Raw genomic sequence first — 576,716 nt, forward strand, 5'->3', positions numbered from 1 at the left:
AATTTTTCATGAACGTTCCAATGTCAAGGTGTGCCGAAAGGTTTATAAATTCATTAGATATGTTAGCGTCAAGAATTGCCTAAAATTTATCTATCACATAAAACAAAACAAAACTTCAGTTTTGAATGTGATTGACAATTTAAAATTACTATAACATAATTCATAAAGGATAATCCATTAGGATTACATTAGCAAGTACAAAGAGTGCAAAAATGTGACGACAAACGTATCCCTAGGTTCTTGTATTAAAGACGAAAACGTGTACGAAACTACGACGTGTGTAAACTTTGTGTGGCTTCCTATATTGCCCACGAGACAGTACACCTATTCTTACGCTGGAGATCCATGTTTATGCTATACTTTATCTCCTTTTTGGGTATGCATACCAATTTGATTGAAAAACTATTTTGAGGTAAAACTAATTACTGGAAAATTGATGTTTGAGATAATGCACCAGAATTAAGGATAAAATGGGATTAAGGTACAATGATCAAGAATATAAATGGAAAAACGTGAGCATTCAACACGTATCGCACACAATCCAATGCCTAAGTAATTACAAAATTTACTGAATTGTCAGGTAAGATTTATTAAGAGAAAAAACATTTTCAACACTTGTAATCGTTTTCTATGGTAACTAATGTTAATATTACGTCCCTTGGAGTAAGAGATTTATATTCATATTCGAGGAATTACCTAAAATCGATAAAATATTTTTTAATAATAAGCAGGCTTTCAATTTTTAGGGGGCAGAAATGATTGATATTTTATAATGAGTCTCTAAAATGACTCACTCTCATCAAGAATATGAGGACACACGCACAAGCGACTAAATTTTAATTATTTCAACAAAAATCCACAGAACTAATATCAAAACTGTCCATGCTTTAATGCCAGAAATTTTATTTTGTTAAAATAATTTATTGATAACCACAGGAAGAAGCTTTGATGACGTAACGCTACTTCTCCTGAACAATTTATGATGTTGATTACGATAAAAGATAAATATTCGATAGCAGTAAAATATTTCGACACTTGGAGGAGGCACAGCTTTGTGGAGCATCTCCTGTGTTGCTTGGCTTTTTGCCAATGTCTTCGACTGTCGTGGTTATCACGGAGAAGTCCGATTTTCTGGCTCGGCTTTGCCCCCCCCCTCTTCGCCGGCCATTCTTTCAAAGTACGTTCGCCCATCTTTTGGTACTTAGTCCACTGCCGCCCTTTGGCGCCTCTCAGCCCTCACCCCGGCCTCACACGAATCCCCGATCACATTCCTTCCCGACCCGACCGCCCCCAACCCGCCTGCCTCCCCTTCGCCCCGCGTAAACCTTCCCATCGTCCGGGAGGGGGGGGGAGGCACGGGATAAACACCGCGTGGAGCAGGGCTGCCCACTACCCTCCCCCCCCACCACCGTCACCTCACCTTACCCCCACACCCGCCCACCCATTCCCCGATCTCAAGAACCTCCATTTGCATGTGTCAGCATCTTGTTGGCCGGTGGTTGCCTAGGCAACGCCGTCCCCCCACTCCAGCCACCTCCTCCCGCGACCAATCCCCATTCCATGCGCAGCCCTTTTCCCCTCCTTTTCCTCCCCCCCTCCCCTCGCGACATTCCTTCCCCTCCCCTCTCCTGCCCACCTCTTCGATCTCACCGGGTCCACGGGGCCACCATCTTGGAGCGAGGATGGCTTTAGACTCCCGTTCTCCCCACCTTCCGTGCATTCGCCCCTGCTCTTCGGGTGGCAATCACCCGTCACGAGATTTTCCTGCCGTCATGATGAATTCCGATTCCAAATATTCCATATACGTCTCAAATCGTTTTCAATATGCGGTCTTTCACGCACTTCAAATCATACCAGTGAGTTAAGTAGCGATTTTTTCAGAGGGAACCTTAGCTGAATCATAGGCATGCTACTGAAGATTTTAAATTTAATGGATGAAATTTTTATGTTTCAGTCAGACGTGGTGGTAGTTCGCCATCCCCCAGAATATGAAAAGGAGAATTATTGTCACTTTAGATTAACTTATACTAAACTTTTTATAAAATTGCCTTCTCTTCCTCTCGTATGCTATGCTACTCCTCTGAGTTGATTGTATTTAATAATGAAATTTAATGCTTTAAACCGACGTGAAATAGTTGAGTTTATTTTAAATGAAACTATCAATATCTTCCCTGAATAAGAGTCACCGTACCGTCAAAATCTTCCTCCGAAAGTCACATGCTTCACTCAAAACATTCTTCGCGGTCATGAACCGGAATTGAAGAATCATTTTAAACTAATACCACACTAATATATCACATCCTTATATTATTTACATACTATGAAGTTCTGTGCCAAAATTAGATTTTTGAATTGAGCTTTTATCTTTTAACCCTATTAAAACTTGGTGATAAAAATTACTAGTCGCTGAAATATACATATACTTTAATTACAATATATACGGACCCTATGATCACTGAAGTCAAAGAAATTAATCCTGAGAATGACGCCGATGCGTTGAAACTAGTCGTCCCTAATGAAAAATTTGATGAAAAGATACATAGTTTTGTTTCTTCTTGCATCAGTGATAACGGATTTCCACAGAGCGAAGCCTGAATACTTCGAGTAAAGGACCTTATGGTACCTGTGCACTTAGGAAAACCTGTGCACCTCATCACTTGCAGCGAAACCTCAATTCCATGCGTGATATATCCGCGTCAAATATCAATGAAAGTTAATTATTTGTATAAATCTTTAACCTTAAACACTTACTTTGCTGATCGACTCAATGGGTGGATGAATAACAATTTTCGTAATTGAATCATAACTTTGAGATTTCATCAAATGAATAATAAAAAGAAATGATTCTGAATATACTTTTGAAGATAAAGAAGTAGGTATCACCCTTCACTTGTGGCATGTGTCTACAAGGACATGATAACTATTACATTTTTGTCCATTTATTAAAATAATGATGCTTACGATAAGGCGTGTTGATTTTTTTTTAAAAAGTTATCTGCCGAGCATACATCTACAATGTATTTTATTTCTTTGATTTCCTCTTTTAAATATAATGAAAGGAGAAACTTTGTAATTCCACATAGATTTATTCGACGGACGACCTAGGTTTCGACGTGGCACGTCATCATCAGGTACATTTTGTAAAGAAGACAGAGAATATATAGTCACACAAATTGGGGGGGTGGGTTGGGGGGGGGGGGGGAAGGCGAGAAGAGAGACAACTCCCCGGTCTGAGGTGAGGGTTAGGGGGTGGAAGAGGGGAAAAAACCCAGGGGGGGGGGGTGTTGGCCCGGAGGTGGTTAAGGGGGTTGAGAGCAAGGGGCTAGAAGAAAGGAAAGGATTAGGAACTCTGTAAACTCAGGAAGGGGGAGGTGGTGAAGGGGACGCGTGGATCAGGAGGGAGAGGGGAAACCCAGAATATACGTAAAAACGCTGTATTAAGAGCCGGTAGGGGAGGAGGTAAGGTAGGTGGGGTGTCATTAGGTGTGGAAGGAAGGAAGGTCTAGAAGGGGGGAGTGGGAAGGGTACAAGATTTCGTTAACAATGGTAACCTTATTCTTAACACATTTCAAAATTTCAAATTGCTCTAGCGCGTCAAGCCTTTGTCCTTTCTTCTCAAAATGTAAGAACTCTGGCACAAAATCACTCCGATGATTCTCGTCCAGCAGATGTTTGGCAAAGAGAGACGCCGAGTCCTTATTTTTGACGCACGATTGGTGTTCCTTGATCCTCTCTTTAAACTTTCTCCCAGTCTGGCCGATGTATCCTGCTCCACATTGACAATTTAATTTATAAACACCACTTTTCTCACTTGTAGGGATTCTGTCTTTGGTATGAGAAATTAAATTCCTCATGCACTGTTTGTTATAAAACGCTAGTCTAATTTTGTCTTTGGGGATTTTTCTGCATACCCTCAGGGATAATGGGCCTAAATAGAGAAACCTTCTCCATTGAGCCCTTGATATATCGCTAGGTATAGACCCATAAATACTGTTTCTGGCTAACTTGGACATTTTCCTCTTATAAAGTTTGTCTATTAGTTTTTCCGGGTAGCCATTGTTTACTGCTATTGTCTTAATAATATTAAGTTCCTTTAAAACGCTGGAAACCGTCATTGGTATTGAAGTTAGTCTATTGATCATGGAATGAAATGCTGCAAGTTTTTGTGAAAAGCAATGTCTGGAGGTGGAGTGAATAACATGGTCCGTGTATGTGTCTTTCCTAAATATGGAAAATTGCAATTTCTCATGGGATCTTGAAATGCAGATATCTAGAAAATTCAGGCAACCGTTTACTTCCTTTTCTATGGAAAATTGAATATTGGATTTTAATGAATTTAAGTGGGAGAGGAAATTGTCTAATTGTCTATCTGTCCCGGACCGGATTCGTCTTCAACGGACAGTTCTACAAACAGTCCAATGGTTTAGCCATGGGCTCTCCCCTGTCCCCTGTCTTAGCAGATATTTACATGGACGCATTCGAAAAGGACTTATTTTCCTCTCCCCACCCCCTCACCAAGAACGTAGTTAGCTGGCACAGGTATGTGGACGATGTTTTATGTGTCTGGTCCGGGACAGATAGACAATTAGACAATTTCCTCTCCCACTTAAATTCATTAAAATCCAATATTCAATTTTCCATAGAAAAGGAAGTAAACGGTTGCCTGAATTTTCTAGATATCTGCATTTCAAGATCCCATGAGAAATTGCAATTTTCCATATTTAGGAAAGACACATACACGGACCATGTTATTCACTCCACCTCCAGACATTGCTTTTCACAAAAACTTGCAGCATTTCATTCCATGATCAATAGACTAACTTCAATACCAATGACGGTTTCCAGCGTTTTAAAGGAACTTAATATTATTAAGACAATAGCAGTAAACAATGGCTACCCGGAAAAACTAATAGACAAACTTTATAAGAGGAAAATGTCCAAGTTAGCCAGAAACAGTATTTATGGGTCTATACCTAGCGATATATCAAGGGCTCAATGGAGAAGGTTTCTCTATTTAGGCCCATTATCCCTGAGGGTATGCAGAAAAATCCCCAAAGACAAAATTAGACTAGCGTTTTATAACAAACAGTGCATGAGGAATTTAATTTCTCATACCAAAGACAGAATCCCTACAAGTGAGAAAAGTGGTGTTTATAAATTAAATTGTCAATGTGGAGCAGGATACATCGGCCAGACTGGGAGAAAGTTTAAAGAGAGGATCAAGGAACACCAATCGTGCGTCAAAAATAAGGACTCGGCGTCTCTCTTTGCCAAACATCTGCTGGACGAGAATCATCGGAGTGATTTTGTGCCAGAGTTCTTACATTTTGAGAAGAAAGGACAAAGGCTTGACGCGCTAGAGCAATTTGAAATTTTGAAATGTGTTAAGAATAAGGTTACCATTGTTAACGAAATCTTGTACCCTTCCCACTCCCCCCTTCTAGACCTTCCTTCCTTCCACACCTAATGACACCCCACCTACCTTACCTCCTCCCCTACCGGCTCTTAATACAGCGTTTTTACGTATATTCTGGGTTTCCCCTCTCCCTCCTGATCCACGCGTCCCCTTCACCACCTCCCCCTTCCTGAGTTTACAGAGTTCCTAATCCTTTCCTTTCTTCTAGCCCCTTGCTCTCAACCCCCTTAACCACCTCCGGGCCAACACCCCCCCCCCTGGGTTTTTTCCCCTCTTCCACCCCCTAACCCTCACCTCAGACCGGGGAGTTGTCTCTCTTCTCGCCTTCCCCCCCCCCCCCCCAACCCACCCCCCCAATTTGTGTGACTATATATTCTCTGTCTTCTTTACAAAATGTACCTGATGATGACGTGCCACGTCGAAACCTAGGTCGTCCGTCGAATAAATCTATGTGGAATTACAAAGTTTCTCCTTTCATTATGTTAAGTCGATTCCATGAAGTCACGCCTGAGACAACGAATCCTCTTTTAAACTTTAAAAGAAATAGAAAGGTGACCTGTAAGGTTTTTAGCATAAAAAATAAGGACACGATAGATGAAATTTCCCCCGGGACAGATAACCTCGGTCATGTAAATATCGTATTTGCACAAACAAAATAAGCATTCCTTTTAGCTGCCAATAATTTTTAAATTAACGCACATGGCTCCATCGAACCGGATGCAGTTACACCCATTCTTTGCATTTATGCACCCGAACCATTTCCTGACTGCATGGTCAATTTCACTTTATTTATTATGATTGCTTCCCATAGTCGGCGCGCCACGAGAACACATTATTCCCTCATGTTCTTTCGCTGTGAAATTAACGCCACCGATTTTTTTTAATAAACCATCTGCTTAAAACGGATCTTGCATACAAATGAGACGGAGCGAAGGCAATTGATCGCCAATCCAGAAAAACCACTCGGTAGCACGGGAGAACCCTTCGCCTCCTTCGCCATAATGTCTTGGTATGTGGGGAGATTCTGCCGCGTGGAATTTTAACACGACCAGGAAATTAATATGAGAAGAATGCGGGGCTTGGAACTGCCAGCTCGGAATAAAAAATCGTGGACCGAATGATTGCGCAATTCAAAAGACCCCCCTGATTACAGAGGATGAGAATCGATGACCGAAGGGGATGACTGGGGATGGTGGGTAGGTAATGGTGGAGAAGAGGGAGGGCGATAGATTAGCTGGATGGTCCCCAAGGGCCCCGCAGTGAATGGTCGTAGGCAGGCAGAACTATGGCCTTCGTTCGTGGAAATGCACGGTGACCGCCAGTGTCTATGCGGCGGCGCCCCTTGCCTTACGAGAGAGCAAGCGGACGACGCCTCCGGGCACTCCTGTCTTGCTTTCTTCCTCTTTCGTGCGACCTGCCTCGTCCCTCTCTTCACGCTTCCAGCCCTCGTTCCTTTCAACCGGGTCCATTGCCACAAGGACACTTTCCATTCCTCATGACCCCATGTCCACTGCCCCCCCCCCCCCGGGAATTAAAGGATTGCCTTTTGCCTTCAATGACTCCTCGCCCCAGATATTGGGTGACAGTGTGATGTAGCAGCGTCCCCCTGGGTACTAATTCGAGGATATCGAACTTACATATATTTCTCCGAATACTTGTTAGAGTAAGATCACCGTCATCACTGCCGATTAAGTCCAAACGATTTTTTTTGCCAAATTTCCAACTAAAGCTGAGTGAGCGTTGACAATATAAGTACCTCTATCAATAACCCATCGTTCAATAAGTCTCGGGCATCGTTCAATACGCCCCGGGACTGAGAAAACGTTTGTTTCGCAAGATTCAATTTTATTAATAAAAATAAATAAAACAGTTTCTGTCGTGACTTGGTGGAAAATCTTCATATTGAAATTGAAAATGAACAACTTGGCTTTTCCACGTAGAATGTTTTTTTTTATTTACGACCTAGGTTTCGTTACGACATATTATCGTCAGGTTTCGTCGTCATCGTCACCTGACGATGTTATGCCATAGCGAAACCTAGGTCGTAAAAAAAAAAATTTCAGCGCGGAAAAGCCAAGTTGTTCATTTTCAATTTCATTTTTATTCATCAACATAATCACCTTCAAGAGTTATACACTCATTTCAACACTTTTCCAACTTTTCGATACCATACTTGTAAAACAATTTGTCCTTTTCCTCAAAATAAGCTTCAGTTGATCAGCGATGACATCCTCATTCGAGCCAAATCTTTTTCCCCGTAGCATCTTTTTGAGATCACATCAAACAGCCAGCCAGTAGTCGCTGGGGGCCTGTAGATCTGGAGAGTATGGTGAGTGGGGAAGCAGATTGAAGCCCCATTCGTTCAATTTGGCCATTGTCCTCATTAACTTGTGGCTTGGTGAATAGTCTTGATGAAAGATGATATTTTTCTTCTTCATTTGCGGCCGTTTTTTCACGATATCGTCGTTCCAAAGCTCCAATAACTAAATGCAATAGTCGCCATTGATAGATTTTCCCTTTTCAAGGCAGTCGATGTCAATTATATGTACCTTGCGCATCCCAAAAATATATTCCGTTCAATAAGACCCGGCACCTATCGAATGATGGTTACCAGTCGAAAGATAGCTTCTGATCTAATGAGTGAAAGTAAATTAGCATTGTCTTCTTTATTGGACCCCAGCGATAACAGAACAAGGTTGTTTTAGCGCGCGAAAAATAACAGATCTTTCCGCATAAAACGGTTTCCACAGAAGGGGTATTTGCAATAATTAATGAAGGTTCGGTGGAGAAAATAATTCTTAAGAAAGAATGGAAAATTCTTTGAAAATATCTGGACGACTCTTTCACTTTTGACCAACAGTAACTGTAATATGAATAATATTTTTACAAAGTGCAGGTTATGCTGACGAAAAATCAAATCTACGACTTAGAAAGTTCTTTTCAAAGCGAGAGAAAAGGTAAATGACGTAAAGTAATCACCCTGAAGCACCAGAAATTAGAGTACAGGCCAAATGCCATTTGAGTTGACTGTGCAGAGGAAAGGGGCACGCCATTAGGACTGCCGGTGACCTCAGAAGACTTAAGACAAACAATTTCCTATTACTGCGACGCCTCAATCAGTATTATTAGCATTAACGCATTTTCACCGATTTAAAGACAAAATATAGTTGCGACCTGGGAAGCAAACTCTGAAATTCATTTTCAAACTGAAGATGCGTTTATTTGGCACGCCGAATATGCCCATGTCAACTGGCAGTGTATTGCTAATTCTCACCTCATTTTATTATTTTAAAAAGAAATACAACAACATGATGGGATAAAGTTGAGTACTTTCCTTGATGGAAATTAAAAAAAAAGATACCCAATCTTTTATGAGGGTCTCCAATTAATTCCTAAGTTAAATAACCTATGCTAAAACATTAATTAGGATACGAATTATTAAGGAAAAATCTTATAGTTTTTCTTAATTACTTTTAAGAATGAAATTATTAAGATAAAAAATTCTAAATCAAAAGCAACAAGAGCATCTTCCCTTCTCTTTATCAAAATTATAACGTTCTAATTACTTGAAAGAATTCCAGGGCCACCCGCGGCTATTTTAGTAGTATGCCGAAATATTTAATTAAACATTCTTCAAAATGAAGGATCCAAAAAATGAAATGACAAAGGATTTCGAAGGAAGAACCCGATGCGAGAGGAGCGAATGGTGTTTTGGCATTCCCCGCGTAAGGGTCTCTTGGCGGAGCGTTTAGAGGGCACAGACACGAACACACGCTGCCCTTGGAGCACGGCGAGCCGGGGGATGGATGCTTCCTCCCTGTCTCGTGGCCCATAATGGAACCGCCCGAGCGTCAAGTTTGAAGGCGTATCGATAACTATTTAATTGGGCGTTTAAGGGTTAGCAAGAAGTTTCACATTAGAGGTGTCAGAGGTGTGTTTAGGGCGGATTGATAAGGGTCCCCACTGGAGCTATCCTCCTCAACCCCCACGTCCCATTTCCCTGCCATCGGAAGGGGTTGAAATGTTGGCATGGGATAATGGGAGGGCGACGGAGGAAGGAAGTGGGGCCGCAGTTCGTGGAAACACGTCTGTCGGGAGCGAAGGAGGAGGGTCCGCTTAACCGTCCAGGGAGACGCTCGGGGCGGCCGAAGCCCCGTGCGATCCCTGGAAAAAGTGGGCCAACAGCTGACAGTCTCCATAACCACAGGCAATTTTCAATTTATACGACGTTTCCGCAGGTTTTCTCATATCTCATCTTCTGCTTTGATGGTGGTGGACTAGTTTCATCGATTAAAAAATACGGAAACCTTGAATCCACTTTGCAGCACACAAAATACTTCTTCGCCGTGGAATGCCTTTTAATCATAGCAAGTAGCTTATACTAAAATAGTATTCAGCCCCTTATTAATATTCATTTAATTTTGATTTACCGAATTATTATTCGGTAAATCAAAATTAACCAAATTAAGCCAATATTAACCAAATGGGTCTAATCAGCAAAATTGTTACAATGCTCCGGTACACGCGGAGAAAAATTCCACCCGTTCCCAATAGTTTCCCTAAAAGGAAAAGAAATGAAAACATGAAAGTTTCAAATGGCCGCAAGAATTTTGGTTAATTACATTTCACACTTCTCCAGGGTACACATTTTTGAAATGGATTGCATTAAAGGGTTACTCCTTGTGGACTGGGTTCCAGTCAGTGGTGATTGTTATTATGATTTTTCCTTGGGCTTCACGCAGACAGCAAAAATTAAGTGAAATTCCGTATTTAAGCGGTACGATTTATTTGATTTTAACTATCCTTGTTCTCTCAACATTCTAAAATATACTCAGTATTTCCTTGGTATTTCTTCTCTCCCTAAAATTCACCAGATACGGTTCCTATTATCTATCCGCAAAATTATCTCAACTGGCCCAGCAATTTCAAGTAGAAGCCCTTCCCAAGAGCACCAACAGATATCGCAAAAGTTTGTTTTTATCCGTCATACTGCACACCTCCCTTAGGTCATGAAGGGCTGAACTTCGAGTTGACCCGAGGGAAGCCACGGTTAAGGCAACTAGCTGGTCGCGAACGATGCTTCTTTTTAGGAAATGAACGCGCAAGCATTAACAGGTAATTTTTGCGATCTCCATACTTAATAACCTCCTTTGCCACATTCTTACTCCTATCAAAAAAGGTGACGCGAGCATCATAATTAAGGAGTCTCACCGAACGGTTTTTCCCTTTTGACCGTGGCAGAAGAAAACGGCCTCAGGAATGCGCCTGGCCTACGGATATATTGCAAGGGTTCCGAGACCGGATCGGCCATTGCTAAAACAAAAGCAAAATTCTCACAAAGTTGGAGTGAGTTGGTTTGGAAGGAATTTTAAGTAGATAAAGATAATGAATTCAAAATTTTAACCAGGAAACTGTAAGCAATTACATGTTAGAGCATTCACTGCTTCCATTGAAATTTATCATCCGTCAGGATGAATTTCCCGTTAGTCAACATTTTGTTTTCACAGAGGTAATTTTCTTGTTAGAACATAACCTCAGGCACGTGTAAAATCCGATATCGATTACGTAACAAAATGATACCACAGGTGAAAATCGATGCATTTTCCGGCTTTCAGAGCATTAAATCATTTTTGGTCCATCACAAATGTAAATGACCGTGAGCCTGACTGCCCATATACGATACAAGGCGTAAAATATATATTTACGACCACCAATAGAATTCACAGCTAACAGAAACCTTTTTATTAAACTAGGAAGTAAACTACATATTACTAAATATTGATATAACATCACCTCACAACGAAAGGAAAGACTGCGAACAACATTTGAATTTCACGTGCACGACACAGAATAAATGGTATAACTGGAAGAAGAAGTTGGATATCGTTCTAAATTATGCTATTTATTGATTCGATCTATGCATAATTATTATTCGGGTACCTATGGAAAATAGCCGGAGAAATCGAATCCCTCTTATGGTATGCTACATGTTAACTCTCACAATCTGCACTTTAAGAATCAATAATTTTGTGTCTTGTTGCAAAGACGAATCAGTTTTAACCCATTCAATGTATATTTTAGAAACTTCAATGTCCTCATTAATTCACTTCGCAGAAAAAAACAAGATTTGCAGCGAAAATTGTTCATAACAAATAAGAAATGAATAGCCAAATATTCGTTATCAATATGAAATCATATTGATTAGAAACTTTTGTTAATTCATTTCTATTCAATTCGAACATTCTTCACGTTTCATCAATTACTTCTTCGGTGGCTGCCATACCACGGCATCGAAAGTATTATTCGGTAGTTTAACGTTGGTTTTGGATAGAAACAAGCATAACAACCCTGCATTTCTTAACTCCAAAAAGGATAACCGGATTCCAAACTCTAATCAACCCTTCTTCAATTAAGCATAGTGTCTACCTTCCTTCATTCCATAATCCTTTTCCTCCCTCATTCTCGCTTGAATCATATTTTCCCTTCTGTCTATAACATTCCATCGCCAATCAAAAAGCTCTGCGGCCGCCTTTGATGCCTCCCTTGCTTAACTCCCAAAAATCCCAATTGAAAATGTAGGGCATTTAAATAAAATTGTTACCATGCTATTTGTGTTTTTCCTCTAATGCAACGCAATATGAGACAGCATTTTTGTAATATCTGAAAATATTATAAAGAATTTAATCAAGTGTTTTCTTATGTTGCAGTTAAAGCGTATCTTCCTGCCGACTTCCTTCCTCCCTTGCGAAAAGACTCGTTCTACAATTCACAATTACAATGAAGTCATGAAACACGAAGACTTCCATCATTGATAAACCCAGTTGGAAAAGACCGAAACATTTTGATCTCAACTTGGTGGAGGCTATGTTTCTTGCGGATAAGTTACTGAGAGTTACCATTGATACACCATTTGACGTTCCACTAATCTTTTAGTTGAATTTTGATGGCGGTAAAATATTATTTATTTATTTATTCAACAACGTTCATTGGGGCGAGACTTAATAGTCGCTTCTTCCATCTAACTCCTATGCATACATTCAATACAGACAATTACAAACACCCAAGCCCTAAGTGGAAGAAAATCCACCCAGGCGGGAATCGAACCCACGACCTCTGAATTAGCAGGCGAGGGCGTTACCCCGCCGCCACCGAGATTTCATGGTAGATGACTAAATGACGCGGTGAGTTTCTACATATCCATACATATTTTATTATAATGTCATGATATCCCTAAGCAGTTGAAGGTGAGCTCAGTTTGAATCACTTCCGAGCACGACTCATAAACTAATCCCTCATCAAATTAAAGGTGCATACTGCCCTGCGAATTGCCTCCGAATTACAACAAATTCCAGGTGGAATACGCCGAGTTACTTCACGATATTAGGGAGGTCGAATCATTCATCGCCCGATGCTTTCAGGCGAGCGAGCAAATCTCCTTTTTCCACTGCGACCGCGCGCGAGTGTGTTTGGGGATGAACGAGAGAAACATTATTTTCGCCTCCCTGCCTGCCTACTCTGCATTGTGGCATTCATTCCTCTTCCGCAGATACGGGGAGAGCGGGAGAATGAGAGAGGTACGGCATATAAGGATAATGAACGCGAGGGAGTTGAAGGGGCGGCCGCAGACTTCCCACCGGCGGCACCGGCAGTCTCGTCGCCCCAATTTATCTCCTCCACCGTCGGACACCAAAGCGACTGACGACTCCTGCAACATCATCCAAGCATCCTCCACCCCCTCCCCCTTTTCAAAACAACGAACACGACGCAACAACATTTTCCGCGCCAACTCCATTCTTCCTCGCCACAAACCCTATCATCCGAACGCGTCCACCCAGCCCTCCCCCTCCGTCCTGCTGCCGTCCTTTGCTCTATCTTTCCTGGAAAACTGACGGGCAAGATGCTGGACTCTCTCCCACCCTTCCCCCCCCCACGTCTACCTCCTCCTCCTCCACCCTACACTCACTCCGTGCCGGGAGTCCCTCGCCGCTGCGAGAGAGCGGGAAGAGATGGCGAGGGAGGAGTTGCGGAGGGCGGCGAGGAGCATCGGGAGGGATGGGAGTGGGGTTGGAAGGAAAAAATGGATGAGTAGGGAATGAGAATTGTGATGAGAAAGGAGTACTACGGAGACGGGATGTTGTACCCGAGGGACGAGTGGCGGACCAAAGAACCATTCCTCCCGGCGGTGTGGTTCGTAAACGGGTCATGCCCCATGGACTGCTCAAGACACGCTGAGTTTCTTACTATTAAGAGTTGATTCCTGCGTCAGATACTATCTCATTGCGACACAATTTAAGACATTACCACCAAAGGCGCTGTTCGAATCACACTTTTGCGACCCGAAGTAAAAACATTTTTCATGATATTGCATTATATGCATAACGAATACGTCACCATCAGTATTTCAATCTTAAGATTGGTTTACTGCAGTTCTCCATTCTTCCCTACTTAGTATTAATTCCCTCACCCTCTGATAGGCTCCCTGTTGTACGTCCTTCTTCATTTGATCCATACATGGTCCTTTCCTCCTCTGTATACTTCATCGTTTCTCTCTTTGTCTGTCCATTAAAGCATTTTCCTCCAGCACCATGTTTCAAAGGCTTCTATTCTCTGTTGGTCCACTTTTACATTATTTCATGTCTCCGATCCGTAGAGAGCCATACTCCACACGAACGACTTGACGAACTGCTTCCTTGTTTGCCATCTTATGTTCTTTGAGCATAGAAGTAGTTGCCTCTTCTCAATGAACGCCTTCTTTGCTTGGGCTACTCTTCGCTTGATGTCGGTCGAGCTTCCTCCGTCCCATGTTATACTGCTGACCAAGTAGATGAAGGGTCCCCCTTGCTAAAGAATACACATTGACGACATATAAATAAATAATTTAGCCTGCAATAGCAACACAATTTAGCAGATTTCTTAGTTAACTAACATTCATAAATAAGCCTCTTGGCCTTCAAGACTGCCTAAATTACTCATTCAATCATTTTCAAATTGTATCGGTACATGAATACGGTCTTCAATCCTGTCTGAACTCTTAGTTTGAAAAACTCTTGAGTGGTGCAAACAAATTTTTTTTCCCACAGAAATCAACTCTAAAGTGGATTTCCGATGGATGATGATAGGGGCTTAGCTTTAGCATGTTATGTGGCGGCGCATGTGTGAACAGTTCGTATTTCGGTCGTGGCTAAACTCCACTCTGAGTCCTAGCATTATTTGCGAGGCATATTAACCTTAATGTGGTATTCTCAAATTTTACTTAGAGACCAACTCTCCTTCGTCTTCTTTCGGATAATTGGAATAATTTCGAGGACACATATTCCAGTGCCATCAGTACAGTCTCGTACTGAGAATACCCTACGTACGGCTACGAAATTCTCCCATACACAGTCATCAACCCATACATATGGGCAAGGAAAGCGGCAGTTCCTTCCCCTGTGCCACCATCCAGTTTCCCACATTATGTAGTTATCATTTTTACAAGAAAAATAATATTTTACTTGGATTATGACGCATTTGGATAAGGATAAGACTTCATAACGCTTGTACGGATTAAAATTATTCGTTCAGATGAATTTTCAGCGCGAGAAAAAAACGCAAATTTACATTCGCAAGAAATTGTAGTCCATGCAATAAAATAAAGGATGGATTGCCTAATGGGTTATATTTAACGGTCAAAGCCTCACTTCTGCAGTCGGGTTTCTCTTCAGCTTCTAACCGGAAACTCCCTGGTTCAAATTAAATTGGACATTTCACATTATTTAATTATGTGGTATTATGTTCAGATACAAATTAATAATTCAAGAAAACATATTTTAAGTGCCTAATTGGGGGTTATAAGTTCTTTACAGATTATTAGTTTAATGCCGATCAGCTCTAAAGTAAAAATAATACGAAAATTGACAAGTTATGTTTCTTGTAAGAAGGTCTGAAACATTTTTAAATATTCTTTTGCCAGGAACGTACGAAAGTTAATAGCAACGTATAACCAGAAATAGAGTGAAAGTAATAAACTAATAATTAATATAAATTTCCATTTAATATGAAAAGTTTCCTATGAATAAATTCTCTGCTGCGCAGTATGGCATCTTTTGCTCGGTCGTGGAATTAAATATCTGAACACCACTCTTCGTGTCAACTGTCCAGCGTCCTATCTGTTTTCTTCTTTGTCACCCCACCAGAATTTTGCGATCTCCGGCCTATCAGGGGGGGATTTTCAAACGTTATAATCTATTAATAGAGTTTCAATTGAGAAAATATGCTATTGTTAGAATAATTTCACGTGATTATGGACGCACTTGTATTCATTATTGTTGCAGATTTAGGTGCAAACGTCTATTCGAAGTACGGTTAATTCAGAAGAGTCACGACTCATTCCGGTGGTCACCATATGCTATCAATTGCATGACTTATTTCCTTCAAGTCTAATCCAATCCACATGATCATAACTCATCACATTTTCCCGCGTCACCAATCTACATTATGAGTAAGACTTCGATGGTTGAATTTGATGCGTATCGATTACGGGGGAGCGAGTGCGTGGGTGAGAAGGGAGATTTCAGGGGTGCCCCGGGGATCGTTGCAATGGGATGAGGGAACGCATTGGAAGGGACAGAAAAAACGCAAGTTCCAGAATGCCTTCCAAGAATTCAAACCGAATGAAGGAGAGAGACCCTAGCGGCGCAGCTGTTCCCATATTAACTGCCGTTCAGTGGGCCATCTCAACCAGCTCTAGATGACATTTCAAAATACTAAAAGGTATGAGCACACTTTCATGACCTGCTTATCTGCGGACGAAAATCATAAAACTTTGTGAGGGAACAAGGCCCAATGCATGATTTTCCCATGAGGAAAACTTTTCTAATGAAAGCAGTCTAATTGAATGTTAAACTAATGGCATCAATGTGCCCAAATGAGTATATTGTACAAAACTCCTGAATCGTAGCAGTAGTTTTAATGAGAGGCGACCGACAGCTGAGGTCATTTGCGCCATTAGGCATGGATGGGAAAGGCGAAGGGTGGAGAGAAACCCGGCGTCGGCATTAGCCTACTCTTAACTAAAGGGGTCCGCTGCTTAACGTCCCATCCGACGGACGGCGTACTCACTCAAAGTGCTCTCCACGAAGCAACTCAAGCAGGGATCGGGTCCTGGATCGTTGATATGCACTATACTTACAATGCATGTATTGAGAAGTACTCTATTTTTCCATTTAAATGACTGATTAGGATGTAACAACAGATTTAATGATAACGAATGAAACGATGAAAGAGAAGGTTGGTGGCTGGCTTGAGCAAAGGTGTCAGTATGGTTGGAATCCTTCCTATCTCATCGTGTCCGGTAAGTTCGAACGGAAAATGATCAAATGTTTCCGCTCTTAAGTTGCCATCTACGGCATTTGGCGAAGAGATGAGTCGGAGCCAGAAGTAAAATAAACGGTTCTGATTGATTAAATCGGAGATTGTGATGAAAACCATAGCTCGTATCATACGAGTTCGCAAAGTACCCAATCTATATGTATTTTCATATAAAAAGGTAAGGTACCACAGGCTAATTCGTGTCAGATAAAAAAGTTCAAAACATTCCGACACTCGGCACACTTGAATTTTGTTGGATAAGTGCAATCACCAATAAGCATTGTCAAGAGATATTTGGTGAGCGTGAAACGAAGAGGGCCAAAGAAACGAAGTGAAGCGAAGAGGGTCTTGGTGAGTATGCTTGGTGAATAAACAGAAGTCCGAGAAATCATGGAGCTCCTGTATACTATGTATATTATTAGGGAGGCAAAAGTGAGAGCTAAAACCTTCTGGATACTCATATTTACTTCAACAAGAAGTGAAACGAGTAATATTCCCATAGCATATAGACTTTTTTCTTTAGTTTCCTCATGCAGGGTTGTCAACATTTTTCTTTCTAGATTTCACTAATGATCCGCTTATCCTATGTGTAGATGAGTCGGCACTTCCAATTTCGCATCGCGGCATTGTAACTTCCATACACAATCTTACATGTACATGGTGAGAATGCGGCGCGACAAACCCGAGGTGTTGCCAATTGAAATTCGTGTATAAAACAAGGTTTCTTGTTTGAATCCCAGTGTGGAAGTATTCGTCGGAGTGATTCAGCTAGATAATATTATATTTATGGAGCAGCGAGTTTTTTATCAAAACATTGAACCCCAAGACTTCAATTTAATTTGATATTTTTTTACCGCTGAAGTTTTCAATATCATTATTTGACTGTAACATACATTTTGAAGGACGAACTTTTGCTTGTGGGATAATCTCCTGAGAAATAATATACGTAGATTACAAAGTTAGAAGTCCAATACCCGTGTCCTGTATTCTTCCCGAAAAACATAAAACTTAAGATTGCAGAACTAAACAACTTATTTGGTATATTGAATTCTTATTAAACAATTAGTAAGACGCACTTCAACTGTTCTTCCAGGAGAACTTATTAACCGTTCATTTTCCAAATAAACAATGGTAAGATACGAACATTTTATAATAGTTTAATAAAACTAAACAAGGCTGAACAAATTTAACACGATTTATTTCAATGAAAAAAGGAGCATGAAACACAATAACTTCAAAATTTAACTGGCTGCTTCCCAACGATAGATGCATTCTAACACTGAAATGCTCTCATCAAGAAGGGAATGCAAATGGTTTAGTCAAGATTCAATTCTTAGACTTGAAGACACACGAATGAAAAAATCCAAAGAATAGGGAGATGATATATATATAAACTGTTGATTGAGTGTAGACGGAATTATTTATGCTTTCAATGAGAAAACCAATTTCTCATTCACTCGTTTCTGCATCGTCAAAAGTGACATCGGAAGCCGAGAGGCTGGGCCACAGAGCATTGACCCTCGGACAACCATCGCCATGGGTACTGCACACATTTCAAGCTAAATAGACACAAAACATGCCTTCATCTATTAATTTTAGTTTACCTTTCGTTAGCTTACGAACAAAAAAATCCGTACTTTAGTTAATTAAGATGTAATAATTTGTCTAAGAGGGGTTATTTCAACGGACTTTCATTTACCCTGAAGGTATTTCAATTCTACGTACCGAAATATAGTATACGCACGTGTATGTCGCAGGAGTGTTCCCGATATTTTCCAGGAAATATAAGGGGAAGTACCAACCTAACAACAGAGATGAATTCCGATGATTAAGTGCATTCACTGACTTAAGATTTGCGTTTTCAATTAAACGCGATTACCTGTGTAATTATGCACTCGATTTCAAATTTCTCTCCTTCAGTCATTCCATGCAGACCACTTAAGGGATGTCTATTTATCGTATTCTCAATCGACTCATTTGCCTCTCTTCTTGCTACTTTCACTTTTCACCGAATAAACCAAATCCATTTAAGAAGCACATGATTTGAGTAACGCGGCAAAAACCCTTTGTCGCACGATATCTAAACGCTGTGAACTAGATGAAAACAATAAATCAAAACGAATAATGTTTTACTTTTACAAACTTTCAATCGTCGAAATCATCGAAAAGTAAGAGAGGCCTCTTGATTTCGATGACTGAGGGAAGATGGGAGGAGAGTGCGCCGGGCGATGATGCTCCATCCGAGGCTCAGCGCTGCTGCGGCGGTGGCTGTTATGGATTTCGCACGCCCCACGCCTCCCTGTCCACCAATCAGGTGAGAGGAGAGTCCGGGAGAGCGGCGATGGGAAGGGGTGGGAAGAATCCGGTACAGAGGCGGACCCGAATCCTCTCGGCAGCACTCTCGGATGTCAATCAAAGAGGCCCGCTCCTCCCACCTCCTCCTCCCCCCCTCCACGCCCCACTCGCCCCTTCGCCCCGCTGCTACTCACCCCCCACACCTCCGCAACCGACGCCCGCAACTACTTTCCCCGCCCTCCTTTCGATCCACCTCTAACCACTTTCCTATTTTCCGCTTCTATCTGGTGCTGCCATCTTCTAAGTGATTTCCAGTCGGTACCTACTGGACCCAAACAATTAAATTGTGAGGGCGTTTACCCCACACTACTAAGTACGTCCCAAACCTCTTAAACAAAGCAGTGCAACGAGACGATGATATTAATTCATTTACAGAATTGTGGACTACAGTATTTTCCAGTTGTGCTACGGATGCTGAAAAATGTTTCTTCAGTGGTCCATTGAAGCATTCGGTTGAACTTGTTTTTGCAATTAAATGGCACAGTAGGAAAAACAGCACGCCAGGAAAGATCCAAAATTAAATGGTTGGAGTTGAATTCTTTGCATAAGATGTCCGAAAAGTTTCCTTCTTCCGTTTCTCCGAAGAGTGTGGTCTTCCCGCAGGAAATTCTGCTCCTAAATGGGATCGATGAAGCGGCATTCCTGCCACGGCGGATTCAATCTTCTGTCAGAGAGTACATCGGAGGTTTCTAAGAAAGCATGTGAACGCAAGGATGGCGTATACATGAACCGTCAAACGAATTTTCATTTTTAATTACTATTAGAGGGTAATCCGACGGAAGATCGGGCGACTATTCTAAAAAGCCGCGAGTGTAAATGTATTTTAAAATATTCAAAATTTGATTGAAAAGGAAATTAGAGGTTTTTCCACGACTAATGGCAAAAAATAACACTCGCCCTAGAGAATATGAAAATTGATTAATTATCAGAAACGAATCAATCCTATAGTTATCAAGGTAGTCACTCGCCTTCCGGTTGGAGAATAACCTATTTTGTGGATTTATTGAGTTTATCCGTGCGATAATTAGGCATATCATTTGCAATAATGGTAATTCCTATAAGATATAAAAATAATATTGATATTGGTATACAGACCAACTGGTTTAAAAACACAAAACTTCTATTTCAAAACTTTCATCCGAGAATTTAATAGCTCACAATTCTGCAAGCTACTTCTTCGACATCACTATAAAATAATAAATTTAAAGAAGAAAAAACAGTCTGATGAACCCAGTGTAATAAATACTGATTACATTGGCAAAAAAATGTTCATTTTTTGTTTGTGAACAGTATCTCCCTATGTGTGACTATTTTATTTGGCTCTAAAATGAAAAAAATCAATTTTATAATGCTCCTGATATGCTTTGGGGTAAAAACATTAATTCTTTTCGTTTGGAGACCCTCTCTGATTTTTTACCCAACGTTCGTTCCGGACGACCAATAAAAGATCTTTTCATCCTACGAGACCAAGGAGTCCCATTTCACACTACACCACAAAAATTCAAGGTAGATTCATCTAAAAATAGAGAAAGATTTTATTGCCATCTTTTTTTGGAAATGATATCAATTTTTTCTACTTTCTCCTTGAAACATATTTTTTTGCTATCTTAAAATTCCAATGTAAAGGGGCAACTGTCGTAATTGTAAACTGCTGTATTCTACTGTATAAGGGGATACTGGCACTTTCAAATAATAAATTGATCCAACCAGTCTTCTTAATTAAAAATACAAGAGTCAAATATAAACACCAGATAATATACAAATGTAATCTCTCATCATGCTCTGCTATGACTGTCGCCCTTAATATCGACTCCACGAAGATATTTGCTTCCACTTAAGTTTCCGACAACTAAGGTAATTCCTCTCCGAGAAATTGAAATGGCTCAGATTCCTTTGTCCATTCCTCTTACAAATCGTTGCATAAGGCATAAAAACATAGTTTATTTATATCAGCGGTGGCATTAAAATTTTGGTATGACCGACTAATGACTGCCACCTATCGTTCGTCCTGCCGAGAGTTCGCTCTGGACTCTTGAGGTCAATTCTTGTACTTTTTTTAATGGTGGCCCGGTCAACCCTTAAATGGAAATAACAAGGATTCTTTAACAGCCTCCTTTTACAGCAGGCCCGCGAGAAACGATTTCATCTTAATATCGACTATGACCTTCCACATTTACCTCACCTTTTTCCGCATGATCTTCAACTGCTCGCAATTTTCTTTAAGTCGAGTGGAATACCTCTGAGGGGTACCTATTTCGGGTATTCAACAAGACAGATTCATAGAAGTGGGATGGACCAACTATAAACGGAGGCATTGTCCATATTAAAACAGTTAGTAATTTTCCACAGACTTCATTTCACAGAACAGCGCGTGTCACCGACTTGCGGCATCATCAGGTACAAGTTGCACGCACAGCTGTTAAATACAGTATGTGCCCAACGGACCGAGGAAAGGGGGAAGTTGAAGGTGGGGGTAGGGGGCGGGTTTGCTGGGACTTCCAATTCGGTGGTCGCGGCTTCTTCGGTTAAAGGAAGAAGAGTTGGTGGCGCCTCGGTTATGACTAAGCATTGGGTCTGGTCCGGGTTTTTGGGGGAACTAGGAGCGGACGGGTACTTCGAACCGTTGTATTTGTTTACCCTCGGGGAGAGGGGTGGCTGTGTAGGGTCGGGGGATTTTACGAAAGTGAAAGTCGATGGTCGAGGAAAGAGAAAACAAAACGGAAGAACGGTGTTGTTTTGGTTATGAGGTTTCATAGGAACTGGTCACTGTGTAGATACGACTGAGTACGTTGAACCGTTGGGTTTGTTTACCCTCGAGGTCAATTTTTCGGAAAGGAAAGGTGAAGGATGTCTGCATAACTACTCATAGCAAAGTGTTGTTGTATGTATTTGGACCTGCCAAGGGCCTTTGAATCTCGATTAGCTCTAGGGCGTCCGTTTTCAATCCTTTAGGGAGGACATTTAGTATTTCTGGGGCAAAATTGCTCCTATATTTACAATATAAGAGGTGTTTTGCGAAGAGGGAATCGGGGATTTGCTTGATGTGACACCTTGCGTGTTCTAGGGCTTGTGTTTTGAAATTCCTCCCAGTTTGATCGACATAACAAGTGTTGCAATTATCGCGTTTAAATTTATAGATGCCTGATTAATTAAGTATATCCTGCTTGTCTTTGCCATTAGCAAAATGTTTGGAGAGAATATGGATTGTGTAAATGGCCGCTTTGAGTGTAGGGGAAAGGCGATTTGAAATGGGCACACCTGTAACTGATGATGCCTCAAGTCGGTGCAACGCGTTGTACTGTGGAATAAAGTCTGTGGAAAATTACAAACTATTTTAATACAGGAATCAAACAATTCCACAAAGTGAAGCCTGAAAGTGTGTAGTATAGACGCCATTACTTTGGCTTATATTCCATTCCCATGCCTACGAATTATCCTTCACGCGTCGCAGTATGAGCACCAATCTTCTTTTCGGTATGGAAGCACGCGAAGTTTTGTTGCTGCTTCTTCGCTTCAGTCAACCAAATTCCACTGTTTCTAGAGTGCGAGAAGGAATCAAAATTTCAGCTTTGCGCTTCGGTAGATCATATCCCAAACCAAGTCATTAGCACCCTCTTGATCGGGTGAGCATGGTGTGTTTTCTACTTTGATCTGTTGAAAATTATCTAGAGAGCTTAAGTTTTGATCCCTGGCTGTTTACGTTGAAGGTGAAAGCTGACATATTTGCACAGTCATAACACCGGAATTGGCCTCAGGCGCCAATGAAGACAGAAGATCTGGATATTCGATTCCGAGTGCATCTCTGTCTTTCTCTTCTGCTTTCGACTCCACCACATAGAGGTAGCAGTCGTGGCCATGGCTCCTCGGGACGCTGAATCTCATGCCCCCCCCCCATTCTGTACCACACTAAAACATACCGTAGGAAAAGAAACTTGGGCAAAATCCCTACTTAAAGGACCCCGTTCAAGCGCATATTTAAAAAGCAAATGTGTTTCCTGGATAACGGTGCTCAGCACGAGCTGCAGTAATGATTCGGAAACCCATTTCCAGCACGACCTCCTCCAATCTCTCCTTCTCCCACCTCGCCGACTATGCAAAATATCCACATCCTGCTCTTCCAATCCCACTGAAGCGAACCTTCTATGGCACAAAAGGCAACAATACGTTGCGATTAATGTTCTTGGTTTTGATTACGGGGAAGCGGAGCGTACTTATGAACCGTGACACAATTACTACAGTATATGAGCGTGAAGTACACATCGGTTTCTTAATGCAAATGAGCGGTACTATGTTACGGTGCTATAGTCTACCTATATGCTTGATATTTAAACGTTTAGAATATATATTAGAAGTTGCAGGGTAAAATGTATTTTACCCAACCATTCGCATTTAAATTTTTTTGTTTCACAGATAAGTAGAAAAAAATAGCACGACGATCCAAGTTTTTTTAATAAGTTGATGCAAATGTCTTTTTCGCTCTTCGGCGGCGATTATAGCGTGCATTTTCTGTCGCAGGGTGATTCCCTCGGACCCCCTGGGCCGGAGAAGGATTTTTATTGGTCATTTGGGGGCAAACTTTGGGTAAAATTTCGGGAAAAAAAACAAAAAAAATATATAAAATCGATACCTTTCCCTCGAAAGAAAATCAGGGCTATTACATCATTATTTTCTCTCATTTTAGAGAAAAAGGGAAGTCAAGCATTGGGGGAACCGATTCATCAACAAAATGTGAACCGAGTAACAAAAATTGTTCCCGCAGGTATTATTTGTCTACCGTGTACAGCTAGGAATACAATAAATTCGGATTTTCTTGTTTTCCGTCCTTCTTAATTTCTCCTATGCACTTGTTTCTCGGTCTTCCTCGCAGGGCCTTCCCTTCATATTTCCCCTCTATCACGGTTCTAATTCATTCATTTTGCCTCAAGGAGTATCCAATGCATTTAGTTCTTCTTTACCGTAGAGTTTTCCTTGTGGTCTTTTCATTCCCTGCTTTCCTTTATACTTCCTCCTTCCTCACTTTGTTCATTAAATCTTCAACATTCTCCCCAACACTATGTTTCAGAGATTTCCATACTTTGTTGATCCACTTTCCCAAGTTCCACGTCTCTGACCCGTAGAGTGCCATGCTCCATACGAACGTTTTGACGATCTGCGTCCTCCTTCGCAACATTAGGGTCTTTGAGCATAGTAGTTGCCTCTGATCGTCTCCCTACCCTGAGCTTTCCTTCGGTCGAGCTCCTTCCTTCCCTAGCTGCACCGCTTCACAGGTAGAACTTCACCACTCAGAAGTAGCGGGCGTAGCCGTGACTGTCTGCCTCCGCCAAATCCTCAGAATACCAAATCCCGTGGCTCACTCCCCTCATTCTGTACCACAATAAATCATACCGAAACAACAGAAATTTTGCAGAACTATTCCATTTCCTCTAGTTTTACTCCTCAAACTGTGATACCTGCCTTCATCACATCTCTTCCAAAAACAAGGATTCTAGTTTCTTATAGTTGATGCTTATATTATATTCCCTGGGCCCAGATTATTGCCTTGATTATTATTGATTAGTTTGTACTGGCCTCAAATGTTTTCCAAGGAAAGGCATTAATGACCCTAATTTGAGATTAACTCGATTAAGGTGGATGATGTTTCTAAGGAAGCTATCAAATGAATTTTTTCATCGTCAAGAGACACGGACACAAATGATAACCGTGAAATGAGACAGTTTGACGTTCGCCAAACACGATTTCCATTCATCTCAATGAAGTACCAGAAGATCGTACGAAAAGAAGAAATACTCGGAGTTTATTTGAGACCTGTTTTCGATCTTGAGGCGAAACGGAGTAAATAGTTATTTACAGTTAGTAATTGATGGATACAACTTGAGATACGACTTTTGTGAACAAATTGATAGAAGAGAAAATAAATAAATAGATCCCACGATAAAGCTATTGAGTATGTGTAGTATTTACTTTGACCAAGAAAAGAGAGATTCTGGTCAGAAGATCTACAAGGGACAAGAATATTGCTCGTAGAGTGGGATTGTGAAAGATAGAAGGCTGCAATCAACCAATCTACGGATTGAAGGACTGAAAAATGAATTACCATTATTGGAGCTCACATTGGTCACTGCTCAAAATGGAATGTATCTAACTGTCGTCAAATATTCTTTGTCCAGGGACAAAATTAAAACAGATTTTTTCTTTTTTGTTATTTAAACAATTCATAGTTGCAGATTATTGCAAGAATGCTTCATTTAGAGCCTCAAGTGCCAATAACATTGGTGAAAAGGGACTACATTGACCATCTCTGGCACACCCACCCTATTAAAAATAGACATTTTTTTGACCTTTTATTCAGCACCATCGGTGTGCATTTGAAGGATACTCATCTGAAATAAAAATTATACAAAAATATTCTATAAACTCATTTTCCCGGAACATAAACATGTTCAACCAATATTAATAACCTGTAATTAGAGCCGTTTGAAAACGTAGTTGTATGTTTCCTTAAGACTGATCAATTGGTTCCACTAAAAAGAAGAGGAAGAAATCACAAGGCTCAAAGAGTATTTTTGAAAAATACCCTTAACGAGTAAATTATTTTAATCAGATGAATCTACCTTCGCAGAGAATGTTGCCACCCGCTTGTTAATAATAGCTTTAATTGATCTCATTCAGCGAGTACATGAAATTTGAGTCTCTACGGTTCTAGATGATTGGGTTTCAGGAGAACGTCAATCAAAGCCAAATTTTGTTTTCCTTCTTTCTCTCCGTCATTTAAATGAATGAAGGTAGTGTCAAGTGTATATTTATGGGCGCGTATGTTCACGTTCTATGATGAAATAAAATACCACATTCACGGGCACTTCAACTCAAGATATCATGGGATGGAATTTGATGAAATCAAAATGAAGAAATGTAATTGAACATAGAATTTGAATCTCTGACGTATACGAATGCATAAAAAAACTCATAAACACAGTAATCAACCCGAACGTCGGTTTGGTAGGTGATGGTAGACTTCTTCCGTAGTACTAAGCTCGATGGCGTGTGAAATTCACACCTCAGGGTAGGGGGGCCAGTTCCTTTTCTGTGCCGGTTATGGTTTCCCAGGAAGATCTGGTAGCCGAAAAACCACACAGCTTAGGTGGAGCCCTGAGTTGCCCAAAGAGACTATCCCGGAAATTGAACTCAGGCCCTCCGGTCAGGAGTCCAACGCTCTACCCCCTGAACTACCAACACCCACTATACGAATGCATGCAATTAATAAGTAATAATAATAAATGACGCTATTTTCTTTTAACAAATGAGCACATAAAAACGAGGACAGAATATTCAAAAACCCTGTCAATGTCTATATTACGTAACACAGCCAAAATAGGGTTGCAGAATCCCATTCATATTGGCTGTGATACGGCTAGGGGTATAATTCGCATAACGAAACGAAAGATCTGGTATCCAGCTAATTTTTTGCAATCATCGCGCGAAAAACACAATGGAGATTATAATTGGATCCGAACTATTTTGCCAAGTGACTTTTGTAAGCTAAATCAATTCGCAATAGCTCTAATGTATGATTACTTAGGAAATGATCAGTTTGGGTTTAGGAAGGGCAGAGGTACGCGTGATGCCATTGCAGTAATGAGATTATTAATCGAGAGGAATATAGAATACAACCAAGAGGTATTTGCCTGTTTCGTAGATTTCGAAAAAGCGTTTGATAGAGTGAATTGGGGAAAACTAATGAGTATATTGCAAAGAATAGGAATAGATTGGAGGGATAGGAGGCTAATCCGCAACCTGTACATGTCTCAGACTGCTCAGGTGCGATTGGGGAACAGGGAGTCCGGTTGGGCAGTGTTAGGTGCAAGGCAGGGTTGCCCATTATCACCGTTGCTGTTCAACCTGTATGCAGAGGAAATGATTAAAGAGGCATAGGAAGAACTGGACGTAGGAATGAAAGTGGGCGGGGAATTCGTAAAATCAGGTTTGCTGATGACCAAGCTTTAGTTTGTCAGTCAGCCAAGGGGTGCAAGCATTGCTTAGTGAATTAGAAATTCAGTGCGACAGGTATGGGATTGGAATCAATATTAATAAAACAAAGGTTATGCGATTTTCTAGAAAGAAAAAGGCTAAGCTAAACATTAAAATAGGAGGGCAAAAACTAGAGCAGGTAGAACAGTTTACGTATCTCGGAAGTGCTTTGGACCACCATGGCTAAAGTAGTAGGGACGTAAGGAGTAAAATTGCGCTACGCAAAGAGGCTTTCACAACGAGGATGGAGTTGATGACGGGGACGTTGAGTAAGGATGTTAAGAAAAGACTCGGAAAAACTTTGATATGGAGCGTAGCTATGTGCGGCGCGGGAACGTGGTCATTGAAGCAGGAGGAAAGCCGTAGACTGGAGGCTTTTGGAATGTGGGTGTGGAGAAGAATGGAGAAGGTGAAATGGACAGAGAAGAAAACAAATGACGAAGTACTTGGTATGGTGGGCAAAGAGAGGGGTTTGTTGGGAGAAATCCTATGGAGGCAGGAAAAGCGGATGAAGGGTATTGGCTGGCAGTGGTATGTTGAAGACGGTAATAGAGGGGAGAATGTCAGGCAAACGAGGAAAGGGAAGGTACAGGATAGGGATATTGGACGGGATGAAGGGAGGAAGGAAGTACTCAGAGATGAAGAGGGACCTGATATAGAGTAGGATTCTAGAATTTGTGTTTTGCCGTGAGTCACAAAATATTTATTTGGTAGTTGTGTCCATCCAAAGCGCTACCGTAGTAATAATAATGTATTGTCAAAAGCGTGACCACCGATCCTCGGCGCAGTCATGAGCGAAGTGAAATATGGACTAGGGAGGAAGCATGAAGAGGACATAACGCCGGGATGAAACTCTTCACGGGTGGCAACACCGCTCCGCACCCCAAGGGCAGAGGCTGCTGTATCGCGGGAGCCGATGACCCAGCATCCTTCCAGCCAAATGAAGCCTCAGCTACGCCCCCACCATTTCCCCAGGACAAGTCCAACTCACGCCCTAACGAGGCGTGACGATTTAAATAATAGTTCGGGTGAGGGGAAAGGAATTCACTTCGCCAAAAGATCTCTCCCATTGCTCAAATCTCGGGAAATGGCACCTCTTGGAATTAACAAAAAAGTAAATGTTGAGACTTTAGAGCCCAAAGGTGGACAGAGCAAATTTATAAATATATCATTATTTACTTTATTTGGAAATTTTATGTGATAGTTGCGGATTCTTTGAGATTAAATTTCATTTCATAGTTTGACACACACGGAAATTCCTAAAATATCTTCCTCCAAATGTAATCTTCAAGAAAAAATACTTCCACATTTCCAAGTCAATCATAGAGATAAGTGACTTAATACCCTCAGTGCATTCATTAAATATTGGCACCAATTGGAAGCTATCTAAACCATAAAGTGAACCGGCAAATTACGCTTGGCTGTTTAAAATTAGGCAACGCCATATAGAGAATGAAGTTGGTGCCAAAAAGGTGAAAAAATGTCTGCACTATTTAGTTCGATGGGTATAAGTGAGTTCCTAGTGTAAATACGTGCTTGCTTGATGCAGTATAATTGAATTACAAGAGCAATTCTTCTTCAATAACATTGGTTTATGTATTCTCAATTACGCATGGAATCACCGTAAATTGAGTATGAAAATTATACGAACACATATTGGAAAAATGGAATCACCATGAACTAAGAGCAACACGAGGTATACTATTCAAAGGAACAGAGCTGGACAAGATGTAGCGAAGCGCTTCGGTGCTTGAGAATTACGCATTAATGATTTCGAGTGGGTTGTTAAATACTTTATCTAAGACAACAAAACAAATTGAGAAGACTGAAATGTTTAGGAGTATGATACCATGAAGTCTATCTCTAGACATTTAAACCGAACAGTTAAATTTATTTTACTGATCGCCCCAAACAAGAGCAACTCCACGGAATCACCGTAAATTTACTCATTCGCCATTCGCCAAATAATTTCAATGTGCTATTTTACTTTCCCCACGCAATCCAAGGTTGATCGCTTTAACTAATCGAAAATGGAAAACATGAACACGTCGTTCTTACGACGCTTTACAATCAAGCGAGGGAGGTTCTTTTCAGTGACTGAAGCCCGGAGCTTATGTAATGGAATGTAGAAAAAGTAATTCGGAAGTAGGAGAAAATTAATATTTCATAAATCATATTAAATAACTTTTTAAAATCATGAATACTTTGAAATATTAAAATAATAGTAAATTCACCGGAATGCTTGCTTTCGATTACAATGAACATATTTTCCGCACTAAGGGTGTAAAATTGCATGGCGATAACGGTAAATTGAATGAGGAGAAAAATGTACAAACACGCTAGTGTTTATAAGGTTCCAGTTGGTATTAACCATCATCAGCGCAAGGCTTTCCAGGTCATTTGCGTCCGGCGTTTCGTTCAATGAGATCTATGTATATAAGAATTGAAAAAAATAGTTCATGTTCTTATAAACAGAGTTTTGCAAAACAATATCTAGTAAGAATATTCCGAAGGATTGTTTTAGTTTTAATTTTTTATGATATTTGGTAGTCATCCGATTTAAGGTAGAATTTTATTGGATTGATAGAGATTGCGCACTCTTAGATTTCTTGGCCTCGCCTAGCAAAACGAAACCTGGCATCCCATTTCAAATATAAACTGTTCGTTAATTCCGCAAACGTTCTATCTCCCTTCATTCCGCTCAACATTGCTATCCTTTTCATTTTTCCTCCTCTCGCTTGTCTAACGTCTCCGCTCTCTCACAGCATTCAGAATATTTTCGCCAATAAAATGTTCTGCATCTTTCTTTCCGGCCTTCTTTGGTTTTCTCGTAACGACGTGACTTCCGCCTATTACTCCCCCCTCCCCAGATGCCTAATACTTTTCGCTTGTTTTCCTTTCCCATCCATTTTACCTTTCGCTCCTTTTCCACATTCACATCTCAAGCGCCTCCAATCGACACTTATCATCTTGCTTCAGCGGCCTCGTTTCATCTTGCTATACAAAGCCACATTTCACACTTAATTTCTCACTAGTTTTTTCTAAAACTCTTACTTAACGTCCCTCTCATTAATTTACTCCTTCTTTTGACAGCTTATGAGCTTGACGTGATTATTCTTCTTACGCCTCAATCGCTGTGATCATCTTGGCCCAATGCACTTCTAAGCTACGTCAACTCTTCTCGTCCTACTCTAGTATTTGCCCTCCCAATTTAACGTTTAACTTAACTTCCTCTTCTCAAAAACCGCATAAACTTTGTTTTGCTTCCATAGATCCTCATTCCACATCTATTAACATAATTTTCTAATGAACTCAGCAATACATGTTTCCTCTTGGCTGACAGGCAAAGGAAAAAGGTTATGACACCTATTTACTTGATACACGCCAAATAATTAATGAACCATTTATTCTTATCAATGAAGTGACTGGGACGCTCGTGTCTATTTTTACATTGATTTCATTTTACATATATGGTTAAAAAATAACAATTTACAAGTTTTTTCTTAATTCTTTGACTTCAGAATGATTAATTATTTTTTTAATTTTTAATTCATAACTCAAAACTACAACAAGTGGGTCATCGGGTATGAGAGTACAACACAGTTACGACACCTTACTAGGTGGAAACGTAATGAACACAGTGATATGTTACGGCATTCTAACAAATTTAATTGAAAAAAACTACTCTCTCTAATTGTTAATAAGTCATGTGAAATTGACGAAAAAATTTGGAATTAATTCGGCTACTTATTACTATCACAAATTTAGTTTATGATAGAGTAGGTTAAGCAATTAGTTGTACCCAGAAAGGTGCTGTCTTTCGAGTTAAGTAAATCGAAATCCATGCTAGCGAATCCCACTCGATTGCAAGCAAAATTAAAAAGTATTGAATTTCACCTCAACCTAACCCTTCGAGAAGGACGAACAATCAGAGAAAATTTCAATAATTTTTATCAAAATGATTTCCTATTCATAAAGCGCTTACAATTAAAAGTTGGCATAACACACCAATCTGATATTTAATCCTTACGACGAGGGAATAGTAATGTTCCACATTAAATTGGTTGTCAAGGCAAGAATGAAAAGTAAAGGGAAGTCTATCGTCTATTAAAGATAGGAATTTTAAAGAATTCTTTATGCTAGTCGTGATTCGTGGTGGCAACAATAAAAGTCTATAAGCATAAAAATGATTCCAGCTGATCGCAGTTGATCCAAATTAAATATAATAAATACAACTGAATGTAATGTACGAGTAAGTAAGTCAGTACAGCTTCATTTATTAAATTGGTTTCGTTAATGTGAATGCATGAGTCAGAAATTGTTGTATCGCGCGGTATACAAGTAAATGCTATAAATGTGAAGCCGATTGCTGCAAACTGTGATAGTATTGGCCCAACAAAATTGAGCCGGGAAAAAATTCCATTCGAAGCATACAAAGCAAAAGTTGATTAACATTTTAATATTGTTTCTTATTATGGAAATAAAATATTCAAATTTATAAAAGATTTTCAAAATCCCTGAGTAATTAGGCAGCCCACCAAAATCCGACTTGTAAGCTCCATTGATTCATTTTTCCCATCATATCAGGAGAGAGAAAAAAAACGAAGCGTACTCACATATGGACACTCAGTGGGCAGCGGCATCATCTCATCTCATCCTTCCTATTCTGATCACACCACATCACAGCCGATCCACCGTCCTCTCCTTCAGCCCGAGAGGCGACATAACCTACGGTTCACCAGCGGACACTTTTTGGACATTTTTTCACTCACATAAAACAGGTTGGACTTGAAGCCCTTTTTTAAAACCATCTCGTTGTTTCAAGAACCGATTCTCTCGATCTCGAGCCGGGAAATGCGAGCAACAAAACAAGAGACTTCTCATGGATTCCTCACTCACACAATACAACTCATTTCAAACACGACCTAAAGAGCCGTCGCGCACTGAATAACCGTCGTCGCAAACGAGTCCTAAACGACGACTCACTCACATTGAACACAACCGCAAAGCGCTTCTTCAAACGGCGAAGGGCCAGAAGGGGAGACTGGCATGGAACAAGGGAGGGAGAGTTAATTAGGACGGGGAGAGAACTCTGCGGGGATGTTTGGGAATACAGAGCAGCCGATGAGAAGTGAGATGAGAGAGAGAGAGAGAGGGCGAAGTGGGGAGATGAAAGGAGATGACACGAGACGGGGAAACAATCCGGGGCGATCGACGTTCGGGAAGATGGAAATTCAGAGAGACGTCGAGGACGTCGGCGCCGGGGCGAAAGGAGAGGGAGGGAAGGGCGGGAGAGGTGCGCCCTGGGAGAGGTTAAGCGGAGGAGGATAGAGTGTTTGGACAGTTGGTCACTCGTGGCTGCGGAGCGGAATGGAGTGAGTGCTATAACACCAGTGCGACAAGCGGGGCAGCGGCGGGGGCGGGGTGCAGAGAGAGAGGAGGGTGAGGGGGCGTCTTTTTTTAAGTTTAGAGAAAGGGCGACAGAGACGGAGTGAGAGGGAAGTAGCGAGGAAAGAGAGAGAGAAAGAAAGGGGGCGCTTGGGGGGGGGGGGAGTAAATTCCCTGAAATATGCCGACCAAGTCATTCCCTGAAATCGGTTACTAGGAAGCCGCCGCCGCCACCCGCCAAAAGGATTCTTTTTCCCGTTAAGTTGGGATTGGATCTGGGGGGATGAGGAGCTAGGTCCGTGGATGGAGTGGGGCGGATGGTGGACAAAAACGCGGCCCGCGGTAATTGAGATGTGGAGGCCCTCACCGAATGTTGCCTTCTGTTGGTAAACACCTCTTAGCTTTGGTCTCATTCCGATGATGGACGCGAGAACCCTCCGACATGGGAGTCGGGACGCCATGCAAGCGGCCGACGACGCGCCGGGGGCCGGGGGAAACCCTTTGCATCGGCTCCTCATCCCACGACGGATCCCGGCCTCTTGGCCGGAGGAGGGACTCCTCTTGCGGAAGAAACCAGCCATGAGATTCATACCCACCCATGTATCGTCAAATGAACGGCCAACTTGCATTCGAATTAGATTTAGGGCGATGGCCAAACTCAGTAATACGATCCTGATACGATCCTGATACGATCGTAGATACGAAGTTTATCCATTTTCACTCAACTATTTAAATGCCACCTAAATAAATTTCTAAAGCGGTTTTTAGATAGTTCATAAAAGAAATATATTAACGCTTGAAACTATTCATAAAGTTCTGCCACTAGTGTTAAATATTCCGAGGAATATTTCCTCCGCTAAAGCAGAGTTGGACGAAGCAAGGCGTGCATGCAAAATTTATAAGTGTAAAAATCATTTGCCTGGACCGGGATTATTAAACCAAGTCGTGTTGATTCAATTTTTTTATGAAATTACAATTTAAATTAAGTAAACTCGTGCAAACTGCTAGTATGTGAGAGTATAACTGACCTCATAATAAGCTAGCTCCTTGAAAAATCACTTTCAGGATTAGAGATTTTAATTTTTACTGATTGAACACATCGTAATTATTTCTACATAGATTGACAAAATAAGCCAATAATCGAGCACTCTATGAAGTGAAATTGTAATATACTCCAACCAATGGATTTGCATACTGTTAGGTGACCCGCAATAATATTCTAATAAATCGAGAACTTACGTGCAAGTATTTACGAAATAAAATAAAATTATTACAATAATATTTCTTTAAAAATGACGCGTATTTCCGTGATTTTCTCGGTGAGAAGTGCGCTCGTCTGTTGAGATCACGGGGTTAAAGTCGTGTCGCCGCGGGCAAGGATCTCGGGCAAAACGCTGATTATCTGGCTTACTGTATAGCCAAGCATTGGCGACAAACAAAGGCACAATCGTATTGCTGGGGACATGCAAATTCTTTATATCGTCTGTAAAATAAAAAATAAACATTAAAATGTAAATGAAACTGCATGAAGATATCAGTTCGTATGTAGTCATATATTATTTTCTTTATAGTTCTCCAATTGAAAAAAATTAAATGTACTTCAAATTCTTGAGGGAGGTCTCTAGTAATTGAGCACTCATACTCATGCTACAAAATCCTTATTATGCATAATATGTGAAAAACGCAGGCCCCTATTCGGCATACTAAATACCTAACGCGTATTTTGAATGCAGTCCACCGTCCATTAAACCAGTACACCATGAAAATATTCTTTTGCATACACGAAATAAATATAATTATTTCCAAGCTTTAATTTTTTTTAGTTATCAAATATTTTTTTTATTTTTTACATTTACCCTCAAATTCAAAACTATTCCGTAATTTTTAAAAGCACTCTAAGAAATAATTTCGAAATAAAACACTGCGGTTTGCCACCTAACTCGTTTTTTTATTAAATATTTTAATGTATATATTATGTAAATTATATGTATATTTTATGTAAATATTTTAATATATTAAATATTTTAAATGTTTTATTATTTAATATTTTTTATTTTTTACATTTACCCTCAAATTCAAAACTATTCCGTAATTTTTAAAAGCACTCTAAGAAATAATTTCGAAATAAAACACTGCGGTTTGCCACCTAACTCGTTTGCTGAACGAGTTAGGTGGCAAACGAAATTCAATTATTTTTCAAAGTGATTACTGAGACTCGCAAGCCGTTTCAATTGACAAACCGCTCTGCATCCAGCCATTCTTAAACAACTTCAACCGTTTCTTCCACGCTATTTTAAAGGGCTGTGAAGGTAACAGGTAACCTTTCTTCATGAACATTCAAATCAAGGTCATTAGTCATTCTAACTCAAGTTCTGTCTTATCGTCGTGTTCCGCAATGTAATTGCCAACCTGTTGCTTCAACATCATCGCAGGTAATCAACATGACGATTGGTTTGTAGCAGCTCTCCAAATTATCCAGTTACCTTCCAACCTTGCCATTCATCAATATTCCTTATCCCTTCATTCTCTCAATTCACCTTGAATCGATATTTCACGTCGCCTTCTTCTCGTAGTTCATCCTTAGCATTCCTCCGTAATTCTTCCCCTCAATGTTCTTCATTCATTTTCTCTCCAGTGGGCTATCATGCCCCAACAAAAGCCCAATTAGTTTCACTCCTTTTACTTAAAGTGATCTCCTCAGTAGTCTCCAATCCTAAGTAATTATTCATTTGTTTCTCAGCATATTCACCCGATTTTCATCATTTTTCTGATGCACAACATTTCCATTCCCCTAATCATCTTTGCTCTGCTGACCACGCCTCAAACCCGTTGAAGAGGTGGACCCACATAAACATAAATAACGTTCGCTTCCTCATGCCCATGCTGGTACTAGTACTACCATGTACATGTGCTTGTATTTGCCGTCAGCAGGTGTTTCTCCTGATAGAAAGATTTATTCTTCATTCCCATTCGGCTTACTATATCCCCCTTGCTTCTTCCATCGTTAGTTGCCGAGTTAGCATTACTCTCCCACTCGTTCCAGCGTCTTTCCCCGGTCTAACTTGGAGATTGCCTTCCCTACTTGGACAGCGGAAGATCGCCTAATTTTTAATCTTGTTCATCCTGACGTTTTACGTATCCATCCGTTTCTCCAAAGTGCCTAGTTTGTGAGGTCCTCTTTTTTCTATGAAAATATTACTATGGCGTCCTCAAGTTACAGCATAATTATCCTTCCTCTTTGAATTAGTACGCCACTTTTTATACTTTACTTGATCTTGTTGGCTGTTTCGAAATTTACATATTAGGTCACTGCCACCTGCTTCTTTTTTGCAACACACGTTCTACTTTTTGTAGAACGTGTGTTGATCTCTTTTCGTGGTCGTTCATTCCAGTGGTTTTAAGGGCACGCAGCGTCATATTCTAGTCGATGTTGTCAACATATTTTCCTTAATCAGCGAATACAATAAAAGTTGGTTGATTTTCCAGAATTCTCTTCTCACGATGAGTGCGAGCGATAGAATAGCTTAGCCCGTCTTGTTTTTCTACTAAACCTCTTAAATCCAATTATCCCTCACTTAATTACACTCAAATTAGGACCGTTTTTACCGTGGACAACTGAAACCAGATTTTGCTATCCATCATTTTATGTATTAATAAATGTTTCACCACTCGTATGTCGTCCATTTCATTATTAATAATAATAATAATATAATATGAAGCTAAAATGAAGAACAGAAGTTGAACTACTGGTTCGCCACTAAAAAAAAACACTATCATGGAAGAAATTGAAACCCCAGGCCCTCATGGTATGGGAAAGTACTTAACTATTTTCTGCATAGATACTACCTTGATCAAAAATTTCCCGGAATTTATTCAGAAAATTAAAAATACAAGTTTATTCATCTAAATCTATATTGTCCCCTTCAAAGTAATCCCCATCGACTGCAACACACTTATGCCAGCGCTTGATCCAATCCTCGAAACATTTTTTATATTCGGTTTTCGGTATGTCCATCAGTGCTTCCTGCGATTTTTCCATTACTTCCTCTCGGCTGCTAAAACGCGTTCCCCGTAATGGTTTTTTAACTCGATTGAACAGAAAGAAGTCACAGGGAGCCAAATCAGGTGAATTCGGTGGCTATTGGATGGTATTTGTTGCATTTTTCGTCAAAAAATTACGAACAATGATAGCACTGTGCGACGGTGCGTTATCATGGTGCAAAATCCACGAGTTTTCTGCCCACATTTCTGGTCTCTTTCGGCGAATTGCTTCACGCAAACGTCTCATAACGCCCAAATAATACTCTTTGTTTACTGTCTGGCCTTCTGGCAAAAATTCATGATGCACTACACCGTTGTAATCCATGAAAACCGTCAGCATTGCCTTCTTTTTTGACTGAAAACGACGTGGTTTTTTTGGTCTCGGCTCATTTGGTGAACGCCATTCACTTGCCTGATGTCTGGATTGCGTGTCGTACTCATAAACCCACGTCTCGTCTCCAGTAATGATCCTTTTGATGAATGTGGGATCGGATTCAGCCTCGCAAATCATGTCTTTTGCGACGTCAACGCGGTCTCTTTTTTGCATGAAATTGAGGTCTTTTGGCACCAACTTTGCTGCTACACGACGGAAACCCAAATCATTAACCACAATGTCTTGGGCGGATCCATAGGCAATGTTCAAGTCCTCCGCTATTTCTCTGATGGTTAATTTGCGGTTATTGACCAACATTTCTTTTACTTTATCAATTTTTTCACCGACTTTCGATGTCGATGGTCTGCCACTGCGTTCATCATCTTCGATTGACTCACGACCACTTCTGAACCGCTCGTGCCACTGGTAAACGACCGTTTTTTTTAGAGAATCGTTGCCGAAACACTTTTCCAACATTTCCAACGTCCGTGCGCCACTAAATCCGTTTTTTACGCAAAATTTAATACAAGTTCGTTGTTGCAAATTTAAATCCATTTCTGAAATTGTAAAAAATCGCCAACACACACAGAGATAGATGTACTCTTGGCTACGTAACTTTTGCAAATGTCAAGTTATGACACTAAGATTTAAAGGGAATATCAACAACAGATGTACCAATTTAACAAAAAAAACAGAACTCAAATCGGAACGATGGGAGCGCCTAACGGTGGTTATTCCGGGAACTTTTTGATCAAGGTAGTATGATACTAATTGCTCAGTCAAAAGCATTTTGATTTAATTACATGTAGAAATATTTAACATCTCTGTGAAAAGTCTTGATTTGATTATTTTGGCCCGCTAAGAATGTAAACCTGCAAGGAAAAATCTGATATTTTTGTAAATTATCATGTATATCTTCATTCCTAGGATACTATGGAAAAATAAACTCAAATTAATTTACAGCTGAAAAGTGAAAAAATTTCAGTAGAGATAAGTTTCATTTGGTATCATTTTGCAATTCCTGGCATACTTCACGTTTGTCATCTTCGTGTGTGGTTCTGGAAGATTTTTTTGGCCCACTAATTTTTACTGCTAGAGAATTCCGAAGGCTTTTCTCATTTTTCATTTCATTTCCCTAGAATGCTCCTTGTTTTTCCCCTCTCCGACGGTGTTTTTCAGTCTTCGAGTATAATAGCATTTTTTCATGCCTTTACATTTTTATTACTTCGACGATACAGTTTAGATCCTCGACTTCCTACATCTTAAGGTTTCATTGCTACCATCGCCCCAATGGTTCTTTCAGTGTTATGGGGGACGCTCTTTAGTATCATTTTCATCTCTCCTTCGCAGTGGATCACCCACTCCCGCTTTTCCACTAATGGGGCTCCGTAGTTCATCTCTTTGCACGAAAATACTCCTACGAAGCTATCCACTTAGAGATAAGATGTTGTACTAACGTAGTCTGTGCAATTAACACGCGAACTGGTGCAATCTAGCGGTCATGACGTGGACTATAGCCCCGCCCACTAGCGGCGCTGGTTTCCTGAGACCCAATGAGCTGTCTGAGCTTGGCGGGTCGTCGAGCTGTGCGTGCATGGTGCCAGTTACGTTAGTTTATGTTGTCCTTGTTTTTACTGCTCGTTGAAAATGGAAATTGACGAAATCACGGAGCAACGAATCGACATCACGTTTTTTGGTGAAATACGGCAAGAGTTATCAAGAAATTGCTAAAATATTGACAGCTAATTACGCTGATAATGCTCTGAAGACAACATCCGTTTTCAAGTGGATTTAGCGTTTTAAAGATGGGTGACAAGACACCAGGGATGATGCAAAGCGCAGACGACCGGCAACCACCTGTGTTGACGACAACATTGATCGTGTGCGGTCCCTTGTCCTTACAGATCGTCGGAATGATAGCTGATTAACTGAATTTATGAAAATGAACAGTGCACACTATTTTGACCGAACAAGATGGATGGATCCTTCACCATGACAATGAACCTGCACATTCAGCAATGATTTTTCGCCAGTTTCAGGGGAAATATTCTATCACCGTCCTTGATCATTCTCCTTATTCGCCAGATCTCGCCCCCTGTGACTTGTTCCTATTCCCAAAATGCAAAAATGTGATGAGGGGATATCACTGGGAAGATGTGGGCACACACAACAAAGCCAGAAACGACGAGCAAACTAAAAAGCCTAACTGCCAAGAGGACTCTCAAGGGTGTTTCACACAGTGGAAAAGAAGATGAAATAAGTGCATAGCAACGAATGGAGAGCACTTTGAAGGGGACAAAATCGATGTTGACTAAATTTAGCAAAATAAAGTTTGTATGGCCTCAGTTCGCGTATTTATTGGACAGACCTCGTATTCCTGCGCATCTCTCCTTCACATTATCTAAAGTCCCGTATGCTCGAACTGACAGGTCTCTCCAGTTACTGATTCTAAACTATTTATTTTAAAGGCTTCTATTATAAATTTAATTGCGTGTTGACCCACTAGCTTCTGTAGTGGAATGTTTGAAACTCAAAAACTGTGAGGGCCTAATGAACCGAAAAAATCTACACAGTTATAATTAAAAATTTATTGAGAAATATTTTCAACAAATGTATAGGGTATTTTTAACCGGTCAAACATTAGGGAAATGAGTCTCCCAGGATAAAATGTTCAAGGTGAATTTGCTTCAAAAATCGTCTAATTCCGTCCCCTGAAATAGAGCAGTTCTTTAATATTTCCCCTCCCGTATTTCTCAAGTTTCAAAATACTCTCTGCGCTCCATGAGATTTATTGTTTTTTACTGCAGGATCGCATCTGGAAAACTCGCTAGGAAGGGGTATTTTTATAAATGAGGAACATTAAAATTTATAACCTTTTTCCTGCAAGGAAATTTGACAGTTACATTTCCAACCCATTGCCCTAGTTTAGGGACAGAAACGCAGCCTGGCGTAGACGTCCACGATGGGCATCTGATGTTAAAATTTAGTTTCGGTTATGAAAGTTATTTTTATTATGAATATTAATACCAAATATGAAGGATCTCAGGTTTTCCCGGCGTATGGTATTCAAGAAGTTCTCTCGGGTTTCCTACCGGGTCAGGTTGCAGTACACCGACGTTTCGAAGGCTGACTCTGCCATCGTCTTCAGGGTGAAGTGACTTCACCCTGAAGACGATGGCAGATTCAGCCTTCGAAACGTCGGTGTACTGCAACCTGACCCGGTGGGAAACCCGAGAGAACTTCTTGAAAACCAAATATGTTTCGCATGGGGGCATCGCCTCCAACTATTTAACCCTTGGAACCGTCCGTGTCTGCGGTCGCCTATGATTTAATTAGCATTCCTATCTTTTATCTGAATTCATGCTATAGCGTTACTCTGGCGCCTGTTTTATCTAAAAGCGCATTACCAAAGTACCTACTTCTTGCATTCATCGAGTGATTTAGATTATTTTAAAAGTCAATAGCCGGAGCCTGCCTATTTTTAACATAGCCAGGAAATAACAGCACATTACGACTAACTCTATCTCCTAGAGTAGTCACTTGTATTAACATTAGACAACTGCAACATTGAAGTGACCCGACAATCGCACAAATGAATGCCAAGTATCAATAAAACAGACGCACGCACGCTTTCGCTCATTCACTCAATCACTCAGGGGTGCTCTATCCGAAAACAGTGACCTTTACGAGTCACAAGTACTCACTCTTTCAGGGTTTACCAGGATTCCCCCTTTGCCAGGGACCCGCCAAACATACAGAAGTGACAAACGAAACAGAATGGCCGTACGCAAACACGCAATCACTCGGGTCTATTAGACATTGGTCACATCGCACACACTCCCTCTGTCAGGGTGAGTGTGTGCGATGCGACTGACTGTGCCGGGGGCCATCAATCACACAAACAAAAATGAAGGAACTGGGAACTGCGACAGTGATGCTTTGTTAAAATCTTAGCAACTCTAATTCATCATAGTTTCTTTTTTAGGAATGGTGCTTGGAGATGAAAAAATAAATCTCATTGTACCGGTCAATCATCAACATTGCATCGAATTTCATCGATGTTTTTCATTTGTTTCCAGATCGCAATCATTAGTAAAAATACCCGGTATTCATCGATCAACGATTGGACCTCTCATTGCTAAGCTACAAGGAACACCAATTACATTTTCGATTGTATGGACATTTTTCTGGATAATTTGCTCTTTCATTAGGGCATACTTCTATAGAAAGACACATCTTTTTAAAAACAGTTTCTTAGATGCCATTAAAAATTTACACATTTTGGACTCAATGACATTGTATGCATTTATTTTGGATGTAATGTATTTATTTTCCATTATTTTCTTTATTTCTCAACGTAAAGCTCAAAATTAATTTTCCAAAAGGCAGATATCAAGTGTTTTCTCTTATCAGATACAAAAGTTTATACATTCTCTCCTGATGTTGTACATCTAGGCAGTAGGGAGGTATACTACAACTGGGTAGCAATAAATACATATTATCAATTGTTATCTATAATTGAAAGGTAAAGCAATTTCCCAACTCAACTATTCTGCCCAACAAGAAAAGCATTTAACGACTCTAATCACAGAAGTGCGTTTTACTAGTGGATATCAACGACAAAAGCGCGCATTTAGCAGTCATTGTGTCAGCAATCATGCGAAGAGAGAAGTCAACAAGGAGTACGCTCAGTTGGTTGGCATAATTATGGGTGCTCCTGGAGGGAAGCATTTGATAGTGACGGGGATTGACGGAATGCGAAGGCAGATGGCAGTGAGGTACGGGACTAAGGTTTTCGAACAAGAAGTGAACGCGAGGAGAGAGCGATAGAGTTCTGCAAGAGGGAGGAGTTAATCCTTACAAAAACATGGTTTAGAGATCACTAATAGACCACGCGTATGTATTCAGAGAAAAAATGCTCGGGGATTCAGCAAGATATCAATTAGATTACATTATGTCCAGGCAAAGATTTAGGAACTGCGTGATTAATGTGCACAATTTTCCGGAAGCGTAAGTGGACTTAGGCTATAATTTAAAAATTAAAAGGTGTGGCATCCGACTCAAAAAGATAAAATAGGGAGGGCAGTTTAGGGAATGAGATTTAGAAGAATTGGCAGAAAAGCCAAGAAAGGAACACCAAAAGGCTTTAGAGAAAATCATTAGTGAGGAAAGAGAGCAGGGTCCTAGAGTGGAAAAATAAATTATCATTAAAAGGATATTCTCAGCTACAACAAAAGAAACAATTATTATTATTATAAGGTAATCTACCGGTTAAGGTAGGCTTTTGGATGGACACGGCTACTAAATAAATATTTAGTGATTCCTAACACAATACAAAATCCAGCATCCTACTTTATATCAGGTCCCTCTTCATCTCTGAGTACTTTCTTCCTCCCTTCATCCCGTCCAACATCCCTATCCTGTTCCTTCCCTTTCCTCTTTTGCCCAACATTCTCCCCTCTATCACAGTCTTCAACATCCCACTGCCGGTCAACACGCTCTTTATCCAATTTTACTGCCTCCATAGGATTTCTCCCAACAAACCCCTCTCTTCGCCCACCATACCAAGAAACAATATGAACAGAAAATACGAAAAGGCACAGATTTACTTAAATGTTTAGGAAAACGAGGGAGGAAGAGTTTTTATGGACTAATTCATAGCTTTTACATGCATGAGGAAGGAATTTGGCCGGAAAATTTCGTCAGATGATTGTTAGCTCCGACACCAAAAAAGGTAAAGACTACATCATGTGAGGACTAGAGGACAAAATGTTTGATATCCAACACAGCTAAAGTTGTTCTCAGGATCATAAACAAAATGGTAAAGATTAGGGCAAATGATTACTTAGGGGATGATCAGTTTGGGTTCAGGAAGGGGAGAGGCACGCGTGATGCCATTGCGGTATTGAGATCACTAAAAGAGAAGAACATGGAATATTATCGGAATTCATGTTTTCTGTTTCGTAGACTTTGAAAATAATTGGATGAAATTAATTGCATAGAATGGGTGGATGCGTTGCAGAAAATGAGTAGATTGGAGGAATAGGAGACATCCTCAAGCTCACTGTAAAGTTAGTATGATAGGTATGGGATGATAATGAATGCAAACAAAACAAAAGTTATAAGGTTTTCCAGGAAGCCAAAGACTAAGTTAAACGTTATAAAAGGTGGGCATTAACTACAGCAGGTAGAACAGTTTACTTCACTTGATTGTGTTTTGGGCCAAAACGGGCAAAAAGAAGTGATTTTCGAAAGCAAAAAGAAGTGATTTAATCCGCTGGAAAACGGATGATTTCACCAGAGCATCATCACCGTAAACAGCTATCAATATTTCAGTAAATTCTTGATAAATTTTACCGCACTTCACCAAAAAACTTGACATTATTTCTTTGCTCCCTGATTTCGTCAATTTTCATTTTCGTCAAACAGTAAAAACAAGGACAAAAGAAACTAAAATAACTGGCACACACGCACAGCTCGATGATCCGCCAAGCACAGACGGCTCATTGGGTCTAGGGTGAAAGGCGCCACTGGTGGGCGTCATATAGTCCGCGTCATGGCCACCAGATTGCACCAGTTCACGTATTTTTCGTATAGACCTCGTATTGCTTTCACAGGTTAGCCATAGTGTCATGGTCAGGTTTTCTCAAAGTGAAAATAAAACGATTGCTGACGATGCAGACAAGGCGCCGGTTCTGGCAAAATCCAGAGTACCGATTTGGAAATCAAATGTAAACGTTGACATGCATGAAAGTTGTGATCTCATAGCTATTTTAATTGCAAAAAATTAAAATCGCTCTGTTTTTTAGAGTTTAATTTAACTGGCCGTGGCATTACGATATATATATATATATATACATTCAAACACGAAATCCCGCCAAACGGCGAATAAATACTCATATATACAGAAACATATATAAGGAAAAGGGATAGGAACACGTATAAAGGACGAACACAATAGAGGTGGGGAAGGCGGAATCGAACGGATCACAAGAGTAAAAATATCTCCTCAACCGGGACTCGAACACCGGATCTTTCCACTTGCCGGGCGGATGCTCTTAACCACTTGAGCTATCGAGGATATGTAATTTACCCTGAGATCCGTGGGTCTTATATGTCGCCAAGCGCCCCGATTCTTTAGCCAAGAGATGGCGTCAGGGGGCTGTTTCACCCACCAAAGGGGAAATAGACAATACACAAGAGGAAAGGACAGTGGTTAGAATTAATACAACATCATACAGGAAAAGAACAGTGCGTTTCGTGGCACGCATAGCCAGAAGAAAGAAATGAGCCACATTGGCCAAATACACATTCAAACACGAAATCCCGCCAAACGGCGAATAAATACTCATATATACAGAAACATATATAAGGAAAAGGGATAGGAACACGTATAAAGGACGAACACAATAGAGGTGGGGAAGGCGGACGTAGGGACGTAAGGAGAAGAATTGCGCTAGGCAAAGAGTCTTTCACAAGGAGGATGGAGTTGATGACAGGGACGTTGAGTAAGGATGTTAAGAAAAGACTCGTTAAAACTTTGATATGCAGTGTAGCTATGTACGGCGGGGAAACGTGGTCATTGAAGCAGGAGGATAGACGTAGACTGGAGGCTTTTGAAATGTGGGTTTGGAGAAGAATGGAGAAGGTGAAATGGACAGAGAAGAAAACAAATGAGTAAGTACTTTGTATGGTGGGCGAAGAGAGGGGTTTGTTGGGAGCAATCCTATGGAGGCACGAAAAGTGGATGAAGGGGGTGTTGACCGGCAGTGGGATGTTGAAGACTGTAATTGAGGGGAGAATGTTAGGCAAACGAGGAATGGGAAGGATCAGGATAGGGATGTTGGACGGGATGAAGGGAGGAAGAAAGTACTCAGAGCTGAAGAGGGACCTGATGTAGAGCAGAGTAGGGTGCTGTGTTTTGCTAGGGGTCACAAATTATTTTAATTAGTAATTATGTCCATCCAAAAACCTACCTTAACCGGTTCATTACCGTATAATAATATTACCATACGTATATATACATATGGTAATATATATTAAATTTAAATAAGCCGGGTAAATAAGTGTAGATGTACAGGTATGTTAAATGCTTTAATATAACTTCATATATTTTGAAGTGTAACGCTTAATATCATTTCCCAAGAAGATACGGTACGAAAACACACAACTGGAGCGAAGCTGAGGGTGCCCAGAGGCATCCACGGGAACCGAGCTCTTGCCCTACCGTCAACGTCCTTCCAACTATACTACTGCCACGTAATTATCCTATCCCTTCATCCCCTATCTCGATACAACCGACCTCGGTGGCGACCGCGCAGCGTCCGCGCCTGCCAGCCCAGGGGTCTTGGGTTCGATTCCTACTCCTATGAATTTTCCCATACCTTCGGAATGGGTGTTTTGTTTTGCCTTCAATGCAATACATAAGAATTAGGTGGGAAAAGGAACTATAAAGTCCCAATCGTGTCCAAAAAATAGACAAATAGAATAAATCATGTCCATATTTAAATAAGAAGAAATGGGTGACATTGAAAAGTTTTAATACGTAGAAAATGGGTTCTTCTTCGTCCAAATTTTGAGTACGGTGAAATTGGTCTCGGCATCAAGATTCCAATTTATTGTATTTTATTTGAATGGACCTTTACATTAGATGATCATAAAATAAATCCTATTGTATACAATTAGCGGTTAAATATTTAACATGACACTCCTGTTGAAAGAGGAAAGGCTTGAAATCAGATAAACCACTAAAAGTTGACACGAGGAAAATGTCTGTTGATCCGCTTTGAGCCGTTTAACTTCAACCATCACATCAATTCCGGTCTAAATCAGGAGTCAGCAGCTTGCGCTCAGTATTCAACACCGATTCAATCTGACGAACAGAGCAAGGTACCCCGATGTTAGCCAGTGCTTAACACTGCTCCAATCGCAAACGAGTCAAGTGGATTAATTACACGGTGATTAGGGCCTTCAGTAGTTCAGAACTTCAAATTTAGGCCCGAGCAAAAAAAAAAAGGCCACCGACCCCTTGCCTCAACAATCACTTAAACTCAAACCAAATACCATGCCCACTCGGTCGTTCGCGCATGTCAGGAACTCCACCGCAGGCTCAGGAAACCTTTTATTGGAGAATTTATGGCTGACTGTCACGAAATTCCCTCCTACTTCACCAAGTCTGAAACCCATTTAAATCTATTTCGGGCACGAATGGCGAATTAAAAAGGGGCATGGAGAGTAAAGTTAGCCCTTGCCTGCCGTATGAAATTGCTCCTAATTCATTTCCTCGGATCATCTTTGCTCCCTAAGATAATAATCATGCCTAAGTTTTGGCAATATAAAGTCAGCGGATTTTTTTTAACACTCCAGTTCAATATACCGTAGTTAGAGTACCTATCTAAAGCGACACAGCTATGAAGCGCAATTACGATTGTCCTTATCTGTTACATCTCCCTTTCGCATTCATATATGCGTGTACTACCTTATCAGGTTCATTAAGAATATGATGAGAGTGATTTACATAGTCCGGTTAGACATGAACGTATGCTTTTACACTTGTAAAACAATTAAAACCAAGTGCATGATTCCAATTAAGGAATTGAACGGAATTCCCTTCTCCTTGGGGTTGATTACTTATTTCTTTTCCTCTAGTTGGCAACGTTTAAGTACGCGAGTAGACGCCAGATCTGAAGACGTAGCTTAAAAGCCTGCGTGAATATGTTCAAGAAAGAACATGGTCACGACTTTCCTTTTATACTCTCCTGGTATTCATATTTTAAATTATAGTATTTTTTAACAGTTATGAATGCAATCATGTGTATGTGTGGATGAGATAACATTATTGATGTTCTTATTATATAAGCGCAAGAAACACGTCTAATGTTAAAAACATTGATCCTCGCGTAATTAAGGGGCTGGAGGAGTAGCGTCTGCTTATCGAGAGGTTAGAGCATTACAGAATTATGAGCGAGCGGAATAGGGCTCTTTTAGGCTCTGCCCTCGTAAACCAGGTGTGTCACTTTGAAATTGAAAAATTACTAACTTGGCCTTTCAATATAGAAAACTTATTTACGACCTAGGTTTCGATACAATGTAGCATCTTCAAGTAAAAATTATCCTCATCATTCATCTTCAGGTAAATGTTATACTGTAACGAAACCTAGGTCGTAAATAAAATATTTTCTGTGTGGAAAAGCCAAGTTACTAATTTTTCAATTTCAATATGAAGATTTGCCACCAAGTCACGCCATAAACTGTTTTATTCACTGTTTGTCTTTGTTTTTAATGGAATAATTACATATATTTCTGTGTAATTGGGTGCTATACGTAGCTTGATTCAAGTTAATGTCAAGATCAAAGTTCATCACATGATTATCGAGATTAATGAAGTCCCACCGTTTCCTCAGTACCAATTTATTGCTAGCTAATGATATTGCAAAATTCCATTTTGTTCACTTTCCTAATGATGGCCGGGAAAATAAAGAAACGCGTTTGTAAGTTTCCACAACAAAAACGTATTTAGTGGGCCTCAAAACGCGTATTTTCGCTACTATTCGAAATGTTATTTCTTGAAGATAAACATCTCCACTATTGCACACATGGAGAAAGTCTCATCAAATATTTCATACACAAAGTTATCAATTTCTTCGGGTTACCTAAATGCTCCTTCTGCGAATGCAGAAGTTGAATAAAAGCAAAATAGAAGTTCTAATAGAAGAGATAATCTTCAAATAAAATATTTATTGAAGTTTTAGCCTAAAGACTTTTAAGTGCTTAAATGAGTCAACAAAATACACAGTCATTATTAGGTATATTTCCATCGAAATAGTTTAGATATTGAAATTTGTGGATAACACACATTTAATACATTTGCTATTGCTGCAAAAATATCAGAGTAATTCCATTTATCTCGCCATGGGTTATTTTACTTTCCCCGGTGGTAATACTATGAGTTCTTTCGTAACAAGGCACCCTAAAAGGTATAATTATCATAAGCATTTCTGGGAGGAATAAATACGAATCCAAAAGGTGACCCTTTCCGAGTTACCTTTAAGAAGTCAGCAAAAGTGGAAATTCATTTAGTTCAAAGACACGTAAGTGGTTTGCATCACCTCGATCACTTCCAAGATTTAGAGTCCTGAGTGATATCACCAATAGCTTGTTTGTTTTTAAAAACATTATTCAACATCTAAAATATGTAGTACGTACGATAAATACGCGAACTGGGGCAATTTGGCGGCCTGACGCGGACTATAGCCTCGTCCACTAGTGGCGCTAGTTGCCGGAGACCCAATGAGCCGTCTGTGCTTGGCGGATCGTCGAGCTGTGCGTATGGTGCCAATTATGTTAGTTTATGTTGTCCTTGTTTTTACTGTTTGTCGAAAATGGAAATTGACGAAATTATGGAGCAATGAATCAACATCAAGTTTTGCGGTGAAGTGCGGTAAATGTTATCAAGGAATTACTGAAATGAGACAGCTGTTTATGGTGATAATGCTGTGAAGAAAAAATCCGTTTTCAAGTGGATTTAGCGTTTTAAAGATGGCCGAGAAGACGTCACGGATGATGCAAGGCCGGGACGACCTGCAACTACCTGTGTTGAAGGTCGCATCATCATTGATCGTGTGCGGTCTCTTGTCCTTACCGTAATTACTGAGCTCTACTTGACAGTTCTCAAGCATTTGAGAGATCGCGTGCGTCGTGTTCGATCAAATTTGACTCAAGGCGATGGATGGATCCTTCACCATGACAATCCACCTGCACATTCAGCATTGATTGTTCGACAGTATCTGGCAAAATATTCTATCACCAACCTTTATCGTCCTCCTAATTCGCCAGATATTGCCCCCCGCGACTGTTTCCCAATCCCAAAATGCAAATATGTTATGAGGGGACATCACTGGTAAGATGTGGGCACAATAAAGCAAGAAACGACGAGAAAACTAAAAAGCCTAACTGCCGAGGACTTCTAAGGGTGCTTTAAACGGTGGAAATGAAGATGGAATAAGTGCATAGCAACGAATGGAGAGTACTTTGAAGGGAACAAAATCGATGCAGAATAAATTTCACAAAAATACGTTTTTATGGCCTCAGTTCGCGTATTTATAGGACAGGCCTCGTGTTCAACCTGGTTTTTCCGAAACAAAGAATGCTTAATACAAAAACAGTTGTGGTCAATCTTGTGACTCTTCGAGTATTGTGTTTCATCCTTCATACGCATTGACAGCCGTTACAGCAGAACGAAAGAATCTTAGCTTTAGCTTAAAATGCCTGTTTGTTTGAGATGCACTTAGTTCGATCTTAACCAGAGGTGGCGGAAATCCTGACCGGACAGAGGGTTCAGACAGGCTGGTGCTCAAATAATGGTCCTCTGAACCATTTTGGAGTCGATGCGATGAATCAAGCTCCACGAAACATGTCAATTAAGTTGAGGATCAGTAAAAAACTTAAGCCCTACCCGCAGCCAAAACCATGGTCACTTTAACTTTTCTTCGCTTTTAAGGGGGAGGCAGGTCTACATTCTCTTATGACAATACTTTGCATTACTATTATTCAATCCCACATTCCAGAAAAAAGAGAATCCTGAGGGAGATTCCTGTGTGGGCTGTTATGTATCAATTAAGAGCATGATTCCACCGACCATATCATACTAATTACACATGATATCCATGCCACATATAAATCCTTCTCCATGCTTAGCTCCACTTTAAGATTCACGAAACCACCCCTGCCTACAATAAACCTAGTATTTCAGGTGCCAATCACATACTAATACATACACCCGCCACAAAAATGGCGAGGGGTGGCAAATAATATCTACTGAGCGATCGCCAATGGATATTATTTGGTGGCAAGTACACATTAAATTAAAGGTAATAGGATAAAATCAATGAGCCGCTGCTACACGGGATGTTAATGTCATTTTTCCAGTTTTATTATTTACCTTCCACCATTTTTACACCGCTAGCTGTTCAGTCAAATGGACCATCCTGCGATGAAATGAAATTGTCTGCCCCACTCTAATCTCTCTCCGATCAAATAATTTAGGTCGGGTCTCAAATTTCAATTTTAATGGTGGTAGCCAATTAACCAATTACTCCATTTCTTTTTCAGAATTTTAATGGGCAAATGCAATGTTTTACTTCATGCTATCAACATGAGAGCTCTGCCCCGGAAACTATCCAGCCATGCAATATTTTGAGAACGGTAGGCTACTTATTAAAGACAAATGACAATGTTATCACTGGGGCAAATAAAATTTCATTTTACTTTATACTTCAAATGAACTTCAAGGGCCTTCGATAATTTCCCAAATTGTGTGCAATTTGATTATCCCAAGTTATTATTGAGATTTTACAATGAGTCATACTAGCGATAACTAGACAAATCCAGAGTCATTTCTATAAAGAAGAAAAATATTATCTAGGCATAATTGAGTCATCACTGTACGAGTAAAATATATTCGTGCATGTTATATTTTCATAATTTTGTAATCACGATCAATAGAGTTCCAAATTCCTGAAAATTTGTTGAACTTATTGTTTACAGACGTGTAATATCCTGAATTGGATGCTGCCATTTTATCTACATCTACATCTACTTAATACTCCGCAAGCCGCCGCAAGGGCGTGTGGCGGGGGGTGTTAGGACACCACCCGTAATTTAGAAAAGAAAAAAAAACCACATACTAGAAATTCATACATCCACAAAAAAAACATGGCATACATTCATGCAAGAACACTTATACCCCACACACATGCAAACACTCAAACTACATCTTACATACACATGCACCTGAAAGTATACCTAACAGCTTTGCAGTGTTCAACTTTGCTCCGACTTGTAAATTCAATGTTTTTAATATTTCCACACTGACTTCGGTTTCTTACTATTATGATTTCTGATTGTTCAGTTGAAGAATGAGTAATTGTATCTGTACTGGAATCTATCTCAATTATTTTATCTTTGTGGTCTGATCTGCCTAAGTAGTGTGGGGCCATTAGAATCCCTTCAGTGTCATAGTTGAACTCGTATGTTCTGAACCTTTCGAAAAGTCTAAGCCTCGCTTGTTCTCTCCGCACTTCAAGTGGTTCCCAGCCTAAATCCCCTAAGAGACCTGTCACACTTGTGTTCTTATCATAACAATTTTTAACGAATCTAGCGGATTTTCTCTGGATTTTTTCTAATTCTTTTTGCCAAATTTTCTCCCAAGGATCCCAAATACTTGAGGCATATTCCAAATGAGGTCTAACTAGGCTCTAATTAACACCGCTCTTTAACTTTTTCTTTTCATTTTCTTTTCTTTTCTTTTAACTTTTAACTTTTCATTACATTTCCCCACCACCCGTTTTATGAAGCCAAGTTTCTTTGAAGCTGATCCGCATATTGTCCTGATATGTGCTCCCCATGAAAGGCGTGGTGTTAGAACAACCCCCAAATATTTAACTTGATGGGCCGTAGTCAGTACTGGACCCTCTATTTCGTAGTTTATATCCTATTCCTCGCTTCCTTTGTTCCAAAATTTCAAAACTGCGCATTTATCTATATTAAGTGTTAATCCCCATTTATTGCACCATTCTGAGATATTGTCTAAGTCTCTAGAGAGTAGCTCGCGATCTAGTTGGCACCTTATTTCCCTGCATACCACCGTGTTGCCAGCAAATAACCTCAGATTGCTACCAACGTGTGTGCTTAAGTCATGAATGTATATTAAGAACAGAAGAGGCCCTATTACACTTCCCTGGGGGACGCCCGAAGTTACATCTCTATCCGTTGAGCACAGCCCATCTATGACTACTATTTGTTTGCGGTGTGACAAGAAGTCTCTAATCCTATTAATTTTTTTCTCGTTGATCCCATAGTATTTACGTTTATGTGACAGTTATTGTGTGGGACTTTGTCGAAGGCTTTTTTGAAATCCAGGAATACTGCTTCGACTTGTGTGTTGTTTTCTCCCCATATAATTATATTGTGAATGAAGAGACCAAGTTGTGTTTCGCTCTTTCTAAATCCGTGCTGGTTGTGGATTAGTATTTTCCTACTATCAAGAAATCTCATAATGTTAGTGACAATAATGTGTTCCAATATTTTACAAAAGATCGATGTTAAAGAAATGGGTCGGTAATTGGTTGGTTTATCCCTATCGCCGCCTTTATAGATGGGAGTTATATGGGCTAGCTTCCAGTCGCGAGGCACTGAAGGAAGCTTGTTCTATCGATTTTGGAAAAACAATATGTAAAAACGGGGCAATGTCTTCAGCTAATTCCTTTAATATTCTAGCAGGTATTTCTTCCGGACCAGGTGCCTTGTGTGCTTTGATACTACGGAGCAGATGTACTATTCCCTGCTTGGTCAGTGTAAGATCGCTCATGTGTTCCCCGGGTGGGTGTGGAGGATCGTTTGGTGCGTTTGTGTTTTTATCGTCGACGCTCAGGAAAAAATGGTTTAAAATATTTGCCTTTTTCACGCTATCCTGAATGATTTCTCCTTTTTCCGTCTTCAAAGAATGAACAGTCAATTTCAAATCGATGAATTGGCATACGCAGACATTATGAATCACTTGAAATGCAGTATCCTTCCACTGTTATTTATCATATTGTTTTGAGGTACGGAAACAATTTGTTTCAGGCAAGTAATGCGCATAAGAGATGTGTTTGGAATATCCTCAGCTGTAACCTGGGCAAAATAACCAAGTGGTATATTTAAACATGTTCAATTTGTACTATGCTATCACGCGCCGCTAATACTCCGTACATCTTGGCACAAAAACGATAGCACTCATTACGTTGAAGGTGAGCTTTTCCAACATATTTTCCCGAACAAAGAGGCCGGTGCAACAGCTCGAGTAGTGAAGAAATCTCACTTAATAGGGATCGCATTCTCAAATAACTCTCACGTACAATAGATAGCTCTTTGTAATACTTTATTTGACTTAGAAGCCTAAAACTCTTTGAGAAAAATATATAGCTAAGATTTAATCATTTGATTTCAACTGAAAATGTTTTCATTTTTTCATTGTGTTAGCAGCATCTCAATAATGTTGATCGGTAGGAACCAAAGGAAAGCAAAATTGCATATTTACCGTTTCTAAATAACTTAAAAGTGACTCATAAATGACACTCACGTGAGTCACAAAACACAAGAGAAGCCCTTTAGTGCAGTTTGCGTGAGTCAGGAGGGAGAAAATACCTTGCCGAGGATTAAGTATCATGCAATGTGTCACACTGCAAATGCCACAGTGATACACCTTACAGTGACATTCAGGTTGTTTACTTACGGGACCTTATTAACTTCAAAATCCTCCTCTATTCTTGGAAATGCCCGGTTCTAACCTTTCGGTCCTGTGAACGGTGGAGGAAAAACATCGGAATGACGATAAATTGCCTACGGAAACGTTACACTTGATTTTGAGACAAGATTAATTCATTGAGATATAATCATTTACTTCATAAAATGATTTAAAAAAAACCTCAACATTCGAGGTCAAATATGATTGTTTTTACTTCAAATTACAAAGACAAACCCAAAGGTTCCAGATTTCCTCACATAAGCATAAATTCCCTCTGATTCCTATCCTATCACGCACTCAGCAGTCAAGTATGCCTAGGCGTTTCTCTCTCTCTCTCTTTACCTCTCCTGAGTGAAACACATACGGGGAATATGTGGATAAGCTAACAAAAAATTAAGATTTATTAAAAGAGTACAAATAAATGTGATGAAAAGGACAAAGAGAATTGTTATCTGTCGTTGGTTAGGCCTCATTTAGAATATACTGCAAGTGTATGGGATCCTCGCGAAGTTGGATTGATTACTGAATTAGATCGTGTGAAGCTTAGATGAGCTAGATTTGTAAAACGTTTTTATGGTAAACTTCGAAGCGTGTCCAAAATATTAGATCAGCTAGGCTGGGAATCACTCACTCAGCGAAGGTTAAATACCAAATTGAAGCTCTTGCACAAAAAGGGCGTCTCTTTAGCAGTGATGTTGAAAAAGGTATTATTACCCCCATCGCACTACGGTGGGAGAGATCATGTCAATAAAATCAGAGAGATTAAGAGTAGAAAAGATAGATTTAAGATGTCATTTTTTCCACGAGCGATAGGGGGTTCATTATAACGTCGGGCGACCGCGGTAGGGTCATATTCGGGTGAAAATTAGACCGGTGTGTATTCACCCCCTGCCACACACCCGAGCGGTGGTTTGCAGAGTAATGAAATAACTAGTAAGATAACTAAAGCTTCGAAAGGAGATAATTTTTGCATTTTGGTAAAGTGTTGAAGAGAGAATATTTTGCAGAGGATCCTACAGGGTAGGTTTACAACTAGACACACGCTCGAGGACTCGTCGGAGAGTATGTGGATGCAGCGAATACCGCTGCTCTTGTTTCGCTTTGTGGAGGGAAGCGATGAATATTTTACCCGCCGTTACCCAATGCATGCGAGAAAAGTCGTCATTCGAAAAGACTCGGCCAACATTAAAGGCACGAGAAAACTACACGCAACAATTGAGCAGTAAATGAACTATAATAAGTGACCAATTAAGCTGATTAAAGGGTACTCAGTTTTTAAGAAAAAGGTACAAGATAATTCAAAACACGAGAATAACTAATTTGAGGACCGTTTAAGTTAGGTGCACTGGATTAGGAGTGGAGGGCGAGGCACTCACGAAGTCGGTATGCATGGGTAGAGTTCTACATCTACATCTACATAATACCCCGCAAGCCGCCGCAAGGGCGTGTGGCGGGGGGTGTTAGGTCACCAACCGTAAAAAGGAAAAATACCACATGCAAAAAAACAACAAGGAAAATTACACCCACAGCAGCGCACACACTCATGCAAAAATCCCTTCATCCAATACTCATGCAAACACATAAACCGCACAACAACTAAAAACTGCACCCCATGATGCAGCACGAAAGACATCCTACAACACGGAAGCCAGGACACAACAAGCAAGAAATTGAAACATCACTACCACATGAAAATGCACCACGAAACACTCTACCCCCAAAGAGTCTCTAAATGGCAGGGAATGCGACCCAACGTTGCAGGTAGCAGGAATTTGCCCCCGCGGAGAGGGACGAGGGATTGAAAGGGAGACTTAAAAACAGATGAACAGAACATGAATGAGGTCATTCGGAAAGAATGGGTTATTATAGCAAAACACATAAGGTTAGTGGAAGAGCATGCATTTAAATACAACTAATTATTTTTTTAGACGCTGAGGGTGGCAAGTGGAATTTTTGCTATCTATAACCCTGCAGTTGCTATCCCGTATTGTCCGTGGGAAGAAGGACTCCTTGAGTCGGCTAGTTCTGGCATCTATTTCCCGAATTTTATATGCATGATCCAAGCGACTAATGTATGTAGGAGTACGAATAATTTGCGAGGCCTCGGTGCTGAAACATGCGGATCTAAATTTATTTAATAATTTCAATCTTGCATTGAATCGTCTCTCAGCCAATGATTCCCACCCCAAGTCCATGAGCATTTCGGTGACGCTTTGCGTTTTATCGTAGGAATTTTTTACAAAACGGGCTGCCCGGCGTTGAACCTTCTCAATTTCCCGAATGACACCTTTTTCACTCGGATCCCACACGCTGCATGCGTATTCTAAATGAGGCCTTACAAGAGCGTGGTAACAGCGTTCCTTGACCTTCGAGTCACTTTTGCCGACAATGCGTCTAATGAATCCCAATTTTTTATATGCTTGACCGCAGACTTTACGTATGTGAGTCCCCCAAGTTAAGTCTTTTGTGAATGTGACACCTAGGTATTTTACCGTATCAACTACTGCTAGGTCATCTCTAGTTAATTTGTAAGCAAATCCCGTTGATCTTTTAAAGAAATTTACCACTGAACATTTATTATAATTTAGAGTCAATCCCCAGTTAGAACACCATTTAGTAATGCAATCTAAATCCTGCTCTAGAATAAAACGATCCTCATCCCCAGATATCTCCCGATAGATCACCGTGTCATCCGCGAACATCCTAATTTTACTTTTCACTTCGCGGTTCAAATCGTTAACAAAAATCAAGAAAAGCAACGGCCCGATCACACTTCCCTGAGGTACCCCCGACGTGACTCGAACGCTGTCGGAACTAGCGCCATCAAGGACTACCCTCTGTTCCCGCTCTGAAAGAAAATCTTCAACCCAACTTATGGCGCCCTTGTTTATACCCGCGACCTTTAATTTATGAATGAGTTTACCATGTGGGACCTTATCAAATGCCTTTTGAAAATCTAAGAAGATGGCATCCACTTGCCTACCTCTCTCACCCGATAAAGGTAAATCATGTGTAAATAATCCTAATTGGGTCTCGCAGGAGCGGGTTTTCCTGAATCCGTGTTGATTGTCACTTAAAAAGTTAATATAGTCAAGGTGTCTCATTATTGAACTGACAATTATGTGCTCTAAGATTTTGCAACAGATAGAAGTGAGAGATATAGGTCTGTAATTACTGGGATCCTCCCTGTCACCACCTTTAAAAATAGGCGTTATTTGCGCGGTTTTCCAAATCTTAGGTACTTTGCACTCTGTGCGGGATTTTTTAAATATAAACTCAAGGTACGGGGCAATGTTTGGAGCTAAATGTTTTATCACCCTAGCTGGTATATTTTCGGGACCCGGGGATTTGTTGGGTTTAATCTCGTTAAGCAATTTTAGAATTCCTTGTTGGTCCACTGTTATTTTTTCCATGGGTGGAGTATGTATTGTTTCTTGGAGATATGCGGTGGCAACATCATTCGAGAAAACGCTTTGGAAGAATGAATTTAGGATGTTAGCTTTACCCTCGCTGTCTGTATGAATTATATTGCTATAATCCCTTAAGCAAGCCACGGTTTGTTTACTCCCATTTACTTCCCTAACATATGACCAGAAAGCTTTGGGGTCAGTGTCCAAGTGCTCGCAAAGTACTTTGCGTTTAAAGTCCAGTAAAGCGCTACGTAATTGTGTTTTGGTTTCAATTTTAGAGGATCTATATGTGTCCCATAATTGTTTATTCTCAGGGGATGATGTGTTCACGCCTGCCCTCTTTACCCTAGAGTGTAGCATTCTCTGCTTTCGAAGGGCTTTTCTAACGTCTTTATTGTACCACCTGGGGTCGCGATTTGCCTTAACGTATTTTATAGGTATGAAATCTACGATTCCTTTTTGCATGATATTGACAAATTCTGTCCAAGTTTCTTCCACGTTGACATGACTTAAGCGGGTTTTGAACTCGGGTAGTGAAGAGTTTAATTGATTGGCAAAAGATTCAAAGTCTGCTTTATGGTAATTATACATTTTTCTTTTTGGTTTAACAATCATTTTTATTTCTATGTCCAAGTGGACATTAATTGCTTTATGGTCACTCAAGTCATCAGTTGATACACTAATAATACGTTCAGGCGTGTTTGTAAGAAATAGATCCAATATGTTCTTTCCACGGGTGGGCATGCGTACTGCTTGATGGAGGGAGTTTCTTTGAACCAATTTTATCATGGAATTGCAAGATTCGCGATCGCGGGTCCCAGATTTAACGATATTGTTGTCCCAATCTATACCAGGGAGGTTAAAGTCACCACCAATTATGTTTATGCTGTTATTATATTTACGTGTAAAATTGTAAATTTGATCGTTGAGGGTGTGAAGTGTTTTCAAATCTGAGTCTGGAGGTCTGTAGAAAGAGCATAAATTTATGTTGGGTTGATTGGTCCGTATTAAGGTGCACCAAACACTTTCTATGTTATTATTTTCAAATGAAACTTGCCTGCTTTCAAAATGACTTTTAACTGCCACGAAAACCCCTCCTCCGGGTCTTGTATCTCTATCGTGTCGGTAAACTTTGAAATCTATTGGGAAAATTTCTTGGTCGTTTATGTCATTGCACAGCCAACTCTCTGTGCCTAATACTATATCAGCGGAATGAGTTTGGATTATGTGTTCTAGATCCGCTGATTTGTTCTTGAGGCTTCTGCAATTTATAACAAGTATAGTTAAATTATTTTGATGTTGAATAACGTCCTTATTTGTGCCTGACTGTAGTTTAGGACGCCTTTGTGGGGAAGTGCGTGTCACATGTCTTTCTAAATCAATGCCAGTGTTGTCGGTGACTTTTATATTTTTATTAATAATATTATACGCGCTATCCCCAGATGTTACTGACCCACTAAGTGACCTGCCCTCTATCCTAAAAAAGGCCTACAGTGGTCGAGTATCCTATCCGCTACCTTACTCGCCGCTTCCGCCGTGTAATGGACCCCAGATCGGTTAAGGGGAGTCCTGCAAGATCGGAGGGTTGGTCTCAGGTCGACGAAGGAGGCTCCTATGTCCGAGCAGAATCTCGATAGTCTCTGGTTTATGCCTTCCACTCGGCTCCAAACCAGGGACCCGCGATCCTCCCTCGGAACGATGCTGCAGACCGTTAGTCCCAGCCGAACCCCCTCGACGCCCTGGACGCGCTTCACCTCGGAGCTCAGTTCCCTAAGGGAACGGAGGACCTCCTCGGATCCACGGTCCGTGACGTCGTTGGTGCCCACATGGGCCACGACCTGCAGCCTAGAGCACTTCGTGCCTTTGACCGCCGCCTCGATTGCCTTCGTCACCTGAGGGACTCCTCCGCCTGGTATACACCAGGCGGTCACCCGTTGATCGGCGCCTACGCGGCGCGCCCTTTCCCTCAATGGAACCATTACACGACGGACATTCGAGCTACCTATTACTACAATTCCCTCCCTTCCCGTTCCCTGACGTCTTACCCTAGGCAGTGCCCTCGGAGTAGGGATAGGGGCTGCAGGTACGGTGGTGCTGTCATCCGACAGCACCTGGTACCTGTTGGAGACGGGGATGGTATCTGCCTCCGCAGAGTCCAATCCACGCCGCAGCGTTACCTTCCCCTTGCCCCGAGAGACGACCCTCCAATCGTCCGACCTACGGACGTGAGACACTCCCTCGTTGGGAGATGGGACACGGGGTAGGTCTCTAATCGCCCAGCCACGTGTTGCATTCGGACGAATCCGTGCACCCATATGGGCGTGGCGGGTTTTCGTATTCCCACCCCGAGCACCATCTCTCCTGAGGGGAGTCCTCCGGCCAGCGATCTCCGATCGAATCTCCCGCACCATTCTCTCCAGCATGACAATACTGGCCCTTAAAGCCGCGCATTCGCCAGTGCCTTCGAGCATGGCAACAGGGGACCTAGATGAAGCCATCTTAAATAACAACCGAGTTCCCAACAAAAGCTAACTTGTATACGCTACGCTAAAATTTCTAAGAGGGGTTAGTTAAATTTACCTCAATCAATAAGTTACGCTTTGGAAGATAGTAAAGAAAGGAAAGAAAAAAGATGGTAAAGAAAATAAAGCACTCACCGATAACCAATTAGATTCGACGGACAAAAACCACCGCAAGCCACTACGAGTACCCACTAGGAATACCACCAAACTATTAAAAACTAATAACAAGCAACACAAAAACTAAATAAACTTAACTATTTCACAAAATTAAAGCTAACACTAAACTACACTTCACTAGGGAAGAACAAACACAGAGGTACAGAAGTAACAGCAGGCACGCAGGTAATCTCAGGTAGGGTCGAACCGGTTCTAGGGAGCGAGCTCGAGCACGTCTGTTCTCGGCAGAAGCCAGGCAGAGAATGAGTTCACCCTGTACTAAGCCTGGCGCCGTGTGAAATTCACAAATTAGCAGGGTATTAAGGGGGGGCATTTCTTTTCCCTGTGCCGGTTCTGGTTTCCCAGGAAGATGTGCTGCCTGAACAAAATGACAAAGTTTGGGTGAAGGAGATGGTCTTCAGAGGCGCGACCCGGCTCGAGGTCTCAGATTAGTAGCCCAGCGCTCTCTCTACCATTGACTACCACATCCTTCTGGGTACATCAGTAATTTTTATGAAAATAATTTGAATAAAAATTCAAAAATTTCAAAAAATTAATTATTTTTACAATATTGACGGATGAAAAATGCATTGCCCTAAAAATCTTTCCGTACATTTTCCACGGACATGATATATCATATTCCGATATCTTAAATCTTGGGTAAATTATGTTTAAGGAAAGCAGATTTTGAATACAAAATATGCAGTCCATTAGTCATTTCCACATCCATGGGAGACTAACATATTTCATGGATACGTAGCATAATTTCCCTCAATTAAAAAGTAAGCGTTGAACAAGAAATCTTTCCTAAATTTTAATAGTATTCTTGAATTAGCAGAGATTGGTGATTTTGCGAGTATTATATGTTGAAGGCATTGTTACTTTTACGACCAAAGAATTAATATTCTTTCAGCCTACTACTGTATCTGTCGAAACGCGTGTTCAAACAGCATAATTGCAGAATGAAATAGATGTTGCCACGGTCATTATTGGACCTAGTTTTGGAAAATTTGTAAGAACGCTTTGAGGCTTTTGGCACGAACTGCAATTTTGATTCCGATCCGTAGTTCAGAAGACGTCTTTTTCCATAAACAGAAGAAATTCGAGGTTAGTGGTCTGGTGTAATTTGGCCAACAGTTTAGGTCGATGGTAATAGAACAGGCGTTCGTGTTTCGCTGCCAAGTCCATGGAGAGACTCTCAAGGCTTGCTTCTTAAAGGTATCGTAGCTATTACCTGTATTTTATCAGTCACATTCCATCGCAAAAAATTGGCATTTTCTAATTGGTAATAGGGTCGTCATCTTTCATAATAAAATATCTAATATAAATAAAAAAAACATATTTCGTAATTTTTTTAATGACCTCACAGAAAACTTTACTGCATGCTAATATTTACAGCACATAAATTCACTCGTAAGCAAAGTGATTTATTATGTGTAAAGTAGGACTGCCAAAATAATATACTATTAAGAATATTACCTGGTGTAAATGACTCATTTGACTCAATTGAGATAATATTCGATCGCCTGGATCGTAAATGTCAACTCTTTTCGCTCTTGATAATAAGTCCAACACGTATATCACTAAATTTCGATAATTTTCTTTCTCTTATAACTTCAAGTTCGGTATTTTCCTCATCAACTTAAAAGGTGTTTATAAAATGCACGAAGGTGCTCGTATTCACAGCGTATTGAAACACATTTCTATTATTTATCGGACACCACCAAATGCAGCTCCGAAATCTCTATAAAAAGGAAGCAGGATAACTACCCTTCCCGTTTGAGACTCTATTTAAATTAGCATGTCTGTACTATGGTAGTTATTGAGTGAAACTTTGAAGGAAACACCCAATTTCTTCCATCATACTGTGCGCCTGAAGATCCCAGAATCGGAGTGCCTCTCCGGTGCGAGGGAAGGCGTGGAAGAGGAGCGGCGGGTAGGGGGAGGGCAGGATGGCCGCGGCTCTTGCACCGTCGCGTGCGGGAACTCTCCCCACCCTCCCCCCCCCTCTATCCCCCGGAGGCACGAGGGCCGATGGGAGCTCGCGTGCGCGCCTCCGGGGCCTAAATGGTTTCCATGGCAACGAGAGCGTCGTGGGTGGAAGGCATGCAGAGTGGAGGGACGGATATTAATATGCAGCGCGGGGGGGGAGGAAGGGACGGACTGAGGAGGGCCGCGCGGCAGATTCACTCGCGATCGTTCAGCGGGGTCAAGGGCAACGCCAGGGCAAAAGAAAGAAGAAGTCCGGCGGAGCGATCGAGAATGGGAGCAGTCAGTCAGTCGGCTGCCCACTAACATCGACCCACGGAAACTCGTAAAAGGAGGCCGTAAATAAAAGACTGGTGTCATAAAACGCGACGAATACGGTACATTCTAATATCCCCCCCTCTCTCTCTCCACATCTACCTCGCCTGGCGAAATAATCTTTTCTTTCAGCGGTTACTCTCTGACGTAGCGTGTGGAGTCATAGAACTTGAGGCCGCGAACTTAAATCAGCGATTTACGATGGTAAAATATCCGCAAATTTAACTTTTTTATCTTTTCTTCGGTCTTTTTCCGTCTGTTGGTGTTAAAATCTGAAATAATTTGCCATGGCTGCCGATTTCGTAAACACCACAATTTAAAACACAGAGCTATACGTGCTTTGTGTTCATTTCAGCACAGTGTTCTTTTTAATATTTGAAAGTAATACTCGAAATATCAGTGAATTATGGGTGGCATGATCATTTGCCATTTATTGTCCTGGTTTTGTCATTTATTTTATTGGGACATGTAACTTTCCCAATCGATATATTTTTATTTCCCATCTGCTTACGGTTAATGTTCACTAAAAATGTGGACAAAAATGTCCACCCCCAACAACCACTTACGCCACGTGTTGTACACGAAGTTTCCCCTTAAAAGTTTTCTCATAAATATTTTCAGCATCTGTCGTATTTTATTTGAATTGGCACCTATTTGGGTTTTGCTCCAGTCTAAGATATTAAACGATACTTTCATTTAGTAAGAAATATCATTGCACATGGACCGCAGTTAGAGTCAAAAGGAAGAGATAAGTTTACGTGAAATGTAATCACTCTTGGCAATCGCACTTGGATACTCTGATAAAGAGCATGGATCATAAAAAAATTCATTTTTAATAGATCATAAAGCTGTAGAACCATTATGGTAGTCCTTTAAAAGAGCGTATATGATAGATGGGAAGGGATAGGATTTTGATTCCTTTCAAATATCCAATAGCAGAAGATTGAACCCTATCGTCATCCATTTTAATCAGTGTTTAATTTGGCTGGAGAAGTGTAGTGCTCATGGCGATGAACCTCCAAAATTTTGAGAAAATCTTTAAAAAATATGCCCAAAAAAGGATTTTGCGTATTTTGACCAAGATGCCAAAAATATTAATGATTAGAAGAAGGTTTAACACTTTGGGGTTTAACACTTTAACACTTTGGGGGTTTACCCTACAATAATTCCTTGAAAGAGAATCTGCTCCCGCGAATTCCCATGCCTTTCATATTGGGACATAATATCATTCCTGTACTTAAATAATGATTGAGTACATACTATGCCTATACATCGAGTTGATTACACGGGTGATGATTCTAAATTAAATTAAATGCATAAAAATTTACCTTGAACAACCCCTAGTGCCTATTTTTGAGGATTGATCAAATAAGAACAAACACATTTTTAGTGCTCGCAACATTTTCGGGAAAACCTTTATGAAGCCAACAATAGAATAATATTGTTAGCTTAGTGTGTATATATGGTACAAGCTTCATTGATTTAACTCTAGCATACGTCAGTATGGCAAGCTGAAAGATGATTAGTTCGCCTTTAACAAAGACTTGAGTCCTCGTAGTTCTTGAAGGAACCGAGATGGTCCGTAAGCTATTTGTCACCATCATGATCATTTAATTGTGGGTTAAATCTACATCTACATAATACCCCGCAAGCTGCCGCAAGGGCGTGTGGCGGGGGGTGTTAGGTCACCAACCGTAGAAAGGAACAATACCACATGTAAAACAACGACATGAAAAATTACACCCACAGCAGCGCACACACTCATGTAAAAATCCCTTCATCCAACACTCATGCAAACACATATACCGCAAAACAACAAACAACTGCACCCAACAATCCAACTGACCCCAACAAACAACTGCACTCAACTGGGTTGCATTAAAATGTCAGTTATTGGAGTTAGAGTCAGAGTTAGGTGATTCATAAAATAGGTTAGTAAATTATGGGAAAAGTAATGACGGATATTGGCATCGGCAGAAGCTAAAGATCACTTCATATGCCATCAGAGTAATGATGATAACGGATACACCAAATTTAACATGCATGAAATCCTGCTTCTTAGCACGAAAATAACTCATTCCGCCTTGGCACCACCATGCAATTTAAAATATTTTCGCAGTCTTCATTTTGGGTAACCTTTCTTCGGCAGAGAGACAACGATAATACAAGGATCGTAGCGGAAATGTACCACGAGATTATGGCAGTTTGAACTTTGGTTTAAAGATGTCTTCCAAATTAAAGCGAAATTTGGAAATTTCGCTTTAATAAAAAAACATACACATAAAAAACTACTATCATCCTGAAAACGAATCGTTGGAGTTGCTACTCCTGCTTAGACTTTTGCTGCATTTGGATTTGTATAATGTGCTCATGCTAACATACGCAAATCTATCAGCATGGCTCCGGAATCATCATCAATATTCGATAAACATAACAGTTTCAGGTTTAACTTTGTGGAATTCCTTCCCATTTGTTGGAAAATGTTTATGTACAGGGTCCGTACAATAAGTATCGTTACTGGTTTGCTGTAGCCTCAACGGAGCGGTGGATGGGGGTCTGCCCGGTTGGCTCGGTAGAGTGGTCCCCCACCACTCAGGCGCACTTTAGTTCAGTCGCCTACGGGCATGCGTTCAGACAGAAGGTGGACTTTTGTGACGTGTGATTGTTTGTGATATTGTCGCGCCAGCATGGAGCGCACCGTCGAGCAATGCTACGCTGTGGAGTTTTGCGTTAAACTCGGGAAATCCGCTCGGGAAACCGATGCTCGGTGGCCAAAGTGAAAAACGTTTTGGACCCTGACAGGCGTTTAACCATCGCCCTTATTAGTTTGTAGACCGGCCTTTCAGTCTAAACCGTCCACAACCATTGTAACAGAGGATCTTGCGATGAGGAAAGTGTGCGCGAAGCTGGTGCCGAAAGTGTTGAGCGAGGAACAAAAACTGTCGCGGGTGGAAATTTTGCAAGAAATTTTGGACTGCATCCAGGGAGATGAAGATTTTCTCGACAACGTTATTACCTCAAAGGATAGCTCAAAAGGAGCTCAAAGGATATCGGTTGGACTCCATCGTGGCGGTTCAAGCGGCGACGACAAAGGCTCTCAACAGTATTCGGGATACCGATTTCCGGCGGGCTTTTGACGGGTGGCAGACTCGCCGAACTAAGTGTATCGATTGAGAAGGAATGTTTTTTTGAAGATTATTAAGTAATTGTAATGATAACTGCAAAACATTTAGATATTTGTAACCAGTCCCGATACTTATTGCAGGGACCCTGTATGTCGCCTGATAATGATGCGCAGCATCGAATCCATGGTCGTGAAATTTTAAATCTTTATTTGGAAGTGCAAAGTTTCTCTTTTACTCTCATCAATAATCGAAATTTAGACAGTCATTTGAATCGGTTTCGGAGTGTGTGTTGTTAGAAATGGAAAAAATACGAGGAACATGTAGTTATAAAATTCTTCGTAGAAGAAGGTTTACTGACGACTGTAATTCATTCGATAAATGTTAATGTGGACTCATCTCCTCCTGGAATTTCCCACGAGAAGAAATGGGCGACCGATTTGAAACGGTGGCCGTGAAAGCCTCAAAGATGATCACGTGAAGGTCATACGAAAAGTGCAACCATACCGGAATAATTGGAAAAAGTGCACAATATGATTTTAGAAGAACAGTACTTGCGCAAGTGCTTGCGAAATTCTTAACACTTTAATAATGTCAAAAGAACGCGTCGGTTAAATTATGCACGAGGAATTGCACATTACAAAGTTTTGCGAAGGATGAGTGCCGCTCGAGCTGGCTGTGATCAAAAACCCAATCGGACGGCACTTGACAAACAGTGCTTGGCTCGCTTAATCACAAACAAGAGTAATTGTCCACGTCAATGTGTAGCAATGGAGGAAACATGGATCCACCATTGAGTCGAAACAACAATCCATGCAGTGGGTAGAGGTCGGTTCTTCAGCTCTGAAGAAGGCGAAGGCGGTGTCATCGGTGGGAAAGGCCATGGTGTCGGTTTTTTGGGATGAGAAAGGAATTCTGTCGATCGACTATACAGAGAAAGGTAAGAAAGTATTATTCTAGCCTTATACTGAAACTGAACGCAAACATTTGTTAAAGCTGATCCGGCTTACAGAAGAAAAAAACCGTTTCCCATCGTCAGTCTTGGCGATGGGAAAGTTGAGGGATTTTGCACTGTGAAGTGATGGAACCCCGGACTTGGCTCCCTCTTGAGTTCAACCTCTTCCGAAAACTTAAAAAGTTTCCTCGCTGCTCCACGCATTTCGTACAATAAAGAAGCGGCCATAGAAGAGTACATTGCAGCACTTCGGGAAGAACGCTACAGAGGCGGAATAATGGCTCTGCGAAACTGGTCGATGAAATTTATTTTGAGAAATAAAACTTTTCTGAAAACATGAATTGCCATTTTCATCATCAGACCGAGAACTTTTCAGATCAAACGTAAATCAACAGAAATTATCACAATGCAACAATTTCAGAGTGTAAAAATCATTCGCCTTGACTGGGATTCGAACCCAGATCCCTCAATATCCGGTCGAGTGCTTTAGCCACTTAAGCTACCGAGGCGTCCTCTTAAACTCTGAAATTTTGGGGCTTTAGAAATTATCACGTAAAAAACCAAATTTTAACTTAAATATAGCACATTCGGATCATAATTTAGTTGTCGCAAGTTTGCTTAGCTGTTTAGTTAAGTTAGAATTGCAATTCCAATGCATAAGGATTAGAATACGTTGAAGAGTGAAAATGTGGAAGTGAGGCTTAAAAATCGGAATAAAAAAGTTTGTAATACGGAGAAAATAAATAAATAATTAGTTAAAAAATAGCAATGTTCCACAAAATAAGATTTATTACGACCGGTTTCAATGTAACTGCATCATCATCAGGCGATGATGATGTCACCGCTAGGGTGCGTGGCAGGGGGTGATATTCATATTAGGTAAGTTGGATGGATAAAGGAAGAGGATAGGCTATTTAGTCAGCATGAAAAAAAGAAGTCAGATATGAATATGGAAATAATGCATCGCAAGCAAGAAACTCTCGCGTTAGATAGAGACCACATTCGTTGGTGGCCTTCTAAAACCTACTTTTGATAGATAAGATTCTTTGAATGAGATAACGCATGAAGATTTTCTTTTAATTACACGGAAATCGCCAGTAAGTTAATTTATCATATTTGCTCTGGATATGCGGGCTAATCCCTACTCTGTACCTCTAATGATACATTTGGGTAGAAGAAGAAACACACATCTCATTGAATAAGTGATTTAAATTGGAGTCGTCTTACTCGAATTTTCACCTTCGAATATTTTGTAAATTAGCTTCTTCATTAATAGAATACCCATATTAAAACAATTAAACATGTTTTCTTGGATTTTGTGAGAAGTTAGTCGTATTGCGACTCATAGTATTTTAACGTTGTACCAAGACAAAATTGACTTCTACCTAATTGAAACGAAATGCACGCAAAGTTAATTTATCTTCGAATAACAAAAATGGCATTTTATAAGAAAATTAATGCAATAAATATCTTTTCCTGCAATTTTGTCCTTTTCTACAAGCAAATGTGCTTTGATATAATAACAGGCTACATTTTTTGGCTCTCTCATTAAGGTATTGATCAACTCAGAATAATTTGTGGCATCAATAAATGAAGTTATCTGCTATGGCACCGAATAACTAGAACATAATTAGGCATTGCGGCGATGACTACAATGTGAAAAAGAAACTGCGTTCAAGTGAATAAGGATTGGGTAAGGTCATTGAAATATTTTTACCCCTCCGCTTGAATTGATTCACTCTAACACATCCGATAGATTAGTCACTTGGTTATTTATAACTATCCACGTATGGTAACCAGTACCAATCCTGAGCTGCACTCATCAGTTGGTAAATGCTCAGGTTCCATCGAGACGTTTCGAAAACTACCCGTCTTCTTTTTCCGCACCTTATCCCTTGGTCTAAATATTTCCTCTCCCACTACCCGAAAGTTTAAAAATCTGTGCTTCGACGCCTTAAATAGATGCTTAAGCTATGTGAGGATTCCATGACGCTGGTCATTACCAGTGCACAACACTTCGCGAGCATAAAGTAACCAACTAACACTGTCGTAACTAACTAAATCCGAAGCTGTTCTTCAATCGGATGACCTTATAATTACCACCTTCTTCTTGGAGTGTATATTCCCTATTAAGAGCTATGTACGAACTCGTACTTTCGGCATTTTCCGCTCTAGCGGTGAGATGTGATTCAGGCTCTGATTTAAGATATCATTATAATTCAGATTTACTTCCACGGGCAGTGTTCCTTAACAGCAAGACATGCCCTAACTCTTTACCAAGTTTCCCGAGTTCTTAGATATTTCTTTGCTTAGTCGGAAGTCAAAACATCCCAATAATATCTCGCTTTATCGGTCTTTTGATTGATCGCTACTCGGGTAACAACAAATCACGGAAACGCTGCTTCCGAACTTTCATTTCATCACCAGAGAGAGATCCTTCGGCGTTCGGGGTAACGCTACTTAGGAAAAAAACTAAATTTTTAACCTATCACCCATTCTATTTCAAAAACACATCGAAACCCTTTTAACCCCCAAAATCTGCACTGTAAAAGGCTCAACGAGTGCCTATTCAGGATTGTCTTGTCTCCTGGTAGTTACGGCGTCATTTTCCACTTGCACATCAATTATTTGTACACATCTAGTAATGATTCGTTATCTTAAATTATGTCTATTTTATTTTTAATAATTTATTTATTTATTCAGTATTAGTCCGAAAACAGCACATTTTGGCCTTTACATCGAACTATTAACAACGATAACAATGGTCACATTTTACAAACACCCAAGCCCTAGATGGAGGGAAACTCACCCAGGCGGGAATCGAACCCGCGACCCTTGGAATGGCAGACGAGGACGTTACCCCGCCGCCACCGGGGTCGTCTAAACCGCCACATTTCATTAACAATCATCCGGATCCCTCATTATAGGGCGGCAATCGTTCATTCACTCGTAAGAGAGCCTTGAAAACTGGAGATATTTATAAAAACTCGATTACACAGCCTCATGAAGCTTGCGTCAAAGGAGAGGGCGACATGCTGGCAACAGCGCCTCACGATGCCAAGATTTGCCAAGTGGGTCAGTGGGGAACTTAATGTATGGCAAAAGGGAGCCGAGAGCAAGAGTGAGACAAGGCATAGCGGATCCCATCTTCTCCGCATAGCCGTCTTCCGCAGGCGCCGCCCTTCGACGGCGACGACGTCAGACTGAAGAGAAACGAAGGGAAAGAAAAGAGAAGAACACGGAAATGCTTTTTCGGGTTATGCGGAAGTTATCACACCGCGTGAACTCGACCACTGCCAAGTAGATCAGCTATTACGTATTCTCTCCTTTAACACTTGGAGCACAAAATCGGACACTCGGAGCAAAACAGTTCCAAAAACCGAAGAAGGACCATATTGATAGTGTGACCGGACTTCTCACGCTGCGGAGATGGTTTTTCATCACAGTGATTCAGAGTTTTCAGCAATACTCTCATCTCAGTTTGGGCTACGTTCGGAGTGCATTTAATGTGCAGTGCTCCGATACTAAGAGGATTAGGATTACATTATGTGCTTTATACCATGGGTACCTCCGAATCTGACGGCAAGGACACTACTACACAAGACAAGAGGAAAACCACAACGTCCTCAACTCCAACTCAAAAATACTAATACACACAATCTAAGAATATTATATATTGCAGAGTCCTATTCCTAATTATTCAAGCAGTAATTACGCCTTGCGCTGAAGAAAGAGCATCGAAAATTGACGCTCACGGCAGCTTAGATCGCCCTTGGTGGAAAAATAACTGGCATATTTGTAAATACAGGTCTATCCTTAAGACTGTAGGTGTATCCTTAGGGACAGATTTATCCATAGACAACTTTAACGTGAATACTTATTCAAAAACAAGTCATCCAGTACAGTGTCTCTAATATTTCGCCACATGCGTCCATGATTAGGACATAAAACATGGTCACGAGCAAGGGTTTTCGATGATACCTGGATTTCCTGATTTCATGGCGCATAATTTGCTCCGCCCACTTCTGCAACCTCATTCGAAATGAAAAGAAGGGGACCGAAGAGAATTCGGCTAATAGCTTTTCATTTTTCCCTTCGCAGTAGACATAAATTCTGTAGCCGCAGAAAATAAACGTTAAATGCATAAAAGAGTAACTAAATAAATAAACAAGTAGAAATAAAGGCGTTCCTCCTCTTTCCTCAGTGCACGTTCACTGGATGGCGTCCTTTCCCTCCCCGTGTGTCGTAATCACAAACTATTATCACCACGATAAGTGACTATCATGTGCACATAAGAGAAATGACGCTTTGGGACTCCGAGCGTTGGAAGGAAAAAAACTCTGCAGCCGCGGGGGAAAGCATGGAGTTAAGATGAGAGGGAAGAGGCGAAGGGATCGAGGGAAGGAGCGTTAAGCGTAAAACAAAGAGATATGCTGCCGAGTTGAGGGGCAGGAGGAGGAAGGTGAGATGAGCGAGGGGAGATGAGGAAAGGGGTTTTGTCGGAAGCAAAACAACTTTTATCGTCGCGAGGATAGCTTTCAGTGACCTTGGAAGAGAGAGAGAGAGATGAACACAAACATGAGGCAAGAGACGATTCTTTTCAACCGCCCCTCTCCCTCCTCGACTACCCCTTCATCATCCCCCTCCCCCCACTGCCTGCCTGCCGGCACCCAAGCGCGAACTTTAATGATTCCCCAAGGATCTTCTCGCGGCGGGATTACGTCACTTGAAGTGATTCCGAGACTCGCAAATGCAATCTGAGAAAACCCATTCCATCGGACGAATAACGACCTATTGATAGCATTCGATTGGGACGCAATCGAACGTCGAAGCGGTCGGGATCCTACAATGAGCGAGCTGAAAGTCAGGTCTTCGAACGTTCGGAAGCAAAACGATTGGTAAAAGGAAACTGCCATGAACTTGGACATTTCACGGTCAATTTCTCAAAGCAATCGGGGATGAAGACAGGAACACACTTTAAAAATTTCAATTCATTATTTTTTTTCGTAATCGAACTAATGAATTTGAAACGCTCCATTTAAAGGGGCACGATGCTACTACATCGAAGCAATAAGTCATCTAAAGCGAAACGAATAATGATTTCTCGGATGTAATAAATGCACTCCAGTGACACTCAAGAATTTATGAAGGAGAAATATTCAGCTCCCTGCAAACCTCAGGATTTCCGCCTATGACCTTGAGAACATCGGTAGTTTAAAAAATAACAGTATACATCAATGGGCCGTAAATAATGAAAAGGAACGAAACGCATAAGGTTTATGGTCAATTGGTCATGGATATACAGAAATAATGAAACTTATCTGCACTTATTAACTTTGTTTAATACATGAATTCAGGGAACTAACGGAAAGAAACTCATTCTCAGCACATTCAACGGTAAATAAACACATTCTACCGACTCTCGAGAACCTAGAAATATTTAGGATGTTTCTAGCGAGGCAGGAGAGGTTTTAACTGGCAAGATTTCTACGAGCAAAGTTCTCTTTTCTTGGACTTGAATAATTTATGCGTTTCACCTTTGGAACGGGTCTCACTAGTGAATCATGGAATCAATCGATTTATAATGCGTAGATACCAGGATATCGGAAAAGTCAATCATGTGAAAAATATCTCCGTTTTATAACCGTTGACAACTAAATTAAATTCTAAAAATATTTACTAAATCTACATACTTTGCATGGATTTTATTATTACGCAAGTCATTTGCAGCGAGGTTAAATATTGGACGGGACAGTTTCCACGCAAATGGCTTTTGCACGTTATATTTTGGAGATAACAATTATATACATATACATGTATGTATATATATATATATATATATATATATATATATATATATATATATATGTATATGTATATATTTATTAAACTTCGGAAACCGTGGATGAGACGAAAACCATTCGTGTATAACTTGGCGCAGCATATTTCATCATAAGAAGAAATATATTCTCCCGTGATGTCCGAGGGTCATCTTCATGACCAAATATATTGCTGATCACCGTTTGAAATTTTCGGAGAATCCAGAATAAAAAAAAAGAAAATATCCACATTTCCGTAATGGGAACGCTCACCATGGCGGACACCAATGAATACTCGACTATTTTTGGATCCTTCGACGGAATGACTAACGCTAACGCTCTGAAGTTCCCTTCCCTCTTCTCGTGTCTTATAAATCCTAGCCGGCCTAATACTACTGCCCGCACTTCCAAACAATGATAAAAAAACTTGATTTTAAAATTTCGTAATCAGAAAAAGCATTTTTTTAAGTTCAAAGTTTCGCCCTGATAGCTCATAATAGAATAATTATTTGAAAGAAAAATCCTTTTCTGAAATTTGAATTTCCCAAATATCAACCAATTAAATTTCACTAATATTTGAAATATGAAATACCATTTCAAAAAATTATCTTTTACGAATGATAATTTACACGTAGCTATTTCGTCATTTCCGCACAACTGACATTCAGCATAGTCGACCATAATTTTAACACAAATAGGATAGCTGAGAGCATAAATTAAATGAAAAATGGAACAGCTGCGCTCACTGAGTCGAAGAAAATGGATGAGAGGAGCCTTTAGTCATGAGGTGCTCAAAATAAAATAGAAAAATTTCATACACTGGAAGAACTTTGACTCTCCACGATCCCCGCCCACATCCGTCATTTTTCGCGCACCGTACGGTATAAATCCATCTAATCTAAAATCTGTCCGGCTGCTCGAGCAACTCTTGGGTCTATTACGTCAATAAGTTATAATATTTATTAATCCTTTTGTCAACGAAATATGTAATCTTACGATTTTAATAAATGCCATTCCAGAACACGTCAAGAGCTGTATCGACATAAAATTACTAAACGTCTATGTTAATATAGTATATATAGCTCTATCTACGCAACTGCATTCATTTTTAAAAGATTTGAACTTACTAGTCGTCACGTAGTATTACAAACATGGGGTATTCATTTAAAAAATTCAAACTAGCGATGCACAAGTTACAATTTTCATGAACCTACCTTGGCAAAGCAGTAAATCGTGCATTAAGTACAAATCTAATTCCTTCCGTCTGCAGAAGTGAATGATGTTTGCAATGACAGCGTACATTTCGAGAGCATGTTTCCGTGCGAAAGTGACTCCCCAAACGCTTCAAGAGGCGCACGAAGTCACGTACCAGAATCCATGCATCCGTGACAGAGAGAAGAGATTTGTAAAAAACACCAAGATCTGAAGACGAAGAATTTGTAGGGTTTCTTCCTTCACTCGTGTATATATATTTCCTCCTAGTTTGACTACCGTCTACCGTATTCTTTCGTAGATTCTTCGTAAAGTAAAAATTGGAGATACTAATGATTTACCAGCATTCGCGAACCCTAAATTCTTCATGGAGAGGCTTAAGTGGTCCGCAAGTAGACTTACTCGAACTCAAACATTGAAAGACAAGCTTCTGTAACTTGAAAAAGTATTTGAAATTTGAAAACATTTCTAAAAACATTCCATTTCACTCGATATAATACGATATAAAATCTCATATATTTCATGTAATAACTCGATATAATAACTCTATTATAACCAATAACTGTTTGGAACTATTCCCCAAATTATTAAACATTTTCGCTCAGAAGCGTGAAATAGAAATGCAATCGTGAACTAGGGAAAAATTATTTTATCTAAGGAAATATATATTTATATAATTTTGTATAATTAATAAATAAAATCGATGTAATAATTATATATATATTTAATATATATATAGTATATATATATATGTGTGTGTGTGAATGTACATATGTGTATGTATGTGTGCGTGTGTGTGTGTATATATATATATAATATATTATATATATATATATATATATATATATATATATATATATATATATATATGTGTATATGTATATATGTATATTTACTATATTCTTAGTTTTGTCTATTTTATTAGGTGCATCGGTTCAAAATTCCTATAAAAGTAGATGGGTAATCGTTTACGCTTAACCTTGAAAAAATGTCGTATATATTATGACAAACCGCACTCAGTGGATATCATGTAATAGATTACAGTTGATGTAATACGTTAATCGTGAAATAGTTACGTTGTAATCACAGCTCACAACTTTTTCACCATTACTTTGCCATTAAAATGCAAATTGCACATTTCAGAGCACACAGCTATCTAAATACTTCGCATGCGTAGGACTACATCTAAAATCCTTTAGGCCCAAATGAATACATAATCCAAAAAATAGCCTCCGCAACGGCACGAATACAACTCCTCTTCGTTCGCTTGAGACCTTAATTATCTCGGTTTACGACGAATAAGTTAGTGCGAACTCTTAGTTAAATAACACGCTGGCGTCGCATTTGAATAACAATAAGGGAAACGGCCTCCTTCGCCTTTTAAAGGCTCGCCCACATGGTTCGCGTATGCAAATGACGTAAATCGTGAGCATTTCTGTGGTAACATCCTCAGAAAAAGAAAACTAAGTCTCCAGGTATTGGATACTACTACGGAAGAAGACACGGGAGGAAGAAGGCTACGCGCGGATGCGAGAGAGAGCGCGAGAGATGGAAGGAGAGGGCAAAAGTGGGCGAACTGGCTTGTGTATGGTACGCCCACCCCTCCCGGCCCCGGCCGGCTTCCCTTCCCACCCTTCCCCCAACTCCCTCCGCGCCGCAACTCCGACCACCGCCTCTCCCCCCCCCCACACCCCCATGCACCCCCCATCACCCGCCGCGCCTCGCCGCCCCTCTCCGTCGGCGGCGCTATAAACCGAACTTGCGGAACAGACGTCTGCGGGAAAGACTCGAAGCAAGAAGAGACGACGTGGTGCACACGAAGAAAGGAATTACGTGCAAAGTAGGAGGAGGAGGAGGAGGGAGGGAAGAAGAAGAAGTGTAGGAGTCTTCAAGGCATCGGGAGGGCGGCGGGGAGCGGGTTGCTCAAAGGAGAGAGGGGGCGCCGTGTCGTAGGCACCAGCAGAATTCGATAGAGAGAGAGTCGTGTGTGCGTGCGGGCGGGGCGTGCGTGCGAGCTTCCCGAGGCAGCGAGAGGAATTTCAAGGAAGAGAGAGAGGTTAGATAAAAAGAGGAACGCCGACCGCGCGCGCGATCACGAACAACGACGAAGCAGGACCCGCCGCTGCAGCGTGGTTATTTTTACGTTCGCAAAGGAATAGGCGGGAGGGAGTACACTGCATTAGAGGACCTGGGGGGGGTGTGAGATCCCCGAACGAGTGCGTGGACGGACGGAAAACGGGAGAGGAAGGTGCGCACTGCGTCTCCCTCCCTCCCTCCCTATCGCCGTTTGCCTATCTCGCACACCCCACCGCCGCCTCAACCAATCCATTCGGCTGCGTTCCTTCCTGGCGTGGAGTCCGTGCCGGCGGCGTTCAGCTGAAGCGAGAGTGGGTGTGGTGAACCAAAGAGGGGGTGACGTACGAGGCAGCCTACAGAGGTGAGTACCCAGTATCGAGCACTTGTTTCATCCAGATATCGTAATTATCTTTTAAGAGTAGCCCATCATCATCTCGTTTGTTGGTCATTACTTCTAAATGAATTTCGGCTTTGATGTCCGAGAAAGGATTAGGGAATGTCTTGGGTTATTTTCTCCCGTTCAATAAAGCAGGGGTAACGAGCAATGGACGGGAGGTTGTAAAGGGTTGGACGTACTTCATTGGGACGTAGATTTGTTTTTATCCATTTGTAAAAATTTTCCACTATTGCCCAATTATGTAATTCTGGGGATTAGATCACTTCCACGCAAACTTTTATCAACCATCCACTTTCTTAAATATTGAGGCAAACTTTTCCAAGGAGCACATTCAATGTTTACCTGCTTGATGGATGTTTCAAGGGCCAGAAATAGAAATAAGAGTCGTTTGTCAATAACTTGTGTGGTATGCGATGCGTGAAACGCGAATCCATTGAAACGCATTGCAACTAGACGCATGCGAAAAGGGCGCCAAGCCGGCTAATGGCGGGGAAAGTTCTCCGAAGGGATTTTCAAAAAATGGAGGGACCAGAAAATCTCTCAATTCCAGTCTTACGCGCTGGAGTAAGGGGGGCAATGCTGTTACTGGAAGGGGGGACCGTCTGAAAATAAGGACACCGAGGAAATGGAAAGCGCTTGAAAAAAACGTAGCTTGAATTAAGCCTTTTAAGTTCGCAGCCATGGATGGCCTTGCGCTTGGTTGTATATCTCACGTAAGCTTTCTCGAGCGGGGCAGTCCCCGCTCCTGTTGTTGTGGACGGGGAAAAAAAAGAGAGGAAAGGACGCCCCCTACGTCATCAACTTGCATTTTTCCTCAAAAACTGCCCCGTCATTAGGTCGATAGGTTGGGAAAATTTCAAACTCAGGGATACACTTGGTTCGTCAGCTACTCTGTCAATATTCCCGCAAGCATTCGTCCGTCAACAGAGTGATAACTTAAAAACGCCTGAATGACGCGGAGGAATTCTTCCTATTCCTACCATAGCTCACATTCAATTAAAACGAACGCTCAGAACAACGATTTTTGACCTCATCCTGGACAACCGCAGCAATGGAACAGTAAGTGTTGAAAGCGAACTTGGAATTGCGCGGCCGGCTTCCCGAGGGCTGCGCCGACATAACGGTGTTTTTGGGGGCGGCGGCCGCATCCATCTCGGGAAGAGTGGGTCTAGGTTACGTACGTCGGCGGTCGTCATCTGAACCCCCCTCACCCCCTCCCTCCCTCGAAGCGGAAGGATTCCCCAGAACAACGGTCAACAGCTTCTAAGAGCTCCCAGGTGTATTTGTCAGAATCACTTAATAGACCCGATGCGCGGGAGAGTAGGAGGGATTTAAGTGCAGGGGAGGGCAAAGGCAGTCGGGAGCGTGGTTCTGGGAAGTGAAGAATGTCTCCATTCTGAGAAACAAAGCGAAAGCAACATGGGATGCTTTCCGAGCCATTGTGATGGTCTCGAAGGCCGGATGAAAATAGAAGCCATTGCTCCTACACACTCAACACCCGCCCAGGAATATACTAACGGAATCTTGTGGCCGATTACGGTTAAGATAAAGCCTCAAGTCAACAGATAAGCACCAGGACGAGAAAGGGTCGGGCGCGCAATGCTCATCGTCTCACGATTACTTTTCTTTCAATCCACCGAACGACTGAAAGCCACGAAGGTTTTAACCACTGATTTTTCTGAAACAAAAATATCCGTCATGTCATTCTGAGGCATCTTGAAAGTTTATCCTGAGTAATACATCAGTATTCTACCTGTAAGTTTAGAGCACTTTCCCTGTCATATCTTTCCGCCATTTGAATTTATGACAGTATTCTTAATTGTATGTAGTTTCTATAAGATCAAGTGCCGCTTGGCATGAAACTGCAAAAAATTAAGGGCATGCAGCAGCAAAAAATTAAGGGCAACTTATTTAAGCTTCAATCTTTATTCCTTAAATTTTTAATTTTCTCAAACCTATTATATGGAACCATTTGGCTAAGTTTTAACACTTTTCTCCTTTATACGTCATTCCTATATTTTTTTGACCCGGATTCCTAAATCTACGAAAAAAATTAGTTTTCTCCGGATCGTGGGGAAAATTGCATGAGGCATGACTCCGGCACCAATTAGCATGACTTAGTTGTTAAGCAGTGTTTTTTTTAGCATGACGGTGGCATAATAAATGATTTTAGACATAAAAAATCCCGTGTTCTGCTTGGTATGTGACTCTTTCAGTTCCTCTAGTCTTTTTCTGGAACTCAAAGGAGAAAACAAAAGAGCTCTCTCTCTTACTCTCCTCATTAATTCTTCCTTAACGCCGAATCTGTTTTCGTTCACCGCTAAATTACAATCAATTCTTCAATAGTATTGATTATTCTCTATAGAAAACCTTTTCCGCCTCTTTTTATTGATTCACTTTGTGTATGATTTATAGAGGAAGCACTAATTTGGCGACAAAGGACGAATAATTTGGTCAATTTATGAGGAACGCAGTAAAGATTTATTTCCCCCAAAGTTTATTTCCATTATTTCTGCCCTCGTAATATATTCAAGAATTAGGAAGTATTCCGTGATTCTGTCAGTGATAGTTTTTTTTGTGAGTTAGTACCGACATTTTTGTTCTTCGTTCACGCTTCTAATGACGTTCCTTAATGAACAAATACAGTTTTCACGTAGGGCATCACTTTCCCGATTCAGGCATATTTTTCATCGAAATGAGAGCTTTATATTATGATTGAAAGAGCCGTAATAATTGAAACCATTAAATTAAAATCTATGTAAAGAAAAATCTGTTCGATTTTTCTAATGGGGTAAAATTTCAATTGTTATTTATTGACTGTGAATTAAAAGCGATATTTTATGGAAGTCATAGAATGTTATCTTGATTCTATAAATAATGAGGTTAGAGACAAGCAAAGAGACGGAGGCTATTCCCATTACTTCACGGTTGACTTAGCGGATGTATATATGTTGCGCCAGCTTAAAAGTCATTTTGCATAACTGCTTTAAAGTCGATGAATGGAATCATAGAATCGAGTGAACCTCTGTGTAATCATACACTACAATCGTCCAACTTTCATTGTCATGGTAAAAGTATACGTAATTTAGTAGCCTATACCATGATACCATTTATATTGAGTATCATTGTAATAAAAAAATAAAATCTGACTCTATCATCATATGATCTTTTAATGCAAAGCGCGGATGAAAAATTCAAGTTGCGTCTGTCCCATTTGAATTTTTAAATTATCACTTATGATTGAAAACACACTTGTTTAAAAACCTCCCTTAAAAAATAATATTCAACAATGGAAATAAAGTAAAACAACTATGACGCGAACAAGTTCTATTGGTAAAAACAGTTGTTCTCATTTCTGTTACTTCGTGCAGAATATGAACACTGGCAACCTGGTAAGTTAAATTTGAGTCCCTAGTGAAGTAATGAAAACAAATCATCAATCAATGCCAGACCTGGAATTATATTGTGCTAAATGTAAAAAAAATACCTGAATCACAAATCACTTCGGACGGAAAAAAAATGAAAAAAAAACAACTAAGGATGCTTCTGAATCGCTATTATGTTTCCAGGTTATGCGAGATGGAGCTTAGAACACTCGGGAAGATTTAAGGATAATTGTGGAGCCGAACTCGAGCTCACACAAAGGATGAAATTTGTATGTTTTCTTCTTCGCATTTTTTATTTAGCTTTATGATTAACGTCAAGGTTTCAGTCTCAAGGACTAACAGATTTTTTTCCTTGTAAGCGTATTCAAGTAGCATGGGAGAAACTTATAATATTCACTCACACTCATCATTTATACCGGAAGGCGCTGCCCATCAGTGTCAAGGTCAAGACGGCCGTAATGTCGTGATAAATGGCATCTTTCTCAGTGGCATCTTAGCCGATAAAAAACAAAAAAAGGCTCATTTCAACTGTGCCCTCCACGTAACCGTATCATCTTTGCTTCATATTTATTAAAAAAAGAAACGTGTTTCTTCATGAGTAGTATTTTATTATGAATAATCTTAGATATTTTGAGTTAGTTCCACTATAGAGGCAAAAGATTCAGTGATTACTGATCAGCATCACGGAAGAGAGAGAGAGAGAGAGAGAGAGATCATCCGGCTAAACATTTTTATGATTCATGCTTCATTCTCGTACTCGTTCGGAAGGTGAATACACCTCAAGCATGTTGAATTTTTGTAGGTTTCTGTCATACAAGGAATAGTAGAACTCGTAACCGATTCTAGAAAAAACTTTTTAACGAATTTTTTACGACTAGCCTCAGAGAATGAGGCTACAACGCTCGAGTTGCGACGTAGTCACGATTCCCTGGGATTGGTTTCTAATTTTATCAAATCAATTAACGAGGGCCGACGAACCCATTTGTAGGCGTCATTCAAGTTTCCCACCGCTTCCACGAGGCCTTAGGAGAAAAGGTGACGTGAATCCTAACTGCTGGGGAAGACAACTTTCATTAACTACCGTAGCTTCATTGGAAATATCTCATAACTATTAGAAGAAAACCAATCTTCATTATCATCTTACAGCCATGCTTGAATAAGCAATAATTATTTAATAATATTTATTAGGAATTGAGTACTTTCAAAATTATTCCTTCTTTTGAGTGAATTTTATGTATTTTTCATCTCAGCATCGAAATAACAGCAAAGCGCGAAACTGCGAAATTATTTGCCAAACGCGCTTTTCGAAAATCATTAATCTCTATGATTTGACCCTTTTCTCCGAGAAGTGGCGAAGAAATAATCCCATTGTCATTTCAATTATCGTATTCTATTTTAAAAATCTATTTTGAAAGACTAGAGGGAAATCCACAATTGTCAAGTTTGGCTAGTATCGAAACAAAGTAAAAATATTGTTAGGCTTTTTAAGACTTACGAAGAAAATCCATTTTTTCCCCAAGATAAGAGCTTCCATCTGAATGGCAATCAATTTCTCTCTATAGTAACGAATCCCGCGTAAAAGCATTTGACCCCCGCATAATCACCCCTTCTCTTTCCCTTTCCACCCGTGAGTATTGATCGGACTGCTTCCACGAGCGGGCCGATACTCGAAGCACGGTCACACGAGGGATAGAAGGCGCCAAACTGGTGAATGGCGCCACGGGGAGAGAATACCGGTGGCGCCAACCGAGCACCCCTCTCCCCCTCCCTTCCGTCTTCCCCCGGGGATGGTAAAGGAGAGGATCCCTCCCTTTTTAAGGCTGGGATCGATCAGGGTTTCCAAACCACGTACAACCATGGGATGAGGAGACAAGAAAAGAATACCGGCGCCTAGAGGCCAGGCCTCGCGCAGCACTCTATAGCGTCGAGCGGTCAAACCCAATGATAGAGGGTGTGGAGGCATGGCATAGTCTGCAGATTCGCATAGCAATTATCATTCAAAGCAGTAAGTTATGCCATCGCACACTGTGCAAACCATGCCGCTTTAGGCAGCGTTCTTGCGCAACCCTGAATACTCTTACAGTACTATTCATCATTTATTTTCACTCTAAATGCATAGTCATCATTATAGGTTAAATTAAAATTCCACCATTTCGCTGTGACGTTCCATACTCAGTATAGCATTTTTGGTTCTTACACTGCGGACAATTTTGGGCGCAAACTGTACAGCTGTATCTTCATCTAAGCATTATTCCCATACATATGTATAATTGCTTTTGGCATGTTATTCTACATTGAGTTTCTTTAAATAATATACTGGAACATTATCAGGTTACTCACATGTGGTTTTTGACACCAAGGCAATGTGACGTTTGTAATTATACTTTGCAATTTGGTAGCCAGAGGAATGTATTTTTACGCTTTCCCAGACGAAGCGAATGCAAATGTACGCTCGTCTCTTCTCTGAAGATCGCCAAGAATTGATTATTATCTGATTCTAAAGGAATTACGTGCTCCCTTTGTGTCACCGACCGTCTTGGCCTTTGGCCAAATATAACCGGGGGCAATTCGCCCAAGGCAGCTGGATTTTCTGTCACTATTTTCAAAATGCTGGAGCCGCGCTGTTATCCCCGATCACGGATATGTGTATATTCACGTCATTCCTCCAACTTCCACATGCTCAATGTATCGTAAAATGAATCCTCGGCATTTCAGAGTACTACGCGTAACAAACCAGCATTTCAGCTTTTTTTTAAATCTACGGCGTTTTTTTATAAAAGTTCATAATCAGCGCTACGGTCAATATTCTTATCTGATAATCCTCTCGCCAATCATTGTTTGTCTTTTGTCCAGCATCGTAACCAAAAAGGTCGCTAACCGAAGGATTCCATACTTGTATGCTTCTTTGGTGGTGGGTGATCTATTAAATAACACGAGTAACAGCTTCAGACTTTACTGAAATTATAATGATAATATTTCATTTACTCCAATTATTGAAATCCATAAAACGTGAGAAAAACCTGAGCGTTAAACTTAAAAAGAACTAGCCTCTCTTGTTCTCGAACATGTCAACCAACGATAAAACTCCTTGATTACTCAGTCCTCTCATTTTCAAGAATATTATCATATAAATCTCGTTGCAATTAGGCAATTATCCTGTTGGCAACGGTCAATTCAGGTCAACTGTCACTCCTACAACGCTCCGTCCATCGCCGCACTCCGTCCATAATCAGACACTCTTCAATTTCATATACTGTTCAAAATTACGAGCCGTTAACACATCATTCACTTTTGCAAAACAACTTCTCACGCCGTCCACATCACTTACAAACAATATTTTAGTGAGTACAATAGTATAATAATCACTGATCAATGAAGTTTATCACCTAGTGGCTGCTATACACTTATTCTTAAAACTCCTAAAATTGGATGGAAAGCGCTCAAACAAACCTGCAGGCAGCCGGTTCCATCCAACAATAGTTCTGTTTAAAAAAAAGAGTATTTTTTCTTATTTGTTTTTGCGCCACTCCATAATATTCAAATGTATTTTTAGGTTTATATCCAGGAAAGTCAACGAATGTTTAATATTTTCGAAAGATCTAAACATTTTATTAAAAAGCACCACGCCAAATATTTACTCTCCTGTTTAATTTATTCAAAGAACTCCAAAGAAAGGGTAGAAGGTCCCTGAAGGCATGTTATAATCAACTGGCATCTAAAAAAAAACAGTTTTTTGGATCTAAGGATGTTTATTCTTCGTAATAATATGCCATTACTTTTCAATCTCTTCTCTCGGGATCAGAGATCAACTCACTTATCACTCACCCATCCAAATCCTTGACTGACTTTAAATCACTTTCTCCATTTTTTTGTGTGGCGCTATTTCGTGCTGTTGTAAATTCCATCAAATTGGAATTCCGTTCCTCGGGTGTCCTTAATAGTTCTACCGTAATATGGCCATTTACAGACACGCAAGCGCTCCAACTTCATCCAAATTTATTCCAGAATAGCCCTCGGCCAAATCGAGCGGGGTCATTCATTGTCTCCTGCGAATCGAGCGTGACTGCTTTGTGTTTGACATGGCACCGCGGCAGTGGAAGTGACCACGATGAGAGAATTAGTCTCCCAGAGAAATAACACGGGTAGATTCGTCCTCATTTGTTGCTACCGGGAGAAATAACTATAAGGAGTTTTTAATCTGACCGTAATCCACAGTAGAATCAAGACGTTAACGCCAGCACAAGGTTAATAAGTTCAATGCAGAAGACATACATCGTTTTCAAAAATACCTGCGTCATTAATTTTTTTATAAAAAGGCGCCAAAGCGTATCTTTTCGTGGATTAATTATTTGAGCACAATTATATAAATAATTTGATTGCCTGATAATCCGTAAAAGCCCCACCAAATGATTACATTTTTCAAACTCACATCAGTGCTGAATAACATCAAAATAAAGCAGTAATTTCACAAAGAAAATAAATTTACTTGAATATTTTTGACATAGATTCCATTGACGATGCTGGATCTCCTGGATGCATCTGGAGTTACAAATTTTATTTTGATGCTCTTCATCAAGGAACAACTCCGCAAATTTACTCTACCCCATTTCATCTCTTTTTATGATTGCTTTCGTGCTACCTGCTGCAGTATGAATTAGTTTTCCATATTACTTCTTCCACCTCTGCCCAAAATTCTGTTCCAAAACGAAAATTACGCCTGCTCCAGGTGTTTCTTAGGGATTGTGTTTTTCTTCATGTTTATTGATTATTTTACTTCCATGTTTTCTTATAATCTATCTTTGTTGTACATAGACATAACATCGATCTACTAATATGTTCAATTATAACGTCCATCCCATTGCTGATTGGCCGACTTAAGTTTGGTCATCTTGAAATCCGACCGAATTAAATTTCCCAGTCTACATTCTAATCTAACTGCAGGCCTTCCCATGCGTCTAATACCATTACCCTGGAGCAAAAAATGGAGGAGATGAAATTTGATTTATTCCATTGCAATTGACATACGCTGACGCCGAATCTCCATTCGAGACCCTTTCATGTGCAAAGTGATTAGATAGAATGTTAGGGGACTCAAGTCAACTCCTGCGTTCAGTAGTACTTGGATTAACTTCGTATTGTCTTCGCCGTCGAAGGCCTTTCTAAATTCACATAAAAATCAACTACAGCTGCCAACTGTTAGAAAAATTTTAATATAATATCAATAATATCCTAATCACTAGCTTATTGGTGTGTCTCTCTTCCGTCCAATAGTAAACACTGATATTGGCCTCCATCTTTAGCAGTGGCTAGAATTTATTCTCCAGCCCATTGAGTGAAAACAATATCATTTAGTTTGTGACTCACCCTTTATATTTTCATCATTCATATAATTTTCATTATATATTTATTATATATATATATATATATATATATATATATATATATATATATATATATATATATATATATATATATATATATATATATATGTATCTTCGAAATGGAACGCTCTTCGGCGACGCACACATATATAAAAACACAGATGTAGATTTTTAAACCATAGAAACACAAAGAAAGAACACTCACATATGTTGCTTTGACGTTTCGACGGCACGGCCGTCGTCTTCAGAAGGGCCGTCTGTTTCTGAAGACGACGACCGTGCCGTCGAAACGTCAAAACAACATATGTGAGTGTCCTTTCTTTGTGTGTCTATGGTTTAAAAATCTAAATCTGTATATATATATATATATATATATATATATATATATATATATATATATATACATATATACATATATACTACCTTGATCAAAAAGTTCCCGGAATAACCACCGTGTGGCGCTCCCATCGTTCCGATTTGAGTTCTGTTTTCTTTGTGAAATTGGCACATCTGTTGTTGATATTCCCTTTAAATCTTAGTGTCATAACTTGACATTTGCAAAAGTTACGTAGCCAAGAGTACATCTATCTCTGTGTGTGTTGGCGATTTTTTACAATTTCAGAAATGGATTTAAATTTGCAACAACGAACTTGTATTAAATTTTGCGTAAAAAACGGATTTAGTGGCGCACGGACGTTGGAAATATTGGAAAAGTGTTTCGGCAACGATTCTCTAAAAAAAACGGTCGTTTACCAGTGGCACGAGCGGTTCAGAAGTGGTCGTGAGTCAATCGAAGATGATGAACGCAGTGGCAGACCATCGACATCGAAAGTCGGTGAAAAAATTGATAAAGTAAAAGAAATGTTGGTCAATAACCGCAAATTAACCATCAGAGAAATAGCGGAGGACTTGAACATTGCCTATGGATCCGCCCAAGACATTGTGGTTAATGATTTGGGTTTCCGTCGTGTAGCATGCCAAAAGACCTCAATTTCATGCAAAAAAGAGACCGTGTTGACGTCGCAAAAGACATGATTTGCGAGGCTGAATCCGATCCCACATTCATCAAAAGGATCATTACTGGAGACGAGACGTGGGTTTATGAGTACGACACGCAATCCAGACATCAGGCAAGTGAATGGCGTTCACCAAATGAGCCGAGACCAAAAAAACCACGTCGTTTTCAGTCAAAAAAGAAGGCAATGCTGACGGTTTTCATGGATTACAACGGTGTAGTGCATCATGAATTTTTGCCAGAAGGCCAGACAGTAAACAAAGAGTATTATTTGGGCGTTATGAGACGTTTGCGTGAAGCAATTCGCCGAAAGAGACCAGAAATGTGGGCAGAAAACTCGTGGATTTTGCACCATGATAACGCACCGTCGCACAGTGCTATCATTATTCGTAATTTTTTGACGAAAAATGCAACAAATACCATCCAACAGCCACCGAATTAACCTGATTTGGCTCCCTGTGACTTCTTTCTGTTCAATCGAGTTAAAAAACCATTACGGGGAACGCGTTTTAGCAGCCGAGAGGAAGTAATGGAAAAATCGCAGGAAGCACTGATGGACATACCGAAAACCGAATATAAAAAATGTTTCGAGGATTGGATCAAGCGCTGGCATAAGTGTGTTGCAGTCGATGGGGATTACTTTGAAGGGGACAATATAGATTTAGATGAATAAACTTGTATTTTTAATTTTCTGAATAAATTCCGGGAAATTTTTGATCAAGGTAGTATAGCCTTTTTAAGGTAAGAATGCTAGCAAAAACAAATGAAACATATGAAAACTTGATAAAAATTAAAATAATAAGTTTTGAACGCAGAGATTGGGCGGTCAGGCACAAACTAGAGCCAGATTGATGGCTCAAAATTCACAAAAGTAGTCCTTATAATGATATACATGGAAATAAATTGATATCAAATCATCAGATACGAGGTCTGACCCAAAATCCATGGTTACAGTATATTGGTCCAGCGGTTCAGTGTATCATGGATGCGTGTCTATTACCCTTCAGATCGTAACTTATGGGAGCAGGCAAAGCCTTAAATAAAGCATTATTTGAGGTTATTTCGGGAAGCTTGTACTAATTTCTCTCCATATTATCTTGTCTATTCATATTTATGGCATCTCTGTCTTTTATTGTATCATATAAGTAAATTTGTTCCAGAGGCTCCTAATATTACTCGTGTTTGGGTGGCTTTCGATGACATTCAGCCATGACTTTCTCCTTCCAATTCCACAGTCCACGGCGTCCTTTCATGAGCCACTCTTCCCTCGCCCCACCTCTCGTATTTCTACCTCAAATATTCCTCCAGTAACCCATACCCACTTTTTTTAGTGGAAATATATGGTTATCCCGTCACATCCGGGTTTTCTTTCACGTACGAGTGTCATTTCTTCCTTTTACGTTTCTCGTAAAAATATGGGGAGAAGTAGACTTCTTGGCACTGCCATGCACACTGTTTTAGACAAAGATTCACTCTCTTTTATGACGCCTGTTCGAAATTAAGGGCCGCTTTCTTATATTTATATACTGTCGGGTCAGAACAAATGTGTACGCATGCAGCGCCATCTATTGATTGTTTCCAAAGGCACTAAAACTATTGTTTTGATTCAGTTGCCAATCGCCTGTTGGTGAATGCAAATAACGATGCCCGCGAACAGCGTTGCTCCGGCCAGTTGCGAAGTGCAGATTCGATATTTATGTGCGAAAGGATCATCAGCTGTCATTCAAGTTCACGGAGAGTTGTGCCTAGTTTATGGAGGACCCATAGAACTGAGTGAAGAAAATTCCGAGAAACTGCGGAAGATGCCACGACAGTAACTTTTAACGGAGTCATCCGCTTAATGTGCATTACAATGCAAATATTTCCGGGTGTAAAAATCATTCCTCTAGTATTTTTCCTATCGGATCTCTTTCACCTAGGGAATTCGAACCCTGGCTCCCTCGATGTCCGGCCAAGTGTTTTAGCCAGTCGAACTACCGAGATGTTCTCTTACATTCCGAGATTTTGGGAGTTTTTTTAAGGAACAGGATGTTGTGACGAAATACCGTACATACGACAATGTCACAGGAATTCGCAGTCGTGCGGGAGGCGCCACAGTCCATGGGGTCAAAGCCAACTTTAAGTTCACTTTAAGAGTCAATAAAATGCTAGATAATGGTGTCAAGGCTTAAAAAATGATCGCAGTGATTCAGTACCGAGAGAGTACTGGAAGTCCCAGTATTCAGACCAGTATCCCGCCCATTCTTAAGCTTTGCCTTACGCTATTCACACCTCCCGTTAACAGCATTCAAGTAGTCTCATTCACTCCACAATCTCTCAAAATCTTCCACAGCGTTTCGCTAACAATCCTGTCCAATGCATGATAAAAATCAAAACCAATTCGCAATGATATTTCTTGCTCTCAATCATGGATTTCTCGAGAACTTTCTGAAGAGCAAATAAATCTCACGCCAGACATAAAACTAAAGTGTCCTCCACTGCTGTTGACTCATGTTAACTTTTGGCCTTCTTCAAACGATTGCTCTGTAACCTAAGCGTTCCACTTAGTCCCCTCCCATTTGCACAAACGCGCACTGATTGCACACCTCCAATCGTCTGGTATACCTGAAGTTTCCATGCATAAGTGGAACAATTCTCACGGACGAATATTAATTGAGTTCCATCCTTTACTCCAAATATTTTTCCAGCAAAAAATGCTGGTCTACGGCTGCTTGATCAGGTCTAACGATTGCATGGTATTCTTCGAGTGCAGTAGTTTTTTATGGGAGGCGACCGACAACTAATGCCATTTTCGCCATTAGGGATTGATGGAAAAGGAATCGTGTGTAATACCCGGCGTTGGCATTAGCCTACTCTTGTCGTAAGGCACCAAGGGGTCCGCAATTAACGCCCCATCCGATGGACGTCGTAAAAACTCAAAGTGCTGTCTACAAAGCACCTCAAGTAGGAATTAGGATGCCACTGAAAATTATTTGTTGTCTCCAGGATTTGAACCTGGACCCTCTCGGCGTGAAGTCGGTACGTTAGCCACCGTACCATCCCGATCCCCGTATTCTTCGAATGATGACAGTTTTTCACTGTGTATATGAAAGAACATTTTTCGGGTTGAACGAAGAATTAGTTTCCGGTATCCGATAGTTTTTACAGTCAGGTTCGTACCCCTTCTTAGGTATTGGGCAGATAATGTCGTCATTTCATTTGAGTAAATATTTTTTATCGGATGTGGCAGTTATAAGATTTTACACGCGTTTTTGGAGATGTTCCCCTTCTGCTGTTATCACATCTGTGACTATATTGCTTATAACTTATTATTTTATATTTGAAGGTGTCAGATGTCATTCGCTAAGCAGGTTAGCCAGGATTTCTCTCCTTACTCCACCTGAGAGGAGGTGTATGAAATATTCCATATACTGAATGACTCTCATTTCTCGGGATGCCACCGCGTTGGTTGTTTTTTTGGACAACAGTTTCGCCCGTGTTCCAACGAGCGCTACTGGAAAAGGATTTGGCGGGAAACCGCTGACCAATCACAGAGCAGGGAGGGATATGAGACACACACACAAACGCGGCCATTACAATGTCCCGGAACTTCGACCTGAAGATGCTCGTTGGAACACGGGCGAAACTGTTGTCCGAAAAAATCAATTACGCGGTAGCATCCCGAGAATTGAGATTCATTCATCTGAACGCCGCGGAAATCTGCGAGCCACTATTCCATATATTTTTGCTATAGTTTATAACCATAATAGAGCTGCCGTCTGACTTTCAGGATAATTTGTTTGTGATTAATAGGTTCACTGATAATTCTCATGAGGCGAAGCCTTCCGAATTTAAACTGATACAAAGATCACCAAATCTTCTTCCTCATTCCTATTGCTATGGAACATAACAAAAACTTCTGATGCTCCTTCCGTTCACCGCCCAGCTTCCTCCTTAGACATATTCAAGCCCCTGCTTTCCCATGTTTTTAGTTATATACCAAGAAAAATGATCAATGATCATTTCAGCACCATATTACTTTCCTAACACTATCGGTTCGATGAAGTATTAAACATCCCTCATTTCAAAATCACCAAATAATATTTTTTTTCCACTAAGAGCAAAAAAAACTGAAAGTATCCACAAGTCATGGTACTGCGCTGTTGGTGTTTCAGGACGTCTGAAAATCCACTTCAAGAGTTTCCCCTGATGTCAGGTTCCGATGGAAAGATAATCACATTATTTTGTTTGGATAATTCTGACTGGCGCGCGATGTTAACTATGGATAAGTACAAGTCGGAAATATCTCAGGATAGTGGCTAAAATAATGCAGTAACGAAAGTGTTCTTAGTCACGGAAACAACCGCACCTAAAAACTATTTCTATCTTTAAAAGAGTCGGCTGAATAGACTGGCCATTACATTGACCGTTCCTCTACATTAGTCCATATTGTGAAGCCACTCATCTAGAGTGGAGAGTAATTTGCTGGATGAACGAAAAAAACAGAAAAAAAACGATTCAAAAATATACATATAAAGGGGCTTCTTTGCCGATGTCTCATAAAATTTTCGACAGGCAAATGACCTCAATAAAAAGATCAGTTATAAAATATGGGTATATGTATAATCTATTTTGATATCAATCAAGCATAACACTTAACGGAGACTAAACCGATACTTTGATGAGAAAACTAAAAAAATACAAAATCTCAATTCAATTACTACCCATAAAATTATAAAACCATGCAAAGGCTTTAGTTAATATGAATATAATCGTTAGAGCCACATGGCGGCATTTCTTCAGAAAGAGAGTGCGCGCTTCAAACCACAATGATTGATACAAACTGATCAATAAAATGTTTTCATTCCGAACTTTTCACGAATTTCTATTATGTATTTTTTGTGAAATATATAGCCGCAAAATTTTAAATAACCAAATTGCATCGGATTACTGCTATTGAATTATTCTCAATTCTCCTAAAAGGGATAACTTTCGTCATAAATATTATAAGAAGCATTTTCTGTGACTTACGAATCGGTGGGGACGCGGCAGTCTATTTGGATGAGGGCTCGGTTGCTGGGCGGAATTCACAGGCTAGATCACAGGTAACGCCTCAGGCCACCCTCAACCATGTTGTGTGATTTTTCAGGGGCCAGACCTCCCCGGGAAACGATAGGCGGCTCGGGGAAAGGAAGCCCCCCTCCCCAATCCTTATTGGTGAATTTCTCACGCCCAACGCCGTGAGAAACGAAGGCAGCTCCACAATCACCTATCAAACGAAGCTTCTGGTTGATTACTATTGTTATATTTTTGTTGAGATATTCAAATTATATGAATTAATACTGAATAAGCAGCCTGAAAATGTATTTGGATTTGTGATTACTTTTAGCTCACTTTTTTGAGCTTTCGCTCAGTCCTTAATGGTACCTCCTTGTGTTATGGTGATACGGAGAGATGAGTCGGTAAATATTCAGGAGTGTCTGATACTAATTATAGAATCACATCGAAAACTGATTTCCAGTCCCTAACATGGAGGATGGTGAGAGCCTTTTAAGGGTAGGACGCCGATGCCCAGCGGTTAAATGCTCGTACAAAGGGGAAAAGATACTTATAGAGTGATAGAGATATAATTTATATATATATATATATATATATATATATATATACACTTAGCACTAGTGGACACAGACAAAAACACAGAAACACACAAAAAAGAGACTCACTATTTTTCGAATTTTCGGTGGTCGTTGCCACCTTTATCAAGGAAGAGAGGGACAGAACTGAAGGGAATACGAGAGCTGGAGCGATGGATGGAAGGGGAAGGTGGGGAGAGAATTCCGAAGGGACGGGTTTGGAGGGGCAGCGTTAGAAGGGTGGGGAAAATGTAGAAGGTAATGGGGGTGGAAGGGGGATGAAAATATAATTAGAGCAGGGTAATTAGTGCCTAATATTGATTCCTGGCCAGTTCCAGGACTCCAAGAGCCAGATGAAGGATTGCTCTAATGTTTTCAGTTTCAGAGGAGGATCAGAGGGTGGGAGGGATGCTATGATGGATACACTATAGCATTTATCAAAGGGAGTGTTGTGTTCGGAGGCGTGTTTGGGGATAGGGAGCATATCAGTTAAGGAAGAGTTTTTGCATGAGGCTCGGTGGTTGTTGATTCTGATATTGAGGGGTGTGGTGGTCTGCCCAATATAATAGGCAGGGCAAAGTTGGCACTTCAGAAGGTACACTACATTGCTAGATGTGCAAGTAGAGGAGGGAATTGGTGGGAGAGAGTTAAAAAGCGGGTGGGAGAGGGATGGGATTTTGGTTTTGAAAATAGGGCATGTTTTGCATCTGGGTTTATTGCATGGCGTTGGAGTGGTTTTAGGACGGGTTGGGGATTTAAGGAGTGGATTTGTTGATTTGAGGAGATCGGATAGGTTGGCGGGGCGTTTGAAAGTAACAGAGGGGCATTTGGGAAAAAGGTTGGCGGTGGCATTATGATTTTTTAGGATAGGGTAGAGGTCTTTCAGGATTGATCGTATAGATTCTAAGCCCGGGAAGTATGTTGTGCAAATTGAGAGAGGGTGGGGTTCCGCGGTGGAGGAAGGTTTGGGAGTGTACGCATGTTTTCGGATTCTTTTGTTCAGGAGGGATTCGGGATAACCTCTTTTGAGGAGGGAACAGTGTAGACTTGAAAGGAAATAATCAAGGGAATCAGGGTCACTACAAATTCTGTGTCCTCTTGTGGATAGGGAGTAAGGAATGGAGCGTTTTGTGTGATATGGGTGGCAATATATATATATATATATATATATATATATATATATATATATATATATATATATATATATATATCAGTATTAATTTGAACTGTTAAGAGTTTTGCAGCATGCCTACCATATAGGCAAATTTAACTTTTCAGGCTACTTTTGTTAAGGATCTTAGCCCTGTGAATTGGCTTGACCATGCTAAATTTGTCTCTTCAAAGCTTTCATTTGGAGGTGTTATTTGGACCTGGAATTGATGTGGACTGTAATATAAGTTTTGTAAGCATTTTTCAGGGAATTTTTCATATGTCAAAGTTTGTGGCTGTTTCTGTCAAAAATAAGGTTGCTGCCTTGTGGTAGTTCCTACCAAAGTGATCACTTAATGTGCTAGGCCAAAGTATTAATTTATTCCCATATGCCATACTGGAAATTAAGTGGGAAAATAAAGAAAATGAAAACTGAAATGGAATGGAAATGAATTTTGATACATTCGAGGTAAAATCCTCGAAATATATATATATATATATATATATATATATATATATATATATATATATATATATATATATATATACGCACCTGTAGGATATTTACAATACGATGACTGCATGGTCTTAATGTCACGCTCTCCCTAGCTTTTCCCTCAAACCTTAATATTTAATGCAACAATTTCAGAGTTTAAAAATCATTCGCCTTGACTGGGATTCGAACCCAGATCCCTCAATATCCGGTCGAGTGCTTTAGCCACTTAATCTACCGAGGCTGCATTGAAATGCACATTAGCGGATGACTCCGTTAAAATTTACTGTTGCGGCATCTCCCGCAGTTTCTTTGGAATTTGTCAAAGTATAAACACCATAAGTTTTTAAAAGTTGGCTTTAACCTCGTGGACTGTGGCGCCTCGCGCACGACTACGAATGCCTGTGACATTGTATGTACGGCATTTCGTCACAACATCTTGTTCCTTTAAAAACCCCAAAATTTCACAATTTACGAGGACGCCTCGGTAGCTTAAGTGGCTAAAGCACTCGACCGGATATTGAGGGATCTGGGTTCGAATCCCAGGCAAGGCGAATGATTTTTACACTCTGAAATTGTTGCATTGGAATGCACATTAGCGGATGACTCCATTAAAAGTTACTGTTGCGGCATCTCCCGCAGTTTCTTTGGAATTTGCCTTAATATTTACTTTCCTTATTTTATTGTACTCTTTCTTCACTGTCATTTACTTTGAGTATGTGTGTATGGGTAGGCGTGTACTTAATTTATATATATATACATATAGATGCTTATATATTTTTATGTGTAAATATATGTATAATGTATGTCTATGTGTATTTATGTGTATGCATGTAATTATAAATTTTATAGATATAACAGAGTACCGGTGCTGAATTTTTCGTGTTTCTCTCTAATACTCGTATCTCTTCTCCACTTAATTTTATTTGTTCCCAGCTTATCCTTTACATTAAAGATATTTCAGACATAAGCCTCTATGGCCTACCGTCACCGTCTCATCTTAAATTAAACAGCAGTCATATTAAGACAAAACTCATTTCCTAGACCTATTCTGTTTCATGCCTTGGTCGGTCGAAGTAAAGACTTTCAGTTGATAAACTTGTGCATCACAGAATTCGATTTGGACTTCACGTGAGTAAATAGATCAAAGAAACCTTGAAAACAGTCGGCCTTAAAGCAGTTTTGGATCTAGAAAAAAAGTTTTAGTGGGAGGGGGAGGTCAATTTTCATAATTTCAAAAATTTATTTTATAACCTGTTTTCTTCGCGTAAAACTTCAAAAAATCTGTTAAATATCAAACTATTCGCACATATACGAGGGTCATCCGGAAAGTAGTACCCGTTCGTGCCGCATGAAGTGCTGACGACGCGAGTAGCCGCTGGACGAGGTCAGATAGCTTCAGTGGCTTGTCTGCCTTCTCTGAGCCAAGTTGCGTGACGCTAGCATTGCCTGTGTTGTTTCTGTGATTGTTTACAATGTTTAAAAAAATTGAGAACGCCGCCAGTTGTGAAGTGAGGGCAGTGATTAAATTCCTCAATGCAAGAAACGTTCGCCCATGTGATATTCATCGCCAATTAAAGGAGGTGTATGGAGACAATGTAATGGACGAGTCGTCTGTTCGGCGGTGGTGTCGCAACTTCAACATGGGGAGGGGGAACACACACGACGATGAGCGTTCGGAGAGACCGTCTGTCATTACAGACCAACTGGTGAGCTCAGTTGACGAATTCGTGAGGAACGATCGGCGCGTCACAATTGATGACATCTGTGAGCATTTTCCCAATGTTTCTCGAACAATTGTTCATGAAATTGTTAAACACCATCTGCATTATGCAAAAATTTGTGCAAGATGGGTCCCTCGCGTATCTCAATGAGCTGGCGGCGAAGGACTATGCAGCAGGAATACAGAAACTTGTCACACGTTATGACAAATGCCTTAATTTGCTTGGAGATTATGTTGAGAAGTAGTTTAAAGTATCCTCTTTCAAATAAAATTTTTTATGTTTGTTAATATTTACTTTTGTGTCTTTATTTCACGAACGGGTACTACTTTCCGGATGACCCTCGTATTTAGAGGTCACAATATATAGTTGATGTTTGATCTCCACAGTAGATAACTGTATACTACTTTGGTGAAAAAAATGCATCAACTTTAGTTTCAGGCATATAATTAATATTGATTCTGAACTTTATTAAATTCAGAAATATTCCGCGATGGGAGTGTCATGCGTGCGCCCTCCCCTACATTTCACCCCCCCCCCCCCATGCATCCGCCGCATTTCCTCCAATTTATCGGAACTAGACGATCCTGCGAGAGCGTTATCCCTCCTGGCCGGCGCGCTCCGCAGTGGAATGTATACGAGTGACACTTCGCCCGGCTTTCGAATTCCTCCGTCCACTCGGACCCGCTCCTCCCTCACTCCCTCTCCCTCCGCGGGCGGTGACTATGACTCCTCCTCCAGATGCCCCCATCCTCCCATTTCCACCTCGATCCCACGTTCGATCCAAAAACGGCCGGACAGCTCAAACATGTGACGCGCCACTGTCTAGACTTATCGTCCAAGCTCGAGGGGAGAGGGGCGGAGAGTGAGTGAAAGGGTGTGGAGAGATAGGTGGACTGAGAGGGGAAGGAAGAGATTTAAAAATGAATTAGGATGAATTTCATTTAGGGCTCAATTTAGTGGATTCCATTCGCGGCTATTTTCGTTCCATTCATTCCGTGGTTCTAATGGCATCTCCAGTGAGGCGGATGGAAAGAATTATTGTAATTATACGCTCGCGAATTGATATAATTGCATATCATTCCCTAAAAGGAAATAAAGATTTGCTAGCTATTAATCTCGCCATATATAATTCAAAAATGTGGAATTTTCTATATCTATTTCAAATATTTAGGCACTAAAACAATTCTATGAAAAGGAACTTAAAATGTAAATGAGTGGAGGTTAATGCAAATGCAATGGGAAAAGTGAAATTGATGGCAATAATGAGCAGTTGAAATTACAGTAGTATTTGTTGTTAAATAAGACAGAACCGTTAGTGAACAATAATTTTTTAACAAATGATTTTTCTCTTTCTACGAGGAAACACCTGTCTTGGCTTAATTAACAGAAGTATTCTTATTTTCAATGGTTTTTGAAAGATACTCGTACATTTTTCAAAGATTTAAATTTCTGGCATGCATTGATTCAATTAAAAAAAACATAACCTGAATAAAATGTTCGCTAATTCTGACAAAATAGTTTCCCATTGGTAGAATATTAAGTAAATTAATAATGAGAATTTGTGAATCTCAGATTTCTCAATTTTATTTCCATCATCACCTTTGATCGAAAAATAGCCTAATACACTCTTTCAATTGAGACTATTGGTTCTTCAGGAGCTAAAGAATATTAAAATTTACACATAAATTATTTTCCGTGCCTATGCTGATAGGCAGGGTTCTTGTGTCTTTGAAAGCATGGCTCGTCTTCCTTAAGGAAAGATCGTGTTCTACTTGATGGGAAGCAACGCTTAAAATGCTGTTCTTTCAAACACTATCTAATCGCAAAAATAAACATCATGCGATGGGTTTGGCGAAGATAAGGAGAGTGTTTATCTGTTACTTACCAAAATAAACTGAAATTTTCTTGCGAAATTTCGTTAAAGATCAAAGGCAAAGCACAGGATCAGTGGAAATGTAAGCGCAGATTGGAATAAACTTCAACCATCTTGAAGTTCATGAGCTTGCTGTAAATAATTTTGCAGTTAAGTTCACATAGAAACCTCAAGGAACTGTAGCCGAACATTTTACGCACAGATATTTTACAAAAAGGAAGTATAGGTATGGAGGATGTTGAATGAGATCACTAAAATAAAAAAAAACATGGACTACCTGTAGGCTGCATTTGTTTCTTCGTTCTGTAAATTTCGAGGAAACATTTCATCGAGTAAATTGGATAGAATCAATGAATGCACGAAAGAAGATGAGAGTTGATTCGAGGGATAAGCGAACTTACCACTGCTATTACGCCTCAGATTTCTCGCACGAGATATGAACTCGTCTCATAGGTCGCTGGATGAATAACATAGGTACTTGCAAATTTGAATGTATTTTTTACAGAAAAACCTCAAGCATAACATGTCAATATTATTATTGCACTTGAAAAAAGTCCTCGTGTAACGTGTTGAATTGTAGTGAACAATAGATGATTGTTTCTTGGGGAGTATTATTTCTTCCAGTTTTTCTACACGGTGCAAATATTAAAATACATTCAATTCTCAAACACTTTACGCAGATGAGTGTGCCTATAGGAATTCAAAATCTTGAAAATGTCTGTTCTTTTGCCTCTACTATTATCTTGTGAAAGTCTCCCTCGAATATTATGTGACGACCAAGACAGGGCAATTGGAGGGCATTGCCCGGCATTTTACGTCCCTCCTCTCTTCAGCATTCTAATAAGACAACTGCAGTCAAGGTGTCACCAGCGGTGTACACAGAGAAATGTCCATTTTCCGCTGTGGAATAAATTTCTCTTCGTCAATTTCCGCTACCAATTATATTTTTAATAGATAATTTGCGTGTTGCTACCACTGCAATTTGTTTAATTTAATTACGCACAAAATACCGGCCAGTCCCGGTGATGGCGAGGTGACGTTCTCGCCTGCCAACCCTGAGGTCGCGAGTTCGATTCCCGCCTAGGTGGAGTTTTCCTCCATCTAGGACCTAGGTGTTTGTAATTATTTTCAAGATTGTGCTTAGGGGTTAGGTGGAAGAAGGAGCTATATAGTCTCAATCTCACCCCCAATAAAAATGTTAAACAAATTAATATAAGCATTCGTCAGAACAGCATTTTATATATCATGTAAATGTTCCCGTAAAAAAATACCTGGGAGATATATGTAATTCTATTTTAGAATAAGAAATTCACCCTATTCTCATAATGAATCGCTATGGGTGTATAAATTTGCCGAAACGATTTTCATCTGAGCATTAATGAAGAATGGATCTCGAGAATCCAGGCCGGCCGGCTGGAAGTTACCCAAAAATCGTTTCGTTCAAGCCTCAAAAGAAAACAGCAGAAGGGCGCTCGGACAAGAAAAGGGGCGGCTATTTGTAGGCTACTGATTGAGCTTTAAGCTGGTGTCTGGTCGGCGTTGCTCTCCATTCAGATGTTTTGCTTCGCTCATTCCAAGGTTTACGAATAGCCCTAGACAGCATCATAAACAGCGAACGCATATCGCCTTCCTCTCTCTCCTATATATATATATATATCCAAAACTGCGAAATGATGAGGACCATTTTCGCCAGATACACAGATACACTTCTTTCAAACCGCTGCCCTCTTCCCCCAGCAAAATCCTTCAGGCTCGCTTGAGAATGAACAGGCAAACGAAGAACGCTATACCCAACACAATCTCGAATCATTACATTCCCTGACTGCTAACAACTCTCATTCCCTAGCAATATTTTCCAAAAATATGTATTGGTATATTTAGCACACAAATATATACGAAAATCATTGCAGATTTTTTATGGGATACCAGGATTAAAACGCCTATTATAGCACTGCTTTCTTTTACTTCGGATGCAAAACATTCTGGAGCGATACTGGCATATTATCAATCACAATGACAGTTTTATTCTCTAACCTGTCTTGTTAAACGCAAAGTTAATTTATTGCCCAAAAATGAAGTTATTATTTTCATCAATTCAGCATTTATTCATTTATTTGTTTATATTTATGTATATATGCCCTCCAAGCCACCGTTAGGGTGTGTGGCGGGGGGTGAATGCACAACAGAATAATTTTACCCGAACATTACCCTACCGCGGTCGAACAAATTTATTATGATCCCCTATCGTTCGTGGAAAAAATGATATCTTAAATTGATCTGTTCTACACTTAATCTCTCGTAATTTACTAGCATGATATTTCCTATCGTAGTACGATGTGGGCAATAATATATTTTCAACATCACTGCTGAAGAGACCTTGCAATTTATGTAAATTTGAAAACATTACTTCCTTCTTAGAGTTAATCAGCCGTTCTGGTATGTACGCATGGTCTTTTCTTAGGCCGACTTCGATTCGATATTGTACGCCAGTTTAAATCTAAATGTTTCAAACCCGTTTCAGACAGTAACGTTTCGCCACGTTGTACTCATTATCACACATAAAGTAAGAAAAACTAACAGTCTTAAAACATAGCACATGGATAAATCTAAGTTCTATAGAAACGTTCAAACAACGCAGGCAAATAGGAACTGCCCGCAAGGATTAGCTCCACGTTCTGCATCTCCTAATTACGGCAGGCGAATACGAAATCCTTCGGGCTAGGATGAGGTTGAACAGACAGACATAAAACGGTCAACCCACCACGACCTCGAATCATGACATACCCAGACTATAGCATGACTTATATCCAGAAATTAAAATACCTTGATTAGCCATTATGATTCAATGATATCAAGTTAGTATTTTCCAATTCGAATTTCAAATATTTGAATAATGAACTGAGGCGGGAAACTATTATAATTATATATTTTTATCGACTTAATTGGGCGAGGATGAGACTAATGGTCACCTCTTCCACCTAACCCTACATTAAAGACATTATATTGCAGACAATCACATACAACCAAGCCCTAGATGGAGGGGAATCCACCTAGGCGAGAATCGAAACCGCGAACTTTGGGTTGGTGGGCGAGGACGTTACCCCACCGCCACCGAGGCCGGCAAATGGAGCGAAAGAAGCGCCGCGGAAGTGTGGGGATAAGAAAAGTTTACAAAGGAAGGGTGAAATTGGTGCACTACACATGAATGTAAAAGCAGTGTCAGGAATTAAAAAGGAAAAATCGCCGCAAATAATCAGAGATAAGTCAGGAAAAATATAAAATGAACCAGGGAAGATTCATGAAAGATGGAAAGAATATATATAAAGGAACTAAATGGTAAAGACATTAGGCCGGAAAGGTGAGACATTGAAAGAGAACAAGACGTAAATGGGGATAGTATAGATCTAGGATTACCTGATGGTGACATAGAAATGGCATTAAAGTAATTGAAATAAGACCGTGGTGGTAGAAAACATTCCTGTGGAATAAAGGTTTATAAAAGGTGGGAGGAAGAATTTCAACGGACTAATTTGTAGCATTTATTAGAAAGGAATTTGGCCGGAACATCTCATAAGAGCAGTATTAGTTTCTTATTCTCTACCTATCACACTGAATACTGCCACTGCCTGGAAAACTAAAGATTGGTCATCTGCAAACCTCACAGTTTATATTAATTACCTTTCGATTTTCATCCATTTCTCCAGTTCTTCCAATTCCTTTTCGATCATTTCTTCCCCGTATACATTTTGATGCAGGGGTAATGGTGGACACCCCTGCCTTGTACCTCCCAGCACTGGTCATCCGTCACTTGCACCGCAGCAGTCTGAGACATGAACAGGTTGCCGACAAGCCTCCAATCCCTCCAAGCTACTCATATTTTCTGAAATACATCCGTTAATTCTAATCAATTCCATCAAGCTCTCGAAATCTAAGAACCCTCCGATAAAATCCCCGCTATCCTTCAATGCCACCTCGCATAGCCCTAAATTATCTTTATTTTCCCTCTCTCTACCTCTTTGGTCTTAAATTTTCCAAATTCCTCCCATTCGACATCATCCTAACATTCCAAGTCCCCCATACTGTGTAAAATATCAAAGGGCACTATGATGATTAAATCCATTTGATACTTAGAAAATATATTCGCAATATATTATTAGTTACCGTATATAATGACATAAATATAATGCTTCATTATTACGCTGCATCAAAAAACGTAAATCATGAATTACAGAACCGAGATCTCCGATGAGCCAGCCTTAGCACGAATTACATGTTGTAAATTACGCTGCCACTCAGGTCTCATAGAAAGATAGGTTTAAAAAGTCCCCTCAAAACTATTAAAGCGTGTTTTGTACAATAAACATAAATACAGAGCAACCAAGTTCTCTATTTATAATGGCAGCACCTCCTGAATATTTTGATAGAACCGAACGTATTTTCAGTTGAGAATCATTTCAAGCTTGTTGTCATTCACAATTTTATTCATACATTTTCTATTACAGAGTTTTTTAAGTAATGACGTAAATATGCTAAAGGCTTTCGTTACTAATTGAGGTTCTCAAGAAAATTTGCAAGTTTTTTTGCCTGCAGAATTTTCCAAAAGCCATTGAAGTGTCTACCAATACCAAAAGTGGTTGCTTTTCTAATTTCATCAATTGATTTCCCTCTTCGGAACTATGGCTAAGTCGTGCGATATCTGCCAGCCGGGGAAGGGGTATAGCATGAGGATATTATCATGCACAACCGGACAGAAAACTTGAGCTTTCTAGAGTCCTCGTACGCCATTGCTAAGAGAACGTTTCAATGAAACTGTACCCAAGGGTTAAATAGAACTAATTACGACTAATAGTCATTTTTTTCCGACGCGAATTCATTAGTTTATTAAAATTTTGAATGCATGATCAGCTGCTAAGTAAGTTTATCTAGTGTTGTGGTTACATTGATTATTATTATAAATTGACGTTATGCAAAAACTGTAGATCATGCAGATGAGAAAGACGCTTAAAAAACTTTACAAACTTATAATAATCATGGTCTCCTAAGATTACAGCAGGTACATTGTGACTATACTCGTTCATCGACCAAATATCAGCATTTAAACACGGCCAATTTCCGAATGCAGGTTCGTTTATCTGAGGAACATTTTCAAGAGGCCTAGTCTGGAGAATTTTTGTGGTGCTTTGCGTATGAAGCCTCACTCGAAGCCATCCCAGTCACATGGAACTTCCGTGAAAGCCTATCGAAAATTGCCAGCGCCTCGTAAAATTTAACGCCCGTAGAGTTTGACTATCACTGAATATTTTTGAGAATCGCTCATAGGATTATAAATGTGTCACTCAGTATGGATTTGGGGGCTGCTTTGTGCCATATTAATTAGGACTTAGGAGTGCACTAGCATCCGTGACCCTGAGGACACAGCTGCATTGTCAGATGACCTAAATGCTATACAGCACTGGTGCGACACTTGGCAATTAGAATTAAACTTAAAAAAAGGTGCGCAGTGATGAATTTTTGGGAAAAGAGTAATTCCATCCCGAAGCCCTACTGCATTGGGAACGCAGAAATGGAATGGGTAGACTCGATTAAATACCTAGGCACAATTAATTACCCTCGCTCACGATCTCTCCTGGGTGAAACACATACGGGGAATATGCAGACAAGCTAAACAAAAATTAGGATCTATTGGAAGAGTACTTGGTCAATGTGATGAAAATGTGAAAGAGGAATGTTATCTGTCGTTGGTTAGGCCTCATTTAGAATATGCTGCAAGTATATGGGATCCTCACGAAGTTGGATTGATTGTCGAATTGCATCGCGTGCAGCGCAGAGGAGCTACATTTGTAAATTGTTTCTATTATAAACTTAGTAGCGTATCCAAATTAATTAGAGCAGCTAGGCTGGGACTCAGTCACGGAGCGAAGGTTTAATTAATTACAAATTGAAACTCTTGCATAAGTTGGGAGGGAGTCTCTTTAGCAGTGATGCTGAAAATGTATTATTATCCCTTCGTACCGCAGTAGGATAGATCATGTCAATAAAATTAGACAGATTAAGGGTAGAACAGAGAGATTTAGGATTTCATTTTTTCCACGAACCACAAGGGATCAAAATAACATTGTCCAATCGCGGTAGGGATAAACATATTCGGGTCAAAATTAGTCTGGTGTGTATTCATCACTCACACTACCACACACACACACTAGCGGTGTGCATTAAAAAATAGGAAACATGTCATGTCTCGGTCCATTGCAAACCTACCCGAACCTAATAGAATACTGCTATTTACAAGATTATCTACATTGTCGCCTGCAACCTTTCTTTTAACCATCTTTCCATTTTGAAAAAAAATTCATCAAATCTGCTGACCAATTGCACTTATCCTATCACCATTCCTAGTCATCATGGTTGGCCTTACTTGAAGTTTCAACAACTTTATTCCTCTTCCGATCCTGTAATCTCTCCCCTGCACCTGAGTGAAGGTAAGGACATGTCTACAGATATTTGCACTGTCGTGACTTTCGACCCTCCCGCACTAAAAATGCCCACTAAATGACTTTTTCCCATCACCCCCACCGCCCCCGTCGTTTCCTCAGTCATTTTCCTCCACCCCTTCTCATTTTCTAACTGTTTTTCGGGTGGTCACCGTCGCACCGCCAAATGGGCCCTCATCGAGCTTAACACGATGCATTTTTCAAGTGCAGCTATAACTATTCCAGCAGTTCCCTCCGATACAAAATGTCATTCCTAATTTTACATCTACGAGGGTCATCCGGAAAGTAGTACCCGTTCGTGAAATAAAGACACAAAAGTAAATATTAACAAACATAAAAAATTTTATTTGAAAGAGGATACTTTAAACTACTTCTCAACATAATCTCCAAGCAAATTAAGGCATTTGTCATAACGTGTGACAAGTTTCTGTATTCCTGCTGCATAGTCCTTCGCCGCCAGCTCATTGAGATACGCGAGGGACCCATCTTGCACAAATTTTTGCATAATGCAGATGGTGTTTAACAATTTCATGAACAATTGTTCGAGAAACATTGGGAAAATGCTCACAGATGTCATCAATTGTGACGCGCCGATCGTTCCTCACGAATTCGTCAACTGAGCTCACCAGTTGGTCTGTAATGACAGACGGTCTCCCCGAACGCTCATCGTCGTGTGTGTTCCCCCTCCCCATGTTGAAGTTGCGACACCACCGCCGAACAGACGACTCGTCCATTACATTGTCTCCATACACCTCCTTTAATTGGCGATGAATATCACATGGGCGAACGTTTCTTGCATTGAGGAATTTAATCACTGCCCTCACTTCACAACTGGCGGCGTTCTCAATTTTTTTAAACATTGTAAACAATCACAGAAACAACACAGGCAATGCTAGCGTCACGCAACTTGGCTCAGAGAAGGCAGACAAGCCACTGAAGCTATCTGACCTCGTCCAGCGGCTACTCGCGTCGTCAGCACTTCATGCGGCACGAACGGGTACTACTTTCCGGATGACCCTCGTATAATATGATGGGATCAATGATTCCTTATCCTCAACCTCCAGGTTTAGGACCATGCATTCGAGCTGTTCTTGTGTAAAGGTATCATTAGAACATGATAAATTCGGGAACGCGGTGCAATCTGCGTAACTTTGAGGTATAAGTTCGCGTAGAATAATTCACGCGCACGCTTGGTAACTAGACCACGGATACGCAGTGAATGATCATTTGTTTCCCAAGAAGATATTTGAATCGAAGTTGTTTATAAACGTTCCATTACTAATTGACCCCGCAAAAGTATATTTTACACTGCCAAAAAATATGCATTACTACGAATTACGCCATTGCTACGAGTTATCTGCATTAAGCTACAACCGTGTAACAATTTCATAGTGTAAAATTCATTCGCCTTGACTTGGGGCGAATAATTTTTACAATCTGAAATTGTTGCATTGAAATGCACATTAGCGGATGATTTCGTTAAAAGTTACTGTTGCGGCATCTCCCGCAGTTTCTTTGGAATCTACAACCGTGTATTCTTACCACTTTATTTGGTAAAACTTTCGAGTGGAGAATTTTTTAAAAACAAATTGACAATAAGTGATATAGGTGCTCCTCATATCTTTCATAGCACTGTATTTATTCGATTGGACGCTGCGGCCACGACGGGAGCAGCAGTCAGCGAATATACTCGTATTTCGTTCATCAACGTGACGCGAGAGATATTAACTCAGTGTGCGATATCGCAATGTCGAGCGCTATGAAATGTATTGCGTGGTAAAATATAGTTTAATTTGAACACGGACATAATTAATTGTTGCTATTTTACGCACAGTTTATTGTTAAAAACAATTCCCTCGAATAATTTTTCATTTTTAAATTTTCTGTTTGCTTTAGCATTATTATAGGTCAAAATTCCCCATTGGAATAAGTTCAAGTTCATGCAAATAAAATATTTCCATACTTCGATAAAACAGTTCAATTGGTTGATGCCTTTTTTTAATGTGCGTACACTTCCTTTCAAGTTGACTGATGACAAATATAATCGATACCCGATCGATGAATTTCTGTCACTATTATAGGTCCTATTTGACGTTCAATAAAGCCTACTTTCGCAACTAGAACGGTCTAGTGTAGGCTCATAAAACTTAACTTTTATGATCTAAAAATGCGCGCTTTACTGAATACATGAAAACATTTATTACGCTACGCTCACCATCAACTTCGCAAAGCATGATTCATGGAATAGAACAGATTCAATGTATGCCAAGCATATCGTATGCAAACGAATCTTTAGCAACAATCCAATCAAGGAGAGCGACTCCACTTAAATCTAGCCTTGGCAATGCGCGCAGAACCCCGGGCGACCTAATCGTTTCGGCGACGTAATGCAGACACCGGCCGTAAGCTGGCGCGCGTGTGTGAAGCCCGACCGATGCGCCTCATGATCTACGACTAGCGATCTCCAAGCATTTAAAAGACAAATCAGCACTTGAAAACACACGCGAAACCCAGTCATTGTCATTTCTTTCCTTTCACTAGACTACACTAACTGGATCAGCCTAATTACCTGGTACGAATTGTGTGCTTTCTCCTCATTCGTGCAGAGAAACCGAATCAACTCAAAAAATTCAATCGATCGCTCACCATGCTCGTTTCAATCGCCGTCTCGTGGTCTCCCTCCTCGCCCGCGGCTTCCTTCACATCTCCTTCCCAATCCCTAATAATCTCCATAATCTCCTGGAGCGGCCCCTTCAATTTCACGGTTTCCCACCACCCCTCCACGTTCATTAGCATTCACGTACATCCCACCACCCACTTCACTCCCTTGTTTGATTCCTATTCATTTGTGGGGCCACCACGCCAAAGCGGTGGGCGCGCGAGCACTTCGGTGCCGGATACGCCCAACGCCGCCGCAACACTGTGTGACTAATGGGTTTACTATTTTTTGCTTAATTATTCATTTAATAATTGATGGGTTTGTTTTCGTGGAAGCAATTAATCGACTGACGGCAGTTAAAACACCGCTCCGGTCAAATCAAATCGTGTGGGTTAATTTAGGTGGACGATAGAAAAATACTGTCATCCATTGCAGAGCGAACCCAAAATTCCGACTGCACAGCCAAGGATCGCTGAGAAGGAAATTAAATGAGTTGTTAACATTCATTTTTTTATAATTAATAGACTCTAAAAATGCGTACATAGATTGATGTGCCCATTATAATGAATCTTTATGGCCATTGATTTGTTTTTTGTTAAACAATTAAAGTGACGGAGGCATTGATTTCCAAAAAATACTGAAATGATGATCCTATTTCTGATAACTAGCATAGTTTATTTCCCCCATTATATAGCATATTTTTCGGGGCTGAGGTCCATTAAGCATACAGGCGCCGTTTGCTAAAAACTCAGGAACTGAGTTTACGTTTGAGTAGGATGTATGGAATCAATTAAAAACATTATAACTGGTAACTTATTCATTTCGACGAGATAATATCTTTGCTATGCATACGTAAAAACTAAATACGTAAAACTGCATTAAATTACAAAGAAAATAAATACAAAATGAAAGGGAATTGGAAATTATCCAACATTTATTCCAATCCTAAATTTTTGCCACTAATTGTATCAGAAGATACGAGATTATAATGGTGTAAAACAGTCGAAAGTTATAATTTTACCAGGTGGCCACCACTGTCATTTGGATGAAAGTTCTTCGTGTGTTACAAGACACGGATGTGGCGACGCACGAAGCAAAAGAGAGGAGCGTTCAGCTGATAGAATACCCGCGTGAAATAGGACTTGATTCCTGACTACGCCGTGTTAATCTCTCCCATGTGTGTCTTTCATAATATTATTTTTAACCATTTGAGGCCAAAAGTAATTCCCAAAAACATTCTCAGTAGTATTTCTGTTAACTAAACACCGGCTGTGATTTTTTCAAAGATTAAAAGAATAGTATATTATTAAAATTCTAAAATAACTACGAATTAACTACTTGCGTAATGCAACAATTTCAACGTGTAAAATTATTCGCCTTGCTCGGGATTCGAACCCGAATCCCTTGATGTCTGGCCAAGTGCTGTATAGCCTGTTAAGCTATCGAGGCGTCCTCTTACACTCTGAAATTTAAGGTGCTTTAAAAGAACAAGATGTTGCGACGAATGCCTGCGACATTGTATGCACGGTATTTCGTCACAACTTGTTTCTTTAAAGCCCCTAAAATTTCAGAATTTAAGAAGACGCTTCGATAGCTTAACTGGCTAAAGCACTCGGCCGAGCATAGAAGGATACCGGTTCGAATCCCAGTCAAGGCGAATGATTTTTACACTCTGAAGTTGTCGCATTGAAATGAATATTAACAACGGGTGACTTCGTTAAAAGTTACTGTTGCGGCATCTCCCCCAGTTTCTTGGTACTTGCGTAATGCAGATGTAGAGGCACCTCAGCTACGGATATTGCCCTCATCATTAGAAAGGGAGTCGATAGAGAAAGCCTATGGTTGTGTTAACGGACTGCAGCCGTGAAGGGATCGAGTAATTAAGAATGTTAATATAGTAACTACTCAGCGTTCTCTTACGCTATTTGCTTGAGGAGGGAGGTCTAACTCTACGTAAATGACTTTTTTGATCCCTTGAGAAAACCCGTGGGCTAAGGACTACAACCCAAGGGCAAGACCGGTCACTTGGCGAGGTGTTTCTTCTCGATCGATCGCCATTCGCAGAATAAAAATGAATTCTCAATTCAGTTGTCGCGCACAGCCTCTTTCCAGATGAGGAAGAGCGTGGCGGGCAGGGGGGGGGGAGGCAGGGAGTTCCGGTTTCCTCGGCAGGAGGCTGAATGAGCAAAAAGACACCGAGTTGACACCGTGTTGAAACAAAGGAAGAATAAACGGATGACAATGAAGAAAAATCGATTGGCTCGTAAAATTCTAACAATGAGATCCGAACGGTGAGGTTATTTCGGGCAGCTTGTGACCCAGGATGTCCCGAAGACAAATACATGTGAGAAGTGGCTTTTGGATTTTCTCTGGCGAGAAAGGAAACATCCTATTTGAAACGATGAAAAAAAATACACAAATACAAGGTCAATGTAATCCACCCGGTCTGTCTCACGCGACGGTAGCCGATGGGAGTTTGAAAGCTCTCCAGTTTTTTCTTAAATATTTTAGAAAATTTTTGTACCGGCTGAACAAGTTTTTAAAAGCTTGAAAATCTCGTGAAAAGATCAGTGTCGGTAAGTTTACGGTCCTCTTTTGTTTACTTATGTGATTTGACTAGCAATTAGTGACAGTACGCATCGTTGTAGTAAATATCGATGCAAAACTAGGAAGTTTATTTAATGTTCATTTCTGAACTCAGTGCCGAGGATATCCAAGCCAGAAAAGCTCGGATAGATCGAATCTACAAAATGTACTTGCAGTTGGTTCTCTTCAAATTTTAAGCCTTATCAAAATATGCTTCATCAACGAGAAAAATATTTAAATACAGAATGATGACACATCAATAGAGTTTAAGAAGCTGATGAATGCGAGAGATTGCCTTTGTGGTAAAGCTTGGGCAACCAGAATTCAGTCCAGGTTTTTTCCAAATTTTACACCTCTACATAAGCCATTCTTATTTCACGATGCGATGAATTCCGAATTTAATAAATAATTGCTCCAAGATAAAAATAATTTAACTCTTTAAGATTTAAAAAAATTATAAATTGCATCATTTAAACAACAACCACGTAAAACCCCATTGCAAACAAAACGCATTGAATGGAAAAATTCATATTTTTCAGTTTTCAAGAAAAATAATTTCGTTTAAAGTACCGTTTGTTTGTATGATATCATTTGACAACTGTTGTCATCACGTGTTTAAAATCTTGTATCCTAATCTGCCTTCATGATAGGTAGGATACCATACATAGGTAGAGACTTAACTATCAGAGTAAATGATTATGATGTATCGGCGAGGCGGATTGATTGGCTGGAAACTCAGCAATCGAATTGAAGGAAAGGGGGGGGGGACAATAATTGGCGTTATTTCACTAGGCAATTGATTTGAGATGCCGTCGCGGTGATGGATGGCTTAGGACGAATTAATATCTCTACTCTCATCATTCCTCCACTTAGAAAGCTAGCCATCTGGATTAACGACACAATGTTGAAAATAACACCGTGAAAGCACGGACTCGTGAATTAACAGGATAATGAGATGTATAATTAATCAATATGAGTCGTAAAAGCACATTAAATTAGTGACCTATCAATAATCAAAATGCGTAATCGGATCAACAAGAGATTCCAGGGCAAAAGAACAAAAAGTATTTGAAACGGCAGCACAACACAAGTAGACAAAAGACTCCTAATATTTTCGGTCTTTCACAGTTATTTGAGGCGACTTTCATTGATTGCTTGCACTGATTCACTCAGCTCCGCAATATTTTACCGGTCGTTATTTAAATAAAAAATGAAGTGGGAAATGTAGGCTATACTGTCGTGACATTCTTCCTAAATATAGCATGCTTAAAGGTTGACGTTGACAAGCTGAAATAAATGAAAATGAAAAATGAATTCGTACGAGACGAAACTCACATTCACGTTCATTCTTACACGCGGGGAAAATCCGTTTAAAAACGCCGCAAGTTTGCAGATGTAAGTCCGAATGGTGAAAAGTCGGCTATTTGACATGGCGGCACGCGCCACCTGAGAATAGTCCAACTTTAGAAAAACAATATGAGTCATTAGCCCTCCTTCGGCGGCAGCTTCCGGATAAAACATAAAGAAAACATTCAAACATTATGAAATCTTACAACCAAGGTGGAGGAGCAAAACAACATACCATGGGAATTTGCCTGACTCGCCACTGGAGAAAGGATAATCAATTTGCAATCTTATGTCCTTTGAACATAGTAGTAGTTGCCTCTTCTCAATGAAAACCTTCTTTGCTTGGGCTATCCTTTGCTTGATGTCAGTCGAGCTTGTTCCATCCCATGTTATACTGCTGCCCAAGTAGTTGAAGGATTCCACGTGCTCTAGTTACACTCCTCGTATTGTGATATCTGCATTCAGCTTCTCTCTTCCACACACGCGGATTTTCCTTTTCTTCTTTTCGATGCTTATATTATATTCCCGAAGAACATGGTCCATAGTATTCAGGTTTGCTTGCAGGTCCTCTCGCGTCTCTCCTACCACTGCGATGTCCTCTGCGAACCGCAGCACGTTAATTTCTTCGCCATTCACCTTGACTCCTTTGATGCCCAATTCTCGTGCTTCCTTTATTGCCTCTTCTTGATATACGAGGGTCATCCGGAAAGTAGTACCCGTTCGTGAAATAAAGACACAAAAGTAAATATTAACAAACATAAAAAATTTTATTTGAAAGAGGATACTTTAAACTACTTCTCAACATAATCTCCAAGCAAATTAAGGCATTTGTCATAACGTGTGACAAGTTTCTGTATTCCTGCTGCATAGTCCTTCGCCGCCAGCTCATTGAGATACGCGAGGGACCCATCTTGCACAAATTTTTGCATAATGCAGATGGTGTTTAACAATTTCATGAACAATTGTTCGAGAAACATTGGGAAAATGCTCACAGATGTCATCAATTGTGACGCGCCGATCGTTCCTCACGAATTCGTCAACTGAGCTCACCAGTTGGTCTGTAATGACAGACGGTCTCTCCGAACGCTCATCGTCGTGTGTGTTCCCCCTCCCCATGTTGAAGTTGCGACACCACCACCGAACAGACGACTCGTCCATTACATTGTCTCCATACACCTCCTTTAATTGGCGATGAATATCACATGGGCGAACGTTTCTTGCATTGAGGAATTTAATCACTGCCCTCACTTCACAACTGGCGGCGTTCTCAATTTTTTTAAACATTGTAAACAATCACAGAAACAACACAGGCAATGCTAGCGTCACGCAACTTGGCTCAGAGAAGGCAGACAAGCCACTGAAGCTATCTGACCTCGTCCAGCGGCTACTCGCGTCGTCAGCACTCCATGCGGCACGAACGGGTACTACTTTCCGGATGACCCTCGTATAAAAGAGCAGTAAAAAATGAGCTAAGGTGTCCAACGGGTCAAAATCATTTATAAATATGGCCTTGAATGAGGAGCATAAACGGCAATGACTCTCAAAGCCATCCCTACATTAAAACGTCTCAAAGGATATATATATATATATATATATATATATATATATATATATATATATATATATATATATATATATATAACACTTTTTGAAAGTCTCACGGACGTGAATAATAATGTATAACACTTAGCACTAGTGGACACAGACAAAAACACAGAAACACACAAAAAAGAGACTCACAATTTTTCGAATTTTCGGTGGTCGTTGCCACCTTTATCAAGGAAGAGAGGGACAGAACTGAAGGGAATACGAGAGCTGGAGCGATGGATGGAAGGGGAAGGTGGGGTTAGAATCTATACGATCAATCCTAAAAGACCTCTACCCTATCCTAAAAAATCATAATGCCACCGCCAACCTTTTTCCCAAATGCCCCTCTGTTACTTTCAAACGCCCCGCCAACCTATCCGATCTCCTCAAATCAACAAATCCACTCCTTAAATCCCCAACCCGTCCTAAAACCACTCCAACGCCATGCAATAAACCCAGATGCAAAACATGCCCTATTTTCAAAACCAAAATCCCATCCCTCTCCCACCCGCTTTTTAACTCTCTCCCACCAATTCCCTCCTCTACTTGCACATCTAGCAATGTAGTGTACCTTCTGAAGTGCCAACTTTGCCCTGCCTATTATATTGGGCAGACCACCACACCCCTCAATATCAGAATCAACAACCACCGAGCCTCATGCAAAAACTCTTCCTTAACTGATATGCTCCCTATCCCCAAACACGCCTCCGAACACAACACTCCCTTTGATAAATGCTATAGTGTATCCATCATAGCATCCCTCCCACCCTCTGATCCTCCTCTGAAACTGAAAACATTAGAGCAATCCTTCATCTGGCTCTTGGAGTCCTGGAACTGGCCAGGTTTCAATATTAGGCACTAATTACCCTGCTCTAATTATATTTTCATCCCCCTTCCACCCCCATTACCTTCTACATTTTCCCCACCCTTCTAACGCTGCCCCTCCAAACCCGTCCCTTCGGAATTCTCTCCCCACCTTCCCCTTCCATCCATCGCTCCAGCCCTCGTATTCCCTTCAGTTCTGTCCCTCTCTTCCTTGATAAAGGTGGCAACGACCACCGAAAATTCGAAAAATAGTGAGTCTCTTTTTTGTGTGTTTCTGTGTTTTTGTCTGTGTCCACTAGTGCTAAGTGTATATATATATATATATATATATATATATATATATATATATATATATATATATATATATATATATATATATATATACGGTAAAAACGTAATGGCATCCGGCGTCACTTGAGGTAAATGCGCCTACTAGAGTCCGAAGTTGGTTGGATAGTCGAGGATAATGCTCACCTGGCACTAAGCACAGAGAAACGTATTAAACTGATATGTGTAATTTACACATCATGGTATGGGGCAATTTCTTTCCTTTGTGCCAACTGTGGTTTCCCCTAGAAAAGTTGGTACCCAAGAAAATCATTCACCTTGGGTTAAGTTGAGAATGTCTAAAGATATCACCCAGAATCGAACCCGGACCCTTAATCAATAACCCGAAGCTCTTTCCTTACTGGAAAAATTGAATTGTATTTGATAAAGAGTTGTTTCCAGTATAAATCCCACTTTCGAAAATATGAAAATAAAAAGCATTCTATAGAGAATGAAAAACAAGGAGTAAACATGTACTTTGTCTGAAATTGCAAAATAATCATTATTCGCATAAATAAACTCTCTGATTATAAATAGGCTCGAACCCTGCAGTAGTCCTTATTGACAAAATTTGGGGAACAATAAACGTCAGTAGGAGGGATAACAGGCATGCTCAATGCAGAAACAACCATTAGTGATTACACACACTAGACCAGTGTGTCCTCAACTCCGAAACTATTGATACAAAACTTATGTGCATTATCCTTGTTTATATATTATTTTTGAAATACTTATCATTGCAGTATGGTTTATCCTCGTTAAACTCCATAGTCAACAAAAGGCAAACATACTTTTTTCGTGTTTTGAAGCAGACGTGTCCTTAAAAACTTATTCCTTCAAGTGTTCCACAAAATATTCATTACGTACAAATAAGAAGTAATTGCAAAACATATTGATTGAAAAATTAACGAGTTTAAAAATTTGAAGAGAAGACTTGTATGAAACAGTACATCAGCGAGTTCATCGTTCAAAAAACGATGCGCGCACGAGATATAGTAAGTACGCATTCGCATCTGAAACAAGTTCATTGCACAAAAAGAGTCCATTGCGTTCCATGGTCATGGTTGATGAGGCTTTCGATCAATGCACTAATTCTAATTGGCCCTGCTATATTTTGCCGGTCGTAATGGAAATAGAAAATGAAGTAGGAAATATAGGATACAATGAATAAATGCACTCTCATGACATTCTTCCTAAATACAGGAATCGACGATGTCCTATTCCATACTTAATGGTTGACGTTTTCCTAAACATTATTCTTTATTATTTTATTCCTATTATTCTATTTGTGGAGCGTTGGACTACTGACCGGAGGGCCCGGGTTCGATTCCCCGGCAATCCTTCCTGGGAACCTGCAGCTCCACACAAGATATATGATTTTTCGGGTACCAGATCTTCCTGGGAAACCGTGACCGGCATAGGGAAAAGAATTTGCCCCCTACTCTGCTAATTTCATAAATTTCAAATGTGAATTTCAAATTCACATCAAATCACTATCACCTAAGAAACCGAACTTAGGGATACTGTGTTTATGTTTTATTTATTATTCTATTCCTATTCTATCGCTATTCCTAGCTAATACATTATTTTATGTAGTGCATAATCATATATAAGATCCCAAAGTATATGGTGGCTATGAAAATCAATAAAGTTAATAAGATGATGGAAGTCGTGATATTCCTCATTTATTTAGGTCTTTCAAAAATTGAGCACTAATTGCATTTGATTTAAAATTGACCGAAAAATCATTGAAAGTGGTGTTTTTTCTAACAAATAGCTGCAATTTTCCACTGGTCAATGAAACTGCATGTATCACAGATCAGATTTCAATGTATTACGTACCTCATGCAGAATAAGTACAATTTCCATCTCATACTCACTTCTATGTGCCTACATCAACGAAATTTATTTGTTATAAAGCATATTTTTTAAAATTGTTTATTTCAATATTTCGGCAAAATGGTAAACATTCAATTAATTCTATATTAAAAAGATCATAAAAAGGGTAATAGTGAATATATATATATATATATATATATATATATATATATATATATATATATATATATATATATATATATATATATATATATATATCCATTAGATACTGATGATGAAACCATTTTAAAGCTAATGATACATATCACAACCAAATACCATCACATATCGCATCCCAATGAGTTTTGTATTGTAAGTAGTCTACTATTACGTATGCTTCATGAATGGGAAAGTATAAATGGGAAATTTCAGAGAGAGTCCTTGTTTTTCCGTTCGAAACAGACACCAAGCGTGGATATTTTATTTTTCACGCATTTTTATTTCTTATTCTATGAGTATTTGCAATTTTTACCCAGCATAGAGTTTAATCGGAGACGATCCTACGAGTAAATAAACGTAAATATTCTCAACATTCGATCATGGAAGGCAAAATAAAGCCACAGTTACTATGTGAGATCGGCGTAGTTAATTTAAATTCTATAATGGCATTCTTAAAGTCCTTGACTAAATCTACGAGACAGTTTAATTCCTGACTTGCAATGAAAAAAATGTCTATGATAGGTGCACTGGAATCCGTCTCGCAAAAAATGACTGAATCTTCAAATAGCCACCGTTTACATTTCAACATGGCGACCTGCCAAGTGTGCGGTCTGTACCAACCGAAGGGAACTACTCTATTATCACCTCCACTCTGCACTTGAAACGTGCGATATCCAGTTTATATTTAGCACAAGAATGCGCTCGTTGAACAGCATAGAAAATACACCATTTGCTTGTCCATCTGGTGTTTTCATTAGAACCCCCGCGTCCGTTTGCCCGTCCGCATTCCAGACGCTCGTAAAAATTAGAATAAATTAAACTACAAAGGCATTTTTTTGTTGAAATGATATCAAGTTCATTCTCTATACACAAAAAAATCAGAAGTTGTTCACTGAAGTGTCTTTTTTCGCGTGTTATCTTCAATGATATTTTATTAATAATTTATTCCGGTTAAATTAGCGCAATACGCTTCATGAATACATGTCAGTTGAAATCGTTAATTACTAGACGCAGGAATACCGGGTTCGTCCGGAAAATAAGTGTACTGACTCCTGGGCTGGGCGCGCCGCTCCAGGCGCGCCCAGCACCGCTCTTACGAGCTGCGATTGGAGGGGGGTATGTTGGCAAGCGACGCTGAAAAAGGCAGTCGGCTCTGAGCTGTGGTGTAGTGAGGAGCTCTGTTAACGCGAACTTCCACGCTCGACCCACGTCACGGAACGCGATGCCGAAGTTTTTGGAGCAGCGTTATTCCATCAAATTTGCGGTAAAGCTTGGGAAATCGTCTACCGAAACTGTCGGTATGATTAACCAGGATTACGGGGAGTCAGCCATGTTCAGAAACATGATCTTTCGGTGGCACAAGATGTTCGTGGAGGGCAGAGAAGAGGTCGACGACGAGTCTTCGAGAGGTTCCCGATGATGCCTTCGCGGGAGCGTTCCAGGAATGGGAACGCCGCTGGAACAAGTGTATCGACTCACAAGGGTCCTATTTTGAGGAATATTAGCTTAAGATATGTAAAAGTGTAATAAATTTTTTTTCCTGAGCTCAGTTCACTTATTTTCCGGACGAACCCTGTACATTAAGGAATAGTTAAACAGAATATTGCAGATGATAGCAATACCCTAAACTTGGTTTAGAGGTGTTTCAAGCGACATTCCTAGAATACTTGTTGTTCCAATAATTTATATGAGTTAATAAGGGTGTTTCAAAAAGGTGTTGATTTCGCTGCAGATTCGCAACCGCAAACGAGAGGGTGTCACACCACCACCTCCCCCCACAATCCAGATGTTTCATACCCACATATTCTCTTCAGGGACATTATTTAACAGATCCAAAATTCATTTTATCTGCATCTAACATCAATTATGGTTAAATAAAAAGGAATTTTTCCCGGTTAAGGACTGGGGGATCCTAATAATTATTTGGGCATGTTCTTTGTCATTCCATTCACATGTCATTTCGGTGAACATATTGATGTTGAGGTGCCTTCAATTCTTAGACAGCCGATATTATGCAATTAATCGCATGCCTCCTAATGACCTGGAAGATAACTACGAAAGATGCTGATGAATATTATTTTCGAAAAATGATGCAAATAAAAATAAATATAAAATGAAAGCCATTGCCAAAAATTCAACAGAGAAATCGAAAAAAACTAATGTAAGAAACAAAATACGAGTAATATCATGCCGTCACTTGTTCGTCCTTTTCAAGTCACAAGAAATTCCAAAAATTGCAAAGAAAACGTTGGGCAGGCACTTGTGGGCTGGTTTGAGACTTGATTTTACACGATCGGCTAGTTTTCCCCGAGTAAATACAGTATTCCTGTCATTTTTTAGGGCGGAATTACGAAAACCTAACGCTGAAGATAAAAATAATGCCATGCCTCGGTTTTCCATCTCAAGTAACGCAGCGCAATGAACTGATGTAATTTCGTAACAAAGTTCGTGTAATCAAAGACTCTAAGGTAAAATAAATGGAAAATAAATGGAGTCATACGTAGAGGAAAGGAATAGGAATGAAAAACGCACAAGAAAAAAAACAAATTAGGGATGACGCAGTTACAGAAGAAATAATGCAGCGAGCGTTATAAAATGAACCAAGAAGATTAATAACAGAGAGCGCTCACTAAAAAATTATTCAGATAAAACTATTGAAGAACAGAAACTAATTGCAAATTGAAGATTGACAGTGGCATGAATATATACATACACTCTTAAGAAACTGTGGGAGATGCCGCAGCAGTAACTTTTAACGGATTCATCCCCCATGATGCATTTCAATGCAACAATTACAGAGTGTAAAAATCATTCGCCTTGACCAGGATTCGAACACGAAAAGTTACTACATCTACACCAATACCCTGCGAGCCATCAAAAAGGTGTGTGGCAGGCGGTGCAGAAATTTCAGAGTTTAAGAGGACGCTTCGGCAGCTTAACTGGCCAAAGCACTCGGCCGGACATCGAGGGATCGGGGTTTGAATCCCGGTCAAGGCGAATAATTGTTACACTCTTGCAATTGTTGCATATACATACATTCCCTGTAGCCACTTCATCCAAATAAATTTCGAGATTCTTCAAGGAAATGAGAAAGTCGCTGTGATATTTAAAATTAAAAGCATGCTATAACATGCGCAAAACATGAACATTTTAAATTTTTCAATAGCTAGTTTACTACTTATCAAAATAAAGAAAATCGCGGTGGTTAAATCCATTATCTAATTGGAAAACAATTTTAGCCAATATTTTATTGAGTTCAGAACAAATAATGAATCAAAAGTCTTTCTCTGAATTAAGACAAAGCCATCCGGTATGGTAACACGTGATCGATTCAAATCGTGGCATTATTATGAATTACATAATAATGTAGACACAGGATCTCAACATTAAATGTAGTATTGAGTAAAGGGTTATTATTTTCTGAATGTGACGAATGATGTGTTGGTAGAAGAGAAAATATATTATGTCTACATTTTCCTTTAGAGCATGGGTTTTAGGTCAAAAAATGATACCGCATTCATTTTCTTCCTATTTACCCAACATGTTCATAAATATAAACACTGCATTTTGTTTAAAAAGGCGTCTTTAGTTTCTTTACATTTCTTACAATAACTCTCTCATTGCCCAATTACTTCTTGAATTCACGTATAATCTCCCGATTTGTGTGCATTTACGATGCGATGTAACGCACTTTTTGAAATGCCTACTACGTCTGCTAACTCGCGCACTTTCAGTCGACGACCATCCAGTATCACTTTGTGGATTTTCTTCACCGTTTCTGGAGTCGTCACCTCATTTGGTCGATCAATGCGATGCTCGTCTTGACGGCTCGTATTGCCTCGTTAAAACTCTGCTATCCAATATCTTACTGTAGTAAACGAAGAAGCAGACTCACCCAGAGGAGAATCCAGTTCAGCTTTTATATTCGTTGGGCTGAGGCCGTACAAAAAAAAGTATTGTATCACGTAACGATGGCCAATTTTCACCATTTTCACAAATTCACTGAAAACGTTCACTATTGATGGCTGCCAAGCAAATACTAAAGAACGTAGCTTCTTCAAACTTTAAACATATGCTCTCTATAAGATTGCATACTTTCTAATACAGTGATACCTTTCGAACAACTACCGCCATCTCTAGGTAAAACCGGGTACTATTGGGCCTTCCCATGTATTTTCAATCACGTTACATACTTTATTTTCCTCCCCATGTTTTTGGCATCACCGAAGAAATTCACCAATCGTGATTCCACACCTTCAGTTTCCAGCTGTGGGGATGGAAGTAAACATTATTCTCTGTTTTCCTTCTCAATTTTCTCAAAATTTCCAATCCATTCCATCCCATTCGCCGAAAAATAAACTTTCAATTACCTTCCCAAACGGCAACAAAGGGAACGTAATAAAAGTGTTCCTAGAAGCTTCTAAAAACGATGACTTCATTGATTGAATCTTTTCTCAACTGAAGTAAGTCTTCATTTCAAATCAGAGATTCTTTCCAAATATTTCCAACTGAATTCATTATTTAGGTCTCATAACAATAGTTAAAACTGCGCATTCTAACGCGTGGTGGGCGCATTGGAGTGAGGTGGCATCATTTCATCAACACGACTCCTTATGGGGAAAGCCCTCTAAATTCGGTGTTCGTAATTGGGATTCAAGTGACTAATCCTCGAAACCGACAGCCTCTCTTTAACAGAGGGGGAAAAAACCAGATCGCTCCATTTTCTTCACAATGAAGTTCACGAGAGACTTCGCATTTTGAAGAATGCAAAAAACGCAGTGCGCATTACGACGAGGCCGGGTTGTTTTCATCGCGCCAACGCGAGCGTAGCGGAACCACATTCGGAGGACGAATAAAAACATCCGCCCATTTTTTTCCCTTGTCCGAACGTGGGTCATAAAAGCAGCGCGGAATCCCACCATCGCTCTCCTCTTAGTCAGAGCCGGATTCTGGGAGTTCATAGCCCTTTTCCGGGAAACAAAGGGGAATCGGGCAACCAAAAAGAGGCCCTTTGGTTTTGTGTTCGCGCTCGCTCGCTCTTCCGTGCGCGTGTGAGCTCCCCCAGAGTCCGGTGGCTCCCTCTCTCCGGGTGGGTGACGTCAACTTCACTAACAAATGACGGGAACCTTGAGAGATGGATGGATGGAAGGCAGGGGATGTCAGGAGAGGCTAAGTACTTACAAAAGTAGGATCACCGGGTGCGCCCCGAGCGATGGCCGGGGGTGAGAGAGGCGTGGCACCTGAAGGGGAGCACTGGGGGTGCGGTGCGAACGGGTTTAAGGAGTGCTGGGCAGGTAAGGAACGCGGATACTCCCTCGCCCTTCCTCCGTCAGATTCCACCAATCGGAAGTGGCAGAATGCGATCACCCGATCGCCACACCTTCATTAGGATTCACGATCCCCCTAGTTCCATAACAGGTTCACACACTTCCTTCAACTTTCGCGCGATTTTGAAGACAATCCGGAAAATAAGTGTACTGACTCCTGGGCTGGGCGCGCCGCTCCAGGCGCGCCCAGCACCGCTCTGACGGGCTGCGATTGGAGGGGGGTATGTTGGCAAGCGACGCTGAAAAAGGCAGTCGGCTCTGAGCTGTGGTGTAGTGAGGAGCTCTGTTAACGCGAACCTCCACGCTCGACCCACGTCACGGAACGCGATGCCGAAGTTTTTGGAGCAGCGTTATTCCATCAAATTTGCGGTAAAGCTTGGGAAATCGTCTACCGAAACTGTCGGTATGATTAACCAGGCTTACGGGGAGTCAGCCATGTCCAGAAACATGATCTTTCGGTGGCACAAGATGTTCGTGGAGGGCAGAGAAGAGGTCGACGACGAGTCTTCGAGAGGTTCCCAATGATGCCTTCGCGGGAGCGGTCCAGGAATGGGAACGCCGCTGGAACAAGTGTATCGACTCACAAGGGTCCTACTTTGAGGAATATTAGCTTAAGATATGTAAAAGTGTAATAATTTTTTTTCCTGAGCTCAGTACTCTTATTTTCCGGACGAACCCTGTATTTTGACCTATAACGACGGAAAGATCACTCGGATGAATGTTTTCCTTATCCTTCTGTTGATGGCGCTCCATTATTTACTCTCTTTGAAAGGGTTGTTTATGCCCTTCATTCATTATCCTCTTGAAGTCATAGTTCCATTAGTAGTTAATAATATTGTAAAAGAAATTCTGATTTCTGTTTTCGTAGAAACTTCGAAAAATTATACTATTCATATTTGAAGGTTATACTCATATTAGGAGAGTTTCAGCGAATAAGCTGAAGGGGATGTTCATTGCGTGATTTTCGGGCTCAAGCATATTGGATAAAAACATCGTGCAAATCCAAATTACCTCCAAATAAATGTCTCTTAATCCGTGCATATTATTGTGCATGGAAATCCCGAAGCACCCTAGCGAGCACATACGTACGATAAATGCTGTAACACTTATCTGTCCTCTGCAACTTTGTTTTAACAACGTGACCCGTTCTCGGTACAATTATTTCGTCATCTTTCGGAGTCTTTGGCCCCAAAGGTAGCTTGTTTTGGGTTCATGTTAAACCAAAAGTTCTTCGTAGATAATATTTTGAAAGTCCTCGACCACCTTCCTCGTCCAGGCTTCTTCCATTGCCGATTTTTGCATGGCTTTCTTCAGAACTACTGTATTTTAAAAGCGTAATTTAACGGAGCTCTAGCATTGAAATAATATTCTTCGGCTTGTTCTTGCTCATTGAGAAAAATAACGAGAACAAACAGAAAAAAAACTATTTATTTTTTCCTTGCATAAAATAAAAGCTACGTCTAATGAAAAGCATTTTTTTAAATGTCACGGTTAGGTCACCAAAATCTTCCATCTTTACCTAGTGTCCTTAGAATTATCTCATATTTTCCTGGAACAATTTTGCCCAGCCAAGAATTTCTTAGATATGCGTGTATGATGTATGAGATATACGTCATCAAACAATATTTTCCTTCAGACCGTTTTACGTCCGCATTTCAAATCTAAAGAATTTTGGGCATAAAATGACGTTGAAGAGGCATCTATCCTTCGCGCAAGAGAAGGCACGAGGATTCGAAGCAATAATTCTTAAGAGTATCGGTTTCGAGATTCATTTCGACAACTCTCTTACGTCGCGTCATTCAACCAACGAGCAGAGGGCCGGTGGACTAGTAGCCGGTTGATATATAACACTATTTTGCGTAATAACTACAGGAGGTGACCTAATGTCTCCGGTTGGCGTCAACGGTTCTACACTTCGTGTCCATCACATCTGCTCCGAAGATGAGGCAACGGTATATAAAGAGTATTTATGACACCACAATCACCAAACCCTCGTCTTCGGTCAGCGAATCTGACGAAGTCAAACGTCAGTTCATGGCCCTTGGACTTCCATGCTTCCTAGTATGGACATTTCCAAGTATGGGTATATTGCTGTGAGCCAGCTATCTTTATTTCGAGCTTCAGAAGGTCATCAACGACAAAATGGGAGTTCACTTCTCCGAAGAGTGAAAGGTGTACCCGGGAGAGGGCCAGGCGAGGGGGTCACTTTCAAAACCAGGACAGTACGAATGTAGTACTCGATGAGGGGGTGGTGATCTGATCAAGCAGAACACACCAGATTAGTGACCGGCGCAGTGGCACTATGCAACACTATGCTGCAAAATGTGAGAGAATAATAAAAACTTGATTTGTGAAAAGAAACTGGAATACACGTTTCCTCACCATCTACCTTTATAAATGAATGAACAAAGTAACCAGCCAATTCAAGAATTTGAGAGCCCATTCCAGAATTCTCAGCAAAAAACCACACAATAATGATGCCGCAGCCACCTTATTCCTCAGATCTGGCCCCATCTGACATCTTCTCGTTCCCGAAACTGAAGAGGCCATGGAAAGGACGACGCTACGCTACGATTGATGAGAAAAAGACTCCATCGGAGGAGCTGAAAAAGATCACAAAAAAGGATTGTTGAAGTGCTTTGAGGATTGTAAAAAACGTAAAATCGGAATACGTGTGAGTTTATTTTATATATATATATATATATATATATATATATATATATATATATATATATATATATATATACAGAAATGAAACTTGGAAAGCTACAAACAATAGAAGAACACAAAAAAAGGACACTCACACGTTATTTCTTAATAATTTCGAAAAGATTTAGCTCCGTCTTCCTCGAAAGAAACAGAAGTACTAATAGTAGTTTCTTCCGAGGAATACGGAGCTAAACTCCTTCAAAATTATTAATAAATAACGTGAGAGTGTTCTTTTAATGTATTCTTATATTGCTCGCTGCGGTCCAAGTTTTTTATTCAACACTTCCGTTAAACTTCGACATAATTCTATAAATATATGTATATAATTATGTATTTATATATGTATATATAAAAACCATAAACACAGTAATCAACCCGAAGGTCGGTTTGGTAGGTAATGGAAGAGATCACCCAGTACTAAGCCCAACGGCGTGTGACATTCACACATCATGGTAGGGGGGCCAGTTCCCTTCCCTGTGCCGGCTATGGTTTCCCAGGAAGGTGATGGAAGAGATCACCCAGTACTAAGCCCAACGGCGTATGACATTCACACATCAGGGTAGGGGGGCCAGTTCCCTTCCCTGTGCCGGTTATGGTTTCCCAGGAAGATCTGGTACCTGAAAAATCACAAAGCTTGGGTGAAGCTGCAGGTGCCCAGAGTGCCTTGCCCGGGAATGGAGCCCGGGCCCCTCCGGCCAGTAGTCGAAATCTCTACCCCCTGGACTACCGCGACCCACATATGTATATATACATATATATACACATATATATATATATATATATATATATATATATATATATATATATATATATATATATATATATACACATATATATCCCTCCCCGGACTACAACTTTGACGTGGTGGAAGGGATTTTGCGTTCCGATAACCCTTAAAGCTGTGCTGGCGGGAGTAATAATTATTGCTTCTGGTAGGGTCACCCATGCCCAGATAGGTCGAAGGTTAGGAGCCAGACGAAAGGTAGTCCACGCAGCGTCCGTTCCTCAGTGAGGCGGCTGCAATGGCGTCTGACCACAGTGGGGCGGCCATTAAGTGTTGGTGTCACGTTAAAAGCACTACTGAGGAAGGCAACGGGAAACCACCTCAATTATCATTCCCAAAATTTACTTGAACAAAACAGAGATTTTGAGTCCTGGCAACTACGGGGCTCGGCCCAATCGGCCGTGTGTCGTGCCCGGCAGCGGGGGAGGCAAGGCTTCCGCGGTCGTCATCCCACGAAACCCCTGCAAGGGGAAACCGGCAGCAGCAGGACAGAAGACGCAAGAGAAAAAGACCACATTAGTTAGAATAGGAACGTGGAATGTTAGGAAAATGATGAGGACAGGGAAATTGGAGAATATTAAGCGAGAGATGGAAGGGGAAAAATAGATATTTTAGGTCTATGCGAGGTCAGATGGAACGATAGCGGGGATTACTTGAATGATAATTATAGAATAATATGCAGCGGCGGGGACGAGAGCCAACAAGGGGTTGGCATTGTATTAAATGAAGAGGTAGGAAGAAGCGTAGACAACATAGAGAAGGTAACGGATAGAATACTGCTAGTAGAGATAAAAGCAGAACCGACGAACGCGGTTATTATTCAGGCTTACATGCCACCGAGTAACCATAAGGAAGAAGAGGTCGAAAGGATATACGATCAGTTAGAGGACATTATCGCGTGTGTTCCTGCAGGGAAACATTTGATAGTGATGGGGGACTGGAATGCGACGGTAGGCGAAGGAAGAGATGGTGACGAGGTCGGGGCCTACGGTTTAGGCACGAGGGATGACCGCGGGGAGAAAGCAGTTGAGTTCTGCTGGGGACAGGGGTTAGTCATCACCAACACTTGGTTTAGGCACTACAAAAGACGCAGGTATACATGGAAAATGCCAGGTGACTCAGGAAGATATCAGCTAAATTATATCCTGGTTAGACACAGGTTTAGGAACAGTGTGATAAATTCACATAGCTTCCCGGGAGCGGATGCGGACTCTGACCACAATTTAGTTGTTATGAAATGTAGCGTCCGTTTAAAAAGATAAGGCAGGGGCGTCGAGTTAGAAAATGGAATGTAGAAGCATTAAATGGTCTGAAAAGAAAGGAATACAAACAGGCGGTAGAGGAAATCATGGAGGATGGTAAAGAGCTAATTACTATCGTAGAAAAATGGGAAAGCACCAAGAAAGGGTTGTCTGAAGACGCAAAAGACATTATTGCAACCGTTAACTCTAAAAGGACTGCCAATCCCTTCCTAAAACTACCAAAGGAAAACAGATCACGGATGAGATGATTACATAGATGGATTAGCGGCGAAACTGGAAGAATGTAAATACAGAATTAGGCAAAATGAAGTACAAAGAATTCAAAACTACAAAAAACAATAAATTGAAGCGGGCAAAAAAATAAAGCAAAAGAAGCATGGTGGAAGACTCAGTGCGAGGATATGGAAAGTCTGCAGAGGAAGGGTGAAATCGTTGCGCCGTACAGCAAAGTTAAATCTTTATCGGGAAGTAAGAAAGGGAGATCTATGCTGACAGTTAGAGATAAGGCGGGTAAGGTAATAGTTGACACAGGAAAGATCCAAGAGAGATGGAAGGAGTATATAGAAGAACTGTTTAGTAAAGAACTTAGACCAATAAAGTTAGACATTCCAAAAGGATATGACGTAGAGGAAGATAGCTTAGGTCCAAGCATACTAGACGATGAGATAGAAAGGGCATTAAGGGAAATGAAACTAAATAAGGCCATGGGGGTAGATAACATTCCCGCGGAACGTTTAAAATGCTTAGGAAAATTTGGAGGAAGAGGCTAAATGGGCTGATCCGTAGTATTTATGAGGAGGGAATCTGGCCGGAAGACTTTGTGAGATCAGTTTTAGTTCCTATTCCGAAAAAGGTAAAGGCTACATCTTGTGAGGACTAAATGACGATAAGATTGATATCCCGCGCAGCTAAAGTTGTTCTCAGTATCATAAGCAAAAGGATAGAGAGTAGGGTACATGATTACTTAGGGGATGATCAGTTTGGGTTTAGGAAGGGGAGAGGTACGCGTGATGCCATTGCAGTAATGAGATTATTAATCGAGAGGAATATAGAACACAACCAGGAGGAATTTGCCTGTTTCGTAGATTTCGAAAAAGCTATTGATAGAGTGAACTCGGAAAAACTAATGAGTATGTTGCAGAAAATAGGAATAGATTGGAGGGAAAGGAGGCTAATCCGCAACCTGTGCATGTCTCAGACTGCTCAAGTGTGGGTGGGAAACGGGGAGTACGGATGGGCAGTGTTAGGAAGGGGTGTAAGGCAGGGTTGCCCATTATCACCGTTGCTGTTCAACCTGTTTGCAGAGGAAATGATTAAAGAGGCATGGGAAGAACTGGAGGTAGGAATGAAAGTGGGCGGAGAACTCGTAAAATCAGTTGGGTTCGCTGATGACCAAGCTATAGTTTGTCAGTCAGCCAATGGGTTGCAAGCATTGCTTAGTGAATTGGAAATTCAGTGCGGCAGGTATGGAATGAGAATCAATATTAATAAAACAAAGGTTGTGCGATTTTCTAGAAAGAAAAAGGCTAAGCTAAACATTAAAATAGGAGGGCAAAAGCTGGATCAGGTAGAACGGTTTACGTATTCGGAAGTGTTTTGGACCAACGCGGTCAAAGTGTTAGGGACGTAAGGAGAAGAATTGCTCTAGGCAAAGAGGCTTTCACAAGGAGGAGGGAGTTGATTACGGGGACGTTGAGTAAGGATATTAAGAAAAGACTAGTAAAAACTTTGATATGGAGCGTAGCTATGCACGGCGCGGAAACGTGGTCACTGAAACAGGAGGATAGACGTAGACTCGAGGCTTTTGAAATGTGGGTGTGGAGAAGAAGGGAGAAGGTGAAATGGACAGAGAGGAAAAGAAACGAGGAAGTACTTAGTATAGTGGGCGAAGAGAGGGGTTTGTTGGGAGCAATCCTATGGAGGCAGGAAAAGTGGATGAAGGTGGTATTGACTGGTAGAGGGATGTTGAAGACTGTAATTGAGGGGAGAATTTTAGGCAAACGAGGAAAGGGAAGGAACAGGATAGGGATGTTGGACGGGATGAAGGGAGGAAGAAAGTACTCAGAGCTGAATAGGGACCTGTTGTAGAGTAAGATCTTGTGTTTTGCTAGGGGTCACAAATTATTTAATTGGTAATTATGTCCATCCAAAAACCTACCTTAACCGGTAGATTACGTAATAATAATAAATATATATATATATATACATATATATATATTTATATATATATATATATATATACATATATATTCCCAATGTCGCGCATACCTACTACTCGTATCAAACGGAAATAATAATGGTAACCAGCTCAGTCTTCTGTTTTGGCGCTTCTCCGTCTCCGACGCACTCCGTCGGTGTTTTGCAACATTTCTGCATTCATTTTTTGAAGTCCAAGGTAAAGTCAGCATCATTCGGCGTTCAAGAACGTCGAGTGTCCGCTCACCACAGATGCGAAAGTTCGATCAATTATTTCCATGGCTTCCTTGTTTTTCCCGAATGATTTTTTGGTTATGTCGTTGGTTCCAAATATTTCAACCGAAATCTAAGCCTTCATCGTCAGAGGATATCTTTACGATGTGCGGATATAAAAAGGTTTCATTTAAAGGGAAGAGTGAAATTTCTAGTCATCCAGTGTTACATGGTTTCGATTCGACGGGCACCGAGCATGAATTTCCCTCCGTGTAACTATATGATTGATACGCCAATCAGACATTAAAGCAGAGGTTGAGGTCAAGAAGTTACCTTTGAAAACGGCACCTATTTAAAAATTTTAAAAACCACGAGACAAGGGAGGGTGAGTACTATTTTTCAGACCGGTAAAACAAGCGCTCAACGTAAAACTTTCGCCTTGGCCTTCTGAAGCTTCAGCTCGTAGATTCGAGAGCACCTCGTGTAAATGGTGGAAGGACCACTCATTTTAACACACCCCCAGGCTTTTTAGGCTTCCCTTGTACGGAATAAGCGTCCGGAAACATGTACCCTGCCCAATTAGCGAGTATTCTTTGTGCCCTGCGGTGGGTCTCTTTGCGCTCGTCTCTTTCTGTAGTACTTCCGTACCCAGCACATCTGGATACAATGCAGTCTATCGCGGAGTCGTCTGGACACGTTTTCCAATGCCTTAATCTTATTTCTGCCAAGATTTTCGGTCACGTTGCCACTTTAATCCTGATGTGTTGCTCTTTCGGATGGTAAACAACGCCTTGGGTTCAGTGGGCAAAAGACAATACAATATCCCGCGATCAGAGCGTTTCTATAGAGCCTCATTTAAAAAGCCGGTCGTCGGGGAAAGCTGTTTATCCCACAGAGAAATCTTCCTGTGGCTGATTCTCTGTCTCAGCAATATCGCCAGTATATGTAGTTTATGTGCTTCCAAGATGATTCAATATTTGGCCCGTGACTTGTGCAAGCTGAAACATTTGTCTCCCTTGAATTTAATGATCAACAAGAAAAATAAATTTACAAATACATTTTCTTAATTTATTTTTTCGTAAATATTTACTTTTATCTTAATGCAGAATGATAATAACTCGCTCATTTCAATAATCTCTGCCCCAAAGCATCATCTAATGTGAAATCAATACTCGTATTATCGAAATATGCCCCTTATATGAAGTATTATTCACCGAATAATAAACTTGTTATTTATTAACACACATTTTGATTGTGTGAAAAAATACCAAGTTTATTTATTCCGTGATCATTAATTTTCACAAAATAGAGCTTCAAACCATGAACTTTCTACATTATAATTAATAGTAAAGATAAAGATTTAATTTAATTTCTCAGCTTAGCCTGTTTTCTTCGGGGTAATCTGACGCATTTCAAATCATCGGATTCCCTAAACCCACAAGTTTGTCTCAAGTGTAATCCGTTCCCAACAAACTTGTGGTAATAATTTTGTCCTGGTGACTGATTTATTTTCTTACATGCCAATTTGCCCATTTATCCTCCTACAACTACAAGTGGACGCAATCTAAGCTTAGGCATTTTAGATATCGTGTGAAGAGTGAATTGAATCAGCGAGCAAACTGAATATTTAGCCTAACTTTCTCCTTTTTAAAAGTTCCATTTCGAGATTTAAAAAAATAGAAAGTCACCCCATCAAAATATCATGCGCAATTCTATTTCCTCTCGATAAATTTGGCCAACTTGCAAAAAAACCATAAATCAAAATACCCTGCCCGCGTCTGCATGAGCGCACCTCACGAGGATGATTGGCGAAGATTAAATCTGTCAGACCTCAACGAGCGCGTGCGGGTCACAAGTAGGCAACGCTTCCAAACCCCCACCCATCTTCATCTCCGACCCTTCACCACCCCCCTCCCATGCCCTCCCTCCACTTTCCCTCTCCACCTCCCGCACCCTCCAACCCATCCATCACACTCCTCCCCCGGTGGCGGCTGTGCATGGCCACACTCTCCAAGAACTGACCCAGAATGCATTTGCACACGCCCCGCGCTTCCGGTCACGGAAAATCTCCCAAGTGCTGCTGCGTCCGACGGAGGAGGGGACTCGGTGCAGGTAATAATGACCCCAGATACATCCCCATGCCCATTTGGAACTATTTCTACTCCTCATTTACATGGCCGCGCCCAAAAGTGGAAGGACTGATTTTTTTACAATAATTTTATTGACGATATACTTACATCGACTTAATAATCTTCAAAGTATGCTCCTTGAGCTGCTACACACTTAGTATAACGTTGCTCCCATTCCCCGTACGCCCGCTGGAAATTTTCTTTGGGGATGCCGTTGATGACCCTCGTCGAAGCCTCTTGAACGGCCTTTATCGAGTCAAAACGTCGTCCCTTGAGCTGTCTTTTCATCAGGGGGAAGAAGAAGAAGTCCGGTGGTGCCAGATCGGGAGAATAGGGCGGGTGAGGCAACGTGGCAACGCCGTATTTGGCCAGGAGCTGTCTGACGATGAGCGCGCCATGGCACGATTTTCGGCACCATCTTGGCGCACACCTTGCGCATGGCTAAAGCCTGTGAAATAATGCGTTGGGCGTTGGATGCAGACAGACCCAACTGGTCTGCAATTTCTTCACTGGTTAAGCGTCGGTCTGTGTTCAGCAGTGTCCTAACTCTGTCCACATTCGTGTCGGTTCTTGCCGTCGACGGCCGTCCGGATCGATGGTCGTCTTCAACGAGCTCCCTACCCTCTTTAAACAACTTGTGCCTCTCAAATACTGTGGAACGGCTTAAGGCAGTGTCCCCATAAGCCTGCTTGATCATGTCGAGGGTCTCAGTTGCCGTCTCCCCGAGTTTCGCACAAAACTTTACGGAATAACGTTGCTCTAAATTCAGATTCATTTTGTTTTTCGACGCGGACAAAAAACTTGCTTCACTAAAAACGGTGTCCTCACTCAACGACAGTCCGCAGGCGGCTGAGGTTGGTGTCGGTCTGTTGCTAAGAGCCCCCTCCACCTTACCCTGCCAGGCAGACCCCCCTCCACCGCTCCCTTCGCGCCAGAAAAAATCAATCCTGCCACTTTTGGGTGCAACCCTGTATGGCCCTCTACTATTAGCTATCTTAGCTCCGTGCATTTTATCTGGCATATTGAGTTGAACTTGCTTATATCCTGAGCCAAATGATGACAAAAATTCAGCTGTAAATCGAAGTTTAAGGTTCTTAACTTTCCATTCAATTTCTCATCGCGAAAGCCTTTGATAGATACTGGAGTCAAAAGTAATATTTTTACTAAAGAGTCCCTAATAATTTTTCAATGATTCTCGATCATCATTTTCACTTTTTATTACATTGACAAAGTAGTGAATAAAACGTTTTTGAGGACCCAGATACCACCGTGAGTAGAAATAATGTGTAAACACTTGCAATAGTAGCAATTCAAAATCATAGTTGTAACTAAATGAAACAAGTGAAAAGAAAAAAACGCACATGATAATAGGAAATTAAATTTTATATAAATAATAATCATAAACGGCAAATGGAACAATTTATGACGAAATTCGCAGAGAAGGTAGATAGATAGATAGATAGAGGTCTTTATTTGGGCGAAATTGAGACCTAACAGTCCCTTCTTCCATTTAACCCATCGTCGCATACATATTATATTAGGCTTAAAATTTATAATTACATGCAGATATACACATATATACCATATATATATATATATATATATATATATATATATATATATATATATATATATATACACATCCATATATAAATTAAGGATACCCCTACAAATACTTATATACTCAAAGTAAGAGACAGTGAAGAAAGAGAACGATAAAATAGGGAAATTCTAAGCAAAGAATGAGGTGTGTGGGAAAAGCTAGGGAGATCGTACAAAAGGTGTTCCCTTTATTTAAAAGGTAATAAACGTTGAACTCTTTTTATTTGGCATTTCCATTAAGTTCTATTTATATCCACTGGCATTAGTATTTTTTAGCTTTCTGGCAAAATAATACGTAAACATGACAAGTGGTGGATGAGTGGGAACGATGGCTCCTGGCAAATAGGTGTATTAAATGAAATACAAATATCTCAGTTGTGAAGACATTTTTACAGTTTTACATTTTGGCGGAACTATGTAGAAGTCAGCCATAAAATGCTAAAACATTTATAGCAGAAAAATTTAAGCACCCTTCGTAGAATAAAATATTAAAAAAAATTAATTAACTGTATTAATTACTTATTAGAAACGCGAAGTAATAATGGTATATAACCCTCGAAATAACAACTAACTTTTGCGTTGTTCAGGAATTAGAACGCAGCTGCAAAGTCATCGAAGCTGATTGATACGCGAAAGCGAGAAGACATCGAAATGCCTTTTTTTCTTCCTTCGTGCAGTTTTCAAAATAAAAATGCTTGTTGGACGGGCAACGTATATGGGCTTCAATGGGGGCCACTTCTTTTCAATCCCGTTGGGAAATCAGGTTTACTATCAATGATGCCCAGTTATTTTGATGAGAGCTTACACACCCATTCTGTCTTTTAGTTAAATGCGGCTGCCGTTCCTTTTAGCTAACCTCTTCCACCCTCAGCGCGAACGTGTTATTATGAAACATTTACGTGGATTCAGCTTACGTCATGTCCACTTCCGGAGTCCGGAATAATATATAGTTTGGGAAGGTTTCCCTCAATAAGGTATAAGATAAAGAGAGCTGGGAATGAGGAATAAGGACAAATTTCTCAGTTTAATTCTGACCCAAAGTTGCCCAACTGAGTTCATGATTGTCGTGGTGACGCAGTACCAATGACTTAGGCTCCAGTCCAGACCCAGAATTTGGACTTAAAACCAAACCAAAGTACCAAAATATCCATCTAATTTATTGCGTGAATTTGGCATATAGTATAAGAAGGGAGAGTACATTTTATTAGAAATGTTTAGGAAACTCACATTTCATTAAAATTTCAATTGAAGTATGAATGACAAACAATTACAAATCCTTCGTTTTAAGCACTCACGAATTTGCTGACCCCGTGGCGGCGGAGTAACGTCCTCGTTGACCATCCCAAGGGTCGCGGGTTCGATTCCCGCCTGGGTCGGCTTTCCTCCACCTAGGGCTTGTATGTTTGTAATTGTGACCATTGTTAATAGTCCGATGGCCAAAATATGCTGTTTTCGGATCAATGTAAAATAAATAATAATTAGTTCCCAAGGCTTTTCTGCAAGTGAATGTTATCTAATGTGAGAGAGATTCATTTTCTTTTGACAATTGCACGCGTAGCACATTCATGCGCAAAAACCGATGACTCATATGTCCTAGCAGAGGCAGAAAGGAATAAAATAACGTGGCGCTGACATAACAAACTCATTTGTCAATGAATTCGCTCGATCATCGAGCGAATTTTGTGGTATTTGTTTTAATTCTTGCAATTTATTACAAATTCTGTCCATGCTTATTTCAAACTATTTGCAAAACATTTTGTTTGGTTTATAATATTTTTAATTCGATAATTAGAGAAAATTTACCCTCTATGCCCTTATACTTTCTAGAGCGAAGGAACTAAGACCACGATAAACACAAACATCCTAAACGTAAATCCTCCCGAACTTTTGGAATTTCGTTTCTAACTTACGATCCAAACATTTTCAAAAATGAATACGTTGAAAATATGAGCATATACGGCATTCTATGAGACTCCGTGAATATCAAAGATGCCATGCAATAAAGTAATTTATAGAAATATATGCCATGAATTCCACCCCGAAGGAAATAAGGAGCCGTAAATGTGGTTTTATTTCATTAAATATGTTCGTATGCCATTGAAGCTTAGCCATTAAAGTATGTTCGTATGTCAGCTTAGCCATTAAGTTTCCCTGCTTCGTAAAACTTTAGACATCACTTGATTCGTATGTAATCATTCGTTGCGATAGCAAAAATCGCACGTAATATTCCATCTCTCATATAAAGCGCCGTAGAATCTCTATACTCGCCCGGGCTGAGCGAATCTCAAATTCCAAGTTTTTTTGGATTCGGTACTCAGGTGAATGGTATAATTCGCAAAAAATGAGCCCTCGGTGAGTTTGATTACTTCGGAGGCGAGGGAGGCTACATTTACTTTAAGGAGATGATTCCAGTGACGGTGTACTTCACGATCTAATGATAATATTTCCCGTGTATGGCACTAATAATTCCAATTAGGAAATTAAATACCAAACATTTTCCTTTTTTCTAACTAATGTACTTTTTGTCTCTGGTCAAAAATAATAGATACTCTGTGTGCGAAACTATAGTAAGTTTCAAACTGATGTAATGCTCCAGTAGTATTCTCGGTGGGCTCGGGCCTTCGTTTACCTCACTCTAAAGCGTTCGAGTGTCCTGATGCCCAGCCCGTCGCAAGGAGATAATATCCGATTCTAAAAGTGTCATTTAACTGTCACATGCCAAGAGATCTACATTTTCTATCCAATTTGCAGGAATGCGGTTTTCACCTACACAGCGAAACCCGTTCTCAAAAGAAATTCCAACGACAGCCATAATACGAGCTCGTACCTTGCTGGAAGCGAGCTGCAAGTTTGGCGATACGAAGTACCGCCGGGGATACTGACTGCTCTTGCGCATACGTTTAATTGCAGCGGATCATCAGTCTTCTTACAGTATCGGAATCAAGTGATGCGAGATGAACTAGTGCTATGGTATTTAATGAATAAAATAGTGCCCATTGTTGCTGAATTAAGGGGAGAAATATCTCGTGCTATTTTGATTTTTACAAATGCTCATTAAACTGATCCCCTTGAACACTCAGACGCGAATTATTCGTTTTTGTCCTTAGGCCATCTCCTACAAAAGATCCAAAGGCCATAGTGTTCCCTCTTCCCGGCCTTGTGCCTTCGGACACTTCTCAAAGGGATGTGTCCTCTGTGGTTTGTTTCATAATTCATCTAAGGATGTGACGTTGTTAAGAACATGATGAAATGTTTGCAAGGGATAAATATCATTTACCCAAGCTGTTGCTTTAAAAGGATCATCATCGATATATTGCCTAAAACTCAGTTTGAGAGAATTGTTATTCTCCCCAGCGAAAATAGGCTTGGGAACCTATCCATTATTTTTAAATGTTTTCATAAGATTCGGTGTCCGTGCATGCCGTAAATATTTACCACCCCGTACCAAAATTCGGTTTTCAACAGCCGTTCATTCTGCTATTCTCCCATGCGTCCTCATCTTTCCATCAAATCATTAGGTTGTATCACCTTGCTCGCTTACTATTTACTGCATTTAGTAATCGCTCGCCAAATAAATTTTCGCAACGCACACCTCCTCCATGGCCGTATAGCCTATTAGTTTAGTTCCGTCTCTCGCACATGGTAGCATCAGCCAAAAGCGTGTCGGTGCTGGCCATTTGGCCGAGCGTCGCCACCGCAGGACGCCGCCAGGAAGTCCCAACATCCCCATCGCCCATCACTCCGTCTCCTCTCGCTATCGTCATTTTCTTCTCTATATACTCCTTATATTTGCAGCTAACCTCAAAACTAACTCGGATAAACCTGCTAACTAAACCGAGCATTTTCAAACACTTTTGTTATCTCAAATCAAGCATTCAATTACGATGCTTCGCATTAACGTTCCTTGAAATCATGAGAAATATCAAGATCATATCACCATATCACGCGCAGCGTCTTGTAAGGTAAAATAAAGTTGTGTCTACAACCCCAAACAGGGGTTGTAGAGACAAATGTATTGTATACCCCCCCCCCCGTATTATTATATGTATGCTCGCAATGGAATAAACAAAGAGAAGTCTGAATAGATATCATTCTAGCTCAATCAAAAATTATTTACGTTCTCCTCGTTGCAGTTATTTCATAAAACACGCTATTTGATCTAAAAAACTTTACCGTACCGACCGTCCATATTGGCTTGGACGCGTAATGTCAAATCAATTTTTCAAGTTGATTTTCCTCAATAGTCAGATTGAATGGGACATAACGTATGGAAACAATAATCACTACAATTAAATATCGTGAGCATTAACCCGAATTAATTAAGCATTGGAAAATGAGCATTAAGAATTTCCGCGAAGAAAAGTCTTCAACCCTCAAGAGCGAGCGTTAGGACAGTTAGATAGCAGAACGAGCAGATTCGCTTAATCAATTCATTCCCCTCGGCATCGGTTTCGGGTTTCGCGGCAATGGAGAGCATATAACGGCTCCGCAAAAACCACCACCAAGGATGGAAACTTCTTCGGGACCCTCCACCACCCTCATGGATGTGACACTGCAACAATAAATCCTTCAAGGTGGTGCCTGTGGCTGGAAACCTAATTGCATCATGACGTCCGTCTAGATCTTTGGGGGCCAGAGAGGAGATTTAACCTTTCTTGAGCATCTACAACTATTTCCGTTCTAAATAGAAGAGAAGGGAACGAAGCACCACCGGCGTGCACGCGGCGGGCGGGCGAGAGAGCGGAGAGGGCGGGGGGCGGGGCGGGGAAGGGAGGAGGAGAGAGGACCGAGGCTGAACAAAGGGGGGGGGGTTGAGGGAGAGGGAGAGGGTGCTTGAGGTGAGCGGCTTAAAGAGGGCGCAGGGAGGTTGACGGGCAGGGTTTCAGGGGGGTGGGGCTTCAAAACCGCGGGAGGGAGTTGGCATTTCCTGAATGGAGGAGTTCCAGGTGCCGGCCGCGAGATAGCAGCATAGTTAGCGGTGCCATTTACTGCATTCGTCCAAGTGTTCGCGCAGGCCAAGCCACGGCTTCCCTGCGATGGAAACGCTACCTAACGGATCTTTCGGAAGTGAATAAACATTGCAATGGTAAATTTTTTAGCACTGAAATGACACCATGTATATCTAAATGACAGAAATTGACATGGGGGGGCGGGGAATTGAGAAGCAGTCTCATTTAAAAAAACTAAAGATTCGTATTAATTCGGTGCGGAAATAAAGTCGGGTATTTAGAAACGATAATTGACTCATGCTTTAGATATTTCAGTTCATAATTTTGCATAATAGACGGGATTGAGAATATTGAGGGTAATTTACTGAACAGAAAATTAGCAGATGAGTCAATCTATTTGTTGAACTCAGAATATTTCCCACGAGTTAAATTGCCGCTATCTCTTTTATATAATAATGTATGGCATTGCCAAAAATACGAAAGCAGCAGAGTTTACGGATTTCTGGTTTTACCAAACGAGTGAAACGCATGACTGTTCTGAAATGAACGTTTATTTATAGCTGTTGAACTCACCGGAATCGAGTAGCATTTAATTTTAAACCTCATCTCAGGGCTGCAGAAGACCCTACTATATCGATTCCTCATCGGCAAATATTTGGCGATAATTGGCAAAATATTTTCTCCAAAGGTGATTATTTTTTTATTTTTAGGTTTGCTTTAGATCTTTTACTTAATAATTATAATTTAAAGTATAGAGCCGCATTCATTGCTCAGGAATCTATGGTGGGGAGCTCGGTGAGTGTTGTAAATGGATACAAATGAGTAGAAAATGGTGTACGCCACTGCACATTTTTCATGAGATGATCTCGCCTAAAAGAAATCCAGAGTGTCTCACCCACATTGCGTGGTCTTGATTAGTGTAGACCAACGTATGCTCAAAAGAGTATTATTTTTCTTATCGATATCTCTGTTTACCAATCGCAACTAAAATTTAAAATTAAATTAGTCATAACAATCCAAACATATTAATATTTCCTAAGAAACACGTATTCCCATATTTCCTCGCGTCTGGCACCCGAGACCTAAATCTAAATGTAATCCTGCAAGTTCTGCAATCCGCATAAGGGGTGTGTAGCAAGGGGGGGGGCGCGGAACAATAGCCATGGAAAATGTATCTAGAATAAACATTTCCTCCGCAGATTCTCAAGCGATCGCACCTCACACAATTTGAGAAAACAAAATCAATAATCGTATTATTTCACGTACGTCTCAAAATTCTTAGCGCGCATAACGGGTTAAAAAGCCGCCGCAGATTATTCACATTTAGCACTATTTCCCGGTAACATACCTAAATACTGGTCAAATCTGCAGCAGTAAGTTTTTTAAAATTCATGAAAAATACTACGGTATTACCGTAAATATTCTTATAATCTTCTAATTGTTAATTCTAGCATTGTTTGTTTTAAATATATTTCATTTTAATTTTCAATCTTGGCTCTGTAGGAAAACTTATTTTAGCTAACACAAGGTTTATTCCAGCATGAAGGCTCATTATTTTATATTGGCTATAAATTATTTTTTAAACTGCTGTTAAATGTTATAGATGTTATACAGACTTATCTGTATAAATTTCAATACATGCTCATATTTGTACGTGTATAAAAATACCAACATCAATACTAATAATATTTTTAGGATAGGGACATCAGTTCTTATAATTGTAGCATATCTATAATTTTTGCAAATGGTGGGGATTAGATTTGGTTGAGGGCAGTGCTTGACAATGGTGACATACGCATCGGGGGCTTCTAAAACGCACAGCACACTGATTCCTCTAGCTCTCCGAGCATCTTATCCAACATAGCATCCAAAGCAGAGCTTCAAGTTAATTTCTACCCAGGATTTTATCCGCCTTCTACTATTCCCCGTTTCATTTCATTCCACTTTACTCTTTCTTCCCAATTCTTAGCTATTCCTTTTGACTTATCTTCAAATTTTCTCCTTATTTCTTCCTCCTCCAGTTTTTCCAGTGACCATACATTCTTGACTATTCTTCGAATTGCCCAACGCCTTAGGTTCCACTTTGATAAAACTAATTTATGTCCATCGTCAACATCCGGACCTGGGTAACTGTGGCCGGTTTTATTTGACCCCTCAGCCGTGGTTTAATGATAATGAAATCAATCTAAAGCATTTTGATTTTTCCTGGTTCCTCCCAAGTGCCCCTTCTTCTCAACTGTACTTCAAGCAATCCAATTGCGATGACCATCTTGTGTTGATCGCAGAATTCAAGCATCCGTTCTCCTCTATCGTTGATGTTGCTTAGACTGCTCTGTGGTTTTCATGTCATTGTGAGATCCCACAACAGCAATAAAATCTCCCATTATAATTATATTATATTTGTCTTTTATCGTCCTAACAAACTCATCTATTTTTGTAATCTCATCATCTTCTGAAGTTGATGTTGGTAAGCATGGTTACGTAATCACCAAGTCAATAAACATGCTTTTAATTTTAATCATCACTTGTCTAACATTTACCATATCATCATCATCATTATTTCAATCCTAAGATTGGTTTACCACAGCCCTCCATTCTTCCCTATTTAGTGTTCATTCCCTTACCCTCTGATAGGTTCCCTGTTTTACGTACGTCCTTCTTAATTTGCCCCATGTACTTGTCTCTTGGCCTTCCTCGCGGGGTCTTCCCTTCAATTTTTCCTTCTATTGTGTTTCTAACTAATCCATTGTGCCCCAATGTATGTTCAATCCATCTAGTTCTTCTTTGCCGTAGAGCTCTCCATATGGTCCTTTCCTCTTCTGCTTTTCTATATACTTTATCGTTCCTCACTTTGTCTGTCCATTCAATCTTCAGCATTCTCCTCCAGCACCATGTTTCAAAGGCTTCTATTCTTCGTTGGTCCACTGTTCCAATATTCCATGTCTCCGATCTATAGAATACTCCATGCTCCACACGAACGTTTTGACGAAATGCTTCCATGTTTGCAATCTTATGTTCTTTAACCATGGTAATTTACCATATATGAGCTAGAAATTAGTTTTGCTCACTTGAAATTTAGAGCTTCATCTTTTTCTGAAACTTCTTTGTAATTAAATTTACAATTCATGGATGGTAACGAGTTAAATTTATATGAGTGTATGCTTATAAGTGCAAACGAATGCAAAGAAACTTACGCGAGCACCAAGGATCTCCCTCTCTCTCTCTCACACACACATACGGGGAGTTTTTAACCGCAGACGACTCGAATCAATTTTTAATTGAATAAATACGCGCGAGGAAAATTGCCTTCAAGAAAACAAAGAGTGTAGCATCGCCACTGTTAAAAGGGATTACGTTAATGTTAATTAAAAATTAAAAACACACAATTAAAAATATTTTACACATTTCCCTGCCCACGAGTCATTTTTCCACAGGGCATTGAGTGTGCAAGAATACATGAATATTTACTGGATTACATATGAATTTACACCATTTCCTTACTCGATGGAAAAAAAGCTCCTTTCAGTCAGATGATAGAGAAATAAGAGAATTTGATCAGAGAATATAACAGGAGGAGTCTCATATAACTGTCAGAGCATTTAAGCCCGGGGATTTTCGCATATGGATTTAATTCCCCTTGCTCGACTCTCATCCGTTTATAAGCAATTCGTGCGCTGGAAACGCCCCAAGAAATCTCGGGGCGCACCCTGCAGAATGGAGGAGGCTGGAGGGGGTGGGGGAGGTCTTGAATCTGAATGGGGCGGGCATGAGAAGAATGGCATACGAATGTCGAGAGGTGGGGGAGGGGAGGCGCGCGCCCGGATGCGAGGGGAGGGATAGCCGGGAGATGGGAGTCTCCTCAATGGGTCGCTCGCTCGCCTGCGACACGAGGGGGGACGGGGGGGTTGCCTGCGTAAACGGAAGTAAAAATATTAGGAAATGTGACAGACCTATAGCCGCGTTCACAGAGGAGGAATCTATCATCACAAATGCAATACATCTAGATGCAGTCTTAATGCATACAGAACAGAAACACAAAGAGATTCATTCGGATGGAAAATGATGCACTCGTTCTCTCTTACGACAAGGAAATGAGATTTTCAAAGATTATGTTGTACATGTATCAAGTAAGCACTAGCGAACAAAAAAAAAAGAAAAGAAACTCACACGTTTTCGAATTTTTGGTGGTCAAGCCACCTTTCCCATGGAAGGATCCTTCTCTAGGTGAAAAACTTGTGATTTCCTTTCTTTTTACTGTGTTTTTGTTTTTGTTCGCCAGTGCTAACTTGATATACATAAGTATTCGCATCCGCGAGACTTTCACATTAGTTCCATAAATACACACACACACACACAAGGTCTGTAAAAAAATAATCGCGACTTTTGTGTTTTTTCAAATATTATTTATTTATTCATGAATATCTATTTTGATCCCTTCAAAGTAAATCCCCATTAGATATTATACACTTATGCCAACGTTATTTCCAATCCTCGACACACTTCCAAAAACCATTTCTTGTGATCTTGTCCAGCTCCTCCTTCGATGCAGTCTTTATCTCGTCAATCGTAGCGTAGTGCCGTCCTTCCATGGGTCTCTTCAGTTTCGGGAACAAGAAAAGGTCACTGGGGGCCATATCTGGGGAATACGGTGGCTGCAGCATCATTGGTGTGTTTACTTTGGCCAAACATTGGCGCATAAGTAACGATGTTGAGCAGGGGCGTTGTCATGGTGCAAAAGCCAATTTTTATTCTTCCACAAATCCGGGCGTTTATGGCGGATTGCTTCGCGCAAATTGCGCATAACTGCCAGGTAATATTCCTTATATACCGTTCTACCCTGTAGCAAGACCTCATGATGCACCACGCCCCTGCAATCGAAGAAAACTGTAAGGAAAACTTTCACATTCGACCGAACTTGGCGCGCTTTTTTCGGTCTTCGCTCGTGCTGAAGCTTCCATTGGGATGATTGAGTATTGAGTTTCCACGTCATAACCATAAACCCATGATTCGTCACCAGTTATGACCCTCCGGAGTGAATTTAGGTTGTCGCGGGAAGAGTCCAACATCTCATCAGTAAAGTTGATCCGTTGCTGTTTTTGGTCGAAATTGAGCAATTTTGGTTAGAATTGCGCGGCGTCCCGTGTCATGCCCAAAACATTGTTTACCAATCGAATGGCATGAGCCAATCGATATGTTTAGGTCCAAAGCAACTTCTCCGACGGTGATTCGACGAGTGGCCAATACTATTTTCTTCATTTCATCAATGATTTCGTCTGTTGTTGACGTGCTCGGGCGTCCGGCACGCTCTTCGTCGTTCACATCTTCTCGGCCCTTTGAGAACATTTTGTACCACCGAAAGACGTTGTTTCGGTCCAAGGTAGCTTCTTCATATACCACAGTCAACATTCGGAATGCGTCCGCGCACGTTTTCACACAAAATTTGATACAGATTCTTTGATCCATTTTTTGGAACAGGCAAAAATCGAAGACAAGCCAAAACACGTCCACACAAAACAGCTGTCAACAGTTAACTTAACATTCAAAACGGCCGAACGGCATAAGTACCAATGTAACGCCACAAAAAAATCGAAAATCAAATATACGTAACCCGCGAAAATTAAAAAATTGTGATATTATTTTAATAGACCTCGTATGCACACAGGGTGGCGAAGAATGGCCTGCCCAGATGAATTAGCGAAGTGGGAGTAATGGCCTTACTTGGAGAAAACTACGCCATTTTCACTCGTCACCATTGAGTGGTCTGGCAGCCGTCGAGGCTTTGTCGTGGAAACGTGTTCATTGTTCTTTAAGAACAATGATAGTTTGGTGGCGACGCAGAGGGCGCTGTGGTCTAGCAATGAGGCGCATTTTCACCTCTCTGGCTAAGTAAATAAGGAAACTTTCGTTACTGGGCGACTGACAACCCTCGCGAACTTCACCTAACACCTCTTCTTGGCCCCAAAGTGACAATTTGGTGCGCTGTGTCCTTCATAGGCATTATTGCGCCTGACTGTTTTGAATCTTGAAGTTCAACTGTCCTGTGAAGTCTGTACGCTATTGTGGGGTGCTGGATAACCTTTGAATCCCCAAAATGGCAGAGTATGGTAAGGCATATGACACAGAAGCCTTTAGGTTTCAAGAGGATGGTGCCACGGCTGGTACCGCCCTTCGTTCACGCCAAATACTGCAAGAACAATTTCCCGGCCGCCTGATCTCCTCTACTAGGGGATGTTCCATGGCCCCCTCGCTCCGTGCATGTGATTTTTTTCTTCGGAGATATCTCAAAGCAAAGAGGTCTTTAAAGTTCGACAAAGGACCTTGGAATCTTTTAAGAAGGTGATGACAAATGTCAGGGCTGGAATGACGCAAGATATTCTGAGAAGAGTTTTCGAAAACCTTTTTGAACCACTCAACATGTGCATCGCTCACCAAGGTCGTCACCTGGATGTAATAATTTTTAAAACCTAATGCAAAAAATGGCATAAAAAGCAGTTTTCAAAAATAAAAATCCTTTTCAATTATCGCAGTCGGTTTTTTACAATTTATCCGTCAAATCAGAGAGTCCATTCTGCGCCATCCTGTATGTATATATGTACCATAAACACAGTAATCAACCCTAAGTTCGGTTTGGTAGGTGATGGTAGAGTTCACCCAGTACTACGCCGGTTGGCGGGTGGAATTCACACATCAGGGTAGGGGGTAAGTTCCTTTCCCTGTGCCGGTTATGGTTTCCCAGGAAGATCTGGTACTCGAAGAATTACATGAATTGTGTGAAACTGCAGGTGCCCAGAGAAGCTTACTCGGGAATCGGACCCGTTCCCTCCGGTTAGTAATGTGACCTACGCGACATGGGTCGCGGTAGAGCGTGGGCTACTGGCGCTGTGGGTAGGGGTTCGGAGATGGCTAGGGAGAAACACTGGTCGTAGGAAAGGTTGAAGGAATTTGCATGTGAAGAGATGAAGCAGAACAACAGGAGTAGCGGCGATTGTTCATTCGAATGGATAAGGGGGCAACGCGCCTATGTAAAATGAAGTGCATTGTTTGTATGACAAAAGAAAGATAATGTTCGTGTTATCTATTTTATTTTGTGTTCTATTGTGCCGTCCATTTGTAATACTCGTGTATATATATATATATATATATATATATATATATATATATATATATATACTCATATATACAGAAACAGATATAAAGTAAAGGGATAGGAACACATATAAAGGACGAACACAATAAAGGTGGGGAAGGCGGAATCGAACGGATCACAAGAGTAAAAATATTTCCTTGACCGGGACTGTGAGTGTTTTTTTTTGTGTGTCACTGTGTATTGTACTATATATATATATATATATATATATATATATATATATATATATATATATATATATATATATATACTTCCAAGAATGTTGTTTATCTTCTAACCTGTAAACTCTGCCCGTCCTTTTACATAGGCCCATGTTCCACACCACTGAACATTAGGATTAACAACCATCGCGCCTCGTGCAATCCCTCCTCCCCGTCTGCGGGTCTCCCCATCTCTAAACATGCTTCCCATCATAAAACCCCTTTCAATCAGTGCTACAATGTTTCCGTCCTAGAGTCCCTTCCCACATTCGATAACCCTATAGAATTAAAAACTCTTGAAATGGCATTTATTTACCTCTGTATGGCCTATCAGCATCCGGGCCTCAATGTCGTTCACTGATGGGAGTGGCCTAAAATTGTTACTTTGTGGAAGCGATGCATATCGGAGGGTTGAACCCTTTGTTTTTCCGCATGAGTTTTGGTGTGCGTGGCCTTCGTTTCGACTTGCAGGGTCTTGATCAAGACTTTGTAAGTTGAAACCTGGGTCTCGGATGTCGCAATAGTTGCGGTGACATGCGGTGTAGGAAATTACCGATGTCATTATTAAAATATCTTTAACTAATAACTAGATGCAGGCATTTCGCTCATAATTTGGAAAATGGTTAATGATCATTAAAGTCAACGTAAATTGCACAATATTAACTGGCCGCCTAATGTCACTAATTGTGAAATAGATTATGTTAATTTATAATAAGATCTTTTAATAATATTTTAATTCTTCTAATGCATCAAGTGGCCACTATAATGGGCTAATGTGTGGAAAATAGTTGTGGACAGTGTAAGTTAATGATATAATTTTAAATCCGCATAAGAAGTAAGAATATTGCTTCTGGTAAGCTACGAAAATCAAGAAGTAAATAAGGTATTGCAGAGTGTTGTGATAGCACTAATTAAAAATTCACGGATCATTTTATGAATAATATAACAGTTTAAAAATATTTTTTCCCACAAACATAAAAATTCTGGGACGTTCTTTTAAATAGGGAAAAAAGAAGCAACTTATTTATAATGTTAGCCACAGTTAAGAAACAGATTAAAATCTTCGGCTGCGTATGCGGCACTTCAAATCTGAAAAGGCGATCGATATCAGTGAAATTATAATGAAATTTGAATGAACCTCGTACCTAAAATTAGCATTTATTGTAATAAAGAAACACCTGTCACATCATTACGCTTTATTTTAATTGATCAATGTCCAACTAAGCTGGGGCAACATCTTCGAAAAACCTAAGATGAATTGCCTATGCATGTATTTGTCCGTGATCCTGTTAACTGGCCGTTTAAATAAATATATGTACATGATTTGAAACATCAGGTCATAAAATATTCTGAATCTTAGTAACCGAGTAACGGACTTTAATCCTTTCAAAGGCTTCGTTTTCCAGTAGTACTCAATATTGTAAGGAACCTCCTCCTCCACCTGTTACGACCAATGAGGGCAAACCTTTCTGACGCAAGGCTGTTATATAAAAGTTTCTTACACGACAGAGAATGAATGCCTACGTTAGCAAACAAAATAGATTAGTTCCTTTCGGAGTTATATTAGATTCTTCATGTTGATAAGCTTTCATATGCGTGATTTAAATAAATTGGTACGGCCATTTTTAATGATGAAAAATCAATTTGGCCATACATTTCACGTGCTTTATTTGCCCTTATTCATTTCGCTATTTATTTACCTTTGAAATAACACATTTGATAGAAAATTAATGAGATCGATGACACATTTCAAAAACACCCCCTTGGCTGATTTTCCTCAAAATCATTTGATTCTTCCCGTTGGATTGGTGGTTTTCCAAACAGTTTGCCAAAGTGTTGACCCTCTCGCCACCTGTTGTCACAAAAATCGCAAATGCCACCTAGTAAGCAGATGCGCAACCAGATACATATCTAAGGGCTTGCGCGCACGCGGAATGCTCCCGAGACACGTTTCGAAATTGTTTTCAGGAATTCGCAGGGAGAGTCCATCACGACTGACCGAAATGTTTCTGGAAAAAAAAAAGAATGGGGATAATCGCACGAGAAATCGACACTTACCCCTCTCCCGGGACGAGGCGGCGCACCCTATGACTTCCCTTTTTTCACATGCAAAACTGGTCCCCACCTGTATAGCACACCCTTCCCGATCCCTTGACCACCCACCACCGGCTTTCACGGTGGTTGATGGCGGCGCGTGGGCGTCTTCAACAAGTTCCCGGCCGTCTGGCGAAACTAGATGAGTCCAATGTGGCCACAGGATAGGTGGAGGCTGCTTAGAGAAAACTAAACGGCATAGAATCAGCTAATTTGGAGAGAAAGTTTGAGAGTAAACGAGGCAATAAAATACCCCATCCCCACCTCCATACTTAATCGCGTGAGATCATGCATTGAAGTGGTATATACATTTAGTTTCTAACCCAGTCTCATTTGTCGATTAACAGGCAGTTCCGTTAAACAGTGTTCATTCTAAACATAGTGTACTCTGTTTTCGAAAATATACTTTTAATTAAATAATACGAGTAAATAACACGTACTCGTATTATTTTATTCAATAATTAATCAATTTAACAATGAATTAAATTATAAGTGATATTTACACGGTATGATCAAAATTTTCCTTATGACTGAAGTGCAGAAAAAGTGGGAAACCGAAAGCAATCCATGCCAGATATCCACTGCCTCAACAATCAAAGAAAACATGTAGGCAGTGCCGAAACATTCCTTTTCCTCAACATCTTATTGACTATTCTTGTTTCATTTTTCTTGCTACATTTCCTGGTACAAAACTACCATTTAAAACCAAAAATGCCCATCTACCCCAAGGGCCAAACGTCGAACTAATGTTAGGAGACACTATATATACGTTTGGAATGTTTCCTTCTTTAATCATGAAAAAAAAAATATATATATATATAATATATATGTATATGCGTCGCGGTAGTCCAGGGAGTAGAGCGTTGGACTACTGACCGGAGGGGCCCAGGTTTGATTCCCAGGAAATGCACTCTGGGCACCTGCAGCTCCACCCTAGCTAACTGATTTTTCGGGTACCAGATCCTCCTGGGAAACCATAACCGGCACAGGGAAAGGAACTGGCCCCCCTATCCTGATGTGTGAATTTCACACGCCGTCGGGCTTAGTACTGGGTGCACTCTACCATCACCTACTAAATCTTCCTTCGGGTTGATTACTGTGTTTATGGTTATATATATATATATATATATATATATATATATATATATATATATATATATATATATATATGCTTTCATAGACGTAACACGGAAGTGCCGAATGGGAGAAGTAATATCCCATTCGGCACTTAGTACAATACACAGTAACACAAAATATAGAAACACAAAAAAAAAGAGAACACTCACACGTATTTTCTTGATATTTCGACGGAAACAATCCGTCTTCCTCTGAAGATATAGAAGTAATGAGAATAGAGTATATATATATATTTATATATATATATGAGGAATATATATATTCCTCATATATATATATATATATATATATATATATATATATATATATATATGAGGAATATATATATAGGTATATATATAGGTATATATATATAGGTATTTTTTTAAGGTAATCTACCGGTTAAGGTAGGTTTTTCGATGGACACTACTACCAAACAAATATTTTGTGACTACTAACAAAACACAACCCTAAATTCTACTCTACACCAGGTCCCTCTTCATCTCTGAGTACTTTTTTCCGCCCTTCATCCCGTCCAACATCCCTATCCTGTTCCTTCCCTTTCCTCTTTTCCCCAACATTCTACCCTCTATCACAGTCTTCAACATCCCACTGCCGGTCAACACCCCCTTCATCCACTTTTCCTGCCTCCATAGGATTGCTCCCAACAAACCCCTCTCTTCGCCCACCATACCAAGTACTTCCTCATTTGTTTTCTTCTCTGTCCATTTCACCTTCTCCATTCTTCTCCACACCCACATTTCAAAAGCCTCCAGTCTACGTCTATCCTCCTGCTTCAATGACCACGTTTCCGCGCCGTACATAGCTACGCTCCATATCAAAGTTTTTACGAGTCTTTTCTTAACATCCTTACTCAAAGTCCCCGTCATCAACTCCCTCCTCCTCGTGAAAGCCTCTTTGCCTAGCGCAATTCTTCTCCTTACGTCCCTACTACTTTGACCGTGTTGGTCCAAAACACTACCGAGATACGTAAACTGTTCTACCTGCTCTAGTTTTTGCCCTCCTATTTTAATGTTAAGCTTGGCCTTTTTCTTTCTAGAAAATTGCATAACCTTTGTTTTATTAATGTTGATTCTCATCCCATACCTGTCGCACTGAATTTCCAATTCACTCAGCAATGCTTGCAGCCCCTTGGCTGACTGACAAACTAAAGCTTGGTCATCAGCAAACCTAACTGATTTTACGAATTCCCCGCCCACTATATATATATATATATATATATATATATATATATATATATATATATATATATATATATATATATATATATATATATGAGGAATATTCTATTTCGAATAGTGACGAGGAAACACCCAAAATAATCCCTATTTCTACAGCAATTACCTTAACCAATAGGTCACCGTTAAACATAATATTGCAGTATTTACATAAATGGAAAATATACCAAAATTGGCAGAAAAAGACGTTACAAGACTTCCATTTATCCTTCAAATGTTTACAAAGAATATTATAGCATGTAAAGAGGTATGCGCTAAATAGCCATATTTTATTTTACAAATATCTCTTTCCCTTGTATTTCCATGAAACGAAAGTCTCATTTATTTCCCATCTATATTTTAGGAATGAATGTATACAGGTATGTAGATAGCGAGGCATTATGTTAAACGACATATTTCAATTTTCGCATTTACTCTTAAGCCTACAAATAATTTCTTAAAGCAGTTATTCTTCTCCTTTGTTTTTGCGAATCCCTCCGTTACTTGGGAAATGAGCATCAGAAAAAAATGTAAAAATGTAAATTTGACACGCATTTTAATGCAAATAAATATTGCAAGCAGTGATGTAAGATTATTTGGAACACTTTTCACTCTATTTACTTGTGAATTGTAATAATAAGGACTGAATAGTTCGTTCTATTCAGCATATTCAATCGACGGAGCTCCTTGGAGCGCTTGTTGAAAACGTGCGCCTAAAAGCCGCCCTGTGGCCGCAAGGAATGACCCAGCAACAGGTATTCAAATCCCTCGACTCACATCACCAGGATTAAATGCTTGCGTAAGGCGGCCGGTAAACAACACCTCGTGATGTATGACACCCGAACTGAAAGGCTAAAAATGTTTGGAAGTAATCACGGGAAATTCTTTTAAGAGAAAACATCTCCCACATTGTATATGACTATTTCTCCAGAATAAACTGCGTAAACATTTCTCCGCATGAATAAAAACTTAAATGGCTGTTAGATGCTTATTTCAGAAATTTAAAAACGATAAATTACTTTTGCGAGAAGTGTTAAACTTGTTTTCCATCCAAAAAATACGTCCTTCCTCCATCCTCAATTATTCTCGAAGCTGACGCCCAGGTCACGAGAAATGAGATCACCTCGGCAGAAATTGGGTGATATAGTCCTATAGGCATCCATACGACTATCGACATGAATAGGCACACACCAGTCAAAGTGGGTTATGAGCTAATTTACCAGATGTAGAATTTTCATAGTGCAGAGGAATCATGTCAATTAAAGGCACAGTTTTCCGGCCACTTCACCTCAAGTAGTTATCGGAGTTAAATCGAATCATCTTCCGCGCCCTTTGAGGCAAGAGCAGTTATTACGCCCAACACAGCAAAAAAGCGCTCACTTGGATACCCTTGAAGCATGACACTCACTCAAGTGATAGCTATCATTAAGCCATCACGACAACATTCACAAGTTCGAAATTATTTAAAAATTTTATTTAGTTAAGTAAGTAAATACTCCAGTCATTTCGATTTCTTAATCTTTCAATTCTCTTCCACTTATGGACTGAATTGGGAAAATTCTCCAGAAAAAATATCATCAATAAAATTAGTACCAAAATGTATGTGCAAATTAAGCATTTTAAATTAATAAAGATCCTCATTCCTTTAATGTTTCAACTTTTCAACTAGATACGAGGACAGGCTGAAAATTAATGCACACACGCTTGTAGGACGCGAACAAAAACAAATAGCAATTGCGGACCAAAAGTACATCAAAGTACAATTCTTAGGTTTCAAAATAATACATTTATTGTTCAACGCAGTCACCGTTAAGGCCAAAATATTTCTCTCAACGTGTAACAAGTTTTTTCATCCACAGCTTCGTCACAATAAGCAGCCTTTAAACGACAAATGAATCACAGTTGGAGTCACTTTTTCAGCAACAGTTAAAAATTCGATAAAAGCCACGCTGTTTAACTCGCGTTGACATTGCACTAGAACACGTCTCCATACTTCCGACCTGAAACCTGCGCATGCATGTTGAGGGGGAATGTTACTTCCACATGCCACCAGGAGTGCTTCTGGAGTTCATTTCATTTGTGGTCTACAAGTGTATGTGTGCATTAGTTTTCAGCCTACCCTCGTAGATGTAACAGCTGTAGCGATTTAAACCTATGCCGGCCCCGGTGGCGGCGGGGTAACGTCCTCGTCTGCCATTCCAAGGGTCGCGGGTTCGATTCCCGCCTGGGTGAGTTTCGCTCCATCTAGGGCTTGGGTGTTTGTAAATGTGACCATTGTTATCGTTGTTAATAGTTCGATGTAAAGGCCAAAATGTGCTGTTTTCGAACTTATACCGAATAAATAAATAAATAAATATCCATAATGGCATTATGAAGAATAGCCGGTCTCTACGGAAGCATTCCAAATGTTTTAAATCAATTGAATTTATGAATTGTATCATCCTAATTATTTCACGACTGTCTAATAGTGTTGAACGTGTCGCTGGTGCAAATGACAACCATAGTGAAAGAAATAAAAAGAGACGTTTCAGGCGAGATATGGTGGAAGTGGTGTTACTACAACATCACCTGATGATGATGTAGTAACATTGAAACCGGTCGCATTAAATTTTATTTTTGTGGAAAATTGCTATTTTTAATTAAACATAGTGAAAGAGTAAATGATACCCGAGCATCAACATCAAATAGGCTTCTCTTGTTCGCTGGCTTTTAGACCTTTCATATCGTTATTCATTTTTCGGGAGTTGATTCTCTGTTGATTTTAAAATATTCAAAAAGTTAATAATCGGATGAATAAACATCATTGCGAAAAAATCGGTATTAGAACAAATCCATCGAATAAATCTAATGACCCCCTTTTATTTTTTTACGCCGCTGTAACTTAAAACAAGAGAAAATCCCAGCCTTCATTTTCAATTCGTAAAAATCTCCGTTCACACCTCGGAGCGTGTTTACGGAATTGTTTAGAGCCATGCGACACCCGCCAACCCTCATGAAAATTCAAAAGAGAATTCTTCCACGTGCCCAATCATTAGTTATCCCAAAAATAAAAGAGAAACACCTTTTCTCGAAGTTCCAGAGAGTCACGACTTCGTCGTGATTCTTTCAGTAGCCAGGATCTCAAAAAAATTTCAAGTCGAGATAACATTCCTCCGACGACTTATGACGTCATTTATCGGAAGTTCGCGAGACAGTGGATTAAGCGTGGCGGGGTGAAGGAGGAGGATCGGAGGGGGATCGGCGGAGAATGGAGGGGGAATGGGGGGGAGGGAAGAGGGGAGAGCATAGGGGCAGGGAGCGGGGGTCGCGCAGGTGTCGGGGTAGTTAGGAGTGAATGCTAAAACCTTCGCATTGGCGAGGAGACCGTGGGAATCGCATTCGGGGGATGTGGTGCGAGACCAGTAAAGCGGCCTTTTCGGAAGGAAACCGTTTCGGGCGAATCACGACTCCGGGGCGGGAAGAGGGCGCGAGTGACCCGGCAGTGGGCAATCCGGGTGGCCGCCGTCAGTTCGTGCCTCACCTCTAGAGCAAGCAGCCACCAACACGCGCACGCAGCCTCCCACCGCCGACGGACGCCCCTCCGCCCGTCCTCCGCCGCGTCCGCATAGCGGTTCCCTCTCCACCGAGTCGTGCTATAGGAGAGATGGCTTCGCTCGACAGTAATCACTATTTTTGGATTCACCTCAGAAACATCACTGTGATGCACTGATTTTTCGTTCGGGCTCCAACATGATATATATATATATATATATATATATATATATATATATATATATATATATATATATATATATATATATATATATATATATCTTCGAAATGGAACGCTCTTCGGCGACGCACAAATATATAAAAACACGGATGTAGATTTGTAGAATATAGAGACACAAAGAAAGGACACACAATATAGTATGTTATTTGACGTTTCGACAGCCCGGCTGTCGTCTTCAGAATCTGCCGAGCTGTATACCCTGTTTCTGTATACGAGCTGTTCACCCAGTACTAAGCCCTGCACGGCGTGTGAAATTCACATATCAGGGTAGGGGGGCCAGTTCCTTTCCCTGTGCCGGTTATGGTTTCCCAGGAAGATCTGGTACCCGAAAAATCACATAGCTTGGGTGGAGCTGCAGGTGCCCAGAGTGCCTTACCCGGGAATCGAACCCGGGACCCTCCGGTCAGCAGTCCAATGCTCTACCCACTGGACTGCCACGACCCATATATATATATATATATATATATATATATATATATATATATATATATATATATATATATATATATATATTTATATATGTATTTATATATACATACATACATATATATACATATATATATATATATATAAATATATATATATATATATATATATCATGTTGAAATGATAAGATGTGATAAGTTTCTTTCATTCCTGAGAAAGTAATCGATTCTGCCAATGTTGACACCATTTCAAAATTAACAGACCAATGTTTCGACAAATAGCATCGAGAACGATACAAGTCGTTAAAATCATTAGGAGTGACTTTTAAAATGGAGTTTAAGCGGACATTCACTATTTCTATTATCGTGGGTATTGGAATTTGTCGTGTTATGGCACTAGACGTATTATCTTACATATGCTACTAACAGTTGGCACTTTAGTACACCCTTGTCCGAACCGAACACAACCCACGATCAATTCAAAACTGTCACAATGCAAAACAGTGGTCATATTTTTGACAGCTGGAATCATAATTACCACGGTTGGCAATGACCGTAATGCAATGAAGTAATAGTTTCGTATAAATATATTGCAAGTTGGCTGCGCGGTAGTCCTACGGGTAGACCGTTCAGATTGAAACCCGAGATATGAGGGAATTTTCAAAGATGGCTGATGTAGCGTGGCACCGCTGTACCCCAGTGCCGTAGGAATGAGAACGAGATGAGTTATGTCCTTTCCTATCAAATCAACCTTTGGGTTTAATTTCACCATGTTGCTAAATTTATTTTTAATGCTGGATGGTTCTCCGTGATTTATCGTAATTATTATTGCATAATAGTTGATTCTCGTGATATAGATTATACGAAACGCACGTCATTTTATGAATCCGTAAAATGGGACTCAATTCCCAAAACTATTTCTTACCTACCCACGCGTTCTTCCACGACATGAACGTGAAAAGAATGCTTCCAGTCCTCTTTTGGTGCTCCTTTGCTTTGAGTTCCCCTCTCCAGGATTAAGTCCGATCTCTCCTTCCTCCCGCCGCATTCCATCCACCCTACTCTCCGCTATTTCCCTACCCTCTTCCGTTCGTCTCCGCCCCTGCCGCACGCAGAGTTCCCGGGCGTCTTGGGACGATGTCCCCCGCAACTGCAGCGACGGCATGGGCACTCCCCACCCCGAGGCGCGACCGAATCTCTCGGGAGGAGGCGTCGCGTGCCCCCCCCCCCCCCCGAGTGACCCCGAGGCCACTCTCCTACCCAATCCCCCTCAATACTCGAAATGCCACCCCCTGCCCCACTCTTCCTGCCCCTCCCACATATTTGTCCCAAACCGCGGATTCCCGGATGTTGTATCAGGTGTCATTGCAGTGCCGAGCGTTGCTCCCTGAGTCGCTCCTTGATTCTCGGCTTTCAATGCTGAGAAGCACGGGGGGTGGGAAGGAAAGGGGGAGGGGGGAGTATGCACTCCGTGCGTCAAGCAGCTATTCCAATTTACAACCGCCAGCAACGTCGATACTAGCGAAATGCCTCGGGAGGAAAAATGGTAAGGTGTTGGAAATTCCGACGGAACACCTTAAATGTAATAAACTGAAAGCACGGGAATGTTAGACAGAGCGATACAATGGGAAATATATTAAATTATTCCTGATTCGCCATGCCAATCCCCAGATTTGCATGATCCATTATTAATAGATCGGCTCCGTAATTCGCTAAATTCGACAGCTTTATATTTAATGTGAGGAGATTTCTTTTTTCAATAAGGACTTCTATTGTTATATCGATCAATTTAAGGTAGATGTTTACATGGAATCATTCTCGTATATCCAACACACAAATAAAGAGAATTTTAACGAATTTTAACGAAATTATGATTTGTTGTCTCCGGCGTGACTTGAAGGAATTTGCATAGCATATTGAAATGAAATGAAATTATTGACTTTGTAATTCCACGCAGTTTCACCTGATGATGACGTTCAACGTCGAAGCCTGGGTCGTTTTTTTTTAAATTAAGTCCGAGGAATTACAAAGCCAATAATTTCAGTACATTTTGAGAAAATGTTCCCCAAGTTATATTAATGGTAGCTTTGAGATAATTTTCGCCTCAGGCTAGGTGGTGTCAAGCCGTATTCGATTTTCAAACAATTTTCCCTTAATATAAAAATTAGTAATGAGATTTGGCTTCCTATTTGTCTCCAAGCTATCTTTTTTTCTAAAATTTTCCATGCCTGAAGCTATGAAAAGAATAAAAAAAGTCAGTGGATTTAGTTCGAATAAAAGACATAATTCCCTCTGTTCGTATGCTCTTGATCCGACCAGTATAATGCAGTGCCTGAATTTCATAGTAGTTTACTGTACTATACGATTAAATATAATTATTTGATTTATTCAAGTATGACGGTATAGTAAAGAGTAAACGTTATGAGAAGAATTAAAAATTTGGCGCACTCTGATCGCTCTCGAAGATCATTAGTAGCGAATTTAACTAAGGTAAGAAAGAAATAATTTTATTTTCTCAAAATGGTCTCTTTTTGCGCATTAAAAAAAAAGAGATTACAGATGGTCATTCACCGACAAATTGGCATGGACTCTCTCTTCCTTGAATTCGGCGAAATTTACATGCAGCATTAAGAGCCCCATGCCTCCCAAGGTCACGGAAATACTACAAAGAACCCTTTTTTTAAAGGCGCATTCGCAATTCCTGTTAACTCTTCCTATCTGCTTGTCGAATACTTTTCCAACTCTGGGTGTACCATAAATATGTTTATAACAACTCGCTTTTTTATCAACTTCAAAATTCACCTCTCAAGGATCAAAATAGCCTTTGGCCCCTGATAAGACCAACCATTGAGAATTCACATGATCACAAGTATCTATTGCATTTCGCTGGGCATCATTTGGTGGGTCTAAGGCACTTCACTGAAGATTACTACCGTCCTCGGTAAAAGATTTATTTCAATTTTGACCGCTCTATCGTAATTACATTGTCAATCTGGAAACATGGAAAAATAGGACGTTTTTAGAACTCGCCTTTGAAGAGTCACTCAAATGGTTTTTCTAGGGACAAAAGTGACAGCTTAGAAGAATGCAGCTTCAATACGAATAGCACGTCCCTTGGCTGTACTATACATTAGAAATACGATGCCCACTGACAATGAGTCACGAGCAACGAATTACTCGGTATCTCATGAAGATGATCTGAAGGTCGTAAGAAAGTTGTGTTTCTGCAGAAATAAATTTTATGTTAGAGAAACACGAATAGAATTGACAGTTAAAACTTTCTCCATGCTATATGCAGTCAGCAGATTCAGGCGAAATGCAGTGTAAGTTCGTCATTATGAGGAAAACAAATTGCAAATTTTTCTCCCCCCTCCCCTTTCCTCAAACAGCTATAAATATGATGTATCACAATCCGAATCTTGTCTTGTACCTGAAGATGGTTCGATGAACTGAAACGCGTTGTACGTTACAAATATATCAGTGGAAACCTGATATATGTCCTTCTTAGAATCACTTAGACCTCATCCTTCAACCTGCCTCTATCCCTTTAGCCCCTTCCCGCTTAGCCCTTCTTTAGTCTTCCCTCCTGCCCACCAACAGGACACCAGCTACCTGCCACCGTCCTCTCAAATAATGACCACAAAGGCTTGTCTCCCCCCTCTTTTTACCTCTCCATTTCTACAGTTTCCCTGTTTCTTTGGGTTTTCCATATTTCCCCTCTTTGTCCCCGCCTACCTTACTCCTCGCTCTTTTCTTCCACCCCCTCCCTTCCTCAAACATAAAATAAATATGATGTATCACATGCTGAACCTTGTCCCGTGCCCGAAAATGGTCGATGAACTGAAACGCGTTGTACGTTACGAATAAATCAGTGGAAAAGTGCAAATTTGTTTTTCTCAAAATTTCTCCATTCTTTTTACAACTTCCCTGTGAAGAGCCATAGTTATTTAAATTATGGCGTTTAAGAGTTTGGGAAAAGTTTTAACATCATTCCGACCATATGGTCGGAACATTACAAAGTCTTTCAGAAGTGATAACTCTCTAAGGTTCATGATTCATGTTACATATTTTTTAAGCTGTGATTGTGAAATATAAAAACAATTGTACCTTTTTTAATTTAAAAAAAACAAAGTTTACGAAGTGTGTGGAAAGATTCATTACGAAAATCATCGTGATTTCCGGTAGACGGATGAAACAGGACAACAGGAAATGTTTTACTTGTAACATAGAAATATAATATAGAAATCTGAAGGCACCGCCCGCCACATCACGCGGTCAAGGTACACATGATTGTTTCCTCCGGAAAAGCATGTCGCTCCTCTTTTCTTTCCCAATGCTGAATCCGAATCCATTTCTCTTCAGTTTGTCCTCAATATTTGCCATTGATTTTCATCTAAAAAGTCATGACAGTATCGTGGGATGATTATTATGGGGTGGTTTCCGTTGTTCTCTTCAATAGTGTTATTTCCGTGGCTCTGGCACTCAAATTGTCGCCCCACTGGGATGGGATGCCTTGGCACGTGAGCCAGTGGACTCCCTATCAGCAATTTGTATCTATCTTTTCAAATCCTGCCACCCCCTCGAATTAAATTGTTCCCATTATCCTGACACCTTCCTCTCAACAACCAATCACCGATTACATATGCCCCTCTATTTAACCCCTCCACCCCCAGTATTCCTTCGTCTCCTTAACTTCCCGTCAATGAATTACAGGTGATGACTTAACACCCCCCGCCACACTCCCTTACGGGGTATTATATAGATGTAGATGAATGGCTGACTGATAAAGGAGGCTGAGACCGCCGAACTATAGATGTGAGTGGTTTTTGTTTTATTTAATCTTTTTATTTCTTTTCGGAATTTCTGGAAATTGGATTTAGTCGTAGCGACCACATGGTTTAGGCACCGCAGTGGGCTAGGGTGTGCGTCGAGGGTAGCCGGGGATTTGGCGGCACACCAGTCGAACTGTGTGGTGTCCGGGCGAAGATTTGGGAACGGCGTGATTGATTCGGGCAGTTTCCCGGGAGCGGATGCGGATTCGGGTCATAATTTGGCACTGGGAGGGTGTGGCATCGCATTCGGGAAGATGGGGTGGGAGCGCGGTTGATAAGTTGGAAAGTGGAAGCATTGGCCGGGACGAGGAAGAGGGGCCGTGGCGAGGACTGTGAGTGGGGGGAGGGGTGGAGTGGAGGAATGATGGGAGCACTAGGGACTCGATGGCTCAGCGAGGGGCAGTGGGAGTAGCGGATGGGAAGGGGGCAGGGAAGCCATGGACTGCAGACGGGATAGCTTGGGGATGGAGGCGAGATGGAAGCGGAGTAATGAGAGCGCAGAGTTGGTTTGAAGAAGGCACAGAGGGTTGAAGAAGGGAAATCGGTGGAGGGCACGAGGGATGTGAGGGTTAGTTTGCATGGCGAGGGTGGAAATGGTGCTGGAGGGTGGGAGCGATGTCGGGATTTGGGAGGGGAGAGCCCGTGTAGGCCGTGAGAAGGATTTTTGCTTGAACCGGGAAAGATGGGAGGAATGCATAGAGCATCTGTGCGATGGAGACATTGAGCAGGCAAGCTTGGGCATGAAGGAAGAATGTTGGTCCGGGGATTCTTGATGGCAACATTGAAGGGGTTGAAACCAGGGTAGCGGATCAGCTTGGAGGCTTGATAGAGAGTGGGAGGAAGGATTTTTGCGGGTTGATTCATAGCATTCGTGAGGGAGGAGTTTGGTCGAAAGAAATCATCAGATCCGTTTTGGTTCCACCATTCCGACAGTATCATTTCAGTCACCAACTTGGATACTTCAGGGCTTTCAGCAAAATACCACTCATGAAGTCACTCATCTTAATATTCGAAAAGAGAATTCCTTAAACATTACCTTTATGCCCTTAAGTCCAAGCTCATTGATAAGCTTTCCCTGGGACATTTTCCTACCTGGGCGCTTTTGTTTTCCTTCGGACCCGTCACTTCTCTGTCTAATGCCCTCGTCAACATCTTTAACTTTTTATGACTTCACTTCCCTCCTTTGCCTCGGTCGACCAAAGACGTAGTCATGACACCTGGCCTTTGCTCCATTTCCTTCTCCTTCGTAAATCAAAAATTATTTTCCATCCAATCTAAAATAATCTCGTCGTAATTGATCAATAGCCAAGGAGAATACCTGTACTCTAATACCTGTACTCTAATACCTGTACTATAATACATGTACTGTAATACCTCTACTCTAATACCTCTACTCTATCAAAATATAAAGATTTTTGTGTAACTAATGCGTGTAAATTACTTTGCTCTTCACAAATGATCTCAACTGTCGTCACCTCCCCTGATAATACCCCTATCACAAAAAATATATCATTTTAGCACAATAAAGAAGTAGCCGTTCCCATGCTGAACTGCTGTCACATCCAGCTTCCATCGCGCGACTCTTTTTTTGCACGGTAAAGACGGTCGCCTCGCCCGAGTTTATCCCACCTCCGTCCCTTTAAATGTTTCTGCGGTCACGCACGCACTCACCCGGCGAAGAATGGTCGCGTCGCTCCTTCGCGCATCCCTTGGGGCCGATGAGACCGCGACCCGAGCCTCGAGGCGACATTTTCACTCATGCTTTGGTTTGCAAAGAACGGAGACATAATTATTTTGGCTTTCTCACGTTTGTGAAAGATGGCACGATTGCTTGATGCCTCCGCGATAACTGAGAAAGCACACCAGCGAAATTAGCTACTCTGCAATGCATTGTACTTCTCATCTCTTGCCAAGGGGATCTTTTGACGCTTCCTAAGGTATTAGCATTCAATTAAACCATTTATGGCGCCAGTGCTTCGTCTCTCTCCCCACCGCTGCTAAGACGTCAGCCAACACTGCATTTAATTTTTGCTCATCATTCCCAGTCATTGCATCAAGGAATGCACGTATATAATCTCAGACGATTCATAATTGAAACATCTGCTTAGATTTTACTGTGCGTAACATTTTTTTGTGAGCCAATGCGTATTTTTTCGAACCTGTATGAGCAGGAATTATGTCCTGCCCATCATTCCCAGAGATGCAACTACTTCAGCTCTGACAGCAATTCTCTTAAAGATTAGTTCAAGTGGTGAGATTGATTTGCATCTGAGAAGGTATCAAATAATCATAAAGTATTTTGGCAGTGTATTAATATAGTAAATTTAATTATTTCATGGATTTCAATTCATAGACTACTTAGAAAAATTAACTTACAGATTCTTCGATGAAGATATCTACGGATTCAGTGGTTGTCTTTCTCCGATTTCAATGATTATTGAAATAAACTTTTTATTGAAGGTTTATTATTCCCTACTCATATTTTATTTTCAAAACAAATTTTATTTCCAAAAAATCATTTTTGGTGCTCATATTGCCAAAAATAGTAATTCTTTCAGGTTAGTTACCAATTTTTCGAACACCATACTCAATGTACAACTAAGTGAATAGAAAATATTTACAGTACGGATGGCATTGAACGTATACATCTAAACCGAATTGTGTGGAGATGAAACCATATATCTTGATATCTAGAATAGAGAAACAACCGAATAATTAGGTGAACTTCGATCTTTTAACTTAATGCGCACAAGCTGCGCTGAAACAATACGTTTTCTTACGGAGTCAATTATTTTTTTGGACGCATTTAAAAAATAAGAATGTTTTGAAAGGACAGGATTTTCTCAACTAATAGTAACGCAGAAATTTACAAGACCATAAAAATGTGTGTATAAAAACCCATAAGCACAGTAATCAACCCGTAGGTCGGTTTGGTAGGTGACGGTAGAGTTCACCCAGTACTAAGCCCGACGGCGTGTGAAATTCGCACATCAGGGTACGGGGGCCAGTTCCTTTCCCTGTGCCGGTTATGGTTTCCCAGGAAGATCTCGTACCCGAAAAATCACATAGCTAGAGTGGAGCTGCAGGTGACCGGAGAGGCTTGCCCTGGAATCGAACCCGAAGTCCAACACTCTACCCCTGGACTACCGCTACCCATATAAATAATATATATTGTATTATATATAATACAATATTAATTAATATTATGTAATATTACATACAACTATGATATAATTTATATTAAATAATATGTATACATAATATATACATATATATTCATATTTATTTATTTATTATATAATGTATACACCTGTATATATATCACATCTTTTGTAATTCGCACAATATTTCATATGAAAATAGTTAACTGGGCATTTCCTCGAAAAGTTCGATAGCTTCAGAAATAGCATCTGTTTCACTTCTGTTTTAAAAGTCCCTTTCGATTCACGGGTACGGGGAAGACGAGGTCATGAGGAAAGGATAAGCTGGAGTTTAAAACGAGCGAAAGGCTAAAATAAATAGATGAATGAGATATTGAATGGATAGTTGGATGCTGAAGGTTCTGATAGAAAGGAGACTGATAGGTAAGAGTTCAGGAAGGGAAACGTATTTTAGAAGGCAAAAGTGAAATAGCAAACATGAAGAGCTGAAGCAGAATGCATTGCATGGCAAAAGGTGTTTAATTTGCCGAATATTATTCATAATTCTCCGGAAATGGTAATACCTTTCAATTAAAACCCAAAGTCTAACTCAGCGTTTGAAAACTAATAATTGCCAAGTTTAATTTGCAGCGAAATTTGATGACTGCATGATGGCATTGAATAATCCAAGTTCATAATACGGCATGAAAATATTAAAAAAAACATTCCATATCCATGGTATAAAGAACAGAACATGCGGAGCCATTATTAATTAAAAGCAGCACAGTCAATTAAAGATGGGAGTCGTGGAATGAGTGGAAATTCCAGCAAGAAATCGTGTATCTTGAGGAGCATCAATGGGGCCTCGGATTCCGTGGAACGATGGCAGATTTCGCGGATGCCATTGGGTTCTCAATGACGTGCTTCGCGCTTCGCCTTAGAGCACGTGGCGGGAGATAAAGAGAGCGAGAGAGAAGAGAGGATGGGAGGAGGCATCACGCTGCGAACAAGGTTGCAGAGGGGTGAGCTCGTTCCTTTTCCGAAAACTTTGGTAGGCAAGCGACGGAAAACCCAGTGGTGCTCTTTGAGGTGGGAGCGGAGGAATGAGCGGATGGATCCGCGAAAGAATTGAACGCTGCTTGGGCGGTACGATTGAGGGGAGGTGGGTTGGGCGTGGGGAACTCGGGGGATGACTATACGATCAGATGTTTTTCGGATATGTCGGAGGGTGGGGAAATTAATTCCATTTGATGTCGAGGAGGAGGAAGGAAAGACACCTTTTTCCTCGTGTCGAGAATTTTCACATGACAAGGAGTGCAAATCTCAAAAGAGTATAGTTCCGAGAAATGAAGTCCCTTCAATTATTAAGGCTAATCGCCTCACCGAACGGCGGTCAACGATCGTAATCAAACTACAACGCGTGCGTGAAAATGATTCATGATGAAAAAATCACTTTATTTGATCCGGGTCGTAAAGCATGGGTCCCCATGCAACATGATGAGAAAATTTAGGTGAAATGCATAACGTTTCGATCTGCAATACACAATCGTCTTCTCGACGTCAGCCAATAAATTCACTTAATAGTACTGCGTAGATAGATTGAGAGTGAGAGAGCATGGTAAAATATAATCACATAAACTAATTCGGCATGGCCTTGAATTAAGACGACTTGGAAGGGTAACTGGTTTAGCACTCTCGACTAGAAATTTGGAGATCCGGTTTTACGAATGCCGATCACGTCCAATAACTTCTACATGGGTAATGACACAATTAAGTTATATAGCTTACGTATACCCAAGGGCGTGGTTGGAAGAAAAATCTTATTATTGTATTTCTCTCGAAGTCAATATAGTATTTCAATTGAAAGTAACAGCGTATTGTATTCGTTCGCAACACATTTCCGAGACATCACTGCTCTCAATTTTTTTACTTGCACAATAATGCTACCACATTCAATTGACAGTAATTTCAATACTACTTCAGGGGTATCACTTTTTTGTGTTTCAATTTGTATCAATGCAACAATTTCAGAGTGTAAAAATAATTCACCTTGATCGGGATTCGAACCCGGATGCCTCGATGTCGGGCCGAGTGCTTTAGGCAGTTAAGCTATCGAGGCATCCTGTTAAACTCAGAAAATTGTTTAACAGGACGCCTCGACAGCTTAACTTGCTAAAGCACTCGGCCTGACATCGAGGGATCCGGGTTCGAATCCCGATCAAGGCAAATCATTTTTACACTTTGAAATTATTGCATTGAAAAGCATATTGGCAGATGAATCTGTTAAAAGTTACCGTTGTGGCATCTCCCGCAGTTTATTGGAACTTTTCAATCAATAGTTCCAGTTCTGCATTCTAAATTCGAAGCATTGGTGCATACCAATAGGCATCGTCGTCAAAGGCGCGTTACGAGATATTTTAAGGGCAAAGAAACATCGAACTACAGGCGCCAACTGTAAGCGCCAGCCCTCTCTGCCATAAGTATCCTTTTGAATCTATAAATTTAAAGACGACAAAACGATCCTTCCCCTTCCTCTTTATCCATCTAATCTACCTTCAGGGGCTTGTTTTCGTAAATAATTCCTCCTGTGTATGTATCCAAGCCAACTATTTTTCCTATTTGTGACACTTTCCAACAAAGCGAACAGCTTCATCTCCACGATGAACCTGGACAATCGCAAATAATGCAATTATCCGAGCTAAAATATCAGGCGGCTATTGGAAAGGGAACTCGCTCCAAAATTGTCTGCGCCCTGAACAAAATTGAGTTTTAAATTTGCCTTTAAAGATAATTTCATGTTGAACAAAAAACTGTTTTTTTTATTTTTTTCTGTCAAAGAATTAAGAACATTTGATAACTGAGTTCCGATGATACCCATTTCCCAGGAGGAGAAGTTATAGTCAGGTAAAACACTGCACAAAGTTGGAATAATCATGAAATCAGTGTACTTGCCTTTGGGGTATTTTATGAGGAATTTAAGGCGGACAACATTGGTGACCTCATAAAGAATATATATTTTTTTAAACAGGTTTTTATAAATACAACATATTTATAAAAGTTTGAAATATTTTATAACATTACATAAGTTTATACATTGCACAAAGTTTCCATCGTAGCTTGGGGTAATTAAGAAAACTATAACTAAATTTATTTGGACTAATTAAAAGTCTATAGCTCCTACTTTCTAGAAATTAATAAAAAATAATAATACGATCGTTGGAAATCGCAATAGCCCCACTCACTTTCATTACTCATTTGGGTCATGGTTTTCTACAGTGGCTAAGAGTTCATCTGCCCCAGCCCAAGTGCTTTATCAAGCCTGAGCAGTCTTATATCGATACTTCCCCCTCAAGAAGCCATTATTTGGACGTTATCCCAATGTGGCAGTTAGGGGACCCAAATTTCAACCCTAAGAAATTAATTGGAAATTATTTTTTCTTTCTCTGAAATATACTGTTACATATCTAATACTATCTACCTACAAAACCTTTACTATAAAAAATGAAGTTTTTTCACATGAAGTTTTTTTTAAGCATTCCATGAAAAATTCATTATTTTGACCCTTAACTGATTTTTACTTGCAATGAACATTTTTTTGTGAAGGTAATGTCCCTTTTTCCATGCGTCTCGAAAGTACAACTTCTGCCATACACCATCACGCTTTCCAAATTTTAACTTCTATAGCAAAGGAAAAGATTCTCTGAGAAATTCAAATCCAAGCGTCGTGTGGAATTAAATTGTCAAATGATTATTTTTGTAACAGTTTAAGTCAAAACGTTGTGCATTTAAACGGCCGTGATACTTGATAATTGAGTAATAATCACTTTCCAGCGAAAAATTAAATTAAATATCAAGAGAAGAAGAAATCCAGTTGGCAACTTTTTCATATCTTTTGCTCCAAACGCCTCTTATTCAAGATGATGTGATCAAATGCTTCATGTGCGAAGGGCGTTGCGTTCCCGTTGGCAAAATGACTGTACACTACCGGAATGCGGATTTTAACTCAGCCAATGCTTTATTAAAGCCGCGCAGTCGACGCAGGTCTTACAATTTTTCCGAGGACGAGAAAATTTCGCGGTATACGATCTTAATATCTTTGAGGTAAGAAAACACGACCTTCCTAATGCCATTCCCGCCGATACTCCTTGAGAGTGTAAATACATACATTCGTGCACACTTACCGGGCGAAAGAAAAGGTAAGACATTTTTCTTGAGATAGCCGAATACGAATGATAAGGATAGGCAGAAGTACTAAATTCGTTCTTGGAAGCACTTCAAACAATAGATATGCGAGCAGCCGGCATTAACTTTGGAAGACATTCTCAGAATACCGCTGCAGAAGAGGTAAGGGATGAAAATGAAGGTGTAATGAAAGGCTTAATAGGTGGGAAATCAACGCCCCCGAGACCCAAAATGCTTCCTTATGCGGTCGGATGATTTAGATTCCTTATGGATTCTTAATGGATGCGTGCACGGGGGACGAAAGGGGCCGCTCCCATGCTAAAATTTTCGGCTACTAATGGGGCGAATGGCCCAGGGAGGAGGAACCGGCACGGCGACAATGCGAGATGACGGCGAGATACTCACCAAATTCCAGGAAATATAGTGACATGAACTGCGCATAGCTGAGAGAGGGAGAGAGAGATGGAATATGAACTGGATAAAATATAGATGAAAAGTATCACGTTAAATTGTGAGGCTCGAAAGGATTGTCACGCAAGATATTTCGTTCCTAATTCTTCTTTTATCTTTTGGAATCTGTGATCGATCACTCTACGATACGCACAACCTCCAACACCATGGGACCTATCGGAGGTTTATAAGATTTTTACCGCAAAAAATATTCTAAAAACTTGCTTTTTTCTATCATCATATTCGTAATTAAATATTCTCTTTCGGAGCAACTGAAGCGCCCATCCACCGCAAAATATACCTTGTACATCTTCCGAAATGGATGGTAAATATCGAAATGAAATCATCAAGTTACTTGCAACGCTCGAATTTTTTGATTTCACGATTCTTTCTGCCATTTTAGCTACTAAAATTTGTAATTTGCATGAAGAATAGGTCTTAAAAATAGCTTATTTGAGGTTCATGAGCGTACCAATTGCCGAAATTTCTCCAGAATCTCAATTAGCGAAGTCATAAATTTTAAAGTGTATCGGTAATTAATGATGTCAATCCTGACATCGTCTATAGTACGAAGATGACTTTGGATAGTCCAGTTCGATCGAAATGTTCACGTCTTCAATCGCTGCATATTAATAATATTTTTGGTTCACTGTAACATAGCAGGTTGATACCTCGTATAGCATATTTAATACGGAAAATTTGATAAAAAAATTCGGACACTCCATCGTATTCGAGGGATGGCCGTTGTGACAAAATAATCTTTGACAATATATTTTTATACCAAGTCAAATCATCTAGGTGAAGTAAATATATTTTGATTGACATGTGTGTATAGTCTCCAATTTGTATAAACTGCCGCTCTTCCGTGATTGGAATACAAATGTTTATTACATGCTGAACTATGGTATGATGCTCGGACTTGCAAACCAGTAGGTCACAAGAAAACTGTAAATATCCCATTGAAATAATGATAATGAGGATAAAATTAGCTGTTTACCTATCTGGAAATATATTTAGAGAAATTGATCTTATAAATTACGCAAAGCTACTCGGAAAAATGTTATTTCACCATTTAAAACAAAGAACAAGTTGAATGAAGTTAACACTCTCCATGATATAGATAGTGTTCACTTCTTTTGTAGCCACGGAGAATGCCAGAATTAAAGGAAGAGCATAAATCACGTTAGCAAACCGGTTCCATAATATCGAAAATGATATTAAGATTAACTACTTCAATACAAGATGCGTTTATTGGAAGCTTACGCCAATAAGGGCATTCAAGTCTCGTACATCAAAATCCAAAATACTAAATAATTCAAGATCATGTCCACCACGAAAAAAATTAATTAGTGAATAACTGATCGTAGCACTTTTCCACTTGATAAAATTTTTATTTTACGACCGGGTTTCGTTGTATTACATCATCATCATCAGTTATTCATTCTGTTCGACTTCCACCACATCACGCCTGAAGCTACTTAAAATCAATTAGATTAATGGAAGTGATTAATTACCTAATTGTCATCGGAAAGAGTATTGAACTGAAGATCTTTCTTTATCAACCATTGCATTTTTTATCGCAAGTAAGAAATGCCCTATTTTTGTCATTAATTTACGAGTGACTACTTACAGACCACTCACTGGATAAACCTATGTGGCATTCCAATTATATTTTTTTTAATGATATAAAGAGAATATTTTAACAATAAATCTTTAAAACTGGAGCGTTCACTTCAGTTCAGTATTAATCGCATTGAGGTATGCTGGCGATGGTTCGCAGGTAGTGGTGAAAATTGAACGCGTGAGGCGCGGAACCTTGAGAGATAACCTGAATAGAAAACAGCACATAGACCAGTGCAAGATTCCAGATTCGGTTCTAGTTTTAGTTGTCCTACCTCAAAAACCAACTAAAATCAGCATTCATAGTGATAAATAAATTACGATGATTTAAACTAATATGCACGTATTAAATTCCGTGATCGAAGGGAAGAGGAATGAATCAACAACGTTTACCAAATGGCCAGAGTACCGTATACAGGGTTCGTCCGGAAAATAAGTGTACTGAGCTCAGGAAAAAAAATGTATTACACTTTTACATATCTTAAGCTAATATTCCTCAAAATAGGACCCTTGTGAGTCGATACACTTGTTCCAGCGGCGTTCCCATTCCTGGAACGCTCCCGCGAAGGCATCATCGGGAACCTCTCGAAGACTCGTCGTCGACCCCTTCTCTGCCCTCCACGAACATCTTGTGCCACCGAAAGATCATGTTTCTGGACATGGCTGACTCCCCGTAAGCCTGGTTAATCATACCGACAGTTTCGGTAGACGATTTCCCAAGCTTTACCGCAAATTTGATGGAATAACGCTGCTCCAAAAACTTCGGCATCGCGTTCCGTGACGTGGGTCGAGCGTGGAAGTTCGCGTTAACAGAGCTCCTCACTACACCACAGCTCAGAGCCGACTGCCTTTTTCAGCGTCGCTTGCCAACATACCCCCCTCCAATCGCAGCCCGTCAGAGCGGTGCTGGGCGCGCCTGGAGCGGCGCGCCCAGCCCAGGAGTCAGTACACTTATTTTCCGGACGAACGAAAAATGTAAGTATAGCTAATGACAAGAGGGCGGCTTAAAAAGGCCGCGAACTTTCGATTATTTGTGAAGGAGGCATTAAATGCAGACAATTGAAAATGGCAACATAGCAGGGAAGAAAAATAAGAAAAACTATGAAATATCATGGATGAATTACAGGAAAATTGGACTGACCAGTTATCATAACGAATTTATGTTGAATGCAATTAGAAAAAAGAAGTAAGCATATCCGATAGGAAGTTACGGTATGAATGCCAGTAAAAAACATTAGTTCAAGAAATTAATGAAGAGGAATTACGGGCAAATATGAGGTTTGAAATTCCTCTGATAGAATTTTTAAAACATGTCGATGTGATAACGGGGAGAGGAAAAAATCATTCGAGAGAAATCCAGAAAATAGACTGCCCTGTGTTAATTAATGCTTCAGAAAGAATGCAAAATCTTGCCATTTCACGAGTGAAAGGCGATCTCAAGTGTGTAATTGGGTTCGAGGAGCATAATTCGCAACAATGGGTATTATCGGCGTGATTCAATGTTTGGGACATGAGACGGAAGCGGAAAACTAAATGACATTTCTCGGATAGGGGTGACATTATAAGCGAAGATTCTATGAAAAGTCTCGATATCCTTGCCGTTCAAGTGGTGCAAGGAAAATGAGAGAAAGAAATAGACGGATCATACGATGAGTGAGTGGGTTTTTTGAGTGCGTGACATTTAAACACGCGAGAAGGTGAAGTGATGACCATATTTGCTGAGAACGGGACCTTTACCCCGGGCGGGGGCAGAGGTCTGACTATAATGTCATAATTTCCAAGCATTTAAAGCATCTGCAAGATTTACAAGTTGGCCCATTCTGCAATAACACGCCAAATTATTCCCACTTGGCTTATCAGTGAAGCGTTTCGTAATACTTATATGTAACGGGGTTATATGTCACAGGCATTTATAAATCCATGTTAGTTTAGTACTCATTGAAGTATTTTATGTCAGGTCAATTCATCCTCTAACGACTTCTTTTTCTGAACCGATATAAACATGAGTTTAAAATCGAAAATATAAGTTTTCATCCCTTAACAAAAACCGAGGATTTTAGTAGAATTGGAAAAATATTATAGGAATGTTACGGTCATACACACTGATATATTCTTGATAGGAGAGAAAGGCTTCAATGAATGGCTCTAAATTGTACCTTGCGATTTGAAATTGATTGATAATATGTCTATTAATCTTCAAGCTTTAAATTTCAACGTGTGCTTTGTCCTGGAAGAGAAATTACTTTGTTCTTCAACACACGTTTTTAATGTGCACGACCTAAGCTTCGACTTACAAAGTCATCATGTGCTTTATAATTTTTGTTCATCGCATAAGTACGGAAAGCAGTACAAAATAAATAGCAATCCTGGAATCAAGTCAAAATAGTTTTAGTTGTCCTGGCAAAATTAGGTTGTTGTTGTCAAAAAAATATTCTTTAGGAAATTAAATTGCCTCGCAGGCAGTACAATCGAAAATATGCTGAACAAGTTGAGTATAAAGTACTTGCGAGACTTGAATATTATGTTAGGAAGTATTAGCGATTTCTCATTGGACAAAAAATATTAGTTGCCACACACACACGAACCTGAACGAACTTCATTCGATTCTATGAAATGCAATTCCTCGCTAACATTTAAATCAAGTGATGTCCTTTCCAGGTAAATTGCTGAAGTCGCACGGTGCAAAATGCAATAAAAAGTTACCTGTCGGAATTTCAACAGTAAATATAATGAAATGAGAATATTCATTCTTCTACAAAATATAATAATCGATCCGACTACATTGTATACATTTTAAATCCGCATGATGTCCATCAGGCTCATTGCTAAATGCTCCCTCGCCTATTCATCAAAAGCATAGAGAGTTTCATTCATCCAGTAATTAAATTTACTTTTTTAACTTTGCAGCACTTGTGCGTTCATATGCATAGTTTTTAAATTTCGGAGACCGGTAAAAATATTTCTTTTACCAACGCTTTCATTGTAATTCAATTATGGTTTTCACGAAGAAAAGGCATAACCTCCACAAAGGCAAACCTTGAAACATTCTTTCGGAACGAAATTAACATTCCCGTTCTCTGTCCGCCAGGGAGTCATTACTGCTTGTTGAATTAAATTCCGTGCAATTTACTCATGAGGAGAGAAATCAAGTTCGTCGAAAACACATAAGGTTCACTTAAAACTATTTCAATCCGGAAGACACCAGCAAAAACTTTAACGTAGCTCGACGAGCCCATTTAGGGCGACAACTCTCATTTTGATTATAATTCCATAATACGCTTTAATTACACAAAAATTTTCCAATTAATACCCTTAGAAAATGGAGACTCGCGACAGGTCTTTCCGTCCGCAGACAATTCGACACTGAGGTCCATTCCGAGGTTTTTTTTTTGAACATTCGAGGCTCGAGGCGTACGGTTTAGGCAAGGGCAGCGAAGGACGAGGGCAAACGAGGGAACGATTTCGGACACGTGGAGGGGAGATCGGTGTTGTGCCGTGCGCACGTCCCCCGTGGTGCCGGGTGCAGAGGGTGGCGTGGGAAGATGCGGAAAACGTGAGTACTATGAGGAACGTGAGTCTTCCGTGCTTTACCAGGATATGAAGTCACACTATCCCTCCCTCCCCTCCCTCCCTCCCCTCTCTCCCGCGCCTCCCCCTTCCACCAAATCGCATTCCTTATTTTACTCCGTTTGAGGACGAAACGTTTGAGCCGACCCTTCCTCAGGTTAACAACCATTTTCACGCCATTCTTGCCTCTCCACTTTCGAGCAGGTTATGGTGATCCTCATTCTCGAGCTCTCCTCATCAAGTGATCATCATCACCTCTCTTATATATGCGGAAAGAATTACTGAATGCTCAGCAAATGTTGACGGGTGAGACGACTTGTAAAGGCGAAAAAAGAGTGTCAGGTCGAATAACTGATGCATCATGTGCCGTCCGTCACTGATGTCACGCTCTTTTCGGTCGTTTTCAATCTTTCTCCACCCATGGTCACACCTTGTCACTCTCGAGCGGACAGCCCCTAAAAATGATGTCACGCTTCTCTCCCTTAAGCCTCCCCGTCTTCAATATTTTGGAGGACATTCTTACCATAGTTTCGTGGCTTAATATCGAAATTGCGTCATGGGGTTCGCAAAATATTTGCATGCCGTCCGTTCTCAGAAATGTTAATAGAAAATATTCCAGAGGAAAGATATTTGCGGAGCGGAGGAGAGGAAATAAATCTTGCCAACCTGTTTGAGAAATTCGGTGCTGATTACTGCAGGGTCCAGTGGAGTTAAATTTTCAAATTTCGAGCCCGGTTAATAGTCATAGAATGTGAACGATGATTGAATCAAAATGACAGCCTCCTAGGAATTCAATGTCTGGAGGATAACTCATTTTATAAGGATTGTAAACCTTGAAAATTCCATGTTTTAAGTCCTAAATTAGGTAAGAACTATTATAAATTCGGTGTCGTAATACATATTCACTAAAACTATTAAATTGGTCACATTCTGAGAAAAATATCAAATTCATTATCAAAAGAAACGGCGAATACCTTTATGATATCATCGTTAAAAAAAATGATTGAAAAAATTGCAAAATTGCATTTCTTCTCAATATTTTTAGCAGTCAAATTAAGACATTTCTGTGATACTACTTTTGCTAGTAAACCACTTTTAATAGTCGTACATTAAATATATTTTATGGAAAAATAAAGTCCCTGCAAATATACATTTTATAAAATGAAGAAGAAGCTTCAGATGTATTTTTTAATGTAACCTACCGATTGAGGTAGGTTTTTGGATGGACAAAACTACCAAATAAATATTTTATTACTCCTAACAAAACACAAAATCCCGCATCCTACTCTACATTAGGTCCCTCTTCATCTCTGAGTACTTTCTTCCTCCCTTCATCCCGTCCAACATCCCTATCCTGTTCCTGCCCTTTCCTCGTTTACCTGACATTCTCCCCTCTATTAAAGTCTTCAATATCCCACTACGGATCAATTCGCCCTTAAACCAGTTTTCCTGCCTCCATAGGATTTCTCCCAACAAACCCCTCTCTTCGCCCACCATAACAAGCACCTCATATTTTTTCCTTTTGGTCCATTTCACCTTCTCCATACTCACATTTCAAAAGCCTCCAACCTACTTCTATCATCCTGCTTTAGTGGCCACGTTTCCGCGCCGTACATAACTACGCTCTATATCAAAGTTTTAACGAGTCTTTTCTTAATATCCTTACTCGACGCCCCTCTCATCAACTCCCTCCTCCTTGTGAAAGCCTCTTTGCCTAGCGCAATTCTTCTCCTTACGTCCCTACTACTTTGACCGTGTTGGTCCAAAACACTTCCGAGATTCGTAAACTGTTCTACCTGCTCTAGTTTTTGCCCTCCTATTTTAATGTTAAGCTTAGCCTTTTTATTTCTAGAAAATCGTATAACCTTTGTTTTATTAATATTCAGTCTCATCCCATATCTGTCGCACTGAATTTCCAATTCACTCAGCAATGCTTGCAACCTGCTTGCTGACTGACAAACTAGCGCTTGGTCATCAGCGAACCTAACTGATTATACGAGTTCCCCGCCCACTTCCATTCCTAACTCCAGTTCTTCCCATGCCTCTTTAATTATTTCCCCTACACACAGGTTGAACAGCAACGGTGATAATGGGCAACCCTGCCTTACACCTCTTCCTAACACTGCCCACCCGGACTCCCCGTTCCCCACTCGTACCTGAGCAGTCTGAGATATGTACAGATTGCGGAATAGCCTCCTGTCCCTCCAATCTATTCCTATTTTCTTCAATATACGCATTCGTTTTTCCCAATTCACTCCATCAAACGCTTTTTGGAAATCTACGAAACAGGCAAATACGTCCTGGTTATGTTCTATATTCCTCTCGATTAATAATCTCATTACTGCAATGGCATCACGCGTACCTCTCCCCTTGCTAAACCCAAACTGATCATCCCCTAAATAATCATTACGCTCTATCGCCCTTAGCCTTACTCTCTATCCTTTTGTTGATGATCCTGAGAAGAACTTTAGCTACGTGGGATAGAATGGTTTCAGGCGTCACTTTGTGGAAGCATTTCATTTCAGAAAATAAATACTTGGTTATTCCACATATATTCCTGCGTTGGATATCAAACGTATGCTTCAGATATGAATCCTATAATTTTTTCGGCGCATTCCACTGTCTTAAAATTTGCACGTTCAAATAAAAATAAAAATGTATCATCTATTTGCAGATACCATTTCTGTTCTATGTTTTTTTTCTCGTAGTAGCACAAACTTCATCTCTATTTCTCCAATTTAATGAATGCAATTTGTTATTGTTCAAGCACCCCTTCACTGGGGCATTTCAAACAATTCTTTCGTCGATGAAATGAAATAACACTTAAGTCAAATGAATAGTATTAAAATGTTCGGTGGGAATTAATTTAGTATGTTTAGGAATTATAAACCTTAAATGACTGCAATATTATTTCAAAGTAAACAAAGGCACAGCAATCAACCCAAAGGTCAATTTGGTAGGTGAGGGTGGAGCTCCCTTCGGAAGAGTTATCGGACAATTGGCCCACCCTGTTCCGCGCTTTTTCCGTCAATATCGGATCAAGTGCGGGATGTGTCCAGTCCATCGCCAAAGATTTGAGCGCCACAATAATTCCGCTCAGTAGCAGAACTCTCTACCCGCTGAACTACCGCGTCGTTTTTCACTAAGGCGTCCAAATATTTAGTCTTCCTTGCTTAATTGCGCGCTTTTTTCTGAATTTTTACTTTTTACGCTAGATGTACTTCTGCGAGTTCAAAGGGAAATTTGATGGAGACTATCAAAGTTTTCAAAAAGTTTTGTTGATACTCTCGTATCTGCACTATAATGATCCCAGGGAGAAATTACGCTGCCAATAACATCAACGAAGAACAACTCCCGGGGATATATAAATAGTCTTGACCACACAGAACACCAAATGGAGCTCCCGTCATCGCAAATGTCAATTTAAACGCTTAGCCGGTGATTCAATTCTAAGGGAGGAGAGGAAAGTCCATCGGAATATTTTTTTGCGGACACCGATCAAGGAGATGCGTCAAGATGATGAGATTCCAACGGCTTTGATGGGAAAAAAGTGAGAAAATGGGCGGGGGGGGAGAGAGAGAGAGAGAGAGGAATGGGGAATCATGGGAGGCGGGGGTCGAATGTGAGATGCTAGGAAAGGAAAGGGACAAGAAGCGGAAGGGGACGTGCTTTCCCGGTGAAACAAAGGCTCAGCAGAGTGAAGAAAGAGGTTTGGAAGGAACTGGAGATTGAAGAAATAGAAGTGGCAGGAGGATGGGAGAATGTGCCGAAAAATGAATGGAAATGTTGTTGTCGCACATGCTTGTTTCAACAAAGCTCTCGGTCAAAGAAAGTTGTTTTCTTTTCAATGGTATCGGGCTCAACCTCGTGAACATTCATCTTGAGGATTAAGAAAAAATTTGCAGAATACACCGAAATTTCATTTATTCGGTAACTACCGGTTTCATCACAGAGGTGACATCTTCAGGTACAGTTGTAGAGAATAATACCTGAAGTAGTCACCTGTGTGATGAAACTGGTAGTTATCGTATTAAATAAAATTTTGGCGAATTCTGCAATTTTTTTCTTATTCCTTAAAGTTATTTTCCTTCATAACTGCGTTGAATAAGAATAATTAAGACAGATTGAAATTTATAAATGGAAATTAATGCTGGTTAAAATATGTAGTACTTCTTCAATTAGAAATAATACTCATTCGAATCGGATTAGTTTAGTTAACTAGGGACCAAATAGCGCTTACAAAATTGTAATAAATTAAGTAAACAGTGAAACCCCTCGACTATTTTATGTAAAAGTCATGCTACGATTGAGAGTGTAATGGGAGATGAATCTGGTGAGGAGTAGAATATAAGCAGGCGCGAGGGACTAAAATGAGATGAGGATGGAAAGGGAAGGAAAGGGGAGATGAGTTGGGCATAAAAAGGGACGGGGCCGGAGGGGGTCGGTGGAGTTGTGGGACCGCGGGGGGGAGAGTGATTGATAGGGGCCGATGTTTTGAGGAAAAGAGTCGACAGGCGGAAATAATTGGATATCACAAAAGAAGACCCGGGAGGTTCCCGGGGGGGGGGGGGGAACTGCTTAATTTTTTTTACGAAGTGGACGGAAGTACGAGGAAGTAAGGTGCAGGACGAGAGTTGAGTAAGGGAGGTAGGAATTGGTTCCCTAAGTTTTTTTTTCCCTTTCGAATGCTTTGGATGCAGGTAGAGGTGGAGGAGGAGGATTGAAGTGCAGAGGAATGAGAGAGAGAGAAAGAACCGGCCACCGGAATGATGCGGACGGCTCTTTCGCCTGCTAAACACGTCCTCCCATAAAGGTTGACCACCAGGGTGGGAAATTCCTTGAGGGCGCTGCCTTCCCAACGTTTGCATTGCTCAAGCATCCTGTTGCCTTTGCAATAACAACCGTTGCATAAAATAGCAATCATAGAGTTACGAAAGGTTTTAGCACCAAACGCTTGCTTTTCTTTTTCAACGACATTGGAATCACATTCCCATCGCTTTGGCGAGTGAAATATTATAATGCCAAGCAAAAAATATGGGATATGAAAAAAATAGTAAATTTGTGATTCCACAGAAATTTTACTTCGATAAAGCCCAGCTTTCGACGTACAACGTCTTGTCGAAACCGGGGTCGCATCGAAATAAAATTTCTGTGGAATCACAAATTTACTCTTTTTTCATTTCCAATATGATTATTTCTATATATTCACGCTGGAAACCGTCAATTAAAGCGTATTATAGCAAATTATGCCGTGTTCAAATGCCATGAAAAATAGTTCGTGCTGTGCATAGTATATATAATGATGAATATCATAAAATGACTTGGGTTACGCCCACATTACAAAGATGTTTAATTTTTCTTCCACGTAATTGGTATATCCACTAGTCCTATAACAGTTTCCTCTGAGTACTTGGTTTAATTGATACATTCCTAGCTATTTTCTAACGCGCTGCTAGATGACAGAGAGAAAGCCGAGAGGAGGGGATATTTTTTAAGATAATTAATAAACTGGAACTGATGCGTAATGAATGAAGCATTTTGATGTCTTCCACTCGGAAAACATTTATTTTCTTTTCAAAATAAATGTTTTCGAGGTCGAATCGGTCACTCGTCTTTCTTTCATTGTGTTTATGTGCGATATTGAACACATGTTTTGTAATAAATTTGTAGATGATTATAGCTTACCTTCGTAAGACATTAAATAATTTCAACTACAAACCAGATTTATGCATACATTTCATGAAATGTTTCGGGTTGATATATTTTCACGCAGGCAGAACGACATTTGTTCACTTCTTCGTCAATTGCGAAACAAAAAAAACACTTAGCCGAAAAAAAGTGCATTTTAATTTAGTTGAGAGCCATCCTTTGGTTCGTGAGATGAATGTCAAAAATGCTTTTATTTAAGAAGTAAGCTCGAACCTCCTGAATCCCCACGAGAACCATTAAAATTCAGAGATGTGTCCTCACTTTGGGTCCGCCCCCCCTCCGAAAGATCACTTGCACGAAGAAACGGAGATAATCTGTGCGAAATAGCGTTAGGTCAAGGGTATTGACTGCTCAGATTGTGTATGCAACCCTTTCAATCCGTTCTACATGTAATATTAGAACGGCCAATGGACAATTACGCATGGCATTACGATATAGTGGTACTCAGGGTAGTACTTCTGCAGTACTCCCATGCACTTGCGCAGAAGAGTTAGCCTAGTTCCTGAAAGGCATTGGACGGGTCCGAAGCGGCCCCGAATCCGTCGCATATGCCTTCTCCCCACCCTTTGGCCACTCTGCCAAACGTACGCACGCAACACACCCACCCTTCCCAGGATTCTCCGTTTTTTTGGCGCGCGTGTGTCGCTTGTATACGAGCCTTCACACGATCCCTCCCATCCACCCATCCCCCGCTCCGGCCAATCGTCATTCTCCATCCAAATCTCTCCCTCTTTATATCACTCTTGAGGAAGAGTTCCGGGATTGCAAAAAAAATCCATAAATTTGTTTCTTTATCTTTTTTTTCCAGCCATGATCGAATCGATTAAAAAACGGATCACGTTGGAGAAGGCGATCGTAAAACACACTTGGTTCGGAGCGTCAGAGACACCGATTCGAGGAGAACTCACTAAAGAGGCTAAAAGACACAGATCCCTTGTGCGAGAATTTCGGAACAATTCTACGCATTTATTATGGATTAATTTAATTAATTAAAAAAGGATTAGAATGGCTTAAAAAGAATGCAGCCTGTTGTGCGGAAGGTCGGATGTAAATTACGACAAAAACAACCAAATTTTCTAATAGGTCGGAGTAAAGATAGCATTTAAAACTAATTACCTTCTCAATGTCTAAACATAAAAGATAACAAGCATTTACAACAAACAGATATTTACAACAAACAAGTAAAAATCACCGTATAAAGGTTTTTGGTGATTTATGTTATTTCTTGAAACAAAACTCTGTTTCCAGATACAAATTGGTCATCAACTTCACTTTGTGCATGCATTTAAAAATTTTAGACAACAATGACTGATGAAAAGCGTTTTATTTTGATAAATTCAACTGTAGAATTTTAAGCTTTCAAACAGAAACTTCGGCGGAGGTATGTTTAAGGAAATCTGTTTATTGCGTCGGAAACTTTGAAATTATTACTATTTTTGGTAGTGATTGTACCACATTAAAGGACGTTTTTCAGCGGACAGAGATAGAATCTATAATATTTCCAAGAGTAAATAATTCGCGTGATTTCCCATGGCCTTCTTCAATAGTGTGTCTAAGATGGAACCATCACTCAAATGGCCGCCTCACTGAGGAACAGACTACGTGAGCTTTCGTCTCGCTCCTACCCTCCGACCTATTTACACGAATGGGTGACCCTACAAGGAGCAATTATCAGTGCTCCCCCTCACCCCCCACCCCAAGCACTGCTCTTCAGGATCCACAAACCCTACGATCGCGTTTGGATTGCTGTCAATGGGGGGGGGTAGCATTTTAATAAACCACAGTTCCGAAGGTCGGTTTGATAGGTCAGGGTAGAGCTTCCCTAGTACTAATATTGCGTAAAATGCACATGTCAGGGAAGGGGGGGGCAGTTCCTTTCCCTGAACCACCTATGGTTTCCGAGGAAGATCACAGTTTGGGTGAAGCTGAGGGTGCACAGAGGAATGCCCTGGGAATCGAATGTGGTCCCTCCAGTTAGTAGTCCAACGCTCTATCCACTGGGCTAACAAAGTCCTTTTCAATGTAATGCCAACATAGTAAAATAGTATTCCTGCGAAGAATACGGAAATAGTTGATATGCCTATTTTTATCCATTCGAATTATTATTCGAATAATAAAACGACAAAGATTGCAGAGGAAGGGTGAAATCGGTGCGCTGTACAGCAAAGTTAAATCTTTATCGAGAAGTAAGAAAGGAAGATCTATGCTGACAGTTAGAGATAAGGCGGGTAAGATAATATTGTACACAGGAAAGATCCAAGAGAGATGGAAGGAGTATATAGAAGAACTGTATGATATAGAACTTCGACCAACAAAGTTAGACATTGAAAAAGAAAATGACGTAGAGGAAGACAGCTTAGGTCCAGGCAACTTGACGAGGATAGAGAAATGGCATTAAGGGAGATGAAGCTAAATAAGGCCGCGGGGGTGGATAACATTCCCGCGGAACTATTGAAATGTTTAGGCAAATGTGGGAGGAAGAGGCTATATGGGCTGATTCATAGTATTTATGAGGAAGGAATCTGGCCGGAAGACTTTGTGAGATCAGTTTTAGTTCCCATTCCGAAAAAGGTAAAGGCTACATCATGTGGGGACTACAGGGCAATTAGTTTGATATCACACGCAGCTAAAGTTGTTCTTAGGATCATAAACAAAAGGATAGAGAGTAGGACAAATGGTTACTTAGGAGATGATCAGTTTGGGTTTAGCAAGGGGAGAGGTACGCGTGATGCCATTGCAGCAATGAGATTATTAATCGAGAGGAATATAGAACACAACCAGGAGGTATTTGTCTGTTTCGTAGATTTCGAAAAAGCGTTTGATAGAGTGAATTGGGAAAAACTAATGAGTATATTGCAGAAAATAGGAATATATTGGAGGGAAAGGAGGCTAATCCACAACCTGTACATGTCTCAAACTGCTCAGGTACGAGTGGGGAACGGGGAGTCCGGTTGGGCAGTGTTAGGAAGAGGTTTAAGGCAGGGTTGCCCATTATCACCGTTGCTGTCAACCTATATGCAGAGGAAATGATTAAAGAGGCATGGGAAGAACTGGAGGTAGGAATGAAAGTGGGCGGGGAATTCGTAAAATCAGGTTTGCTGATGACCAAGCTTTAGTTTGTCAGTCAGCCAAGGGGTTTTAAGCATTGCTGACTGAATTGGAAATTCAGTGCGACAGGTATGGGATGAGAATCAATATTAATAAAACAAAGGTTATGCGATTTTCTAGAAAGAAAAAGACTAAGCTAAACATTAAAATAGGAGGGAAAAGCTGGATCAGGTAGAGCAGTTTACGTATTCGGAAGTGTTTTGGACCAACGAGGTCAAAGTGTTAGGGACGTAAGGAGAAGAATTGCGCCAGGCAAAGTTGGTTGGTTGGACCAACGAGGTCAAAGTGTTAGGGACGTAAGGAGAAGAATTGCGCCAGGCAAAGAGGCTTTCACAAGGAGGAGGGAGTTGATGAGAGGGACGTTGAGTAAGGATGTTAACAAAAGACTCGTAAAAACTTTGATATGGAGCGGGGCTATGTGCGGCGCGGAAACGTGGTCATTGAAGCAGGAGGATAGACGTAGACTGGAGGCTTTTGAAATGTGGGTGTGGAGAAGAATGGAGAAGGTGAAATGGACAGAGAAGAAAACAAATGAGGATGTACCTGGTATGGTGGGCGGTGGTAGGGGTTTGTTGGTAGAAATCCTATGGTGGCAGGAAAAGTGGATGAAGGGCATATTGATCGGCAGTGGGATGTTGAAGACTGTAATAGAGGGGAGAATGTCAGGTAAACGAGGAAAGCGAAGGAACAGGATAGGGATGTTGGACAGGATGAAGGGAGGAAAGAAGTACTCAGAGATGATGAGGAATCCGATATACGAGATGATTAGGATGCTCGTAGATTAGGATGCTGGATTTTGTGTTTTGTTAGGAGTCACAAAATGTTTTATTTAATAGCTGTGTCCATCCAAAAACCTACCTTAACCGGTAGATTACCCAATAATAATAATAAAACGACAAGCAGTCTCGTCGATAAGCTCACGAAGTTGCCTCCTTGCGCATTTTGACGTTAAATGTTCGAAAGCTCACGTGGTCACTTTGGCTGCGGCAAATGAAATATGAAGTCTGGAGCGGAATTCAGATTGAATTAATTCCTCATATCTAATGCTCGATCTCCTACTCTGATTTTGCACTGAGGTCTTGTGTAAAATGCTGTCTCTGAAATTAAGTATAGTGGCGGGCGGTGTATTCACTAAGTGGTCTCTCTCGTGCCAAGGGGTTATCTACAAGTTACGCTACTTTGTCGGAGATCGGGGGTTGGACTAGAACCGCGTAAAATGCGGCATTCTCTCGGCGGTGATTTTAGATGGACCTCTCCAACGCTTTTCCCGCATGGGTGGGATTGAGGTTTCGAACACGGTGACGTCATTTTTTAGGCAAAGACGTCCGCGGCCATAGGTCACTCTAGGCTTGCCCCCGGCCCTCTCATTGTTACGTCAGCACACACTAAACACATGCATGCAAATTTGGAACAACATGGCCGTGAAAAGTGTAGAAACACTTGGTCTGTCCAATAAATATGCGAGCTGAAGCCACAAAAACTTTATTTTGCAAAATTTAGTCCCCATCGATTTTGTCCCCTTCAAAGTACTCTCCATTCGTTGCTATGCACTTATTCCATCTTCTTTTCCACCGTTTAAAGCACCCTTAGAAGTCCTCAGCAATTAGGCATTTTAGTTTTCTAATCGTTTCTTGCTTTATTGTGTCTTCCCAGTGATGTCCCCTCATCATATTTTTGCATTTTGGAGATAGGAAAAAGTCGCAGGGGGCGAGTCTATATCTGGCGAATATTCAATGCTGAATATGCACAATTTTTGCACACATTTTTTCAAAAACCCAAATGTTCGGTTAAAATAGTGTGCACTGTTGATTTTCCTAAATTCAGTTCATCAGCTATTATTCGAAAGAGTTTTTCGACGTTCGGTAAGGACAAGGAACCGCACACGATCAATGTTGTCGTCAACACAGGTGGTTGCGGGTCGTCTCCGCTTTGCATCATCCGTGGCGTCTCGTCGGCCATCTTTAAAACGCTTAATCCACTTGAAAACGGATGTTTTCTTCAGAGCATTATCACCGTAAACAGCTGTCAACATTTCAGTAATTCCTAGATAACTCTTGCCGTATTTCACCAAAAAACGTGATGTTGAGTCTTTGCTTCGTGATTTTGTCAATTTCCATTTTCGATAAACAGTAGAAACGAGGACAACATAAACTAACATAACTGGCACCATGCACGCACAGCTCGACGATCCCCCAAACTCAGGCGGCTGATTGGGTGTGGTGCAACTAGCGCCACTAGTAGGCTAAGCTATAGTCCGCGTCATGACCGCCAGATTGCACCAGTTCGCGCATACCACGCATATAATATTGACTATTTTTACGTGAGGGTTTACTCGAATTTTCGCCTTCCATTTCGGTTTGGTGACGACACTGAGAATCATGGGCTAAACTAGTGCCTGGGTGAATTTAACAACAGAGAATAATGAATTTCAGGGAAAGGAAACGATATAATCAGGGAATAAGATGGAATATGTAAGTAAGGCATCGAAAATAATCCCATTTTGCTATCTATCTACTATCGACAGCCATTAAGCAAATGAATTAAGGAAAAAGCACCACACTCTTTGCCCTTTCACGACTACGAGCAAAATGTGCATTGCACATCGAGTAACCGAGGGCAGTCTCTGGAGGAAATCGGAGGGATGATAGCATTCGCTCTTCATAGGACAGGAAGAGGAAAATCTTGTGACACACTCACTCATCCTTGTCTTCCTCTGCGTTTATTTCGACTTCGGCCTTTTCCTTCTTTGAGCGGAACCACTCCGATCAGCTGGTATTTATCACGGCCATTAAAGTGGATGTTTTTTTATTAGAAAACAAACTCTTCAATCGTTCGCCGCTTAAGGATGAATTGCCGCGCATCGCGTACACGTTTCAGAAAACGTAATTAAGGGTGGAAATCATCGCGCAGCGTTCTTTTGGGCTCTGCAACTTCTCGACGGACATCATTAATTCAAGATTATTAGTTTTGACGCCGATTGAAGAAACTTTTATCGAAATATTATTATTTTCCCTTTAGTTCTAATGAAAGTTTAGGTTTTATTGTTACAATGTTATCATGTACATCCAATAAAGAAATCATCTTACCTACTACCTAACCTACAACGACTTGTTTATATCATGTCTACGGTGGTTCGCTCACAAAGTGACCTAAAGTGGGCATTCAAAAATCGTGATGACATCACTGAAAGAATGGGTCATTTGAATGCCCCAAATACTCGAACAGTACCTGCCAAAGTCCAGGCTGGCTAGTCAAAGATTTTCTTCCCTCTTGCCACTAGACTGTATTTCAGCAACATCCATAAAGCAGTCTGCTCTACTACACTATGCCCAAGAGCCTGTGCGATTTTCTTAAGATTCGCATACATATTAAGTCTGGGCTTTATTTCAAGTGTCTGGAGAACGCGGATTCCCAAGTGCATATCTTGAGCATGGAGTAAGTGGGTTGAATCACCGCGGAAAAAGACACCCTAGCCCACACACGTGCAAGAAAGCGCTCCCGTGCCTTCTAACCCACTCGCCGCTCAAAGATCGACGCCGTCCATTTCCCCTCCCCCCCCCATCCCTCCCTCCCTCCCCCCATTCTGCCTTTCGCTGCCCTCTCTCGCATTCCTCCGACATGACAATCCCTTCTCTCTCTATTAGCGAGACGCTCAGGAAACATCTTTTGATTCAACACGCACCGGGTGGATTTTCGCCTCGTATAAGAGATAAGCGGCATTTCAGATGATTGCATCTAGGGTCCCGCAAGATAAATGGATCACCTCACCACGGTGCGAGGGCTTCAGGGAAAGGCCGGTGTTTTTGAATGAAGGAAACGGATTTGGGATTGGCTTAGGCAAACAAACGTGGACGGAAACTTAAGAGACCCTCAATGGGATTAAATACCAAATTCCTCCTCGCAAAAAAACATATTTAGTTAATGGGACGGTGGGTGAGAGACAAATACGAGATTAGGCTGAAAATAAATGCATACATGCTTGTAGAACACAAACAAAATGACCTTCAGAAGCACTCCTGGTGGCTTGTGGAAGTAACATTCCCCCTCAACACGCATGAGGAATGTTACTTCCACATACCACCAGGAGTGCTCCTGAAGGTCATTTTGTTTGTGGTCTGCAAGCATGTGCGCATTACTTTCCAGTCTACCCTGGTTTTTCTCATCAAAATGACTGTAAGGCAAACTTTCGAGTAGGAATAATGGTTCTTTTATCCTTAATCTTTTGTTTCAGTAATTTCTTTAAATGATGATAACAGCTCTTGAATTTTCTCATTACAGGTCGTGCCAGATTACAGTCCTATCGCCAAGAGCTTGAGCAGCCAAAGGTAAGAGTCTAAAATTCTTCCTATATTTCAACAGACGCAAAGGTTTTGCAAACACCCCAGTTGTTTTTTTATACTTATCCGTCTTTCCACACGGACACATTCAAATTCTAGCAATAATATCGACAATGTAAGTAATACTTCCAATTCGTCCGGTTCCATTTACATACCTATAGTTTTTAACAATAGGTTTAAGAACCATTTCGAATGACCGGAAGTCGTATGTGCGAACGATTTTTTTAATCGAAAGGTCAGGTAAACCGTCGTCAATTTTGATTTCTTTGCTTAGCTAACTAGTTTCCGTTAACCTTCATTCAGTTAATGAATAAAAATAGTTTATACTTCTTCTAACCTTCATATTAGGCTAAGCGAAAAATAAAATACTATTTAAATTTTAAATGTGCTTTTTATAAATGCACATAAGCATTATGTATCAAATAAATTTCTTCAATGACCAAGTCGGAAGTGTCTAATTTTACTAAAGTTGTGATCCAAAATATTTGCATAGCATCTGTCTTACCTCAACTGTCATTCTAGATGTGCTCGTGAAAAATACCTAATGAGATAATCTAAATTTTCATGATTAAAGACATTAGTATAAATTCCTTGTTTGCTTCAAGTGCCGTAATTAAAGGGAAACTCGCACGTTACACACTTAAATGATAGCAATTGATCTTTGATATTCTCACTTATTGTTCCCTTCTGTTCCTTTCTATTAATTAATGAAGTTTTCGATGTAGAATGAAGTTTCGTTGCATATACGCACTAGTACTTCATGTTTCAAACATAGAATTTTTAAGAATCACTGAATTTAATAATCGGTATGTTACAATGCTCTAATGTCGGAATCTACACCTGATTCCTTTCCAAATTAATAAATAGTTTTTTTGGGATATTTGATACCCGCTAGCGTAATGGTAATTATCTAAAGAGTATTTTTGAAATAAAGTGTTGGTATATAGCTGTTAGTTTAAATCACTTGAGATGATTTCAAGAGATACTTTTCACTGCGTACTTAGTTTAGACGCAGGTCAACCAAACTTTAATGGGCACCACTTTGCCAATTGTATGCTGTCAATCTTACAATTAGTTCCTCTGGGTTGTTGAGCCTCGTCCCAACTCTATCTTGGTAAATAAATGAGTGTAAACTACGTTATAAGGTATTACCAAAGGTCATGAGCCAATAAAAACAAAGGTCCGGTGACTCAACGACTCCCATCACCAATGAAAATGACATTCAGGGAACCCGAAATTCAATTTTGGATCGCAGCGCTCTTGAAATTAGGGACTCCGTAATAGATTCGGGGAATCGTCGATTTGTTTAGCCAACTTTTTGGCCCCCTCTCCACTACGGTCTAGTGACTAATCCCCACGGCTGTAAAATCTCCCCTCGGTTCAAGGGATGCTTAAGTGGATACCAAGGACGCAGAGCGTAAAGGGGAATATTCGCACAGCATGTGACCTAAAAAAGATTCTGGACCTAACTCTACCAAGTTAATTAGGATCGCAAAAAAAAACGAGCCAGCTCCCTAAAAAGTGTTTGGGAATGCCACTGTCATGTCCCAAGCGCGGAAAAATCTAGGATCTGAAGTATACAGTGTATTGATGTCTCAAGATGTGATAACCATCAAATCTGGCTTCGATAGAGTCGTTTGCATGACTGACTTCTTTTTCAATTATCTGGACGTCTGTTTGCATTGCGCCATTGTTAAAAAGAAACAATGAATGTCTTTGAAAAGGATAAATTGAGCTTATTAAGGCCTTTTCTAAGACTGACTATATTAAGTGATATTTTCTTTAGACGTAAGAGGGTTAAACCTTTACCACATTATTGCAACTTTTTAAAGGTATTTACGGCTTAAGGAAATATCATTTAATATAGTCAGCCAATGAATGTCTTGAATAGGTGCATTAAGGTTGATTTAATTTAGTATACAACTTATTTTGTCGCGTGCATGCCTAATGTGGCCATTCGTAAACTGTTGACGCAGAATGTTACAAACGTTACGTAGTATCACAAGCGAGGAAAATTGATTAACTCTTAACTTTGCGCATGATGAAATCTAAATTTTATGGCAATTTCCCGTCAAATGTGAAAATATATACATAGATAATACGCTAAACAAATGTTATTGTGCATTGAATAGTTTCATTAGCAAATAATGTTTAATCGGGGAAAACGTTATGGGATCTCGCACGAAATCATAAAAATTTGAAACATCCTCAATTAGTTAATTGGCAAATTAGCTACCTTAATACAATAGTATGTTATTCCCTAAACGATAGAACCACCTTGAAGGTGGTTTTAAGTGTTAAAGCTTTCGTGATCTTTTACTTGACGAATCGCCAAGCAAAAAATCCCTTCTTATCGGACATTCAATCGCATGCCCTGTCCAGCAGTATCCTTGACGGAGAGACGGCGAATTATCGCCACTTTGCATAAGACGTATGGCATGAATCTGATTCCATGCGTTGCCATAACTGATATTTCTGTGGAAGCCTTAGCTCCTCTAAAGGTCTGAAATGCCGAATTAGATTTCATTATTGCCGGCCCTCGCAATCATGATATCCCTAGCGCATCCGATACCCCTTCTCTCAAATGATGGCCGATGTACGATATGGCAAATTAAGATTATTTCCTTGAAGTCATCCGCTATGTTATTTTCTTCCAAGCAGAAACCTTTTCGCACACCAATATCATTAATCAGGCAAGAAGATCCCAGTCACCCCATCTTAAAAAGACCTCGATGAAGCTACCTTTCACCAAAAACTCTTATCTCAGAGAAATAAAGTTCAAAGCCATGCCCTTGGGAATATCCTTTACAGATTCACGGAAATTATCGCTCTGTGCCTCTAAAATAGTCTTCGTTGTCCACTCCCCATGCTTAGACACTACTCCTCACTTTGATCAACCTCTTCTTGTCCCAATAATCTTTAACTCCTTGAGTGCCTTTTTCAGTAGCGTATTTATGTATACACGACATGAGGCGAAGAATTGCACTAGGTAAAGAAGATCTCACAAGGAAGAGGGAGTCGATGACAGGGACTTTGATTAAGGCTGATAATAAAAGGCTAGTCAAAACTTTGAAATGGAGCGTAGTTTTGAATGGTGCGGAAACATGGTTACCTAAAACAGGGTGATAGAAGTACAGATAGACAGAAGGTGACAGAAGTACAGGCCTGTAGATTGGAGGCTTTTGAAATGTAGATGTGGTGGCGAAGTGAACTGAAAGGAATACAAATGAGGAAGTGCTTGGCATGGTGGGCGAAGAGAGGGGTTTGTTGGGAGAAATCCTATGGAGGCAGGAAAGATGGATGAAGGGCGTATTGGTCGGCAGTGGGATGTTGAAGACTGTAATAGAGGGGAGAATGTCAGGCAAACGAGGAAAGGGCAGGAGTAGGATACGTAGGCATGATGGACGGGATGAAAGGACGAGAGAAGTATTCTGAATTGAAGAAGGATTAGCTTTAATGTTGGATGTTAGGTTATGTTTTGTTAGGAGAGGCAAGGAAGTTGTCACTGCATCGTTTGGCAGCTTGCGCCCATCAAAAGCCTGCCTTAACCGGTTGATTACCGATAGTATTAATGCCTTCCCTTTCGCCCACATAGATTCACAACAGCCCAGAATGATTCACAACTTAAAATTCCTCCATTCTATGGAAAAAACGGAAACTTCCTACCAAACGATATCCATCCCTACTTTTCCTTTCATGTCCCTGTCCGCTCAACCCGCAAGAGTGATTTCCTGCACCTATCTAAATTTCGTCTTTCAATCTCCCAGCGATTTGGGTTCCATAGACTCCAGTATCATGCAAATTACTCTTCTCCATACACCCCTCCACTCCATCCCCTTCACTCCTTCACAGGGCGTATCAGAAATATCGCGGCCCCCTAATGCATATTGTATGTCTCAGTGTTTGGCATTCCAGCCTTTTCAATTTTTTATTTTAATTTTTTTCCTATTTTAATTCCACACTGCTTATTATTTTTTAAATATTTGATAAATAAGCAAATGTCTTGCGATCAAGTTTGACATCACTCTCCATGCTCATCAATCTATTTTCATCCGCTTAATGTGACCAAAATTGATGCTTAATCAGTTCATAAGATACATGGAAAAAGATATTCCAACTTTATGTTATCTAAAAGTAATTATTTAAATTCCATCAAATCAAGTACTTCAACAAATGTAAGCGTAAACTATCCGAAAGGCGTGAGGCATGGCAAACAAAATACTTATGACGGAAGGGAAAACTAGGGCAGGGATTGGAAAAGAAAAGAGGAAAAGCTGATATAATATTATGTGTAGGGAAATTTGTTTCTTAACTGAAATCGTCAATATTCATTTCCATTATTATTTGATAAAGAAATGACATCAAAATGTTTGCCGTGGAGGGAGAAACCATCGTTTCCGATAAAGCCACTAGTATGGTGATGGAGATTCGAATCCTTCATAAATCGAAACCTCCATAAACACCATAAAAAAGCGCTTAACGTGCTAAATTTAATTTGCGGCTTAATAGCTACGGAACACCTTTAGTTATTGGCGGCATGGCTTTCCACTATTATTCTATAGTCGACACACTATATTTTTTCGTAATTTATCAATGCAAAACTAATATTATGGTAACGAGATTTGACAAATATGTAGCCTAAGGGCTAAAAATTATATTCGTAATTTTTAACTTCCGCATGACCTTATTTCTCCAGAGTGAATGTAAAAATATGAGAGCTAAAAATATTACGCTGTTTGCGTAATAACATAAATGATTTTCGGTTGCATGACTTCACTACATCGATGCTTGGCCATTACTTAAGGAGGGTATCGGAATTAGTGGCTACATTCAAAATATTATATGTTTGTGCTTAAGCAACATGCATGTACACGAAATAATGGACACCAAAGTTAAACGCCTCAATAAAACGCCTCTCCCTCTATATAGTCTCGTGATTTTTTTCATTCAGAGTAGCTAGTGCCCACGCAATCGGTATATTTTCTTCAATCGTAGTCATCAATTCTCTTCCACTTTCGCATACCATCGGCGTGGGTTCAAGTGGCATTCCAGTAGCGATAGGCCAGTCCTAAGAAATTGGAAGTCCTCTTACTCGCCTACTCAATTCAAATATTGGCGCCCTAACCCCATCGGAAAAAGAAACTCAAGAGCCACTATCAGAATATATGACGAGAGCACTGAAAGTAGTGTAATTCTATCTTTCTATCGCATTTTTTACCTCTTCAAGAGAAAAACTAACACTTGTGCGCAAAAAGAGGTAAGGACGGGAGTATGGCGACAATCAGAGACCCATGGTGATTGGAGGACACGAGGAATAACACGCACCGCAGCATACAAGAGTCAGGAGCAGGACGCAAAGATGAAATGTCGATGACAATTGTGCCACAGAAATTAAGGGTAAGCCTGGAGAAAAAGATTGGGTATTGATGCCAGGAGGAATACTATCGTTTCCGTCGATTGAAAATCACCGAACAACTGCTATGCGCGAGACACTCAATTGTCATTGCGCTTCATGCATTTCATCCAGTGCTCTTGAAGGTGAATTTCTATTTTGTTCACAAAATTTGACGCATATGCTTGAACTTGTATGTCTCTCTACTTCTAATGTTATCAGACATCTTTTTCGATTGATCATCTTAAAAATTCGCTCTTCCATTTTTTTCCCAATGCCAAACCACACAGAATACTATTACAAAACAAGAGCACACACATCAAAGCTATAAAATCAAAAAATGAACATTTTAACAATTATTTTAGATACTACCGGCCACCCATACCATCATTAAAACTCTTTTTATTTTTTTCTCTAATATTCATCTCTCAAACCTGACATTTACGAGTATCTTATTAAAAAGAGTAGCACTCATAAAGGAATTCGTCTTGTGTATTAAGTCCACAGATTACAATTAACACAAGGCTATATACTTTACATTAAAACACTGAATGATTCGTATAATATTTTCAATTTAGACAAAATGGATGGTAATTTTTTTCTCATTTCGTTAGCATAATATAAATTTTATTCATTTATCTTAAATCTTTAGAAAAACCATGATATATTCATCGAGGTTAGAGTAGGAAGCTAATTATATCCTTAGGTTTTACAACGTGAGGTTCGCCGAAGAAAATTGCCCTCCTCTTGTTTTCCACATAGAGATGGAAAACGTATTCAAAGTTGAATCCTTTTATTATGCGTAAAAAAATAATGCGTTGGATGGAGCCAAGTGGATGGGCATTGCGGAGAAAATGGAATGGGGAGGTGAGAGGAAGACAGGGGACTACGATGGGTGTGTGTATGGGAGAATCAGACGGGAGGGGATGGGTGAGGAGACATCTTGAGGTTAAAAAGAACAGCGAGTGAGTCAGTAGGCGCGACAGTGGGACCGTGGGTAGGCGCCGGCGCCAAGTTCTTCGTCACGTATAACCGACGCGCCGAAACGTCTTGAAAGACGAAGGGCACAATTTTTTCTCATGACATGATCAGATCCGAAGAGATGGGGGTGGCCAACCGCCGAGAAATCGCAATGTTTTGCCTTCCGGTTACAGCAATCGCCCAAACCCCAGCCAAAGAAGGAGAATATCACCCCACGCGTCCCCATATCAAAAAGTGTGCCGCCGCCTTCTGTACGTATGTTTTTCCCCCTGCTGCCACTACTGCGTATTGCGTACGAGCTGCGACACTTCCAGGAATCGCTGGCGGGTTGCGCTTCGTGCACATGAACTCCATGCTTTCGTTTTCAAGATAATCCTAAACATTTAGGTGGGAAGGCCACCACTAACAATTGAAATGTCTTTAATCTAATGGAAAACAATTAACCGTTTATTGTTCTCAAAACAAAATAATGTAACTGTTAGGGCACTTCTGTTTTGTTGTCATATAAATGAGAGACAACAAAAGTTAAGTCAAATGCTCGTTACGTTACATCTTGAATCACAATGCAGAATAGCTATTTTTACACCTCTAATATTGAGTGTTTTCTTCTTTGACTCATTGATGACTACTTATAATGCAAGCGTTACGTCGCTGAGATCTTCTCGTAAACATGAATGCGGGCATAATCGGCAGAATATTAGGACTCGAGGTAACATCTTAAAGTAATTAAGCAATCATAAAGATTTAATAGAGAAATGGATCATGCGGCAATGTTTTCCCGAGTACAGAATCGCCGCTTGAAGCGGGTTTCACTCGACCCAAAAGCCATAGGACACGCGTTTCCGTGGGACAAATGACATGCTTGTGACAATGTCAACCATTTTTAATATAAAGTGATCAAAATTGAACTAAAGTAAAATTGCTTGGATGATAAAAGTACTACATTACCTTAACATGTAGCAAGTGAATATCCGCGTGAGTAGGTAGTGAAAAATTTTTTTTTCAACGCATACTGCACGACTAATCAAATTTAAATAATTGCTAAAAATTAAAATACCAGGAAAAGCATTCATTAGAAATGCATAAATACCAATGACCGTGGTATCCGAATGGGCAGCGAGTTCAGCCAATGACCGGAGGGTCTGGGTTCAAAGTCGGAACACTTAGATTCTCCTCGGGATACCCTCAGCTTGACTCAAGCGGCGTGACTTTTCTGGTACCATATCTGCCTCTGTAACTACGGATGGAAAGACGAAACTGACTGGCGTTCTGTGGTGACTGGATTTCATCCTCCATATGATCTGCAATGGGTCAGGCCCTTCCCTGACTTATCAAAGCAATTTTCTGATGGATAAATGTAGTTTATTTGATATTAATACTTTGAGTTAAGTCTTATTCAAAATTCGTTCTGAATGCACTAAAAGATGAATTTAGGTCCAGCCGTTCAAATTATGGCAGTTATCTTCTATGATGGTATCTCATATCCCGACAATAATGAAGACAGACAACTTGGAACAATTTGGCTCGACGCCGCTGAGAATTAAGATGTGATTGCTCTTATCTTAATTAAATAATCAAATTTCAATTAAGAGACGTGTTGACCGCGCATCTCATGAAGGTTCGGGATTGATAGTAAAAATATAGCCCTAGTTCGCTGTGTTAAATAGTAAAGCGTTTTAGCACATGTCATGTCATGGATAACATGGTATGCAATGAAAAATATTGTTTGCAAAATCCAGAATTTGCAGAAATTATCGGTGTCCTCTAATTGTGGCCATGTCTCACGATCAAATAGAAAGGTCCGGTTCACGTGCTGAGCCATTTTTCCGGTCCAGCTACGAAATAGTGGATTACACTTCACAGTCGCGAGACCAGAATCTGAAATAAATGTGAGATGGACGTGATCGTGCATCAAATGCTTCATAGAGAAAGTGAACATTGAAGTAATCACTGGTCTCTAAATTTAAACGGGTAAATATGAACATTATGTTCATCAAATGCGCTATGAATAGGTAATAGCAATGTGAAAGTTATGATGATCTCATACAGAATATTAGTGTATTAAATTAAAGGGACATTAGTAATATAATTTGTTATTAATACTCCTGAAGTCATTTCGGAAAGAGATAAGTCACACTTAAAATTATAAGCAATGCATACCGGTCTCACTCACAGATAATTTGGGTTTAAGGAATTTCTTTCAAGCTAATATGAGCGAAATACACGTAAAATACTAAAAAGAGACGTTTCAGGCGTGATATGGTGGAATGTCATAATTAATTTAAAATTGTTAATTGGCAATATTTCCCACAAAATAAAATTTAAAATTTTATTTTATTTTAATTTATTTTTAAGTTGAATTTTATTTTGTGGAAAATATTGCCAATTTTTAACTAACGTAAAATACTAGTTTGCTTTCTGTGAGTCAATATATTAAATTCTCGCGTTCAAATTCATTTTCCAATACCTTAAGCATTAAGTAAGTCGCTGAATTATTTTGTTAAAAAAAGGGAGCGAGGCTAAATGGTTTTAAGTTTTGTAGACTACATTTCTGCGATGTTGTCAAAACCAAAAGTAAAAATATTTCTTTGAGATTTGAATAATCTTTTATATCTATCCGCTAAGACAATTATGTGATCTTGAAATATTAGAAGCACAAATAAAAGAAAGATTACAGGCGCAAGGACCTGCGAGATTGAGTTTATTACGCACATGAATTGAGTGACGCGAATGGAAGTAGGCCATAAACGTGGAAGAGATGGTAGATTACCGGGAAGGAGGCAGTGGGTGGAAGTGAGTTAATTAAAGGCTCTCTTCAGCGCTGGTCTCTTCTTGCTTCATGCATCTACTTGGTCATTAATATATGTATGTATATATGCTACAGCAAGAAAACTTTTTTGAGGAATTCATGAATTGCTGAATGATATATACATATAAATTTTGATTCCATTAACTACAAATATTTTATGAATCATGTTTGCAGCAGAAGATCAGTGTCACAAAGTTGCGTGTTCTATGATATTCGCGGACGCCACATTTAGTTCTTTTAATATTATTCCGCTTTCAAGTAGAATAAATTAATTAAAACTTTTATTATCAATTAAAACATTTAGAGAATTTTATAAAATTTTCAATTAAAATATATTTTGCTGAAGTCAAGCACAGAAAATTATTAATGTATTTTATTTTTAAAATATTGTCGTTTATTCTTTTTAGATGCAAATAAAATACTTCAAGTGTCTATTTTCATTTATTTTATGTATTTCAATGGTTAAATACCAATTATAAGTCTTTAATTGGCAGTTTTGAATGTGAATAGATTCAAAGGACCAAGGATTCAATGATTACAAAAAAAGGGAAATGTATTTTTTTAATGTCGATCGTGTTCAGAGAGCATTCACAATAATAGTAATGTGTATTTAAATGTAATTAATTTAAAATCATTATAAATAACCTATTTGTATCTCTATTAAATGACAGAACTAATTCATATGAAATAATTCTGTTTGTTGGCCAAAGTTATGGGAGGCAGCCGGCTCTAGAGGACTCGAAAACTGCAATTAAAAATCTACTAGTCAGATAATTAATCTCACATGTCATAGGGCTGAACATCGTGAGGTTCTGTTTGCGGGGGAGAAGGGGGGGGGAACTCTCTCTCTCTCTCCTCCGCTCCCAACGCCCCAACCGAATCTGCCTTCATAGCATGATAGAACACGTGACCACTGACGATACCAGTCGCCCATAGCAATGAGAAGTATGAAAATGAAAGTGCAGCTTGATACACATGTACGTTTATATGTAATCCGCTGTGTAACGTGTTAGAAAATACGAATAACGTTCATAAATATAATCTAAAGGTTTATTTACGTTTCTCTTGGGTTGATCTATATATTAAACATTCGATTTGAATAAGATTCGCTAATTGTGCCCCCAATTGGAACGAAATGAATAAATGTAAATGCAGTAATTTACCTTTTTAAATTTGTTTTAAATTACGCCACAATAAGGTTAGAGAAAAAAATCATATATTAATTTAGAACACATCAAATCGGAAGCGATTTTCATTTAAATCGTTGGTTCAAAGTCAGTACTAAAGGGGACTGGAGGCAAGAAAAAAATTTAATTCTTGCATATATATTCAATTTTCTTCTTGTAACGCATTCATATCAATAAAATCATTCTCGAACGCGTCCAAGTCATTCAATTAGGTTGCCTATTCTATCTCGCGAGAATTAATATGCAATGATGGACTGGGATATATATATATATATATATATATATATATATATATATATATATATATATATATATATATATAAATTTATATATATATATATATATATATATAAATAAAAAAGTGAAGTGTTGAATAAAAATCTTGGACAGCAGCAAACAATATAAGAACACATAAAAAGTTTTAGCCTTCTCTAAAATACGATAAAAGCCATAGTATATGAGCCACAAGGTTATAATATTTCTCATAAATCGCCCGTTCATCAACTTCACTCTCCGGCGATGATTACGATTGGTGGATTTGGCAATTTGAATGCCGGCAGAGGAACAACGTAAAGGGCTTAAAGAACTGGTAAATTCTCAATCGAGTTTTCCAGCTGAAATTAAAAGCGTTTGCGTTTAGCCACCACCACATACTCTCACCGGTGCCTCCCTTCGACTGGAAACAATGGCCCAACTCCCATTACGGCCAAGTGAGACGTTGTTGCATCAATCCACCATTCTCTTAGCATCTTCGCTGCCTCAGCACGTCTGACCAAACGAAAAGCGACGCTTTTTCGTTCGCCGTTCAACCGCTGTCGGACGAGTTGATTGGAGGGCTGGAGACGAGATGGAAGGTGCCTAATGAGCTTAACTTCCTGGCAAGTGAGTAACCCCGGGGAAATGGAGGTCTTCCTTCGAACATCCCTTCCTCCATCACCAGTGAGTCAGCTCCCTCTCCCGTGCCCAAATATTGTTCTCCAAACTGGGAGCGTCCCGTGACAGGCCTTATCTGAATAATTCTTCACCTGCGGGCAGCCCTTTTGATCCACTCACAAAATCCTTCGGGGGAAGAGAAATCTTTGATGATTTCTACTATAATGAATGCCAAACCAATGATTTATATTTCCGCCTATAAATACTCCACCGTGCAACGCCTTGAGTCTTTATCGTGGTTAGTGTATCTTTCCGTCGATAAAATGATTCCAGTTCGTCATGCATTTATATTTAAGCATAAAATCAAACGATGATCAAATGTGTACTAATAAATAAATAAAAATATTTCAAGAGTCAATTAACAAAAACACTAATTTGAGATACCGAGATTTATGATACCGATTTATTGTCCAGCTAGACATTTGCTTTCTCTAAATTTATTGATATCATCCATCTCATACTTATGAGAGGCTGGCACTCGAAGACTTCATTAAAATCAGCATGAGCAGCGGGTTGCCAAGATAGTTGCACCCACGCCAATAAATTGACCCCAAGTCTCTACTTTCTTGTTCAATATATTCCCTCCTCTAGGCAACGTACTTAAGGGCGTGGAGCAACCCTGAAGAAACATAACCATTGCTTATATTTATTACGCTGGTGTGGCCGGAAACATTATTCTAACGCGTTACACACTGGATTACATGCATACGTACATACTTGTATCAATTTTCACTTTTTCAAACCTGATTCCCATAATTTTGTCGGCCCCGCTGGCGGCGGGGTAACGTCCTCTTCTGCCAAGCCAGAGGTCGCGGGTTCGACACCCGCCTAGGTGGTTTATCCTCCACCTAGGGGGTTCGGTGTATTTAATTGTCAAATTTTTACATCAATGTTCAAAGTCTGATGCAAAGGTCCACATGCTGTTTTCGGACTAATGCAAAATAAGTAAATAGATAAACTAACATTCCCCTGTTCGCATATTGGTCACTTATTATGCTACTTGTATGAATGCCACCCAAAGCGAGTAAGTATGAAGGCCAAAGTCTCCAAAAATTAAATATACGGAGGTTCGCCTTCTGATGAGATTCCTATTTTCCTGAAATGCACTTCACTGACGCACTTATTCAAAATAAGAGGATGCGAAAGGGAACTCGCACGCATCTCTCTCCACGAAATCGGGAAGGTACACTCCTTTATATCAGCTTATTTTTCTGGGAGGACTTTGAATTTTAACCAATTGGGAAACGTGGGAATAGACAAAACAATAGCAGTTGTATTTTGACGTTTGGTTTTCAGCCGCATTAGGCCATTTCATTTCTCTATCGCAACCATAAACACTTTTTCACGACGATGCTGATCCGTGCCCAATGCGTGAGTCTAGTCCGTTATTTTCTTTTTGATGCCACAACAGAAAATCCCAAATATATTTTTCTGAGATTAGACCTTCGCCACTATACCAGTCGTTCACATCGCATAAATCAGGACCGATTCGTATGACATCAGCAAAGGATAGTATCCCAGCAAACGTAACCTCATGGAATTTACCAATACCCTCGTATATATTCAAGGTCCAACATTTTCCCTTTGACCTGAGTTCTTCCCCCGTCGATTCAACCATTCAGTTCCTCTCAGAAGTCTCTTGGAAGGTATTCCTCGTTCCATCATTTCATTGACTTCCATCTGAAGATATTTATTCATTCCCGGTGTGCTTCATGCTTTTCTAAATTATTTGTCCTTTTGAAATTGAGATAGGCAGAAGTAGAATGAGAGTTTTTATTGGAAGCGACCGACAGTTGAGGTCATTTACGCCATTAGGGATGGATGGCAAAGGGTGAAGGATGAAGGATGGAAACCCGGCCTCGGCAATAGCCCACTCGTAACGCCAAGGGGTCCGCAGTTAAACGTCCCATCCGACCAACGGCATACTCACTCAAATTGCCCTCCACAAGGTACCTCAAGTAGGGATCCGAATTCAAACCCGGGGCCCCTCTGTGTGGGAAGCCAGTACGTCAGGCACCGCACCATCCCTATCCCCAGCAGAAGTAGTCGTGGATTGTAAGCGTACGACTATTTAGGCCCCAGAACACACGGGCTCGACTCAAATTGACCACTCTAATCTGGTCTTCGCCGGTAATGTGAAGAACGGATTTCTCCCAGTTTCTCCTGTTTTTATGTGGGAACGCATCATCGTCCTTCCAATCGCCTATCAACAATCAGCCCTTAGCGCTCGGCATGTCGCATGCCTGAGAAAGCAAAACAGTAGCGCTCCTCCCAAAATAAATACCAAGGACGCAGGCCCATCGGCATATTGGCCTCGCCACCGCTTAAAGCTTCTTCTAAATTAAAGATTTCCGCAAATGTAAAAATCAAGTGCTTTCCACTCCCACATCGCCATCCGCTTCCCCGCCCGCCCATGTCGCCAGGGGACTCGGCCAGCACCGGAAGGGGTGCCGCCTCCAGAGGTGCATTCTGGGTCACTCTCTCTCTCTCCCCCTCCCTCGTTCCCGCGCGGAGAGGGCATTCATGTGGGCCCCGGGATCTCTGCCGCCGGAATCTCAACCTTCTGCAAGACCCGATCGCAGCCGCCCCACCCCGCCTCCGCACCCAGCCCACTTCCCGCCTTCCGTGCCACCCTCTACCACCCCCCCCCATCCACCCCCCATCCACCCCCTCATCTACCCCCTCCTCCCCCCATCCACCCCCTCCACGTCTCGCACGGAGCGCCAAGGAGCAAGCAAGAGGCGCGGGAGTATCGGTAGGCCACGAGCGGACTGACCTGCGGGAACGGTCACGCATTTTGGCTCACGGGATGAACCCCAATGAACGACAACCGTTAATAACTACTGCCGTGGAATGTACACTGCACTGGCTCCAAGGGCATGCCTGAAAGTCGCAAAACAGCGGCTGAAAACATTAAATGGCGTCTTAATGCATTATCACCGAGAGAGAGATGATTCTACTATTCTGAGGCTGTTTAAGCATTATGTGGGTGTCCAATGCGATTCGATCACAAAACCAATGCAAACGATCAACAGAAACAGATGAACCTGAGATCGGTCGCCATTTTTGGAGCGGCGGAATATATTATAATTATTATGAAAAGGCCTTGAGAGTTTATTCAAGTAGTGTCAGTGAACTAATGCTGTTTAATATGGATGATAGCATACTCGACAGGAGAAAGCATGTAAAAGGTTTCCCAAAATTCAAACATTTTGTCAATGCGTCGCAGAGGAAATATGTGAAAAGAGCTGATTGTATTTGGCCGGAAATAACTGCGAGACCGTTTATTTCCTGATCTGCGTAATTCTCTTTATTAATATTGACCTACAAAATCTGTCATTTTAACCGAAGAAACTAGCCAAGAGTTTACCAAAACAGTCGGTCCAAAAAGAGTAGGGTGTAATCACAACCACGAAGTAAAAAGAAATTAATAAAAATTGACGTTCAAAGAAAATTTCTTGTACATAATCACACAATCAAAAAACCATCATTAAGGTTCTCCTCCTTAAACTCCACCAATAAATCATCAATCTCATGTTTCAATGCATCCATATCATAATTACATTGGCCAACATCTCAAATAATGTTCTAAAAAAATCTCAATATATGTATATACCGGTATGATCTCAATATCCGGTTTTCAGATAATATTTAATGCGTTTGGCACAATCTAACATTGGAAAATCACCGTGTTCAACTCCTCACGGTTCATTGATTTAAACCTAAACTTTTTCAATAAATATTATTCCAAGCTCTTGCCATACAATTTCAAAAGCATTTCATCAGTGCAACCATGATATATTACATCAACATGTATTTTAACAGCTAATTCATCTTATATGCTCACATGAAATCGCAAGTGTTTCATATATGATAACATAAATTTTAGATTCTCTATTAGTATTAATTGAAGTATAGAAAGAAATACAACAAAACTTGTTATTTTCGGATTCAGTTTCCATAATATTAGTTCTTCGCGATGCATCGCTGATCCATTGCGACGCAGCATTTCATGATAACCTCTCAGATGCATTCAGAAGTCCTTTAACTTCTATTTGTACGCGCGGCTCATGCCAGGATGATTACTTGAAATGCAGCAATTACTGTTTCTAAGTTGACTTAAAGAAACATACTTACGCGTTCATATTCTGAGCTTGAAATATATCCGGGCTAGACCGAGTGGTTTTCTTATTACACCGATGGACTCGGACGGGAGTTCAAACACGAGACTGACCTCTTCTCGACTCCGGGAATGATAAATTACTCAGATCACGGTGTGCGTGCGCGCGCGTCTGAAGGTCGTTGGCACAGTTCAAAACCTGGGTCCAAAACACCCAGGTGGGATGATGTATGCTACTAATATTAGCTATAGCCGAATGCAAAACTTTGTAAGGCTATGTGAAATAAAATTTCAAACAGCCAAGAATGGATTTGGCATATTTTTCAGCGAAACTGGAACTAGCTTCCGACAAAAATACGAATGTGCGAAGACAAATATCATCCTTTTTGGATGGCATTTAGTTAAATTTCCAGGGCGGAATATTTTATCGTGTACATATGAAGTTGCAAATTCCGTCTGAATGGTTGTGTGGGTGATATGATATGATTCCAGGTCTGAATCAAAGCTTAACATTTCACAGAATTTTCAGATCGAACTGAAACCATACATAAAATACGAAATCCCCAAATTCTAGACAGGGTTTCGACTTCAAAAATAAATTCTCACTCGATTGGAAATCATTGGAAAAAATAAAATTTTCTAGGCATCCATTTTTTTCCATCCTTTAAAATACAAATGAATTTGTTTCGATTAGTGGATCTAGTAAATACAACGCCTACACTTACGTGTATGACCTTTCTTATATGTTGCCATCATTTACCCTCTTCAAAACTCAACAGTTAGTACGTTAAAAGGATTTCTTTCGTGAACAATATATTCTTGGATACAGAGCACTTCTAATTCATAATTATATATTTCTCCATTTGAAATGGTTGATGATTGTGAATTTAATTGTGTGTGGGTCGCGGTAGCCCAGGGGGATAAGTTATGTGATTTTTCGGGTACCAGATCTTCCTGGGCACATAAAACATAACCGGCACAGGGAAAGGAACTGGCCCCCCTCCCTGATGTGTGAATTTCACACGCCGTCGGGCTTAGTACTGGGTGAACTCTACCATCATCTACATCAGAAACCGACCTTCGGGTCGATGAACCCTCTCTCGATATGTATAAAGGCTCTCGACGGCTGTGTTTATTGTTTTTATGTATATGTATTTATTCATGAAAATGCATTCAAAAATACAAGGAAAAGTTAAGGCCGTATCTATGTGAATGAATATATATATATATATATATATATATATATATATATATATTATATATATATATATATATATATATATATATATATATATATATATATATATATATATACACCTAGATACGGATATCCTTTTTCCTCATATTTTTGGTTGCTGGATGACTCCATACAGGTATATGCATACTCCTGTAAATGATATTTTTACTACGTTTTGGAATGTATACGCAGCTATTAAATCTACTTAATTTCACTTTTATCATGAATCCTTCAAATTATTTTTTAAATAATTTATGAAAATGCTGCAATACTAAACATTTAGCGTGTCGGACATTCCGAGCGTCGAGAATCCAAAATCCCTCTTCCCGAATCTCTGATCACTCCCGTGACGCATTCGTGTTCTTCAACTCGGCTTAACACAACTGTCCCCGCTTCAAATAAGTTACCCGACTAACAAAACCAATCGTCGGTGCCCCTGTGGGAGCACTTAGACTAATGGTGCGAGGCATCTGCCTCCCACCTACAGCAAACTGTGTCCGCTCGGGCTTCCTGCAGGTACTCGCCCAAGTTCGTTTGAACTGATAAACAACGATGTCCTAACAATACACGATGTGAATCCAAAATGAGGAAAAAGTCGGTCAAAATGAATCGTCACATCACTAGATCGGTGAAAGTGGGTTTATTTTCCATGTAAGGAACGAGAAAATATCTTCGGCGAACGAAAAAACTCACTCGTAGCAGAAAACGGTGACAAAAAGGCGCGCCTTGGACGCTTTCCGGTTTATTCAGAGCGAAGATCTTTTGTCGAATACTTCATGGATGGGATGGCGTCATTATATCTACGAGTAACCTTAAGGGAACTTATTGAAATGTAATGAAATAATTGACTTTGTAATTCCACACACAAAGTGTGTGGAATTACAAAGTCAATTATTTCATTACATTTCAATATGTTATGCAAATTCCACAAAGTTACGCCTGAGACAACAAATTTTCTTAAGGGAACTTCTTGGGTGTGTGGCAAGGGTAATTTCTTACCCAGGCGTCCGCATGGAATAATAATTGCAACAGAATTAGGAACTAGAGAAGAACTTATAAAACCATAATTAAAACTGAATATGTCTTTTTATGAAGGCGAAATATTGTGTTTATATTTTTTTATTAGTACCCTTTTAAGTGACCCGACCTCTAGTTAGGGTGTGGCTGACGTCAGGATTCTGGGGTTTGTCTTTCCTGAGAGACAAAGCCCAACCTAGGCAAAAGATAAAGTTTTCCTAGTCCTAAGTTGCACCCAAGTCTAGCATTCACAGCTATTGTGAATCTCTTCACGATTCCTCATAATCCTAGTTTCGAGGAATCTCCACCTTAAACAAGAGGGTTTTCATTGGATGATGCTGCTTACTTTTTCTCAGTTAGAGAATGCCGAAGTTATTGTCAAACGACCCAGCACGGCACGTTTAACCGCTTAATGACGGTTGGTACGTTGCTTATTGAGTTCGATTTCATTACTCTGATGATGTCTACACAGGCATATGGATCACGTTTACAGGAAAGAAACAGTAAAGGATCAGTAGCGTAGAAAACTTGCTGAACGCAGGGATATCAGTGTCGTAATCATCCCACGGCGAGATGAAATAAGATCAGCATAAAGAGAGGCAAATGAAACCTTCGTGAATTCCACGATATTTGTACTCAATGCGTTCGATTTCGTCGAAAAGCCGACATCCTCAGGCGCAGAACACAGGTAGTTCAGCGAATATACTCGCCCTGATGTGAGAGCATATTCTCTGCAGACTCCGGGGGCGGCGGGGTAATGTTCTCGCCTACCCACTCGGAGGTGATGGGTTCGATTCCCACCGAAGTGGGTTTTTCTTCTCCAAGGATTTCGGATATTGTCTTCAAAGTTATGTTTAAGGGTTGGGTGGAAGAAGACATTATTTAATCTCAATCTCGCCCCAAAAAAGACGTCAAATATATAATTTAATGGAGGAAAGAATAAAATAATAATAAAATTTATCAGGAGCAGCAGGAGACATTATTGCAACTTTCATGCCTGATATCTCCTATAACTCATTGCATCGATGATCGAATTGCAATGTTCGGGGTCAAGCTTATAAATATTTCATTCTCTTTCGATATTAACGCCCGTTCTCCGCATTCAGGTTCTTTAAAAAAAGTTCTGGTTTTTTTTAAGTGCAGAAATTCGTCGCGCTATGCCCGCAACTCCTCGCAGACGTCATTACGATTGTCGGGCGCAAGAGTTGGCTAATCCGAGGTACGCTGCATTTCTCCTTTAACGTTCGTCACATTGTCTTTCAATCATTTGGCATTGTCGTGCCAAAGCTCTGCTGTAACTGCAGTGATTGGATCCACCGCTATCATTGCACCGCATCGGGCGTGTCAGCCCTCAAATCCAAAATGGATCATGCCTAACGTTCAAAGCGAGGTTAGCCGAACCCGAGAAATTTCCAGGGTACAAATACTTGGAAGTACAATAAAAAATATCATACGATAATTAAAAGCATGTATTTACGAAGATCAATCTCGTATATGACGTAATGTAACGACTCAATTATGCATAAACTCAAATAGGCTTCACTAATCAGACAGCCGTCAGAAGAATCTAAGTTTTTGCTATGTCTAAGAATATAGCCTCAACTTCTTTTTACAATACATTCTCTTGGATGGAAAGAATTTCAGTGCTAGAAACTGTTGAATAAAATTTGAATGAACTTCATTTACAGTAGGTGTAATTTGAGTGGTTAAGGCGAATAGAAACGAGAAAATTAGAATTAATTACTGACTGGAAACTGAGTGAATTTGAAAGCCTCTAGATGTGTACACTCCTCGTATGTGGAGAAGCGCAGCATGAAACTTTGCTCAAGAATTATCTAAAAGGCATTTATGCAATATCTATTGTAATTATCTATCTACATATAATTATATATATACATATAATTATATATATACATATATATACATATATATATACATATATATATACATATATATATATATATATATATATATATATATATATGAATTTAAAAATATACGTATAGGATACTGATGAGTCATACTGCTTAAGGGTATCTAAGGATGTTAAATTTAAAGTTCCTGTTAAAATAGAGGCAATTAGTGAGTAAACAACGTGCGTATTCTTATCAAGAATGGAGTTGGGCCACTTTCAAAATTAACAGCCAGATTCAATATAAAATTCGAAGGTGCCCAAGTCCATTCAACATAATTTAAGATGTTTCAAATTGAAAAAATAACACTGAATTTGTTTTACATATCTTGAAAACAGTTCGGAAACATAATTTATGCGATTCAAAACATTTTTTAATCGCAGAAAACAATTTTTTAATTATTAAATTACAATCTACCGGTTAAGGTAGGTTTATGGATGGACACAACTACCAAACAAACATTTTATTACTCCTAACAAAACACAAAATCCATCATCTTACTCTTATATCAGGTCCCTCTTCATCTATGAGTACTTTCTTCCTCCCTTCATCCCGTCCAACATCCCTATCCTGTTCCTTCCCTTTCCTCTTTTGCCTAACATTCTCCCCTCTATCACAGTCTTCAACATCCCACTGCCGGTCAACACCCCCTTCATCCACTTTTCCTGCCTCCGTAGGATTTCTCCCAACAAACTTCTCTCTTCGCCCACCATACCAAGTACTTCCTCGTTTGTTTTCTTCTCTGTCCATTTCACCTTCTCCATTCTTCTCCACACCCACATTTCAAAAGCCTCCAGTCTACGTCTATCCTCCTGCTTCAATGACCACGTTTCCGCGCCGCACATAGCCCCGCTCCATATCAAAGTTTTTACGAGTCTTTTGTTAACATCCTTACTCAACGTCCCTGTCATCAACTCCCTCCTCCTTGTGAAAGCCTCTTTGCCTAGCGCAATTCTTCTCCTTACGTCCCTACTACTTTGACCGTGTTGGTCCAAAACACTACCGAGATACGTAAACTGTTCTACCTGCTCTAGTTTTTTCTAGCTGATTATGGTAGTCTTAAATGGAAATCATGTTCTTCGGTGAGTTTATTCTTTTCTTCATCATTATTCGATGCTTTAATTTTAATGTTTAATGAGTCGCACTTTTGGCATGTATCTTTGCGCGGTTGGTGGAAATGTAAATCAAAATCTTTTTTTTTTTTAATTTTCCTATAAGTCCACTCATTAACGGCTTTTATTCCATTTTCCTCGCAGTGAATCTCGTATAAATTAAACATTTTCCTGAAAGCTAGATCTGGATGTAGTTATCTTCCATTAGGATTATGAGATATGGTATAATGGGATTCAAAATTAGGGAAACTTTTAATATGGTTTTGAACGTGCTTTTTCGCTTCTCCAGATAATTGTCTTCATGATCCAACCATCCTCCCACGTATATCATTGCCCACATTTGCAGAGTTTAGTACTCGTTTTAAGAGTCCTTCGCTTTCTTTAAAAGTAACAAAAGTAAAGGAACTGCCCCCCTACCATGATGTGTGAATTTCACACGCCGTCGGGCTATATGGGTATATATATATATATATATAAAATTATATAACATATATAAAATTATATAACATATATAAAATATATATACACATATATATACATATATATATATACATATATATATACATATATATATACATATACTACCTTGATCAAAAATTTCCCGGAATTTATTCAGAAAATTAAAAATACAAGTTTATTCATCTAAATCTATATTGTCCCCTTCAAAGTAATCCCCATCGACTGCAACACACTTATGCCAGCGCTTGATCCAATCCTCGAAACATTTTTTATATTCGGTTTTCGGTATGTCCATCAGTGCTTCCTGCGATTTTTCCATTACTTCCTCTCGGCTGCTAAAACGCGTTCCCCGTAATGGTTTTTTAACTCGATTGAACAGAAAGAAGTCACAGGGAGCCAAATCAGGTGAATTCGGTGGCTGTTGGATGGTATTTGTTGCATTTTTCGTCAAAAAATTATGAATAATGATAGCACTGTGCGACGGTGCGTTATCATGGTGCAAAATCCACGAGTTTTCTGCCCACATTTCTGGTCTCTTTCGGAGAATTGCTTCACGCAAACGTCTCATAGCGCCCAAATAATACTCTTTGTTTACTGTCTGGCCTTCTGGCAAAAATTCATGATGCACTACACCGTTGTAATCCATGAAAACCGTCAGCATTGCCTTCTTTTGTGACTGAAAACGACGTGGTTTTTTTGGTCTCGGCTCATTTGGTGAACGCCATTCACTTGCCTGATGTCTGGATTGCGTGTCGTACTCATAAACCCACGTCTCGTCTCCAGTAATGATCCTTTTGATGAATGTGGGATCGGATTCAGCCTCGCAAATCATGTCTTTTGCGACGTCAACACGGTCTCTTTTTTGCATGAAATTGAGGTCTTTTGGCACCAACTTTGCTGCTACACGACGGAAACCCAAATCATTAAACACAATGTCTTGGGCGGATCCATAGGCAATGTTCAAGTCCTCCGCTATTTCTCTGATGGTTAATTTGCGGTTATTGACCAACATTTCTTTTACTTTATCAATTTTTTCACCGACTCTCGATGTCGATGGTCTGCCACTGCGTTCATCATCTTCGATTGACTCACGACCACTTCTGAACCGCTCGTGCCACTGGTAAACGACCGTTTTTTTTAGAGAATCGTTGCCGAAACACTTTTCCAACATTTCCAACGTCCGTGCGCCACTAAATCCGTTTTTTACGCAAAATTTAATACAAGTTCGTTGTTGCAAATTTAAATCCATTTCTGAAATTGTAAAAAATCGCCAACACACACAGAGATAGATGTACTCTTGGCTACGTAACTTTTGCAAATGTCAAGTTATGCCCTAAGATTTAAAGGGAATATCAACAACAGATGTACCAATTTAACAAAAAAAAACAGAACTCAAATCGGAACGATGGGAGCGCCACACGGTGGTTATTCCGGGAACTTTTTGATCAAGGTAGTATATATATATGTATATATATAGATAGATACATACAATTCCCGACTAGGGGGTTTTTCCTCCACCTAGGGTCTGGGTGTATTTAATTGCCAAATTGTTATATTAATGTTCAATTTCGGATGTAAAGGTCGAATTGCTATTTTACGGAATAATGCAAAATAAATAGATAAATATTTAGTCTAATATTTTGGGATATGTTGTCGACAAATTTTATAAAAATCCACTTTACCATGGGGATCGAGATGGTGCGGGGGCTAACGTACTGGCTTCCCACCCTGAGGGCACGGGTTCAAATCCCGGCGGTGTTGAATATTTTTCAGAGGTATCTCGATCCCTACTTGAGGTGCTTTGTGGAGGGCACTTTGAGTGAGTACGCCGTCCGTCGGATGGGACGTTAAACTGCGGACCCCTTGGCGCCTTTCGTAAAGAGTAGGCTAATGCCGACGCCGGGTTTCTCTCCACCCTTCATCCTTTCCTGTCCATCCCCTATGGCGCAAATGACCTTAGCTGTCGGTCGCCTCCCCTAAAAACTACTACTACTCCACTTTACCATGCACAAGAATTGCATGTAGAGTATAATAAGGACAACAAAATTAAATCTCAGGACAACAAATAAGTGTTTTTCAGTGTTCAAATAAATATCTTCTAGTACGACCATTGAATCAGAAATATTATCCTAGCAAAGCTGAGAATAGATTCCGACTAGAACTGTAACATTAATGTCTGAACCCTGTCTTCTATGAAAATTACGAAGGAGAAATTGCCTACATTGATTCAGTTATAGAACACTGTTATTTGCATCTAATCATTGGCTTGAGTGATCATTGAGTACACTAAAAATAAGAACATGAGCTAAAAGCTCAATAAGGCATCAACAAATTTTGAAACACATTGTGTTTTTATTGGTACGTATTTTACTCGTTTTTTTCCGTCGACGTAATGTTATGAATTTTAAGTTAAATTTTTGGGGAAGAAAGAATGATACATTTGGAGCAATAAGAGCATAATCTGATTCCCAATTCATCCAATATTAATATTATAAAATTATTTCGGAAAGCATTGTCACTACTTTAGTCGATGGTTTACTAACATTGGAATTTTATTAAACCTGGACTTACATTGCCTGCTACTTATTCTGCAGCAAAACCATGGAAAAAATTCCATTACCGGTGTATTGAACCCAATTCATAAATTGTCAACCGCGTCGCAAATATCAAAAATGCCTTCAGTATCAATTAACTAGGAGTTGTATGGAGACATTTGAATACCTCCTTTGCTTAAACAGTTTTGTACTTTTCAGTCTACGCTTATTTTCTCGGAAATATTCTTGGGAAGGGCCACTTGGAACGGACTACCAAAGTACCCAACTCTCTAATATCTTGATGAATCAAATGCATGTCGTACGGTTTAGCATGAGTCGATGTAATGTTTAAGATCACCTCGTGTAGGGTGATCACTATCATCGTCTATCCGAACAATCTTTAGTTTTAATATATATTGGATAGGGCATAAAATGCGACCTGCTTAGCTTACTGCATTTCCTTATACAATAAGTTCATCTAATTTCTCCAAACACCTGATGTTCAACGTGTGACGCAATATCATGTTTCGTCAGCTGATTTCCGCAACTTCTTTCATTGCTAATGAAAGGCGTCCCCCGGTGAAAGTGCTAAAGAGCCCAGGAATGTTCGGCGGCCAAATTGCTGTTTACTCTTCGTGATACCCGAATAAATTATAGAAGCAATTCATCATTGAGATTCGGAATGCGGTCGAAAATTGAGAGCGGCCACCGCTTTGATAGAACGCAGTAGAGAAACAGGGCGAGGAAGCGTATCTCTTGAAAGAAATGGCACCTTATCATTATGCAAACCGCGAAAGTATTGCCCTCGGGGCATGAGTCATAAGGAAAGTGTGTGGACAGAGGAGTATTGAACAGAAACGAGATGGTTGTGATGAAATGCGCAGGTACCGGTCAAATGCCTGCCAACGATATCTCTCAACGAGAATCGATTCATACTATATCGATTTCTCTCCCCAATCGCTGGCTCCGTATTAAACTCGGAACCTTTGGTGTGCACACAAGTATTATTATATATATATATATATATATATATATATATATATATATATATATATATATATAGGGCAAATTGAAGTAATGCATGAGCGCGAAACGGGAAATCGTACATGAAATTAATTTCGAAACGAAATGAAAAAAAATCCCGTTTTTCCAGAAATTTTCTGCAGGAATCGGAGACACATGATTTCATTAAGAGCGGAGGGCGTGTAACATTTCTTGGAATGTCGGCCACCTATGCACTTGCAACACTCAAAGAGGACATTCCTCGACTCGGGTCCTATGCGAAGGAAACTTTCTTCCATAATCAAAGTTAGGATCCAATTCAGAAGACGGCTCCCATGAAAGTGAAAAACTTCTTTTTTTTATTTCCTTTGAGCGTGGAGTAGACCATTTATACACAATTAGGTCATGCGCTAATTTTTAAGAATGCTCGTCTTCTCTACGTTTCAAGAGACTGTACCATATTCATCTCTGGACGGCACTCATGGCAACTGGGACCTACAAATGAAATTTTGATGAGTTGCAGGCAGGAGAGAGGAAGCGCGTTTTTAATGGGCATATAAATGGTGATATCCACCAAAGACACTTAGGTCCAAGTCCTACGATCAAGAAGCTTGAACGGGCCGCGACGTCATTCAATTATTGTGCTTCAAAAACTTTTCGGTTAATATATTCAAATCTAAACAATGTTTTGTGTTTATCCAACACTTCAACGTCTCTTGTGTTATCTACGACTCGTGTACCGTAGTACGGACTCATCTAAACATATTGTCAAATTATTTCACACCAACATTTAAACATATTGTTAATTATTTGACTCGCAAAAAATTAGATGAGAAAAATGTAAGAATTGCGAGGAAGTTTTTATCCGGGAAATGTTCTTCAAAATGAAAAACTTCGTCAAATTTAAATACTTTACTGCTAATGGACTATAATTTACTTTCCACAATATCGGTAAAAAAACTTTTCAAGGATTTAACAACTAATAGCAGGCAAGGGATATCATGGGTTTTCAAACTAAGCGGAATATAGCTTACAAACCTGGAAACTGCCCGACGCTTTCCATGGAGTGAATTGTGACCCTGGCCTACTTTTTTATATTCATGAATTCTAGACTCGGCGAGGTGAGTAAATCAAGTCATTATTAAGATTCTTGGCAACAATCAAAAACACAAAATCAATTGGTCATCGTGTAACGATTTACGGTGTGAACAGCTTACGTACATGGGCTTTAGAACAGATAGCTAAGCGTAGCAATGCCGTTACCGTGAGGGGAGACTTTACCTTTTCATACAATCCATGCCCACTTGTGTGTGCGAGTTTACGTTTATGTTTCGTTTTGTGCAAGTTTATGTTCATGCATAAATAGAGTCGATTTGTGTATATGCATACATGTAATCACCCAGTACTAAGTGTGACTATACGGCGTGTGAAAATTCACACATCAGGGTAGGGGGGCCAGTTATGTGCCGTGCCCTGTACCGGTTATGGTTTCCCAGGAAGAACTGGTACCCAAAAAATCACATAGCTTGGGGCTTCAGAGCTGTAGGTGCCCAGAGACCTGCCCGGGAATCGAACCCGGGACCCTCCTGCCGGTAGTCCAACGCTCTACCCCCTGGACTACCACGACCAACACAACATGTATCTGTAATTATATATATACGAGGGTCATCCGGAAAGTAGTACCCGTTCGTGCCGCATGAAGTGCTGACGACGCGAGTAGCCGCTGGACGAGGTCAGATAGCTTCAGTGGCTTGTCTGCCTTCTCTGAGCCAAGTTGCGTGACGCTAGCATTGCCTGTGTTGTTTCTGTGATTGTTTACAATGTTTAAAAAAATTGAGAACGCCGCCAGTTGTGAAGTGAGGGCAGTGATTAAATTCCTCAATGCAAGAGACGTTCGCCCATGTGATATTCATCGCCAATTAAAGGAGGTGTATGGAGACAATGTAATGGACGAGTCGTCTGTTCGGCGGTGGTGTCGCAACTTCAACATGGGGAGGGGGAACACACACGACGATGAGCGTTCGGAGAGACCGTCTGTCATTACAGACCAACTGGTGAGCTCAGTTGACGAATTCGTGAGGAACGATCGGCGCGTCACAATTGATGACATCTGTGAGCATTTTCCCAATGTTTCTCGAACAATTGTTCATGAAATTGTTAAACACCATCTGCATTATGCAAAAATTTGTGCAAGATGGGTCCCTCGCGTATCTCAATGAGCTGGCGGCGAAGGACTATGCAGCAGGAATACAGAAACTTGTCACACGTTATGACAAATGCCTTAATTTGCTTGGAGATTATGTTGAGAAGTAGTTTAAAGTATCCTCTTTCAAATAAAATTTTTTATGTTTGTTAATATTTACTTTTGTGTCTTTATTTCACGAACGGGTACTACTTTCCGGATGACCCTCGTATTATATATATATATATGTATATACATACATATAATCTTCAAAACAGAACACACTTCGGCGCCGACAAATATATAAAAACTTTGATGAAATGTTTTAATTAAAGTTTATGTCTCAGGATCATAAGCAAAAGGATAGAGAGTGGGGCAAGTGATTACTTAGGGGATGATCAGTTTGGGTATAGGAAGGGTAGAGGTACGCGTGATGCCATTGCAGTAATGAGATCATTAATCGGGAGGACTATAGATTACAACCAGGAGGTATTTGCCTGTTTCGTAGATTTCGAAAAAGCGTTTTATAGAGTGAATTGGGGAAAACTAATGAGTATATTGCATGAAATAGGAACTGATTGGAGGAATAGCGGGCTAATCCGCAACCTGTACATGTCTCAGACTGCTCCGGCGCGACTGGGGAACGGGGAGCCTGGATGGGCAGTGTTAGGAAGAGTTGTAAGTCAGGGTTGCCCATTATCACCGTTGCTGTTCAACCTGTGTGTAGAGGAAATGATTAAAGAGGCATGGGAAGAACTGGAGGTTGGAATGAAAGTGGGCGGGGAATGCGTAAAATCAGTTAGGTTCGCTGATGACCAAGCTTTAGTTTGTTAGTTAGCCAAGGGGTTGCAAGCATTGCTGAGTGAATTGGAAATTCAGTGCGACAGTTATGGGATGAGAATCAATACTAATAAAATAAAGGTTATGCAATTTTCTAGAAAAAAAAGGCTAAGCTAAACATTAAAATAGGAGGGCAAAAGCTGGATCAGGTAGAACAGTTTACGTATTCGGAAGTGTTTTGAACGTGACCATTGAAGCAGGAGGATAGACGTAGACTGGAGGCGTTTGAAATGTGGGTATGGAGAAGAATGGAGAAGGTGAAATGGACAGAGAAGAAAAAAAATGAGGAAGTACTTGGTATGGTGGGCAAAGAGAGGGGTTTGTTGGGAGAAATCCTATGGAGGCAGGAAAAGTGGATGAAGGGGGTGTTGACCGGCAGTGGGATGTTGAAGACTGTAACTGGAGAATGTTAGGCAAACGAGGGAAGGGAAGGAACAGGATAGGGATGTTGGACGGGATGAAGGGAGGAATAAAGTACTCTGAGATGAAGAGGGACCTGATATAGATTAGGATGCTGGATTTTGTTTTTTGATAGGAGTCACAAAATGTTTTATTTAGTAGTTGTGTCCATCCAAAAACCTACCTGAACCGGTATATTACCTAATAAGTAAAACATATATGTATATATACACACACACATCTATTTATATATATATATATATACATTTATATATGTGTGTATATATATATATATATATACACATACATATATATATACTCACACGTCTCTAGTATATAAACCATAAACACAGTTATCAATCTGAAGTAGTTGTGATAGGTGATGGTAGAGTTCACTCAATACTAAGCCCAACGGCGCCAGCCTGTGAAATTCACACATCAGAGAGAGGGGGCCAGATACTTTCCCTGAATGTATACACCCAAACACAGCCGAAAAATCGCATGTGAGTGCGTTAATATTTACTGCTACGAGTCTTACCCTCGAGTCATTCTATGTACATAACTGATCTAAAAGAGTATGCTTACTTCTCTTCTTCAATCGTAAATGATGGATCGTTACTTTCCGCCAACCGTTGTTTATAGCGCGTGAAACAACGCAGAATTTTTAGAACTGGGTGCGAAAAATAGAGCGGCTCGCAGAATTAATGCTTTTAAGAACGTCGTGGCACGCTCGCCATAAAACCGCAATCACATTGAGCAACTCGAGATACTGCATGCACGATTTCTCCTAACGTCACGGAGCTGCTACGTCATGAGAAGCTGGAAACGTCACGGTGTGGGGCGGCGACGATTCCATCGGAGGGACCTCGCGCCCTCCCTTCCCTTTCACTCACTCCCTCTCTCCGCCGCGGAATCTCCCGGCCCTCGCTTTCTGCGGAAAGTTTCTTCCTCGTAGTAAGCTCCGTTTCCGATTGAAAAGGAGAACGGGATTTTCTTTTCCTGCCAAACCCTGCTCCAAATCACTCCCTCGAATATAAATCTTCATTCACTTTTCCTCTCGGAGAAATTCCATCTGCGCTCGTGGCTGACTTCAATGGAATTGCTACTATAACTCACTCAGAGACAAGAAACCAAAAGCGGGAAACAATGAGGGCTGCCGAGAAACACAGTTGCGTGCCTCGTAGCTGCTAAATATGCTGCCCAAAGTATAAGTATAGTCGAACGTTCATCATCATCAGTATTTCAATCCTAAGATTGGTTTACCACAGCCCTCCATTCTTCCCTATTTAGTGTTAATTCCCTCACCCTCAGATAGGTTCCCTGTTTTACGTACGTCCTTCTTAATTTGCCCTGTGTACTTGTAAGAGACAAGTCTTCCTCGCGGGATGTTTCCTCCAATTATTCCTTCTATTATATTCCTATTCAATCCATTGTGCCCCAATGTATGTCCAATCCATCTAGTTCTTCTTTGCTGTAGAGCTCTCCATACGGTCTTTTCCTCTTCTGCTCTTCTATATTCTTACTCCATCGTTCCTCACTTTGTCCGTCCATTTAATCCTCAGCATTCTCCTCCAGCGCTATGTTTCAAATGCTCCTATTCTTCGTTGGTCCACTTTTCCATTATTCCATGTCTCCGATCTATAGAATAATCCATGCTCCACGCGAAAGTTTTGACCAACTGCTTCCTTGTTTGCAATCTTATGTCCTTTGAACATAGTAGTAGTTGCCTCTTCTCAATGAAAACCTTCTTTGCTTGGGCTATCCTTTGCTTGATGTCAGTCGAGCTTGTTCCATCCCATGTTATACTGCTGCCCAAGTAGTTGAAGGATTCCACGTGCTCTAGTTACACTCCTCGTATTGTGATATCTGCATTCAGCTTCTCTCTTCCACACACGCGGATTTTCCTTTTCTTCTTTTCGATGCTTATATTATATTCCCGAAGAACATGGTCCATAGTATTCAGGTTTGCTTGCAGGTCCTCTCGCGTCTCTCCTACCACTGCGATGTCCTCTGCGAACCGCAGCACGTTAATTTCTTCGCCATTCACCTTGACTCCTTTGATGCCCAATTCTCGTGCTTCCTTTATTGCCTCTTCTTGATATACGTCGAATAGTGCTGGCGAGAGGTTGCATCCTTGTCTTACTCTTTTGTTTATTTTGGCTTCCATTTTACTTCCGTTTTTCATTTGCATGGTAGTTACCTGATTCAAAATGAAATTCCAGTAAGGATTATTTTAAGTAGTATTTTTTCGAAGGCAATGCAATAAATCAATTTTCATCGTTGTTTTACTTTTCCATATCCAAACGAGAAGTCTTACGCTAACTGTGAAAAATATGCTAAATTTAAAAATAAACCTGAATATTTTCATTGCTTTGCAATTCAAATAATCCACTTCAAATATTAACTCAGCCTTCGATTGGGATATAAAGTGGAAATAAACACGGAAACGGGTCTGACCCATTCAAGGAAACTGCGGGAAATGCCGCGACGGTTACTTTTTTAACGTAATCAACCGCGAACAGGTATTATTACAATTTAAGAATTTCATAATGTAATTTTTTAAATCAATATTTCTAAAACTTTTCCTGCATAGAATCGCTGAAAATGGTTGAATTAATTTCTAATCTTTTATGAAAGCTGTTTCGAGGATACATGATCAAGTATTTAATTTCTTTCTACTCCCAATTTCGGCAAATTCTTTGAAGAAATTCAAAGTTTCCGGGGTATTCAAGGTTGAGGGAGCACAAGATTTACTAGAAGCCTTTAAATATGAATAAGGCCGCGAAATTCCCCGGTGGAACTGGTTGCAAAGTGCTCGGAACGCTGAATTACATATTGCCTTGAACTCGTCGAAGGCCACTCCCGAGTCTTTGTTGCAGAGAGGCTCGCGCACGTTTCACATTTCCCCTGATCTAAATTACAATCCTCCTCCTTAATAATCCCCCTCCGCCCAGAGAGCTGGCTCTCCTCCCCATCATAAAATCAAACATCACTTTCCTCATTCGTCCCATCATCCCCAATTACGCTATGAATTCTTAAATAAATTCTCTTCTCCCACTCCGACTCTTAACTGATACTCTAGTCACCGCATCGAATATCATATTTCTGTACACCTCGAAATGGAATGCTATTATTTCTGAATAATTAATTGCTAAATTGTTCTAACCTTATTTTCATTGATCCATTAGTTTTAGGTTGAATATAATAAATTTTGTCAAAGGTTATATGATGCATAAGTATTTGGTCTTTGAGTCCACGAGATGATCACGTTGCAATTCATACGCTTATGGTAAATTTCTCCCGCTGCTGATAAACCAGGGATTTGGAGAGCTTGGAAAGGAAAAATATTTTCCCCTACCAAAGTATATATACGAGACACTTCTGGGTATCTAACGGTACCTTTTTCTTTCTACCTTATTCAATATCACTACTCAGCCATACAAGTATCACATACCACGTACATTTAACTTCCATCATAACTGATCCCGACCTTCCCGTCTGCCATAGGATTATTTTTTATAAATTAATTTCTTATTAAACTTAATCATTTACAATACATTATAGTAATACTGATACATATTTTGTGTCATAATGCTAGTTGTATTAGTTTTTACCGTATTTACTTGTATTCATCCTGATTAACTTCAATAACTAAAATATTCGAATTAAAAACTACAAAATTCCGCTGACACTTGCGTAATTTTGAATCGAAACGAAACATTTGCAATTCTTCTAAACGATTTATTTAAGATATTATTCCTCCTCGGCGATATTACTCACCTGCTCCGTTGAATGTGTAGAATCCATTTAAATAAGGTGAAAAACGTTTATGCTCCTCTCTGCTATACGAGTAATAGTAGTCATGGTTTTTTTGCGTAAAAAGAGTAATTAAAATTACAACTATTAGCATGCTGTTTGTTTTCTTCTATTTTTGTCAATAAAATAAGTCCAAAAACCTCGCACTGAATAAGAGAGGCGTAATAATTTGCCTGTGGGCCAAAACAAAAAGATACATGAGCGCATACACTTCATGTTGTGATTTACATTTATGCGTTCAATTTTCGTCCTATATTCTTGTTATTAATTTAATCTGTGGAATAATAGCAAATGTTTATTTCAATTTATCGGGACGTGAGCGCCTTAATTTGGTCCACTTCGAACGCTCTTGCGCAATTCCTCTTCCGCCGTTCCGTCCCTCACTTCCAAAAACCACTGCCATCGAGCGGTTCAACCGCCGCCCAGTTCGCGGGAAATTTTCGCGACCAACCCACTCTCGTCCACCGCCTCGTTTACTCCTGACAGCGGCCTCACTTGTGAGCGGGACCGCCAACGCCGTATTCCTCCCATCACTTAAACTCTCCGACTCCTCCAAAACACGCGCACACAAACTAACTAACACAAGCTCACACACCACCTCTCCGGTTACCGCTGAAAAAACGCGTAGTTAGTCACCCGCCGACGCCGCACTCCTGCGCGGCGTTGACGGCACACACCCGCCTCTCAACAACGCCAATGACATCACCATCTTTGCATCCCCCCTTCCCCTTTGCAGCCCCGGCTCCTACTCGTGTTAATCTTTCGGCCCCTCGTCTCTCCTCACTCCCCTCGCCATCTCTACGGCCTCCCAACAAACCTCCCACGCGCCCGCCTCCCACGAGAACAGATGGCTTCGGAACCCGTAATCAAAGTCGCTGAGAGAACTTTTTCAAAGTCTTCTGCGAAAATACATACCTTCCTCCCCACTTAAGACAAAGTGATTAGCGGAAGACCACTCGAATTGTATTTGGTATAACTCCAAAAATACGTAGAAAGAAATATCGACTAATTTAACAGCACCAATTTGAATGTCTAATTCGAAAGGTGGTCACTAAAAAAGAACTGTACGATTTTTACTGTGGCAGCGTGGTTATATCCGACAGCGTAGGACCGAGCATAGAGCAAGGGAACCAAAAGGGTTATTTTAGATAGTTTATTGCCCTGAAAGCCATCGCTAGGGGGTGTGGCAGGGAATGAATACACACCAGACTAATTTTGACTCTTTGACAAATTCCAAGAAACTGCGGGAGATGTCGCAGCAGTAACTTTAAACGGAGTCATCCGCTTATATGCATTTCAATGCAACGATTTTCCCAGTCAAGGCGAATGATTTGTACATTCTGAAATTGTTGCATTGTAATTTTGACCCGAATGTTTTTACCTATACCGTGGTCGGACAATGTTATCCCTCATGGATCCATTATCGTTCGTTGAAAATATTACATCTCAAATCTATCTGTTCTACACTTTATCTCTCTTATTTTATCGACATGATCTCCTCTACCGTAGTACGATAGGGATAATAATACATTTTCAACATCACTGTTAAAGAGACCTTCCTTTATGCTCCTTCCAAATTATGCTACTAAGTTTACCATAACAACGCTTAACAAGTCTGCTCCTCAATGCTGCAAGCAATCTATTTCGGCAATCAATCCAACGTCGTGAGGATCCCATATACTTGCAGCATATTCTAAATGAAGCCCTAATGAGGGTTAGCTAGTTGATCAAGGTGATCGATCCTGTGCTCGTGGGTTCCAGGCTCGCGTCAGGCCTGGCGGATCATCCGACCGGAGAGTCCGATTCAGAGAAAATCGGACTAGCCGGGTTCCTAGGGGGCGCGAGAAGAATAACATAAACATAAGACTAAAAACTTTGACCTCGACTCAAAAAAGGCATCAAAACATAGTAATAACAATTCAGATTGGAATCCAAGCCTGGTACTTAAAACAATGAAACAAACTCGTATTTAATCTTACACTGTAAGGAGTGTAAGAGACTTATTAAAATAATACTTAACCAGAGAGATAAAATTAAAAGGGTCTGGAGACAACACTTACATCATTGTTAAAATTCTAAATGAAGCTTACCTTGAATTCTCATCAGTCTTACTCAAGTTTTAAACCATGATTACCATGCTTTTTCGATAAAAGATTATAATTTAATAATTATCAAGTTGAACGTTTTGAATGAAAAGAGAAAGTACCTATCGAAATACTATCAATTCAAGATGCAATGTCAACATTTAGCAAATGGTAAGGAATAAATGTGGACGTCATGCATTCCAATACCAAATTGCTCTTTGTCCATTGTACCCCAATTTGCAGGCGATTCATCTCGAATAATTTCGAATTTTACAGCATCGAAAAAATTATGTAATCAAATCTTAAAAGTAAAAGCCAAAATTTCTTGCTTGTAGTCACGGAAAGATGTGATACCGAAGCTCAAATTGGGAGAGATAAATGAAGGACTTAATGTCCTACTTTTTCCACCGTGATCATACACCAATCACGCTGTCAAATCAATCAAAGACACTCATGGTACTATATGAATTTGTTGGGCTTAAACTCCTTCAACATGAATTGAATACATTTTAAACATTAAGTCGGTATTAAAATATTCAAGGATCCGAGTACAAAGAGATGAAAACGCCGAAAGTTACACATACCTTCCGAGAATTTATTTGCCACAAGCGCTTGAATGTATTGATTATCAGGGAGAATACTTCGAAAAACAATAAAACAATTTTCAACGATAAATTACTCTATTTTAATTTTTAGGCTGAAAATATAAGTAGCAGCCCTCCTACAGACAGTAGTTTATATTTTCATGGTTGATGTTCTGACCTGAAAATGTTTAAGTATTGGTAATTAAAAATATTTGTTCTACTTAAGGGGTGTTGGCGTTTAGAAACTGACCATCAGCTGTATTTTAGAGCAAGGGAAAAAAAACAAGAAGTAGCGTTTCATGAGAAAACGATTACGCGTTCATAGAGCGTATCACGTGTCGCTCACTTAACTAAACCACCAAGTAACGTGAACCCCGGAATTTAAAGACTTCCTTGTTTGCACTTTTTATGTTTCTAGCACCTGGCTCCCTCGTTCCAAGAAAAATCAAACGCTAGAATACAGTTGACCGCCTATCAACAAGACTCCTTTAATTTTTCCAATCAAACCGTAAAACCAAATTTCACAACAGGAGCTCTTGTCAGGTTCCAGAGAGTTGTGAACACGTGCCAAACCGGAAATAAGTCTGTTTCAATTTCATACACATGCATTCGTCAATATAATTCTCGACTCTGCTTATGGGATTACTTCGAGAAAATATGAAACACAAATCACGAAGATGTTCCGTCATTGATGAAAAGTATCGATGGAAAACGCTGACAAAATTCCATTACTTAATCGCCATTGAGAACAACTCTTAATCAGCTAAAAAAATCTTTAAATAGAGACTTTCTTAGTATTAGGGTAAGATGGAGCCAGTTTTACTGTAAAAAATACTTGGAATCCATTAATGACGGCGTAGCCTTGTTTAATACAGTCATAAATGCCCATCAAAAATTGAACAACTATATCTTGGAAAGGGGTGTCAAATTTGTCCTAATATCAGTTTACTGGGCTAGATTGGACGAAACAACATTATCCATTGCAGCAGATATTAATGAGATCCCCTATTTTCGCATAAAATGCACCACTATATCGCGAGAGAGACATAATGGAACCAGAAAATATAGACGAATAGAATAGGGCTTCGGTGATGTAATTCAAAGTGAACCCATTGTATCCCTATTATGGGTCAAGGTGGTCCAGACTTGCAAACTACGTTAGGGGGAAAGTGGAAATTCATTCATCTCGCGGAACATCAAAAAGCCACGACTCCAACCCTTACATTTCGGTCAAAAACACCGACGCCGGATATCCTTCATTCCTCAGCTGCCAATGTGTAACCAGTCATAAGAATCATTCAATGCGGGGCGTGTCAGTAAAATAACGGAAAAGTTAAAATGGAAAGGCCCACACCCTAGCGAATATCTAATCCCTCAATCTATAATCGAAACTCATATATCTATAACTGAAGGGGATTCCGAACATTATCAGACTGCTCAGGTGCGAGTAGGGAACGGGGAGTCCGGTTGGGCAGTGTTAGGGAGAGGGGTAAGGCAGGGTTGCCCATTATCACCGTTGCTGTTCAACCTGTATGCAGAGGAAATGATTAAAGAGGCATGGGAAGAACTGGATGTAGGAATGAAAGTGGGCGGGGAATGCGTAAAATCAGTTAGGTTTGCTGATGACCAAACTTTAGTTTGTCAGTCAGCCAAGGGGTTGCAAGCATTGCTGAGTGAATTGGAAATTCAGTGCGACAGGTATGGGATGAGAATCAATATTAATAAAACAAAGGTAATGCGATTTTCTAGAAAGAAAAAGGCTAAGCTAAACATTAAAATACGAGGGCAAAAACTAGAGCAGGTAGAACAGTTAACGTATCTCGGTAGTGTTTTGGACCAACACAGTCAAAGTAGTAGGGACGTAAGGAGAAGAATTGCGCTAGGCAAAAAGACTTTCACAAGGAGGAGGGAGTTGATGAGATGGACGTTGGGTAAGGATGTTAAGAAAAGACTCGTAAAAACGTTATGGAGCGTAGCTATGTACGGCGCGGAAACGTGGTCGTTGAAGCAGGAGGATAGACGTAGACTGGAGGCTTTTGAAATGTGGGTGTGGAGAAGAATGGAGAAGGTGAAACGGACAGAGAAGAAAACAAATGAGGAAGTACTTGGTATGGTGGGCGAAGAGAGGGGTTTGTTGGGAGGAATCCTTCGGAGGCAGGAGAAATGGTTGATGGGCGTATTGATCGGTAGTGGGATGACGAAGACTGTAATAGAGGAGAGAATGTTAGGCAAACGAGGAAAGGGCCGGAACACGATAGGGATGCTCGACGGGATGAAGGGAGGAAGGAATCAATAATGAATCGAATTGTTGAAACTCTAGGTAGCTATGCGCGGTTCAAAATTGTTATTCTAGTCCAAAAGCTTTTGGCTACCGGTAGTAGTAATTTAATCAATGTGATTTCCTCGACGCCTGAGGTCATTTGAATTTTTCTGGGCCCATATTAAAAACGAAAAGTAAATGAAAGGAGCAAAGTATGCTAATTTCATCGTGATGTATCTTCTACTTAAATATTTTACCCGTTAAGTTCATCAAAAAAGGCACTACACTAGCCGCAATAGGTTGGCTTCCTTTGAGTGAAAAATTATTCTGGATACGGCTTCAGAGTCATCACCTAGGATAATGTTGGAGTGTCCCCTAATACTTAGACATTCGCGTACTGCCTCGTATTTCCTACGCATTGCCATAAGGTGGCGAAAAGGGAATCGTAAACGTCGCACTACAATTCGACTTTCTCTTCCGTGAAGAGACACGCGTGAGCGAGGGCACATTGCTCTCTTTTCACGCACGTGATGACGACCTCCTCTCGTGATGGAAAATGTCCAAGGCGAGATATCGGACTTCACGGCCCAAAGCTTATTGTCATTGTTCGGTGCATTTCATGTTGTGCTCCACTTATCAACCGATGTATTCTCGAACTTCATTCTTAGATCATGTGCCGGTGCGGATTGCGACTGAAATGCCACTCATTCAGGGTGTCTGTCTTTCGTCGTTATGTTGGCCCTTTCATTTCCTGATAACCCAACGTGCCCTGGAACCCACAGGAATAATATATTAACATTCTGACCCTCTCGGTCTAAAAGACTATTAGTTATACTACCCCATCGTACTACGATAGGAGAGATCATGCTAATAAAATGAGAGAGATTAAGTGTAGAACAGATAAATTTTGATATCATTTTTTCCACGAATGATAGGGGATCATAATAATATTGTTCGACCGCGGTAGGGTCATGTTCGAACAAAATTATTCTGGTGTTTATTCACCCCCTGCCGCACACCCTGGCTGTGACTTGCAGGGTACATCTAAATGAATAAATTAAAAAAATATTTGACTGCGCTTCCTGGACTACATGGTGGATGGGGGAATACCTGAAAATGGTTTTAATTCACCAAAAGAAACGGTCCATATGAGAAAGGATCTTTTATTACAGAGGATTTTGCAGAGGGTTAGAAAATGCTACCAATCGGATGTAGCTTCCCTCGAATGAAGCCATGATAAGAGGACATGATAGCGCATGCAGTTCCATCTGCCAATTATGAACTGTGGTGTTGATTACATTGAGACGCCGGCACAGCAACTCGTCAAATCTTTGCTGCGGAGGATGGATGCATCCTCCACTGCAGTGATGGATGATCTTAGGCACCAAGATAATTGAAGCAGCGGTCTGGATGGGAACATTTCCACGGTGAACAGCTGGCGAACCCTTCTGGTATAATTTTCGGCGACGTAAAATCCAACTATAGCATAAAATCATCAAAACAAATCCCAAATGGCTTCGTATGCCTTAGGCATCTCTGTCACAATTCGAAAAATCGAGGCTCAAAAACATTACAAAAACTAGGATGAGAAGTCAGCTTAAATAAAAGCTTTTCTGCGTAGAAGGTCCAATTCGGATTCCAAAGGTAGCTCTCCGAAATCCGAGTATAAACTTAGAACTGGGCTGGTCCTATACTCCCCTGTCGCCAGTCGCATGCCCATAAATTGTCCCGACTTCAGTGGACTGCGAAACTGCCACATTCAAGTTTAGAATAAACTAACGATCTGTGAAATATCAGCATTATGGTACGGCCGATGCCAAATGGGACGCGGCTGATAAATTTAAAGTTGCAAGCCATTCATGCCTAAAATCTCATCCACGTGGCCTCCAATTGAGTCGTTGGTCGAACATTAACCCCAGGAATGCAACACAATCAACGAACGACAGCGAATTACTGGCTAAAGTTTTAAAAAAAAAGGGCTGTGGATACATTACACATAATCTTGTAAAATGCGTAGCTTTCGATTTTTCAATGGACAACTGGAAATCCGTTTTATTTGATCGATTCGCCGATCTTTGAATAGTCATTTGAGCTTCCCTCGTCGCTGGGCCTCATCTAGGGGGATAACCTATAAAAATAATAGCAAGGTCACCTAGGAGAAGATATTCCATCACTGGAGCCCGTATACAATCCACTATGTCATCTATGGAAATTACGAAAAGGGTGACACTTAGCATGGATCCTCTCCTTTCTCTTGGATGAATCGCTCTGAAAGGCTATTACCTGTTCTTACACCCAAACACCGGTTGGGGAAAAAATCTTTATAAAAACTAGCAGATTCCCTCAAAATTCCATGCCTTTAGTGTACTAAAATTTTGCACGGCCAAACGCGCAAGAACTCTAATGCTTTCTCTGCATCAAAGAATACCGCCATGACATGTTGACGCAGCAAAAGGCTTCCTTCATGAAGTTATCTACTCGAATAAGATTGTCAACTGTGGGCCCACTGTGCCGAAACCCACGCTGAATGTCAAGAGAGAAGGTTCCACTACTCAGGACCCCAAACGAGTCGGCGGTTCACAATCCTGCATTTGGTTGTGACTGCAATTACTTTTAAAATTTATCCTCTAAATTAAATTTATTCTTTACATAATGTGTCACTATGTAAAAAAATCATAGAACGATTTTTGTGCCCAGACATTGACTGAATCGACTAGTCGTGATAATATTCCTATTTCTCCGTACGCTTCTCAAATGTAACAATAGTAGTATCAGAGAGGAAAAACGCCACCGAAATGAGCGAAAACGCGCTGAACGCTTTGTGGGTCAACACTCCATTCCTGTTTATATAATGGCACAACTCTTGCTTTGATTTAATATGCCTACGTTTCAGAACTTTTTTGCTTAATCGTAGTACGTATGATGTGAAACAAACAGGTAGCCACGCATTGCAAAACCCCTAATTTAATTTAAAATAAATTTATTGAGTAACACGTTACATAAAACTTTAGCAAATTTGTCCTATATACCCACAGCAATGTTTTATTGAGTAAGAGACCGGGGTGACAAGCGGTAACGCGGCAAAGCAAAATGTTGGCCTTTCAGAAACCTTAATTTGCAAATAATATGTTCCTCCTTCCCTGATGTATGTTTTACAGTCAGTTGAGTAAGCATAAAATTCATACGCGACTCATAAATACAGTGCTGAAGTTAATTAGATACCATTTTCTGCTTTGCTTATAACGCCACTTAGTTCAATGTAGATTCGTATTCAATTTCTAATTTACACGATTGAGAAAAAGTACATTCATAAAAATAATGCCTCATAATTTGACGATTCTTTTCTAAAGCTAAGTAAAATGTGAAAGGCAGCATAGAAACGAATGCAATTGAGTGGCCTTAAATCTGATCATAAAGTACTCAATTCAAGGGCGTTCACTCAGTTTGTTGCGATATGTGCACTGTAGTAATTTCATATTTTTTTATTCCTCAGGTCAAACCCTTAGTTCATCCCTTGAATTTTATTGTGGATTGGAAAAAATCAAAAACATTCTACAGGTAAAACACTAGCAGGCATATCGTTGGCAGCGAACTGAATGGCGGAAGTAAATATCACTCACTGATTGCCTAATAGCACGAATTTAAAAAATCGTATTTGCATTTTATTAACATCTGAGCTTACCGGAGGGCGAGAACGAGACCTTATTCCGGCTTATTATTATTATTTTTCCAGCCCTTTCCTAAAAGGGTAAATACTTTTAAGAAAAGATGTGAACAATTTATATTCCAAAGAAACTGCGGGAGATGCCGCAACAGTAACTTTTAACGGAGTCATCCGCTAATGTGCATTTCAATGCAACAATTTATATGATAATTTGATTGATGTGTTGTGTATAATTGTATGAAACAGATTAATTTTGATTTTTTTTCTTGTTGATATGGGAAACTGATGTAAATGAGTTGGGGTTTTTCTTTTTTTTTGTGTGTTAGAGATTGGTGTTTGGAAGTTTTCTATTTAGTGCATTGTTTTTTCCGACTGATTTTACTCATTATCTTTTGCGATATTATTTTGAATTGAGATTTTATGTTATTTTTCCAAAGCAGGTTTGTTTTTAAAACCTGGGACTTGTGTGCCACCTGACAATGTCTATCTGCACATGTTCGTTTTAATAATAATAATATTATGCTTTGATTTCGAACCCAGAACTAAATTATGAGAAAAGCAAAAATTTGCACTTTTCCGCAGATTTAAAATCTATTGAAAAGTGCGAATTTTGTTTTTCTTGTAATGACGAACTTCCACTACATCTCGCCTAAATCTGTGGAATATATACAGAACTAAATACTTCATATTCATAAGAATCATCTTGACCATTATATTTTAAGTGGAATATCGAGTTCGAGACGATCACGGCGAGTCTGTTCCACCAATGTAGTGTGTATGAACACGGACTGAATATTACGCGTGCTGATATCCATAAAACTTACTAAAGGTGATAACGCTTAGGTTGATGCTGAGATATATGGCGGTCAGATTTCCCTTGGGGGCACGCTCTTCTATAACCCACAAAAGCCAGAGAGGAGGGAAGCAATGTGTTAGAAGATGTAATGCATGCGTGAGCTAAATGAGCGGTCGATGCACGGGGCATGCTTCCCTTTAAACCGGGCACACGCGCCCGCGCGCGGGTTTATTTGGCTCATTCGTTCGTGGGAGAGTGGTATTTCTCCCTTGGACCTCGGCAAGAACCCAAGACCAATGAATCGAAAGCCAGAAAGAACGTACCCTTCCTCCCTTTATCCCTTCAAATCCACGCTGTGCGGATTCATCGCAGCACTGAAATCGCCACCCCTAACTTAGAATCCTTGGTTCGGTACTCATAACAGCATTCCTATATCTATTAGGAAATTACTAAAAGCCCGTGTTTATAAGATCACCAATACTTCCTTCTTCTTCTTCTTGGAAATCTTGAAGGTTTGAGTGAATGAAATTTCTTTTTCTTTAATGCACAACCGTTCGCCAAATGCTCCGCGAATGATCGCCCTCGACTCGGGCGCTTGAAAAGGGATACGGGTTGGTGATGTGACAAAGAGGAGGAGGACTGGCTTCACATTCGGAGTTTCCGGGATCGAGTTCCATTTCGGTGATTTATCCGTCGAATAGGTTGTTCCTCCTTGATTTTCTTTTGGCTGGACTAGATCAGATGTCAGGTTTCTCGCCATTCACCCTTCCTCCGTTCTTTAAGAAATGCTAATTTTATCAAATACCCAACTAATACTAATAGTATTGATGTCCTCGATCTAGGAGTCAGATTTGTAAAATGTTGTTATGACATTGAATTTAGAAGCATATCAAAATGAGCGAGACGAGTTGGGTGGGGTATTACTCACGGAGCGGAGGTTAAATTACAGAATCACTTGCGTAAATGGAAAGGGTGTCTCTTTAGCAATGATAGTGGAAATGTATTATTAGCCCCATCGTACTGCGATAGGAGAGATCATATGAATAAAATTAGAGAGATTAAGTGTAGAATGGAATGACTTGATGCGTTTTTTTATATCCACAAACGATAAGGGATCAGAACAACAATAATCAGGTGTCCATTCGCGCCTGAGTCGAAAAGTATTTCGGGTCAAGAGCAGTCAGGTGTTGTCAGCTCCTGCCACACACTTTAGGCTTCCATGCTACTAACAAAATGATAAAATCACCTCCACAAATAGCGAAGACACTAACATATTTGAAAGACTAATAACATAAATGAATAAGCTGTTAAATTAAGCGACTATCATAATTTGTGCTTGAGCTACTGAGGCCATTCCTTGAGGCCATTGAAACAGATACATTTCCTTGGCTTATCATCAACGGCTGTGGAAGTGGCGTCTTGAGAACGTTTGCCCCTCCCCTTTGAAAGTCGTCTGCGCGTAATGCTACTCCACGTAATGCTCTTCAAAGTCCCACGGTTTTATTTTATTTCAGCTGTGTTATGAATTTTGCTTTGTTACGTATACGTTGCACACACGGGTTGCGAAATAAATGGTGCGTGATGATAGTCATGCATCAGTCGAGACGGCTTTGAATGAGTAAAAGAGTAGTCGAAGAGAAATAAAAAAAAGAACAAATTAATTAAAACTTAGCTTATGCATGCTCGGGTACGGGGAGGGAGGGAGTGGTCGAACCGCTGACACTCTCTGGTGTCCGGTTGCCTACGTTCACAGGCTCACGTACAGACTCGTCTCGACTCTGCCTCTCAAATTAGCATGTCTGTGTGCGCTGTAGAGAGAGAGAGAGAAAGGCCTCACGGGAAGAAATGAGGAAGAGACGAGGAAACAAAGTAAGAACGAACGAGAGGGCGGGATTGGGCGGGAAAAGAGTCGTCCTACTTAAAAGAATCAATCCGAGATTTCACCTCCGATTAAGAAGCAGAGAGAAGTAGAATCCGGACAGATTTTATGCTGAGTCACCATGAACACGTTTTTTTTTTAAACGCTCCGTTGAGAGATGATCCAATGTTAGCGGTGACAAAGTCATCTTTTCCATGGAGACTTCAAACCGATCCCAAGGATACTGCCTGAACGCTGTCGAAAATGCATGAGGGGCGGAATGTTAATCCGATGCCCAGAGGAAACAAATACGGTATTGCTGCTTGCACGAAATATCGAGTAGTATCGGTTTAGTTGGCTTTAGGCGTTCCTTCAAATAGTGGTTAGGCTAATTTAATAATAAGATAAGGTTATACCACCTTTCCACAAAATACGCCAGACCTTATTGTACGACGCGCGTTTCAACTTACGGAGCCATTATTAGTGACAAGAGAGATCTATGCAACAATACAGTGCAAAATAAAACCTATTTGCCTCTACGGGAAGATAGAGTTTTATTTAGTGGAAAAGTGCTATATCCTTACGAGTATTATGGATCCCTTACACTACACCAATCCTGGAACTGTTTATCTTTTATGCCATGTAATTGCCTCAGTACTAGAAAATTTAGCTCTTACTTCAAGAAGTGAAGGATGAAATAGGATCGAATAAATATAAAGTTTAAGGAAAATACGTGAAGAATTTATACCTTTTCGCCTTCGTTGCATCTATGAATTTTAGGAGTAAAGTGACATTATTATCGAATGATAGTAGTAATCTACGAAATTCGAGCTTACCTCTTTCCCCAGGTTCACTAACAACACCCACTCATGCACGTAATAAGGCAAAATATTTTTCCTCCTTCGGTATTATATAATTCCGCAATAATAATAGTATGAATAACCAGCCAAAGCATTGAAGGAAAAACTTACAGGCAACCAATCGGAAAACCAATTCTGGATCAGGAAGTTCAGAGGAGTTAGGGAGGATGTCACATTCTTTCTAAGAATACTATTGTATGTAGTAATCATGAGTTTTGCGAAGTCCCTTAAAAAACGTCAAGAGGAAAAATATATTTGAACTACTAGGCCTTTTTTTATGGATTCCGACGATAAATGAATAATTTCCTCATTTCAATAATTCAATAAATACTTAAATTCGATTATTAATTAAGTCTACCAGGACAAATGGTCGCATCGGAAAAGGTAACGGAGGAAAAGGATAAACAAAAATAAATAAAGGATTAAATCAAGGAATGCACTTCCTCACCGGGTATTTTGAGGGTATTCTTGACGCAATAAGAATGGTTCGAGAGAAGGCTATCAAAGCACTAAAGGTGATTGCGGAAAAATCACAAATACTCGTTCCCAGTTTATATCTCCAGTGATAGCATAAAACTGATAAGATCGGCAGGCCTCATTTAACGTAGTTTATCCAAATTGTGTAGAAATAGACGAACGGGAGAAAAATCAAAGCCCCGCTTAGTATAAAAGAAGGGTCTAAGGCAGACAGAGGTTGAAGAGTGAAATTAGAACAAGCGATATATCCATCTCACCTCAGAAGTGATTGCACGAAGCTCTACAAGCTAGGAAAGCAAGCCCGGAATATTTAAAGCTACAGGTATGATGTTAATACCTGGAAACGTTGAATACGATGCTCGAATTAGATACGACTGTGGACAGGAAGCAGTATTTAAAACCATTCTCGTGAATCGTGCACTCTGGAACAGAGGTATGGGACACTGGAAAAACGGACCAGAGGAAAATGAAAGCCATCGAAACCTTAACCCTGGTGCTGTACACAGTCATAGAAAATTGCCATCAGAGTGTGAAGCGATGAGTTCTACAGGAAAATTGAAGAGGAAGGAGAAAGTGGAGCACTTTGTAGGAAAAAAATATCCGCGGTTGGTATATCTGGCAATATTATTGTTTCGTCACTGAGCATACCCAATCAGCATCAAGTGAGAACAACTCCATGGAAAACCCCGATAAAATTAGAAATTAAAATTAAAAATGAAAAATAACGTGTAGAAAAATTAAAAATAACACTATATGCGTCTAAACATAAGAGAAAGAGCATTGGACATAAAATAGGGGACTGCAGTCAGCCAATCCTGGGTTGCAAAATGATTATGGTAATCACTCATAGAATTCTGACAAGGTGATTCACTAATAGCAATAGTTGTAATAACTGAGATCAAAGCAAATACTGTTCTATGGAAATAATTAGAGATAAAGTTGCGCAGTTGATAATATAATAGCATTGAAAGGCTTTATACATGTACGTACGAGATTGTTTTATATAATTATTATTTGGTACCTCGTATTTTATATTGGCGAGCTGTTTTAACAGTTTTGGCTATGGCATTAATTAGTCAAAGTACCTGATGTCATTAAGTATCAAAGAAAAGCATCTGTTACGAATACTTCTCAGATTCCTCTCTCCATTTCCGTGAAGCAGTTATGAGTCTGTTACTGACATTTGATCTTCAAAAATTTTCCTTTCAAAATTCATAACGGTAAAAGAGGCAAGGAAGGCATTCGGAGCGGAGGACCGAAGGGGAGGGAAGGAAGGGCGGCTAACCAACTCCGGAACATGGCGCATGCACTCGGAACGAGGCGCCACCCAGGAAGGGCACCCGTTGCTTCGAAGCCTCGTCGCATCACCCCCTTAAGTCACACGGGGAAAGGGAGGGACATCCCAGACGACCTTCGCTAAATTCCCTGGCGATGACGATCCCTCGAATCGCCGCGATGTTCTTCGGAAACGCGAGTGAGAATGAATCCGGACCCGATGGAAAAGGCCAGCGGAGGGAAACTCGGCATTCGAAAACCGTTCTGCTCTTGCGTCAGGACAAGGATTGACGCGGGAACGCCCACGTGACCGTGGTCGGGTCCATCCGGCTATTGAGGTCACGAAAGCAGCCAGGAACGAGCGTGGTGGCATCGGCGGAGAGAACGAATGGGGGGAGAGAGTGGGTTATTGGGTGGGTGGGTGGCCGCGCCATCTAGCCGCACGTCTCCCCGCGTGGAGCTTGCATCACAAAGAAAGCTTTGGGTGATTCCCCTCCGCTTAACCCTTTCCCACCTCCCGAATTCCTGATAAAAGTGACGCGTTTCCAAAGCCATAATGCTCCTAGCGTCCTGGCATGCGTGCGCGGACCGTCCCCGTTAAAAAAGTGTCAACGTCATACTATCTTGCAAAATGTTTACATTCCCATGAGACAGTATTTCGTGAATGAGCCCTCGTCTCGTTCCTTAAGATTACTGCTGGAGTTTCAAGATCAAGCAGACAGCTTGAAACGCGGTTATGTACGTATTTCATGCGCACACTTCCTTCAAATACATCACTATTTTTGGCATTCCTGAAAAAGGATAACGCCCTCGCAAAACTTGGGATCACTTTACAAAGTATTTGATTTGGTGTACCTAATTGAGGAGAGTCCATTTAAGGGGGCGGTAACTGTAATTATCCTTATTAGGGTAGTAGTTTCAACTTGTAATTTTGTACCCCGATATAAGGAGTACCCTCTATATATACGAGAGTCATCCGGAAAGTAGTACCCGTTCGTGCCGCATGAAGTGCTGACGACGCGAGTAGCCGCTGGACGAGGTCAGATAGCTTCAGTGGCTTGTCTGCCTTCTCTGAGCCAAGTTGCGTGACGCTAGCATTGCCTGTGTTGTTTCTGTGATTGTTTACAATGTTTAAAAAAATTGAGAACGCCGCCAGTTGTGAAGTGAGGGCAGTGATTAAATTCCTCAATGCAAGAAACGTTCGCCCATGTGATATTCATCGCCAATTAAAGGAGGTGTATGGAGACAATGTAATGGACGAGTCGTCTGTTCGGCGGTGGTGTCGCAACTTCAACATGGGGAGGGGGAACACACACGACGATGAGCGTTCGGGGAGACCGTCTGTCATTACAGACCAACTGGTGAGCTCAGTTGACGAATTCGTGAGGAACGATCGGCGCGTCACAATTGATGACATCTGTGAGCATTTTCCCAATGTTTCTCGAACAATTGTTCATGAAATTGTTAAACACCATCTGCATTATGCAAAAATTTGTGCAAGATGGGTCCCTCGCGTATCTCAATGAGCTGGCGGCGAAGGACTATGCAGCAGGAATACAGAAACTTGTCACACGTTATGACAAATGCCTTAATTTGCTTGGAGATTATGTTGAGAAGTAGTTTAAAGTATCCTCTTTCAAATAAAATTTTTTATGTTTGTTAATATTTACTTTTGTGTCTTTATTTCACGAACGGGTACTACTTTCCGGATGACCCTCGTATAATATCTATAAGGAGTGTCTTCCATCACTCGGAAAAATGTTGACAATTATGTCCATCAGAACCAAAGTATGGATGCCTCGAGTCTCCCTCTAATCGGCGACTCCTTCCTGGCTTGGAAATCGAGCGAATAATTCGTCCATACAGCCATAATAAGTATTCGCCCAAAACGAATGGCTTAGTCCCTTTAATAGGTAATCGGGCCTCACCCCCCATAATTTAGTTCCCATAAAGTGCCATGCGTTTCAAGTAATCGATAGCCTAACATCAGAGCATTTGTTTTCCACGGTACGATTTTTGCCGATTTCCCGCACCCCTTTTGCGAATTCCGGACCGCGTTGGGTCCCGGCGGGTGACGATGGGGTGTAATGGCTCATCAAATGAAACAGCTGATCGCACCTTTTTTCGACTTAAATTCAATCCCAACTCGAAGAAGTTGCGATCTACACGAATAAAGGATTTTGCTAGTCTTTCAATACTTGTGTGCATAGCCTACTGTGAACCAGGATAATTTTAGCAATCCATAATAAATACTTTTTTAATTGAATGGAACTAATCTAGTGAATATCTTCCAAGTTAAGCTGTGGTTGAAAATTTCTACGCAATTCTTATCAACACATTTTACTACACTTAAAATCATTGAAAATATCAAGATCGCGGCTCCCTCTAGTACCGCATTGCGGTTCAAAGACCTGGGGAATGAGAACATGCAATCGACTAAAACACAGAAATGATTCAACAGATTAGATAAATATAAGCAATATATAGGCAGCAGTATAACCTGGCATGGAAGAAGCTCGACCGAAATCAAGTGAAGAATAGCCCAAGCAAAGAAGGCGTTCATTGAGAAGAGGCAACTACTACTATGTTCAAGGGACATAAGATTGCGAACAAGGAAGCAGTTCGTCAAAACGTTCGTGTGGAGCATGGAGTATTCTATAGATTGAAGACATTGAATATTGGAACAGTGGACCAACAGAGAATAGAAGCATTTGAAACATGGTGCTGGAGGAGAATGCTGAAGATTAAATGGATAGACAAAGTGAGGAACGATGGATTAAGAATATAGAAGAGCAGAAGAGGATAGGACCATATGGAGAACTCACGACCAAGAAGAAATAGATGAGAATGAACACACACTGAGGTACAATGGACTGATTAGGAATGTAATGGAAGGAAAAATTGAAGGAAGGATCCCGCGAGGAAGGCCAATAGACAAGTACATGGGGCAAATTAAGAAGAACGTACGTAAAACAGGGAACCTATCAGAGGGTGAGGGAATTAACACCGAATATGGAAGAATGGAGGGCTGCAGTAAACCAATCTTAGGATTGAAATAATGATGATGATGATGATATATGCATAATACCTATAAATGCAATTAATTAGAGAGCTGCCCTGCCTATCCCATAGCATCATTGGATTATCGGCAGCACTAGCCCTTGGTGTGTGCATCATTCTTTTTGTAACGGGATAACAGTCTCTCCGGTGTGATCCGAACTCCGGAAGAGATAAGAGCGTGATTCGCGCCTCGCATTAGTAACTCACTCCGTGCTCTCTTGCCATTCGTGCTCGGTCCCGAAGCGGGATTTCCCTCCGCGCTCCCACTTTCCTACTCCACCCCACCCCAGGGAGTGGGCGGGCCCCTAAAATTACTCCAATGCCCTCGATGTCGCCACTGAAGGATCCTCCCATCCCAAAGGGTGGGATTGAGAATTGAGGATTGTCACAAAAGGAAACTCTTCTCATGTGAAGTACAGAGCAAGGTAAGAGATAAATCAAGCAATAGAATTATATAAGAACGTAACTGAATCGGGTGGGCCGAAGTGATGTCATTCAATATTTCACAGCTGTTTTTTTTCATTTTAAGAATATATATTCTTTCAATGTGTTCTGCTTATGTGAAGGTAATTTTTGGACCGTCCCTATTTACCATGCCCTCGTACGTTTTCCCATGTGGGAACTTGATCAAGGAAATTAATACTTTTTGATAAATGCATATGTAACAGGAAGATGGAAAGAAAGCGAACTTAGTAGGTTTAGGAACAAAGATGAGTTCAAATTCCCGAATCATTATCAATTAATATTGATAATATCGCAAAAGTGATGCCTATTACCCCTTTAAATAATAAAATAGCCATCATTAAATGATGTTTGTCCATGGACTGCGCACGAGAATGCGTAATGTCCTTGAACATGAGGCTCGGTGGGATCACCTAAATTGCAATCGGCTGCTCTTCGGTCAGGGTTAATCCTCAACGCCAATCATCCCGCTTCGGTGGACAACTCCTCACCTATGACAACGCTGTCGAACTCCTAATGAGCTAGCATGTATTTCCTGCTCGTCAAGGAAGTATCTTATAGCTCATCTTTCGTGAGATTCCTGTGAATCTTCCCTCGCGTGACCGCTCGCCTCTGGGAGAGGAAGCCTTGACCATGGACCAGCCGCTGACGCCCCCACAAACCTTCGTTACTCACCTTGCGCCTCAAGACACTAAGGCTCTCTCCCTAAGAGGAATATTCTCCCATATTTCCTCTCCATATTTGCCGGTAGCGGATCTTTGCCCATCGTCACAAGTCTGTTTCGAAACGTTTCATCCGAAACTTTTCGACGTTCGGCACCGCACCTTTGCGAACGGCGAGTGCCCTCCACACACCCATTGAGGAATGCGCGCCTTCCGCGACTGCGAGTTCCCTCGAAAGAATCCCCGTGACTAGGTGCCCTTTCAAAAATGCCGCTAATAAGAAAAGGTGACTGAGCCATCAGGTCGCAAACCTTAAGATCCGGCGGGTGACTCTCGTGGCTGAGGCAAATGATGCAACCTTATATTAATCAATGCTTTCATAGCTATAATATGATGGATTTGAATATGATATTAAATTTGTCACAGGGCATAGGAGACGTAGAAAAAAAAATTCTTATCGTTCAGCAGAGTACCAATGCCTCTGAATTCAACTTTTCCCGCAGCAAAATAAGTGGGGTAAAAAGTTCAGGTGATGGTCCTTTTAATGTTGGTTATTTCCATATTATTATACGATACCCACTACATTTTTTTAATATAACATAATTTGCGGCGTAATAAACTGTGACACCGTCTAGAACCAAGATTTCGCGGTCAGCATAAGACCGCAAAGGATGTAGAACTACTTTTATGCGGATTCCTTCCATACCATGGGAAATTCCATCAGACTTTCTCTCGGTTTAGGTCGTGATACAAAATCATACCCACGTGATCTTACGGAATTTGTCGCGTGTCCGGAAAAATCAAGGAATTCAACTTTAAAAAAAAAACCTTTTCTTGACTTGAGCGTGGATATTACTCACCCAGAAATAATAATGTCGCCTGATATCATCTAATATTTTCCTTCATAAATTATAATGAAAAGATGACTCAAGGGAATTCTGAGAAATTTCTTATATTAATGAGGCCAAATATTCTAATAGGTAATACTTAATTTATTTTTTGGCTGTGCATGATTTTGCAAGCACAAAGGGCTACCCTATGAATAATGTCTCCGGCAACTCGCCGCACGACCCTGGAGCAATATCCGGGTGACTCTTGGGCCCCTCAGTTTCATTCCAGCTGCATCATGATTTTTCGGGTAATAGTCTGCACAAGAATAGGAAATACTCTACCTTAAATTTCACGTGAGTAAACCACACGCTTTAATCCTAACTTAGAACGAGGTGAGCTGTCAAACCACACACTTGGTTGCTAATTCTTCTTTTGTTTTTCTGCTGCGTTTTTCATTTTCTGATGACTGAAAATATTATTACTTCATGGGTACAATATGGCACTATGAAGACGAGTTCTGTCAATAGTTTTGTCTCTATCTTGCACTTAATTTAAGCTAATATTGTTTGCTGAACGACCTTTGTAGAGCCCACGCACGGAAATATAAGTGCAGCATTTTAAATGAATGTAACACGTCATACACCCCGTACAAAAGTCATCAATCATTAATTGCAGTTATGTAATTAATTCTTTCATGTTTTATCTGCGTAACCGGAACTTAGTTTCGGCGAACAATGGACTTACATGAATGTTTACGGTCAAGATTGCCACCTTTCCGAGTGGGAAGTGTAAAAAAAACTCATTGGTCACGTGCCTCATTTTCCTCACCTGACAAGGAAATAAACATTGCGGCTCATCAAAGGATGAATGAACCAGATGATAGCCTCCGGTGAGAGGAGTCTGCTGTCGGTCGGTTGGCGCCTAGTTCCTACTCGGCCGGCTCTCACCCCGACTCTCAGTTCACCCTCTCTCCGTCAGAATGCGCTCGCAGGGAGACAATCGTTCGAAGACAAGAGGACGGAAGTGACGAAACCGAAAGCGTTCCGGGCTGCCTCCCCGAGAGGTGTGTTATACCGTCACTAACTCCGTCATATTCCACGAACGAGGCCTCCTCCTCCGCGGCGGAGAGCGAGCCAACGCCGCGGCGGACCGTGCCGAGGGATGGGGAAGAAAGGCGACGGGCTTTCCCAGATCGCCTCCCCCGCCCACTTAACCCTCTCTGCAAGACAATTCCGCCTCGGAGGGAAGACTGTCTATCAGAGATCGTGAGCCTTCATTTCCATGCCTTCGAAGGGGAAATCACCGCGAATTGCAGCGAGAAGCAAAGGTGAACGTAAAGGCGTCCTCGGCATGTAATTCTCGGGATGCACTCGCGAGTGAATGTTTATATGGAAGCCTAATTTATCATTCCTGTTGAGAAAATTCGAAACTTACCTTCGGTATTTTATAGGAATAACCCATGAAGCTCCTATGTTCCGTTAAATGGTGGACATTCAAAAATGATTTTAGGATACGATTGTTTAAAAATATTTTGTCTTATTATTTTTGGGACTACTAATTAATTTTACGATGAGAGAAATGAGCATAAAAGAGCATTCAGGCAGGATCTCATATTTCGTGCTAATATTTAAAAAAAATTCCAACTCATGGCAAGCACTGTCAAAGTGAAAGTAAGTTGCTGTACTTTTTTACTTTTTTTTTACTTGTTATCTCGGAAATATGCTATGTCATTTCATTCTCATTATGTCTTCTAAATTTTAAAAAATAATGGAATTATAATATTTTTTTGAATATTCAAGCTTCGTATAGGGAAATCATTCTTAAAACCATACATTTTAGATGCGTATATTTCAATCGAAACAAAATACATTAATTCTAAAATTTAATTTGCGTTTAGGCTTTTCAGAATAATAGTTTGTCCTATCATAAACATAATTTCAACAATCCCAAAAGGTGTAGGCAAGTATCTTTCCTGTGAGGTGTTTCCCTCAAACGAAATGTGCCAATATTTTAAATTTTTACCGGGGAAACGAAAAACTTTTCAACCAACAATAAGTTGGATTTTTTTATACCGTTTCTAAAGAGAAAACTGTCAACTCACTCATAACCGTGAGAGAGAAACAGCCCTTGCGCGAAAATAAATATGACTCCTCATTTGCGAAAATCACAAATATTACTCAACAATCTCATAGCGTCATGATTCCTCCCTAGGGAGAAAGATAAGTGAAAAATGGAAGAGCAATTATCGAATGGAGGGATGTGATTCTAGCCGGAGGTGGGTGGAGTTGAATGATGAACTCCATCCATTTTGAGCTCAGAGGGTTTTTCAGTGTTTCGACAGAGATCAAATGACTTGGCGAAAACGAAGCGGGCAGCGCGAACGTGTTTCGCGGGGAGGAGCAGAAGAGGAGGAGGGATGGATGGATCGGAAAGAGGGAGGATGAGATCGGGAGGAACCGAGGGCTGAGCGAAATTGAAGGCCCCGCCCGCCAATGCCCCCTGACCTTATGTGAAGACGATCGGAATCGCACATCTCAATCCCGAAATGTTAAATAATCCTAATAATGTAAGCTTTAATTGTTTGAATTTGAATATCTAATTGAAGTGCGTGTTCTTTACTGAACTTTTTCTCACTCATACGTGAAATAATAAGTGATTATTCGGTTTCAGAGAAGGACGGAGTAAATTATACGTGTTTAGTACGTGAAGTCTCCTCAAGGCGTCTTGAGATTTCTATCTAATTTATTCAGTCCGTTGAAGTTATAAACAATTCTAAAACTACTGCGACTAATCAATAAAATATTTAACTACTTATACTGAATTTTCCAGCTGGTGTATGGATCGTGAACATGGGTAGACACGAATACAATTTGGCATAGACCAATGTGTACCTACCATTGCATTACTGCATTAGCATAAATCTCACATAAATTTTTTCCGAAACTTATTCTGCTTTGTGTGATAGAAAGCATTGATTTGAACATAAAAACGGACGTCTATATTCGAAAGCGTAATGACTTAGTACCTGTGATTATGATAAAATAAATTTGCAAATTTATAGACCCTTTGCTGACGAGTTAATATCGCAATTTGGCATCTAATCACCTCTATGAAAATCACCTAGAAAAATATAATCCTAAATATGAAAAGCACACATGATGAAACCTCGTCAGCCACGACGCAAAAATGAGATTGGTGGTCGATTGATTGAGGGACCGCTCGCCGAAGATTCTTTACAATATATGTAATTCACTGAGATTTGTCAATTTTTAAACTATTTCAAACATTTTACTGAAAAATAATCTTTACATTAACATTCACTTAGCCATAACTTGATGGAAATTACACACAATTCGTTGATTTCCTTATTAGTATACATTTCAATAGCCAATAATATTTGGACAAGCCAAAGGCACTATCAAAAGTAGCAATAAACCCTAAATACGAGAAGAAGCTATCCAATTATTTGGTGATTTAAAATAGATGTTTTATATTCCAATATAAATTTCGATTACATTTATTTTGGCATCATGTTTTCCACCTTCATGTGGATCCAGGCAGTTATAGTTCGTCCAGTTAAATATCACTTAACTACATCTATATATATATATATCTTTTTTTTTAAGTAATCTACCGGTTAAGGTAGGTTTTTGGACTGACACAACTACCAAACAAATATTTTATTACTCCTAACAAAACACAAAATCAATCATCCTACTCTACATCAGGTCCCTCTTCATCTCTGAGTACTTCCTTCCTCCCTTCATCCCGTCCAACATCCCTATCCTGTTCCTTCCCTTTCCTCTTTTGCCCAACATTCTACCCTCTATCACAGTCTTCAACATCCCACTGCCGGTCAACACCCCCTTCATCCACTTTTCCTGCCTCCATAGGATTGCTCCCAACAAACCCCTCTCTTCGCCCACCATACCAAGTACTTCCTCATTTGTTTTCTTCTCTGTCCATTTCACCTTCTCCATTCTTCTCCACACCCACATTTCAAAAGCCTCCAATCTACGTCTATCCTCCTGCTTCAATGACCACGTTTCCGCTCCGTACATAGCTACGCTCCATATCAAAGTTTTTACGAGTCTTTTCTTAACAAGCTTACTCAGAGTCCCTGTCATCAACTCCCTCCTCCTTGTGAAAGCCTCTTTGCCTAGCGCAATTCTTCTCCTTACGTCCCTACTACTTTGACCGTGTTGGTCCAAAACACTACCGAGATACGTAAACTGTTCTACCTGCTCTAGCTTTTGCCCTCCTATTTTAATGTTAAGCTTGGCCTTTTTCTTTCTAGAAAATCGCATAACCTTTGTTTTATTAATATTGATTCTCATCCCATACCTGTCGCACTGAATTTCCAATTCACTAAGCAATGCTTGCAGCCCCTTGGCTGACTGACAAACTAAAGCTTGGTCATCAGCAAACCTAACTGATTTTACGAATTCCCCGCCCACTTTCATTCCTACCTCGAGTTCTTCCCATGCCTCTTTGATCATTTCTTCTGCGTACAGGTTGAACAGCAACGGTGATAATGGGCAACCCTGCCTTACACCCCTTCCTAACACTGCCCATCCTGACTCCCCGTTTCCCACCCTCACCTGAGCAGTCTGAGACATGTACAGGTTGCGGATTAGCCTCCTTTCCCTCCAATCTATTCCTATTTTCTGCAATATACTCATTAGTTTTTCCCAATTTACTCTATCACACGCTTTTTCGAAATCTACGAAACAGGCAAATACCTCCTGGTTGTGTTCTATATTCCTCTCGATTAATAATCTCATTACTGCAATGGCATCACGCGTACCTCTCCCCTTCCTAAACCCAAACTGATCTTCCCCTAAGTAATCATTTGCCCTACTCTCTATCCTTTTGTTTATGATCCTGAGAACAACCTTAGCTGCGTGGGATATCAAACTAATTGTCCTATAGTCCTCACATGACGTGGCCTTTACCTTTTTCGGAATAGGAACTAAAACTGATCTCACAAAGTCTTCCGGCCAGATTCCCTCCTCATAAATACTACGGATCAGCCCATATAGCCTCTTCCTCCCACATTTTCCCAAGCATTTCAAAAGTTCCACGGGAATGTTATCTACCCCCACGGCCTTATTTAGTTTCATCTCCCTTAATGCCCTTTCTATCTCATTGTCTAGTATGCCTGGACCTAAGCTATCTTCCTCTACGTCATGTTCCTTTTCAATGTCTAACTTTGTTGGTCTAAGCTCTTTACTATACAGGTCTTCTACATATTCCTTCCATCTCTCTTGGATCTTTCCTGCGTCAACTATTACCTTACCGGCCTTATCTCTAACTGCTATCGTTGATCTCCCTTTCTTACTTCCCGATAAAGATTTAACTATGCTGTAAAGCGCACCGATTTCCCCCTTCCTCTGTAGACTTTCCATATTCTCGCACTGCGTCTTCCACCATGCTTCTTTGGCTTTATTTGTTGCCCGCCTCAATTTATTGTTCAATTCTTTGTACTTCATTTTGCCTAATTCTGTATTTATATTCTTCCATTTTCGCCGCTCATCCATTTTTGTAATCATCTCATCCGTGATCCATGGTTTACGAGTCCTTTTAGCGTTAACGGTTCCAATAGTGTCTTTTGCCGCTTTAGACAACCCTTTTTTGATACATTCCCATTTTTCTTCAATAGTACTTAGCTCTTTACCGTCCTCCATGATTTTCTCTACCGCCTGTTTGTATTCCTTTCTTTTCAACCCATTTAATGCTTCTACATTCCATTTTCTAACTCGCCGCCCCTGCCTTATCTTTTTAAAACGTACGCTACATTTCATAACAACTAAATTGTGGTCTGAGTCCGCATCCGCTCCCGGGAAGCTGTGGGAATTTATCACACTGTTCCTAAACCTGTGTCTAACCAGGATATAATCTAGCTGATATCTTCCCGAGTCACCTGGCATTTTCCATGTATACCTGCGTCTTTTGTGGTGTCTGAACCAAGTGTTGGTGATAACTAACCCCTGTCTCCTGCAGAACTCAACTGCTTTCTCCCCGCGGTCATTCCTCGGGCCTAAACCGTAGTCCCCCACCTCATCACCATCTCTTCCTTCGCCTACTGTCGCATTCCAATCCCCCATCACTATCAAATGTTTCCCTGCAGGAACACATGCAATCATGTCCTCTAACTGATCGTATATCCTATCGACCTCTTCTTCCTTATGGTTGCTCGGTGGCATGTATACCTGGATAATAACTAAGTTCGTCGGTTCTGCTTTTATCTCCACTAGTAGTATTCTATCCGTTACCTGCTCTATGTTGACGACGCTTCTTCCTACCTCTTCATTTAATACTATGGCGACCCCTCGTTGGCTCTCGTCCCCACCGCTGTATATTATTCTATACTTATCACTCCAGTAATCCCCGCTATCTTTCCATCTCACCTCGCATAGACCTAAAATATCTATATTTCCCCTTTCCATCTCTCGCTTAACATTCTCCAATTTCCCCGTCCTCATCATTGTCCTAACATTCCACGTTCCTATTCTAACTAATTTGGTCTTCTTCTCCTGCGTCTTCTGTCCTGCTGCTGCTGGTTTTCCCTTGCAAGGGTTTCGTGGGATGACGACCGCGGAAGCCTTGCCTCCCCCGCTGCCGGGCACGACACACGGCCGATTGGGCCGAGCCCCGTGGTTGCCAGGACTCAAAATATCTCTATTGTCCATCACATTGTTCTTGGGAATGATAATTGAGGTGGTTTCCCGTTGCCTTCCTCAATAGTGTTTTTAACGTGACACCATCACTTACTGGCCGCCCCACTGGGGTCAGACGCCATTGCAGCCGCCTCACTGAGGAACAGACGCTGCGTGGACTACCTTTCGTCTGGCTCCTAACCTTCGACCTATCTGGCATGGGTGACCTATATATATATATATCTATATATATATATAATATATATATATATATATATATATTTATATATATATATATTTATATATATATATATATATATAATATATATATATATATATATATATATATATATATATATATATATATATATATAATATATATATATATCTACATATATATATATATTTACTATATATATATCTATATATATATATATCTACTATATATATCTACATATATATCTATATATATATATATATATATATATATATATATATATATCTACATATATATATCTACATATATATATATATATATATATCTACAAAGTACCCTACTCTTCGCAAGAAAGACGACAGGGAAAAGATGAACATTTTCATCAAGGTGGGAAGAAGAGGCGAATTCAACATTTCAATCATTGTGGAATTCAAAGCGTAAAAAGAGTGTACAAAATACGAAGTATAAAAATCATTCGCCTTGATCGGGAATTTCAAACTTAAAAATGGTTCCATTTAAATGCATACCAGCGGATGACTTTGCCAAGATAGGCAGACAAAGAGGGTCGAAGGAAAAACAGGGATATGTGCACCCACATCTAATTCTAAAATCTAACTTTGCCATTTACTTAGGGGGAATGCATGGATTTGGTCCCATTTTATCGCGTTTCGAGAAATTAATCACTTCGCGTAAGTCTATCTACTCTTGTTTGCCCTTCACAGTCAGCCCTACGTAATCCTTTAATTAGGCTTCCTTTTTTATAAAAATTAGTAATTAAACCTATCACTACATCCTCAGTCTTAGTATAATAATATCTTTCGTGGATGTTCTAGAGATCTCCTGCCTCCCGCTTCGAATTTCCATCATTGTTTGGATATCCATTCTTCACCCATTCCTTCGTTCTACGTGCTCGCCCCATGTATCCCTGCATTCACGTGTCGTTTCTTTCATGCCATGCACGTCCATTTGTCCTCTAAATCCGGTTTTCTTTTTCTACCCATTCGTGTATAGCTAGCAGCTCTTCTTATAATGTTCATCTCAGATATTTGTAACCAATGTTCAATTGCATTTGTAATTATCCAAATTGTCCAGTTCTCGCTGCCGCATATTTCAAAAGGACTTTCCATCGTTTGTTTATATTTTATTGATGTGCCATCTTAAGAGTTTCCTTTAGCGCCTTTCTAGAGTACATCGTTGGCCATCAGCTCTGGATCGGCTTCAAAGAGTATCATTAGCACATATTTTGGTCCTTAAGGATTTTTCGTGTGGTAAGTAATCTATTCTTCTCATTTATTGCGTTATTAATGTACGCATTAAAAAGTTATGACATTTCTTCACGTTTTGCGATTCTCTTTAGTAGATTTCTGTCAACTATGTCGATTGCTTTTATAAACACTACAAAAAAAATGTGTATATATTGAATTCCAAGTGTTTCATGAGGATTTGTTGGACAACAAACGTATTTGCATTCATTGTACTTTTAATAGTATGCATAATGAACTCTGCTATATCGCTAAATGCACCTAATATTACTCTGGACTATAATTTATAAGCTCAGTTTTGATACGTCTAAGGTTTTTGCAGTTTTATTCCACCGTTCATTTTTGAAAATTTGTCTGAAATTGACCATTTTCCAGTCGTCGGGTCTAATTTCCTGTTTTTCAGCACACCTTTTCTTTAATTTGAAGCACATGGTTTTAATTCTGTCGTCTAAAAATGTATTAGTTCGCTATGATTGTTGTCACGTCCGGGAGATTTACTATTTTTGAATCTTATTAGTGCCTGTGGCAGCTAATTCTGTGATTTAATTAGGTATTTGGAGTATTGGTGGCGTATGAATTAACAGTTACGACTGAATGTGTTTGCCCATTTCAACTCATATAAAAGCTCGGTAACATTTCATGCCCCATGGGAATGTATGTACATGGAATATAATTAATACCTGGGTTTCGATTACGGAAATTTTTTATTGATAGTTACCGTGTGAAACGTCGTCCATTGCTGTCGTATTTTTTTCATGTAGAAGGTGGCGTATCGCTTCGCGAGTCAGAGTTTCCAAGATTATACAGCAACCGATGCTTTTCACAAGAAAAGTATACGTTGGAGAGTACCGTAATTGATACCCTGATTTGCCTACAATCCTCAAAGTTAGGGTTCTGCGAGAATGCGTGAGAACGAGTGAAGACGAAGGGTGACTCACCTGACCCTTCCGCCTACCCCTCGATATATATTGACACCAAGGCACGGCAGTCGTGCTCGGATGGGATCATCGCTGGGTAGGATCACGACCATCGAACCTCCGATGCGCCCTGGAAACATACCCCTCCCTCCCTTGCCTGGGATAACCACCGAACTCACCTTTAGACTTGGAATATTCCGGCGATGAATTACGCGGAATGTTACCTAGTTGCAGACAAGAATCGCTAATAATAAATGTCCCGGCGGCATTAAGCATATCAAAACCAAATATTAAATAATTAACCGTGAGACAACAAAATTAAAATTAAATGAAAACTAATCCGGAAATGATATTTATTTCCTTTCAAATAAATTTATAATAATCCTTCATTACTACTATTAATGAGAATAAAGTCGGGAAATCTGTTGGAAATATCGCGTACGACATTTCAACCTTGCATGACATTCACATGGCTGATGACCTAACAGCCCCTGCCACGAGCCTCGTTGTAGTTTATGGGGTAAAATGTATATGTAGATAGAGCAGCAAACTACCTTCCCAGATTAGTTCTAAAAATCAAGAGTTCAAATAATTTATCGTCGTAAATCCAAATCACAAAGAAAATTCATCTATGAGCGCGGAGGCAACGACGCCTACGACCCAAACGTTCATAATACTCGATTAAAATGTTATTAGTTAAACAATTTACGGATTTAAAAGTTGCTGAAGTCATTCTCAGTCTCGCAGATCAGATCAGGAGCATACGGCACATGACTAGGAACGCGAAATCGATGAGTAGCCAAGCAACCCAACCGTGGCAGATTATTAATGTAGCAAATAAACACTGGAATATCGAAACCATTTTTACGCATCGTCAATTGAAGCATACTTTAACCGGACGTGAGAGCCAAATACTAGGAGACCGACAATATTAACCATCACACCATACACAGCTGAGTACAGAATCACAATGAAAATAGCAACTTTAACAGTGTGGTTGTGGGCATAAGTGAATTGGTGCAAGCGTAAATGCATTCTATATGAATAAATGGCGGAATCCTATTTCACTATGAAATTAATTCGTTTGCATTATACATTTGGTATGCTGTCACAGCAATTTTATGTTTCATATAATTATTATCAATTATTCTTCTAATTTCCAGCGGATGTACTCATAAAACAAGAAGCACCCATAGTTCATAGCGTATTTAAAATGCTCACGCTGTATCAGAAATATAAAAATCGATGTTTTTTTGCAATAAGCAGCTGCCCCTAATGCAACTATATTTTTCGTCTTTAAAATCGTGTTAGTAATTCTCCTTACTGGGAAAGAAACAAGTGAAAACGTTTCACCAACAAATTTTCCCAAGGGATAGATTGCGGCCTTACGCACACGCTTTCGTGGGCTGCTTCTCCAGAACGCTGTGCAAGGAGGGCAGTGTGACAATATTGGCTTTACCTGTCATTTCCTCAGGCGTGTCATAGACTCTTGGAACACCAACAATCATTCTGGGTACAATTCACCCGCCCACATCTGTCACGAGAAGGGCTAAAGGAATTTGTGTCTTCCCGGTTTTTGCAAAGATTCCATTCGCTGAGATTACCGCGAAAAAGACTTCGCTCGCGATTGAATCACTGATTAAGCAAGGGCAAGAGTAATAACTGACGGGATGGAAGGAGGTGGGAGTTAGTTATTTCATCGCGTCCGCTAAAACTCGGTTGTGGAAACGCCGTGAGTGGAACACGCAGAGGCGATCCGCAACAGCGAGCGTGGCGTAACATACGCACGTCATGACGTCAGCCAAGGCCGTTCGAGAAGCCTACCTGCTCGTGCTTTTTTTCAGTAGACATACAGGCCTAGTCATTCTTTCTTCAAAATATTAACCGAACAGAACGTATCTTGGGTATTTAATTTCATTCCGGTCTGGTCGAGTCGTGTCCATATTTGGGATATTTCGACAGTTTTCATGAATTACCACACACGCTTGCTTAGTATTAGAGTTATTATTTCCGTTATACACGGACCTATTTGCGTTCTGTTACACTTAAAGATATTGGTTTGTCTTTTAAAATCTGATATTTCTTATTAATTCCGGATTATGAGGATTCGGTTTTAATGAAATGTTCATATCGGAAAAGAAAATAATTTGTTCTTCCACATATACTTTTTATTAAACACGACCGAGGTTTCGAGTTACAAAGTCATCATCAGTTTCTGATGATACCTGATGATGACTTTGTAAGTCGAAACCTAGGTCGTGTTTATTAAAAAATATATTTGGATAACTAAGTATTTCTTTTCCGATATGAATCGCTTCCACTAAGTGACGCCTCAGACCATTCTATGAAATGCTCGCAAATTTAGTGGCCACGCCCAGCACATTATTTATATTTTCAAACCTTTTTTTTGAGAGAAAACCATGTCTGGATTATTTAATAACATTATCTCTAGTGTTATTGTCATCGTCGAAATCACAATTTTCTTTTTACTTGGCTTTTAACGCCCCTTTTCTTTTGTATCCGAAACGTTTGAATTTTGAGCAAGAGCCAGGTGATGGTTCCGGTTCTTGACTCTCCATAAGTGACTCTAAGTGAGGGAAATAAAGTTGTGCTCTAGTAATAAAATACGACCTTGATCGCTTTTGAACTCATAAAACTGTAAATAAATAATTATAGAATGGTGCTTTACTTTAAGGAAACTGAAATTCCCCGGCTGCAAGCTTTTTCTTTGAATCAAAACTTCGCTCGATAGCTGTAATCGACTTTATTGAATGCAGATCGCATATTTTTTTCATTTGAGACTTAAAGAGAACCAGCTGCAGTTATGGATATCCGGCTACAGTTCCTGCTGTATCGAGCATTTTTTTCGAGCGAAAAGCAACTTTTCAACCCGTGTAAGCGACCTTCACGTAGGGATTCTCAATAAAAAAAGAGTCCTTCTGAGGCTGAATTACATCGAGTTTCCGACGCCTTCTTGATGACCACCCGTGAAGTTCGCCATTTAAGGCTGTTATTGGTTTTCAGTTAATGCGCGAAGGTGATATTATGCATTCGAAATGTGTGAACACGCTTTGATTCCACCGGTTGAAACTGATTAAGTGCATCTTTAATAAAAGGACATCCGGAATGTCGACTAATATTTAACCATGAGGGATGCTGGATGAATGAGACCGAGATAAAGGAGGACCAAGTTGATACGAGGTCTGTCCAATAAATACGCGAACTAAGGCCATACAAAGTTTATTTTGCCAACTTTAGTCTACATAGATTTTGTCCCCTTCAAAGTACTCTCCGTCCGTTACTATGCTCTTATTCCATCTTCCTTTCAATTTTTTGAAGCACCCTCGGAAGTCCTCGGCAGTTAGGCTTTTTAGTGATCTCGTCGTTCCTTGCTTTATTGCGTCCACATCTTACCAGTGATGTCCCCTTATCACATTTTTGAATGTTGGGAATAGGAAAAAGTCTCAGGGGGCGAGATCTGGCGAATGAGGAGGATGATCAAGGATGGCGATTGCATTTTCTGTCAGAAACTGGCGAGCAATCAATGCTGAATGTGCAGGTGCATTGTCATGGTGAAGGATCCATCCATCGTCTTGAGTCATATTTGGTCGCACACGACGCACGCGATCTCTCAAACGCTTGAGAACTGTAAGGTAGAGCTCAGCATTTACTGTTGGTCCTTCAGGAAGAAATTCATGATGAACAACACCTTCGACATCAAAGAAAACCAAGAGTATATCTTTGATTTTCGATCGGCTTTTTCTGGTTTTTTTGGTTTGATTTAATCCACTTGAAAACGGATATTTTCTTCAGAGCATTATCACCCTAACAGCTGTCAACGTTTCTGTAATTTCTTGATAATTTTTACCGCACCCCTCCAAAAAACTTGATGTTGATTCGTGCTCCGTGATTTCGTAAATTTCTATTTTAGACAAACAGTAAAAACAACGACAACAGAAACTAACGTAACTGGCACCATACTCACAGCTCGACGATCCGCCGAGCACAGACGACTTATTGGTCTCAGGCAACTAGTGCCGCTATAATGGCCGGGGCTAAGTTTGCTCATGGCCACAGATGGCGACAGACCACGTAGTCCTGGGCATACTGCTCCTGTTACTACCTAGTGAGCCATATATTTAGGGAAACGCATATTCATGACAGGGAGGTCACATCGTTCTAATGCACCTCGTATTAATTCCCCGAAATGTGTTTTTACCAGAAACTCTTATTCTTAGTTTGATTGACATAGTTCAGGGGCATCATTCGAATAAGTACACAGGACGATCAGGTACGCATTAAAATACTGATTTCTTAATTACCATCGCACCTATGCATACGAAACTAAATTATACCTCATAGTAGAGCATTGGACTGCTGACGGGAGGGTCCCGGGTTCGATTCCCGGGCAAGGCACTCTGGGCACCTGCAGCTCCACACAAGCTAAAGGGATTTTTCGGGTACCAGGTCTTCCTGGGAAACCATAACCAGCACAGGGAAAGGAACTGGACCCCCTACCCTGATGTGTGAATTTTCACACGCCGTATAGGGCTTAGTACTGGGTGATCTCTACCATCACCTACTAAACCGACCTTCGGGTTGATTACTGTGTTTATGGTTTTTTTTATCATTTGCTTAATTGGTCGTACTAGTGACGTGGTAGTTCATTGATTGTAGTTCTAGTATTGGTGGATCATTGAGCAACCGACCGTAAGAGCCGAAATGGATTCAAGAAGGGTTGGCCAGCTACAGTGATGCCTCAGAGCACCATCATCATCACCTTAGCTGCGTGGTTTTCCAGGAGTAAGATCCTCCTGCGAAACCGCAGACGGGCACATGGAAAGGAAATACTGCCTCCCCGCCCTCCTGAAGTCTGAATTTCAGAAGCCGTAGCTTAAGCATGGGGCCCTAACCTATCCAAACCAACCTTTGGGTTGATCGCAACTTGTGGTCTGGTCGATCGCAATATTCTCGAGTGAAAGGACCCGAGAGCGGCTTCCAATTCGCACAACTGTCGAATCTCACGTACATGGCGTTTATAATTTAAAATACGGGAATAGGCCTCAATTCTGTTTCCTCAAGCGAACGTGACAGGAAAACTAAGTGCCTGAATTACATTTTTTTTGGTTACCTTATACATTAGGATAGCCGGACTCAAGCGGGAACTATGACAGTCTAACAGATCTTTCCTCGCTTGTAACCGGAAGAGGAATGACCAGAGAGAAAAAAATTATTTTGCGCGAATTCCTCAAACATAATTCACTTAAGGAACATGATCCGATAGACCGTTTATCAATTTAATTGGATGCTCTCCGGGGGAGATAATTTTGCTCGATGATGTTTATTATTCACAAAGGAGGAGTTGATCATTTAGAATTCAATAATTTAATAATTCGATACTGGTATAATATTTTCGGTACTTATACGGATTAGGATAATGTGATTTATTTAATATATTGAGATTTAGTGCAATGACAAGTGAAAGCTTGAAAAGAGAAAACACCATTAATTTGCTCTTTAGACACCAAGACCTTAAATTTGTGTTATACTATATTTAAAAAAATATCTATCCTTTTTGGCTAACCGGAAAAAATAAGTTTCCTTGAATTCATCGCTAATTGGGTTCGGGAACAACAAACACAGGGGCGGTGCTTTCGATCATTGATGCTGATGTAAAATACAGCATGCTGTATTAAAACATTAGCAGATTGAAACGTATCATGGCGGGTTGGTCATCCATCCATCAAACCACTATCAAACCAATGACGAGACAAACGATGTGGTGATAAAATCAAAAAAGAAATTCCCGGATACACTGCCTCTGATAATTACGATATATTTTCCCTAGCTTCATCGCAAATAGAATATCCGCCGAAATGGCCTTGCTTTCCTATCGATTAAATAGCCTCCGTCTACCACCCTCTCTCTCTCTCTCTTTCACTTTGGTCCATGGACGGCCAGAAATGCTCTAAGCATTCGCACTTAAATTTTACATCACCAACCGAAGGTGACCCGCTTTAATTCTCAAACTTATCGCTGGATGCCTTCAATGGCATGCGTCATCCGTGCATAAAAAGCTCCGAGTGTTTTCCTTGATTCTTCTTAAATCGGCCAAACAGTGGATTCCAGCGCTCGGTGGTGAGAGTTATTCGACGGGAAAAAATTATCTCGAAATAAAACAAGAACGGATAATCGTGTAAAATAAAGTGATTCCTTCAAAGTGACAAAAGTGTTTCGAGGACACCGCATACCTGTAAGTCGACGGGAATGCAGACTCTTGATTTTTTCGTTAAAACTATTCATGTCGCTGTCGTACTTGAAAGAGGGAGACGAAACAACGAAATAGTTTTGAGTGTGATTAAAATAAGTAAATTTGAGAGATAGAACGATTCGAATTGAGAATGGACAATGGTTGTGCGATGCAGTGTTCATGAATATTCAGAATTAGCTATCGTGAGAAATTAAGAAGTACGACATCGAAGAGTACGTTTATATATTATGCTCTGATTCAGCAACTACTGGCATTTTCTTTGCTAAGAAGACTGAACTACCGCATACCGATTTACTTGCATTTCTGAATGGAGTTTCGATGGAGATTTAAGTGTAATTGCGTATCCGAGGATTTTTATTGAATGCGCCAGACCCTTTCAGAAAACGACAGAATCAACAGTGATCACGTAATTATTCCGAAGCAGGTTTGAATTTGCCATACTATGGCAGTAATTCCTCCATTATCAAAGCATTAGAACATGGGGCGAAGGAATTACTCCGAGTTAAATAATTAGTGACGCAAATATCAGGGTAAAAAAATTAAAAGAATTCATCAAATGCACATTTCACCATCATTTAAATTTAAATAAAAAAATAAGATGCGATCATTTTATATTTGAAAGAAGCAATTTAAATTATCCAATGGATAATTTAAATTGCTTCTTTTTGGTATAATTTAAACCCTAGTTGGCAAATTTAAATAATTATTTCGTTAGATACTAATTCTACGAAACTCGAAACTACAAAATAAATATAGTTCTTGCTTATTAGAATTTCATTTTTTTAGTAGATCACTTGATTTATTTCCATGACAAAATGTCAGACATTATGATAGCTGTTCATCGATTTTTAATAGTCAGCCCGAAGATTGGATTTGATTTTGACAAGTGAAGGTTGACTTCACCCCGAGTTAGGCTAGGGAACCTCAGGGAAACGTGCGCCCAGACATACTCTATAGTTATATATATATATATATATATATATATATATATATATATATATATATATATATATATATATAAAGTGAGTGAGTGTTCTTCTTTTTTTGTGTTTCTATATTGTGTGTTACTGTGTGTTGTACTATTCGGCACTTCCGTGTTACGCCTACGAAAGCATATATATATATATATATATATATATATATATAGGCTATATATATAGAGTAACAAATAAATATATGTATTACATTTCGTAAAACAGCGTTAAAATAAAATTAATTGAATGATATTGCGCGGCATTTGTCCGCGATTCACCCAAAATACGAGTCAAAAAATCTTTTTATATAATTACGAGGGCGATTCGAAAAGTTAGGTCTCCAATTTTTTTCATGAAAAATCAAATTTATTCTCAACTTTGTGTACATCGTAGGAAAGAGTGAGCATTTAGCTATTTTTCTACATAGTCGCCTTGACGATCAATCACTTTTTGCATCCTTGTAAGCAGCTTTTTAATATCGGCGTCGTACCTTTACCTAATGTTTTTCCCTCATAGTGATAGTTTTCGAGCATGTGGGCCGTTTTCTCAGGAAATAAATTATACACGTAGGTGAAAGAATGATGATAGTCATTCAACAACAAAAGAATAATGTAATTTTCAGTTAAAATAGGGCAAGTTTAAAAATTAATGATTTCGTTTAATTATGTCAGTTAACTCAGTCATTAATAACAGCCATTACACGTTCAGATGGCTGTAAGCATAAGCTACGGCTTAAATGCGGAAATGGTACTTAGTCGGATACGGCTGCAAGAAGTGTATTAGCCTAAGGCGCGTAAAATATTATGAAGGTTGGAGAAGATTCCTTTCCCTGTCCCACAATCGGTTTCTTAAGTTGTTCTAATAATGTTAAAAGTTTTACGACTTGGATTTTTAACAATCGCTCTCCGGAACCGTTCGCCGGAATTTAAACTGACATCCCTTCGGTGTGCAGTAGATTGCTCGACCCCACTCGGCTAATCTTCTTTCATACATCTTGGTGATGCCAAGCTGAACTAAGTTGGGGAAGAGTTAGGCTTCATTAATCTTGGGTATACAATTACACCAGATCATAAAATTTTTCCATCGATTTTCTTAGATTTGCGAAAAAAACTAGTCGAATGTAAGACTTGACCAGTGAAATGGTATCACAATATATCGGCATTTAAGTACGATCGCTAAAAGTTTTGACCTTCATGCGGTTCTACGATTCCAGTCTAACGCACTATAGAGAGTCTGGAAGCACGCGCCAAAGTTATCTGCATGTTAATTCCCCAAATTAAGTTCTAATTTCACACGTCAAAATTGTTAATCCGAATTAATTCTTGGCGATAAAAACAAATAAAAATTATTTTGAGCAAGAATTAAGAACTGAGGAATGGGGGGGGGCTGGAAATGACGAAGTAAGCAAACAATTAGTGCTAGCGTTTAAATGTACACTTTATTTTCGGGCTTATCTCATACCGCACCGCTCCTCTGCCGAACTGCGTCAACGGAGACTGGGTTCGTATCGGTTAAGAAACATCTCGTGTCCCGAGAAAAGCATATTCGACCTACGAGTTTATTGCCCGTCCCTGCCCACACCCCGGGTAAAACGCCCGTCTCCTTTTCACTCTCCCGCTCCTTCACACCCTGCCGACCTCTCCCTCAGGGCAGCCCGAAACAACCCACTACTACGAGAACCGACCGCCCCCCCCCCTCCCCGGCCCCCCCCTGGCACCGCTCCAGCAAAGCGAGGCCTCCTCACTCACTCATCGGCGGAGCGGGAAAACCCCGACCTTGGTCGCCGCCGCGGCTACGGGTAGGGGGGTCGGCGCGCGCGATTTCTCTCCCGCGGAAGGGGAGCGCCCCCTCCTCACCCTCCCATCCCCTTCTTGCCGCGCGCCCGCGTCTGCATGTGTGTGTGTGTGTGTGTGTCCTACTCCCCCCGCCCTCCCCTCCGCCACCCCCCTTCCCCTCTGTCTCCCTCCACCCCACGAAGGAGAGATTGATCGGTGGAATGAAAACAACAGAGCTCCGCTCGCGATTTTGGCAGTGTGGGAATAGTCACGGTTTTTGAACTTGACTGAATTTCGTCGACTTTATCCTTCGTTCGGTGTATTGCAATCAACGTGGAATGGCATAGTGACGTGCAAACCTAAACTTTTGATCATTCTAACCCTTTCGGTGAAACGTGAAAGTGCATAAAGTAAGAGCTCGTATGTATTCCAGCGCCTCCGGTAAACCGATTTTCAACGATAGTTCACCCGCGGATAATTGTCACGTCTCAGATACATTTCCTTAACGGTTAAATGGCAATATTGGCGAAATTTACTTCAATGAAAACTCCATGGACAAAATTAACGATATATTTTTATTCATGTGAAAAAGTTATTTGGTATTGTAAAATTAATTATGGCATGCGTAAGATGTAATGGTTTTAATTTTAAAAATAAAATTAAGTTATAAAATCAAGCGCTACCAATTACTGCACTAACGTTCTTTTGAAATTATTTTTTCCGTCGATTCAATTGTTTATTAACTACAGCAATTATCGAAATAGGTTTGATCTTTAAATTATTACATTTATTCTGAAATTTATTAATATATTAAATACACTTCAAGACAAATGCACGGCTGACTAATCCCGGCAGCTCAATTATATAATCAACTCACTAATAGATAATGCGCCTTCGCAAATGAATCAGGTTCCAGGTTATCATCTAAATCTTAATAATACCCCGCTATCCACCGTGGGGGCGTGTGGCAGGGGTGTTAGGCCACCACCACCAGGCTACCATAGAAGATTTAAATATAATAATAAAGCCGAATACCCCTGATTGTGGCAGTCCCTTCTTCCATCTAACCCATGAAAAATTAGGTTACGTCTTTCTGAATCACGATGAATGCTAATTAAGCTAAATGATAGCGTGCACCTATTTGTTTTATTAGATAACTACATAAGACTTTACAACATAATGGTCCAAAATTTTCATCGAAACTTATGCAATGGCGATTGCTTCATGTGGTTTTCAAGGGTGGAAAAAAAAGGCACTAGCTAAAGACATTGATAGGTGAATTGATATTCCACGAAGGGGGAATTGGATGAAAAAACATTCGGGTGAATCCTTCCAGCAAATGCATCAGGTCCTCGAAATTCCCATGTTTAGGGGAGCGAATTAGGTGATTCATGTGTCACGGTGGGTGCCCGTGGACGAAAGGGATTCGCTGGAGAAAGGGTTGAGTCAGACGATCCGTCGGTCGTGTTTTCGTGGAGAGAATAAGGGCGCCCGAGGAGGAAGAGACGAAATAGGATGACACACGCCATTGTAACATGTCCCTTGATCCCGACCTTGGAGTAAAACACTATGAAGGAGTCGGCGAGACATGTGCTCAGGATGAAAAGAGTAATCATTGTGGAATCATTAATGCGCCATCAGTACAACATGTAGTCTTCTTCTTCGCGGGCATTAAAAGCGGTTACCGATTAAAAAAAGAGAACAATAGACCTCGAAAACAAAAACAATTTTTCCGTTTGTGAATTACTTCCTTGCATGTACGTGAATTGTGTCCACTTGCTAGTGATGTGATTCCAGTGGGTTTTGAAATGAGTATAAAATTGCAATTTTTTATTCTGACTAGAAGTAATTGTCATTATCAATGATGTGGAAAGATGGCGAACACTATTTCGAGACGGGCATTATTAGTTTCCAAAAATATTATGAAGAACTTCGAAAGGAATTGATGGAATGGTGCGGGATTTCTGAGTATTTTAAAAGGTTATATTATTATTAGGTATTCTACCGGTTAAGGTAGGTTTTTGGATGGACACAACTACCCAATAAATATTTTATATCTACTAATAAAACACAAAATCCAGAATCCTACTCTATATCAGGTCCCTCTTCAGCTCTGAGTACTGTCTTCCTCCCTTCATCCCGTCCAACATCCCTATCCAGTTCCTTCCCTTTCCTCATTTGCCTAACATTCTCCCCTCAATTACAGTCCTCAACAACCCACTGCAGGTAAATACCCCCTTCATCCACTTCTCCTGGCTCCATAGGATTTCTCCCAATAAACCCCTGTCCTCGCCCAGCATACCAAGTACTTCCTCATTTGTTTTCTTCTCTGTCCATTTCACCTTCTCCATTATTCTCCACACCAACATTCCAAAAGCCTCCAGTCTACGTCCATCCTCCTGCTTCAATGACCACGTTTCCGGGCCGTACATAGCTACGCTCTATATCAATGTTTTTACAAGTCTTTTCTTAATATCCTTACTCAACGTCCCTCTCATCAACTCCCTCCTCCTTGTAAAAGCCTCTTTGCCTAGCGCAATTCTTCTCCTTACGTCCCTACTACTTTGACAGTGTTGGTCCAAAACACTTCCGAGATACGTAAACTGTTCTGGATTCATGATAAAGTTATTCGGTCCGACGTCTCAGAGAAGTTGATTCATACTCTCAATTAGTTAGATGAAATCCATTGACCCATTTTTCTATATCTTTAAGAGAAAGATACCCTTGATAAACCATTTTGAACGATTTCCAAACGCAATGAACTCGGAAGCATTAGTTTCTTCAGTATCTCTCATGTCTTCTGAGTTTGACTGCATCGCTTCTTACTCTTGAATGACGGCGATACAATTTAAAACTCCACTTTCTTCCGCACGTTCGAATATTTGGGAATATTAACGCGCCGTCAGAACCTCGATGCCGAATCTTTAAGACCCCACCGCTATTTTAGGAAATTAGAAAGTTGTTTTGATGAAAATATTTCCCGCGTGACTTGTTGTTGATGGAATCGAAGACGATTACCAAGTCACCCCGGAGAGTTCAAAGGATAGCCGACACAAAAACCCTGGTTTAAGCCCTTTTCTGAAAAGGGATCCTTAACACAGGATTTTAGTTAATAGAACTGAAGCTCATTAGCAGGCATCATTACGGCAATCCCTCTACCTAGGCCCCGAATGATAGGGTTTCGCTTGACCTTGGTTTCGAGTTCTCCTTTCACCTGAATGTGAGTGTAGGCAAAGAATAGGTCAACCTCTCGATATCGACTGGGGTAAATTTCGATAATGAATTTGAAATGGCGAACCTGGCATGTTTTTGAATCTGTCGCATAGACCTGATGAGTGCACAGGAGTTCCCTCCGTAAAGGAACTCCTGTGCACTGAAGGAAATGGAGTCCACTAAATATGAGAATAACATCTCTGAATATTGCTCACATCTGAAATAATATTAGGCATTAGCGCCTTAGGTGTTTTTTGCGAATAGAAATGTTTGAGAATCTATATTTTATGCTGGTATACATGGTTTTTAAATGGCATTATGGGACTTATTCCGCAATTAAATAATGGCAACTTTCAATGCAACAATTTCAGATTGTAAAAATCATTCGCCTTGACTGGGATTCGAACCCAGATCCCTCAATATCCGGTCGAGTGCTTTAGCCACTTAAGCTACCGAGGCGTCCTCTTAAACTCTGAAATTTTGGGGCTTTTAAAGGAACTAGATGTTGTGACGAAATGTCGTACATACAATGTCACAGGCATTCGTATTCGTGCGCGAGGCGCCACAGTCCACGAGGTTAAAGCCAACTTTAAACACTTATGGTGTTTTTCCTTTGACAAATTCCAAAGAAACTGCGGGATATACCGCAACAGTAACTTTTTTAACGGAGTCATCCGCTAATGTGCATTTCAATGCAACAATTTCAGGAGGAAGCCTCGGTAGCTTAAGTGGCTAAAGCACTCGACCGAATATTGAGGGATCTGGGTTCGAATCCGGGTCAAGGCGAATGATTTTTACACTCTGAAATGGTTGCATTAAAATGCACATTAGCGGATGACTCCGTTAAAAAAGTTACTGTTGCGGTATCTCCCGCAGTTTCTTTGGAATGGCAACTTTATCTAAATGAACTCAACGAAGAGTTTTCACGTTCCATAAAAAATTACAAATTTTTTATGCCGGCATTAAAAAGTTACTACTGTAATGAGATGATGCAAAGGCAAGTCCTACGGTATTCTACGTATCATATAATATTCCTCGGCTTCAGACTTTTTTTTAAAAGCGTAATATTCATTTTTGGTAATCAAATATATGTACTTCGCAATGTGTCGATAGATTAAATTAAATTGAAATTCAAAATAGGTAACCTAGAGAGGTGTGAAATATTTTAACTAGGAAAGACTTGTTGAAGATGTACGAATGATTAAAAAGCCTTCATCGAGAACGTAATGCTTAAATCTGGGGATATGAGCGAAGCAGTCAGCACCCTTTAAATATTATGTCTTCTGCAGGATCATAGCTGCCATTACACAACGGTACCCATTACGCCACGTCCGCACAATTGTCCCATCCGAACGACGGCACCGAATCTCAATTCCCCGCCCTCCGATCCCTTGTCCGTCCCGTCCCTTCCCGCCGCCGTCTCGCCCAAAACGGCTCCCGCACCCACGACCGCCCGCACGTGTCACAAAATGCCATTCCTCTCCCAGCGCATGCCCTCCTGCTCCTCCAACTCCCAATACCATGCCTCCTCTCCCGCGATTCGCTCCGATCCGCGCTCGGGGTACGACCACGAGAGTAACGGAGATGAGAACTGTTCCACGATTGAGTTTTGTGTTTTTCTTTTAATTTGTCGGTTATTAAGGCGTCAGGCTCACACGTCTGAGCATGTTCAAACCTACTAGTGCATCACAGTAGGGACCTAATTATTGAAATATATCCCACGAAGCATTCTTAAACGCCAGCGTATTTTTCAGTATTTTCTCTAAGTATGAGAAGACAGGTCTGCCTTTTCCAACTGCGTTTTCACCGTAAAAAGATGTTATACCATATATATATATATATATATATATATATATATATATATATATATATATATATATAATTATATATATATATATATATAGGATTCCATATTCAACGAGCTCTGAAATAGCCAGAACTTCAGGCGAATTCAGAATTGTTGAATATAAATGGAAACTGAACAGGTATTCGGAAATTGTTGCATTGAAATGCATATGAGCGGATCACTCCGTTTAAAGTTACTGCTGCGGCATCTCCCGCAGTTTCTTGGGATTCGTCAAAGGTATTCAGAACTTCTAATAAATAATCCTAATAAGTGAATACAAAATGGCAATCACATTGGGTAGTTTCTTTCCCGACGAAGTAGCTACTCTTTTATTTACTTTAATGCCCATAATAACTTATTATGTTACGGATGAATTTAATTAACTGATAGGTAATCACTACAAGTAGTCAGAGATCATATCAAAACTGGCGTCACTCGATCGATTGATGACAAATACATTTACAATAGATACATAACTGCGAAATGTATTATCTACAACTTATCATGTCACATGGACTTATTTTGCATGAACGAAAATTTCCCTACTCTGCTAATAACCGAAAACATAAATGCATTAGGGCCAAAACCGGTGAGTGCAAATGCAACGGATTCGCACCACGGCATGCCGCAATTGCTCGCTCCGGAACTTTTCTAGCAAGAGCCTGAAATAATAGCCACTGCCTTTATTTCGTGGAAACAAATGCGAACGTGGTGTGAATCGAAGGAACGGCCGTGTAAGGGATGACACTCAAATAGTAAGTCGCCGTTATGGCACGAATAAGCAGTATACGGAGACCACAGCCGCCGGCCTCACGTTTTTTCGAACAGTATTTTTGGGGGTATTCCCGAACGCCGGCGGGAAATATAAATACTTGCGGTATTCTTGGCTGACCCCGCGGACATTCGGTAAAACCCAATATCACATCAGTCGCGTGCTCAAAAAAAAGTCTTCTCTCTGCCCTGAAGGGAGAAGAGTGCCTCCTGACTCGCAAATTATGGACGCCGTTATGTGTTACAGACAAACTTTCGAGCGACATCTTGCTGGACGAATCTAGGCGAGTTGAGAAAAATCTGATCAAAGAAGAATGTTGGGCTATTTCGCATTGTTTTGACCATATATCTGGGGGTAGTACTTTAGCTTTGAATAGCAAGAGCCATGCTTAAGGAACTAACGCTGTGTGAAGCCCTTGGTCTTTGGAGAGTTTGAGCATCCCGTAAATGTACTGTTGCTAGTAAACATTCATCGACGCCGTCTTCAATTCATAGGAATATGAAATCATGCCTCCGAATGCAGACTGCATTCTTCAATTATTTCTATGAAGCTTCAATGAATTTTTAAAAACAAAATTCAATGGAGAATTAAGTTTTTCGATAAAAATTAAAAATGAGATGGACTCAGTAAGCGATAAACCGAACCTCGATCTATCCACGATGAAAAGGATAATTTTTCTTACTTAATTAAAGTTTTAATTTAGTTACATTCATGTATATATGTCTAGGCATACAGATAAAAATGTCGTCATCATCATCATTTGATGTTCTACACTATGAAAGAGATATTGTGCATTAAACTTTAACGTCACATAATCTATTTATTGTTCACTTAAATTTGTTTATTTGAGATCATTGTTTTGGAGGGTTTTTTTTATTTCCGTACAACTTTTAAGAGCTCGAATTGTCATTGTTATTTTTATAGGAATGTTGGGCGCACTAAACCTCAGGGAACAGGTGTGTGGAAGCCAGATCTCCAATTGCCCGCTCTCACTCCCACTCACCCCCCCCCCCAAACGAAACATAATATTTTACCAACTTTTCAAATGATCAAAGTAATTAAAATTCGATTCATGTCCTCCATTTTTTACATAGAATTTGGAATGAAGATGAAGGAGATATTACGTATTACATTTGTTCCCCCTTTGCGCAAGCCCCCGTTCCAGGCTGAAAAGAAAATAAATCCCGCACCGTTAGGTTTTGTTCCGTGGTCGAAACTATAAATGCGCAGAGTTTGAACTTTCTAGGTCAATGGGGGCCTTTGGGAGGGAGCGGAAAAACCACACAGACGATTTAACAACGAAGGGGTCATAACTCTAGTGAAACATCACTTTTGTTCATATGACTGTTCCACACTATGAAGTGTTTCTCTCTGTACTTTCATTTCATACTTAAATTATATTATTTCAATACCTTTTTTTAATGTTCACGTCCTATAAATATATTTTGATGGGTTTAGGCTCAATTTAATACGATGTCCTGACATTATAAATATAACGAAAGCGTAATTATATTGCCAAAGTTTATGTTTAATAACCCAACTGAATTCCGGACAGAAACCTGTACTGTTGACATTGCATTCATAGGTTGATAATTCATTAATTACGAAAATGTCAATGTTATTGGGCTCAACCTTGTCAACACTCATCTTGAGAAAAATTATAAATTTTGTAAAATTCACCAAAAATTTACATTAATACTGTAATACCGGTTCCGTCACATTAGTGATATCTTCAGGTACCTTCAGGTAGGTACCTGAAGATGTCATAAGTATGCTACGTGATGAAACCGGTAGTACAGTATTAAAAAAACTTGTATGTGAATTTTACAAAGCTTGTCTTTTGCCTCATTACAAACATTATTATTTTAAGTAAAGTACGTAGATCTCTAACATTAATGCCGCCCAAATTAAGAATGCTTAATAGAAGTGGTCACAAAAATCTTGCACAAATAGTGGTGTTACCAAACTTAAATGGATGATGAAGCACACGTAATACAAACACCGCGATTTTGAAATAATTATTACATGCAGATTATTGGAAACGGGATTAGTGTATTAAAATATTATATTATATTTGAAATAGGAATATAGCAATATAATAAGAAAAGGTTGATTCATGAAAGGAACTCTTCGAATAATTTCTATAAATCACCCAGAGGAAGTGGTTGGACATTAACTGCCTTCACCAGATTTGGGTCGATAGGCTTACCCCTAGATAAAACGGTTTTCTACATCTACACCTACTTAATGCCCCGTAAGGGCGTGTGGCGTGGGGTACAGAACACTTGAAATTATTTCTTAAATATTCTACGCGAAGGAATGAAAACGTACATCCCGTCCAAACTCAAATACGACAGTAAGGAACCTAGATGGTACAACGGGGAAGTCAGATTGGCATTAAGAAGACAAAGAAAGCTACAGTCAAATTTCAAAAAGAGTTCAAAAAGTGACGATATATTTAATAAGAATACATCCAAACAGCAACTTAAAGGGTGTCGTAGTAAGACGAAAAGTATTATGCGCACAGCACTACACTCTTTTAAATCTAAAATGCTAAGCGAATATCTTGAGGAAAATCCAAAGTCATTCTGGTCCTAGTTAGGGAAATACAGGGTATACGTTCAACTGTTCATTCTTTGAAGACGGAAAATGGAGAAATCATTACAGATAGCGTGAAAAAGGCAAATATTTTAAACCATTTTTTCCAGAGCGGTAGATTTGTGATTTGCGCTACCGACTGCGATGCCTCGGCAGTATAATGGACCCCGGAGCGATTAAGGGGTACCCGACACGATGAGAGGACAGGCCTCAGATCAACGAAGTCCGCTCCAATTTCCCGGAAAAATCCTAGTTTTCAGCGATTATAGATTAGTGAATGTATGAATAAAAAGCTGTGGGAAAAAAGGCCGTTCTTACTGTAGGTATAGATTTATCCCTGGTCAACGCAAACAAACTTAGGAATCGTATGCAGGTATAGCGACTTAGTAAGTGGTTGCCGCCCAACAAAAGGACGGTGGCGATAGTATATCCGTGTATCAGACGCGTATATGAATGAAACTGAAGGCCATGGCGGTCGATACAAAAACAGTCATTTCACTTATGGACAGGGTAGCTAAGAGGGCTGTTATAATTAAATCGCGACACTTAAAACCCTTAATGATGATGACGCCTGACCTTCTGTTGAACGACATCAGCATCTTTGTCATGAATTAAGAGTCCCGCATATGAAATGTTGCAGCACACCACTCGCATCTTTTCTTTTGTTCTTTCCTCATAGGCCTTGGAAATCAAGTAATCATCAATAAAATAAGTCCTGTTTGAGATAAAAATATCGTGGCGAAAATTGAAAATGCATAAAAAATTTTGTAGTTAACTTGTTCACTAGTTAATCAGTCCATTGCATGGTTTATGTAATTTTCCACTATAGGCGTTTTGATGAGAGATTTCGGCGGCTAACCGGAGAGCACAGTATCGAAACCAAGTGACTCTGATTACCCCCGGATTCACCGAAGCTATTTGATTATTCTGTCAAGAGATTCTTCTGAGATAGAAAGATGGATAGATAGATATTCGTCTTTATTTTGGGGCTAGATTGAGACTATGGAGTCTCTTTTACCACCAGCCTCCTAACCTAAAGATAAAGTGGAAGGAAGAGAAAGAAATGGAGAGGAAAGCGTGAGGAAGAAGACAGGCATGTTGGATAAATAAAGGGAGAAAAGGGTACTGATTAAGGGTTCAATGCAGTGTCAGGTATTAAGTTGTATTTTCTTAGGAGATGCAACGGAATGTATCGCTGCTCAGTCTGTGTCCATTCAAAACTTACCTTAAACGGTACACAAACTATTAATACCTTTAAAGCACCATAAAAAACACTATTACTAAAAATAATGCATCTTCAAATTATAAATCTCTCGAGTCTTCTGCCCTTGCCCTGACTTCTATCTTATCCTAAAGATGATGCCCGAGTCAAGCGTTGAAACATCATCCAAAATGGGGAATCACCCGTTGGAACACTTGAGAGAAATTTCTACTTACAATATGCCAAGGAAAGCACCAGGTTTTATTCCACCTTAATATTATCCTCAGTATATTATTCCAAAGAAACTGCGGGAGATGCCGCAAGAGTAACTTTTAACGGAGGCATCCGCTAATGTGCATTTCAATGCAACAATTTCAGAGTGTAAAAAGAGTGTCAAGGCGAATGATTTTTACACTCTGAAATTATTGCAGCAGTATATTACTTTCAGCTACTTATTCATGCAGCAATGCTCTTTCTTTGGCTCTTCAGCAGGCGGTTGAGGGAAATGGCTCTCTGCTCTGGTGTGGAAAAGTCAGGAACATATTGATCGGCTATGGCTAACTAAACTTTAGCTCGGTTAATGTACTCTTTAAGACTATATTAATGCACCCTCTAAGGCTGAAAACAAGCCTGCAATGGTGAATTAGTTTAGATCGAGCTTAAACTCAGCTTTCATAGTCGTTTCAATATATATCCCGAGCCAATCAATGATTGAATGCGTGGGGACAATCGTCTTGAAGAAAAAGGAATCAATATCTATGAAAAAGTCGCAGGAAAATGTTTCGTTGATTTGAACGGCAGTTATATTTCATATTTATTCGTTTCGACGCGAAATTTATGAGCTTAAGTAATCGGAAATGTTCCTGCAACAGTTCGCGTGACAAAGCTCACCACCCACTCACTCTCTTCAGAAGCAGAGACATTCTAATGCCGCGAGCGATTGGGTTTGACTGCGCACTCCTGCGTATTTGGAGTGCGATTTAGCTACGGGCTAAAAACTTTCCACGCAAATCTACACAAGCCGTCAACAGTGACTCAGAGTTTTACCTCAGCAGTTTTTTATAACCATGGCAGGAAACATGTGGTTTTCTCTAAAATCTGATATTATACGAGAAGAACAATTATTTATAATGTAAAAAATACAAAAGTACTTTTACACCAAAAAAGTTTAAATTATTTCAGAAAATGCAATTTTTAATATATCTTAGAAAGCCAAATCCTGTTAAAAATATACACCCATTCCAACAAATGTGCATGCAAAGAAAATGATTATTAATGTTTAGGATTCTTAGGGTTCTAAAAAGTATGTGAATAATAATTTCCCTGCTGAGAAAAAGTTTGCACAAATATTTATCTCAAAGTACCTCGTACCTTAAACAAAACTAATGTGACGGTTCAGTGATGCAGATACTCTTTTTTTCAAATCACATTTTGTGAATTACTACTTATTAGCTGAAAACACGATTCATCTTGAGTGAACGAAAGACAAGAAAACGAAAAATAAATGGTAGTTAAAAATATTCGATGAACCTCCATACCAGTTTCATATTATACTCTTGCGAAAATGAAACTTAATTTACGCATATTACGTGGAAACTAAAACTGACTGAGAATGTTGCCCTCCTCACGTCAATTATTTCAAATCTTCAATTGCATAGTCTCTCATTTTGCCAAGCGGTCTTTGCGCTGGGCATTGAAAAATTATTTTTGTCAATATTGTGTCGCTCTCACACACCGGATGCCCCATCCAACAAATTTGACGGCAATTTGATCTAACGATGCGCTATGGTTTATATCTTTATTATTTCATTCAACCCTGCAATTATCCATATTCTCCATTTGCCTCTTGAGTTGGTTTAATAATTTTCTGTGTCTTTCTAATAGAAATGCCAGCCTCATTTATTATGCGGTGCAAAAGTCCTTGTCTCACATCTGTATGTATCTACTAACCTTAAAATGCATCATTAATTTTCAACTAGGATTGCTTGTACTTGAACTTAAATACCTACTTCTAGAAAGTAAATATACCTACTTCTGTTATCATCCGATATTTTGTCAATAATTTTATGTGAGAATGGATTATTTTTGCTAGGTATTTGAAAGTATTTATATTTTCTAATTCTGGTTTGTTAGTTTACAATAATTCGTAATGATTATCATAAGGTCTAAATAAAATCATACATTCAGTTGTTTCGTGATTTATATTTAATTCCATCTAACTTTGCAACTCCATACAGTTTTCTTTATTTGATATATCATTTCTTCCTAAGATGATTATGCCATCAGCGTAAGCTCCAAATAGAACGTTCTACATATAGCTCAGTATTATTAGGCATCCTACCTTTTAGAGTAAGTTTAGTATGGAGCTATAATTTATATTTTCCGCAAATTGCGTATGTATGGCGGCTGCTTTTATCGCATATATGAACTTCAACCTTTCATTTATCTTTTATTGCATAGTTCACCTCCCTATCAACTTCAGCTTTAAAAGCCCCTCCTACCTCTTTACCCAATAAGAGTTCACTATCTTTCCAACACGTTGTCAACCGTATCGAGTGAATTACGCGACACCTTATGAAATTTTATTCCGAAGGTTACGATTTTTTGTACGTTCGTCTTACATACCTGTATATTACTCGTAGATAGATAGTCGTCTTCCTTTGAACGCAAGATTAAGACTGAAGGAGTCTCTTCTACCACCTAACCCCTAGGCTCTCTTGCATACATTCATGTAAGTTCTGTTACATACTAGAGGATGACTACAAGCCCCTTCCAAAGTCATGGGTGATCCTTTGGCCATAATAATGTTAGGTACCAATCGCGCTGTTGTCCCACAATTAGTAGAATTGACGGTTTACATAACAGATAACGAAATCTTTAATTGTGATTTTGGAGAATATGAATCCATTAAAATGAATATTCGGATAGAAATCGATGAAAATGAGAAATTTTTCAGAAATTGTATCTACGAGTTTGTTTCCCCGATTGCAGAATTCCCGTGAGCTTGAGGTGAGCCGCTATGAAATTAGCTCTTCCATATTCAGCCAAGACTCCATAGGTCCCATGAGGCAACTATTGAGAGTAAAGATCCCACGAGTGCTAATATCGTTTGAATTTTGTGCGATTCGGGAATTATTTCATTCAAGAGAAGATACAAGGTTTTCTTCAAAGACTATCCTTCCAGAAATGCGATAAATGATTCCAGTCCATCATGCAAATTTATGGTTTAACAGAACTTACATTTAACAAACTGCCATAAACTGGAAAGCCGCATTCATATATACTTGCTCAAGACGTGTTTAACTCGATGGTGCTCTACCTATATTAACGAATAGATGCGACTGCTAAGTAACCGCAAATGATTTAGATAATAAACAACTTCCATATTCTGCAATAACTATAGAGCTCCTATGTTTTATTATCTGACCAACACAATTAATAAACGAAAACGGAGAAAATATACGTGAGAAATTAATGATGTAAATAAGTTTAAACAACGCGCTGAAATGTCGAGTCTAAACTAATGATGACCGTATTCTGCTGATTTCTATCTGTATTAGCTTAAAGACGGCTTCCCCATGCAACCATTAGCAACGTACCAATACATTGAATAAAACCATTAATGAAAGAGCAGCAAAATAAGGTGGAATACTTTGTCTGAATAAGATTTTACAGGTATTTTGATGCAAAGGTAAAACATTTGTATTTTAATCGATGCCAGTTTTTGGGAACTACTCTCAAAAGTATATTTAATGGGCGTCAACCAAGATAAAAATAGGATGAAATCACCTGAATTCCATCCATTAATATCTATATTGATCGTCCCCCTGCCTTTTGTGGGCGGGAATGTTAAGAAGATAAATTCTACTGCTACCCGGGAGCTGCCTTTGTCACCGGCAAAGTTCCGGCACGTTAAAGGGCTAAAATAAAGAAGGGAAAGGAGATGCAAAGAATCGCTGCGGGAACCCACGCGATGCGAAACACATGCCAGGATTACGATCTCGGTGCCAACGCAAGGAGATGGGGACGCCCACGAAGCGATCTGAATCTCACCGGCTGCCTAAAACATTACTCCTTCCTCCTAGATTGACGCTCAGCATTCTGGGCGAATGGGAAATCGAATTCCGGTAACTATTGCATCCCGTGTTCGTGATCAGCGCGTGAGAGGAAATTTTCCGACGGGAAAATCGAACCGAAGCTCGATGAAAATCATTGGCTAAGCTTCAATGACTCATTGTTTCACTTTGATCGTACATCGTTTCCTTTGCGCTCGTCTACTTTGTGTGTGGCCGAGAATTTTCAAAACAAAGGGAAGAAACTTTATAATCATTTCATAAAGTTAATAATCATTCCAGTAAGTGAATTATCATGATGGTTTTATAATTTTCAAAACACTAATGAAATAATTTTTCAGAGATAGCTAATACCCAGCATCAATATAAACAGCTTGTCTGCACACCTATCAGCTACTACGCAGTTTTTTTTTACCGCAGCAGATCAAACGCCTGGTTGAAAATACAGGGTGCGTTCCAAAAGTAATGCAATTATTTTTCAGTAGTCATTTATTGAGCAGATTTGCACAAACACTTAAAATTCTTCAAAGTACTCTTTCCTTGGGCCTCTACACATTTTTCCAGCGACTCTGCCATGACCGGCACGCACCCTGGAAGGCGTCTTCGGGGACTTCTCGCAAGGTCTTCGTCACGGCTGTTTGGATTTCTTCTATGGACGAAAAACGGGTTCCTTTCAGGGCTGCCTTAATCCGAGGGAACAAAAAGAAGTCTGATGGGCTGACGTCAGGAATATATGGGGGTGGGCCAGTGTTGGCACATGAAGTTTGGCCAGGAACGCGCGGTCTCGTAGCGCGTTGTGGCAAGGCGAGTTGTCGTGATGGAGTTGCCAGATAGCACTGAGTCGATTTTCGCGTTAAAGCTAAGCGCCTCCCCTCCCCACCTACTCCGAGTGGTTCGATTCCCCTCCGACTGATAGAAGCGGCGCGGGAAATTCAATTGCATCACTTTTGGAACGCACCCTGTAATATAACCGTGGAGCATTTCCCTTTTTATTTTTAAATAACCCCGGGTGTAAGATAGACTTAATGGCAGGGAAAGTTTTATGTTTCAAATTGAAGTGGCAAGTGAGCACTCGTAGATACTCCGCACGAGTGCTCATAAATTTGATGAGATTTAATCACAGAAGGGCTTATCCTGATTGGACAGTTGCAATCTCGGAGGAAATGAAAACTCAGTGGCTTCAATAACTCGGTGTTTAATCATATCCATTAATCACAGCCTTTCTTATAGAACATAAAAATGTCCATAAAGCTTAAAAATATAGCGGCATCGAATTATTAGTTTATGTTAATTTTAATGAAGAGCGTGCAGTTTTATAAGTTTTCATAGTTATGAATAATGACAAATTAAACCTCTATTTACCACCGTAACAGCAAATCAAAAGCGATGATTTGCTGAAACAGCATGTGTCAAAAATATGTAAGCACTAAACCATTGATATATGGTACTTAAGGTTAATGCTCTTGATTTAAAAAAGAGGATGATAGCCAAAATGCCCGGATAAAAAGAAATTATGCAACAATTCAGCTCAATCTGCAGAGACGGTTTTTTAAATCACGAAATTCCTTTGAATTGGTCTCATGAAGAATTATTTTTGTCCATTTACATACGAGGGTCATCCGGAAAGTAGTACCCGTTCGTGCCGCATGAAGTGCTGACGACGCGAGTAGCCGCTGGACGAGGTCAGATAGCTTCAGTGGCTTGTCTGCCTTCTCTGAGCCAAGTTGCGTGACGCTAGCATTGCCTGTGTTGTTTCTGTGATTGTTTACAATGTTTAAAAAAAATTGAGAACGCCGCCAGTTGTGAAGTGAGGGCAGTGATTAAATTCCTCAATGCAAGAAACGTTCGCCCATGTGATATTCATCGCCAATTAAAGGAGGTGTATGGAGACAATGTAATGGACGAGTCGTCTGTTCGGCGGTGGTGTCGCAACTTCAACATGGGGAGGGGGAACACACACGACGATGAGCGTTCGGGGAGACCGTCTGTCATTACAGACCAACTGGTGAGCTCAGTTGACGAATTCGTGAGGAACGATCGGCGCGTCACAATTGATGACATCTGTGAGCATTTTCCCAATGTTTCTCGAACAATTGTTCATGAAATTGTTAAACACCATCTGCATTATGCAAAAATTTGTGCAAGATGGGTCCCTCGCGTATCTCAATGAGCTGGCGGCGAAGGACTATGCAGCAGGAATACAGAAACTTGTCACACGTTATGACAAATGCCTTAATTTGCTTGGAGATTATGTTGAGAAGTAGTTTAAAGTATCCTCTTTCAAATAAAATTTTTTATGTTTGTTAATATTTACTTTTGTGTCTTTATTTCACGAACGGGTACTACTTTCCGGATGACCCTCGTATTTCATGAGCGTATTTATTTTTGAGCTATTACCGCTAACTAAAAACCTTTGATATTAAAAAACCTTTCGTTTTATGAAAATCGTTTTCGGTTGTCATACTGACTCTAAAAAAATTGATAATGAAACTCAATTTTTTACCGTAATTTTATCGTAACTTATCTATCCGCTGATTGATCTTATTATTTTACTTCTAATTCTCATCCATTCAAAATGTCGCATTTTAAGAATAAAGTGATCCATTTATCAACTAAATAAATTAAGGATGCAATTGCCGGTGCCATTACTTCACCCATGCGCAATATAAATAACTTTAATCATTCAAAAAGCTATAAACCAATGGGTACACACGTATTTCATTCTCATTCTTGCTCTAGGATTTTACAAATTATGCTTCTACGAATGAATCTAAATTATGCATATTCATTGGTATTAAAAAACCTTTGTCAATCTCCAAGTGTTCTTTAATTAAAGAATAAACATAAGTTTCGCTCCGTTTTAGTTTTCAGATGTAATAAAAAGATGACAGATAATTGTAATTAAAGCAATATTGAACTTTCTACGAAACATTAAGAAAGTAATAATCATTGTGCTTGAAATTGGTCGCATGTTAACAGTTTACATGAATTTACATGTCACATTTACAAGAATGAGCATGAACAACATGACGATTCGAGTATCTAAGGATCGATAGCTTACACCAACTCAAATCTAAGCTTTTGGAAAATAAGCAATTCTCAAGTGGAATCTTTAGAGATGTCGTGGTCAGAGAAAACAACTAGAAGTATTACGAAATATCAAAACTCTCTGGGAGAGAACGTTTTTCTTTTTTTTTTGCCACTTTCCCGCCACTATCAAGCCCTATACTTTCAGTTTATGTCGTGGCTGGGCTGGCAAATTGCGCGCTCAAAAAAGCTGCTCCTGACACCCACGTCGACAACCATCCAGAATCGGCCGGAACGGAGGCACCACGCGCATTAACTTCGATCTTTTAGATGCAATTAAGCGGGAATGTCGACGCGGCGATGTGATAAATATGGTCTGCGTATTGCATGGAAGCACCCCACATACGCGTGGATCTATTTCAATTGGAGTACATATTTGTTTGGGCGCCTACGCTAGGGATTGAACGAGGGACTAGGACACCAAATTTCGTGGGCGTGTCAAGTCAACGGAGGGAGTAGAATTGGATGTGTGTAGCGGGAATGTGTGTGCTTTGCGGGTGCGGGAGTGGGTGGCGGTGGGCGAGCTGCGAATCCTCACTCTCTTTTTCTTCTCGTCTCCGCTCGACTGGGGGTGTTGGGGGGGGGGGGGAGAAGAGGGGTGTCGCCGGTCCCCACCCCACCCCACACACCCCCAGTCGATTTCCGCAATTCCACGAATCTGATGAGTGTTGGCGTTAGGGGGAGGGGAATTGGCGGGGTGGAAAGGGATGAGCAAAGGGGTGGGTGTGAGCGGGGGTGGGAGGGGGGGGGGCCCTGAGCGTGGTGACTCCGGTGCACACTGGCTAATTTCAACCTATTTGAATAAAATTGGCAGTCGTATCATTTTGAAAAAATTAAAGCAGCGTGATTCCATTGTGTGCGCGTATCCCGATGATTCCCATTGTCCGAAACGTGGGAAGGAACAATTGCGATCCAACCCCTCTGCGTAGGGGGTCCTTGGGGGATGGGGCAATACATGTGAGATGTGATGCTTCGCCCTAATAACAACACGCCACGTCACGATTCAACCAGTCAGCGGCACTTGGAACAATTAAACAAAGCAAAACGTACCCTAAGCTGCCGTGGTTGAATAAAATATAATCGGATAGGCCATTTCCCAGGAAGACCTGGTACTCGAAAAATCACATAGCTTGGGTAGAACTGCAGGTGCCCAGAGAGGCTTCCCCGGGAATCGAATCCGGGTCCTGCGGTCAGTATTCCAACGCTCTACCCCTGGACTACCGCGACCCGCCCACCTGAATTTACACTGCCATAAAGCAAGCTCCATCTTGAGCGTGTGGTAGTTCTGAATGGGTGATGACAACTAAATTAGAAGCATATAAAGTATTTCATAACTTCTTTATCAGGTATTGAATTTTATGGATGCATTCTTAACATTTCTGTCGATCATGGTGAATTAGAATTTGACTTTAACCATTCCGTAATGATGATGCGTTTATTTCTATAATGAACATGATATAAACTCAAAAGTACTTATACCGAACATATTATAACATAATTGCTAAAAATATTAGCTAACTAAGCTAGCGAGATAATTTAAAAGCATTCCTATTCTCTTCTCAGTAGGAAGATTTAAATTCCTTAGTAGGTATCCCTCATTCGATGTTCACTTCCTGTTTAAACTATGAAAACGAGGAAACAGCACTTTGTCTAACCTATTCCACGCAGAATGGGTTTCAATTACAGCTCATAACGGAATTACTCAGTTTAAATAGTATTTCAGTTGATTCTAGAATGAGAATAGTTAATCGACACATTTTAGGATAGACGCAACTGCTACTAAAGAGTTGAAATCCATACTTTTACATTTATTACGCATATTAAATATCAAAACGTATGATGGAGAGTTTCTTAAAGAGGTCTCTTCTTTTGACAGTGTTGATGATTATGTAAAAGTTAAGTTGGCGATGAAGTGGACAGCGATAAATCAACAACACATAAGCCAATCACTCAAAAAAAACCTTAATTTGGTAGAGAAATATCAATGGATATACCGCGGAAGCATGATAACTATTCCATAAAATCTTTCCTTCCCTCCGCTTCTCAACATTTTGTTATTGAAATAACCTTGGTACGTCAATCTCTTTCTGATAAACCAACAGTTACATGCTTCTGTCCGTATAAAAAACACTCTAGAAATGTAATGTGAGACAATGTTTGAAAGCTGAAAAGAATAGGGCATACTTTAGAGATTTTTATCATCAATGAACTTCTTAAACACCGGAGAGCAAGAGCGAAGTGAACGTTGAAATCAGAGATAAATATGGGAGAGGGAATGAAAAGGTTCGTCACGGTGCTGTCTCTCATATTTAATGCATGCAGATACAGAATAAGCTATTCATGAGATAACAGATCAAACAGTGGTTGGAATAAAAGCTTCAAGTTTGAAAATTGAGTGAGTCTTGAAAAAGCATGAAGCACATCCTAAAAGGTTTGGCAGTAAAATACATAAAACTACCGTTCTAAATACTTTACTTGAAGGATATTATTCGCATTACACGGCATGGGATGTGACGGGAAGTGAGGTAAAAGTCAGAATCTCTGAACTATGGCATGAGAGGACATGTTTGAACGGTTCGGGAAACGACGGATTGAACATACGAGTACATACTTGGTGGAAGGAATAGCAGGATTTAAAATAAGGAGATGACGTCTCGAGGAAAAGCACAACTCACATTTATTTAGGGATGCTGGATGAAGTACCTAACTGAGGAATGGAAAGTAAAAGTCAAGACTGGGAATGATAGCTAGCCATTAGTTGCAACTAATCGAACTCCTGAGGGCTGTAGGAAAATATAAAATCTGTAATAAGTCCACAACAGCGCCTTGAACCCTCTCACATCATGTTATTTTCCTTACTCTTTTTCTATTCTTCCACGGTCACTAGTTTTGTATCCAGTCTGTATGCATAAATCTATTACCAAGCACTTATGCTCCTCTTTATCGCGGATACAGGGAGACGATTCTGAATAGAGAAATAGTTGACACTCCTAAATTCCCAAATCTTCCTCCTACGATAACTTTCACACTCTTTTATTTCTGCGCCACTTGCTTCCTCGGCATACGTACCGCCGCCTAAATTTTTCCACATTTTCCTCTCTCCTTTATACTTGAAATCCACCACTTGTGCAGAAAAAAACATTAGTAAACACAATATGTGTTCCCCCACAAACTTGAAACTACTCTACAAAGGCGGCGAAGGGGAGGACCACAGTAATTATAGATTGGACAATTTGGACCGTTATGAACCATTTTGCGGGCCCCGGTGACGGCGGGGTAACGTTCTCGTCTGCAAGCCCAGAGGTCGTGGGTTCGATTTCCGCCCACGTGGTTTTTCCTCCACCCAGGGTTTGGATGTGTGTAATTGTCAAATTTGTACATCAATGCTCAAAGTCCGATGTAAAGGTTGAAAAGCTGTTTTCGGACTAATACAAAATAAATAAATAGATCCATTTCTTAAACATCGACATCCCGCAAAATCTAGTTACATATCATTGTAAAAAAGATAGTGACCTCACTCAGCAGTAACAACATACTCTGACATAACCAGCTCCAGTTTAGAAAATGCAGCTCATGCGTAACGCAATTGAGTCTTTTGAAAAATGTATCCTGAAATAGGATGTAGGGAATACATAAACAGATGCTTTATTTCCAGATCCCAGGAAAGATTTCCACAGGGTTCCTCACGAGAAATTGAGACAAAAACTATGCCATTAATGTGAAAGTGACCAAGTTTCTGGTTAGAAACTTCTTATGTAACAGTAAACAAAAACCAGCAGTTGATGGATTGAGTTAATTAGAAGTAGAACAAATTTAGACGTGCCGCATGGAAATGCTATGGGGCCCTAGCTCTTCTTGATGCACATTAATGACTTAATTTTCCGCCTAAACAGAGCGAGGAAACCGGCAAGTTGCGAGCTGCTGTCTAGCTATTTAGAGCAGATATCGGATTGCTATTAGGAATTGGGGATAGAATTGAATATTAGAAAATGCAGTTTTGTAATAAAAGTAAAAGGATGAACACAAATGATAAAATAGACGGGATCCAAGTAAGCATCTTAGAAGGGGTCAAATACTTGGTTGTGGCAATGTCAATAAACCTTATGGGGAAAGTATGAAAAGAATATGCGGACAAGCCATAAAAAAGCTACTTGATATTGATCGAGTCGCAGGAAAATGTAATGAAAAGGTAAACGGTTATTTCACTTAAGTTAGAATTGAATTTTGAATATGCGGCTAGTATTTCGGATTCATGAGAAGAAACCTTGATGAATAAATTGGAAAGAGCCCAGAAAAAATCTTCTATAGTTGTTAATATTGAAGACAAGAAGAAAATCAATAAAGAAGGAAATCAAAATAGAAATAAATCAAGGTAAAATAAAATTGGAGGTTACTGTACCTCTAATTTTTCATGAAACCCCTAAAGATAGTAAACACCTCGATTAATGGTGTGAATGAGAGAATAAAAGACTGGCTATTATACCGAATGGATACGGGCTTGGAACAAAACGTGATGCAATGCTTAACTGCAGCTTATAATTGCATACACTTTAAGCTCTCATTTTTGTTTACGTGGTACCTGCTGTCAAGACAGAACTGACTGGCTTAGCAGGACCAGGATGGGAATTCCATACATACATGTTTAATGTACACTACTATTGTATGTTATGAAGATCATATCAGTATGGTATATGATAAAGATTGTCGCGAATTGAATGTTGTATTGATTGTCTGCAATTCTTTGTACATTTACAATTAAACATAAATAGCAATAAATTAAAAGTTATACGCAAAAAAGTGAGTAGGCGTGACGGATATATTGAAGAAACTAATTAGGACTCCCATGATCAGTGAAGAGGGAGGCAAGACTTTTAGAAAAGTTCAGGACATCTCAGTTTTATTGCCGGAACAAAGAGTGTTATGGCACAGAATCATATCGATAGATTCGACCACAGAGATAAAATAGAAAAGAGAGACAAAATCACCGATAGATGTAAGTATTCATTCTTCCCTGGCACGATATGTAATCATAAAAAAAATCGGGCCCATAGCACCCGAATATATTTCCTTTAAGGCAAATATGTAATCATTGGATGATGCGTGTGTATGCGATCCTAATTCGTTTGCGCAAACATGTATTTGTGAATGCAAACAAGTTAGTGTTTGTGTTTATTCTAATGCATACTAATTTATATTCAAATGCATACATGACCTTATAATGGTGCATCTAGGGTTGGTGACCTACCATACACCACCATGAGGCCTTGCTGCTTGAGCCTTCGGGCGGTGGAAGATGCCCATTAAAGGCACTGCCAGAAACATACTATATTTGTTTATTTATTTATTCAGCATTAGACCGAAAACAGCACATTTTGGCCTTTACATCGGAATATTAACAATGGTCACATTTACAAACATCCGAGTCCAAGGTGGAGGAAAACACAGCCGGGCGGGAATCGAACCCGCGACCCTTGGAATGGCGGAAGAGGACGTTACCCCGCCACCACCGGGGTCGGCAATATACTCTTCAAATTCTGACAATATACTCCCCAAATTAATTACTATTTAGGGAATGGATTCAGCTTTCTGAACCGTTGAAGATAGCACTTAACCTTACAGTAATGAACCATTATTTCAACGCTTCAAGGAGTGCAGCTGAATAATAGATTATCGGAGTCACCATGAATGAATAATCTGTTCGAGGAAAAGTATAAAGGAAAAAAATAAAGGAATAAAGGAAATAAATAAGGAAAAATTATACCGTCACCACTAATTGAAATAGGCGGTCCTAATAGTGAATACCAAAGCTTTAGAAAAAAATATTGCCTCAAAGAAGAAATGATATTTTCACTGTAAAATTGATGAAAATACCAATTATTTAGTTTCGCCCACTTCAGGAAACGCAAACGATTACTAAATTCCATAAAACTAAATGCTTGCACATTGTTACCTGCATGGGAAATACAAAGACAAAATGTATCACACGCAATGTTTGCCTCCCTCATGCTCGTACATGAATGAATTCCATCTCGCCTACAATTAGAATCATGACCGAATGAAATAGTGACATTTGAAATAGCTTAATGCAATACGTAATGAGTAACGGAGCCTACTTTCCAAAGAGGTGCGACGCATTTACGTGCATTACCGAAACGAACTCTTCAAATGAAACCAATGACGCATGACGCATTTCGCACAGAGCATTATCGCATCGGAACTCCCGAGAAGGGAATTCCGAGGATACCTATCCTCCGCCCCAACTGATTGACTGCGCCTAATTTATAGAATAGGAAGAAGGTTTTTCCCAACGACGCCGCGTATTCACTGTCTCTGCGAATTCGGTGGTCCATCGCACAGGGACCGGAACGAAGAAATAATGATTGACGGGGGCTGGGGGTGGTGTGGGAGACGCATTATAAGTGTGTAGTATTTGTTTGGCGGGGGAGGAAACAAAGAGTTTGTCACGCGCCCACGCCCTACGGTGACTTCGCCGGGTCGTCGCATTTTGCAAGAGGCGCCTCTGCTCCCACCCACCCACGATATCTCCACCCCCCCGCCCCCACCCTTCGCTGTTCTGTGCGACGAAAGAAGAGGAGAATTCCCGGTTTCGGCTGAATGGTTTCGGGATGACTCCCGCGTGGGAGAAGCTGCAGGATCTCCGGAGGAAGTGTGGAGAATATGTTCCCATGCCCTTCCCCCACGCCCTCATCATTACTACTTCGCCCTTCGGTGAAGGCTTTTAAAAACCCTTCGACCGCTTCCAAGAGGGTAGGTTGAGGACGAGCGAGCGTGGGCCGCCCTCAAATGGAGGCGTGGATGGATGCTGCGGAGAGAAAGGGCAATCACGGACAAAGGAAGAGAAGGAAAGGAAGAGCATTTCTGGGAGGCCGGGGTGGGGGAAGAAGAGTAATTGCCACGGAGATCACCCGCATTTCGTGGGAGTCTCCGGTACTCTCCCTCCCCCGCCTCCTCCCTCCATCCCCTTCGAAGCCAAAATCGTCCCGCGCACTCCCTTGGAAGACATCGACCCCTTCCCCGTTCCTGGCATCATCATCATCATCGCGACAGACATCCACCCACCCACCCCCCCTTCTCTCCCCATTCCTTCTTCCCCTTTCGCACCCTCACGGCGTGTGTGCACACACCAGTCAGTATCGCTCCGCAGAAAATCCCGCCTGGGCCACCCTCCTCTCGGCTTCCGCCTCGGAGTCCCCACCCCTCCCTCTTCTCCCCCCTCCTCCTTCGCACATCATCACACGCGGCCCGGCCGCCCTTTCTTTTCGTAACGTAACCTCCTTGCGCCATGACGTCAACGCAACCACGAGAGCGGAGTCCGGGGGATGGGTGAGAGGGAAGCGATGAAAGGAGAGGGAGGATGAATGGAAACTTGGAAACAGGGAAGGAGGGGAAGGGGGCGGGGGGGGGAGAGGAAAACGGGATAAATGCAGATTCCGCGAATCGAGACGGGGAAGGAGCCCGCGAGATGCAGAGCTCGGTCATGAGAGGAGAGGATAACGGGGAGAGAAAGGAGCGAAAAGAGAGACATCACCTTCCGTTTTTCCATTGCCTACAACTTCCAAGAGATATTGATGAGGAAAAATGAACGAGGATAAATGGAACAATTTTTGCAGTGTTTGAGTGAGTTTAAACCCTGAATTATTATTTATTACAAGGCAGTGCAAGAGGAGAGGTGGGAAGGGTCGAAGATGAGGAAAGCATTTTAAACTCTGATCCACGATATTTGATTGAGATTGGGTCAGGTGGAGGTGAGATGCCACCCATCCGTGAGGTTGTTGCATGGAGATGAACCGGTCCTCGCAACAAAGTGGAGGAGGGAGTGAGGAGAGAGAGAGAGAGAGAGGATGGGTTGCAGGTGGATTGGAAGGAGGGGGGAGCGTGGCGGGGGGAAGGTGGAATTGTAACTCATGAATGGGTAAGCCCTCCCCCTTGGCCAACGGTGCGTCCAATGAGGACCGCGGCCGGCGGGGAGGAGCCCGGAGTCTTGGGATTGGTCGGAGTCCACTTGGTTGGCGAGAGGGATACACTGGATAAGAAGACGTGAGGTGGACTCGGTGTGAGGGGGTGGTAGAGTGGGGGAAACTATTTTTTTTAAAGGAGAAAAAATACGTACGTGCCCCAGGGAAAGGGCAGAGACTGCGACTTCGTTCTCCTCCCAGATCACGGATCCCAGGCCTCTATTCCTCTCCACTACGGTCATATTCGCCTCGGGGGAAATTAGAATGAGGAGAGGTGGAGTAAGAGGGAGGAGGCGGGGGTGGGGGCCCGGAGGAGACTGGAAAGGAATTCGTCATCCTTTTTCCAACTCACCTCGCCCCCCTCCCACTGGCTGGCGGCGAGGGAGTGGGGAGGGGGCGAGCGGGAGGGGTGTGAGAGGAGGGGAATAAGTCGGCGAGGGGGGGGGAGGGAGAGAGAGAGAGAGTGAGGGAGGGAGGGAGGGAGAAGAGCGGGGGATCAGGAGTATCAAGGCGGCGGAGGAAGACAGACAGACGGAGGTGGTCGCCTCCACGGCTTTGCGCCGTTTGCTTGCCCGTTTGCCGCCGAAGCAAGAAGCCAAGTGCCGCGGCCTGGCCGGCAGTCCGTTCCGAGAGGCACGGGCCGGAGGAGGACTCTTTCGCACGCGGGGGCCGCCGCCGACGACGAGTTGTTTCTTCTCCGAGACACTCGGTCGCTCTCTTTCGGCGAATCGCAATACGAGACGGTTAGTGTGAATGTGCGTTCTTCTTTTTTTTCATACCTCCAGCCCGCACGCAGGCGCAAGAGAGGGGTTTAGGAGTTGGGCGGGTCGGGGACCGAGGGAGGGAGGGAGGAGGAGGTGGGGGGAGGATGTCCAGGTTGTTGGCGGGGAAGGGGAAGAGGGGGTGGTGGGTGGGAAGGGGGACTCCTCCCCCCTCCCGGAAACCCCCAAACCCCTGCACCCTCCGCCCGTCCCACACCTACGATAAGAGACCGCCGACGACCTGAGGCCCGAATTTCATGCTCACATCCTAGAGTGCATGTGGGTGCATGTGGCCATCAATATGTATATATACATTCGGAGGTGTTGTACGGAGACTAGTACCGGTGCAACAACACGTGAGCGGTCACCAAGGCACCCGCTGCTTGGGTCTTCGTGAGATCACAGCTCCCCGGTCTCCCTTCGCACGGCTCTAAGCTCAGAACGGTGCCTGAATCATTTTCGGCCGCTTCTTAAAGAAAGATCTTCTGGATTATCTCTACATCTTCGTGCACCGGGAGAGGAGTGGAGGCAGTGCTGATTTACCTCCGGGATCCTAGTGTACTCCACTGTGGTGTTCTCGCGCCTACATCTGGGATACGAGTGACCCTGGAGGACTGAATTTGAAGAGAGAGGAATCGTCGAGAAAATTAAGACGTAAGATTGGAGAGAAAAAAAAACAACTCGCCTGAGAGGTCAATCAAGAGCCCGAATTATTAAATACAGGTGGTGAGACGGACCGTGTGGAAATTGTGCTCCCTTAGCGTCAATTTCCTCTCTCGATTTTTTTTTTCCTTTATCCTCGACGTTATTACAAACACGCGATGCTCTTTCGTCGCCCCACGTGAGGTCAGCAAACAGAAGATAAAAAACTTAGACTCCCGCATGAAAAGTGTTTCTTTCTCCAAGTGAACAGGAGAATAATTGGCGACAAAGAAAAGGATAATATGTAGGAGAAATAATTCACCACGCCTGACTCATTTCTGCCTTCCGATATTGTTTTGCTGTCTAAAATATTTAAACTTCCCGCTCCCCAAAAGAAGAGAGGGCACCAATACGGCAGGAGATTTGGAGTGGCCAACGATTCATCCGCAGGAGTTGAGCGAGAGCTCTGCGAGAGAGTGCCACAGGTCACGGGGTTAATTCGGAATCAAGAACACGATCAAATCAAACGACTCGGAGTTAAAAAAAAACAACTGTTACATATAAGGCCCAACCATCCAGTTAGAGAAGCACTACGCTAGAGAATTCGTCAGCTGACCGGCAACACTAATATACCGCGGCAATTAAAAGGCGGAAGCATATCGCTCACATCCGCCCTACGCAAAAACCTGGTCAGTCACACACGGGCCCCTCCACCCGCACCCCTCTTCGAAACCCCTCTCCCCACTCTCTGCTCCACCCCCTCCTTCGTATAAAGACAAAGAGGCTGATCTTCCTCGAGACACACCGCCGGCGTCTCCCGGAGAGAGATGAGAGTGGAGGTGTTTGGGCAGTGAAGCGTGTGGGCCGCGTGGTGTTCGACTGCATCGTGCATGAGAAGGGGGGACGGGGCGGTCGGGGAAGAGGAGGAGGAGGAGTAGAGAGGATTCAAGCGGGAGATTGTAGACTCCGCCCCCCGCAGAGGACGAAGGGGCGGGACACACACTTTACTTCGCCGGAGAGAAAGACGGGGCAGTCAGTGACGGCCCAGGAGCCACCAGTCTCCCCCCCTCTCTTCACCAACCCCACGGCGGAGAGAGAGAGAGAGAGAAGGGAAGAGGGAGGGAGAAAGGAAAAAGGAGTGCTTATCTGGCCGGCCGACAAGGAGGAGCTGCTGCTCTCGTCATACGCTTGAGGAGCCGAGGAAGTAGGATCATTCATTCGCAGAGCAGGTCCGTTCGGAGGACGGCGCCAGTGTTGTTGTGTTGGTGTGCGCGTGTGGTTGCAGTGATCGTGTTCCCGTGGGCACGCGGAGTGCTTCTTCTTTCCCCCTCGGACTTTACGGGGGAAAGCCGGAGGGCCGATATTGGGGGGACGCGATCCCCCTTATTTATGTGATTTCTCCAAATTACCCCTTCTACGGTTGATTTCATCTCGTCCATGGACAAAGTCGCGGAAATCGTTGGACTCGAAGAGCACGGAGGTCGTGTCACGTGTGAAAGACCAATCGTCGTACATTTGGAGGGATCGACACTTAACCGAGGAGACTTCAGGAAGTGAGTGAACTCTAAGAATTATCAAAAGCAGAACTTTTTAAAGAGCCATATTTTCGCTCAAAATTCTTGTCGACCGAAAGGTGATTAGAAATTTCGAATGTATTAGCAGATCCTGGGGATCTAGTCTTTTCCTCTTACCCAGTCAATCAGCGAACTATCACTTACACGAGTCTTCCATAAATTATTCGATAACTTATGTATTCATTGGTTTTTATATGAATCCATATTTTCGTAAAGTTCTTTTCGGTGCTGTGCTCTTGACGAAGACGTGTTTCGTGGAAAATATTCGTACGGAGGTGAAACGAAGCGCGGGTCGCAAAATGGAGATAGCGATGAATGGACCGAAGACGGCTGGACGCCGCGTGGGTGTTGAGTGTAGGAAGAGTAGTCGTAGGAGGAGGATGAGGTGGGATGCGGGGGTGTCTTTGACGTCGCCGTCGCTGGGGGGAGGCTGCGCGGGGGCGTCGCCGAAGGGGGCGGAGGAGTGGCGGACAGAGGTCAGGGTGGCGGAGAGATTTCCCTCGGGGCATCAGGACTCTGAGCCGCAGGTCGCCGTCGAGTGTCACCGCGTGCCCACGGGCAACTGGAGCGCGGCAGACGTCGACGGGGGGGCCCGCGGGGAAGGAAATTGCCGATCGGCGAAAAGTGCAATGCACGGACTGGGCTGCATGTGCCACTTACGGCTGCGCAGTGTTGAGTGTAGGACTAGCGATGATGAACACGCGGTGCGGAGACGAGAGGCTGCGAACGCGGCTGCCTCGCGCCTCTCGGCGTCTAATTTCGACGACATGAGGGCGGCGGCCGTCTCACCGGGAAACGGCAGCGGTGGGCAGTGCAAGTCATCGGCCGGCAGTTGGCCAAGGAGGAGGGCTAAGCAGTCGCCTCTGCACAGTAAGTCGGAACTCTCGCGAGCGAATCTCTTTGGTGACCTTCATTCTTTTTCTCCGAAAACTGTCAGTGATTGAAATGATTCTTTCGGGTATTATTTTATGAATGTTGTTAATTATTTTTATCAACTTTCCTTGATTTACTTATTCAAAGTGAGGTTGCTCATATTCTTGCTCGATGATGATTCGAAATCCCTAGTGATAAGCGATTTGAGCGGTAATAGTTGGTAAAAAAACATTCCAGAACAAATCATCCAGAAGGGTTATTTAACGAAAAAAACAGGGGAAGTTTCCCTCATAGTATACTTTTACACCAAGACTTCAGTTGTTGAAACCGATTCTCCATTATATGCAAAACCAAGACAAACTTGGTTGGACAAGACAAAGGCCTGGTCCTATTCCTACAAGTAGTTTTATATTGACTTCCATATTTCTGATCACAGGAACTGCTCAGTGGTTCATCCTATCAGTCAAAGGGAGAGTTGTTCGTTTTTTTCAAATCAATGCTATCAATGGATTTTTTTTCTCTGTGAAAGGAGTAAATTTAAAAGTTAGTTCCGACTATACAATCGTGCTTGTAATGAGGATTTGAGTGAAATCACGATTTACATTATATGCTTTCAAATCATTCTTTATATTTTCCTCATTTTCCCCTGTTACTTCCTACCTTGACTGCTATCACTTCTCTCAGGATAGTTGCATAAAATTGCTATACTGTATGATGCGTGAAATTGCTATACTATATTCCAAAATAATCGGCGCCTGATGTATTGCGAAACAGGAAAATTAGTTTATTAACTATATGACGATGGGAATAAAGTACTGTTTATTGATGTATGATGGTGACTTCAATGCCCGTAAGCAGAAGTGGTCTTGTGAGAAAGAAAATACGAGACTTGAGTGTTTGGTAATCTCCCTTCCTGTTCTTTGAATCCATTTTCAACGGAGCGGCTAGGAAAACGTACAATTTTCCAACAAAATATTAATAATATAAATTAATTTTGTTCAACATATAAGATAGAATTTTGATGGAACCTAAACACAATGGTAAACCATGAATTGCAATTGCCTTCCATCAGTAAGTGTAGAGAGTTTGTTTAATATAATTTTCTAAACATGTATTTATTTTTTAAAACATTGTTGTTTACGCCAATATGGTGACAAACAGGTAATGTTTTTTTCCCTTAGACATATTGTGCGCCAGTAATAATTTCTATTTTTGAGTCTTGTGACCATTAAAATATCTAATAATTTACCATAGAATTCTTTATTCCAAGGTATCCGAGGTGCATATAGATACCATATCTACCTATTAAATCTATAAATGACCCTGTAAGCCGCTATGAGGGTATATACGACATTAGGGTATAAAACACATGAGAGCGGATGGGCAGCTCTCAATAAGAGGAGCGTACGATATAAGGCCAGTTCTGTCGTCTTAGGAGATAGGAATGGTGAATATTTTACTGTCTATATCCGCACCAACTCAATGCAACTCACTCCGGTTCAAGGGTGTGTGGCGGGGGGTGTAAATGCACCATTAATTAATGCATAAGTATGCAATTATATATGAATATGAAAATAATCTTGTTAATATATAAATAAGAACGCGTTCTTCGCTATCAATGACAAAATAATGGGTGCGCTGGAGTAAAACTTTATAATTTAATTTTTGAACTATTGATCCGACGGCTTTGTCTCAAAATACCGTAATTTCTCTTTTTTTAATATTCACCAGAATAAGACCCTACTGTAGATAGAATGACATCCCGGCTGACAACCTACTCACCAAATCTTATATTCAATGAAAAGTATCTGGGTAGGAATTGCATTGTGCCAGGCCCTTCCGTTATCTCTGCATTCATTACAATCTCATTTCTATTGTTTAAGTGATTTTTTTTCATTTCCCTAATTCATTCGTGAAGTTTGAAGTTTTCAAGCCCTAAAATTCAATGACACTGGCTTCGTTTCACCTGTTTTATGAAAAAAAGTTTCCTCGAGTAATTTCCCTTGGACCTGCAGAATAATACGAATTCATCTGCATCTACATCTACTTAATACCCCGCAAGCCGCCGCAAGGGCGTGTGGCGGGGGGTGCTAGGACACCACCCATAATTTAGAAAAGAAAAAGAAAAAAAAACCGCATGCAATAACGACAAAATCATATATAAAAAAAAAACATGGCATACATTCATGCATGAACACTTACACCCCACACACATGCAAACACTCAAATTACCAACTAACATACACATGCACCTGAAAGTATACCTAACATCTCTATAGTGTTTAATTTTGTTCCGACTTGTAAATTCAACGTTTTTAATATTTCTAAAGTGACTTCGGTTTCTTGCTATTATGACTTCTGATTGTTCGCGGGAAGAATGAGTATTTGTACCTATCTGTCTTGGAATCTATCTCCCTTAGTTTATCTTTGTGGTCTGATCTACCTAAGTAGTGTGGGGCCATTATAATTCCTTCAGTGTCATATTTCAACTCGTTTGTTCTGAACCTTTCTAAAAGTCTAAGCCTCGCTTGTTCTCTCCGCACTTCAAGTGGTTCCCAGCCTAAATCCCCTAAGAGACCTTTCACACTTGTGTTCTTATCATAACAATTTTTAACGAATCTAGCGGATTTTCTCTGGACTTTATCTAATTCTTTTTGCCAAATTTTCTCCCACGGATCCCAAATACTTGCGGCATATTCCAAATGAGGTCTAACTAGAGCAAAATAACACCTCTCTTTAACTTTTTCATTACATTTCCCCACCACCCGTTTTATGAAGCCAAGTTTCTTTAAAGCTGATCCGCATATTGTCCTGATATGTGCTCCCCATGAAAGGCGTGGTGTTAGAACAACCCCCAAATATTTAACTTGATTTGCCGTAATTTGCAGTGACTCATGTCCCAGTCTATCCGTGATATTCCCACACTGCCAATTGAGGTGCCACCTTGGCCAGTGCCTCTTCCATCGTACTCCTAAATAAGTACTTTCAATCGGAAAAAGGCAACAAACATGAGTCATCAATTCGGCATGGAAATCTATATGAAGAAAGTAGCATCGCGCCAAATAAGAATGCTCGATACGGCTGACAGCAAGGACTGAAAGGAAGAATTTGATCTTTTCCCACGGAAAAAGAATTTATGCATCCAGAGACCCATAAAGAGAGGCTAGATGGACTTGGGATGGGAAAGCGATTGAATTTCGCCCACATTTGGTCATCTATAGGGAGCTCTGGCTCTTAGCCCAATAACACATCCTTCGCTTGACCATGCGATCTCCCAACCGTGTCCACGCATTCGTCCAATCGATGAAACGTAAAGATTGTCTACCGTGACGTGTCAGCGACCGTTTTTCTTCCTTGGTACGCCGCCAGAGTCAAAAGAGTTTATAAACGGAGAGAATGACGAGAAATGTTCGTGAAGCTGCAGAAGAGTTCGCGCTCTCGGGAAGGATAGGAATCCCCAGTAAATCAGACGCGGCATGGGTACACGTCCCGGTAGAGGATTTGACAGAATTAAACGACCAACACAGTCCACGTGGGTTGCCCTGTCCAAGTGTCTAACGGCATTTCACGTAAAACACATAAACCTTAGTTCGACTACTCATTAATGAAAAATGACTGCATTGAAAATGGGTTCGTTACCTAACCACGAGGACCTTTCAAAGTTAACATGAGAGGACTGATATCAAAACCATCTACATCTACTTAATACCCCGCAAGTCGTCGCAAGGGCGTGTGGCGGGGGGTGTCAGGACACCACCCGTAATTTAGAAAAGAAAACAAAACCGCATGCAATAACCACAAAATCATACATCCACAAAAAAACATGGCATGCATTCATGCATGAACTACTGTCATAGTTTTTCATCGATTGATCATTATCCTCTTTTCTAAATTACGGGTGGTGTCCTAACACCCCCCGCCACACGCTCTTGCGGCGGCTTGCGGGGTGTTAAGTAGATGTAGATGTATCCTTCTAAAATGAAGGATCGAACTTGCTGTGATAATGTACATTTTAAGCTTAATTTCCCAGTATCATAAACGCCACAAAACATAAATACGTAAAACCTACAGAATCGAGTCTGAGCGGTCATGCCCATTTCTAATCTGTTTTTCCAAACTATTCAATGCTATATTCCCTATTCTAATTACCAAGTGTTCGTCGAGATTTTAATAATTATAACCGATTGCCAAATCTTAGGAAATATCCGCAGCACTGAATGGTTAAAAAAAATTAATCTCATCTCCAGCAGGAGATTCAATTTCTTCGTAGGATTGTCAACATTGAAGTTATCGAATCATCGTAGTTTTTCAATTAAACCTAAAAATGTCAACGACAGAGAAATAATTGGCTAAACGTCATATCTAAGTTCATTTACAACTTCAAGTAGTTGGTTCCATATACATAGATCATATCCAAGTTTATTTGCAGCAACAAAAGTAATCTGCCTAGCTGTATCTTCCGACATAAATGAATTCTTGAATCTTTGACTAATTTGCTAACATAAAATATAGAATACGCGAATGAAAATTATAATCGATAGAGTTTCATTATGACTAAATATGCATTATTCTTTCCGAACAAGATTCTAAAATGATTACATGGAGGAATTATTAAATATTTGTCAACGGAAATGGTATCGTGCTTGGAAAATAACAATTATAAGCTGTTACTAGAACCTGAATTAAATGGCAATAAATGGCGTTTCCATATTATTATTCTCGCTCATGTTATATTTTTTTCTCTTCCTGTTTGCTCATTTTATTTCGAGTATAAATTCCCCCACTGATCTCGGAAAGATTTTCTACCAGGAAAAAGGAGGGATATAGGAAGTGCCCCCCCCCCCAATTCCCGCTACCTACCTCACTCAAAATGCAACGCACTTTTGGGATTTTCCCAACAACAAATTTCTGCGGAATCGCGCGCACAGAGAAAAACTGGTGGAAGTCGTTTGCCCCTCCAAAATCCCCTTCTCCCGATCCTACCCACACCACTCATCTATCAGTGTCTTTTCATCAGTCCGTCGCCGACGCCAGCATACACACGCGAGGTAAGACCATTTCCATTTTCATTGTCCGGTTGCTTTTCCCCACCTCCACCTCCGACGGAGGGACTGCTCCACCCTCGTGACCCAGGGCCCTAGCGCCCGCGGGGGGCAGTCCTTCGGCCCCTTCCTCCTCGAATTCCTGCCCGTAGGATGAAGCAGGCCTATTCGCACACCGGTTGAGCCCCGAGTGACCATCCCCTCCGCGCGACCTATCTAGAAGCGTTGAAAAGGGCAGGAGCGACGGAGGGGGGCCGGAATGGAAGCGAGCGAAGGGGAGGAACGTCGAGGGGTGCAGGCGAGGGAGGGCCCTTGTTGAGGGCAGCAAAGGAGCCGGCGTCGTTATCTCGTGTGCCTATCCTCCCTCCTCTCCCACAACGCACCCAATCCTTCCTTTGAAGAGCTTAATTCCTTCCAGGCAAAACCATTTCCTCCAACCCATTCTCAAACCCTTTACCCACTTCCTACGCACTGTTTCCTTTGGCGAGAAAAGCCGCTGATTACCTTTCTCAATCCATAAGTTCCTCACCTTCTCTCGCTGCTTCTTCAGCGTCCCCCCCACCTGTTCCCTAAGGGACGTTTGGCGTCTAAATATTATCCGTACCTTCCATTTTGTTTCCGTTTGTCTGCCAGCTAGTTCCTTCCTTGGTAGTGCTTGCACTCCCTCGGCCATTCAATCCTTTCATTCTATCGTCATGTGAATTTATACCTGTACCTATGTACATGACCATATTTTCTTTATTTTCCTTATTAAATCAAGTGTAATGCAATTTATCACTTTCGAAGTGGGCCAGACAATTTGCGTAATTTATTGCATGCATTTTTAATGCATAAAATTTCTCAAGAAAAAGCTTAATAATTCCCTTAGAGAAAGGACGCAGCCTAAGAATGGACAAAATAAAATCCGTAACATATTAAGACATGCCGAACATTTTTTTTAAACCGTTGTCCAATAATCACGTATTTTCAAGAGATATGCTGTGGTTATTTTAATGCCAGACTATTTTATAGTATTTTAAAATATTAAGCCCGTAAAACTTATTTGCCCCCTTTTTTCGAATAGAGATGGAAGTTAACTTATCCCCTAAAGGAGTGTATTTTTAACTATTTTTTTAAAGCGAGAAGCCCATTTTCAAATTGAAAGTAATGATTTGGCCTTGAGCAACTCACCCCAAGACCGTTGTGGGTCGACGCTCCCCATCATCCGGGTCCCCCGGCATTTGGAAGCGTAAATCGACTGATGAGCGAAAATCACATCCCGTAATTAATGAAGAATTCATTAGTTCTAGCGTTAACGCCGTTTCGACGGCGAAAAATTTATTCAACGATTATAGCAATACTTTTTTACAACGACGCAATATCCTGCAAGCCTCTGGGATAGCGGGGCGCGTTAGGTCACCTGCCATGGATGCACATATATCAGTTCATACTCGTATTTGATAAATATTTACTCATAGAAAGGAACACACATACATAAACACCAATATTCATCAATTAATACTTGAAACAACCGTTGAAGAACGAGTACTGGATTCTGTCCGTGACCCTGTTTCCCTGTCTGACATTTTGTCCTTGTGGTTTGGACCACAAGGACAAAATTCCCTTATGACGTAGGATTCCCCATAACTCTGTGTCGTAAGCAAATTCGGGTGACCTGTACCTATCTAACTTCTTGAAGAGTGGGTCCACCACAACCTAATGCTTCTAACACATTCTTCAACATTATCCCGTTTTCGTATTATTGTTTAAAATAATCTCGTGTATCTTCTCTGATCCTTTCCCTATTCCTTAATAAACGTTTTCTCCCAGGTATCCGAAATACTAGCCGCGTATTCAAAATGAAGCCTGACCAAAATGGAACAGCACATCCCAATTACCTTATCATTATATTTTGCAGTGCGCACGGTCCGTTTCAAGAAACCTTGCCCCTTTAAGAGGGCCTGGCCCGTATATCCTTCGGGTATGTTTACCTCATGAAAGCCCTGGTTTTATTGTAAAATCCATATATAATTATTACCGCAATTCTTGAAACCACTCACATATATTGGTCCAAATCACTAGAAAGTAGCTCGCAATATTCCTCCTTATTTATGTCTAAAAAGCTGCGCCTTCTGTAATTAATCTAAATTTGCTGCTAAGGTACATACTATTATTAATATACTTATATAAGAAAGGAAGGGGCCATATAATACTTGTAGCACTCATAAAGTTAAGTGTACTTCTAATGAAGACAAACTAATTGTTTGCAGTTGGATGAGAAGTCTCTAATCCGGTTGGTATTATCTTCGTTTGTGTATCGATTTCTCCCTACGAACCTTTTTCGAAGGCTTTCTTGAAACGTAAAAAATAGTATCCACTCATTTCTTCGTTTCCCCCGATTTCAGGATATCATGAAGAAAAAACAACCTATTGTGTTTCACATCTGGTTACGACGGAGCATTTTGTTACTTCCACAAGAGGCTTTAATATATTGCTAACTAGTACATTTCTACTAGAGTAGTTCTAAGATTTGGCTCGATATCGACGTATCAGAAAGGGATCCGTAATTACTGTTGTCCGCCTATTCGTCACCGTTGTAGGGTGACTTATGTAAGTTTCCTTCGCGAAATTCTGACATTCTGCCATCGACTTTTGAAAAACTCTTAAGTCATCTGAGACGTTTTTAATAAGAGCCTTCAAAATTATAGAGGCAAGGTCGTCAGGACGTGTGCCGGATTTGTTTGTTTTTACATATCAGAGCTAATTTATTTTCTTTTACAAATTTTTCGGCGCCACTTGTTTTATTATCTTTACGTCCGTGCAGTAGCGGAAGCGATTGTCTTAGGCAACGGTGGCATTCCATTCATGCTTTCCTTTAGATGTGGTAGGCATGAATGAGCCTTTGTGGAGCGAAAGTGCGTGCTACTCTTTATGGCGAAGAAACGGTTGACATTCGATCGCGTACGCTCGCCGACTATGCTCGCCTCTTATATCGAACAATTACGAGTTATTTGGTTGATTGACCTCTTAATCCCCCATTCTCCCCCACTTTTCCTCCGCTCCTTCACAGCCGCTGTCACCTCAGCATCGCATGTTTCGTAACGAAGGCGCGAACGGTGTCTCACCCCGCGACTCGTGACGTCGCGGGCGGCGGTGCGGTACACCACCCCCCCCCACACACACACACACACACCCGCACTTCCCCACTCACCTGTTCCCGCGCTACCGTCCCACCTTCTGCTGCCCCCCCCCCGGTACATAATGGGATTCGGCCGTCGGCGGCGGAGTTTCGGTGATTCATGCGATCGTGACTTGTTTCGTGGCGATCCGAGGAGTGAGTAATGCGGCATTATGAGAGACGAAGTTAAAAAGAGAAAGCGAAGCGGTTTGCCAAAACGAGCGGGAGGGCATCGAAAACTGCAAACGAGAGCGGAAGGGGTGAGGGGGAGGGTCACATAGCAAAAGTCCCCATGTCCTCGCAAAAAAGAAACAACCTTTTAAACCGCTTACCGTTCACCAGAGCAACAAATGGCTGCATCTTAAATCCAATTTCCCTCTCTGCATTGGTCTTGAGAACCGTAGAAGAGCAGCGGCGATGGATGAGATTAACTGGAAATATTAATCTGATCGTAATATAACGAAAACGAGAGTGCATTTGTTCACCATCTGCCATTCCACTTGGATTAAAATAATTTACATACAAGTAGCACTTGAGCTTATTCTGCATTCAGAAAAATAAAATAAAACACTTTGAAGTGGTGATGAATTTATTTCTTTGGCACTGTTTCTCTCCGTTCCTCCACAAATTCCAACCCAAATAGCCATTTAGATGATGGTTAAGATTCCGATCTTATCGCAGGAGTTCCGAGAGTTTCCCTCCCGACGTCTGCGAGCCCTTTCATGTCATACAACGTACGGGATTATGTTTAGGAAGTATTACAGAAAAAGAATGTATTTTGCGTCAGTTTTTCGGACATAGGCGATGTAACTTTCTGTGAAGATGATTGCGTCAATATTATGACGTCTTCAATGTATGCATCAATCTTGCGCTTTTATGGAGTGCTTTATTTTACCTCAGAAATTTGACTTATTAAATCATAATAGCTGTCTAATTTTCCTTATCACCATATTGTAAACCCTAAACGGAGCTAAAAATCAACCTCCCTCCACTCACTGCGGTTCCCCTGAAAGTTTTGGTAACCAAAAATATATTTTTTATCGAGTTTATTTGGCGATGTCCAGAGACAAAGCCCAGAGCCTGGCACTCTCCACATTATTGTTGAACAATTCACTCCATCACAACACACATGCATAAAACGAAATGATTTTAACGATACAATTTTCTGAATAATAAGAAGAATATTTGAAACGTCCACTTCTTGCTAATTAAATCGTATTTTTCAAATCTTTCACATATCAATCTCGTTAATTTGCTCGATAAAATGTTTGGGGCCAAGTTTCAATGATAGCAACTAATTTTGGATAATATTTGCAGGTTCTAATTCGTAGAAATTTAGTTTAAATGAATAAATTAAGTTTTCAGTCTCCCACTATACTTTTATTGCAATGCAAAACGCGTTTCGACGATAGACAGTCCTTCTGAGGGACACGAAGATGTATTAACGCCGAAACGTGCACTGCATTGTTATGGAAATATATTGGAAAAGTACAAGCATATGTGAGTTATTGATAGCAGTAATTGAATTGAATCGAGCGACTTTGTGGAGTATATGAAGACGGATAAAATATGACAAGAGTCGGGAATCATAATTTAAAGTGGCTTCTGTTTGGAGTAGTTGACTTTTTCTCCGTCTGGTATCGTAAAATATAAGCCGCGTGAGTCGTCGTTTGGGTGGATGTTTGTGTGCTTGTCGGAGATGGAAAACACTGAGCGATGCTTCTCGCCACATTTTCGCCCAATTCGCTTGATTGAACTCACGCGCTCGACTCTCTCCCTCCCCCCCCCCTCGGCCCCTGGCTCTCCCGAGAGCGCCCCCAACTCTCCTTCGCCCTAAAGCGGTTAACATACTGTCACTGGGAAATTGAGGGCGATGCTAAGCATTCAGTCGAGAGTGCAATTGGATGGAGAATTCCAGTGAGTCTCCCATCCATCCCATGGTAAACTTTTTGTCTTTGCAGTTCGGCTGGTTCCCTTCAACAATAATCCAAGTTTTTTGCTTAGCCATGTCTAAGCCGCGACTTCCCCGTTTGGAGTTCTAGAACTCCAAGTGTGCTCTAGCTTTTTTTTCGCAATAATAATAATAGTAATGACATTAAGGATTGTTAACGCATTCCGATTTATATTTTTATTATATTTACGTAGCTCGTAATTAGAGAAATAACAAATCATGAGTATCTAATCAGTTAAAAAGTAAGTAGCCAATTAAAATTTGATGTTGCTAAATAAATGTCACCGTACGTATATTTGTTAAAATATGTATGCTTAAAATTTTTTTCCAAAAATTAAGTTGAATAATGGGAAATTTTTTCGTGAAGCGCATCATTTAAAGTCTTTGGTTCCATATTTTTAGTTTAGTGTTTATCCATGTTTGTTTGATTAATGATGGAATTCCATTCTCCCTTTATTTCACGCGTAAACAAAATGCGAATTTCATTCAAAAACATGTTCAGTCTAAACAGGAAGTTTCTGAAAAATACGGATTAAAGCTGATGCGGCTGCAGTGAAATGCATATTCGGGTCTAGAAATTGAAGCGAACTGCCTCCAAGTAGATTGATAAGTTACAGGTGACAATGGTGACTGAAATACACAGGTATTATACAAGAATAACCTATTTCACCACCATTATTTGCGGCCTAAATTTTGGCTTTCATCGAACTTGGTCCACCATAATCTGGATTAGCGTTTTCAGAAAAAAAAGAGATTACATTTTAAGGGACGGTATGCATCAATACAAACACATTACGCGCTCTTGAGTTATATTTCATTTTATTTGATCCTTAGGGAGCTGTTACACTCATAATTTCTGGGCAAATTCATGTATAGTTAGTTCATGAGGTGCTGGTAAAGGGAGATTTAATTTTGCCCACATGGACCTAAACCATCTCTTAAAAACGTAATAGGGAATTAATTATCCCTCGCTAATGTAGACGTATCATAATTTTGTGACTGAATACATTTACAGTTCTACATTTTCCAAATCTTATAGCTTGTGATACGAAGGTATTTTATTAGTTTAAATACTGGCGTTTCAGGATGTGATCCGATGTATACTATTCCGTTCCTGGGTTTACCCTCCCTGAAAATATACAGTGAAAGTCCAGTCGAGGTCGAGTGTCAAGGGTTAATAGGCTCCATTCCGCCGCATCCCAGTACCCTTAACTATTAACCATCCCCTGAAGCGTGCTCCACCGCTCACGGCCGGCGTAAAGGACGCTCTGCAGTCGGCGACGTTGAGTTTCCAGCACACCTGTTTGCATTTCTCTCGTCTTTATTGTGACGGTGTTGGATCCGCTTTCGATTCACGGACATCAGCTGAGAGAGTGGAGTCCTATCGCTCCGCCGCCCGACAGAAAGTGAAAGTCCCCTCCCCAATCGTCCACCCCGCGTAACAAGCGTGTGCGTGCGTGCGTGCGCGCGCGCCTGCGTGAAAAAGAGTCCTTGAAAGACTCGGCCTTGACACGACGCGACGTCGGATCGCTGGGGGTGACATGCCTTTTAGTCTACGAAGTGAGAGATTAAGGAGATGAGAGAAGGAATAGGAATATTGCATTTCAGATTGAATCCTTCCCCGTAGTGCACGTCTCTTCTAGGCCCGTGGAGTCGATTTTCAAAGAAAATTTAAGTTTTTTTTCTGCACAGCGCCATGCGAATGTAATTAAAGCCGTATCGATAAATTTTAGGAGCTAAAAGTTTGCAATCAAAGACCATTTATTAAAATGTGCACCCACGTTCAAACCCGCGGATACGATAACCGTTTCACGTCTAAGAGCCACATAAACCATTTTCCTGCTCACGAAGAATTCGGTGTTTTTGCAAAAAAATTATTAAAATTGTTATGCGATATTTATAGAAATTATATGTTATAAATATATATATATATTAAATATAAAGTACAATAATTACAAATGTATTTACTATAAACTCAAGTAATAAATACTCTCTATCGTATTTAGCCGAGTAAAAAGTTTTGAAAATATACGCGACAGACTTTAAATGATCTTTGGACTTACGTATTCCGCTTGTGATCTTTCTTAGTCAGTTTCTTTTCGGATATATCCTTTACCACAGGAATCTATTTCCGCGAAAGCCTGTTGCTAAAAAATCGTCTTATAAGAGCAAATTATATAAATATTTAACTCTTAGTAACAAATTTAGGAAAGAGAAAATTGGCACATAGAGTAGCCAAAAACGGCGCACACTTTTATAGTAGTATATGCATGCCTAAATCCTCGAAACATGAGAATATGTTCGTAAAATATACCTATAATTGCACAAATTTCTTGTTTCGTTAAAAATAATATCTTATTTACAGCATTACTTGTTTATTAAGATAATAATGCATCACATGGGCACCATAGATAGAGATCTTAGTGAAATTAAGTCACAGCTAGAGCATCTTCCTCTAAATTTTCGAGGTAGAGCCAAAGTTTAAATAATAATATAGTTTGTAATATCAAAAGTTTTAGTACTCAAGGTTGAAATTGTTTAGTTCGTGTGCTGGCAATACTTTTTTCGGTTCAGCAGTTAAACGATTTTAATCCTCCGAAGACCTTCGCGATACTTAATATCCACTTTCCCAACGAGAGTTTTCATAATATCCATTGAAAATTATCTCCTACAACCAAAGCACGTCAAATTAACCCCTTCATTTCCTCCTCACCTCCATCCCAATCACTTCGCTTCTCTTTACGGGAGCTGGTATTGCGAGCGAATGCCCATAAACCAATGCTAGGGCGACACCTCCCCTGCATCATCATCATCCACGCTTTATTCAAAGCTGGACAAACCAGTTTTTGTCGTAGGTGGGTGAGTATGGGAACTATCGGAATGGAGGGGCGGAGGGATGGATGGTTTGCAGATACGGTCTTGCCGGACGAATGTGCTGGGAAAGAAACGTCACACACTCCGTTTCTCCCTTTGATGGTCGAGAGGGGGAGGAAACATACAAATCTTTCATTTTGGGACTTAGTTCGGGAGTAAGGATAAGGGGGCACCACTGAGAACACGAAGAAGAGGACGGCGTGGTTGGGAAGGAAAGAATTCCACGCACTCACTATGTGTCCCATTACGGTTATAAAACATTCAACAGGACTCCTTTTGGTTTTGTATTCGTAGCATGGGCATTTTTCTCAACCATCTGCGAGGCCTTTCCAGAATTACATTTTTTGGTCGCTCAGATTTCAAACACTATCTATTATCGTCTTACACTGCAGATAAATAGCTCTATTGTGAAATTATTGAAGTTTTGAATAGGTTCTGAATTTTCGAGGACGATTACGTATTGCATTTTACATTATCTGAACAGAAATGAACACATTATACGACATGCTGAAAGCATGTGCTACAAATCAAAATATTTTTTAACTTAAGTCCCATTCGTGCCCTTTTAGTCCAATCGCAGTTGCGTCCACAATGCTAGGAATCATCGGAAATAGTATTGTGAAAACGCGGTTAGATCAAAAACCAAATCTGTGGTGAATTCGACTTTTTGCATGAATACACTTCGTCAATCTTCCTTCATCCGTGGAGAAAATCAAAGTAGGCAACAGATTCATTAATCTAAGCATGTACCAGCGTCGCCAAAGTAATTTTTCGATTGGGGCAGTCCGGTTCAAATACAATCGGTAGAAACGAATGTCCTCACAGAAACCTAAAGAAATGCAAACGATTGATCCCTTCAATGGCAAGAAATCGTGTGCGTGGCAACATTTTCACAATTTAAAAAAAATAAAGCTTTCGATCATTCCGGAAACATCTTTCTCTACTAGATCATTGAGAATCGAATCTACGAATAATAAGGGATGGCATTTTTTTCCTTTTCAAAGTCCATCCGATAGGGAGCAGCATTTCATCCCACGTGAAATTTATCGTCTTATTCGAATACCTTTCTTTCTTCCTTTCTTCGCTTTCCCACCGAAAAAATAAATACCCCCATCTGCTGACATGAGCTATGCCCCGTGTATCTCCGCGCAAAGAAATGGCTAATATTTTAAAGAATTAATCAAGTATGTGAATCTGTGTGGGAAAAATATTTAAGAGAAGACCGTCTCTGAGCCGCTGTCTGGAGAATAAGGCGAACGAACACACTGGCTCGCCTATGCAGTGTGGGATGGGAGGGTTGGAAGGAAAGAAGCACTGGGCGGAGGGAGGAAAGGAGGGGAGTTTTATAAGGTGTGCTTGTCTCTCCGAGGGAAGATGAATGCGAAGTCTAAAAGGGTAAGGGAGGAAGGGGCAAGGAGTGGGTCGGGATTAGAATGTGGATATACGCCTATGATGTGAAAAAGGAGCAGGGGGGAGGGGAGAAGGGGTTAGAGGTCGGGGTTATGGAAACTTCGTCGTGCTGCCAAGTGCAGAAGAGGCATTGCACGATCAAACGTTGTCGGTGTGTGTCGTCCTTCGGTTACCTAGACACTCACACACACACACACACACACACGAGCCCACATGGGCACACGGGGCGGATTGATGGGGATTGGGATGGTAATGAAGAAGGCAGGGCTGGGGGAGCGGAAGGAAGCGGCGGGAGGAGTGAGTGGAGGAATGCATAGGTATACGCTGAGTGTCCATAGGAAGTGATGGAGATCGGGCGCCGTGAGATAAACCAGCAAGGGGAGGGTGATGAGAGAGAGGGGGATGGTGGGAGAGGATGGAGGGGCACCCTTTCGGAGGACAGTGGATACGAGAGTAGTGTGGGAATAAACAAGGGAGTAGCGGAAGGAAGGAAGGAAGGGAAAACGGGAGCTGGGGACGGGGAGTCCGACGCGGCGGCGAGTGGCAATGAATTGGGCGTGATCGTGAAATATTCTTTATCGTTGTATGTACATACATCAACAAATACACACGCCAATCAATCAGTGAGCATTGATTGATGTATCTACTGCATTAATACGTAGAAGAGACGAAGCAAACAGGCAATGCAAATTTTCGGCCTCCTCAACCCTCCTCTATGCAATTTCGAATTAAGTTGTGTCAGTCACCTACAGGAGAATGGTTGGCCACCCGAAAATTGGATACATTTGTTTTCCTTTTTGTTGTCTATCCATAAGCCATTTCGTACTAGCATTCCTTTGAGGACCTTGCGATCTTTTTCTGGCTATGTGAAATTTGGATACAACCTTTGACACGTGATGAATGACTGAAATCGGCCATATTTTTTAAATATTTATACCTGCGACTGAACTAAGCTGCGTTCTTTTTTTAAACTACTTAAAAAAGGAAACTAATTGGAAATCCCATTTTAGACTCCGAAAACGATGTTTTACAGCTCTAAGACCCGATTTAAATGAATAATTCTATCGCGGCGAAAACAGCCTTCTCACAGTTGGCAGGACTATTCTCGAAGATTCCCTGAGGCTATACTCCATCAGCCACGTTTGCAATTGTCGTGTAAATTCTCTACAGTTTCCCCCACAAATAGCAACCAACAGCAATCGAAAGGAAAACAAATTATAAAACTACAGAAAATCATGAAAATATGAACTGGTAATCATGGAACGGTGTTTATATATATGTGCCTTATCTCTCCTCTTGTATTCGCTGGAAAATAGTATTTAAGAATATCGAAAACTAAATGTTCCGTAATAGCAGTGCGTAGAAACAGCCATAAAACAATAATATTAAAATTTCTTTAAAAAGCCGATCGAAGGTAAACTTTTGCAATTGATGATTCAGAAAATTCCAAGAAGAAATTAAATAGTTGCATACAGTTTTACATAACGAGCCAAAAGAAGCTAAAAGAATATTATTAAGATTAAAGGTTTGTTATAAATTTTATTTTTCGGTTTACAGCTTTAGTAGAGCTTAATTTAAGGGATGATTGGAATAGGAAACGAGGTTGCGGACATTGTATATAACCTTCGAGGTGGAAGTTATGCATTGAGTCAACGAAAACTTCGAACAAACAATCATGGTTTTGAGGGATGGGAACTTAATCCTCTCAAACATTTGAAGAAAATTTAAATACAATAAAATATGTCGAATATGAACCACGAATGGATGACAATAGGTAAATCCAAAGTTACTTTTTCGAATTAATGAAAAACTATTACTTCCATTGATGATCAATTTCAGTATTGATATCCAGTAGGGAATAACAATATGAAGCATTTTTGTGGTCATAACGCCGAGCGATCCATAAGTATAAGGATTCAAGATCTCAGGCCGTATATCACGAAGATGCGTACAAGGAAGATATAATATTTTCAAATCCGTCGAGGACGTTTCCACGATCAATGTCATGAAATACAACTTGAGGCGCTTCAAATTTCATAATTTATTTCCCCCCCTCGAACGAAAAGGTCGAAATCACGCATTTCTGCTAGTGGTAGGCCACCCCACTTCAGCTTCACTTCTTGCCAGCCTTAATCCAAACTTTCCTCCACTTTCGATATCCTCCCTGCGCCCTCTCCGTGACTAGACTCTCCCACATACCTGTACATCCCCCGGTACGTCTCAGCACAGCGGCGATGCCCAAAGCGAACGTGAGAGACCCCCGAGTCGACAGTGTTAAGGGCAACAGCGGGACGAGATATGGGTGGTGGGAAGACATGTGGGCAGCCGGTCAGGGGCACGCAAAACATCTATTATAAGGGGAGGTGAAACTGACCCTTCACTGCTGATTAGGACAAGTAGTAGTGACCAGTGGTGCACGTACAAAATCTAAACGTTATCAACTGTAGTGAGCAGTTAATAGTAGGCAGTAAATCAACATTAAGTGGTTGGGTCAACGGGAGTAATTTTAAAAACAAATGATTCTTTGAGATTTTCGCCGAATGTCTTATTAATCAGCGCACCTGGTTCCAGTTCAAACTTAGAATTATTCATGGTAACGAACGAATAATTAGCTACGTTAAAGGAACCAAAATTACCCTCGCATTTATTGAATTTTAGGTGTTACAAAAATAAAGAATACATCACTCCGTGACTTACCCTAATTTAATGCTTTAAGCGATGACGCAATGTATGGTAACTTTTTGGTTAGTCAAATTTTCCGCCTCTTGGTCACCTTTTGTATATCTAAACACTTAAACTGACCGGAGAAGGCAAGATTTAAAGCATCTATCCGCTTAACTTAGTCTCAAATAACTTTATACTTTGTGGTAAAAACTACACTTTGTAATCGACTTTGTATATTGACTGCAATGTTTTCACTAAGATATTTAAATGGTTCAATTCTCCGCAGAAAAATACGAGAGGCCTTAATTCAACTTAGAAGGGAAATTCAGGCGGGGAAACGTCAGATGATTAACGGCCAACCTTGGCTAACTGAACCACCAGGTCGTTATTCGCGTGCATCACCTAAACTATGCGGTACACCCAAGGTGGATCGGTCCAAACTGCGACGCAGTTGGGTGATTCATCCCAATTTCCCTGGAATCAATAAATGCCCCAGTGGGAATTTGAAACAAAAAAGTAGTATTGCCGTAGCAACGTATACCCAGACGATAAACACGCTTTCGGAGGTGTTTTAGCGAAGGACGGAGTAATGACCTTTAAGGAGAGAGCCCTCGACCTCTAAAATTCAAGACTTTTTTATTGATTTTACTTGTTGATCTCAGAGTCGAGGTCGGTGGAAAACTTCCTGTGGTGACGAGGTTGATGCCCATGAAAAGTGAAGAATTTGAAAGAAAATGTTTTGAAAACACTGGATTCTTAGTTAATTTAGCCCGTTAAACCAACCCTTTCATTAAACATTGTTGGTAATATTCAAGTAGTCCCTTTTTGAACCATGATATCGCATCGTGAGTACCTACTTTAGAGCTATAGTAAGTAAACGTATAGATATTTTCGCTACGATAATTGAGCGACTGGTTTATTTAGCGAGGATATTTGATATAAACTAAGTTCGAATACAAACGCGTATAAAATATAATACGAAAGGCATGTATTAAATCATACCCGTATCATAGACAATTCAATAGGCATTCTATAGCCACAAAAATTGCTTTTAACAAAAGGCCATTTGAAACAAAACAGGGAAAGAGAAACTTCAGTAATTAACTGTTTCGAGCACTTGTACGTTTTAAATTACGGAATGCCGAACTCGTTAAGCAAATGGCGTGATATTGCCTAGAAAGAGAGAGTCGCCTGGAGCTAGGAAATCAAAGAAAAATGTGGGTCCCGAACGAGTTATTCACGCGACAAATATCTCCATTTCACGGCATAAGAAACGGATCGGAAGAGGGGAATCCCGGGTGAAGGACGGGCAGCGTGGGTAGGTGTGGCTGGATGAATTTCATCAACTCAATCTCGGGTTGAGATGAATAAATGGCATAGGAATATGTAATCATCTCGCCATTTAAGTGGCCAACCCAAATATTAATCAAGCCTTGTTAGGTCTTTCATGTGCTCTCAATTCTTCGTCCGCCGTCAAAACAACCTCCGTAACTTGTATCTGATGCAATCGACCTACCTCACTGCCGTAATTCGTAATTTCACATACATTGACGCGTGAGGCAACTGAACTGCTTAACTCTTTTACGACGCAGTCCGAATTGCGTTGAATTGTGTTTCCTGGTAAAGGAGCGATGCTTTACACATATGCTGCACTGTACTTTCAGCAGTGAATCAATTCGGAGATAGAAACCTTATATTTGCCCATGTTTTAGACTACTCTTTCATATATTCTGTTTTCGCATATAAAAAAAACAGGTTAATTTTTCTTATATTTCATCAAAGAGCAAAATCCTGGATATGTGACTGTTTAAAATTTATTAATGAAGATTTAAGCAACATTTAAGGGCACTAAAGACTTCTCTACTGGGGGTAACGTTCGACATACAAGAATGCTATCTTAAATTTAATTATATTATAATATATTAGATGGAAATGGACTAATATTTAATGCTCATTATAACCTTTTCCCTTGTTTCCAAATGCGTGCTATTGCTGCTAACTGAAGAGATCACTGGAATCCATATATACCGTTTATTATATGAGTTTTTATGACTGAAGGGAAATGTTTCCGTCAAATTTCAAGTGAAGCACATACCTACGCGGTGGCCGCCGCTCGCCAGCAGCGGGGAATATTATAAGAAACTTCGAAAACGATATCTAACTTGATTCATGCGTGCCATCACACGCGTGTTTAAATATCATGCCTCAAATGGTATTTTGATACTTCACTTGAGAAATAGCATTTTCATGGAATTCAGTAATCTCGTTGAATTATACTGTTGGCGAAGAGTGAAACGCTGATGGAATATTCACATTAAGAGGTCCATATTTTTAACTTTTACCAACGTTAAGTATTATTTATGCCTGTGATGAGGGATATGCCATCCCTCAATCATTATAACACAACATTTCCCATTCCGTTTCCCACGTTCGAAATAACGTTGTTTCCTTCCATTTCATTTTTATCGCGAAAGCAAGAAAGGCACAATAGATTTGCAGGGCAGAGCTTCTGGGAAAAGCAGTTAAACATGAGGATAGGGGAGGTGTGGAGAAGAGTGGAGAGGGTGACAATATGGAAATGATTGGAGACGGCATATAATGGACTCCTTACTTCCGTTGAATAATAGGCGTGGTGATAGTGGTATTGGTGCGAGGTAGTTGTTTGGGGGAAGGGGATGATGCGTGGGCGGACAGGCGGGTGGCAATTTATTCCGACGGCAGGGGATGCGGTTAGCCTAGGCGTGGGTGGTCGCGGGGGGGGGGGGTTAAGGTGTTGCGCATTTGGAGGAAGTGGAGAAAAGGTGTGGATAAGGAGATGGGAGGAGATAGGGGCGGGAGGGAAGGTCTTGGCGGGAGGGAACGTAATAGTCTCCGCGGCCCTCAATCTCTCCCTCGCCTCCTCGTCTTCTTTCAGTGTTTATTGGCTTTCTTCCATTGTGCCAATTCCGAATTCATTGCCCTCCACACCAACTATGCTAAACGGAATGCTTTTTAGGAATAGGCTTCCCGCGGACTGTCAGCTGAGGAACTCTAATTGCAGGTATTTATGCCCGGAAAGAGTGATTATGCTGGAATGTTGTTCTCGGCACACCGTTTACGATGGGGATGAGCCCTCTTAATTTATCGAAAAATTCTTATCTGAGCGCCGTTGACTCGTGTCTGCAGTTGATGGGACTTTTCTTTCGGCTGTATAATTTATAATATAATAATTTTAAAACAGTCTAAAGAACATCTAAAGCTAGATTCTGATAGACACTACTCAACCGTGAAATAAATATCATCCAAAACCATATTTTCCAATATCATTTTATGCGTCATATACATATTATTTAAGTTTATTTTGGAGGTAATTAGCCTCAGGTGATACATCCTCTAATGCTAGTACACAGTGCACATTCTCTATATGAATGCTACTCTAAACTTTTAAAGGAAAAACTGAAACTTACATTCTTCACTCACGTGTTTTAATCTTCCCCCGTGCGCGTTTAAATTTTGAAAGCATAGTTTCCTTCCTTAAAAAAAATATACAAAAACTTCATCTAATTTTATACAAATTACATTGGTTGGATTAGATTCTTGCGATGCATAATATATGGAGGTATTACTTCTTAAAACTTCACTGGACGAGAAAACAATCGCATGCAACTGACCGAAGTGCTCCTCAGTAAAAAATGTCGACCATTTAGCAAACGTTACGCACTTATTCACAGTAAATACCTGTCGCAGACTTTCCGCTCAAATTCTGCACTAATCTGAAGCGGCTACACTGTCAGAACGTGACACTAATCTACAATCTTGAATCCGTAAGTATGCGTGTGATTATTACCCAGCTGCTCTTTTCGAAGGTAACTCGAACTTGGGAGGTCAGCCAGCCAATAACTATGCATCTCCAGTTGGCCTCACAGCCTCCTTGCTTCTCCCGCAGGTCTCAGTGAGGCGTTACTGATCGGCGTCTGGCTCGTCAGTTTGCTGAGGCTCCCCACCTTAAGTCTAGCCGTGCCTCTTGGGCGGGGTATTCCATCCGTCTCGATGGCCGAGGATCGCTTTAACACGAGGCCCAAGTGGATCAGCGCGTGCGGCGCACACGTGGACAGCCAGGACGGCCGGCAGAACATGGACGGGCGGCACTCGCCCGGGGGCGGGGGATCCCCCCTCCTGGACCCTGTGGGAGAGCACCTCACGGACGAGCAACTCATCTCGGGGATCCTCATCGAAGCCAAGGACGCCCTCATGCACGCCGAGATGTGGAGGAGGGAATATGTGAGTAGTATTTATCGGTCTGCACCACTTGTTACATAAGATTCGTCCTTTCCTCATCCCCTTTTCCCTCCACGAATCAACGGAACTATCGATCAGGGCAGGAATAAGGATCAATGCCGTGCTCTCGATGTACTTGAGGGCAATTGTTACCATTCCTTGCAATTGTTATTCCATTTCTTACCCTATGATACGACGCCTTTGTCTTATAATGCGAATGACCACTAACCAAATAATAGGATTAAATAACTGGTTTCAAGAGGGAGTAGAATATTCATAAGGTATGCTTACAATTGAACGCGAGGTATTTGACAGCCAAAAAACTACTGTAAACATGAACTTATAATTTTGAATAATTCAAGTACGTCCAAGGAATCATAGTAAATTGATAAACCTTGGTTCAAAACTTAAGAATCATTACTTTGAGGTCCTCTCCGTTATTTACTTAACGAATTATTAAGGCAATGTAGCATCTTAAAGTGGACGCGAAAAGTCGCTCGGAAAATTAAAATTTCCCATAGTAAATTCCTCAACTTACAATGCAACTATTCCTTAATATAAAATATTACAAAATTTTCCATAGTTACACTATTTCTGGATTCCAAATCCTGCTGATTTATGTTGTTTTTTTTCTTCTTTTATCCATTTCGTTTCCACATTGAGGACATAATTTCGAGTGGTTCATAAGATTGATAGATAACCGAAGTAGTTGACTAAAATCATATGTGATGTGTAATTTGAAGCACTTGCAGTCTTAAGAATGTGAACAAATAATGCTTTCAATAACTCGTAATTTTTCAATAATAATTGTTCAAAACGATAGACCACATTGCAAGTCAATAGATATACTTTTCGAGGATAATTGGCCATATTCGTCTGTAGTTCCACCCAATTCGCTTTGGACCTTATTGGCAAGAACGAGAGAAGGAAGGCGTGATGGAGAAAGAGATAAATGCTTAGCCGAGGAGGTGCGTGGCATGATTATTTCCTCCTGAGCGTAGGTGAGGGTCGAGCGCACTGTCCCCATCGTAGCCAGAGGAAAAAGGGGAGAAAGATGTGGAAGTGAGAAAGAGGGGATGGGTATGAGAAGGAAGAGAAGGCCGTTCGGGAGAGCAGAAAAAATGTTTTCGGCCCGATGCCCGGAGGCGGGAGGATTGGGGTGGAAGGGGAGGATGGGGAAGGAGGAAGCCAAGCACTCCCGGCTTCCGTCTCCTTCCTACACGGGACGTGAAGCAATTTCCATAGCGGGCATTAAACGTATTGAGGGGAGAAGGCCTGAAACACCTCCTCTCCTGCCTTTACGCCCACGAGGTTTCTTTCTCCTCGCCTCAACCCCTCTTCCCCCAAGGAGGTGGGAAATCATTCCCAACCCTTCTCTCCCCTCAAGGCATAATAAACGAATAGTGAAACCTTCGAGTGACTGACTGTAACAGCAAATAGCAATAGCACCCCATAGTAAACGGATTGAAGTTATCGTAGACTTTCTATCACTTGTCAAAGTTGATCCACATTATTTTACGGTGCATTTATTTTGAGGCTAAATCTCAATTAGTGTTCCTTATTGCTATTGCTCGTAGTATGCTGTATAACTCTCCAAGCAGAAATGTTAGTTTAGGGAATCAGCGTAAACTAATACATACATTTATTACCGCTATTGAACGAACATTCATTTCAAAATGTCATGTTCATGTGTGTGATGTAAATTAAATGTTTCTGATCTGATCAGTTTTATTTTAAATTGCGTTAATGCCTCGGAAAAAAGAGGAGAAGATTAAAGTTTAGCATCCACGGCCCGATAAATTGATTTCCACTTCAAAACGGATGGGAACCGCCAATGTAACTTCCAGTAGATACCTCTGTTTTGATGAAAAACAAACGTTCGCTGTTATCAAACAAGTCAACATTAGTTCTGGATTGTGCAGCATTTTGTCGTGGCATTTCAGATTTTAAAGAAATATGACCAATTTTTCCGCAATGGAATGTTTTCGATCAATATGCAATTTATTTCTGAAATATTCAGCGAAAAGTGCAAAATTATCCGAGCACTTTCTTATTTTGAAAATGCGGAATGCTATTATTCCCAATATTTAATTGTATGAAATTTGTGAAAGCATCTCAGTCGTTGGAGCAAACTAGCAACGCATATCGCTAGCCTCTCTCGCATACCTCAATTCTTTTCTTCTCAGAGTAAGAATTTCCCTCGCGCAATCGAATTTATTATTTTGTGGGTATCAAGTAATTGACACAAAGTCTTTCACCCGAAGACGTAGCGTAACAGCTTTTGCAAAGACCACAGTCCAAGACGCAAGCGACTTTGTCGCCTTTCGATGGAATGTCCTCTCAAAGAATAAGCGTTCATCATTCCTCGACAACCGCACGCTAGCTGTCACATTGGTCCACTCGAATGCAACCTCCGCTACGAGGATGTGGCGTCCCCGCCGTCACAAATGAGACGGCGGATGAGGAATCACTTGAGTGGAAGCCGTAGTAGCCGCGCTGGTATCCACTGGCGTGAGGTGACCGCTTGAGGGCCAGATATGAATGAATGGCACGCTCTCCTCCCCTCCCACCTCTCTCCCGTGCCCCTTTTAAACTCAGCCGTCTTCCGCCACCACTTCCCCCCTTCCCCTCATTCCCAACTCCCTCACCGCCCACCCAGCCGACGGCAAAGCGGAAGTGAGGGGAATCCGCCTCCACCCACCCACTTCTCCCTGCTCACACTATAAGGACTCTGCGCCTTCCTTAGATCGCAACAGCACGAGGTGTGGTTAATAGATGTGTCATAAGGCCGAGAAGAGAGGTAGGACTAGACGGTACTTTCGACATCATCCACTGTTTATTGCCGGTGTTCCTGATTTATAGTAGTTTTCCCTTGAAATTTACAGTGCATAGTTGATAGACATGGACACCCCCGACTACTATCTCGATATACTATAAATACCTATCGATATATACTCTTCCATATTCTCATTTGTGAACTTTAATTGTGAGCTCCAAATAATAAATTAAATCGTTTCCGCTGTCGAAATTTATACCATTCAGCTTTGAAATAACATTTAATATGCTGACTTAATCATGGCGCGCTTACTAACTTCGTTAGAAATGCTTATCGACTCTCCCGGCCCTCATGATATACGAATGAAAATATTATGCAGTTGTTGAGGATTGTACATAATTTCACAAATTAGAAGTGGACACTGGACAGAATTTTGTTTTCTTGCCAAATGAACCAGAACGGGACTGGTTTTATATTTTCGATGCTCAATATGAAATCGGTATTTCTCGTGCAATTACTATTAACATTAATGAAGATGACCGTTTGTTTTCTTTTGATCGGTCGATTGATGGGGACTCCCATATTCGAGGACCACTTACTTAATTCCGAATGATTGGGAATAATTTCACCCTACCGACTGCGTGCGTTAACTTTTAAAGCTACAATTTCTTTAGATTTTGCTCGTCTTTTGAGCCAAAATCTTGCTTGTGTCACTTCTTCTTCACTTCAAATATTATTCGAAAGGCTCCTCCGTTACAACCTAGCGTCCGTGTTCCTCGACCCCCTCCACCAATCTCTCCCTAGACTCATTAACAATGCCAGACGCGAATTTCGCGTTCGCTATAGGAAGCCGTCCGTGTACCTTATACACTCCTTCGTGAGTCGGGGCTAATGGAATAGGGAAGCGGACGTTAAGTGACGTATTATGGCTATCCTTGTGCCTGGTGGAGGAAAATCCCTAATAAAACGCTCCTTTATTACTATCCATTGAAACCGAGAATGTTGTGTTCGCCAGCTAATCTTCCTCATCTCAATGCGTTCCTCTCTTTTATTCCACTTTTCTACTCTTCAACATGGCCATTAAATGAAGTGTCTTTATTTATTTATTTCTGCTGTGCAGTGACTGATTGTTTGAAATTGACTAATTTTAAAGGCAATCCTTCCCTCCCACTTCGCTCACTTTCACCCTTTCGACTATTTTTATAACCTAAATCAATGAAAGAGAACGATTGTAGGAGAACCAGAGTTGAAAAGACGTTTATAAATAATAATTTAATCCTCCATTGAATTGGTTTTGAAAATAAAATACCACCTGACGTGCATATGGCCATTAGGACTCCATTACAAATATTGTCTATATACGAGGTGTGTCCGAAAACTATCCGGCCTGCGTTCATATCTCCGCATTTCTGCTAATCATCGTCATCCGGGCCGTGGCATCATCATTCGAAGTAGTAGTCCCCATTTGATTGAACCACATGCTCCCAGCGGTGCTTCCACATCTTAAAGCAGTCCTCTAACGCAGACTTTAGAATGGCCTTCAGCTCGCACGTCGCATTACTCTGAATAGTCTCGATGTCGTCGAACCGCTTTCCTTTGAGCGCCATTTTCAATTTTTGGGAACATCCAGAAGTCGCAGGTAGCTATATCTGGACTGTACGGAGGAGACTGGCGAAGCTCTCGATAATCTTGTGTTTCGCCAAAAATTGCTGCACAAGGTTCGATGAATGGGCTGGCGCGTTATCGTGGCGAAGAAGCCAGACACCGCTTGACCAGAGACGCGGTCGTTTTCTTCTCACAGTGACATCACTCAATATTTTCAGAACTTTTTCTAATATTCTTTGTTGATTGTCTGACCTCTTGGAGCAAATTCGCAGTTCACAACGCCCTCACAATCAAAAAAAAAAAAAATAATAAAAACGCTTCCTCAGATCCGATTATCAGAGCTAACCAAATTTTTTGAAAAAATATAGCTTGGACTTAACAACCTCAGAAATTGTTCAACGACGTAAAAAATATTAAATTATGTTCAATTAAGGTAATAATGCCATGCATGAAATAAAATCTACTTCCCTATTAAGCAAAAACAGCATAATCATCTCACAAAAATAAATTCATCGTCAATTAGCTTGTTGTTTCAAAACTTCTCCAGAATATATTTTTTACTTTCAAGAATGAATTTAATTAATTGCATAAATCTTCGAAAATCTAACACATCATAACAAGCATTTAATTTATGAAAAGGAAGTGTTGATGTAGTTAAATGTCATGTAATTACTATCATTAAAAATTAAAATTAAATATATGCGTTAAAACTCTACGTAGGAGCATTAAATGATCAATATGTTCTGAAATAATTCAATTTGCTCTTCAATAGTGCCCATGATTGGCGGAAAAACGCGCACACTCGCGCATATAAGACAGCCTGCAATGTCCTCCAAGATATAACGAGTCGTTAGTTTCCGGATGTTAATGAACCATAGAGGACATTGCAATAAAAATCGCAAAATCTTTTCACGGCCGTAATTATGAAATAACGTTACAGCTTCCAACGCCTCAGCGTGATTCATTTCACTCCATTGCTGCAGATGAATTTTTACGTAAGCCCTTTTCCTTCTATGGAATACGTACAAGTTGGTAATCTCGCCCGGAAAAGAACGTTCAAAACATTTGCAAGAGGTGAGCAAAAAGGAACTTAAAATGAAATGACTCATTACGAAACTATTACAACACAACTAAGGCTGCATTGTTTCCCGTGAAACACCGAAGCATGGAAATAACGTATCTTATAGCTTTGTCGTTTATGTACTGATAAGGGGGCGAACCCTCGTAACGCTAATTCGACACGAGTACGCTTAATTGGTAAATGTTTATATTCAGTCCATGAGAGTGATTGCATTGACACAACTAGGTTCTGGGGCGTTTCCTTTCAACGATTCACAGTCAAAATGATGATCAATTTAGTTGACTGAGTGCCTAGGCAATATTTATCTCCCAGTAAAAACCACGAATCAATGGCTACTTGTTATAGTATTGTTGAGCCTGTTCCCTAAATACGTTTTGTCGCCGTTCTTTTTACATCATATGGAACGTAAATAACGATCACCGAAAATTTCGCACAATAATATTTTTGCCCAATATTGGTAGCATTCACTTGGTGAGACGACTGACAGCTCATTTGCGTCATTCGGGATAGGTTGTTAATGGACATGGTGGGAGGGACATGATATTTAGTGGCTGGAGGAAGGATGGAGAGGAAAACCCTGGGTCGCCATCAGCCTACTCCTAACGATTGGTCGCCAGGGGTTTAACATCGCATCAGACGGGCGGCATGCTCACTCCAGTGTCCTCCACATAGCACCCCACGTAGGGATCGGGATACCACTCAAACAAACCTGTCTCCTTCGAGATTCACCCGGGCCCTCGGGATGGGGAACCAGTACATTGGCCACCCCGATCCCCGCGACGTCACCTGGCTCTTAATAGTATTTACAGCTCCTCAATGAGCGTATGCATGCACCGTAACTCTCTCGATCAATTTTAGACCCTAAAATCCATTTCGAATGAAATGAGAGCCATATTGACGATTTAATTTAAGGATGAAAGGACGGTGTATACGTTTTTGTTGACTACAAGAGGCTGGAAAATCGACAGACGAGAAGAAATTGAAATGGTTCTGGTGGGAAATGTAGATGGATGGGGCGGAGAAGGGACGTGGAGGAGGACCAGTGGTCAGTTAGAAAGAGAGGGAGGCGGTGGTGAGGGCGTGATGCTGCCGGAGAAGCCGCACGCATTCCCCTCCGCTGTCTCCGTCCACGGCGCGGAGTCACGCACTCGTGAAATCCCCCCCAGATGTTCATGTGGTGCGTCTCCCTCCCTTCCCCTATAAGACAGAGACTGCTAAGAAGTGGTCTAGAAATCGTGGGCTCTGATATTTGCGCGCGGGGGAGACGGGAAGGAGCCGGGAGCGGGGTGGGCTCTTCAGATGGTGGACCCGAGGAGGGAGAGATGCGTGTTAATGACTAAGGCCACCCGAGGCGAATACCGGTCAACGGGGGGAGTCAGTCCATGAGGGTGGTGGTCCTCGGGAGAGGGGGAAATGCGCAGCTGGGAAGAAGGGGATTCTTTGGGAATTAGAGGCGGGCGGGAGGAATAGTATGGGATGGGGAAACCTTGACGCGGCCTGTTTGTGTTTACCTTTCTGGCTCTCCCGCGTTCCCTGTTTGTTGCCCTCACTTGCCGTCGTGATCCCCCTCCAGTCATCCCTAACTGTTGGCAACTTTCCGTCCCGTTCTCCCGTCATTAGCCGTGAGTAAATCCAGAAGAGGCTTCGCCCCAATCATGCTATTTGGCATTGTTATTGCAGACAAGAAAAATGATGATCATTGAACTCCTATCTCAACATAAAATACAAGGTCCCCAATGCACCCAAATCGTTCCGACAAAAAAATTCTGCGGTCACATTCTAGCTAATCATGTTTCACAATAATCCTGTTAGCCTGCAATGCCAAATATTTTGTGTTGTATGCGCAACATGGGATTGCCATGGCCTCATGTAAACAAGTTCAACCTGTAACCCATAAGGGTAAGGAAGTGCTAATTACCCTGTAAGGGTACCTTTTAGCGCCGATCTGAACGTGGGGACGCGTGAAATGGGTCGTTCCCTTTGTAGTCACCAACATTTTTCCTTTCAACTTTTTTCCCTTCTCCTGGAGAGTTACGCATAAGTTATTTAAAATGGAGTAAACATTTTTGAGAGGGAGATTCTATTTACCCACTTCACAGAATATTGATTACCTGAAAACGAATTTTACGATTTAAGTAATGCCCAAAAACTTATATGCAGAAATACAATGCAAACAAATCTTAGGGAATTGCTCGCGCGGATATGTGGTTTATTCATCTCCAGGTAAATGTTGAGGCACAAATTGTCGTTAAATAGTTTGAATTCACAGGAAATTATATAATTATGTCACAAGGAAAATATATAAATATGCTGTAATTTTCATTGAATCCAAATAGCCATCAAACTTAGGCCTTAATTCAATTACTGGGTAACTAACGTAATTTAAACGAAGCTTTTAAATGGCACAGGTTACAGGAGGATATTCTTCTGTTGATTCCCACCTTGATCTAGAAAAAAACCCTGAAGAGCTATTACAAAGATAAAACCACCAGAGTTTTACTCGAGGGGACTCTGAGAATATGAAGGGAAATTTGAAGACAGAAATCTTATCTAAGTTGAGATGATAAAGACCTATGATTTGCTCGAAGCTCGAAGTGTAAAAAACCTGAGTCGTCGAAGCACCTACAAATTGAATTATTGTTATTCAAATTAAAATATCCTGAAATTCAGGGTATGCATCACCAAGGTATTCTGTCTTTTTGTCTCCAATGCAGAATATCCCTTATATGATAGCACCGAAATGTGCCACTCTACTGCCTCTTGAAAGAGCTTCTTTGAAATTTGCTCGTCAAAAGCGAGTTGATGTTGAAAATTTTCGTCACAGATGTAATTTAACTCACAGGTAACTGATGCGTAGTTTGTCGCAAGTGCATTTCATTGCCGACGAGGAAATTTCTTTTTAAAATATACTCACAAATCCAATCTTCAGTCACCTTACTTTTAATTATTCATTACTTTATAATTAATTATAATCAGGCATTACGGATCCTTTGAAATCTCTCAATCGACCGTTAGCCTCTCCGCTGTGATAGCTCTTCCTCAGCCTCGAAGCGGGAGGGTAGGAGGGACGCGGGAAACTATGCGATGGAGAAAGGCGGAGATGGAGATGGGCTAAGGACTACAAGACGAAGGAAGGGCGTCCTCTCGTCGGAGCGATGCGATACGACCAGCTCCACGCGCATGTGCAGTCGGGCGGCGGCAACAGGTGGTGTGGCTTAACCCCTCCCCGCTCCGTTTACCCTTTTCCTGCCCCGGAGTCGCTTCCCTTTTCGCACCCCAATCTCCCGTCACACCACCGGGGGTACGGCCACTCGTCTCGCGAGCCGCTAACGGTGGTGTGATCCTCGGGAGCGATAAAAAAATATATGAAATATCCCCCCCCCTCCAGATGAGATAGGTCATGTCGCGTAGGGAAGGGAGGGCGGACAGGGCAAGGACGGACGTGCGCTCGTGTGAGAAAGCCCCGCACCCGGGAGAGAGGAGAGTGTGTTTGCATCATGGGTGTACGCTGGCCGTACGGAGAACTGCCGGAGAGGCGGCGGCGGCAAGGGGGGGCGTTGGATGGGGAAGAAGAATGAAATCAGCACACACACTCCCTCCCCCTCTGGTATGCAGGGAGTGGGCGGGAATCGCACAGGTGTCCCGGCAACGGAGTCAGGGTGCCGCGGCCACATTGTGGACCCCCCTCGAGAGGGATGGGGGGCGTTGCCGGGAAGACTACTCCCCCCCCCCCGGTGAAATGGTGGGAATGGCCACTGTGTGAATGGGGGGTGAAGTTCTTTCTCTTGAGGGCCACCCGAGTCACGCTGACGTCGAAACGCATCAATTCTATTCTGCAAACGATGCAAAATCAACGCTCCGCCGGCGCATTTCGATTGCATGCACTTTCAATTAGCATCTCACCACGCCTTGTCGTAAAAGAAAAGCCTTGTGGCGGCTCTTGCATGGGAATCTAGGAGCCTCGTGATACTATTATTCTACATTCCATTTCTTCGTTTTTCACAACTTCACAATGTTAATTGCCAATGGTCAACTTTCGCAAATTCATTCCTCTGAGCCGATTAAGAATAACAATATAATTTAATCACCATTATATTTGTCGCAGTCCAAAATATTGCATCACGCGATATAAACCTGTTAGGGCCTTCATATGACAAACAATCCATTGCTGCTGCTCGAGTGAGCTTTTCATTTTTATTGTTTATTAGATGTTCTTATAACACGTCGTAGAGATGCGTAATTCAGAATTTAATAAAATAATTTATTATTGATTACATAAGAGTTGGAGCACGTTTTTCATTTAATACGTAGGAATTTTTTAAAATTTTTTCTTCAAATGTGCATTCATTTAAGTATTCCGTCTTTGATCTTCACCAACATGTCCCCATGAACTTTTACGTCACCTACCTTCATTCATGTGGGTTTCGGATTTATATTCTTGCTGAGGACAGAGGCCAACATCAATTAGGTACTAGCAACTTCATGTTCTAGTGTATTGTTAGATATCTTAACTATTAATAAAGTTCTGTAATTACTCCGCCCTTCCCTATCCCCGAAATTTGTAGATGAGAATGATACGTATAGCCTAATTTTCAGGCATGAATTTACTCACCTCCTGCCAAATATTTAACAAATGTACTCTCTAAGTAATTCGCGACGTATTCAAAAAATCATTTCTGCAGGTATGTGTAACTGAGCTGGAGATTTATATGTTTTGATAGTTTGAAGCTGCCATGATATCGTTTTTGAGACCCTATGGTTTTGCTTAACAGCTGATCAGATATGTGAGGAGTGCCGTTTGATGTTCTATTATATTTCTTTTGAGACGAGATGGAAAAATGACTTTGGTATATATTGGCCTTATTTACGCTTTGTTTTGCAGACTCCTAGAGATATTCTGTATCAATGCTTGACAATAACTCTGTTGAGTGTGCATTGAAGATTCAGATTCCAAAATTTTCCGCTGTTTTTCTGTCCACATGTTTGCAATTTTATTCTATCAGAAGGCTTCATATTTGTATTATTATGCCCTTCTCCCTGAAAGAATTCACCTTCACACCCCCTTTCATTTCTGACAAATATTATCTTTTGTTTGTGTAAAGACTCAAATAGGTTGAAGTCAAATAGCGATGTTTGTAATGAAATGTTTTTGTAGTCGTTTGATTTTAGGTGCCATTACTGATAAAGTCATGACACATCATAAACAAATCCTATGAGAAATCAACAAATCAAATCGCTCTTTCCATTCCACGGACAGATTTCGAGATTTCAACTCATGGGCCGAGTTCGCGAGAATGTTTTCTGTTTATCCTATCTTAACTGCTATCTCAACTTCCATTAATATACGTAGTAGTAGAGAAGACGCTTGTGTCTACATTTAGTTCCAATAAAGACCTTGCGGCGGTCTGCCCATTCTCACTGCCTCTCTCTCTCTCTTTCCCACTTATTTCCTCATCCCACACCTCTCTCGCGTGCCCTCGCCCATATGCTCCCCACTCTCCCCGAGGCCTAAGGCAAGCGTGCTTTGCAATGACACTGCATGAGGGGCCGTTGTTTTCCCTCACTCTCCTTCCCCTCTATGCTACTCGCTATTCGAGGCTAACATTCGGACCATTATTTTTTAAGTTTTAACCGGCAGGATATCTTCAATCTGTTGCATCTGCTGATTGTATACTCTAAGACGTGCGTGACCTCGAAAAGTAAATGTTTAATGGCGTTTCCTTTAGCTTTATAAGAGTTTGTTATGAAATTCAGGAGGTTTAAGAAACAGACTTGTGCAAAGGAAACTACGGATGTGGTTTCATTTGACAACTCTAGCATTTTAAACTTTCTTGTCCTCATTCAATATGATTTAGGGCGTAAAGGATATTAAAGGATGCACGCAGTTAATGCAGTGTTTATTTTGGAGAATATTATATAGGGTGTTGGTCATCTCATAACCTGTAGCGTAATCTTGATTGAGGACACCACAGGGATGTAAAAATGAATTGCGGGCTCAGGTGCGAACAGCTGTGATTAAATAATGATTGATTTCAAGAAAATTTATACAAAAAAATGTACAAATGTTTTAGAATGAACTCTTTCAATTACTTCTTAATATTCTTTGCGTGGGGAAACCTAGCGCTTTTTTGTTTCATAATAGCCAATTACACGTACTAATGCATCCAGTGCTTTAATTGCGGTGAGACAAGCTGAACAGTATCCCGACCGCAACCAAAGAAGTGCCTAAACTATTGTCATTTGTTCGTGATGCCAAGTTGCTAGGGGTAGTGAGTGAAGTGGACGCGAAGTTTCATTAAATTTCATAATTTATTTCGTGCAGACAGTTGAAGGTATAATATATTTTAAATTAGAATTTGATTTGTTGGGAACTCTTCACCTTAATGTTAATAAGAAAAAAATAGTCACCTTCACTACAAGTCTCTACGTGTTGAGAACATGCTTGAAATTTGGTCCGGACCGCAATTTGTAAATAATTCTGATAGTGTTTGCAGGATTATAGTTTTTTCCTGGTTCAAGGTAGTAGTTGTTGTTGTTTCGGACCACCATGAGGATTTTCCGCTGAAACCACAGCACTCGTGAATGTCCTTCAGCATAACGCACACGTATAAAAAATCCTCCTTAATTATACAGTGGTTTATATTATGATTTTGTGGCTAGTAGAACAGAGAAGTAGCCAAGATGTAACTCAACAGTATATTTCAGAGAAGGCGTTAAAAATGTGCTTAAAGAAGAAGCTTTGCAAAGAGAAAGTATATGGCACGAATGATGTTATTTTTTTGAAATTGAGGATGTTAATCTGATTTCCTCTTGGGATATGCAAAAAAAATGAGTTCAATATTAACGCTAGCAGAAATATTGCAAACAGTAACCGAGAATGAAATGAAAACTTTAATGTGGACCCTCAACAGACCAACCACCCGGGAGTTTTTACCGCTCGCAAAGTGCGTGTCTCAGGAAGCCATTCCTAAATGCCTAAGTTGTTGAAATCGAATAAGGTTGCCATTGACAATACCGAGGTCATTGACTAAAGGATATAAATTCTCATCATAATTGTTGCGTATAGTTTTATCCATACCTACCTCACATTGAGTGATGCTATGGGGGAGTAGACTCAAACGTAGGACTTCATTGAAATCTGCATCAATAATAAATAAATGAGGCGCGCAGGCTAGTCCTTGGACATTTAATTATTCTATTTGTTTGCTTTTGCAAGGGGGTTAATTCAAGAGCCAGTAATTTCTAAAACATTATCGTCATCCACTCGTTCATTATTCTCTCGGAGTCCCGTCATTGACATTCCAAAGTAATAACTGTGGATATTACGCGGGATTCTTTCACGCAACGCCATAATTGCTATGATGCATTGTTTGCCTTTAATTATTCGTTTGATCGTATATCCAAATCTCTTACAGATTAGTAGCCCACTCCTCAGAAAAAAGTTTCCAAGTGGCTTCCCTTTTTGCATTCTTATTCAGTGAAGCTGTTCTCTCATTTCCTCCCATCCCCCAACATTTCCTGAGGTTCTATCATAGGGCAATGTTTTTATGCTCGTATCGTGCAGAGCCTCCTTCTATTTACTTTTTTATGTGCTTATGTTTTATATGTATATTTAATATGTGTAGCGTAGGGTTAGTATATTCGGCTGAGTACACGTAATTAATGGATTTGCTATCCCTAGAGAGCACTAAAAATCAAATACAAAGATTACGTTGCTCAACGATTAGTAGTCCCTTCGGGCTTATTGGTTCCATCTCGCAAATAGAGGCATTTTCGTTTCTTCACCCTCCGCTTCCTTCCACCCTCTCCTCCTTGTCACCCCCCGCCTTCCTCCCTCCGTCCCCCGCCGAGTCCATCGCAGCGACTCGCCTCCTCCCGTGTACACAGAGCGCACCCAAAAGGCACTTCCGGCGGAAAACAAAGGGAGAGGGAAGGGGAGAGAGAGGCTGAGAGAAAGAGAGAGAGAAGATGGAGACGTTGATGAGAGCGCGGGGGCGGGAGGGATGGCCGGCGAGGAGAGGGAGGATGCAGCGAGTCTCGCGCGTTGAAAGGGAGTGCGTTCGTTGTATGGCTTGGTATCGGCGCGGTGCAAGGCGAGGCGGTGCCGCCGTACGTATGTTTGCATGTCCAGACGGAGAGGGGGCTCGGATTAGTCGCTCGTCTCCTGGGAATATTTCCCAAAGCTAAAAGGATGGACGGAGATGCTAGGGGGAGAGAGAGGGGATCGCGCGGCGCAGGTGACGCGGGCACCAGGCGGATTCTAGTACACGTGTCTACGACGTAATTAAATCTTAAAGTTCAATCCGGCAAATTCGAAAGAAATCTACCTCAAACCGTAAGCTTCCGGTTGATGAAATCAATTTCTCAAAATTACCATCAATGATGACTGAGATAAAATCTGTCTGCATTGCAATAGGAAAGCCTGTTCTATATCTTGGCATATCTTGGCTGGACAACTACAATTTTCAGATCATGCCTGTCAATTTTTTCGGCGATAACGTTCATTAAGACGTTCATAACGTTGATTATATATAAAAATATACATATATACATATATTAGGGTGGCGGTAGTCCAAGGGTTAGGGAGTTGGACTACTGACCGGAGGGACCGGGTTCAATTCCCGGGCATACCTTTCTGGGTACTATTTTTCGGGCACCAGATCTTCCTGGGAAATTATAACCGGCACAGGGAATTGGCACCCCTTCCCTGCTCATGTGTGAATTTCACACGCCGTCGGGTTTAGTACTGTGTGAACTCTATCATCACCTACCAAACCGACCTTCGGGTTGATTACTGGGTGTGTGTGTGTGTATATATATATATACTAGCTGAATACCCGGCTTTGCACGGGTTAGGGAGAAACAGTAATATAAATATACTACATAAATAAAAACAACAAATTATAAAGTACAATAATACACTACTTCATACAAATTTAAGAATCTTTTTTATTTAACACCTGTTTATAAACTACATTTTTTGTTTCAAATACAGGAGAAAGAATATATAAATTTTGAGGCGAACCTACTCTGGAGCAAGCAACATAAAGTTGCCCGTGGCTAAAACATGGCGATCTTAGATCAACACCACAAAACTTTAAAGACTGTCCCTGTGATTTATTAATGGTAATTGAAAAAGCTAGCCGGACTGGAAACTGTAATCGTTTAAAGTTGAAGGGAAGATCAGTTGGGATTAGAGGTATCCGTGGAATAAAAATTATTTCACCTTTTCCTTTTCCAGTTAAAATGACTGCCTGGATTATATTTTTCATTAATTTTGTCACACACAATCGTGTCCCATTGCAGAGTTTTGGTGGATCTAAATTTCGCAATAAAATGATTGGAGATCCTACTTTAAGTATAAGGCGATGTTGTGGCAATCCAGCTGGATCAAATTCGGATTTGTCCTGTAAGAGAAATCAAACTGGCCTCTCGCAGTGAGTCATCCTAGTGTTGATCTCCTTCTAGCAACCCTAAATTCTGGCAAGCTTCTCTGAATGTCTCACATATTTCTCCGTTTACCGTTCTTAATTTGGCAAATGAGCGAGGTCCTCTAATGGTAAGTAGAAGCATTATTAAAAAATAACATTCGGCGTTGTTAGGATGGACTGTGTAGACTCGGCCCAATGCGTCACATGAATAAATATTATTCTCAGGATCAAAGTTGCCCATTTTTCTTCTACAAAAGACTTTCCTTGATGTATTCCACGCATAATATCTTGGCAATTCTGAATACAATAGTGTTCTTGCAAAAGTATCCTGCTGGCATAGTTGGAAAAATGCTGTTTCTATGACAGCAAAAAGTAAACAAATTACATACATACAAACAAACACTCTCCTTTATATATATAGATATATATATATATATATATATATATATATATATATATATATATATATATATATATATATATATATATATATAAAATATCTTCGAAATGGAACGCTCTTCGGCGACACACAAATATATAAAAACACAGATGTAGATTTTTAGAATATAGAGACACAAAGAAAGGACACTCACAATTTGTTATTTAAATTACAAATTGTGAGTGTCCTTTCTTTGTGTCTCTATATTCTAAAAATCTACATCTGTGTTTATATATATATATATATACACACACACACACTAGTTCCGCTTTGTTAGTGATGGTATTTTATTTGAAATGCATCTCGAGAAGATTCCGTATATGTTGCATCCGTATGTGAAAGTGAGAATGCCACTGTAGCTCGAACGATAATTACTGCGGTCGTGCATGTTGTTTTGGAGCGCTTGGTTTGAGATATAAGCACGCAATCCAAAACGAAAACATTTATTCATCCTAATGGAATAACTTTCTCCTTCAGCTGACGCTGGGATTTGAAGAAGCGTCGGTCGACCGAGTGCAAGGCTCCGTGCAAGTGCGTAATTAGCTCGGTGTCGTCGCATGCGATCCCGCCCTCCCCGCTTGGAGGGCGCGGACCCGGCCGAGGCCGTGGCCTGCGAAGAAGATCCATTCACGCGAGGGATCAGGGAACGCCGTTCAAGAGTTGGAGAGGGCATCAGCAACTCGCGAGGTCCCCGCGATGATGCCATCCGCGGTGCTCTCCGGTTGCGTGGCCAGGTGTATGTGGCCGCCGGTTTGCGCGTTTTCTCACGACCCCTCGTGCGTGCCCCCTACGCCACTTCTCCAACCTCCGCTCCTCTCCCGCCTATACCCACGCACCCTCTCGGCCGCCCCTCTGCCTTCCCACCACCACTCGTTGCTTCAAAAAGACTTCGTCACGTGGGATAGTCTTACTACACCAACAACGCTCCTCCGTTTCTCACTCCTGCCGATCCCAGCTGGAATTCAGCAAAAAGAGCAAGAATGTTTTGGGATTCTTGCTGACTGCTTGACCGTAACCAATTGTGACAAGTTATGCGTCACGAGCCTGATGAGAAACGCTGGGCACAATGAAATGGGCATTTATTTTTAACATTACCCAGAGGAATAGGAGAAATGACGAAGAGGAAATTAGGTGATTGCTTGTAGTGATGCGCCTAAGGACGGACATAAGGTTGATTTTGAATTTTGATGAGATTGAAATTGCCTTTTCTTTTTTTTTACCTTCGATTTTCTTCGTAGTTCTCTTCAACTCAAGGTTTTTAGTCAACGCTAAATCACATCCTGCCGGCTTGGCTATTCATGCGGTTTCCTCCCTCGCGAACAATTCGAGAGCGTTGTTCTGAATTAATTGCATTTTAATAAGAATGTAATGTATGGGTTAAATGGAAGAAGGGACCATTTGGTCTCAATTTCGCCCAAATAAAGACATCTATCTATCTATCTAATGTAAGAAATTGAGTATATAATGAACCCTCTACAAGAGTTACTCACAAGTAAAAATCTAATGAAATCATTGATTCTAATCATACCTGGAAAATGAGAAATGACTCTCAATTTATGAATTCCATCAATGGAACCTCGTGCGTACTCCACAGATGAACTACAGGTGTGCAGGCGTTACGGGGCAGCACTCAGAAGCCGGCCCTGACCCTGTCCCATTCACGTTGCGTTGCTTACGTCCTGTTCCCTTTAGTTCCGTCTCTCTCGTTCTCCACTTGTTCGTCTACTTGGACAACCTCAATGATGTCAGCAACTCTTTCTTCTCGTCCTGCAAACGCTTACAATCCTTTGCATTGAGCTGACTTAAATATAAATCTCTCATACCTCACTCCGTTATATATCCATTGTTATAAACCACGGAATCACGCTTTTCGTTGGCTGCGCAAGTCCATTTTCGATGCTTGAGGTTTACGATTCGGCCAAAGTCCTACGCGCTCACACGTTCATTTCTGCACTGGTTTTTCCACTGTACTGAAATCACCCAATGAGTTCTACTCCATAACATCTTATTTTTCAATGTTCCCTTCTGTCTGGGTTATTTACAGTCCGCATTTTAGATTATTAGATTGGATGAACTCTTCCTTCCTTTTTTTTTAATGAAATCTTCGTGGTAGGGAAATTTTTTTCTTTCTCCGGTGGCCCTATGCTTCTGAAATCAATCTGCTTGAAGGCGAAGAGTTTTTTCGCGTTTTCGTGAATTAAAAAAGGGAAAGCTCTTACTCCATACCCTCGTGGTTCTGACCAACTCATATTCCAAGCGGGAATCGAAGCCACGACCATTGAGTTAGCATCTGGAAGAGATATCTTCTGAATAATCGGATCGTTATTTAGTTAGCATTTCACAGTTAGTGGAATGTTCACTTGTCTTGAATCGTTTGATAATTTGATAAAAAAATTACTAAGTAAATTAAAATATTGGCCTTGGAGGAAATTATTGTGGTGTGTACATATATATCCTCTATATTTTCTGCAATATTTATCCATTTATAATTCGATAAAGTGTACATATTTGAATAAATCAAGTCGGTGTATGAAATTTGCAGTCCCTGAAAATTAGATACTTTTCGAGCTAAAACGCTTGGAAATTTAATATCATACGATGGATTTTTTTAATACCGTTTTCATCGAAATATACTATGATGAAGTAGTTTGAATTTTTGTTTTTTAATTTTCAATTAAGAGTCGTGAACAACTAAAGGCATGAAACATTGCCAAGTTCCCTCGTTCATCGCTGGAGCCTCATCTGAAGGATTCGCGGCAAATTAGAATCATAATCATATCCACGCCAGGGTGAGGTACTTTAAACATTAGGCATCAATCCTAAACTCATACGTAACGAGAAATACATTTTTGAGTAGGTTTGATCCTAGAAGTCCCTTGTTTCGTGAGAGGCGTAGAAGTCAAACTCTTAACTTATTAGCTTATCTTTGTGGTCAGATTTTTACAAATTACATTACAATTAAGTAACAGAGTACGATCAAATAGATAAGTACCATGCCGCCTCCTCTCTTTTGATAGTTTTTCGAGCGTCAGTTGGTTTCATAACGCATAAAAATTAATTAAAACTAAACCGACAACTAAGAAAGTAGATGGTATTGTCAAAAGATTCGCGATTTTGATGCTTACAATCCCACAAAGAACTTCGCCATTTCTCTTGGTAAGCTAATTACCTATAATGGCCTTGGCTATTCCTTCTCAAAATGTCACAGCCATATTAATATTCCTTGATAAGCTCATCATCAATATTCAGCATTTTAATAGTAAGCATCGATATTAATTCTGATTTGCAAGATTCCCTTTTATTTTCCCCAGTTATAACTGTATTCTACAAGAAGCTTCATATTGCCCGTTGTAATACATCTGTAGAAATATAATAATTTCGCCCAGAATTTAATTAATATTAATGCTTCGCGAAAGTAATTTCCCATGCAGACCATCTCCGACTTTTCACGCAAACGACTGTTACTCGTCCCACCGGTGATTAACTTGTGCTATAAACTGATATTTCATTATGGATAGGAGCTAATAAACTGAGAACGAGGGCTGAGGAATTATAGCCTCTTCCTTCGTCGCTTTCCTTCCACGACGGCGCCCCGACAGCGCATCAGCACTATAAGGCCCGCTTCCTCCCCGCTCCCCCTTAACTGACGCGACGGCTGGCACACGCGCAGCGGCGAGTCAGTATACAATGGAAGAAAGGCAATTCGAAGCCGTGTCCCCTTCCACTCCACTGCCCACACACACTGCGTTAAAGTGAGAGGATGAGATAGGGACTATAAGACTTAGACCGTCTCTAGATTGAGAATGGTTTTGGAGATAAGTGGAAAGAGTAATGCAAGTCGAACTTTCCTGCTACCATTCTCATCAAAGTTTTGATTTCAGCGATTAAATTACTCGAGCAGCGGGTATATTCGTATTGCTTACAAGAACACACTTTTTCGCCGACAGTGCAATTTCCCAATTTGCCAAGTCCTCGATGGGTTTCCGTTCGGCAGTTCTCTCATGTTCATGAGCGCAAAATGTGTTCAAAATAAGCTTAGTTTATTCGAAATAAGTTCAAATTATCAATGGTTTCCATCTCATGGGTTCATCCAGCGCCGTATATGTTCTAAAAGATGATATGATTCTCATAAAATGAATTGCCATATGTATAACCCTCTCGCCTGAATTCGGGGCACCTGTCGAGTCTTGAATGGGAGACGCATGAATTCACATATCAAGGAATCAAGCTTCCAGGTACTGGGGGATTTTTTTTTCTCTCCCGTTGTTGTGGTCAAGGGGATTCCCCAGATGCCAGTTCCGAATGGGAGAGCCAAAATGCGTAAGTGACCCACTTTCGCCGCGGCCCTCACCCCCGGCGGGTCGCCACCTCTGCGGGGCGGGAAGGCGCGCACTGGCCTCCCGACGAGGAATCTGCAGAGCGCGGCCCTTCCGCATTTTTATTCCTTCGTCCGTCACACCCACCCCCGCATATTTCGTCGGTCCATTCACGAGAGGGGGAGTGCATCTGTACCGCTTGCGGGCGCGATAAAAGATGGTGTGGTGCTGAAGAGTGATGATCGGGTCGAAATCCACGTGCTCAAGTATATTCTCCATCTCTTTCGTTATCTCTCTCTCCTGAGCCACGTCTTGAGTGGCCATGGTTCATTCATCTTCGCCGGGATATTCGCCTTGACACCCACCCCAAACCCCCACTCCTCCCTCGGGCATCGCCAACAGACAAGGCACTAAGTACAGGAAGAAGGGCGTGATAGTGTGATAGAAACCCTGACACTGTCCGCAGGTGGCTCCCCCCCCTCCCCCTTCATTCTTCAACCTCCTATTCTCCTTCCTCATGATTCCGAGTGTGGATTCATATAACGTACATCCTCTGCACGTGGACTATGGACTGAAAACATCACGCTGCCCCCTGTAATTTGTTAATTCGTTTCCATTCGCCGCCTTCTCTAAATGTGCTCAAGCAATTAATTCAGTACAACATAATCATAAAATGTATGCCCTGCACATTCAATATAATGGCCATGTAGACAAATGCTGATAGCTCAAGATGACATTGATAGCGACACCACGATTTCCAAAAGCTAAATCACTCGGTTAAGAATTAATTTTTTAATCTATCTTGCCAAAACGTAAATATAAGGATAAATAATACTTCCGACATAATATGACATTAGGCTTAAATCTAAAAACTTTGATATTTTGTATGTCAAATAGGATTTTTAAAACCCATAAACACAGTAATCAACCCGAAGGTTGGTTTGGTAGGTGATGGTAGAGTTCACCCAGTACTAAGCCCTATACGGCGTGTGAAATTCACACATCAGGAAGGGGGGGGGGAGTTCATTTACCTGTGCCGGTTATGGTTTCCCAGGAAGATCTGGTACCCGAAAAATCACATAGCTTGGGTAGAGCTGCTGGTGCCCAGAGTGCCTTGCCGAAAATTGAACCCGGGAGCCCCCGGTCAGTAGTCTGGACTACCGCCACTCAAGATGGGATTTTGGATCGTTATTTCAAGTTTCGTATTAGTGGTAGGTTTTTAGGGGAAGTGATCTACAAACTACAATTTGCACCATAAGACACGGAAAGGAGAGGATGAAGGGCGGAGAGAAACCCGGCGTCGGAATTTTGGCGTGCCCATCATTTCTTTTAGAGTAGTTCTTCCGCGGGCTTCTTTGTGGGAATTTTTTTAATTCGGATCCTCGGGCTTGTTAGAAGAAAGTCGCCATGAAAGGATAAACGGCCTCTCCTCGGCCCTAATTTAAAATCCTGTAAAATCTTACAAATCCGTCTTTAGAACCATGCAGTATTATTCTTACAATTGCACGACTTAAACTTACACGGGTGGTTAATCTCCGCAGCGCGCCAATACGAGGTGGTTTATCTGCCTTCCACCCCGCTCGTCCATTCCCCCGCCCGGCTCGCTTCTTTATCTCCGCCCTTCAAATTAACTCATTTATCTCTCCCGAGCCGCTTGCCACGGCCACCGTCAGATGCCGGCCGGCTACGCGGTCGGGCCTCCACCCTTCCCCGGTCGGCACCAATCCAAAGTTGCCACGGCCCACGGGAGCCCTCGCTTCGACACCATCTATCGCTTCATTCTGCACGACGGATGGGGGAGCCGGGATATCGAGATGAGGGGACATTCCTCGGCCGGTAATTGGGTGCGGGAGCCGTACTTCTTCCCCCTGTCACTCTGATCCTCCCCTCCTCTCTCTCTCTCTCACGCCTGTCGATGCTCTTCCGTCCACTCAAAGACTTACGCCCACGCTTTCCCCTCCCTCTCTGTGTTTTATCTCATTCCTCCCGTCCCCCACCCCTTCCCTTCCTCTCATCCTAGAGTTCGTCCCAGCATCCTCCAGAGCACGTAACACGACTCAAAAACGTGTAGGCGGCATGCAAATCCTCTCACGACATACTCTCTCTCTCTGCCCGGGGAACGGATTTCGGGTCTTTTGGGGAGAAGCGAGCCGAAGGAGGTGGGGAGGGAGGGGGTGGTCCCCCGGGGGGGGGGGGGCCTTTCGGGAAGGCAAACATCTACGCGCCGCCCTCACCTCTTCGGCCCTCTTGCGGCGGATCCCCACACTCAAAACAACGAGTCCATGTCCTCCTCTTCTCTTCCGCTAAGCGTACGTTCAAAATATTGACCGCGAAAGCTTTTGCCCCTCCCCTCATCCTGCCGCGAACACATTGCGTCGACCGCAAATGAATTTTTAGCTCTCTTAGCCGCCGCGATAAAATATCAGTGGCGAAATACCGGCTTTCACTTGTGACTATCTTTTTCTAAGAATGAAAGTGACATCGAGGTTATTCGATCAAAATTTTTAGGACGCCTAGCTTTGGTTATGCTTTGATCGCGGATTATTTGCTATGTTACTATCGCGGAATACTCAGTTTGTTAATCTATTTTATTCGTGTGTGGTAAACTCAACCGATGTGGTGCTGAACAACTTGTTCCCCCGATAATATCAGGCTCGAATTATATTTACCTTTTTAAGAGTCTTCCCGGTTGTGTTCTTCTATGGATGCATACCTTTTAGACAAAAAAATTGAACAAAAACAAGTTTTATTCCATTCCGTTTTATTTCATTCGTTTCCATTTCATTTATAATTTCATTGAGAATGTCCCTTAATTTATTTTCCAGTTGGTTAATCTTCGGCACGGTTACATCAATTTTATCGCAACAAGTTCACCTCCGTTTCAAAAACTTATAAATTTTCTACCTGGAGTTGGAAATACGGCGGTTAAATTGGAGAGTACAAGAATCATCACATTTCGATCGCGTTTTTATTTTAACTTCATGTTGAATGTATAGTTTTTTCACTTCCCTTCTCGCAAATTCCAGATTTGGGAATCAAATAGGGAAAATAACTGTATTTTTACTCTTAAAAAATCATATTTTATGGAAAGAATCGGTGAAATATCAAGTGACTATCTTAATGGCTGTTGTCTTATAGCAATAGCCCCCCAAACTACTGAATGTGACCATTCGAATTATTCGTATAATTATTTCTGAAGAATATGTGAGGTATGAGGAAAGGTTAAAAATTCTATAGCTCAAAGTATTGATTGTTTGGAGTGGTCATTAATAATGATATGTTAAAGTCAACATAATTCCCTTCACGACAGTTGTGAATCGTATATCACCAAATGAATTTTGGCATTCTCCTTCAACTTCTAGAGATCATTCCCAACTAACTTTTACTGCACATTAAAATGAAAGTGAATGATTGAACTAAAGAAAACTAAATAGGAGAAAATAAACATATAACCGGGCTTGGGACCTGTGTATTACAACACGCGTGCGTAAATGTGCTGATGTTTATTTTTTCTGTGAACGTAGTAGAGAATTTTCCGCCATGTATTAACAAACGTGGATTGATATTCATCGTTCAGAATGTTCCCTAAGGCTAGAGTAACTCATTCAAGGTCTTGATCATTAGTTCCAGTTCGTGACCAATGGTGGCGCTACTTAACAAGAACAGTAAATGGGGAACACACCAGCGCAATTGAAAGAGGAACAATGTAACTTTCAATAATTTTTCTGAATACTAGTTCTTATCTTTAAACTTATCAGTAGATATGTTAATCTATTTAATTAAGTTAATAATGTGACAAGTCATTTTCTAAACGCTTGAATGTCGGGTAACTTCCAGAGATAATACCCATTTACAACCGTCGTTGTCAACGATAATAATACGTATAATCGCAGGACTGTTTAAGTGACGACGACAATAGCACATCCTGCCGTCACTTCCGATAGATACGTGTGTTACTTTATAAGTGCCATGACGCGAGGTCTCTGCAATTCATTTTTCAATTTTTAAAACCATTTATAGTATCCTGCTTTCATTATAAGTTAACTGTTTCGAAAAGTTTCTTCATAGCGTGAGATATGGAGAAAAAAACACTTGAAATAAAGGGCAGAAAAATAATTCAAAGTTGGCTAATGAATCATAATAGGTTTAACCAAGTTCCATATGAGTTGAAAGCTAACCCTAGCTTCTAAACTAGTAAGGAGGAGACCCAATAAAGTAATGGATAGTGATAAAGTTCACAGAAACCAGATCGGAGCTCTATATTGGAATCTACTTTCAAATATGTACGTAGTTAATGACCATATTTATTGATTTAAAATAATGAAGGATAATGCTTTAAATGGAAGTGTATTAACTTTTGTTCGGTTAGATTTGAGTGCGTTGAGTCGCACCGAACGGATTTTACTCAATCTGCAGTTCAATTTTCCCATAGAGAAATCAGACATGCTCCCTGGGACCCACCAGGCCCCTCGTCTCCTGCCTCCGTGTCTTCACTGTCGTCCGTCCGAGAGCGGCATCCCCGATCGGAATCTCTCTCTGCATCCTCCGCCGTCTGCTCGTGAGGTGGTGCGATGCGTGGCTCCTCTTCTAAGTAATGAGACTGGATTTCGAAGAAGGCCACACCTAGGTAGAACAACTTCCGAAATCGCGATAAGAGGGAGGAGGGCGGCTGGTTGGACTGGTGGGGAGAACACGAAAGAGGGCGAGGGAGGGGGGAGATGGGGGCGTGGGTGGTATTTGCTTTCGTGGCTCTCCCCCCCTCCCACTTGGGCCTTGACCCTTTATCCTACGACGCTTGAATGGAAGTAGGAAGAGCGGTCGCGTACGCATGGCTTCGCTGGGACGACGCGTCGGCCGTGCGGCGCGTTTTGTCTCTGCCGTCGATGTTCTCCGTCTTTGCGAAGGGAGGGGCAGGCTTATAGCGTTTTATATGCCGCGTCCATTCAGTGAGATCATTGCACTTTGCTCAGCTTAAAAACCTTCCCTGGCCATGAGGACGCGAATTAATTCATACAGGAAGATTTGACGCTCATTAATGATGCGAGGTTGCATTGCATTACCAAGCAAATGAATTTAACTCATTGAAAATTTAAATATCAAACATCTGTAATGGGACCTTACGTGCTCAAATGCTTAGCGATCGTATTGTGTAAATGAATGTTTGTCTCGATGATTGCGGTGCCATGCATATCTAGTTCGCGTTAACCATTCATCGGAGAACCCCAAGCGTGATTTGACACAAATTTCCTATGGATACTTGCACTATTCTCTCATGCCACTACTGTACATTGCATTGTACATTGTGTACATTCTTAATATAGCTGTAAATTAATGGATAGGATTTAAGCTTCTAATATGATAACACAGTGTGATCCGAGTTTAACGTGCATTTTACATTTGCGTGCGAAACGTTTCGCACGCGTGTTGAATTCAAGATTTATTGGAAAATTTTCTCTCGCTCGGCAACGGGTTATGTTTTTCGATATTATGTTTAACCACAGCTTTGATGAATAGTGAAAGTGTTGACTGATAAAGTCGAAAGACATGCGGCAGTTAAAAACCATATTGTTGATTAAGGTTTGAAGAAAGTGTGTTTTGTCTAACGGTATTGCACTTATTTGGTTATTGAAAATAGGAAAATCTACGATTATTTCTTGTCGTAAGAAAAAAATTTACTAACAATCATAAGAAATTTTTTCCAAACTAATCTCTATGGGAGGCAAGTGCTTAGCTTAAATAAAAAACCTACCTGAAATGATTTAAAACAGCGTTCAACAAAAAAAGGAATATTTTTACGAGAAAGTATGAGTAACCAGTGCTACCACCTGGGATGACCTCCTCCTCATTCATTAATCGCTCATTCAACAGTTCTCATTCCGGCCACCAAGAAAAACGAACTCAAGCGATATTAAACAGTTTTCTCATAAATAATTACCCTGTGGTTCCGAATATCATTCCAATCATTGATCCCTTAATGACCGAGGCTGTGAGCCAAATACACGTGGTTGTTTTGTATCTTTTCCAGATTTAAGGTGATTATAAGACGAGAAATATTTCCAGGTATTCTAATGATTTTATCACTAATTCTTTTCGTAGAACTTAAGTTGCTGGACGGAGGATGGGAAATGAGTGTAGCCTCGCATTGTTTTCCTTTGCAAATTTATTTTATACGAATATAAAATCGACCTATTTAAAAAAATATGAATTTAGGTGAAATATTTATAAAGCAATATTCGTGATTGATAAAACATTCCATTTCCGTGACAACGTGGTGCTAAATCGGTAAAAGGATCCCTCCTTTCATTGGTGATATATTTTCTCTTTTCTGGATGCTTAAAAGTACATAGTGTCTCGATTTTACAACGGTCACGTATAAAATGAGGAATCGCTAGCTTTTTGAATCCATTTTTTTATTTTAATTTATTAAGATTAAAATATTTCCCACTCTCCGGGATGTTAAAAGACACCGCACTCTCTGTGGCAACACAGCGCTGTCAAAATCAGATACCATCGTAAATATTTCCATGATAATAATGAAATTCATTCGACGATCAAGCATTCATGCGCTTCTTTCCCTGTGCCTCATTTTATAATGTTCTCGTCCTAGACAATGTGGCTCGTCTTATGCAATCAATCGTGATAGGGGTTAAGGTCCCAGAAGGGGGGCGTTTATCAGCCACAACCTCGCCCAACACCAGAATGGATTGGTCCCAGTTTCTTGCCTCTCCCTCCTTCCCGTCTCCGATCCATTCCCACCCTCCCCGCTGTGAGTTTCGCCCGAGCAGCTGACACTTATTTCCCCTCGCGAGCGGCGGATGGGGGTGGAGAGCGTTTCGTATCGATGGGGCCAGCGAGGGGGGCGGGGGGGGGGGTTCGTTATGAGCGCACTGGTGGTGTGTTTTGTGCCAGGCATGAGAGACCTTGCCTGGAAACCGTGGCGGAAATATAGGGAACTGGCCGGCAGATTCCCGGAAAGCGCTGCGCCGCCTTGACGATACGATAGGCACTTCGACTTCTTTCCGTTTCCCCGTGCCACTCAAAATCCACCCGCGTCCAATCAAATCCTCAGCTCTGTGCTTATCCTTATCTGGGTTCTCTCGTAGTTGCGGCAGTCAATTACTTCATGAAGTGTCACGGAAGGAAGTTGGGAGGATTGAGGGCGCGGGAGGGAATAGAGCGAGAGGATTTGAAACAGTGCCACAGCCGTGTTTATTGGAGTCTCTGTGTTGTTTGTGGTTCTGGGGAATGAGGATCCATTGTCATGAGTGAGTTGGTGGATGGGGAAGCATTATACCGTGCTGCGAAAGATAAAAGAACTTCATTAAATTGCCAAGAGATTAACACTTTGGATTTATTTGTCCATATTTATCACTTCGGATAAAAGATTCCTGAAAAAGGGCAAAAAAAACACAGAACAGGAAGGCTGATAAATATTTACCTGCTACTGAAAATGTAGCATTCTATGAATTGAAATTGAGAACAATTTATTTGAATTGTATTATATACCACAAGCGACTAAAGATACACGCACCACTTTGAAACACGTTAGTTAATATATTTCTCCTTTTGAATGAGACCTCATTTTTCTGCTTTGAAGCATCATAAGAGAATTTTAATATTTTTGTGCCCATTTACAGTTGTAGTTTTATAAACTTTCCAATCATATTTCAGGCCTGATAACTTGGTAAATATTAAAGGATGGTATCATTTTATCTATGGGAAATAAAATCAATTCACTTCGCAGCGTGTTACTTCATGTCAAGTGCGCAACAAATCGAAGCCAATAGATAATGTGGCCAATAAAATACCCATTAATTATATGATTCTATCACCGTACCCATAACGTCATCTTGTCAGTTGCGGTACATGCTAGTGCCAAGCGGTACTTTAGTTAATATCGTTTGGAGATAATATTTGAGAAAACAGTTCATTGGAAAACCTAAGTTTCTTACTCAAGAGCGTATGCTCTGAAGCTGTATCACTGGGAGCATCATCCCCTGCCTTGCGATGAATCTCTGACAATAGAAATTGAGTTTTAATTGTTATATATTGTCGGAACACCAGCTGAGACTAGACGTGGCTAGGAAAAAAGATAGGTAATTCCAGGGCACCTTTTCTCCGTCAAAAAGCTTGAAAGTACTTTTGATAATGCGTAAAATTTAGGAATTAATTAATTTTAGAGCCGCTTGAAAGGGGATTATCCAACGCTTGAATTCGCCAATTATTTTTGAGGAACAATAAATCCATAATAAAGGCATAAAATAGGAATAGATCTCGCTACTCAATGTAATGCCTTGGGCGTTAGTAATGTTTCTTCTTCCGAAACTTCACAGAGAGAGAGAGCAACAAATGCGAGTACACGGAAAACATGAAAGGAAAGTCGTTTCCATGAAGCGTGTAATAGATGTGATGGAAAACAGAAGAGGTCGCGGCTGCGGGCTGCGGTGTGATTGAGAAGCCCGGTCGGAAAGGAGCGAAAGTCTTCCTCTCTTTGCCTTTTAATTCAGCCTCCTCGGCTCTCGGAAACCGCCGCCTTCTTCCTCGGAACTCTTTATTGATAATAACATTCCCCCCTCCCTCCCCTTTCCACGGCCTGCCCGCGTTGAATGAATGGCCTTCGTGTTGCTGTTACTTTCCAACTGATTCGTACGACTCAGTCTCACTCGACGCCCGCCAGGAAAGCCCTTCCTTCTTCCACCTCCGCACTACACCGGCGACGAGGATTCCGGGAAAAGCTCCTCCGATTAGCAGTAAACTCTAAAGGAACATCGGAAAAGTTGTTTCCAAGCGATGCTGCCGTGATAGTCGCCACTCATGCCATTAAATGAAAGACGGGAGGTGGCGGGGTGGAGGATAAAGGAGATGGAGTGGGTGACGAAGCTTGCAGGAAAATGACGGCCTTTTCCAACGCGGGCAGAGTAGGAAACAGGTGAAACATTAGGTGTCTGGAGTGGGCGGTTACAATTGGAGCCCAAGGAAGTATTGCGAGGGACATAACTGTGCCATAGATTTTGTCACTCTAACTTGCACTTGTCAGTGTTTTTAGAATATTCCTCGGACAGCAAATAAATAAAAATTCATTATTATTTATGGTGCTCCAATCATTTAGCCGACCGACAACATTGAAGATGTTAAGTGATGTAATTATTTTCCCAGTGCTATGACCAAAATAAGAGTCCTTGGTGAATTTTGCGTGTTTTTCGGAAATCCCAATGTTCATTGTCACACACGTTTTAACATCGTACATTAAAATTGAGGATTACTATGTTTTTAGTTCATTCCTGTATTACGTGTCATTCAAGAAGCACTGGCAAGACTTTACGCCGAACTTCTCCAATCAGTGTGAAAAATATAGACCGAGGATTATACTAATCATGAAATGTCATCCAGAGCTGCCTAACTTATAAATTATATATATGCAACCTTGTGCCCAAATAAACGCCCTAAAGAGGGTAATGGTATAATTTTGACCATGAATTGAAATTCATGGCTCTTTTTAAGATGCATTAAACATGCATTACGTATGCACATGCATAAATGATTGCAGAATTTCAATAAGGTATGTTCCAATAATTAAATATCAAGAAAATGCTGCGAGCACATGAGAACCAACGAATTAGGCCATGAATTGAGCAATATTGAATAACGTTTACTGGCTGTGGGTTGAGTATAATTGCCACAAGAAAACAGTATATTTATTGGATCGAAAGTTAGACGAATCCAAACCCAGAATTCGATCAGACTTAGCAGCAGCTGACATTTGCTGCATTTTTACAAATGCATTTTTCGAAAGATGCAGTGGAAAAGGAAATTACCGGAGATTCAATATCACTCAGGGTCTTCATTTATTTGGTCTTGAAGTGCCTCTAATTTACTCTGACTCAATCGGTTTTCTCTAATTCAAATGTAAATTTTACAGGCCTTTTTTTGTATTTTTACCCTAGTCCAAGGAATTGCTCATTTAGTGTAATTTACCGTATCCATCTTTGGAATGTATAATCCTTTGGTAGCCCAATAATATATTCAATGCTCGAATTTTTTTTCAAAATTTTCTTGAAGTTTTCTAGTACTAACACTCAAAAATCATCTTTTAATATTTCATTGGAAACCACCTCAACGACATGTACTAAATGAGTTTATTCCGTTGAATTTTTGCTCTAAATTTCATTAATTCTTCTTAATTCTTATCTTCTCTTTAATACGTCAGAAATCATTGTGACGTAAGATGTGTTCGTTTTACGCCCGACAGCAAAATTCATAATCAATTCTCCTTTTTGACAGGTTAATCAAACATTCAACGTTGACTTCGTTCAGCATCACGAAGCGTGGAGAACTAATCGCTACAGCTGGCTCCCAACACTCGACGATATTCCCAAAGAGCTGGAAGAGCAGGTCCCTGAGGACCACTTGGAGACACTGAACGTGAGTGAATTATTTTTATGGTTTTACAATGACAAAAGATTTCATGAGATTCAAAGAATGCTACAGAATAAAACCACGAGTCCAGATGGGCTAATGAAAGATAATTCTAAATACCATTGATCCTTCATGCTAGATGATGCTTCCTTCCTGAACGGTTTAATATGTATATGTTTATATATATTTGTGTATATATATATATATATATATATATATATGTGTGTGTGTGTGTGTGTGTATATATATGTATATATATGTATATATATATGTATATATATTTGTATACATATATATATATATATATATATTTGTGTGCATGTGTATACCTGTATATATATAAAAAATAAGGATTTCGGCCTTTAAAATTTGCATCTGCTTCAAAGAATCATTTTGTATTACTTGTACACGTATTTCTAACAAAACATGAACTCCATGGGATATTTAAGGCTGTGTTACATGCTATAAAAAGTACGTGAACAGAAAGGTAACATTTAAACGGATAAAGTTCAATACTGCTAAATTATGTAGAATGCTTTCTATTCTCATTCGAATTCCACCATCCTTTAAAAGATAATTACTCAACAAAAGCTGGATTTTGCAACCAACTATATATATATATATATATATATAGTATATATATATATATAGTATATATATATATAGTATATATATATATAGTATATATATATATAGTATATATATATATAGTATATATATATATATATATATATATATATATATATATATATATATATATATATATATATATATACAGATATAAGGAAAAGGGATAGGAACACACATAAAGGACGAACACAATAGAGGTGGGGAAGGCGGAAGCGAATGGATCACAAGAGTAAAAATATTTCCTTGACCGGGAGTCGAACACCGGATCTTTCCACTTGCCGGGCGGATGCTCTTAATCACTTGAGCTATCGAGGAAACGTAATTTACCCTGAGATCCGTGGGTCTAATATGTCGCCAAGCGCCCCGATTCTTTAGCCAAGAGATGGCGGGAAGTTTTCCTTCCGTGTTGATTGGTCGCATATTCCGCGGACCCATTTGTATGCAATCTTAATTTCTTCCTCCTCTTTCTCACGTTGCAGTTTGTGGACGCCCTTAAGAACATCTTCACATACATGCAGAAGTACGCGTGCGGCCTTGAGCAGGTCACGTGGGATCTTGAGGACAAGCATTCTTCCTTTTCGAAGAACTTCAAAAACGCCGAGCTCCAAGTCAGAGACGTAAGTTGCCCCCTGCCCTCGTCATCTTGCGCGCGATAAAGGGAAGGGAGAGATGCACTCGTTCTTAAAGAGAATCGAGGGCATCATCATCTCATCCTCGGTCGGGTCATTGCCATTTCTTCACTTGTGTCACGACATAAACAAATGAATGCGTGGTTTGGGGCACTGGAATCACTCTTCAGAAGAATTGTGACTGAGTGAAAATAATTAAGTAAACTTGTCTTGAGAGTACATTGAGGATTCTGTGAAGTGTAGTATATCATTTAACCTCCAAAAATTCAGGATTTTAATTCCTGGACTGGGCATTTCCTTCCGAGTGTAAGTAAAAAAACGCAGCCCAACGAGCATTATTAAGTCAATGATTGTTTTGCCGCTGAGAGATCATAAAACATTGGGCAATGCCAACAACTGAATATTTATTACGACCTAGGCTTGGATTTTTCAGTATTACCAGGTCCTAAGTACTTGATGATGCTGCAATAAGCGAAACTTGGATCGTAATAAAAATATTTAGCTTGTGTAAATTCCCATGTTTTGTGATCTCTAATTAATGCTTCGTATGCACCCAATATCATCTGAATCTTCAGATTAAGTAAGTGGCTTACTGAAGTATCGTCATTTCATAATCCATCCCTGTTCTAATCTAAGCGATATTTAAGTACTATTCCCGTTTAAATGTGTAGGTCTTTATTGTGGCGAGTGCTCTTCCGATAAAGAGGACATCTAATTCTAATCAGCGGTACATTTCATAACCTAAAGTTGTTGTCATTATTAACAATGAGGATAATATTTTGAACCAAAGCTACCTTATTTATTACTTTTTCGACACGTTGGCAAGAACCTTATCTTATCCATCATCAATCTCCAGCAACACTATATTTCCCCTGCTTACAATATTCATTTTTCCATTCTACGAGTCCGGGAAATGATAAATGTGGAACTCCAATAAGGCTGCAAAGATGTTTGAATATATGGATTTGTATTCCTCCAAAACTAATACTCCTGCTAAAAAAATTGGTAACAGCTGTGGCGATATTTGATTTTGACTAATTTTTCATGTCCTTCCCCTTTTTCAGATAATCTGCGAGATAGAGGTGGCCCTGATAGAGAAAGGAGAGAAGGTGCCCATTGATGTTCAAAGAAACATCATGCCCAAGGAATTCCGGTCGGTGAGCCACGCAACCCACAGAAACCTACGGGATTGGCTGATATTCCGCGACTACATGAACGGCGTCGAGTATGTCATTCAAGTGTTTGAATTTTTGAAAACAAAGTTGGAAGATGGAAAAGCTTAAATTTGTGAAATCCCATCATCAGAGTGAACCCAAGAAACTCCCGAGAATGCACAAGAGTGAACAACGGGGCCGACACCAGAGAGATGGGCGCCAGTTAAAAGGGACCGGACCGAGAGAGGCAAAATACCTGCCGGCTACGACCACCACCGATGTGATACAAAAACAAAAATTTGCGTATGAACCCTAAGTTGTGGAAGGAAACGAACTCTGTGCGGAGTTGTTGGCGAAGGGGATACTAATGAACCCATCCTCTATTTTGCATAAACTTTCTTGTCTCTACGTAGTATAATCCTTTGATGGACTGGAAAGACTTCACCGAAGGCAATAGAAATAGTGTATACAAACTGTTTCTGTTTTCAAACTAGAAGTAATTTCAACGGCGGTATTTAAAACGGAAATGATAGGTAACTAGGGGGATCCTAAGTGGTGTATCATTCGCCAGTTTTTTTTATAAAAGTTAATCATTTTTAATTTTATTATTGTCATTGTTTTGAATTAAGTTATTTTATTGACTATAAAAAAAGGCCCTATGATGACTGTTCCTGTATATTTGAATGCTATTTATTTTGTTACAGAGATGAAAGAAGGAAACATTGTTACACTTATAGTGATAGATGCGATCGAATTTTATAATATCCTTTTTCGGTGATTTTTGTTCCTTCGGGTTCGTAATTCGTTTTTTATTTCAATTACATAGAGTAGGGACCAAAGGTTTAGCAATACATATGTTATGCCACATGTATCTCATGTTGAACCGAGAGATGCTGCGAAGGAGCTTGATGATGTCCGATATATATTTTGTGTGAGATGCAGAGGATTTTTTGGTTTTAACATTTTTTACAGTGAAAAGACTTGAGAAGTTTTAGATTTTATGAAAAACAATCATAATATCTTTTGGAGTTGATAACCGAAATAGTGATCAAGAATCTGACGCAAAATCTACAATATAGTTGAAGAAAACCTAATCACATCACTAGGATGGTTATATGAAATGATACCCAAAGAAACCTCAAAAAAATTTTTAAATTATTTTTTAACTGATCATGATACCGACTTCAAGACTTTCCTTATTTTCGGGCCGATGTGCTTTCATTTTCATTTGTTAAACCCAGTTTTAAGAGGTAATTTAATTATACTTTTAAGTATTTCAATTATTTATTTCTCATTGATAATCCATCAATGACCAGGCAGTTGAGAAATGAAGAAGCAGTTGTGAATTTATATTATGTATTTGTTGCTCTTGAAGAATGACTGTGATAAATATATATTTATTTTTTAATTTGTGCTTCTCCCATAAATGCCCGTGGCCAAATGTTCCTAACAATGAAATTTGAAAGAAATATGTGTATTAATTTTAATCAACCTTCCCTAAATACATCTGGAGTATACAGTATAATTTCATAGTGTAAAAATCATTCGCCTTCTCCGGGTATCGAACCCGGATCCCTCAATGTTTGGTCGAGTGCTTTAGCCAGTAAAGCTATCGAGTCGTCTCTCGCAGACTGTTTGAAAACGTTAATCGAGAAAGAACATTTATTTGACTCAATAAGGTTTATTAAATGTCTAACAGATTCAAATCTGAGTGCCTATATCCAAAATAATTATGCATATAGATTTTGAATGACACAGACCCTCTTCTATGCATATATTCTGCCGGAGAAGAAATACACTTCAATCATCACCATGCATACACTTAAAAATGTAAAGCTCGAAATACCATTTGACACTGAATTAGGCCTAAGGAAAACTTGTTATTTGTTTAAAAGCTTTTTTAGCTTTTAAACTTTGAGTTTTTCATGATATTTTAACACGATGCGCGAGAGATGTATTTCTGAGGAAAAAGAAGTGTTTCGTAAAAATTTATCGGTAGACCACTGCTACTTATAATACGCCAGTGAAGTAGTGAAAATTTCATTTGCCGTTGCACGTTACTATTTTTTTCAAAACTGGACATGCGTGAAATTTTGACTCATCCAGAATTATTACTGGTATTTGGAGCTGAATTCACCATGCGCAAGTACCACCAATCTTTCATGACCATTCTAGAAGCCATCAAAGTCCTAGAGATTGTTTTGGAAATATCCTTGCCCATGGATAATATTCAATTGGGCTGAATTTCCATCATTTTCTAATCATCATCACTAATTATATATAGTCATTATCATCGTCACTAATTATATCCTTACAATTATTAAACGGGTAGCCTAGTGGCTGGACCGTGTGGCCACCACATGGATGTAGTGGCCACTGTAACTGTATACATTCCCAGTCTTTCGGATACCAGATCTTCCTAAGAAATCATTGGCGGAAAGGGACAAGCCCTCAATTCTGGAGTGTGAATCTCACACACGGCATGCGCTGGTACTCGGTGAAACTCTACGCTCACTTATCAAATCAACCTTTAGATTGGTTATTGTGGTTGAAGGAAGTTTAAAAATCCATTTCGACAGTTACACGGTAAATATATAGTCATATATAATAGAATTCTTCGTAGAATTCAACAGAAATAAAATTACAGTCCGAAGGCTCAAGTAATAAATGTCCTGATTGAATGAATGAGATATTTTCAGGTCTTGCGTGATCAACCTTTTATTTAAACTGCAACCATATCTGAAACGAATATGATTTTTTTCATCAATATAAATTCATATTTGGTCATTCATTACTAAATATTGGTTTATTAAATCGCCGAGAAAAATATTTAAATACGAGGTCTGTCCAATAAATACGCGAACTCGGGCCATAAAATCTTCATTTTGCAAAATTTCGTCCCCATCCAAGTACTCTCCGTTCGTTGCCATGCACTTATTCCATCCTCTTTTCCACTGTTTACAGCACCCTTGCAAGTCCTCGGCAGTTTGGATTTTTTAGTTTTCTCGTCGTTTCTTGCTTTGCTGTGACCACATCTTCCCAGTGATGTCCCTTCATCACAATTTTGCATTTTGGGAATAGGAAAAAGTCGCAGGGGGCGAGATCTGGCGAGTAAGGAGGATGATCAAGGATGGTGATTGTATTTTTCACCAGAAACGCGAATAATCAACGCTGAATGCGCGGGTGCATTGTCATGTTGAAGGATCCATCCATCGTCTTGAGTCAAATTTGGTCGCACGCGATCTCTCAAACGCTTGAGGTAGAACTCAGCATTTACGGTAAGAACATGGGACCGCACACGATCAATGTTGTCGTCAACAAAGGTGGTTGAAGGTCGTCCCGGCCTTGTATCAACCGCGGTGTCTTGTCGGGCATCTTCAAAATGCTTAATCCATTTAAAAAGGGATGTTTTCTTCAGAGCATTATCACCGTTAATAGCTATCAACATTTCAGTAATTCCTTGATAACTTTTACCGCAATTCACCAAAAAACATGATGTTGATTCGTTGGTCCGTGATTTCGTCAATTTCCATTTTCGACAAACAATAAAAACAAGGACAACAGAAACTAACATATCTGGCACCATACGCACAGCTCGACGATCCGCCAAGCAAAGACGACTCATTGGGTCTAAGGCAACTAGCGCCGCTATTGGGCGGGGCATGGCCGCCAGATTGCACCAGTTCGCATATTTATCGTACGTACACACCCGATAACTTCTCAGATAAAGCTGCTTTTAATGATGATCCATTTCTTCGGGGGATTATTTTTACATTGTTGAATAAAATCTGCCCTCAACATATAGATATAATGTCCTCAAAAGCATACAAAAACATTGAAGTTGGAGAACTGCTAAGACTGAATGTCATTGCTCGTTACTTGTCAGTCGACTTCCCATAACGAGAGGGCAATGTCATTCATGAGCCTGGGATCACCAAAAACTTACTAAGACGTCAAACAGCATTCTCTGCAATCGCAAAATCGAAATGACAAACCTTGAATTACTACAATGCTACTCATTGTTGCAGTCATTCATCATTGTGTCTTAGCACAGAAGGGAAAATTAAGGTCCAGCGACGAAAATGGCGGCAGGGCATTGTTCACCCGAAGGACCGGAAAAAGAGATTTAGCGAGGAAGATTTTTTTCCCACCCGGCTTAACAGCCCGGACACGGTACGGCTTTGGGAAGAAACCCTTTAAACCAAAGGGAATGTGCTTAAAAGCAATAACGGAAAACAGCTCTTTCTGGCCGACACCACCGCCTCGATTGTCCCAGTTGTCACACACGACGGACGCGGTCAATCACTCACTCACGAGTCGTCCGGGCGGGCGCTTGGTGGACCGCCCTGCTTCCCCTGCACCACCTTCGGCTCTCACAACACCTTGTCCGCTCGTGAGAGGGTTTGGGGAGGAGAGGCAAAGAGGTTCGGCGGAATGCCAAGGAAGGGCGCTAGGAGGCAGGCAGCGATCATAGTCGGAACTCAAGAAAGGGAGGAGGGAGAGGAGAGGACACTAAACAAACACCTCGGGTCCACTACACGGACGGCATTGGCGTTCGAGGGATCTGAGACCATCCATGTGTTTGCGCGTGTCCCCAAGTACGAGTAACTGTAAACTCTTATCGCGTGCAAGTGTTGAACGTGTACTGGCAAATAGAGAACAATGAAGTGTACTCCATCGTGCTTTCTAATCCTTTGTTAACAGTCCCTGTCCGGCTTCGCTTCGTTTAAGCGCGCACACATTTATGGGTAAACACATAAAAAAGAACAGAATGCATTCATATTTATAATCAAAGGACTCGTCACAAAAAAAGAGCACCTCTTGAGCAGTTTTCTCACGCATATTTTCCTTAAACCTAATCACCCCTGCTATATTATTTTATGAAGCAAACCTTAAAGCTGGACTCGAAAACACCCGATACTGTGAAATTTATTATTAACATCTCCTTCGTCACACGCTAATTCACCCAGCTTGCATCCTATGATCATGTTAATTTTAACCGAAGCCAGAATCTCTCATACCCTGACCTCGCATTCCTTAAAATATCCAGTGAATCTATGAATTAAGGTGTTTCCATTTAAGACAACCGCTATCGTTTTGATCTTACCAGCATTTCCCGAAATTCAAAGGTAAGTGCCATTCAAATGACAACGGTCATTCGCGTCGATTTTCGATAAAGCTAAAAATATCGAGCATTCTATTGATATAATTGTGGAAATTTCATACTGCTGTGTTCATTGAAAGCCAGAGCGGATTTTATTTCCCATCGTTTTCAACGAGAATGATTATCTCGGGGTATGATAGCCTCAGTATATCGCTGATAATGTTGCCTCTTGATTGTGAATGTCACATCGATCTAAAGTGATATCTTGTGCACAAAGTTTGCCATACCATCACATTTATTTGCAGAGGCCTTTTGTCGCGATTGCCGTTGGATTGAGGTTCGCTAAAATTTTGTTGACGGTCTGGACTTTTCTCAGCTTGAAAATACTGCATTCAAGCAGTCATTCATTCCGCCTTAACTCTATACCCACTCTAAACTATAAAGGGTGCGGCAACATAACTTCCTTTTTCAAAGGGTTTTTGCTTTATAAAAATGGGAGTTAGGTTACCGCACCCTTTACTTATCTAGACAAATTATGATATTTTTATCGATGGCTTACTGCCATTAACGTACGCAAATACTTTTGTTGTCTAACGCGTGTTAAGATGCGGAAACTCATGCACTGTCTCTTTAATTTAGATGAAAACCTTCTAAAAAAGTCTAAAATTCAATTCCGATTGCTTATTGCCCTTCCTTAATAAATAAACAATTCAAAATGAGCTTCAAGGGGTTTGACTATATCCGTTGATGTACTATCGGTTCCATTGGATTTTGAGAAATGTTATACAAATTTCAAGGATATTAATACATAAACGTGTGCTTTATGTGCACGTATTAGATGTCTTCACGCTGTTTCCTTTCGAGGCAGATGCAGGTATAAACATTAACATACTGTTGTCGCCCAAAAAACGGCTTTCTGTTCCTTTTAAACAATCCCATATGATTACATATTCATCCTTGAGTAAATTATACGCACTCGTGTTTTTTGCTGAGCTTCTAATATTTTTCGCTTTGAGTCCTGGGCTACTTGCGCATAACTTCCCATCTTCTTTCCCTCTTCTTTTCTCTCTCCCTCAGCTTGGTGATACCATTGTCTCCATGAGACCATGCAACAAAGTATTTATCTTTTAAGATAAATAACTAGAGTATCCAATCCACATTCCTTCGTGATCCGCTCATTCGTCAATCAATCTCTCCAATTTATGGCCATAAACACTTTTTAAGTATCTAAGAGTCATTTCTGCTAGTTGTTAAATTCGCACAAAAATGTGAAATGAGTGACTCTCGTCCACACGACATCATTTCGCCGAACTTAACTGAATGCGTCTTGTGGCATTTTTCACCATTTCCACATCTGTTACAAATGTTCCCCTATCGTTCCGTTACAATTCTCATTTATCTCACGTACTCATATTATTATTTCATTAAAATCTCATTTATCCCTGCAGCAATGTTCAAATTGCAATCCATTTCTCTCGGTCTCATATGCTTCGTTACCATTAGGCAAGTCCACAAATTGCCCTCCCATTTAATTCTTGTCTTTTCCGTCCGCACATAAAATCTCAACTCTTATTTGAAATCGTACTCATTAATTATTCTCGCGCTGTTTCTTCCTTAACTAAAAACATAACTAAAATATCAAGGGCACGTATTATCGTCACATCCTGACAATCATTAAAACGGTAGCCCCGTGCTTAAATCGGGTGGCCACTGCGCGGATAAAGCTGCTTCCTGTTTTTCCCCCCTGCCATACACCCTAGCGATGACTTCCAGGGTACTGAAATATTAAATAACTTCCTTTAAACCCTCTTTAAAAGCACCCACTAGTATCCTTTAAAATCATTCCGCATTTTAAAGTATTCGCAAATCCTTTTTATTTATATTTTGTTTATTTCCATGATATATTTTTGCATAAATTATTTTGTTCTACATATGCTACTTTTCTGGCTTATTTTCATCGACTGAAACATTCTATTCTCCACCATCACCACTTATTCTCCCGCTCATACTTCTTCCACCCATATTTTGAGCTCATTTAATATGCATAATAATCATTCTCTAATATCACTCTAGTTTCCATTTCCGATATTCTTGCTTCACTTCTTCAGCTTTGAGGAGGATTTATACAAAGGTAACAATTTATAATTCATTATCTTGTGGCCGGTCGATTTTTGTTGTCATTGCTTTGCATATTCGTTCTACTTTTCCTTATGAACCACTTTCCTCCAAGATCCTCTCTTGAGATCGAAAAATTACGGCATGTCCCACGTTTACCGCTCTTATCGTAACCTTTACTAACGCATACATATATTCTCTTAAAGATTTCACAACCAATAACCCTTTCACCACGGCCACAGTCTAGAAGGTTACGCCTATAGCATTCACTCAGGGGATATCAAACCGCCAAACCACTTTCTCAAAAGCCAGAAGTAGGAAAAGTTCTCATCTTCTAGGACTATACCTAAATGTTTACGATAAATAACATAACTATTCTTTTCCCCAGGGTTAATCACTTAAAATTTCTCGAAGCTTTCTTCAGAAAATGTATTTTAGGTCAGTTACCTCATGTATTCAATGAGTCAATCCACTGGTTCACAAATTTCTATCGTGACATTCTTCTTACACCTAATTTCATACCAATCCGGAGCTATAGAACAGGAATATATGCGTCTTCACTTTTGTCTCAGTCCTCTTCCTTAAGAATTAAACCTTCGCCTGGGTTCCAAGCCTGTTTGTTATCAACAATCCACGAAAATGCTACAACACCGCCATGCATTGTAACAAAGTCACGGTCTACACGATATGTTTTACTTTATCATAAGAAATGTATTCATTTCATCACGAATAAATGTCAAACAGCTCTTGCCTTTTTCTATGGACACCTGTCTCATTCCAAGTGCCAGCGCCAATGCGATTCTCGAAGGGCCATAGCGACCAGTTCTTTTCGCCATGCTTCCATTCGTCCGGGGCTTTCCTCTGAATTACATAGGTGTTGTGCATTTTAATAATTAATATGTATGTATAATATTTGCCCAATGGTTATCACCCTTTGCATTGCAAGTTTCGCGTTCTGCATTACCCCCGTAGGCTACCAACACTTTACCACTCAGTTTAGACACTACTTTCAAGTATTCCACGTGCTAAATCGAAGCCTACTTATTCCTTAGCTCGGCTAATACTATACTTCACCAATCCATGTTCTTTCAACGGGACATTATTTATAATAGCCAGTATACTAGTGCCCGCGACCGACCGTTATAAAGAAAATCAACGCACTGACACAAAAATACCTCTTTGTACGATAAAATAGATAATATACACGTCTACTCAATTTGACGAAATTAAAAAAAGCACGATTCCATTTAGCGTACAATTTGGTCATTCTCTTTATTCTTAATACCGGAAAAAGTGATGGTCACCTGCTTTCAAAAGTCATCAAAACCAAAATATTCTTTTACTCAATTATTCTGAGTTCAAGCAACACTTGAAACTTTGGCCCAATTCCACAATTACAAACAATAAATTTAATAATAAGTTTAAAGATGCAAATATCGCCGAATAAGTACTTCGGCCCGTTGAAAAATATTGGCGCAGTCGACGCAAAACTAATGCATTCCATTTCCTGGAAAAATATTGGATGGATAAAGGGGACGGTAAGCGCCTCCCCCCCCTCCCCCCCACGTCCCGCCTGGCTCCCTGAAGCACAAAATGCACCGAGGGGGAAGGGGTGGGTGGGGCCGGGCGAGAGGAAGATTGCGGGAAGGCAAGAAGATGAAAGAAGTCGCGACCGCTGTCCCAATGGCTTGGGGGCACTTCTCAACCCTCTCCCCCTCCCTTCACCGACGCCTCGTTTCCCCACTCGCTCTGCCACCCTCCCTCCCCTACTAATCACGCCATCCTCACTCGCCCCAACCACCACTTGAAGCCTCTCCCGCACCGCCTCCCTCTTCAACTATTTCCCATGCCGTTTTTATCGCCTCCTTCTAAAAACCCTTCTCACCCCGCTCGCTTCCTCCCCCCCCCCGCCCACTCTCTCCCTTCGTCCTTCCGCTCCCTAGCATTCCAGCACCTCCCCACATTACGCTAGCCCTCCCAGGATATTATTTACTCCCTTCACCACTTTGTATGTTTTTCTAAATATTTCCCAACGTTCCTTTCGTGATTTTTTGCATTGATCTCTCAACTTGAATACCACCAGACAGTATTTCGCTATGGATTAAGTTACTCAGAAGACTGCCTTAGGTCATCAATGCGGTACGCGTTCATTTTCCGAGTCATGAAACGGTCCGAATATAATTCGACGCTGTAAATATTTGAATATTGCTTCAAAGAAAAATCTAGGGTGGTGAATCTTCAATTGGATGAATGTGCCATTGCATCACCCTTCCCCCGGCGTTTTAAACAGAAAGTAGACCAATGGCAAAACCGAGTCTGTCATAATCCTTTCATTCCTCAACCATTATCCATATTCAACTTTTTATCTACGCATATTCAACATTATTAAATTCCACATTGCTGGCACGAATCCCACTGTCATCAATGCAATACTTAGCAAGATTTCATCGGATCCATAGGTTTCATAAATTAAAAAGATCCCCAAATAGCCTATTAAATCGTGGCCAATACTACCCGCCTACGATGGAAATAGTTCAACTTGGGGGTCAAAAGCAAAACTCACATTCCAACTTGACGGGTAACGTTTGGGGAGTTGGTACGCAGTTAACAAGGGCAGGTCATTTGGATCCTATACTAAATTTTAATTCTGTTGCGTAGAAAAAAATTAACTTAAATTTTCCTACATACAGTGATTTCTAATATTCAGCTGATATGCAAAAATTCTATAATTAGCTATATTAATCATTCTAATTTCGCGTTCACATTTACGCACATTAAACGCAGAGTACGAGTATAAAAGTAGGCTAAGAGGAGAAATGCAACTTATTACAATGTTATCAGTTTGAAACAAACAATTACACGTTGACAAGGGTAACAACTTTGTGAGAATTTGAATAAAAGTAGCGAGCACTTACCATCCAGCTGGAATCTAGAAGGAATCCAATGAGTTATGTTGTGATGAATTTGCAGTCCTGTGACGACTTTGAAGTTTTGAAGACTGTGTCACAGGTGATGGCGATTGACAGGTTGAACTGGTAAAAGGGAAAATAAGAGGTTAACTTTAGGAAAATAGAATTCATTATTATATTGCAACAAGTGCAGCATTATGGGCGGTGGGAAAATTGCGCAAAAGTTGAAGCACAAAACAGAAAAGTTAAACACAGGTTTTTATAAAAAAAACTTTGGCGCAATGTAAGCCAAACGTAACCGGTTGTGATGTCAATTGGGTTATCAAAAAGTATATTATATTATATATATGTAATGTCAATTGGATTATCAAAAAGAAAGAAAAACATCGATAAAAACAATTCGATACATGTCATTCTATGACAATCATAACGACAACACAATGGAAAGAATCCGCATTTTATGTGAACCAATCTTTATGTTCATTTTCTACCGTAAACATTTTCAAACTGGCAGCATAGCATAGGTGTAAAATCTATCGTGCAAACTCGTACCAATCCAGTTAGTTCTCCATCGTAACATTATTTTGCGTTACCTGGGTGCCTGCGATGATGGTCTCGATTAGTTACATTTCTGGCTCTCACGGTTATGCTCGGAAATACCACATCCACAACGAAGACGTGGGAGAACGGAAGGGAAACAAAGGAGCACGTAATTAGACACGGATGTTATCGCCCGCACGCATGCAATTGAATAATGAGGAACAAGTGAATAAGTGCTCGAGACAAACAGAGCGACTTCGAAGCAATCTGTACACCCAGGTTGTCTTGGAAAAGGACAAGATTGGCACTTATGTTTGGTGAGAGTAAAACTAATGACAATGAAGGCAAGTAAATCACTTTGGCCAAATAAAACGAACGTTTACGAATAACACGCAATAAGAGAGGAAACATCTATAAAAGGGCACACTAAAACAAATGAGGAAAAATTGACGGGGCGGCTCCAAAAGTCGTATCGACATGCGTAGCTATGGATAGTTTGGAGATCAGCTGACAACCTTTGGGTTGATAATCATTGATGGCATGCAAGCTAACTTAATCATTTAACAACGCAATACATGAAACTTATAATTTTAAATAAATTAAAGATTTCATTTCCTACCCGAACTAGTTTATCTTATGCGTCAACAACTTCAGATGGAAAATAACAAAAAATTACACACAACATATAGAGGTAAGAGTGAGTGGAGGACAAAGGGCGGGGGGGGGCAGGTGAAAGTGGACCGGGGCAAGAGGCGGGGAGGGAGTGCGGGGGGGGGGGGGCGACGTGCGCGTTGGAGACGGGGGGGCGCAGAATATAGTCCCGGGACCGAGAGGAATCCACGGCAATTACAGGTGACCACCCGCTCGGCTTTTTGCCCTTGCCGTTCGAGGAGAAAAAACCTGGAAAAGTGGAGAATGCTAGGAGGGCAAGAGGAAGTTGAAAGAGCAAATGAAAAAGAGAAAGAGGGAATGAAGAGGGAAACTGAGCTCGTACGTGCGCACAATGAAACGGAGCATAAAAGCATGCGTGGGGCAAGCTCACAGATGCTCCAATGTTCGAGCTCCTTTCTGGCATTAACGGGTCGCGTCCCCGCGTGGGCGGTGACCGTCCGGGACACGCGACAATGGCGAGGGAGGAAGAAGGGCCCCGGTAAGGTATGGTTCGCTCGCGTCGTCCCAATGACCTCAACTGCCCAATAATACAAGAAGAGGCCGGCGGCGGTGGGAGGAGGAGGAAGGGGATCGCCCAGACCCCGTGCGAGCTGTCGGAGTGAGGGGCGTAAAAATCGGATTGTCACGAAGGAGGGCGCGAGCGGAGAGCGCGCGGCCGAAAGAGGGCGAAAGGACGAGGGAGCATCTCCTTCCCCACACCTTTCTCGCATCGTTTTTGTCTCTGCCCTCTTCTCCTTTACCCTGTCACACCTTCTTGAAAGCCAGAACGAAAAAATAGTAACGGAGGTCGGACGTATACATTCTCATTAGTGAAACTTGTCAAGTTCGTTTTGTTAAGGATCTGGACTCTGAGGGTGTCTTGAACTTTTCGGAGTCCTTAACTTTCATGACGTGCGAACAAGGTAATCGCATCCCATGGCAACTTCTTCAAGTTCATAGCCTTTAGACGAGAAATTCCGTGCTAAATAGAAAACTTTTCGCGGGAATGTTTCAACGCCAGGCAATCAAGTTACGGAGGATTTCGCCGTGCCAAAAAAGGGCTTGGGTAATGATAATAATAATACGTCTTTCTGGGGGAGAGGTTGAGGCCAGATAGTCCCTTCTTCCAGATGGGAGCAACCGAATGCATTCAAGGTGGCTCGGATATCTGGATCACTTATTAAGACTTTCAGCACTTAAAGTATCATAGCTCACTACACCCATTAACGAGACAGTTCGGCATTTCGGCTCTTTTTGTCTAAGAATATTCCCCGTTAACCAGACCAACAGTACTTGCCGGAATGTATATTTTATTAGTCCTGTCTTATTAATTTTAAAATTTTAAGCGATCATCTACGAGAAGACAAATATTATACCTAATGTTTACCATAGAAATGTATGTTTTCAAAAATTACTAGCAATCTCCTCCGTCGGGAATATTCATTTCAGGAGTTGGGTGACGAGGTAATTCTATTACTTATGAATTTAAAGGCAAATGAGGATTTTGGCTAACTGAGTCCTGCTTATGGATTGGGTCCTCAGGCTATTTGTTATAAGAAGCATGCCACTCTCTAGTTAGTTGTTGAGCATTCTATTCGACAGACGGAAAGGTGACCCTGAAATTCTTTTATACGTCTTCCTTCCTTCGAAGAGGTTTTACCAAAGGGCTTTAACCCTCACTCTCCGAGAGGAAATAGCCCTTCTCAAGTCACCGAACCAAGGCATAACACTCCCATGTTTGGAATTGGATATGATTGCCTCCTATAACTTTTGAAAATAATATTGAATCTCAAATAACGAGGATTGCTAAAAGGCATACGAAGCTTATAAACAATTCTCTAAACACTCTTCCAGTCACTTGATCACTTTGTTGACGTTGGCGTCTTCGATCAACGGCTACTCGTAAGTTATCATTCGTCTCTCGTAGTATTTTTCTCTTCCGTGATTAATTTAGCCACGGCCATTCGTAGATGTTTGTGCCTAAATATGTGTTCAACCAGTTAACAATTTTTCCCTAGTTACTCGTTCAATCCATTTCATACGCACACTATTCTGTTGTGCCACATTTTCACAGTCATTAATCTTCATTACTCTACCGCGGTCTAATTTTATGTCCATTCAGAATATTACGCAAATGAAGGGAGAAAATTAAAATTCGATTCAATTGCTCTTATTCTTCTGAGATAACCAGATGCTCGAGAAAACGTCGACAGATATATTTACGTCAAGAGATCAGAACTACTTCGTCCTAGATTTGGGGAGAAGACTAAAAAACCAGCCAGATGAAAATAGTCATCGTTCCAAAAAGGGAGACAAATGAGCATTTGGGGAGATTTTATCCAGTTACTTCTGAGATGAAAGCTCGGATCACTCATTTTTCGCTCCTTAACTAGTCAAACCTACACAGCCGGAACTACTTTCTCTCCCATTTCTAAAACTGGATACTGCAAACTATTACTCATCGAAGGGAAAACCCTAAGCTTCTTCGCTCGGAGTAGTTTTGTACAAGCATTGCGTTCATTATTGATTTTTCTCATTGTGGGTGACCCGGTCGAGACATTTCAACCAGTCATCTTCGTGAAAACGTATATCCGGAACGATTATACTTCCCTGAGCGAATGACATCATTTCCCAGAATTCATTCGGCCAATGAAATATATCTCTGGCCATCGAATCCTGCAGTTAACATCTTTAAATGGCGTCATCGGGAGAATACCGAAACGGCCAAATAAATATTCTCCCCAATTCACTGGAACTAAACCAAATTAAAACTTGATCAAATCGAATAACATTCTCCGCCGTTAGAAAACTGTGGCACAACGATAAAAAATCCACTGGCTAATACAGACGCGTGAATTTCAAAGAGTAAAAATATAATTTTGTGCAGAATGCAATAACGAAAAGATTTTGAGACAACTCCATTATCATTTCCATTTTTATCTGAAACTTAATTCTTACTTTACACTTTATTCCAATTATGTGCAGAATAGAATTACGAATTTAATTGAATGAGGAAAGTAAATGCATCCATCTATTCACGCGAGCCCAAAAGATAATTTATCACGTTGGGTTGAGTTTCAGCTAAGAGACAAAGTTGACGAAATGGTTGCGAACATTTCCCCAAAGGCTGCTCTGATATTGATACTAATGCTTCAAACTTTTTACCTTTAAAAATACATCACACATACACAAATCTCGGAGAAGGTTAAACTTTCTGAGTCATCGTATACAAAATATTTGCCTTTCCCCTGCATGAATTCGTAACGAATACAACGAATTCCTAGATGCGTGTATGCAAAACGACATTTTCCATATTAAAAGTTCAGTCAAAGCTCGAGTAATAGAGCCGAAGGTTTGCTCTGAAGCATGAGCATATTAATGAAATGTGTCCACTCCTCAACCAATGCATAAAGCAAAAGCTAGATCCTCGGACTAATACTACCAAATATGAATCCACTAAGCAGAGGAAAATAAAGTGAAACGCTACAGGAATAATTGAAGGCTATGGACCAAACATATACACAATTCTACTCTTAGAGATGATGCTAAAAATACCAAAAATTATCTCAATAAGTTGTAAAGAGTACAAAAAAGTGACGAGTAGCAATAATATACACTCCTCCGTGTAATACTTTTTTGAAATCCAGGAATCGACTTGTGTGTTGTTTTCTCCCCATATAATTATATCGTGAATGAAGAGACCAAGTTGTGTTTCGCAAGATCTGCTCTTCCTAAATCCGTGCTGGTTGTGGATTAGTATTTTCCTACTATCAAGATATCTCATAATGTTACTGACAATATTCTGTTCTAATATTTTACAAGAGATCGATGCTAAAGAAATGGGTCGGTATTTGGTTGGTTTATCCCTATCGCCGCCTTTATAGATGGGAGTTATATGGGCTAGCTTCCATTCGCGAGGCACTGAGCCTTCTTCTATCGATGTTAGAAAAACAATTTGTAAAAACGTCTTCAGCTAATTCCTTTAATATTCTAGCAGGTATTTCTTCCGGGCCAAGTGCTTTGTATGCTTTGATACTACGGAGCAGATGCTCTATTTCTTTCTTGGTCAGTGATTTATCGGCCATGTGTTCGTTCCCTGGGTGGGCGTGGAAGATCGTTTGATGCGTTTGTGTTTTTATTGTAGACGCTCTGGAAATAATGGTTCAAAATATTTGCCTTTTTCACGCTATCTGTAATGATTTCTCCATTTTCCGTCTTCAAAGAATGAACAGTTGGACGTTTACCCTGTATTTCCCTAACATAGGACCAGAATGACTTTGGACTTTCCTCAAGATATTCGCTTAGCATTTTAGATTTAAAAGAGTGTAGTGCTGTGCGCATAATACTTTTCGTCTTACTACGACATTCTTTTAGTTGTTGTTTGGATGTATTCATATAAACTATATCGTCACTTTTCAAACTCTTTTTGAAATTTGACTTTGGCTTTCTTTGTCTTCTTAATGGCGATCTGACTTCTCCGTTGCACAATCTAGGTTCCTTACTGTCGCATTTAAGTTTGAATGGGATGTAAGTCTTCATTCCTTCCCGTAAAATATATAAGAAATATTTCCAAGTGCTCTCTGTATCGGCTGTAGCGATTCATTTTTCAAATATTCTCCTAAACCTTTAAAATTTGCCTTGTTGAATAAGTATACTTCAGGTTTTTCTTTGTCTATTTTCATGAACTTAGTTTTTAGCTCTACAAAAATAGCCTTAAGGTCACTGATTCCGTCTATTATTTCAATGTTAGTAATGATTTCGGGCGTATAAGTCGCAAAGATATCTAGTATGCTTTGGCCCCGTGTTGGTGATTTAACAAATTGCTCTAAGGAGTGTTTTTTGAATACATGAAGGGGTACTTGGCATGAATCTCTGTTTTTGGCAGATTTTCCTACCCAGTACGTGCCCCAACCAATTGACGGTAGATTTGTATCACCAGCGACTACAATAATACTTTTGCTATGATTGTTGTTGGGAGTGAATATTTGGTCGTCCAGCTTGTGTAGAACATGTATTAGAATCTGGGGGTCCGTAAAATGAGCAAGCGAATAGGCTTCATTCGTTGTAGTCTTTTACGTCGTTTGACTCGCGTTGATATAGCACTAGAACACGTCTCCATACTTCCGCTTCTCAAAATACACTGCATGAATATAACGACCTCAAACCTGCGAATGCGTGTTGAGGGGAAATGTTACTTCCACATGCCACCAGGAATGCTTCTGAAGGACATTTTATTTGTGATCTACAAGCATGAGTGCATTAGTTTTCACATACCCCCGTAAAATGATTAACTGAAGACTCTATAGAGATGAGCGGAGATGACACTAGGCCTTCTAGGCATTTTCTTCCGTATTAATGACTTTAGGATAAAATAGTCTTGCCGAGAAATACCGGAGCCGTCACCATTCTCCGAGTCATATCAAGTAGTATTTCACTGGCGGAAATTCTGGATATTTTTCAGTTGATCTTAAATTCTCGCCTTCGAATTTTTGGTGCACTCAGATATGCAATGCGGAAGGTTTCTCCTTGTGGTTCTATCGCCATTCATCTCCACACCTTGAAGAGGCAGGACGATGTTCTGTGATCACGAGGATAATTTGTCGGCGGTGTAACTCACCACAGAAACTCGAATGATTCATTCCGATGAGAACTCGTAATGATTTCTACCCACATGAATACCACTATTTGCTGGAGCTGGTTTGAAACCTCGTGGGTTTCCTTGACTGACGCATGATTTCCTCAATGATTCCGTTAACAGCTGCGGCAAACTTAAAGATCATGCCGATTGTTATAGACGAATTTCGACTATAAGCGTTTGAAAATAATAATCTGTGCAATGCATGTTAATCGAATAAATTATCAAAATACGTACGGAATAGAATGGCGATCCTAATGTCTCGATGATATCCTGATATTAATCCACTTTATGGTTTCAGACTTTACTTCGTAGAAGTATTTAGTATCCATTTGAAAAGTTTTGCACTTTTTCACGGAATTTATTGTAAGGTACATTGCGTTTCACCGACTTGCTGCATCATCAGGTACCTAATGGTACGGCGGGTCGGTGAAATGCGTTGAACCTTAAAATAAATTCCGTGGAAAATGCAAAACCTTTGAATATGCATTCTCTACCAAATGGTCCACTCGTTTTTGGCTTATTCTTAGTAACGTAAAATATTCAAATTTCGAACGTAATTGATTAATGACTGAAAATTTGGGACATTGCTCGGGACTCGCAATATTAACCTTCTTATTACTGTTTTAACTACTTCATCAATTCATCCATTTTAGTGATAATATTTCGTCGGCACCCGAAGTAATCTAGGTAAGCTAAGCTATGGAGAGGCTATTAAAATTGTAAGTTTTGAAAAACCTTTACATGTCGTCTATTCCAAATAAATTTGGAAAATATACCATTAAATTTTCTTTAGATTAATGAATTTTATTATTACGTGCTGTGTCCTCAAAATTCCAATTACAATCACATCTGTTATGGGCAACCCCGCTTACACTCAAGAGCTATCAATGAGATTTTATCTGCTTTTCCAGAAAATAACGCTTTCTTACGAATTCGTAGTGCTTAGCACAATGTATACTTACAAAAAGTAACAATGGCGACTTCTGTGTCTTTTTTGGATTACTTTTACGCCTCATCGCCGCATCTTTTTAACATTCCGGGGTTTTCATACTAAGTGACATTCAATTGGCCCATTTCTTCTATGCTTTCATCCAGATAACATTTAGGGCTTTGTCAATAAATATGTATTGTTGATTATGAAGCAGTTTATCTTAATAATGTCACCCAATCACTAATCTATGCTAGATAATTTGCAAAATTTCAACTAAAATGTTTTTTAGATATCCTATCCATAAATAGTGACCAAGGGTAGTTGTAACTGGTCTGCTTTTCATATCTTAGTCTACAGTATTTCTGACGTTCTGTTTTCCCTGTTCAAGTCGTGAGATTGTTAAAATTTGATTAAATGGTGGTCCTCATTGCAAGGAGAAGGGTTGTTTATTTGAGTTTTAGAATATAGAATTTTTTTAGAAAGTTTTTTAGAAAAAGAGACCCCTTTTAGAAAGTTGTAGCATAGTGTATTCAGGTTAGCTTTTCTTGGGAATCGTTTGCTAAATTAGGATGGCTTCATCTAGGCCCCCTGTTGCCATGCTCTAAGGCAATGGCGAATGCGCGGCTTTGAGGGTTGGTATCGTCATGCTTGGGGAAAATGATGCGGGAGCTTCGATCGGATATCGCCGGCGGGAGGGCTCCACTCAGGAGAGAAGGTGCCCGGGGTGGGAATACAAAAACCCGCCACGCACATAGGGATGCACGGGTTCGCCCGAATGCTACACATGGCTGGGCTATTAGAGACCTACCTCGTGTCCCATCTCTCAACGAAGGAGTGTCTCACGCCCGTAGGTCGGACCATTGGAGGGTCGTCTCTCGGGGCAAGGGGAAGGTAACGCTGCGGCGAGGATGGGACTCTGCGGACGCAGATCCCAAACCCGTCTCCAACAGATACCAGGTGCTTTCGGATGACAGCACCACCGTATCTGCAGCTCCTGCCCCCGCTCCGAGGCTTAATGCCTAGGGTAAGACATCAGTGCTCGGGAAGGGAGGGAGCCATTTTATTTGGCAGTTCTAATGTCCGGCGTATAATGTATCCGATGAGCCGCAGAGTCCAACAGGAGGGAAGTGTTGCATTCTCGTCGTCCTGGTGCAAACCAGGTGGTGGGATACCCCAGGCAATGCAGGCGGTGAAGGCGGCTTTCAGTAATTCAGGTTGCTCTAAGCCACGCATTGTGGCTCATGTGGGGACAAAAGACGCCTCGTAACGTGGATCTAAAGAGATCCTGCGCTCCTTTAAGAAGATTCACACGGAGGTGTAACGAGTCGAGGCGGATTTGAAGGTCCCAATAAACTTTAGTATTTGTTGTATTGTGCCGCGTATTGACCGCGGAAGGCTCGTTTGGAGCCGAATTGAGGGTTCAAACCAAAGATGTTGAGATTTTGTCGAGAAATTGGAGCGGATTTTGTTGATCTGAGGCCTGTCCCCTCATTTTGTTGGGTACCCCTCAAACGCTCCGGAGTCCATTATACTGCCGAGGCATTGTGGTTTGTAGCGCGTAGGTTACACGAACACGTTTCGTGGGTTTAGCATAGTTGGTAGGCAAGAGCGTAGGTCATATATTGGGATAAATAAAGTAGAATTCAGCGCGTTTTGTCACTTCAGTTCAGGTTACGCCTCTCAGATCCCAAAAATAATATAACAAATAAACCCTTGCGGTAAAAAACATATAATCTACGTAGAATTAATAAAATTGGTGCCTCGAAATACATAAAAGATAGGAATGTGAGTGAATGTATTACTTGTGCCTCTGTTAACTATGAATCGTCTCGAAACTGTTTTGTGAGCATACATAAAACCGGAACACAAATATTTTACGATATAAATAACAATGCGTCGAGTAAATCCCAATTTTTTATATGGTTGACCGTAGCCTTGACGTATGTGAGTCCCCCAAGTTAAGGCTTTTGTGAATGTAACACCTAGGTATTTTACCGTATAAACTATTTCTAGGTCAATTCCAGCTAATTTGTAAGCAAATCCCGTTGATATTTTAAAGAAATTTACCACAGAACATTTATTTTAATTTAATGTCAATCCCCAGGAAGGACACCATTTTGTAATGCAATCTAAATCGTGCGCTATAGTAAAATTCTACCGCCGCGTCACAAAGCCAACTGACGACTGCTTCTTGCACTTCCTCGTTTGACTTGAATTTCTGTCCTCCAAGGTGTTTTTGAGAGCGGAAAACAAGTGGTAGTCACTGGGGGCAACGTGCGGGCTGTAAGGAGGGTGGTTGATGATGTCCCAGCCGAATTCATTGAGTAGGGTGGTCGTTTGATGTGACACATGTGGACGTGCATTGTCATGATGCAAACACACTCCTTTGGTGAAACACCTTGTAGTAACCGAGGACCTCCGACACAATATTCTGCACGGAGAAGTAGCCACTCTCTTCATTTAGGCATTCTTAATCTCATGAAGGGTGATTCTCCGGTTATTGCGCACCATCTCGTCAATTGGAGCCACCGTTGATTCCTACAAACTTAGCCACCCCGACCGCTGCTCATCGTGGACGTTTTCCCGGCCATCAAAAAACTCCCTGCACCACTTCCGCTAGTTTTTTTATGTCCATACACTTCTCATCGTACACTTCCTTTAAATGGCGATGCATTGATATTGGAGAAGCAGTCGTCAGTTGGCTTCGTGACGCGGCGGGAGAAAGGTACGACATCGGTATTGAAAAGCTGCTTACAAGTATGCAAAAAGTGATTGATCGTCAAGGCGACCATGTAGAAAAATAGCTAAATGCTCAGCCTTTCCTACGATGTACGCAAAGTTCAGAGTTTGATTTTTCATGAAAAAAATAGGAGACCTTACTTTTCGAATTTCCCTCGGGCAAATGATTGTCTTACATGTTTACATATAGGACACAGTGCCTGCTTAATCGTTCCGAAGACTGTAGTGGTTGCATGTTCTCTCAAGTAAACGTTACACTATCCAGGAAATGCACGCGCTCGAGTACTCGTCCCGAGAGTCCAAATTTGGACTCTCAGCCCGAGTACTCGACTCCAGACCTCCCTCCATTGAATACGAGAAGAAACCATTTCACTGAAGTTGAGTCACACTTGGAGAGCTATAGCCCACAGCGTATTTTAGAAGGAGAGAGAGAGGTCCGAAAGGGTCAACGTCGAGTGTTCCGCATAACTCCCCATGATCTAAGCGCGCTATATTCGGCGGATTATTGACGGCTACCGTCTTTCGCTATGGAATACTACCTTGATCAAAAATTTCCCGGAATTTATTCAGAAAATTAAAAATACAAGTTTATTCATCTAAATCTATATTGTCCCCTTCAAAGTAATCCCCATCGACTGCAACACACTTATGCCAGCGCTTGATCCAATCCTCGAAACATTTTTTATATTCGGTTTTCGGTATGTCCATCAGTGCTTCCTGCGATTTTTCCATTACTTCCTCTCGGCTGCTAAAACGCGTTCCCCGTAATGGTTTTTTAACTCGATTGAACAGAAAGAAGTCACAGGGAGCCAAATCAGGTGAATTCGGTGGCTGTTGGATGGTATTTGTTGCATTTTTCGTCAAAAAATTACGAATAATGATAGCACTGTGCGACGGTGCGTTATCATGGTGCAAAATCCACGAGTTTTCTGCCCAATTTCTGGTCTCTTTCGGCGAATTGCTTCACGCAAACGTCTCATAACGCCCAAATAATACTCTTTGTTTACTGTCTGGCCTTCTGGCAAAAATTCATGATGCACTACACCGTTGTAATCCATGAACACCGTCAGCATTGCCTTCTTTTTTGACTGAAAACGACGTGGTTTTTTTGGTCTCGGCTCATTTGGTGAACGCCATTCACTTGCCTGATGTCTGGATTGCGTGTCGTACTCATAAACCCACGTCTCGTCTCCAGTAATGATCCTTTTGATGAATGTGGGATCGGATTCAGCCTCGCAAATCATGTCTTTTGCGACGTCAACACGGTCTCTTTTTTGCATGAAATTGAGGTCTTTTGGAACCAACTTTGCTGCTACACGACGGAAACCCAAATCATTAACCACAATGTCTTGGGCGGATCCATAGGCAATGTTCAAGTCCTCCGCTATTTCTCTGATGGTTAATTTGCGGTTATTGACCAACATTTCTTTTACTTTATCAATTTTTTCACCGACTTTCGATGTCGATGGTCTGCCACTGCGTTCATCATCTTCGATTGACTCACGACCACTTCTGAACCGCTCGTGCCACTGGTAAACGACCGTTTTTTTTAGAGAATCGTTGCCGAAACACTTTTCCAACATTTCCAACGTCCGTGCGCCACTAAATCCGTTTTTTACGCAAAATTTAATACAAGTTCGTTGTTGCAAATTTAAATCCATTTCTGCAATTGTAAAAAATCGCCAACACACACAGAGATAGATGTACTCTTGGCTACGTAACTTTTGCAAATGTCAAGTTATGACACTAAGATTTAAAGGGAATATCAACAACAGATGTACCAATTTAACAAAAAAAACAGAACTCAAATCGGAACGATGGGAGCGCCACACGGTGGTTATTCCGGGAACCTTTAATCAAGGTAGTATTTCGGTCGGCTGAGAACTATTTTCACATTTCCACCATCAAAAGGCATTGAGAACGATGTTTTGAAGTCCCATAGGAGTACCCTGTGGATCGAGATGGTGCGATGGCCAATGTATTTACATCCCACCCAAAGGGCCCGGGTTCGAATCCCGGCGACGACAGATATTTTTCAGTGGTGTCCCCACTTGAGGTGCTTTGTGGAGGGCACTTTGAGTGAGTACGCCGTCCGTCGGATGGGACGTTAAGCTGCGGCCGCCTTTCGTTAAGAGCAGCCCAATGCCGACGCCAGTTTTCTCTCCCCCCTTCCTTTCCCATCCATCCTTAATGCCGCAAATGACCTTAGCTGCCGGTCACCTCCAATTAAAAGCTACTATTACTACTGGAAGTACCCTATTCACTTACTGATTCATTTCCCCATAAGTTACGTTATCTGCAGAATTAAAGTACCTAGTAATGATGATACAGGCAAGAATATTTGTCGAATTCCACAAATTTAAAGGTAAGCACCTTATAACATTAAAAAAGAAACAAAAATAACAATAATAATAATGATATAATATAAATTTCTGAATGAATACTTTTATTGCTTCGACATTTCACTGTACCCGTAGCATAAGATGTAAATTGAAGCACGCCACCACACCTGCAGCATACTATGTCTCTGATCCTCAAACTTCTTGACTTTACAGCTGAATCCTCTTCTCCAGGGAACTAAAGTATCAGTACAAAGCCGAAAAGAGGCGAGAAGGTAAGATCAAAGGGAGGAAACAGAGGAGTGAGAGGAAGAGGGTAAGAAAGGACGCATTTGAACGACAGGGTGGAGCGACCCCGTTCCCCGACCGGACTCCCCTCTGCGACCTCCGCAGTTGCCCATGTCGACAAAGAAGCGCCATTAGCGGGGAGCCACCCAAGTAGGTGTGTGCAGAGGGCTGCAGCTTTGCAGGCTCCACTAGGGGTGTGAGAGGACCCCCGGAAGGTGGCACCAAGTCATTGAGGAAAGGTTGACATAGTGCTGAGGTCACATGCCCAGGCACGTGTAATTAGGGTTATAGCTAGCCTAAGAAAGTTCGTAGTTTCGGCATCAGCCTCCTCTTCATGAAGCGCGCCAAAGAGGTAACAGTATAACGCCTCTGCCAACCGGCGAGTTGCTACACTACAAGCGGCTTTATAAACGTGGTATTTGTCTCTATCCCGGCCGCCAACGTCGATGCTCGACACAGGGCCGTCCCTCGCCGCGGGAAGTTGCTTCGCTCAACCCGACACCTTAGAGCCAGGGGAAATCTGGAAGGATCCCTGCCCGGTTATTTAGAGTGTGGGCCCGTGATTCGTTTTATATGTTGCAAGTTTCCCCGTCACCGTTCGAATCACTGAAACTAGAAGTAACCTAAGGAAGGACCTAAATACTAATAATCAAAATGGAGTATTTAAGTACGAATATCATGAGAAACACCGACGGTAATTGCTGCGGTGGCATTTTTATTCAAAAGTGACGTCCGCTAAGGAATTTAATATTTGTTTAAGAAGATAACAAGTTCCTTTGAGGTTATCATGATGCCTTTTTGAGGCGTAAAACCGTCTTTTAGGGACTTAGTGCACATGATTATCTCATCTTGACACGGTAATAGCTCTAAATTTGACCAAAGTGTCGGTTGGTGTCTACCGGTCCAAATATTTGCATTCATTGCCCAGGCATTATTTTACTGCGACTACTATTACCACGTCGCGTGGTATATGTTCGGTTTTCATTAATGAGGGTGGCGATGTGTGAAGGTTGTTAGAAAAACAGAGGCACTGCTGAGCGGTGCGGTACTCTATTATTCGGTGCGAATCCTGAGTGGGCCAATGAACACCGCATCACTCTGCCCTATTTCACAACGGGTTGACATTTCCGTCGCACAACAAGTTCGCTCTATCCGTGGCCTTATGTCAAACGCTCCTTTAATGCGTTTCTGGCAATGGCAAGTGAACAGCAATAACAAATACAAAGACAAAAGCATTGGGTTTAGACTCTCCTTCTAATAACGTAAACATGAGAGTGGAGCGAGATTAAAATAAATGGAAGATGCATTAAAAAGGAAGTTTTCAGCAAAATAACTTTGAGCATGCATGTATTTGAGTTCCTATGTGCATTTGAGAAAACTCCGGTCCTCCTCAAATAAATTAAATTCCCTAGAAATGACAAGGAAAGAAAAAGTAGAGGAAATAGGCATTTTTTTATTCAAATCACGTTTACAATGCAAACACAATCAAAGAGAATAAATGAATTTCACAAGAGATTCAATGGAGTATCTAACCAAAAATATTTACGATGACAGGCTGAATTTCAGAAAGGGGTTGGGGCTTTAATGCCGTGAATCGCCGGTTATAATGTTGACGATTAATAATATTTTCTCATTGTATAAATGTATCGCAGTCATCGATGAAGATATAACAATGCCACTGGCCTATTCTGAAAACTGTCGGATAACTATCCTATTTAACAAAACAGTACACTATTGCCTTCGCCGACTCCTGGAGAGCAAGAGTTCTTCCCCAACGCACCACAAAGGAGCGAAAGGTTCAGGAGAGGAAAGGAAAAGTGGCTGTGACACAAGATGGGAGAGCGAGCATTGGAACTTTCGGGCGCCGCTTAGCACGACCTAGTCTCTCCTTCCTTCCTACCTTTCAGTCCCAGGAGCCCTATACACAGTGGAGGACCAGGAGGGAGCAGTGCATGGAACCCGCGCACGCTGTGACAGCCCAGACTCAATCCTTGTCGGCGCATTTATTATTTCCACGGTCTCCTCTTTTTGTCCCTTCACAGGGGCGTGGGATTACTTCCGGCAAGAGGTAAGGGCCGAGGCGGCGGCGGCGGCAAACGCCGGGCACGAGGGTCCGTCCAATACACTGACGGAGATGTCCATCATGCCCCGTCTGACTCTCCCACTCTTTATCCGTCTACCTCTCTTCTCTCTCCGTCTCCATCTCTTCCTCTCCCTACCAACACAGAGCAAATGAATGGTCGGTCTGGCGGCAGTTCCGATAATCTACGACTGTCGCTCTCGTAAATACTTCAACTTTTGACAGGGTGCGAAAGAAATTTCCCGGTTATATTTGCCGAAAGGATCAAACGGGAAAGTTGAACGTTTTCTAGTTCTCGAGCAACTGCAGAAAAAAGTTGTAATGAGATAAGTGTTAATATTTCCATCAGCGGAAACTGTTTCAGCGCTGCTGGCAGTTGTTTTAGCAAGATGGATGTCCCGCAGGAATTTGCAAACCCAAAGTAAATATTCGATCTTAAAATGTTTGTTTCACGTATAAATGAATTCGCATAGCTATCTTCTATCTCTAGTTTGCACAAAACCTCAATCAAATTAAATGAATAAGTCCATCACTGAATAATTGAAGCTGGTATGTTTCATCATTCCGTGATCATTAGTTTTCACGAAGTAGGGCCTGAAACCATCGAATTGAATAAGTGCATATTTCCAAAATGCACGGAGGCTCTTGAGGTGTTATTCTTTGGCGAATTTATTTTTAAAGAATAAAAATTAACTTTGGGAACTCTGTATTAGCTTAGCCAATGAAATCGATACTCATATATTTGAAAATGGATCTCAATTTAGATACATTCAAAGAGTTCTGTTTAGAAAAGCAAAGAGATGCAGGAAATATCTCTCCACATTTCCTAGAGTCGGTCGCACTTCGGAAGCTGGACAAAATGCCAACACGCGCCAACATAAAAGAAAGCATTTTGGCAACAATGGAATTAAATCTGCAATTTATCCACAGTTGAAAATAAATATTTAAACATTGCTAGAAGCAAAACGTGTCTGCAGATTGCATCTTAATTTACGACTCACACATCGAAACCAACTTTGACCGATTAAGGTGTTCTCAGTAAGCAAATATGTAGTGGCATAGGCTTGTTTGCAGTGTTTGTTTTCTTTATACGGATGGACTTTGTTGGTATTCCACCGCGTTTAATGTTTTGGTTTTATGGAAGGCACGAAGTCGTTTCAATTCGAATATATTCCCTTGAAAGGAAATGAAACTTTCGCAAATTCAAAACAGCGAATACGGTGGAGCATCGAAGACCTCCCAGTACCTAATAGGTCCAAAAGCGTATTAACGTAGAAATAATCTGCACCAATAGTTGAATCAACAAGGTAACTATCAAATAGGAGATGAACGTGTTGACGCGGGAAGAGGTCAATGCCGGGTCACTATCCATAGGTAAGTGACATTCGCTCGTGTTTCCAACGAAGCAAAAGCAAATGTCACTTGACTATGGAGTTGGAGAGAATTGGAGATATTTTCTCTTGCTCTAAGAATGTATACCTTGCAGTAGCGAATGCTAATAGCTCACATAGATTTATTTCGAAGTGTTGGATGCTATGAAATTGGTATTGCTTCCTTAATTAGGGAGTAATTATTATTTCGACAAGGTCAAGAAATCTACATTGTTAAAATATCACAGGTTCACCTTTAAAGGACGAAAACTTTATACAGCATAATTAGGATTTTGTCAACGCTAATTGGGTCAATACTTACTTTTTCACGAAGGAAAACATGATATCTGATGCTGATTGGCTTACTTCCTGGTATTTTTTCACGAACGATAAGGGATCATAATAACATTGTCCGACCGCTGAAGGGTCATGTTCGGGTAAAAATTAGTTTGAAGTGTATTCACCCCCTGCCAAACACCCTAGCGGTGGCTTTCAGGGTACATAAACAAATACAAAATACGATGCCGTTGGAGGAGCAGCGCTGTGACAGACGCCCCTAAACGCGGCAGCCTATCATCATACGGTTAAGTGCTACAACGTCGGCGTTAAAATAACATTGCTGAAAAAAATAAATTGGCAATATTCAGAATGTATCCTCATGTATAACTTGACATAATAATTAATAGAACATTCAGTTCATGCTCTCCACAACACCTAACAATTATGCACCCTTCTTTCATACAAATGCTATTACCCGAGATTTCAATCCACATGATCAGCTTCTTAAGATGTCATTAATAAACATTCCTCATTTTGTATCTCCTATTTTTACCCAAATCACCCATCAAGTATTCCACGTCAATCGATTTCAATCGCGTTCTTCCTTCTAACATTCCTAAATTTCAATTCCATCAAGTAAAATCGGTACAGGAAACCTTCAAAAACTAATATTTCTGTTGCCTCAGAAAAAAATGTTTTATTATAACTACATACTAAAGTATATAGATATTTGTCTCAGAGAATTCTCATCTTTAAATTGCTTCGCCCCTCGCCATTGCGCCCATTTTGCAACATTTTTCCAATTCTGTCGACACAAATTATAAGTCGTTTGGCTTTTAGTGCATCCTTCTTCAATTTGAACACATATGTAAGAGAGTTGCATAGCATTAAAAAACGATTTGTCAGCAGTTTAGTCTGTTAACGATGGCAACACAGTTTATCTGAAATAACTAAAATCTCTTCGATATGCTCAGGATATTCTATACTTCATTTGCTTTGCGTATAATCTCTCATAAAATCATTCGCAGTATTTGTACCACGAAACCTTTTAGAGTAAATGTTTCGAAATTCTTCCTCGTACATGTACACGGAAATTTTCTGCCCAATTTGGAAAAATAATCTCAAATTAAATGCTTACGGTATGAAACAATTATGGAAATAAACTTTGTAGCATTGATTTTCAAGGATTTTAACTTTAATTTGCGGTAAAAAAAAAGGGCAGATAGTCTTCACAATTAACCAGAAAGCGATAATAGCCACTCCGAAAATGGAGTAAGACGTTTTGCTAAAGCATAACAGTCACACGTAGCATTTCAAAAAGGTTTCCTCAAGCAATTAAGAAATATTTCTGTTCTCTTGAAATTCCCTACGACGATTGTGATAAAAAAAATACCACCAGCGGTTGGAAATATGCGAGGACGTTATTCCATTCCGCGGGCGGGTGGAGCATCTGTCGGCACATAAAGAACTTACTTCGGAAACAAAAGATATGATAAAAAAATAGCAATTGCAAAAAAATAACCCTGAGTCCGAAATATGTGAACAGCAAAAAATGTCACCCACCCACGTGAAAGAAAATTTCTGAATTCTAAAAAGGAGCCAGCCACAGTGTAAAAGGACCGCCATTCCTGCGGAAATCTTAACCACCCAGAGAGAGAGAGAGAGGGGGGGGGTGGCCAAACCCAAGAGACACGCGCAACCGCGAACACGAAAGATATTCAACGAGTATTTCGGCAATCGCTCTGATTTAGGACTTAATACAGTCTTCGACCGTCGTCCGTTATACACCGGTGCCCACATAAATAACTCGCGAAAGATAGCAGGATAATCAATATATATTAATTAGCTCAGAGTTAGATAAGGTCTTCCGCTTTATCTCCCAGGGTTCTCGATGAGTAACGCTTCAGGCAAATCCTACGCCCAGTAAAGTATTTTAACAGCTAAATTTGACACCATTCATAAGCTAATTAAAATAAATTTAACTAAAAAAACACAGGGCACTCAATTAAGCAAGAGGTAAGATAGAAAAAATTATTTTTTAGTTTCCAGCTATTAATTTAAATGCATGATAAGCATTTATTGCAGCTACAACGCTCTGCAATCAAGCACAAACGAAATTCTAGAAATATTCATATGCACTCGCACCAATTTGGAAAGCATTCTTCCAAATGCAAGACGAACAAATATTATTAGTGACACATTCATTTATATAAAAACATTATGAATTACCACACGAGTATGAGAAAGAATAAAATCAGCCACAGAGAGAGTCAGCTTCCAGAATTTCTTGAATTCTCTTTCACTGAAAGTCATCGATCACGATATGATAATTTGTTATAAAGTAATGATAATTTAAGATCAACCCAAACGTTAAACTTAGATGGAAGACTCATCTAGTATATAAATTTGCACCTCATACTTTTGATTTGAAGATACTTGAAAATAGTGAAAAATATTATAAACTTACTTAGTGAAAATACAAGAAACTAAAAATATTAGATGACTTAAATGAAACGACAAAAGCGACCGAAGCTCATGTTACCACCCAATGTGTTATCTAAACAACTCTCAAGCTACGATTTAATTATCAATTATGCCCATATCCCGCTAGAGCTCAGGCAGTCATGCCCCCCCCCCCCCTACATCCCGTTGGACGGCCCCGTCGAAAGGATTCCTGAAAGACATAGAGGAGACTCTCTCATACCTCAGGCGACCATACAACAAACCCCCCCCTCCCCCCACACCCCTCGTCGGTCACCCTTGCCATTCCTCCCACCCACCCACACGTTCCTCCTCTCCCTCTTTCCCTGGACAACGCGGTCTCCCACACAGTCGTTACGTCTATATTTCTTGCCATCAGTTCCCTCGACGGTAGGACCCGTTCTTAAACCTTGGCGGTAAGGGAAAAGGACGGGACGGTTGTCCCACCATCTCTCTCTCCTCCTCCTACGCACCTACTTCGATGCCAGTGAGCGACGGGAAGGGAGAGGGGGAGAGGGGGCGGGATAGGGGGAGGGGGGGGAGAGATGCTGGACGTGAATACCAGAGGTGGAATGCTCTTTGGGTGGGAGAAATGAGAATTGGGCGATGGAAGAGGAGGGAAAGAATGAAGTGTGTGGAAGAGAAGAGGTAGGGAAGGAGGAATAAGGGAGAGGTCCGATAGGAAGGACAGCATTGAGGAAAGGTCGGAGGAAGCAATACGGTGTCCATTTGGGGGTACGAGGCGTGGACGGAGAGATGGAGAAAGAGAGAGAGAGAGAGCATTCGAGCAGATAAGGAAACGTAATGAGGTAAGAAAGACGGAAATAAATCCTTGAAATCTGCTAAAGCGAGAGTATTGGAACCCGTGTTTCATGACACAATTCATTCGAAAGTATAAAAATGGAATATCAGCTTTTAGTTGAGCACATGCAGGAATGCAATTAGACTATTTTCAGAGATGTATCGCCACAGGGCCTTTGAAGAATTAAAAACCCAAAAATGTACTCATCAAAGTTTTTAGTTTTGTTTCAATTCGGATGACATTTTCGCGTAGCTAAAATTTTTAACGTCAGTCTAAACTACACCACTAATCATAGCGACCCCTGAGGCACACTAGAACAGGAATTATTCGTTATAAGAGCATAATTTCATTTCTCTGTCAGCAAAAACCAAATAGAAGTTCATAGAGATTTTTTTATAATACGATCGGTAAAAAATTCTATATATTCTATACATTGAATGAATAGATACCGTTAAAATTTCTATACGAAGTATACATGTGTTCAAAAGTAATACAAAAAGTATATGCGAGTGGAAAAACTTACTAACTTCCATATTTAAGTCAATGATGATTCATGAAAAGCATATAATAATAATATCAACGTGGTCGAGCGGCTACATTGTTAAAACAAAATGCATGCGCGGAATTAAAAAATTACGCCTATCAATGACTTGATCTGTATTTTAGCATAGAGGACAATTTGTAACCTTAATAAACATGGTGATTAAATTAAGACAGATGCATTATATATTAACGCATGTATTATCCGCGTTTGTATTAAGTTTTTTTCAAAATATGTTAGCAATGTCATTTTATATAGGTAGCTTTTCCTAAATTCCTGTTGGCCATTATGCCTCCAACTTGCTTAGGCATTCACGGGTGAAAAATCAAAACGTGACACCATGGGTTACAATCATTCTTCAGAATGCGTGCCAGGGTAAGACCCTGAAGTATAAGTCTTCTAGGGAGAGAAAAATGTTGAATATCGAGGAGTGTCTTCGAACAAGTTCATATGAATTGAAAACGAATTCATTTAAGTTCCTAACATCTCAACTCCGTAATATGAATAGCTTCACCATTAAAACCGACATTGTTCCCAAGACTAGGGAAAGAAAAAGAGAAGCTAGAGAAGAAATTTGAGAGAATTTAGGGAGACCGGTCCTAGAGTGACAAAAGCAAAAGCGTCCTTAAGGGAAGACGACAAATGAATTACAGGACTCCAAAATTTACGGTGCAGAGATATGAAATGAAAAACGAGGATAATTATTATTATATAAATAATTTCCTATAGTTAATATTATAAATTAAAATTTTTAGAAATAAAAAAAATCAAACTACAAATGTAACTACACATTTCGGCATTACTTATCAAGAGAGCAAACGATGACTTAATTGACCCTTAAAAGGATATTTTCGACAATTTTATTGCTTCGCAAATTTGTGACAAGTTATTGCAGGAAAATACTGAGTGTTTATTAGACACAAAAAAAATCAATAACTCAAGGCCACTAAATACTGTGAGAGATATTTCCAACGGTTCAATTTGGGACAAGGCCATAAAGTCAATGCGTAGGTAGCATTAAATTGACAAAGCGGGGCAGGGAAATCAGAGTATTACACTTAGAACTGGAATCAACCAATTGCAATACTTTTGAAAATTATGAATTCCTCTTAATAAATTTGAATATATATAGAATAAACTAATTTGATATAAATAGAATTTGATGGCACTTGTCCTATTCTAATCTACAGTTCGGGTCCTTAAGTGGTATCTACATTTGTGTAAGCATTTTTCTATCATCCGAGAAAGTTATCTTCGAAATATAAAAATGACACATCGTTATCATAGGCGCATAGATGTTGTCGCAGCTATCATTTCAATATCTGGATATAGCAAACATATTGATAAGACACCGAAATAATCAGATTATACTAGTTCCCGTAATCTCTTGCATTGCAGTAAGCAATCATCACTCATATACTCAACGGTTCAGGCTTCACTTGTTGGAAATACATTAATATGAATAAACAATACCCATTTACTCCGCCAACAAGCCAAATATCCGAAGTTTCAACACTATATACACATCTTATAATATGATTACCGTAGCGTGTGATGAATTAAAAGCTAGGCGCTGGGCTGCAATCAAATAGAAATGATTTTTAGAAAAATGCAAGACCACTATTCCTGAGCTCAAGTCTCTAATACCGATTTCACTTCATTTTTTTCATTTGAATTGTCCCATTTGTCCCAAAAGTTGCCTTTCCTCAGTTTCGACTCTCCTTTGGTTTCCGGTTCAATGCTTACGTTAGCGTGAAATATCGAATGCCGTTTCTATCTCCCTCTATCTTCTTCCACCCTATTTCGTCCACACCCTCGAAGCCCAGTGCTCGCTCCCCGGAGAAGCCGACATCGCCGTCAAGATGAATGGGAGGAGAAGACGCACGGGGTGGTCGCCCCGCAATAGGCCAGCGGTCACCACTCCTCCCCCCCCCTCCGCCACCCTCCGACCTACCTCTCTCCCCCACAACGGTCGCCTCCTCCTGTGGGTACTCGCGCAAGGGGTCGGAGTAGCCCATAAGAGGTACCCCCCGATGGTGACAGAAGGTGCTCTCCGTAGCACCAAAAGGTGCCGACGTCAAAAAGTCCTTAAAAGAGATTTTTTCCCACTTCGACCCGACGCCTCTCCTCCCACACGAACAAAAAATATACCTCCCCCGCCGCCATTCCCGACGGAAACGTGACGAAACAGATTCCTTCGCTTCTTCGCGCAAAAGGCCCTTGCATTCGTAAATCTCTCTGTTGTCCCACCTTGGAAACGCGCGCGCGTGTGTCTCCATGTCCACCCTCCTCCCCGGTTCGTTACTCATTCCCTGCTGCCAGGAGTCTCCTTCTCCAGCATCCCCGCGGGGAGGTGAGCGGGAGGTATGTGGAGAGAACTAGGGGAAAGAGAAATAGCAGGAACCCGCCCCCTCCCCCCACTTTCGCCGGTTTCTATGGCGCTGGGTCGTTTTGTTTGACCTGGGCTCCCTCTCGCGAGGGTGGGTGGCCGAGCGAGGCGGTCGTTCTATGGGCGAGGGCGCCCGGGATCGCTCGGCCCTGAACAAGGGTCGTTAGCGATTCCTGACGCCTTCCGGGCGATAGAGGAGGATGCGTGCAAAATGCTTGTAAGTAAACATCGCCCCATTCCCTGACACCAACACCAGAAACTACGGAAATTAATGAGACACTAACGAGGACATTTCAAGGATAATTATTTCGCAAGAATGATAGCGTGATTTTTTTTGTCTTCCCTTAATGCCCCTCAACACCTGGTCACATTTTAGAACGCATATAATTAAACAATAGCAATGATGAAAACTAACGATCCTGTGACGATGGATTTAAGCTCGTTAAATTCGATTGGAAAATGTTGTCTCCTATGATATAAGATCATTCATTTCAGAAGTCATCAAAATGTTATCTGTCATTAAAAAATATTAAGCGTATCCGAATGGAACCGGACCGAGGTTTAATGCAATGAACGTTTCTTAGTGTGTAATAAATATTCTGTCTCTCATACAAGTTTTGAATGCCGAGAAATGGCATCCTTTGGTGGTCACTGAGCAGCTGTGGAATTATTTGCTCCAATTTTTAGAATTAATTTGTCATTACCAAATGCACGAACACTGAGACCGTCATCCGAGAGTACGGTGTTCGATTACTTGGAGAGGGCAATCTGCCAACAGAGTCTTACACTACAATTTGAAGGAATAAGGTATCTACGTACTGGTAATATGTCAAATAATAATAATAATAGATAATTTATTATTCCTAAAGCATTTTATCGGAATCAGCACCTGGTCAAATATAGATTTTAATTTGACTTTCCGACAGAAGTCATAATAGAGAACACGTAAAAGCACACTCACATTTCAGAAATTTTAAGCTTTCCATCTTCTTTGAGGCCTTCTTCAGGTCAACCTGAGCGATATTGATAAATAAATAAACAGAATAGGAACGACACTTGGGCGTGGAAATCCTCGGGCGCAACATCCTTACACACGAGCCCATCCAGCGCCCGGCGGTAGAAGGAGACGGTGAAATTTATTTTCCCTACGCCACTTAAAAGTTTGCCTTTTGATGTGGGTGACAATGCGGGGTTTTAAAACACCGTCCCGCCATACGGAGAGGTCTCCATCGGGATGGAGTGCCGCGATCAAGCCGCACACCTGGGTGCGGATTGAGTCGCGGGGTGCCGCGTCCTCCAGCACGCGGAGGGCCATGCACCACACGGTGCCGCAGCGGTGAGAGCGCGGGGTCGGGGATGTGACCGGGAAAGAAACACTCATGACCAGCGCGCAGTGATCAAGAGAAGGATACCGGAAGGGTGTCTTCTGTCTGGGCATCATTCTTTAGCGATGCTGAGAGTGAGAGGGAGTGAATCCGCGTCCGAGATTTAGGCCCTGATCGCGTGAAGGGGTGGGACCGGCGCAGAAAGAACGCACTGCGTCAATCGCTCCAATGGAGTCGAGCATCAGTGAGAGTGCTCGGCTTGGATAGTATGTCACCCTATCCCTATGTTCGAGGCACCATCCTCTCGGCGGTGGATGGAGTTAAAATCTCCGCCCAATATGGCCTTCACCGAGAAAGGATACGGTTAGAGGAGGAGAAGTTAATGAAAATAGGTTTCGCGCTCTGTCCACGCACGCTCACCGTAGGGAGCATTAAAATTTGTGATGTGGAAGCCATTTACGATAACGGACGTTATTCAGTCATTCCGAGGCGTGGCGGCGAACATTAGAAAACGGAATGCCATTTCGGACTAGGGTGGTGGTGCCAGAGTGACAGTCGGCGAAATTGCCGATAGCCTGAAAGGTGTTCGCATCCAAGATATCATAAATTAAAGGTCGCGGGTATAAACAAGGGCGCCATAAGTTGGGTTAAAGATTTTCTTTCAGAGCGGGAACAGAGGTTAGTCCTTGATGGCGCTAGTTCCGACAGCGTTCGAGTCACGTCGGGGGTACCTCAGGGAAGTGTGATCGGGCCGTTGCTTTTCTTGATTTTTGTTAACGATTTGAACCGCGAAGTGAAAAGTAAAATTAGGATGTTCGCGGATGACACGGTGATCTATCGGGAGATATCTGAGGATGAGGATCGTTTTATTCTAGAGCAGGATTTAGATTGCATTACTAAATGGTGTTCTAACTGGGGATTGACTCTAAATTATAATAAATGTTCAGTGGTAAATTTCTTTAAAAGATCAACGGGATTGGCTTACAAATTAGCTGGAGGTGACCTAGCAGTAGTTGATACGGTAAAATACCTAGGTGTCACATTCACCAAAGACTTAACTTGGGGGACTCACATACGTAAAGTCTGCGGTCAAGCATATAAAAAATTGGGATTCATTAGACGCATTGTCGGCAAAAGTGACTCGAAGGTCAAGGAACGTTGTTACCACGCTCTTGTAAGGCCTCATTTAGAATACGCATGCAGCGTGTGGGATCCGAGTGAAAAAGGTGTCATTCGGGAAATTGAGAAGGTTCAACGCCGGGCAGCCCGTTTTGTAAAAAATTCCTACGATAAAACGCAAAGCGTCACCGAAATGCTCATGGATTTGGGGTGGGAATCATTGGCTGAGAGACGATTCAATGCAAGATTGAAATTATTAAATAAATTTAGATCCGCATGTTTCAGCACCGAGGTCTCGCAAATTATTCGTACTCCTACATACATTGGTCGCTTGGATCATGCATATAAAATTCGGGAAATAGATGCCAGAACTAGCCGACTCAAGGACTCCTTCTTCCCACGGACAATACGGGATAGCAACTGCAGGGTTATAGATAGCAAAAATTCCACTTGCCACCCTCAGCGTCTAAAAAATAATTAGTTGTATTTAAATGCATGCTCTTCCACTAACCTTATGTGTTTTGCTATAATAACCCATTCTTTCCGAATGACCTCATTCGTGTTCCGTTCATCTGTTTTTAAGTTTCCCTTTCAATCCCTCGTCCCTCTCCGCGGGGGCAAATTCCTGCTACCTGCAACGTTGGGTCCCATTCCCTGCCATTTAGAGACTCTTTGGGGGTAGAGTGTTTCGTGGTGCATTTTCATGTGGTAGTGATGTTTCAATTTCTTGCTTGTTGTGTCCTGGCTTCCGTGTTGTAGGATGTCTTTCGTGCTGCATCATGGGGTGCAGTTTTTTAGTTGTTTTGCGGTTTATGTGTTTGCATGAGTATTGGATGAAGGGATTTTTGCATGAGTGTGTGCGCTGCTGTGGGTGTAATTTTCCGTGTTGTTTTTTTTTGCATGTGGTATTTTTCTTTTTTACGGTTGGTGACCTAACACCCCCCGCCACACGCCCTTGCGGCGGCTTGCGGGGTATTATGTAGATGTAGAAGATATCCTCCTTTACCTCTTGAAGGAGGATTACATCAGCCCTGAGATTGCGGAGAAAACGTCGGAGGACTGCAATTTTTAAGGGGCTATAGACGCCGGCAATATTCAGCGAAATAATATTCTTCGGTGAAAGGATAAGACAGCTCTAGGCACCGGACATCACTTACCAGAGTTCTGGTCGTAGCTTGCGTCACTCCCGGCTCGACCCCGGGCGACGAGTGCTTTGTCACTTCCCGGGAAGCTTCGTCCGACTGGCTGACAATCGAGGTCTCGAGTTGTCGCCGCATACCTCCCCCCGACTTCGTCCGAAGAGGAAGAGCCAGCCCCGGGTGACCTCAGGGAGGGCTGATGTTCGAAACCAGGAGTTCAGCGTCGTCTGTCCTCTTCTTTTTCGGAACGACTTACACTCCCTCTGAAATTTCTCTCCAAGTGGAGGAGGATGCCAGGGACCGGCGGGAGTACCCGGGGGCGCACCCTCGATAGGTAGATGCGACCACGCCATCTCCTCCACAGCCATATCGGGCTCATCCACCGCCTCGGCGGTGTTCGGGTTGGAGGCCAAAAACATTGCCTCCGCATAGTTCTTCCCTCCCTGGTTCCGAGGGCAGGTCTTGCGCTCGTGGCCTTCTTGGTGGCAGCGGGCGCAAGTGTGGTGCTGACCCTCGTAGATGATGATGGCCCGGTTGCCGCCGATATGGAGGTGCGAGGGGATATTTCTTTAGACCGTCATCCGCACCACTCTCGTACCTATCAGGGCGCGCGCCATCTTTTCTCCCTCCCGCCTGTTCTCGCACGAGCGAGGGATTTTTCCAAAACGTCGGAGCTCGCCTGTTATGTCTTCCAACGGGGTCACCAAGGGAGACAAAGGACCCTGACATTACAAAGGCTGCCGGAAGTTTCGTCAATAATGATTGTCGTCCTCTGATCATTTAAGGATGGAAAAGGTAGTATTCGTGGAATATTATCTAGAATCCTCTTCAATATAGCTTCGGTTGCCAACTTCAGGAATATCAAATGGCGATTATATCCTAATTGGATCGCCACTATCTCTTCGGCTGTGAGGCCGAGCGACGACACAAGCGTGATGAGCTGGACCTCCAACGGAGTAGGGGGCTTCGCCTCCTCATCAACTTGTGAGGCGAGCGTGTTTAAGCGGCGTTCGACAATTTTGAAAAAATAAAATTGAGCACGCCAGCGCGAAAAAAGAGGGGCGCAACAAAGGAACGAGCACTTCCAAGAGAGGAAAAAAAAACATTTGTGTGCACTCCCTCCCCGCTACAAGCACTCGGCGTCAGCGAACAAAAAGGAGCCAATTATCTACACTAGGAGATAACGTCAGACTTGAACCAGTAAACAAGAGCACAGCGTTCCCGGCAGAAGAAAGTCGATAGTCAAACCTCACTCTTCCAGAAGAACTAGGCAGTCAACCGCCACTCAAAAAAATAACACGATCGGAACCTCGATTTCCGACTGAGTCCGGCAGTGCCGCTCTCCAAATCCAGGCGGCCGATGCTTCGGACGCCGGCGAAATCAGACACTCGATAGAAACAGGCACGCCTAACTATCGAGGAAACGTAGTTTTCACTGAATTCTGCGGGGGGCTTATCCAACCTAGTGCCCCGATTCTTTGGACAAGAAATAGCTTTAGGGAGCGGTTTCACCTACCAAAGGAGAAATAGACGACACACAAGATGAGAGGACAGTAAGAGGGCAATAATACAACGTAACAAATGATAGGAATGGTGCGTTTCGAGGCACGCATAGCCTGAAGAAGGAGATGAGCCACATTGGCCAATTAAACATTCAAAGACAAAAACCCTCCATATGGCGAACAAATATTCATTCCCATGGAAATAGAAATAATGAAAAGGGATAGGAAGACATACTACCTTGATCAAAAAGTTCCCGGAATAACCACCGTGTGGCGCTCCCATCGTTCCGATTTGAGTTCTGTTTTTTTTGTTAAATTGGTACATCTGTTGTTGATATTCCCTTTAAATCTTAGTGTCATAACTTGACATTTGCAAAAGTTACGTAGCCAAGAGTACATCTATCTCTGTGTGTGTTGGCGATTTTTTACAATTGCAGAAATGGATTTAAATTTGCAACAACGAACTTGTATTAAATTTTGCGTAAAAAACGGATTTAGTGGCGCACGGACGTTGGAAATGTTGGAAAAGTGTTTCGGCAACGATTCTCTAAAAAAAACGGTCGTTTACCAGTGGCACGAGCGGTTCAGAAGTGGTCGTGAGTCAATCGAAGATGATGAACGCAGTGGCAGACCATCGACATCGAAAGTCGGTGAAAAAATTGATAAAGTAAAAGAAATGTTGGTCAATAACCGCAAATTAACCATCAGAGAAATAGCGGAGGACTTGAACATTGCCTATGGATCCGCCCAAGACATTGTGGTTAATGATTTGGGTTTCCGTCGTGTAGCAGCAAAGTTGGTTCCAAAAGACCTCAATTTCATACAAAAAAGAGACCGTGTTGACGTCGCAAAAGACATGATTTGCGAGGCTGAATCCGATCCCACATTCATCAAAAGGATCATTACTGGAGACGAGACGTGGGTTTATGAGTACGACACGCAATCCAGACATCAGGCAAGTGAATGGCGTTCACCAAATGAGCCGAGACCAAAAAAACCACGTCGTTTTCAGTCAAAAAAGAAGGCAATGCTGACGGTTTTCATGGATTACAACTGTGTAGTGCATCATGAATTTTTGCCAGAAGGCCAGACAGTAAACAAAGAGTATTATTTGGGCGTTATGAGACGTTTGCGTGAAGCAATTCGCCGAAAGAGACCAGAAATGTGGGCAGAAAACTCGTGGATTTTGCACCATGATAACGCACCGTCGCACAGTGCTATCATTATTCGTAATTTTTTGACGAAAAATGCAACAAATACCATCCAACAGCCACCGAATTCACCTGATTTGGCTCCCTGTGACTTCTTTCTGTTCAATCGAGTTAAAAAACCATTACGGGGAACGCGTTTTAGCAGCCGAGAGGAAGTAATGGAAAAATCGCAGGAAGCACTGATGGACATACCGAAAACCGAATATAAAAAATGTTTCGAGGATTGGATCAAGCGCTGGCATAAGTGTGTTGCAGTCGATGGGGATTACTTTGAAGGGGACAATATAGATTTAGATGAATAAACTTGTATTTTTAATTTTCTGAATAAATTCCGGGAAATTTTTGATCAAGGTAGTATACAGGACGAACACAGGAGAGGTGGGGAATTATATATATATATATATATATATATATTTATATATATAAATACACACACTTGTATGTGTGTGTATATTTAATATCACTCATTCCTTCCTGCATATCCTTCAGGTCAACCTGAGTAATCACTCGTCCAGTATTCATTAGAAAGGAAAATATATTAGAGGTCCGTAATGAAATGCACAATACTTTTCTGAGTTTTAATGAGGACAATAAAAAACTGTACTGCAATTAACTATAAGTAGAATTGGAGGACTGATTCAGTATGTTTTCGAAACAAGCAAAGCCATTTCAAGGCTGTTTTAAGGTCACACTGCGTTTTTCAAAGAGTAGTATAATGTTCGGAAAACAGCGCCAGTGAATTCATAATTACAATCTCTTAAGAAGATCGGTCTCTACCTCGGACACATTTCCTCCAAGGTAATTCCTACAGTTTTACATATTCTTACATGTTTGATTTTGACTCAAAGAAAAGAAATCAAATTTGGTCCACGAGAAACCACTACAAGTCAAAATGACGATGAATCAGAAGAATTCAACCCATCCAATACGTTTCGAACATTCCTTTTGAATCAGTCATTCACCTACTTAAACTCTTGAGGGTAGCTCCGGACGTCTCACTGCGTGGGAAAGAGGAGGGAGAGGGCGTGGGAGAGGCTGGGGAAATGCATTAATCAAATTCGAATGGGAAAGTGGGGTACGGACGGACTCCGTGGGCTACACGGAAGGTCAATAGAAGGTGATGTTGAGTGGAATGTTCACGACCAGGAAAGAAGAGTGGGGAAAAAATAAAAGAGCAAGGGGAGAGAAGAAAGGAATAATAAAAAGTGAGAGTGGTATGCGACGGAGGAATCGGAAGTTCCGACAGCCAAAATAAAAAAGGAGCCGTTAACTCTTGAGTTACTCCAAGGTGAAATCGGTCACGTTTCATGCAACTAATCTTCACAATATAGAATAAGGGTCCAGAGATCTTTTTCCTGTGAGTCCTGAAGTTTTCCATGGAGGTGTGTAATTTAGCACTGGCAATTCCTCAACCGGTAGGAGGACATTAGAGAATAGAAAGAAAGATGTGATTTCGTCGATTAATGCTTTTGAGAGGGAATTAATTTCTTATTGCTTTGTGAAGATCCTCGACTGGCATGCGAGATTGTTTCTCTCTACCCGAGAATCGCATAATTATTAAACTGATGATTTAATATTATTATATGTTGACTATCGTGATGAGATAGCTTTTGCATGGCTTCTGAAAATTATTGTCCCATCTTTTGAGTATCTGAAACCTTTCTAGGACATATTTGGGGTACATTATTGGCTTCATAATATGCTAACCTCTAGTCAAAAGTGTTTCCTTCCCCCCGGGGTTTTAGTTGGGAGTTAACTATGAGGGAATGAAGGAATAAAGCACAGGACTCCAAATGACACAAAACAGGACCGTTTGGAGTGCTGCTTCGTGCAAAATCAATCCTCGGATTGATAACCTGATGATGATGATATGTTAATACACCCTCACCTCTCCATATTTATACCCTACTCCTCCACAGCTACCTCTGATCTCTCAATGATGGATTTATGACATGAAATCTTTCCCATTTTGTCTTTTTTATCTTAGCTCGTATACATCGCTAATAAAGCTTATTTTCTTCGGCAGTCTCCGTTAAAACATCTCAAAAGTCTCCCATTTACACCGATTCTCCTAAATCATCTATCAAGTTGGTGAGCCAATAAACTGTAAACTGTTTATAGTACGGATTTCAATACTTTCCTGTTCGTGAACCTTTTTTGGCTAATCATGTTTAGTATTCAACCAGTACTCAGATAGTTGTTGGAAGGACACAGGACACCCAATGGTAAATTGATAATTCCCTTGCCTCTCCCACAAAACTACGCACAGGAACTCTCTCTTCAATTCTCATTTTTCTTGATTCTCACCCCATACCTGTGTCACGGACATTTACTCTGACTTTCGCTCAGCAGAGATAGCGACCCCTTGGCTGACTAACAAACTAAGATTAATTGAAAATTGGCAATTTTCCCAAAAATAAAATGTATTAATGCAATTGTATTAATACATTTTATTTTATGGAAAATTGCCAATTTTATTTAATAACGATATTCCACCATATCACGCCTGAAACGTCCATTTTTAACAAACTAAAGCATGATTATCAGCAAACCTTACTATTTTATGAATTACTCACCAGATTTCATTCCTATCTCCCGTTATTCCCATGCCTCTTCAACCATTTCCTCCCATACATGTTGGTAAGCGCAGGTAATGATGGGCATCCCTGTATTACTACTCCCCCACTAAGCGTTGCCCATCCTGACTCCCATTCCGCCAATCGCACTAAGCAGTCCGAAATGTACAGGTTGTGAAGAAGTCGCCTATCAGTCCCATCTACCCCTATCGTCTGTAATCCATTCGTTATTTCTACCCATTTCACTCTACCAAATGCGTTCTCGAAAATTACGAAACAGATAAAAATGCATCTTCTTTGTGTTCTGTGTTCCTCGCTATTAGTGACCTCGTTGCTGGTACTCGTATTCTATAATGCGTGCCTCTCCCATTCCTGAACCCAATCTGATCGTCCCCCGAGTAAAACCCTTTGCGTGGCTCTCCATCCTCTTATTGATGATCCTGGTAAACATTTTAGCTGTGTGAGAAATCAAACTTATTGTTCTCTAGTCCTAACATATGGCAGGCTTTCCCTTTTTTGGTGTAGGAACTGGACCAGCGAAATCTTACGGTCAAATTACTCCCTCATAAACTTTTTCTTCCACGTTTTCCTAAGCATTTAAGTAATTCCGCAAAAACGCAATCCACCCCCACGGTCTTATTTGATTTTGAATCCCTTGATGCCCTTTCTATCTCGCCATTGAATAAGCCTGGACCTAAGCTATCTTCAACGACGTCATATTCTCTTTCTACAGACTTGTATGTCTAAGCTTGCTGGCCTAATGTCTTTACCATATAGTTTCTTTAGACATTCCCCCATCTCTCTTGAATCTTCTCTATTTCGAATTATAATTCCATGACTTTTTCAGTGAGGCTTCATTTTTGATTGTTTTACGGATTTTCCCTTCTTATTTCCTGGCAATGCTTTCACTTTGCTGCATAATGCACGAATTCCGCCATTTCTCTGTAAACTTTCCATATCCTCGCTCTGCGTTTTCCAATCACGCTTCTTTTGCACTATTTGTTTCCCTCCTCAGTTTAGTATACGTCATAGCTTTTTTATTTATTTATTTATTTATTTATTTATTCAGTAGAAGTCCGAAAACAGCACATTTAGGCCTTTACATCGAACTATTAACAACGATAACAATGTCACATTAGAAACACCCAAGCCCTAGATGGAGGGAAACTCACCCAGGCGGGAATCGAACCCGCGACCCTTGGAATGGCAGACGAGAACGTTACCCCGCCGCAACCGGGGCCGGCTCTTTGCACTTCCTTCCACGTATCCTTCCATTTACATTCTCCATTTTCTTCTCTCCTCCATATTTATATTCATCTCGTCCCTTATCCATGGTTCCCTTGTCTTTTTCCTATTTACTGTTCCTCTTGTATATTATACGGCTTTCAATAACTCTTTTTTGAAGTTTTCCTATTTTTCCCCTATAGTAACCACGCCCCTTTCTTCACTCATGATTTTATCTAAAGCTCGTCTGTACTCCTTTCTTGCCGTTTTAGTTAATGGCTATATGGTCATTTCTTAAACCGTCTTCCCAGTTTCATTTTTGAATCCGACGCAACACTCCATCATTACTTATTACATAACAGATAAACTAAGGGAGATAGATTCCAGGACAGATAGGTACAAATACTCATTCTTTCCCCGAACAATCAGAAATCATAATAGTAAGGAACCGAAGTCACTTTAGAAATATTGAAAACATTGAATTTACAAGTCGGAGCAAAGTTAAACACTGCAAAGCTGTTAGGTATACTTTCAGGTGCATGTGCATGTAAGATGTAGATTGAGTGTTTGCATGTGTGTGGGGTATAAGTGTTCATGCATGAATGTATGCCATGTTTTTTTTTTTTGATATATGATTTTGTGGTTATTGCATGCGGTTTTTCTTTTTCTTTTCTAAATCACGGGTGGTGTCCTAACACCCCCTGCCACACGCCCTTGCGGCGGCTTGCGGGGTATTAAGTAGATGTAGATTACTTAATTATGATCTGGATCCGCATCCACTCACGGAAAACTGTGCAAATTAATCACGCTATACCTAAATCTGTGCCTGACCATAATGCAGTCTTGCTGATATCTTCCTGAACCCTTGGGTATTTTTCATGTTTGCATGTATACATCTACGCCTTTTGTGGTGTCTACACCAAGAGTTTGTTATGATTAATCTTTCCTGCAGAACTCTATGGCTTTCTCCCAGCGTCATTTCTCGTTCCTAATCCACAGTCCTCTCCCTCACTACCGTCATCTCTTCCTTCACCTACCGTCTCGTTAGAAACCGTCGTCATTGTCTTGTGTTTTATCCAGGAACACCCGCCACTATGTCCTCTATCTGATCGTATAACCTATTGACTACTTACTCTCTATGATTACTTTGTGGCATGTAAACCTGAACGATGACCAAGTTTGCTGATTCAGCTTTCACGTCTACTAATAATATTCTGTCAGTCACCAGCTCAATTTCGACTACGCTTCTTCCTACCTCTTTATTTAATATTATGGCAACCCCTAGATGGTTCTCTTCCCATTCGCTGTATATTACTCTATAACTATCACTCCAGTAATCCCCACCATCCTTCCATCTCACCTCGCACAGTCTTAAAATATCTATATTTCCTCTTTCCATCTATCCCTATATACTTTCTATACTTTTCCTGTCCTCAGCATTGACCTAACATTCCAATTCCCAACAGGTTTAGCCCTCTTCTGTGCAATCTTTGCTGATGCTACCGCTGTCTCTTTGCAAAGTTTTCGTGAGATGACGAACCGGGAATCCACGCTTCTCTCGCTACCGGGCACGCCACTCGCCCGATCGGACCGAGTCCCGTGGTTGTCAGGACTCAAGTTCTTTATAATGCCCATTGTAACATTCTTGGGGTAAGTAATTGAGATGATTTCCTTCCGAATGAGGTTACCTTCCTTATCTGTGTTTTAATGTGGCACAATCACTTAAATGATCACCTCACTGGAGTCAGACTCCTTTGAAGTTGCCTCGCTGTGGAACAAACACTGCGTGGACCACATTTCGTCTTGCCACTACACTTTGACCTTTTCATTTCGTCTAGCTCCTTCGCTTCAGCATGGGTGACTCTCCCAGAAGTAAATACCATTACTCCGGCCAGCACAGCTCTAGAATTCTGCTAGTTAAAAATTACCAATCATCTCATCACTTTAGCCATATTCAACGGAGACATGGAAAAACACCCCATTCCGTTATTTAAATTTCACTCATCTTAGGACATGGTATTATGTCCGTTCTAACCTCACCTATGACTATAAAGAACCTTTGGGTGGGATACCGTAGTCTTTCTTATACCCTACTACTGTGCAGGAAGTAATAACGCGGCTGATTTTCATCTTTATTTATTTCTGTCATTGAAGGATTTGGATGTCATTAAGGTTTTGGATGGACACAAATTTAAAAAATTCCAAAGAAACTGCGGGAGATGCCGCAACAGTAACTTTTAACGGAGTCATCCGCTAATGTGCATTTCAATGCAACAATTTCAGAGTGTAAAAATTATTCGCCTTGACTGGGATTCGAACCCAGATCCCTCAATATCCGGTCGAGTGCTTTAGCAAGATGTTGTGACGAAATACCGTACATACAATGTCACAGGCATTCGTAGTCGTGCGCGAGGTGCCACAGTCCACGAGGTTAAAGCCAACTTTAAACACTTATGGTGTTTTACAAGATGTTGTGACGAAATACCGTAAAACACCATAAGTGTTTAAAGTTGGCTTTAACCTCGTGGACTGTGGCGCCTTGCGCACGACTACGAATGCCTGTGACATTCTATGTACGGTATTTCGTCACAACATCTTGTTCCTTTAAAAGCCCCAAACATTTCAGAGTTTAAGAGGACGCCTCGGTAGCTTAAGTGGCTAAAGCACTCGACCGGATATTGAGGGATCTGGGTTCGAATCCCAGTCAAGGCGAATGATTTTTACACTCTGAAATTGTTGCACAAATTTAAAAGCCCAACATTTCTTAACTTAGACTAACAAGGTACAAACTACTGAGACACCCCACATAATATCAAACTCTGCTTCAATTTAGCAAGATTTTTACTTCCCTTTATTCCATTCAACATGCCATCCTTTTCCACCCTCTCAACTGTTCCGCATAAGGCTCGACCCTTGTAGCAGTCTTGAACGCCCCATCGCCAATGAAAATGCTGCCTAACCACTTTTCGTGCATACTTTGGATTTCTCCCATCAACCCTCTATCCTCCCCCACCATGTATCGCACCTCCTCCTTTGTTTTCCTTTCTTTCCATTGCACCTCGCCCTTCCTTTCCCACACTTCAAAAGCATCCATCTATGTCTATCATCTCGCTTCAACGACCATACTTCCGCGCCTTACGGCCACACTTCCAATCAAAATTGTCACCAGTCAATCATACCCTCCTCCTCGTTCCCCACTACTTTAACCATCTTAGTGTTAAACATTTCCAAGTCACATCAACTTTTCTACCTGCTCTAGGTTTACCCGCATGTGTTAATGTTTAACTTAGTCTTCCTATTTCTCCCGATCTCATCACCTTTTGTTTATTGTGCATTGAACTTCATCCCATACCGCTCACACTGGTTTACAAATGCTCCAACACTTGTTGTAACCCCAAGGCTAACGATTAGCCAAAACTTGATCATCCGCATGTATAATTGATATTATGGATTCCCCACCCACTTTCACGCTTTCTTCCAGCCCTTCCCACTTATCCTAACCATTACTTCCGCATTCAAAATTTAAGGAGTACGTGATAATGGGTATCTCTGTTTTACTCCCCTACCGAACCCTGCCTGTAGCGGCTCTCCATTCTCCACACTCCCCAGGGCTGCCAGTGACATGCAGGGCTGCAGATAATTCGTCTCTTCCTCCGGTCTAATCCTATCGTCTGTAAACCGTTCAACGATACTATCCAGTTTACTCCACATAACGCCTTCTGGGAATTTAAAAAAAAAACAAAAACAATACAGCCTGATTGTAATCCACGTGTATTTCTATAGGTGGCCTCATTACTGCAATGGCATCACGCGTGTATCTCTCTTCCTGAAACCAAACGGATGATCCCTTAAATAATCATTTCCTCTTATTTGTATTAATGATCCTAAATATCACCTGAGATACGCTTGAAATTAAAATCTTCCAGCCAATATCTTGCCTCATAAATGCTATAATTTAAGCGTAAACAACGTTTCTCTTATACCCGCTAAACCCGTGAGTAGTTCCGAGGGGTTGTTCCCCTTTCCTCTGCATTTTATGGGTCCAATTCTCTTAATACCCTTTCTATCTCGCAATCAAGTATGTCTGGACCTAAGATATCCTCACGTACGTCATATTGTATTGCATTGTCTCAGCTTGTCGTAATACCTTATATACTTATCCTAATGATCCATTGCGTTCTCTTCCGCGAGATTTGGAACATTTCCTTGATCAATTAATAATTTTCCAACTTTTTCTTTGATATCGTCCACGGATATTCTTTTCTCCCTTATTTGGATAGTGCTCCCACCAACCCCATGTACAGCGCACCCGTTTCACCCGTTCTCTCTAAACCCTCCATTTGTTCACTCTGCGTCTTCCACCACACTTATTTCTCGACATTGTTTTTCCGCCTCGATCAATTATTTAACTCTTTGTACTTCCCTATTCTTCCCTTTACTTCTGCAATCCATCTTCTTAATCATCTACTTCCCCCGTCTCACCTTCCTCATTCATATATTTTTCCACCGCCTCCTGGTAATCATTTCTTTTCGCCCGGTTAATGCTTCTACATTCCATTTCCTCGTTTGCCTGTTATGTTTTACCCTCTTGAATCTGACAATACACTTCATCAGCATTGAATCATGATCTGAATCCACATCATCACCAGGAAACTGAGAATTAAATAGGCTATTTCTAACCCTGTCCTGTCTTGGTTGTCCGGACTCCTTTCGCTTGGTCCGGCAACCGACTTCTTGGCCGGCTCCTTCCGCTGCCCAGCATTTCTGCTCTTTAGCGATAATGCTTCACCAGATAATGAGACATGGTCAAATTGATATCTCTAAGGGCCCCCGGGCATTTTTCAGTCCACACGCCTATTACGATGTTCAATTCTAGTCTTTATTGTGATCATACCATTATTAAGGGAGAATTCTAATGCTTTCACCACACGGTAATTCATTTTTCCTAAAGCATAGACCACTCACTACCTCACTTCCACTTCTGCCCTCCACACTCAATACGTAATAATCACCAGCAAATGTTTCTCCCAGGGACTTGTATTATATTCCTCTAATTGATCGCATACCATGTATATTTCTTTCCCCTTGGCGTAATTATTGACGTATAGACAAATAATGACCAAGTTCGTCGTTTCAGCTTTCGCCTTTACTAATGGTATTTTATCGCTCACCTCTACTGTTCAGTTTGCATCTCTCTAATCTTTTCTTCAATGGTATTTCCACTCCACGCTGGTTCCCTTCCCCTTCCCTGTACTTAACCAGCTTTCACTCCAGTGATCACCCCTATCCTCATACGCATGTCGTCACTTAACTATGATCCTCATACTTAGAGCAACAAAGAAAGGGGTCATTGTCTGGCCCACTTTGAAATTTCATTGAAAAGCTCTGCAATTTCTGGAACACAGACTCCCATAAATAAATAGAACATTAATATGGTATTTGTTACTATGAGAGTGACGGTAAACGTGGCTAATAGCAATGAAAGAAAACGCTAGCTAATCAACATTAAAAATTTGCCGGCTTTGATGACGGCGGGGAACACCTGCCAAACCAGAGGTCGCGGGTTTCCCGCCGGGGTGGATTTCCTTCCGACGAGTTCATACTCAAATGCTTGTGATTGTCTATGTTGTTATTTTCACAGTAAAAATCCGACGAAAGAGCCAAAAAGGCTGTTTTGGCCATAGTACTGAAAATATAAATATTACGAGAAAAAAAGAGGTACCACACAAAATAGTTGCCGAATTTGTCCCATGCAAAGAAATCAAGGAAATTAAAAGAGATGGTGCATAGCAACGACTCGGAAAAATATTCTCACACATCTGCATATTAATCACTAATTTGACTCAAATTTAATCTGTTAAAACTTCTCTCTTTATTCCCCGGGAATGGTAGAACTTTCTCGCAGTCCGTATCACCTCATAACAATCTATCACTCATCCATAATATAATATATATGATTTTAAATTAAATGGATGCATTTTGTGAGGCTAACTTTCGATCGATAATAATATTGATAATACATTTGTTGGGAGAAATCCTATAGAGGCAGGACCAGTGGATGAGGGGCGCTTTGACCGGTTGTCGGGTGTTGAAGACTGTAACAGAGGGGAGAATTTTAGGCAAACGAGGAAACGGCAGGAACACGATAGGGATGTTGGACGGGATGAAGGGAGGAAGAAAGTACTCAGAGATGAAGAGGGACCTGATGTAGAGTAGGATGCGGGATTTTGTGTTTTGTTAGGAGCAATAAAATATTTCTTTGGTAGTTTTGTCCATCCAAAAACCTACCTGAACCGGTATATTACCTAATAATAATACGATTTTTCAATCAAGAAATAACAAACTAGGACAATAACAAACGCCGAAGCCCTAGTTGGAGGAACACCAACGACGTCGGGAATGAAATTTGCGACCTGATATTTATTCAAGCGGGGACTTCACCCTGCCGCCACAAGGTCGGCAATGCATCGAAGTCGTAAGTGGCCCTCAAACAATCTTCATTGGCTTTGCTTTGTCAACTGTTTCAAACTCTATTAAATTAGTATGTGTTTACCAATATCTCGTAAGTAGATATTTCACTGCGAGCAGCTCTCCTTTATGCTCCGCTTTCGCTATCACGTAATGGAAAGAGAAAGTGGATCTCGTGCTTTATAAGCTGATGACACACGTGCTTCCTTGCTAATCAACACATGGTCGTGCTTTGGTTGATAATCATTTTAAATTAGTTTTCAATGAATTGCCCAGCGAACCAATATAAACCAAGCTCTTGACTACAGTAGGTATATATTTCACGCATGTCCTCATGCCATTCGTTTACCTTTCCCTCATCCCTGACACACTTCCAACCACCGCCGCAGTATTTACCTCAAAAGTGACCCATGACCACTCCCCCTTTCCACTTAAAAAGGAACCCCCACCCCCGCTCCGGCCGTTGCACGCCCCACTCCTCCCAATACTCCCTAAAGCAGCTACCTTTACCTCCAGCTCTCTCACCCCCTACCCCCCCAACCCCCCCCCATCAACAGCCCCGCCCCGGGGGTGAAAACACCTCACACCTCTCATACCCTCGCTCTCTCGGGGGAGCAAGGGCCCTCGGAGGAGGATTCACTATGTGCGTCACACAAGCGCCTCTCCTGCTCAAAAACTCCGCCGGCCCTCAACCCCGCCCGCCCCTTTCCGCAACCCCGCCCATCCCTCACGCCCCCCCCCCCCCCCCCGGTGGGCAAGCGCATTCCAGAGGACGGTACGGTCACACGGTCCACAAGAGTGAAACCATGGGAAAATATTCAAACTGGTGAGGGTCGGAGGGGGATGGTGGATGGAGGCGGGAGGGAGGTTTGCGGAGGGGGTTGAAAGAATGGTCGTTTAAGCGAGGGGTGGAGGAGGCTCTAGGAGCGACGAGTGAAGACGAGTATCGCGGGGGTGGGAAAGAAGGAGCGAGGAACAGGGAAAAGAGGGAGTTTGCCTTGCAAATGCCTTTGGCGAGGGGGAATTATGGGTTTTTATCGGTTCCAAAGGAAATCTGAGAGCCCCAAGAAAACACTGACCGAAGGGTGTCAGGAAACCGGTAGGGGTTTATGGCGCCCGACTCCGGCGATCAGCGTCTTCCTTGGTGACCGCTGGGCCTGCGCATTAGCGCGTACGGCCGCAAGGAAATCCATTGGAAATCGTCGAAAAAACTGCCATCACTTCTGTATACTGCCGAAGGAAGTTAGTGCGCACAATATTGGTTCCAGAACCGTCAATCCTTAAGTTTTACTTTTAATCGATAAGGAGGAGAAATGATTGAACTAAGTTGTAATATTGTGCTGTATTTAACGATCAGTTCATAATTTCCGGGCATTTATGTTTATGCACGTAGACGTCATTTTGTTTTGAAATACTCTGGATTGCTAAATCAAGGATTAAAATAATCCATGAGTTGGATACGTTAACACTTCCTTAAAATGAAATCAGTCAACCGGAGATCCGGTGGACTGATTTCATTTCATTGACTGAAATTGAAAAGGTATTTTAAAAACTGCATTATAAATAAGAAAATAAGGAAAAAATGAGGGTTTTACTTTTAAATTACGGAAATAAGAGTCTGTAAATCTTCAAAGGAACAGGGCTAGTAGAGCTAAGGATAATAAAAGTAAGCCAATCGTGACGTTTGAGAAATAAATACAAACACAGGCACGCGAACATACCAGCCGCCATCCCTGTCGCTAGCAATTTAATTTTCCCTTTACATTTCACAAACATCAGCAGTAAGACTCACTTTAAAAGTGATATTACCAATTCATATGCTATGCATTTCTAAAAAGGTCAAATCGTTATTTATTGCATGATCGCTAAGCCTAAGGAGGCTAAGTCTAATCTGACTTACTGGGCAATTTTACAAATTGTTAGATTTTTCAGAGAAACGCAGTGACCACCCCGCGCACGCATTGATGGGAAAAGCACAGGGCAAAAATTGATACTCATCGTCAGTGGAAACTTTGCACCGCGGAATTTTTCTCACCGCGACAGGACACGTCCCCCTTCCGGTTTTCCTCTCGTAGATAAAAAAGGAACGCCCTTCGCCTCCTTCTCCCTTCCCAAACTTCCTGTTTATCAAAGTTTTCGCTACTGGGTCACTTGTCTCGGTAACTTGGAACTAAATTACGTAGAGTTTGCTCCGGAATACCTCGAAGGAAAAGAGATTCCAGCAGAAGTCATGACGTTCAGTTCCTTCTCCTGAGACGTTGTCTCCTGGCCGCTAGTTTCTTGAGATATTTCCAAGGAACTAAGACGTTTGACGACAGAGAAACGAAGAAAAATATAACTGATTCTCGTTTCAAAATCTGACTCATTTTATTACGTGGCTTCGTGGAATATGTTTGGTTACTTTTCAAGTATCAGTAACGATTCATGATCGAAAGCAAAAATTAATAACATTGAGATATCTTCCAGCATTGAGATAACCTCTAAACAACCCCAGTTACAATGTATTTTCAAATTTGCATTCCAGTAGTATTGGAAACCTATTGATGGAACAACCGTGCCTTTGATTCATTCTTTTCTGTGAATAGTCATCATTGCACCCGAGAAATTACAAATCCCATTAGCAGTAATAAAAATTTGCAAATATCTATGACCAGCATGCAGGTTCATCTCAATCATTTTAATTTTTAAAAAATTGGATGAATAAATGTAGTTTTTCAAACATATCATACCAGAAGATAATTTGAGATAACTTTATTTAATTATCTTGATGTGATTGATGGTTGAGGCCGAGACTTTGTGGAAATCCATTGCGAACAGGAGTTTCAGAAATAATTTTGCAGTTTCCACATAAAATAACTTAATTATATTCTACTAGTTTCGCTACACTGTAGCATCTTCAGGAACGTACAAAGAAAGAAAGTTCTGAAACACCTGTTCGTAATTATCTTGAATTTGAGAACGGTTGCGAATACTCTGTTCATGAATTTGAGAAAGTTTTAAGGTAAATTTTTGATTATATAATCAACTTTCAGGTTGATTATCGTAATGGTGTCAGCTAATACAATATGAGGTTATCATGTATATTCTAAAAATAAAAATGAAAGATGAAGAAATATCGATTAAATAAAATTTAAAAAAATAGAAACATGTACAATTTTGAAGAACTACCAGCCAGACATCAAGTTACGTATCAATTCTATCAATCATAAATTAAGGGCAGGATTGTGCAGTAGTGAATATTATTTTTCCGACCTAGAACATAATAAAATTTTCTCAGTACCTACGAGTTGAACGAAATTATGTCCTACGCAATATTTACCTCTTCCCCATTCAAAAAAGTTGCGTTTAAATGAACTACGCAAGAATGCATCTTTTAAAATTTGAATCAATAACCAGTAGAAAAGAGGCTTAACATGGACACGAGCTCGTGGATACATTGAGCCCCCTTAACCTCTGATGTCCTCTTTCAACATCGAGAGAAAATGGCTTTTGCTGACAAATATCCACAAAAGATGAAGTTGAACTTAAAAGGGAAGGTCGCACCGCCAATGAGAATGGGAGAGGAAGCTCCTCCCATTCCTGAAAAAAAATTGCTCAGGTTTAAACAAATAACTACTCGAGAAAAGGCCCACCTGCAATCCTAAAGGCTAGAGGCTTGCACAGCTACAAATATATCTCAAACAGGACACTTATGCTGCCACAGAGTTTTACAGCATTCAAAAGCAAATCCTTTCACCTATTTCTCACGTGGCGTGCGGAGGGGGGGGTTGCGGTAGCCCAGGGGTCGAGCATTGGACTACTGACCGGAGGGCCCGGATTCGATTACTGGACACGCCTCTCTGTGATTTTTCGGGTCCCAGATCTTCCTGGGAAATCATGCGTGGAACAGTGAAAGAAACTGGCACCCCTAACCCTGACTTTTGAACGATAAAAACACTGTTGAGGAAGGCAACGGGAAACCACCTCAATTATCATTCCCAAGATTTAAATGATGGAAAATACAGAGATTTTGAGTCCTGGCAACTATTGTGCTTGGCCCAATCGGTCATGTGTCGTGCCCGGCAGCGGGGGAGGCAAGGCTTCCGCGGTCGTCATCCCACGAAACCCTTGCAAGGGAACACCAGCAGCAGCAGGACAGAAGACGCAGGAGAAGAAGACCAAATCAGTTAGAATAGGAACGTGGAATGTTAGGACAATGATGAGGACAGGGAAATTGGAGAATGTTAAGCGAGCGATGGAAAGGGGAAATATAGATATTTTAGGTCTATGCGAGGTGAGATGGAAAGATAGCGGGGATTACTGGAGTGATAATTATAGAATAATATACAGTGGCGGGGACAAGAGCCAACGAGGGGTTGCCATAGTATTAAATGAAGAGGTAGGAAGAAGTGTAGTCAACATAGAGCAGGTAACGGACAGAGTACTACTAGTAGAGATAAAAGCAGAACCGACGAACGCGGTTATCATTCAGGGATACATGCCACCGAGCAATCATAAGGAAGAAGAGGTCGATAGGATATACGATCAGAAAGAGGACATAATCGCGTGTGTTCCCGTATGGAAACATTTGATAGTGATGGGGGATTGGAATGCGACGGTAGGCGAAGGAAGAGATGGTGACTAGATCGGGGACTACGGTTTAGGCACGAGGATTGACCGCGGGAGAAAGCAGTTGAGTTCTGCAGGAGACGGGGGCTAGTCATCACCAACACTTGGTTTAGACACCACAAAAGACGTAGGTATACATGGAAAATGCCTGGTGACTCAGAAAGGTATCAGCTTGATTAGATCCTGGTTAGACACAAGTTTAGGAACAGTATGATAAATTCGCACAGTTTCCCGGGAGCGGATGCGGACTCTGACCGCAATTTAGCTGTTATGAAATGTAGCATCCGTTTCAAAAAGATTAGGCAGGGGCGGCGGGCTAGAAAATGGAACGTGGAAGCATTAAATAGTTCGAAAAGGAAGGAGTACAAGCAAGCGGTGGAGGAAATCATGCCGGATGGATCAAAGAGCAATGTACTATCGAAGAAAAATGGGAAAGTATCAAGAAAGGGTTGTCGAAAGCCGCAAAAGACACTATTGGAACCGTTAACGCTAAAAGGACTAGGAAACCATGGATCACGGATGAAGTGATTACATAGACGAATGAGCGGCGAAAATGGAAGAATGTAAATACAGAATTAGGCAAAATGAAGTACAAGGAATTAAACAATAAATGGAGGCGGGCAACAAATAAAGCAAAAGAAGCATGGTGGAAGACACAGTGCGAGGATATGGAAAGTCTGCAGAGGAAGGGTGAAATCGGTGCGCTGTACAGCAAAGTTAAATCTTTATCGGGATGTAAGAAAGTAAGATCAACGATAGCAGTTAGATATAAGGCGGGTAAGGTAATAGTTGACTCAGGAAAGATCCAAGAGAGATGGAAGGAATAGATAGAAGAACTGTATAGGAAAGATCTTAGACCAACAAAGTTAGACATAGGAAAGGAACATGACGTAGAGGAAGATAGCTTGGGTCCAGGCATACTAGACAATGAGATAGAAAGGGCATTAAGGGAGATGAAACTATATAAGGCCGTGGGGGTGGATAACATCCCCGCGGAACTTTTAAAATGCTTAGGAAAATATGGGAGGAAGAAGCTATATGGGCTGATCCGTAGTATTTATGAGGAAGGAATCTGGCCGGAAGACTTGGTGAGATCAGTTTTAGTTCCTATTCCGAAAAAGGTAAAGGCCACATCATGTGAGGACTACAGGACGATAAGTTTGATATCCCACGCAGCTAAAGTTGTTCTCAGGATCATAAACAAAAGGATAAAGTGTACGACAAATGATTACTTAGGGGATGATCAGTTTGGGTTTAGGAAGGGGAGAGGTACGCGTGATGCCATTGCAGTAATGAGATTATTAATCGAGAGGAATATAGAACACAACCAGGAGGTATTTGCCTGTTTCGTAGATTTCGAAAAAGCTATTGATAGAGTGAACTCGGAAAAACTAATGAGTATGTTGCAGAAAATAGGAATAGATTGGAGGGAAAGGAGGCTAATCCGCAACCTGTGCATGTCTCAGACTGCTCAAGTGTGGGTGGGAAACGGGGAGTCCGGATGGGCAGTGTTAGGAAGAGGTGTAAGGCAGGGTTGCCCATTATCACAGTTGCTGTTCAACCTGTATGCAGAGGAAATGATTAAAGAGGCATGGGAAGAACTGAAGGTAGGAATGAAGGTAGGCGGGGAATTCGTAAAATTAGTTAGGTTTGCTCATGACCAAGCTTTGGTTTGTCAGTCAGCCAAGGGGCTGCAGGCGTTACTAAGTGAATTGGAAATTCAGTGCGACAGGTATGGGATGAGAATCAATATTAATAAAACAAAGGTTATGCGATTTTCTAGAAAGAAAAAGGCTAAGCTTAACATTAAAATTGGAGGACAAAAACTAGAGCAGGTAGAACAGTTTACGTATCTCGGAAGTTTTTTCGACCAACACGGTCAAATTAGCAGGGACGTAAGGAGAACAATTGCGCTAGGCAAAGAGGCTTTCACAAGGAGGAGGGAGTTGATGACGGGGACGTTGAGTGAGGATATTAAGAAAAGACTAATATGGAGCGTAGCTATGTACGGCGCGGAAACGTGGTCATTGAAGCAGGTGGATAGACGTATACTGGAGGCTTTTGAAATGTGGGCGTGGAGAAGAATGGAGAAGGTGAAATGGACAGAGAAGAAAACAAACGAGGAAGTACTAGGTATGGTGGGCGAAGAGAGGGGTTTGTTGGGAGCAATCCTATGGAGGCAGGAAAAGTGGATGAGGGTGGTATTGACTGGCAGCGGGATGTTGAAGACTGTAATTGCGGGGAGAATGTTAGGCAAACGAGGAAAGGGAAGGAACAGGATAGGGATGTTGGACGGGATGAAGGGAGGAAGAAAGTACTCAGAGCGGAAGAGGGACCTTCTGTTAAGTATGATTTTGTGTTTTGCTATGGGTCACAAATTGTTTAATTAGTAATTATATCTATCCAAAAACCTACCTTAACCGGTAGTTTACCTAATAATAATAATAATAATAATATATATATATATATATATATATACTACCTTGATCAAAAAGTTCCCGGAATAACCACCGTGTGGCGCTCCCATCGTTCCGATTTGAGTTCTGTTTTTTTGTTAAATTGGTACATCTGTTGTTGATATTCCCTTTAAATCTTAGTGTCATAACTTGACATTTGCAAAAGTTACGGTCGGTTTTCGGTATGTCCATCAGTGCTTCCTACGATTTTTCCATTACTTCCTCTCGGCTGCTAAAACGCGTTCCCCGTAATGGTTTTTTAACTCGATTGAACAGAAAGAAGTCACAGGGAGCCAAATCAGGTGAATTCGGTGGCTGTTGGATGGTATTTGTTGCATTTTTCGTCAAAAAATTACGAATAATGATAGCACTGTGCGACGGTGCGTTATCATGGTGCAAAATCCACGAGTTTTCTGCCCACATTTCTGGTCTCTTTCGGCGAATTGCTTCACGCAAACGTCTCATAACGCCCAAATAATACTCTTTGTTTACTGTCTGGCCTTCTGGCAAAAATTCATGATGCACTACACAGTTGTAATCCATGAAAACCGTCAGCATTGCCTTCTTTTTTGACTGAAAACGACGTGGTTTTTTTGGTCTCGGCTCATTTGGTGAACGCCATTCACTTGCCTGATGTCTGGATTGCGTGTCGTACTCATAAACCCACGTCTCGTCTCCAGTAATGATCCTTTTGATGAATGTGGGATCGGATTCAGCCTCGCAAATCATGTCTTTTGCGACGTCAACACGGTCTCTTTTTTGTATGAAATTGAGGTCTTTTGGAACCAACTTTGCTGCTACACGACGGAAACCCAAATCATTAACCACAATGTCTTGGGCGGATCCATAGGCAATGTTCAAGTCCTCCGCTATTTCTCTGATGGTTAATTTGCGGTTATTGACCAACATTTCTTTTACTTTATCAATTTTTTCACCGACTTTCGATGTCGATGGTCTGCCACTGCGTTCATCATCTTCGATTGACTCACGACCACTTCTGAACCGCTCGTGCCACTGGTAAACGACCGTTTTTTTTAGAGAATCGTTGCCGAAACACTTTTCCAACATTTCCAACGTCCGTGCGCCACTAAATCCGTTTTTTACGCAAAATTTAATACAAGTTCGTTGTTGCAAATTTAAATCCATTTCTGAAATTGTAAAAAATCGCCAACACACACAGAGATAGATGTACTCTTGGCTACGTAACTTTTGCAAATGTCAAGTTATGACACTAAGATTTAAAGGGAATATCAACAACAGATGTACCAATTTAACAAAAAAAACAGAACTCAAATCGGAACGATGGGAGCGCCACACGGTGGTTATTCCGGGAACTTTTTGATCAAGGTAATATATATATATATATATATATTTGTGTGTGTGTATATATATATAAATTTATTTATTTATATACATATTTATACACACGTATGTGTGTATAGATATACATACATATATATGTAGGAAAACATTCCAACATTATTATTTAATTAATACACGCACCTGATATTAAATTATTCGTACTAATAATTACATTTCAATTTCATTCTCACATTATCCTAAAATATATAGCGAAATTCGATCAACAAAGCATTGAATTAGCGCATGATTACTTTTTTTTTGAAGCAATTCCATCATAAAGGCACCACTGTTCCCCCGTGAAATTGTTGGGATGCCTTAGGTTGCATAAAACGGACGGCTGCCCAACGGGGCGTGCCTAACAGTATCCTCGCCCTCCGCATTTGCACACGCGATCGAACGAAACTGTGCCACGCGCAGAAATGTCTTCTCTCTCGCAGCCGCCGCACACATTATTCCGCTTATTACCAGAAATCCTCCCGAAAACCAACACGAATCGGCATGTTGGTTTACTCAGGCACAAAGGTGTGTAAAGAGGCGCCCAGGCGTCGAGTGGCTTAGCGGCCCAGCCTCTGCTCATTGTAACGGTTAAATACATTATGATCCCTGCTCCACGCTCGTCGAGCGAACCTTTCCCAGCTCCGGAGTGTCGGGGCATGCACCGGAGGGAGCGGAAGGCTTTCGGGGGTATGATGGGTGGGGAGGCATATGGGGCGGGGGGGGGGGCAAGAAAAAAGAAGAAAAGGAAAAAGCCTTGAACCAACGCTGAGGAGGAGGTCAAACTATCTTCTGGACGTGAAAGCTTTGCGAAGACCATTGTTAAACGAGGAGCTTAGGTTAGAGGAGGAAGAGGGTGGTGGGGCGTACAAGAGGGAGGAGGGGTGAGTTGTGGCACGGGGGGATGGACGATGCCCGCTCGCTTCACCCCCAAACCCCTCGGAAATCCCCCAAAACCCTACACGCCAAAACCTTTCACCTGAGAGGAGAGAGAATCAAAGGGCTCCGCCGTCCTTAGCAGTTGAATTTTACAACCGACCCCTCTCCACCTTCCCCCGCCCCGCCTGCGGCCTCCGGCTCACCGCGGCGGCCAGTCGGGTGATGAACGGAAGGCAGGATATGAGCAAGAGGGACTTCGGAACGGGATGTAGAATCATAGACCAACTGACCGCTCTCTTTCGGTGGCCATTTGTCTATTTAACAACTATTCCAAGCACGCCCCTACACTCATAAAAAACTATTATTATAATCGCACAGGATCTGTAGATTCACATTGCTGAATTACATATTAAAATGGTTCCGAACTTGTGAAAAACTTCAGTTAAAACAAATTTTCCAAACAAACTATGAACCCTTCCCTGACAGATAAAGCGGACTCTTCCCAAAAGCGGACAGTTTTTCCATCTCTGACTTTGTTATTAAACCAATCCCTCGTAAGAACGAATACTTGTAACCGACACAGGCATACGTAGGCATAGACCAACGTAGCATGCACCCTGCCTCAACGGAAAACGAGTAGCAGCAGGTAGTTGGTTTTGGTAAATGGAAAAGAATATGATCGAGACTTCTCTCAGTTTTCTTAAGGCTAAATTTTATATTCCCATTCCCAACATAATGGATATTTTCCCTTCCTCTCCCATATCTTCTTTAGTCACTCACCCTTCCCACCTGGTGCTGGCACCCCCTGCCACACACCTACTAGGTGTATCGCTGGGTATTTATGTCGATACTCTTCTGTCCATTTTTTCTAGCTCTCAAATAAAAGGTGGTTCCGCGGATTTTAGAGTATCACATTAATCGTCCCCTGCAGCTTTTTCTGGTAGTAAGATTTACATGTCGACAGAGGAATTATTTTCTCATGAATATGTCATAATGCGGCGTGCGAAAGATGTCGCGAATTAACGAAGCGAGAAAAAGCCAACTAAATTAGATATTATGATCAATGTTTCACTTTTAAGTCCCGTTCAATGATTCTATTGAAATAATTAGAATATGTATACCCCAAATAAGACATCTATGACGGAACCACGACCTTTGAAAGTCAAATATAATTTATAATGGTGACAATCCAAGTGTATGAAATGATAATTAATCTTTTTTTTTCGACACCAAATTATACCAGCACTAGCTTGGGTCGGGTTCCAGGGACATTCACTGATCATTATTGTTCAGTGATGAGCGCCACATTCTTATGGAACATCGGTTAACAAAAGAGAAAGTAGATTTTGCCTGTCGTTACCTTGTTAAATATCTGACCTACTCCTTGCTCCGTTTTCATTTATTGATGGCTTATGTTTAAAAATTTTTAAATTGTAGGGTGATAATAAAAATTACCATATAATTCTGATTCTGCAAAATAATTATAAAAATCAAACGCAATAAAAATGTTCCTCAAACTGAGAATATATGACATTTCTTTTAATTGGGTTCGTTATTTCAGTAGGAGACGACTTGCACAACAGAGAATGTTCGAAATCCCATTCAAGTAAAGCCGGATAGCCAGCTGCAAATGAAAATATCTTTTTAACGCCAATCTTAGCCTGCTTTTTTTGCGGCGACGGATATTTCATTGCTCCAGTCCGTCGCATTTGTCTCGGGCGGATGATCAAGTGTCTCAAGAATTGGTTCTCATTTTTGAGTACGGCGAAGGCGACAATAAATTGAGAGTGGTTTCAACTCCACTATTTCAAAAATTTGAAAGTGTGCCAACCAACAACTTCGTCTCCTCGCAATTGAAATGATAATAATGATCCATCCGTACTCGTTGAGATTGAAGGAAGGGACGCTTCACAAGGCTTTGAAGAGGATTCCCCGAGGGGCTCCTCGGCATTGGCCGCGACCGCCGCCTCGGGAAGACCTCGAGATTTACGAACGGTCTCGGATCCAACCCTCGAATCCCCCTCCTTCAACCCACCCTTCCGTGCCAAAGAGATTTGACCCGTACACCCAACGAAATCAACACGTCATATACCGCCTTCGGCGCTCCTTCTCCTTCAACAACCATTATGTCTCAAGTTCAGCCCAATCAAAATGGCAACCGTCTCAAATGAAAAAAAACGAATGAGATAAACAAGGCGGAAGCCTCCTCGTCGTGTGTGGTGTCCGCCGCGATGACGTGAAGGGGGGTGGGCGTTGCCGGGGAAAAAGCCACCCCCTCGGAGGGAGGAGGAGGATTGATCGAGAGGAGGAAGGGGGGTGTGGGTGTGGGGTCCTCCTCCCACTCACTCTCCCCGCACCTCTCGCCGCTCTGACCACACACGCACGCCCAGGTACATAACAAGGTGGGAGGTGGCCCAGCAAAGTGGAAGGAGAGAGAGGGAGAGTCGACGGGGTGGGAGGAGGATTTTGTACTTGTGAGGAATGGGGGGATGCCTTTTTGTGAGGCGGAGGTGGCGTGTTTGGCACCCAACTGAATAAGCTGGCCCTCTGTTCCCCTGCCCCCCTTCCCACGGCCCCCTCTCTCGAACCCTCGCCCCCACTGCTCTCCCCGCCCCCCCGGGCCATTCAGATCTCCGCAAACTCGGGGCGGCGAAGTGCTGTATATATTCAGCTCGAGGGCCTCCGAGGGGACGGTGACAGGACGCGTGTTCTGCTCGCCTTCCACCGGGTCCTCCGACCCCCTCCTCCCGCCCCCCTCTTCGTCCCGGGCGCCAGGAGACAGGTAGCGGAGTCTGGAGAAACCTTGCGAGGACTATAAGCGGGGAACGTCCGGGGCTTTTCTCCCCTTTGTCCCCCGCTACTAGATACATGTCCTCGAGCTTCGCTCCCTGCCCACTCCGGAAGGACAGCACTTAATCGTCGAAAAGGTGGAAAAGGTCACGTCTTATTTCGTGCGAGCACGCGCGCTAGGCCTACCGTGAAGGAAACTGTGTGCATACTTTTCCCTTGCTCTCCTTTCCTCTATTCCTACACTCCTTTCGTCACGGGAGTTTGAGAGTACTTTTCCTCGAGGGTGACAGCAATCTGCTTTGGACCATTCGACTGCTTCGGACCATTTACACGGCCCCCACTCCCGATCGAGTGTCACTGCTGGATGCAGGAGGTAATAGGAGAGGGCAGTTTCGGAAAGGCTACCCCTTTTTCATTTTTCATTCTCTTTTATTCCCTACGCTCCATTTCGGGGTTTCTCGAGAGTATAACCCAAGCCCACGAACCATTTTCAAGGAAATTATCATTATTATTATAAAGTAATCTACCGTTTAAGGTAGGTTTCTGGATGGACACAACTACCAAACAAATATTTTATTACTCCTAACAAAACACAAAATCCATCATCCTACTCTATATCAGGTCCCTCTTCATCTCTGAGTACTTTCTTCCTCCCTTCATGCTGTCCAATATCCCTATCCTGTTACTTCCCTTTCCTCTTTTGCCCAACATTCTACCCTCTATCACAGTCTTCAACATCCCACTGCCGGTCAACACTCCCTTCATCCACTTTTCCTGCCTCCATAGGATTGCTCCCAACAAACCCCTCTCCTCGCCCACCATACCAAGTACTTCCTCATTTGTTTTCTTCTCTGTCCATTTCACCTTCTCCATTCTTCTCCACGCCCACATTTCAAAAGCCTCCAATCTACGTCTATCCTCCTGCTTCAATGACCACGTTTCCGCACCGTACATAGCTACGCTCCATATCAAAGTTTTTACGAGTCTTTTCTTAACATCCTTACTCAAAGTCCCTGTCATCAACTCCCTCCTCCTTGTGAAAGCCTCTTTGCCTAGCGCAATTCTTCTCCTCAAGTCCCTACTACTTCGATCATGTTGGTCCAAAACACTTCCGAGGTGCGTAAACCATCACCACCTACCAGCTCTACTATACTATATTTTTGCCCTCCTATTTTAATGTGTAGCTAAGCCTTTTTTATTCTGGAAAATCGCATAACCTTTGTATGGGGACACAACTCCATGGTCTAAATTCCCATTGAATCACCGGGCGGAATCGAAGGGAGGGTTTTGATATCATAAAACAGATCAAAGATACACTTCACACACACTCTTGCTCGAAATTAAGAAGTATAAACGGATTACGATTTTATATTTTTCTATATTGAGAACTAACCCTAAAATAGCGAAGTTTTACCTTTCACGACGGATTATTTATGTGAAATGAAAAGAACTATCATAGCCACCCAAGCTTCTGATTGAGGAAATCCTATCTAGGGCGGGGATCTAGTCCGCGACCTTGGGAGGTCATCTAGCCGACCAATGAGGAGGGTGGGTTGACGTCCTTAGAACCGACGGCCTCGTTCCTTTAACCCATAGCTCGCTTCTTTCAGCGCTATCACTTATTCACGCAGCCATAACTTTTCACATGCTCTTTTGGAAAGTTTATTTCTCATAATAACATCAAAAAGATCATCGGAAACTAATAAAATGCACATTTTCTCCAAAAAAAACTGACTTTTTAAAAATGTATTCTCTTGGGAAAGAGTTCAAAACGATAAAAACAGATCACTTCTATATTTTGTTATAATTTAAATTGGAGATTGTCGTTTCAAAACTTATTATTTATGGCAAGACATTTTGAATGGATTTATTCGAGTAAGCATGTCAAAAAAAATGAAGTACAGACGGAAGGAAAATGCCATCACAAGGCTTGAACTCTTGAAAAATGGAATCAATTTGCGCAACAGGATGTAGCATTAAGACCAGAACTCGAAAACTGCAGAGGGAAAAAACACCATAGCGAGATAATAATTTAGCTTAATTGCAAAAAATGCGATGGTGTGAATAAAAAATGTATATAGAGGAGACGGGATCATCAATGAGTGGATTGGTAAGAGATCAAATGATTACTCAGGCGATGATAAGTTGGGATTCAGAAAGGGAAACGTACAAGTGATGCCCTAATGAGGTCATTAAGAGCAAGGAAAATAGAATACAATCAACCTCTACTCGTATTTTGATCATTTCGTGAATTTAGAAAGGGCGTTCGATTGCATAGGATAGGATAGCATCATTGAACGGATTACAGACGATAGAAGTAGATAGGAGGAAAAGGTGGCTCATTTGCTGCTTGCACATGTCACAGACTCAGGTGCGTGTGGAGAATCGGTATTGGCCTTTATAGGGTTTCTCGAGCATTTCGATTGTCGAGGGATTTTGCACGAATATGATGTATGGGAGAATTTCAGTCCAGCGAGAAAGATGAAGGAAAATCATAGCAGAATCGAGTGAGAAAGGAAGCACTAAGAATTAAACAAGGGTGTATTGCAATGGCGGATACCTGGTATTTTTGTTAGGAGAGGCTGAGATAAGTGTCGCAGTTTAGTCTGCATTCACCCAAGACTTAACTTGAAAGGCGGAATACCATTATTATAATAATAAATCTTGGACATTTCAAGCGTAGTACGTATCAGTATCTAATTACAAATACCATTTTACTTTACTGCAAGCTAAATTTTGCTGGAAACTAGCAAAGTTGCCATGCTAATAGCTTATGATGTTCCCACTACTTGGCGAAATCAGCTATGGCTTTAAAAATACTTCAAGAACGTCATTTATTCTCATAACAACAGATGCTTCCCGAAGAAAATGTGTCCTTTGGCCCCATCACCTTCTTAATTCAATGTCCGGTGACTACTTTTACCTTTGCGTAGTTCTAGAGCTAGTTGGCTGACCAGGAAAAAAAATGTCTACCATGTTTAGGATATGCCGGTTACCAATAGCTAACCATTGCTTTGGCGTCACGCGAACGCTGGAGAAATTAGCAAACAGCTCTCAAGAAATTAAATTTTCATAGCAATAGAAATTAAACTAGTTTATGCAAAGGAGATATTGTCGGTTGATTTCACCCTGCTAAATAAGGTCTGTAACAATGATTGTCTTATCGTTTGCGTTAGACTTGTTTCAAGGAAACTATACTTCTGCAATAAGCAGAGGATTTTCTTGATAAAGTAAAACCTAAAGGCTCGAAAGCACTAAAGTCGTCTCTTATTTGTTAAATTTCAACAAATAACAAAAGTCAACAGGCAGTAAAATATATTTTTCTATGCTGTTAGCGTTGACTTAGTTTGCCTTATAGTTGGTTGAAACGGTAGTTTTTTAAATTCTAGAAATTAAATTGAATTTCATATAATTTTCTGCGGCAAAATGATTTTGGTCTTTCGATGTAGGTATAAAGAGAGGCATTGAATGCATTCATTGGAGCAACACTGTACTCTACAGGACCTTTACGACTAAAAGCCCCCTCGTATTAGCCAATGCAGTGTTATGTTTTTTCCAAATCTACCAAAAAGGCTCAAAATTCAGGAAGTCACACTGAATCTCATTCCAAGTGAGGGATTTTCTCGATCTTTTCGTGAGAAAATCCTCGATCTGTTTCGGTTGACATAAGCAAAGAGTGAAGAGAAACAGGTTCATATCCACGCCGAGCAAGCATAAACTAAGTTCGGCAGTACGAATGCATTCATATTCCTTTGCTATCAGAGCCATCCATGTTCATTTGCGTCTTCAAAGAAATTGAAAGGTTACAGAAAGCCAAAACTAAGGGCGAAGGTCGCATTTTTAAAGCATGAAGCATTCCTCTCGTGCTCAGCCCGTGGATCTGCAGAATCTTTTCAATGCGAGAGACTTTTTTTGCTGTTACAATCGAAGTGTGATGCTGCGACGGAAACGTGCAATTAACCACGTTAAAGTGCCACCGAAAAAAATCATAGGAAAGCATCACTACATTGACTTTCCCATATTAAGACAAAAAAGTCTAAACTTGGATTTAAAAAAAAGCAACAGAGATTTTGCAAGAGTTACACGCCACACTATGAAAAACACCTGCGATTTTCGGAGAAGACATTCAAGGATATCCAACAAGGAGTCCCGTGGTGCACGCTATACGAACATGTCTCTCAGTCTGGCCCTGCAGGTTATTGAGTTAGTATTTGCCCGTCTCCTGTTGGCCGAATGGTATTTCACATGTGAGAATAGGTGAACGTAGAATAGCGCACAGGAACCCGAATTTCTTGCCATCGTGAGAAACTGGCATGAAAAGGGAAAAATGCATGAAAGACACGGATAACGGAAACCAAGCAAGTGAATCACCAGAATATTATCATTGAATGCACGATTTATTTCAACTGAAATATGAAAATGAGTATTTAAAAAAATTACCAATAGCTAGCAAATTAAAAGTTAAATGATAATCAACGCCGTTGGAAATATTTAAAGAAACTAGTCATCTCCAGTGTAAATCTAATCAGAACATACGTACAGGGTTCGTCCGGAAAATAAGTGTACTGAGCTCAGGAAAAAAATTTATTACACTTTTACATATCTTAAGCTAATATTCCTCAAAATATGACCCTTGTGAGTCGATACACTTGTTCCAGCGGCGTTCCCATTCCTGGAACGCTCCCGCGAAGGCATCATCGGGAACCTCTCGAAGACTCGTCGTCGACCTCTTCTCTGCCCTCCACGAACATCTTGTGCCACCGAAAGATCATGTTTCTGGACATGGCTGACTCCCCGTAAGCCTGGTAATCATACCGACAGTTTCGGTAGACGATTTCCCAAGCTTTACCGCAAATTTGATGGAATAACGCTGCTCCAAAAACTTCGGCATCGCGTTCCGTGACGTGGGTCGAGCGTGGAGGTTCGCGTTAACAGAGCTCCTCACTACACCACAGCTCAGAGCCGACTGCCTTTTTCAGCGTCGCTTGCCAACATACCCCCCTCCAATCGCAGCCCGTCAGAGCGGTGCTGGGCGCGCCTGGAGCGGCGCGCCCAGCCCAGGAGTCAGTACACTTATTTTCCGGACGAACCCTGTACTATGAGTGTTTCCAGAGGGATATTAGATGCTACGTAAGTTACAACTTGCCTGAGTGTATACAACTGGAAATATGAACCTTTATCTTGCAAAAATTCATGAAAGTAAATTTTATGTCATCAGTTCACGTCTAGATAGGCTAAAGATGATTACCACATGCCATTTTTTGTTTTTTTAACGAATGCGTTCTGTTGATAACAGATAAGAGGAAATGATTATAGATTCCGTCAAGTGTTTTCTTCCTGTAATCGCATACCGATGCCTTTACAACCGAGCGACTTATTTGCTTCTGAGGGATGATATCCAAGAGCACATGCCTGGTTTATTAAGATAAAATGGAGTATAATCATTGCGCAACCGAAAGTAGAGATACTGGCGCATTAAGGGCCGTTCCATGTATATATATATATATATATATATATATATATATATATATATATATATATATATATATATATATATATATATATATATATTTATTTATTTATTTATTTATTTATTTATTTATATACGTATACTTATATATATATATACATATATATATATATATATATAAATATATAAGTAAGACATTCGGGGCGGGGTAAAGAAATAATCTCTTCTCTGTGAGTTTATCAAGGAAATTCTTAGCTTTTGAGCAGCGGAGAGGGCAAAATTTTAGCAATATTAGTCATATAAATATTATTTTGGAAAACAATATCAAGTCCATCCTATAATTTGCCACCCTGTTTTCAAATTCATACCTAAGCACTACTGCGTCTTATATTATGTATCGCTCTAACTGAGTTCACTCAGGCAACGATTCTACCAAATTACCAAAATGATTTCAGATTGTAGTTTTTGAAATATATTAAATAGAGCAAATATTTTATGAAGATCAAATATGCCAAGATTTTAAACACAAAACCTTTGAAATATTTAAATTAATCAACATGTAAACCTTGTAAGCGAGAAATATTTGGTAAAAATAATTAACTTAGTCGCGAATCCAAAATATTAGAGGAGCTATGCTGGGAATCACTCACGTAGCGAAGGTTAAACTACAGATTAAATCTCTTGTATAATTTGGAAGGATGTCTCCTTAGCATTGATTTTGAAAATATATATTATCGCTCCCATCGTACTACGGTAGATCATGTAATTAAATTAGATAGATTAAGTGTGGAACAGATAGATTTAAGATGTCATTTTTTCCACTTTCGTTAAAGGATCAGAATAACATTTTCCCACCACGGCAGGGGTCATATTCGTGTCAAGACGTATATACACCCCCTGCCACACACCCTAGCGGTAGCTTGCAGGGCACTCCAATTTCTAAAAAATATCTAAATAATTGTTAAGTATTTTCATTACATTCAATGCGCATTATCTATTAAACGCAGGTTTCGGACAATGCCTAAAGACTATTTTCTTTCACGTGTCGTCAACTGTGTTATGCTTGTTCTACATTATTTCCTTTATTTTGCCGTATTTCATACTGTCCAGACATCCTGTTCCCTTCCCTCTATCCCCTTACGCGACATATTCCTTTACATCCCGGCCTTCACCATCCCACAACAGTTTAATATTTTCTACATCCATTTTTCTCTATTTTTTCGAATTTCCTCTTTTTGCTAACTCTATTCGAAACGTTTTCGTTAATTTTCCTCTCTGCTCAACAATATTCTCAATTCTTTTCCACGGATATTTATCGTAGGTTTCCAAACTACGTTCATCCAATTACCTCAAATACCAGGTTTAAGATGTGTACAACGCTCCATATTTAAAGTTTTCTTTCCTTTAAAGTTTTACTCAAGAGTACCGATCATGAGTTTTCTTTTTTCATAAATCGTTATTTTGCCAACGTAATTTTCCCCCCACATGTCGCCATTACTATGACCTTTTTCCTCTAAAACATCGCACTAATACATGCATTACTACACCTTATTTAGTTTAGTTCCATCTTTAACTCTAGCAATCGATGAACCTTAAAATCAGACTTAATATTACTTGAATGTAGATGTTTATAATCGGCGTAATTTGATACTAAAACCGTAGCGGACGACCCGAAAATTCGAGCTACAAGGTTACCTTATCGTCATTTATTTTAGTGGATATTCAACACCAGGGATGCAAAATCAAAATTTAATATTTCTTAATTTTATTCTACCAAATATGTAAAATATTTCAAATAATAAAAATCATGTTAACACAGGTAAATGCTTTGCGGTAACACACTGTGAAATAATTTGCGTGACCTCGGCGCTGAAACATGCGGATCTTAATTTATTTAGTAATTTCAATCTTGCATTGAATCGTCTCTCTTCTAATGATTCCCACCCCAACTCCAGAAGCATTTCAGTGACGCTTTCCGTTTTATCGTATGAGTTTTTAACGAAACGGTCTGCCCGCAGTTGAACCTTCTCAATTTCCCGATTGAGACCTTTTTCACCCGGATCCCACACACTGCATGCACACTCTAAATAAATCCGCTTAACAAGAGCGTGGTAACAACGTTTCATGACCTTGGAGTAACTTCTGCCAAAAATGTCTCTAATAAATCCCAATTTTTTTATATGCTTGCCCGCAGATTTTACGCAAATGGGTCCCGCAAGTTGTCTTTAGATATTGTTACACCTACGTATTTTACCGTATCAACTACTTCTAGGTCAACTCCAGATAATTGGTTAACAAATCCCGTTGATCTATTAAAGAAATTTTTCTCATTTGTCTAATTATAGGACTAACAATTATATGTTCCATGGCCTTGCGAGGTCTACGAGGGTCATCCGGAAAGTAGTACCCGTTCGTGCCGCATGAAGTGCTGACGACGCGAGTAGCCGCTGGACGAGGTCAGATAGCTTCAGTGGCTTGTCTGCCTTCTCTGAGCCAAGTTGCGTGACGCTAGCATTGCCTGTGTTGTTTCTGTGATTGTTTACAATGTTTAAAAAAATTGAGAACGCCGCCAGTTGTGAAGTGAGGGCAGTGATTAAATTCCTCAATGCAAGAAACGTTCGCCCATGTGATATTCATCGCCAATTAAAGGAGGTGTATGGAGACAATGTAATGGACGAGTCGTCTGTTCGGCGGTGGTGTCGCAACTTCAACATGGGGAGGGGGAACACACACGACGATGAGCGTTCGGAGAGACCGTCTGTCATTACAGACCAACTGGTGAGCTCAGTTGACGAATTCGTGAGGAACGATCGGCGCGTCACAATTGATGACATCTGTGAGCATTTTCCCAATGTTTCTCGAACAATTGTTCATGAAATTGTTAAACACCATCTGCATTATGCAAAAATTTGTGCAAGATGGGTCCCTCGCGTATCTCAATGAGCTGGCGGCGAAGGACTATGCAGCAGGAATACAGAAACTTGTCACACGTTATGACAAATGCCTTAATTTGCTTGGAGATTATGTTGAGAAGTAGTTTAAAGTATCCTCTTTCAAATAAAATTTTTTATGTTTGTTAATATTTACTTTTGTGTCTTTATTTCACGAACGGGTACTACTTTCCGGATGACCCTCGTATTTGTAAGGGAGATAGGTCTGTAATTTCTCGTTTCCCCCTATAGCCGTTTTTAAATACAATCGTACCATGAGCTATTTTCCAGGGATAGGGAACCTCATGACATATTTCATTCATAAAGCACGGTGTATAAATACGCAGTATGCTTAGGTTGGAGTAATTCTTTTCCACCGGTTTCCCACAAATCTAGTACCCCGAAAAAATATTCTGAGTTAGTTTTAGGTATCGATGGGCTCTTTCACTCAGTTAAATACTTGAACGCGGGCTAGACCGTTTCCTTTCTTAGGCTTCTACGGGACGGTTTTGGCAATGTGCGTTAATTAATACCTCCAGAACGCTAATTGAAGATTTTTTTCAATTGTTTGCATTTCCCTTCCCCACCATTAGAATACGCTAGCCCTAGCGTTGTAAGTTTCGTAGAGTCATGCATTTGTAAGAATTAGCATAGTGGTCAGATTAGTCGATTTGGGCGATAACCTGCAAGTTGCGGTGTGGATGGATTTTCTATTTGAAAAGTTTTTACTGACCGGAATAGAGTCAGAATGCTTTTTGAGAACTGATTTCACTGCTTCTGCTTTAATGGAAAGAGGGGTAGGTAGCCGAAGGAAAGGAGAGGGCGTGGAATGTGAACCGGCGTGTGTGACGGGAGAGCTAGGGCCCGGGGGTCGTGGGGTGGGTGCATCGGTTGAATCATGCCAGTTTTAAGCACGAGGGCCTCAAGTGAAGATGGGGCTTCATCATTCCCCCCTTTTGACACCAAACTCTGGCGACGTCGCTGAACACGATTCTTTGGGATCACCTCATATAGAGAGCATCATCTGTTTCCCGCGGAAGAAACGTTAATTAGAGCATATAGCACACCAATTGTCCTATATTCCTATCTGTATTGGCCTAAGCTGCTGCGTAATCATCGTGAAGAGCGATAAGCGCAGAGACCTCGCTCGGTACGTTGGGCCAGAGATCCGGAACAGAGAGGTGTGATTTTAAAATTAAAAGGGCCAGGTATCGGAGAGTTCATAAAACTTTGTAATATTGTATTGAAGATACAACAAATATATCTGCTTGATGATTAGAGCTATTTCCCTCATAGCACTCTCTTTGCCATTCGTTTTACAATATCCTAAACCATACACTTCCTCGTCCCTATCCAATTCGCCAATTGTAACGTAAAACTTATTTGAAACAATCTAGGTATATCCCTTTTAGCTTACAGCACGTAAAAGGATTACGATTTTTATTATCCATTTCCCTTAAATTCATTTCCCATTATCCGAAAGGTTAAGTATCCTAATTATAGTATGGAAATGATAAAGAGCAGGTCTACAATACTTTTCAGTTAAGGAGTTAACAAAGAATAAATCTTTTTATTGAAATACTTTGATCACGTAAAGAAACAACTTAAAATTGGACGAGTAGGAGATCGAGCGAGTCAACGCGTGACACGCCGAAAGCTACAGGACCGTTTCAAAATGCACAGTTTAGAGAATATGCTTATATTGAGAATATATGTAAACATATAATGGCAAATAACGACCATGACGAAAGAATATCAATATATTTATACTACTACTGCACAATGAAGGAAAAACTTTCATTAGATTTCAATTTCGCATTTTTTCAGCGGTCACCTAAATGACTTGGACCTTACCTTGACCTTTCAAGTCAAATAATTATTTTTTCAACAGTTCATCACGAGTGCTTTGATAAATTCAGTTGAGGGAATAAAATATGACGATATTACAGCATCAAGTTAATAGTCGTTTTCAGGTTTGACAACGGGAAATAATTTTACTAAATGATAGTAATGAACGAATTAATTCCTTATCATAACCGGCCACGGGGTCGTAAAGTCCCCGCCTGCCGACACGAAGGTCGCGGGTTCGATTCCCGCCTAGGTAGGTTTTCGTTCAATTTCGGCTTAAATGTTTTTAATTGTGTCTATTATTACTCTATTGTTATTTTTACATATATCATTATTAAAAAAACCAATGTGAAGTCCAAAAAGTGCTGTTTCTGTAATAAATAAATAAATTGAGTCATAAAAATATTGCGAGCTGTTAGGCTAATCGCTGTCGCTCCCGACATCAAAGGAACCATCCTGCCGGCATTTGGTCGAACCACAATGCCATAATAAGAATGACAACTGACGAAATAACCACTATACAGGACCGTTCTTCCATATTCAAAACGCACAACAGTAGAGGCGCATTAAAACATTTTCCATTTTCACCGGGGATTTTTCATATCTTCATGATTAATGTTAGTCCTTACAGCACGCATCTACGGCGGATTCTGGTGCAAATATACAAATAGACGTATGAAATCGAGCTATAAGCAATTCCTCATTTTAAAGTGAGACATGTCTTCTAATTAAAACTTGAGTCACCTTTTATTTTCCCCTTTCCAAATATAAATCTCTATCAGCAACTTGTATATGTACAGAACCGTCCCTAAAATTTCGCTTAAGTCCGAATCCAGGACTCATCTCCGGTTTCCATACATTGTTCATGATAGTGGTTGTTACAGTATACATGGTTTGTATAAAAAGTATCGGGAAACATTCCAGAATTTTTTTTTAAATTTCAGATATTCCTGCAATACCTCAATATTCTTCAAATTACATCCCTCGGGTGTCGACACACTTCTGCCAGGTCGGCTTTTTCACACCTCAAAGGCTCCCTCACGCTCACGTTAGGAAAAACTTGTTACCAATAATTTTCATGCAAACCTTTCATATGAAAAACTCTTTTGACTCCCATCACGTTACTTTTCCTGTGGACACAATCCTTGGCAAATAATTAAACTAAACCACTCCGAGTGATGGCAAATAGAAATCGTGAATCCGAGACCCGACGCATACGAAGCCGGCATCTTATTCCTTTTCCCCTCCCTCACTCACAATCAGACCTGTCGGTGCTTGCGAGGCGACGGGCGGCTTGGCGATGAGAGAACTTGCGGGAAGGTCATAAGGAGGGGGGAGAGAGAGAGAGATCTCCACCCACTCAATGGGGAAAGTGCGGCGGAGGTCCGGAAGGAGAGGGTGAGTGGGATTGGGTCGAAAGGGTGAAAACACTCAAGAGGAGATAACGAGCTGGTTTGGGACGTCGGCGGCGCATTATATAGCATGAGCAGTGACTGGAGGCGGGAAGTTGAAGGAAGGAGAAGAAAGCGAGGGAATGGGGGACGCATCTCTTCCGAAGGGCCTCCAAAACACTCCGCCATTCATGTCCCGACCCGTGTTAGGGTCTGCTCCTTGTCCGAAGGAGGGAAGAAGGGAAAGTGGGGGGTTTTTTTCCAGGCAATCTGAGCACGGGAAGTAGGAGGAGTGTGGATGCCAGTGTGGAGCGTGAATATGGTCTGTTCAAGGCAGCCATGGGGAGTGAGAGAATGTTTGCCCGGGCAAAGGTAGGGAAAAATCGGAAATACTCCTCCTCCTCCACGATATCTTTGAAGGCCTTTTCGCTAAACCGCTGAACCATTCCTAGGCCCATCCCCCCGCCCTTCCCTCGCCCGCCACCCATTCCTCATCCCTTCCGAATCTCCTGGAACAAATCTCTCACCCATCTCCCCAGTCCCCCATCCTCCCCCTCCTCTCCCCCTTATCCTCCTTCCTAGCCCCATCTTTCACTCCCTTCCTTCCTCTCCTTCCCTTATCCTCTCCCATCGTCCCTTTCCTTCTTTCTCTCCATGTGTTCCATCCCTTCCCACCTCAGCGTGGAGATTTATATCTCGTTCCGAAAGAATTCGCTTGGTTGTAAACAGAGTGAAAGGAATCGGCTGAGAAGATTACCAAAGATTATGAACTAGAAGGAAGTTGTGTGATTTGTGTGGATAGTGACGATACAGTGATTTCACCGGTGTCACACAATATATTTTGCTGTCAATTTGTGTCCATCCCGCTCATTTGGTTTATTAAATGCCAAAGGATATATTCTATAAAGTGTCGGAGAAGTAGCAGGAATGTTTGAACGCATTCATCCAAAATATAACTCTACCTGTGCAGAGGATGTATGGTGGGGGAGTTGCGGTACAAATTTAAGGAAATATGTGACATTATAATGAGAGTAATTAGAGAATTAAGATTTGGATTTATCTCCGAGATGTATTTAAAATATATAATTTTAATGCTACCAATTCTAAAATATGTATGGCATAATGATCCCCTGTTGATTTGCCAGGTATGTAATTTCGTAATTCGTTGCTCGTAATTTCTCACAACTTCTCAAGCTGGCCTCACCTACCCCTGTATCGTGGGGTTGAAATTCTACCCTCGTCATCAGCGATAGGATCATGCATAGACTGGGGTTCTGATAACTACGGAATGCTTTATATTCTCTCACAGCAAATATCCTAGGGCGGTTTCCAATCGTATTTTAATTATAAAATTTAATCTTATCTCACTGGTTTCCAATTACCCAAGGATTAATGATAACGGTGAATCCGATTCTAAATAATTTCTCTTCAAAAAATTTTAACTAATCAAGTATATCCCAAACAAATTTCTATTAAATACGTCTCAAATCCTTGTCTTTTTGCGATATGTCGTGTGGTAAAAACCCGATTTATCAATGCAGCTCTAGATATATTACGTCAGTGTTTTCATTTCATGTTCGATGATAGAATGATTCCTAAGATTCCATTAAAACCTGCAAACAACCCTAAGATTTATTAGGTTTGGAGGGCAGGTGATTTCCAGAAATTCAATCCTCCATATTTGCTGACATTTTCTGGAAGGTCCACTTGTAACACGAGGTAGTCAATACGAACGTAGTATTAGAAAAACTCCTTCAAATACTCTAATTATTTTCACCTCAAAGGGCCTCATAACCGTGATTCTGAGTTAAAAGACCCAGATCACATAATGTTGCTAATTATTTTAAATTAATTTCACTGAAGTAACATTTGCCCGAATTATCGTTACAAAATATATGCAAAAACATTTACCAAAACATAGTGCATCTGATTTCTTTCTGAATCCCTAGTCATTTTCCATACAAGATTTACGATCGCATGTATGCCTTTTGTGTTGTGTCCACACCAAGAGTTTGTTATGATTCAGCTCTCCTGCAGAACTATTGCTCTCTTCAGGTTGTCGTTTCTTGTTCCTAAACCATGGTCTCCAACCTCACTACCATCTCTTCCATCGCCTAACGTCGTGTTCCAATCCCTCATCACTATCAAATGCTTAATATACTTATGCATAAATTAAAATATCAAAAACACATATATACACATTCATTAAACTTAAAAAATAATATATCTATGTATTGTGAATTAATTGGCAATCACACATCATGTAGATACAATTTTTTTTAGCATTTCATGAGGCCAAATAATTAAAATGATATCGATTAGTTACCTAAAACATAACGGAATGCGGCGAATATGATCGATTAAAGGTGGCAATGGCTTTAATCGGGAGCGGAGACGAAAACGAACGGACGTCTCCCCTATATTCTTTGCCGTCCAGGTTATCATTATAAGCAAAGCGTGGACTCAAGTTAACAGAGGTCGCGAATTAAGGTCCTGTAGTAGTCGTGGTGTTAGGGGAGGTGACCGAGAGTTGAGGCCATTAGAGATGGACAGGAAATGTTGAAGGGTGGAGAGAAACCCGGCGTAGGCATTAGCCAACTCTTAACGAAAGGCGCCAAGGGGACCTCAGCTTAACGTCCTCAAAGTGTCATCCACAAAGCACCTCAAGTAGGAATCGGGACACCACTGAAAAGTATCTATCCCGGCCTGGATTCGAATTCAGGTCCTCAGGATGGGAAGTCAGTACGTTAGCCGCCGCATAATCCCAATCCCATTATGCCAACTTCACCTCACATATTTTTGCCATTTCTATGATGGGAGGTATCTCGTTTTATGTTTTTTATTTGCTCTCTTTTTGGGTTCTTAAACGACATATTATCTTTGAACTGATCACTGTAGCCAAATTTTTCAGCATTGCACTACACTTTTTCGCAAAATATATTTACAGATAGCTTTTTATTGAAATTTCAACATGCATCCAAAGCTGCAATATTTTTTCAAGACTAAGGGATGATTTTTGAAGGGAAAATTTATAATAAATGTTGAGGCATTGTTAATTATTACTAATTAATTAAAAGTAGAGGCATTTATAACTTATTTTAATATGTACACATTTCAAGATATGTGATAAATCTTTTTTTACCGGCAGCTAGTGCCAGAAATGATGTTTCAGAATGGGTATCGAAGAAGATTTGGTACATCTCCTCGCAACGATTATCGTTATCGCTACATTTTTCCTTTGCGTGTTGATATTATACTCGCTTTTTTCAATTCATTTCAATTTTCCAGTTCTTACATGTTATTATTCAAACTAGATAGAACTAAAAGCGTCAAAAAGGGAAAATAAAATTGGCGAAATAGTTTGTGGATATATTTGGTAAAGGGAGAGATGGAGATGAAAGGGAAGGGAGAGATGGAGATGAAAGGGAAGGGAGAGTTCGAGAAACTTGGGAGGCTTGTACTTCGTAAAGGAACTTTTGAGCGGCGGTGTTTTTGGGTGGGAGGGTCTATTTCTCCGACGGCCATCCGAGTAGGCTTTACCTACCAGAAGAAAAACTGCTGATTATGTCTTTACCTATTTATTACCCCTCGGGTGGCATTTTAGGGCCCTGCGAGTTCCTCGACCTTCATCACGGCGGCAATTATGTTCTCCCCGTCCTCCTGCCTGCCTCGGATACAAATGGAAAGGCATGAAGCAATGATTTTGAGACTTTATGTCTGTCCATGCAGACAAGCTGGCATGGAGTTAATTTTAACAAATTGCTAAAAGGAATTGGGTGTTTTTATTATAACTTCTTTTAATTTTGGTACATATATCCATCTGAAACACTCCTCTCTGACTCCAAATTAAAGTTAACTCGACGTACTTGAATGAATTAGCTTTGTGAGAAGGTTTCAGATTACTTTGTGACATTAAATTTCCGTTTAGAGAGTTTTCTGTGGTAATTTTGAGAAATCATTATATTTACCTTAATTTCTATTCCACCTTTTCGGGGTCAAAGCATCAGTTCATAAAGATGTTCCACCCATCAAATTTTACATAAGGATATACTTCTAACTAATAATTAAGCCAACGCAGTCACAAAATAATTATTACTGAGTAACTCCAGTTCTGGGCACTCGTTAATCTATTAAAAAAATTATACCATTAACTCAGCAGAGACTGCTGGATCGGTTTTCGTGAAAGTTTTTCAAGTAGTTAATGCCTCCCATGCCTGAGAAATTTGAAACAAACGTTTTCCTCAAATAAATTCGAATTTACAATTATAATCCTCATGAAAAAGAATATTGTTCCCAATGCAGTGACGCAAGTTAAAAAAACTTCGTAAAAAGATATTCTTGAATACGAAATATTATTATAAAATAACTTTTGAAGATTGAAACAACCTTCGAGACAAAGTGTTCTCCTTTAAAATTCAAAACAAAATTCAGAAAATGCGGATCATGTTGCACACAGCTAGTTATACGGATTTTACAGCAACGACTCAGATGGCGAGCAACAAATTCGACAAGGGAGGAAATATACAATGGGATGCGACAAAATTGCGTAGTAGACTGAAATCGAGCGAAACATGGGCAAGTTAGGAGGAGAGACCACTGAGCATATGGGGATGGACTCAGGGTTATTCAAAACGCAATCTTTCCTTCCATTCCAGTCCCAGGTGAATCGTGCTGAACGTGGGAGCATCATCGCGCTCACTGTCGGCCGCGAGGAACGGAACCGAGTCCACTATTCCTTATCTCCGCCACACCGCAAAACATGCGGGGATAGACAAGGTCGCTGCACCCTCCGATGTGAGCCAGACAAATATATTTCCTCTTCGACCACGACCATCTCAACCGCGAGGGAGTCGCGACTTGTTATGCCGATGCAGAGAGGAACGGCGGAATGCGTCACGACTTGGCCGCTCAGGCGTGATCAAGGCACTCGGGATGTCCCGAGGCCACGTCCCAAGAGGTCCGAATCCAGCGGAGGAATGAGAGATGATTTCTTTGTCTGGGAACACTAAAAAATAATAAAAAAAAACTACGCAAACCTCAGGGAGCATCCGAGCATCTCCTCAAATAACAACTCAATCAACTGATTTGCAATTGCACGAAAATCATGCAGATATGGACAATGCTGCCGTGTTTATAGCGAAATGTTTAGAAATAACAAAGTTAAAAACTCCTGAAACTGCTAAAATAAAACGCTTAAATGCATGCTGAGGATTTCTCACAGGAAAGAAGCCCAAAAAGATAATCCTCTCTCTGAAATGATTTTCGCATCATAAAATCCTACAGAATTTTTGAGACAATGCTTTCATTTCATCAAAAGAATTATGCAATCGCAGTACCAATTTAATTCCATATAATTTGACAGTTATTTCATAAACGTGTGGTATAGTAATTTCCATGTGATCAGAAACATTTATTGAACTAATAATTTTCAAACATCAACTATACTGAAAATTTCAAAAGTTCAATTTAAACCAGGTAATCCAAAATCACTTTTGAACACTTTTCGTAAATCCTTCCCAGAAACAGAACGCAAAACACCAAAAATCAATGCTATTCTTTTCAGAGAATCATTATTTTTGCAATAAACGAATTTCTTTAAATTATTGTTGCAATTATACGAATATTATATCTTTAAATTGAAAAGAATAGAGGGCCCATCATAGGTTGCTCCGCTTATCTGTTGCTACTTACTCAATGCTATCAAAGTTTCCCCAGAGCTCTTTCAAAAATTAACTTCATTTCCTCTAATACGATCTAGATTTATCACGTCATTTAGGATGTAATAAACTAACTTTTTTATTAAATTGGAAAACGAGATTACCACCTGCGTTACCAGAACATAAAAATCGTCATAAATAATTCAATCCACCCAAAGAAACTGAGACCGAAAGGAAAATGTCCAAAAGAGGAGGCAGTCCTAAATTGAGTGTTTAAGTTTCCCGCAAGGAGGACTTCACCTTCCACCGCTCCTCCAGCTCCTTCTCCCTCCCTCCCCTCCCTCCCTCCAGGTTGCTGGAGAACAACCCCTTCGAGAAGTGTCACCGCACCCCTTTTGTTTCATGACGCTGCCTCGACGATCAGCGGTGCCGAACACACACGAGGCCACGTCATCCAAATGATTCTCGCGTTTCACACGGCTCAGTATATCACCGCAAAACTCAATGCACACTTGCAGTCCCCCCGAGGGGGGGGGAGCGAAATAGTCCACCCGGCAGTGTGCGTGGCGGCGGGAGTCGACGCGAGATGAAGCCGGTGATCATTCGTGCACGCCGCTGCGCTCACGGGAGGACGAAATCTCCGTGAGTCACGCCTCGCGTCGCATTCCGTTTCATCATCGCACTATTTAGCCCATAGCGAGTGACATAAATATGGGAGCATAAAGGAGTCTATTGTCATCCTTATAAAAGCTTGCGTCATTCCCCATAATTGCTGAAATAAAGCCAAGTAGAATGTCATAGAACAGAAATACATTTAAGCACCAGTATTAATTAACCAAGTTGGGTGGATTTACCGCGGATTCAGAGAGCGTAATTTATTAACAAAAGAAATGAGCAATTCGGAAAACTCGATGGATTACTGAAAAAAGACCTTTCATGTTTACATCAAGAGTTTGGATTTGCGGCGGTCGAAAAGTTAATAATCAGTATGAGGTGGTATTTGAAAAAAAATCAAATACGCCAAACTCAGTGGTTTTCCCGCAAAACTATTAAATAAAGAAAAAAGGAGTGAAAGCTGTTGATACATAAAATAAAGTAATGTATTATTATTATTAGGTGATCTACCGGTTAAGGTAGGTTTTTGGATGGACACAGCTACTAAATAAAACATTTTGTTAACAAAACACAAAATCCAGCATCCTACTCAGGATACTGGATCATCCTAATCAGGTCCATCTTCAGCTGTGAGTACTTTCTTCCTCCCTTCGTCCCGTCCAACATCCCTATCCTCTTCCTTCCCTTTCCTCGTTTGCCTAACATTCTCCCCTCTATCACAGTCTTCAACATCCCGCTGCCGGTCAATACCCCCTTCAGCCACTTTTCCTGCCTCCATAGGATTGCTCCCAACAAACCCCTCTCTTCGCCCACCATACCAAGTACTTCCTCGTTTGTTTTCTTCTCTGTCCATTTCCCCTTCTCCATTCTTCTCCACACCCACATTTCAAAAGCCTCCAGTCTCCGTACATCCTCCTGCTTCAATGACCACATTTCCGCGCCGTACATAGCTACGCTCCATATCAAAGTTTTTACGAGTCTTTTCTTAATATCCTTACTAAACGATATGATGGTCACTAATGCATTATACTATATACATATTTATTTATATTTCGTGTGGGTGCGCGGCAGTCCAGGGATAGAGCGTTAGACTATTGACCGGAGGGCCCGGGTTCGATTTTCGGGCAAGGCACGCTGGGCACCTGCAGCTCCACCCAGGCTATGTGATTTTTCGGAAACGAAATTTTCCTGGGAAACCATAACCGGCACATGGAAAGGAATTGGCTCCCCCTACCCTGATGTGTGAATTTTACACGCCGTAAAGGGCTTAGTACTGGGTTTAACTCTATCATCACCTACCAAACCGACCTTAGGGTTGATCAATGTCTCTATTGTTTTATAGTATATTGGTATCGTATATCTCTTTATTGAGAATGATTTATTTTCATGATGAATTTAAGACCCAGTACCCCATGTTATTACACTTTATACTTTGATTTATTATATAATAGATTTCTGCAGCCGTTGATTTGAGTCGAACGGTTTATAATAATATCTCGTAAGAATGACTAGTATATTTCAAATAAATATGGTAGAGCCTTAAAAATATATCCACAAGGACTTATGGGCGAATAGGCCAATTTCAGGAGACGGTGGAAGATCATCTTCTGCGCACAAGACGTTTTTATTTAAGACGTCCACACGTAGTCATAGGTTTGTTTATTTCGGCCACATTCTATCCTTCAGAAGTCAAACGATTAGAAGGTAAAGGGCTTCGACTCTTTATTTGGAGAACATCTTCGTCGAATAAACTCAATTGTTTCTTACGTATGCATTTCAAGTATCTACAGGGGTTCCATAAAAGGCATCGTTAGCAATATATCTTGGCATATGCGAGAAGTGCTGAATTCAGATCGTCAGTTAAGTGTACGCATGATCATATTGGTAAGATCACAGTGCACACCATTTTATCACTGAAAATTTTTCGATGCAAAAGATCAGCGCCAAACTCATCCCGAAGATCTTGACGGACGACAAAGAGCAGAGTCGAGTGTCTGCTTGCGGAGACCTTCTGTAACGGCATCGCGACGATTTCCCAACCCCCTTAGATTCCCGACTTAGTACCAGCAGGCTATTTCCTATTTCCTAAAAGTGAAATCCTCCCTCAAAGGACACTACCATGAGACCCTAAGTACCGTTAAAAAAGCTCATACGCGTATCCTTAAGGATCTTACGCCTACCAGGGAGCCTTCGAGTGGCAGAAAAGCACCTGACAAACAAAAGTGTTTCGACGCTCGCGGGATGTACTTGAAAGAATTTTGAGAAATCGTAGCCATATCTGAAGTTAACCTATTTTTTCGGAATTTTTCCCGATACTTTTTATAAAAACCACGTACGAAGCAAGGTTGGTCCTTGAGTGAAAACTCAACAATTCTCAATGGAGATGAGAGGAAAATGATCGTTGCCGGCTCATAACTGCGGGTGCGTCAAGTCACGTATTATTAATTATCAGTGCCAAACGAATCTCGAGCGGAGAAGTAGATTCCGCTGTTCCCACCCACGCTGAAAACCAAATGCAGATTTAGTCATCCTCGGTCACTTGTCTCGAAATGCTATCTTATGTGAAGTGGTTCATCTGTCGTCATTGCACTTAGATAAAATTAGAGAGGTAATGTATTATGCTCCTGTAAGATCACCAGCCTAGCATAATTTGTCTTTCTCCCGTTAGCTACATAATTTCTCCAAAGGACTAAACAAGAACAATTGACCCTTCTGCTATTTTATTTGGTCTATCAACAATATTTTTTCACTATTCCTATCATTTGGAAATTTTGAATTTATTAGAATATAAATAATTAAATAAAATATGAATAACTATCTATATTATGGATATAGGACATGGAATTCTTTCCGCATATCAAAAGCGAAAGAAATCGCGTGTATATTATATAATGATAAAGTCAGTGAATGGCGCTGATAACTGAATGCGTTCTAATTTTTAACTTTAAGAGATGTATCCATCTCCTCATGTGATAACAAACAGACTCGTTTATGAATTAAACAACATCCTTACTTTGTCCCACCTTTACTCTGCAGGATTTGCTTATAATGTGTTAATTAATCTCTCTTTTACTGTAAGAACAACTGTTTCCACAAATTCCTACATTTTAGGCTTTTACTGATTTTATGTGAATTTTAATATTGTAATTACAACTATTGCAATGACCCGTGCAATCTCGCAAGCTAGTAGCATGAGATTCTGAATTCAATAGAGGATATCCCTTCCCATACGTACCCTGCATCTCTTCATTTTTCCCTTACGGACAGATTTTTTCATATAGTACTTCACATAGGATTCCATTTTGTATGATGTTCTATAAAGTGACTTCTTACATTTATATACACTACTTATCTCTTTATCTGCAGCGAGAAGTTATCTCTCAATTCCTAAATCAGATTTCCATATATTCTCCCATTCATTATGGGAGTAACAAAAAGAAGTTGATGCATTTTTCGTCGTAGGATTAATGCGTTGATTGCCGTGCTGTACTCTCCATCTCAGTGCGAATTCCGTTGAAGCAGCTTTTATCACGCCTGCTCCGAAATCACCGTTGCTGTCTCGACCGCTGTATTACTACCATCACTCGCAGTAATTCTTTAATTTTTAAGGAAATACCTAAATATTTAAAAATATTACAGTCAGTAAATGCTGTGAAAGGGAGAATAAAAGACTAGCTATTATACAGAATGGATTAGGGCTCGGAACAAAACGTGACCCAATAATATATATGTAGCTTTAAAATTGCATACACTTTAAGCTATCATTTTTGTTTACGTGGCACCTGCTGTCAAGCCAGAACTGACTGGTTTAGCAGGACCAGAATGAGTATTCCAGCTATAAGTATTTAGTATGTATCACTATTGTATATTGTGAAGATTATATCACTATGGTAAATGATAAGATAGTGTGTAATTTTGCCTTGTATTGATTGTCTAAATTATTTTTATATCATGTACTATGATAAAAATTGCACCACTAGAATTATAAATAAAATGTGTTTTTTAAATAACAAAAAATAGAAGACTGCAGCTCATGTCAGATCATTGGCGACCTTCTTGCATGCGGCATCCGCACAACGAACACACAGCATCTTCATGGCGTTTCATAATGCATTCAGGTAATAGCTTAAGGCATGGTGTTTATGTACCGATGAAGAAGAGAGCAGAAAAATGTGATATGCTGAATCAGTTAAGATTACAACTCTGCACACGTCTTAAAAATGCTTGAACAAAACTTACCAGATGACTGAACGAACGAACTTACTCGGCAAAGAATAGTTTGACCATGAGGAAAAAGAGAAGCATAACTAAGACCACTTCTGAAAGTTTTCATTGGGATGAGAACACTGTGAAAGCAATCAAAAGTTGTTGCCTTCGTCGAAGAGGAGAGAAAGTTTTCATAATTTGAACAGGAAGAGATGGCAGGAAAAGGGTATCGGTTGGCGGTTCTGGTACCGAAGGAGAAGAAAGGAATAGAATAAGGGTGCTCTATGCCATCTAAGGCCTCAATGGTCCAGTGGAAATTCCATGAATCCAGGAAACCATAGACAACCATGCGATTGATTTACATGAATAAACTCATTCGCATCAGGATAGCACACTTCATTAATGGCATTAATGGCAATCTGAAGCGTAGAAGGTCAAAACTTGAGGCATATATCGTCCGCTGCGGATGGAATGATGAAGGAACAGACCATAAGGAGAGATTGCACCTTATTGAGATGCAGGACCATCAGCAATTGAAAAATTAAGAAAGATCGTAAAGAATATAGCCCGAAAAAAATTGCATTCTACTTCAGGAAAACATTTGTAATCGACAGAAACGCTAGCCAGAGCGTTAAGAAACGGAAGATATGCTCATCCATCTGTAGTGATATTGTTTTGCTAGTGATCCCAAGGGACTAACAAAGCAGAGGAGGAAAGCTCGGAAGCAATGAAACTTTGATGTTCTTAAGGAATGAAGATCAATTTGACAAAGAAATAACCAATTTACAGGAAGGAAGAAGTTCTATGGAAGATAGGGCAAGGATAGGATTCCTCCTCCTAGGAATAAGCATAACAGGCAGGTGATTCGATGTGCTCGAAGGTATTTAAAGACTCCCGGGAAAGTAAAAATAAGAAAAGAGGAGGACAGGGGAAGGACAAAAAAATAAAGGCGTCACAAATGGAGAGCATGTCTCAGAGAGAAAACGGAAAGACGCGCTGGGAGGAAAACAGATTGCAAGGTTGTAACAAATAAATCTTCGAATTAATTGTCGAATGTGACGTGAAACCTACTGAAAGGCTGTGCAATTCAAGTCCATGGCAGACATACCATAAATTTTGCAAATAAGCAACCATAGTCATCAAGCCGAAGTTTGTTTTTATTGCAGAGAATAATACACACACTAAAACGATGCGAGTCACACCACGATAGCCATTATTTGGAAAGCACCACGGTAAAAACGTAATATCTAATGCGAAATGAACAATGAAATCAATTTGAGAGAGAAACGGGAAGGAACTCCGGTAATATCTTTTATCCGTGGAGCATCCCCATTAAAGTAAGAAAAGGAATGAGAGTAGCATGTCCACCTCAACTTGGATGTAGGACTTGGAATGAAGATAGGGAAGGATCCTAGTGAGAAAACGGCCAGTGGATGGAAGGATGGGGAGTGGGGAGGGAGGAAGGACCCCGGTGGAGGGGTAAGAATGAATGAATGAATGACAGTTGAAGGAGGGATGCGTCTGCTGGCGCGTGCGCGGGAGTTGCGGCGAAACTGCGGCGTTCATTTGCCGGAAGTCCTTCCCCCACGTCCCAAGATGTGTACGTGGCAGCATTCGGAAGGGACAGAGCGAAAGGAGGGGGAGGAAGAGCACAGCCAGACAGGAATACTCGTTGAAAATGGGCACGGGATGGTGGAGTTTAGAAAAACCCGCCTTGTGAAATTATCCTTTCGTCATTTATGGCCAATCCTAAAAGACTAGCCGGCCCTGGTGGCGGAGGGTTAACGTCCTCGTCTGCCAATCCAAGGGTCGCGGGTTCGATTCCCGCCTGGGTGGGTTTATCTCCGGCTAGGGCTTGGGCGTTCGTAATCGTGTCCATTGTTCACTGTTAATAATCCGATGTACAAGGCCAAAAAGTGCTGTTTTAGGACTAAGGCTATATACATAACTAAATTACCAGCAATGATTCCATTGCGGCTCTTCTGCTTATCAACTGCCTGCTTGAATATTTTTGTCAACGTGTGTGGTGTCGAGAGAGGCACGCGCATGATGCATTGGGAAGCACATGACCCGCCGGAAAACTGGCATTTATGCAATATAGCAGGTAAACATTCGGGAGGGGAGGGGGGGGTTAGGATAAACGCGCGAAATGTATTGCGCAACGAACGCACGAGTGCGAACGTTTTTCCCGAGATGAAATGTTTTGCACGCCTGCTTAATACTTCGATACGCATTGGTAATTCCCAGCATTGCATTGGAGAAATGCAATTACGAAACGACAGAGAGCTGATTAGGACCGTTACCTTATGTCATTATTACCGGCTAAACGTAATAGCTAATATAGGTTATCTAATACCGCATAGGTTAGCTGTGCGGAGTTGAAGGGAATGAGACCAAGAGAAATATCAATATTTAAGGATTAATTTGTCCCATGATAATTTTGATGGAAATTGCAAAGGAGATAATTAATGCAAAAAAATGAACAATCGAATGCAGAAATTTCAAACATATTAAGGATTGGCTTAATTAAGTGGCCATTAAACGCAATAATTTTCACAATTTTAAGACACCTGCTGAACGATAATGCATTTCATCGAGATTGTATGGTTATAATTTACATTTTTACACGCTAAGTTCTTAAATAAATGCATATCATTAACACTGTAAACGAAAACTCTTTTTGTTTTAAATGAAAATATAAAGTAAAGATAAAGAATGCTATCTTGGATGCTCAACTTCTCTACCATGGACATTAATGTAATTTCAAGAAAAAGGAAGTTGAAACAAGGTACGTAATTCTCTTATGGTGACTTTATTAGCAAAGGCTTATCAATTTTCCTACCTCTGAAAACAAGCGATATTCTACTAGCTGAACGATAAGATCGTGCAAGATAAAGGTTAAAAGAGAAGGAAAAGGTTTGTCACCAATCGTTTAATGAATGAATTTGAGAAATAACCATGGTTGAGAGAGCACACTCCAAACAAGGAATTATAGTAAGTGTATGTCTCTCTTCCTATTCAGGATGACTCAATATTAACCCATATGAATCTCGCAAAGCGCTTCCTCAGCAAATCCAGAGATAGTAAGGTCCTCTGATAATTCCTTCAAAGAGGCAGAATTGCAGAGGAGATTTTGATAAAAGATTTCCCATTTCTGTTACAATTAAACGTTTACTCCGGACGGCTACCATGTAGAGCATCGGGCATCTTTAGCATAGTAGAAATTCCATCCCAACACAATTTGCAGACTATAATATGATACAGGCTATAGCTTCGGTATTACGCTGGGTTCACCTCAGTTTGCATATAGGCAGTCCACTAGTGTAACGCATTTTGCAAAACGAAGTAGCTTACAGTAGATAAATGGAATTATAAACGGAAAAATAAGGCATTAGTAATTTCGTAAAATTAATTCAAAAGTGACATTAAAAAAAGCACTAAGTCAGGATTCACAGAAAAATTTTCTGAAAGATCTCGCAGTCAACCATATTCACTTCAGCCACTGGCCTGTTGAAAGACTTCACTCACAGGAAATATTTCAGCATCCCGAGATTGAAAACAAATTCATTAACCGTAAGTAAGTAGCTTGAATCGACGCAATCGCAAGTTAATAATTTGGAAAAAACGGGACGTAAAGAAATTTGATGAAACGATCTGATTAAACTTCCAAACCATCTTGATAGCGTTGACGTATCACGTGAAATATCATCCAGTCTCCTCCAGCATCTATGCATATTTTTTAAATCGTTGCCATGGTAATTAGGAACTCATTTTTGTATGAGGGACCAAAGACCGAAATCCTAAGGGCTTGCAATCCTATTGCTTATCAAACTACCTTTCATGTAATCTACGTCGAAATACCGGAAATTTGGCAAAGGTAGTTAAATATATTTTATCATTTTCCTTGCAATATATAAAATGGGTTTACCAGTATGTCACATTTTTATTTCGCAAAGATTCTATATTTCAATGCGACGATTTTCAAAGTGAAAAAATTATTCGCTATGACCAGGATTCCGGTCACAACGAATGATTTTTGCACCAATGAAAATTGTTGCATTGTAATGTGCATTAACGGATGACTCCGTTAAAAATTAGTCTCGCGGCATCTCTTGCAGTTTCGTAGAATTCTATTTGTCGCTGGTTACGGCGAAACTAAGCCACTAATCTTTAATGGTAATTTTAGTTCCTGAAAACTTAATAGTTTGGCCCGAGGCAGTCTCCTTAGATGAATGCGGTGCTCTTCGGCGCCACAGAACACTTTCTACAGTTAACGACGGAGTCTTCTCAAAAATCAATGCTGTCAATGGTCTATTAAGATTTATACTAAATCAATAGTGGGTAGACTTAAGCTAATCACAGAGAGCATTTCAAGATATTTTCAGCTTCTTCTTTGGTTGGAAAATTTGTTAGGCTATTTGTCAGCAAATTTGTCACAATAATGAGTTTATCGTTCATCATATGAGGGACGGTCACCCAAAGAATAAAATTCAGATATATATCCTGCCATATAATAAATACAACGATGCGGATCTCCTTCAGCTACATGTATTTTACGGATTTACCCTTGGCCTGAAAAACTGGGAACATTATCAAAGGATAAAAAGAGACGTTTCAGGCGTGATATGGTGGAATATCATGATTAATTAAAAATAGCAATTTTCCACAAAAATAAAATTTAATGCGACCGGTTTCAATGTTACTACATCATCATCAGGTGATAGTTAAACCTCAGAGTCCAAAACTATACAGTGATCCCAATCTTTACCCTTCAACTCAGTGCTTATTTGTGTATTGATACCTTGTTCCCAGACCACGACCATAGGGAAAAACCCCCGATCCCGTCCTCTTCCTCCGCGGCCCGAAGAGCTTTGCGGCGCACCGTGGGACACCCTCAACGAGACACCCCCCTCCATTCGGCCACGACGCGCTCTCCGGACTCCTAGGGTCTTTGCACCTTGTCTTCCACAACCCTCTTCCCCCCCCCCCCACTCACATAGTCACCCATTCTGCCTTCCACCTTCCCCCCCCCCTCTTCCCCTCTTTTCCTCCACCCTCCCCTTACTTGCCTTTAATCATATATATACTGGACTCTGAGGTTTAACTTTCACTTGATGATGATGTAGTAACATTGAAACCGGTCGCATTAAATTTTATTTTTGTGGAAAATTGCTATTTTTAATTAATTATCAAAGGAGAATTACATTTTAAGAAAATGATAGAGATGGCAATCGTTTGCAACGGACAATCACTCGGGTAAGAACGCAATATTTAGCTGTTGGTACAATTGATTAAAGACCTTAAGATGAGTTAGCGTGAATATATTGACCACCATTCAAGAATAATATAGTATTAATGATTGTTCTTCTTAATTAAGAGCTAGTAGGACCCAACATGTCTCTCGTAATTTCATCACTGATGTTAGCGCCAAAGGAAACTGTGAACCTCTTTTAGATTTGCACTCCTTGACATTGATCAAATGAAATCACTTAGTACGTGCCTCTCTTGTCTCTTTCAACGCTGAATAACTTTGACCAAGACTCTCATCCTCTTTACAAACCCCAATGAAACTCGCAAAAAAATCAGCAACTCTAACTCGGGCCAGACTCTAACACGAGCAAATGGGATTCATGAAAACCATCCTCTTCTTGACGAAAAAAAATTATTGCCGAGCATTTATTGGTAAAGATGAGATGACACCTAAAATGCGAACTCCGGAAAGGACATCACGAGTTAGTTGAGTGCCGGTGTCGCCGTCGTGAGTCACAGAGTGATGAGCTGAAGAGGGAGATGAGGTAAGAGCGGCGAAGGGGTTAATCGGATCCTCGTGGAGAGACGGTGGCCGAAGGAGGAGATGATTGCATGCCGTGACTTTGGATCATCGTCCAACATCTCGCGATTACAACCATAGCTATAAGCTAAAACATTAACCCTTCGGCCATACCACAATCTATAGAAAACTACCGCCGATTGAGGGAATGGGAAACGGAATACAACGCCTATAGGATCTAGAGGGAAAAAGGGGAAAGATTTCACTAGCATGATAAATTGCGATATTGCCAAATTTTAATGTTTCCAATATTTTTTTTATTTGCATCCGGAAGGTATACTCTATAGGTTGAAAGGCGAATGGATAGGAAAACAGAACATAATATATTTTATCTCCAAAGAGAGTTGGCATTTGGTTTTTGATTTAGCATATTTAACCGAGTAAAAGAGAGAATATTTAAAGGAAATGTGGTGCCAACATAATACAATATATTTGCACTGCATCGAAATGAAAATTTTCCGAATAAGGATTGATTCAGTCTGCTTGTAAAACATGTTTTGGAATGCTTAACTTTCACGTTTGAATTAATCATTAATTCACGATAGGCATCGCACAAAAATACTATCGACAGGCTTGTAGGAAAACGCATCTTCGTTTCTTTAAAATTTAACCCTACAAAATTAAATGCTCCGGAGAACACGGAAATATTTTTGTGATGTGATGCCCACTCTAACATAGGTTATCTATGGTGATAAGGCGTGAATAACACATTATTTTTCTCGATTACTTTAAAGGGTCATGTATCACCCAACCACAGTATCCACCTGAAGGTCGATTTGATGAGAAGAGGGTATAGCTCACCTAGTACTAAGCCCTATTCAGCGAGTGAAATTCGCGCATCAGGGTATAGGAGAAAGTTCGTTTCCCCCTGCCAATTTATACCCGAAAAATCACGCAGCTTGGGTGAAGCTGAGAGTGCCCAAAGGCGTCATCGGGAATTGAGATCGGGCCCTCAGGTCAGTAGCCCAGCATTCTATCCACGAAACTACCACGCCTCAGCCAAAGGGTTATGTAAATGACATTGTCAATGCGTATTATTGATTAAAATGCATTTCGTGTTCGTGGGAAATAAAAATGTACTAATAATATTTTTTCTATCACAAATATGCATTCAGATAAAAATATCTAAAGACGTTTCATATTAAGTACCGTACGATTCTAATCGTACGGGCCGTGTTATTCTGATGGTCAACCTTCTTAAATCTCCATTAGTAGGAATATTCAACCACTTTGCCACCTCTTGGAACCAATTTAAACACCATCAAATGATCAACTACATACTGAAACATTTAATATAGACAGCGCTAGAAAATATACGACAGTCAACCCCTTCGACATGTAGTGTAAAAGCTTCGTCTTGCGGATAAATACAAGATTGAATCTGTAATAAGGATGTTAGTATTTTTACAGTTCCGTACTCGAAAGAGACCAAATGTAATAGATTATTTTGAAATGCGTACTTCCAAAATTAATTATTAAAAATATTAAATGATAAAAATTTTAGATTTTCATATTCTTTATCACGAGTTCTATGATAAAATCCCAAAAAAACTCGAATGAAATATTGTTTGAAAGTTCCAGAAGTTTCTTTCAAATCTAAATAAAATTCTCTCGGTCTTACTCCGTCATTCGAAGAAAAAATTCATGGCATATAGTACGTAAAAATGGGCCTGCCAGTGGTTTCACGATAATCTTTGGACGACCTTCCTGCCCCAATCTGCTTAAATCTGCCGGTAAGTGGAACTAAAAATGTAAATGACTGGGGATTCACCGAGGAGGAGATTTTCGGACTTTTATGACTACACCGACAAATAGTAAAACTTACAAGAGAAAAAAAAACGCTCAGAGATAACTCTTAGACGTAAATCACGCTATAATGGCAAGAGTAGCCAGCTTATTCATGTCGATAATTGAGCCTAATATGCTACGCTCAAAATGGATACTTCCCATTATCAGCCTCTCGGCCAATAACACAAATTAAGCTCTCACGTTCTCCGTATATTAACTGCGCAAAAAGACAACGGTAGTAATTTATTCTCCACAGCCAACATAAGTGTGAATTTATAAACCGTTTTCTAAAATAATTCGCCCATTTATGCATCGTAACTGCGAAAAGTAACTCACTCCTTTCTAATGAGGGATTAATGTATATTCTTGACGAAAAATTATTATTTCTTGTTGTTTCACAAAAAAAAACTAAAAAGGAACATCAGAGAGCAGTGCAAATATGATATTTAGTCGCAGTCAAAGCTTTCGGGAGAGCTACAGTTGGATGGCTTTAATAACACGTAAATTCCGTGTGTGGTGAATAATTTATGTATATTTATTCATACCATCATCTCCGATTACGCCAACCACCTACAGACAGAATTTATCCAATTAACAAGGAGAAAAAAAGATTCTTATCACAAATAAAATGCAGCATGGAAATGTCGATAGCTCTTCCTGCTTCTAAATCAATTGTACATATATTATCACAATTTTAAGGCCGTCATTTTATCTCTGATTTCAATTTTTATGAGATATGAGTCGTTATATGGTCGCCAGATAGTTATGTTTTAGTAGTAATCAGAGGAGGTGACACACAGTTGAGATAATTGGCGTCCCACACAATGGAGATCATTGGCATCATTTGCTCCAGGGATAGATTGGTTGAGCTGAAGTGTTGAGGAAAAGGAGGAAGGGTGGAGAGAAACTTTCACCGGCATTTTACGAAAGACTCCTCACGAATGACGGGGTCCCAGTGGTCCACAATTAAGCGTCCATCTGGAAGGCGCCACAGCCTCCAAATGTCACTCAAGAAGGGTTTGGGATGAATCTGAAAAATCCTGCCATCGCCGAGATTAAAATTCAGGCCCCTGGGGTGAAAAGCCAGTAAAATATCAAATGCAACATCCGGCAGTCAGGGGAGACTGTCCCCTGCTATCCCCTCCAAGAGGGTAAGGGGGAGGGAGGGAGGGGAGAGCAGGGAGGGAAGGAGGGCGGTAGGGGGCCCCCCTTCAAAAAAGCTACAGCAAATAATGAGGACGTTAATAGACGGTCGATATAAAACAAGCAGTCGAAAAAATGATCAAAGAATTATCAGTTAAAATGAATAATCGAAAAAATATAACTGGAAGAAAAATACCTATTTGCCGACCTATTTGCATCACATTAAATATGGACCAAATTACAATTCTCTCGCTGGAGTAAAATGTAAACACCTATTATATCAGTCGCCTCATCTCTCGGCTGTGCCTGTACAACGGATTATTTGTCCGAGATAAGGGACTAAGGAAGAGGATTCCAGTAGATTTTTCCGCCTCTGCCTGCGGTTCCAGTCGGCACCGGATGACGGGGTAAGGGCTGCTTCATTTGACAACGATTTTGGACCTGAAAATCACTCCGACACGGGGAGAACGCTTTTTAAAAGAGGCCACGACGCTTGGCTTACGAATGTGTGAACTCGTTTTTCTTCTCGACTCTCCCTCCACCTCTTTGCCTTTCTCGAGACTTAATGAGTAAACAGATAAATAAATGAATGCGGGGAATCCCCTCTTACGCCGTGGTGACGTGAACAACGGTCGAGGTCCGGGTGTCGCGGTGGCATTGCCGCCACGGAGCGTGCACACTCGCCGGCGGTGAGCGGCGGGGTGACGAGCGTGGGTGTGGGGCGGGATTGGAGGAGGATGATGATGTCCGGGAGGGGAGGTTGCAATGGAAGGGCAGAGGCACCACCTCCTGCCCACGATTCGGCATCCGCGGAAGAGATTCGGATATCCACGGCTGTTTTCCGCAATTAACCAGAACTCGTGCAAACAAAATAAAACACGATTATCAATCCGAAGGTCAGTTCGATATTATTATTATTATTAAAAATACACATGTGCTGATAGACATTGTCAGGTGGCACATAAGTCCCAAATAATCGCAAAAGATAATACATAAAACCAGACTTCAAAACACAAATCTCTTTAACAAAACAAGTGAATCCCCATCCCATTTACATCCATTAATCAGCAAGAAAAAAAAGATAAATTAAAAAAAATTAAGCTATTACATATAATACAATAAACCACACATCAATCAAATTATTACATATATGCCTTACATCTATTCTTAAAAGTATACACTCTGTTAGGAAAGGGCTCGATAGGTGACAACAGAGCGCTAGCTCACGTAATACTAGACCCAACGGAGTGTAAAAATCACACATTATGGTGGGGGGCCAATTTCTTTCCCTGTGCCGCCTATGGTTTCCCAGGAAGATCAGGCACCCTACAAATTACACAGCATGAATGAAAACTGAGGGTGCCCAGACGCGGCACCGGGAATCGAACCCGAGCCCTCCGGTCAGTAATAGAACGCTCTACCTATACAACCGCAAATATTTAGCTTATTTTTCACATTCAATTCGATATTGAGCCCAGAAAATTTAAATGCTAAACTTGAATCGAAACTACTCATATCGCTATTTACCAATTGTTAGATCCTTCCATCATCATCAACCTTTGCTCAAATGTTTGAAGCAAAATCCGACCACCGCCAAGGGTTCGAACTTTTAAAGCCAAATAATTCCTTCATATATATATATATATATATATATATATATATATATATATATATATATATATATATATATATACTCTAATCGCTATATATATATATATATAAACCATAAACACAGTAATCAACCCGAAGGTCGGTTTAGTAGGTGATGGTAGAAATCACCCAGTACTAAGCCCTATACGGAGTGTGAAAGTTCACACATCAGGGTAGGGGGGCCAGTTCCTTTCCCTGTGCCGGTTATGGTTTCTCAGGAAGATCTGGTACCTGTAAAATCACATAGCTTGGGTGAAGCTGCAGGTGCCCAGAGTGCCTTGCCCGGGAATCGAGCCCTGGACCCTCCGGTCAGCAGTCCAACGCTCTACCCACTGGACTACCGCGACCCATATATATATATATGCATATATGTTTATGTATATGTGTGTGTGTGTTCGTGGACGCTTAGACTTTTGAGTCGTAAAAATTAAAAGGAATTGCATTTCTCTCTAAATCCACGTAGAACATTCGGCTTCCATGGTTTTTTTTTAACGTAAGCCAACGATTCTTCAGTCCCGATTGGCCTGGCATATGTAAGTGATACCAGATTCCCCAGAAGTAGAGTGTTAATTCACTTAATATTTTGACAAAAAGTGTGATATTGCTCACGGTGCTCCTTTCTTTAAAGGACGGACTGCTAAATTTTCTGATCAATGCATTGTACTCTCCGGTATCAATTTTTTTCACGAATTACGTTATCTTTCTCAAATTTTGTCCCGTTTTTATTGAAAACTTTCATTTCCCGTGAAATGATTCCTGTTAAACAAAGGTTTCTCTTCCAATTTTTTTCCAGGTTCATTCACTTCTTTAAATACCTCAGAATTGGCATCGAGTTTCCCTGACTTTTCCATCCCCATTTTGAATATTAATAGTTAATAATTTCATATTTGAATAAATGAGAAATTAATATTTCCTAACGGAGCCGTAACCATAGCGCACCTGTTTGGCCATTATTATTTTTATGCTATAGTAATAATTAAGTATTCATAAATTTTGAAACAATATCTTTATCCCTTCTGTTAGCACCAATAGGATTGAATTTGCTACTCAGAGGTGTATATCAGTATTTTTATGTTTTATTGTCCCTAAAGAGTGAATTGCCTCTTAAATTCACATAAATATCCCCGCATACTCATGGTAACTTTTTAGTAAAGAGGCCCCAGATTGATATTTTTGATATTTAGGGTTCCATAAATGCATTGGACATGGATGATTGCTGTAGAAAGTTCATGTTTACATAGGGTAAGTTCTTGGTACAATTGTCTTGAGGAAGAAGAGAACGAATTTGTAGTTCTTGGAGTAGAGTCATTTATTGATATTTTTTGCTGGGGTAAGGCCATAATGTATTGAAAATCTCACATCATTTATGTTGATCACGTGAAGTTGCACCAAAGTATTCAAGGAGGTAATTCGAAGCTCCCGAATCCATGTCATTGCCCAAAAGGGCTCTTCATCAATATTAACTGCTCTTCCACGAGATGCAGGATGTCCCTTTTAATTGACGGAAATAGAGAGGCATGCACTTAACAGGAATACGCTCTATTGATACGGAAGGGAAGTGGATGCCGCGATCACTACTTTAATGTGTATTTTACGCCCACTTTCAATGGATGGAAGTGGCGCCAGCTTTCGTCAATTGCAAGGTGGTGTAACCTCCGAAATGCGTTTGTCCGGCACTTTTTCGATGAGCAATAACGGAAACGTTAGTAGAGATTTGATGAATACTACCCTCTCCAATAAATACGCGAACTGATGAAATATAAAATATTCATTAAAAAAAATAAAAACTGTATTTTGCAAAATTTAGTCTACATCGATTTTATCTTCTTCAAATTAATCTCCATTCGTTGCAATGCACTTATTCCATCTTCTTTTCCACTGTTTGAAGCACCCTTGGAAGTCCTCGGTAGTTATGCTTTTTAGTTTTCTCGTCGCTTCTTGCTTTATTGTGTCCACATTTTCCCAATGATGTCCCCTCATTACATTTTTGCATTTTGGGAATAGGAAAAAGTCGCCGGGGGCGAGATCTGGCGAATAAGGAGGATGATCAATGATGGTGATTGAATTTGTTGCAAGAAACTAGTGAACAATCAATACTGAATGTGCAGGTGCATTGTCATGGTGAAGGATCCATCCATTATGTTCGGTAAAAACAGAGGGAACTGTTGTTTTTCCTAAATTTCACTCGGACAGTTTTTCTACGATCGGTAAGAAGGACAAGGGACCGCACACGATCAATGTGTGTTGTCGTATACGTTATACAATGTTATCGTGACGGGCCATAGTGCGCGCCATGGCAGCCAGATTGCACCAGTTCACGTTTCTTTTGGGCGGATCACTTAGACGTCGAGCCATTCAAAATGCATGCATGTCCCATTCCATCGCCCAAGCCTCAGAAAGCCGAAATAGCGGACGCAGAGAAGAATACAAGAAGGGACGCCAAATAAGCCAAAGTGTTGAAACAAGCATTTTTCAAATGTTTGCAAAATCTTTCCGTTTAAAGTTGAATGAACGACGCCTCAGAAAACTACTCAAGCGGGCGGTAATTTTGGAATCAACAAAAGTAAATCTGGTACTTTACTCCACTAATTTTGCAAATTCCCTTTCCTCTTGGATTGCATAGATCCACTAAACCTAAAAAACATGGGGCCTAATTGAAAAAAAAGCAATATCCGTTCAATGTTATCACATATGCGGATGATCAAGCTTTAGTTTAGCTCGTACACTCAACCAAAGTGTAACCATCGTTGTTTGCACGTATTACAGAATTATTGTCATACGTATGTGATGAGAATTAATCAGAATAAGGCAGAAGCAATGAGATTATTAAGAAACAAGTAGGCTAAAATAAACATTTGAGTTGAGGGACACCAATCAGAGCAGGTAGAACACACACACTTTTGTGGAAGTGCATCAGTAGAAAGTTAGCAGAGTAGTAAGAATGCTGAAATAAGAACTGTGTAACGTTAAAAAAAGCTTTAAAGAAGCTTTTAAGAGCTCGTACAAAGAGAAGAAAGTTGATGAAAGGGATCAAAAGTAAAGATTAAAAGTAAATAATAGCGAAGCCTTTAATACGAATAGTAGTTTTGTATGGATCGGAAACTTGGTCCTTGAGGAGGATAAGCGTAGACAGGAGGATTTTGATATGTGTCTGCGGGGAATAATGAAAAAATAAAATGTACGGAAAGGAAAACGATTGAAGAAGTTGAAGGCGTGTTAGGGGAAGAAAGAGGGTTAATGAGAGAATTTGAAAGAAGGCAGGACAAGTGGATGCAGGAGATACTAAGATACAATGGGATGCTGGTGGTGGTGGAGGGGTTTCGCATTCTCGCTTGTCATATTCTGGCTTGCGTGTTGTTATCTGGCTTTCGTGCTGCATCCTGGGGTGCAGTTGTTTGTTGGTTCAAGGTATATGTGTTTGCATGAGTGTTGGATGAAGGGATTTTTGCATGAGTGTGAGCGTTGCTGTGGGTGTAGTTTTCCATGTTGTTGTTTTTGCATGTGGTATTGTTATCTTTTACGGGTGGTGACCTAACACCCCCCGCCACACACCCTTGCCGCGGCTTGCGGGGTATTATGTAGATATAGATGCTGAAGATGCAATGATGGAGGGGAGAATGTTGTGAAAGTGATGGAGAGGGAGGAAAGAAATTGGTATTTAGGATGAAATGAACGGTAAAAGGAGCTAAAGAACGAGTTATTGCAATATGTATTACTTGGTTTAAGGACATTTAGTGACATGTTACTGTAATAATTGATAAAACTAGGGTAATGTTAAGGGCAGTCGTCGAGAAAGAAAGTGGACACCGAAGTGGCATCATATGATCTGAACATACCCAATAACTAGGAGCAGGAAATTGAAGGCAGAGAAAGTGAAGGAGAGAACTCAATCTGCTAGTGGTCGAGTCATGTGAAAGGATGAGGACACCATATCATTGCTCCTTCGAGCCCATCCCAGTAATATAAGGGCCCGCATTGTCCAAGGATCGCCCGCCCCGGAAAAAGGCCCGGCACAGGTAAAATTCTTTTGCAGTTACATAGACGCGGGGAGCCTCCGAGAGGGTGGCGGCGGGCGACTTTGAGAAGTCCTTCGAAAGAATTCATCCTCCCCTCCGCCCTGCGGTCGGCGAATGGCTTTTGCGACACGTACCCGTTTACCGCTATCGTGCATTCAGATGCTCTGAGTAAGAGGGAGGCGAGGGAGAAAGGTGAGACACCTCGCCCAGTCCTCGTTTAGTCATCTCTCCCTCCCACATCCCGCCTCTTCACTTTTGACATTGTGAAGGACGTTCAAAGATTGGAATTGGGTGCAAAAAAAGCGGAAGATGACGCTCACCATACCAAAAGGGAGGCCATTGGCCAGTAAAACACTGCCAGTCCGAGGGTTTCCCTCTTCCTTCCGTCCTTAACGACAAACACACCTTCCCTCATTCTTCATTACTGACAGTTGGAATTATTTTCTCTGGCGCAGGGTTATGTCGATATTTCACCGCATATTTGCAACAATTATGGCGGCCATTACTTAAGACTGAAAATCTGTCACCAAAACTTTTAACAGCATACGTTTTTGGCCTTGTCTAATCGTTCGTCCATATTTGTCATTAATGCCAAGCATTACACTTTTTTTCAGCGGCGTTTGAGGCTTGTGGTCATATCGAGTCCTATTATCTTATATAAAAAACATACCACCCTGACCATGCCGCCTTCATGCGTCAAAGAAGTGAACGGTATCAATCCTCGGGGAACTTCGCTCCTTAAAAGTAGCGAATTGCGTGTGTAGCCAAGTGGGTTAAAGACGCAGGACCACGTGCCTTAAGGACGCATCGATTAGAACCAGAATCGATATCGAATGACGCTTGGCGCAGACAATTTCGGTCCATGTCAGCCTTATCAAATTTGACCCGCGTTTTATAGGGTACCTACTGGCATTCAGAAGTACAAAATGAATATGCAACACATTTATCTAAAAAAACTTAGCTTATTCTAGCAATAATTTGCAAATTCGAAAAACCTTATTATTTTGAGTAGTATTTCCTCAAATCTGAAATCTTAGATTACTGATATGCTCGGTTATTGGTGTAATTTTTGTATTCTGAGCCGCATTTAGTGAGGCTCGTGATTTATGGAAGTAAATAGATCGGGCAGTAATCTTAAAGTGAAGATAAAAAAATACAAGGAGATTAAAAGGAATATGCATGGAAAATTGTTAAAGGAAGGAAGTCCAGGTGTCAGTTCATAAAATACTAATGGACGATAAGAGAATTGGAATAAATTAAATCATATTAAGTGGCCTTTATTTTGGAAAAGAAGTTGAGAGTTGAGGAATATCCACTACTACCTTAACCTTATTCCCCAATTTGCAAGAATTATTTCAAAAATACTGTACTAATAAAAATATTTAATGTTCAGAAGACTACAGTCACGAATCCGAGTTTGAAAAGTGAGGGCACACCTATACTAATACAGGGTTCGTCCGGAAAATAAGTGTACTGACTCCTGGGCTGGGCGCGCCGCTCCAGGCGCGCCCAGCACCGCTCTGACGGGCTGCGATTGGAGGGGGGTATGTTGGCAAGCGACGCTGAAAAAGGCAGTCGGCTCTGAGCTGTGGTGTAGTGAGGAGCTCTGTTAACGCGAACCTCCACGCTCGACCCACGTCACGGAACGCGATGCCGAAGTTTTTGGAGCAGCGGTATTCCATCAAATTTGCGGTAAAGCTTGGGAAATCGTCTACCGAAACTGTCGGTATGATTAACCAGGCTTACGGGGAGTCTGCCATGTCCAGAAACATGATCTTTCGGTGGCACAAGATGTTCGTGGAGGGCAGAGAAGAGGTCGACGACGAGTCTTCGAGAGGTTCCCGATGATGCCTTCGCGGGAGCGTTCCAGGAATGGGAACGCCGCTGGAACAAGTGTATCGACTCACAAGGGTCCTATTTTGAGGAATATTAGCTTAAGATATGTAAAAGTGTAATAAATTTTTTTTCCTGAGCTCAGTACACTTATTTTCCGGACGAACCCTGTACAAGGTGTGTGCAAAAAGTGTCAGGAACAATTTTTTCATGACGTGACTGTACTTCGAACCGCGTAGGAAAATCGCAGGCTCGGTATTGGGAGGTGTGACCTTCAACAGGCACCAAGCGCCTGCGAGCGTTCGTTTAGGCTACATCGTGTTTTTAGTGGACCCGTGTCGAGGGACTCGGTGCAAGCGCAAAATGCAGCGAACGATTGAACAGCGGCACGCCATCAAATTTTGTTTTTGACGACGGATATCGGGTACGGAGACATCATGCATGATTCACCAAGAGTTTATGGATGAAAGCATGTCACAAACTGCAGTTTTTAAGTGCCACAACCTCCTCAAAGATGGAGTGGAGAGGACGAGCCCCGCTCTAGGCAGTCGTCGACGTCAAGAACTGACGTCAACGTGCAACGTGTGAGTGAAGAGCTGAATTCAGACCATCGGTTAAGTGATCACAGATCGCATTGTCATTGGCGAGATGACAGTGCATCACTGGCATCATTGCCATTATCACTGGCAATTTGGTGATGCGAAAGATCTGTGTTAAACTCATCCCGAGGGCCTTGACGGACGACCGTAAGCAGAGTCGAGTATCTGCTGGAGAAGACCTTTTGTACTGGCATTGCGACGATTCCCCAACCCCATTGCAGACCTGACTTGTCACTAGCTTGTCACTATTTCCTAATTCTCAAAAGTGAATTCATTCCTCAAAGGATACCACCTTGAGTGCCATCACCCTACTGGACCCTAAGTGCCGTCAAAGAGGCTTGAACGCGCACCCTGAAGGGCCTTCCGGAGTTCACCTTTCCAGGGAATCTTCGAGTCGTGCAAAAGACGCTTGCAAAAGTGCACCGACGCTCAAGGGATGTACTGTGAAGAATTCTGAGGTATTGTACAAGTAGAAGGTACCTTAAATAAATATATTTTTCCGAAATGTTTCCCGATACTTTTTATCCAAATCTAGTACAAGGCCATATGGGACGCATAAATAATTCACACATCAGAGTAGAGAGGCCAGTGACTTTCCCAGAATTGTCGTATGCTCTCTAAAAAGCTGGTAGCCTAAAACCACATATCTATATGGTGAGGCGTAGAGTATTCGAAGATTGAAAATTTAACCCGGGTCCTCTCGTAACCAGCCCAAACGCTCCAACCACCGGACTATCCCAAAGTATTTATGACATGATATTGAGTTGCACCATATTAAATTGCGTTGTATCTACATTCTAAAAACCGAAAATTTACAGATTTTCCATTTTCTAGCAAATAAATAATATTACACAACACTTGGATTACAGTCATATACATTAATCCTTTGGAATCCTATAATTGTGCGTGGGAAATCAAGCAAATGATTCTAGTCCTCGCAATTAATGGCTGGTTCTTTTTTGACAGGATGCAATTATATTTACCGGAAGTTCATTGGTGTTAGGTCATACACTTGTTCCATAAATCCCATAGCAGTAATCTAAAATTTACTTTCAACTAATTTGTCCCTCGAGCAAATCTGAGAGGTTTTACTTTATTCCGGCTACTGGGGCTCGTTTAACATTTTCACCAAAACTCGACGCGAGCTCTATCTAATCTCAAATAAAATATTTAACTTAAAGCTTAATTACCGAACAATGTTCCGAGAAAAAATTAGTTTCATCATTTTTTTAATATTCCAAATGTAGCAGTGGCAGTAATAAACATATTAAAACAATTATTATCCAGAAAAATTTATCGAAAATCACGAAGGTAGACATAATAAAATAGCATTTCAAATAAGATACCGTTGCGCTCCTATTCAATAAACGTTATAACAGGAAAATGTAAGCAATGTTTATGACGCTTACGACTAGTAGTGGAGGGAGATGATTGTTCAAGACGGTAAGTCATGGGAAAATTTTTAGGATTAATTGTAAAAGGAAATTCACTCACGTCAATTCTTGTTTTTCCGGTTACGATTAGATATGGAGAAAATAATGCAGGAAGAATCCGGTGGTCTAATATAGCCAGTTCAAAGGGAAAATCCTCCATCTTAATTCATTTGTATTGATTTAATAAATTTTTGGTTTAACTGGCATATTGAAACCATTAAACTCATAAATTACACTGAAAATTTTATTTGGCATTTTGACGTCAACCCGTTAATATAATTTAATGAAGAATGGAAGTAGTAACTAACAAGGAAACAAAATTTCAGTTTCATTTGTCGAACAAAACTATGAATGGACTTAAATTGTTTTGTTCGACTACGATATGATCATAACATTATTAATTTTTGATAAATTATATAATTATCAATAGAAGTATCATCAATGTTTAGAAATCAATGTGCTGACTCCATCAAAATCTTTACGTCGCTCTTTTCTAATCTAGGAATGTGTAAGGAATATGAAATCTTGGCAAGAGGATGCGTCGCTCGTGTGTCACGTGCTAAAAAACTTAGGAGATCCAAGCTTCAGGATGTTTACGTTAAAAATGAACTTTGCCACATGGCACCCTTGCTCTCATGCACGCACATTTTGTCATATGTTCTACAAGTCGAATAAATAAACTTGAAGGATGAACAGATGAGAAAAACGAATGAATGACCTTTTCGGTACATGCGTTTTCACAATGACAAGATTAGAGAAGTTGTAACGAGCGGATAAAAAATATAGACAACTCCTAAAATGTCTCTCATATGTGATATACTCATCAAAAAACTATTCACTACTTTGCTAAAAACTACTGCAATTATTATGGGGGGATATGTGTCATTTATTTTCATAGTTCCAAAAATAAGGGCAGAATTTAGAGTGGGGGTACAAACATCGTTAACGTTGAACAATATGCGTCGTAATCTATGAAGTTCATTGATATAAAATGAGTATAAAATTTTGTAACCTATTTTTACTAAAAGATATATTCCTTGATGAATTAAATTTTGAAAAACGTGGGTCGTTCAATAATTCCTTAGAAAATCCAAGAGATGGCGCTCGTTGAGTGTCTCGCAAAATATCCATTGGGTGGTTCCATTTTCATAATGGATTGAAGCAACAAAATTTTGTTTGTTTAGAAAAATAAAAAAAAATTAGCTACCTGCGGCGGTCAAACGCTTCCATTTAACGCTTAACACCGAAAGAGATCAAAGCCGAGTTGGATAAAGTTCATGGCAAATCAGGGCAGAGGTCATTTTATGCCATCTGCGATATCTCGGGAGATGTTTGGTGCCCGGAAAACCCACACAGCTTGCTTGGATGAAGCTGACTTTGTCAAGAGGCGCCATCCGGAATCAAACCGGAACCCTTTGATCAGTAACCCAGTGCAATACCCACATGAGCTACCTCTAGTAGTAGTAGTTTTTAGGGGAGGCGACCGACAGCTAAGGTCATTTGCGCCATAGGGGATGGACAGGAAAGGATGAAGGGTGGAGAGAAACCCGGCGTCGGCATTAGCCTACTCTTTACGAAAGGCGCCAAGGGGTCCGCAGCTTAACGTCCCATCCGACGGACGCCGTACTCACTCAAAGTGCCCTCCACAAAGCACCTCAAGTAGGGATCGAGATACCTCTGAAAAATATTCAACACCGCCGGGATTTGAACCCGCGCCCTCAGGGTGGGAAGCCAGTACGTTAGCCCCCGCACCATCTCGATCCCCAGCTACCTCTAATATTGTAAAAATTCATAGTGGGAAATTGTACCCCAACAATTAGCATTAATAAATGGGAAAATATTAGTATTAACTAGTCATTCACATGTGTCACATAGACAACATGCTCACTGGCTAACCAAAAAGTCACGGCTTCAAAATCCTTCTGGAGCAGAGATACGAGTGCAGTCCCAACGTAATTCAGTCCCAAGCTATGTGCTTTTTAGTATGAATCATGCGTCTGAAATGTTATCAAACCTTTAAAAGGCAATAAATTCAAAGGGCTATTAATAAAGATAAATTGTACAGCTTAAAAACAAAGGCCCATTAAGACAGCATTCATAATTGGAAGGTAATATCGATTTCGGTTAGGTGACACCATATTGGCACCAGCCCACTAATATTTATAATGATAGAAAAGAACCAGCGACTAGCAAGGAAACAAACTTTCGATTTTATTTTTCCAACTACAATATACATGAGTACTTGTGATTCTGGTTCAAGAATTTTCCTTGTCCACCCGCGATATGCTCCTGTAACTTGTCATTTTATTGTTAATGTTGGATAAAATTATTTATTTTACATTAGAAATAATATAAACACTCATGATGACATGTATGAATGAAAGATTTGAGTTGCACAAGTCCCAGCTACTTGAATGGTAATGTTAAATCCAAATCTTGTTCACATAATTTTTGTTTAAAACTTCTTTTGGCAGTGCGCATACTCCTCAATCAAAGGTCCTACGCATCAATATATAAATAAATTTCCAGATAATATATGAGTAAGATGTTTACACCGTGAAATTGGCTGATAGTAAAAATCCATCTTAATTTACACTACTTCTAAAACTGAACGCGGCCGCACGCTTTAGTGAAGCCCTTAAAAAAGGTGACGGCTGGATAGCGAACGATGCCATGGCCTGGCGAGCATTCCGTTTTAGAAATAGCAGGGCTTGACGCGGCCGCCGAAATCTCACATCGAGCATGGATAATGCTGTACAACCTGGCGCCTGCCTGATTAGTTCTGGCCCCCACTTCCTTAACTTAACACTTCCTTATTTTTAATTAAAATGAATATTTACACTCTGAATCAATATTAATAAAACAAAGGTTATGCGATTTTCTAGAAAGAAAAAGGCTAAGCTTAACATTAAAATAGGAGGGCAAAAAATAGAGCAGGTAGAACAGTTTACGTATCTCGGCAGTGTTTTGGACCAACACGGTCAAAGTAGTAGGGACGTAAGGAGAAGAATTGCGCTAGGCAAAGAGGCTTTTACAAGGAGGAAGGAGTTGATGACGGGGAAGTTGAGTAAGGATGTTAAGAAAAGACTCGTAAAAACTTTGATATGGAGCGTAGCTATGTACGGCGCGGAAACGTGGTCATTGAAGCAGGAGGATAGACGTAGGTAGACTGGAAGCTTTTGAAATGTGGGTGTGGAGAAGAATGGAGAAGGTGAAATGGACAGAGAAGAAAACAAATGAGGAAGTACTTAGTATGGTGGGCGAAGAGAGGGGTTAGTTGGGAGCAATCCTATGGAGGCAGGAAAAGTGGATGAAGGAGGTGTTGACCGGCAGTGGGATGTTGAAGACTGTGATAGAGGGTAGAATGTTGGCAAAAGAGGAAAGGGAAGGAACAGGATAGGGATATTGGACAGGATGAAGGGAGGAAGAAAGTACTCAGAGATGAAGAGGGACCTGATATAGAGTAGGATGATGGATTTTGTGTTTTGTTAGGAGTAATAAAATATTTGTTTGGTAGTTGTGTCCATCCAAAAACCTACCTTAACCGGTAGATTAACTTAAAAAAAAAATTTACACTCTTTCGAGTATGAGATAAGATGTTTTGTTGGTTATCACAACGATTTCGCCATTTGAAATTTCCTTATGTTTACGTGAGTCTCAATTTAAACAAGAATATTTTCCTGAACGGCCATCAAATTAATCTCAAGATAGGGAAACGTTCAGTAGAAAATCAGCGTTCTACTTTGTGGTATAAGACCAGACTTAATACCAAGAGACTGCTAACCATCTTCATCCATTTTTAAAAGGCTGTCATGAACAAAACCTTTGCTACTCGTCCTCAACCTTCTCGGCCTGATAGGCTTACAAGGCCTGTTCCCAGAGTAAGATTGAGTCGATAAAAAAAACGTATTGCCAGAATTGTTGCATTCATTAAAAGGTCTTCCAAGTAGCGCCCTTGTGCCTCCACACACCGCTGCCAGTTGGGTTTTCCACGCCTAGTACGCCTTCTGGGAGACGAAATGCTGCTTAACTCCCTCGTCACGGCCTGTTGTAACGCTTCCATCGAGTCATGGTGACGTTCCTTCAGCACGCATTTTAAACGGGAGAAGAGGAAGAAGTCTGGTGGGGAAATTTCTAAAAAATTTGGATCCTCCCTCACATGGTCGAGTGGCAGATCCGCGTGCCAGTTTCTTATTGTTCGTCTGAGAGCACTAGGGGTACCAACTTCGCACACGCCTTTCTCATGCCCATGTTTTCCCTCACAAGTCGATTCACATCACTTTTAGGGATGCCAAATTCATCAGAAACCATGCGAACAATTAATCTACGATCCCAGTTCAACAGAGCCTTCACTCTTGCAAGATTTTCGTCCCTTTAGGAGGACGAAGGTTGTCCTGAACGTTCGGCGACTTCAAAGTCTTCTCTACCCTCCCGAAACAACTTTTACCACTCCAAAACACACGATCTACCCATGGCGCTAACTTTATAAGCTGCCTTGGTCATTTTATGAGTCTCTTTCCCGGTTTTGACTTGTTTCACGCAAAATATGATGGTCTAGCGGTATTTCAATAACCGGTACATGACGCATAGTAGCGAGGTCACGTTATATAGGTTTCGCAAACGAACGATTCGAATTCCGCAAAAGTTGGGAGCGTACTGCCACCAGCCTCCAACTGAGAGAGATTGATAGAATTCTGCAACGAGAAAAAAATGGTAGTAGTAAATACCATCTTCAATCAACATCCGAGAAGAAGATACACATAGAAGCGGTTCGGAAACAAAGCACGATACCTAATTGACTACATCCTTGTCAGGAAGAGATACGAGAACCAAGTTAAGAAGTGTGCAAGAACAAGGCGTTCAAGATACTGGAAACGCTTGGATTGGGCTACAACGACAGAAGAATTATCCATATCCTCTGCGTGAATCGGGCTACATTAATGCAAACGAAAAATGGAAGAAAAAGATAAGCCAAAATAAAGAAAGGAGTAAGATAAGGATGCAACCTCTCGCCAGAAATATTCAACGTATACTTGGAAGAGGCAATAAAAGAAACACAAAAATACGGTATCAAAGGAGTCGAGGTAAATGGAGAAGAAATACATGCTCCGGTTTGCAGATGACATCGCAGTATTGACGAGAACACGAAAGGACCTGCAACTCTAAGTGCTATGGGCCAAGTGGTGGGGGAATATACGAGCTTGTAATATGAACATCAACAAGAAGAAAACTAAAATCCTTGTGTGTGGAAGAGAGAAGCCGAGTGCATGTATCACAATTCGAGGGGTGAAACTAGGGCAAGTGGGATCCTTCATCTAGCTGAGCTGCAGCGTAACTTGGCGCAGCATAGTTAAGATATTCCATAGGAGAATGAATGTTTGATTCCTAGCAGATGAAGAGGTTACGGTGAGCTAAAGAAGTAAATTTTAATTACATAATGTTTTCAATAATCATGCCCAAATTTAAAATATCTATTAGCTAATAGGGACTTTTTAGCAACTACCTATGCAAAGACAGCAGAAAATATATGGCAATAAAATTATTAATGTCAACACACACTGCCAAGTGAAGCCAGTTTTTTCTGCTAATTAGAGAATACATTCGTGAAAAAGAATTGGATACAGACATATTCTATCCATTAACATCTGCCAAAAATATGAATACCTAAGAATAATTAAAATAAGTGAAGCCAAAATGGTCGGCAGAAATTATTTTATGTTTCGTGCCATCTACCAGTTATGTTCACATTAAATATTCAAAGCATTTGAAAGACATTCTTCAAGTAATTACTACTCAAATGAATTGTTTCCTCATATAAATCCTATTATTTCGACGGTAAATAATTGCTTTCCGATATTTAAAACAATGTTTATCCAGGACCGTGGTTCAATTTCAATCCTTTTATTGAATCAGTTCGATAACACGACTAATATGGATTTGCTCGTATAATCATAGCGCAAACATCCTGGAAATCTATTCCCAGGCATTGGTAACGTTACACTTGCGGAGACATACTATATCTACCACGTCTGGAAGGCACCGGAAACGCCTCGACGGGAATGCCTCTCAGGAACGTTGAAACATGCTTTTGGATTTTTTCCACAGTGTCCCAATGCTTTCCTTTCAGCTCTCTCAAAAGTCGCACGGAGCCAAGCCGGGACTGTACGATAAGGGGGCTCGGGTACCACCCCCCCGGGGACAGGTGCTCCGGGCCAGGAAGTTGGTAACGATGAAGGGCGTGTGGCTGGGCGCTCCATCGCGCCCTGTTATAAGGTCGAAAAACGCACTTCACGCGGAGTCTTTTCGCTCGGACAGCTAGGAGCAAACTGGTGACCGGCTGTGTTGGAAGGGCATACCCCCTACCACATTTCCCGACCGGTTTTACCGCGCTGCCATGGATAATCTTGTCACAATAAAATCGGGCGCATTACTTTCATAATGGATCATGTATACAGCGGATCGTATATTTACGCGACACCTCAAATATAAAATTATAAACCGATGATTCCGCTTGCGCTTGTACGGAATTAGGAAAATGGATAAAATAGAATAGGTAATTGAAAGGAGCGATGAGAGGAAACTCGGAAGTGAGCGAGTCACCCCCGCGGCACGCATCTATTTTGCTCACGGGGTTGATTACGCTTCCAAACGTCACTGATGACGCGGCGCGCTGCGAAGGACCGCGAGGAAGAGCGCCGGAGAGCGGAGTAGGGGTAACAAATATAAAAAAAACCCTCACAGCATCATCGCGTTCCGGTGCTACGCCTAACCCTAACCTACCACGTGAATGCGAACCAAGAGCTCTGAAAGAGACGGCGTATTGGAGAGCCTGGAGTCTGGGACTCCATTTTTGGAGGTGGGGGAGAGAGGGAGGTGGTCGGGATGGAAATGTAATGGAAGTAGAAAGCGAATGAGATCACGCCCCGAAAATGTATTTCGCAACCGCGTGGCTATCGATGGCCGTGACCTCAATATTGAGGAATCAGCTAGCCATTTCACCGAGCGGGTCCTGTAACTGCACATTTCCCCGGCTGCTTCCTGGTTGTCCTAAATACCTTAAGTTTCAAGACAGAACTATGAAGGAAAAGGAAGCGTGGAGCAATAAGAAATCGACTTTCACTTTGAGGGAGAGGGGCAAACATCTACTAATTCTATTCATCTGAAAAATAATAAGAATATATCAGAAAAAATAAATGTGTACATATACGTATATGAGTGTGTATGTATACATGTATTGTTTAGTGTGTATGTATGTATATGCATTGTGTATGTATATATACATATATATATATATATATATATATATATATATATATATATATATATATATATATATATATATATATATATATATATATATATATAATATTTAAAAGATAAGTTTGAGTGAGTGCGACGTCGGTCGGATGGGACGTTGAACTCCGGACCCCTTGGCCCCTTTTGACTATAGTAGGCTGATGCCGACGCCGGGTTTCTCTCCACCCTTCCTCTCCCATCTATCCCTAACGTCTCAAATGACCTTAGATGTTGGTTGCCTCGCGTAAAAACTCCTGCTTTGAAGATAAGCAGGACTAGTACGATCGTAATTTAAAACAAGGAGTTGTCATTATTCATAAACAATTGATATTTGATCAATCAGACTGGCATTTCAAACCAACGGTATTAAAGTAGTCACTTTTTTATCAATACTACTCCTTGGGCGAGCATGAGCAACATCTAAATCAATGCATTAGCATAAACCTGCCCCGCGATTACATTTCTGATACAACTAGAGTGTCAATGGGTGTTTTTACCCATCATCTGCTTGGTTTAAAATAATTCTTACACAATTTTCCTGACGTGGATTTATGAACCAACATAAAATGCTATTTGTGGGATGATTTCTCCGAAATTAAACGGTAGTGTTTATCCAAAATACGTACACTCAACCTCCCTGTGCACAATATGGTGATGCCTTTCTCTGTCTCAAAAGATAATTTTATTGCATTAATCCTGTGAGGTTGTAATTTCGCCGTGGTATTCCTCGAAAATTCACTTGGACAATACTGGATTTTTACATACAATTATTTTATCAATATCTTTAAGTACGATCAATGTCCTCCTGCTTAGCAAGGAATTGCAAGAAAAGGATAAGTCAACAATAACTTTGCGAGTCAATTTCATTTCATGCATGACTAGTAAATACTCTTGATTCTCGCCCACCAGTTTGTCACGGTCAAAAGGAGACATGAAGGAGGGACGAGGGGAGAGGCACGTCCGCTTCTTCGCATATAATGAGTTCGGCGACGCACGGAAATGTTCGCGCTCGCTCGGTCACAAGCGCGGTGCTTCTGCGAGTGTGTTCTCCGCGACTGACGTCAAATAGAGTTCAAAGACGGTCAAATGGCCGCGGAGAAAAGAAAAAAAAACCAGTGGAGGAACACTCAGCGCGCACATTGGCTCTCCTTCCACTTCCCTACGCATTTGATCAGCTGAAATGCCACGACCGTGGGGGATGGGCTAAGGTTGGAGGCATGAATTGAGAGCGGAGGGGGCGTGTTACGTGCGGACGGACACGTGGTTGGACGCCGTGGTAAAGGTAGGTTCCTGCGGCGGCGGGGTATGTATGGCCAGGGGTAAAAGGAGCAGCAGACGGATGGATGGCGGAAGAGGCTACGCGGACAAGAGAGCATCCAAGGAAGTGTGTCCAGTATCAGACCGGCTCCATTACAGGTGGTGGGACGAGCGAAAGAAATGCAAGATGAAACTCATCGGGAAAAATCATAAAACCGATTATCGCACGCATTTTTTTCATGGGCCGTAAAATCCGATTCGAGTGGTCATAAAAACCTTTTACAATCTGGATTACATCCATTTTGATTTAACTACAATCAAATAGTTTTTATTTGACCGTCTGTCAGCGGGTTTAAATAATGAATTGCGGTAAGAAACCCTATCACTTTCGAGTAGAGGTGTCAAAAAATTGTCAAATGTGTTTCCGAGCGACCAAAGGTAAATATTAAAGTGAAACGTTGTCCTCGGCTAGTAAGAGTCTTAAGGAGTCAAAAAGACTAAACAATTTAAGGAAGAGTCATTGGAAATTTTGGTAGACGAAAAACGAAAATTCATTACAATTTGAGAGAAACTCGGAGAGCCTACTGTGTCCACCTGGGATCTCTGGCTTGGTACTCATATCGATGAGAGTGGTGGAGACATTTTTTAGCTACGAGGATATGGTAAAATAATGTCGGTAAATAGGTAAAAAAACAAAACCAGCATACCTTTCTTAGTGAGATTACATGTCCAACCAATTGATTATTCTACCAAATAGGGGTTATTGAGAAAAAAATGATCGTAAGGAACAATCAAGGGGATTTCATATTTATTGAGTCTAGATTAAAAAATAATGTCTTACAATTATCTGTTTAATAATATTTAAATTTTGCCGCAAGCTATTCACAACATAAAAATACCTTTGCTCAGCCATTAAAATTCAGAAATACTTGAAATAAATCCAGAAAATATAATTGAATTCGTATTCGGTGTTATTTTATCACTGTTAACGAGAGCCTTTACGTCGTTTTTTATTCTAGCATACCAGTTAAAAAAACTCCGGACAAAAGAGTTACTCATGTGCTCGATCATTTCCCATTCCTCACTAAAATATTATATCATTAAAATGAAGACGTGATATACTTAGCCGTTGACCTCACCTGGGTGAACCACCTACGATACGAACTCGTACATCCCTTGTTAAACCTCATTAAGAATACACCACTAGGATCCTCATGGAGTTGGATTAATTGCCGAATTGGATCGCGTTCAGCGTAGAGGCACTAGATTTGCAAAACGCTGTTATGACAAACTGAGTACCGTATTAGATTTAATAGAGGATCAATGTTGGAAATCACTCACTCACCGCCAAATTATAAATTAAGTTTTTTGCAGATACTGGAAGGATTTTTCTTTAGCAATGGCGTTGAAAGTGCATTATTACCGCCATCGTACAATGGTAGGAGAGGTAATTTCAAGCGTAGAATAGATAGATTTAAGATGTCATTTTTCCCATGAACATTAATGGATTATATGATATTTTCATAAAATGCATATAGAGATAATAGGTAGTAGGAAGTAGTTCAACGCAAAATAAAGAACTCACGATTCTATCGTTGTTTGAATTCATGTAAAAGTTAAAACTGTTGAATATGCCGTTCAGTCAAATGAGTAATGTCATTTCTTACTTGCACTGCGGTGGTATGCCGACTGTTAGAAACTCGTATGAATGTTCTCGTAATTTACTGCCTAATGATAATCTGAGTTTATGATACTTATCGAAGTGCCTAAAATCCAAATTCCGTATATTTCCTAGGATCCCAATATGCTGTACTCAGAAATTTGCACGTGTGTACTGGTTCCAAGTAATTTATCCAATAGCATTTCTGTTTTTAGACATCTCTCATAACTTCAACGCTGAAATATAGCTCATCGTAAATCGCTTCCCTCTTATTGCCCACTGCTCCCATGGAAACACTCCTACAAGATGGCAGTGCCCATTCCCTATTGTGGTGAATTGAGTTGGCACTAGTGCGCATCTGACAACTGTGTCGAATTCTGTCCTCAGAAGATCTGCCATATTCCTGTTATCTATGTACGCATTGCTCCTCTGATCTGAATTAAACAAGAAGAGGAACACACTTCTTATGACCGCATCTACAAAACCTTTTTTCCACATGACAGAAAATTCAGAAAATTTCCGCTTCAGGTACACAACCGAGAAGGGAGTCTATATTTCCGGATTGCGATATGCTAAAAGAATTATAACGCATGCATTAATATTAAATTAAAGTGTAATTAATCCTTAACAGCTCAAGTTTCAATGCAATGTCACGTATCAATCCGCTAAAGAAACCTTATAAGGAGATGGTATTGGAGAGTTTAACTTTAGTTACGTTGATCCTGACTCACATCATTTCCTCTTTGTCTGACTTCACATTCTATTTGCCCAATCGGCATCACTTCCTATTACGACTTTACGGATTTACTGTAAACAGACACCCCGTCCTTAAAAATCGTTTGCCTATTGTAAATTCGAGCTCCACCCTACAGACGTCACGGAAATGCTTTATATATGCTTCCAAAAATCGTACGTCACGACATGAATGCGATGTTGACGGAGCAAACATTAAATTTAGATAACTTCGAACAACACACAAACTAACCCCTTCCGGGTTCCGTGATAACGGAGTGTCAGTGCTACTCGCCCAACGCCTTTTATTCTTCGCGCACGCTCTTCTAGGGCGAGAGGAAAGTGATATCATCGTTTTCATTACTTTCTGCTTGGCATAGGGTCGCTTACGAAATGTTACTCCATTTTATTCATATGATATTTATTATTGGGGATATGGGTGCAAGCCACAGATACAGCACATTATCAAAATCCTAGAAAAAATCGTTTCAATGGTGGGCCCGCCAATGTGACCCCATTTTGACGTACTGCATCAGGACGTTGGTGACGTCTCTGGAATACAAATCTATAAATAACCTGCATGATTTCGGTTTTGATTTGCAGTTCATTTTCAAATCTTAACTGGTGAAGCTTTTCTTTTGGAAAACCTTGGAGGAGCAAATCATGCAGATTGATGTCTAGACTCTGTGGTGTCACATTTTTCCGCCATCATGATATTCGGGATTTCGGTTCGCAGCACTCTTTGGCCGCAACACTACGTTCTCCCGTGTTCCTTTCGAAAATGACGTCTCTTTCCTTCTCTCTCCGGCAGCGCCTTCCTGCAAGCGGGGGGGGGGAGATGAAATGCGGTCGTGCATCGGACTCGGATCGAGGCTCTTCCCCGTCGCCCAGGAGTGGGTGGGCATCATATTCAACTAGGAGTGGGAAAGAAGAGTCATCAAATCGCGCAGGCAATACAGTGTGAGGATTCTGATGATAAGGTTGGAGGGTGAGCCAACAGGCACAGTGATAGTGCAGGTGTATATACCAACATCCAGCCATTCAGAAGAGGAAAGAGAAGAAGCATACGAACAACTGGAAGAGGTCAAAGGAGCAGCAAAAGGGAAGGAGATCCTAATCGTGTGATGGGAGACTGGAACGCTGTGGTTGGAGAGGGCCGAGAGGAAGGAGCGTGGGACAGTTCGGATTGGGAAAACGGAACCCCGTGGGAGAAATACCGATAGAATTCTGCACCAAGAAGAACATGATAGTGGCAAACACCCTCTACGAGCAACATCGGAGGAGAAGATACACCTGGAAGATGTCAGGGGACAGGGCAAGATACCAAATTGACTACATCCTCGTGAGAGCGAGATACAGAAACCAAGTTAAGCAATGTAAGAGCTACCCCGGCGCAGATATAAACAGCGATAACAACCTAGTGATCATGGACAGCCAACTACGTTACAAGAAAATCAAGAAAGTGACACAGGAACCCAGATGGAACACAAAATACTGGACGAAAAGGAGGCAAGAGAAAAGTTCACCACGACCATTGACAGAAAAATAGAGGGAATAAAAGCGACTAGCATAGAAGGACGATGGGAGGAAATGAAAAATATCATAACCAAAGTGGCAGATGAACAACTCGTGAGTTAGACGGCCATGGATAACAGCTCTAATAAGAAAGAGGAATGAAGTCAATACACGAATCCAAGAAATGAAACTGGGGAAGCCCTTTACAAGAAATTGCGGAACCAAGTCATACGAGAGTGTAAGATGGCCAAGGAAGAGTGAATAGAAAGCTGCTGCGAGGAAATCAATGGCAACATAATGAAGGGAAACTGTGAAACCCCTTATAAACTGGTGGAGACAATTCGGAGTAAGATAAACAAAATCCCACAATGCCCGAGATGCTAATTTATTTATTTATTTATTTATTTATTCAGTATTAGTCCGAAAACAGCACATTTTGGCCTTTACATCGAACTATTAACAAGATAACAATGGTCACATTTACAAACACCCAAGCCCTAGATGGAGGGAAACTCACCCAGGTGGGAATCGAACCCGTGACCCTTGAAATGGCAGACGAGGACGTTACCCCGCCGCCACCGGGGTCGGCGATAATCTAATCTCTAATCTAATCTCTAAGTCTAATGAAAGATACAGAAAGAAGATGAAGATATTCGGAAGAGATGGAAGGAAGAATACATTGAAGATCTCGATCAAGTTCCCGAACCACTTGAAAGTGACTTAATCAAAGAAGAAAGCGTGATAGACGAAAGCGTGATAGAAGAAGACGAACGGGCCCAGAGATACTGAGAAGTGCATTCGACCGAGCCGTGAAAGCCCTGAAGAACAATAAGGCACCGGGATTTGATAAAATAAACGGAGAAATTATCAAATCACTCGGGGCAAATGCAAAGGATAGATACCCTATTCGAAATAGTGAAAGATATCTACGACAGTGGAAGACTACCGGAGGACTTAGAGAAGAGTGTAATGATTGCAATACCGAAGAAACCTAGAGCAGATAAATGCGAATAACACAAAACATTGAACCTGGCTTATCGCGCATCGAAAATACTTACTCGGATAATTAGCCGAAGAAAAGAAGGAAACCTCTCAGAAAACCAATTTGAATTAAGGAAAAACCGAGGAGCAAGAGAGGCAATTCTCAGCTAGAGAGTTCTTGCTGAAAAATTGATCCATGTAAACAATACATGTGGAATTCGCGGACTTGGAGAAGACCTTTGTCAATGTCGAATGGAATAAAATGTTCAAGATTATTAAAGCGCTTGGAATAGACTACAACGACAGAAGAATAATCCATCACCCACCCCTACAAGAATCAGGTAACAACCGCGAAAATGAAAAACGGACTGAAAATAGAAGCTAAAATAAACAAAGGAATAAGACAAGGATGCAACCTCTCGCCAGCACTATTCAACCTATATCAAGAAGAGGCAATAAAGGAAGCACGAGAATTGGGCATCAAAGGAGTCAAGGTGAATGGCGAAGAAATTAACATGCTGCGGTTCGCAGACGACATCGCAGTGGTAGCAGAGACGCGAGAGGACCTGCAAGCAAACCTGAAAACCATGGACCAAGTACCTATGGAATATAACTTGAGCATTCACAAGAAGAAAACGAAAATCCTCGTGTGTGGAAGATAGAACCTGAATGCAGATATCACAATACGAGGAGTGAAACTAGAGCACGTGGAATCCTTCAACTACTTCGGCAGCAGTATGACATGGGATGGAACAAGCTCGACCGAAATCAAGCGAAGAATAGCCCAAGCAAAGAAGGCGTTCATTGAGAATAGGCAACTACTACTATGTTCAAAGGACATAAGATTGCAAACAAGGAAGCAGTTCGTCAAAACGTTCGTGTGGAGCATGGAATATTCTATAGATCGGAGACATGGAATATTGGAAAAGTGGACCAACAGAGAATAGAAGCATTTGAAACATGGTGCTGGGGGAGAATGCTGAAGATTAAATGGACAGACAAAGTGAGGAACGATGGAGTAAGAATATAGAAGAGCAGAAGAGGAAAAGACCATATGGAGAGAGCTCTACGGCAAAGGAGAACTAGATGGATTGGACATACCTTGAAGCACAATGGATTGTTTAGGAATATAATAGAAAGAAAACTTGAAGGGAAGATCCCGCGAGGAAGGCCAAGAGACAAGTACATTGGGCAAATTAAGAAGGGCGTACGTAAAACAGGGAACCTATCAGAGGGTGAGTGAATTAGCACTAAATAGGGAAGAATGGAGGGCTGTAGTAAACCAATCTTAGGATTGAAATGCTGATGACGATGATGAATACTCGGAGGTAAAATGCCTCATGAAGGAAATCACGAATAATATTGGTGGTATGCAGCTATGCACCATTTAGCATTAACAACTGATCATCGATTGGAAAACCGATTGTCAAGAACTGGCAAGCTCTTTGTTGCCACGAAAAACAAAACAACTTCCACCTCCTGCTGAAAAGACAACCATCCGTTGTCCTGTAAACAACTGTTAAAGAACACATTTTATCACCCTTAACGCGTATTACAATCATTTGAGGCAGTCTAATGTAATTTCAACCATTTGGAGCATTTACTCACGCAGTTTGTATGCCATTAGTAAGGTATTGTACATAGTTTTGAGGGAAGCGTTACGTGCGCCACCCTTTATTTGGTACACATCGAAGCCAAATAAGACCCTGCAGGGTTTATATCGCGGACTTTTGAGTTAACGGAGTTTGTAGAAATCAGTATTAAAAGGCGAATGGGGCTTTTAATATGGACTTGAATTGCTTTAATGGCTTGAAATGACTTCTAAGTCAATTATTATTATTATTATTAGGTAATCTACCGGTTAAGGTAGGTCTTTGGATGTACTTTACTTTGTTGTACTTTGTTACTTTGTTAGTACTTTCTTCCTCCCTTCATCCCGTCCAACATGCCTATCCTGCTCCTTCCCTTTCCTCGTTTACCTAACATTCTCCCCTCAATTACAGTCTTCAACATCCCGCTGCCGATCAATACCCCATTCAGCCACTTTTCCTGCCTCCATAGGATTTCTCCCAACAAACCCCTCTCTTTGCCCACCATACCAAGAACTTCCTCATTTGTTTCCTTCTCTGTCCATTTCACCTTCTCCATTCTTCTCCACGCCCACATTTCAACAGCGTCCAATCTACGTCTATCCTCCTGCTTCAATGACCACGTTTCCGCGCCGTACATGGCTACGCTCCGTATAAAAGTTTTTTCGAGTTTCAAAGCCAATATAAATGCTAAAAGTGCCTCTGATTTTGGCCGAATTGAAACATTATTTTCAAAGTGATTTATAATCATTGGTCAAATGAATCCCTTCAAAAATAAATTAAGTGTTAATTACTGTTTTCCTAAAGACTGAATAATTCAATTGGTATTTTAATCATTCACCGAAAATACACTTTCAGCAAAAGCCATTGCATCGAAAACTAATTATAAGCTGCGTTTAGCAAACTATTCTATTGACGAGTTTAGGAGACGCAGTTATTTTTTCCCTCACAAATTCAATATTTATTTGACATTAATGTATGAAAGTGATCATATTCTTATCGATGATGTCCCATTCAAAACTTTGGTTGCATTAATCTTGGCTGACAAATGCCCCAGCCAAAAGATGATCTACTCAATTTTTCGTTTTCCGTATTATACACATTGACAAATTTTCCCAGTTTGATTATTCTAATATAATAATAACTTAATTGATTAATACATCCATTTTATTTAGTAAATTTAAAAGAAAATAACTCTGTAGATTTTTATTGATATGTAGCTAAAAATGTATAATCCAGTAGATTTACCCTAAATCCTCTACAATAAGATCGCCAAATAAAAATTTGAGAAAATTAAAACTCGCATTAATGCAATACACGTAATTTAATAATGATGGATCCCAATGCTTCGATCTTTCTGCTCACGATAACCAATTTCTTTCTTCTTTTAAAATGTGGTAAAATACTCTGTACGGGTTTTGATATCCTGTAACGGCTTCCAATTGAAGAATTTAAACAGGCAACTTAATTGGTTTGGGTTCCGTTGAATGTTTCCGAAGTGTTCCGAGGGATTAGAACCTCAGTCCTTCGGTCGCCAGCCCAGGGATCCATGCTTTGCGCCGCTTAAAACGCAACCAGCCGAGGGATGCCTGCACTTGCGGCTGGGAACAAGTCTCCAGCTAAACATCACGCTAACTGTAAGGCTCTAAGACGGAAATTTGCAACTTGCCGGCAGACGTACGTACATTGTCCTGCTATGATAAATGAAGTTATGCATTTATAAAAATTAGATTAATGAAATAAGACAAATACAACAATTAATTTTGCAAGACAAGACTGCTCTAAATTAATGGTCTACATCCAGGCAAATGAGAGGAAAATTTCAGTAAAGCCGAATATTTTCACATCATTTTAGGCATTTTGTCAATTTTTTTCTTCGCAGATGCCTTTATTTTGAAATTTGTTCAGTTAACTCAACAACAGTTCAACAGAACAAATCTCATTTTTCCAAGAGCTTGCCAACAACTTTTCATAGCTGAATTAATGCGATAAATTAATTAAAGGCGACTATCCCGGCAATTAGCTCCAATCAGTGAGAGGAAATTGGGGTTCTCAATCACCCCCGTTCGGCATTAGCGCCCCCTCAAATTCGGAGTCGCGTCACGAATCCTTCGTCCTCGGTAGCGGAGGTTTTTCCCACAATCCACCTTTGCCGCCCTCCTCTTGTCCGCTCATTCTTATTCCTCCGAGCCCATCGCCCTCGCTTCGGCAGGAGGAAGGAAATAATGAAAGCAATTCGCGGAACACGCGTGCGTGGCGTCGAGCCGCTGGAGGGGGGAAGGAGGATCGCCCGTGCCGCCGGCCACGTGCGGCCCGCGGGCGGATGCCTGCCCCCTCGCCCGGGACCCGAATTCGCGCCTCCTACCCCTCCCTCCCTCGATCGAAGACGCACTTGCATTCCGGGGGGAAGTTGCCCCTCCGCCTCTGCAACGGTGACGAGAATTCGCAGCAGTTTGTTTCCACTTAACCGTCCACGGCATCGGTCGGACGTGTTCCAAAGATCCCTGGTGTGTTAGCACGTCGAATGGCGCACGCGAAATCGTGAACCAAGGGGCCGTGTCACGCGTTGGCGATGAAACGCCGTGCGTGCCGGGACAGGAGACCATGCGCTAGAAACGACATCTTGAATGACACCTTTTCAGTATTCTTTCATGTCGACAGTACCTTGATGGAACTGGCGTACAAGTCGGGCAAGAACCAAAAACACAATTTCACTAATCTATCAGCACCGCAGGCCTAATAATTCCATTTTATAAAACAAAGCGTTTGTTTGGTTATGCGTCATAATTCAAGCGTAGGGTAAGAATTATTATCGCATGTGATGAATGAAAAAATTATTGATATTTCGGAAATAATGACACCTATAAACCATTTGGCGGTACCGATACAGAATAATGATTTATTTGATATATTATAAGAGTACATTATTACTTTCGTATTTTCAAAGTAGACCCAATTATTGTTAAATACGAAATGTTTACCTCTATTGCTTATTCCATCAAAAATTTCAAGTTTTAGTTTGGATGAGATACGAATTTATATTAGTAAATCATTAGCTTCGTATCTTAAAACTAATTTCACTAGATGGGTATTCATTTATCTAAGATATTCTACCTCTTAAGAGTGGGCTTTGGTTGATCTCCAAAGGTGTATGTGTATTTCTTTACGGTTTAACTAAATTCCTTTTGTTCGATTGGTACCTTTTTATGTCATCCATTTTAAGGTTATTCTTCAGTTCTGGGAGCAGATTTCACATCCATTTATTTGCGGTATTCTACATTTACTCTCTTTTTTTTAATTTTCGGGTTTTACATTATACTTGCAAGCTCAACCTGAGTGAAAGGTTCAATGGCCGAAATTTCAAGTAATTGCGTTTTGACCTGTAAATTTAATTATCTTTTTGTAATTGTTTTAGTTTTTGGATCGCTTGCAAATGCACAAAATTACGTTCACTCCATATTAATACATTCGCATTTATTTATTCATAAATGATGCTCTGAAATGTTACCATTTTTAAATGAAAATAAGTGAAAAAATTGTGAATTAAAATAATAAACTTTGACCTCAATTTAAAAATGCAAAATTGTTTCATGTTAGTATGTGCTATACACAAATCTTAGGGTACTTACCATAATAAGTATCATGAGACCTTCCTCTTGTTTGCCCTTCATTCTTTTCTTTGGTTCTTAGTAACTTCTATGTGCTTCCATTCTGTCTAAAGAGTATTCGTATTATGTCACTACCTCTTTCACAGTCATCAAACATTCTTCCTTTGATTGCTATCTTTAACATTCCATAACCTTTCAACGTTCAAAGCCCAGCCATTTTTTCTGTCTTTTTTAGATTTCCCCAAGCAACTACGTTCCTCTCTTCCCCCACCACATTCAAGTCTCGTTCGTCTACGTCTTTGAATTTAACTTTTTTTTCTCCACCCTTCACCATAATCCACCTCCATTTCAAAAGCTTCCAATGCATGCTCATATATAGTATTTGGCCTCAAACAGAGCAGAGCCAAGAACAGAACAGAGTCAAGATCAAACAGTCAACATAAATAAATAAATAAACAGAACAAGGCTCCATTTTCAATATTTTATGTTTTCCGTGCGCCTTTACTAATCGCACTTGTCATAAATTTTCCTTTCTTCGTTTATGATTCATTTAACATCGCCACACTTCTCCTGCATCTCCAATACCATAATTATATATCTTTAAAATACTGCCCTAATACGGGGTTTGGCAACATAACTTCCTTTTTTCAAACACAAAACGCTTTTAAAAAAAGGAATTTATGTTACCGCACCCTGTAGTTTATGAATTTCTCCACGTTCCCTAGTTTATTCTCTTCTACCATAAAGTTAAACATAACTTTCCTGCCCTTGAGAATCTCACTTCTTTAGTTTTATGGCGGTCAATCTTCATCCCGTTCCGCTCTCGTCGTTCCCGTAATGTACTCGTCAACAATAATTCGAATCTCTTGGCTTGCGGAATAGCAATTGCATGATCATATGCAAACCTGAGACCACCCGCCAACATTTCTCATTCCCTAGTCTATGCAGCCCAGCCCTATTCTCCCTTCGCTTAGCCTTATTTGTTGCGTCTGCGCCATCAAGAGGTTTGGAACAATCCAAGAAGCACTCCAGCCTGCTAAGAATTCCCACAATTCTTCTCTCAGCTTAGTTCATTCTACCTCGTGGAAGACATTAAAATACACAGAACACAGAAAGACACTGCAATGAGAAATATTTCAGTGTCCTTCCACGCCCACAAGGGAAACATTGAGTCCCTAATTTAATTTTATTTCCACTCCGATATCACAACTAATTTACCTGCTCTTACCTTCTGTTTCTCATCGAAGCCTTCAACAAGCGATGGCGCTTAAGTATTAGGAGAATTTTTTATGGGGAGGCGATCGAAAGCTGAGATCATTTGCGCCATTAGGGATGGACAGGAAAGGATGAAGGGTGGAGAGAAACCCGGCGTCGGCATTAGACTACTCTTTTGACGAAAGGCGCCAAAGGGTCAGTAATTTAACGTCTCATCCGATGGACGGCGTAATCATTCAAAGCGCCCTCCACTAAGCACCTCAAGTAGAGATCGGGATACCACTGAAAAATTTTCGACGCCACCGGGATTCGAACCCGGGCCCTCTGGGTGGGGAGCCAGTACGATAGCCACTGCATCATCTCTGTCTCCTTTGAGTATTACTATGGTTACGAAGAGTCCATGGTTACGCATATGAAATAAGTTCTTCATCATAAGCTATAAGAAAATTTGAGAGTAATTTATGGTAAGTTAAGTTACATTTAATTAAATCAAGTAAAGAATAACATCTTTTGTTTGTAAATTATTCAAGAGGATTTTCTGTGGCATTTAAGTACGGAGGACAGAGAGGAGAATTAGGTAGGTGTTTCCTATTGGGATCTATTCTTTAGGTCTGGATAAATAGTGTAACGTATATTTCGACTTTAGCTCACTTTTCCTAATGCATCGCAACTGAAATGCTTAGTTTGCTTGAAATATCTAACAATTTAGCATACACATACATTTTTGATAACTACGAAGAATATGCCGAAGGAATACAACTTCATTCAAAATAAAGAATACCTACGGTTTTTAAATTAAGCGTATCGTTTACTGGTTTTACTAAGGTTATATATTACATTTCAATGGATAGTTTTCATAATACAATACTTGGAAAGATACATGCACGGTATAAAATTGACATTGCTTTATAACAATTTATTTATTTAACAAAGCAGCCAAAAACTGCACAAAGGCTTTTACATTGGCTTGCAATACATATACTACACATTAAGAAGAAGAAAGGGTTGTCGCAATAAACAATAGTGAAAAATCAACTAAATAAATGTCGGGAACAACTGTAAGACAGCAGGAGAGCACATATATGACCAACGCAGTAGCGTAACTACTTTGCTAGAAAATTTAGGCTGGGATTCCCTTACACAGCGGCGTTTACAATATAGATTAAACTTATTAAAAACATTTAAAGATGGGTCCTTTCCGATGACATCAAGAACATAATACGAACCCCAACGTATTACGGGCGGAGGGATCACGAATGTAAGATTAGAGAGATTGACTGCAGGACAGACAGATTTAAATGGTCATTTTTTCCGAGAACAATAAGAGACCAGAATTCTTTTAATCGAAATCGCCCAGGATCCGGCTCGACATAATAAGTATTAACCTACAAGGTAGCGACTGCGCAGGGTTATACGCTTATATTTATATTTTATATATATATATATATATTTTTTTTTTGCAGGTTCCCCTTACCTTTCCCCATCCATTTGAAAAACCCTAATCCCCTCATCCCTTACCCTTTCCTCCTGGTGCTGCACCCCTTGCCACACACCTTTTTGGTGGCTTGCAGGGCATTGATGTAGATGTAGATGTAGATATATGAGCAGAGAGGACTAAATGACTATCTGGTGTTTTAAGGAAGGTGAAAGCGGTGAGTGAGGAAGAGAGGTCCAGGGAAGGATACTGAATGCTTAGGGAAGTAAATGAAGTAGGGAGTTGATGGAATAGGGAACGTTGTGAGATCAAAAGATGGAATTTTGGAATCTGCATCAGATTCAAGTTATGTGTTGGTCAAGGGGGAACATGAATTGAGAAGAGAGGAAGACGGTCATTGGTTCGGGGAGTTCCATTGAAGATGGTAAGTAAGGATTGCTTATTAGATAGCAATCAATGGCCATAGAGATGGGAAATACCAAGGGATGAGAGAGTGAAGTCACGGATTGTGTTTTTGAGGGAAGGGATGTGAGGATGGGTAATGGCAACAAAGAAATTAAGAGGTCTGTTGAGTAACTCTAAAGTAGTTGGGCAGGCGGTCGACCAGATTTGTGAATGGTATTCTAAAAACTATGCGTATATTGTTTTGAATGACGTATTCTATTTCTATGACCCTGGTTCTTTGATAGGTGATATTTCTGAAGGGTGGTTTATTACTTTTCTGTGAAACATTACCGTTTTCTGTGAAAAATCATTCAAGAGTCCTCCATGTTAAACTTATGACGCATGTTTTGAAGTATCATTCGCGTTTTCACTCCTTTCATTTTTACCTCTGCTTTCCAAATCAATTTGATGCTCAAAACTAAATGTTACTTTGATTGTGACTTGTAAAACATCGGCGATGAAGTAAATATTGCGAGTATTTTGGTAAGATGTTGCGGGGTGCCATCAATTTCAGACGCTCTGTCTCTTTGTATCAGAAGAGAAATTTAAAGAGAATTAGCAATAGAAATGTGAATCTGTACTTCTGATGGCTACCATTTATTCTAACGTGTAGCTCAAAAAAATGAAGGTCAAACCTGAGTAACCTTCGAAAAAAGAAAATACCCCTTATGACCTCTTCGGCGAGTGGCTCAACTCATTGTGGTACATCTTTGTTTTGAAATAAGCACCAACTACCTTAACTTACAACATTTATATTTCATTCACAGGTCGAAGCGGATTGTTTTCATAAAATGCCACATTTTGTGCCATGCACTTGCGGAGAACTGACCGATGCGGAATTCGACCGGCGAGAGAAGGAGATGGCCACTGAGGAAATTCAAATTTTAGAGGACGTGAAAGACGTCCTGAACAATATGTACGACTATGCGGAAAAAATTAATCATTTGAAAGAAAACTCCAGAAAAATATGTGGCAAAATACTCACCTTTTTGGAAGAGGGTGTTCCGTTGTTAGTTGAAGAGGTAAATGAGGAAATGGACCACGTGGAGAGAGTGCTTTTTTCGCCGAAAGAGCAAGAAGTAGAAAGGCCTAATGTTATGGAGGATCTCCAAGAAGGTCATCCTGATAATAGATCTTCTCATCGATCCTATGAAGTAGACATCTCTGACGATACAGCTTTCGGGGGAGAAATCCCTCAGGAAATGCCGATATCCACGCTGCAAGAAGTCACTCCCACGCCAGAGGAGGGAATGAAGGCTCAGCAGATGGAGCATATCCGATCTGAGGTTGATGACATTATTCAAGAGGCTATAGCTAAAATAAAGCAGAATGAAAGCCAAAATGATTAAAAATTATGAAACATGAACTGACAGAATTAATTTCATCGTAACAAGAGATTACACCTTTGAAAATAAAATGATCTACCTTAAATCTTGACCTACCTTAACTTTTTGAATGGTCGAGCGCAAAGGGTAGTGATAGATGGAGTTAGCTCAAGTGCAGTAGAAGTTACTTCAGGTGTTCCCCAGGGAAGTGTCAACGGACCTCTTTTATTCTTACTTTACGTTAGCGACATTGACTCCGTAGTCACTGGTAAGATACGTTTATTTGCGAATGATGCAGTGGTTTACCGTGATTTCCGTGATCCTGATGGCACAGCAGCTTTGTCAGACGACCTTAATGCTATACAATGCTGATGACAATTAGAATTAAACTTAAAAAAGTGCGTAGTGATGAATTTTTGGAAAAAGAGCAACTCCCTCCCGAACGCCTACTGCATTGGGAACGCCGCAATGGATCGCGTAGACTCACGATCTCTCCTGGGTGAAACATAACCGGGGAATATGTGGAAAAGCTAACTTAGAAGATTATCTGGTAAATGTGATGAAAATTTCAAAGAGAAATGTTATCAGTCGTTGGTTAGGCCTCATTTAGAATATGCTGCAAGTATATGGGATCCTCACGAAGATGGGTTAATTGCCGAATAGGATAGCGTGCAGCGTAGAGGAGTTAGACTTTTAAAACGATGTCATGATAAACTTAGCAGCGTATCCAAAATATTAGAGCAGCTAGGCTGGGTGACTCTAATGGAGCGGAGGTTAAATTACAGATTGAAGCTTTTGCATAAATTGGAAGGATGTCTCTTTAGCAGTGATGTTGAACATGTATTAATCCCCCCATAGTACTACGGTAGGAGAGATCATGTCAGTAAAATTAGAGAGATCAAGCGTTGAGCAGAGAGATTTAAAATGTAATTTTTACCACGAACGATAAGGGATCAGAATAACACTGTCGGTAGGGTCATATTCGGGTAAAAATTAGTTTGGTGTGTACGTACTCACCCCCTGCCACACACCCCAGCGGTGGCTTGCAGAGTTTATAAGTAAAAATCAATAAATAAAATAAAAAGATATCAACGGGGAATTTTAATTCATTCAAAAGTCACTTGACCACGATTAAATTAAACCTTAATATTCCTGTGGTCTCCGTCAAAGTACCATGGAATCGTTTTATATTTGAAGTCCCTACATAAGTTACAGAGTTCAACATAATACTTAGGTTTCAAGTAACCAATGTAGTAGGCTTCGCATGCCCATCCATTACGAATTAGTCTCTTCGAAAAACTGGACAGTCTTATTCCAATATTTAAGCGATTGCGGAGAGCAGAATTCGATTGGTGAGTCGACATCAAAGTGGGACGAACCAATACCAATATGGAATCAACGGGTTGGTGGAATTCCACATAATCTTTTACGCCATAGGCGTCTTAGTTGTTATTCTGAGGAGAAACGAAATAATTTTCCGATTTTTTTCATTCAAATAGCAACAAAAAGCGAAAATAAATGTTTTTGCAACACATTCTAAGGCCTTCTTTGTCTTTCCAGATGGTACTATTTACGGGATGTGTGTTAATTAATCGGCATCTCTTTCCAGGCCTCAGTGTAAGGTTGGTATAACCCGCATTTCACTGTACTACGTTTAAGGAATAAAAACAAAGGATTCTAAAATGGGAAATATAGCGCCATAGTTAGTGGTAGGGCGGTTGGGTGCAACCTAACATGTGATGACCTTTTTTCAGAAAAAAATCCGATGAAGGAGCGTAGTACTGTAACCCTATGAAGGGACGCTGCTGCTTTTAACCAAAAGGCCTTGACTACACCGAGGATCTCCTTCACATAGATAAACGAGGTCTCCTCCTTTATTTATAGAAAATCTCTGTATTTATAAAAAAAATTCAATTTTCCAAATTTCAGAGTTATTGCAACTACGAGAAGTATGCCTATGGAAGATGCTAGAATACGAAATTAACTACATTCTTCCCTCAAAATCAGATATCCGAAGCTAAGCAAATGACGCTACCCGGGGACAAATATGGACAATTACATCAACCAATCAAGACGGCATCTCCGCTTTGATATTCAGGAAATTTAAGATATTTTTCATGCTTTAACATACTACCTTGATAAAAAATTTCCCGGAATTTATTCAGAAAATTAAAAATACAAGTTTATTCATCTAAATCTATATTGTCCCCTTCAAAGTAATCCCCATCGACTGCAACACACTTATGCCAGCGCTTGATCCAATCCTCGAAACATTTTTTATATTCGGTTTTCGGTATGACCATCAGTGCTTCCTGCGATTTTTCCATTACTTCCTCTCGGCTGCTAAAACGCGTTCCCCGTAATGGTTTTTTAACTCGATTGAACAGAAAGAAGTCACAGGGAGCCAAATCAAGTGAATTCGGTGGCTGTTGGATGGTATTTGTTGCATTTTTCGTCAAAAAATTACGAATAATGATAGCACTGTGCGACGGTGCGTTATCATGGTGCAAAATCCACGAGTTTTCTGCCCACATTTCTGGTCTCTTTCGGCGAATTGCTTCACGCAAACGTCTCATAACGAATAAAATCGTCTGAGGCGTCACTTTGTGGAAGCGATTCATATCGGAAAAGAAAGAAATACTTAGTTGTTCCACATATATTTTATTAACACGACCTAGGTTTCGACTTACAAAGTCATCATCAGGATGTCAACTTACTTACAGGAAGTCAAATGACTTACAAAGTCATCATCACCTGATGATGACTTTGTAAGTCGAAACCTAGGTCGTGTTAATAAAATATATGTGGAACAACTAAGTATTTCTTTCTTTTCCGATATTTTTTCCGTCTCATAACGCCCAAATAATACTCTTTGTTTACTGTCTGGCCTTCTGGCAAAAATTCATGATGCACTACACCGTTGTAATCCATGAAAACCGTCAGCATTGCCTTCTTTTTTGACTGAAAACGACGTGGTTTTTTTGGTCTCGGCTCATTTGGTGAACGCCATTCACTTGCCTGATGTCTGGATTGCGTGTCGTACTCATAAACCCACGTCTCGTCTCCAGTAATGATCCTTTTGATGAATGTGGGATCGGATTCAGCCTCGCAAATCATGTCTTTTGCGACGTCAACACGGTCTCTTTTTTGCATGAAATTGAGGTCTTTTGGCACCAACTTTGCTGCTACACGACGGAAACCCAAATCATTAACCACAATGTCTTGGGCGGATCCATAGGCAATGTTCAAGTCCTCCGCTATTTCTCTGATGGTTAATTTGCGGTTATTGACCAACATTTCTTTTACTTTATCAATTTTTTCACCGACTTTCGATGTCGATGGTCTGCCACTGCGTTCATCATCTTCGATTGACTCACGACCACTTCTGAACCGCTCGTGCCACTGGTAAACGACCGTTTTTTTTAGAGAATCGTTGCCGAAACACTTTTCCAACATTTCCAACGTCCGTGCGCCACTAAATCCGTTTTTTACGCAAAATTTAATACAAGTTCGTTGTTGCAAATTTAAATCCATTTCTGAAATTGTAAAAAATCGCCAACACACACAGAGATAGATGTACTCTTGGCTACGTAACTTTTGCAAATGTCAAGTTATGACACTAAGATTTAAAGGGAATATCAACAACAGATGTACCAATTTAACAAAAAAAACAGAACTCAAATCGGAACGATGGGAGCGCCACACGGTGGTTATTCCGGGAACTTTTTGATCAAGGTAGTATTCATCTTATCTGAATCCATTGTTTACGGCCTGTTCTCCTAACCAAAAGTTTAAGCAATAAGTTAGGCAGACGAATAAATAACGCGTAACGAAAGCAAGTCGATGAATTTTGGAAGCAAGGTAACTTTTATAAAAAATGTGAAGGCAGTAATAGTTATTTTTTTTCAATAGCAAAATAATTTTCATCTACAAACAAAATTCCATGCTGGGTAATTAAACATAAAATGTTACCTGATGAAATTATGGGGGTTCTTAATAGATTTATGGTGAATGTCAGTTTTATTTATCAGTATAATTTTTGTAATTATATTATTGGGTTGCAATTTGAGTTCATTTTTTTTTCTTTTTTAACTTGATTACAATTTCTTTCAATTTTATTTGAGTTTTTGGTGCTTTATCTCGTGTTCGGTATGATAAATTGGCATATTTAGTTTGAAAGAGGTTTTTACCAATTCTCATTATTACTTAATTTTTATAGGATTAAAATTATTTATGATGTCGATAATAATTTTAATGCATAAATTACATTAGAAACTGATGAAGTTCATTTCTTAATGTAGTGCCTTCAAAAAACATGCTTCTTAAAAGCTTTTTAGTGACTAATTTATTATTTCGTCTCACCTTAATATTGTAATTGGGTGAACAAGGTAAAATGATAAGCATGTATTGGAGAGGATTTAACCTGAAATAAAATAAGATGTTGTCTTCTACCGGTCGAGCCCGAATCCATGTTAATAATGCTATTTTTCTGAAAAAATGGTATTTGATAAAGGGTAAAATTGTAATCCTCGAAATTTGCTATAAACAAAGGTGTAATAAATAAGCTTGCATTACTTTGTGTATCAATTTCATATAATCAAAATTTCAAACCACTTATTATGAAGACTACATTGGAACCAAGATTTTCCAGGTAATGTTTTCTGCAAAACCTAAAAACGCTGAAACATCCAACTTCCAAACGATAGAATCAAACACAAACATGACTAATCTTTACTCACCTTACGTGAGTGTCTAATAGGTCAAACAAAACGTTTTTTAACGCTAGGCAATCACTAGGATTTCCCTACACCATTTTCACTTCTTGCTTAATAGAACGAAGACGGCACATTCGCCGTCCACATTTACCGCGGACGCAACGGAAAACCCGGGAAATACCATCGCCTACAATTTTTGTTTTCAAAACTTTTATTGCTTTGAAAGAACAGAAAGCAAGAGAGATGAGTGAATATCACGTGCGGGGTGGGTGGGGGTGGGGGGGGAGAAGAAAGCAAAAGAACACGAGCGAGAGAGGCTGGAGATGATCTCTCTGAAGAATCCTCGGGCGCTAAGTGGTCTATGACTTCACCAGGGGGTGCCCCCCGGGGTTAATCGAGAAAAAGCAGCGGAGGGAAGGGAATTGAGGATGGGGCACCGTAGGGAAGACCACGGGAGGATATGGTTCGGGAAAAAGAGCCAGGTAGGCAGGCCTCGCTTGGGCAGCGCCACCTCGCGGTGAGGACGACGGAGGAACGAGTTATGCAATGGCCGTGAACAGCTGAGGCCGCGAAAGGGGAAAACCGATTTGCCAACACTCCCTCCACATCGATCTCCTCCACGCCGCCTCCCGCCAGTCATGTGATCATGAATGGAATACCTGTCCCAGCGGGAGAAATACGCTAGCGCCCTCCCCCCTCCACACCCCTCATTTCTCTTCGCGCGCGGTCTTTCGTTATGATACCACTGGGTGTGATGCTGAAAGACGCTCATTGGCGGCACTACATACGCTTTTCTTCCAATCAATACTAAGAGAGCGATTCCTGTTCGGCACTGCACGCAGTTACGGCTCTCTTCACACTAGGTAAACATTCGCACTAGTCGACGACTCCAAACGTGACCTGCTCCTAGAAAATTTCACTCCAGGCCCGCCGTGAGCACAGCAGTCGCCTGTGAGTCGTGGTTGCATCGGTATACGAGGGTAGGCTGAAAACTAATGCACACACACTTGTAGACCACAAGCAAAATGACCCTCATCAGTACTCCTGGTGGCATGTGGAAGTAACATCCCGCTAAACACGCATGGGCGGTTTTGAGGTCGTGAAATTCATCCAGTGTATTTTGAGAAGCGGAAGTACGGAGACGTGTTCCAGTGCTATGTCTACGCGAGTTAAACAGCGTGCTGTTATCGAATTTTTTACCTGCTGAAAAAGTGACTCCCACTGAGATTCATCGTCGTTTAAAAGTTGCCTATGGTGACGATGCTATTGATAGACATACTGCAAAACTATGGGTAGTAAAATTTCGTGGTTGCGAGCCTGGAGAAGCCATGATTGTTGATGAAACACGCAGTGGACGCCCGATCACTGCCACAGACGATGAACATCGCAAAATCGTTGAAGATTTGATTCAAAATAACCGACGAATGGCGAATGACTCGTAGTTGCATACCAACACAAATCGAGGGTCAGATGGTGGAAAATATTGGGAAGAATCACAACTTTTTCGCTTGATGAAGAAGTTTACTAATTTATATGGACCAATTTAGGTTTCGCTTCTTATACTACTCTTGACGGTATCTAAGCATTGAGTTTTCATTGAATGTTATTCCGTGTATATATATTTCCTCCTCTCAATGAAGCACTCCCTTCGTTTTATTTAAATGGGTGCTGAAGTGTTTCTGATCATAAGTTTGAAAAGAACCACGCATGCACCAAGAAACTGCAGTTAATTATCACCATTTGCATTCCAATATAGTTTATAGTCAAACGTAGCGTCCTGCCTCCTCTAAATCTTCAGCATTTTACCAAATCATTCGCCTAAATGTTATAAGAGAGGGCAATGTACTGACGATCTGTCACGCTACTTAAGACATTCTTCACATGGTACATATCATCATTATAGTAATGCAATAGTATAACGTACCTTTCCCCGTGCGTATTATGATAATAGACGAATCAGGAGCACCCCTAGCCATGGGTTTTCCCTTAACATACCCCTGCATCCAGCTCCGCACTAATCAGCTAGGTAGTAAACCGCAAGGGAGAAAAGTCATAACTGAATTATTGGTTTCTATTAATTAAAATTACTGTTTAAAAAGAAATAAATAACTTGGCATGAGCTTTGATCAAACAAATATAAAAAGTATTATTACTACGACAGTTCGCCAGAAGCCACCTGGGACTAAGGCAAAACGGTATAGCTTAAAATAAACAAACGTTTATGAAAATAGAAACATAAAACTTTACGGTTGAAAAATAACAATATAGCTTTACTTTTTTATTATAGCAATATATGAATCGTAAATTTGTTTCCCCATCAAAAGTAATCAACTTAATATTGTTGCTAGGAATACTGTATTTTGTTAGACTAGACGACACAGTTCTATCGCTCGTCAGAGCAAAAGAGCAGACCGACGTATACAATCCACTACACACGGCCTCTCCAATACTAACCGCCCCCTCTCACTTCCGTCACACATCCCAACCACACTCTTCTCCATCATTTCTTTACGCCCACCATCCTACCTCGCCCTCCGTCTGATAATTCTTTTCTTGTCCTGCGATCGAGAAAATTCTATTTTTAAAACTTCCAGTTAAGAAAGGCGCTGGTCATCATCTGCACCCTTGGAGCCTTGTGAAATCTTTATAAGCTTCTTTCAGATTACCAAATAGGGCACTAGAGAACATTCTCACATTAATTAACTTGACGTAACATCTCGCAATATGCCTTAACAGCCTCTAAAACTTACAAGCCTACTAAATGTAAACTACGAATATAAACCATTCATTACAGTAAAAAATAAAAGACAGCATGAATGCCTTATTCCAACAATGGTAATGTATTTGTGTGTATGTATATGCATATGTGTTTGTGTATACATATATTATTTATTATTATTAGGTAGTCTACCGGTTAAGGTAGGTTTTTGGATGGACATAATCCCTTCATCCCGTCCAACATCCCTATCCTGTTCCTTCCCTTTCCTCGTTTGCCTATCATTCTCCCCTCTATCACAGTCCTCAACATCCCGCTGCCGGTCAAAACCCCCTTCAGCCACTTTTCCTGCCTCCATAGGATTGCTCCCAACAAGCCCCTCTCTTCGCATACCATACCAAGTACCTCCTCCTCATTTGTTTTCTTCTCTGTCCATTTTACCTTCTCCATTCTTCTCCACACCCACATTTCAAAAGCCTCCAGTCTACGTCTATCCTCCAGCTCCAATGACCACATTTCCGCGCCGTACATAGCTACGCTCCATATCAAAGTTTTTACGAGTCTTTTCTTAACATCCTTACTCGACGTCCCCGTCATCCACTCCCTCCTCCTTGTGAAAGCCTCTTTGCCTAGCGCAATTCTTCTCCTTACGTCCTTACTACTTTGACCGTGTTGGTCCAAAACACTACCGAGATACGTGCACTGTTCTACCTGCTCTAGTTTTTGCCCTCCTATTTTTATGTTTAGCTTAGCCTTTTTCTGTCTAGAAAATCGAATAACCTTTGTTTTATTAATATTGATTTTCATCCCATACCTGTCGCACTGAATTACCAATTCACTAAGCAATGCTTGCAGCCCCTTGGCTGACTGACAAACTAAAGCTTGGTCATCAGCAAACCTAACTGATTTTACGAATTCCCCTCCCACTTTCATTCCTACCTCCAGTTCTTCCCATGCCTCTTTAATCATTTCCTCTGCATACAGGTTGAACAGCAACGGTGATTATGGGCAACCATGCCTTACACCTCTTCCTAACACTGCCCATCCGGACTCCCCGTTCCCCACTCGCACCTGAGCAGTCTGAGACATGTACAGGTTGCGGATTACCCTCCTTTCCCTCCAATCTATTCCTATTTGTATGTATGTATGTATGCATGTATGTTTATGTATATATATATATATGTATGTATGTATGTATATGTGTATATATATATATATATGTATGTATGTATGTATATGTGTATATATATATATATATATATATATATATATATATATATGTATGTATATGTGTGTATATATATATATATATATATATATATATATATATATATATATATATATAACCATAAACCATAAACACAGTAATCAACCCGAAGGTCGGTTTAGTAGGTGGTGGTAGAGATCACCCAGTACTAAGCCCTATACGGCGAGTGAACATTCACACATCAGGGTAGGGGGAGCCAATTCCAAATTTGCTCACCGATTTCACCCTTCCTCTGCAGACTTTCCATATCCTCGCACTGTGTCTTCCACCATGCTTCTTTTGCTTTATTTGTTGCCCGCCTCCATTTATTGTTTAATTCCTTGTACTTCATTTTGCCTAATTCTGTATTTACATTCTTCCATTTTCGCCGCTCATTCGTCTATGTAATCACTTCATCCGTGATCCATGGTTTCCTAGTCATTTTAGCGTTAACGGTTCCAATAGTGTCTTTTGCGGCTTTCGACAACCCTTTCTTGATACTTTCCCATTTTTCTTCGATAGTACTTTGCTCTTTGATTTTTTCCCGATTCTATTTTCTTTGCTCTTCTGCATGATTTCCTCCAGCGCTTGTTTGTACTCCTTCCTTTTCTAACCATTTAATGCTTCCACGTTCCATTTTCTAACCCGCCGCCCCTGCCTAATCTTTTTGAAACGGACGCTCCATTTCATAACAACTAAATTGCGGTCAGAGTCCGCATCCGCTCCCGGGAAGCTGTGCGAATTTATCATACTGTTCCTAAACCTGTGTCTAACCAGGATATAATCTAGCTGATACCTTTCTCAGTCACCAGGCATTTTCTATGTATACCTACGTCTTTTTTGGTGTCCAAACCAAGTGTTGGTGATGACTAGCCCCCGTCTCCTGCAGAACTCAACAGCTTTCTCCCCGCGGTCATTCCTCGTGCCTAAACCGTAGTCCCCGACCTCGACACCATCTCTTCCTTCGCTTACCGTCGCATTCTAATCCCCCATCACTATAAAATGTTTCCATACGGGAACACACGCGATTATGTCCTCTTACTGATCGTATATCCTATCGACATCTTCTTCCTTATGGTTGCTCGGTGGCATGTATGCCTGAACAATAACCAAGTTCGTCGGTTCTGCTTTTATCTCTACTAGTAATAATCTATCCGTTACCTGCTCTATGTTGACTATGCTTCTCCCTACCTCTTCATTTAATACTATGGCAACCCCTCGTTGGCTCTCGTCCCCGCCGCTGTATATTACTCTATACTAATCACTCCTGTAATCCCCGCTATCCTTCCATCTCACCTCGTATAGACCTAAAATATCTATTCTTCCCTTTTCCATCTCTCGCTTAATATTCTCCAGTTTCCCTGTCCTCATCATTGTCCTAACATCCCACGTTCCTATTCTAACTAATGTTGTCTTCTTCTCCTGCGTCTTCTGTCCTGCTGCTGCTGGTCTTCCCTTGCAAGGGTTTCGTGGGATGACGACCGCGGAAGCCTTGCCTCTCCCGCTGCCGGGCACGACACCCGGCCGATTGGGCTGAGCCCCGTAGTTGCCAGGACTCAAAATCTCTATATTGTCCATCATTTAAATCTTGGGAATGATAATTGAGGTGGTTTCCCGTTGCCTTCCTCAATAGTGTTTTTAACGTGACACCATCACTTACTGGCCGCCCCACTGGGGTCAGACGCCATTGCAGCCGCCTCACTGAGGAACAGACGCTGCGTGGACTACCTTTCGTCTGGCTCCTAACCTTCGACCTATCTGGCATTGGTGACCCTAGCAGGAGCAATTATTATTACTCCCGCCAGTACAGCTCTAGGGGTCATCGGAACGCACAAGCCCTTCCACCACGTCAAGGTTGTATTTCGAGGGAGGGATATATATTTATATATATATTTTTTTTATGTACTCCTGTATATATATATATGTATGTGTGTGTGTATTGTTCTGTCCTTTTCTTCCTTGAGAAAGGTGGCGTGGACCAGCAAAAATTCGAAACCTAGTGAATAATTCTTTTTTTTGTGTTTTTTTTCTTTGTCCACTACACTATTCTTCACGTCCGTGAGACTTTCACCACCGACACCCCCTACCCTGATGTGTGAAATCCACTCATCTAGGTAGGGGCCAGTTCCTTTCCTTGAGCCAGTTATGGTTTCCTATAAAGATCTGATGCCCGAAAAATCACATAGCTTGGGTTGAACTGAGGGTGCCCAGGAAAGTTTTTCCAGGAATTAAAGTCGGGCCCTCTGGTCAGTAGTCCAACGCTCTACCCCCTGGACTTCTGCCACCCGATGACACTTTCATAAAACCTCTTAACCCTTCTAGAAACCTCACTCGCTGCAAAAAAACATCTGTCAAAACACTTCAAAAGGTGTAAAATGAAAACATTCGGGAACTCCCTCAATGAGTGAAGGAACGTTGCGTCTTCAGCAATGATGCTGCATATTTGTCACCAGCCCCATTGTACTACGGTTGGAGAGATCATGTGTGTTCAATTCGAGAGATTAATTGCAGAACAGATAGATTTAAGATGCCATTTTCCCACGAACAATAAGGGATCAGAATAACCTTGTCCGACTGCGCTAGGAGGGAAAGGTGTTTTGGGTCAAGGGTAGCCTGATGTAGAATCACCCTCTGCCACACACCCTAGCGGTAGCTCTCTGGTTACCATGTAAAAAAATGACAGGCATGGTTTCACCGATATACATCGATGTATCGTGCCCGAAATATCGATGATATCTCCCTTCTCTGGCACCAGGGTAAAGCAATCTACTTTCCTTCATCTCCTCCCTCAACTTCTCCCCTTCAGTACTAATTACTTCTTCCATATCTGACTCCAATATCACCTTCCAAGACACGATATTCATATTGAATAAATAAGTTCAACATCTCCGCCTATAAATTGAGCAGCTTCGGGCGTGATTTGGTTGACGTCGAACAAAATGAATAACTGGAAAAGTGCTTCGATCAGTTATTCGTCATCTGTCTACATAAAAACGAACAATAATATAACATCAGCAACTTCAAAGCGCTAATGAATTCAATCATGAATATACGAATAGATTAAATGAGGTCGGGCCTTTCTTCGAAGTACCCAACCATATCTTTCACACGATACCAGAACCTAAACAACATTGTGAAATCAACGCAGCCCTTGTCGCGGCCCGCACCTCCACTTCCCCTCGTCATCCACCCAACCGCTCACGATGCAAATGCTGCCTCATACTTCGCCCAACCATCTTTTCTTCGACACCGAATCCTTATCGCAAACACAACGTACACATCAAAAAAGACGTGGACCGCCTTTCGTGTAACTTCTGCCCGGTCCTCTGATTGGGTGAAAGCACAATCTCCCTCGTCGTGTTCAAATGGCTCTGAAGAGAGAAATGGTGAAATAGCTCGCATCTGGTTCCGTGCATTTGAAATCCCTAGTAATAAAAGTGCCCACTGGATCTCAAACACCACTCCTCGGCACCATTAGCCTCCTAAGCCCCTCTAACACCCTCCTTTCCGCTCCCCCCCCCCGATTTGAGTTCTGTTTTTTTTGTTAAATTGGTACATCTGTTGTTGATATTCCCTTTAAATCTTAGTGTCATAACTTGACATTTGCAAAAGTTACGTAGCCAAGAGTACATCTATCTCTGTGTGTGTTGGCGATTTTTTACAATTTCAGAAATGGATTTAAATTTGCAACAACGAACTTGCGAATATTAAATTTTGCGTAAAAAAACGGATTTAGTGGCGCACGGACGTTGGAAATGTTGGAAAAGTGTTTCGGCAACGATTCTCTAAAAAAAACGGTCGTTTACCAGTGGCACGAGCGGTTCAGAAGTGGTCGTGAGTCAATCGAAGATGATGAACGCAGTGGCAGACCATCGACATCGAAAGTCGGTGAAAAAATTGATAAAGTAAAAGAAATGTTGGTCAATAACCGCAAATTAACCATCAGAGAAATAGCGGAGGACTTGAACATTGCCTATGGATCCGCCCAAGACATTGTGGTTAATGATTTGGGTTTCCGTCGTGTAGCAGCAAAGTTGGTGCCAAAAGACCTCAATTTCATGCAAAAAAGAGACCGTGTTGACGTCGCAAAAGACATGATTTGCGAGGCTGAATCCGATCCCACATTCATCAAAAGGATCATTACTGGAGACGAGACGTGGGTTTATGAGTACGACACGCAATCCAGACATCAGGCAAGTGAATGGCGTTCACCAAATGAGCCGAGACCAAAAAAACCACGTCGTTTTCAGTCAAAAAAGAAGGCAATGCTGACGGTTTTCATGGATTACAACGGTGTAGTGCATCATGAATTTTTGCCAGAAGGCCAGGCAGTAAACAAAGAGTATTATTTGGGCGTTATGAGACGTTTGCGTGAAGCAATTCGCCGAAAGAGACCAGAAATGTGGGCAGAAAACTCGTGGATTTTGCACCATGATAACGCACCGTCGCACAGTGCTATCATTATTCGTAATTTTTTGACGAAAAATGCAACAAATACCATCCAACAGCCACCGAATTCACTTGATTTGGCTCCCTGTGACTTCTTTCTGTTCAATCGAGTTAAAAAACCATTACGGGGAACGCGTTTTAGCAGCCGAGAGGAAGTAATGGAAAAATCGCAGGAAGCACTGATGGTCATACCGAAAACCGAATATAAAAAATGTTTCGAGGATTGGATCAAGCGCTGGCATAAGTGTGTTGCAGTCGATGGGGATTACTTTGAAGGGGACAATATAGATTTAGATGAATAAACTTGTATTTTTAATTTTCTGACTAAATTCCGGGAAATATTTGATCAAGGTAGTATGCCGTCAAAGCAGAGGTCCCAGAAGAGAGGTTATGATTTTGGAGGAGAGCATTCTCGAGGTGTTCTCAAGGCAATACCTTTTATCTGAGCGAAAATTATGTCGTTGAATTTGATGGCGGTTGTCACTGATTCCAATGCTACAAGGCGGATGAGGATTGAGGTGTGTTTGGTGTTAAACGAGGTAATAGCGGAGAGATTCTGGGCCTTCTGTGAGGGGGATCGAGTTTGGAATGAGGGGGATGTAGACATAGGAGTTTCATACAAATGCTATGGTCACTCTATCCTGAATATTAGACTATCGTAAGCCGTTATTTTCACGAGCAATTGAGCTACACAATCAACAAATTTGATATTGCTAGAATACTGTCCAGTAAGTTTAGAATAAACAACGAATCAGTTGAGAAGGCATAAGGCTTCTGGTTAAGGGCTTGTAATTTCTGGCGGAAGAGGATGGCGAACGGACTAGCTCTAGCCAACGGACATTAGTCCCAGAAGAAACGTCATTCACGCCTTCGTCTCGTCTCTGAAGGCAGACGCCCGAAAAATTTGAAATTAATTAACGCCAGTAGGATGTGCTCAAGATCAAAACCGATAGTTAAAGTAATATCAGTATCTATCAAAACATCGAAATGCGTTATCGAAGGATTGGCATTTTTCTTAGGTCATCCCGTCATAAGTCCGAAATAGAATTATTCGTTCACTCTCTAAGTGATGTCAGGAAACTGATCAGTAGCATCTCCTTTATCGACTGGGTGGGAAGGTAAAACAATAAGTGCAGAGCATGATGAAACCTGTCGTCGTGTTCAAATCATTTGTTAGGATAACTAACTACCACGTCAGATCAGCGAGTTTTCATCGGAAAAGGCCCCTCGCTGTGTTTTTTTTTATTTCCAGTAATGACAGCATATTTGTATCGGCACAAAATCTTTGCTATGCTATATTCATACGAATTATAATAGAATAGTATTAAGATCTCACGCACGGAATGCATTCTTTGACCGGTAAACCCATGCACATTTCTTTTCCGTGAGCCAAAGCTCGGCTCAAAACATGCAGAAATCCTAACATGCTAACCACCGTATTAATCCAATAATGGTAACGTAAGGGAATGAATAGCTCTATCTTAAATACTTGAGTAATTGTGTGCAAATGCACTTGAGTAATTATGTGCAGAAATACTTGTATCACTGAGGTACCAGAGGATAATACTCCTCAATGCGAAAGAGCCGTGTGAGCATCGAATAAAGAAGATCCTCTATGTAACCTTAGAGAATAAATCTTAAAATTCGAACTCAAGGAAATTCTAGGCATTACATCACATGTTGTCGAATGACACTCCACTTCATTTTCAGATATGTTCAAGTTTATCTCTGGAGAATTCTTTAGAAAATAAATTTGAAGGGACGTCATTCTATTTGAGAGTTATGCGCTAGCTAATATAAATAGATTGAAATATACAAGTAGTAGTGAGAAAAAAATGAAAAACACAAATGATAACGAAAAATCAGGATATCAGATCGGAGATTGCTATTGAGCCGTGCTGAAACATTTCCCAGCATTACCTCATGACGATAGGAATTCATCGAAGATCTTTCTCGATTCATCGAAATTTTTCGTAATTCAAAGGAAACAATTTCTTCATAGCGGAAATCTTAGATTTTAACAGCGTGCAGACAGATTAAGTTCCATAATCCCATCTGAATCTGGGACAAATGCTGTGGAGTAATCTCGCATGGAATTAAATTCAAAGTTTGGAACTTTCGCCGTTCGTTTTAAAACAGCTGCTACTATGAATGAGACCAGCCGATAAAATTACAGCTTCGTAAAAGAATATTGTGAGCGCATCCAAAATATGAGAGAAGCTAGGCTGGGAGCGAAGGATAAATTACAGATTGAAATACTTGCATTAATTGAAAGGACGTCTTTTTAACAGTGATGTTGGAAATGCAGTATTACCCCCATCGAACTACGGTAGGAGAGATCATGCTATTAAAATTAGTAAGATTAAGGGTAGAACAGATAGATTTAAGATGTCATTTTATCAATATAAGGGATCAGAACAATAATGTCCGATCGCGGTACGGGTCATATTCGTGTCAAAATTAGTCTGGTGTGCACTCCACCCCTGCAACACACCCTAGCGATAACTTGGCGGGTACTAAAACATCTATCCAATACCTTCCGGATTTTTTCCGAGAAGGCTCAAACTCTTAAGCCGTGTAAACAGTGTCAATAAAATTCCAAAAATAATTTTCATTTTATTTTCATATTATTTTATCTAATATTTTATATGTTATTGCATTTGTATCTGTGTATAACTGTGATACAAAAACCATATACACAGTAATCAACCCGGAGGTCGATTTGGTCGGTGATGGTAGAGTTCATCCAAGTACTAAGCCCGACGGCGTGTGGAATTCACTCATCAGGGTATGGGGGCCAGTTCCTTTCCCTGTGCCAGGAAGATCTGGTGCCCGAAAAATCACATGGCTTGGGTGGAGTTGCAGGTGCTCAGAGTGGCTTGCCCGGGAATCGAACCCGGCACCCTCCGGTCAGTAATCCAACGCTCTACCCCCTGGACTACCGAATAGCCTTATTCATACTTACGGCAGGAGAAATTTAAAAAGTTCTTTTGTAAATTTCGCTTATCCACCTCGTTAAATAATTTTTCGATGCATTTATGTTTATTTTATTGACGCTTTACTATGTTTTATTGGAGAAAAGACTATAGATTGGAAACAAATGAAAATTGAATAGTTATGTGCACTCAAAGCCTTTGTTCAATTGTGAGAACACCCGACCGAGCAGCGATTTTACTGACAAGCATTTGGAAACTCCTCTCAAACCACGGACCCCGTTTTTATCGCCGTTGAATATCATCTTCGAAGAACCACAAAACCAAAAGCATTCATCACAGGAAATGGAGAAGATAATACCTTCGGTCGCCGGTGTATTTTATGACGAAGTAAATTTGTTATCGCTCTCCGTTAATAAGTCCCGTGCGGATTTCCGATTGCTGATAAGCCCACACAATGATGCGAGAGCTGTTTATTGTTCACAGGAAATCGCCACTTGAAGGTGAGATGGAAATTGTGTTATCAAAACTGGAAAACGAAGTTAGAATACGGTTTTGCACCAATTATGCATAAGAACGGGGACGCCCCACGTCCGCAAAAAAAACTTTCGTCGAGAGAGTCCATATTTTATTTTAGAAATTGAGATGTGTCATGCTCTTTTTTTCACAAGCACTTTCACACATTCCAAGCGTTTTAATAATTATAAATATGCCATTACAACATGTATCATGCAATCACTATTCTACTTCGGTTAGTCAAAACAGACGAGACGATAATAATATTTATTTCCTTCAATTTTGGTCACATAATAATTGAGTCAATGATCTTGCTAAGTAGTTGAAACAAAGAGTCTGCTAACTTGTTACCTTACTATACCTATTACCCTTCGTAACTATGGTTTGATATCAACTTTAAATAAATATTTCAACGCGTCTTCCCGTCTTGAATAGAAAAAGTCACACACAGAGGAAATGATGGTTTTCAATTTCTCTTGGGAAATGCAAAGAGTCAAAAATCCTACCAAATTAGGTCTCAGCAGTATTCTGTGCTTGTGCAGTTTTCTTTCACACTATGAAAGGCATTATAATATGGTGATGGTCTTAAATTTACTCAGGCTCTCTCCTATTATACAATATTTTTATCAAGTGGTATTCGCAACTAGAAAAAACTCTCACCTCAGTTCCAAAGTTCTCGGAGGAGAATTGAAAATGGAATATTTATCCCCCATGGAGGGGAAGTGGAGGATTTATTATCTTCGATTTTCTCGACAACACATTAGAACAAGAAATGAACAGATGTAACCCACTAAACAACTGAACAGATATTCGCGAAAACATTGGTGGGGAATGGAACAACGCACTAGTAAAAAAACTTGAAGCTGAAAAATACTTGAAGCGGTTCAGTTACACTACTCTCTGATCTCATAATTGACGTAGGCACGATTCGAACTCTATTTTCTTCGATTACATAAAGACTTTGGATCGATCAACTTTGTTTTTCATTTAGTGAGGTTAGTTATCAGAAAATATTTAATCTTAGTCAATGACTTATACTCGCCGCTGTAGAGATTAAAAATCAATGAGGAAAATTTGTCATGTCTCCCTTTTCCTGATTGTCTAACTTCTGATAAAAACAACCTGGGATACTCGCCGGTTCGATCGATGAACTGGCTTGAACGTTCGAGAACGAAGAACGTTGAAGAACGTTCGAGAAAGTTTTGTGATAGCGGTAACAACACAGCATTTACGTCTGATGATATCACATGAACATTGCTATCCTTTATCAATTAAAGGATTATGCATGGCAATTTTTTAAGAGTGGTTATTATGTACAATCTACTTCAAGCTTCGTGTATTAGAACAATTAGTTGCCTTCCATTCTTTCCTCCTTCATGAACACGCATTTAAAAAATACATCTAAAGTAATATGCATCAATTATTATGCGATTACGATTTCGCAGGCCTTCTGGAAGAAAATAGATCAGAATTTATAAAGTGTGTTCTCCCACTCGAGGTAGGTTTTCGACGAACCCATGGACAAGGCTAAAAGGAACGCAGAGTAAAAAGAGGCAAGGCAAAATTATAGGTTGGCGTACGGATACACGTAAAAAGGATCTGTATGTTTGCTCTGATGTCCAGACACCACAGCTATACTTGCAGAGAATAAAGAATACTGTAAAATGATACAAGCCAGTATGGAGAATGGGGGGGGGGTACAATTTTAAAATAAACACGTTAAAAACTAAGCTAGAGGTCGGCAGTCATTTTCGGGAAGATTGTCTCCCAAAAAGACTGAGTAAAAGCATACTGGTACAAAAGGAAATGTTTTGTTTTTAATTAGCAGGGCCACTAATAATGAAAGACTCCGTGGGAGATATAGTGAGTGAGCAGAACAGAAATGGCGAAGAAGGCTTTCTATCAGAAGAAGCAACCAATAACGACAAAGAAATAAGACTGACATGGGCTTCAGGAAGTGATTCGTCAAAAGTTATGCATGGAATCTAATTTCATAGTGGGATGAGACACTTGAACGCCAGGATCGATAAAAGCAAGAATGTAGGAGGCTGTGACACAATGGCATGCCAAAAAAGAATTCTGAAAATCAAATAAATAGAGAAACAAGTGAAGTACTTCGCAGAATGGCCGATGAGAGAAGCCGATGGAGAAAAATCGTAAGAAGAAGAGGTCAAATTAATTGGCCATCTCCTGAGGCACGATAGTTTATTTAAGATCATTATTGAAAGAGAGGGGAGGAATTAGAGAGGAGGACTTGGAATGAGCCGCGAAAAACAGGCGATGGAAAATGTCGATGCAAAAGCTACGAGGGAATGAGAGGGGGCAATATATTTGGAAGAGTCTCCACAAACTAAACCTCGTATTAATAACCAATTGATGATGGAAGACAAAATATTGTAACACTGCTATTCCCCATCTACAGGCTCCACTATAAAAGTAATGCGCATTCTCTGGGAAAAATAGATTAATTGATCGTACTTGTAAAAATGAGCGAAATTCATCAAAATACTCTACCTATGCATCAGTACACTTGCGGAGACGTATCTGCTACGCCTGGAAGGCACCTGAAACGCCTCGACGGGAATGCCTCCTCAGGAACGTTGAGTAACATGCTTTTGGATGTTTTCTACGGTCTCCCAATGCTTTCCTTTCAGCTATCTCCAAGGAGCCAAGTGGGGACTATAAGGGGGCTGGGGGACCCCCCCCCCCCTCACCCCGGGGACGGGTGCTCCGGGCCGGGAAGTTGGTAACTATGAAGAATGTGTGGCTGGGGGCATTGTCATGGAGGAGCAGCTTGACCGTGTATTTGCCGTGTCATAAAGTCGAAAAACACACTTCACGCGGAGTCAGTGCGCTCAGACTGCTGGGAGCAAACTGGCGACCGGCTGCACTGAAAGGGCAGATCCCCCACCACATTTCCCGACCAGCTTTACCGCGCTGCCATGGATAGCCGCGTCACAATAAAATCATGCGCATTGCTTTCATAATAAACCATGTAATACAACAATAAAGACTCATTATTGTTTTATTAGAACATCCGAAAACATTCTTCACGTTGATGGCAGGAGCATTTGCCAACCTGGGGTTCGTTGCTCGAAGGGAGAGCACTGATGATAGTAAACATTTCCGACAAATGCATGCTAAAAATATACATCTGGTTTATAAATAAAAATTCGTCACCTTCCCAAACATTTTGCCCCGATAATTTCCTTTGCCAAAAGTATCCCATTCATGCATTCACTTCTATTCACCTTGGAGTAACATTTACCAATAATAAGAGTGGGCAGTGAGAAAGAAAGTTTCAACAAGGACAGCGCTGACCAAAGTAGCTCGTTCACTGCCTTTTTGGACAATGCCTTTTTACGACAAGTGACCAAATAATATCCCTAGCGATTTCCAAAGAAGGCCCCTGCGATCGATGGTTAGCGCAAAGGTCGGATAATCCCCAGTGTGACAAAGACAGAAAAAATTAGAGAAATGCCACTGGAGATTGAGGGAATAGTGACCCTCAAGTGGGAATATGCGAATTTCCCAGCGGTAACTTTACGAGAAAAAAATTTCGGAAAATGTTTTCAACAATTAGAATAACGTAATAGATATCAGAAAGATAATTCCATTTTTCACTTATTATTTAAAATTTAAAGCTTCTCTTGCACACACAAATAAGAAAACTCGATTCGACATCAGAGAAAACAAAACCGCAATTATCATAGAGATTCATCTGGGAATATCTTCAATAATACGAGGCGCAACAAATGGAGATTCGGAGGATATTATAATAAATATGCTTTAGAATATCGTTGTGAGTCAAAAAATTTGTATAACTTTATATTTTTAATGATAAACTATAAAAAAGAATATTCCATAGTAAGAACGCGCGTTCCTGCTGGTTTTTCCCAATTCCATCATGAATAGGGGAACTGTGTCGACGGAGTCCACATTGGCAAGTTTCCATTCAGTTCTCTGTCATCCATTCCGGAATAAGTCTGTTAGAGTAGGAATTGCTCGTGCATAATTCAAAACTGGTCACATTCTTAACATTGGGATGAGCCAAAGTACGCGCCACGCGTAGAAATCAGATGCCCCATTGATATGGCTCAAGGTGCGACAACATTTTAATTCCCATTAAAACAAATGGAACAATTTCAGAGCGTAAAAATCATTCGCCTTGACTGGGACTCGAACCCAGATCCCTCAATATCCGGTCGAGTGCTTTAGCCACTTAAGCTACCGAGGCGTCCTCTTAAACTCTGAAATTTTGGGGCTTTTAAAGGAACTAGATGTTATGACGAAATACCGTACATACAATGTCACATGCATTCGTAGTCGTGCGCGAGGCGCCACTGTCCACGAGGTTAAAAGCCAACTTTAAACACGTATGGTGTTTTCCCTTTGACAAATTCCAAAGAAACTGCGGGAGATGCCGCAACAGTAACTTTTAACGGAGTCATCCGCTAATGTGCATTTTAATGCAACAATTTCAGAGCGTAAAAATCATTCGCCTTGACTGGGACTCGAACCCAGATCCCTCAATATCCGGTCGAGTGCTTTAGCCACTTAAGCTACCGAGGCGTCCTCTTAAACTCTGAAATTTTGGGGCTTTTAAAGGAACTAGATGTTATGACGAAATACCGTACATACAATGTCACATGCATTCGTAGTCGTGCGCGAGGCGCCACTGTCCACGAGGTTAAAAGCCAACTTTAAACACGTATGGTGTTTTCCCTTTGACAAATTCCAAAGAAACTGCGGGAGATGCCGCAACAGTAACTTTTAACGGAGTCATCCGCTAATGTGCATTTTAATGCAACAATTTCAGAGCGTAAAAATCATTCGCCTTGACTGGGACTCGAACCCAGATCCCTCAATATCCGGTCGAGTGCTTTAGCCACTTAAGCTACCGAGGCGTCCTCTTAAACTCTGAAATTTTGGGGCTTTTAAAGGAACTAGATGTTATGACGAAATACCGTACATACAATGTCACATGCATTCGTAGTCGTGCGCGAGGCGCCACTGTCCACGAGGTTAAAAGCCAACTTTAAACACGTATGGTGTTTTCCCTTTGACAAATTCCAAAGAAACTGCGGGAGATGCCGCAACAGTAACTTTTAACGGAGTCATCCGCTAATGTGCATTTTAATGCAACAATTTCAGAGCGTAAAAATCATTCGCCTTGACTGGGACTCGAACCCAGATCCCTCAATATCCGGTCGAGTGCTTTAGCCACTTAAGCTACCGAGGCGTCCTCTTAAACTCTGAAATTTTGGGGCTTTTAAAGGAACTAGATGTTATGACGAAATACCGTACATACAATGTCACATGCCTTCGTAGTCGTGCGCGAGGCGCCACTGTCCACGAGGTTAAAAGCCAACTTTAAACACGTATGGTGTTTTCCCTTTGACAAATTCCAAAGAAACTGCGGGAGATGCCGCAACAGTAACTTTTAACGGAGTCATCCGCTAATGTGCATTTTAATGCAACAATTTCAGAGCGTAAAAATCATTCGCCTTGACTGGGACTCGAACCCAGATCCCTCAATATCCGGTCGAGTGCTTTAGCCACTTAAGCTACCGAGGCGTCCTCTTAAACTCTGAAATTTTGGGGCTTTTAAAGGAACTAGATGTTATGACGAAATACCGTACATACAATGTCACATGCATTCGTAGTCGTGCGCGAGGCGCCACTGTCCACGAGGTTAAAAGCCAACTTTAAACACGTATGGTGTTTTCCCTTTGACAAATTCCAAAGAAACTGCGGGAGATGCCGCAACAGTAACTTTTAACGGAGTCATCCGCTAATGTGCATTTTAATGCAACAATTTCAGAGCGTAAAAATCATTCGCCTTGACTGGGACTCGAACCCAGATCCCTCAATATCCGGTCGAGTGCTTTAGCCACTTAAGCTACCGAGGCGTCCTCTTAAACTCTGAAATTTTGGGGCTTTTAAAGGAACTAGATGTTATGACGAAATACCGTACATACAATGTCACATGCATTCGTAGTCGTGCGCGAGGCGCCACTGTCCACGAGGTTAAAAGCCAACTTTAAACACGTATGGTGTTTTCCCTTTGACAAATTCCAAAGAAACTGCGGGAGATGCCGCAACAGTAACTTTTAACGGAGTCATCCGCTAATGTGCATTTTAATGCAACAATTTCAGAGCGTAAAAATCATTCGCCTTGACTGGGACTCGAACCCAGATCCCTCAATATCCGGTCGAGTGCTTTAGCCACTTAAGCTACCGAGGCGTCCTCTTAAACTCTGAAATTTTGGGGCTTTTAAAGGAACTAGATGTTATGACGAAATACCGTACATACAATGTCACATGCATTCGTAGTCGTGCGCGAGGCGCCACTGTCCACGAGGTTAAAAGCCAACTTTAAACACGTATGGTGTTTTCCCTTTGACAAATTCCAAAGAAACTGCGGGAGATGCCGCAACAGTAACTTTTAACGGAGTCATCCGCTAATGTGCATTTTAATGCAACAATTTCAGAGCGTAAAAATCATTCGCCTTGACTGGGACTCGAACCCAGATCCCTCAATATCCGGTCGAGTGCTTTAGCCACTTAAGCTACCGAGGCGTCCTCTTAAACTCTGAAATTTTGGGGCTTTTAAAGGAACTAGATGTTATGACGAAATACCGTACATACAATGTCACATGCATTCGTAGTCGTGCGCGAGGCGCCACTGTCCACGAGGTTAAAAGCCAACTTTAAACACGTATGGTGTTTTCCCTTTGACAAATTCCAAAGAAACTGCGGGAGATGCCGCAACAGTAACTTTTAACGGAGTCATCCGCTAATGTGCATTTTAATGCAACAATTTCAGAGCGTAAAAATCATTCGCCTTGACTGGGACTCGAACCCAGATCCCTCAATATCCGGTCGAGTGCTTTAGCCACTTAAGCTACCGAGGCGTCCTCTTAAACTCTGAAATTTTGGGGCTTTTAAAGGAACTAGATGTTATGACGAAATACCGTACATACAATGTCACATGCATTCGTAGTCGTGCGCGAGGCGCCACTGTCCACGAGGTTAAAAGCCAACTTTAAACACGTATGGTGTTTTCCCTTTGACAAATTCCAAAGAAACTGCGGGAGATGCCGCAACAGTAACTTTTAACGGAGTCATCCGCTAATGTGCATTTTAATGCAACAATTTCAGAGCGTAAAAATCATTCGCCTTGACTGGGACTCGAACCCAGATCCCTCAATATCCGGTCGAGTGCTTTAGCCACTTAAGCTACCGAGGCGTCCTCTTAAACTCTGAAATTTTGGGGCTTTTAAAGGAACTAGATGTTATGACGAAATACCGTACATACAATGTCACATGCCTTCGTAGTCGTGCGCGAGGCGCCACTGTCCACGAGGTTAAAAGCCAACTTTAAACACGTATGGTGTTTTCCCTTTGACAAATTCCAAAGAAACTGCGGGAGATGCCGCAACAGTAACTTTTAACGGAGTCATCCGCTAATGTGCATTTTAATGCAACAATTTCAGAGCGTAAAAATCATTCGCCTTGACTGGGACTCGAACCCAGATCCCTCAATATCCGGTCGAGTGCTTTAGCCACTTAAGCTACCGAGGCGTCCTCTTAAACTCTGAAATTTTGGGGCTTTTAAAGGAACTAGATGTTATGACGAAATACCGTACATACAATGTCACATGCATTCGTAGTCGTGCGCGAGGCGCCACTGTCCACGAGGTTAAAAGCCAACTTTAAACACGTATGGTGTTTTCCCTTTGACAAATTCCAAAGAAACTGCGGGAGATGCCGCAACAGTAACTTTTAACGGAGTCATCCGCTAATGTGCATTTTAATGCAACAATTTCAGAGCGTAAAAATCATTCGCCTTGACTGGGACTCGAACCCAGATCCCTCAATATCCGGTCGAGTGCTTTAGCCACTTAAGCTACCGAGGCGTCCTCTTAAACTCTGAAATTTTGGGGCTTTTAAAGGAACTAGATGTTATGACGAAATACCGTACATACAATGTCACATGCATTCGTAGTCGTGCGCGAGGCGCCACTGTCCACGAGGTTAAAAGCCAACTTTAAACACGTATGGTGTTTTCCCTTTGACAAATTCCAAAGAAACTGCGGGAGATGCCGCAACAGTAACTTTTAACGGAGTCATCCGCTAATGTGCATTTTAATGCAACAATTTCAGAGCGTAAAAATCATTCGCCTTGACTGGGACTCGAACCCAGATCCCTCAATATCCGGTCGAGTGCTTTAGCCACTTAAGCTACCGAGGCGTCCTCTTAAACTCTGAAATTTTGGGGCTTTTAAAGGAACTAGATGTTATGACGAAATACCGTACATACAATGTCACATGCATTCGTAGTCGTGCGCGAGGCGCCACTGTCCACGAGGTTAAAAGCCAACTTTAAACACGTATGGTGTTTTCCCTTTGACAAATTCCAAAGAAACTGCGGGAGATGCCGCAACAGTAACTTTTAACGGAGTCATCCGCTAATGTGCATTTTAATGCAACAATTTCAGAGCGTAAAAATCATTCGCCTTGACTGGGACTCGAACCCAGATCCCTCAATATCCGGTCGAGTGCTTTAGCCACTTAAGCTACCGAGGCGTCCTCTTAAACTCTGAAATTTTGGGGCTTTTAAAGGAACTAGATGTTATGACGAAATACCGTACATACAATGTCACATGCATTCGTAGTCGTGCGCGAGGCGCCACTGTCCACGAGGTTAAAAGCCAACTTTAAACACGTATGGTGTTTTCCCTTTGACAAATTCCAAAGAAACTGCGGGAGATGCCGCAACAGTAACTTTTAACGGAGTCATCCGCTAATGTGCATTTTAATGCAACAATTTCAGAGCGTAAAAATCATTCGCCTTGACTGGGACTCGAACCCAGATCCCTCAATATCCGGTCGAGTGCTTTAGCCACTTAAGCTACCGAGGCGTCCTCTTAAACTCTGAAATTTTGGGGCTTTTAAAGGAACTAGATGTTATGACGAAATACCGTACATACAATGTCACATGCATTCGTAGTCGTGCGCGAGGCGCCACTGTCCACGAGGTTAAAAGCCAACTTTAAACACGTATGGTGTTTTCCCTTTGACAAATTCCAAAGAAACTGCGGGAGATGCCGCAACAGTAACTTTTAACGGAGTCATCCGCTAATGTGCATTTTAATGCAACAATTTCAGAGCGTAAAAATCATTCGCCTTGACTGGGACTCGAACCCAGATCCCTCAATATCCGGTCGAGTGCTTTAGCCACTTAAGCTACCGAGGCGTCCTCTTAAACTCTGAAATTTTGGGGCTTTTAAAGGAACTAGATGTTATGACGAAATACCGTACATACAATGTCACATGCATTCGTAGTCGTGCGCGAGGCGCCACTGTCCACGAGGTTAAAAGCCAACTTTAAACACGTATGGTGTTTTCCCTTTGACAAATTCCAAAGAAACTGCGGGAGATGCCGCAACAGTAACTTTTAACGGAGTCATCCGCTAATGTGCATTTTAATGCAACAATTTCAGAGCGTAAAAATCATTCGCCTTGACTGGGACTCGAACCCAGATCCCTCAATATCCGGTCGAGTGCTTTAGCCACTTAAGCTACCGAGGCGTCCTCTTAAACTCTGAAATTTTGGGGCTTTTAAAGGAACTAGATGTTATGACGAAATACCGTACATACAATGTCACATGCATTCGTAGTCGTGCGCGAGGCGCCACTGTCCACGAGGTTAAAAGCCAACTTTAAACACGTATGGTGTTTTCCCTTTGACAAATTCCAAAGAAACTGCGGGAGATGCCGCAACAGTAACTTTTAACGGAGTCATCCGCTAATGTGCATTTTAATGCAACAATTTCAGAGCGTAAAAATCATTCGCCTTGACTGGGACTCGAACCCAGATCCCTCAATATCCGGTCGAGTGCTTTAGCCACTTAAGCTACCGAGGCGTCCTCTTAAACTCTGAAATTTTGGGGCTTTTAAAGGAACTAGATGTTATGACGAAATACCGTACATACAATGTCACATGCATTCGTAGTCGTGCGCGAGGCGCCACTGTCCACGAGGTTAAAAGCCAACTTTAAACACGTATGGTGTTTTCCCTTTGACAAATTCCAAAGAAACTGCGGGAGATGCCGCAACAGTAACTTTTAACGGAGTCATCCGCTAATGTGCATTTTAATGCAACAATTTCAGAGCGTAAAAATCATTCGCCTTGACTGGGACTCGAACCCAGATCCCTCAATATCCGGTCGAGTGCTTTAGCCACTTAAGCTACCGAGGCGTCCTCTTAAACTCTGAAATTTTGGGGCTTTTAAAGGAACTAGATGTTATGACGAAATACCGTACATACAATGTCACATGCATTCGTAGTCGTGCGCGAGGCGCCACTGTCCACGAGGTTAAAAGCCAACTTTAAACACGTATGGTGTTTTCCCTTTGACAAATTCCAAAGAAACTGCGGGAGATGCCGCAACAGTAACTTTTAACGGAGTCATCCGCTAATGTGCATTTTAATGCAACAATTTCAGAGCGTAAAAATCATTCGCCTTGACTGGGACTCGAACCCAGATCCCTCAATATCCGGTCGAGTGCTTTAGCCACTTAAGCTACCGAGGCGTCCTCTTAAACGCTCTGAAATTGTTGCATTAAAATGCACATTAGCGGATGACTCCGTTAAAAGTTACTGTTGCGGCATCTCCCGCAGTTTCTTTGGAATTTGTCAAAGGGAAAACACCATACGTGTTTAAAGTTGGCTTTTAACCTCGTGGACAGTGGCGCCTCGCGCACGACTACGAATGCATGTGACATTGTATGTACGGTATTTCGTCATAACATCTAGTTCCTTTAAAAGCCCCAAAATTTCAGAGTTTAAGAGGACGCCTCGGTAGCTTAAGTGGCTAAAGCACTCGACCGGATATTGAGGGATCTGGGTTCGAGTCCCAGTCAAGGCGAATGATTTTTACGCTCTGAAATTGTTGCATTAAAATGCACATTAGCGGATGACTCCGTTAAAAGTTACTGTTGCGGCATCTCCCGCAGTTTCTTTGGAATTTGTCAAAGGGAAAACACCATACGTGTTTAAAGTTGGCTTTTAACCTCGTGGACAGTGGCGCCTCGCGCACGACTACGAATGCATGTGACATTGTATGTACGGTATTTCGTCATAACATCTAGTTCCTTTAAAAGCCCCAAAATTTCAGAGTTTAAGAGGACGCCTCGGTAGCTTAAGTGGCTAAAGCACTCGACCGGATATTGAGGGATCTGGGTTCGAGTCCCAGTCAAGGCGAATGATTTTTACGCTCTGAAATTGTTGCATTAAAATGCACATTAGCGGATGACTCCGTTAAAAGTTACTGTTGCGGCATCTCCCGCAGTTTCTTTGGAATTTGTCAAAGGGAAAACACCATACGTGTTTAAAGTTGGCTTTTAACCTCGTGGACAGTGGCGCCTCGCGCACGACTACGAATGCATGTGACATTGTATGTACGGTATTTCGTCATAACATCTAGTTCCTTTAAAAGCCCCAAAATTTCAGAGTTTAAGAGGACGCCTCGGTAGCTTAAGTGGCTAAAGCACTCGACCGGATATTGAGGGATCTGGGTTCGAGTCCCAGTCAAGGCGAATGATTTTTACGCTCTGAAATTGTTGCATTAAAATGCACATTAGCGGATGACTCCGTTAAAAGTTACTGTTGCGGCATCTCCCGCAGTTTCTTTGGAATTTGTCAAAGGGAAAACACCATACGTGTTTAAAGTTGGCTTTTAACCTCGTGGACAGTGGCGCCTCGCGCACGACTACGAATGCATGTGACATTGTATGTACGGTATTTCGTCATAACATCTAGTTCCTTTAAAAGCCCCAAAATTTCAGAGTTTAAGAGGACGCCTCGGTAGCTTAAGTGGCTAAAGCACTCGACCGGATATTGAGGGATCTGGGTTCGAGTCCCAGTCAAGGCGAATGATTTTTACGCTCTGAAATTGTTGCATTAAAATGCACATTAGCGGATGACTCCGTTAAAAGTTACTGTTGCGGCATCTCCCGCAGTTTCTTTGGAATTTGTCAAAGGGAAAACACCATACGTGTTTAAAGTTGGCTTTTAACCTCGTGGACAGTGGCGCCTCGCGCACGACTACGAATGCATGTGACATTGTATGTACGGTATTTCGTCATAACATCTAGTTCCTTTAAAAGCCCCAAAATTTCAGAGTTTAAGAGGACGCCTCGGTAGCTTAAGTGGCTAAAGCACTCGACCGGATATTGAGGGATCTGGGTTCGAGTCCCAGTCAAGGCGAATGATTTTTACGCTCTGAAATTGTTGCATTAAAATGCACATTAGCGGATGACTCCGTTAAAAGTTACTGTTGCGGCATCTCCCGCAGTTTCTTTGGAATTTGTCAAAGGGAAAACACCATACGTGTTTAAAGTTGGCTTTTAACCTCGTGGACAGTGGCGCCTCGCGCACGACTACGAATGCATGTGACATTGTATGTACGGTATTTCGTCATAACATCTAGTTCCTTTAAAAGCCCCAAAATTTCAGAGTTTAAGAGGACGCCTCGGTAGCTTAAGTGGCTAAAGCACTCGACCGGATATTGAGGGATCTGGGTTCGAGTCCCAGTCAAGGCGAATGATTTTTACGCTCTGAAATTGTTGCATTAAAATGCACATTAGCGGATGACTCCGTTAAAAGTTACTGTTGCGGCATCTCCCGCAGTTTCTTTGGAATTTGTCAAAGGGAAAACACCATACGTGTTTAAAGTTGGCTTTTAACCTCGTGGACAGTGGCGCCTCGCGCACGACTACGAATGCATGTGACATTGTATGTACGGTATTTCGTCATAACATCTAGTTCCTTTAAAAGCCCCAAAATTTCAGAGTTTAAGAGGACGCCTCGGTAGCTTAAGTGGCTAAAGCACTCGACCGGATATTGAGGGATCTGGGTTCGAGTCCCAGTCAAGGCGAATGATTTTTACGCTCTGAAATTGTTGCATTAAAATGCACATTAGCGGATGACTCCGTTAAAAGTTACTGTTGCGGCATCTCCCGCAGTTTCTTTGGAATTTGTCAAAGGGAAAACACCATACGTGTTTAAAGTTGGCTTTTAACCTCGTGGACAGTGGCGCCTCGCGCACGACTACGAATGCATGTGACATTGTATGTACGGTATTTCGTCATAACATCTAGTTCCTTTAAAAGCCCCAAAATTTCAGAGTTTAAGAGGACGCCTCGGTAGCTTAAGTGGCTAAAGCACTCGACCGGATATTGAGGGATCTGGGTTCGAGTCCCAGTCAAGGCGAATGATTTTTACGCTCTGAAATTGTTGCATTAAAATGCACATTAGCGGATGACTCCGTTAAAAGTTACTGTTGCGGCATCTCCCGCAGTTTCTTTGGAATTTGTCAAAGGGAAAACACCATACGTGTTTAAAGTTGGCTTTTAACCTCGTGGACAGTGGCGCCTCGCGCACGACTACGAATGCATGTGACATTGTATGTACGGTATTTCGTCATAACATCTAGTTCCTTTAAAAGCCCCAAAATTTCAGAGTTTAAGAGGACGCCTCGGTAGCTTAAGTGGCTAAAGCACTCGACCGGATATTGAGGGATCTGGGTTCGAGTCCCAGTCAAGGCGAATGATTTTTACGCTCTGAAATTGTTGCATTAAAATGCACATTAGCGGATGACTCCGTTAAAAGTTACTGTTGCGGCATCTCCCGCAGTTTCTTTGGAATTTGTCAAAGGGAAAACACCATACGTGTTTAAAGTTGGCTTTTAACCTCGTGGACAGTGGCGCCTCGCGCACGACTACGAATGCATGTGACATTGTATGTACGGTATTTCGTCATAACATCTAGTTCCTTTAAAAGCCCCAAAATTTCAGAGTTTAAGAGGACGCCTCGGTAGCTTAAGTGGCTAAAGCACTCGACCGGATATTGAGGGATCTGGGTTCGAGTCCCAGTCAAGGCGAATGATTTTTACGCTCTGAAATTGTTGCATTAAAATGCACATTAGCGGATGACTCCGTTAAAAGTTACTGTTGCGGCATCTCCCGCAGTTTCTTTGGAATTTGTCAAAGGGAAAACACCATACGTGTTTAAAGTTGGCTTTTAACCTCGTGGACAGTGGCGCCTCGCGCACGACTACGAATGCATGTGACATTGTATGTACGGTATTTCGTCATAACATCTAGTTCCTTTAAAAGCCCCAAAATTTCAGAGTTTAAGAGGACGCCTCGGTAGCTTAAGTGGCTAAAGCACTCGACCGGATATTGAGGGATCTGGGTTCGAGTCCCAGTCAAGGCGAATGATTTTTACGCTCTGAAATTGTTGCATTAAAATGCACATTAGCGGATGACTCCGTTAAAAGTTACTGTTGCGGCATCTCCCGCAGTTTCTTTGGAATTTGTCAAAGGGAAAACACCATACGTGTTTAAAGTTGGCTTTTAACCTCGTGGACAGTGGCGCCTCGCGCACGACTACGAATGCATGTGACATTGTATGTACGGTATTTCGTCATAACATCTAGTTCCTTTAAAAGCCCCAAAATTTCAGAGTTTAAGAGGACGCCTCGGTAGCTTAAGTGGCTAAAGCACTCGACCGGATATTGAGGGATCTGGGTTCGAGTCCCAGTCAAGGCGAATGATTTTTACGCTCTGAAATTGTTGCATTAAAATGCACATTAGCGGATGACTCCGTTAAAAGTTACTGTTGCGGCATCTCCCGCAGTTTCTTTGGAATTTGTCAAAGGGAAAACACCATACGTGTTTAAAGTTGGCTTTTAACCTCGTGGACAGTGGCGCCTCGCGCACGACTACGAATGCATGTGACATTGTATGTACGGTATTTCGTCATAACATCTAGTTCCTTTAAAAGCCCCAAAATTTCAGAGTTTAAGAGGACGCCTCGGTAGCTTAAGTGGCTAAAGCACTCGACCGGATATTGAGGGATCTGGGTTCGAGTCCCAGTCAAGGCGAATGATTTTTACGCTCTGAAATTGTTGCATTAAAATGCACATTAGCGGATGACTCCGTTAAAAGTTACTGTTGCGGCATCTCCCGCAGTTTCTTTGGAATTTGTCAAAGGGAAAACACCATACGTGTTTAAAGTTGGCTTTTAACCTCGTGGACAGTGGCGCCTCGCGCACGACTACGAATGCATGTGACATTGTATGTACGGTATTTCGTCATAACATCTAGTTCCTTTAAAAGCCCCAAAATTTCAGAGTTTAAGAGGACGCCTCGGTAGCTTAAGTGGCTAAAGCACTCGACCGGATATTGAGGGATCTGGGTTCGAGTCCCAGTCAAGGCGAATGATTTTTACGCTCTGAAATTGTTGCATTAAAATGCACATTAGCGGATGACTCCGTTAAAAGTTACTGTTGCGGCATCTCCCGCAGTTTCTTTGGAATTTGTCAAAGGGAAAACACCATACGTGTTTAAAGTTGGCTTTTAACCTCGTGGACAGTGGCGCCTCGCGCACGACTACGAATGCATGTGACATTGTATGTACGGTATTTCGTCATAACATCTAGTTCCTTTAAAAGCCCCAAAATTTCAGAGTTTAAGAGGACGCCTCGGTAGCTTAAGTGGCTAAAGCACTCGACCGGATATTGAGGGATCTGGGTTCGAGTCCCAGTCAAGGCGAATGATTTTTACGCTCTGAAATTGTTGCATTAAAATGCACATTAGCGGATGACTCCGTTAAAAGTTACTGTTGCGGCATCTCCCGCAGTTTCTTTGGAATTTGTCAAAGGGAAAACACCATACGTGTTTAAAGTTGGCTTTTAACCTCGTGGACAGTGGCGCCTCGCGCACGACTACGAATGCATGTGACATTGTATGTACGGTATTTCGTCATAACATCTAGTTCCTTTAAAAGCCCCAAAATTTCAGAGTTTAAGAGGACGCCTCGGTAGCTTAAGTGGCTAAAGCACTCGACCGGATATTGAGGGATCTGGGTTCGAGTCCCAGTCAAGGCGAATGATTTTTACGCTCTGAAATTGTTGCATTAAAATGCACATTAGCGGATGACTCCGTTAAAAGTTACTGTTGCGGCATCTCCCGCAGTTTCTTTGGAATTTGTCAAAGGGAAAACACCATACGTGTTTAAAGTTGGCTTTTAACCTCGTGGACAGTGGCGCCTCGCGCACGACTACGAATGCATGTGACATTGTATGTACGGTATTTCGTCATAACATCTAGTTCCTTTAAAAGCCCCAAAATTTCAGAGTTTAAGAGGACGCCTCGGTAGCTTAAGTGGCTAAAGCACTCGACCGGATATTGAGGGATCTGGGTTCGAGTCCCAGTCAAGGCGAATGATTTTTACGCTCTGAAATTGTTGCATTAAAATGCACATTAGCGGATGACTCCGTTAAAAGTTACTGTTGCGGCATCTCCCGCAGTTTCTTTGGAATTTGTCAAAGGGAAAACACCATACGTGTTTAAAGTTGGCTTTTAACCTCGTGGACAGTGGCGCCTCGCGCACGACTACGAATGCATGTGACATTGTATGTACGGTATTTCGTCATAACATCTAGTTCCTTTAAAAGCCCCAAAATTTCAGAGTTTAAGAGGACGCCTCGGTAGCTTAAGTGGCTAAAGCACTCGACCGGATATTGAGGGATCTGGGTTCGAGTCCCAGTCAAGGCGAATGATTTTTACGCTCTGAAATTGTTGCATTAAAATGCACATTAGCGGATGACTCCGTTAAAAGTTACTGTTGCGGCATCTCCCGCAGTTTCTTTGGAATTTGTCAAAGGGAAAACACCATACGTGTTTAAAGTTGGCTTTTAACCTCGTGGACAGTGGCGCCTCGCGCACGACTACGAATGCATGTGACATTGTATGTACGGTATTTCGTCATAACATCTAGTTCCTTTAAAAGCCCCAAAATTTCAGAGTTTAAGAGGACGCCTCGGTAGCTTAAGTGGCTAAAGCACTCGACCGGATATTGAGGGATCTGGGTTCGAGTCCCAGTCAAGGCGAATGATTTTTACGCTCTGAAATTGTTGCATTAAAATGCACATTAGCGGATGACTCCGTTAAAAGTTACTGTTGCGGCATCTCCCGCAGTTTCTTTGGAATAACAAATGGAGTTCAAATGCTGGTTAATTTGACATTCAGCTTGAGAATAAAAAAATGTATCAAAATATCAATTATTTTAATTCACGTCACAGAGGTGAGGTAAGAATTTATTCAGAAATAAATTTCATAACAAAAGCGATGAAATCTTCCCAAATACCATTTTCCGGTAGCATGTGAAATTATTTACTATTTTTCTATTCTATCATCGTAAGCATCTTCCCTTTGATTATAATAGTCAAGGATTATTAATACGAACACACAAAAGTGACTACCTTACTCCAAATTTTCTAGAAATTGGGGCACAGAAGAGAAACTACACACTTCAAGACATTTAACGGCTGAGATTTGTTTTCAGCAGCTATTTTAAGGACTCGAGGAATCCTGAGATTAATAACAATTTAACATCTGCTAACCTATTAGCGTCAGAGATTTTAAGAATGCATATATTCATAACAAGAAGCCAATTGAGCTCCATACAATCAGATTCATGTATGTCACCATCTATTGCATTTCTGCAAATATATAGATTTATGTAAACGTGAGTAGTTGGGCAAAATAAGATCGTGTCCTAACACCCCCAGCACATTCCATTACGACAGCTTAGTAGGTGTTTTAAATATGAAGGTGGGTCGCGATAGCCCAGAGTTAGAGCGTTGGATTACTGACCGGAGGGCCCGGGTTCGATTCCCGGGGAAGCCTCTCTGGCCACCCTTTGATCGACTCGAGCTATTTGACTTTTCGGGTACCAGATCTTCCTGGGAAAATATAGCCGGCACAGGGAAAGGAACTGGCCCCCCTACCCTGATGTGAGAATTTCACACGCCGTATAGGGCTCAGTACTGGGTGAACTCTTCTACCATTACCTACCAAACCGACCTTCGGGTTGATTACTGTGTTTATGATTTATATATATATATATATATACATATATATAGATATATATATATGTAGATATACACATAATATTTTTCTCCTACTACCCCTGTCTTTCTCTTTCTCTATAAATAAATAAATAAATAAATATATATACATATATATATATATATATATATATATATATATATATATATATATAATTTCATTATTAGGTATCTACCGGTTAAGGTAGGTTTTTGGATGGACACAGCTCCTATATAAGTATTTAGTGATTCCTATGAAAACACAACATCCTACTCTACATCAGGTCCATCTTCACCTCTGAGTGCCTTCTTCCTTCCTTCATCCCGTCCAACATCCCTATCCTGTTCCATCCCTTACCTCGTTTGCCCAACATTCTCTCCTATATTACAGTCTTCAACATCCCACTGCCGGTCAATACCCCCTTCATCCACTATTCCTGCCAACACAGGATTTCTCCCAACATACCCCTCTCTTCGCATACCATACCAAGTACCTCCTCCTTATTTGTTTTCTTCTCTGTCCATTTTAACTTCTCCATTCTTCTCCACACCCACATTTCAAAAGCCTCCAGTCTACGTCTATCCTCCTGCTTCAATGACCACGTTTCCGCGCCGTACATAGCTACGCTCCATATCAAAGTTTTTACGAGTCTTTTCTTAATATCCTTACTAAACGATATGATGGTCACTAATGTATTATATACATATATATTTATATTTCGTGTGGGTACGTGGCAGTCCAGGGATAGAGCGTTAGACTATTGACCGGAAGGCCCGGGTTCGATTTTCGGGCAAGGCACGCTGGGCACCTGCAGCTCCACCCAGGCTATGTGATTTTTCGGAAACGAACGTAGTGACCCGTTTTTACTACGCATTGAAACATGTTCATAAGGTTTTCCAAGCCATCATAAATGAAGAAAATAAGCAATTTCTCGCGCCGCTCCCATTCAGAACAAAGCATTTGCGAATCCCTTAAAATAGTATCGGGATGTGGGGACGCAATCAGAGGAATACGGGAAAACGCAGAACCAGCTGGCCGAGAGTCTAAGTCTGGTTGGCCTACGCATGCAGCGATCGTAAACCTTAATCGCTCCGGAAACATTCAGCCCGGGAGAGCGGCTGAGAAATCGCGACGTCACCGCGGCGAACCTTATGAAGGCGTGGGAGATGACAGACGGCGGAGGAAGGGGGAGGGAAGCTCGTTGAGGGGGCGGAGCGCCGAGAATGAGAGTGTGGGGAGGGAGGGGGGGAGAGGCAGGAGCCGAGCGATGGCCAAGGGCAAGGCCAGAGGCGCCGACACGAGAGGAGGAAGGGAATGAGGGATTACGTGTTCCTCAAGAGCCGGGAGGAGCCACTTCAAACATGCGGATACGTGTGAGGGGGAAAAGGGAAATTTGGTGGGTAGGGGAATCGGATATGCCGTGCTCGAGGAAGGGGGAAAGATGACAAATCGGAGAAGGTGGAGGCAGCTAAGGAGGTTGGAGAACGAGCTTTTATCCTCTTACGGAATGCCCTGGCGCCGTCTGGGAGCCAGTCTGTGGTCCGACTCAAAAAATGAATGAAAAACGCCGCCAGGAAAAAGGCCTATGGAATTGGTCATACAATACAATTCCGTCCGAGAGGTGACAGGCGGACCGCACGCTCTATGCCCTCGCCGTATACGGAGGAATGAAATCCATTGGGTCCATCGATGCTCGAAGAATGCGTTCCCAGCTAGAGGGACTTAATTTCACGGAAACGACTTAATCACTGCCGGTGACACACCCAGGTGGACGAGATGTTTTCCATTCCATGGTCGCCGAGGAGTCGGACTCATAATAGTGCGTGACGTAATTCGCGTGTATTGCAGGTGAAGAAGAAATAGCTGTCATTGCCTTAAACATATAGGAATGAGTTGGATGATAAAAATGTTTCACTTCCTGTTTCTCAAGATAACGATTCTATAACTGAGGAGGAAGTGCTCTCTTACGTCGAGTCATTAAACCGAATGCATTCTTCTATCCGGTCAACGAACATTTAAATAAGTCGTTACATTTATCATAAAGCCAAAAAAATGAGTCATTACAATAAACTTTTCAGTGTTTGTGAAGATCTTCGACATAACTTCGAAATTTTGTTCCAAAATGGCAAATGATTCAGGATGTCAGTTTATCTCGAGATCTGTTATAGTTACCATCATCATCAGTATTTCAATTCCAATATTTCTTTACTGCAGCCCTACATTATTCACTTTTCAGCGTTAATTCTCTCAACACTTGGTAGATTTTCTGTTTTACGTCCTTCTAAGTTTGTCATGTGTGTATATATTGAACAGGGTCAGGTGTGAGATGTGGCGGAAGCTCGTCATTGTGAAAAAACGAAATTTGAACTTAATTTTGTGGAAAATCTGCGGAGGAGTGCAAAATTTGTTGACCTCATATTGTCATGTGTACTTGTTTCTTGGTCTTCGACCCAATATGTACCCCTCAATTTTCTTGTATTTTCTGGTCAACTTTTCGGAAGTTCATTACGCTGATTCGTCGATTCCACCCAATGCGAACGTTTTGACGAGCTGCTTACTTCTTTCCAACCTCAGGTTTTATGAACATTGTAGTTACCTCTCCTTCACCATACTTAACTTGAACTATTCCTCGCTTGATGTCGGTCAAACTTATTCCATCCCAAGTCACAATGCCGCCCAATAGATGAAAAATTCCATTTGCTCTGGTTCATTTCTCGAATTGTCATATCTGACCTCAGTTTCTCTCACCCACACTCAAGGATTTTAGTTTTCTTCTTGTTGATGTTCGTATTACATTCCCGAGGCATTTGGTCCATAGCAAACGGAGGTGCTTGCGCATACTCTCACATTTCTGCCACTATGAGATATTATCTGCTAACTGGAGGATGTTTATTTATTCGCCGTTTACCTTACCCCTTTGAAAACGTATTCTTGTGCTTCTATTATTCTTCTGTTGTGCGACTCTTCAAGATACAGGTTATATTACGGGCTATTGCGAAGCGTTGCGTCCTTGTCTAACTCGTTTGTTTATTTTGGCTTCAATTTTCCTTCCGTTTTTCATGTCAAAGGTTGTTACCTGATTCTAGTAATGGTGATGGATTATTCTTCTGTTGTTGTAGCCTATTCCAGGCGCTTCTGGTATCTTGAGCATCTTATTCGATTCCAAGTTGTCATAGGCCTTCTCCAAGTCCACGAATTCCACTGGTATTGTTTGTCCAAGAAAAATGTAGAAGGATTTTTTTTCCGCCGACGTGGACGGCTGAAGTGGGGCGATTTGTGCTGCGAGATGGTTGGTCGAAGGTCTAGGGAGAGTAACGTAACCCAGGTCAGTTATCTGTGGGCCGTTACAGTGTGCTGATCTCTACAAAACCGGAGCCCTGTTCGAGGGTCGCGTCACGAATTCAATGATGCCACGTTCCATGGAGCAACGATCCGCAAGAAACTGTTGCGCTAAGCTCGAAAAATCGAGTTTGGGAGATAGAGCGATGCCCCGAGGAATGGTATTCCGCTGGCACAAGATGTTCTGGGAGGGTAGAGAGGAAGGTGACGATGAGGAATGCCCTGGACATCCATCAACAACACAGTGTGATGAACATGCTCAATAAGTGATACACATTCTCAATTCTGATTGACCCCCAAGTGTCAGTACGTTATCAGATGGTTGATGTGTTTATAAAATCACAGAGCACTGCATTCTTATAGATGATGTAGCCATGAGAAAGGTGCGTGCCAAGATGATCCCCAAGGTGCTCTCGGAAGACTGCTTGTGTGACAACGACCTCTTGGACCACGGTGAAAGTGACCCGAATGTTTTAGAATAGGTGGTTATTGGTGACGAGACATGGGCCTTTGACTATAACCCAATTATAACCGCTTTAAGTACCATTTTGTACCAATGGATTATTTCAAATAGGCCATGACTAGGTGCCCGAACGACTCTTGTTGATTCCTAACAGGAAGCATACCAAACTGGCGGAGACATTGGTGTGTCAATACGTAAGGGTGCTCTAGTGAAGAGCTCTATCAATTTGTACTTTGATCTGCAATACATTTTTCCCCAGATTTATTCTACTAATTTTTGGGACGTTCCTTGTATAATGTACTTGTGATGTAAATCATTTTTTCGGCCAGTAATCTCAAGCTAAATATTGTCCCTCTTACTCATCGAATTTTCATGAATCGAAATTGGTTTTCTATAAGGCATTCTGTTTTCTTTCTATCCATTACTCGATTAATTATCTGAGAAAGTATTTTCGAGACATGAGGCTTAACGTTATGTGCTCTTCGCACTTTTGTCCTTGGCTTCTTCGGTATTCCAATCATCACACTCTACGCAAAGTCCTCTGGTAGTTTTCCACTATTCTAGCTATCATTGATAATGATGAAGATAGTTAATATCCATGGCCTTGACCCCGAATGTCTTGGTTATTTCTCCGTTAATTTTGACAACTTCTAGTGCCTTGTTCCTTTCCGGGTCTCACTCCACGGTCCAGATCTCCTCACGGGTCGGTCGAATTCGCTTCTCATTATCCCCGGGTCCCGTTCCTTTCCTTTTATCAAGATTTCATTTTTACTTTAATTATCTTTTAGTGGCTTGGGTCCTTGGTAGATATGATAGTCACTAACGACATATTATTGAATTTGCTTTAATCAGTGATAGTAGAAGGGTTTAGTTGAAAATCAGTGATCTTTTTTGTTATTTTAGAACCGTAAAGCAACTACTATACGGTAAATAACGATATCCAGCGATAAATAAAATTCTGGATTATTCATGGCACATTTTTTTCAAATAGAAATACTGCCTTCATGTATGTGAAAGAGATATTTAGGAAATTTTTCGTCAAAGAAGAAAGGCGAGAAAAACTGCGAAACTATTTGCTTCTTAACTTGAATTTGAGTCGCTGAAGTTACTTGTAGAGTCATGCGAAGTTGGAGAAGTAATCACCTTTGGTTGGATAGATGCAGAGTAGACATTACGTAGAAACTCAACCGTGACCAACGTTTTCCTTGAGTAATTATGGCGAAGTTTTCTCGAGTTGGCGTAAAAAAGTGAATTGATTTCCATCAATCATGATTATTTTATTAGAGTAATGATGGACTTAGAGTAAGAGAAGAGAATGCCATTAAAAATGATAATGGAAATATGCTTAATATGCAATACTGTAAAAAAGATGGTTTTCATCTAGTTGAAGTCCGGAACGAATTCATTGTGCCAATGCTACGTGACAATTTCATATTCATGAAATTGTCACGTAGCATTTCATGTTCATCAGCTTCGTCCGATATTTTTGGCACTGTATTTGAGTGGCAAAACCGCAAGAATATTAGATGGAAATGGATAAAACTTGCTACCCCAGAAGAGAAATCCAATACCTCACCAGAATTAATACGAAAGGCCAGACTGCTTGAAATAATCCTGACTAAATTTCCACGGATAGGTGTTGGGACAAGGAGATTTGCTGATTTCACAAATATTTAAACACCTCCACCCCTGATTGAATACAATTAACTAGGCGAGGAGATGGCCAATGCAGATATTCTTTGACTCATTTGCAAAAATTTAATCTAGCTCGTTTAAATTTTGAATTTCGCAATTACATTGGTTTACTGGAACGAATAAAGCCTCGCTTCACAAGGTTTCATTCCATTTCAGACGTCACTGGATAGCCTGGGAGAAACACACTTGAATATGATAACTAGTGTTTGCAACCATAAGTTTGTAAATGGAATTCGACAGTTGGTCATGGCTTTTTGTCAGTTGAGAGTCTACAAAATTACATACGATGCAAGTTGCATTTAGCAAAGGGAATTTATTTTCTTTGGGGATATTTTACGGTCGTAAGAAGTAGAGAAAAAACCATAAAGGATGGAAAGGTGAACTTATACAAAAAAAGTCCGATTTTGATTAGGGATACTGAATAGAGGGATAGGGATACTGAATAAAGATAAATATTTTCACTGATCACTCCACAGAAAATATATCATATTAATGAATTTTATGACTTAGAGTACACAGGGTACCTTAAATAAATTCTACTTCAGGGTAGGTTCAAAGAATACCTAAATAAGAGTCCCACCCACCTCGTGTTATTTACGACAAAGATTATAATTTAAGAAAACCATTATTTATAATTCTTCATCAGAATTACTCCTTTGAACACGCTTAAATTTATGGGATCGCCTGGTTAATAAACAGATTCTCTCAGCTGAATGAAGATTACGATTTATGACACAACAAATAGGGTGAATTTTTCATCTGAAATGGTACGCACATTTGTGAACCTAATGATGAAATGCACGGTCCTCTGTTACTCCGACAGTTTCGGTTGTTTTGACTTCCCATGGCTTGGATGTACAGAGACATATTTAAAAATCCATTTACATATAAAAATCCTAGTAATACCTCGAATTGCAGGAAAATTGACTCATATTCCTCGCAGGGATCGCCCACCTGACTAAACTACCAAGCAATGAATGTTCAAATGAGCAAAGATTTTTACATTGCAAGTCAATTTATGGCAATGGATTCGCATTAAATGCAGCGGTATGTGACTGCGAAATATTCCGATCGTTTTGTTGTGGAATGCGTAAACAGCCGCACCCACTGCCCCATGCACCAGTTCACTGCCCTAATAGCGTCCGCATGAGCAGAAAAGAGCGATAGGCAAAACAAAGCGATTAATCAGGAATGCAAAGAAGGCTCAATGAGGAAGCAAATGGATAGAAGAAGACGAAACGTTACTTTAAAGGCTCTCTCTAACTGTTCCCTTGTTACGAGACCTCTTCCGCAAAATAGTGCGTGTAATGAGAGAACCGTTGCATTTCAAATATGATGACAATGAGTCACTTTGGCAGTAAACACACACACGCACACATCCTGCAAGCATCCATCTCTGTAAAATGCCGACTGAAGAGTAAATCAGTGATGAACAGAGTCATTTCATCCGCGTTATTACTCTAGACTTGGCACTACTTAGAGGAGGGTAGGAACTCCGATAATGAGGCGTAGATGTTCACATTTGAAGAGTTGGGAGGATAGCTCAACAGATGTACTAAATCATGGACACATTCTGTACTCTAGATGTTTAAGTGAAATGGAATTCATTTTATAACACGCATATGATAACTCCTACGCAAAAAATTCGAACGCTGTTCAGACAATTAATATTGACTCAAAGAGAGCATTGAAATTGCTAGAGCGTTTACGTGCAAGTATAATTGTTCTCAAGGCTATCCCATCAAGCCTTTCTCCAAAGAAAACCAAAGCTTATTGGTAGATAAATGCATAAAAAGAGGATCATTAGGAGCGTCAAGGATAGGTGTTACCTGTATATCGAGTTGATCAGGGAAGGTCCACATTTCAGAGTTAAACAGGATGCTAACTTTCCCCTTGCTGCCCATTCATCAGAAATCGTCGTGAATGGCCAGAGAGTCTCTCCATGACTGGGAACGGTTGGGTGGAAACCACTGAAACATCAAGATTACCTACAATACAAACTACTATGTAAGTGTATACAGGTCGTGCCCTCGCGACGGCTTCCAGTGCAAGATACATGGATATTGTGCCGAAAAATGTCTAAAATTAAAGTCGATACGAGTTACGAGATAAGCTGAAGATGCTGATTCACGGACGGCTCCAGTAATTAATTTTTCATGCATATCACAGCCTCACTCAGCTTCCGATTTGCAAACAAAATTTCGTCATCTCGTTCATGCAAGAAAACCTATGAGTTAATTGATCATTATAATTTTAAAAAACAGGTTTTCATTAAATTTTATTTTGTTACCTCAAGATAGGCAATAATAAAGTAAAACTAAGGTAGAATAAACACCAAACTAACATTGCGGGGTTCTGAAAAAGCAGCAAACGCAAAATGAATGTAACCCTAAACAAAAAAAACTAAAACCAGAGAAAAGATTGATTTAATTTGGAAAGAGATATGGGCTGATACGGACATTAATGAAATGAGCAGAATACCTCAGGCAAAAAGGCATCCTGTCGGAAAAAAACCTATTTACTCAAGTACCACCAGCAATACTTATGTTAATTTAATGAAAAACTTCATTAAAAAAGGCTGAATGGACATGTTAGCCTATAGAACCGAGGCCAGGACACTCCCAGCATTAGAGAAGGGATGATTAGAAGAAATGGAAATGTCGTCCTGGAGGAGAATGATGACGCATGTCAATCTCAAATTGACGGACAGATAAATCTAACAAAGAAACCCGAAGAGAGAAATATGGAATACAAATTAGTTCTAAGGAATACTCTGAAAGCAGGGAAGATAAGCTTATCAAACTTTTTCTGAGCTACGGCGGCCGAGCGGTTATCTGAGGAAACGCGATCGGTACGAAAAACAGGGGAACACCCAGGATTATTCACGGAACAAATAGTGACAAGCGTCACAGCAGAACTACTACAAATACTAGGAGGGATTAAAGACAATTTTCTTAAACATGAATTACTTTATAATATGAGGTCTGTTCGAAAAGTATCAGGTAATTTGAATTTTTGCGGGTAACGATTTCCGATTTATTTGTAGCGTTATGTTGGTCCTAATGTCTCTCACTTATGCCTAAAGGTTCGGCCATTTTCATTTTATTGTTGAATGCAGTTTTCTTTGGACGTGTTTTGGAATGTCTTCGATTTTTGCCTGTTCGAAGAAATGTATTAAAGAATTTGTACTAAATTTTGCGTGAAAAACGAAATTAAGTGCGCGGACGCATTCCGAATGTTGACTGTGGCATATGGAGAAGCTACCGTGGACCGAAGCAACGTTTATCGGTGGTAAAAAATGTTCTCAGAGGGCTGAGAAGATCGAATGAGAAGGTCGAATCACCGTTAGAGAAGTTGCTGAGGGTCTAAACCTATCGATTAGCGGCTCGTACCAATCGATTTTTACAAATGAATAGGGCATGACACGGGCTGCCGCGAAATTCGTACCAAAATTGCTCAATTTCGACCAAAAACTGAAACGCATTAACATTGATGAAGTGTCCGCGACGACCCAAATTACCTCCAGAGCGTCGTAACTGGTGACGAATCATGGGTTTATGGTTATGACGTAGAAACTAAAGCTCAATCATCCCAATGGAAGAATGGAAGCCAAGACCGAAAAAAGCGCGCCAAGTTCGGTCGGATGTGAAAGTTTTGCTTACAGTTTTCTTCGATTGCAGGGTCGTGGCGCATCATGAGTTCTCGCCACAGGGTAGAACGGTATATAAGGAATATTACCTGCAAGTTATGCGCAATTTGCGCCAAGCAATCCTCCACAAACGCCCGGATTTGTGTGAAAGAACAAAAATTGGCTTTTGCACCATGACAACGCCCCTGCTCACACATCGTTACTTGTGCGCCAATTTTTGGCCAAAAACAACACACCAATGATGCCGCAGTCACCGTATTCCCCAGATCTGGCCCCCAGTGACTTTTTCTTGTTCCCGAAACTGAAGAGGCCCACGAAAGGACGACGCTACGCTATGAATGGTGAGATAAAAACTACATCGAAGGAGGAGCTGAGCAAGATCACAAGAAATGGTTTTTGGAAGTGCTTCGATGATTGGAAAGAAACGTTGACAAAAGTGTATAATACCTCATGGGGATTACTTTGAAGGGGAAAAAATAGATATTCATGAATAAATAAATAATTTTTGAAAAAACACAAAAGTCGTGATACCTTTTGAACAGACGTCGTATTCTGTAACTCTTGTACGTAAAATATCCTAATATCATTAGCAACGCGCCGTTAGTATACTATGTGCTGTGTGAACTTTTGAATGAAGCCCTTTTTGAAGAAAAATAATGTTAAGAATTCGCAACTTACATCAATTAACAATTCGTATCCGACAAACGGTGTTTTGCTTAGGACATAATGGTGATTAACCTAAACTATTAAGAAGGGTGAACGCTAAACGATTAAATCTTCATGTTATTATAAGTCCCGAACACTCGTATTCCTCATGGAGATGGTGGCGATAACAAAGAACGGTTTTCTCGATGCCCAATACTTGTGGCTAAGGTCGACGTTTGAGGTTGACGTTTTTACCCTGAATTATAATAATTCTGGTGAAGAATACGGAGTCTTTGTCTCTTTCTCCTTGCAGCCAGCCCAGAAGTGTCGAGGCAACCAACTCTTGTGGGTCTAAACTTCCACAACATATGTCTATGATTATATTAGCAATCACATAAATTGGTTCCTTGGAGTCTTTTTCAAGAGATTTGAAGAAGGAACTACCTATTTTTTTGATTTAACTTACAGGGTCCGTACAATAACTCTCGGGACTGGTTCCAAAAATCAAAATTTATTGCAGTTATCATTACAATTACTTAATCATCTTCAAAATAAATTCATCCTGAATCGATAAACTTAGTTCGACGCGTCTGCCACTCGTCAAAAGCCCGCTGGAAGTCCGTTTCCGGAATACTGTTGAGAGCCTTTGTCGTCGCCGCTTGAATCGCCTCGATGGAGGCGAACCGATATCCTTTGAGCTCCTTTTGAGCTATCCTACAGTTGTCGAGAAAATCTTCATCTTGACGGACGCTGTCCGAAATTTCTTGCGAAATTTCCACCCGAGGCAATTTTTGTTCCTCGCTCAAGACTTACGGCACCAGCTTCGCGCACACTTTCCTCATCGCAAGATCCTCTGTTAAAATGGTGTGGACGGTTCCGACTGAAAGGCCGGTCTCCTAACTGACAAGGGTGATGGTTGAACTGCCGGTCAGAGTCCAAAACCGTTTTCATTTTGGCCACCTGAGCATCGGTTCGAGCGGTCGTCGGGCGTCCGACGCGGTGATCGTCTTCGACGACCTCCCGGTCTTCCTTAAACATGTTGTGTCACTCAAAAACTCTTGTGCGGCTGAAGACATCATCCCCATGAGCCTTTTTAATGAGTTCAAGGGTCTCCGACGCGGATTTCACGAGTTTAACGCAAAACTTCACAGCATAGCGTTGCTCGACGGTGCGACGACACCACTAACGCGGCACCACTAACGCGAGCGACACCACTAACTAAGTCGTCACAAAAACCCACCTACCGCTCAACGCATGCCCGGAGGGGACTGGATTAAAGTGCGCCTGAGTGGTGAGGGACCCTCTACCGAGCAGACAGGCCGGACACCCAACCACCGCTCCGTTGATGCTACAGCGAACCAGTCACGATACTTATTGTATGGACCCTGTATGTTCTAGGAAAAAAGATCTCCGATAAACGGCATCGAAAACATCATTCTGACTAAGAATTGATCTGCAATCGAAAAAATCAAGGAGAAACACGTGAAAGGAGTTCCCTGATACCCGAGTGACCACGAAGAGGTAAACTCCAAATTCATTCCATGAAATGTGAAAATGATTTCCAACATGCCAAAAAAAATCGAATCCCAGGACTTTTCAAAGAAGTGAGCATTAACTAAGAAACCAATTACGAGTGTATCCTTCACGCAACAGGTCCGAAGGTCCAATCCCAAGGAGAGCTTAATGCACAATCAACTCTCTCCTCCCGCTTCCTGCCTCTTTGAGACGAAAAATTATATTCGATGAATTCCCGCTCACCCACCTACCGCAGTCGGAAGTCGTAACGATCCCTATTTCCCCACCGCCGCATGTTACAACACTTTATTTGAAAGGACCTCCCTACCTTCCAACGCCCTCCCTCGCAAACACACGCACAAGGGCGCCGACGCGCCTAATTCGAACGTCAGTTTTTATCCGCACCAATCCGTATTGAGAAAAGTCGACCCGAAGTCGACTGCAAAGCCCTCCTACCCTTCCCAACCCCCCGCTTTCTTTCCTTGCTTTATTTCTTGCGAACTCCCCACCTACGACCTCGTCCTTTCCCACGACGCCACCCTTTGATTCCCCCCTCCCAAACCCGTTTCCTCTCATCCCCACTACCTCGGGCCGGGAGGTGGCTTAACTATGAGCCCTCGGATCACCATATCCCGCACACGAAGCACTGCCGAAGGTTTGCCGTCCCTTCCAATCGAGTTAGCAATGTGATAGTTCTCGAATGTATAATAAATATTTTACAATTTATGAATTCTGTTCTATGGAGATAAGCTAGATAATCTCTGCGAATATTATGTGTGGGTTTTTCGAGGTCCTTTATCTCGGCAAAATCTCCAACCGTCTGGTCAATCCGTCAGAGTACCTGAACGTTACATTTTTTTAATGGCAAATGTCTTATTTAAAATTTAAAACGGCTCCATCGTAACTTCGCGCATACATTTTTAAAATGTTACATTAGCTGAAGAGATTTCAGGACGTTTGATACCAAAAGCCTACTTCTGCAACCATGCAAAATCAAAGCATAATTCCTTTGACAGAAACTTGAATTTAAAATGGATATAACTTAACAAATTAAAGGAAAACTCCTATGTAACTATTAAGTATCAGCTAGGAGAATCTTGTACTGGGACGTTAAGGATAATGAAAGTTTTAATATATATATACCCAAACCCTATTATGCACATATGTATATGGGACCCTGCAAGTCACCGTTAGGGTGTGTGGTAGAGGGTGATTACCGACTACTTTTCCCCCCGCGGTCGGCCAATGCGATCACTTACCGATCGTAGAAAAAATGACATCTTAAATCTATCTTTTCTTCCCTTGAAATCTCTAATTCAATTCACAATACCAGTTTGTCTCATGACTATTATTATTTACGAACAATGAATTAAAAAGAGTATTATATGTATGTGTGATATATCACCGAAAATACAGGAGAATTAATACCGACCAAATATTTGGCACCCGATGTCAATATGATTCGGGACACATTGAATAATAAGCAGCAATATTACATGTTTCATCGAATCATTTTGGTGAATACCTAGGTCAGTCATAGAATTTAAAAATTTACTTCATCTTTCAGCACTTCAACTGGACGTGAAGTGTATAAAATTCGATTAACGGAATGCAAACACTGATAATTATATTTTTTCCATAAAAAAGGTTAAGCATCGAATATCAAAAGTCGGAAGAATTGGAGAATCATTATTTTCTCTGGGTTCTCTTTTTAAGGAACAATTCTCTGAAAATACCGTAGTAGAGATTTCTTGAAAAATATTTCTTTGAGTGATCTTTTTTCCAAACGAAAAAATTGAGGTGCTCAGAGCGAAGAGCCGCCACCTCGGGGCTTTTCGGGATCCCCTTAGACTTCCTGCGAGCCCTTCCCGCGTCCTCACACCCGAATCACTCATTTCCCTTGGCGCCTGGACCCACTTAGGCTCCAACTTCCCCCCCCCCCCCCACCACCACCCACTGCGCATCCCCGTCTTCAATCTCCGCCCCTTCACCTCCAACATATCCGCACATTCTTCGTCACGCCCACTCCGGCGCCTCGTCGACACCCTTCTAACATCATATACTTTCTCATCTCCTCCTCTCTCTCACTCACTCAACCCTCTAACCTATCCCGTACTTATTCACGATCTCAGCCACCCAGAGCTTTCTCGTCGACCAAGAGGAAAGGGATGGCGATCGAGTGAGACTGCCTCGAACGTCCGCTTCCCCAAATAAAAACTTATCCGACGTCGCTTTTCCAAAAGATACGTATGTTCGGACAATATTATATGCGATATCTCTCGTAATAGACTCAGATTGCTAAAAAGTGAGAGCCAATTGCAGTTAAAACTATCGCACACCATTTTCTCAATCAAAATTGTAGTTAATAAAGAAAATATGGTAACAATTTTCCACTACATACGTAAGTTTGATTGTACGACAGAGTTTCGATGTATTACATCATCTTCAGGTCACCTGTTCACGAAACGCGGTCGTACAATTAAACTTACGTATCTAGTGGAAAATTGTTTCTATCTTCTCTTTATTATGTTCGAATTCCCCTAAACCACGCCTGAAACTACTCAAAATTGTAGTTGATTGTAACTTCAAAAAAAACGGGAATGAATCATCGGAATGCGGTCGGTCAGCACTGGACATTTCTAAGCATCAAAATATACAAATAATTAAGAGATATATTTATCAGATATTATAGCATTTCGAAAGTAAAAAGAGCGAAAAGACAATTAGATGTCCCTTTCCCAGGTATAATAGAGCATGTATTTGCTAAGGGAACAATTAAAGGAACTTTCTTCATCTTTTACCACTGAAATTTATGTTTATTGCTAACTGTGCAATAAAGATAAATTTCAGTGGTAAAAGTAAAATTTTTCTGATGGATACTATGGTCGGTATTCCTGTTATATCTATTGAAAAGCGTAATGCTTGGTATATGATGAAAGACTAGTAACATATTAAATTTAAAATGTGGTGCATTACTCAAAAGAAATCTGGGACAAAAATGGTTAATCAATGGTATTCCTTGGTAAAGTTAACTGCAACAAAGTATTTCTATACATTTCATAACGCTATAAATCAACTTAAATCGTTTTAATATTAATTATTCAAATCATAATACATTTCTGTTCGTATTTTCAATCAGACATATGAGAAATTGCAGCAATAAAGATTCTTTCTTTTTTGGAGTAATAACTCTATTATGCAAATAAATCGCGGCATTAAAACAATATTGACTACATGGTACATCAAATTAAGGAGTAATAAATGTATCAGCCATCAACTCATAATAAACTTCATTAGATGGAATATCTCCGGCTGTAGTCTTGATACTTTTTTCATTGAAACTGTAAACTATCCGGTTCCCTAGTCACAAGTCTTGTCTTCTAGTCCTTCTATTCCGCCATCTAGTCACTTATAATGAAGTAAATATTCGCAATTCATCTGGACAAAAAATCTTTTGTAAGAATAACAGGCAAATTCACTTCCCAAATTAAATTATTTTTGAATTGGCCCACTTGTTTTTCAAACTCTTGAATTATTTTATCTCTTTTACGGAATTTCTTGCTACAGCTTTCTTTTACAGAACTAATTGCTACATGCCAACTGTAGCCACGAGGTTTAGCGAATATTTCAATCCGATGAATTGCCCATTTATAATTCCATTTAAAAAGTTAGGAATTCATGTTAATTTGATTAATTTTTAAATTCCTACTAAACCAATAAAATAAATTACCAATATAAATTTTTAATCATTTACAAGCTTTCATTTTATGATCTAGCTGGATAAAATTAACTGTAGAGAAAATGAGGGAACCGGAAGCTGCTGGCAAGTAATTGTGACGGACGGAACTGATTTTGAATTGTGCACCAGACCTACACATCTTACCTCAGGTTCCCAAAAAGGATTTTTAAATAAAAATGTCATGAAATAAAAATATTGAAATGATGTTTCTATTGAATATCCGTACATTTAACAGAAAGCACCACAAAACAAATGCCATTGAAAAAACACATTTTGTTTAATAAATTCAGACAATGTCGGACGCGTTCAAAGACTGATAAAAAAAAGTTAAATGCAAGTTTTGCATGGCGTTTTTAAATTTTTGAATTGGTCAGGAAAACCAGTTTGATTAGGATACACTGTTAGAATAAAAACAATCATTCAAGCGTCAATAAAGCAATAATTCCATTCCATAAGAAGTAACCTCAATTAATAATAAACCTAGCGATACTGAGATACCCAGGGTCAATATTTCAAAGGAAGACTAGAAGCCTCAATCTCAATTTTAGATTTGAGAACCAGAAAAATTTTACCGCAATAAATACTGCTAGCAGGAAAGGCAGAATCATCCTCTGAGAATGTCTCCCAGTTGCATTTAATTTTCTTCGAGTTCAAAAATGGGTAAAGCACCGATGAAACTTTGAAGTAAAATGAATTCGTTATTCAAGTTATGAAAAGTTTTTTTTTTTTTGAAGGGTTAGTCATCCAATGAAAGTAACTTAAGTTGGCACGGACAGGCGACTAGGCGAAAGAGTCAAAGAAACACCGATGAAAATAATTGCCTTCACCATGATGACGCCATGGAGGAGTCTTAGCACTGTCTTTCTCCTTACCTTTTCCACTGAGATCCTCAAACACTCCACTCGGAAACATCGGAATCGGTCGGATCTCCATTGCCGCCAATCAGATGACAAAAAGCTCAGATGAGTTGCCCCCCAGAGATTGATAGACTCCATAAAGTACTCAAATCTGCAAAAGAATAGAATCACGCATAGAAAAATCGTGTTATACAGTTGGCAGCGCAAAGCAACTAACAACAAAACTAGAGCATAGCATTACTCGATGCACACTTTAGAACTGATGGGGAACAATGCTTCGATGATGTGAACTATGCATGTCAAACGATGTATTGATTTAACCACAGTAAAATTCAATCCGACTAAAAAAATCAAAAAGGAAAAACTGTTTGTTAAAATTCCTATATTTCCGAAGAAAACGGGAGAGAGGTGATACTTTCACAAAATCTGAAACTGGGCTTATCCACAGCTTTACTCCAACCAATTTTTTACATTTTCATCATTGTTAACAATAACTACATGTATGTTCAACTATCATACCGGCGAAGTCAGCGGTGTCATTTATATCAACACAGCCGACTTCCTTGAATGCCGCAATATAGTCGTAATATCACTTCGTCGCATATTATTTCCCTTGCAATAATTGGCTTCCCTGTCTTTACTCTTATTCTGGCAACCAAAGACTCCGTCGAAATATTACCCCTAAATTGAGGTGTAAAGATAAATTAGAACGCTCGGATTTGTCGCGTGTCCCACGTTACGTAAACCTCTCCTTCCTGTAGATTCATCCCCACGGAAAACACTGAGACTCCCTCGCATCCCTTTTCCATCCCTCGCCTCTTCTTTTCTCCATCATCTACCCCTCCATCTAACTCGCGAAATAATCCTACCCCTTAATAACATCCAAAGAAGGGAGTTTCGCCGTACCTCGTCCCCGGTCACTGGGAACCGCGACGCAAGTAGTCATCTCCGCCCTCGGCTCGGCGACACCGACAGCTGGCGCGTGCTCCGACGAGCCGCCGCCGTGAGAAATGACCCGCTGGGCTCGGATTACCCGAGGGACGCATGCGTACGGCCAGGGATTGAGATGCCGCCAGGACGACAGGACGACTGCCGCTGACGACTAACTGTATCGCGGGCACCAGCTTAGCTTCCTTCCTACGCATCGATAAGTCGGAATGTTGAAGATCTCATGCGATATGTCCTGAAAATCGATGCTTGGTGATTTTCGAGTCGGTAGTACTGAATTTATCTGAATGAGCCTACCAAAGACCGCGCCTGACATCCATGTGGGAAACACACTGGAGTTTGATAAAGCTCTCGTGCTTAAGTGTCTACAGGGCATCAGCCGTGGAAGAGAGAAGGAGAAAGAAATCTGTAAAATGAAGATGTGCTATGAAATATTAGCCACAGCAATTGACTCAAAACATATTAACAACACGGAATTTTGTTGCATTCGCGCAACCATGTTTTATCAGTTTTAACATCTCCACCTCCTTTTCACATTCTTTCAGTCTGTTTCCCAGCAGACAACTCTAAAAAAATGGCACCAATTGAATTGTTTTTCTTGGAAGACACTTTCACCTTTTCCCAAATTGAGTAAGATTCCAGAGAGGAATAATTCAAAATATTCACTGCCAGGTACAAAAAATCAATGACGAGCCGGCGTACGTAAATTGGAAGTATCTCCAAGTGTGAAACAAAGGGATTGGATGGCACCACTATTCCCAAATTCACGCCTTAAGTGTCTGAATGACTAAAGCGGCACTCATTCCACCATAATCAATAAATACATCCGCACCATAGGAAATGCTATTGATAGGATCTTGGCGTTTTACTGATATACCTAGGAACTAAAGAGACATTTTTGCCGATACAATTTTCTGCAAAACAAAACGGGAAAAAAATGAACTGCCATGTCAGGATGTTAAGGAATATTTTTCTTTTACGCACATTTGACTCATTTCAGATCTGATACTTACATAAGAGTAATACGTGATTAACTCTAATAATTTCATCTATATCAATTTCAAATTAGTGCCTTGAATTTTCATAGATCTACTGCTTCATTCACCCCAGACCAAGTCCCTGGATCTTTTCCTGGCAGAGCCAAACTACTCATGCTAAGCAAAAAACAAGCAGACGGATTAAGCCAAAATATTATCTTTTCAGCCTAGAGACGTAAGAAATGATTTTTCATTAATAATAGGACAGGGCAGAGCCAGAGACAATGAACTATGTGTAGGAGAAAATAGAATAGCCATGGATAAAAGAACCCAAGAATACTACTGTAGAACACTAATGTGTACCTTGAAGTCTGTAAAAATGTATAATGTATAAATAAATCAGGTTATCTCATAAATGCACTGCTTAGGCTTACATCCTCTGATCTCATGACCAAGAGGGGATTCTATGAAGGATATAAGAATCGGTAAACACTAGAGGAACAGGGAATTTGATCAAGGACTATAATAGATAATCACACCAAAACCTTCATCAAGCGCCCTGAAGTACGGAAATAAAAGACATCCTATAGGATTGAGCAACCTTTAGGATTATACCTGAAGAGAAACCGCGGCATCGACTGAAATAGAGCGTGAAAATCTTAAAGGGATTAAGGGAAGCATCTGAATACAGGCAACGCCAGGAGAATTGCCAGGAAATATTAAGTCGACACGATTGGAGAGGGGGGGGGGAGATGATAGAGGAGGCGTCTAGGGGGACGATGCTCATCGTTTTCGTATAAGCATGTAATTGTAGAAGATGGTGCGGGATTAGTTAATTCTTTTGATTTCGAATTATCGACATTCAATCATCATATATCATATGCGGATTCTTATCAACGCGCATCTAAAAGCGGTCAAGGACGATTTTTACATTTCACTTCGTTTGAACACCGAAACCAGAACAAACATAATTACCGTCATAACGGATTCTATTATCCTTCCAACATTTCTCCTGCAGGAATGCTAACAAACGCCAATATAAATTGTCTCAGCTATTTTGAAAAAAAGCGAATCATATTTTCAACAGGAGCGTTTGTGATGAGAAAACGGCGACCCCAAAGGGGGATTCGGTGATATCGAGATTGAGAGAAGTTCCGCTGCGCCCGATGCACCTTAAGACGTCAAAAGCGTTTCGTGGCGCACGAGAGTGCCGTATGCGTGCCGTGCGTACTTCCTCGCGTGATCAATAAGCTGATCCCGAGACGCATCTCTTCCGACAGAGAGAATGACTTGTGTGTGTGTGCGAGGCGCTAATTAACTCGGCAAATGGAGACGACCTCTTCTCCATCTCGTCTGACTTTCCCACATCCTCCCCGAAAGCCAAACTGCCGACCGCCACCCGCTTCCTCCTGCCCCCCTCCCCCCCTTCTATATCCATCCCCCCCTCCTCCCGACCTTCCCCCGACACAACTCCTACGACCTCGACCACAACGAATCGCCCCCAGTCCCCCCCCCCCCCCCCGAATTCTTTTTTGAGTCCTCCTTGAGGGATTCCACCAGAATGGGGAGGAGGGTGTCCCTCCTCTCTCCTTCGCACCGTCTCATTTCACCATTCTCTTTCTCGTTTCCGAAATATTTATTTTTGATGGCCGTTTTGATGCGATGAAAAAAGTGAAAACACGACACAACTGGAGGCAGGAGCCCAAGGGATACGGCCAAGGGGGACCACTCTCTTCCTTCTCTCTACCCAACAGCGGCGAAGCCAAATATTTTTTTACGCTCAAAAGGAACAAATCAAAGCGCCAAACCGTTAACCATCAGAGGAACCGGTAGGATAGAGGCTCCATGTACGCCCCATGGAGTAGAACGAACTCGTACGCATACGAACGCAATACTTTCATTCGCAAAAGATTAGGCATTTAGACGAATATCCATCGCGCCGTAGTAATAGGTACTCTGAAAGTGTTATAGCCGAAATTTTAGAAGGAATATAGAAATCAGAGGATGACTAAGAAATTGAATATGCGTCCTGCTTTGTATTTACTTAATTAATTAAGCTCAAGTTAAGACTAACTTAATTATTTTTGATCATGAATTTTCACAAAGGAGAGCCTCAAACCATCGAAAACAAATTAAGACTGTTCAAGTTTGAATCAATTCAATAAAAGAAATATGTACAGCATTTAACTACGCTATAATGCATGAAAAACTAGATTTAACTCGTAAAATAATCTCATATTATCCATTCAAAAGATTTTCTTGGCGTTTCACATTTGTGCTATATTGTATGTATTACTCCAAGCATCAATCGGAAAATTTTGATTTGGTTTGCCTTGTCCTCAGAGCAAAGGGGTATTAAATATTCTATAAAGGGTAGCTTGGTTTGCGGCATAAAAATATATCCCTAAAGAATAACAAAGAGCTCCCAGAAACGGAATTGTTGCCGAATAGGCAGTCTACAAGTGTCCCAAAAATTGTGTTTCTTCCCACGGTTTTTCAGGTCGACTCTCCATTTCATCACCCAATCCTTAAGATCCAAATATTTTTATCCGTTATTATAGTCCATTTCCTCTTTAATATGCTCCAAAAAGGTGCAATTGAAAGAACACCTGGTGGACCTCTCGATGAATAATATAGTAAGTAGGCACGACGAAAAAGGAGGATGTGATTATAAGCTGGAACTTGCAATCTAATGTCAATTGAGTGGAGAAAATCAATAGCCGGTGAGAAAAACTTAGTAATATCTGAACGTGGGTTAACCATCTCTCTCCTAGGCAGCTTATTAAGACAAGGGTCCTATTATCCACGACCTCATGAACTAGTTCATCTAGCTGATCGGAAAATGTTTGCAGATTCTTAATCATATTTAATTCCAGCTGGTAATTATTAAACCAATAAATACAAATATTTCATTTGCTTTAAGTTCCCGCAGCTTGTTATAAAAATTTGAATATGAACACTTCAGTAATTATTGAAGTTATACATTCAGCAAAAATTCTTTCCCATCTATACTCTCAATATGAAATCTTCAATCTTCTTACCATACTGCTACGATTTGTGATTGCTAACATCCCTATTTCACGAACCTCACACCGTATGTGGTGTTATATCTGTAGCAAACAAAATCTTTCAGTCATCGTTATATTTTACAGTGGAAAAATACATTAAGGCATTTGAAATGACTCTGTTATTAAATTGAGTTCTTTCACGCCATTGCAAAAATGAATAGGTAGGGAAATAATAGCATGCGGAAGATAGAAACTAAAGGCAGATATAACGCTGAGAAGGGAAAATATAGGGCAGGAGGAAACAATCACCCACCTCCGAAGCAGCCTGACGTGGGATGGAGGAAGCCCGAGACGCGTCCAGCGGAGAATTACTCAAACGAAGATGGCGGTCGTGATGAAGAGGCAATAGACAAGATACACTCCATACCGATTGGAGGCATTGATCCTGGGAAGACCAGAAGAGTTTAGAACTTTCAAAACTCTGTGATGGAAGTGAATGCCGAAGATTTAATGCACACTTGGAACATAAGAACCAAATGGATTCGATATGCCTTGAGGCACTATAAGTTTTTAAATGACCCATTTGAGAGAAATATTTCAAGGGGTTGACCAAGGGGCGATGTCTAGTGGCCCTGGAAAGAAGAATGTAGGACGAAATAGCTAATGAAGCAGCATTGGATGGGGAAGAATGAAGGGATGGTGTCAAACAATCTCTGGATTGAAGAACCGTTGACAGATGTCCATATTGCGAAAGGGTAAATACAGCATCAAGACCCTTGAACAACACTTGAAGAAGAAAGCGTTTGCGTTAGACTTTTAAAAAACACTAGGCTAGGATCTAGGACATCAATTAAATTTAACACCTATCCTTTCCTTATTGTCTGCGACACGTGAAAAGTGTGCAGGAAAGTTAAATTAGTCATGACTTCTTTCTCTCATGCTGAATTTACGGTGATAAGTAATACCTAAAATAATTACGACGAACATTATCATCGAATTCCAAAGAAACTGCGGGAGATACCGCAACAGTAACTTTAACGGAGTCATCCGCTAATGTGCATTTCAATGCAACTAGTCCCAGTCAAGGCGAATGATTTTTACGCTCTGAAATAGTTGCATTATCATCGAACCTTAACTGCGAGGGTTGGCTGAAAACTAATGCACACATGCTTGTATACCACAAACGAAATGACCTTCAGAAGCATTCCTTGGAGCATGTGGAAGTAACATTCCCCCTCAACAGGACTGTGCAGGTTTGAGGTCGCTTCATTCATCCAGTAAATTTTGAGAAGCGGAAGTATGGAGACGTGTTCTAGTTCTATGTCAACGCGAGTTAAACAGCGTGGCTGTTATCGAATTTCAAACTGCCGAAAAAGTGACTCCTATTGAGATTCATCGTCGTTTAAAGGCTGTTTATGGTGACAATGCTATTGATAGGTATACTGTATATCGATGGGTAGTAACATTTCGTGGTTGCGAACCAGGAAAAGCCATATCTGTTGGTGAAACACGTAGCGGACGTCCAATCACTGCGACAGACGATGAACATCGCAAACTCGTCGAAGATTTGATTCAGAACGACCGGCGAATCGATGTGTACGTGTGCATTAGTTTTCAGCCTACCCTCGTGATTAATTACTATCTTATAACCCTGATTTCTGGCGGTAAGTCCATACTGTAGACTATTCATCGTAAGCATTGGGTTGGGCCACAAGCACACTTCCACTTTTTATTTAATCAAGCGGCGTATGTCATTTTCTTTTCCTGTACGTGGAGCGTGCCATCCAAGTTTCCTCCAAGTTCACGACTTTCCTCCTTCACCCACATATATACATATGTGCGTTACGCGCGCCTTCCTCATTTCTTCCTCCTCGACCCTCCGCCGGCAGTTCTTTCTCGTGGGACACTCGGCTTGAGTCACTTGTCCGCTTTCTGCTCTCGGATTCACTTGAACCGCCTCCTCATTCAAGTCCTTCCCGGGCCGTCACGATCACTCCGGCTACTCCTTATTTAGGAGAAAGTATCATCCCCCCCATCCAGCACTCGCGTGAAATGCATTGCCCCGGCGGGAGCATCCCTCCACCTATCAGCGAAGCGACGAGGCAGCCCCGAGATGCGAATCATGGGCTCTTTCACCTTTTTTTTTTCCTTTTGCATTTCGACGCTTCAAGGCTAAAGGGATGATGTGAATAAAACGAGAAAGACGCTGCTTCTGCATGGAAATGATTTTCACCTGCTTGAGGGCTCTTTGAAAGGTTCCGAGAAATGCTGCGAGTCATACCGAAAGTATCTCAAGCATTTTAAACGGGAAAGCCTCTCGATTGGTTCTTTTCGAAGTGCTGGTCCACGGAGAAGCGGCTCGCCAAAGGCGGGACGACGTCCTACAGTGTCTGTGCGTTCGTATATACCTTAAGTGCTTCGCGGAAAAATGCCAAAATGTGCACATCTTTCATTTAAAGTGCCCCAAGTGTAAAAAAAAGTAGATTAGGCCACTTCGTTCGGGGCGTTCTTAATTGGCGATTAATCGTTAACCCATATGAAAGCAAATTTACATCCGACCGGGAAATATTTTCGGTGGAAGCGTGGAAGTGGGAGCGAGTCCGTGGGGATGATGCTATTGAGGTGGTCGACCCTAAAAGTAGTGCGGTGATCATGAGTGAGGTGAGGATCATCTGATGCACCAAAAAATTACGTTCAATGTATAGTACTCGAGCAATTATTTTTCTTTATCCTTTCCTACGCACCGAAAAAGGAATTAATAAATATACAGGGATATCGACAGGGATAAAGTGTCATAAGGGCAATTATATGGCAATATTTCATTTTACAAGTGATTTTTGAATAAATTCAACCGACCACTCACTTCTGATAATCAAAACTGTTCACCGCATTACTTTCTAAGTGGCACGAAGTTGAAAAATTAAACACAAGTTACTAAATAAGCACGCTTTCAATTTTCAGATTTAATAAAGTAATTGGCGAAGAATGCTAATAATCACTTCTCAGGAGTAGGTATAATCTGCATGGGCATGTTAGAAAGAAAGAAAATTGTCAGTTTTCCCCAACTCAAATATTTCGAAATTTTAATGAAAGTTCTATTCCACAATAATAAAAAGCTATATGTTTCAAAGTTACTTTGAATTAGAACCAGTTCTAGAAAGTAGTAGTATCTATGGGAGGTGACCGACAGCTGAGGTCATTTGCGCCATTAGGGATGGACAGGATAGGATGAAGGGTGGAGAGAAACCCGGCGTCGGCATTAACCCACTCTCACCGGAAGGCGTCCACAGCTTAATGTCCCATCTGACGGACAGTATACTCACTCAAAGTGCCCTCCACAAAGCACCTCAAGTAGGGATCGGAATACCATAGAAAAACATCTGCCGACCCCGGGATTTGAACCCGGGCCCTCTGAGTAGTAAGCCAGTGCGTTAACCACCTCACCATCCCGTTCCCTTCAGCTTTAGATAAAAATATGAATTTCGGAACAAAAAACAATCACATTTTTTTACTCTCTGGGCGTCCGTTGGCACTCCAATAAGCTCTTGACTTACCCTCAGGTTTCCCTGGAGCTGCAGATCTAAAGTTAACTCCGATGCCCCAGGCGGGACTTCCCGACCTTGGCGTTAGCAGTCGGGTGCGTTACCCTAAGACGGCCGGGAATACGTATAATAGCACATGTCGAATAAATGCATGCACGTTTCAATTTCCTCGGAGTGTTTCATGAGATGAACTTGCCTTCGAAGTTCTTAATGTGCACCAAACTGAATGCATCAGCATTCATCACATTTTTTGAAAATTGAATATCGCTTATAAAGAGCGGAGCATGCAAAACTTTTTAAAACTATTTTTATGGCAAGCAAATTACGATTTCTCCTCTGCTTCAAATTTATTTCCCAGGGATATTATCAATACTTCTAAAACTTACGTCAGTCAGTATCTTGGTTAAATATGAAAAAAGCAGAGGGGAAGAACACAATTCTGCCATCGATTGTATATATTTGCAAGCTACCTCCAGGTGGGAGATAATCGGGCCACCGTTGTCGTCATAACTGATAACTGAATTCGAAGAATTCTCCAGTGCTTCTCTGAGAAGAGTCCTGTGTGGTGAATTTATTTCCTTAGCACAAGAGGGGAAATGCTTTATTAGGTTTTCGCTTGAAAAAAACTCGAAAATATTTTCACCACAATGGGGGATCTATAACATAATGAGATAAATTAATGCCATCCATCAATACGAGATTTCCCATATGGACAGATGCTATTTTATACTGACCAAATAATTTTGTGAAAACCAGAGTCCTTACTTGTTTGTAATAGCTAGTAGCGGTTTTAGGGGAGGCGACCGATAGCTAAGGTCATTTGCCCCATTAGGGAGGGATGGGAAATGATGAAGGGTGGAGAGAAACGCGGCGCCGGCATTAGCCTATTCTTATTGACGAAAGGCGCCAAGGGGTCTGCAGTTTAACGTCCCATCCGACGGACGTCGTACTCCCTCAAAGTGCTCTCCACGAAGCACCTCAAGTAGGGATCGGGATACCATTGAAAGATATTTGTTGTCTCCAGGATTTGAACCCGGGCCCTCTCGGTGGGAAGCCTGTACGTTAGCCATCCCGATCCCCTTGTAATAGCTATTGCCACATAAAATAAAAGGAGCTACCGGAGAAATTCAACAATTTAAATGAGGGTAAAATCATTATCCATTGAAAACATTTAGTTGTGTCTGGATTAAGGGTTCAAGTGAAATGATTAGTTTTCTGGGGCGAGTCTGTGCATTAGGAAATACGTAAATCTACAATGACTGCGTGTCTCCTAGCCAAGCCCATATAACTGTACATTGTGCCTAGAACGTACAATGTACCTCTATCACTTCATTCTATCTTGAACAGTTTTCAAATGATCAGTAGAAGAACGTTATCAAAACTGTAATGAGCTGTAGATCAATTTTTAAATAATGAATTCCCCTGACATGATAAATGTTAGATATGTCAGATGGGTTTCATGACGATTATTTGCTAAACATAAGAGTTTCAGGTTTAACTTTGTGAAGTCCCTTCATGATATGAATTCCTTCTTTACGTGGAAGTGAGTGCAAAGTTTCTTTTTCTACCCTCGCGATTATATGATTTTTGGAAGAGTACCAATCGTTGAGAAATCATTTGGCAAAAAAAAAGTCATGCAGATTAATCAAAAACCTCTCGTAGGGATTAAACGGAAGTTTCATTTGCAGTAAATGGATTATAAAAAAATACTTCAAGCGCTAACTCCGTCATGGGAACGTCAAATGGAGGCAGCCCAACCGACAGCGATACTCAATAAAAACATCTATGCTAATTGAATATGCTCTTTGTATACTCGACACGATCCTCCGCCAATCTAACCTTTGACCACTCATGTAAAATGACAATGAACTATGGCTGTTTCGGAAAAAGAATTCTATAAACAAAAAATAGGTAAATCAGTCACATTTCACTCAGTAAGTACATCATCATTTTTAAAATCATAATGAAGTCGGCCATCAATGTTGCAAATTTCGTGACAAACTCGTACCTGCTGCCCCTTAAGTACTTCTGGGCATTAAATTGAAGAGGACATAATGCCCTTATTTCGACAGCAAAAGCGAGCTCACCTTGTTCCACAGCCCAAAGGGCTTACAACCTCATGGAGGCCTTCGGTGTATAAAGAGGCCTTCATTAAACTCGCGACAAGGGATCGTGTCCCACTCCGCAGACACCTGTCCACCCTCCAATAGTGAGGGTCACCCGACGAAGAGTCTCCCTGCAAACGAGTCCACAGTCACAATAAATCGAATAAAAAACCGCGAAGGCACATGATAGGCAGCGAGCAAGGCATCTGCCTCACGCAGCGACCACGCGTGGGATCAGTTACCACAGTGGTACGTACTTAGTTCGATCAATTGATCCGATATATACCGTTTTTATTATCTATATTTTATCAATACGTCAATTAAATTCAAAATGAGATCATTGACTATACTGGCCTTCACGAAAAGCATTAAGAAGCTGCAGGTAGATCAAAGTGTTTTCTCTTTGCCTAATTGTTAATATTGCTAATTTGGTATTCAATTCATCTAGGTGGTGTATCTAGAAGCTTCTTTCTTTATTTATGCTGAACATAGAGCTCAAAACGCCGATATTCATTCAACCCGATATACCAACAGCAAAGAGAAAATCAGATTTCTGCTTCTTATCAATCACTTTTATTTGTGTCACGATAATGGGAATTCACTGAAATACGGAGAGAGGATTAAAAATTATTATTTTGTTTGTGTTTTGTCTGCCTAGCTCGAAATTGTATAAAGCCTTTTCGTCTTGGATATGATGAAGATTTTTTCGGCCTCTAGTTACTTTTTAATCATGGCCACGATATTTTATTTTCGTTGCTAACTACAGAAATGATTTCTGTTTGCAAAGGGACCGTTCCGAAATTCACCGCTAGTACTGTTTTAGCTCGGAACGCAAAACGATACTGGTGGTAACCCGATATTTCGGTACGACCAGCGGTCGTTTTCTGCGGCAACCCTTCCCGCGGGCAAATGACAATGGTCATTTTTAACACCCGAGAGATAATAGTGAAACATTTTTTTATTTTGACGGAATATATGTCGTGTACACTAAAACGAAATAAAACGATGTTCATTTCTGAAAAAGATCTGAACATCACAATGTTTATTTTTTCGTTTATTCAAGAATACTAAATATTTGTAATAGTGTTCATTTACTCAATGAACAATAAGCTTACTTTGCAAAGGTTTGCTAATACTTTTCGCTTTGTCAAGAGGTGAACATTAAAATGTTTGCATATTCATAATTAAGCATCTCATGTATTCACATCAACGTGCAAATTGTTAGAGATATGTGGCGGGGACAATAAGAACGCATGCATTTACTGTGAATTAGAAATAAATGGATTAAAGAATTCATATCACAGCTCTTCTTACTACTCGTAGTATATCTTTTACATGACAGTAGTATTATTTATGTATCAAATAATAAACTATCATTTTTAACTCTTAATGTCGGAGAAAACCATTATTTTGGTTTGGAATATGGATCTAGAAGATGGCTTGTGTTTGATTCGGGTAGAGAGATATTACGATATACAAGGTTTATATGCTAACATCATTTGTCTTAAATAAGAGATAACTTTGTCAGAAGCATATTTTTGTAAATAAATATTAATATACGACAAAGAGAGAGAGTATTTACCTCGGTAAAGTGGGGTTAACGTGAGATATGAATTGACATTTGAAAGCCTATTTGTAAGAAGAAAACATTTATCAAAAATAAGATATTATTTTTCTAACAAATATGAAAACCATTCCCTTGAATAGTCAGATTGTTGCTGTGGTCGCCATTTATTGAATTCCCTGCTAGTGCCTTTACCGCGACGGTGGTAGATTTTCAGGGCAAGAAACGTCACCCCTATCACGTCATATTCATTAACCGCACTGTACCACCAGGTGATTTCGGAACGGCAACACCCACGGTGAATTGAAACGGTAAACTATAACAAGAATTTCAACGTAATTCAATTAAATCAAAAATTTTCGGCAGACTCAGCAAGTACCTCATTACGTAACGCACACCTTCCTTTCATGAAACATTTCAACATTTGCATGGAGAGCTTACATTACGGGCAAAAGGCATGTAACGAACGGTTTTCAAAATCGAATTATTCAAAAACGGAAGCGGAACGCATGGTAAAAAATCTTGAATAACTTATGGACTTCCGTTCGCATCAACAGAGGAACCGCTATTGTTGAATTGTCCAACAGAGGAATTACATCATTTGCCAGGCACACACACATTTCCGGCAATATGAAAGATGACACAGGTAAGGAAGGAATTGGCTGATGGTGATTCACAAGGAAGTGGGAAAAAGAGTGGCCTTAAACACTAACTCGGAGGAATGGTGCAGTGATAGAGAAGAGAGGCAATGGTAACGATGATGCGGCACCAAAGGGAGGGAGGAGCAGTGCACACGGATTGGGGAGGCAGAAGCGGGTGAGGGGATTGGGGAGAGTGGGGGGTCTTAAGGGAGGAACATGGGCGGAGCATTCATTAGAAGATGAGTAATTGCGAGAGGAAGGCGCACTCGGCCCGCACGTGGACGGCGGTGAGGATGAACGCATGTGCGTTGGCTCAACTGTCAGGAGACGAGTGGTGGCTCTTTTTCCTCCCTTCCGCTCCCAATTAGAATATTTACACTGAGTTGAATATCCCGCAGTTTTCTGCGCGTCCTCTCACCCAGAAAGATGATTAGTCGGACGGATGATAATATAAAGAAGTTGAGATTCTCCACCGAACAATTATGGGGAATGCATAAAACTTCGGAAATTTCATTATTTCATATATGAATTATAGCGACTTGTGCTGAACACAGCTTTCGTACAGCAAAATGGTCTAAAAACTAATATCCTACGAATCCTATTTTATTATTATTATTATTACTATTATTATTAGGTAATCTACCGATTAAGGTACGCTTTTGGATAGACACGGCTACTAAATAAATATTTAGTGATTCCTAACAAAATACAAAATCCAGTATCTTACTCTACATCAGACCCCTCTTAATCCCTAAGTACTTTCTCCCTCCCTTCATCCCGTCCAATATCCCTATCCTGTTCCTTCCCTTCCCTCGTTTGCCCAACAGTCTCCCCCCTATCACAGTCTTCAACATCCCACTGCCGGTCAATACCCCTTTCATCCACTTTTCCTACCTCCTTAGGATTTCTCCCAACAAACCCCTCTCTTCGCCCACCATACCCAGTACTTCCTCATTTGTTTTCTTCTCGATCCATTTCACCTTCTCCATTCTTCTCCACGCCCTCATTTCAAAAGCCTCCAGTCTACGTCTATCCTCCTGTTTCAAATGACCACATTTCCGCGCCGTACTTAACTACGCTCCATATCAAAGTTTTTACGAGTCTTTTCTTAATATCCTTACTAAACGTCCATGTCATCAACTCCCTCCTCCTAATGAAAGCCTCTTTGCCTAGCACAATTCTTCTCCTTACGTCCCAACTATTTTGACCGTGTTGGTCTAAAACACTTCCGAGATACGTAAACTGTTCTACCTGCTCTAGTTTTTGCCGTCCTTTTTTTTATGTTTAGCTTAGCCTTTTTCTTTCTAGAAAATCGCATAGCCTTTGTTTCATTAATATTGATTCTCATCCCATACCTGTTGCACTGAATTTCCAATTCACTCATCAATGCTTGCAACCCCTTGGCTGACTGACAAACTAAAGCTTGGTCATCAGCAAACCTAACTGATTTTACGAATTCCCCGCCCACTTTCATTCCTACCTCCAGTTCTTCCCCTGCCTCTTTGATCATTTCCTCTGTATACAGGTTGAACAGCAACGGTGATAATGGGCAACCCTGCCTTACACCTCTTCCTAACACTGCCCATCCGGACTCCCCGTTTCCCACCCGCACCTGAGCAGTCTGAGACATGTACAGGTTGCGGATTAGCCTCCTTTCCCTCCAATCTATTCCTATTTTCTTCAATATACTCATTAATTTTCCCAATTACTCTATCAAGCGCTTTTTCGAAATCTACGAAACTGTTAAATGAATGTAAAACACCTTTAACTGTTTACGGCTATTGGAGTTTTACATTCATTCAATATTACTAGCCGTAAGAGCTCATTTCTATCAATATTCTACGTAACAGGCAAATATCTCCTGGTTGTGTTCTATATTCCTCTCGATTAATAATCTCGGTACTTTAATGGCATCACGCGTACTTCTCCCCTTCCTAAACCCAAACTGATCATCTCCTAAGTAATCATTTGCCCTACTCTCTATCCTTTTGTTTATGATCCTAAGAACAACCTTAGCTGCGTGGGATATCAAACTTATCGTCCTGTACTCGTCACATGATGTAGCCTTTACCTTTTTTGCAATAGGAACTAAAACTGATCTAACAGTCTTCCAGCCAGATTCCTTCCTCACAGATACTACGAAGCAGCCCATAAAGCATCTTCCTCTCACACTTTTTCCTAAACATTTCAGTAGTTCCGCAGGAATGCTATCCACCCCCACGGCCTTATTTAGTTTCATCTCCCTTAATGCCCTTCCTATGTCATCGTCGAGTATGCCTGGACCTAAGCTGCCTTCCTCTACGTCATATTCTTTTTCAATGTCTACCTTTGTTGGTCTAAGTTCTTTACTATATAGTTCTTCTATATACTCCTTCCATCTCTCTTGTATCTTTCCTGCGTCAACTATTACCTTACCCGCCTTATCTCTAACTGTTAGCATAGATCTTCCTTTCTTACTTCCCGATAACGATTTAACTTTGCTGTAGAGCGCACCGATTTCACCCTTCCTCTGCAGACTTTCCATATCCTCGCACTGCGTCTTCCACCATGCTTCTTTTGCTTTATTTGTTTCCCACCTCAATTTATTGTTTATCTCTTTCTACTTCATTTTGCCTAATTCTGTATCTACATTGTTCCATTTTCGCCGCTCATCCATCTTTGTAATCATCTCATCCGTGATGAATGGTTTCCCAGTCCTTTTAGCGTTAACGGTTCCAATAGTGTCTTTTGCGGCTTTAGACAAATCTTCCGGGATACTTTCCCATTTTCCTTCGATAGTACTTAGCTCTTTATCATCCTCCATTATTTCCTCTACAGCCTGTTGGCACTACTTCCTTTTTAATCCATTTAATGCTTCTATTCCATTCCATTTTCTAACCCGCCGCCTCTGCATTATCTTTTTGAAATGGACGCTACATTTCATAACAACTAAATTGTGGTCAGAGTCCGCATCCGCTCCCGGGAAGCTGTGCGAATTTATCATACTGTTCCGAGATCTGTGCCTAACCAGGACATAATCTAGCTGATACCTTTCTGAGTCACCTGGCATTTTCCATGTATTCCTGCGTCTTTTGTGGGGTCTAAACCAAGTTTTGGTGATGACTAGCCCCTGTCCCCTGCAGAACTTAACTGTTTTTTCCCCGCGGTCATTCCTTGTGCCTAAATTGTAGTCCCCGACCTCATCACCATCTCTTCCTTCGCCTATCGTCGCATTCCAATCCCCCATCACTATCAAATGTTTCCCTGCAGGAACACACGCGATTATGCCCTCTTACTGATCGTATACCCTATCGACCTCTTCTTCCTTATGGTTGCTCAGTGGCATGTATACCTGAACAATAACCAAGTTCGTCGGTTCTGCTTTTATCTCTACTAGTAATAATCTATACGTTACCTGCTCTATGTTGACTACGCTTCTTCCTACCTCCTCGTTTAATACTATGGCAACCCCTCGTTTTCTCACGTCCCCACCACTGTATGTTATTCTATAATTATCATTACAGTAATCCCCGCTATCCTTCCATCTCACATCGAATAGACCTAAAAAATCTATATTTCCCCTTTCCATCTCTCGCTTAACATTCTCCAGTTTCCCTGCCCTCATCATCGTCCTAACATTCCACGTTCCTATTCTAACTAATTTGTTCATCTTCTCCTGCGTCTGCTGTCCTAATGCTGCTGGTTTTCCCTTGCAAGGGTTTCGTGGGATGACGACCGCGGAAGCCTTGCCTCCACCGCTGCCGGGCACGACACACCGCCGATTGGGCCGAGCCCCGTAGTTTCCAGGACTCATAATCTCTGTATAGTCCACCATGTTAATCTTGGGAATGATAATTGAGGTGGTTTCCCGGTGCCTTCCTCAATAATGTTTTTAACGTGACGCCATCACTTATTGGCCGTCCCACTGGGGTCGGACGCCATTGCAGCCGCCTCACTGAGGAACAGACGCTGCGCGGACCACCTTTCGTCTGGCTCCTAACCTTCGACCTATCTGGCATGGGTGACCCTACCAGGCAATTATTATTACTCCCGCCAGCACAGCTCTAGGGGTCATCGGAACGCGCAAGCCCTTACACCACGTCAAGGTTGAAGTCCTGGATATATATATATATATATATATATATATATATATATATATATATGTATATATATGTGTGTATAGTTCTGTCCTTTTCTTCCTTGAGAAAGGTGGCGTGAACCAGCGAAAATTCGAAACCTAGTGAATATTTTTTTTTGTGTTTTTTTTCTTTGCCCACTACACTATTATTCACGTCTTTGAAACTTTCACCAAAGTGTTATGCACATATATATATATATATATATATATATATATATATATATATATATATATATATATATATACATGCAAGGGGAAGTACGGGAAGTACGTGCAAGGGAAAATAAAATTACAATCTAAGAAGTGATAACTCAATATAAACGTAAAAAGAAGCGCGCCTATCATTCAACTGTAAGCAGAGTTTTGTAGCTATCAATTTAATTCATTCGTTAATTACCAATGACAAATAATTTACGATGGCATCGGGCATTATTTTCCTTCTTTCCCATGCAAAATGGTCATATGGTGCAGATTTACCATCGGTGGCGAAATTGAAGGAAAATCATAGGGTCGACGCTTACATCGGAATAATGCCCCGAATCTTAAGCTGTTTCTAAGATGTTCCCTTGATTACGCCCCTCACTTCGGTATACTTACGGTATATTCGGGCATCATTACGTAACGCAACCTAAGGTATATATTATGCATCCCGCGCAAGCACCTTGCCGGGGCTGTTTCCTGGCCTAATGCGAGGATGCAGAAGAATCCCGCGGAGCCCTTTTCACTCGTGCCTCTTTAGGTGTACCTCTCCCTTCGTCATCTCGGCGACGTTTCCGGAAGTGCATCCATAGGTACACATTTCACGTCGCCTGAATTGCATGCGTACCAACCTTCTAGAAGAGTGAAGCGTCGATTTGGGGGGGGGGAAATGGTGGGTCTGGGTTCAAGGGCATGTTTTTTATCATTTTTTCCGTTTATTCCGAAAAGAAACCTCATCTAAAGTACTCAAAATGCCAAAAAATATTGTGTGGGCGTCAACAAATTCAATGTTTTTCGTGAATCATATGTTTAGACAATTTTTCAAATACTTGGATCAACAGGGCTCAACAATCTCAATCTTAAAAAAAAAAAAAAATTAATCAAACAATAATTGAGAATTAAAGAGAAATACACGTCAGCACCCAACGCTCATTTCATAAACTGTGTCATAAACTGTGCCATTTCATCGTGTACCTCAAAAATGAATGATAGGTGCAGAGAGAGCAGGCCTTTGTACGCATGCGTTTTTAAGTTTCTGCAGAAAATGCACAGGATTACTCACGAGCCAAAGAAAAGTTTCTTTGAGTCGGCGAGCGACACTAATGAGTCCCTCGTCCTGTCTTTCCACCCATCGAATTGGGAGGAAGAGAGAGTAAATAAGGGAGGTGGTGTCTATAATCAAAGCGGACACAACCAGTCATTTGGTTGATTTGAAATGGCAAATTTGACGTTGGTCATGCAACCGGCGGGGAATGAGAAATATTTTATTATTATTTCGCAACGTGTGGGATTTTTCAGAACGATTCGGAACGGAATGAAAGAGCAATCAGGCGGAAGAGGCGAAAAATGAGATGATATTATTACGGATTACAATTCCGCATCGCGCAAGGTTTTTAGGCATGCTGGTGGCAATGTGCGTCGGAATGAAAACGTCTCTCGAGAAACGTAATATTCCTTCTACTTTCAACGTATTTCGAATATTGGTCGGAAGGAGTCTCACTCTCAGCTCTAAGCTCCAGCCACTTTTTAGGTTCAGCACAACACTTTCATCTAAACAAAATATTTTGCATTTTTAACACATATGGAGCATCTACTTAATCGCAATTATTCACATATTTCCTTTTCCGTTTGTCACAGAGTTATCGATCTGATTCTTTTAATATAGATCATTTTTTAGATATATTAAAGCTAACCTCATTAGGATAACTAATTACAATGAAAGTGTGAATATAATGCAATCTTGGCACACTAATAAAAAGCATCAATTCACCATTCTAGCCTTAAAATATTTTCCCGAGAAAAAATTTTCCCCGAATTCGTATTGTATACGTATGATGTGCAATTAAAATAGGCTCTCATTTGAAATCGTATTGGATGCATTCAAAACGCCATTATGTGAACAACATAATTATCAGTACTCACCGCAGGAATACTGGTATTGATATGATGACCCTCTGAAATAATATGTAACCCACCTTTTCCTTCTCAATCAGAACCCTAGGTTCCTTCAAGTCCATTAATACTATAGAAACGATTAGGATAACGGAGAGTGCGTACCGAATTTTGTAATGTGGGAACCAATGATTAAGAGTGTCATAAATATTCCTCTTCAGATTTCTTTAAAGCTGAAACAATAAATGATATCATAATTGTTTCCTTCGTTAAATTCAACCAATTAGAAGGAATATACTATTCTTTAATTAAATTATCGCCGCGGGGCACCATTTATGGCCTCGATAAGCCTCTACCAACTACTCTCATTTTCCTTCCGAACAATTAATCGTACATGCGGAGAATCCGTCACAACGAATGAACAGTCTCCCATTTGAACATAATGTCAGGGATTACTATGAGGTGATTCTATTAAGGGTGTCACCAATTTAAGATCAGGGTCTAACATGCATGTCTCCGAAATACTTGAACTAGTCAGGGCATATAACATTGTACTTGCACATCAAGTATACGCTAATTAGAAGTTGTTCTTATTTTTTCAAAGCTTAAAAAAAAACCACGTTTAATGAAACTGGAGTTCAATACTTCTTCTTTTCACTACCTGGACAGTATTGCAACCCAATATGAATCAAGAGTATTTCTGGTTTGTTTTAAAAGTTTTCAAATAGCAACAGTAAGTTTGACATGGATTAAGACAGAGCTTTAGCTAAAAATGGTCGGAGTTCAGAATGATGAAAATAAAATGATGTACAATATATCTGTACAGCACGAAGTAATTTGTAAGTCAACGTATTTTTCTGTCAACAAAATAGAATTTCCAGGGAATGGAGTAAGGAGAGCACGACCAGCAAACCAGCAATGACAATGACAGGTTGATAACACTTGACAGACAATGACGCAGGTTTCTCAAGTGGGAGAGGAAATTCGCATATCCTTCTATAGAGGCGGCAAGTGTCGGCTATTCTATCTACAACGGAAGCAAACAGAATACGATACTCGTATTACGACAAAGCGATTTTCAATCTGCGCAAAAAATAACACATAGAAGTTTTAAAACAAATAAGTATGCAAATAAAACAGGGAAACGCTCATCAAACGAACAGAAAAACTAACTGTACGTATTCTAGAAAAAAACAGAGCTCCGAAAGGTTTATTTATCTGAAAACTATGAAGTCTTAAAAATCGTGTGCAGAATTAGATAATTAAAGTTTCATAGACAAGAAGAAATAGCTATATTTCAATATAGGAGGTACATAAACTTGATGCCACGAATGATATGGTCAATTTATTTCCACTGAAGTATGCCTCTGATACGAAGAAATGTTTCCAAATATAAAGCATCTCCAGTAATGGAGCTTCCCCAAGTAATACACTTAACCAAATATTACCGGGGTGATTCAATCAATGCATCGGTCACATTAACTACACTGGAATACTCTTGAAGGGCATTCTCTCTGTACAATATATTGCATAAAATCAGGTAAAGGAATTGCTTTTTATTTCGAGAAGTCTGAATTCTAATGTCGTGATATTGACAAATCATGGAAAAAAAGGTACCTACGTTAATAGGGGACGGGGGGTGGGGTTCTTCCAACGCGTGAGAAATTTCCTGGTTTAGTTTGAAAATGTCATCCCCAGCTGGGTTGGTGACAAAGGCGAGACAAATATATAGCGTAAGACAGGGAATATGCTTTGTTCTAAGCGGATACGGGGGGCGAAAACAGCCGTAAATCTCCACCCGTTCGTCCTGGAGAAGTGAAAAAAAAGACGAAGTGCCTCTCGCGACCCGAATTTGCATTCAAGCCATGTGTGTACGTTCGTTTTCGTATCCAGTTTCTCACCCACGCAACCAGAGTTCCCTCTGCGATGTTGCCACCGGCCTCTCATTTTTTTTATTTGACCTCTTCCATGCGCCGGACAGAAATATAAGCTCTATTTCTGCTGCCCTTCATGCAACTGCCACTAGGTGCGCTCCAGCCATATAAGTATCCCATTAGTAGTTCCTATAGTGAAACCAATTTACCATTCCATGGCGACCACCCGCAATGGATTTTTTGCGTCGATATCACGAACAAAGCCTCGATACTATTTCTTTCATGCTCAAGAAATTACAGCTAAAAACACCATTGATGTGAGTCGTATTTTCTTAGGGATGGAATAAGATTGTCAAAGGGCTATTACGAAGCCATTATTCGGTCTTTTACACATGTTTCCTTAAAAAAGAAAATATCTGGTGCAAATTGTTCATAAAAATAATAAAAGGGTTGAAATAGTCAATAATATCGTCTCCACTAAGATATTTTTACCCTTATTTCAACGACTTCATGATTATCACACTATGTTACATACAATAAGTCACCAGTAGTTTCATATTTCAAGAGTCATTTTCGAGAAATATGTCTAATTAGGCTTTATTCACGTGTTAGCGTATTAAAATAATTCTCGCGTCTTTGCAAAACATATTTTAGTGAAGCCACTTTTCAGCAAGATTATAGCTATTGAATGGATTTCTATGGTGGGGCCAGGTGGCGGCAAGCCAAAATACATGTAAGTTTTGTATTTTCGAGGAGGTAATTTATCTCGAACTAGCCTCTCCCTTTCAACAAGAAGTTTCATTATCTCATTGAGCGCTCCCATATATTTGAGATGATTTCAGCTTAAATACTGATATAATCTGAATCTGAATGATTCATACTATCTGTTCACAACTTAAACTGCTCAGCGAAGGTAACTTAATATCATTTCTGCCACATGTTATGAACCTGAACGATTACATATGCGAGACCAACGCACTAGAGGACATTGAATTAAAGAGCTAATGAGTAGCTCGTGAAAATTACGTTTTGTTTCCATGATACGCGTATTCATCATTTGAACCATTAAAAAATTTCAAATCGTTTATGATATTAATGCAGGAGGGGGACATTGGCTCTTAGTAGATAGTGTATTCGGTTACTGAACCGATCTGGGTTCAGTTCTTGTTGACTTGGGATACCGCCAGCTGACCCAAGCTTTGTGATTTTTCAACTGCCAGATATTTCTGGGGAACCGGAGGCGACACAGAGAAAGGCACTGCCTGTACCAGTGCTCGAATTTCAGACCGAGGTGAGCTCTGCCCATACCTATCAGACCAGCCTTCAGGTTGATTACTGAAGTATTTGCATCACTTTGCAAATAAACTATACAATGAAGTTTCAAGTTAAATAAAGCCCAAGGATGATTTCTAATTCGTGTTTGGAGAGCGCTCTTGTCACATTAAAACAATAAATAAAATCCTTAAAAGTCACGTCGTTAAAATAATCCATCGCAGTATTTTCGCATAAATTTGTTTATTTTTTCATTCATTCACGTGTCATAATATGCCCTCTTCGGATGGCGCTTTGGCGGGATATTATCAGCAATTCAATTTCTTTGGAAACGACATGAATTAGTGGAAGTAAAGTGGAAGGAAATTGTGAACATTGACGCATCATATTCAATACTAAAACACTCGCGTGCGCCTCGAGCCGTTGCTGTTTTGATTATTGGAGCGGTTTGCGCGGAGACTCGTGGCTGTCTTCTCGAATTCAGAACTAGCGTTTGTAAGCACCACCGGAATATTCCACCTCTGACCGTGATAACACTCGGTGGCAACATTGCCCACTCCCCCCCCCCCTCCCGCTCACTCCCCAACAGGACCCCTCTTCCCTTTCCAACCTTCCCGACCCTCGACTGCCTTCGCCGTGAATGTTCCTCCCCCTTCCCTCTCAGCCCACCCTCCCCCCATCTCTCCGCCCGCCCAATTTATGGAGTTTCGATGGGACAGCCGACCGAGATCATCGGTCGACGCTGAAACCGTGGCGACCACCAGCCGAACGATTTCAAATCCGCCTCTCCGCCGTGGCGGCGGCGGCACACCGTGCATTTCTGAAAGAAAGAGCAGCTACGGGAGGAGGGGTGGGGGGTGGAAGTGGGGGTGGAGGGCGGAGAGGGTGGGGGTGAGTGTCCAATCGTACGTCTCCGAGACACCCACTCGCGGGCGACAGCGGCAGAGGCGAGTCCCCACGAGCGAGAGTTAAAGCCCTGACCATCGGTCTTGTTGCTCGACCGCCCCTCCTCTCCCCCCCCCCCCACCCACCCACACCGCAAAAACCCACCTCCCCACTCCCCCCACGAGCATTCTATATCTTTGGGCCTCGCGTTCACACGAACATATAAACAGGGCTGTTCACTGTGGCCACCTTTCGATCCGGACCAAGTAGAAAACCACCCACTGCGATGCTATCTATGAATGGATTACCGTATATGTTCATAGTCTCCGAGGCTACATGCGCTTTATATCCACGCCCACGCAATTCGAGCCAAAAGTCACTCTTTGAGATAGGGAACGAGGGGAGGGGTGGAATGGAGGAAAGGAAGGAAAACCCTTAATACATCACGAGGAGGCGACCAATAATTGTTCCCAGTCCTTTTGTCAAAGGACGTACTAAAACTTTAAAACTCCGATAGAGTGAGAGGGACACGGTCCTTTATTATCTCATTTCTTACCCAGGCCCTCCTGATTCTTACCGCTCGGCTATGACTACCCTCCTCCGGCCACTTCTCCCATTGCTACGAATTCCTGCTTCGCCACCAATAAATCCATCTATACGATTATATCCCCATTCAGATTATCACGCTTTTTTAAAAACGCTCACGCGGGGGATTTCGGGTCCTCGGATTTATTTATAATTTTTTAGTTTAATTTAAAAATGCTCCAAACCCTTTTTTATAGCGTTGACAGAAAGGCCAGCATAAACAAACTTTGCGATGACTACTGTGATGAATAGCCTGGAATAAAATAGAATATCTACTTAAGTACCTTCATTCCTAACTCCTGCATTATATCTTTAATCAGAGAAATTAATTATTACCCTTGTAAAGTAGTTCACGTTTGTAAAAACTCGTCTGGATTGAAAAAACTGGTGCCAGAATTGATCCTTAACTTCTGCATAGCTCCATGAAAAGTAACCCGGATACCTACCTATACCTTGCATTTCTATTCCAATATTCCAATTCCAGCACCTTTTGAATGAGGATGTTGGATGCGAGAACTATGCACTGAATCACCAGGATGATCAAAGGCGTTTCTAAGGAAAATAAGTCAATCTCAGGAATTCGTTTCTGCATGATTTTGAAGTTTTACTAAGGCATAATGTTAGTGAGACTAAGTCCTGCAATTGTCATCGCGCGAGAAATATGCGGGTGTAACTGAGTGCTTTTGAGGAAAGGAGTAAGTTGAGGACTTAAGCTGTCTATCCTTTAAAAAAATGCTTAAAATTAGAAAGGATTTCTCCGAAAAAAAGAAGAGAAAGGCCGATGAAGGCCTCCCAACAATGCTAAGTAGCTTTGGCAAACATTGTTTCCGACCCCGCCTCTAAACCCCAGTCGTAGATGAATAGCCGAAATAGCCATTTGTAACTGTAACTATCTGTGTAGATAGCACATCATAATTTATAGCGCGAAGGAACTACCATTTCAATGCCAGTATCATGTTGTGATTTGTGCCCAATTAATCTGAAGAAGGAAACGGATTACTAATCCTCGAAATTATTTTCATTTTTTTATTTTTTCTACTTGCCACAACTATTTTGATCTGACGATGAAAACCGCCTGCTTTCTGCCGGAGGAATAATATCATTTCACCTATGTCGCGATACGAATACGAACACCTATATAAGGCCATAATAATACCACATTCACCCAATGCTATAAGCCTAACTGTATGTTTTTATGATATGCGTACCATATACTGCATTTGATCTCTCGGCTCCAGCGGTATGAGCACTGCCGGAAATTCCGGTCTTTGAAAAGTTTTCAGGCGTTAAATCAATTTCTCTTTCAGTTCTACTTTGGCTTGTTGCATCGTTTTATAAGCTTACGACCACGTTTCTTGAGCAAGCAATACTTTTAAAACTCTCGAACAACCTATATATGCCATGTATTTATCATACAAACTCTTATGATTAATATTCAGCACATATACCATTAATATATAAGGTACCTGCACACTACCAAAGCTTGAAATGCGAAAAAACACGTCTGCCTCCAGAGCATTACTTCAATAAAATCTCAAGTCAAAATACAAGGCATTTCAAAGATCTGATCGCAGGATTCAATTGCAAGAATAAAAAATGAAGAAAGGCATTTGATAACAATTTTAAGTCCTGTTCCAATTACCTAGGTCACCATCCAGTCTCCCATCCGCAGTTAGGGCGAATTCGGCCCAGTAAGACGACGGAATTGCCAAGGAGACTTCCCCATGTCAATTGACCAAAGGGCAAATAAGCTCCATGCTAAACTACCATTGGCGGACCAGCTGAACTCACCACCAAGTAATACGAAACAAGAATCATTGTTTATATGCCGGCGTTCGCCGAAGAGCGAGGAGACCACCAAATGGGGCAAAGCTTCCCGGCCTCCGTGACCCTGCCTTCCCCATTCATCAAGTCTCCTTGCCACCCTCACGTCTCGTTCAGCATCATCTCCAGCATCTCTCCACCCGGGACACTTCCACTTCCTTTATTCTTCCCAAGAATCCGAACGACTCAACTTCCTCTTCCCCTGCAGCCAGTCTCTCATCCGAAAGACCCCTTCTTCTCCCGTTTTCTCGCAACTTTCCCCGCCCAACCCTTTCCGCCTGTCGCATATCCGTCCTGTCTCTTCGGTCCGTCCACTCACTTCTAGAGGAGACCTCATCCCCAAGATCGCCTTCTCACTCGGGCATATGCCCCGCGCGCGCTTTTTCTCGGGATATGGATGAATGGTTCGTCTCGGCTTGCGCGGGGGCAAGCGCCGCCACCGGTGACATCACAAGGGCGGCGAATTCCCTCCCTGCCGCCCCCTTCTCCACCTACTTCCATCCGCCAGCGCCAGCCTTACTTCTTCCCCAATGTAGTACGTGTACGTGTGATGAGGAAACGGCGCGTCCCTCACCCGCACTCCGCAATCGGGCGTGGGCACACCCCACTCAGGCCACTGGTCGAGTTCCTCCGGTGCCGAACGAGATTCGGAGAGCGTAGGGGAACGAGTCCGCACCTCGCCTCGATGAGAAACTCGGAAAAACGCAGATGAGTGAGTGAGCGATCGAGAGGGCGTGGGTGAGAGGAGGAGGAAGGTGAGCCGAGTCTAATAACGAATGAGTCCGACGCAACCCGTGAACGGTGGGTGTTGTACGGAGGGATCTTTCTTTTTTTTTTACGTTGCGCAACCCGCTTGCTCGTGGGCGCGCGCGCTAAAGCGGAAAGAGTATTCGTTATTTATGCTCTTGACCTTGGCCTCCATCTCCCCCGCCGCTCTTCGCATTCCAATCCGTTTTCACTTGCTTCCCTCATTCACTTTCCGACTGAAAATAGATATCGCACGGCAGGGGATAAAAGAGAGCGCTTGCATCTTTTTTTTTCAAAGATTAGCAGGCCGCGGTGAATTTTGAGATGCATATATAGATAGAGGTCTTTATTTGCGCGATATTGAGACCAAATGGTCCTTTCCTCCATTAGATCCATGTGATCGGTCAATCCGGTGACGACCTATGCTATCGTGATGGTTAGCGGACTATAATCTTTCTATAGATGCTCGTAGGAATATCAAATTATGGTGACTGCCACCAAAAAAAAACTCAAAGAGGTGGGACTGAGACCAACCAAGTAATTCATCTTGATATGATAATTATGTATTCACCATTAACATCATCATCAGCAGCGTCTCGTTAGCAGTGATGTTGAAAATGTATTACCACCCCCAACGTACTACGGTAGGATAGATCATGTCAATAAAATTAGTGAGATTAAGTGTAAGACAGATGGATTAAAGATGTAATTTTTTTCAAGTACGAACAAGGATCATAATAACATTGTTCGACCGCGGTAGTGTCATGCTCGGGTAAAATTATTCCGGTGTGTATTCACCCCCTGCCACACACACCCTGGCGGTGGTTTGCAGGGTTTTAACAGTAATCAACCCGAAGGTCGGTTTAGTAGGTGATGGTAGAGATCACCCAGTACTAAGCCCTATACGGCGTGTGAAATTCACACATCAAGGTAGGGGGGCCAGTTCCTTTCCCTGTGCCGGTTATGGTTTCCCAGGAAGACCTGGTACCCGAAAAATCACTTTAGCTTGGGTGGAGCTGCAGGTGTCCAGAGTGCCTTGCCCGGGAATCGATCCCGGGACCCTCCGGTCAACAGTCCAACACTCTACCCACTGGACTACCGCAACCCACTTTGCAGGGTATATATAAATAAATAAAAGAAATAAAATCAGTGGAGGTCATCAATTCCAGGACTCCTTTGAGGTAAATTTCCATTTTACTCCCTCATCACTTAACATTTTCATGTTAATTTCCATGTAATTGGTCGCTCTCATATCTTCCGTTATCTGCTCAGCGTAGAATCATTTTATTCATTTTATCAGTAACGGTCAACATTTTCACCGACTAATTTACGGACTTGTTTGGCATGTGTATTCCTCGCTTAGATGTTTTACTTAGAACAATCGTATTTTCACCTACAGTTTACTTTTTTCAGAATTTCTTTTCAATATTTCTCATTAAGGTTTATGTTTTTAAGCTATGAATCAAAGGGAATGTTTAAGAAACGATAGAAATCGGTCAATAATGGGCGATTACAGTATAGAACGACGAAATCTATATTTAGAGCAGGACGATCGCCGGATGGCATTATCTGCTCGGGGAATTTACTCGATACTTGACAATCAACACGCTCAAGCTATCAATCCCAAATCAAAATCAGTGCATCGATCGAGGGCATAATGTAGCTTGAAATAAGCTCGCGCACATCAGAAATTCCTTCGGCAATCCTTACCTATGAACCGTGAGATTGCCTCAGGCATCTTTACAATATCAAAGGGTAGAAAAATTAGAGGGGATTGCAATTTTATTTCACAATAATGTAATAAAAAACTCCGTAAAATTTCACTGTATTTTCAAAATGAATCGACCTTTATATCTAAATTTGTGCCAAATCGTTACCTTTGGACAATGGCACAAATAGTCGAAATCATGGTCGTAGGTTAATTTTGAAAATACAATGTGACATTTTACGTAGCTGTTATTCTATTGCTATGTATATTAGAAATCTTTACAAAATGGCGCAAGACGTTGTGTCTTAAAGTCATTAAACTCCATAGTGATTCCATTTTATCAAAAGAAGTCTCGAAAAGCTTTCGCTAATAATCCTGAGTGGAAGGTATCATGGGTCATTTTTTAACGCGTAAAATATTTGTCTGTTTCTCAACATTGGGCTTTCCTTGGGGAAGTTCACCTCTTTGAAATAAATTTCGCAGTATAGGAACTAGGTGGCACTCAACCAATATCTGCGAAGTACCGGGCTGAAAATTCAAGAGAATTAGAATTCACATTGCTTGCGCTCTTTTGCGCAGTTAGGCGCAAAAGAGCGCAAGTAATTTAAAGTAATTACGCGGGAAGTAATTTGGAATTAGTTGTCCGAATATAACACTTGGAAATTGATGTAATATTCTTCATAATCAATTTCCTTTGTGCTCAGTAGTTGCTCCTTCCTTAACACCCTTTCTTAAAATTATTACACCTGCTTCACATTTTTAAATCCCATGGAAACAACGACATTGGTGTTCTAACATCTTCTGCATCCTCAGCGGCTGGAATTTGATTCCATAATGTTTTGGTGTACTATAATATTTCGGATTCACAAATACGAATAAATTGAGGTCTTATGAAACTCTCCCAAATCAATTGAATACATGTATAGCATCTTTCGGTAATGCACAACATAATTTTGAAACATTCAAGACTAACATAACGGAGATATGAAGACAAAATGTTCTCAAAATACTTAAATATTAGAATCTGTTTAATAGAAACTGGTGTTGATACGGCTATTTGATACGGATATTCATGGTGCAATATGTACTTAAGTTCCAATGAGTTACATCGTGTTTTTGCGAGCATAGAGGAGAGCAAAATTTATCTACCTAATCACTAGCTTCGGTTAACGCTGATAAGTTAATCAAGTAAGAGATAACAGGTATTTAGATCCGTTTTAGATATGGAATTCCAAGTAATTTTAACTATACCCAGCAAAAACTCATTAAAATCATCCTAGACAAAATCACTTGGCTCGAATATTCGGCACTGCCCCGCAAGAATACACGAACCTTCCTCACGCCGATATCACATCTTCCTGCCAGCATATATTCCTAACTTAAGCATGACGTCACTACTCATGAATTGGATAGATTCATCTCTGACCTTAGAGCGGAGTGTACGCCCAGCTTTGTTCAACCAAGCAGCCAACTGGCAAACGGTCACCGCATGAACTTTCCAATGTTTCTCGGCAGCCCTTCTCATAATCCCATAGCCTTTTTCCTTCTCGCACATATTCGGTTAATCTAAGCCACGTCAAGTTTTCACCGGCCGGTGCTGCATTTCCTTCAAATATTTCTCAATTGAAACAAAGATCTACACATAAAATACACCAGCAATTACATCCACATTGTTTCTCCAAAGGATGAAAAGCGTAAATAAAGAAATCTATACTTTCGAAATGCCTCAAAACATTGCTGTAAAACATGAGGAAAAGGAGTCTTGATTCGATTTTAGTGATATCTTTTATCAATATTCATCCAAGTTTGTATTCATTACTGAAAATCCTTGGTTATTTTTTCGGTCTATCAGTTCTAGGGATATCAAGACACAGATATAAGAACTCATCAAGAGAAATTGAATGTTCAGTAACTTCTTACTGCCAAACCAAGATGGTCTGCATGACTTTTTAGATAGCCTTGGATATTGAAAACTAGTTTCATTCTATTATTTCGTGGGAGAAGGTTCACTTAATGAACAGAAATCGGGAAGATTGACGCCATTGGATGACAAGGATAAATTAAAATTTCATTGACAAAAATGACGTAACGCTCTAATGGCAATAATACAGGCTATAGAGGAATCATACCAATTCTCCCTCTCTCCGGTTATGCGTATAAAAAAGAATTGAACATTATTGCATTATTAAATGCCCATCATCCCTGACTCATTGACAGGTTCATACACAGTATATCTCCAAAGACAGTTAATGTGAATTTCAATTCAATGCATTCAATTTTATCAAACAATCAAAATGTGAGACCTTCCCTGAATGGAAATTTTCTCATAAAATTCTAAAGCTTTTTGCAAAATCAAATTTAAAATAATCTTTTACGGCCCAACCATCCTTCAAAATTGTTAAGCAATATAAATGAGAAATACGATGATGCAAAGAAAAGTTACTTTTTCGAAATTGAATCGTTGAACTTGTAGCAAAGTGTACGCAGGTCAGACAGTGAAACCAAGGTTGAAGAACATGTGGGAGAAGTGGGAACAAACAAACAGATGATCAGTTAGATTGAGTTACGTATTAGACAATGATCACATTCCTCCAGGTTGGTTCCTGATTTCCTGCTCTTCATATCTAAACGCCTCAGATTGGATCAGCTCGGGAATTAAAACTAACTCTAACACAATAAGAGAGGATACATTTTGATTTCAATACATTCAAAGATCACTCTCCATCTCTGACGGTACCTTCCGTATCATTCCCCATTCCGACGAGTGAACTAACTAATGGAACTCCCCCCTTACCCTTGGGTGTTTGCAACTGCTTTAATGTAATATTTAGGGGTTTGGTGTTAGAAGGGACTATAAAGTCTCAATCTGGCCCTGATAAAAGTCGTTAAATAAATTAATTAATGGCCATTCCGTCTATCTTTTTAGCTATTAATACACTCAAAATAAAAAACACTGAGCCCTAACAAATAACTATATATGTTAGCATTTAAGGACGTGATATACGGTAAAGCAGTTCAGAAAAACACAAATTTTATTCCGCTGTACTGACTATTATACGCGATTACAGGTTGAAGTATTAGCTGGCGATAATGAACTTTTAATAATTGCTGCAATTTCAAAGTAATTTCCAACATGCATATGTAATTTAGTAAAACAAATTTCATTCCCCCGATGGATTACGACCAATTTCCAGTCCTCTGGGCCAATTGTGAAATGCGTACAATTACAGTCGTCCTACATCAGAAAAGTGGTGCTCGCCGTCTGGGCCTTGAATTTTTTCCGTCTTTTTATGTTAAATACTGTTAGGTGCCAGTTACAAAAAAAATGATTTCAAATAAAAATCCCCAGTTGCTCATAAAATAATAATTACCTTCTAAAAGTATAAATATGCATTATAATGAATAATTGCTGGCGAGAGTAATAATAATTGCTCCTGGTAGGGTCACCCATGCCAAATAGGTCGAAGGTTAGGAGCAGGACGAAAGGTAGTCCACGCAGCGTCTGTTCCTCAGTGAGGCGGCTGCAATGGCGTCTGACACCAGTGGGGCGGCCAGTAAGTGATAGTGTCACGTTAAAAACACTATTGAGGAAGGCAACGGGAAACCACCTCAATTATCATTCCCAAGATTAAAATGATGTACAATACAGAGATTTTGAGTCCTGACAACTACGGTGCTCGGCCCAATCGGCCGTGTGTCGTGCCCAATCGGCCGTGTCGGACAGAAGACGCAGGAGAAGAAGACCAAATTAGTTAGAATAGGAAAGTGGAATGTTAGGACGATGATGAGGGCAGGGAGACTGGAGAATATTAAGCGAGAGATGGAAAGGGGAAATATAGATTTTTTAGGTCTATGCGATGTGAGATGGAAGGATAGCGGGGATTACTGTAATGATAATTATAGAATAACATACAGTGGTGGGGACGTGAGAAAACGAGGGGTTGCCATAGTATTAAACGAGGAGGTAGGAAGAAGCGTAGTCAACATAGAGCAGGTAACGTATAGATTATTACTAGTAGAGATAAAAGCAGAACCGACGAACTTGGTTATTGTTCAGGTATACATGCCACTGAGCAACCATAAGGAAGAAGAGGTCGATAGGGTATACGATCAGTAAGAGGGCATGATCGCGTGTGTCCCTGCAGGGAAACATTTGATAGTGATGGGGGATTGGAATGCGACGGTAGGCGAAGGAAGAGATGGTGATGAGGTGGGGGACTACGGTTTAGGCACGAGGAATGACCGTGGGGAGAAAGCGGTTGAGTTCTGCAGGAGACAGGGGTTAGTCATCACCAACACTTGGTTTAGACATCACAAAAGACGCAGGTATGCATGGAAAATGCCAGGTGACTCAGGAAGATATCAGCTAGATTATATCCTGGTTAGACACAGGTTTAGGAACAGTGTGATAAATTCCCACAGCTTCCCGGGAGCGGATCCGGACTCAGACCATAATTTAGTTGTTATGAAATGTAGCGTACGTTTCAAAAAGATAATACAGGGGCGGCGGGTTAGAAAATGGAATGTAGAAGCATTAAATGGATTAAAAAGGAAGTAGTACCAACAGGCTGCAGAGGAAATTATGGAGGATGGTAAAGGGCTAAGTACTATCGAAGAAAAATGGGAAAGTATCAAGAAAAAGTTATCGAAAGCCGCAAAAGACACTATTGGAACCGTTAACGCTAAATCGGCTAGGAAACCATGGATCACGTATGAGATGATTACAAAGATGGATGAGAGAAGAAAATGGAAGAATCTACACACGGAGTTAGGCAAAAAGAAGTACAAAGAGTTAAACAATAAATTGAGGCGGGCAACAAATAAAGCAAAAGAAGCATGGTGGAAGACGCAGTGCGAGGATTTGGAAAGTTTGCAGAGGAAGGGTGAAATCGGTGCGCTGTACAGCAAAGTTAAATCGTTATCGGGAAGTAAGAAAGGAAGATCTATGCTAACAGTTAGAGATAAGGCGGGTAAGGTAATAGTTGACGCAGGAAAGATACAAGAGAGATGGAAGGAGTATATAGAAGAACTGCATAGTAAAGAACTTAGATCAACAAAGTTAGACATTGAAAAAGAATATGACGTAGAAGAAGACAGCTTAGGTCCAGGCATACTCGACGATGAGATAGGAAGGGCATTAAGGGAGATGAAAATAAATAAGGCAGTGGGGGTGGATAACATTCTTGCGGAACTACTGAAATGTTTAGGAAAATGTGGGAGGAAGATGCTTTATGGGCTGCTTCGTAGTATCTGTGAGGAAGGAATCTGGCTGGAAGACTTTGTGAGATCAGTTTTAGTTCCTATTCCGAAAAAGGTAAAGGCTATATCATGTGACGACTACAGGACGATAAGTTTGATATCCCACGCAGCTTAAGTTGTTCTTAGGATCATAAACAAAAGGATTGAGAGTAGGGCAAATAATTACTTAGGGGATGAGCAGTTTGGGTTTTGGAAGGGGAGAGGTACGCGTAATGCCATTGCAGTAATGACATTATTAATGGAGAGGAATATAGAATGCAACCAGGAGGTATTTGCCTTTTTCGTAGATTACGAAAAAGCGTTTGATAGAGTGAAATTGGGAAAACTAATGCGTATATTGCAGAAAATAGGAATAGATTGGAGGGAAAGGAGGCTAATCCGCAACCTGTACATGACTCAGACTGCTCAGGTGCGGGTGAGAAACGGGGAGTCCGGATGGGCAGTGTTAGGAAGTGGTGTAAGGCAGGGTTGCCAATTATCACCTTAGCTGTTCAACCTGTATGCAGAGGAAATGATAAACGAGGAATGGGGAAAGCCAGAGGTAGGATTGAAAGTGTGCGGGGAATTCGTAAAATCTGTTAGGTTCGCTGATGACCAAGCTTTAGTTTGTCAGTCAGCCAAGGGGTTGCAAGCATTGCTGAGTGAATTGGTAATTCAGTCCGACAGGTATGGGATGAAAATCAATATTAATAAAACAAAGGTTATGCGATTTTCTAGAAAGAAAAAGGCTAAGTTAAACATTAAAATAAGAGGGCAAAAACTAGAGCAGGTCGAACAGTTTACGTATCTCGGAAGAGTTTTGGACCAACACTGTGAAAGTAGTAGGGACGTAAGGAGAAGAATTGCGCTAGGCAAAGAGGCTTTCACAAGGAGGAGGGAGTTGATGACGGGGACGTTGAGTAAGGATGTTAAGAAAAGACTCGTAAAAACGCTGATATGGAGCGTAGTTAAGTACGGCGCGGAAATGTGGTCATTTGAAACAGGAGGATAGACGTAGACTGGAGGCTTTTGAAATGAGGGCGTGGAGAAGAATGGAGAAGGTGAAATGGACCGAGAAGAAAACAAATGAGGAAGTACTTGGTATGGTGGGCGAAGAGAGGGGTTTGTTGGGAGAAATCCTAAGGAGGCAGGAAAAGTGGATGAAAGGGGTATTGACCGGCAGTGGGATGTTGAAGACTGTGATAGAGGGGAGACTGTTGGGTAAACGAGGAAAGGGAAGGAACAGTATAGGGATGTTGGACGGGATGAAGGGAGGAAGGAAGTATTCGGAGACCTGATGTAGAGTAGGATGCGGGATTTTGTGTTTTGTTAGGAGTAATAAAATATTTATTTGGTAGTTGTGGCCATCCAAGAACCTACCGTAACCGGTAGATTACCTTTAAAAAAAAGAATAATTACTTAAAATACGTCAATAGAATACACGAAGCTACGATTTATTTTGAAGATGAACAAGATCAACGCTAGTGGAAATACTGAATTCATTTTGCCTTAGTACCTCTCCCAAACAGAAAACACCATGAATTAAATGAATATTCCAAGAAAAGGAAAAGCGAGCACAGCAAAAATATTTGGTAACAACTGTTGCATCATTTCATTCGAATTAGACTTGTTTGTGCACTTGTCGAAGAAAATTAAATTTACGCATATGAAACACGAAGAACGACAATAATTGACCGAAAGTATGAATCCAGTTTCATTTGCGGTGCCCAAGAGGAAAATGGAAAGTTGAACCATAAAAAGCAAATGAAGGCCACTCAGTGCGCGTGGTCGGAGAATGTTTACTTGATGGTGACAAAAAAGCGAGAAAGAAAAGACAAACAAGAAGGAGAGTTCAAGGGACGAGGCGGACAGAATGGAAGGGGAAAGGTGGCGGAGTACAACGTGAGGAGGGGATTGGGGGGAGAGGAGAGACAATGGGGCGGGGAGGAGGAGGAGGGAGAACTGGAGGCATGTAGGAAGAGGGGGAGAGAGAAAAAGTAAAAATAAAAGCGTGGTACCACAAAAGGCCCGTGTTCCATTCGAGGACCTGTCTCGCACACTTTTAGGAGCGGGCAATAAAGAGGAGTTGTGGGAGGGGGAGGAGGAGGATAATGGAAGAGGAAATATTAAAGAGCTCGAAGAAAATAAAGCGGAGTTATTGGGGGAAATGAGAGAGAGAGAGAGAACTATAAAAAAGGAGCGAGTTGAAGGATTTCGATGAGTAAATAGTTGTGGAAGGAATGGAGAACTGGATCCTGTGGGTAAGAGAAATGAGAAGGGGAGAAGGGAAAAGAGGGGCGGGGGGGTTGAGACTGGAAGGACGAGATTCGAAAACTGCTTTCAAAATTATGATATACAACCAGAACTCACACAAAACGCGCAGAAAGGCCCACAACTATTAAAAAGAAAATCCTTCACAAAGAGCCCCGCAGGTCGCGGTACTTCACACACACAGAGCCACCTCCCACTCTCTTTTTTTTATATATTTTCCCGGTTCCTTTGCCGGTTTCCTGGCCGTCGCGTCCGTCCAGCAGCGGCGACGCGAGGCCCCGAGGAGTAAAGCGTCCTCTCCCGCCCAACCCGACCGCCCACCCACGAAACGCTCAACAGGACCACTTTACACAGCGGTCGAAGCAATATTCTCACCTCAAGCACCGCCTCCCACTCTTCCCTTTCGGTGTCTTTCGCCATCAATCCTCGCTCTTTTGTATTCCTTGGCGATTATCTCCTCACTCCTTCCCGTCCCACGGTCCCTCTCCGCTCCTTCAATCCCAGCCTCCTCCGAAGGCAATCGCAAACATAAGGTAACAACACTTAGTCTAACGTTCTTCGATTGTCTTCCGGTCTCAGGAATTTGACGACGGAATACGATGGGGAGGAAACTATTTTAAAGGAATAGGGAGGGCGGGGATCGAGATGGTGCGGGGGCTAACGTACTGGCTTCCCACCGTGAGGGCGCGGGTTCCAATTCCGGCGGTGTTGAATATTTTTCAGAGGTATCTCGATCCCTACTTGAGGTGCTTTGTGGAGGGCACTTTGAGTGAGTACGCCGTCCGTCGGATGAGTCGTTAAACTGCGGACCCCTTGGCGCCTTTCGTGAAGAGTAGGCTAATGCCGACGCCGGGTTTCTCTCCACCCTTCATCCTTTCCTGTCCATCCCCTATGGCGCAAATGACCTTAGCTGTCGGTCGCCTCCCCTCAAAACTACTACTACTACTACTATAGGGAGGGCGCGGGTAACGCAGGGGGGGGGGCGTCAAGGGTGCGAGCACTCATCCACTGGTGATTAAGTGAAGATTCTCGGCACATCCCCGAGGCTGTGAAGCGCATAATTCTACCGGCAGATGGCGTTAAGGCAGGACGCTGCCATGAATCTCTTTTGGGAATCGTCAATTATTTTCTTCTCTTATTAGTGAGTTATCATGGAAGATGACTAGAAATATATTGTTTTTTGATATACAAGGAATAGCATCGATATGAAATGGCGGTGCAAAACTTTGTTACCCAATAGGTATAACATCCAGCCGATGGACAACTGCTGAATTGTGTAATGTGCGTTCTAACCACACATTCTAATGGTAACAAACTCCAACAAACTGAAATGAAATACTCGTTTCAAATAAATTGAATTGATTCTTGTAAAAATGTCAACGAATTTACAGATTAAAAATTGATAATTCTCTCAAACAAAAATTCACGAGCTCTAGAGTTAAGTTAAATAAAGTTGGCGCATCGTAAAAAAATTAATGAAATCCACGGCCGTAACTTTACAGCATTGTCCTCTTTTGTCCCGAAAAAATTATGATGATCAGCAAACAATGTTTTTGAGCGTTTATTTCCTTTCCGATGACTCGTTTCATCAAATCATTAAATAAAAGACAATGCATTCGAAGGCCACTAAACTCGAACTTCACTCAGAATTTCCATACGTAAACAATGCCATGGCGAACGATAATTTAAATTGGCATAAAAGTCAGCAAATAAAGATTGCTTTTTGAAATCGAGAAAATATAAATGCCTCAGCGAAATGCCATAAACTGAAACTTAATATAAGCCCTCTGATCAAAGAGGAATGGTAATGTTTCTGTTTAAAGGCGCAATTACAGTTTAAAGGCACATTAATGCGCCACGCGAGTTGCTGTCAAAACAATTAGGTATCTGTCGAAAGACATTTCTTGTTCCTTCAAGTCCTAACCAAAACTGAAGCCAAAGGTAAGCTCTTGGACATCACTGTCACTTTTTCTGTTATACTCGGTGTAAAGTGTAAGACGATTAGTGATGCATGTAAGTGTATGTGTATTAAACGTGTACACACACAGAGTTCCTTCTCTCACTTGAGAAAGGTGGTCTTGCCACCGAAAATTCGGAATACGTATGAGTTTCATTTGTGTGTGTTTCTGTTTGCTAGTGATATCTTTGTGTAAATTATTTATGTGTGAGTGTATCAATGATAAAAACACAGGAACACGCAAAAAAAGAAATGAAACTGACTAGATTTTGAGTTTTCGGTGGTACAAGCCATCTTTCTCAAGGAAGAGAAAGAAGGAACTCTACCTTTAGAAAGGTGGCTTGTACCACCGAAAATTTGAAAACTAGTGAGTTTCATTACTTTTTTGGTGTATTTCTGTGCCTTTGTTTTTGTTCGCTAGTGCTAACTTCATGTACTATTATTCACACCCTTGAGACTTTAACATAAGTTTTACATATGTGTATATATATATATATATATATATATATATATATATATATATATATATATATATATATATATATATACACACACACACATGCATATAGAATGTATAAGAGTTTCTGTGGTCATTAAATTTATTTTGAACAATGAGCGTGATAAAACCAACGCAATTTATCATAAATGAAACGAAACTTTTCGCATTATTTCAGCTGCATACAATACAAATACTTTTAATGCGCCATTTATTGGCTTTTTATTATTATACTAGGAGCATTCATCTTATACCATCTAATGTGCAGAGTTTTAGATGGCAATTTATGGAAGTCAGCCACAATTTTACTGTTCTCTCTATTTGTTTGCATTCTGCGTCCATTCTCACCTCTCATTTCAATTAGAATTCCCTGTTATAATGATGTATTGGTTAGCTGGAAAATCGTATTTATTGCCTCGCCTCCTCAATTAAGGCCATTTTATTTCTTCTTCACTCTTCCCTTCCCTCCCAATCTCCGCTTTGACCATCACCCATCTCATATTCCTCCTCGTTCCTCCTTCCCCTGGCAGAACATCCCCATCACCACCGTCTTTCAATGCAAAGTCCCCCCTCCTCCCTCAACTCCCGGCACCGAAAAATGCCCTTGGATCCACACAGCATTCAACACCCTTCGCCCACTCCCAATTCCACCTTCCCCGCGATATCACCCGATTCGCAGAGCTATAATTTAACGCCCGGTTTTGTTTTACGTACATCAAAACTAAATCGCCACCAATTTGCTCTATGGCTTTGAGACACAGGTAATGTCGCAATAAAATCTTAAGGAAAAGATTTTCGGATTGTTCTTTTTTTCAATTTAAATCATGCATTTAAGTAATTCCTATCGAGCATAATTCCAGACTAAACCAATATGAATATCTCTCGCGGCCTGAAAAATCATCAAGACTAAATGGAGAACATTGAAGGGAATCATATCAAAGTTAATCCTTCCTTGCAGACCCTGCCAAGCCAATATTAGCAACAGGAAAACTCTAATGCATTTTATATCGGTAACTTTCACCCATTTTTAGAACTTGGCATACATAAGAAAACCACATCAATGATGACGCTCTTCCTGATTCTGTTTTCGTTATTAGGATATCATAACCGTGGATTCGTGCAATACAAATTGAATTGTGACGCCCATCAATTTCTCGTGAAAATGTCAGATTCCTTTGCGTCATAATTTTACTCGCCATGCTTTCTTCAAATTGATGTATCTCATCATAAGTGAGTTAAAATAATGTTATCTTCTAACCTAATTACTTCCGATTAGCGGTGAGTGAAGCCCCCGTTTCGTTCCGACGTCTAAAAGAGTCCTAACTTCCGGGAAAATACCACACGATAATTATAATTACGAAAAATTTCAAACAATATTCCCAAATTATGTTAGCTCTGCCCATATTATTAGACGTATTTTGAAACCTAAAATTTCTGAATTAAATAGTAATTTTATCTATAAAATATTGAATAAAGGAAATTATGTCATTGCAGCTTGTGGGCAAAAGGACACATGTTCTAAGGATTGAGTGACTTTTAATGCATGTCCATCAATTCCAAAGGAGTGCCTATTGTGAGCGTGGAACGTGCCATGAACAAATGACCTTTCAACTCTTCTGTTGCCGATAAAGCAAACTGGGTTCAACTGGGATCAGCACCGCAAGGATGTCAGTTGGGTTTGGCATAGATCTCAGAGCCAAGTAATGCTGAAGAATTAATTACAATGAGCAAACTACAAGATATCTACACTTAAACTCCTGCATTTCGTATGAAAGAGGGAGAGTAACTTGGTTAAAATACCTCTTAAACAAATATGATCATTCAAGTTAACCCTGACTAGAAACATTAGCGAGGGAGATGAAATGTTGCATATGCACCAGCCACAGCCAATTATATGTGTGTATTGTCTAGTGTGAGAAATTTGAGCTTGAGAAAGCTTATACTGTGACAACAAAGTGTTATCACACCTATAGTACACTACTTGGGAAAGTGGCAAGGCCATTCTATTCGTAAAACATAAGTTCAACCTAAGGTATTCAAATCGTCAAATTTTAAAATTATAATTTAGGTGGAAAATATGCCGCTGTCAAAACTGGTATTGGGGTAAATCAGCTCAATTGACAAAAATATTCAGCGCTGAATCAAAACAATCGTAAATATTTTAAACAGAGCGATTGACTAATGAAGATTAATCATGTGTTCGTGGCCCATCTTTTATTTTCCTATCGATAAACGAACATGGAATATAAATATCATTATATATATATATATATATACATATATATATATATATATATATATATATATATATATATATATATATATATATATATAATTATAAAATTATCTTTACATGAAGTAAAATAAATTACCCAATATGGACGTCAATACATAAATCGTACGTACGTGCAAAGTAACGCCGTTCGTATGAGCACAAAATTATGACTTAGTATCGCATTCGGTTAATATTCTGGAAATGGTGGACAGCATTGACGATAGAACGACTAGAAAATGATTGATTGACGATTGCCTGACACATTCAATTATTTCAAAATCATTCAAAAAACGAGAAGAGTAAATTTAGGAGATGTAGTCATGACAATGATCAAACAATAATATGATCGGCAAGCGTCAGCTTTTCTTTTTCATTTCCTCTCCCGTAATTTCTTCATTTATTTCTCTTTTTTACGTTAAAGGAAAGTCAAAAATTCGTTTCACTACGTTCATTGGAATCATTTCAAGTCGTTGCATATTTTTTTTTTTAAATTGTTAGTTAAGCGAATCCAATCTTTCAACTTCCACACTATTTCAGCTTTCAGTGATTCTGGATAGTAGGGTCTCATAAAAAGTATTCCCAAAACGTGCCTTCAAGTCGAATATGACAAGTTCCTAGCATGCTGTTTTCCTTCTGAGCGGATGCACGATTTGGTCGTCAAATGTAAAAGAGCAGAGCACGGATTTCAGTGGTTCTCAAACGATGACTTGTAAAATACCAAAGATAACACCATTGTTCACCGACATGGAAAATCTAGCCACCGGTATTCACGATAACATGAGTATGCTGATCGGAAGTGACGTCGTGCAACCGGAAGACTATGTTGGGCGTTTTTCAATTTTTTTACCTCAGTGATGCCCTAGGTGCCCACCACGAATTCGGTCTCATCCTCCGCAACCCATTCCTTCCGGAAGAGAAATTCCGAAATAATAACGCTCGGGAGGCTTGAGGGAAGCGGAGAAGAGGGCGAGAGAAATAGAAGAGAGAGAGAGAGAGAGGTTGACTTCCTTAAAAGGAAGTCGTCTCGACCCATATCAAAGGCATTGGATTAAAAAAAAAGTTTTATCGAGAACTCAATCGCCCTTGAGGCGATTCACCCGAAAAATAGGGCTGCCAATAGTTCGATCGCCTGAAAAATGCAGAGATCGTGCATGCATAAAATATACTACCCAACATGAAGCTTAGTGAGAAGTGTCGACTCAACCTATGGACAAAATAGGGAAATTATTTTGAAATACATAATTCCATTAGTTTGTCAGACAGCCAATGGGTTGCAATTGCTGAGTGAATTGGAAATTCAGTGCAAAAGGTATGGGATGAGAATCAATATTAATAAAACAAAGGTTATGCGATTTTCTAGAATGAAAAAGGCTAAGCTAAACATTAAAATAGGACGGCAAAAACTAGAGCAGGTAGAACAGTTTACGTATCTCGGTAGTTTTTTGGACCAACACGGTCAAAGTAGTAGGGACGTAAGGAGAAGAATTGCGCTGGGCAAAGAGGCTTTCACAAGGAGGAGGGAGTTGATGACAGGGACGTTGAGTAAGGATGTAAAGAAAAGACTCGTTAAAACTTTGATATGGAGCGTAGCTATGTACGGCGCGGAAACGTGGTCATTGAAACAGGAGGATAGACGTAGACTGGAGGCTTTTGAAATGTGGGTGTGGAGAAGAATGGAGAAGGTGAAATGGGCCGAGAAGAAAACAAATGAGGAAGTACTTGGTATGGCGGGTGAAGAGAGGAATTTGTTGTGAGAAATCCCATGGAGGCAGGGAAAGTGGATGAAGGGGTTGACGACGGAGGAAAGACGGTGATTTCCACCGCCCAGAAGGACAGTGGAAATAGAGTTAGAATACATTCCATCATTCCAGAAAATTAAGGCTACGTGCAGTACTACAAATGAGGAATATATGTATAAGCAGTTTTACACAAGATTCTGATAAATATGTAGAAAGCACTATGAACAGCTTAAATTACAAAATTAAGATAATGCCATTAGTAAACTTAATTAACTATTTGACACAGAAAGAGTAGCCGCCATCAGGCTACTTAAAAATATAAGTACTCATAAAATGCTGATTGAAAATTGTAATAATGAAAGCAGTCACGTCTACACAAGAAAGGTATAAAACAGTCTGGCACAGCTAATAAACGTATTGCAGAAGATATTGCGAAGAAGATTATCTGTAAACTGTAAATACCTTGGAATGCACAAGTGCGGGCAGTTTATGGACCATAAACATGGGAAGTGATAGAGAGAAAGAAGCTGGGTGCTCTTCATGGAAAACGCGGAGGAAAAACCAAGAGAGTTACGAATGTGTGTGTTTCTATATATATATATATATATATATATATATATATATATATATATATATATATATATGTATATATATATATGTGTGTGTGTGTGTGTGTGTGTGGTGTGTGTGTGTGTATTTATAATATAAATATATACATGTGGGTCGCGGTAGTCCAGTGGGTAGATCGTTGGACTGCTGACCTGAGGGTCCCGGGTTCGATTCCCGGGCAAGGCACTCTGGGCACCTGCAGCTCCACCCAAGCTATGTGATTTTTCGGGTACCAGATCTTCCTGGGAAACCATAACCGGCACAGGGAAAGGAACTGGCCCCCCTACCCTGATGTGTGAATTTCACACGGCGTCGGGCTTAGTACTGGGTGAACTCTACCATCACCTACTAAACCGACCTTCGGGTTGATTACTGTGTTTATGGTTTATATATATATATATGTATATATGTATATATATTCATATGTCTGTGTGAGTGTATCTACAGGGCACCTGAATATGTATGTATACGAGTATACGAGGTCTATTCAAAAGGTATCGCGAATTTTGAATTTTCGCGGGTTACGAATATTTGATTTTATGGGGAGCACATATCAGGACAATATGCGGATCAGCTTTAAAGAAACTTGGCTTCATTAATCGGGTGGTGGGGAAATCTAATGAACAAGTTAAAGAGAGGTGTTATTTTGCTCTAGTTAGACCTCATTTGGAATATGCCGCAAGTATTTGGGATCCTCGGGAGAAAATTTGGCAAAAAGAATTAGATAAAGTCCAGAGAAAATCCGCTAGATTCGTTAAAAATTGTTATCATAAGAACACAAGTGTGACAGGTCTCTTGGGGGATTTAGGCTGGGAACCACTTGAAGTGCGGAGAGAACAAGCGAGGCTTAGACTTTTAGAAAGGTTCAGAACAAACCAGTTTAACTATGACACTGAAGGAATTATAATTGCCCCACACTACTTAGGTAGATCAGACCATAAAGATAAACTAAGGGAGATAGATTCCAGGACAGATAGGTACAAATACTCATTCTTTCCCCGAACAATCAGAAATCATAATAGTAAGAAACCGAAGTAACTTTAGAAATATTGAAAACATTGAATTTACAAGTCGGAACAAAGTTAAACACAAAGCTGTTAGGTATACTTTCAGGTGCATGTGTATGTAAGATGTAGTTTGAGTGTTTGCATGTGTGGGGTGTAAGTGTTCTTGCATGAATGTATGCCATGTTTTTTTTTGGATATATGGTTTTGTGGTTATTGCATGCGGTTTTTTTTTCTTTTTCTTTTCTAAATTACGGGTGGTGTCCTAACACCCCCCGCCACACGCCCTTGCGGCGGCTTGCGGGGTATTAAGTAGATGTAGATGTAGATTTTCGATTTTGCAGCACGAGCCACAACCGAAAAAAACACGCCAAGTCCGGTCGAATGTGAAAGTTTTGCTCACAGTTTTCTTCGATTGCAGGGGCGTGGGTTCTTGCCACAGGGTAGAACGGCATATAAGGAATATTACCTGCAAGTTATGCACAATTTAAGCGACGCAATCCGCCACAAACGCCCGGATTTGCGGAAGAACATAAATTGGCTATTGCACCATGGCAACGCCCCTGCTCACGCATCGTTACTTGTGCGCGAATTTTAGGCCAAAAACAGCACGCTGATGCCACAGTCAATGTATTCCCTAGATCTACCCCGCAGTGACTTTTTTTCCCGAAACTGAAGAGGCCCATGAAGGGACTACGCTATGCTAAGAAAAAGCATACGAAAAAAAATGTATATTATTCATTATAAATGGAAGTAATGAAGTTCCGTCTTTTCGATGATCAAATTATCCTTTTCGAATGGAAACTAAAGTTCAAATTGGAATGCAATATCGTGAACGAAGAGGGTTATTATTATTACATCACTTGGTCACCTGCTAATTACACAAGATGTCAATAAATAGTGTCTCATCTATCGGAGCTTATTTTATTGATCAATGAGCGATGATCTGATATTAAATCTAAAAAAATAGAAAATACGTCTGGAAAGGGAGAGCTTTCTAAAGTCAATCATTCATTCAGAAACCGTGGAGACTTTAAACCAATTACACGTATGAACTGTTTAAATGTTTTCATAACAAACGCCCACGGCCTACAGGTTCATTTTCACATTTTGAATAGTTCCCGAAGGGCAGATAGTTAGCGAAAATAGATCCCTAAATTTGGTCAATTGTTTTACGAGGCCTATCATAGACCACGAGACCTTTATCATATCAGAGACAAAGAATGAAATACATGTATTCGTATTCGCAACATATTATAAGTATACTATATAGCCTCATCTAACATGAAATATTCAAAAATTCACAAATTACTATCGAGAAAGAAACAATTACTTGAGATAGGAGACATCCTTCCGTTGAGAAAGAGACAATATTAAGTTTTCCAGCCAGTAATATATGTAATATTAAAATAATGCTCCTAGAGTCTCCGTGGAATAGTTTTTGAAGATACCGGCACTGAAAGAGTAAAAGGCCATTTGACAGTATTTCACATTTTTTCACAATTCCCCAGCCTTCGTCTTAGCGCGAGGCTTGGAATGTTTTCTCGAGGTAGTGAATAAAATGCTCGACGAATAACTTTGTGATAGGCCATGTAGCATTGACTCTTCGAGTCTCTCTTTCAAATGATCCCATCCTAAAATTACGAAGCAAGTACTTGAGGACGCTTTCGTTCCATTTTTTTCACGAATCGTGTGGCTTCCTCCGGTTGTCTGTCCAATTCAGCAATCTCTTCCTTGATGCATCATCAACGCTCGATGCATATAAGGTCAGAGGTCAAATAACGAGAAATAGTACATCTTTCACAATTTAGATTCCTGTTTCCTAACGATGCATTTCAAACACGATAGAGTTTATCTTCTTATTATTTATTCCATACCCTTTCAGCATTCATATCGCTGTAGCCCGCGGGACTTAATCGAAAGCTTCCTTCAAATCCAAAAGGGTCACACCGGGTATTTCGTTATTTTCTACAGATTTTGCAAATACAGAGATACCCGGTTGCGACGCAAACGATGTTCTCCCTGAAATCGAGCTGCGAGCCAATGGTGAAATCGATTTGTAAGGTTTAACCAAACGTACACTATTAGCTTAACTTCGTCATTATCAGTCGCTTGATGACCGGCAATGAAGGGAAAATCTCTGGGAGAAAAAACTTTCATCTTTCTCTCATCACCTGATCTGGACGGAAGTCGTTGCCTTTCAACTTTCTGACGGGAAAAAACACGAGAGGACACCTCTCAGTAGGAAATTCAGGCCACCGTTGGCCGAAAAGATAAGGAGGGGCGCAGAGGGACGCCATTATTCGTGCGCGCCTCCGGATCGTCCGGGTCCTTCCGCCCTCGCGAGTCACAGACGTCCTAACCGCTCCCACTCTCAAGCCCTCCGCCCATCCACCCACTCTCTCCCTCCCTCCCTCCCCCGCAGAGGTTCCATGCAAGGCACCTACGCAGCGGGAGTAGGGCTCCCCATCTCCCGCCGGCCCGTGAGAGGAGTGGGGACCGATGTGGGACTGCTAAGAAGGACCGCCGCCGACAAACCCTTCTCCTCCCCCGCCTCCCCAATGCACACAGCCATGCCCTTCCGAAGGGAGGAGGGTAAAACTTGGAAGAGCGAGGGGGGGAAGGGAATGGAGGTAACTGGGAGTGGTGTCCAGCCGTCGAGGTGACAAAAGAATGGACGACTGACGTATATACCTCTCTTTCTCCATTCCTAACCGCCAATCCCCACTCCACCACCTTCGGTCTCCCGTAAGCAAGGTAGGTAAGCAACTGTCGCGAGGAGTGAGTGGGTGGGTGGCTGGTGCGACCGAGGAGGGCGTGCGTGCGATGGGTGAATGGGCAATCCGGCGACGAGGAGCGATACTGGATGGGGAAGAGTGCTGACGCGGAAGACAAAATAAAAGGTGCAATGGCTGAAGACGAGTTGAAAGCAAGAAGGAAGAAATTAAGGCGATCAGATGAGTGCGTACCTGCAAGGCGCATAACTCTCCCTCTCCTTATCTGCTCTGATTGCCGGAACCCGTGCGAAGTGATTTTTGCCTGAACGAAACAGATTGAATATGTATTCGGACATGATGGATGAATATATAAATATATATATATATATGTTTGTGTGTACATATATGTGTGTGTGTATATATATATATATATATATATATATATATACATATATGTATATATATATATATATATATATGTTTGTGTGTACATATATGTGTGTGTGTATATATATATACATATATGTGTATATATATATATATATATATATGTATATATACATATATATGCATACGTATATATATATATATATAACCATAAACACAGTAATTAACCCAATGCAGGTGCCCAGGGAGGCTTGTCGGGGATCGAACCCGGGCTACTCCTCCTACTACTACCCCTGGACTACCGCAACCCACACACACATTTAATAAAACCATAAACCATAAACATAGTAATCAACCCGAAGCTCGGTTTAGTAGGTGATGGTAGAGATCACCCAGTACTAAGCCCGACGGCGTGTGAAATTCACAGATCAGGGTAGGGGGGCCAGTTCCTTTCCCTGTGCCGGTTATGGTTTTCCAGGAAGACCTGGTACCCGAAAAATCACATTACTTGGGTGGAGCTGCAGGCGCCCAGAGTGCCGGGAATCGAGCCCGGGACCCTTCGGTCAGTAGTCCAACGCTCTACCCCCTGGACTACCGCGACCTACATTTATATATATATATATATATATATATATATATATATATATATATATATATATATATGTATATATATATATATGTGTATAGAGAGAGAGAGAGAGAGACAGAAACACACATATATATACATATATATTACATATAAATATATATATTATACATATATATATATTATACATATATATATACTATATATGTATATATGGTGCCCCATATATTCAATGCCTCCACCGCATTTAGGCGTCGTAGAGTGAAACTTCAGTGAGTGGTTAATGCGGCCTCATGCTAGGTCACTGCAAGCAATGAGTGACCAACTGCTTACCCGCATTGGCTATTAATTTCTTCGGCTCTTTTCGTCGTCTCCGTTTCGGAGAAATCCATCCTGCTTACTCGTCGGGAATGGAGAACTGAAGCGTTTACAATCGATTACTGAGATTCGGGGTTTCCCGAGAAAAGTACCTTCCCTCATCCTCCGCTTCTCGGAACCAAAACAATACAATCGCATCGAAAAGAGATTCCCAAATGCATCACAGATTATTTCGATTGCGGATGTATGTTCCAGTGTATTCACGGACAAATTAGACAAATAGCGGGATCATTTCATTCATAGGGTACTACCTACCACTCATTTGATCATGAAAGGAACCTTTATATTTTACAAAATTGATACCTCTGATTAAAAAAAAGAAAAACCAAAGCCACATATTTTTTTGGATAGCAGGTTTTTCCTGTAAAACATTGGATGCGTAAAATATCGGATGCCATGCCAATACGGATGGGCACCACCCGAAGGACGGATTGACACGCACGTAAGAGAATAGCTTAAGTAGGTTAGGAAACCATTGGGCCTCCCTGGGCCACGGCAACGGTGGATAGTAAATAGAAAATTGCACATCTTTAAGTTTCAAGATGCAGAAGCGCATTTTTAAGGCGGGACTCTCTGGTTCGTGGCCGAAAGCCCTATCACTACCATACCTCGCCATTGACTACATGCCTCTTCTGCATTGCAGATAAGCTGAGGAATATGGTACCCTTGATGCATAGGATATAGTTCAGATAGCCACAAATCTTACAAACACCAAGGTGACACATGGTGTACATGCTTACACGAGACTAAGATGATAAGGAGAGGTGGAAAAGTATAACACTATATCAATAATGACTATGAAAGAAGAAAATCCAATAGTCCTGAGAAATTGGAACGTGAAGGTAAAAATTGTCCTGATGGGAAAACTGTATAGGAAAATAATGGAAATTACGCCACAGGTAAACGGGACGAAAAAGAGAAAAGAAAATTTTGTACTCAATATACATAAGGCATGTGACAAAATCCATGTTTGTAAACAAAAAAAGGAAATGCCATGGAAATTCCACGGGAAATAGATGATAACAGATATTAGGACACAAGAATAAATTGGCAAAGGTTAATTATGAGAAGAAGAAGAACACGCGGATTATTGCGTAGTAGTTGAAAAAAGATAACAGGCGATGAAAAAAGAAGTAATAGGAACCATGGGAATAGCTATGGGACAAATGAATGAAAAACCCCTGGAACTTGTAAAGGAACTAGAGAAATGAAGGGGGGAGTATGATACAAAAGGATGTAAGATGAACTGGGGATGGGTGGGCGAAGAACTTCCAATCGGGAGCAGAAAGACTGAAATGTCTTATAGGACGCTTCAGTCTCACCACATGCAAGTCAGGAGAAAACACTTGAAGGGGTGAAATGCGAGATGTGATGCTAATCGAGACGAGATTGTTGGAATCGAAATTGCGGATCAAAGGTCACGATTCAAAATAAATGGGGAAAATGTAAAACGGAATAACGACTTGCTATCGAATATTAAAACGTCATTAACAGAGATTGCAAAAAGCAGAAATTAATTGAGAGTAGACTTCGATGTCCTAATTACAGAGCTGTGATTAGGCAAGCCTCCGGATTGGATAATTTTTCTTCTGAGATTATCAAATAAATGTGAGGTTAAGACAAAAGATAAAAATATTTGTGTAATTTGATTGATTGATTAATTGGGAAAATGCCCATGGACTTCAGTACAAGATACATATTTGTATGTATACGTACTAGGCTTGTATACAGTCCTACTTCTAGAAATAAGAGAGCAAAGGAGAGGTTACGGACCCTAAGGCTGACGAATCGTGCGTGAGAGATAATATGCGGTAGCAGCAGATTGAAGGGTATTATTTTATTGGTATAGATGACAGAAATCATACGTAAACTAATGGTAAAGATGGGTCCAGTCAGAAATAAAATCTATACAATTGTTGATCTTTTGCGTAAGAAATAAAATCGAAACAAATATTGTTTTTTTTCTACTGGATCGGCAAACCGGATTTTATTTATTTATTTTATTTATTTATTTAGCCTTAGTCCGAAAACAGCACCCTGGCCTTTACATCGGACTATTAACAAAGAATAACAATGGAGACGATTACAAACACCCAAACCCTAGGTGGAAGTGACCCACCCAGGCGGGAATCGAACCCGCGACCCATGGATTGGCAGACGAGGACGTTACCCCGCCGCCATCGAGGCCGGCAACTATAGGTAATACGAGGGTAGGCTGGAAAGTATTGCCCAAATGCTTGTAGAGGGCGAACAAAAACAAAAATCACTTTCGTGGCAAAAAGTACATTAAAGTACAATTCCTAAGTTTCAAAATCATATATTTATTTTACACAACATAGTCACCGTTAAGGCGAACACATTTCTCCCAGCGTGTAACAAGTTTTTTTCATTCCGTCACTGAAAAAACTCTACCGACTTCTCTCGAATCCAGGACTTCGACAGTTGCTTTCACCTCATCGTCCGAGGTGTAATGATTAACCTTGAGGTGTCTCTTGAGTTGAGGGAAAAAATCGGGGGAATAAGGAGGGTGTGGAATCGGTTAGAACTTCAGGTTGCGCAGAGCCTCTCCAGTTGCACGCGATTGCGAGTTGCGATATGCTTTTAAGTGATTCGCCGGTCATTTTGAATCAAAACTTCGACGAGTTTGCGATGTTTATCGTCTGTGGCAGTGATAGGACGTCTGCGGCGTGTTTCATCGACAGTTATGGCTTCTCCAGGCTCGCAACCACGAAATTTTACTACCCATCGATTTACAGTAGATCTATCAACAGCATCGTCACCATAAACAGCTTTTAAATGACGATAAATCTCAGTAGAAGTCACTTTTTCAGCAGTTAAAAATTCGATAACAAAACGCTGTTTAACTCGCGTTGATATAGCACTAGAACATGTCTCCATACTTCCGCTTCTCAAAATACACTAGATGAATGAAACGGCCGCAAACCTGAGCATGCATGTTGAGGGAGAATGTTACTTCCACATGCCACCAGGAGTGCTTCTGAAGGTTATTTTGTTTGTGGTCTACAAGCATGAGTGCATTAGTTTTCATCCTACCCTCGTATATTTTGAAGCTTCAGATGGTTGTTTTATATTTTTATAATTTTCAAAGCTCATCCCATTCTTTCCAGCAATTTCTAAATTCTTCCACCACGATTCTAATTAATTTTAACGATGCATCCATCTATTTACACGGTCTTCCATTGCCTTTTTTTTAAGACATATTGAGGGGCAAGACCATATAAATTTTGACCTTAAAAATAGTAATGTTTCAATGGAATATTAAAAAAATGAACTATTGAATTTAAAGTTGGCAAGAATATACATTCTTATACATTCATATACATTCTTTAAAAGAAAATACATTCTTTTAAAAGAATTATTTACAAATCGATCTAAAAGACCGACTCATTACTTCGATTTTTAATAAAAGAGTAAATAAATTCCCTGTGGATAGTGAGGATAGGTGTGTGAAACGCATCTCGCCAAAGTCATCCATTTTACTTTCCCGAATAGAGAACCGACATTCAATTAAGCCTATGGTGTCGAGAAACTAGCAGACCAAATACATAATCCATATTTTGCCGATAGTATTTCGTCAACAAGGCAAGTGAAAATTTAACTTGCGGGCTTGGAGCGAACTGGTAGAGCAAGCAATAAATCAGAGCAAAAGTGAGCAGACAAAATGGTGCCTTATGGGGCCACGGAAGGAAGAATGGCCGGACGAGAGGAGTTAATTAGGAGAAAGAATGGATTGCTATAGATCCGAGAGGGAGAAGTGGCGAGATGAGACGAAAGGATGAATGGTGGGAGGCATTAAACAGAAATAGAATCATTTCCTCCATTCGTCTGGGAGGATGAGCCCACTGAACCATGGAGGGGAAGCTTCATTGAAGTCAGCGCGAGAATTAGAGGAGATGTCCCCTAACTGGAAAATTGTTCTAGGGTACTGCCTAGCGCCAAAAATAATTTTGAATGAATATCTACCTGAAGGGAACTGTTGATTAAAAAAATCAAATCTATATACCGACGGAAATGAAAATTTAAAGGAAGGAAATAAAGAAAAAATAACGGAAAATTAATACAAATTACCCAAGAATAAGCACTAATCTTACTTTTGATTTGTAAAGATCGGCAGAGACTTTACACAAGTACACTTTGCGACATGAAAAAAAATATTCAGAGTGTATTTGAGGCACGTGGATTGAGAAACAGCTATGGAGTACTACCAGTGAGGGAAAATTACAGTAGTTAGCGTTTTGAATATGTTTAGGCCACTAAGTGAAGTCTTTCCTTCGCCTCAGTCAGATATACAATTATAAACATGAGTGAAGGCACTTAAGTCGAAAAATGACGCTTGGAGTACTCAACTTCTGTCAAAATGTGGTTCCCAAGCATTGGCTTCAAAGACAATTTTAATGCCTGGCCAAGTGAGAAGCATTTGCATAAAAAAATATTGTAAGAAATAATAAATTCGAAATATAGCCACTCTCCGTTGTTACCTTCCATCGCATATTACGTGGTCATTGATTTCAACACCAAATAAAACAAAATAATGTTAAACAATATTCAAATAAAACATTCCCTTCAATTGAGAGAAAAATGGAAAATAAATACCCTAGTTGAAGAGCCAATAAAGTTCTCCTAAAAATAGTTGGTGAAAGAACTTCGATGGCTAGTTTTAAGTACGTAAATTGGAATTATGGAGCACAATATTATAAGTACACAATTCACCGGGGAAGGAAAATAGTTGAGGTTGTAAATGAGATAAAGTTAATTTTTATCCCTCGCCTAGAGGAATGGAAAGGAAAGAGCGAAGAGAGAGCATTAAGTAGGAAAGAGGAATGAGACACGGGTGGACGATAAACAGGTGTGAGCAAAAAGCGAGGAGGGGCTCCGATCGGAAAGAGGGGTAGGGAGTGGGACAATAAAAGAAGGGGATGAAGCGTGGTCCGATTAAGCGCGCCCGATATCACTAACGAACTGGCGTCGTTGGGGGGGGAGATGTAGAAATGATGGAAAGGGGACTCTGTGGGCGGAGGGAAGACGGACGGAGGGCATGGCCGAGAGAAGGAGGAGAGATCGGGAAGGAAAGAGGATAATTAGGAGTGTGGGAGGATGGGAATAGAAACGGCGAAGGCCGAACCGCTTCCCAAAGGGATTGAAATAAGGAGTGAGAGAAGAAAATACCGAAAAAGACCTACCATACCGGAAGAGATGATTGGAAGGGAATCGGAGGAGAGGAACGAAAAAAAGTAGAGGTGAATGGGCTGTTTGGTTTGAGGACAGACGATGGCATACGCCGTTTGGAGATGTACCGTTGAAACAGAGATGCATTGCAAAGGGTCAAATAGTTATAGGGAATTCATTCACTCGCAGCAGTACAGCGGGGCTCCCTCCAACTTGTGGATCGAGAATATTCTGCGTGACTTAATTTAAAAAAATGGGGAGACTGAAGACTATAATTAAAAATTGATTTGTTTTTGTTTTTTTTTCAAATACCATGTCATTTAGCTCCTATTATTCCCCACACTTATTATCTTTTCCCGAGTTCCATTAAAAATTTTCTCCAGTTCACAAAATTACCTAGTGAATGCGTCCGCATTTTAGAAACTTTCATTTTTCTGTATCATGAATTAAATTGCTTCAATTGAATGTTTAAATTAATGCTCATTTCTTCTCTAAATAAGCTACGCATACTTTTCCTAACTCTCGTGTATTGTTAAAATTGTTATTGGTACAACTATTAGTATAAAAAATGTAACCAAAATAATTAGGTCAATTGAATAATACCATTATTATTCCATTCTTAAGCCAGAAGTAAATTTCTCGATTTCAGGCAATGCATAAGCAATTTCAGTTGAACAAAAAAGTTGATTAATTTCAGGCGTATGAAATTAATCGCAAAGCCTATGCATCAAAAATGCAACTCATTCAGTTACACCGCTTACTCCTTGTTACCGTTCCTATTTCTCGTAAAAATTAAGTACCTCTCGCCTAAAATTTAGTTCAAAAATGCAGGAATACATTTTTTACAGTTGTAACTTATTTCTTGAATCTTAGTACATCATTAACTAAAATGGAAACAGAAAAAATGGCAAATATTATTCCACTACTTGAGTAAAAGGATCTCTTGTCGGTGATCTCATGAAAACGTGTTATAACATCGATGCCTCATCACGGTTGCGTATTATATCGTATAGGCCCCCTTGATAAAAATATTGTCCCGAAAGCTTACGTTATATGTAATCTTGAATTAAAATTTTTCCTTCACACACTATTAATGTTCGATAATATCCATTATACTCGTAAGTCTTATCGCAGCGTAAATGTTTCGGAGATAACATCTATTAAACTTCCCCGATGAAGTGAGGGAAGCATTAATAGTTGTTCTCCATTAAATTCGAATGTCTCCCGTAAATTTCTTCACTGCATGCATCTACGTCTATTTCATGCGTTGCGAGCCGAAGGGGGGATGGAGTGTATGAATACCATCATAACAGCAGCAACTCAGAAATAATAAGAAAAATCGTCTTTCCTAGAATGTCATGTTTAAACGTGTTGTAAGCCTTGAATATTCTAATTTGAATAATAAGCCCATTTATGTATTCAAATCATTTGTTGAACTCGATACAGACATAACGGTGACTTCCTGATTGCAACCGCGCACACAAATTTGTCAAAAAGTCTTGTTTAATAAAAGCTTAAAATCTATGATAGTCTCGCTATAATAGAATAATTGACGATATACAAAACCAGAATATATTCCATTCATATCTGTGTGGTAGGTATTTAGAATAAGATTACATGGTTCTAGACATCAATCATCAGTTTATAGGTACGTACGAGTCATTGAAGGCCCTTTCGGGTACAAATACACAGTTCCGGTGGGCGAAACCCACCTTAACCGGTCGGTTTACACAATTTAAATAACCCCTAGCATTTCAATAAGCCTTTCGTTAGTGTGCGTGTGTATTTGTGAGAAAGGAGAAGCTTTATGCGGTAATAGAAGTGATCCCCAAACATTTTATATTTAAACTGCCGTTTTTCCGTCACTTAACGATACGTTGATCTAATTAATAATTCCATCGGTAACAACTGACAGATTTGACGACTAAGATAATAATTAAATCATGGAGAATTGGAATGTCTTCCACCTGTCAAGGAAATTATTTGAACTTCCCATTATGCTTCAGAGGCACGACTCAGATTGTATTTGACCCCTGCCACCGGTGAGGATTGTGAGAAAAGGGGATGCAAGAGGATCTCGAGGCAGGAGAGTGACATCACTGGGTGAAACATCACAGTGCGGCGAATACGGCGAGATGTCCTACCAGTAGGCGACCAATTACGGTCAAGGGGTTGCCGGCAGGAAGGGCGGGGGGGGGATGAATGGATTGTCCTGGAAGCACAGAGGGTGGGAAAATATATTAGGTATGTGGGGAACGGGAAGCGCGGAAACAAAATGTGCGTGCGTGGTTGAGTATGTAGGAAGGAAATCCTAGTAAGAAGCGGGAAAATTTGGAGCGTGGGTGTCGGGTGAGTTACGAAGAGTAGGGGGGGGGGGACATTAGCGGGGAATTTTAACGTGACATTTCCAGATAGGGGAAAGCTTTAAAAGTGCAGCCGCGACACCAGGAGACCCAGAACCCATCCGCCTGGCGAGTTGGGAAGATCCGGAGAGCATAAGGAGAAAGTGCGAGAGAAGGAAGGGACGGAGTTTTTTTTTCAACTGTGTTCTCAGCGAATGGGAGAGAAAATCACGGGCTGTCGCCGCCTCAATCGTTTCTTGGGCATTTCAGGAATAGGAGTGAGAGAAGATGACTTTAGAGTGAACTGCAAGTGAGGAAAGCGTGGAAAGTTCAATATTTCCCTACAAAACTGCGTGCATAACATCGCAGGAAAGATTGAACGACGCAATTTTGCCGTTTTTTAACACTAAAGAGATCAGTGGACGCGGAGTCAAGCATTTCAACGTCTTTACGCCCTAACGCGACTACGAAAAAACATTTTTACATTTTGATGATCTGCATCTTTTAAAAAACTAATCACGTGAATCGTCAGCCATTGTGTTTATGGAGTGGAGTCTAGCGGAGGAGTTTAGGTGTTAATTTTAATTCACATAACGCTACAGCTTAAAATTAAAAAGTATTGTATTAGGCTTCCCCATCAAGTGAATTTCCTCGAGTAACTTCAACAAATGGTCATAATCAAACCAGAGGTCACATAGATCAAAATTCGAAGACAAGAGACAGTTTCAGGTACGTTCAATTGCATCAGTAAGGAGGTGGGGGGTCGAGGAAAAAAACAAACAAAGGTTTGATAGCAGTGCTGTCCGTTCGCTCTCCCAACGCTGCTCCATTCAGCGAAAGAGGAAGAGGGGACAACCGGAGAGGGAGAGAAGTGTAGAGGTGAAGTAAAGCAAGAGGAGGAGCCTCCTCTTAACTCACTCACTCATAGAAGGAGCGCTCCTCCAAGAGAGGGAGGGGTTGGCCGCTGTAGCGCACGTGCCAGGAGGGGGAGTGAAAAGAGAGCGGCGGCAGTGGGGGACAGGGGGCGGGGGGGAGGGAGGGAGTAGGAGGAGGTGAGCGAAGAGGAGGGTGGAGAGAAGTGGGTTTGGTTCTTTCTCCCTTGTGTCGGCTGCACTGCCGTGCGGGACACCGCTGGAGAAGGAAGGGCGACCCCGAGAGGCTCCGACCAGAAGAGAAAAGCGGGAGAGAGGGAGAGGCGAAGAAGCAGGAGGGCGGCCGGCAAACGACTCAATCCCGCGCCAAACGAAAGTTTTCTTCCCCGACACGTCGGGAGGGCGTAAAAAGGTGGCGGTGGATGGACACTGTGGGACTCCCCGCCAGCAAGGTGTGGAAGCAGGCGGAGCGAGGGTCCTACTTGACGCACACTCGACGCTGGGTGCGAGAACCAATAAGTAGTGTTCCTTCCGGTGGGAGAGCCGTCAAAGATTAATCGTATAAGTGGTGCTGCTGCCCAAGAAAACCCCAGAGACAAGGCGTTCATACCATTTTTCAAAGTGGTGGTTTATAGGGGGAGTGTTCTCAGTCGAGGAAGAGGGTGTATTTCTTGAGGAGCTCGGAGGAAAAGACGACAATTTGCAAAGATCCCCGCCCCTTAACCTGTGAATGAAGAGGAGCGACGGAGACTTTGGTTTCTGCATCTTCGACTCCACGCGAGACAATTCATCGCCAGTGATTAAAAGAGAACCAGGAAGGACTAAGATGGACCGGAAGATGATCTGCCTACACCACATAGGTGAGTGCAAAGACTTAACGTTTACACACTAATTGATATTTATCCGTGCGCGATCAAATCATGTTGAAAGGATGCGAAAAAGCGATTCTCTGACGAAGAAGGTGAAATGAGAAAAGCAGAAGGTTCGAGAAGGCTTGGGCACCTGTTGACGATCACTCGGCGGTTTGAAGCGAGCAGTGGAAGAAGTGAAACGAAAACAAAGCGATAATCTCGGGTGCGATATCCGGTTCACGAATTCTTATCCGATTCCCGCGTTATCACTCGCGCGACCACTTGAATACCTATTGCCTGCATTGAAATTCGTGTCTTATTTTCCCCAACCTATTTATGTAATAATTACTGTTTCATTGGCCATTTAAATTTATATAATCAAAGTGTTGAAGATTTGGAAAGTACATTATATGGACAGTAACGTTGCCGGAGGAAATCCATATTATTGACCTTAGATAAGGTGTCGTACTTGTATGCCTACATTCGCAAACATTTAAGTAACTTAATTTTATGGATTAAAATTGTTAAATTCAATGTTATTCAAAACATTTTACAGAATGCAACTGATTTTATATGCATAATAATAGTGTCGTAGTCAGAAAGAAATCTTAATGAAAGAAATAATTACCCTTTATGGCATTAATGCGTAAATTTACCCTTTTGAAACCCTAAATTTGCATTTTGAGAATAATCTTAAACTTTTCATTCAAAGTCTGAGTAATTTGAACACCTAAATTAAATGAATGTTTATAATTTTGCAACAGTGGCAGATACAATGAACTTCAAAGAAAATTATCTCGAAAAAAGGCTCATCTCCCATATTTTGTCCTAACTAACTACTGTTTTCACGTCAAAGCGGTACATCCTTATCATTCTCGGTGTGATAATATGTAAACAATAGCTAGGCAACTAAAATGTTCGATGATCAATGATGCCGTTTATATAAACCCTAAGGAAGGTCTCCCTGCTACATGCGAGCAATATGAAATAAGACTGAAAATATAATTTGTGATACATGACTAAAGTTTGGAAGTTTATACTTTTTTCTATTATACGTTAATATTTTTTCAAACACACAAAGAGTGGCAAACGACAGCATACTGGAAGATCTGAAGGGGAAAACACCGCGATTATATTCTTTCAGCCGAAGGGAATAGACATCGAAGTGGCGGGAGAAGCGGTCGCCAAGGAGTGGGATTTTTTTTCCGCAGCAGACGGCGGCTAGGGCTAGTGATTCATTGGGAAGACGGTAGGCTCGCCCGAAAAGCCCCCCATGATGAGCAGTTGCGAGACTATCGCCCGCTGGATCATCCTTCGGCCGACACTGCTCATGGGAATGTTCTCGCCCGCTCGCCGGGTTGGGTTCTCTTCTCGCATCCTTTACCCCCCCCCTCCCCCTTGGTCCCTCCTCCCCCCCTTCCGAGATCCACCAAATCTAACCCGACTTCTTTGCGTCTATCTCCCCCTCGACTTGCCAATTAATTTATCGCAGATTCCTGCTGCCGATGGATGGGCGGAATCACGGACCCAAACCTCCCGTCTGCGAATGGTGTGCGTAAAAACGCACGCATGACCCCTCTCCTGCCGTGCCTGTCCCCGGGAAAAGCGCCCGTCAATGCAGTAGTATTTCAGCATCGACCCGAGTGAAAAGTATCGGCGCGACACAAATGCGGATCGCGGGTGAACGGCGGTGAGGTGAGATAGCCGTTGAACATACTTGAGGCCGGAGTGATTTATAAGGGCATGTTCACAGAGGACCAAATCATCAGCTTCCCGAATCGAACGGTTGCGAGCACAGAAGATTGGAACACGGCAACGGAATAGGCGTCCCAGCTGGACCTGCTGCCAAACAATTCAAAATATATTTAATTGGATATCCAATTTAATAGTTATCCAAGACAACAAAACAAATGGTTTCAATATTTGGTGTTTATATATTTACTCCTGTTTTGACGAAATGTGCATTTTACGTTTTATTCCATAAATTTACAAATAACTATTTTAAACAATTCCTTCTTTATATAGATTCACGAACAGCACTTAATCGTCTCACAGTTGTCGTGTATTATCAAAAAATAAGTGAAGTGTGACAATGTTCTAATGATTTAAGTTTAGTTTGAGGGAACACTTTAAGTAGGAATCAAGCTGGCAATGTGGTCGTATCAGTTTTAGTTAATATGGGAGGCCACGACAGCAAAGGTCATTTGCACTAATTAGGATAGGTGGGCACCTTGGCAGAGTAGTTTGCACAAGGAATGGAGGAAGGGTGGAGAGAAACTCGGCGCCGACATTAACCTACTCTCAACGATAGGCGTCAAGGCGTCCACAATTAAATGCTCCCTGCGATGGACGGTGTACTCAAGTTGGAAGTGTGCCCGAGTCGAGTACCCCAGGTAGGAATCGGGTTACCTCTGAAAAATTCTGCCACCGACGGGATTCAAACCCAGACCCTCGAGGTAGAAAGTCAGCGCAGTCGTAAGTAACTTGTTTGTAAAACGTAACAAAATTTATCAAATGAAAAACCTAAAAAATTCCGATGACTTTTCTAGGTTTCGCTATGGGACTTCCGGATGTAGAATAATGGTCAAGTCGTCTTGATGAATTCTGATTTGCTACTGACATAATTCGGTCATCATTTTTCCTAACAAACACGTATGCACGTTTTCCCAATGCATCTATTATTTTCCCATTTATCACTTCAATAATAATTGAAATGTTTCTTTCATGATAAACAGTTGCTGTGACTTGTTCCATTCAGTCTCTAACTGAGAAACAATGGCGTGTGAAATGGATTCGTTCTTGGGAACTAATTCAGGGTTAATACCTGGGCTATTCACTAAGATAAATCACCACTAATGAATTTATTATATGTAAAGCTAATTAGTGCGTTAAGTGGGTAAAATTATGCGATCTATTTTTTCAAGTAATACCAGCAAGCGTATGGTGAAAGATCGGAAGAAAGACCTAAATCCTATGCACGAAACGACACCGATATCCGGCATGTCGGTGGAATCAAAGCAAATATTGCAATCTTATTGCGGGAATAAATTCATAGAATTTACTCCATGAGATCCAAAGAAAACCACTGGTGTCCACCCCACACTCTCTTGCTTTCATCTGATATGTTGCATAGCGTGACAATTCGTTGAATTACTCGAATCAGATAGCTTTCGGAGTCCCACTCCATCAATGCTACCGAAATTTGACTGAGAAAATCTTAAAAAGAAAAAATGTTTACGTTTGATTTAGATCTGATCAAATATTCAGCAACATTAAATAACCTAGTGACTTGTTAATCAAACGCCAAAAGTTGACAGGTTAAGAATATTTCGATGCGAATGTTGCTAACTTATCTGTTAATTCGCGGTTTGCGGTGAAGCGCGTCAGCTCGAACCTTTGAATACTTTCATATCCACTTTCCTGAATGACGATTGGCTAGGCACATAATTTTACTATATTTTTTAATACATAAGCCATAGTGTTTACTCATTTGGGTCTCTGAATAAATTCCAAATCATAACTAATGCAATAACTGTAATTAGTAAATCGGATGCAAGTTAGCACTGGGCTAGGAGTGCTATTATTTATCAAATACAATTTTTATCCTAAATTTTGGATATAACAACGCAAAACACAATGCGCGGAGAATTTAAACTTTTATATATATTGCGTAGAATATTCGAAGCGGTTTTCAGCTATTATTTTCAATTCCATGAAATTTAAACACCTCAATGCTTAGAAAAATTGCTTAAAGCATGTTCATACACAACAAACTTGTATAATGATAATTATTATATACCCTATGTATAAGCAGTGCTTAAATATATAATATGTGAGGCACAAAATGTCATTAAAATCAATGAGTCATAGACTGATCGTAGATAAGAGCCAGAAGTACATAACTGCTTTGAGAGTGGAGCTGTTTCCCATTTTTTCAATAATGTGATCTCTCTTGAACCATGAGAACATCCGCCATTAGTAAATTCCATAAAAGCATGTGAACAAAAGAAATTAGTACCCTATACCGTGAGGTTCGTTTTCATTGGTATTGGAAGGTGTTGGGAGGTGGTATAGGAGTTGGTTTCCTTCCTTGATAAACGAGCATGGGTACTTAAAAAGTCAAAGAATAGATTGTTATTGTGAAAACTTTGACGGATGGATAATAACTTTTCGAACGGTACACGTTTAGAGAGAGGATTAGAATTTTTACAAATACAACTAATAGAGTATTACTAATATTCTGGAATAAGATAGGAAAATAATTGAAAAAAGTAACACAATAACCAAAAAATACAGTGTACGGCGTACAAATACTTTGGAAATTTTCTCCCATTAAGAATAAAACTGAAAACGATATGATTTTGGATAATACGAGTATGATTCGCGATACGCTACGTATAGCAAGGCTGAACTCGGCCACTACCGGTGCCTTGAATCAGAGTAATCGGCTCCGATAAAAATGAAAATACATTTGGAGCAATGAATATTACACAACTAGATAAACTATTTTGCGACCTTTTCTCAGTATGAAATAAGGATGACCCTCTTCTACCTCCCAGTTATATGATATACAGAACGCAGTATGCACACATTTCCGGTTACCAAACGAAATAATCGTTTTATTAAGGTGTTCAAATTTATGGCGAACTATCCGGTTCACCATTGAGGGACTATTCAGTTAATGCATTTCTGAGGAGAGAAATTGATAGTTGATAATCAACTCATCCGAGCGCCCACACACGAAGAAACCTAATTATTAGGCGTACTCTATATACAGTACATACAGTACTGTACGTGTACTATACACTGTATACAGTACACTATAAAACATGCCGTACGCGAACGAACATACAGATGCGTAAACTAAATTGGTGAATAAAATTTCCCCAACCCTTTTTTAACGCTCATTCTATCGATTCACAGGGATGGGAACCGAATTCGTGACTTTAAGTCCTTCCAACATCTTATTTCCTCATGATAGCGAGGATTTTATCCGATATGAGCAAATACAGAAGGAAACTTCTGCGGCCAAGGTGAGAGTCGAAAATTGATCTCATTAAGAGGTCATAGATAACGCCTCCAATTTGATAATTTTGGGGCGGCAGCCAGATGGACGCAGGCAAGCTGGTTGCCGAAACGGAAGACCTCTGGTCAGTGGAGGTGAGTGTATCTCGGTCGAGCGCTAGGCTCCCAGCCGCGATTGTCGGCGGATGCCTCGAGCACGGCGGATAAAAGGACCGGCGCCTACCTCACGGACCGCATCCCGCCTCGGAATGAACGTGGAAGCCTTTCATCCCGGCAGCACGGGAAGGAGGAGACTGGAGCCCCGCGGTAAAGGGGAAAGGGGCGGAGGGAGGCGAGTGGACGCGCTATCTCTCTCTCTTTCTCTCGGAGGAGGGTGACTACGTCACCGTGATCGTCACCTTTTGAAACGTCACAGATGATAAAAAGTTTTTCCGCGCCGTGACGGATCCACGAAGCAGGACGAGGGAAGGGAAATGGCGAGGAGGGAGAGGGAGTGGCCTCCGTTATTCCGCGAGCACATATGTTGTTAGCATTACGCGTGCGGCCGAGTGGAGGAATTCTCCTAAGGGGAAAGATTCGCCCGCCACGGCCAGGAAGTGGTTTTTCGTGGCCGCGTCTTAAGGGCATGGGGTAATGGCATTCGACATCCCAGCACCTCCTCGTGCCCTCCTACGACCCCTATCACGAAAAGTGGTAGCAACGTAGCTGATCTTGTTTTTTGTCGTGACATCCAGCGCCCACGCCGCGAGATATGCACATCAGAATGTATACATAGACCCACGTTAGGTTGGGCGGTGCAAATATTTACCCGTTATCCGTTCCGAAGAATTGAGAATGGCATGAGTGACGCGATATATTTTGGTTCTCCCGGGGGTTTACAGGCACCACAAATGCCAATATGAGCGTTTACGTCACTGCATTTTGCTTGAGAGCGACTTTTCATCAATTGGGGAGACGTGCCGAAAGTCTTTCCTCCTAGAAGTAGGAATGCCTGCCCTCGTGTTGTTCGAACCTCCGCAAAGAGCTATCTTAAGAGAGCTAGTCAAAATAATGGCACTCGTTGTATAAGCGTCCGCTGATTTCAACTGAATTGAGTGAGAAAATTTCACCGTAGCATACTTAATTGGTTAAAATGAGGCAAACGCCACTCAAACAAGTAACTTTGTCAAAAAATCACGTTTTAAGCCATTAAAGATGGCACATTGAATCAACTTTTTATTGGATTACTAAAATCAGATCTCTGCCTGAAATCTACGCTCGTTCCGCGACTTCCAATCTTTTAAAAATACTATTTTTTTAAGTTTTTGATGAAATAACTCATTACTGAAATAATAGTTAAGGATATATGTTAGCATATAATGTAAGGTCGACTCCCTCAATATATATTTCATTATTACTAAGTGTGCAACCTATTCATCTTCTACCATTTACATAATTTCAAATGAGTAATTAAATTAAAATAACTAACATTTTAAAAGCTTAAAACATCATGATGCATAGAATTCTAATTTTGGTCTTCTTCTCATTCATTTATTGATAGCGTCATTAACACGGCAATCATTTTTCTACGTGAGAAATTTAAATGTCTCCTTGGTTTAATCTCGCGATTCAAAAAATACAAATACTCAATTACCTATAAACCTAATTCTCAAAATGCCACGGTATCACACGCCTTATAGAATGGTTTCTCATACCTCCACCCGAGAGACGAAGGCACCAGAGAGCTTTGGAACACCATTGATTTAATGAGACAATCTGTATAGTATGAAAGTTCAATGCCATTTTTTTAGAAGGAATTAATGATCAAAGAATGATGAGTATTAACAAGTGATAAATTGTTTACACAAAGACAAAGCAAAAATTAAGGATGTACGTCAGTGATTTTTTTCGATTTAATGATTCATTAGCTTAATCATACGCCATTTGCATTGTATAAACACGATTTATTTATAAAAGTAATGAAATAATATTTGTCATTGTATTAGGAGTCATAAATAAAGAAATAATCGTAAAAATAAATTAATGAGTACGTAGAAATGAAAAGGTCTATAGAAGAGCGTTTAGATCGAGTGCGGAACTGCATTTAACCAATCCCAGGATCGAGAGCCGTTATCATTAGTTTCACAAGTTCCAACTACAAAGAGTAATTCTGTTTACGCGGCTGTGGAGTATCTAATTTGTTCGACCTTTGAAATTAAATACTTCAGAAGAAAAAAGATTTAGTGGGCCGCAAATAACTTAAGTCTGTAGTAGTAGTAACGCTAAGGCAAAGTTTAGCTAGGCGAAGCATTGGATACAAAGGTTTGCCGTATAACTAGAATGGGAAATTGGAAACAATTAAATTTAAAAGAAAAAAAGTGAACCGCTGACAAGTAAAATTAATCATTCGACCCGACGCATAAATAATAACCGCATGGGAATGACTTCCGAAAATCGTCGCCATATACTTAAGCACTCTGGAACAAGTTTTCTAACCAGGAGCGAAAAGGAAATACCAAAGGCAAATTCCAAGGGAATTTATCGCAGACATCCAGAGGTGTATTTAAGCATCTTCATCAAAATCTCCAAAGCTCCTACTTTGAACTCACCCGTTCCTCGTATTTCAACGCGTAGCGGTGATTTGACAGAACAAAAACAAACGAAGCCGGCGTTCCGATTTCCCACCTAGCTCCTCTTTGCTCCACCACCCCTTTCACTCTTCAGCCCGCTCCTCCCAAACGCTCTATAAGGATGGACACGTGAAGAGGACGGCGAACGCCTCACCTCACCTAAAGCACTTTCTCGGAGAGTTATTTCCTGTCCCCGATTCCGCGCAACCACGGATCGCGGACGGACGGCTGGCTCTCTCGCCACATTCGCCCCCGAGCCAAAGTCGTCTTGAGCCAGAGATATGCACGAAGACGGGTCAGGTGAGTCACTAACGAGTTCGACCAAAAGATATCACCTGAAGAATATGCTTTGAATCCTTTTTACCGGCAACCTTAGCGCGTGACAATCGTTGCAGGATATGCTGTTTTCTACCCTTTCATCTTGAATTAGCACGTTAAAAAAAATACCTAATGAATTAGCAATTTTTTTCATCGGTAATCTACCCAATCAATCTCTCTCATGCACAGCTTTCACAATTCCGCTTCAGGTTTAAACTTCCAACCCATTCAATCTCTGACAAAATCGTTATCTCCGGCTCCTCATCACTCATAAATATAATTCATTTATTTTGAAATAATTATCGATTATTATGTTTAATCTTTAATACCTAGACATTTGATTTCACTTGAGAATCAATCGCAGTAAGCCTTTTTCACGAATTTTTGTACGATAATCATTGCATACTTGATGAGGGCAAAGCAATATAACATTGCATCATCTTACAGAACATTTCCCCGATAGCGTTTGAAGACAATTTTAGTACGTGATACGTTGTAATGAGTAATTGCAATCAGTAATAACTTTCGTCTTTCTCAAAAGAAAACGTGAACATTCATCAAAATCGAAGGAATTAACACTAATAGCCCACGTCAATTCTACTTTCATTTAGAGTATCACTTCCTCATGCACTTCAAATGTTACCTTCGACGGAAATCGGGAGCGAACGTCAATAAGCCGTCACACATTATGACCATGGCAACAACAATTTCAAATATGTAAACACTCGAGCATAACTATCACTTGCAATGGCGTGACCTTCGTTTTATAAACAAGGAAACAAAACAAACTGCAAGACAACACAACATTGCGAGTCGAAGGGAAGACCTTTTCTTTGTCCTTTTCCGTAGCTTCATCGCCAGCTGCGAAAAGGGTGATCCAACGGTGGACTAAACACCAGGCGCCTTCACAATGTGGGCTTCAAAAGCCCGACTGTGGCCTCAACTCCCTCCTCCCCCTCTCCTTCCCATCCTTGTCACGAACATTGAGTGATATCATAAACGGAAGAAAGTGACTGCAAAGAAATAAGAATATGAGGGAAGCAAAACTAATACAATCGATCGAAGTGCTATGCGCCGAGAGAACACGCTAATTCCGAGTAGTGAGGGAAGACTGTGGCCAAAGACCAGGATTAATCATTGAAAGCTCTTATGTTGGTTCCTCGGATTATACCGCAAAACAGTATTTTCCTCGGAAAGAGCCCTTAGGATAGATTCGGTGGGTGTCAAATTCTGATTACAAAAGCCCTTTCTGGAAAATAGTTAAAGGGAATCCGGGCGCTCATAGCCATAAAATCTAATTTATGGCATTTTCAACATAACTCGAGCAGATGCGTTTTCGTCTTTTATGCCTCTGTAAAATGCACATATCAAGCTAGCCATAAGAACTTTGTCCAGCAGGCATACGAATTTCTTATAATTTCAATAATATTTCGGTATTTTACTCGATTGGCTCAATTAATTTGCTCCGAGAGCTTTCAGTTCAACTATCTCCGATTTTCCCGACTCGGATTTTCTTAGCGTAATCTTGTAATTTCACTCCCAATTTTAAATCGATCGAAACGAAGGTAAGAGGAAGCCAAGCTCCGTGGCGGGAAGGGGTTCCGAGAACTCCTCCGGGGGTGGGTGTGCACACGTCCGAGGGGAGGCCCTGCGGAAATCCGTGGCGCAAAAGACGGCAACTATCGGTTATTAACCCCATTCCACGCTATTATCTATTCCACGGTGATTGTTAGTAAGGGACTATAGCCGGGGAATCATAAGAATTTTCTGCTTCTTCCAAAATATCCACCTGTATATTTGAACACCGAATGCCGTCCTCGATTCCAAATTCGAAAAAATATCACGGATAGAGTGGCGACGGAATTCTCGCGTTCTCCAAATTCTCGCATTCACTAAACATGGACCCTTTAACAACGTCAAAGGAAACCGCTTCCCCAAATGAAAGGGTATTCACCAAATGCGTGGCTTAGGTACATTTATATTAGTTCAATTAAATACATCCTTTTTTATGGAGTGATACACTTCGTTTTCGAGACTAATCAGCAGGGATTTCCAGTGTGATAAGAGAATGAAAAGAGATTGGCAATAATGAGGGGAGGGGAAAGAGGAGGAGGGAGAGATTTCGAGGCAAAGATTGGGAAGCGGAAGGGGGGGAGGGTGGGGTGGGAGGGGAGCAAGCCACGCCCCCTGCCAGGGTGTGAGGGTGTGCGTGAGCGCCGGTAGGGGAGGAGTCAGCGGTCGGTGGGGCGCCTGTGCCGTGCGTGGCGGCGCCGACGCTTTTTCGACGCCGGCCTGCGTAGAGCGCGCCTCAAGTGGAAGAGGGGATGTCAGATAGGTCTCCTCTTTCCAGAAAGGAAGGAGAGTGGAAAAAGAGTTTCGTGGAAGAAGAGAGGCATAAAGCCGTGGGCATACTGGAAGGGCGGCGACCATGCCGCAGACAATTCATTTCAAGGGATGCATAAATTATCTCTTTTCCGAAAATCCCTCCTCATTTATTGCAATATCGATGCAAAAAAACGCAATCAACCGCCGAGACTTATTTTATAAATTGAAACTAAGCAACGGCTACATGTTAAAGATTCGTAACTAGCCATGCGTAGAGTATTTCCAATGGAATACCGTGAATAAATTACTCTCAAATAGAAGCGATTAAGCTGCATTCTGTATGTGCCTACGATTTAAATACAATACATGCTTTAAAACAACTCAAGTAGTGTTAAAAATTGAACCACATACTTCCTCTCGATTTCACAAAAATTTCATTCTCCAATTTCGATAACAGGTGACAACTGGTTCCGAAGACCCTGAATGTTTCAAGGGTACAATTTTCGTGAAAATAACACAGAATAATGTTCAACCTATCGACTGATAAATGAAAACGGATAATTTCCCGAGATGTGAGTTCCCATTGGAAAATACATATATTTTTTAATACAGAAATTCTAATTTATTTTTATCAGTACCCTCTGCTCCTAGAATTGGCGCGTAAAGAGAAAGATATCGCCCTCTCTCTTGCACGCGCGCGCGCGACTTTCATTCAAGCCGAAGTCCCCTCCCATCCGAAACGCCCCGAT

General features: G+C 40.8%; 1 protein-coding gene across 2 annotated transcripts; it reads left to right on the plus strand.

The window, feature by feature from the left end:
• Positions 1-74,672: 74,672 nt before the first annotated feature.
• On the plus strand, positions 74,673-334,586 carry LOC139694816 (uncharacterized). 2 transcript variants are annotated; one of them, XM_071593333.1, is made up of 6 exons: positions 74,673-75,169; positions 181,747-181,793; positions 300,326-300,660; positions 330,587-330,727; positions 331,831-331,968; positions 333,045-334,586. In XM_071593333.1, the coding sequence occupies exons 3-6, from the start codon at positions 300,430-300,432 to the stop codon at positions 333,261-333,263; spliced, it is 729 nt and encodes a 242-aa protein (XP_071449434.1). In that variant the 5' UTR covers positions 74,673-75,169; positions 181,747-181,793; positions 300,326-300,429; the 3' UTR covers positions 333,264-334,586. The 2 variants fall into 2 exon arrangements, with proteins under 2 accessions (XP_071449434.1, XP_071449435.1); XM_071593334.1 differs by lacking the exon at positions 331,831-331,968.
• Positions 334,587-576,716: the final 242,130 nt, after the last annotated feature.

Source organism: Hetaerina americana, unplaced genomic scaffold, assembly GCF_022747635.1.
Source record: "Hetaerina americana unplaced genomic scaffold, ioHetAmer1.1.p SCAF_56, whole genome shotgun sequence".
Taxonomy (NCBI): Eukaryota; Metazoa; Arthropoda; class Insecta; order Odonata; family Calopterygidae; genus Hetaerina; species Hetaerina americana.

Coding starts and splice junctions, on each gene's coding strand:
- LOC139694816 (XM_071593333.1), top strand. CDS start 300,430: ATGGCCGAGGATCGCTTTAACACGAGGCCCAAGTGGATCAGCGCGTGC. Junction 300,661..330,586: donor AGATGTGGAGGAGGGAATAT/GTGAGTAGTATT, acceptor CCTTTTTGACAG/GTTAATCAAACATTCAACGT. Junction 330,728..331,830: donor ACCACTTGGAGACACTGAAC/GTGAGTGAATTA, acceptor CTCACGTTGCAG/TTTGTGGACGCCCTTAAGAA.